The 403,769-nt window shown below is 40.8% G+C and overlaps 19 protein-coding genes and 1 long non-coding RNA gene across 41 annotated transcripts; 7 read left to right on the top strand and 13 right to left on the bottom strand.

Annotated features, from left to right (window-relative positions):
* The first annotated feature begins 13,049 nt into the window (after positions 1 to 13,049).
* Positions 13,050 to 70,625, top strand: cald1a (caldesmon 1a). 11 transcript variants are annotated; one of them, XM_051392702.1, is made up of 17 exons: positions 13,050 to 13,363; positions 25,742 to 25,843; positions 40,058 to 40,143; positions 48,210 to 48,347; positions 51,998 to 52,427; positions 52,524 to 52,556; positions 52,650 to 52,862; positions 54,609 to 54,712; positions 55,966 to 56,233; positions 57,998 to 58,135; positions 61,580 to 61,623; positions 61,843 to 61,921; positions 62,790 to 62,933; positions 63,103 to 63,198; positions 64,992 to 65,060; positions 66,765 to 66,801; positions 68,887 to 70,625. In XM_051392702.1, the coding sequence occupies exons 3-17, from the start codon at positions 40,067 to 40,069 to the stop codon at positions 68,898 to 68,900; spliced, it is 1,884 nt and encodes a 627-aa protein (XP_051248662.1). In that variant the 5' UTR covers positions 13,050 to 13,363; positions 25,742 to 25,843; positions 40,058 to 40,066; the 3' UTR covers positions 68,901 to 70,625. The 11 variants fall into 11 exon arrangements, 10 of the variants coding, with proteins under 10 accessions (XP_051248662.1, XP_051248661.1, XP_051248659.1 ...); XM_051392701.1 differs by lacking the exon at positions 25,742 to 25,843 and adding an exon at positions 17,892 to 17,939; XR_007882590.1 differs by lacking the exon at positions 25,742 to 25,843 and adding an exon at positions 65,370 to 65,421 and having other exon boundaries at positions 13,053 to 13,363.
* Positions 70,626 to 76,605: 5,980 nt separating this feature from the next.
* Positions 76,606 to 88,523, top strand: tnnt2e (troponin T2e, cardiac). Its single transcript, XM_051393146.1, has 16 exons — positions 76,606 to 76,660; positions 76,762 to 76,791; positions 78,982 to 79,005; positions 79,719 to 79,736; positions 79,998 to 80,012; positions 80,269 to 80,283; positions 80,780 to 80,800; positions 81,816 to 81,837; positions 81,930 to 81,990; positions 82,210 to 82,326; positions 82,426 to 82,503; positions 83,262 to 83,375; positions 83,738 to 83,850; positions 84,042 to 84,132; positions 86,234 to 86,271; positions 88,348 to 88,523. Exons 1-16 carry the CDS (start codon positions 76,606 to 76,608, stop codon positions 88,385 to 88,387), a joined length of 852 nt encoding a protein of 283 aa, XP_051249106.1. The 3' UTR covers positions 88,388 to 88,523.
* Positions 88,524 to 88,603: 80 nt separating this feature from the next.
* LOC127359042 (dynamin-1-like protein) lies at positions 88,604 to 101,250 on the bottom strand. Of its 2 annotated transcripts, XM_051392695.1 has the most exons (19): positions 100,958 to 101,250; positions 100,347 to 100,488; positions 99,778 to 99,824; positions 99,621 to 99,692; positions 97,345 to 97,431; positions 96,803 to 96,965; positions 96,564 to 96,684; positions 95,696 to 95,827; positions 94,744 to 94,950; positions 94,410 to 94,530; positions 94,088 to 94,243; positions 93,918 to 94,007; positions 93,716 to 93,808; positions 92,708 to 92,761; positions 92,304 to 92,384; positions 90,709 to 90,840; positions 90,497 to 90,606; positions 89,685 to 89,844; positions 88,604 to 89,578 (listed from the first exon to the last, which is right to left on the bottom strand). In XM_051392695.1, exons 1-19 carry the CDS (start codon positions 101,057 to 101,059, stop codon positions 89,522 to 89,524), a joined length of 2,127 nt encoding a protein of 708 aa, XP_051248655.1. In that variant the 5' UTR covers positions 101,060 to 101,250; the 3' UTR covers positions 88,604 to 89,521. The 2 variants fall into 2 exon arrangements, with proteins under 2 accessions (XP_051248655.1, XP_051248656.1); XM_051392696.1 differs by lacking the exon at positions 92,304 to 92,384 and having other exon boundaries at positions 100,958 to 101,247.
* Positions 101,251 to 101,275: 25 nt separating this feature from the next.
* stmp1 (short transmembrane mitochondrial protein 1) lies at positions 101,276 to 102,746 on the top strand. The gene is made up of 3 exons (XM_051392714.1): positions 101,276 to 101,450; positions 101,711 to 101,764; positions 102,128 to 102,746. The coding sequence occupies exons 1-3, from the start codon at positions 101,436 to 101,438 to the stop codon at positions 102,197 to 102,199; spliced, it is 141 nt and encodes a 46-aa protein (XP_051248674.1). The 5' UTR covers positions 101,276 to 101,435; the 3' UTR covers positions 102,200 to 102,746.
* On the bottom strand, positions 102,239 to 103,683 carry LOC127359049 (small lysine-rich protein 1). The gene is made up of 3 exons (XM_051392713.1): positions 103,554 to 103,683; positions 103,345 to 103,395; positions 102,239 to 103,244 (listed from the first exon to the last, which is right to left on the bottom strand). The coding sequence occupies exons 2-3, from the start codon at positions 103,345 to 103,347 to the stop codon at positions 102,987 to 102,989; spliced, it is 261 nt and encodes an 86-aa protein (XP_051248673.1). The 5' UTR covers positions 103,348 to 103,395; positions 103,554 to 103,683; the 3' UTR covers positions 102,239 to 102,986.
* A 128-nt stretch (positions 103,684 to 103,811) lies between these two features.
* Positions 103,812 to 112,811, bottom strand: dhx57 (DEAH (Asp-Glu-Ala-Asp/His) box polypeptide 57). Its single transcript, XM_051392691.1, has 23 exons — positions 112,703 to 112,811; positions 112,261 to 112,599; positions 111,969 to 112,175; positions 110,941 to 111,839; positions 110,647 to 110,831; positions 110,411 to 110,532; positions 110,075 to 110,270; positions 109,835 to 109,959; positions 109,512 to 109,645; positions 109,369 to 109,423; positions 108,799 to 109,013; positions 108,561 to 108,677; positions 108,369 to 108,465; positions 107,800 to 107,973; positions 107,375 to 107,575; positions 106,868 to 107,144; positions 106,650 to 106,745; positions 106,458 to 106,541; positions 106,086 to 106,223; positions 105,898 to 105,972; positions 105,656 to 105,790; positions 105,370 to 105,570; positions 103,812 to 104,817 (listed from the first exon to the last, which is right to left on the bottom strand). Exons 2-23 carry the CDS (start codon positions 112,356 to 112,358, stop codon positions 104,674 to 104,676), a joined length of 3,975 nt encoding a protein of 1,324 aa, XP_051248651.1. The 5' UTR covers positions 112,359 to 112,599; positions 112,703 to 112,811; the 3' UTR covers positions 103,812 to 104,673.
* An 872-nt stretch (positions 112,812 to 113,683) lies between these two features.
* morn2 (MORN repeat containing 2) lies at positions 113,684 to 115,337 on the top strand. Its single transcript, XM_051392711.1, has 7 exons — positions 113,684 to 113,985; positions 114,067 to 114,148; positions 114,280 to 114,312; positions 114,400 to 114,450; positions 114,522 to 114,628; positions 114,726 to 114,862; positions 115,159 to 115,337. The coding sequence occupies exons 2-7, from the start codon at positions 114,142 to 114,144 to the stop codon at positions 115,259 to 115,261; spliced, it is 438 nt and encodes a 145-aa protein (XP_051248671.1). The 5' UTR covers positions 113,684 to 113,985; positions 114,067 to 114,141; the 3' UTR covers positions 115,262 to 115,337.
* A 3,423-nt stretch (positions 115,338 to 118,760) lies between these two features.
* On the bottom strand, positions 118,761 to 145,558 carry strip2 (striatin interacting protein 2). Of its 3 annotated transcripts, none has more exons than XM_051392692.1 (22): positions 145,281 to 145,558; positions 139,395 to 139,464; positions 137,631 to 137,705; positions 133,922 to 134,056; positions 133,430 to 133,550; positions 132,214 to 132,282; positions 131,368 to 131,474; positions 130,588 to 130,715; positions 130,123 to 130,311; positions 129,448 to 129,498; positions 125,702 to 125,934; positions 124,563 to 124,628; positions 124,415 to 124,478; positions 124,010 to 124,081; positions 123,754 to 123,828; positions 123,444 to 123,541; positions 122,735 to 122,861; positions 121,643 to 121,743; positions 121,193 to 121,259; positions 120,992 to 121,096; positions 120,207 to 120,411; positions 118,761 to 119,011 (listed from the first exon to the last, which is right to left on the bottom strand). In XM_051392692.1, exons 1-22 carry the CDS (start codon positions 145,389 to 145,391, stop codon positions 118,761 to 118,763), a joined length of 2,520 nt encoding a protein of 839 aa, XP_051248652.1. In that variant the 5' UTR covers positions 145,392 to 145,558. The 3 variants fall into 3 exon arrangements, with proteins under 3 accessions (XP_051248652.1, XP_051248654.1, XP_051248653.1); XM_051392694.1 differs by having other exon boundaries at positions 145,371 to 145,558; XM_051392693.1 differs by lacking the exon at positions 129,448 to 129,498 and having other exon boundaries at positions 145,281 to 145,557.
* A 2,285-nt stretch (positions 145,559 to 147,843) lies between these two features.
* ahcyl2b (adenosylhomocysteinase like 2b) lies at positions 147,844 to 189,749 on the bottom strand. 2 transcript variants are annotated; one of them, XM_051391870.1, is made up of 17 exons: positions 189,332 to 189,749; positions 165,353 to 165,464; positions 159,557 to 159,700; positions 158,907 to 159,007; positions 158,696 to 158,798; positions 158,423 to 158,517; positions 157,896 to 158,002; positions 157,442 to 157,558; positions 157,211 to 157,274; positions 156,100 to 156,188; positions 155,935 to 156,005; positions 154,798 to 154,892; positions 153,865 to 153,963; positions 152,498 to 152,566; positions 152,281 to 152,359; positions 151,440 to 151,560; positions 147,844 to 151,124 (listed from the first exon to the last, which is right to left on the bottom strand). In XM_051391870.1, the coding sequence occupies exons 1-17, from the start codon at positions 189,665 to 189,667 to the stop codon at positions 151,118 to 151,120; spliced, it is 1,809 nt and encodes a 602-aa protein (XP_051247830.1). In that variant the 5' UTR covers positions 189,668 to 189,749; the 3' UTR covers positions 147,844 to 151,117. The 2 variants fall into 2 exon arrangements, with proteins under 2 accessions (XP_051247830.1, XP_051247831.1); XM_051391871.1 differs by having other exon boundaries at positions 165,353 to 165,461; positions 189,332 to 189,748.
* A 709-nt stretch (positions 189,750 to 190,458) lies between these two features.
* On the bottom strand, positions 190,459 to 196,782 carry tmem209 (transmembrane protein 209). The gene is made up of 15 exons (XM_051391879.1): positions 196,722 to 196,782; positions 196,203 to 196,363; positions 195,993 to 196,051; positions 195,630 to 195,761; positions 195,274 to 195,503; positions 194,919 to 195,123; positions 194,531 to 194,706; positions 194,305 to 194,376; positions 194,117 to 194,213; positions 193,532 to 193,657; positions 193,283 to 193,380; positions 193,013 to 193,127; positions 192,678 to 192,775; positions 191,787 to 191,860; positions 190,459 to 191,357 (listed from the first exon to the last, which is right to left on the bottom strand). The coding sequence occupies exons 2-15, from the start codon at positions 196,340 to 196,342 to the stop codon at positions 191,303 to 191,305; spliced, it is 1,677 nt and encodes a 558-aa protein (XP_051247839.1). The 5' UTR covers positions 196,343 to 196,363; positions 196,722 to 196,782; the 3' UTR covers positions 190,459 to 191,302.
* Positions 196,783 to 197,231: 449 nt separating this feature from the next.
* prdm4 (PR domain containing 4) lies at positions 197,232 to 203,379 on the bottom strand. Its single transcript, XM_051391837.1, has 12 exons — positions 203,317 to 203,379; positions 202,918 to 202,980; positions 202,527 to 202,642; positions 202,139 to 202,327; positions 201,250 to 202,023; positions 200,854 to 201,003; positions 199,903 to 200,021; positions 199,732 to 199,817; positions 199,512 to 199,639; positions 198,892 to 199,425; positions 198,371 to 198,539; positions 197,232 to 198,259 (listed from the first exon to the last, which is right to left on the bottom strand). Exons 3-12 carry the CDS (start codon positions 202,639 to 202,641, stop codon positions 197,899 to 197,901), a joined length of 2,625 nt encoding a protein of 874 aa, XP_051247797.1. The 5' UTR covers position 202,642; positions 202,918 to 202,980; positions 203,317 to 203,379; the 3' UTR covers positions 197,232 to 197,898.
* An 8,244-nt stretch (positions 203,380 to 211,623) lies between these two features.
* Positions 211,624 to 213,058, top strand: LOC127358652 (achaete-scute homolog 4). Of its 2 annotated transcripts, none has more exons than XM_051391907.1 (2): positions 211,624 to 211,758; positions 211,853 to 213,058. In XM_051391907.1, exon 2 carries the CDS (start codon positions 211,863 to 211,865, stop codon positions 212,331 to 212,333), a length of 471 nt encoding a protein of 156 aa, XP_051247867.1. In that variant the 5' UTR covers positions 211,624 to 211,758; positions 211,853 to 211,862; the 3' UTR covers positions 212,334 to 213,058. The 2 variants fall into 2 exon arrangements, with proteins under 2 accessions (XP_051247867.1, XP_051247868.1); XM_051391908.1 differs by having other exon boundaries at positions 211,639 to 211,758; positions 211,857 to 213,058.
* A 2,133-nt stretch (positions 213,059 to 215,191) lies between these two features.
* sapcd1 (suppressor APC domain containing 1) lies at positions 215,192 to 220,842 on the bottom strand. The gene is made up of 4 exons (XM_051391905.1): positions 220,066 to 220,842; positions 217,846 to 218,016; positions 217,418 to 217,573; positions 215,192 to 217,140 (listed from the first exon to the last, which is right to left on the bottom strand). The coding sequence occupies exons 1-4, from the start codon at positions 220,162 to 220,164 to the stop codon at positions 217,015 to 217,017; spliced, it is 552 nt and encodes a 183-aa protein (XP_051247865.1). The 5' UTR covers positions 220,165 to 220,842; the 3' UTR covers positions 215,192 to 217,014.
* Positions 220,843 to 233,137: 12,295 nt separating this feature from the next.
* On the top strand, positions 233,138 to 239,799 carry cdkn1d (cyclin-dependent kinase inhibitor 1D). Of its 2 annotated transcripts, none has more exons than XM_051391903.1 (3): positions 233,138 to 233,296; positions 236,104 to 236,603; positions 236,749 to 239,799. In XM_051391903.1, exons 1-3 carry the CDS (start codon positions 233,286 to 233,288, stop codon positions 236,805 to 236,807), a joined length of 570 nt encoding a protein of 189 aa, XP_051247863.1. In that variant the 5' UTR covers positions 233,138 to 233,285; the 3' UTR covers positions 236,808 to 239,799. The 2 variants fall into 2 exon arrangements, with proteins under 2 accessions (XP_051247863.1, XP_051247864.1); XM_051391904.1 differs by lacking the exon at positions 233,138 to 233,296 and adding an exon at positions 233,582 to 233,791.
* Positions 239,800 to 240,053: 254 nt separating this feature from the next.
* On the bottom strand, positions 240,054 to 250,355 carry slc37a3 (solute carrier family 37 member 3). Its single transcript, XM_051391885.1, has 14 exons — positions 250,246 to 250,355; positions 247,962 to 248,175; positions 245,869 to 245,974; positions 245,491 to 245,583; positions 245,290 to 245,373; positions 244,678 to 244,823; positions 244,161 to 244,257; positions 243,983 to 244,067; positions 243,597 to 243,805; positions 243,338 to 243,479; positions 242,938 to 243,039; positions 242,387 to 242,586; positions 242,032 to 242,097; positions 240,054 to 241,722 (listed from the first exon to the last, which is right to left on the bottom strand). Exons 2-14 carry the CDS (start codon positions 248,036 to 248,038, stop codon positions 241,630 to 241,632), a joined length of 1,500 nt encoding a protein of 499 aa, XP_051247845.1. The 5' UTR covers positions 248,039 to 248,175; positions 250,246 to 250,355; the 3' UTR covers positions 240,054 to 241,629.
* Positions 250,356 to 250,461: 106 nt separating this feature from the next.
* Positions 250,462 to 262,454, top strand: LOC127358610 (DENN domain-containing protein 2A-like). Of its 3 annotated transcripts, none has more exons than XM_051391831.1 (20): positions 250,462 to 250,618; positions 252,784 to 252,855; positions 254,077 to 255,207; positions 255,404 to 255,492; positions 256,025 to 256,119; positions 256,204 to 256,413; positions 256,649 to 256,742; positions 256,858 to 256,908; positions 257,008 to 257,210; positions 257,829 to 257,938; positions 258,226 to 258,295; positions 258,591 to 258,668; positions 258,759 to 258,899; positions 259,380 to 259,528; positions 260,137 to 260,314; positions 260,433 to 260,474; positions 260,594 to 260,702; positions 261,130 to 261,399; positions 261,479 to 261,565; positions 261,682 to 262,454. In XM_051391831.1, exons 2-20 carry the CDS (start codon positions 252,797 to 252,799, stop codon positions 261,711 to 261,713), a joined length of 3,198 nt encoding a protein of 1,065 aa, XP_051247791.1. In that variant the 5' UTR covers positions 250,462 to 250,618; positions 252,784 to 252,796; the 3' UTR covers positions 261,714 to 262,454. The 3 variants fall into 3 exon arrangements, with proteins under 3 accessions (XP_051247791.1, XP_051247792.1, XP_051247790.1); XM_051391832.1 differs by lacking the exon at positions 250,462 to 250,618 and adding an exon at positions 251,338 to 251,689 and having other exon boundaries at positions 256,864 to 256,908; XM_051391830.1 differs by lacking the exon at positions 250,462 to 250,618 and adding an exon at positions 251,339 to 251,689.
* Positions 262,455 to 294,177: 31,723 nt separating this feature from the next.
* On the bottom strand, positions 294,178 to 317,967 carry LOC127358659 (uncharacterized). Its single transcript, XR_007882493.1, has 3 exons — positions 317,815 to 317,967; positions 295,925 to 296,164; positions 294,178 to 295,031 (listed from the first exon to the last, which is right to left on the bottom strand). It is a non-coding gene; the product is annotated as an uncharacterized LOC127358659 (long non-coding RNA).
* A 14,350-nt stretch (positions 317,968 to 332,317) lies between these two features.
* Positions 332,318 to 335,137, bottom strand: cdkn1ba (cyclin-dependent kinase inhibitor 1Ba). The gene is made up of 3 exons (XM_051391902.1): positions 334,438 to 335,137; positions 333,914 to 334,075; positions 332,318 to 333,552 (listed from the first exon to the last, which is right to left on the bottom strand). Exons 1-2 carry the CDS (start codon positions 334,976 to 334,978, stop codon positions 333,927 to 333,929), a joined length of 690 nt encoding a protein of 229 aa, XP_051247862.1. The 5' UTR covers positions 334,979 to 335,137; the 3' UTR covers positions 332,318 to 333,552; positions 333,914 to 333,926.
* A 1,564-nt stretch (positions 335,138 to 336,701) lies between these two features.
* Positions 336,702 to 338,936, bottom strand: cdpf1 (cysteine rich DPF motif domain containing 1). 3 transcript variants are annotated; one of them, XR_007882486.1, is made up of 5 exons: positions 338,751 to 338,936; positions 338,410 to 338,521; positions 338,258 to 338,326; positions 337,618 to 337,809; positions 336,702 to 337,403 (listed from the first exon to the last, which is right to left on the bottom strand). XR_007882486.1 is itself a non-coding variant. In XM_051391910.1 (4 exons), exons 1-4 carry the CDS (start codon positions 338,861 to 338,863, stop codon positions 337,681 to 337,683), a joined length of 423 nt encoding a protein of 140 aa, XP_051247870.1. In that variant the 5' UTR covers positions 338,864 to 338,936; the 3' UTR covers positions 336,702 to 337,680. The 3 variants fall into 3 exon arrangements, 2 of the variants coding, with proteins under 2 accessions (XP_051247870.1, XP_051247871.1); XM_051391910.1 differs by having other exon boundaries at positions 336,702 to 337,809; XM_051391911.1 differs by lacking the exon at positions 338,258 to 338,326 and having other exon boundaries at positions 336,702 to 337,809.
* A 575-nt stretch (positions 338,937 to 339,511) lies between these two features.
* LOC127358639 (peroxisome proliferator-activated receptor alpha) lies at positions 339,512 to 354,286 on the bottom strand. Of its 2 annotated transcripts, none has more exons than XM_051391888.1 (8): positions 354,097 to 354,286; positions 349,061 to 349,292; positions 347,341 to 347,495; positions 342,958 to 343,096; positions 342,000 to 342,199; positions 341,640 to 341,909; positions 341,248 to 341,491; positions 339,512 to 341,132 (listed from the first exon to the last, which is right to left on the bottom strand). In XM_051391888.1, the coding sequence occupies exons 2-8, from the start codon at positions 349,242 to 349,244 to the stop codon at positions 340,888 to 340,890; spliced, it is 1,437 nt and encodes a 478-aa protein (XP_051247848.1). In that variant the 5' UTR covers positions 349,245 to 349,292; positions 354,097 to 354,286; the 3' UTR covers positions 339,512 to 340,887. The 2 variants fall into 2 exon arrangements, with proteins under 2 accessions (XP_051247848.1, XP_051247849.1); XM_051391889.1 differs by having other exon boundaries at positions 341,640 to 341,906.
* Between the last annotated feature and the right edge of the window lie 49,483 nt (positions 354,287 to 403,769).

Below are 403,769 nucleotides of genomic sequence, written 5' to 3'. Positions count from 1 at the left end.
ATTGCTAATAATAACCTAAAGTTATTTTTTCAAACTTAATCGGTCCTCCAGAGGAAGCAAGAAAAGTAACTGAATTCAACAAGAAATAAATTAAAATGGGGTGTATGCACTCAAATGAACAAGATTAGGGGCTACAGGCATGCTGGCAGCTATGTGAGGCTGTACACAGTGGTGCTTTGAGCTAAATGCTTCATTCTCACAATGACAATGCTAACAGGCTCATGTTCAGCAGGTGTAATGTTCATCATCTTAGTTTAGCGTGTTAGCCTACTAACATTTTCCCAACACAAAATACAGCTGATGATGATGGAAATGTCATTGGTTTTGTATTGGGCACACATTTAGTTAGGACCAAAGTGGTAGAAAGACTGACATTGCCATCCCTAGTGCAGGCTGCTAACATAACTAAAACAGTACAAATCAATAAAAGTAAGTCAAATACTAACACTTTCAGTTAAAAAGCTATTTATGTCACAATTTATATTTTATTATTCGGTTGTTCCTAAATTAAGATATAATCTTAAAAATAATCACATGAAACATTTTTTAGACTATTTTATTTTTAGTCTTATATTTATGAGAATAAGTTGAGCATGAAAATTCCCTCTTGACCTTGAAAATAGTAGTTTTACAAAGGATTGTTCACAGTGTTCAGAGTGCTGGGAAAAGGACCTTGAGTTAAGACTGTGTGAAATTTTAAAATGTGCTTCAGACCAATTCGGTAGAAATACTAAGCAAGTTAAAGCAAATGCTCACACTGATATGATATATACAGTGATATCTGATCCCCCAGTGGTATTATTTATGTCAAAACTATATTAAATTGCTCATAAATGATTGAGATTCTGTTAACATTTTCTGTAAAAATACAAATATATATATGCCAGCCTGAGAAGTGATGGCAGTAACCAGCCCAACCACACATACCACCAACTAAACTATGTTTTGTTTTCACTTGACCATTTTGAACCATTTCTTTGGTGTACAGGGGCATTTCCAGTTTAAATGGCTGATGAGAAAAGTCTGTAACAATGACAGTGTGTAGAGCGTCGTAGAGTCCATGTGTGTATGTGTGTGTGTGTGTGTGTGTGTGTGTGTGTGTGTGTGTGTGTGTGTGTGTGTGTGTGTGTGTGCGTGCATCCTCCGCCAGCAGGTTTGGCAATAGGCTCTGACACACTGCCTGCTGTTTAGAGGGTTGGGGGATAAAAAGGTCCTTACAGCAACTTTAGTCCAGGGGGGTTTTTGCTTGCAATTATCTGCTATATTGTGACAGCTCCTGTGAGAAAAATAAAAAAAATATTACTGCTCCAATTCAGATGCCTGCTTGGAGTGCCTTATCTGTTCATATCCAAAATAACCTATGTGTACTGGGTTACATCCCTACAGGCTATCACTGAAGGGTAATCCACTTTGCAGCCTCTGGTATCATGAGTCTAATGGAGGCTTGTGCATTGGAATCAAAGTGCCAAACACTGCGTGCTGCATGAATAGCCCTCTCTGTCTCCACTATGCTCTATAAACTTAATACATGGTTAATCGACGTGGCAAGCTGCTAAAAAGGGCCGAGGCCTCGCTGGAAGTTGCAGAGGCAGTGATAAAGGAGAGAGTAAGTGCTCTCAACCGTCCAGCTCAGGGACCGCAGGTACAGCACAGCAGCACCATAAGTACAGGGAAGATCAAGATTTGTGTTACATATACATCCTGCATTTGATAAAAGTGCCTGCCTTTACGAATGACACAACAGGCACTCTTTATTAGCCTTTACACAGTGCAGTAGAAGTATTAGGCAAAAAATTCTCAAATCAAGGTCCCACTTGGTCTTTTAGCCACATTTCATGGTCTTCCTCCACAGATGGAATTACTCAGTTGTCATGGAAATGGTTCCATCTCCATACACAGTACAGTCTGCTGAGAACACCATGATGAGATGTGGCTAAGTCAACCTTTTTTTCTCCCAGATGAAACTCAAATACCAGTATATTGTATCTCTGAAATGCTATGCTGTGCATCTTCTTCTGATTATCTAAAACTATCACAGTGTCCGTGTGATGACTCTGCACATACTGTAGTATGAGTGCTTATCATGCATCTTAGCTAGTTGAAAGTAAAACCTAACCAATCAAATATCTTATACAGCTGCTGTATTCAGTATTTTTATATTAACAGGGAATCAAGTTACTACTACTAAGGTGGTGCTTGTAGTGACAAACCCGCACAGAATTATCACCCGACTCTGCTGTTCCCCTGAGGTCTGTGGCACGTTTCAGCATCTTTCAGCTCTTTGTTCTGTTTTTTTACGACCATTACGACATTACAGTTTTCTCAGCGCTCTCATCAACCACGTCCCAGCAGCAGGCAGGAAGCTTTGATAAAGCCTTTGTACATCATCTGTCCAACACCAAACAATAGACAAACAACTAGCTGGTGGAGGATAGTGGAGCAATTAGCAACCAAAGAGCCAGATATTTTTATCAGAAGTTGGTGGAGGGCAAAATAGAGCAAAAAGGAGAGTGAATATTAGTCTTTCATTTGCCATATGGCCAGAAACAGGACGCAGAATGAATGCTAATGTTGCTCCAAACCTGCTGGATGTGGAAATAAGAAACTGGTTGTTAAAAAGTTGGCAACATCGTCAAAGTCAGTGTTTATAGCTCGTTTCAGGATGGTTCCAAATGATTTTAGAGGTTAATTTTATCAGATTCATATTATTTTGGTGTTTCGGTTGTTTTTTTTTTTGTGCAAACTATGAAGTAACTGGTTAAGGTGAGCATCTTTGAACAGCTGATGTGCATGCAGGCTAAAGTTAGGACTTGCAGCATCACTAAAGGTACATACAGAATACCGCAGTGTACTGCTGTATCAGTGTTGTGGTTTCTGTATTGTTCTCAGTGCATTTGTTTTTGTGATTTGTCACTTAACCGTCAGATATTTTTTTAACACTACCGAGAGCCATTGACAGACACTGAATAGCCTCCTCGCAGGTCTGTGGGTCTTAATTCTCATAGACCAGTCCAGAATGGTTTAGAATAGGCTCATATGTGGATAAAATCCATCCATAATATCAAACAGACACTGTTTTCCCGCAACTGTTTTCCCACGTCTTTCTCAGATAAACAGCATCTCCGACTCTGCTGTGTACTTTTCTTTCTAAAGAAAAGAAACACTTTAAAAGACATCCTGCCACCTGCCTAGGTGACAGCAGAGTGAAATTTTAAAGCCGTTTCTTTATGTGCCATTTGATGATGAATCGTTCCTTTTCTTACTTTTGATTTCCTTTTTTTTTTCCTCTTTTCCTTCAGTAGTCCATAGTGGTTTAAAGCAGCAGAGTCTGCTCTCTTCACAGGAGCTCTGTAAGGATTTGCACTGAAAGATTGACACGATGAGCGTTACGATATTGAGGTGAAGGTGGCCAAGAATGAGAAAGAGGTACTTGTCTTTGTAATGGAAATGAACACAAGTTTAACTCTGTGTCAGAATTTTTATGGAAGCTAACCGCACTTGTACTTTACCTGAGATAACCTCCAGCCCTTTGAAGATCAAATGCTACACTCTCATCTTAATCCTCCTTCCAAGATTATATCTATTTACGTCTCTAACCACACCAAAGTGAAATTATGATCGTGTATGCACTGCTGGAACTCACAGGGAATCGCAGAGATTGGTATGAAAAGCCACGCGTCACGTCAGATTGTATTCTGCAGACATTGTGATCTGCTCTAATCCACAAAGGGTACAGAATAAAAGACATTGTGTATGCAACGCCGTATTTGCCTGCAACAATCCACGCCAGACTTGGAAGATTGTGAAGAGAAATAGCAGAAGTAGAAATATAAACCTAGCTTATTTTCTGTCGCTGACCCCCAGATACAGTTCGTGACTTTTGAAGATGTTGGAACAGAAGGTTCATAAGAGGCCAAACCTGAAGCGAGTGTGTCTGGAGACCAAATCGAAACACCGTGAAGACGGAGGAAGTAAGACCGGAGGCAGTGGCTCACTCTCTTTTTTTTTCTCATAGAAGCATTTTTTTTTTTTAGATTTGAGGGTAGGGTTCATTCCTCAGCATTTTACAGATGCGGTTAAGTAAAGTATCATAAAGTGTTTCTCTCTATAAACAAAAAAAAGAAAGCCAAAAAAAAGTGGCTGTACCTTCAATCACATTTTCATGCCGGCCTACCTTCACAATTTGAAGGGTGTTGTGACGTGCAGAATAGATGGCCTTGTGAACTCCTGCCTCCTCACTCACCGTCACTTTGAATGAGAATGTCACATGTAACATTAATAATAATGAAAATTCCACATGAAATCAAATTTTTCACATCTCATACAGGTATTTCATGCCTGTACCAGCTTGAAATTGAATTCAGTACAGTATGTTTTTAAAATGATTGTCATCTTATGCAAACAAACATGCTCACAGGGATTTAGGACTTATTTTTCAGGGAAACAAGTGCCATGTTATTTGAAAGCAGGGAGCAAGCATCCTCTTTTTAAATTGGTTAAATTGTAAGAAGAGGCCAAAACTCCAGCAACACTTATGTACCTAAAAACAGAGCAAATCAGTCTTGGCTGGAGTGAAATGATACCTGACCTTGGAACTGCTCTTGAAGCACCTTGTCTGATATTCCAAAACTGTCTCAATGCCATTAAATGATAATGTGAAATAAGGTACTACAGTAAATGAGTTATATTGTATGTGGGTCAAGGTTGGCACAAGTTTATACAATCATCCTCCGTCTCTCCTCAATGATAGATACAGTTGCTAAACTACAATAATAATACATATACCAGATTGTATAGATTGGGATACCTTTTGTCTGTCCAATCTGGCTGCACTGTGCAGCATATTCTGCCCTGTTTGGTCAGCAGATCAGTTTGAAATATTGCAGGGAGAAAAAGTACAAACAGTAACAGCCACAGTGAGCTGCAAAGGGCTGCAGGCGACAGGCTCTTACTGTGGTTTGTGACTAGCGCACCTCCAACACATCGACAAGGTAAACAACTTTACTTCGCTGTACTGTGCAGGAAAAAAACACACCGTGCCAAGACGCCACGACTGCTCGGCTGCTCGGCTGCTCACCGCCGTTTGTGGATTTTTGTCCAGAATGACACAGTCTGCTGTGACTTATCTTCCAACATCACCTTCTGCACATGGCATACATTGATTCTTTTTGCTTCTGTGTAGCTTCTTCTACTGTTCATATGAGGTGGGATTTTTTTTTTTTTTTTTTTTTTTTTTAGAGGCAGCCATGAGATCAAAGCATGCTAATTCAGTTTTTGTGGAATTGCCCTCAAAAAAGAGTTTCACACTGTGGTTGACCGTAAGAGAACCTCCCCGTGCTCTCAGTAGACTGGACACACACAGCCCTCACACTGAGAGGGAAACCTACACAACCTCTTAATAATTAGGTGGAGAAACGAAATTGAAAGTGATCAGATGCTTCAGTCACATTAAAAGCTATTGAGACCTGCCCCATTCAGGTCCTGCAGTGTTAATTACAGTGTGAAACACATGAGTGCTTTGGGACTCTTTGCTGCTGTTTTAGCCTTTTTCCCTCTGATATTTTTGCTTGTTTTTGAACATTTATTTGAAATATATACATATATAGATCCAATCAAACTTCACTGTATTACTATACAGAACTGTATTTTACATAGAACTGTATCTACTTTACATTCTGAACTGCTGGTGGCAGTATAGGTCAGGATGCCAACACCATAACAAATTAGGGCTCTGACTGAAACTTACAGTGTTCACTTTATCATAATCTCCACCAGGGGCTGTCCAAGCATCGCCCTCCATTCATCCGTTCATTCTTTACTGATGCATGAAAAGGGTTTGCAGGAATGACAGCACATTGGCAAGAAGATCGCACCACAGCCCGCTGGGTAATTAAAGTAAACTGGCTACGAGACGCAATGCAGCGTATGTGTGTAATAATTAAGCCAACTTTGGAGGGATCAGTACCTTGCATTGAGAGAGCAGGTTGAGTTTCAGTGGATTGTTGAAAAATACATGTTGTGATTGCAGGTGGCAGAGCTTCATGTCCACATGTACAGTATACATAAAACACACACATTTAAAAAAAAATACAGTTTCCCTGATCTCCCATACTCTTACTCGTGTCATTTTGCTTTTTTTATGTTGAACAGATGGCTTTGTTGTGATTGGACACAGATGGGGTTTCCGTGGTAATATCAAACATCCCACACAATGTTATATTTGCCCCAGCTTTGACTCCAAAGCAGAAATTATTTCAAAGCTTTATTGTCTGCTGCTGTCTTATGTGTGTGTCAGTGCAGCTTAGGCTGAAACAAGCAAGAAAAGAGCCATAAGATCCCTCATATTGCCATAAATTGTTAATACTGTACAGTCAAATGGCTCAACATGAAATGTCTTTGATAGGCTTTGAATTACCTCTCATGTATCAACCAAAGTCTTGGAGTTGAGATCCATCCAGATACAGATATTTATCTTTTTATGTTTGTTGATGTGGCGGCGTTGGGATTCCGAGGAGTCTCGCAGAGGTGTCATGGGAGTGATTCAGTTAAACATCTGTGATGGGAGGTGCCCACTTAATAACCTCAGTGACATCCTCTCTCTCTTACTCACCCCTCTTTCTTAACTGTGTATCAAAGCCAGGTTTCTACATATGCACTTTTGCGTCTTCACATGGGATTCTTATATTACAGCCTGGTTCTAATAAATAAGAAAACTCTGACATTTTCCAGCAGAGTAACTGTCGCACACACCGATTGTGTAAAAGTGCATTCAGATCTGAATATTCCATACGGTTGGGAAATAACCACTCACAATGTGGCAAAGATCCATTTATGGACACAAGGTTGATCCCGGTGGTGGACTTTTGGTCATGAGAGCAGTTGGCAACGGTTGCTGCCTGGTGAGAGAACTTACCAGATGGACTGGAAGAGACAACCAGCTCTGTCAGCTCATCTGTGGGCAAATATGTTTTTTCAAACAAGTGTTTCCTTTGTACACTTGGTGTGTTTGAAAAGCTCTCACACCTGACCTGATTTAGTCTGCAGGTGTTTAAGAATGCAGAAAGTCATACACTAGAAACCTCTTTTCATTGATGTATCTTTAAATAAAAAGAGGTGAATTGTATCTTTTTTAAAGTAATGGCTGTAAAAACATGTCTCTTCATAAAGTTTAATGTTTGCAGCTTTATGCTGCGTACTACCTCATGGGAATTCAGTTCAGAGCCAACTTTGATGTCGTGAAACGCGACATGAAAGAGTTTTTACTTTTAAACCACATTCTTCACATACGTGAATCAAGCCCAATTTTTTTGACAAACTCTCACATTCTCCTGACCACATTCAACATTTTGTAAAAGTCAACAAACAAGGGATTCTGTGTTTGCTTTGGTTAGACTTATAGCTGGTGTGACAGAGTCCCCCAGGGACCCACCCTGGGGCCCCTGAACATGTGAAAGAGTTAGAACTTGAGCCAGGTGGGTCAGAGCAAGGCTTTTTAATCCCTGCTCGAGCCTCCTGCACGCTACGTGTAATTGATCATTATAAATCATTTTATTTAATGGAAATTATCCGTGGAATGGGGGTCAGAGGGCTTAGTGCATGGGAAGGATTCAAAGCTATGTTCATCATACACATTAAGAGTAGAGGCTTAAATTTCATATGTAACAGTTACTCTTGCAGTGATTCACATGTGTAATCCACTTTGATCTAATGTTGTCATATGTTACACAATTATTCAAGGTTTTTTTTCAAGCTTAGAGGCATGGATAGCAACATCTGTCTGTTGGCCAGTTCATCACTTTGAACCAGACTGAAATATCTCAACAACTAACAAATGGATTACCATGAAATTCATGGTGCACCGAAAATGAAAATAACTTGATATTATTATCACTTACTGAATACAGAATATCAAACATACAAAATAATTAATTCAGGATGTTTTGAGGATTAAATGGCCTGGACCCTTTTCGTCTAGCGCCATCATCAGGTAAAATATTTAATATGCTTTGGTTTAGGTTTATCTTTAAAGCTATTTAGCCAATAAACATTATATTGGCTAATCATCTGTGAGCTCCACTCGCTCCTTCACCAGTCAGGTGAAAAGCTTCTTTAGTTATTGGTTTAGTGGAATATTTGGTTTTGATTATGTGACATGTATTTTTTATCTTAACTTACGATCCAATTTAGTCGAATACATTGAATTAATTTAGTATGTTTTCATTCAAGTAGTGGTTTTATTGGTTTCTTGTTTTCTTTGATTTCTAATCATTGTTCCCTTCCTGGTTGAGCATGGTGCTCTCATGAACGCGCGCACATGAATGCCCCTTGCTCCACCAGGTGTTGACAATGTGGACTAGACTAAGTGGGACTTTGGGACGGGGGAGGAAGCAATTGGTTTTCTTTTTGTAAGTTATTCCTACCAGCCTTAGTGGAATTAATTTTAGCCTGAATAGGATGTTGTTAGACTTCTTGTACATCTTAAAGCCTCAATGGAAAGACTGATGTTACTCTTATTCTTAATAGCCTTAACTGTCTGTGTTATTTTACCCTTGCTATTGGTGATGTAGTTTGACCAGGAAGTATTTAAAGCTTATGTTTGGTTCATTAGGCCTTTTGTCTCTTAGCTGGTAGGCTAAACTCTCAATAGAGACTGTGGCCTTTCTCTGGTTCCAAAGGGTGGCAAAAGTCGTGTGCTTGTAAACACTGTTGTACCATGTAACGTTGCTTACAACATCCATTTTCAATGTTTTAAAAAGCTCTAAAGTAAGGTCTGTACGTTTGTGAGAATCCTTTCTCAGAGCTCTGAATCAAGTTCCTGGACTTCTCATGTTGTGTGTCCCGTAAATGGGCTTATGAGAGGGGTCTTCTGCTGCCCCTTAGAAGTAAGTTTTTTTCAGGTCTGCAGGTAAATAATCTAGAAAAGGTGACCAAACCTTCAGAAATTGCTAATCTTTTCCTTTTAAGCCTGTAATCTTTCATAGAGATTGAGTGTTAAAAATCTCAGTGTACCAAAGGGTAACATTTGGCAGGAAGTCTTCGATCTGATCTGTTCGTAAGGTGATACAGGGAGAATTTTTATTTTAAATATCCAACTAATTGAAATCCTTGCCCTAACATATCACGTGACCATGTTTGTATGCTTTGTTAGCTCCGCTGCACCACAGACCTAGCCTGCCCGTTGACTCTCATTAGTATTTTGTTATTGAAAGCATTTACCTTTTATCAGTAATGTTACACTCACATTGTATTGCGGACAAACCTTCCTATGTTCACTATGTAGTACTGACATCAAGGCAGTACAGTATATATGTTTGCATTCTTTTCATTGTGTGACACTGATGTCATTTCCATTGCACACAATTTCTATGCATGTTAATGGCCTAACCCACACTATACTGTGACTGATGTTAAAACCAGGGTTCTCCAGTAGAAAGATGGTGCCACAGATGGACAAAACAATCTCATATTCTCATGATAATCTTATTGTTTGTCTATAGAATGTGGCAGGCCAGTAGCCAGTATTAAGTCAACATGAGCCGTGCACCAGGGAAATAATCCAAATGTTTGCTGCTGCAGGTGCCTATCCTTTGTTGCCATTTTTGTCTTAGACAGTACACAGTAGAGAGACTGGAGACGGATCGGAATGATAAAGGGATTGGACTTCACTCAGGTTGCTGCAGGTATTTGGTATGCACATCGACCAGTGGAGACACCAAAAGATAGATACCAATCGTTCATCATACATACCTGTGAGAGAAAGGCTGCAGTATGTGTTTTCAAGTTGATGTCATTATTTTATCCTTAAACACAGAGCTCCTGATTATATTTAAAGCTGTGGCATCCCTAAATATCCTACTTTTTCACTTTTGTTTTATTAAGCTACACTAATGCTGTTGCAGAAAAACATATGGGACTTTCATCATTAACTATAACACCTTTATACAACTGAATACAACTTTGAAGGCAAATCCCATCCTCACATCTAATGTCAGTTTCACGCAAGATGGCAACATAGTCTTTCATCTGATTTAAAGCAATATGATGAAATGGGGAAAATGTCAAAGGTTTGTTAAAAGCAATGTGCTCGTAAAACATTTATAATTGGTTCTGAGGTGTTTCATCTGATGTAACATTTTGAAGGTATATATGTCAGGTAGATTTGGCAGTACGCATCTCTCTGGCCCGGGGCTTCAGAGAAATGTGCATCCTTGACGGTTCACAGAAAGCCAAACAGCCAGGAGCTATAATGTTTTCTCCTTGGTTTGTGGCCGAAAAAACATGGACAATTATCCATATGTTCAGTGTGGCTTCTGCTGGCACTAATATGGTTCAGACTTATCTGGTGATATGTCCATTCTGTTGTTGCCCCATTTCTTTTCAATAAAAAGCGTAAACTGAAGTGTGTGTGGCTGAGGTAAACACCTGTGCTCATGCTGTAAATATAGCAAGTGAGCATCGGCCACGAGTATGAGGGCATTATACGAACTATAAACATTCCCTAGTTGAGGATCATTTTTGGCAATCAAATTATGCCATGAAGTGATTTTGCATCAGGGTAATGCGCGGTTTTGGGGCCAAGATGTTGCGCGCAAACTGGAAAGCAAGTCTCACAGAAACCTGCGAGGTTAGGGATGACGGCTTTATCTTAAAATACATCATTTTTCAAAGGAATGAAGATAAACGCATTTTCAGATTTTTCGAGAGGGACGCCCCCTCCACTCTGTCCATGTCTTCCCTCTCTCCTCATGCCCATTGTCTCTCATCCTGTCACACACACACACACACACACACATACACATACAGCAGGCACATGCACACAATCAACAGACCGCATTTATTTCGCTTTATCTTAAAAAAACACATGCAAAAGAGCAGCAGCGCATATGGTGCTCATTTCTGCACCAGTGGCCTAATGCTCTTAAGTTCATTCTTTGTTCTGAGCATCATTGTTTTAAAGGGGAAGACAAAGCGGGGCAGTGTCTCCATGCTGCTGTTTCATAGTAGAAAGTAGAACACTGCAGCTATTGTGTTTGTCACCTACTAACTTACTGTATCGCTCCTTACTGAAATTGCTGACAGACAAAAGGGTCACAAATAGCAGGGTTGCATTTGGTGGCGAGAACCAAACATAACGCCACACTTTCATCCAGCTCCTTATGTAAAAGGCTTGAGGCTGAAAGTAAAGTCATGGCTGTAGCTACTGTTGAGGAAACTGAGGGCGTGTCTTTTTTTCTTGGAATTAGTTTTTTTTTAGCAACCACTGTACAATTAAAACCTACAATGGTGAGTATTTTTTAGTCTGATTCCAGTATTTGTAGGTTTTAATTTGGCTATAAATATTAGCATTACCACTATGTTTGAGTGACAGAGGCATCTAATTTCTCTAAATAAAAAGGTTTAACTTACTGTACAGCGAGTTTATAAACCATCATTACACGTGGACAGGAACTTTATGATCCCCTGACTTCTCATCTAATATCAACATCAGGTCAAATTTTCAATTTTGTGCACCAAATTTCTGCAAAATTAATGACAATCCCATCAGCCTCTGCTGGTTTTGTTCTAATAAGAAATGTTAGCATGCTAATATGCTAAACTAAGATGGCTTTCCGTGGAGTCGCCATGTTGAACACAACACCGGTTGATTGAGCCTTTTGCGTTTTTCCCGGCCACCGTCGTTCCTCCTACACACTTCACAGTCGGTTCTCATTACTAGGTTGTCAAATACAGACGCAAGTGGTGTTCTAGCTGCCACTAAATCTTACACACTGGTTCTTTAATTCATTAATCACTTTATAATCAATGATTAACATTCTGTCATTTTCTAGCTGTAGCTGTAATTTTTCATGTTTTTTGTCAAGTTTATCATAGACCTTTTTCACAGCAGTCATTTTGATATGATAGTAGGGTAAACACAGCTGTTACAAATTTGACTAATTAAGAATCCATTTTATTCAGGTCAGTCTGCTGCTATTGTGCATGTTGGCTCATTGGACAGCCTTTGTTACAGCACATTTAACAGAGCCGTTATTGGTATCATTAGTAACCAGGTGTTTAACCTACTATTTCATGTCAAAATGGCTGCTAGGTCTATTATAGGGTTTTGTGTACAGTGCAGTGTCACAGTCAGTCCTTTTGCAGTAGTGGCAATATTGTGCATATGCATGGATGTGTTCCCATACATATATCACTAAAGTAAATAAAATGTGGCAACAGGCTGTAACAATGAAAGCAGATTTTATTGTCCCATATGTTGCTGCAGTTAGATAAACCATCATTACACGTGGACAGGAAGTCCAGCACTTAATCATTAAATTCAACTAATAAAAATATTTTTCAGTAACACAGACTGCATGTTTGGGATGTTATTAATTATTTGGGGTTTTACTATGTTGTGGGACCTTATGCTTCACTGAGGTGAACTCTTTTCTCCTCAAACACACTGCGGCTTCTCTCCTCCCGGGCTATTGGACAGGTCAGTTCATCCAAATTACCACTACACTTTCTATTTTTTCAGTAACCTGTAGTGGCATCTATCCATCCAGATAGTTTGAGGGGTTTTTGGTCTAGGTTTGTAGATGAATAATTGAATTTGTGATGCTCACAGCATTTTAAACAGCTATTCAGATTCAACTGAATGAGTACCCAATATAATGGAGCTGAATAGATAGTTCACAGAATTAACTTTAATATTTTCTATAGAAATAGGCCGTACGCTGTCCACATTGAGGTCTGTTGAATATTGTATCTCCAGTGGGAGACTTTCTTAATGTCACTCACAGTTATAGAATTGATATGACCTTTACTTTTAACCTGTTTTATTAAGTTACCAGCACATTAACCTTAGCCTTACTGTTAACATGGGGGCTTTTGGGGCCTGTTGGCTTGCCTGAGAGCAAACGGCCCTCCTTTTTTCTTTTTTTTTTCTTTTTGGGTCCAAGATTAACATTTCATCTGATCTCTCTTGACAGATGATTTTCTTTCAGGGGCCCCGCGAAGGATAACCAAAAAGGAGCACTTTCTGCCTCAAGTCACTTTCTCTGTTAGGAGTTTTGCACAAAGATCTTCGCAAGAGGTGACATTTTTCATTTTGGTCTCGGGCAGGCTTTGTAAAACGCTTTTTTGTGTGTGTGTGTGTGTGTGTGTGTGTGTGTGTGTGCAGTCTGTAGTTTTAAGAGCAGACCGGAGCGGACAAACTCAGCCAAGAGTAGATGTGCGATTATGTCTTAAAGGGAGGGGCTTGCACGGGTATTCAGTTTGGTTTTTATCATTGAGTGAAGTGGAGGACCGACTGCAGACTGGCTCCCTCTCCTCTCCTCATACTCGACTCAACAGCTCTACTTTGTCCCGTTAAGATCCACAGGTAAGCGCAAAAACTTTCGCCTCCCTGCGTGTTTAATAATCTCAGTAGAAGAAAAGGCCATTACGCACGGATGCTTCTGCGCATGAAACAGCGCGATGCGTTGGAGATGATCACATTATGGGTCTCTGCCTGTGCGCATGCTGCTCATACTTTTCAGGATCCGCTGCCGCTCCCTCCCTCTCTCTCTCTCCCTCTCTCTCCTTCTTTGTGCGCTTTTCACGCCAGCAGCTCACCAAAAGGGAAAGTAAACTCGTGATTGTGCGCCGTAATAAAGTTTTCTGTGGGGTCGAGGTGTGATGCTGTCATGTAAATGTTTTGTTAACCGCGGGACAACACAAAGAAAAAAAGCGTTTGTCCGCTCCTGTAATGCGCGCTCAGTCCTCCAGGGCTCGGGAGGGGGGCTGTCTCCAAACCCCCGGCCAGCCAAGTTTCTCATCGCCTCAGCAGCCGACATGGCACTCACTTTCAGCTTGAAACTGCTTATGTGCTTGTGAAAAGCGCTGCAAATATGTTTAACGTTACACAACACAATTCTGGCTGTTTGTAAAAGTTCATAGCATCATCCAAACCCTAAAGGAAAGCTGTGTTTCTGACCCGTAACTGCACAGTGCAGATAAACCTGTTGAAATCTGACATGTGGAAGGTGTACAAAAAGTTGGCTGTGAGCGAGAATGGGGGCCCCATATGGCTACCAGCACACCGCGTGCCCCTCAAAGATCAAATTTGACCATAAGCTCAGGCTGAGATACAGAAGGCAGTTGTCCTTTGGTGTAGGAACTTTAAACACATCCAGCATCTCCTGCAGACAAAGCCATAGGGCAGTCTCGCAAAAGGCAGGCCCGCTCACTCGCAGATGAATCCACTTCCCATCGTATCAAGGTATCACATTCTTTGCAATCCCACCACCCCTGAGGCAAAGGGCTCTCTTCAACTCTCATTGTACTTGAGTTGGCCAGCAAGTCTTTTGATCTCAGCTTTATTACATAGTAGTATCTGTGAAATGGAAGCATGGAAAATGGGAGAAGGTGGAGGGGAGGGGCTGCAGAGGGGAGATCTGTAGGTTCTTTTTCTTTTTCTGAATGCTTACGGGCCAGAGACAGCGTAGTAATTGCCCATGAAACTGTATCTGATAAATTGTGGGGTGTTTGGAAAACACGTGGAGAATGCCCTCCGCTTCATATAAGGCGCAGGCCCAACCTGGTGACAGGTGATTGGAATAGCCTCTGGAATGCAGTGCATAATGGTCCTCTAGCACAGTGGTCCCAAAAATGTTTTTGTCTGATGTACTGTACCCCCACAGTCCTGTCAGAGGAAGTGCCCCTTCACAGACACCACCCAAGAAAGTGTCTTCATTTAGAATGATTTTGAACTGGATGTTCTTTCACACCATTTATTATAGAAACGTAGATGTTGCTAGAATTACTTTTTACAATTGAAGTTTAAAAGGCTGTATTGATCAAAGCATTTCGAGACTGGTTCGAGTCTAATATTCGTAATACTAACATTGGGAGAAGCTGGATTTTCATCCAGTTATCCTTTACTTTTAACCGAACAGCACTTTGGTCAACTTTGGTTGTTTTAAAGTGCTTAACAAATAAAGTTGGATTGGATTGGATTGGACTATTTCACCACCAGTACTGTAAGTGAACAATTTCAACCATTTATCCCATGGATATAATATTAAAGCTGGATACTGGACCCAAAGATGGCGCCTATTCAATCTAATGAGAATTGCTCGCCTGGTGCATACGCTAAAAAAGTTTCTAGCTTCTGGGTTTATGTCCAAGGGTATGCGGTCCACTGAATAAACGCTATAGTGTTGTTGTTGTTGTAGTGTGACTTTTACATTTCTAAAACCTCTGTGGATCAAAAATTTATAAGTCATAACTGACCTTTGCAGTTCAAGGTTTTTCTGTTTAAAGACTTACAGATGTCTCTTTTACAGTGGTGGTGATGGTGGTCTATGGGAAAAACGGCTTTTTGGGCCACAGGGTTTTGGTGCAGTACCACGAGTGGCCACTGGGCAAAATTGGAATCAAGGCTGAGCGGTCTTATTCCAAGTCCTATTTTTAATCCGAGATTAGCCTACTTTTAGCTACCTATTCAAGCTACCTTAGCAAACTTATTTCTCATCTTCTTAACTGTATTCATCTGCTCTCTTGCTAACTACTCTTCACACATTCTCAGTCTCAACATACAGTGTTTAGATGTTACAGCTGACTCAGTATGTGGATTTTAAATGAATTTCTATTTGGTCTTATTAGTTGAGCTACTCTTTCGAAGCAACCTATAGCAACAGCAGAAGTATTCCCTGGCATACAAGTACCCCTCGTGCAAATCACTGCACTAGGAGTTTATTTCAGTTTTTGCATGCATGTTCACACACATATATACACTCTCTCATTATTGAGCTAAAACACACACAGAAAACTGCAGGCTTTACACTAAAATGCATGTAGTGCTTTGTAGTGTACTTAGAAGGGGATTTTATAATTGGCACGATATGATATGGGTGCAGAAGAATCTGGAGGTAATTGCACAGAGTGATAACAGGGGTTTGGCAGTGTGGGGCGAGAGCCAGGGTTAGGGCTGGGCGGGCAGGATGTAGGGAACACTGCCATGCATTTCCGGAGTCTGGCTCTGGACTGCACAGTGCGGTGAAGGCCTCTAGTTACTGTACGCTGGCTCCCTCTCCTTCTCTCCCGTCTCTCATACACTTGATCAAAGTTAAATGTTGGACCAGGTAATTATTGTGTCTCATTCTCATCATAATCAACATGTGCTAAAGCCCGGTGCGTTCATGAATCTGTCCGTGTACAGTTATGAGTTAATGTGCACGCAGTATATGTGGGTGCTTTTGTTATAGTTTGATCCTAGATACTCATAATCCACCACAGTATCAAGTTCCAAAGCAAGAATCCAGAGTTTCCTTGCAAGGCAATAGTTTCTTACCACCACTGAGTTAAGGCAGCCAACCAAGTGGCAAACTGAATTTGAATAGAATGGAAACCTGGCAGAGGCCGTTTTCTAACACAAATGATCGGACCATTCTGTTCTTTTTTAATAGATGTTTACCTATACTGTGTTCAGTGTTAAGGTTTTCCAAATGTGGTTCAGTTTCCAGTGATCGCATGCTGACATGTCCGTCCAAACATACATTGTTTCTGCACAGCAGGTGCCAGAGCTATTTTCTGGTTTCTTGTCATAACGGACCAGTGAAACTATGTCAAGCGTGTTTCCTGTCTTCTAGTCCTTTTGCCCCTTGGCTTAATTTTATGCAGATTTGTTTATTCTAACAATATGGTTCAAGATAGGGATGCTGCCCCAGCAACCACAAGCAAAATGAGTGCTTTCTGTTTTATCAATGGCGTCCTTGTCATCAGTGTCAGCCAGTTGCCTCAAATAAAGTTAGTTTAGGTTTTAAGTTTGTGTCTTCTGGACAACAGCAGGAGTAGGACAGGGTTCAGCTCATTTGAAGTGATTGTGATTGACGTGCAGCTAGCGCTCATGGGACTTAGGCCCTGGACTGGAGCCCCACAGCATACTCGTTCTGTTCCCCCTCGCCTTTGAATTCGATAGCATGTAATTTGAATGCGCTGCATCCAGAACCGCACACTAAGTTGTATAATATGGTAAGCTTGGATGGACGGGCAGATCTTGAGTTGGAAAAGAATTATTAACTCTTTCACCGGGTAACAACGGTCAGCAAGTGGTAGGCAAAAACTGCTGCTTAATTGCTTGTGAAGTCACACAAAGGCATAAAACCTTAGATGATGTTTAGGTCCTGGAAAATATGCAATGGGAGTTTTGCAGATGTTTGTGATATAAATTCTGAATTCCAACGTTATTTGCCATTTTAAGAAAAATATACTTGTTGTTCCTCATTATTCAGCCAAGTGGACTTGGAAAAGTTCTGTAGGGGAGTATCCACGGTGCTCTTGGATGTTCTGGCATTTGTTCACAGCACAATTAGACTCTGGTTGTCTCGTGGGTGATGGAGAATGCTTACTCTCATTTTTCCCCCTCTTCCAGTCGACCCATACCCCCGCCTATAATAGATTCACCACCAAATTAAGTCTTTATAATCAAGCCACATTTACATAGCTATTTTCAAGCCACAGATTCAATTTATTTTACATGCATAGAGAATTTCACAATGATCCTTCCTCTCAGGATCTGTATCTTTACTTCCTTTCTTTTCCAAACTATTTCACAAACTTTGATTTTCCTCACTGAAGCAGTCATGTGGGCATGAAAGACCTGTGTTTGAATTCCTCTGGGCTTTAGTCACACTCTGATGAAGAGGGTTTGTTAGATCAGCCTCTCACTTGTGTCGTTTTCTGACTTTAAAGTGCTATCACTCAAGGCCAGATTGCCTAATAGGCAGCATGGCATGTCGGTGTTGGTAATTGGCATATTGGCCTGCCATCTGCTAGTTGCCAGATGCCAAGCTCCGCCAGAAGTTTCATAGCTATAAAAAAGACTATTGTATTCTTTTCCCTCTAACTAAATCTTTTGTTTTTTTCAGTGGGTGATGATTTAATTCATGAGGCAGCCTTGCTTTATATCTTAAAAGGTAAAACCTCCTCTCCTACTCACGTGATCTACATTTCATGGGTTTTTTGTGGATGATTGATTGTGCGAGAGTGAGGTCAGTGCTCCTAAGCAGCGCTTCTGATGTCATCCTACAAAGATGCATGTTCTCTCCTTCTTTCCCCAAAGCGGGTTATTCAGAGAAGTGTACAACGTTGTTAAGAGGGACATTTAGCCTTTGGGCTTCTTCTCATCTGATAAAACAAGCACAGGAAATGTCTCTGTTAGCTGATTGGCCTTGTGTTTTCCTTCGGCGTCCTCCCTCTGGGGCCTCAGACATGCACAGTGTGTCCCTGTGGCAGAGAAACCACCTTACTTGTCTCTCTCCTAATAGCTACATTAACTTTCTCTTCGCCTCTGTTCTTTCCTTTAACACCAATCTATTCTACCTCAGCCCTTTTCTCTCAAAAAGAAATGATTACTATAACGTTCATTCTCACTTCACCCTACCTCTTCTCTTCGCCAGCTTTCCATTCTTTCCGCGCTGTCCTCTCTTCACCTCCCCCTCCTCCCTTCTCCTCTCAGCCTCTCGTCTTCCTCCCATTGCGTCCCAAAGCTAAACAAATATGGCTAATCAAGAGCCTGTCAAATCACCTTTTAAAAGTCCCGTATTTTGGGGTAATGGGGAATTAAGGGAACGCAGAGGTAATAAGGTGATGTAAATCCCAGCGGCGTGTGTGAAAAATACCATTGAGTGTAAACACATGACCGGTGAGGTCATGTGTTTACACAGTTAGCGAGGTTAACCGCTCTATGAATCGCACAGGGGAAAACAGACAGGGCAGTGTGTAGGTCAGTTATAGGCCCGCTGGATTTATGCTTGTGGCTGTAGAGGTGCCGTGTGTGCTGAAGTGTGTATGGCAAATGTGAAGGACAGCTTTGAGAGTCCACATTGGACACCTGCCATCATGGGAGTGAGAACTGGCGAGAGCGAGATCAGGCTTGTATGTGGTAATGATGGAAGTGAGGACTTACCTCATACGCATAAAACAATCACTGTGTCCTTACATGGGTATTCACATGAGTCAGAGTTCTACTGTAATTTTGTTTCATTCTTTGGAAGAGCTTTAAAGTTGGGAGTATTTTTTTTATTTCAACCAAGTTCTGAATATTTGAACATTTATTTTAAGTCTCTGTGTAAAATCTAAGGGAGAGCACAGTGGCTCACAACTTAGTAATATATTTAGGGTTGCAACTAATGATTATTTTTACCATCAAATCAATTTTCTTGATAAATCACTTAATTGTTTAGTCTGAGGGTTTTGCATTGCAAGTTAAAGGTCCAGCGTCTAACATTTAGGAGGGTCTATTGGCCTGTTTTCATTAGTGTATAATCACCTGAAAAGGATTGTTGTGTTTTTTTCACCTTAGAATGAGAATTTTTTTATCTACAGACGCTACAGGTCTCCTTCCGTGGAGGCCGCCAAGCTGAACCACTGTGTTCCTACAATACCCCGTTCAAGTTTTTTTGCACAATTCGCGTCCATCCTGGTTTCTCCCTTGTGGTTGGCAAGGGTGGAACAAGTGAGTTGCAATCTGCAACTACACCACTAGATGCCACTAAATCTGGACCTGTGAACCAGCATTAGCAGCTGTTTGTTTTGTTTTTTTGGCCACTTTGGTCAGTGGAGACAAGCTGCAAACACAACTGACATACTGTATTCACACCATTTTAGTTGATATAGCAAATGTTTTTGCAGTAAGTTGCCAATTTACACATCCTGCAGTCAAAGAGCAACATTCGCATTCATTTGGAATTGTGTTTGAAGAATGTAAGTCCAATATTCACTCTCCTTTAAGCTCTGTTTTGTTCTCCAGCAACTGAGGAAAATATTAGCATCTAAAAATGACCATGTGGTCAGCTTGAGCTAAAGTTGCAGTCCAGAAAACAAAACCACATAGCTGAAAGATGCTAAAACGCTCCATAGAGCTGAGGGGAAATGCGTAGTTGGGTAGCAATAATCTGTGGGTTCGTCCTTTCACACAGAACTTTTATTTATTATTTGATCCATTGTTGATAAAGGAAAATATTTCATAACAGCTTTAAGCTTTATCATTCATCAACGATCAAAAGGGTGTTTGAATAATTTTCTTTTGGTCGGCTAACCATTTAATCAACTGGTCTCTTCACTAAATAACATTTCATTTAGTCATAATATTTCTCAAGCCTCTCTCTGTCGGGTATCTTAAGTCAGACTTTGCACATGTGCCTCATAGCAAGGCACATTGTTTGAAATGGTCCGCATCCATCTTTCCCACCCGAATAAGCCAGTCAGGCAGCAGCACAGTCTGAGGTCTGTGTTGGGGCTGCAGTCGGGAGCAGCGGTAATTGTTTAAGAGTGCATTTATAGAGTGTACTCTTTGTGCCTCCTAATCAGAAGCATACTCAGGCATTTACATATGAGCCTCCGAGGATTGCTCAGGAATGCATTACAAGCAAGGCAAGAGGACGGGAGGGTAAGAAAGCCGGCTCTAGTGGGCCACTCCGCTGTTGCCATTTCTTTCCACTTCACATGTCACTGGCCTGTTGGGAAGGAGGGGCGGTGAAAGTGATTAAGGCTGAAGATCAAAAGTGCAGAATAGCTGATGCAAAGCCATTCCTCCCTCAACACCAGTAACAAATGGGGTATGTGTCTACATTTGTGTCTTCTTGTGTCTTTGAGATATGGATACAATGGGATAGATGAATAACATTTCTCAAAAAAGTAGAACTCTAATGCTCTCATCTGTCTACCTATCAGAGATCTTTATAGATTAGATCTGTTTTTGTGGATTCATTTCAGTACGCATTAGGTAATTTGTCAATTTTTCTCTCTGTACTCTAACTCAGGTCTGGCAAGGGGACAAGGGGAACAAAAATATGGCTTCAGAAAACCATTTTAATCAGACAGTGCTCCGCAGGGACAGAGGCTGGCATAGGAGAGCTCTTTACCTCATCAGAGCTCTGCCAGTGGTGATTGGGAGAAACACTCAGTCAGGTTTTTATTGAATAACCCCAGCTCTGTACCGGAGGGGCTTTACTGTAATAGAGCAGCTCTACGGCCGCCGAGGTGACAGCCAAATGGTACTTATTAAACTAAGGGATGATTCATACTATATGCCCTACTGCAGTTTAACCTTGTTGGAGGCTTATGGTTTGCCTTTAAAGTCCAGTCACATTTTTTATGACTGAGATACATATGCGCACGATTATCCTCTGATCAGACAGCAGAGATCACAAATTTGTTGTGTGAAAAAACCCCGCATGAATATAATTATTTAATATAGACAGTCATTTGATTCTTATTTCAATTTAAGCTGTAATATCCACTTGAACTACACTGTATGTGTGCTGAGTGGTTTAGATCAAAGCTTTCTTGGAGGTGCACATTAGCACCTCGGCAGGAATAATAGCTGTGGGTCCCATCGTCTCTGCTTATTTACCCAGTACACAGCTCTCTGCACAAATTGAGCATGACGTCTAATGGAGTGTGAGCTTGGATTAATTACCCCCGTATTTAGACTAATGGCTCCTTCTCTTCTGATTAATGATGACACATGTCAGACGGAGGAGGGCACAGCTAAAACATATGAACAGTTGTATGTTAAAATGCCACTTTAATATTATGGTGCTTACTCTGACAAAGTATATATATGTGTATATATATATATATATATATAAACATTACATTTACATTTAAATATTATTTAAGTCCGGGGAAACCTTCTACTAGCCTACTATAGCCTTTTGAGGCCAATACCAATATCAAAGTAAAAAAATAAAAGAAAGGCTGATATATTGGCAGATATAAACACATTCCATTCCATAAACGCATTCGTTAAATATTATTGATAATGAGCTCTTAAATTTTAAAGAGGAGTGACCAAAGCATGTACCAAGTTGAATATTTTATTAGTACAGTATTAAACTTGTCAGTGCTCTCTAGTGGACAAACTATGTAATGGCTAATAGTTACAGGCTTACATATACAACGTGTACAATATATCTCCAATAAGCTGATATCACCCAAGCTCTAGTAGTAGTAAAGTACTAGTAGCATGTTATAGGGCCTGACTTGACTTTAGCACTAAGGGGTATACATAAGCTAAAGCCAAAATCATGATTAGGTGTTGGAGATGCTGGTGATTTTGGAATTATATGGTTCGAGCAAATGGTTTTAGATGGATTGTTGATGCTTTATTGGATGAGACGTTGAAGAAGGTACAAATACACTAGAGTGCATAGGAGGTATGGCATGGGGTGCTCGTTCTGGCTGGCCTCATTAAACCTGCCTTAATGAGAAACAAAACACCCAGACGACCCCCCTAGAACAATGGGTTCTTGTTATCAAAGAGTCTGCGCCCCATGTATGATGGAGTCTGGCTTGCGTCCCGGCAGATTTTTCATGAGACTCGGTGTGCCTGAGTCAAGCCCTGAGCCCCGCAGTGCCACTCACGTCTGTGACAGCCACCTGGGAGACCACCTTGGAAAATGGGCCCCTATTAGTTCAGGTTAGACTTAATGACCAGTAATGGTATACCGGCCAAGCCAAACTGTGCAAAAGGGCTTCGGGCAGGCCGAAATGAAATACCAGTCACTCAAGCTCTGAACATAAACACAAGGTGGGTGGTGGGTGGAGGTGAATAGGTATGTCTGTAGGTGCGCGTCTGTGTGTATGAGGGGGTTCAGACATGCATCTATGTGTTTGAGAGCAGAGTTGACCCAGATGGAGGAGACAATTTTGGAGCGCGAGGAGATGGGTGAACCCCCATGGACAGATTAGTGCCGGCGGGGACGGCTGTGGTTTTGGATTTATTCCCATTTAGCTCTGCTGCTTTGTGAACCAAATCTCATTTCCAGTTTTGCCATCAGCTAAAAAAAGCTTGCAGCAACTTCGACGGAGCAACCAGAGAAGCCTCCTAAGAGCACCGCTCAATTATTTACAATTTCATGGCTGTCTGAGATATGTGTTATTCTAATAAATTTAGGAATTAGGAGGCTTAAGTACCACACATATATTAACCTCTAAAGCTGAATTTTATCCTCAATTTAGTGGTAAATGCCAAATCATGCTAATGGCATTCAATGATGATTGCGTCTTCCATGGTCTAAATAGTCTGTGGTCTAGAATTAGCAGAGGCATTAAAAGTAAGAAACTCCAGCATTTAAAATGCTATGATATGAGCCAATCAGCCACTGAATACAATTACTTAAAACTCCCAGGGAGAATGAGCTGCAGAGCTCCCAGTCCTGCAAAGTCAGACAGAGAAACATAGTGTAATCTTCAATGAAAGAGACAAAGACAGAGGAAGAGAGCGAGCTTTGTTATGTCTCATGAAGCTCTAGGGTTTCCTGGAATTTCTGGCAATGGAATCCAAAGTCACATAACCACAGAAAGAGAGAAGAAATAGAGACAGACAGGGGGTAACTCTCCTGAAGGACACAGTTCAAGACGTTCGACTGACGATAGCTGCTCTGCCACTGTATACTGTAGATATATGAAGATCTCTAGTGTTTGCACTGGTGGGCACTTTAGTCTCTAGACTGACAGAAACAATGAACGCATGTACAATCACACCCGCAGAGAGTGCAGAGTATAAGATGACGTACATTACCTACTGTATACCTACAGATTAAAGACCCTGGCTTGGGCCTTTCACCGCGAGGGGGGACAGTAGACGTGTAGCCGTCTAAGCTGGCTGGCTGCCACACTAATAATAACAGCCATGCACGAAAATGAGATCTGGTAAAGCTAGTGAACTTTAGCCCTGTAGAGCCCTGAAAGGATTTGAGGTATGAGAAGAGTGGAATGTATTCTTTGGAAGGAGAGGGGGTGAGCTCTCTGTCACTTGGAGAATGTGCATCCACTGATTCAAAAGCATTGCTAATGCTTTAATATTTTTAAATTTGATACTATAAACCGCTGAAAGATAGAAAAAAATGCCACGTTTTCCAAAGGGGTGTGACATTTGTTGGGATGTTATCTGTCTGCATAAAAGAGCTCCACATTTCCAATTCTTGGCATCATATCTGTCAACCAGTGTAGGTGGATGGGATTAGGACTCGTTTACTCTTCTGAATTTTGTGCTGACTTCTGCAATCCTTTGTCAGGAGCTATACAGGAGCTCTTCCTATAACTCTAACTGCTGCTTGCACAACCGATATGTTCCAGCTTACGCTTGGAGAAAGCTATTACTGTAAAATTCATGAAGTTAAGTGTTAAATTGAATTTGTTTGAAAGACATACAAGAAGTATTGAACTTTTTGTTATTAAGGCAATGCAAAACTAATTCCTGCTGACTGTAGCGGGTGATAGATTAATGTAATGCAAATGTGTAGTGAGTGCAAGACACAAACAGGCAAAACAATATGCAATGGTTTCATGCTGTTCTACAAATCAGTTGGTGGTGGTGATGGTAATGTGCCAAAATAAAGTAGGAATGCACAAATGGCAGGGAATAAGAAAACTGCTTGCCAATGTTTAAGGTTATATCTAAGAAATTCACTTGCCACTGGATGTCACACCAGAGCACCAGCAGAACAATGGGACAGAAGCAAAATAAACGCAATGTAAGCTAATGTTAATCCTTGGGGACAAATGCGTCAGTGAAAGTACGTCCACTTGTTTTTTCCACTGACAGGCTCAGATAGTAATTGTCTGATATTATGGAAAGGATCTCTACAGGGGCAAACGTTTTGTTTAACCAGAAATAGCCGTAATATTGCTATCACTCGCCTCCATAGACCAAAACGGTAGCTAATTTTACCTCGCCAAGAACTCATCTGTAGTTTGGTTCAAATAAATCCTTAATTAACTGACCTTTTGAGAAAAACTGAGTTTTCAGATGCTCTACTCAGCTGCACACAGAGCAGACCGGCTATATAAACAACCCATAGAGAGGCTGCAATAGCGTCACAGGCAAAGGGTGTGACTCGTATTCTGTATCTTTGCATAGCAAATAGTTATTTGCTGCTATATTAATGTTTTAAATCTCATACATATAATCTTTAAAAATTGCAGAAGAAGTGTTTTGTGACCCACAGGAAATGATCACCCGACTCTGCATTTCCCTTCTGCTGACGTCTTTTTTTACTGTTCTAATTTAGTTAACTGTTCTAAGTTAGTCTCATCACGGTTGGAGCAGGCTTTGGTTTCAGTGAAAAAGCTCTAGTAAACACACACTGAATACACCCAGCACCAAATGGCAAAGAGACAGTTAGCATTTAGCAGCTAAAGAGACAGATATTTCCCTCAGGAATTGGTGGAGACCAAAACAGAGATAAGAGAAAGTGACACAAAAGAGACCAAATTAAGGCCAATATGGCTTTGCATCTGCTAGATGTGTAAATAGCGAGCTGTAAGAACTTCATAAGGTGATAATGCGTTGCTGTCAAGTGGCCAAAAAGTATGGTAATGCACATAAAGGTTTAGGGTTACTTCAAACCTCACTGTTTAAAGGTAACCTAACAGTGATAGACAGAAGTGTGCAATGTAACTTGAACCTTGTAAATGCCTCTTACCTTAAAAGTTATCTTCTCTTGGTCACTGTCATGGCCACTGAAGCCCATTTATCAACTGTCTGCGGAGTATACTGACTAGAGACAACTTTTCGTTTTCCACACCTGGCTGTGGAGTCCACCATTAAATGGCTTGGCCCCGCATCAACTCACTGAGAGCATGTCAGGGGCGCATGAATACCCAGAGAGAGGGACAGAGAGAGAGAGGGGGAGAGTTTTAGGATTATAACAAAACATCCCTGGCTGTCTGTGGCTCTCTATTATCATTCCTTTTTGTGTGTATGCAGCAAGTGTCTTGTCTGTGCGTTCCCTGAAGAAACCCTCAGTTTTCTCCCCAAGACTGAACTGAAAGCACCGTCAGGGGATCACTCCACCTCTCCACATCCACTGTGAGTAATAGACCCTCTCGGTCAGGTCATCTTGCTCGCCCGCCACCCCACCCACAATGTACCCGCTCCTTAATCTCCTCCTATCTCTCTCCAGGAATGCAGCCCCTTATTTTGAAAAATACCTTGTCATGTAATACCCTTGAAAAGCCTCGCAGCACACTTCAAAAAATTGGCATTCCGCCCCGTGATTTACTGACTTGTGTGTTAAAACAAGGCAAGAAAGATAAAGATTTATGACATTTTTGAGAGATTTAAATAAATATGTCCTGTGCGAAAGTGATTTTCTTTGTGTTTTCCTGATAGGTCTGTGATGCATGTGCAAAAAAGGTAAACTTGTGTCAGGGTTTGCACTCAGCTGTCATGCTTTCACCAGGTTCTCAGTATGTGGGGGCATTGCATCATGCTTTTTAGCCGCACTCTAACCTCATGTATGTTTCCATGTAAGGTATGATGGGAAGACATTCTCTCTTAGTGTGGCTTGAGCAAGCCCCATAAATCACTCCACCGTTTATATTCTCTCTTTTTTTTTTTTTTTTTTATCCTTCCGATTTTCCCTCCTCTCACCAAAGTGTAATTTCTCTCCGGCCACGGAGAGCCACACGTCCACCACGACCGAAACGTGGCTTTTATAGGAAGCATGTCACAAATGTTCAGCAGATCCATTTTATTTCCATTTTTTTTCTTGCCTTAGAGAAACACATCAGGAACCTCTCAAGCTTTATGAGAAATACATTTTTATGTTCCACTTAATGTTTCCAGCATGTCATGTTATTGCCCGTATACCAGAGGCTGTGGGCTGCTGTGGATCATGCTAATCACGTATACTTTTACATTTCAGTCATTGAGCTTTGGTGCATATCCCGAGTGACTTACACTTATTAAAAAAGTACAAGTTCAGGATCTTGCCCGAGGGCCTTTCAGCCAGACACACTGGCTTTTTGCAGTGATTGAAACTGTGATCTTTCAGTTTCTGGTTATAAGGGCCGATTTTTTCCTCACAGATCTGAGGGAAACTAAGGTTTTTAAGCATTGTAGAGGTCATTTCTGTTCTGTTCCGTCCTGTTTTTATCCTTTTCCGTTCGATTCTGCTTTATTGCCATCAGCTGGATAAACTGTTCTCTAGCTGCGGTGTCGGCAGTAGCAGTGCTTAGACTAAAACGCGCCATATATCAGCACTCTGGTTCCACTAGTCTCCCTGGTCAGCTCACTAGTAGCAGATTAATGTCCTGTTGAAGAGACACAGACTCCTGCCCGGGCCTCATTTACTCTGACAGAAGGCAGGTGTCAAGACGGGCTGTCCTAAAGGAACAAGAGGAGGCTGCTTTTCACTTGGAAATGCACACAGGAGAAGGATGAGGAAGGGATTCATGATAAGTCACATGTTCTTGTGTTCAGTCTACAAATGCTATTTGTTGCTTAAGATTGGACGAAACTCAATTGCCAATGCTTCATGAGGTTTGGTAGACCATTAAATGACGTGTTAAGATGTTTTTTTTGCATTGAGATTACTATCACTTCCTTTGTCTTTGCTTTCATTCAGCATCTGTCTGTCATTATTTATTTACTATCCTCTTTAATAGACTTAAAAATTGTCACAGCGCGCCCTAAGGCACTGAAAGACTCGATGATGTTGTCCTTGTGTATGCATCATAACTCTGGTTTGTTATGACAGGAAAATGATGTGGAAAAATTGCATTTATTTATTCATTAGTCCTGGTTTGTTTGATACTGTTATAGTGTAGTTTGCCATCTTGGACCTCTATATATGTTCTGACATCGCATTTGGTCTTGAGTGACGAGAAGCTGAAGGCTTGACTGTAAAGTCCTAGTGGAATGACACAACAGACTGTTAATATCGCATGTCAAGTGCTGGGGTGCATATTTAATGAGATTATTTAACATTCTGGATATTTGCACCAGAATATCTAATGTATTTTTTTAAGGAGCCGCTGAAATCTAAAACCGCCTGGATCCTGTGCAAACAGAAAGAAAGAGAATGGCTTATTTATCACTTTATTCTCCCCTGTTCATTGCTGGGCAGCAACACAAAAAAAGATGCAAAAGTAAATTAATAAATGATTATTATTATTAAAATATTAAAGGTAATATTTTCCTAAAGGGAGATATTTCAGTAACTTAATTAATAGTATCATGATCTTAGTGGATCTCTTGTACCATAACTAGAAACAACCTATTAACAGATTATTTCACTTTTGGGAGATGCTGCTGCAATTGAATTCATGCTAATGGAAGGTAATTAGCTTAGTTTAGCACAAAGACTGGCACAAGGGAGAAACAGTAGCTACTAAAACCTCAACTAGCTGTTTTTCATTTTGGTTTCTGTATCAGCTAAGCGAACAAAATGAGCATCCAGTCTTTAAGCTAAGCTAAGCTAATCGTCTGCTGGCGTCATGTCTACGTATCGTACAGATATCAGAGGGCCATCAATCTTGTCATATTACTACGGCTAGAAAGCAAATAAATGTATTTGTCAAAATGTCCAACTAACTCTTTTTTGAAGACTACAGGAAGAAGCATGGCTAGAAATGTTACACCCATTTTACTCTGTGTGCATGTGTGCATATGTGGGTATTTAGGTTGTTTAGAAATAGTCCACCACTAACCCGCATAAAACCAAAAACATTTTTGAGAGCAGGGCATGCTGGTTGCCCTTGTTTTCAATCTTTATGCTAGCTATGCTAACTGCCTGCTAGTTGTAGTTTTATATTCTGCATACAGGAATGTAATGAACGGTAGGCCCATTGAGCTTTTGTCAAGAGAAGTGTTGAACTATTGCTTTAAGATGGATGCAAAAGTTCCGACTTGTGAAGGTGGTCAGGTTTGTAAAAACAGAAGCACATGTCCCTTTGTTTATTGCTTTGTTCTGTGCTGAGTTCAGCCATTTTTTTTATTTTTTATCTCCCAGCAGTTTTCCTCAATTGTTGGCAGGCTCCAAAAAATGTCCCAGATAATTTGATAAGTTTCTTGTGAAATGACATAACCAAATAGACATTTTTTTTTTGCAGTGGTGCAGTGGCAGGAGAATGTCAGAGCCGCTCCATATAGCGGGGGGGGGCAGATAAACAAACCGTTTCTAACTAAAGCAGAGGACTATGGGGTTTGAGACGGCTGCTTTTTCACCGAGAGGAATGTTCCCTTCCAGGGGGCTCCGATTCAAAGTGCACTGCTGAGACTCCGGTATAGAGCTCATATGTGAAAGTGAAGAAAGCTTTTGTGTGTGTTTAAAAATGAAATGTCAGCGTAGTGAAAGGATCGGTGCGCCTCTCTTTCATGACTCCTGAGTCGTGCAGGTGTGCGTGTTTGTGTGTGTGTTCGCTGAGATGTCACGGCAGGTCCAACATCACCATCAGTCATGCTGTTTTGAGGGGGAGCCAACTCTGCGGCCACTGTGTAGTGAGTGTGAGAGCTCTATCTCGCTGTGCACACAGCATGCAAGAAAACCTTCCTTTTTTTTTTTTTTTTTTCTCTTTTCCCAGTTTGGTTACGGGAAAAGGCTGCATTTTTTCTTTCCATATTTGGTCATATGGAGCACCGCCAGTGAGCAGTAGCCTTTTGATGCCGTACAAACATCCCTATTTTGTGTGGGATTTGTACTTTTTGGAATGCTTTTTCTCCAATTCTGCCTGATTGTGGGTGTTGCATCTGAAAGTGCACTTTTAAAAGGGACACAAGCCTTTTAAAAGTAAAAGAATGGAGAGGAATTATGCTTGCTCTCTGCTGTTTCACAAAGAAGTTGCATTTTTATAGTGTTATTTATGATTTGGGCAGCAAGAATGCAAATGTCCCTCTTAAAACCAACATTTAAAAGTAAGAAAGTGTTTTATAACCCTTCTTTTTCAGCCAACTGCTACATCAACTCCTCTTGGGCAGTTATTTAATTTGGTAAATTTGATCAGCAGCTGACAAATAAGAATTTATCATCTGATTTCAATGTTTAACTTTGAAGGGCTTCAAATAAGATTTTGAAAGTTAGATCTCCTCAAAAATGAGAATAATGATGATATGTTTGTGTTAAAATGGAGCATCTGTGCGCTAAAACCTACTGTCAAAAAGCTGTGAGATTCAGATGATGGATACGGCATGTTGGGGTAATGTTTTTATTGGAATTTAAGTGTGACTTAGCTTCAGGCGGGAGGTTTAAGGACACATAAACACACCCTCAGCCTGAAGGAGAACGCTGGCTGGTGAAGCGCAGGTGTTTTCAGCTGTCTCTCCACAGAAGGGAAAGGTCATAATACCTTCAGATCTAATGGAGCCTGAAATGTGATGAGCAGTACGAAACTCCCATCCATGTGTGGGACTGGGAGATGAGAAAATATTAAAAGAACAGTGAGTCATAGTCTAAATATACGACAGATGACAGTATGCTCAAAGTTTAGCGAGGTTATCTCGCTGACAGTGGAAAATAAAACACAGGATTCAAGAATGCAACATAGAGAGTAATTTGTTTTTATCAGGGCAACACAAGAGGTTAGAAAGTATTAAACTACAGCTTCCTTTCCAAAAGGGATTCGTCAGTTGGAAAGATAATTTAAACAAAATGCTATTTGTTATCAGCGTGTCACAGCGAGCAGTTTGAGAAAATAAGACAGTGCTGTAAGGGTTACAGCTGAGCTACACAGTACTTTAAAGGATAATTCCAGTTTTTAGGGGCTTGCATTTTGTAGTTTCGGCCATAAAAACTTTATTGGCTGCCATAAGTAATTAAGAACTGGGAACATGGAGACATCACTACAACAAAATCCGATAAGGCAAGAAACACAAGTGGTCTGAGGGTCAGACTGTAAACCAGCTAAGAGTCAAGCTGATCTGAACCACTTTATTTGGAGGATAAACCGAAAGCACACCAAATATGTTGCTAATTATATCTCATTGTACAGGAAGACAGTGCATGCACAGCTAAAGCAAGTACGGTGGGTCAAGGTTGAACTGTGTAAATTATACACCACCATATGCATAAAATCTGAAAACCTTTTTTTTTGTGACCAGAACAGTGGGATGTGCAATAACACAGCCCTCCATGTTTACCACACTGATATCCAGCAGTTGGAGGTCTAAACACAAAAATCAATATGGTATTTTTTGAGAATTGATACAATATCACAAAAAAATATAATAAATATCACAATACAATATTTTTCTATATTTTCTTACAGCCCTACCATGTTTTAGCACTCACCATTATTCCATTGTCACTCGTAGGCACTGTGGCTGGTGTTCAGCAAAGTGACACAGTATTGGTTGTTAGTATTGGAGTTTTACAACGAGCAGTTTGGGTAATAATTTAAAAGTTTGCCTTTGTTTTCACTTTCAAATACTTTTAACTAACCTGGGGGTTTGTTTGCCCAGTTGTACTTTTTAGTGATGTTGCCTTGTTCCCAGATTTCTACATTTGATGCAGTGTTATTCCAAAAACAATCATAGCCAAAACTACAACCGTGTTATCCTCTAAAGACCCTGAAGACCTGCTTAATTTGCCTCTTAATATGAGCAATGGGTCATGCATGAACATTAGAACTGTTTTGGTTATTTCACAGGAGATTTCTGTGTTTTTGGTTTTTTTTCTTGGTTTTTCTCACTGTTTTGAAGTGGGCATTGCTCAGTTGGAAAAAAGGGTACGAAGGTAAGATAGTAAGGAAAAGTTACTACTTTTAGTGTTGCATATTTAGTCATAAATACTTCAGGGTCACTGATTCTGTGATAAATTCAGTGCTTGGTCAGTTCCAGCAGTGCTTTGTGTAGCCTGCTAGCACCCTGTGAAATATAATGCATCCAAGGTATTCCATTGAGATTTTCTTGGCTGTGTGTGAACAGATAACTTCAGTCAGTCTGTCTCAGTGTGTATGATTCACAGGGCACAGAGAGGTGTTATGGAATGTGAACCATTGTCTGGGAATGCAGGAGTCTCCTTTTTCTTCACCAAATGGAAACTCAACATCTTTAACCTTCAGGTCTTTTCCTTACACCGATGTGAAATTTTCCCCTCGCTGGTTTGTCGTCTATTACGAAAACTAAAGTCAGCACAGAGGAGATATTAGGGCGATTTGAGGGGAGGTTGTGTCTGATCATCAGATCTGAAGTCACTAATGACAATGCGTCCAAGCCCGTTCTATCCCTTAACCCTCAAAACCATAAGCACAGTTATTCCACCGCATTTCACTTGCCACAGTGGCATTAGCTTCTCAGGTTTGCCTATGAATAACGTCTGCTCATGCTCAAAGAAATTTTTCCTCATTCGAGCCGAAGCCACACTTGCAAAAATTTGTTTTGGAGAAGGTAGAGTGTGAGTGGAAAGCAGATGGTATTAAGATTGAGCTGAGGTCTGATGCAGTTGGCCACCTCATATGTTGCCTAGAATATATAGTCGCAGCTGAAGACCTCGGCTTTGACAACAGAATCTGTTGTGGTTGATATTCACACTGTGGCATGCAGATGCAGACACAGACGGATACAGAAAGAAGCTCGGGGGCTTGGTACATCCTATAAAATTAAACCAAGTATTAAACTTAATTCATAGCCAACCAACCCTGAGTCTCATAATATCATAGCTGAACACATAGTCTGCAGCTGTTGCATTGTGGTCCAAGAGGAGATAAAAACAGTGAGAAAAGGAGCGAGAGTTAAAAAAAACAAAAATGCTTGGACAAAGACAGTACAGGCGACTGATACTGGATTTTATAATACCAATATTAATATTTGAGAGTTAAAGAAAAGTTGGGTATTTTAAAGCCCCGCCCATTCTGAGTACGCATACACGCACACAGAGAGTTTAGTTGGTTGAACAGACACAAATAATGGTGTACTTGCTCACCCCAATAGTATCAACAACCTAAAACAACATACTGTATGATGACAAGAAAATGCACCTTATAAACTGATGCATAACAAACTATAAAAAGATGAACATAAACATTAAATAAACACACACAAATCTGCTATTTCAGTACTGGAATTTTTGTTACTTATATACTATAGCTATCACTTTTTTACATCACAAATTAAAACAAACATTCATTTGCCCATGTAGCCTAAACCTGGACTACGGTTCAGAATTGGCATGCCTTTTAGAAAGTCAACAAACAGCCTTATCTTTACACTCCATTTTTCCACCTGTGGTTTCATTTATCATTTGTCTTGTGTCATTATTATTCACTCTCGCAACAATAGTCTGGTTTACTGTAAAGTATGGTCTCACGCTGTGAATTTTGTATTCAGAAAGATCATTACAGATTGAATATTGAATTGTTTTCCAACGAAATTTCACATGATGCTATACAGTATTGGTCAATAATACCAGTCCACCAATGTATCGGTCAGGCTCAAAGAGGCAGACAGAGAAAGAGACTGCAGATGACAGATGAAGCTGAGAGAGGGACAAGCGGAGATGGAAAGAAATTCTTGGCCTCGTCGTGCCAAAAAACCTCTACTGAATTTATGAATGCTCATCCACAGCCGCTCAGCATCCTGGGACTGTAAACGTGTTAATGCTGCCGAGGCCTGGACGTGTGAGAGGAGACACACATAGCACAGAGAACCACAACCACATGGCCAGCTTTCCAAACACAGCACTGTAGGTGGTGATGGATATCACACATGTATGCACATTGTACTGTACATAAACACACGCATGCTATACTGGCGGTGGCCTCGCGTATTTTCAGTATTACAGTAGTAAAGGCGTGCGATTACACCCATTTAAAGTGCACGCAAAAAAGCATGCAATCGTTCATGTGCGCTTCCCTCCGTACACAACTGCAGACACTTTACATAAAGACACACACACAGTTACAAATATAAGTCTTGTTTGTTAAATACTGTTTATCGGGATGCACACACCCTCACACTCAGGCTGAACATATTTTAACTGCCCTGTCAGACTTGTCTCCGGGGACTCCTTACCCCTGCAGAAAACGTTAGGTTTACCCAACTCAAACTGTCCCTAGAGCCTCAGCCAAAACAGCTGTTAGTGTGCATTACCTACAGGCATGCAGTATCTCTCTCTCTCTCTCCCTTTATTTCTCTTTTCCTCCCCGTTTTACTACAGGAGCTTTATCTGTGTGATAAAATAATCATAAAATGATCAGTCTTACTTTGCCAAAATACTTAGAGTATATCGTAGCTTAGACTGGACCGACCTCTGTCTCCCTCGTTTTCTCCCTTCTTTTGGCCAATGTACAATTAAGTGTGTTCATCCTGTCAAGTTAGCATCCAATACTTCCATAAATGGACAATTTACAGGAGGTTGTCATATAGCTACATGGAGGAGCATGTCAGGGTTAGTGGTTAAATTCCCACTGTGTCAGTTAACTCCTACATGAATGCTCCAACATGGATTATTTAATGATGTGCTTTTGTGCAATACTATACCTTTCAGTGGGATAAAAAATATGGAGCATGGCTGTTCGTTGGTGAAACAAACTGACCCCAATATTAAAGGCAGGTTTTTGACTACTAGTAGAGCTATGGAGCCACGTTTTGATTGTTTTATCCCAGTGAAAGTTGCCATTGCACAGCCCATACACTTTGCATTTAAAGGACCTACCACACATACATTTATATTTGTGCATGCTATGAGAAAGGTTTAGACCTATTAAATCTTTGTGGTTCAAAGAAATTACAAAGAGTAAAAATTGACTTTAGCAATTTGTTACTGTTAACTTGCTTGTTACTTACTGTTAGCCACTTGGGCTAATTGGCAGCAGGTTCGACTGGTTAGCTCTTTTATCCAGCTTTTTCAAAATACATTCATGATATACATGCATGAGCACACGGTCGAACAATACATTTTTTTCTAGTTTCTCGCTATTTCACTGACAAATTTTGGTGGTAACACGCCACGAAAACTGAGCAATACAGCTGCAGGAGCCTGGGAAGCTAGCAAACATGGATGCGAACAATGCAAATAGTCAGCATACGACACATTATTTGGGTCTCATGGATACAAAAAAAACAGAATGTAAACAGAACTTTGTTTCCAAGAAAACTCCACAGAGTATCTTTTAAGGTGACTATTAGCAGACAGAGGGAGGTTTTGTGGCCGTCATTTTTGTTGTGAAAGTGAGGTGATTCACATGTGTCAAGTTAGTCTGGCAGACCCATGACAGTGTTTGCAGACAGGCAATCCTGCTGTCACAATAAAAGCCTCAAGTATGTCAGAATGTGGAGACAATTGTATTTTGATCCGCTTCAACTTTTGACTAGAAGCCCTACATTTTGAGTCAGGCAGACTAAGTATTGATAGGTGAAGACAGCTGATGTCAAAATACTGAAATCCGGCTGCTTGTGAAAACCTTTTTTCCTCCATGATATTCTATTATGTATAACCTGTTCACTATTATCGCAATCATTTTTGATATTATTTATTTTCATGTAATCATTTTACAGCAGTCAGAGCACATTGAACTATAGCACTTGAATCTGTCTCTTGTGTTATCTCCAAGGTAGTTCATACTCCTGGTAAAAGAGTAGAAGTGAGTTCCACAACATACCAACCACTGTAGCAGGTGGACAAAATATTTTCTTCCATTGATGCAAAGACTAGAAAGGCCAGGCTTTGTGCCAGTGTTGCTTTCACATTCCAGATTACTGGAATACCTCTCTCCACCTGGACACCTGCACAGCTGTGACTCCATAGCTGCTGGTCATGTAACTCCTCCTCTCCTCTCCTCTCCTCTCCTCTCCTCTCCTCTCTTAAGAGAACAGTGTGGTCCTCTGGAGGCCAAGAGGAGACCAGCAGTACGTTTAGCGTGACAGTGTTTGCTTTTATGTCCTTACTCTGTAAACTCGGGCCTAGTAATAATGCACTGTTGCTTTTTTTAGGGTATATGGACATTTATGGTAACTGCAGACTGTGGCTTGTGTTGGCATCGGTAGATTTCCCCATTCTTTCCCTTGTCATTTAGATGAAAAGAGTAGAGAGACTAGAAACTCAAGTTTTTAGTTTGCGACCAAATACCCGCAAATTAATTAGCCTCGGACAGATTTTAGTACGCTAACATGCTCAAATAACATGGTGAACATGGTAAACATTACACCTCTTAAACATTAGCATACTAGCATTATCATTATGATTTTCGAACTGCTGTGGTTAGCTTCCCAGAGCTAATGCCGCGTTCGCTTTGTCTTGTAATCGCGACTTGCAGCTCGAGAGTGACGTCACATCCGTGTTGGAAAACGAGTTACCGCGGGATTTTGCGTTCTGTTTGGCACACAACACGACGAGCTTGGTTGCAATAGGCAGTTTGGACGTTTCGTAACGTTTATAGTGATTGTCTGGTTTACGGTGCACCCACCGCTCTGCTTTCTGCTCAAGACTCAGCACTGTTGTCATAGCAACATCGAGCTTCTCTAGCCAATTTCAGCTGCAAAATAAACTAATTAGGCGGTATTTAACACATAATAAGACTGTAACGACTTGCCTATAGGTAACAGTATACAGTGCTATGTGTACGACTTCTTCATTTGGTTACAACAAAGACAAAAGTGCTTAAAATAGTAGAAAACCACAATGTTTACTACGTGTGATGCTCGGAGTAGCCATCTTGGTAACTGAACTCGGGTCCTCTGAGTTCAGACGACTTCAGGAGTCGTTTATACGTCCTCGGGAGCGTTCTATTTGCAACTTCCGGTTGGTAACTCAGGAAACCGACTCGGAGATCGAGTTCGGTGGACAAAACGAACGCGGCATAAAGCTAATACCAGCCAGGAGCTAATGCTAGCCAATAAATGATTATTGTAACATGTTCCAGCATGTTCGATTCAAGGATGTAGCAGGTTATGTCAGCATGAAAGACTGGATTTAGTTTTTTTTACAGTCGTAAAGTTGTTGTTTTTTTAAACTTAGCCTTTTAACCACCAGCTGTAACAAGTCACCATTGTTTCTTTATTTGCCAACCTCACAGCTGGCAAGCACATAACTAGTTTTTACTTGTTTATCTTCACATTAATTCCCTTTATTAACCAACCAAAACAGTCACTGCACACATAAAAGATCCAAAGAGGAGGGTTTTTTTTTTTTTTCTTGACTGGCATGTGAATGAGTAATTTAGAGGCTCTTTCAAGTCCCCTCTGCTAAAATCAGAGGTTAAATAGGAGCATTCCTCGCATAGCTCCATAACCATAATGTAGACATTAATGTGTTTGTCTAAAGGTTGCGAGGGGATACTTGCTCTGAGTATAACAGGAACAAATCAGGCCCAAAAGCTGCAGTCTTCTTGTCTCAGTCACAGGATGCAAAGCTAGCGTTAGGAACATTTCACCAAATCCAAAAATAGATGCTGCTGGCCCATACTTATTCTTCAGCTTTACTCCCAGACTTATGCATCTACTTTGTGCCTCATCTGGCCAATAGGGGCCCATTGTTTTGGTGCTTTTAACTCAAGACTTTGTGAGAAGATAGAGGCATTATAATGTGGCGTAATCCCAGTGGCTGTCAGGATAATATCAACTTGGCTTTTAAGGCTTTTTAAAAGGCTGGCACTTACACACTGGGTTCGGTGCCAGGGTCTGGCAGTCTCGACAGGTAGTAATTTGACTGGTAAATGTGTCATTATAGCCATTGTAGAAGGCTGCGGCAGACAGGGAAAGAGAAAGAGGGGGAGAACGAGAGAAAATTGAGAGAGGGTGGGATGGATGGATGCAGGTTTTGGGGATAAATGGTGGAATAAATGGACAGATGCAGCGAAGGAAGGAGGAAGAGGTTTTACAGTGGACGGGCTAGGACGAGCTGAACTTGTAAAAAGTCTGAAAAAGTCACAAACTTGTGACTCCAGGTTGCTCAACTTTATGGAATGCTGCCTTTCTCTCGTTTCTGCCTCTGTTAGCTTTTGCAAAGTGTGGGTGGTCTCTTCAGTGATATACACAACAGTTACATTTCTACGTCGCACTGAGGGCCTTTTCTGCAAGCCACAGGCTTCCTCTTCTGTCCTACGCCTGGTATTCTCCCATGTGGAGACAAGACAATGTGACTGTGCTGCATTCAGCCTCACATTCATTGACCAGCTCTATTCATACATCATGAATGTATCATATATCGACTTGGAAAATAAAACTCTCAGGTTTATCATTCGTGTAGAATATTGTGTATATATGATCCACTCCATGATCATTATGTTGACAAAGCTTTTATTTTAAAGACATGTTTTTAAATGATCTATAACTAATTTTTATACAAAACTGAACGCTAAATGAAAACACAGTCTTCTCAGCTGCATAAATCATGCATTATTTGCAACAATAGCTCCAAATTGATATGCTGCCGTGCTTGCGTTACTAATAACTTTGTCTCCCTTGGCGTCGCTGGTTCTAGGAGGTATGTGATTAGACTGGTGATGTTTGGAGGCCTTGTCGGTTTTAGTTATTGCTCTCATTTTGTCTTAATTACGGTTGTATGAATAGCCCCACAACCAAGTGCCAATTGCCTCCCCCCCATTTCACAAATGACACTAAGCACGCATCTAAACATAGAGAGTGAATTTTTGCGGTATTTAAAATATCTCTCCCTCCTCCGAGTCACAGAGGCTTTTACAGTGTAATAGCGGGGAGACCAGGCTGTGTGTTTACTGTACACGCTCACGGGGGGCGGGGAGAGGAGACGCAGCGGGAGGGTGAAGGTTAGGAGGGTCCCTTGGATTCATGGTTTCTTTTATCCTTTCCCTCCTTTCTTTGTGTGTTCCTGCCTATGGGAACATCTGTGTGTGCTCATGAGGATGCATGTGAGTGTTAAAGCATGCACACAAATGCTGTGATGTTGCACCTACATGCCTGCGTGCATATTCATATGCAGATGTCCATGTACACACCGCTGCAAAAGCAGGCAGAAGCTGATCTCAAGTGCAGAGCCATGTCGTAGAACAGAGTTTGGATAAGCTCTCACATGTAGGTAAACAACACAGGAAAAGCTAGCAGTAGAGATAGGGAGAGGAGGAGGAGGAGGAGGAAGGGGGGGGTAAGACTGAGGGAAAGAAGGAAGGAGGTCACTGAGGGATGGAGGGAGGGACAACTAGCAGGGAGGGGAAGGAACAGGCATTTGCTTTTTCTGTCAGCTGAGGCCGGACTGTGGGAGACTATTACCAGACGTTGCATTGTGTCTCTGCTTGGAGAGGGCATTGTGAAAAGCTGGTATGGTGTGAAGGGAAACACATTGTTTGAAGGCTAATTCAAGGTATGACAGTCACGGTTCTTCCTTTGTCCTACTGCACTTTAAAGCATCTTATTTTCTGTCACAGTTGCTTTCCTACTCATGTTGTATCACCACAAAGGATAACATATTTAAATATGACTTTATTCAGTGCTGTCTCTTTATTCCACGTGCTGTCATGCACCTTCGTCTTTTTCCCCTCAAGTGCTCAGCTAGCGTATGTTTACTCTGCTCCGGTGTACAGTAGATGTTGCTGGTGGTTTAGCCGGGATACGTAGATGTATGATGGGAGGCTCAGCAGCTCCTGGGTGGTCTCGGTCCTCACTGCACAGTCTGTCACGTACCCTAGCGGGGTATTTTTAGTGAGCGTTGCTTTTAACTGATTGAGTTAACATCCTGTCTTGGCTTCTCCTTCCTCTCTCTTTCTGTCTCTGCTCTTCTTTCTTACTGCCTCATTCCTCTGTTTTTTCCACACAAAGTTTGTGGGCATAGATTTCAGCCAAGCTTTTGTCACACTTCTGGTCAGTATTGTGTGTAGAAGGATGGATTGTACTTGAAGTGATAATCCTTAAGATTTAAGTCCCGGTGGATTTGGCGACAGCTGTGCTTACAGGTGGTAACAGCAAGTTTAAATACGACAGCAAACACTCTTTGAGCAGCTACTCAGCTGTTCTTGTTCCTTGAAAAAATGAAAAAATGCTGAAACGCTGGTGGAAAAACACCCAAAAAGACCATCTTGTTTTGTGGATGCAGTTTTGATGAATGATAGCTGTTTGCACTAACTGTGGTCACAAATACAATGTGTTTCCTGCTTTACAATAAAAGCCACCGCATGTTTTGCCACATAAAAACAGGGTTCGATTTCATGAGAATCTTAAGGATTATAATACGGTACTTTGATAACCAGATGTCAGACAAGACTTTGTTTGACTGGTGAACCTGTATTTCTGCCCTCTCAGGACACTAAAATGAATGTGTTTCCATCTTCCTTTCCTCTCTTCCTTCCTGAAATTGCGTAAATGAACATGTCTGTGTTTGCTGATGTCATCCCTCAGGGCACAATCATGGAGGAAATGGACTTTGAGCGGCGCCGGGAGCTGAGGAGGCAGAAGCGGGAGGAGATGCGCCTGGAGGCCGAACGGTAAGACCCGTTTGGTTGTCTTTCATTCTCGTCTGCAGATTAGTACTCCAGGATTTTCCAACTAATTCCCTTGCAAAGCAGAAAGTGTTTAAAAAGTCAGTCCTCCACAATGGCTTCATTTGCAGTTGCAGCCACAGAACGCCTGCAGTCCCGAGGCGGCTACACTGCTGTCACCGAAGATCTTAGTACCCAGGTTGTGTGAAGCTGAGGGAGCAGCCTGTGTTGTGTATTGAGCTCTCATTGTCAATGCACAGCGCACCTCCTCTGATGTTTATGCCAAGTTGGAACAGGAGAGAGCCAGCTTTAATAGCTTAGACCCTCCTCTAGGTCTTTAAAAACATCGCTCAGCAAATATTGGCTTCCCAACCCAGGCTACAAGAAAAAAAGGTTGATAAGAAGTCTGATAAGCAATGTGATGACCTTTAAGTGGGAATGTTCAATCATGCCCTCCCTCCCTCTTTGCAATTTTCTCTCCCAGATACTGTGGCCTTGTGAACTCTCTTTGATTCAATGGAAGAAATTGATTAAACTAAAGTTCATTTCAACAAATTGAGAGAGTGGTAACACGCCAAGTGCAATAATCAAAAATAGTAAGAAGGTGGTTTCATTGTGAGAACTTGATACACAGTGTGCCAAGGAGGTATTTTATTGGGTCTTTTCACAAAAGTCTCTTCATCTGTGCTACAGCGCTTCCAATTAAGGATGAGGGTGATGTGGATGCAGATACTGGCCAAGGTCACTTGCCTGTTTGATGTATCTGTGAGAAGAGTTTTATTAGAGCCAGTTACTCCATCACCGATGAAAAACACCTTGACATAGGTCTGACCACTGCTGAATACATAGATGTTTCTGTCTGATAATTCTTTTTTATGACACAAAAAATACGTGAGTAGCATTTACTTTAAGCTATGAACAAGGCTGTTTGCTCAAGGTAAAATAGCATTTCTCGTATAAAGGAAAGTCTGCAAAACAGTGCATATCATCCACAATGGTGAAGGACATATACTAGGTAATAAAATTCCAGGTTAAGCCATTTATCCAGGCATTACAAAATAAAGTGCCTGCCAGCTTGCGTGTGTTGTATGAATGGTGCTAGGTTTATATGAAATTGATTTCAGTTATTTTGGGTGGTGAATCAAGTCAGACTGATACATCTACATGGCCAAAATCATAGCTCAGTAGCTTATCAGAGATATATGGTATTGGCATGTCAGCAACAAGCAATTGCAATGCAGAAATGCCTAATATACTGAATGTTGTCTGATTTTACCTCTGTTTTGGTCTCCACCAGCCCTTGAGGGAAACAGCTCTTAAACTCTTTAGCTGCTAAATACTATTTGCTAACTTGATACTTGTTAATTGTGTCTGCCCTCCTTGATGAGTTTATTAGACCTTTTTTTTTTAATTGAAACCAAAACAGTGAGCTAAAAGACTCTGTTGAGCTGAGGAGAACTTCAGAGTCACACTGTCATTTGATCTTCTGCTAATACAAATATATTTTTCTTAGTGCAACTTTAATAATCTAATTTAAGGGATCCTTTAAAAAAATATTTTGGTTTGTTTTTGTATTAACAAGCTATTATCTTCAACTATGATATCTTTATTGCTATCGCCCTAAAAAAATCCAGTAACTCCAGGAAGTGTGGTAAACTAATGAAATATGACCAACTTACTCAAACACATACTCAGTCACTACTTCCGTAGCTACTTTATCTACAGCCTTTGGTATCATAAAGATCCTGTACATTTTGACATTGTGTAACAGTTATGCTATGTTCCCCTTTTTGGCATCTTTTCGCTTTTACCTCTTTTAGACGTTTATGCCTCATTTCCCCAGATGCACTCTAAATAGCCATAGAAGTGAAGGTTAATACTGTTGTTATGTTTCATGGCTTAAAACCCCCCGATAAACCCCCTGCTGCTCGAATTATTTATGCAGTTTTAGAGTGTTTATGTTACATGGAGAAGATGGAATTTGGCAGAAACTGTAGACTAAGAAGAGCCGACAGTGGGAAGAGATGAGGAATGACTGACTGAGAGAGAAATGGACCAGGAGCGAAAAAGAGTCAGAGTCGTAAGCGCCTTCGACATTTACATTTTCAGCTCGGCGGGAGTTTGTTCATGACTGTTTATTTGGTCCGAGCAGCAATAATTTCAGCTGGCAGGCGACATGCCGCTCCTGTTATTGATAAAAGATTACATCTCTACATTGTTTCCATTTCTGCCAATATATTGAAACAATCAATATTTACATGCCCCTCTTGGTTGGACTAGTCAAAACCACATGTTGTCTTATTGGCTTGCTTCCATTCAACCATTACTGAGCACACTGTGAGAAGACGGAGAGCGCAGGGAGAGTGTGGGACCATATAATAACGGCTGTAGGAATGCCAAATTCCTGGCTATTATAAGTGTTTACTGGCCAGGTCTCCATGAGCTGTTTCCTACATGCTGGAACAGTGAGATTGTCTGTGTGTGCTTGTGAAATGTATTTTTTGTGTGTGTGTGTCCCATAGTCTGTGTAACTGTGCTCATGCTGGGGTGTGCACGTGCTGTCATGTGCATGTTAGTGTGTGTGCATACAGGTTAGGATGAGTGCCTGCAGTCAGTTAACCATGCTGGTGTTCACTTTAGTGAGCATGTGAGTTTGGATCGGCATCAGGTTTGACAAGATCTATTCACTTTTCTAAACTACAAGTTAGTGCATGTGTACAAGTGTGTGAGTGTGAGAGTGAGTGTGTGTGTGTGTGTGTGTGTGTGTGTGTGTGGGTGTGTGTTTGTGGAGGGACAACAGCCAAGCCGTTCTGTCTTACATCAGCCTCAGTTATAGTTGTAAGAATATGATTGTTGACATAGAGGTGTGCAGTGGGCTTCACTTCACTTGTAGTTGTATTCAGTAAAGCCACACACACGCACGTACACACACATAGTTTTCTGCTCTGCAGAAGTTTCTCACACTATCATGCTGCTCATCAATGTTCCTGTACGTTTCTGTTCAATGAAACACTGTCACACAGGAATGTCTCGACTGCTCTTTTTTTCCTCAATAGAGCTCATGGATGTGGAATTTTCCCAGTCAATTTAGTGACCAGAGCCTATCTGCTTTGGCTGAAAATAGTCCTTTGTAATCTTTTATAACAGTGATAGTATGCATAGTTTACAAAAAGAAAAGTAAATGCAGCTGGAGCAGGTCATTGTCCCAGGCTTAGCCTCAACAGAGTATGTATACATTGCACATAGATAGATATTCTGCACAACCACAATGGTGAGTCATCACTGCTGTATGGTAAACAATTAAAGGTGTACTTCGACATTACTTGCTGAGAGTTTGATAAGAAGTTTAATACCGCTCTTTTCACTGCACCTGGCCAAGAAAAAATAGTCCCTCACATGACCTCCAGTATAATCACCACTTTGGTTTTTGTGCTTTTTAAATCCCCTTCTTTCAGTCTTTATACTAAGCTAATCGTCTCTTGGCTGTAGCTTCATATTTCTCGTCTAACTCTCGGCAAAAAAGGCGAATAATCCCAAAATGTTCCTGTGTGTTGAATGTAACCTATTTAGGGTTTGGTTAAATGTGCAATGTAGAGTTTAGAAAAGACTTTGTATTTCTTCTTTAATGTCCTTTTTTGGAAGTGTTTATTTTTGCCATTTCCCTCTGTCTCCTCCTCCTGCTCCTCCTTTCTTGTCATATACCAGTCCTCCTCTTCCTTCTTTCTTATTCTCCCCTGGGTGTCATAGTCTTTCCTCTCCTTCTCATCCTCCCCCTGCCCTTGTCCTTTTCCTCATCTTTTTCCGGTTTCATTTTCAACCCATGGTTCTCCTTATTCTTCCCCCCTTTTTTCTCACTCTCTCTCCAAACTTCCTCCTCTTTTTCCCCTTACTTTTACTTTATTTTCCTTCTTCTCATCTCCCCCTTGCTTCTCTTTTTTGATCTTGTTACATTTTCAAATGTACACCCTCCTGCACTGAATTCCTCTTTCTCTCTCTCCACCATCCTCCTCTTCATTCTTAACATCTGTGCTGGCCCCTCCCACTGAGAGACCAGGAAGAGCCGAGGAAATAACACCCATCCTCCGTGAATGAGCCATACCAAACAATCCCCGCCCTGGGTGAATGGACCGCTCCAAACACGACCCGGTCCTGCATCATTGTGCAGATAAAGTGATAGGGAGGGAGAGACTGAGCCACGTATGTCAACTTCTAACTTACCACATCAGCTTGGAAAGGAGTTCAGCCATTGTTGCAGGTTTTTTTAAGCCTCGTCTTCCTCTTTTGCTCTCCAGTAGAAGCATACATTTTTATATTTCAGTTTTATATTCATGCTATACTGCCTCATTGATTCAAGAATAAATGCAGTCTGGGGGAATTCTATCACCGCTAACATAGTGTATTCTTGGAGCCGGCCCAGCAGAGAGCAGGGTGGGGAAGGGAGACAGACGGGGTACGTTGTGGTTCTTTGGGCCGGCGGTAGGAAGAGAAATAGTCCAGAGAGGCCAGCGTGGGAATGGGTCAGCATTTCTGACAGCATAAGCAGAGCCCCCACCCTCTTTCCCTCTCTCTCTCCATCCCTTCCTCCCCTCCCCTCCGTTCACAGCAGCTTTTCTTTTCTGTCTTCCTCTTTACTCTTCTCCCTCCCTTCCCTGTCTCCCTCTCCTCTTGAGGAGGGGTGAAGAAGTCTTTTCTCATGGGCTTTTCCCAAATTGTTTTCACTGACATTTCTGAGATATTTCGCTGTAAAGAAAATATTTGGACATATTTCTCCCTAATAGGCTCACTGATGGCAATGTTTTGTGTGCCTGTGTGCAGACAGTTGCTTTGTGAGTGTAAAATCCTGCTTAAATCAGCTTTACTGTACTATGTTGCATGTGGAAAAAAATGGAGGAAAATGAGGAATTCATGCACATGTGTAACAAGACCTTTTATTTCCTCTTCAGCTGCATCATAGCTGCCACGTGTGAAACTAAGTGAGTAGGGTCCATATTAGCTATCAGTCACAAGTGTACTTCCCTTACATATTGTACTCGGCCACCCAAGAAAAGGGCATCTGTTGCATACTATATTCTGACAGAAGCTCATACCTGAGTTTATGACCGCAGCTACGCATGATTCTGTGCAGGAAAAGGTGTCATCTATGATAAAATCTCCAGATTACTACTTTTTCCATTATTGTGCACGCCCTTTCCTTTCCCGTTTTTCATATCCCACTTCTCTTTATCCTCACTCTCCATTTCACTTGCTTTTTCTTTGTCTCTCCTTTTTTTCCCCTTCCCCTTCCACCTCTCCCCATATTTCTATGTCAGTACGCTGATAGAGTTTGGGGCCTAGGTAAGGAAGGGGATATTAAATCAGGGCTTTGGTTGTGTGCATGCGTCTCTAGCCAAGGCTGTGATTGACAGGAATGCTAATTCAGCTTTTAGGAGTTTATTCTTCTCTCCTACTGAGGAATCTTTAACCCTGAGATTGTCGTCGTCATCGCCACCAAGGACTCTTTTGTTCCATTTTTAGCTGTTGTCGTTTTCTCTTTCTCATGACATTTGGGGCTGTTTCTGGGATGGCGCAGTCCTTTGGGAGTTAAGGCAGTAGTTTCGCAAGTTTTTTTTATAACAAAAACAACATATCACTTTTAAATAATGTGGCATTTTAAATAAGAGTTAATATACTTTTGACTGCAGGGGAACTCAATTGAAGTTGACAGAATATGAATGGATTTGAGAAAAACTAAGATTTGTTGAAAAAAATAATTATTTAAAGCAAGACTGTTTAACTTTTGAAAGACTAAATAACACATTCTTCCTCTTACAAATAATAGTTGAATTCTTAAGCAATAAAACACACCCTTGTTCACTTACTCACAGGGGTTTTTGCTACAGCCTTGCTTGGTCTGGCTATGACCAGTAGCTAATTCTGGCTAATGTTAGCTAATGGTTGCAAACTTAAAGGTGCAGTGTGGAACATTCAGGAGGATCTATGAGCAGAAATGGAATACAGTATCCATAGGTATGTTGTCATTAGTCTATAATCCCCTGAAAATAAGAATTGATTTTCTTTGCTTAAAATACGCCGTTTCTTGGAGTCTGCAGAGTGAGCAGGTGTTTTTCTACAGAGTCCGCCATCTTCAACCGCCATGTTTCTACAGTAGCTTAGAACAGGCAAGCAACAACAACCAACTTTTGCGCTTAGCTTCGTGGCCACTGTAGTTTCTCCTACACACTTAGAATGAGAGGGTGAGGCGAGGGCATCGCAATCAGTGAGTACACCGCTAGATGCCACTCAATCCGGTCAGTTTGTTGACTTTATGAGTCTTCTCTACTTTTGCTTTGTTATGCTACATTTTAGGATTTACGATTATATAATAAAACAAATTTGGAATAGACCTTTTTCTTTACATTTAAGGATGCTGAGTTGTCGGAATTAAGCACACACACATGCACATGTGCAAAGCATTGCCTGACGTCACCGATGTCACCCTCCCTATAGGCCCAGCTTGGGCGTTAACAGATTCATCGGTTCTGTTATGACAACATTCCTCATCTGAGAGAAAGAAACGGTAGGCGTGGGGAACAGCCGAGGGGAAGGAAAGGAAGAAGGAAACTGTTGTTCACAAGCTGTAAAACCTAAAACATAAACCCAAGCAGCTTTAGCTCGGCTCACCACACATGTTGCAATTAACATGCAATAGCACGCTTCGCTGGTTGACCTCAAAGGCTGCGCTGTGATGTTAGGTAGCTGGGCATGTGGTAAGCAGTGGGAGTGTAAAGGTCAGTCAGGGCAACACAGATCAAGCATGGAGCAGGGTTCAGAGATGTCAGGTGGCCAGAAACAAAGCAGTTTGGGAACTGATTTGGGAAAATTCTGCCTTTGGTAGTATTGCACTTCTCAGTTTATAATTCTTTTTTTTTTTAATTTTTAGTACGGCATCAAATTTACTTTTTGGGTGTAGCCTCTTTCCCTAAACCTGTCTACTTCTATTTCAGTTAGATTTCCTGAAATTCTCAGAACGACTTTGGACCGGCCCCAGAGAAAGGCCTCAACTTGTAGCTTTCAATCAAATTTAAGCACATAAATATACAGTAGCTCTCTAGCCAACTAGATTGTGAACAATGGAGTTGTGTTGATGATTGCATGCAGCCGCACCCTTTACTTAAACCACTGCATTTAATAAAGACATACATAATCCACTGCATGTCTGCTTTGGATTTTGCTCTATTAAGGATATGGGCGTTTTGTAGATCTTGGCATTGTTTTCTTTGTGTGATTTATCCCTGTTAATGGCAGGGAAACATTTAGAGTCAAGAAAGAAGCACTTGTCTTATGTAAATGTCTAACACAGAAAAACAGATTTTTACATAATATTTTAGACATGACCTGACCTGACCTTGCTTTATCTGTTGCATGCTTGACCAGTTATGCGTAGTAGAAAGAAAACACCACCAAAAGGGAACTGTGTCACACTGTTAAAATATTAAAGGGTGAAAGTGAGCTTGTGTAAAGAATCGCATTCAAATAAGAGACATTATCTAAGAAGGACTATCTTAAAAGCTACACAAGAGATATTTTAATTTCAGTTTGTTAAAAAATTTGATTTCTTTTTTATGTGGTATTAAATTCCTTGTAGAAATAATAACTTATAAGGCAAGTGGTTGTTTTACTCACTCATAAGCACACACCTCTTCAGTTTTCTCTGTTCCAACACTGAACAGAATACAAGCACAGTTTCTCTGGCTCTCTCTTATCCGCAGCCAAGCCATGTCTCCAGACAGAGTTTTTATCAGCTCGTGAAAACTGCAGCCTCGATAAGAAGTATTGGTTGTTGCACAGCTGACAGGTCAGCTTGATAGGAGAGAATAAAAAAAAAAAAAACTCTGGACAAATCCTCCAGGTTTGGTCACTGTGATGATTACAGTACAATTTAAAGAATCGTTCACTTGGAAGTTTCTAACCATGAAGCTAAATTGAGGAAGGGGAGAAGGAAATGAAGGGTTGAAAAGTTGAAAAAAAAAGAAAACGTCTCTTTTTATTGCCTCACCCTTTCTCCTTCTTCTTTTTTTTTTTCTCTCCCTTAGGTTGGCAAGGAATGATGATGACGAGGAGGAGGCAGCCCGCGAGAGGAGGCGCAGGGCACGCCAGGAGAGGCTGATGAGCAGGGAGAGTGAAGAGCCCAGTGGACAACCAGACAGTCTGGTCATGACCAACAGCCACAGGTGACACATATATAGCAACACGAGTTCTGTCTGTGTCAAATATATCAGCGGCTTAGCTCCCAATTTTTTGTCCAGCTGAAGAGGCACAAGAGAAACAGGAGAGAGTGAGTAAAAACTGTCACTGTCATGTCATCCTGCCCAGTTAAAGGGGTTGTACTTCATCAATATATAATCAACGTTGAGTCCCTTTTCTGTGTGAAAAATGTCAGGACAACTCAGCAGCATGCCACCAAAATTTCCCAACCTTTGCTGTAAGAAGAATACAGCATATTGTTGGGTTGCAGATTATTTAAAGACTTCTGGGAAGTAGGAGCGTCCACTTTCATTCTTTCATAAAACTGAGCTAAGCTCTCAGTTACTGTTCCAGTGTATGTCAAACTTTTTGTTCATGCACAGCACAATTATAGGAAGCCTTATCATTTCTAGCTGGCAACTGTGAATTGTGCTGCTTGATATATCTATTTCTAGTAAATATTATTAGCTGTTGTTACCTAGCTAAGGTTAGCGCCATAAGTTGGTTGAATATTTGATCTCCAGCTGACTTTTTAATGTTTCTGACTCGTTTTACAATGAGTACCCGATAAAGTTGTTTTAAATATGCACTCGGTGGCTGCACTCATGATAAAAGAGAAAATCTGACTTATTTCTTTCTAATATGACCCTGTTGGGCTGCTTAGCTTATATACATAGCTTCGTATAGCTTCGTATTTTCAGACATTATGTTTTCACTTCTAAGATTACAGGAAAAGATGGAAATGAACCGATGTGTCTGGCTAATGTAACATCACAGGTATCTCAGGAAACATTGGCTGGGGTTGCTGGAATGTAAACTTCCCCAAATCTAAGAGAGGAGCAAGAGGAGGAAGAACAGGACAGATGCTAACATTAATACCCCTAAAATCTGGTAGCTTCCACACAGCGGGGAAATACTACACAACAGATGTAATGTTCGTAAATCACAGAGAGTTGAGGCAGAGCAGTCGGAGCACATCAGAGGGAAAACCAGAAAATGTTTTCTCCATAAAATATGATCCACATCAGAGTCCTGCTCAGAGCCGCTGTAATGTTAAATCACCTCGGTACAACAGTGTGTGTGTGTGTGTGTGTGTGTGTGTGTGTGTGTGGTGGGAGCGAGGCAAGTCAATCCATGTACCCTGATGTTGATCACCAATAGGCAAAGAGTTGATCACATGTCACAACGAAAAAACTAATAAATAGATGATTTGGGGAAACGGGGGGAAATGCAAAGGGAAGATAATTTAGAAATAAGTACGAATGTATATATTGATGAATACATAGAAAATGAAATGGTAAAGTAAATAAATAGGGGAATTAATACAAAGGTGAATAAATACAGAAGCAAATTAGAACAGAAATTTCAATTTATGTTGCATTATATAAACTAACTAATTACTACATTTATTTATTTGTGTGTGTGCATGCATTTAATGGCCTGTTAATTGATCTATTCGGCAATTTATTTATTTTTGTTGTTTGTTGTTTTAAGTTGTGGTCCTCCATACTCATTGGCATGTTAACTACTATAAGTAGTAAGCTATTTAGCCGGACGTGCTAACATTTGCATCTTACATTAGAGCAGATAAACACACTTTTTAATCCATTCTTTACAATTTTTTGCTCTTGTGTTTTGTGTTTAGGTTAAAAAGAAAGACACCACCCTCCACAATCTGTTGAGTATTGTTCTTACTGAAGCCACATGTCCACCAATTTTAAAATGTGGAGAAATCCTAAACTTGGCAGCTTGCTCTGCCTAGTTATGGTGGCTAAACTGACATTATATTGCAATACTGTCAGGTGTTGAATGATGGAATTCAGTGAAGTGGCTTTTTTCATACCATTATTTCTTTTCAACCCATGCAAGAACTGAACTCCACTTTCTACCCATTCCCAGCTGTCAATATGACAACCAACTTATGATCTCATACCTATCCATCAAAAAGACTGACACACAGGAACAAAGGGGCCAAATACCCATTTCTGTGCAGTTTAAGACTGTGAGATCAATCGTCTTGGCCACAGTGGAAGTGGTGGGTTGCTCTGACATCTAGCAGCACAGACACTGCTTTGTGGTCATGAATGTTTCCTCTCTATGAGCTCAGAGGTACATCCTGGGCCAGTCAAACAACAGGGGGATTGTGCAGGAGGATGCTGAGACAGGACCTAGTGTTGACTAGCCATTGTTGATTGTGTAGATGCAAGGATAATGTTTGCCAGACTTTTAGGTCAGAATATTATGAGTCATGCTATCAGGGGCGAGGTGGAAGGACGTGCAGTTTGGTTTACTGAAAACGATATATAATAAATACATCGTTTTCAGCCATATAGTCAATCAGCTAGACAGTCGGTAAACCATTGTCGTCCACAATTATATAATAACAACTATTGGTTAGATTGCCATGATATTTTTAACAGACATTCATGTTCCACCGAGGATTAATCCTACTAACTTTGGTAATTCCTTGACTTTTCCTCTAGCACCAACATGAGGTTCACGTTTATGTTTTAAGGTGAAATATCTCCGCAACTGTTGGATCGATTGCAACAGAATTAGTCATAGATATTCATGTTCCCCTCAGTGTGAGCGCCAGTAACTTTGATGATCCTCTGTGTTTTTATCTAGCGACATCATCAGGTCCGTCCAATATTCCCATCAGCCCTGAGCTGTACTTTGTGTTTACTACCAATTAGCAGATGTTAGCATGCTTACATGTGCATGATGGTGAACATGCTAAACATTATACCTGCTACATCAACATCAGCATGTTAAGTTAGCATTTAGCTCAAAGCCCAGCTGTGCCTAACTACAGAGCTGCTAGCCTGGCTGTAGACTCTGTAGGTATAGCTGCTGTCTGACTGACAGAAGAGCTATTGTCAAACTATTAGTCAAGGATAAGAAATTAACTCCAGACCTGAAATCCATGAGAATCTTACTGATTTTCTGTTTATTTTAATGCCTGACCAATGGTTTATTTTAAAAGAATATCTGTGGTGAAGACATGTCAGTGCTGCCAATAGCCAGCATACTGCACATACTGGCTATAGAGCCGACAATAACGTGGCAGCCACTCTCTGTAAACTTTGATTTCGTTTCACTGAATTTCATTTTTGTATTTTTTGTAACCCAAGGAAAGTTTGCTTGAACACTGGTGCTCTTTTAGCCCATTTCTTTGGTAACAGTGACCAGTGTAAGCCACAGTCAGTCTGTGATTAGGTCCCAAAAAATTCAAGAAGGCTTACTGTGCATCTGCTTTTGTTTCAGGAATTTTGTCTTTCCTGTCATTTTCCATTGTGTGTCATGTTGGAGATCTAGTCCCAAGTCAGTCAATTTAGCCTTTTTTGTCTTGTCCTGAGCTTATGCTCATTCAGCATCTCCCTGCTGCATAATAACTGTTCTCAGCCAAATCTGACCACCTAAATGAGCAAGTCTCCTGCCTCTAAACTATAAAGCTGTTAGGGGTTATAGGCCTCGATCAAGGGCGTCTCAGTGGTCACAGGAGATAAAATTATGTATTCAGTTTCCCTGCCCACGTTTTATTAACAGCTGACGTCTGTTGCTCCGGCCTCAATGCTTCTTCCTCATTAACAAAAGAGCCCACAGTGAAATGTTTGTCTCCTCTCTCTCCCCCTAGTGTGACAGAGACTGTGAGCAGCTCTTACGGAGGAGGCGGCGGAGACGACGATGACCAAGCCCTGCAGGAGCGCATGGCCAAGCGCGAGGAGAGACGGCTGAGACGCATGAAGGAGGCGCTGGAGAGACAGAGGCAGCTGGACCCCACCGCGACCGAGGGCAACGACAGCGTCGCCACGGAGAAAGACAGCGCAGAAGAGGAGAGGCCATCCTCCTGGCGTCGGGGTCGCTACCGTGACAATGAGGATGAAGAGGAGAAGACGGAGACATACCGCTCAAGGAGAGAGGAGAAGGAGCGAGAGGAGCCGAGGGAGGAAGAAGAGGCTGCTCCTGAGGGTGAAGAGGAAGCAGAGGAGGGTGTAGATGAAGAGGAGGAGCAGAAAGTGGAGGTGGTGGAGGACAAACCGAGGAGGTCTTACTTGAGAGAACAGGTGAGTCCCCTGCTTATTCTTGCTTATTAATTTGAGCCATTTATTATATTTATTTGTAGCTTACAGTCCCTACAAATGTGATGCTTGTTTCTGTAGGAATCAACTGAAGAACCTAAAATTCAAAACAAGGTATGGTCATTGATTTATCGACTTCCTAATGCACAATCCTCGAGTCGCTCACTGATCTTTCTTTCAAAGAACTGCTATAAACCCTTTTCATAGGAACTAGCTGAAGAAGAAACACATTCAGTAGTCAGTGAGAGTTCAAACCAGGCCAAGTCAACAAATTCGGAGGTTGAGCAGGATGCAGTAGCATCAGAGGAGCCTGAAGAGGTACCCAAGGATGATTATGTAGATTACAAGTCTATGACAGTCAGAAATACCACTGAAGAGGACAATGAGGTAGCTGAGATACTGCACTCAGAGGATAATGAGGTATCAAATATGTGGTAAGATTTTCAGTAGAGGTGTGATTCACAGCACAGAAAACCTCTCTGGGTAACTTCAGTTGCATTTTTGAGGAAATATGTAATTCTCTCTCTCTTGAAAAATCTCTCGAGACTTGCTGCAAAAAATTCTCTTAATAACCTAGTTGACTTTTTGATTTGAGGCGCTGAAATTACCCAGACACCTTGAGTCGTCACAGTGTGGTTTGCACAATTTGCAACAACTGGTGGTAACTGAGCCTGCGTTTTATTAGGTGTGGTTGTGGTTATCTGCAGTCAGAGTTTTGATAATATAAAAATAACGCTTGCTTGAGTGGTCACAGTGTTTTTCTGCATGTCTTCCACCTCAGCTATGAGAGCAGCAACACTTGTTTACACTGACTCCACTCCAAAAACTCACTGTAGCAGAGGACCATCATATAATTTAAAATAATAAATGTCTTTACTGAAAGGGGACATTACAAGGAGATCATTCAGCCATCATATCATGTGCATACTTCCAGTCAAATGTTTTACACCAGGCTACGATTTCTGGGCTACACAAAATTGTAGGACGCATTAAGCAAAACTTTTACCAAAATGTAAAGTCGAAGGCCTGATAAACTACAAATCCCAAACATGTCCACAAGACATTTTTATCTGCAGCGGTTCCTTTTTTTTTTTTTAAAGTCCAGTGAACTCTGTTGTAATGCATTAATAAAGGCTTTAACCCTCTAGCCCTGGCTCCCAAACTCTTCTCTACACATTTGAAGTAACCCTTGACTTCCTGTATATAGCCTTCTCTTTCACAAACAGAAAGCCCTTATGAAATAAGTTTTTCATTTAGTAGTCATTCTAGGTCTGTCTGACCACTTCTGACCACAGCTCTGCTCAGTTTCTAGATGCCTTCGATAGTGTAAACAACAAACACGTCATGTTTCTTGGCACTTTTCCAGTTAAGATAAGGACCTTTCTTATTCCTCCGCATGATAATAGTGTGATTTCTTTTCTCGGTTTTTGAGCTGACATGTGCCTGCTGAATCTCTCATTGTCGACATATTAATTAGCAAGCTTGCATGTCGTAAAGAGTCTTAGTGATTGCTTGAAAAGGTCCACGTGCTCAGCCTATATTATTATATATTATATACTAAAATGGATAGACTGTGGGGCGCTGGGATAGCTCAGCTGGTAGAGCTGGCGCCCAAAGCCTGAGTCCGAATCCAACCTGTGGCCCTTTGCTGCATGTCATCCCCCCTCTCTCTCCCCCCTTTCCCGTTAATCTTTAGCTGTCACTATCCATTAAAGGCAATAACCCCCCCCCCAAAAAAAATAAAATAAAAATAAACTGTGCTAGATCGCCATAACCGTAAGACAAATGTGTTCTATGTTCTGTGCTACAGGTTCATAATAAATGGTGCTTTAAAGGCTTGACTGGAAGTGTACATATTGGGCTTGGACACATAATGATTATAATTTACAAAACTTGAATCATGTTTTTGATGATGGTTAACAGTCAGAGACAGAAAATATACAGCTGGAGACACTCCCATGGTGATCACATGTTAGTTAATCCTGTCTCAGTAGTAATTCTGGAGTGGACGCTGTGTTATGTGATGTTCTGTGTTATTTTGTTTGGGGTGTGCTCTCGAGCTCGTTCGACATCCCGTGATGTCGCCTTCCAGACTCCGCCCACTCATCCTACCCACCAATCGCATCTTTGTTAACTGCCACCCCCCACGTTGTTGTTTCTGTGCAGGTGGACGAGAGAGGCAGGGCGAGGGAGGAGCAGGGGAAGCAGAACGGAGGGCTGTATGAGGAGGCGACTCCCAAACAGCACAGGAAACCTGAGAGGACCCTCAGGTACACAGACACAACAACACACATCAAGTGACCTGCTAGTTTCCACTGTGGCCAAAGTGGGGATAGCCAGGCCTTCTGAATTATTCAAGAGACTCCATTTTCAACAAAACTCATCAAAATACATATTTTAATTTGTTGCCAGTTAAGAATATGTACCTGAAGGATCTGTGCAGCACTTTGAAGATATTAAAAATCCAAATAGTTTCTTGCATTTGATTCCACATATTTTTCCCCCTGGCTAGTAGTAACTACGTAAGAGTCCTAATGCAAATGTGGATGAAAAACAAGTTTAAATTTTCAGTATTTAAGTTTGTTTAAAAAAGGATTCATGTAATGTGACAGTTATAGCGTAGGTGACATGCAGAAGTTCAATTCTCCATTTTACCCAACATTAGCAGCAAAATATTATAATGGAGGAATAGCAATACTGCTTTATAGAGCTGATTTTGGGCAGTTGTGACAGTATGCTGAAATATCACTGCCTGTCTACACTTGACTAGTTGTGGCTGAGTACTGCAGTAACTTAATATTTCTGGCACAGAGGTCAAATGAGAAGATCAAGCTACATACCAGCCAAAGCTCTGATATAGGTTGAGCTTGAGAGGAAAAGACACATATTTCTATAATGAAAAATGACTGATGGCATAAAATTAAAACACAGTTTAAAAGATACTAAATAAGTTCCTGAATTGTGCTATTGCAGACTGGAAATTATGAAGAAGAAATCTTTATATTTTTTTATAACACTTAAGATCATTTGCATCTGCTGAACAGTGGCTGTTCAACCAGACATTGGATCTTATTGGCATTTATTGATTGTCGCTCAGGCTGGTCTAAGAGCACGGAAGTATTGCCGAAGGCATCTGCAAAATAATTGAAAAGCATATCTGAATCAGATTTTCAAGCAAACAAGCTGTTTTTGTTCAGCAGTCAGTAGCAGAACAGTGGTGTGTTTTGAACATGGGTCACCTACAGTTAATCCCCAGCATGAAACACTGGATGCAACTGGAGATGTGCTGTAACATTATCTTTGCAGAGGTGATTGTTGGTATTTGTATGTGTGCACATGTTTTTGTCTGTCTGTGTGTGTTTGCTTGTCCATGAAAGGAACAAATCCTTGTTTAAATATTCAGCTTGTATCAAATGTCAAGTGTTTCCCTGTATGTCAACCAGCTTTGCGTCCTACCTACACAGTCCTTGTTGTGCTGTGACCTGCATGTGTGCTCTGACCCATGTTTGTGTGTCTGTCCCAGTCGCGGCAGTGTACGTTCCCCCGAGGTGTCCGCGGGTGACGAACAGGACGACGCGGCCCGCCTGGAGGCAGAGCGCAAGCTGGAGGAGCTGAAGCGTCGCCGCGACGACGCGGAGAGCGAGGAGTTCGAAAGGATGAGGCAGAAGCAGCAGGAGGCCGAAGCTGAACTGGAGGAGCTGAAGAGGAAGAGGGAGGAGAGGAGGAAGGTGCTGGAAGAAGAGGAGAGGCAGAAGAAGCAGGAGGAGGCGGAGAGAAAAGCCAGAGAGGAGGTAGGGAAGAGACAGAGAGATGTTTTGATGTCTTTTTTTTAATTTGTCACTTTATAGATGCTGTTTGATCAGTTCTTTTGTCTGTCCATGTCTATTCTCCCTTTTATCCAATTTCTTCTTGATTTGTTGAAGTCAAACTTAAATTTTATTTCTCCTCACATTCTGTGTAAGGGAATATAAACTAAAATGGTACTGCAGCTATTGTGCACAGTTTTACATTTGTCAAAAGAAGATAAAACTGTTTTTGGACAGATCTGTGCAAACAACATCTGAGTGGGCATTTCCCATGACAGCTGTCATGTCGACGGACACGTGAGAGCCGGCGTTGCTAGGAGACTTGCTGTCAACTTCCATGGCGTGCTATTAGTACTAACTGGACCACGTAGCCCCTCATAGGCTATGAACGTTGATCCACAACAGGGAGAAGCTACGGTTTGCGTGAAAAACGGCCCTATCTAGAACCACATGCGGAGCCGCGTACCACGTATAGAGACATAGAAATCTCAGAAAGGACTAAAAGCTAAAAGCAAGGCCCCCCCTGCTGGTGAGCTGCCTGTGTGGCTGTTGGAATTTAAGTGAACTATTTTTAGCGTCCGCCCACACAGATTTTGCATCATCGGTTAGAACCAAAAAAATCACCCCCCTTGGAGAACAGGCCTTGTTTTCATGTTGATTTAGCCTTTACACCTGTGTGAGCTGAAACCCATGCATCACACTCATACTGGCGCCGCCGTGACGTTATCTCTCCATACTTCACCGTTATCATGACTCAACCTATTTGAGTCTCCTCTCGTAACTCATCTGTGTCGTTTCTTCTTCCTCCTCCGATGACGACCCCATCCTTATTTATCTCAAACGTGATAACCTCCTCCTTCCTATGTGTTCACATCTGTATTCAGCCACGCGATGTCGTTCGTTTTCCCTCTCGTCCGCTCGCTCCGAGGCACCGCGTTCTCACTATTACCCCGACTGGTCTTCTTTGTTGATCTTGGCTTCGAATGTGGCGGCCCGTCTCTCGCTATGTGCCCCTGTTCTTCTCCTCTTGTGTGATGTTAATGAGGCCTTTTGGTTTGTAATTAAAAGATGGCCCAGAGATACAGAGAGACTAATTAACCAAGACAAGGCTGCTGGAGAGGGCTGATATACTGCCAAGCACCAGCCCTCTTCTGAATACAGTACAAATGGTTCATACATTAATTGTTTAAAAAAAAAAAACTGTTGATAGTTTGCATGTCTCAAGCTTTCCAAAATTGCTTTTTTTTCCTGAGGCAGGCAATCACTGTAAATAAGAATTTGCTCTGAATAATTGAATTAGTTCCTGACCTGCTTCATTAGATAAAGAAAGTTAATCAATTAGAAAGTGGAACGTATCTATTGTTTGGTTCAGCTGCATTCCTCATTGTAAGTTGTCTGTAACTTATGCTATTCAAGATAATAGCCTATGATAGTATAAATGCATTTCCATTTTCTCTTTTATCCACTTCAGATATTTTGCATGTGGGTCTGTTACTTTGTTCCCATGCAAGATCCAGTGGTGCACAGGAAGCGTGCTTTAGGTTTCCAGCAGCAACAGTGGTTTGTTTGGAGTAAATACAAGAGAAATGTGGTAGTTAGCATGAGCAGCAGTATCCGGCATGGCTGTGCTGGCAAAGAGCAGAGCGCCACCTACATATGCTCCAATTGAATTAACAGAAAAGTTCCCTGTCAACTCCCAGAGATGCTTCTGCTGCTGCCTCGACTCTAAACACATCTGTCTTTTCTCAGGAGGAGAAGAGGAAGATGAAGGAGGAGATTGAAAGGAGGAGAGCGGAGGCAGCTGAGAAGAGACAGAAGGTGGAAGACCCTCCAGATGGGGAGGACCGACCCTTCAAGTGTGTCAGCCCTCGAGGCTCCTCTCTGAAGGTCAGCCATTTTTAACCTCTGACCTCTGCCCTCTGCCCCATGTCCAACAGGAGAGTGTCGGACCATATTTATTTGCCAATTGACCATTTGCTTTAGTTATTGTTGCTACATATATGTATATTTAGTCCTTACACAGCACAAAAGCAAGTTTGAAGGCTGAAATGATGATAAAGGTGGCAGATTTTATGAGCTGGAGCCAGCTCTGTTAGTAGTATTATACGTTTGATGTGAAAGAAAGTAAGATCAGACTCTTATTTTGTTACTGTGACTCTGTTTGCCTGCTTAACTTTCCCCGAATGCATTAAGGATCAGGACAGAGCTGCTAACGTTACCCTACGCCCTGATTAAAGGAGCATCCAGGTACTAAACAGTGGATGTGCTTGTCCTTAACTGGGTTTTTTTTAACATAACTTCTGCTTCTTGGCTTTGGCGGAAGCGTTCAGTTACTCTTGCAGGTTGTGAGCTAGTTCTCCGGAAATGATCATGATTACAGCTAACATTAAAGCAGACAGACACTTTATTTAACATTTTAGCTGTGGTGTTTTTAGTTTTGGAAAGCTAAGAAAAACTAATGATCCACCTTGCTATCTGGATGCTGAATGTTGCTTTTACTACAGGCTCATGCACTGCTTCAACATGTGGAAAAATTTTAAGCTTGACAGGCCTGTCATCCCTAGTTACGGTTGCTAAGCTGGTTTAGGCAATGGTCAATTAATCAGTCAGTTTTTCACACGGATAATAACACAGATAATTAAATTCAATGCTTAAAACAACTGCAACTATAAAACACTTTGTCTGAGTTCTATTTTCCCATCTGTTTTTGCAGCAGTCGTCAGCATAATGGAGTCAATATAATAACTCCGAAACCTGCAAATCCCACTCATCCGGCAGTGCAGCAAAGCTCAAGCTAAACATTCAAAATATTTGGAGAGATTAAGTGCCAGATGACCCGCATCTGCCCCTCTCACCTCTTTTAGCTCTCTGCATGGAGTGTTATCTGACTGAGATGAAGGTGTTCATAAATAGAAAGAGCCTCGATGAACTAGGAGAGAAATGTGGAAAAAAAAGTCAGCTTTTCTCCGGGTTTGATTTCACTTTGAAATTCTGCTGACTCGCTAACCTGTTTGTCACATGAAACACTGCGTTCGGAAAAAGCAACCTGAATCAACCCAGCGCGTGCCCCTCCCCACCCCAACCAAAGATAAATGGTTGTCACGGCGAAGGAACGTTTAATCATCTCAAATGTGAATAAATGTTTCCAGTGTTGCCAAAAGCCAACTCCCACACACTCAAAATCGAGGGGGATTTTCAGCCAGTGGAGAAAATCTAATTAGTGACAGTTAGCAGTAATAAACATCTGGCCCGTCCCGGTGAGACTCCAGACTCGGGGCTCGGCTCTAATGGTGTGTGAGCTCTGATCATGCTGGAATCAAGTACTTTATTTCTTTGTGGTCAGTTTTGTAAATAATGTTGTTGAACTGTAATTCTCCACGCGGCTGCACTCAAGACACAGCTTTACTTTGTGGTCATGTTCACTGTAGGTACAGCTGTTCATGTATGCATGTGTGTGTATCTGTTTGCGGACATCTGGATGTGTTATATTTCATATACAGCACACTGGGTTGTGTATGAAATAAAATTGTTGCTTTGCAGTGTTATATTAATGTTTTGTCTATGTGGCACTGTATTACCAGGTCAAAATACAGTTGCATTTCATGTTTTATATTTCAACTTTTTTTTTGTTTCCCGCCATACTTATATATAACTTTTTCACATTGGGACAAATGAAATGCCACATAGACAACCAAAAATCAACAAGAACTCAGTTTTAAAGCAGGTTTAATCTTTTTTTTTTGGTCACTTGGTGGCAACGGAACAAACTGTAAGCACAAACATTAAAATATTTACCTAATAAAGTTAGCGTGTTACCATTAGCTAACACGTTAGTTAGCCAACAGTTGCATGTTTACACATCCTGCACACTACGGTGCAACATTAGCTTTAATTTGGAGTTATGGTTCTGGTCACTTGGTGAATGTAAATCCAATATTCAGCCTCTCCTGAGTTAAATATCTGTCTTTTTAGCTTCTGAATGCTCCACCATGTTCACTTAGCTAGCTACCAGCTAACTTTATCAGTCTGCCATTTGGTGTAAAACCAAAGCAAATATAGCAGAGTTTGGTGACAAATCTCTTTAGGTTCATTACTACAAGCAAAACCTTTCATACTGCACATCGTCATACCACAGCACACAGTATGGAAGCTGTAATAGTCACATAAGTGAAAGGAGCACATAACAATACACTCATATCTGTCTCACATGGTGCTCGTGCTAATCAGCAGCCTGTTTCAATTGAGTGCATATATTGTTTTGTTTTTTCATTGCCTTCTGCTGTTACGTTTTTTTTTTAATTGCCCAACAACTGCTAAAACAGAGAGATTTATGCCTCCTATCAGCAATCACCAGTGGAACACACAGTCCCAGGAGCTTGTCTACATGTTATCAGCAGTAAACCAGCATAACCCCTGCTCCGTGCTGTAGATAGAGCACAGCGTTCTCTGGAAGAGCAATGGGACAGAATGAGGGACAGGCTACAGGGATGCAGGGAAGCGATTAGGGTTAACAGGGTTACTGTAACTGCGTTCGGATGGCTACCGCTCTTTAAAACGCATCTGAGAATGGGGAATTTCCTGTCGAGGAGTATTTTGGGAACTCCCACATTCGGTAGCGGCCGAGAGAGAGGTCCTTTTTCACAGGGAGGGGGAAGAGAGCTTTTTCTGCAGTTTCTTCTTTTGTCCGTTTAAAGTTTGTGAGCGTCTAAGGATTCCATGTGTTGCCCTCTCTTTTAGCCCCCCCCCCCACACACATATCATAAACAATCCTGAGATTCCCACAGTCCAACCGTAGAGATAGGAAAAAACGTGTGTGTATTTTGCTGTGTGTGTGTGTGTGTGTGTGTGTGTGTGTGTGTGTGTGTGTGTGTGTGTGTGTGTGTGTGTGTGTGTGTGTGTGTGGTGCATTTTGCACACGGAGGGAACAACCGGTTACACTGTGTGTCAGGAGGAAAATCCAGCTTATTGAGCATGTGAAGAAATGAGACAAAATTAGATATTCACCATTAAAGAAAATACTGTCGTAGTCAAGTGATTATTGGCAAGAAAGTTAAGTACATAATGCTATTTCAGTTTTGAAAAATGGACCAGGACCAGTAATTACTTAATACAGAATCACGTGTGTCTACATATTGACTTATGAACTCAAGTCAGGAAACTACTACAAACAAGAAGGAAATGATAGAAGCATGGAAATCAAGGGGAGGGCTGGGTTTAACATCTGTTTTAAGGCTACTGAAGAGTGAAGGAGATGTTGTGTTACATGTATGCATGTGTGGAACATCACTGCAATATTTATTAACCTAGAGCTCTAATAACCTTTCTCAACAGATTGGAGAGAGGGCAGAGTTCCTGAACAAGTCGGCACAGAAAAGGTAAAAACATGTCCCCCCCCCCAGTAACAAGGGTTTTTTTGGTCGAGCATGGAAGTTTTGATGAAGAGGAAAAATGTAACTCAGAGTTGAAGTTTTAATCCCCACTTAGGGTCGCAAGTGTCCTCTCTCAAGGCACTAAAGATGAAATGGTAGACCACACTGTTTATAACATCCAAAGTGGTCTCGTGCTGTGTATGCTGACTGTTTGCTTCTGCCCAGCAGCACAGTGAAGGCGTCTCATTCTCCTGTGGTGTCCAAGATAGACAACAGGCTGGAGCAGTACACCTCAGCTGCTCAGGTTAGTATGTCTTCGGCTGTAAAATGGCCATTATTGTCATATTAAGAAGGTGTGTTAGTTAAAGTATTTACTTACTTGTCATGCAAAACATTTGGCCTATCTCACTTGGGATTACAAGACACAGCTGTATATCAAACAGCACTATATATAGTATGTATATACTTTAAAATGACATAAGTTTACATGCAAATTTAATATATTTTGTATAACAAATAGCAGAAAATAAAAAAGAGATTACAAGCCCACTTCAAGTTTATCCTCATAAAAGGCTATTTTCCTCAACCCTCATACTTTATCCAAGAAAGTGGCTAACTTAAATATGAATTTCATATTTAAATAGCCATTTCAGTGTTTGTGCATCTTCCATTTAAAAAAATACGATCTTATAAATAAAACTAAATGTCACATTGCAAGTAATGTAAAGGGCAATTTGAAATCAGATTTGAGCAACAAGAGGCAAATCTATAGAATCCTGAATTCACATATACATATGAAATATACATATAAAACTGCTTAAATTTCCTGATCTGATTCCAGCATTGGTGTGCTAAAAAAAATATGATTTTGAAGTTGCCCCAGAAAAATACCCATCCTGTGTCCTCAACTGGAGACACATAAGCAGTCCGAATTAGTGTGGCGTGTTGCTCCCTCATGCTAATTCTTTTTAAGTCCTACCCAGCATGTTTCCCTGTTGATTTGAAATCCCAAAGCAACACAGTAAAATGTCCTTTGAAGAAGCTGTAGGAATTTGTCGCTGTTATTATTAGCAAGCTCGTGTGGGTTTTTAAGAAAAAAGACAGGTATCCAAGCTTTGATCAGAACAGTCGTCCCTGCTGTTCACTAGCTTAAGGCCACCACTTTGTCTCAGCAGAGAGAGAACAAGGAGTCTCGATCCCCTCGCTCTGGAGCGGTTGATCTGCCCATGGTCACCGACAGCATACGAAGCATCAAGAGCATGTGGGAGAAGGGCAACGTGTTCGCCTCACCTGGAAGTGGCGGGAGCACGTTCAAGGTAAAAAACAAGGTGGTGGAGGATTTGAGATCATTAATGAGACGCTGTGTGTGACTGGAGCGAGAGAGAGAGAGAGAGAAAGGAAAGAGCCCAATTCACTGGCACTTCCTGCTCTGCCCCGTTGCCGATGACGACCAACCTTAGTTGACCTTTGACCCTATCCAAACAGGAAGCAGCTGTGATGAAGACAGGCGTGGCGGGCCGCATCAACGACTGGCTGAATAAAACCCCGGAGAGCGGCAAAACGTCAGGAGGAAGGCCAGCGGTAGGTCGTCGCTGTAGCAACCCCTGTCTCTGCTGCTAGGAAATACAGTACATGTACTGTACAGCTCGGGGCCCTATAGAGAAATGCTGAAAAAAAACTGCAACATAGCAGAAGCAGCTGTGTCGATTGACTGCATTATGGCTAGAGTGATCTTTATGTCTGTGAAGATTTATATCAGTATGTTTCAACTCATCCAAGATGGTTTTCTTCAAATCTCTACTTTCAAGGCCTGAATGTTCTCACTATGAGCGATGGGTTCCTACATGAACGCACAGTTTTATGCCCAAGTTAGAACAGTTTTGGTTATGACATGAGAGATTTCTGATGTATTTATGTCACATATTTTCATGCACCAATCAGAATGGAGCACCATTTTAATCGGAATCGGAGGACAGCTGGTGGTTTGCTTGGTCACAGTCATTATTAAAATCTCCTTAAATAACACCTTAAGATGTTTTTTTTATTTTTTTTTTATGTGTTATTAGCTCATTTAGTCATGAACGGTAAATATTAGAGAAATACTTAAAGCCCGTACTGGGACCTTTCATTTTTGTTGATTCTGGCGCCCCCTGTGGACAAAAGCGGTAGTGTTTCCACCGCCTTGTTTTGTCTCAATTCATGGGAACCCGACCAATACCGACCTGGTGGCAGGCTGTATAGAAACAGCCAATCTTCTCGCTGATGGTCTCGTGCATCAGTATTAAACTGAGACTGTTTCATAACCTGCTTGTAGTATGTTTAAGGTTTGAAGGGGCTTCAAGTGTCTGCTTATAGCTGGAGTGAAGACAGAACTTGACCCCCACGTATATGGATATATGTCTTTTTCAGATTCAGTAGTCAGATCCTATAACATCTGAGCTGCATTCATTCAAGGAAACTCTGGTCAACCTCATAATAAAAGCAGTAATCTCACTCTTATATCAGACTGGCAGCATTAATAATATGCCAGTGTCACAATTACTGCTGGTCATGATCTGTACAGTAGATGTTTTATAATCATTTTCAAATGATGCATAGGAACAAGCCAGGTTGAGATATCATCTGTCTGGCACCACCTGGTGGCCATAAATAAAAATAACTTCATAGTTTGCTGCAGTCCACTCTTGCGTCTAATCACAGTATCTACAGAGTACATGTGGATATTACACACTTGGCATCCGTTTGGTATACAGTGTCACTTAAGCATTTTATCTCAAGCTTATCATAAGCTTCACTAGCAGACAGACAGAAAGCCTGAGTGTGTGTTTCTTCAGTCCTGCTCATGTGTATCTGTAGCTTCTCTTCACTCCTATCTATATTATTTCCCCAAAATATTTATGTTGGAGATTTGTATGTTGCAGATTATGGCTCAAATAGGTAGCACACATTAGGAGAGAGGAGAATATGAAAGGAGACTTTATAGTATTTCCAAAAGAGTGTTCAACAAGTGAATATTTCCTTCAGAACTGGAGCTCATTTGCCATATAACGCTGCTATCCATGAATAGCTCTTTCGTTTTGTATTGTGATGTAGTGTCTTGAGAGAGGGGTGCCTCAGACTCACAGTGACAGTGCTATTTTCCACTTCCTGTAGACAAGCACCTCTCTGCTTGATAGTGTCTGTCAACCTTTGCTCTCCTTCCTCAAGCTCTCTGTCTTCCTCTGTCATCCCCCTTCCCCACCTCCTCTACATCTCAGGTACTCTGCCATTTGCCACAATATGATGACTATTTTCAAATTGACCTACAAAACGCTGAGCACTCTGATATGATGCTTTTGTCTTTGCTCTCCTGTTTTTCTGTCCCTCTCTGACAGGACCTGAAGCCTGTTGATGTCACCAACAAGAGGAGTCTATGGGAAAACAAAGGTGCCTCTCCAACCAAGGTAGCTATTATTCATTTCAGAGTACTCAGTGTCTAGCATCATGAAGAAAGAGTACCAGTCTCACCCATCGGGGAAAATCCAAGTGAGCATTACACATCCTGGAGTATGTCCAGATGATGTTTTAATGATGCCAAATTGGTTTGTGGTCTTGGAAGGATTTCCGTGGTTTTTCATGGTTTTCCAGTTGTTGTCGATCAAGAGAACGTTTCGTTAAATGAAGGAGGAATATGAAACTAATCTCACGATATTTTGACCCCGGTGTCGCAGCAATGGGAGTAACAATCACTTCTGTTTGTTTTTGTTTTAAAGAACTCCCATAGCTAGTTGACCTCACCGTTAAATCTGGAATAAGCCTGGAGAGGTAAAGGAGCAATTGTTCCACGTTCCTTCAAAGCACTTATCACAGAATGACCTCACGCTCTGCTGTCACACTGTCGACTCTTTGCTCTGTGTCGTTGGCAAAGCTGCGCTCTGTTCTGCTGTGGTTGGACGCTACTGCTTATATTAATTAGAATGATAATATCTAAGAGTTTCAGTCCAAAATTAGACGTTTATGATTTGAAAAATGTGTCTTCCGTTCGCATGATTTGAGGGATTCTTGGCATACTCTCTGTTGAATATTATTCAAGTCCCTTCAGACACAAAGCAATTATTTGCGTTTTGTAAATATTGAGCAATAAACATCAGTTGCTTTCCAAAATGCACATAGGGCACCAAAGAACGAAACTTGTAAAGCATGTGTGCCAGATGTTCTAAGAGCTGTAAAATTAAAGGAACAAAGTAAAGCCAATTTTAAAGGATTACGCTGTTGACTCCATTAACACCAATATCTTGTTAAAGCCGACTCAACAAAGTCCAGAAGATTACAGTTTAGTGTAAATTCTGTGTCGTAAAAAAAACCTTTAACAATGCGCCTGTTGTCCAACTGTGGGCTGAATGCTTTTCACAAATGGCTGTATCACATCACTGCACCTTCTTCTGACAGAGCACTACTCTCAGTCCAACTTCACTTAACATTATATTGCCCTAATGGAGGAACTGTTTCCAGCAAGCTTTACAAGTAAGACGCCTTGCTGAGTTGCACAATGACAGTATTGAATCAGTGTTATCACCTCACATTTTCAAACAAGACTGACTAAACCTGACATGAATAAATTGTCTTATCTTTATTTCTATACATAGATAAAGTCGGTTTTGTAGAGCTGCTTAATAGAAATGCAGCCCCACATTTTAAAAAAAGAGTAAGAAAAGGATTCCCAATCAACCACACTTACTTTGGTATGAGCTTTCCTTCTTTCCTTCCTTCCTTCCTTCCTTCCTTCCTTCTTTCCTACCCTGGCAGTAGTGTGTCCCTGCAGCCAACAGCTGCAGGGCTGGCCGGAGGCTGTGGTCCGCCACAGCGAGTAGTGGGGTTGGAGGGCACCAGGCGGTGGTCTGCACTGACGTAAAAAGGGCCCTGGACAGGAAAGGTAGCGGTTAGCAGCCTTGTCATTAGCTAACCGTGCTATGCTGTGATGTCAGGGAAGGCAAGATGTACAGGATAACGACTGCTGAGGGAGATCTGGATCGGTTCATGAGTCTGTATAGATGTAAATGTAAGCACTCGCTGCTTGGACTGGAAGCTTTGCAGGTCTGTTTTGCTAACTTGCTGTATCTGTCTGCATCTGTGCTGCCTTATTATCCTCCTGTCTTCTTGTCTTGCAGGTGGCAGGCAGAGGGGAGACCAAATCAGTCGCCAACGGTGAGTTATTACAAGGCGCCAGAAGTGTCAGCTTGTAACTGCAGAGCTTGTGTATGTAGGGGTAGGCAGGGTTGGGGGCATGCATACAGCAGTTGTACATACACTTTTCAAAACATAAGAAACACCACCTTGTTCTGTTTTTGTGTTTTTGAAATGTTTCTAATTGCTTTTAGAAGCCAAAAGATGGGATTTTCTTTTTTTCTCAACCCATAAAGGAGTGCTTAACCCTTAAATGGAAGTAAAAACATGGAAATTACCAATATGAGTTGTGAGTTTTTCACCCAACAATGACAGTATGATTTTAAAAGCATACAGGCAGAGTACTTGATGACATAATTGCAGAGATAAAAGGGAATTTAGACACTCTGAAAAGGACAGGGAAAGAGATTTTCTCATCGCCAAGTGTCATTAGCCAATTGTTTCTTGTGTCAGCTACACTGAGAGGGTATGACATGCACAAAAGTTCAAGATATTCTCCCCCCACTCACATCAATTCATGCCTAATAGAAGTAGCCAGTGCGGCAAAAAAAAACACATGATCCCTCACTGGCTTCCCAACAACAAACGTTTCCCATTGTGTTTGTTAGGACAAATGTCCTAGCACTTTGGCAGGACTGTAATTTTTTCAGAGATTGGAGGTGTGACCTTCTCGTTAAGTAAGTCGCCCTGTCACTGGCTCTTTGATTTATACGACGCCATGTGTCTCAAAACCAATAACTGACCCTATCATAGCCTACCCTGCAGCCTTTTTCTGTTTGCCATTCGGCCTTTGCTCCACAGCGTTTTAGGATGCCATTTAAACATTGCTTGCTATTTTAAAATCAGATCTGAGTGCAGTCCCTTCCTCCTCTTGTTCCCCCCTGTGTTCAGAAGAGGGGTTTTGGCCTTGAGGGATTCCGTACATGTCTGCGTAATGTGCTGCTTATTCAGCGCACAGCTTCACACACACAAACACACACAGACACAGACACACGCCAATTTCACCTTATAAACCCACTCAACTGTCATCTCGACGCCACTCAAACCTTTCAGCTTTTCCACTCATGTACACGTCCACTTCTGCTGCTCAGACCACAGTCCTGCCTCTCGGAGTGCTGCCAGGCCGGTTTGTCAGATTAATAGCTGGTATGTTGGAGATTAGCACACCATCACAGTCCGACTCAGAGGATGACAGAGGCTTTGTATAGATTTTGTATTTCTTTGCTAGTAGTTGGCTGCAGGACATTTTGCAGACATTTGACTCCACACTGGACCGCATACAAGTTAGCAGCCTCACACTCTCCACATGCTTGGATCTAACAGAAAACCAAAATAATGTTCACCATTTTGGAAAGTAAAGTTGGATCTCTCTGCCTGTACTAAATTTAGAACAATAAGTTCAAAAAAAAGAAATGAGTTTGGAATTCTGTATTCATTAAAACTATGAATCATTTGTGGTCATTTGTGAGTGTACACATTTTCACTTTCTGTTATATTACAATATAGAGTAATTGTATTGTGCACAATAGTATATCATTTAGAGACCTCAATGTTTCAATCTGCTCTAAGTTTGCTTTACTAAACTCCTGTTACTCCATGTTAGAGAATCAGATTTACCTATCACAATCTCAAACATCTTGCAGGGATGTGACCTGTTTTGATCTGTGGGTTTAGACCAGAACAGGACCAAGAGTCTACAGCCATGCTAGCTGCTCTGTGAGCTCATACTCAGGCACAGTAATGCTAACATGCTCACCATCTCAGTTTCGGTGTTAACAATGCTAACATTTGCTAATTAGCACTAAACAGTTACAGCACAGGCTGATGGGAATCTCATTAGTTTTGCAGGTACTGGCAAAATTTTAATGTTATCTATCAAGCAAGAAAACACCCCTCAAAATATCCCTCTCAATGTGGGGGGGGGGGGGTTGTTAATGGAAGCATGAAATAGCCTTTAAACTGCATGTTAACTGCATGATTTCAACACTTGTACGGTGGTGTTTGTTGCCTGTTTGAGCTTCTGTTTCACAAGCTCAGGGTCATAAACCCACACCTGTCTGCACACTTATGAAGCCACTGATGGACTCATTGTGTGTTTTTCACCAGGTATGGGACACTAATGTCTTGAAGGAGCCACAAAAGCTGGGGACCACGACAATCCAAGACTCTTCCTTTGACTTTGTCTTAAGAACCAAATAATGATCATACTCCCTAGAGGGACCCCATGAAAACGGAGGGACAGGAGAGACGCTGTCCAAGCACTGTACCAAAACAGCATCTTTTTTTTTGTACGGTTGCCACGAATAGTGCCTTTGCACAATGATTTTTTTTTGCTTTCTAAAAGAAACAAAATGCTGTGAAATTTGGACATTTGTAATTACTATTACTAATTACTTAATACAATCCTGGAGGAGGAAAAAAAAAACAAAAACAAATTAAATTTAGATTTATGTGTGTTACTCCATGCCGACAGTTTTGATAGAGACAGAGTAGATGACTTAAACGTTTCCACATTCCAAAGAGATGGGTGAAATCTGTTCTCTCCCTCCTACAGTACATGTTCCATCTCTTTTTTTAATTTATATTTAAAGCAAAAGCTTCACACATTGCTATTTTATTCAACGTTCACCAGTTCAGGATAGAAATATAAGCACTTCTAGAATTTAGCTGATTTCACTTTTATTATGTCTTACCAATAGTGCAGCAATGGTCTGAGTAATATATGTTAGCACATGTGATGTTTTTGAATATGACCTATCATACTGTATCTTATATAACATCTTTATAATCATAACAAAAGGTATTTTTTGCTTTTTTTTTGTATCCAGAAACTATTCACCAACAGGCAGTTAATTTCGGTGGTGATAGGAGTGTTGAATATTCAGAAGGCCATTATGACTTTTATTACCCTATATGTCATTTTATTTATGTTTTAATGTGTTTTGTCTTTTCTATTTCTAGCTGTTATTGTAGCTTTTGTACCTGTTTGGATCACTTTAAAATCTTCAGACATTCCTCTTTAAAAAGCAGGTGCACAAGGTGCCTTTGCTGCTTAAAAGCTGTAGGTTTTATAATGTAGGAAATCGGCAAACCAACCCTCTTTTTTTAATTCTACCTTTAACTTTCTTTATTGCCTCTATGCACACTCTTATGCTCAGCGATCATTTTCTAATTGAGGGCATACAAAGTAAAACCAGGGTGCCTAAGCATATAGCAAGATACTACAAGGATATTTACCACTATGTAATTCTTCTGGCCTTATGATTGCAATGAAAACATTTATGACAGCTGAGGTACAGTACATGATAGCCTCAAAGCAACTCAGTATGATATTAAGACTTGTAATTTTCATGTTTCTTTTTCACTGATATGGTTTTACAGTAAGTATAGTAAGCACATTCCCTTTCATAGTCTTTGCGCGATGCAAGCTTTGATATTATTAACGGTTTGCTGGGGCATTAAATTGATCAATGTTACTGCTCAAAAGTCTGACAATCACATTCCATGGCTCCTGAAAAGAGCAGGGGAGCTTGACCAAAATACTTTTAAGCGTGATTTAATGTGACATTTATGTTTTTTTTTTAATACAGTGGTTTCATAATGCCGTATTGTTTTTTTTTTTTTTTACAACCTTGTGTCCATTTTATGTTTTTTAATGTTCTTCTATTTCCATGTTTAACCAGACACTTGTTATTTGTGTAGCGCTAAGCCTATGCAAATCACACTATCTGTAGTCTCTCTAAACACTCCCAATGTCATACAAGTGGGCAGTTACCAACTGGATGAATGTTTTAAACATTGTACCCTTGACTCAACAACAGCAATAAAGACATTGAGGTATTCCACATTGTTGAGTTTTCTTCCATAACTCCACCACTCTACTACCACATTATATTCTGTGTGTACACGTGTTAAAACAATTAGTTGATTATGGAAACATAAAGCTGACAAAATACCTATCAGTAAGTTTTATATGGTTAGCTAAATAATTTAAGTCAGAGTGAAAAGAAAGTTAAAGCTTCATAATTTTTCCTTTGAAAAATAAAGCAAAACACCTTCTGCATTACCACCAATCATTTAATAGAATAAATTAAAACTATTTTTTTCCCCCTCATTTTATCTTTCATGGTCTAATTTTTTAGGGGTGGATCTAGGAGATATATTCATGAAGTGGCAAGAGGGTGGCCTGGAGACTTCAATGGATGGCAGAAATATATGCTTATTTAATCACAGTCAATTAATTTAAAACAATATTTGCTTATTTCTAATCTACCAACACCACAAATCAGGCATTTGCACCATTCTAGATCTGCCCCTGCTAATTTTATTCTTCAACTTCATTTTCCTATTTTGGAGGTTCTTGGCACAATCATAAAATCTGTTTTCCCTACACAATATTCCCTTTTCCACACCGAATTTCCAATTTTCCATAGCTTAGCTGAAAACACTGGTGGCTACGCACACTGAGCACCAGCCTTTTTCAGCTAGCTACATAACTGAAGCTAACTTTTGTTATATAAATGACACCAGCCAAGGCAGCAATATTTTTTTTCCAGGAGGGTGAAGTCATGAGCCGCCCTACGCCTGTTCTTGAACTTTGTAACTCAGTGGTTCCCAGCCTTTTTCCTTAAGGGCCGCAATAACTGCAAGAAGTTTTCTAAAACAGGCAATTTGAATAAATTCTGAGCAAATAATTTCCTGTGAATATTAAACCACAGATGAGTTTACAATTCATGAGTTAATAATCATACATACTAAATAGGCTTTCTTTTCGATAAATTCAGTGTTTTCTTCTCTCTGAGACACCATTATTCTTTTAATGAGGCTGTTTAGCAGAGAGGGAAGGCTCTGTATATGTAGCTTGTGTTCACGTCTTCAGAGTTTATTTATGTTAAATAATAATCTAAACTTTAAAAATAACAATTTCATTAAGTTTTCCTCACAGAAATGAATGAAATGTTGAGATATAGGCCTTATGTGTATAAGTTTTTAGCTTTGCAACCCCTAATGGGAAGGTTGGTTGGGAACCACTGATGTAACGTTATGTCACAGATTTTGGTGAAACTGGATTGGTGCAACAGAAGCAGACAGAGAGCGAGCTGGCGTTCCCGCTGTTAGAGTAGTAGATAGCTAATACTAGCTAATGTTAGATTGCTATGTCTTGTGTTGTTGCACTCTCGATGTTTGGCTGTTTTGGCACAATCGTCGACTCTGTATTCTTTGGCCGTAAGAAATGTAATCATGACAAATGTAGGGGTGCATCGGTCCATATTTACGACAGTGAAACTGGGGGCAACAAATAAATCTAACTCTTACATATAATGGTGTTGCTTCAAGATGGTATTACTTTTGTTTTGCTTTTTCTTTTCAATTAATTTCAGGTTACTAGGAAAACTTTTGTTCAGATCTTGTGGCCTTCACCCCTAGGTGCAGGGACACTGGAGGTCACCTTTGGGGTGAGAGCTGTGACCCACTTCAATAGTACAACATGCACACAACCTACCACGGTATTTAACTACACACACCAGTTCATCATAGTTTTGATGCATAGCAGTGAGGATACAGTCGTAACATATGTGTCTATTTGTGTGTGACTGTTGAGACTCTACTTTGCAAGCCCACACTGCAAACTCACTAATAAAATGGAGCGCTTCATGATGAGCCCACAGCTGGTGCCTGTTCTCGGCTATCCTCCTGTGACCACACACCCCTGGGTGCGGATCACCCAATGTCCACACACACACACACACACACACACACACACACACACGGGAGGACAGCCGAGAAGAAGCACTGGCTGTGGGCAAGGATCTCACAGATCTCCCTCCAGTTCTCCAGGGGGTGAACAGCCCTACGTGAGCCCGCTGGAAATACAGGATTTGTGTTAGGCTCAGCCCTGGCCCTGGTATCACAGTATCACATTAATTCCGAAAAACAGAGCAAATAAAAAAAAAATAATAATAATGTTTTCATGAAAAAGTATCGCATAATTATGACACAGTAAGTCGTTAATTCAGAAAAAAAAAACAAAAAAAACCTTTTACTATGTTTTGTCAGTTCAGGGGCTCCAATCGATGGTCAAAATGACTTACTGTTACTACTCAAGTAATATATAATTATAATCATTTTCGGAGCAAATAGCCTATTCAAATATTTTCACTGTGAGGATTTGCTGCTTTTGTATGGTTGTAAATTGAATATCTGTTGGACAAAACATGCTATTTTCTGACACTAGAAATAAAAGATTACCGTAATCAGTTAATCAGAAAAATAATCAACAGATTAATTAATGAAAGAACAATTGCAGCCCTAGTCACACATGACATGGCATTAATATAAAGCATAGGTTTAAAAGGACAGACAAAGGGCCCAGTCATTGTCAAGTCCTTTGCTGCCTTCAAGTGCTGTCAGAATTATTGTAATAGTTAGGTGCAGCTCTAGTACCACATCAAGCATAGATGTTACTGTGAAAAGGAGAGACTAAGGACTCGGGCTTTGTCAAGTCCTCCTCTGCCTTCAAGTGTTGTCAGAAATATTGAAATATTACAAGTGAAATAATGAAGTTGAACACACAGTTGAGTTGTTGGTAGAAGCCGTGCATTAATAACAAATTTTAAAATATCTTGCATGTCGTTTCCACTTTACATACAGCGACTTCAGCACAAAGCAGCTCTGTGTTGTGTCAATTCTCAAAAGAAACAAACAAACAAAAAAAACCCTACAAGACCTGTTTTTATCTCTAGCCAAATAATACTTTAAGTTTGTTTTTCCATTTTCTGGCTTCGAATGTAGCAGATTGCGAGGAGCACTTGAAGGCAGCATTCCTCTCCAGGTATAACTCATCTCCTGCCTCCAACAATAGAACTGACAATCCTAACCAGTCATAGAAAAGATATGTGGTCACATGATGGACAGGGCTGTATTAAGTGTGCTTTTTGGTTGGGAGGATGATTGAACTTGTCTTTGGATGTGAAAGAATAAGACTCGAGCTTGCTGCTAATCCCAACTCTTCCTCAGAGATATACAGGAGGTAAGACGTGAGCATGACAATGACCTCTGGGTGCATGACAGCGAAAAAAGGTCAATAACATCTTTGAAGTACAGTTGAAATACTGCATTTTTCATCAAACTTTTGTGTGTTTTTTGATTTGTTTTCCAATAACTTGTAGTGAGTTCTGCTGAATTAGATACATAAACCTCTGCTGGATCTAAAAACTAGCTGTTCCTCATACAAGGTCATGGATGCTGAATTAAATTGGCTCACATGTTGCCTAAGTAGACTCTTAAAGATTTTACGATGGCTTTTCTTAGATGTATTCTGATCTGAGCAACGCATATGCTGGTGAAGAAGGTGCTAAGCTCGCCCCTGAGACTGCCGTGTTGGTAGCATGCTTTGGGCTTTGACTTAATGCTGCTTAATGCTGAAACCAGCGGCCGCAACATTCCTGCCACTGTCAGACTGTGTGTTATTTTACTGTTTCAGCCAAACGGGGACTGACCGCATGCGTTAAAGCAAATACACGTTTAATACCCGAGCCCTGACAGCCCTCATACGCTGTGAATTCTTTCTGGGTTTCCAGTCAGTGCTTTTCATCAACCAGATGGTATTCTTCTATTTCTCCTTCTTTCTCCTCTTCACATTTGTCTTCCCTCGTCCTTTGACGTCAGCTACTCAATCTGATGACACAGAGAACAACCACACAGGGGCTCAGGCACCACAGTGTTTGAATTTGAACAGATATGTAACAGAATTTAAACAGAAGCATGACTTTGGACAGTAACCATATACAGGGAAAGTGTAAATATGGCATGCAGAGATTGAATGTGCAGCTGGCCCTTTGAAAAGGCTTGGAAAGAAAGAACAGGACTGTAGCCAGGCAGGAGGAGGAGGGAGGGTGGAACTGGGAATGTGGAGCTAATTTTCTTTATCCCAACATCACCCATTCAGCATGTATATCAAATAAGTCACTGTTCTAAGCATGTTTTTATGGTGAGGAATAGAAGCAAGACAAAGTCCTGAGAGGCATTGTTATAAAAATTTTCCCCAACCAGCAGCTGACCAAACCGCAACGACAGAAATAGCCTGTCTGAATGTGGGTCCCAGCTCATTGATTTACTGTGGACGGTGAGGTGAGCCAAACCCATTGTCTGGAGGAGTAGCCCCACACCTGTTCAAAAGCACGCTCTATTATTCTTAAAAATAGACCCTCGTTCTGTTCAGCCTACCGACACTGGTTTTTATGATCTGGTGATTTATAACCCGATGGAAAAAAAACATGGTCCAAGGGACTGTTGTGCACAATCAAATTCTGACATGTAACTGATATATATATTTATATATGAAGGACTTAATGTTACCACAGCTTCACTGAATCCATCCCTGTAACCTTGACCCCAAAACACCCCACCGTTGTTTACTTGATGAGATTTCTGATATTACATACATGTTATATCTTGTTTGTCAAATACATACAATATAGAAATGTGCAGGGAGCAGTGAGTTCCTCGAGTCTCCACTGGTTGCCTAGCAACCGCATGTTGAAAAGACTCCAAATACGAGAGTAGTATCAATCTCAGCAAGAAATTCCCATAATATCAAAAAAAGTCAAAAACAGCAGCAGAGGCCGAGATGTCCTGACTTTTAGTCCTCAAACTCCAAAAACACAGGTGTCTGTATTTCCCATAATGCAATTTTAATAGGTTCTTACATTAGAGTCTCCTTACCTGGCAAACACCCACAACTTTCAAACTCCATGTCTCAGGTGTGCAACACAGGATTTCTGTTAAATATATGACGTCATCGTGACATCATTATTTTTTTCAGACTTTAGAAAGCTCCTCCAGAGCCACGGAGGACATTATATAACTATTCTCACAGGCCGAGTGGTGCTCATGACAAGCAAACTGATCTTTAAATGAACAGAAGAGCACTTTTGAAGCCGCATTGAAATCAGATTAAACTGGAATAAGCTGTTAGGCACGAATATCAAACTAAATCACACTTGTTATGATGGACGTTTCTTGCAGTGTCTTTTGAGCACCTGGGAAATAGTTTTCCGAGTGTACACATCTAAGCCAATATGATACGCGTAGCTTGAGATGCGTCAGTTCGTCCCTGAAGGACTCGTGCAGTCCTAGTAGTGACAGTGCTGTTCAGACTCCAGTCGGCTGCCTGCAGCCTTGATCAGTGCCAAGAGGAAATGGCTGAGGATTAGGCCTGGAGCTGTTTAAAGCCCTGGGCCTCTGCTTGCAGTGCCCATGGTGGAATCATTTCAAATTCTACAATTGCTCCAATCTCACAGCGTGTAGCCAAGTTTTTTTTTTTTTTTGGTGGGTTTTGGTTTAGTTGTTTGCACAAATGATAAAAGCACCGAAAGGAGAAGAAAAGAAGAGCGGTACAAACCATCTGCCCAAGGGAAAGAAATCTCAAGGGCCTGCAAAAACATTACAGTCGATAAGATAAAGAGGAAAATATCAAGAAGACAAACAACAATGCAAATCACAGCAAGAAAAACATTAAAATGCAAAAATAAATATGATTACACTGATGCCAAGATAACTGAGTATGTGTGTGTGTGAGAGAGAGAGAGAGAGAGAGAGAGCTGCAGTAAAACTCCTTCATTATCTCAAAACAAGGACATTGATTAAAAGTGCGTCTTATGTGTGCTGAATTAAAGTGGCGATTCTTGATGTTTTGACGCATTGTCTGCTCCCCTCTTTGATAACAGGTAATTGGAATCCAAGATGTCTGAAGAACAAGTAGTTGAGGAGATGCTGTAAGTACCTTCATCACACTTTTGCAGCGTTTCTTGTGTTTCAAGTTAAATGGACAGACAAACTGAGCTGATTTCTCTTCACTTCTCTCTTTTCAGGGAGGAAGGTAAGCAAGAGTTTAAGGGCATTCGCTGTGTTTGTTCGAAAGCAAATGTCACTTTCAAGCTTCCGTTGCTAGACGCAGCTGACCCGATTATGTCTTCTCAGAGGTAGAGGTAGAAACCCAGCAAGAGGAAGGTAAAGGCTTCTGCATGGCTTCATGTGTATGTTGTCTTGTTTCCGGTGTGTCTGCTGTTGTTACAGTGTTTGCTGGTAGTGATAAAAGCCATAGCAAGGTAGCTGTGTGTGTTCTTTAATTTGCTTTTTTACATTTTTTCCTCATTGGTGTAATATAACAAATTAAAAAATGGTTTAACAATAGTGGACATGTCAGAACATACAGACATTAAGACAGGACAGAAACATCTTATCTTAACTGACTTTGAACAGTGTAGTTACAGTGAAGGTGTAGGAGTGTGGGAAGTTTATGCCAAGTACTCTCACCAGACAGCTTCTTATTAATCATTACTAATCATCATTAATTAAAGAAATAATAAAGAAGAGGGGGAAAAAAATAGGAAAAAGGGAGTGATTTGGGTAAGGCGGTGGATGAGCAGATTGTCTTTGATTGCATCTATGGTTGTGTGTTTGTGTGTATTTTCTATGCACAAAATACAGTAAAACAGTGTAAAAGTCAGTAAGTCAGAGAAAAAGTAAGAGTAGCTGAAACACTAGTGTGTGTGTGTGTGTGTGTGTGTGTGTGTGTGTGTGTGTGTGTGTGTGTGTGTGTGTGTGTGTGTGTGTGTGTGTGTGTGTGTGTGAGTGTGTGTGTGTGTGTAATTAGAGATGATTTTAATGAGGCTAGTAGTCAGGCAAAAAAAAAAAAATCTATATTTTATTTTCATAATGAGTCAAGTCTTGAGTTGGCAGCCTTTCATGCAGCCTTTATCAGACCACTGAACTATATAGACACATGAATCAAACACTGCAGTGCTTAATATTAGTTGGTCTTATTTGGTACAAAAAGTGACAGTTACACATGAAGCTGACAGATCAGTGTCCAACACTCAAAACAGACGCTCAGCACACACACTGGAGAATGTAACTAACTGACTACGTTTCCATGGAAAACTTATCCGCCATCATGAAGATCAAACCACAGGACTGGACTCTGTTTGGTTGCCACTTATTAACTCCTTGAAGTCTGGATTATTACTACAATATTGTTGCTATACATTGAGTTTAATGTTTTTTAAGTATTTTAATGCATTATTTAGTCATTATGGTATGATATATGGTAATGAGCATCAGCGGTAGAAAGTAAGTACATACTTAAATTCTGTACTTAAACAAACTACAAGTACAGAATTTTATTTGAGTGTTTCCATTCTAATATGTAAATGTGTGCTTTTACTTCACTACAGTTCAGAGGGAAATATTCACTCTTTATTGTTATTAACACATAGTTATACCATCTCCTGTATGATGCATGCATTGTTTATGTTAGCCAGGCTGTTTCACTTTGTTTCCTGTCATTGATGATTCATTATTGCCACATTAATCCTCTCAGGACCCCTCAGATTTATCTTGTGACCCTTGGGAGGGGCCAGACCCCTAGATGGGAACCACTGCACTCAACTGCTGAACACTATAGGAAGTTGTTCAAACTAGCTCCACCTTGAACAACAGTAAAATGCTGCGTACTCAGTGGTATCAGAATTAGCAATCCAATAATGTTATGGATAATTTATCAGTCACAAGGGGCTGCTTTTACTTTTGATACTTGCCAACTGATCATATTTCTGGACTTTTACTTAAGTAGGATTTAGTAAAAAAAAGATGACATAAAGTAAAAGAGAAATGGTGATGACATGTTTTCCTGTTGTTCTGTCATGTGTTGAGATTTCGCTTTGATTTGTGACATGTTACAAACAGCTCAGGGGCTCGGTTTATGATCCCAGATCATTCCCTGTTTTTAGCTTTGTTCAGAATGTCAGACACCAGCATTGGTTTCAGTTCATCCCAAGAGACAATATCACAGTGCTTAGAGTTTGACCAAATCCCAGCCTGAAGCTGTTTGCCAGAGTCACATTGATCCACTAATCCTTATTCTGTTCACTCAGACAGGGAGACACTGAAGGAAGAAAGTTTGGATGACTCTTTTTTTGTTTTAGTAAATAATGCATTCCCATTTATATTTATCTTTTCTTTACTTACACCCTTCTGGCATAGTATGTGTGTGTGTGTGTGTGTGTGTGTGTGTGTGTGTGTGTGTGTGTGTGTGTGTGTGTGTGTGTGTGTTTAGTTCCCTGTCTTCTTCTGTGACGTTTTTGGCCAACAATAACAGAATTTGGCTTCATTAATTCTTGTTATGTTCTTCTCATATAGAAGCTCCTCCACCTGAAGTCGAAGGTAATTATCTTTAAATATTTTTCTATGTGCCATTATATTTCAAACTTTGTTTTTAGAGAACATAATAATATTTATATAGAAAAGGGCTTAGCCGAAGTGTGTCACTTGATCTTATAATAGTTCTATGTGTAGTACTGCCATTATAAATGTTACGTACATACCCATTTTATATTAATAACACATAGACTCAGTAAAAAAAGAACTCACAGTACAAAAATTAAATCTGCTTTTATGTCTTACCTCTCATTTGCTTCAGCACTATTCATTTACCTACATCAATATTAGCTTTTTTATGTTCAGCATTCACTAATCCCTGTTATGTTTGGCTGCCAAGGAGCCGCCTGCTGAGATGGTATTTGATGAATTAATTCCAAAATGAGATATCTGAAAATTGTGACATCTACTCAGACAGAAATTACTGTTTGCATGCAAGTAAAACTCACTGCACTGACAATCGTTGAGATTGTAGCTCATTTGATCCATTTACTGACAGGATATTGACAAATCAGAGGTTTAAACATCTCAAGCATTTAATTTACTCTGACAGTTTTCCAAAATGTTAAAACATCTCATTCACTTTTTATCACAATTGCACAGAAAAGTAAACATATATATTGCAGTCTCATGACAATTGTAAACATGGCTTTGTAATGCATTTGAAAATGACAATGTGATGCATCTAATCATATTTCCATTATTTCACACCACCACAGAACCTCCCTCTACAGATGGTAATGCAACTTTATTATATTCTAATAAATAGTGTATGATTGTCCAGCTTCAACAAATATAATGTACATATGTGAAGTAATATGATGTCTCTTAGATGACACATGCTTAGTTTCTTTATTTTTAAGTATAATTTGCCTGAATCATTCTCCATTAATTGTAGCTACACCATGAACATTTACTGATGAGCTATTCTCTGTTTCTTGCATTGATTTCGATCGCTGTCACTGATCAACTGCCTGTTCAACGTTACCTTTACAAAGAGCCTGCAGAAGAAGGTATTGAGTTTTTCTACTGTTGTATACTATTCTAATATAATATATATATATGTGAATAAAACAAAAGTTTGCTATGAAATATGGCACATGCCTGTTTTCTTTAACTTTTAAGTATATTTTGGCTGAATCACACTCCTTGGTAACAACGTATTGTAGCTAACCCGTGCCATGAACATTCACTGATGAGCTCCTCTCCATTTCTTGCATTGATTATGATGGCTGTCGCTCAACTGCCTGTTCGCATTGCTTTACAAAGAGCCTGCAGAAGAAGGTAACATATAGTGTCTCTCTGTTTAAACTTGCGTGGTGTGACTCAATAACACTGGTTTGTGCATTTCACCTTGTTTTACTGTCATTTAGTTTGGGCAAGAAGACCTTAGTGCTGATATTTGTGGGAAACAGTAATAATGACTTTACTACTTTTTCAGTCCCCTGTTATGGATGAATTCACATTTGGTATAAATATCTTCCTATTTCATTTTTTCGTCATGCCTTTATATTTCTTCTGATAACACACTTTTAGAAAAGAACTGCCTCTGAGCTTTCATGGCTTAAAACCCCCCAGAGTGCAACCCAGTATGACAAGGCATACAGACACTGTTCAGACTTTCAATTCCTTTTTCTAACAGGCAAGAAAGTGTTTCATATCAGAAAATGTAAAGTAGATATCTGACCTGAGTGACATAGTATTTGCGAATAATAGAAAGTAAATCCATTCGTATTCTGCCAGCTGATGCACTAACGTGTCCTTATGTCCTCTGCCATAGAGTCTCCAGCTGCAGATGAAGGTACTGTAACTAACTGACGAGGCCTCATGAGGACATTTTGTGATCATTAGTTTAATGTAAATGTCTTCACTTGTCCGCTGGAGAACAACACATGCTCAGAGACACTCGGACCGCCAAAATAAAGCATGTGTTGTTTTTAAAAAACAGCTTTTTGGCGGCCGATATAAACACCCCCTTCATATTGAGTGTACCCAATTTCACATTCTGTTGCACATGCTGCTCATTTTATGACAAACGTCTGTATTCAATGTCAGGCTTAAAATAGCTACTGTTCTAACAGTAGAATCCTGTAAAGGTGTCTTTAACCACCTGATTCATTAAGAAAAAAACGCACGCAAAAGTGCCCTCTTGGATGCCCTGTGGTAGATAAAATAGTGCCCTCTATAGTGGCCCAATGTGCTAGAAAACGTGATAAAGAGCCCTCTAGGGTGCCCTTCCAGTGGAGAAAATGCTGGGCAGCTAGATTAGTTGGCCTCTCTGCCTCTAAATGGTTGAATAATTAATAGTTCCGAGTGTGTTCTTATTACAGAGGTGTAGTGGTATTTTAAATCTGAGTCACATAATGAAACAATTTGAATCATAATCAGGGTTTGGAGCTATTTCAACATAAATGCAACGCAACTTTTTGGGGCCCTTTTTATTTTTTTGCCCTTCAGACAGCCTGAGTCCATCACTGTCCAATTAGATCTTTTGTTCCAATACTTATTAACTACACAGTACATTCATCAGAGTGTGTGTTGACTGTGTTTGTCCTCTATTGTTCCATTAGCGAGGGTCATTAATGCATTAATAATCTTCACTGTTCTCGGTTTACAGGAGAGAGTCAGGGTGAGTGAGCTGTCATTTTATCTACTACAGATCAAACAGGAATAAACAATATCTTCACAGAGTAAAATTCATAACTGATGTGTCAAACTAAATAGATCAAATAAAGACAATAACTTAAAATTATGTATATAAAAATATATGTCAGTGCTACAGTAACTGTGATTATCCCTTCTTTTTATTATAATAGATGACTCCAAACCCAAACCAAAGTAAGTCTTTTGTCATGTGAATTTTAATCTATATACTATCAATTAACAACTTCATTTAATGTTCTTATTCTAACCCAGAAATTTTATTTTAGGACGTTTGCCCCGCCTATAGCTGTGCCAAAGATACCAGAGGGAGATAAAGTCGATTTTGATGTAAGTAATTGATTCAGTTTTAAGCGCCACAGAGACACAGACGCTGTAAACTTATGACTCTCTGTGGAGAGATTTGTGTTTTCATCTGTATACTGTACGTGTGTCCGCAAGTTTATAAGGACCAAATGTCTGCAGTAGTTAGACTTTGTACAGGACTTGATAAATCACTCAATGTCCTCATAAGTATGCCAATACATACGTGCGTGACTGTGGCTGCAGGACATCCACAGGAAGCGCCAGGAGAAGGATCTGACTGAGCTACAGTCTCTGATCGAGGCCCATTTCATCCAGAGGAAGAAGGACGAGCAGGAGCTCATCGCTCTCGTTAACAGGATCGTAAGTCTTCCAGGAAAACCAGATCACCGGAGCGATGCGCCACCCAGCAAACAATTACACTGTGTGTTTTTGTGTGTGTTTGTGGGCATGAATGTGCAGGAGAAGCGTCGTGCTGAGAGGGCTGAACAAGTGAGGATCCGTACTGAGCAGGAGAAGGAGAGGCAGGCTCGTGTTGCTGTGAGTTCCCTCTAATCGGCATCTCATCTTTTTCAGGACGTGACTGCACATACAATAAATAACTGACTATCTGTGGTTTCACCTTGCTTCCCAAATACAGTTAGGGTGTCGGGCGGGAGTGTATCCTGGTGGGGAATCTTCTCTGATAAATATAAACTCCTAAACAACAGAGAGCAAACAGTCTTCTCTCTGTCTTTCTTTTCCATTTCGGCTTTGATGTACTGCAAAGTACTGCAGGCCAATCTTCTTCTTTTAATATGAGTATGCTTGGTGCAGTTACATTACAAAATAGCATTGTGCAGCTTTAATTTCAGCTCAGCATAGATTTAGATCAACTTCAAGTCTTTGCCTTAGGGGGACTTTTCTCTCTATGTTGTCCGTTGCGATGAAGCTACAGAGAATCACAGGGCGCTTTATAGCATCTTTTAGCTCATTGTTTTGGTTTTTCCGGAGCTTTAAAGGTCTGGTGTGTAACATTTAGGAGGATTTATTGGCAGAAATGCAATATAATATTCATAGGTATGTTTTCATTAGTGTATAATCACCTGAAAATAAGAATAAGAATTGCTACCATAGTTTCTCCTACAAGCTTGGAGTTGGGTTGCAATATGATATACCACTTTATCCTACACACTGGTCCTTCAATGTTACAGCTAAAGAGGCAGATATTTCCCTCAGGAGTTGGTGGAGAACAAAGACAGAGAGACAAGGTGCACAGGTGGGGTGTGTGTGACTGTCTTATACAATCTGTTTCGCAGGAAGAAAAGGAGAGAAAGGAGCTGGAGGAGGCACGGAAGAAGCAGGATGATGACATCAAGAAGAAGAAGGCTCTGACAAACATGACTCAGCAATATGGTGGCGTCCAACAAAGGGTCAGTCGTCACACAGAGATCAGCACATGAAAACTGTTTACGGAATTCACTGATTTCCGATTCCGCCGTGCGAAGGATCGGCGCTATGGGTAACAACAATAACACTGTAAAATCTCCACCTGTGCGTTGTGGTTTTAAGCACTTGGGTGTTTCATTTCCACATTAATTCTTAGAAACACAAAACCATCACTGAGATTGAGTGACAGAAGATGAAGACTGTTACCATGATCTATATACAGCATGTGTGTTTGCTCTTGAATTAATAGGAAACAGGATCAGAGTTTCAGACTTTGTGGCCTCGTTGACATTTTCTTTCTTGTATTCTTTCAACACATCCTCTTTGGATTGATTCTCCTATCCAGCAAGACGGAAAGAGGGGAGCGAAGAAGCAGACGGAGAGAGAGAAGAAAAAGAAGATCTTGGCGGACAGGAGGAAGGCTCTCAACATCGACCATCTCAGTGAGGACAAAGTGAAGTAAGGAGACTGTGTTTTTACTGGTAGTCATTGCTCACAGCTCTGTAGACAGGCTAATATCCACATTTACGGTCTGATGCAGGTGATTTGTTTGTGAATAAACGTTCCATTCCTTGTATCGTAGAGTTTTATAGTTTTGACATGGCCTTTTAGTTTTCTGTTTCTGAAATACTCCTGTTTTTGATCAAAAGGGAGAAGGCCAATGAGCTGTGGCAGTGGCTGATGACTCTGGAGGCTGAGAAGTTTGACCTCAGCGAGCAACTGAAGAGACAGAAATATGATGTAAGTACTTTGCCCCGGGGCTTTCATGTGCCAATCACTCCGTGAAATGATAAAACAAAGAAATGAAAACCTTTTTTTTTTTGTTTTGTTTTTTTCCTCCAAACACACTTTTTGAAGAACTTACCTACTTTTACAACAACAGTGTACAGTTTAATCAATAACTATAGTTTGACATTCTTGGAAACACTTTTTTTTTTAAGAGTTAGATCGATACAACTCTCAGTTCTGTATGGTAGCCCAAATATGAATCTACAGCTAGCAGTTAGTTAGCTGCTTAGCTCAGCAAACACAGGAAACAAGAGGTCTGGCTCTGTCCAAGCAAGTATAACACGTTAGCTGGTGAGCTACAGGTGCTGGTAGGCCCATTTTGTTACCTTTGAATGGAGCCAGGCTAGCTTTTTCAAGTCTTTATGCTAAGCTAAACTAAGCTACTGTAGACATGAGTGTTATCAATCTTATTTTCTATCTCTCAGCAAGAAAACTCCTATATTTCACACAATGCCTTACTATTATTTGAACTTTTCTTCAAATAGGTGTTTTTTTAATAAAATGAAATGCAAATGCTCTCATGGGCCTCAGATCAACTACAATATGTTTACTACTTAACCTGATTTATTGACCATATTATTTTGGATCTCAGGATAAAATAATAATGACCAACGTTGCAAATTCATGGTATACAGCCTACAGCCCTGAAAAGCCACAGAATACGAAAGCTGAAACGGTATGTGCATTTAAGTGCAAGGTTGTCCTGAGGGCGCCTATCTAAAATGAATGTGACTTGACTTCCAGATCAATGTACTGCAGAGCCGAATCAATGAGCAGCAGAAGTTGTGAGTAACTGTTAATGAGGAGTGTGAGCCTCTTGGTTGTGGTGTAGGTTTGCAGTCCGTGTGTTGAAGGGTCACAGACTGAGCCTTGGACAGTGGAGCGGGGGAACAAAGCTGAGCGACAGTCGCAAACAGAAGGTGAAACTGGTAGCGTGTGTTGATGAAGAAGCCCGCAGAAGCTGCCACATGGTTGTGTTTAATCCAGTAAGAGAAGTACCAGAAGTCAGGTATCCTACGGAGAGTTAGATGAGAAGATCAGTACCACTCTCGTAGCTGTCTGGTAAATGTAAGGCCTTGGCGAGCAGCCACGGGTAGCTTACTTCAGCATAAAAATTAGAAACGGGGAAAGAGCAAGCCTGACTCTGTCAAGGTAACAAAATCCAGATTAAACAAACAAGATATAACAAGTATTTATGAGCTTCATGCTGCATTCATGCAATGTCAGTAAAACCTTCTGTTCATTCAGACATTATTCCTAAATGATTACCCCCACTGTTAACTTTGTAGTCATATTTTTTAAATAGCCTGAATTTGCTAATTCTATTCTAGCTAGATCAACTGTATGAGTGTGAATATTGGCTTATAACCTCCAGCTATGGTAGCTTTGCAGCCAATATCTCAGATTCTCATAGTTAGGGTCTGAACGATATGATGTGAGCGCAGCATTAGAGATGATGGAAGCCAGGTTTTGTTACCTTCAGAAAGAGTCAGACTAGCTGTTTGCCCTTGGTTCAAGTCTTTAGGCTAAGATAAATTTTCTTTCCTCCTCATGTGTCTGAAAGTCCACAAGCACAAGTTCTACAATTGTCCACAAACATATTAATGAAACAGTCTGTTTTAAAATATGATCCAAAAAAGATCAGTATCTCCAGAACGTAATTTCAGCTGTCATACTTTGTTTCCAACTTCTGACAGCTATAATTTGATCGGAATTCACATTTTTCTGTCAGAGGTGGAGAGCTCTTGCCTCATCTGTAGCTGTAGGGGACAGTTTGTCTTGTGATGACGCAAGCGCAACTGAAACACGATGATAAACATTTCACTTCTGAGATTCTGTGGCCTTTCCTTTGGATTTAGTGTAATGATCAGCTCAGACTAGAGGTGAGTCCCCAACTGCAGATTCATTTCTTTGAATGTGGGGTGAACATATCTTGCTCTGCTGAGTTCTTCTGTAGGACCACACGGTCCTGTCTTTGTCTCTGCTGGTGTCCGCCTGTGTCTGCTATTGTTCCTGTGCTTAGCCAGTCCTTCATGTTTGTCCCCCCCCACAGATCAATCAGCTCCTGGCTCGCGTTCAGGCCCACCAGAGGTAAGTAGTAGCCACCTTTGAAGCAGCCTTTGAGGTGTGGCTCATATCGGCGCTGGGAGTATTTTTGGCGTTCCTTAAAGCTCCTGATGTAGTGTCGAGGGAGTTCAGGTCCTCATTTAAAGAGCCTCGGTATTATGTTGAGAAACGTTGAGGATATAAAGTGTTTTCTTTCAAACTAATTTGGCATTTGATACAGCTTTTACTGCCCTATTCCATTCTGAAAGACAATCTTTATTTGCCCAACTCCTCTACGTGAAATACAGTTGTTAACGTAAACCCCCATATACAGATCGTCAGTGTGTTACATTATCTCTTACACCCCAAGGCCTTTTAAACTCACATCATCCTGCTTAATATAAAGTGGGAACGTGATGCAATCTTTGAGTTGTGAGCATAGAAATAGTTCTAACTTTGTGCAGAGCAGATCTCACCTTCCTATGGCTGTAAACAAGTAAAATATAGTTGGTTTTTTTTTACCTGTTTCAGACAGCCATGGAAAAGATCAACTCAGTAGCAGTCTGCCATTTTAAGGCATGCATGCAGTATTTGATTTCACCATACTGTACTGGTTTCTTACGCTGCTTAATATTTTTTATTTTATTCTCTTTTAACTGATCTAGCAAGTCTTCTCCATTCACCCATTACTCAACATCCCTCTTTACATCTTCATCCAGGCATTGTGAAAACATTGTGTTCCTGATCCACAGCTATATGTGAGCTTTGACGTTGGTAATACAGAGAAGCAGTGTGGTGGTTTGAGCGAACGTCCCAAAGTCCCACATATTCGCTAGTTGTTTTTTAAAACTGCTTTGTGTAACACTATCAGTTACAAATTTTAAAATGTAAACCGATCTGAGTCTCTTCACAAGTTATGTATGTCAACGTTTTAAAGGCAGAAAGCGGGACGTCTGTGTTGAATAAGCGGGTAAGTGTCTACAGTCTGCTTGTTAAGTCAAATATCTGGTAGAAAAAAAGTGGATGTATCAGATCTTATGGGCAAAGGTGCAAAAGAGAACAAAGGCAGCATATCAAAGGTAAGGCTGCTGCTCAGAGGACACAATCATCATTTGCCAGCTGTGTGAAATCGAGTGCTTTGCCCTTTTCTAATAGCATGACGCTCTGGTGTTTTGCCCTCTTCCATCCTTTTCATCACTTTACTCCAGTTCACTCTCTTCCATACCTAATTTCATTTTCCTAATCAATACTACAGCACACGGGGAAGTACAGAGCACGTGCACTGACGAAATGTTCCACAATCAAATTCTGTTTATATGCAGACAAGAATATGTACCGTATCCGTAGCAACAAGTATCAAAGCTTGCATCGAACATTTGTTTAAATTGCAATTTTATTTTAGCAACATTCTTGTACAGCAGCCTGTTAACAATTACAATTTGAGGACATTGGCTTGTTTTGATAAATGAAAAAAGGAATTTGTAGAAAAACATACTCGAGACAGAGTTTTGCTACTGACTAACAATTTTTCGATACTTTATTCTGAGGAATATGAGCATGTTTTTCTAAAAAGCCTTAAAGTAATATTTACTCACTGTACAAGAACTTTGTTTAAATAGTTTTTTGGAAAGATTTCTATTTAAATTGATGACCCGAAGCATTCGAACTTAAATAAATATTTTTAAATAAATTAACATATGTTAACTACAGACAAAATATCTAATATAACCATTAGACTCAGCTCATTATTATGACCTGTATTTCATCCTGCCTCTTCTCATAACAGAACTTTATTGCATTGTGTGATCAGAGCCAGTTGTGTGATGCTTTGGTCTAAATGAGCGGACAGCCAATCACAAGAATGAACGGATGAGAAGAGTTCATATTGATGAACTGAGTTTGTGTCGGATCATTTCACAATAATATGGTTTTACTTTAAATGTATTTATTCATATCATTATTTTACTTCATTATTTAAATTTGAACCATTCTGGCCTCCAATCTGCTTCGCCACGACTGTCAAATGATACCTTGACTAAATGACGGCACAACGATCGGCTTAATAAATATGAATTTGTGCATGCACACAGTAAGCCTGTTAACTGATTTTTGTTTCCACAGCGCCAAAGGAAGAGGCAAGGCCAAGGGCAGGGTGAGATAGACACAACCCCGTCAGCAGGAGTACTTCGTCTGAAAATGAGCTGCAATATTGACATTAATGTACACATTAACAATAAAACAGCACCTGCAACAGCTGGTATTAGACATAGGCAATAAAGACTTGTTTAAGTTTGAAACTAATGGCTATTTCTTCTTACTTTCTACCAATCTTCACTGTCTCTGTCAGTTTAACAGCTTTAAAGCAAATGAATCCAAATTGTTCAATTGGCAATAAAATAGCTCTATTTATTCTTTTGGGAACCATTCACAGAACCACAGTGCACCATAAATTTCACATGTAGGCAGCGATATGTAAACATGATTAAATGACGTACCGCAGCAAGCTGCAATAGTGCTCATTACGTTATCCACACACTTAAATAACACATTAATAAATAAAGATTCCGATGGCAATACAGTGTCAAGATGGACTTTCTATAAAGTACAGTGTGGTGACAACAGTGCAAAAAAATAAAGTGATGGAGTCTATACACAGGTAAGAGGACTAACATCTGCTGCGAGTCAGGACCAACACATATTTTAATTTAACGAACCAATCCCTGCTGCTATGACTTCTGAGGTTTCATGGTTTCTGACACATGACAGCTACTTCTAAATGAAAAGGTTGCAGATGAGGAGATGAATAATATTTTTTGATTTTTGTTTTTATAACCTAGAGGCAAAAACATTTGCAGAATTCTTTGTGGAGCTTCCAAAATGGCATCAAGACTTTCATTTCCACTTCACACAAAAGTCCATTTCCAGTCTGGTTAACCACAGTCTGTCAAATATGAAAAGTACTTTGCTTTTGGCTGTACTCTCGATTCCTCCAGGAGCTCTGGGTGGCAACTACAGTTTCTAAAATCTTACCTTGAACATTAGCAAACAGAGGCAGTGCATTTTCCTATACTCAACAACACCAAGCATTTTAAATAAACAACTTCAATTAACGTTCAGGTAGCTTGTGAGCTAATATGATACCTTACAGTACATTTGAGCAGGGATCAGAACAGTGCATTTTCATGGTTGCAAATCCAAACCGTCATGTTCAGACATGATGAGTGCATGGAGCGTCGGTCTTTCAGGCATGATGGAGGAGATAACGGATCAGGTTCAGCTCCCTTTGTTGGGTTTTTCACCACAGATGTGTCTCCCTGATCTCAGCGATCACCTGGCTGGCTTTCTGCAACGCCTGTCGACAAGGTTTTTAACAAAAAAAGCCCCAATGAAATGACTGGTAAAAGAACCTCGATTCATCAGGGGAAACTAGACACTGCTACAAGGTGGGAGTGTGTTACCTGTAGCATGTCGGCGGCCTCCTTGCGCCGCTGGGCCATGTCCTCCGATTCAGTCAGCAGATCGTTGAGGAGGCCAGATTTATACAGCTGGCCAACAAGCTCGCTCTGGAGGCTGTCCTTCACATGGTTGACCAGGAAGTGCATCACTGCTTTCGGCACACTGCGGCGGAGACAAGGAGAGAGAGAGGAAACGGACCGAACAGATGGTTGAGAACAAGGACGCAAGATGGCCTGGTGATTGTGTGGTCCCACAGATGGAGGGGCTCGGGTTTGACCCACAAGGTGGCCGTGCCGGTCGAAGTATTGCGCTGTTGGAGTACGCAGCTATGAGTTAAATACAATATATTTATCCCTGTTGAGCTCTGTGGAGCCCTACACTCCAACAACATGGCAAAATGCCTTTTGATAGGATGGAAAAAAGGATCAAATCACTCCTCTCAGCCCATTGGTTCCTACTGACATACATCTTTACAAGCACTTTCCAAATGTATAGTTTGATCCTTTAAGAAGGCTGTTTATTTCCTAAAGCAACTGGGAAATGTAGTTTTTGGCAAATGTTAATCAAAAGGTGTACATAGGACATTTGTTGGGGACTATTTTCAACTGTGGATTAATACACATTTGGCGCAGTAGTGTGTCTTTACAGCAGGACAACAAAAGGAGCACTATGGCACAGAGGAATACGATATATATCAGACTTTGATACATATGGGATCAATTAATATGGTTTTGTCATTCCATGGGATTTGTTGATAGTATGAAATACAGAAAATCACCAGACCTGTCCTTTAAAGAGGAGCGAGCTGGCCTACCTGTCCTGGATGTTCTTGCGGACGATGAGGAAGTAAGACTTGATGAGGCGCTCGATGACCTCACAGTCCCGCTGCTCACGTGATGACAGCTTCCTGGCGACCGGCACAGGCTTGAGGGAAGGAAAAAAAAGGGGGACGAGGTTTTAATCAACTGTTCACTGAGAAATACAGCAGTCTTCATAACGGGGCTTAATGGGCTCATGTTTAGTTACCACATCAAGTAGGTTGACAGCTCCTTTGAGGGGGCTTCCAGGTCCGGAGCTGGGGGCTTCCTCTCCTTTCTTCAGCATCCCCCTCCAGTTCCCTGTGCCGTCCTGCTCGCCCTGGGGCCCTGCTGCTGGGGCCTGTGGAGCCAGGAACACAAGAAATATGATAAATGGTCATCACAACACCCAGGCCAATAAAATTATTAGAGCAGCACCATTAGGGTTCACAGGGAAAGGATGGTTAGGGTATGTAGCATAATAACCTTTGACCGGTTCATATGCACGAGTGAAAGCAGGCATGTACACGAAAAGAGATTGTAGGAACGTTCAAAATGAAACCTAGCAATTCAATGTTTTTGTTTTGGAAATTGAGAAAAGAGCTTGGGAGCACCTCCACTGCACTCAGAGAAAGAAACTGAAATATTCATTTACAGATAAAACATGAGACACAATGCAGTAAATAAAACAAACAACAAGACTTAAGAGTCTGTTGCCATGCTAGCGGCTTCATGAGATTGTACTTCACAGCTTGAGCTTTAAGCTAAATGCAAACATCAGCATGCTAACATGCTCGAAGTGAAAATGCTAATATGCTGATGTAAAGCATGTGTAAAGTTTAACCAGCTTAGTTTAGCATATTACTAAGCTAACATTTGCCAATTAGCATTAAACACAAAGTACAGCTTAGGCTGATGAGGTTGTCATTAGCTCTGAGGGTGAGTGGTGAACTGAAATGGTGCTACATGAAAGGTTAAAGGTCCAGTGTGTAACATTTAAGATCTATTGGCAGACATGGAATTTAATATGCATGTTTTCATTAGTGTATAATAAACTGAAAATACGTTTTTTTTAACCTTAGAATTAACCTTTTATATCTACAGATGGCGCGGGTCGCCTTCCATGGGACCGACATGTTTCTACAGTAGCCAAGAAGGGACAAACCAAAGACTGGCACTAGATTTTTCGCATGTTTCTTCTTTGCGCTTGGAAGACACTACACACTGGACCTTTAACTGATTATAATTTATCTTGAGGGGAACAAGAATAGTCAGAGAGGTCGCCGAAGTAAGTGGCTTTCATCCTCTAGGGATTAAGAATGTCTGTAATAACTTTCATGGCAAATCACTGAATAGTTGTTAAGATATTTCAGTCTGGATTAAAGTGGTGGACAGAGCAACGGACTGCCTGACATTCACCTAACATATGCACTTACAGACACAAGCTTGGATAGATGGTGCAAAGTGGTAGAATTTCCACTATGACACAGTTCCTTAAAACCAAGTACAAAGAAACCCAGGGCAACTGAAGTGTTAAGAGGTTGGGAAAGGAAAGAGAGGGAGAGGAAGGCATTTTCTGTGAGACAGGTGGACCAACTTTGGGGAAACAGACTCTGCAGAAAACACAACAGTTGTTAGTGCAAGTCCACACAGGCTGAGGAAGAGCGAAAACAAGAGCATGGCATCAGCAGACAGAGATCAGAGTGCATGCCAGTAGCCCATGCCCATCCATCCATCCATCCATCCATTCATTCATCCATCCGTCCGTCCATGCTCCGCCACAGCCAGCCCCACACAGAGCCAGCAAGCTGCATACGTGCCCACCTTGGCACCGTCCATGTCTGCTCCAGACGCAGGGGGCTCGCCAGAAACCACAGTTGGGCCAGCCGGGCCTTTGCCAACAGACTAGCCGGAATATGAGAGCAGGAATGGAGAGAGATTTTTTTTTCTTAAAAACCACTGAGAAGAAATATGGAAAGACAGAGGAAAGGAGCTTGGCAGTCGAAAGTCATTTGAAGGGAGGAGAGGAGAAGGAGAGAGGAGATGTGGGATAAAATTCCTCGATGGAAACTATCCGAGGCATTCGCTTCACAGATCCTCATCCTGTAGTGCTATGAGTGATTAACACTGCACAAGTCCCCTTTATACTCGGGACCAGGCAGACTGCAACAGCATATTGGAACAGATGAGCTCCTGTTATTATATTTTAAAATAGAAATATATTTTACCTTATCCCTGGGCACTGCAGCGGGCAGCTCTCTCATCCGGTTTCTCCTTTGCTCCTACAAACACAAGAACATGGTACCAATGATGGATTTGGCAAAATTACAAAAACTTCAACACATCTGAAGAAAGTATTTAAGGAAATCTAGTGGAAACACAGGGAAAGGAGTTATCCAACTTCCTAAAGAAATGTTTTACTGACCGTTCTGCTAATTAAAATACATTTTGTCTCAATCCCTTTACAAATCCTGCCAGCAATCTTTTACATACTCAGACTAATGATTCCTAAATAATAAAAATGCAATTACCTAAAATAAAGTGTTCTATGGAAGCAAAGAAAGGCTGTAATAACTCAAATATTATAATATAAACTGAATATAATACTGAATACCTAATAAAATGTACATATCACAACTTAATATAAGAATAATTTCTTAATAGAAATTTGAATGTATAGGATTAAATATTTTACTGTTTGAATTTATGTGGTTTAAATTCCACTATTTGAAAAACTTTTCAGGTTGGTCAAATTCAACTGAAAAAAAAACTGGATTATTGGTGAATTTCAGACACCAAAATATAAGATGGAAAATTTCAATTTAAACATCCAACCTCTGTCCTATCAGGTCTCATTCTGCCAATGGTAATCCGCCTTAAATACAAGAGTTGGAATTCTTCAAAGTAAATTTTGACTTCTGACTTTCACCAAACCAGTTAGTCAACTCTGATTAAATATTGGACACTTGCATTCTCTATCTAAATTTATGAACCACAAAAAAAAAGAAAATATGTCAGGTTTTCCAAATTGAAGTTATCTATAAACAAAATGAACCAACGATAATTCAGACTGATGGTTTTCAAAGTAAAATATCAAATTGCTATCAATTCAGTTGCATTATATTTCAACATTAGTAGTTAAATTGCACAATTATGTATTCAGATTCAAAGTATTGCTTTTATTCTCTCATTATTCTATCAAAAAGTTTTCAGGGTATTCTGGCAAGACTACAGACCTCTATATTGTTATTCAAGACCCCACAGGCATCTGCAAAGTCTGGATGTTTGGTGTTGATGTAGGCCAGCTCTATTGCAACCAAGTTATGCACCTATGAAAGGAGAGAGGACAACTTCAGTCATCAATCAAATGTTCTGATTCTCATTAAACTTAAAGATAATGACTGCATGCGATGACATTTAAAATCAGATGAATGGTACCATCTCATTGGTGATGGGCAGCCTCTTCCTAAGGAGGGAGGTGACTACTTCCACGATGGCCTCGTGAAGTTTAGGGAACCTCTGCAGCTCCTGCGGGACAAAACGTTCTGAATGTGAATGTCTGCACAAAGTTAAATAAATGAGATCCCTCCTTTGACAGAGCTGATTACCTGCGTGCTGTAGTTGCTGCAGTGCTGAATGATCCTCTGCATCTCCTCGTGGACCAGCTCCACGCAGCGCAAACTGGGCTCCTCCAGGCGTTTCACCTGCTTCTTCACCAACAGCTCGAAGGAAACCTCGGGCACAAACAGCGACGGACGCGGGCCCTGATGTTAGGGGGGTGGAGGGAGCAAGCAACAGAATAAGACTGCATCTTACAAAAATAAGTCATGTTCCTGTTGTTTTACGATAGCTCACTGAACTAACGATGACAGGACAAACTCCAGTGCCCCTAATGATGTCACATTTATGAGACAGTGCAGCAGCACTCACGGTTGCGTTCCTTATGGCTGTTAGGATGTCTATGGTGCTGAGCCCTCCCAGAGGATCCACAGACTCCAATGTTCTGCCAAAAGTCTCGTGGAATATGTAACAAATCCTGGCTCCGCCGCACCTGAAAAATAGCAGGGGGGGGTATAAGCTGTGATGTGAATCCCGTGGCCCCCTCTCCTGTCAGCTCTTCCCTCACAGAGGCCGTGCGTGCTTCAACTTACAAGTTGTATCATATTAAATGATGAAACCAATGCAGTTGTTTTGCTTATTTTCACTGAGCTGGATCAACAGCATCACCATGTGGCCGAGCGGAGGAGAGGCGCGGTGTACTCACAGTTCTGCCGTCTCGATGTATTTGGCCGTGCCCTCTATGGTGTTGCAGTACTCTGTGGCAAACTTGGTGATGAGCTGGAGCAAGGTGGCACTTTGGTCTTCGACAGGCTCGCCGTAGCTGCTGAGCAGGGACTGATACTGGGCTGCCAGCACGTTGATCCGTGTCTTCAGCTCAGGGAGACAGTCTCGGATGTGATGCATCAGTAACCTGACATTATGGCAGGAAAGGGCAGAGGGTTCAGTTGTTGTGCAGATATGTAAAATAATATTCTGAGCTGTTAAGGGTCAAACTAAACATCCATTGTCTAAATGAAAAGCTGTGTTTAATAACAGGGCTGTTGATGCTGACATAACTTAATGTGTCCGGGTAACATGTTCTGTCCCTACTTATACCTGTCCTGGAAAAATTAAGAATTTGATCCGTTTGTTTGTTTTGTTAGACACACACACACTGTATAAAGAAAGGCTGTGGGTATTCAATTCACTTCAGTTTTGCCCCCTATTTTGCCTTAAAGTGGCATATAATAATAAAACCGTGTCTCTTCTGAAAACTAATACAAAGTAAGGTCTGAATTTGTCTAAGTAATACATTAATTAATTTAAATAATATTTTACAGAAGCACAAACACATTTTGGTTTTTTTGGTTAAATGTCTCAACAACAAATGGATGGTATTGCTATAAAATGTAATAATAGCTTTGAAATCCTTCATCTAACGCCATTATCAGGTGAGAGTTTAGCTCGAAACACCACTTTCAGTATAATCCCACAGCACCGTGAGCGTTCACATCTTTCTTTTGAATTGTATTTTTCTGTTTTTTTTCTGCAGCCCTGTTGCACAATAAGCATCCGCTATCACAGGGATACTGGGGGTCTTAAAGGGGTTTACACCAAAGAAATCATGAGGATTTGTGCTTTAGAAAAGATAACTATAATAATATGATCACATGTACCTGTTAAGGGTTCTGGCCAGGTATTTGGTTCCGTTTCTGGTGGCGAGTGATGGATATTTCTTCTGCAGGAAAGCATGCTCGTCTCGAATGGCGTCGGCCACAGACTTTTTATTGTTGATGTCCAGCTGGCTCCTAAAAGTTAGAACACCACAAATATGCCAGCAGTTAGTCCTGGGCAATACAGGGGATTCAAAGTAAATGTCAGGATGTATGGAAAACAATCTTTTATCTATCTACATTACAGGTTTCTGAGGGGGTCATCAGGTTAAATATAAGACTTAAGAATACCTTTTTAAGATCATTAAGAACACAATTTCAGACCTATTTCATGTTCATACTGGTAGAACAAGGAGCAACCAAAACTGGTTCCATAATGGTTTCGTTTTGTAGTTGTTTCAGCATGATCAATACACATTTACAAATGTACCTTTTACAACGTTAACTTCATTAATCCAATACATTTTTAAGATCTGTCAAAATCATATTTAAGACCATTAAATATCTATAAACATAAATATATATTAACCTCAGATGATTGGATTTTAGACTTTTTAAGAACCTGCACACATCCTGCCTCTCTATACATTATGATCTTATATTTTTATGCAATAACAATGTACTGTATATCCTAATAGTCTGGAAAATAATGGTTATTGACGTTCATTAAGCGGAACTGAAGGATGATACAGCTGGCAGTTTTTATCAATACATATCGATACGCCGGCATTAAAAATGTATTACAGAACACTCATCTATGTTCTCTACAACTCTATTTCGCCTCTCATCTCCATTATCACACACTCCTCTCTATAAGGAGTGATAGACTGTTTTATAGTGTATTCAGTATAGTAAATATAGCTTTTGAGACCTGTTGACCACTCCAATGAGGCCCAGTTTGACAGGAATGACTCGGCCCATCAGTACATCCATAGCATCAGTGCCCGCGTCCATCAGGTCCAGCTTAGTCACCACAGCCAGGGTCCTCCTGCCTGTTGAGTCACATTCATTAACATAATAGCTACCAAGCTACCAATAAAAGGCTGATTTACACTTTAAAACTTCTGATGATCATAATGGTTTTGGATCTTCCTTTTCAGTGTTTCTTACCGTCGGGATCGACCTCCCGGGCCACCTTGAGGGCCTCCGAGGTGGCCATGTCTGTGTTCGCCGCAGTGACAGCCAGGATGATACAGTTGGGGTTGGAGATGTGCTTCAGGATTAGATCTCTTATCTGAACCTCAATGTCCTTAGGCTGATCACCCACGGGCACCTGAAGGGAACAATACCAATTAAAAGCAAAGAACACAGTACGTGTCAATTTGATTCGTTAGAAACTACAGCGAGGGGGTTTTCAGATTAACACATGTTCAACCAGAGGGGAAGGAACTAATGAGGTTGGAATCAAAGCCTGGAGACTCTTGGGTTTTGACAGCAGGTTCAGAAGCATCAAGATTGAGTCGCTAATTCCCTGCGGTCCTACGAATACGAAATACACAAAAGCATGGACCAGACAGGGAAATTAACACGAGTGACCAGGCATATCGGTAAATCTTGCTTTTTGAGCGTTGTATAACAAATTTCCCTGGAGGGTTGAGATGATCAAAGCCTTGTCTTGGGGAAAAGGAAGCAGGAAGTACAGCACGTGTTACCTTAGTGATTCCTGGCAGATCCACCAGTGTGAGGTTGACAACGTGAGGAGAAAATATCTTCAGATGAATGGGTTCATCACTGATCCCCTGCAAAAGGGACAAGAAAAGAAGAGACGTGTAGTGCATATTTAACAGATTAGCACTGTTTTAAAGTTAAAAATATGATTTTATGCGGCGTACATCTTTAGTTTTTTTCCAACTGGCTGTCAATTCTGATGATATTAATAATATTATCAGTAATATTTTAACTGTTACAGTGCTATTTTGACACTGCTGTGTAATAGTGTGCACTATAGCCCCTATGTGTGCCTGTCTTGTCTTAGCAATACATTTGATCATATTAACAGAGCTGAGTATCCAGTTCTCTACCTACCCGGGGGTGTTTGAAAAACCCAAAAGGTTGTTTAACAACAATTAAGGCTGTTATGAAGGTATTTCAGGAATCCTGTTCTAATCATATGGATGAAGAAGATTCTGCCTGCTGCACAATCAAAAAATTTTTTTTAAAGTTTCCCAAGCTGCAACTCTGTTTCCAAGCTAGGTGACCACCAGCTCCATCTTTGTTTTGGATTAAAAGTTAAGTTGAGAAAAAGTTTACAAATCGGCCTTTATCACAGCCGACATATTGACACGGAATAGTAGGGTAAACACAGGTGTTACGAATTATACTAATTAATGTTTCGTTCCACTCAGGTCAAACAGAATCAGGGTGTTGCTGTTGTGCATGTTGGCGCACTAAAAAGGCTCATAAATAAATGGAACAGAGCCTTCATTAGTATCATTGATGACACCTGTGTTTACCCTACTTTTTTTTTTTTTTAAAGGCTGTGAAAAAGGCCTATTGTTTTTATGGTGGCGAAGACAGAATGTTTTTATCCAGATGATTGGAAGAGTCTTTGAGGTTAATATTAGTATCTTCAGAACAGCTATAAGTGTTGTAAACAACCTTTTTCACGGATTGCCATGAGTTTATTTTTCAGAGAAACTGATGCTTAGTTCTGTGACTCAAATGTAATGCTATTATGAGGCACAAATGGCGGCAAAGTGTCTGCTATAGCTAACTTGGGAGTGTTGCAAATTAAAGGTAAGAAGCTAATGAGTGGTAGTGTCTGCTCTGTTTTGTTACCAAGCGGAAGCAGCTAACGTTAGATTACTCTCTGAGGAAGTATTGATATCTGAGCGAATTGCTATTCAGTTTGGCTAATTGCAAAGGCTAACACTACTCGCAACAATTAGCAGCTCAAACTCATGTGTGAGGACAGAACGGTTCTTCTGAACTACCTTAGAGACTGAGAACAACGTGTACAGTGACTAACTTTGCGCCGGAGGTGGTGGACACTCTAGGTCCCAAAGAAACAGCTTGAGTTGAAACTTTTGCAGGCAGCAAGAAGAAGTTTTTGACTGACTGTTGGTGTAGTATGAGTTTAATTGAAGGGGGAGTGTCTCTATCCTCACTGACACTGACACACTTAGAACTTCTGATGAGGTCTCAAAGAGGCCACTCCCAGAGAGACACTCACTCATGCTACTCAGAGAACCGTGGTCATGTAAGTAACCCAAAGTTGTACAAAGCTAAATGAGAAGTCTTTCTTCTATTTGCCCTCCTTTCAGCTTCCATCTCCAAACCCCAGTAGCCCTCAGCTACATGCCAAAAAATGTTGGTGAGATTTTCCACTGTGGTCTCAGATTTGATGAACACACTATATAAGCTCTGCTGTGAAATCCAGTGTGCTCAGCTCAGGGCTACATCCAAAGCCAAGCCTTTACTCATATTTTCAGATTTGGGGGAAAAAAAATATTTATGCCTTCATCTCTTTGCGTCTGGATTCTTTTTAATTCTCTGTACATATTATGTGTCACTAATACCTGGTTCGCCTGCAGCTATCGACAGAATGTGCTGCTACAGTAGTTAATAATGAGCTGTTTATTTATACATATGGCTTATGGTATGTTCTTATTTAAGATCTTTGTAAGGCTTCAGATCTTCTTCATCCTCGCCTTCCATCACTAGGTCGTCAAACTAAATCCTCCATCCCGCTCTCATCTGAAGATAATAGCAGCACCTACTGCAGTGACCTGAAATATCGTCTCTTGATGGTGAATAAGGTCCTTGTGTGTCACAGGAATTTTTTTGTGTTTTGTCTACTGACATTTTTTGCTTTGAAATGTATAGGACTTTGCTTAACATCTGTTGATGTGCTTCATTAATAGTTGACTCAGCTTAACAGCACACATGTAAATGTCTGTATTAGAAAACATACAGAATGATGTCTCACCTTATTGTTCCCTGATATTCGCTCCGTTTCATTTTCAATTTCTTGCCTGATTTCATCAAAATCTGTGTAGATCTGCAAAAACAAAAATAAGATAGATAAAGACAGAAAAGAGTCAAGAGTATTTATTAAGTGTGTTTATCATTATCTGAATTCATACCTTATTTTTTGTGTGCAGAAACTTGCCCCACTCTTCACCTTCTCTCCCTGTGACACATAATAAAACAGCGTGGGTTTACAGTTATAACTTGAAAGACAGCTACTCTGCGCAAGCACGGCTAATACAAGGATCGACGCCTGACAGTTACTGATCCGGTGAATAAGACAGTTGGAATTTCAGGTGTGGCTTTGAGGAGGAGGAGGAGGAGAAGAAGGAGGAAACAGAACTAAGAAGCTAATCCAGGTTATTGAATGTGGAGACACCTGTTTAATGCACCTTTGTGAAGCTTTGTGCATTTTCACACCCTGGCATCTGCAAGTGATTAGAAAGACAGTGACAGACAGAACTTTAAAACTGGTGCTTGTATACCGGGCACCAGCAAACTCTATTACTTTCGTCATGCTTGATATTAAAAATATGATGTTTCTTTTCGCCATGTGTGTTTATTCGCCTAATAATTCTAATGATTTACGCAAGAATCCTGACACATCATACACAGGATTTAAGCAAAATCCAAACACTACCGTGGACCAATACACTGCTGAGCTTAGAGGGATTTTGATGCTTACCACTCTCATCATTTTTCCTTGCATCTCCAGGATCCACATGGACCAGCTGGAGGATAAGTGGTCGCCTGGTTACGACACCAGTCCCTCTGGGCAGCAGGTCCCTGCCCACCAGGCTCTCCAGCACTGAGCTCTTTCCACTGCTCTGGAGACACAAAACGCAGATAGACACACGAGTTAAGACGAGGAGGGACAAGAACAAGGTCTACCTTCTGATTTAACACACTCAGATCCAGCATAGCCCTCATATGGAGCCATGCTCGATCAGGGCTTCAGCCAACAGATAATTGCACCTGTCTTTTCCTCAAGCAATGACCTGGTTTTGACTAACAGAGGTTAGTGTGTGGATGAGGATCTTAAAATAGCCCTGATTGAAGATCAAAATAGATTCTACTGCCAATGCCAGAGCAGACTTAATATGTGGATTTTTAACAGAGCTGTGAGTCTACAAAGACCTCTGCGCAGCCTCAATTCATTGTACACATTACTCCTCGAACAGATGCGACATTTATTCTAATAATGTCCTCTTTATCTGTGCATACATTACGGTAAAGCAAGGTTATCTAGCTAGCATGACAGGCGCTATAAAACAAAATGCACATAGAGCATTTTACCTGAGTCCCCACTACTGCTATCTGCGGCAGCTGTATGATATCCGCACCCACTGTGTTGAACACATCTTGGAGCTTGTTTACTACGGGGATAAGAGCCTCCATTGCTCGCGGTTTATCAATAAAATGAATATAACCAGCTATTTTCGTGATGGAGCCAAAGTCATTCAATGTCCCACCGACACCACCATTGCAACAACACCCACTGGACGGACGAGAGGTTTTGTGCGGTGTCGGGAGTCGTAGTTTCTCCAACGGGGGACGACAGCATTTCAGGCGGGGGGAAAGACTACAGTACACGCGCTTCGGAGATAACGCGAGAGTTTATTTCTCGCGCATGCGTGTAGGGATTGTTGAAAACGGGCGAGCTAGCTTCGTTAGCCAAGTAGATCGGTTGATTTCGACCCTCTAACCTTTATCTTACTGCCGGGTTTTAAGTCAGGAGGTTAGTCTGCCGTTGCCAGTCCTCCGTTAATCCACCATGCTACAGTTCCTGGTGAGTTTAACCGACGGTCTCATGCATGACATCGACCTCTAGCGAAACTACCCTAGCTAACGTGTTAGCATAAATGATAACTTGCTGTCAAAAGTCTCGACGGTGGTAACTTAATTTAAAGTAACCTCTTTAACGTTTGTAAACAAAGCTGAAAAGTATGTCTCTCCCGCTGTGTAGTTAACAGTTATACATGGACACTCAGGAGATGTTAGTGTATCTGATGGTTCGGCCTTGAATGACATTTGTTGTTTATCTTGCAGGCTGGCTTTACTTTGGGAAATGTTGTCGGAATGTACCTGGCTCAAAACTATGATGTGAGTTTGTTTAATCTTATCTTTAAATGTCTTTAAATCTGCTTGTCTCACTGGCCCCTCTCTACCACGCCCTGAACATGATACCTTTGGGCAAAATGAAATACATTTTATTTTATTTTTATGTTGAATCAACACCTTTCTAAAACTGCAACAAAAACATTTTAACCTTCATTATGACTTTGTATTTCACGTTTTTTGTGAGTAACATAAAGGGAACTACAGCTCGTTATACCACCCTGTGTTGTAAAATGATAAATAATTATACCTTGAACCTTGATTCATTGCAGGACTATTGTATTAGACTGCATTAGTTTTAGTTGTACATAATAAACTGTATTGACTGTACAGCATTTTCCCTTCTAGGTTCCCAACATAGCCAAGAAAATCGAAGCCTTTAAAAAAGACGTGGAGGCCAAGAAGAAGCCCCCAGAGTGAGCAAAGCGGGGACCATGTTGAAAGCAAGAAAAGATGGACTTTGGAGAGAAACTATTTATTTCACAAGGTTGTGTTGTAACAAGCATGCATTTCATAAAAGGAGTTGACAATGTAAAATATGTATAAGAATATTAACAGTGCCTGCAACCGCATTTGTTGCTTCCCTTAGTTTTTATAGGCGTGTTCTCATTAGAGCCTATTTTTATAAGATAAATTGTGCAAAGACTGGATTTAAAAGATATTACAAGAAACTGGTGGGATCACTTTAACTCCAGTGTCATGGCACTGTTAGCTGGCCTTTTTCTGGGATGCACTGTGGTGTTTTAACTTACACATGACGTTCACTCATCTCCACATAAGGTGTATATAATGTTCTCCAAACTAAATATTAATAGAACATGCAGTTTCTCTTCCGTGTTGTTTTCCACAAAGTTCAGACATTTCACTTTGCAAGCTTCAGACTTTTCCGTTACCGCCAAACTTTTTTACGGAAGTGCAAAACACCATTCTGAATCATTCATCTTACAATAAAGTTGTTGATCATTAATTTGTACGTCTTTGCCTCATGAATGAAGTCGAGTTTTACTGGCACAATTTAGCAGTTTTGTATGAATTTGTGGAAGAAAGTCAAAACACATCCACATTGCTGTTTTGCTCTGGTTCCAGCATTTAAAACCTGTGTACAAATGTCTCCACCAGATGGCGCCAACAGCAAGATGTTTTAAGATTGAATCACTTGAACCAAAAAAGGGGGAAATTTCTCTTAGGTTTTGGCAACAATGCTGATCTACTTTTTCTTCTTCCGTTTTGTTCCCTTCTTCTTTTTCTTTTTATTTGAATGTGACCACCCAAAGCCTCTGAACTCCAGACAGTCCACTGCATTGTGGGAAATGTAGTAGATATTCTCCATGGCTGCTGGGCTGAGGATGTCCACCTCTGTCTTGGTGGTTTTGGCACTAGAGGACCTCTTTTTGGGTTTTTTTGGACTCCCAGTCTTCTTGGCGGGCCTTGAACTTTGGGACCTTGATTTTTTGGACTTAGTGGGCTTCAAAATAAAATACAAAGTAGTTTAGGTTTGGTTCCTCTGCACAGACTATATTGATCAGTTTGAATAGTCCTGATAGTCTACGATAAATATACTTTACCATAGTGAAAGATATCAAGGTTACTTCCAATATGAGAGATTATTTACCCATCTGTAAAATGAGATACGCACTCATAAGAACAGTACAGTAGATCTGTTTTTATATTTAAACAAGATGGTTTAATGGCTAGGTACTACATAAAGTGCAGCCTCAAAACACCTTCAACGCTTTAAATAGTCACAAATTAAAAATATATACGTTTATCTTACCAGTTCTGGACTTGGCACTGTTGTACGTGGCAACTGAATGGCTTCAACTGGGACAGTGATACCCCATTTGTTTATGTCCTGTTGTCGTAGAGACGTGACAGACTCATGAATGAAGGGGTTGGCGTCACCCACAAGCCTGTTAATTCTTTTGTTGCATCCGAGATGCAGCTAGGCTACAAAAACAACACATTGCCCAACAAGAGATGAATGTAAAAGACAAGAACTGAATCAGTTATAGTTTAAATAAAAGTCAACAGCTACCCATCTTTGCCTTTTTTTTTATTTATAGTGCAGTGTGCAGTGGAATTTATCACTTAAGACAATAAGCTTTAAAAGTCTTTGGCAATTCTCCCCAAATTCTCCTGATTTTAAAAGCCCTTGCATTCACATTGTGAAAATGTAGTTCTGACATCACTGTAACATTTAAATACATTCAGTAAATGTAAAACAACTGACTACCATGCAGAAGCTCTTGGATCTCTCAATCATGCAATACAAATAAATATTCACAACCATAACAAGTATGCAGCCACTGTGAGAATAAGAAATCCAATATGGACCCAAGAAACTACTCAGTTGTGAGCGAGACACGCACAACCCAAAATAAAATGCGTTGTACACAAATGACATCAAATTCAACAATCGGTTGTGTACCAATTTACTGTACATACAGTAGTAGAGTGGCATCCAAAAATTATATTGTCATAATTGTCAAAATAAGTCTTGTGAAAATAGCAATGTTATATTCCAGCAATAACAATAATGGAGGTTTGTGGATTAACTGCATAGAGCGTTTTTTCTTTTCCTTTTAAAAAGGCAAAATTTGCTTTAAAAAGCCTCTAGTGCAGCATGACAATAATAGCTTTGTTTTTCATGTAAACTGATATTGAAGTGTCGGGTGGCAGCAGGATGGTGTGGTGAATGTACAGCATCTGCCCGGGCTGATCTGTCTGTAATGGACACAACACAAACTTTAACCAGATTCAGGGTTGTTGAATTAATGGAGCAACTTTGTGGCAGTGATGCAGGAGCAGAAAGACATTTTTACTGCAGAGCCCCATGCATTGAAGCCCTTGAGGGTGTCTAAAAGGGTGAAAAGATGGGGCGTTAAGTAGCAGAGCTACTGTGTAGAGATGAGATGCACTATCATGTGGATGATGCGTGAGCCGCGGGGGCAGCTGCACAGGTCCATGCTCGGGTTCCTGATTTTATCCTCCAGCAGCTGGTCTAGCTCCCAGCGCAGCTCCTTCACCAGCTCAGCCACCTGGGTAACACACACACACATTTACAGTGTCAAGTTAATGTGTGTACTGTTATTTGCCTTAAACAGTCATTTGTGCATTTTTAGTTTTTTTTTTTCCCCTCTCCTTTACCAGCTTAAATAACCATTTATCATAACTGAACTCATAATGGTGCATGATTTTCTTCTACTTTACCTATTGTTTATTACTGTGAATACAGACAATGCAACAGAACAAACAATGTATAGTAATAATAATATTTGGATTATTATGGCTTTTACTATGTTTTTTATGTGACAGTATATGTCACTGCAGTGCATGGTTTTCTTTGGCATTCTCATAAAAGCCTGTTAAACCTTTAAGTATATTAAACTTTACAAACAGCTTGTTAATATTTTACAACCTCATCAATCTCTGAGGTTTAGGCCATGCTGGTTTATCATAAAAATATATCTGTAATACTAAATATCAAACTAAAGAAACATTTGCAAAAGCACTTTTATGGATATGTGCAAAATAAATTCCAAACAGCTTTGCTCTTCACTGTTAAAGCTCCGTTATCTCTTAACCCTGACCTGATGGGAAGCAGCAGCGAACCGGATCCATCCATCATCGAGGGAGATGACAAACTCTCCCTTGTGCAGCTCCATGTTGACCTGCCCGCCTCCAAACAGCACCAGCGGGTAGACGGACACCATGCTGCAGTCCCTGATGAAGACGCGGCTCGTTTTCACCTTCTCGTGGTAAACCAGGTAGGGGCTGTTGTAGTGGCGGACCTGGAGCACAAAAGAGGAGTCATGAGGCGAATCGCTCTAACTTCCTGTTGAATAAGGGACGACAATCTTTTCTCTTCTATCTCACTGTGTAGTTGACAGACGAGGGGTGCACGTGGACGCAGCCGTCGTTCTTGGTCATGAAGCGGAGCTCGTTGGCTTTGGGCTGCATCTTCATCGCTCCTTTGCTGGTCATCTTGTAATTCCCCTGAGGAGCTCGTACCTGGAACGAAAAGGAACAAATGCAGGAGTGTGAAGCCAAGCAAAGGTAGCAAGCATGAGACGGTTTTATACTCATCACTGGTTTGAGTTTACAGAATGAACATGCACCTGAACCACATTGGGATAGAGGGCGGCGCAGAGCATGGCGGACATCAGCCGGATGTTGTCGGAGTTCAAGTTAGCCTGGAAAGGACAAAGCTGTATTGTATAACTGATACATCAACATGTATTGGAACAACAACTTAAACACTTTCTGTACTATAATGCGTTTGTGTCTATGTGTGTATGTGTGTTACCTCACGGCCGGTAGCCTCCAAGATGCCATCAGTGCCTTTAGAGCACATGCGCTCTATAATCCTGGCCCTCAGTCCCTCTTTGATGAAGCCAATGTCAGACAGCAGCTCAGCAAACTGCCTCTTCAGACTGGCAATCTCCTGCACACGTCACAACATTGTGAATTTGTTTGCTAGGACCAGCTGAATTGTTTCAAACAAAACACAATTAACCTGAACTGAGCTAGATTCACGTCACTTATTTAAACTAAAAAGCAGATTTCAATGCCTCAAGAAGTGGTAAATCTAAAAGAAAACAAAAAACTAAACAACTCTACATGTACCGCATTACACGAATTATAGAAAGAAGGCGTCATTCAGACAGCACTGCCTGACCTGTAAGCCTCGCGAAGACAGGAAGTTCTCCCTGCAGTAAAGGAAACCGGCCTGGTTGCCATTCTTTGCAGCGCAGCACCATCCCTGCAAGAGAGGGAAAGTTCATCACATCCATCATTTGAAAAGTTGTGAAAAATGTTTGAAAGCATTTACACAAGCAAATTTTTCCACAGAGATAAGTCCAGTCAGTACCTTGTATGCCTGTAACAAAGCTAGATGGTCGCTATTGGCCAGAGCAAAGCCCAGTTTCTTCTCATTGGCTTCTTCCCTCTTATCCCATGGAGACACCTGTAAAACAGACACAGTAGCAAATATAGAAAAGGAAACTGTTACCACAAAGGATCCTAAAATCAGCATGTGATCCCAAGAAGTGACAAATATGATCTTTCAACAGTGGCAAGCGCTCTTACAAATGGTGATTTGAAGGCCAGACTGGCAGCAATGGTGAGTGCTGGGTCGAGGCAGCGAAAGATGGCACCGAACAGCATGAGTTTCCCGATGCGCACGTCGACGGGCAGGCAGGCCAGGTGGTAGCCCAGCGGGGTCAGCTTCTCATCTGCAGTTAGAGCTCCCAGGTCCTGCAGGCGCTGCTTGGCTGCATCTAAACTTCCCATAGCCGGGGGCTCGATGAGCCGAGAGAAGACCGACTCCAGCATCCGCTCAGCAAACACGTCCAGGATCTTGATTCTAAAAAGGGGAGAGGGCGAAATGTTAAGTACTAGCATGAGGAAATATTGTTTCGCATATCCTAAAATCTACAGCAGAGAAGACCCTGTATTGACCCAGTTTCCCTTTATTTCTAAGCATAAATCCCAATAGCCATGTCATACATAAATCTTATTATTTAAATCTTATTTGCATTTACAGAGAAAACAAAGCAGGTTGGCATTGTGCAAAGAGCAAACAGATGGATCTACCGGAGGCAGAGCTGCTCTAAAGGCACTCTCTGGATCTCAGGCAGCTGTTGCTCAGCCAGCTGGTGTTGGAAGCAGTGGCTGGTGAAGAGGTGGAAGCAGACCCCCGAGGCCACGCGACCCGCTCGACCCTTCCTCTGCAATGCGTTGGCCCGAGAAACCCACGAGTCCTCTAGGCTCTCCATGCTTTTAGATGCATCATATCTGAAAATATAACCAAGTGAAAAATTAAGATTTCAAAAATAACCAGTTCTGCAACACTCAAATAAAAACAGCCATTGTAAATAATAATTTGTTCTTAATGCCTTGCCTGGTTAAATTAAAAAAAAAAATAGAATAAAACTACTGTAAAAACTATACAATTTACAATCACTGTTAACTAAAGTGCACAAATTCACATACAGTATATTCAAAGAACACAAGGTTACCTTTTCTCCTTCATTTTGCCGGAGTCGATGACATACACTACGTCGTCAATGGTTACCGAGGTCTCTGCGATGTTGGTGGAGATGATAATCTTTGTGACACCATCTGGGGGCCGGCTAAAAACCGCCTGCTGCTCCTCATTGGACAAGGTTGAGTGGAGCGGGTACACCTCACACCTAACGAGGGGAAAGCACATCCACATTAGCACTTGACTTAAACTAGTAAGTGTTCCTTTCCCCACATAACTATGGCCATTTGGTAAAAAAAAGGCTCACACCCAATATATTTTGTACAATACTAGAATAACCACAAATGATTTAACCCACATGCATGATTTTAAGCATTAAGTATTTGGATGAAACATACAGTAGCACTCATTAAAAAAGTGCATTTGTGAAAATCCTGTACTTAACTAAGGATTGTGTGTCTAAAGTTTTTTGTTTTAAAGACAAAAAAAATTTACATCAGAAAGAAAATACCACAGAGCATGATATATATACCCTGATATGATGAACACTAACAATAACAGGAACTGAAGTTGCTGTAAGCACACATGACTTAAGATTCTGACCTGGTTGCGCCCCTGTTGTTGAACAACCTGTTGGACCTCAGCTGCTCGTAGAGCATCTTGATCTCAGCCAGGCCTGGCAGAAATACAAGCACTGCACCTGGATACAGAAACAAAAAGGTTACACCAATACGATCAAAGCCAAGAGTCTTGAATGGACCTGGACTCGACTGAGTATACGTGGGTGATCCTTACCTGGAGGGTAGTCATGTTTTCCATCCACAATCCACTCCAGCAGGCTCTCCACCAGGTCCATGTTGATCTTGTCCAGGTCCATTGCAGAAATGGTCTTCAGCACAGACCTCTTTGTATCTGCATCAACAGCACAACAAAAATGCAACACTTTATTCAGATAAGACCAAGGAGAGGCAGTTTAAGAACCCATACAGCAGATCAGTTCAGTTTATGATACTTGTCTATGTTCTAAACTCACCTTTGTATCTGACCGTGAGCTCCTGCAGGTTGAGCTGCTGGTCTGGAATGGAGTCTTTGACAAAGTCCTTCTTACAGAGAGACATGAAGTTCCACATGTCATCACCTAAGTTGTCCACCATGTCCCTTGGATCTCCTTTGCTTCCTCGCCCGCTTGTGGAAGAAGAATTCTGTTTCCCTGAGCGCATGTAAGGGCTGCCATCCTCAATAACATAGCTGGGAAAATAAAGACACATTGCGATGTTTTAGATCTGGACCTGTTGTCTCTCACCACAATCTAAGTATAATTTAGTAATCCTGATTGTCAATAGTGTAATTTTTGCTGTATCTTTTACACAGACACAACATCTATTGCATGTCCGTCTGTCCTGGATGAGGGTTTTTGGGTGAGTTTTTCTTTATCTGAATCAAGGGTCTAAGAATAGAAGATGTCATATGCTGTACAGGTTGTATTGTTTATTGATTATGGGCTTTAAAAATAAAACTGACTAGATTATCGAGACAATGCAAGAAACAAACAGTCAAAACAAATGTTAAAAATATTTGTTGGAGTGAAGGAGGATGTACTTACCGGGTTTTAGCGATGGCATCTTCAAGAAAGAACTGGTCGACAGGAAAAGTACGCCCTGAAACAAGCGAAATTCACTCAATCTATGGAACGAGGTCTGCGCTGAACGTGTAATGTGCATATCATGTCTAAAACAGATTCATTACCCGGTATGTGGACAGTGGGACAGTTGTAGTAATACTCAGAGAAGAGGTTAGCGTTAAGTGTGGCGCTCATTAGAATGATCTTCAGGTCTGGCCTCTGCACAATCAGGTCTTTTAATACCAACAGCAGGAAGTCACTGACAAAGAAAAGATGAAACAGAGAGAAAGTGACCAAGAAACCAGCTACAAAGAAGAAATGTATAAATATTTGCCCGCTTTAAGAAACATCTGAGAATGAATAAACTGCAAAAGCTGTTAAACGACAGCTGAAAATGCACGAAGGAAGAGCCTGTACCATATGTGCAGGGTGATCTGCATAATCTCACCTCTCCTCCGTTCGCTCGTGCACCTCATCCACAATGACGTGTGTGATGCCTTTGAGGTCCGCCTCGCCCTCCAGTCTCCTCAGTAACACGCCTGTGGTGCAGTACAGCAGTCTGGTGGCAGACGTCTAACAGAAGAGAGTGGTCAGTGATAAAAGAGGTTAAAAACATTATTTTAGAATATAAAGCTTGGGTACATAAACTTTGACTATGCTCCATATTAGATGTCAAATGTGTCCCTACCCTAACAGTCTCCAGGCGGATCTGGTAGCCCACTGAGTTGCCCAGACACTCTGCACGCTCCTGTGCCACTCTCTGGGCCACAGAGATGGCAGAGATACGGCGTGGCTGAGTACAGATGATGTTGGCCACGTGCTGCGCGCCACCACTTAATGATGCATCCAGAATGAACTGAGGGATCTGAGTGGTCTTACCACACCTGCAGAGAAGTAACAGAAAATAAACATTAAACAGAATCATATTCATTACAGAAAGGTGTGAATAGCATGAGCAAGAAAATGTAGGCATGTTTTTCCTTCAACCAAATAAAGGAGACTAAAATAGCATTTTCCACCATACCCAGTCATCCCGCTGACCACCAGCACCTGGCACCGGTCTAACAGGTCGAGGATGTTTTCTTTTTCGTTCCAAGCCGGCAGTTTCCTCCTCTGCTCCAACATGGACCTGAAACGCCTGGATGACTGGGTGAACGGAAAGATGGAAGGACAGCAATGCATTAAAAAAAACACATACATTAGAGAGGATTTGGAGTAAGATAAAAGGTTAGGATAAGACATTTGTTAGTCTTCTTTTACCTGTTTCTTCTGGAACTCTCGGCACAGCTTGCCGTTTTCTTGCAGTAGGTTGTCGATCTTCAGGTTGTGCTTATTCACCATCTTCTTCCTCAGATTAACGTAACTCTCACTTTCGACTGGAACGGCCTCGTCCTCATCTTCCTCGTCCCTCTCATCCAGCTCCTCTGCCGCTTCTGTCTCTTTCACTTTAAAAGACAGAAGTGATGTAAATTTATACACAAATACAGTGTTAAACTTTACTTGGTGAAAATAGTGACAATAAATAATATAAAGTAAATAATCTTGTTGACTCACGATCTATGGGTCTCTGGTTATTAGGTGGAGCAGTCCTTCTGCTGGTTGTGTGATTACTGCTACTGGTACTACTGCTTTCCTCAGAAGCATTGCTCTTCACACTTTTACTCTTAGCTATGGTAAGAGAGAGAGGAGGAACCGCCACAACAGGCGGCGGCGTGCTGTATTTGTGATGACTGACAGCCAGCAGTTCATTCATGGTAGTTTCATCCTCACATATGGTGATCAGAGTGTAAACAACAGGCTCGCTGCTCTTTGCTGCAGCCAGCGCCTCTCCAAACAATCTTTCAGTCACGCTGAGCCTCCCTGCAGCCGCGACAGACTCGTCGGTGGTGCTGAAGGCGACTATTGGTGCTTGAAACGGGTAACGGTTTCCTTTGGGGAAACGGATCTCTAGTTCATACACGGGAGGAGAAAAGCTGCTGAAGCCAGGCTGGCTCTGGCTCATCAGGTCTGGGGAACCAGCCTCAGATCTCCCTTTAGTGGGGAGCTGGTGCTTAAACTTGCATTTTGCCCCAAACCGGCAACCTTGCCCTTTCAGGAAGAATCGGCAGACGTCGCGGATGTTAACAGCTCCTTCACCACCTCGACTCCCAGCTGGCCTGCCATTCCTGGCAGCATTGTCTTTAATGAATGAGAGGTCCAGGGTCACTGTCCAGACTGCATTGGCAATGCGCTCATTGAAGCGCTCTCCGTAAATGGCAGTTAGAGCCAGAGCTTCTTCCTGTCTCTGGCTCAAACACTCATCCATTGGCACCCCTTCAAGGCCATCGGGGGAAACTGCTTTCTGGCCATAGCGCTCGCTGAAAATCTGGTGGAGGAGCTGCTCCAAAGTGGCCCCGAATTCCCCTCCACCAGACTCCAATGCCTGCTTGCTGCGCTCCCTGTCAAACCCATACCTACACAGAGGAAAGATGAGAAAACAAAGGGTTACAAGACAAGCTAAATATTCCACAAACCGACATCATAGCAGCACATACACTGTCAACTCCTGCCTATTGAAAGAAATAAACAAATCTGTACATCACCTGGAGAGTTTTCCTATGGCAAATAAGGAGATTACAGGTTCAGGGGTGGGCCCTTCATCACCAGACTCATACAGCTCATATGCTGGGCTCTCTGCTCTCTCCACAGGCTCGTCATTAGTGCCCCAAAACTGGCCTTCATCGCGGTGGTCCAACTCATCAAATTCCTCCTCATTCTCCTCTCCCCCCGAATAATCTGAATCAGATTCACTGAGGCATGGAGGATGAAATGAGTTCATGTGAGCTAGCAGTGGAAAAAACATCCCCAATTACTCTCTTAGTAAAATGTACTCACTCATAAGGCTCATCTAAGTCCTGGGACTGCAGATCCCGCAGCAGCTCCTTGAGTTGTTCTTGATTCTCATTAGTCATGAATATCCTCTGCAAGGGCATGGTGCTCACCTCCGGCCTGATGCTGTCAGCAGACTTCGGGCACGTTCTGGTCCTCGCCAGGGACCTTGGGAGAGCCTTGCCGCTGCCTTTCCAATCGCCTCCGACATCCCTGCCTCGATCTCTACCTCCTCCCCTTCCTCGACCTCCATCCCTGCCACCTCCACGGCCAACGCCACCTCCACGGCCACCGCCACCTGCACGGCCGCCGCCACCGCCCCCTCCACCTCGTCCTCTGCTGGGTCTGGAGGCAAAGCCAAGTAAACAGAGAGAGAGAAGGTAAAAGAGAGGATGAGCACACTGAGGTGAATCTTAAATTAATTAATTTCTTTACTACAAGTGTATACCTGCTGGAACGAGAGGGTCCAAAATCAAGGCTGAAATCATCGTCATCATCCCAGCCAGCAGCTCCTCCTTTCCTACTTCCACCTCCGCCTCCGCCTCCACCTCCACCTCCGCCACCACCACCTCCACCTCCACCTCCTTTTGGCTTGTTAAATCTCCCCCCTCCTCTGTTTGGCTTCCCACCTCTTCTCCTCGCACTCATTTCTCTGTTAACAGTTTCATCACAGAAAATACATTTTTTTTCCAACAGTCTAGCTTTAAACGTATCACCACCTACACACCACAGATGGCTTAAAATACACTGCTGTCACACCAAAGTGCACTCACCTTCAATCAGTGTCCTTCCATAGCAGCAAACAATCTGTGAAGAGAGAGAGAGCCATAAAATGCACAGCTTGAATAACTCCTATGAGCCCTGGGAGTGTACGATAATCCTGGATACACCAGAGAGAGCTGCTAGTTGCGGACCCGGGCAGCACATCCACTGCAGTGCACAGAGTCGCACAGTATAGCTGTGGGGTGGCTCGTTGTGGCATCGCAGTTCAAGCGCAAGCAATGAGATGGTGGCTGACACACAAAGCGCTGGTGGCTACAATTATGCAATCAAACCGGGCGTGCAGACCAACAACCCAACCGGAGCGATGGCCATTTAACTTCACGCATGGCTGCCCGACAAAAGGGTTTTGGTTAGCAGGCTGTAAAAGACCTGGATGTAGCTCGTGTCAGTCAGTCAGTAAAGTATAACAAGCTCCAGCTAGCTAGCAAGCTAACAGCTAGCAAGCTCACTCCTCACTTCTCACTTTAAGTAGCAAGCGGAGAGGAGCTTTCTCAAAAGTCAAGTCGACAGGTTTAAATGCTTAATAGTGCTATGAGAATATGGAAATATGTCGTAAGTGATAAAGTGTCAAAATACTTGAAGAACTTAACTTTCATAACAAACGTGAACAAACCTGAGACAGCTGTTTCGACCACCGGTAGCCTGCATCTTTTTCATTGGCCGACACACAGAGTTCAAAGTTTCTTTTCCGGTGTCCGGTAACGTTTGAGCTCGGAAATGCATAAAGCAATATAAGTTATGTAGGTTGTTGGACTAAATTAAATGTGACATATTTTGAGCTAAACTAAAAAAAAAAATTAAATTAAAATTGTAACGCTGTTAAAAAAAAAAAAAAAAAAAAAAAGACTATTTAATTTACAGCAAGGGCTGCGCCAACCTGTAACCATGGTAACTGCAGTTTGCGTCGAGCCGCCAGTACAACAGACTGCCTCTTCTTTTTAATTTATCGTGAGTTAGTGAGCAAATATAGTATAGAGTTCGCTTGTGTCATTTTCACAACTTTTTAAACAGTTATTTGACTTTTCATAGTCCAGGAATTGGCCGGTACCCAGCGTTTCCTGTCGGTTCTGACGGCCATCTGCCGACTGGGGGAAGCTGTCACGGATGTCTGGTGGGGTGTGATTGTGAAAATGTGATTTCACACACACACACACACACACACACACACACACACACACAAAATACAACTTCCTCTGTCTTTCTTCTCTGCTGTCTAATTTTGTTTGTAATGTTCACTTTCAGACAAGAAGAAAAACGACTATTTAAAAACTCAAGGTAGATATCCAAGTTACACACTCACACTTGTACATTCACCTGCCAGCTTGAGGTGCTTTTAAGGTAAATAAGTGTGTTTGTTTCCAGGGGGAGGACCTATAAAGGTGTCCTACATTTTTCCGAATGGGGACAGATATGGTGAGTGATAGCTGATGATACAGCTTTACATTACAGTTACACAGGTGTGTGTCAGCTCCTCTTCTCCACAGAGGGGGAGTGCAGCAGGTCTGCATCAGGGGTGATGATGAGGAGCGGTGCTGGTAAACACACCTCAGCAGGTGGTGCCATATACACTGGAGAGTGGCATGAAGACAAAGTATGTATTTACTCTGCGTACCTTACTTCCTGTGATGTCTATGTGGTTGTATTTCCTCTCTACATGCTCTCTCTTCCTCTCTCTGTCTGTCTCGCAGATGAATGGCAGAGGGGCCCTGCAGCATCCCTCTGGAGCACTATATGAAGGAGAATTCAAAGACAACATGTACCACGGCACGGGAACATACACCTTCCCAGATGGCTCTAGTTACAAAGGTCCATTTAACAAGAACAGGTAAAAAAAAAGAAGCAATTAATTTATGGCGTCATTCCTTTAATGGTTTCTGAACAGAGACATGTCCTTTATGAGTAAAGCTGCAAGGCCCCAGTTGTACATTTCCAAAGCAATCAGTGGTTTAGTGCATCTTAATATGGTATTTCCCACTTAAATTAAAGAGTTAATTGTATGACAGCAGTAGTTGCATTTCTGATAATAAATCTATTTTTTTTGAGGGGATGTATTTTATTTTGTTGTACCATACAATTATATAAAAATGTAAGGTTTTTAATGTCTTTACTGGTGTGTTATAGGTTGGAGGGAGAAGGGGCATTCACTAACACACAGGGACTGGTTTGGACGGGGGAGTTCCACGGCAAAGCGGCGCTGGGCCTGAAAATGCAGCACAACATTTAGGCAAAAGTTTTGTACTGCACTGTATAAAACACTGTATAATATATTCTACATTCACATTAAACTGCATTAGAAAAGACTCATCGTCTGAAAACTGCCATGCTTCCAGTTTATTTAGTCTTTGAGCATGTGATAAATATATTCACTGTACTAAACGCTGACAGAACTGTGTTTCTACCCGCATCCATGTATTTCTGTGTATTGGTGGTTAAATGTCCCTGCAATCAGTGAGTCATGTCTCTTGCCTGGGAGTTACTCTCTCAGCTGTGTCTCCCGCTTTACTGGCCACGCTGTTCAGACACAGCGAGTGTCTCTTTGTGTAAGCTTCATTTCACCCAGAAAGTGTAACATCGGGGTTATGTTTTCTGACCCTTTGTCACTCTGCTTTTATGTAGCGGCGAGAGGAGAGGTGCATTATATGCTACACTCAAATAAATCCAGGAATACTAGTAGCAGGCATTATTTAAATAAAAAAAATCCCTGAAGAAACTGCTTTATAAATACCTTACTGGTTATACCGGCTCTTGATTATTAGAGTGAAGGACGAGCACTGAGCAGTTTTACATCATTAAACCACCAGCCAATCACAGAAGGGCATATGCTCACGTCCCTGTCCATAACAGCTGTACCCGAACTGTTGGAACATTGGCCCGAGGAGCTGTGTGATGTGAGTGTGTGGTCAGTTTGACCTTCAGTGATTTTGTGTGTGTGACTCACTCAGCTGAGGAATAATTACTTCACAAACAATCAAGCAAACTGTTCGACATAGTTTAATAAGCAACTCTGATATTGTAATTTTTCATTCTATTGAATAATGCCTCTATGGATCTGTAATTGCACATACCCCTGAACAAATTCAGTATTGAGTATTTATCTAGACTATACAGATATGGAAATGTGTGTAACAAAAACACATATACTGTAGTAACATGCATACAATGCTAAACACTTAAAATACTGTACCAGATACAAGAAACAGCTATTTTTCATTGATTGTACAGTTTTCAGGTAGAAAATAACATTTTCATATTGCAAACCTTCAGCTGTGACTTGAATGAAAAACCTTAAATATGATCATGAAGGCAACAACAATGAAATAAAAATAGAAAATGGCACTTAAATTTGGCACTAGATACAAAAAATACATCTGAACTTGAAATGCAACTGACATAAATACAAACTCACCATGAGTTATTGTGTTTAGTGAACATGTACAGCCTATGCAGTAAATGTTTAGTGTGTCAGGTGTTACTTTAGTACAAGAATGTGACCATAAATGTGTATTCATAGTGAGCTAGATGATGGCAAGGAAGCTTTTAAAACCTTTGCAATATATTATCTCCATAAACCTGAGAAGTATACAATATTATTTAATTTTTTTAAGATTTCACCTTCTGGAAGAAGAAAAATAAATCCATTGTAATGCAGAACGCTGACTTTGAGAGAAAAAAGTACACTTCTAATTGTGCTGGAAACATCATTAGACGAAAGAAAAAATAGCCATTCCAAATACCACATTGAAATGTGAACAGGTACTCAAAACCAAACAGTGGCCATGCACATTGTGTCAAAATCACTGTTCTATACAAAGATAGCACATGACTGCTCTTGACCCCTGGAGGCATAAAGATAATCTGAACCGAGCAAGAGCGATACGAAAAAAAGGTGACCATGCTTTTCTGTGCTTCAGTTTCAGACATTCCCAGGAGCTCTCGACTCTCCCGCTTAGGTAGTTGGATGTGAAGGAACGAATAAGTTAAGGTGAAGACGAACTAGAAAAACAGCACCATTTGTGTGACAGCTGTGTGTTCTTCCGAGCAAGGGTGGCAGAGTGCTCACCAAGGCCACCACCAAGGAGTTCAGTGGTTTACATATTGTGCGGTTTGTGGGGCAGATTGAGAGGGAGTCTGCAGGTGGAAGCAGGGAGGAGCCATAATTAACCTTTTTAAAAAGGACCAGTAGGCAGGATTTAGTGACATCTAGTGGTGAAGCTGCAGATTGCAACCAAAAAATACAGCTCAGCCTTCCAAGAGAGTAGGAGAAACTACGGCACCCTAAGCCCAAATCTAGAACCAGTGTTTGGTTTGTCTGTTCTGGGCTACTTCCGCGGAAGATAAACCCTCTGTAGATAAAAACATCTTTTTCTTAAGGTAACGGAAACCGAGAATTCTTGCTTATTCTGATAATTGCTGAGGGTCGATTAGCCTGGGATGGTTCCATAGAAAAGCTGATGGGGCCGTTAACAGAGACGTACATTTGCCCAAACAACTAGTTAGTCTTCATACTTAAAGTCTTTTCTGTTGTAAATCCCCCCCCCTCCCGCAAAGGACCACAAGGGGCAAAAACGAGTCTAATCCACACTCAAAAACACACTTAGATAGAGATTTTTTCAAATATTATTTACATTTCAAAAGAAAAAAGACTGGTTAAACTTGCTAATGTATGCCTGGTAGGCGGCTTCCCTGAGCTTTTCTCTGGAACCATAACAGGACGCTGGTTCGATATGTGAACATGAACACTTCCTGGATGACGTGAGTGATTATAGATTTGGTTCTGTGACTTCTGGATTTACCTAGAATAGCAAGGATTCTATACAAGGTAGTTTCTATTTTCTTTCTGCAGACACATTTACGTTCTCAAACAAACCCATACACTTACAGCTGGTATTTTTCTTCTTTTTTTTTGGTGACATTATGTGAGATCACTATGTCATTTAGGAATAGCTCGCACTTCATTTGGACTATCAAAAATGACCCTGTGGCCCCTTTTTTAAATTTTTTTTTATAGAAAATACATAAGAAAAACTTTCAAATCCCTCACCGACAATCTACAACCCGATACCTACAGTAGGCTTTGTGTTAAAAAAAGACAAACTGATTAGAAATCATTTAAATTTACATCTTCATTCAAAAAAAAAAAAAGAAAATCATAAAATGTTTAACCACACACGTTGGAACAAATAAATAGGAAAACGTCACTAAGGAGTCAAAAAAGCACCAACATTTTAAAAAGAGCGGCATATAAATTGAAGTGGTGTAGATTAGTATTTTTGTGGTGTGATACAGTTTGGGGGGGGGCAGTATAACTGGCCTAAACAGTCTCCTGCTACAGCGGTTTCTTATAAACTGCTACCTCTGTTCTTGCCTGTCACGTATATGTGTGTTCACAGTAGTCATAGGCACATGTTAGTGTTAGACATGTTAGAGTGAGTGTGTGTGTGTGTGTGTGTGTGTGTGTGTGTGTGTGTGTCATCTATTTGTTGAGAGCTCACAGTAGGAAGCTCCATTTGTTTGTAACCTTTGCCTCCCATCTTCTCCCATCCCTACATAGCCTTCTTTCTCTTTACCCTCCCCCATCCCTCCAGCGTAACCCCCATTCCCGCCTTCTTCTCCTCACCTTAGACTCCATTTCTGTACAAAGAACACGCCCTAAAACCTCTTCCGACAGGCTTGTACATGACCTCCCCTCCACCTCTCTCCAACCCTCTCCCTCCCTCCCTCCATCACGGATTCTGCAGCAGCCCCTCCCACTGGATGGGCTGCGAGAAGACCTCTCTCTCCAGCCACATCTCGTAGCTGTAGTGGAAGTCCTCGGGCAGCTCCACGCGCTGCCCCAGCACGCTCTGCAGGCAGTTGTCCACGGGTGTGAAGTCTCCGTTCTTGTTCTTGTCGTAGCGGCGGCTGTTGAACTTCTCGATGCTCTCCCGCAGGGCGCACTCCTCCGCCTGGAAGTCCCAGGGCCGTGCGTCGATATCTGGGATGAGGGGAGAGAAGAGGGGGGATTTGATCAATCTCAAGGAACCTTCTTTTAAATATACGTTTGAATGTTCACACTTGAGCATTTCACCTTGTATTTATTCTCCTTTTTCTTAGTGACGACACAACATTTCTCCACCTCATTCTAATTTTTCCTATATCAATCTTTCTTTCTAACCCTCACAGTGACAGATCACTTGCTCTCCCACGAGGGACTGTGACCCTGAAAAGTCCCCCTTTCCCTGTTGCTATGGCAACACAATCCAGACTGTTCGCAGGTGGCAGTTGGAGCATTGTATTTCTCACACGCGCACTAACCATACAGACACACACATAAACACACGTACACAATTATTTGGTTAGTATTTATTAATCTGAAATGTCAAGTTGGGTGAGTGTATTCTTCATGCTGCAGCGTCTGTTCTATTAATCAGCTCTGTGTGAGGCTAGAGGAGGACTGCTGGGACTAATTATCTCCATGGCCACTTTATTTATGAACATCTGAGAGGTCAAACTGGGTCTTGGGTCCAGGAGGATTAAGTGTGCGCCAGTGTGTTTTCTGAGCACCGGAGATTTCCCCAAATTTAATCTAAGAGTCTTGATGCTTTTTTTTTTATCAAAGCTGCACTTGATAATTTTTTTGATGATATAATATACTTGTTTTATCACCATAAATCACGAATTACTGTAGGGCTGTGACAAAGAAGAGGATTGCATCCGTATTAATGCTGTTGCTGTATGGATGCTGTATGAAAAATGGTAGAGATAGGGTGACGGGCAATAAGAATACAGGTTTGTTTTGCTTTGATATGGTCTTCTTGTTTTTTCCTTTTGTTTATGTTTCATAAAACATAGTTGATCATAGAAACAAACTATAAATCTATTATTGTGTATTACATAATTTTTTTTATTTTATGATGTTACTTTTTTCTTTTCTTGGTTTTAATTAGTTATTGTTTAGATTTTGAAGTCTACACTATGAGTTAATATGAATTACTAAAAATTCCATATGGGAAAACAAAAAGGGATGAGGGGGTTCATAACATAAAGAAAAACAAAAAAACATAGATGCTGCTGTGGATATACCAATTTATCTCCTTAGTGCACAATAAGTCCTAAATCAAAACTTAAAAATGAAAAACAAAACTGCATGTAATTTTAACAGTTTTAACACATCATAGACTGCTCTTTACCATTTCCATACGCCCAGTCGTCATTGAGCCTGTGGCGGACCTTCTGGTAGATGGCCGACATGGTCTTCATGTTGCTCTTCCTCCACTGGCGGCCCAGGTACTTGGTCTGGATCTTAAGCAGCTTGAGAACGTAGAGCTGCATCATGGCCTGCTTTACCTTCAGAGCTCTCTTAAGGATGGGGGCAGACTTGAACACCACCAGCATCTGAAACGGGAATAGAATTGACTAGGCGTGCATGTTTGAGCATGGCCTATGACAGGGATGCTGATAACCTATTAGACATTTCTTCATCACGACGCCTATACGATGAATAAACTGTTTTTCTGCAATATACCAATGAATGGTTGTTCTGTGCTGATGGATTTGTACCAGTTCATAACAGGACAATTTCTTGTCCAAGGGCCCACCGCCCTGCTGGGCCCCTGCATGTGCACTCAGATGCTGATGAGGATACACAGATGGTAGCTCTAGTCATACATCCACTTTACCAAGACATTAAGTCTACTATTAAGTATTATAAGCTTGTCTTTTTTTTAATACAAAAGCAAAAAATATCTTTTTAAAATGATTTTCTTTTAGCAAATTCAAAGATAAAGAAAGTGAATTCAGTTGGATTTTGCTGATTTGAAATGTACACCCATGTGTCACCCACACTGTGTTTAACACTCAAAACATCATAATATGATTTTTCAGATACATAAGGTACGTTTTACAGTGGAGCCAGCAGAAAGTCCCACCCTAAGGCCACAGTATGAGGCTTTTGCAGTGATGCAGAATTACTCACCATTGTCCTAGAGTGTTTCCACTTGGTCAGCTTGTTCAATATTCTCAGCAGATTAATGCAAGAAAACAGGTTTCTCCAACAGAACTGGTTGCTGTCTCCTGCTTCCTAAAAAACCCACACGTACAGAACACACACCAAGGTCATAATAAAATACACACGGAAGGCTACTTTCTTAGTGAGGATGACAGCACTTTGACTCACCAGGCTCTCAGCTGTGAGCTCAGGCATCTCATGGACCACACAGTGGGGAAAGTCCAGAACACATATACTGCAACAAAGACACAATAACACACAAGAAAGTTGAAAAAGAAAGTTTATAAAGTCTTGTCTACTTTTCCACAGCCTGCAACTGAGCTAAAACAGGTTGTCCTGACAAATCCCCCTGCTGAGTAAGACTCCTGCGGCTTAATGTTTATTTTTTACTTTCACACCTGAATCTCCTGTCATGGCATTGCTGCTGCGATGCCATCTGTGCAACCTGCCCATGATCGTTGGTTACCTGTCTTACCAGCAGGTCTTCAAACACAAACCCTGTGTGTCTGCCGAGCACTTTTTTTTTTTTAAAGATACAGTAAATATGCACCAAACAAAGCTAGTCAGAACCGCAGTGCTTTTTTTGCGAGGCCACAGAGAAAGAGAAAATGATCCCACCTGTTTTTGGCACTGATGTAGGACATGATGTTCTGATTGAAGAACTTGAGGATGAGTGGGATACAGTTGGCAAACACCAGGTGCTGGGAGACAATCTCAAACTGCAGGAAAAGAAGAGGCGGCAGTGCAGAATAGTTAGAGAGTCTGACAGTCTGGCAAAGAGTGACGACTAAGAAATAAGTTTTACATTTCTATTTCTTAGTTATGATTCGTCTTTTGTGGTCAGAAAGTGCTTTTCAGATGAGATAAAGGACATTTTTGATTATGATATTGAAAATCCATATCTCAAAACAAATAATCCTGGAGCTGATAATCCTGTATCATTGATGAGTTTCCTGTGTGGGGGTAAAGGTCAAGAACTAAGGGATTTTTGTTCTCAAGCAGCAGCTGTACAAATCCTTCACCTCATCCAAGAAGCTTTACTAAGATTAAAAACAGAAGCAATTCTGCTGCAGAATCTATCATGAGCTCATATTTCAGTATTTTATCAATTGTGGTTTCTTTAAAATGTGCTATATTTGTAATGATCCCTGGATGAAGGATTTATATAATAAATTCATCATTAAACACAGCTCTTATAAGACAACATTTGTGCGGCTGGCATATAATGTGCAAGACTAATCAATTTGACTTCCCACTGCTGCTAATGTAATCGACTCTTGTGGCAGCAGAGGGCGCTACCACTATAACTCTACAGAGCAGCCAGTTAAAAGAGTGTGAAGGAATGTCCCTTCCTAGGAACAGAAAATATTCCTATTCCACTGAACCAATGTGCTGATTGTGGAAATAAAACAGGACATAAAGGGACAAATCCTCCTTAAAAAAAGAAGCAGATTTTAGACCACCTCTCTGAGGTTATGAGGGTGATGCATGAGGATGTGAGGCGCGAGTGGTGGGGGAGGTGGAGGTCCAAAGGTGGGGGTGGAGAGGAGGATGAAAATAATGGCACGCTCGACCGGATAATCAGGTGGAGGGTGTATGTGTGTGGGGGAAGGTGAGGTAGAGAAAGAGGAGAATAATGTAAGAGGATGGTAATGTGAGGTGCCTGTAGGTGTGTGTGTGTGTGTGTGTGTGTGTGTGGGTTTGTGTAACCTGATAAATATGGTTGAGTTTGAAGTGTTTGAGGAGGAGCAGGAGCAGAGCAGAGATGGCCTTGACGATGATTTCCTTGTGGCGGTTCACGTCGATTCCCAGCTTCATGCTCTGGAGGACCGTGATACTGGAGGACACACAAACACTAACTGTAAAGCCTTCGGGTCTCTAATAATAATACAGCTTTGCCTCAATAAAAGGAAAACATAACCATGAAGAGACAGACTGTTCACGCTCTTTTGAAAACAGATATTCTGATTAATCTGTTGACGATGCAGCTGAGGTTTTTCCAGGTACAGCTGGATAAATAAAAAGTGGACAGCGTCAAACCCAGCTGAAAGAGCACAGATTTCATTGTTGTGAGTCGTCTTTAAGGTCTCTGGGCGAGTGTCAGCTAGTCTAAAACTAGGTCACACTGCAGACCAAAAACATCCCAGTATAAGTGCATTTTCAATAGTATTCCATATACCCATGCTGATACATGAAAAGATGTTGCTCCTCAGAGGGTTTATTTTTCCCTTTGCATCCTTTTATTAACAATCTACTGCTCAACAAACAGCAGTTGTAAAATGTGGTGAAATTTGACAACATAAGTATATTTTATCTTCAAGCCCCTGATGTGAATGTGGCTCTAGATGTTTGCAGAGGTATATAAACAGCACCATCAGAAAAAAAAAATCTGACAAACTGCAGCAGTCTTTCTACTTACGGCATCTCCTCAGGCAGCACATCAGCCAAGATGTTAATTGAGTCAGTTTTGGCTTTGGAGGTTGGAGCTGCAGCCAGCAGCAGCTTCAGGAGGGCAATCTGACACAAGTAACAACTAAATATTAGGCCTCAGCTGTGTTTGAGATCTTTATTTTGTTGTGCAAAAGGTAAAATGTGCTTTGGATGACATAATAATGCTTGATAATGACTGTGTTTGTGTAATTGTTGAGCTACAAAAACACATTTGGCAGCAGAATAGTATGAATCCAGGGTCAATAATGCCAATCAGAAGTAGATTATGAGCCACTCACCACGTATTGGGAGAGGTTAGGAAGCATGCCGAGGTACAGCATCTCTGTTGGTGTCTCTTCCACCTCCTCCTCGCCCTACACGACACAACACACATAAAATCGTGTGCACAAACGGCATTCTCAGATCACCCACGTTTTAGGGGCTGGGAACACAGTCTTGTTTCTGTCTTCAATAAATATTCACCACGTTAAATATTCAGTTCATGTTTCTGCGTGGCTTTAGATAAAGAGAAAGATTCATGGTGAAATTACCGACCAGAGTCAGTGGACACTGTTGCAGCTCCTCCTCCCGTTTGATCTGGACCTCAGCGATGGACACATATTTGTGCTGGGGAAGAGACGTTATGAAACTAAGAACTTATAGATATAAAAATGTATATAAAATGTGTTAGAAGAAGTGTTCATTAGCATTGCTAAATGACACCACGGGGGGTGATTCTCTGTGTAAGTACAATTCTCAGTTTGTTTAAAGAGGAAGTATAGATTTTTAAAGCGGGATGTCAATGTCAGGGTACTTAGCTGTAAGGCAGTATTGATTAGGAAAAAACACTGCGGCGATAATGAGGTACAGCAAAAGTGAAGAAGGACATCGGGAAAAGTGGATCTGTGTATTAGTGACTGAGAGTGAGAAATATAGAGAGGATGAGATGTCCTCACTCACCTGTTTAAGAGTCTTGACGCTCTCATGGATGGGCCTGGGCAAGCCCACCAGAGTATCTATATCACTGCAAAACAATGAACATCATTTCACCAGACTGAAAGAGGAAAAAGATGAAATTATATTTTATTGTCTCAGATGAAATACCTACTTTCCCAGAGTAAAACCGATGAACTTGTTCCTACTGGTCTCAAGGAAGTGCTCGATGTCTTTCTCCCTGTACGCACACAGACACGCACACAGGCTGCAGTCAGATTTTAAATTCATTTGAGGAACACCTGCTGCCACACTCCTGCATACCAACGAGCAACTAAAACAGCCATTTTTCAAGGGAGCACTTACATGTGTGCACACACCCACACAAACAAAGTAGAAGAGCACAGCACACTGCATTAGCTTTCTCAAATCTCATCAGTCACACTGCTGCTGCTCTGAGTGTGAAGGCTTCAGAGCCTCCTACTAATCGGCACTTAATCAGCCCTGTTTGTTGCAGCACTCGGATCCACAGACATTGCGGTAAACACACTTAATGATCAGGTTCACTAAAGGATAGAGTAGTGTAGGTTTTCTGATAATGAATGCACGATAAATGCAGTACTACATAATGTGTGTGTCATCTCTCAGTTGCTTTATTCATGTCCCAAAAGCAGCGGCAGCACCCTGGGAAGACACACATGCTACTGTCTGGAACACACAGATGGAGAGCGTATTGTGAGATGATAGCGAGGACAAAAAACTGAGAGTTTTCTAATTTTGTTTTTTTAACTCCTTGAATGGTGGCACAGATTCAGGGTGGGAAACTGACACCAGCTGCCAGCCAAATGGTGTTAAGTCGTGGCTGTGGGTGGGAAGTTTTCTCTGTTCTAGTGGTCAAAATGGCAGGTGGCCAAGCATCATTCTGAGGTTTTATTCTGTGGTATGAGAGCTTTTAAACTAATAAAAGATCGGACAGGGATTATCAACAGCTAAAGTAATGAGTAGCCGTATTATTTTCCATTGAAAGGTCTCACCTAAGCTGATTTTAATGCCATTTTGTGTGCAGGATCTTTGTTAACACTTCCTTGCTGACTTCTAGGATTATGTGTGGATATAATCAGTGTAATTTATCCCGAATAAAGGCAGAATTAAAACTGTGAGAGGGCACTTTGGAGCACTTAGAGTACAAGCACATAATGGCAACTTTGTATTGTTAACAATATAAAAACATTAAGCAGTATTTTACACTTAATGTGTGTTTACTTCAGACTATTAAGTGCAGGTTAAACCAGAAATGAAAACTGTGCAGTTAACCTGACTTTAGGGGCCCAGGGGAGGCCCTTTGGGAAGTTGACCCTTTCTGTGGGGGGTCTGAGGGGAGGCGGAGGAGGCGGGGGCTGGATGATGACATCGCGGTCCAAGGGGTCCACCTCGCCCTCGATGCCGCTGTCTGTGTCCTCGGGGTCCTCCTCCTCGTCCCGGGCGTCGTCGTTCTTGAAGGGATCCCGCTCGTTGTAAGTGTCCAGGCTGTCCTGCTTGACCAGGGGCTGGGAGGGAGAGAGAGGACAGGTGTTCAACTGCACTGGGAGGACTGGGAGGACTAATGTCAAGAGTAACATGACCTATAAACACACACGGAGGAGTAACTAAAAACTGAGAAATGAACCACCACATACACTTTAGTTGATAACACGTATTACCTTGAACCAAGTGTAAACCCACCATGACGTCACCCATTGGTTCTTGTACTAAAGTTTTTAAGTTTGTTGCCAAGTTTGTTTTTTTGGACTCAGAAGTGACCATATTTGTGCGAGAGTGTGGAGCTGCCTCTATCCTGATTGACTGAGAACCGGAGGACTTGCCATGGTAGCAACTTGTCAATCACACGCACTAAAGCATACCCTGCTTCTTCGTCTATTTTTACTGATGTATTAAATCAAGTGAGAAGTAGGGTAATTTTCTCATAAGCTTACAGTTACTACAGACTGCTAGTTAACGTGTTTAAGGCACTTCAGCTCTGGCTTTTCAGACGTGAAAACTCTCTCCACTATTTATTATAAGGTCATTTTAAAACCACGTTTAAACCCATAACAAGGAAACTCATGCTGTTAATTAGTCAAACCCACTTTATTTTAAACTCTAGTGGAAGGTTTCCAAAAATAACAAATACGTCACAAAGTTTTTAGAAATGTTAAAACGATGCCAAAGACATTTAGATATTTCCATTTGATGAGAAGGTGCAGCCATACATTTATTTTAAAAAGATTAAATTCAAACTCTTCAATTAAGAATTGGGACAAGCTGAAACAGGCTATATACTTTGTGATATTGTCAAATAGTTAACTTAAAACCAATCTAATGGGAATCAAAAGAGGAAACTCTTCTTATATTTTAAAGAGGTCCAGACATTTTGAGTTATGGTCAATATACTGGTGTCTATACATCTAGTTTGCATTATTTCCATTTGTTTTGCAATGCATTAAATATATACACAGCAGGATTTAGTATCTCCCAATTGCAGAGAACATAATGGGCCAAGTTCAGACTGCAGCTATAGCTGTAGCAGTAGGGGAACAGATAAGGTGAGTTTCTTGGCGACAAAGCATTACAGAAAGCTGCTGAGAACAAGAGTTATTTCAGATATATCAAATATTGGCCACACTGAAAACATATAGTGAGCAGCCTAACAACTAATAACACTAACATTAACATTTGTGGAATAGATCAAAATGTAAGTATTAATGTATCCTAAAGGACTTCACTTTTTTTTTTAATGGTTCAACATTTTGAGAAAATATTCTTATTCTCTTTCTTACAGAGTGTGAGATGAGAAAATCAAAAGCAACCACTCTCATATTTATCTGTTAAATACGAAGCTAGAGCCAGACCATAAAAACTGGAGACAGGGATAAACAGCTAGCCTAGCATACAAATATGAGAGTGGTATTTTTTCCTCAAACTCCTGGCAAGAAAGCAAATGAGCTTTCTCAGAATGTCAAACTCTTCTTTTAACTCTTTGCTTTTGCTCATGTTAAAAACATTTGAATTAACAAAATCCTGAACGGGCAACTAAAATCAATGGGACATTCTCTCAACGTGGCAAGAAAAGGATGGCTTTCCAAAGCAACCGCAAGCAACATTACTGATTGAACTTACCACACATCTGCACTTCAAAAAATACAAGAAAATGCAAGCAAGGCCCAGTAAGGCTAAGACTTTATATTGAGCTCTTATCTACAAAACAAACCCATTGCAATTCAAGTGCCAAACACACATTCACATACACATATCTTCTCCAATGAATGACTGTGGCAGTAGTGCAAGCATCAGGCATGAGTCAGCGTTCTGGACATTAGTTGAGCTAGTGCAGTCGATGTATGGTGCGCCAGTGGTAGTACTACCGGTGGACTAAGTGAGGAGTACAGTGAGTGTATGGTGGGAGGGAGGGAGGGCGGGAGGGAGAGGTGACAACCGTGTTGTGAGCCATTCTCTATGGAGAAGCCATTCACTGCTATGTGGGAGGTAAAGCTAGTGTTTTCCTATCAGGGTTAGGGGACAACTGCTTTCAATGACATCCATTTAAGAGAGAGATCAGCAGGGAAACCAAATACCTACAGAAGAGAAAAATATGTTCATGACGATCTCAGTTCACCTCCTCAATGAATGCATTTTAAAAGGACATTGGCCCCTAGTCCAGAGTCTATAGAGCAAGGTGGTTTTTGAGGCCAAACCTGGTAGCGATGTGATGGAAACTACGGGGAAGATGCTACTACAGTAGATGTCTGAAGTGACCACTCCAGCACCAATGACAACAGCCAGCAAGTCAGCCCTGTCTCTCAAACCTCGCCCCCTGTACTGAGCAGGCGACAGTGGAGGAGGAGGAGGAGGAGAGAGGAGGAGGAGCAGGAGGAGGAGGAGAGAAAATAGAGGTGAGCAGAAGAGGGGGAGGGACAGTAGGAGGTGTTAGTGGACGGCGAGGGGGAAGAGGAAGGAGATGGAGATGAAAATGGCGGAATAAGCATTGGAAGGAAGGAGGAAAGGGGAGAGTGAGAGGACAGAGAGGAAGAAGAGGAGGAGGAAGAGGATAAAAGCAAGAAAAACAATAGAAATATGAGATGGAAAAGAAAGTGGAAAACAGTCGGAAGTAAGTAAGTGTATAAGGAAGTACTTAGTTAAGTATATATGTATAAGGCGGATGGAAATAAGGGAGTGGAGGAAACTGGCGTGTATGAACGAGAAATTAAAGATAAGAATGAAAGAAAAGGCAGAAGTGAAAGAGGAAAATAAGAAAGGTAAAAAAACTAAATTGAAGAAAACATGCAATGATGCAATGATGATTAAATTAAAGGAATAGTTCAACATTTTTGGAGTTACTTGCTGTCTTCTCGACAGGGTTAGATATGAAAATCACTACCAATCTCATGTCTTGTCGTCACCTTGACGTTGCAAGGTAACCAGGACTAGTTCCAGTCTGTTGTTTTTACAGTTTGCTGTACGGATCAAACAAACAAGATTATTAGTATTAGTATAAGTAGTGAGGTTTAGAGGTGGTGTAGGCAGATTTATTTATTTCTTACCTGTGGACAGAGCCAGGCTAGCTGTGTCTCCCTGTTTCCAATCTTTGTGCTAAGCTAGACTAGACAGCTGCTTGCTGTAGCCTCATATTTAACATTCAGACACGAAAGTGGTAACTAACTTCTCATCTAACTCGACAAGAAGAAAAATGACAAGAAGTGTATTTTCCTGATGTCAAAATATTCCTTTAAGTAGTGGAAATGAGGCAGATAGTAGGATGGCACCACTTGGTTCTTTGATAAAACACACAGATTTTGTCCAATAGTTTGTTAGTGTCTAGACGACATGCTTTATATTTCAGAATTTCAACATATGGCTTTCTCCGTTTTGGTGCATTCCAGAATGATTGGAGTAGGTTAAATGATAGGTAGAGAAGAAAGAGGGAAAAGGAGGTGGAGGGCGATAAGGGAGAGGAGTGCTTAATGTCCAGCTCAATGCAGAGAGAAAATGCTGAAGGAAAAAAGAGGGAATTTGTGGGTAAAGACCTGCTTCTTGGGAAAGGGACTGTCTCCTTCCAAGCTATCAACAAAGGCACTCTGTGGGGACACAAGGAAGAGGGGCAATGAGAAACCAGAGGGCAATAAGAGAGAGCGAGAGAGAGAGAGAGAGAGAGAGAGAGAGAGAGAGAGAGAGAGAGAGAGACAGCCTGTCCAGTCGAGGCTCTACTAAAAAACAACAAGTGTCTCAAAGCCGTCTCAGCTCCAATATCATCTCTGGCGTCGCTGACTTACAACAGAGAACCAGTGATGTTGGCACTGAAGAACTTTTGGGCAAAAGCTGACCCAGCAAAGAGTTACAGGGTGAGTTACAGAAGGAATTCTACAGGATCACTTTACTAGAAACAGGTGAAGCTGTTCAACAATAAAAAGGCAAATAATGGAAAAATGTGTCTGAGGCAGCATTCATACTGTAAAGGTACCTAAAAGACGCGCTTGCCTCCTGCGTTACTGAGATACATAAACAACTGGCACAACACTGGGACTATGTGTCTGTTTAAAAAACGTCTTGATTTTGGCTTTGTCAAAAAAAAAGTTAAACGAGTGTGTGTATTTGTATGTGAGAAATAAGTATGTGTGGCTGTACAGTAATGTGTGTTTTATCCATGCCACGCTACTGATAAGCTCTGAATGTGTGGGGTTGGTGGGCGGAGGGGTCCGTACCCTGCGGCTGCGGCGGCCTCTCTTCTGCTGCTGCTGTTGTTCAATGAGCTCCATGGCAGAGGCGGGGGGCGACGCTGCTCTCATGGCCCTCACCACCTTGATGCTGTCCTCCGGCAGCGGGGGCAGGTTCAGACGCTCCCGGCCCCGCACCTTCATCTCCTGGAGCTCCTCAAAACCCCCCAAGGTGAACTGGAAGATAGGGATAGGGACAGAAAACACAGTGAATCAAGGAGAGTCAGGTGCATGCATCTTCATCAGCCAACAAGTCACTATATAGAAGCTTTGAAGACAAATATTATATGGTTAGGTAATTGCATTGCAAATGGAAAATTAAAGTATGTGCAATTTGTGAGCAAAAGCATGCAAAACTCTCGTTATGGCCCAATAAGTAAATAGCAAACAGGAAGAAATACACACAAACAAATAGATGTACGTGCATCATGTCAGTGTTTATAATGTACTAACCAGTATTGTCTTCCAGAGAAGCAGAAGCACTTTCTTCATGGGGAAGTGCGGGGCATTCATGCTGCAGAACTTGGTCACCATGGTGAAGAGGAGCAGGGCGAAGGGCTCTCCGTTGTACAGAGGTGAACCTGATGGGTGACCCAGTATACCTGGTTTTAATTTCTCTTATGGTAGGAATTTTTCATATACCACCATACTGTGTACAACACTGCTGTAACTCTACTGAATCTTTGAACACTTTCAGTATTATATGTCAGTTTATTGTGTTTATACGACTATTTTAAGATATTTTGTTTTGAAAAGGAAGCAGTGTTGGTGGTATATCTTTTTTTATTTTTAAGTTCTGTTTCTACTACGTTGCAGTTTTCACAATAAAAATAGTTTACATTCTGATTTCTTCAAAACCTGCAGTAAATACATGACGACATTACATTTACTTTTTATTCTATGTACTCTTGACAGTAGAATAAGCCACTATAAATCTATACAAAGGTCCTGTCATGCAAAAAAAACCAATACCGTGATATATCATGAAACTGCCAGATTCTTAAGAAATACCGCGATATAACTAGGATACATGAATATATGAAAGCACCTGTTATGACATACATTGCTTTTGAGATGATAAATGATGGGCATGAAGCAGTGATTTTCTGTATTATACATAAACATGGTTAGATCAAAGGAGTAATACATTTATGAAAGTACACAAGCACTGCAACACACACACACACACACATACACACACACACACACACACACACACACACACACACATACCTAGCTCATTCTTGAAGGCCTCTCTGGCTGCTCTCCACTCCGGTCTGTCATCCTCTGTTTGAACTCTAATGGTCTCCACCATCAGGTACATGATGCTTAGTAGCACTCTGCAAGGAAAAGAACAAAACAGGTACATGAGGCTTAGTAGCACACATGACTCAGATTGACCGTATGTGAGTGTGTGTGTGTGTGTGTGTGTGTGTGTGTGGTAGGCATTTAACTGGTGTCTGAAACAATGATAATGGGCCGAAAAGGTCTGCAAGTACAAGAGGCGATAACACGATAGGATGAGTAACAATGAAAGGTGAGTGCAACTACTTGAGAGTAGAAGCACCATCCACTCATAATTATTTGATGTAAGTCAGGCGGTGTTTTGTGCACTAAATGCTTGGTTCACTCAACAAAGCCTCGCGCTTTGTTTAAAATTACTATAATGGCTTTCAATTTTGTAGCAGCAATTAAGTGCAAATCTACTCCCCTAGCCTGTAATTATTTGTAAGTGTTGAAGCTCTGTGTATGTGTGAGCCTGCGTGTCCGTACAGAGGGGTGTTTTGTTAAAAAAAAAAATCAATTCCATTAAGCAGACGCGGATTGAAAATGAACATGAGGGAAAAAGGGACAAAGAGCATAATCAAATTTTGCAGATTAGGCGTGTGTGCGTAAATACATTCGCTGGTAGCCAGACGACAGGAAGGAAAGCATGAGAAATACAGAGGTGAACTGAAAAAGACCAGGACAGGAGACATAAAATCACAGAAGGGGGAAAGTATTTTTCCTTATTCCTGAAGTGAAGTGAAGTGAGAAGAACGTGGAGTAGGCTGTGAATGACGTGGTTATGTTGCGTACCTGAGCTCTGTGCTGTCTGCCAGAGAGATGGCAGGCTTCCTCACTGCACTGCTGCACGCCTGGTTGTTACTGCAAAAACACAAGTAAATAATTACATAATTTTCTAGGTTTATTTGAAAAAAAGGAGAGACAGTCTGTGCACTAAAAAAATCATAATGATCCAGAGCTTTTTAAACAAACACAACCAGACTCTCATTTTAAACTTGGTGCGTTTTTTTGTGCTTTTTGTATAACCAGCCAAAACACCATGTGTGTTTTTGCATGATTGGCTTGCTTACACTACTTTGCTGTGCAGCATAGCCCGACGGTGCCACGATGCCTCAGAGCAGCTTATGTAACAACAAAGAAGTGCTGGATCCCAACTGAGGCCGACACCAGCAGCAACAACAAAGATGACTTGAAGGAGCCGCTGCCGAACCACGTCCTCAACAGACGGTCTGAAGCATCACAGACAGTGTGTTTCCTGTGTTCTTGCATTTTCTCTCTCTCTCTCTCTCTCTCTCTCTCTCTCTCTCTCTCTCTCTCTCTCTCTCTCTCTCTCTCTCTCTCTCTCTCTCTCTCTCTCTCTCTCTCTCTCTCTCTCTCTCTCTCTCTCTCTCTCTCTCTCTCTCTCAATGTCTTCATACCTCCACAGACCTCCTCTCACTCCAGTGCCGTACAGAGGACACAGAGGAGTTGGGAGGGAAAAGGTGGACAGAGGCTGAGGGCCCAGAGCTTCAAACACGGGCAGGTTCTGAGAGAATCTTAATCTTGTAAGTGGGAAAGAAACTCTTTCAGGGCTTGCCTATGACTTCTCAGTAATATGGCAACCATCAGGCCTCCCTGCAGCCTCCAGATTTCAAAAGAGAAAAGATACAGACTTCCTTTACTTGAGAAACATACCCACTTCCCTTCCTGTTTTTTGCCACAGGCCCTCACCGAAGTGGGAAATGTTAAAAAGATATGAAGAACTGTTTTGCACCTCTCTGAGGGGCTGAGTGCCCAGACTCTGGCTTTGCTTACCCTTCATGTACCTTTCTTTTACCCTCTACTGTAAACACATGAGAAGCAGCCTGTCTGTAATCTTATCACGCAGGTCCAAGGTGAAAGTGACACTGTAGCATTGTATCAAGTCATTTTGAGTCTCTCAGTAATATGCCAGTTTTTTTAATCTACTGAAATAGTAAAACTTTGAATGACTCATACGTCCCCAGCCTATTCGGTGTCTCCTACTCACTCTATCTCCATGCTCAGCAGCTCCAGCAGCGCTGTGAAGATGCCCATGTCGTAGAGCAGAAAGACATTGTGTCTGGACCAGTGGAGCACATCCACCTCTGTGTCACACTCATCAAACACTCCTAGGGGGAAAAAAAGAGTTGCATTTTTAGAGAAACATTTCTCATTTTTCCAATCTGTTTGCACTTTTTGGGGGCTTTTCAGGTGCACTGAACGCTAATGTGAAACGTGCACCATTTCCTATACATAATCATAATTTTACATCAGTGCAGGTGGAAATAATAAAAAGTTAATGATGGCTGAATTCGATTTAGTTCTGGTATTGTGCATGCTGGCTCTACCATGGCTTACTAGGACACTTGAATAGAATAGAGCCATCATTAATCATTATTATTAACACTCCTTTTCATTATTACTTTTCCTTTTACGACAAGACAAAATGTGTGCTGTGAGAAAGGCCTATTGCTGCTTGTAATGTATTAGGCCTACGCACCCTGAGCCAGGTAGAGGATGGCCCTGGCCACCTTCAGCCGCTTGTCTCTGTCGGTCACCTCCAGCGCGTCCAGCAGCTTCATCACATATGCCCTCTGCTCCTCCACCGTCAGCTCGATCCACCTCCTGCCTCGAGCTGCAGGAAGGACACATCAGTACAGTGCAATTTAGAGCAGTGGCTTTTTTCTTTTATTGAGTAAACTGATGACCCCCGACAAAGTGGCATATTTAATGGATATTTCATATTACATAGCAATAACAGCAGAGAGCAGCTACTAAACTATATGATGAACCCAAACAGTGGACACAAAAACTGCAGGAAGTTTGTGTAAAATGCATTTTGAGCAGATTATTTCAATCATACATACTTAATAGGCTTCCTTTTTGACCAATTCAGTGTCTGAAATGCTGGAATATAGATCTACTATGTATATTTTTAAAGTTTTCTTACACCTCTTAAAATCAAGAAGGCTTTGCGACCCCCCGCAAACCTTTAGTGGTTCCCTACTGGGGGTCCTGACCCCCAGGTTGGGAACCACTGATTTAGAGTGTAATTTAGGGCCAGCTTCAACACCTATAGCATTTCTATCAGTCACACTTGATAGCTTAGCTTTACTGTAGTTCTCATACTCGTCACCCTACCGTAGCTATCATACTTGCTAACTTACAGTGGTTATCATACCATTAGCTTACTGTTATTTAGGTAGGAATTAAGTTACACTTATTATCTTATTCTTTATCATAATTGTTAGCTGACCATCATACTCATTAGCTTTCTGTGGTTATTGTACTGTAGCTTACTACCTTAACATACTTTTTAACTTCCCGTATCATATGTTAGCTAACTTTATTATTATACTTGTTAACTTGCTGTAGTTATCATACTGTTAGCTTAATGTAGCTATCATTATCTTTCACAGTCACTGTACTTGTTTTTATATGGTTTTAATACATCATTTACATGTGTATGTGTGTATTATGTAGATTACAGTAATGTTATAAAGAGCAACTTTAAAAGCTAATTGCAAACCTGCATGTTTTGCATTTTAGAGGTCTATTGAATTCAGCCATTTTGGGAATAGCCTCATTTTTGAGTGCTTTTAAGTTTTTCTCTGTAGTGTTTCCCCTCTCTCTTCACTTTCTGCGTGTCATGTCTAACTAATACATCATTTTAGTCAAACTGTTACCTTGACCTAGATATTCCTAGTAATCATGGTGCGTAAATATAGAGACTGACTGCTGCTTTGATCTGTCATTAGTTTTTAATATTATGTTCAGGCCCACTGCATGTGCTCTGGAAATAGCTGAAAGCTCGAGTGTACAAGCATACAGAGCCATAATTAACAGTCAGTGGTGTCATTAGGAGAAACCAGAAGTACATACAGTATATACAGTAGCACAAACTGAGTCTGACATAAAGTAGATCTCAAACTGATCCAAAAAATACAGCATTAAATAATACACGCCTTCTTTGGCAAGGATTCATGCCTACTTTTTTCCCCACAGTGTAAGTCCTCTATTCTTAGACTGTTCACTTGCTTACGCTGACAGTAATAGGCATTAAGGAGCGTAACATCATCATGATCAGTGGGGCTCAGCTCTTCCCCTACTTAAGATACTCTGACTTGTCTACTCAAGTCAGGAAAATGTAAAAAAAAAAATGGCTTTCTAGTTGTAGCGCTGTCGTCAAAAAAACCATCCTTTTCTTCAGTGAAGAGCTTAAATTAGACATGACATGATAATCACAGTGATTAGGATTTGGAATTTAAGGGTAATGGTGCAAAACATTGATGAGCACACTGTGAGTGGCCCTGATACACACACACACACACACACACACACACACACACACACACACACACACACACACACACACACACACACACACACACACACACACACACACACACACACACACACACACACACACACAAAAAGCACAAGTCAAACAAGTAAATCCTCTGACAACTGACACACACTGCTCCCTGTACACATACAAATACACACACACACACACACTAATGAAAAGACTGTGATGCAAAGATGCAGCTCTGTGCTCTATCTCTGTAGACCAGCAGCCGGAGAGGCTCTCATCTAATCCTGCTATTCATTACCACTCAGCTTGGAGAGGAGGTGACAGATAAAGAGGACTGAGCTCGTCTCGCTCTTTTGTCTATAATGTGTGCCACGGTGGCTCGAGACCTTTATGGCTTCTTGCAATCAAATGCATCAAACAGTGGAGAATTACACCAAATTCAGATTCATTTTACTTAGATGCAGCAAATATTCAGACAAAAGCATGATTATTTCTACACAAGACAGCAAAAGAAACACTGTCCTGAAGCATGATCTCTCAATCAGACTGACAATAATTCACTTTGAAAAAAAGCTGCTTTGTTCTTGGTAACCGAACATTAATCGTACGGTCAGGATGGCCCCTCCCATCTGTATTTGTGGGGATATTCATTCTTTGAACAGCTTAAAAGAGCAGAGCTTTGATGTGCCTGGTCACCCTCGCCTCACACAGGTTGGCTTAACAAACCACAGCAGCCTTCTGGAGAGCAATGCACTTGCACTTCAGAGGTGAGACAACTGAGCTCAACTGAGTGTAAAACACATCTCTTTTACAGCTTTTAGTGTAAAATTGAGAAATGAGGGCCGGAGAGGTGAAATGGTTTCTGTAAAGCAATTTTGTAATCCTGGGAAAGCAATTAGAGTATTTTAAAGTGGAAGTTATGCCAATCCCTGTTGACCACTGCTTCAACTGAAAGATGGGCAAAAAATAATCAAATAGACCTTTTTCACAGCAGCCACTGAAATAGCCATGAAATAGTAGGGTAAAACAGGTGTCACCAATGATACTGATTATGGTTCTGTTCCATTTAGTGTGGCAGAGCCTCTCTAGTTAGCACAACATGCACAAAAGCAGCACAAAAACACTACTCTCAAAGTCAGAGTAGATTTATTTAGATTGGTTTATGCCAGATTTAGCTATTAGCTAATTTGTTCGAAAATTTGTTTGGCCTAAATGGAACTGAACCATAATTAAAAGGATCATTGGTGACACCTGTGTTTACCCTACAACTTCATGTCAAAATGGCTGCTGTTAAAAAAAGGTCTATTGGCCTCATATGGAGACCAGCATTCAGATAGAGCTACCAGAGTCTCTGAAACGTAGCAATGCACTGCTAGCAATGTTAGCATTGCAGCTAAGGTGTCGCGTGTGTACTGTGTCAGGAACGTTTTGTTTAGTTCACCTTCACTATCTTTTTCAAACACTAAACTGGAGCCAACAGGGACATTCAGAGCTGCACAAAAAGGGCCCCAGTCAGTCAACAGCAGCCGCACTGTTGGAGGAAGAGCCATCAAGGTCTCTGCGATAAACAGCGGCAACAAAGCGCAAGCAGCTCCACTCCACTGGCTGTAGACTCCTTTGTGTTTGATATGACACAGCAAAGCAAGGTCTTGGCAGCGCGCGAGTATTTGTGACCTCATTTCGACACACGCTGCACACAGTTTTTACTCTCTCTTCCCTTGAGCCGCCGACAGTGAGGGGACCGACACACCTGGTACCCTATAGGTGAGTTAAACACATTAGGGGATGTGAAAAAAGCTTATCCCACAGCCATTTAACAGACCTTATAATCCCTCTTACACACAAACACAAACACACACACACACACACACACACACACACACACACACAGTACCATGGCTTCTGAAGTCCTCTTCAAAGTAGTCTCTGTTCAGGGCAAACTCCGGCTCCTCTGTATAACTGTAGAGCTCTGTGAACAGAATAGAGAGCAGTAGAATTAGAGCTCAAACGATTAGTCAATTAACCGATCAGAGACAGGTGAACTCCTGCAAACTGTGCTACCCTACAAAAAGAAAAACAAACTTCGAGCTGCTGCCTCCTCAGTGGTGATCTCATCCGTTTCACGCACAGTGTAACGATTCGTCACGTCGCCGCGCATCTCCTCCTGTTCTGAGAAAAGTCTTCACTCCCCGACCCCCGAGGAGCTGTCGCTAGAAAGCCGCAGTGACTGTCTGTCTGTTTGTGCATGTTTGCCAATGTGACTAACACTCTTGGCAAATCAGCTGCCGCTTGCCATCTACCAGGAGGACAATCGTTTTTGACTTCAATCGGTGTTTCAACGTTTCCCTCTGCACATCACGTGGGAAACATTGGCGTCGAAGAGGAGAGGAATCTAAATTATAAGCTTGAAATTAAGTATTGTTTAAAGTACAGTCAGAAAAAAATCTATCAGCATTGTTGTATTCTGTTCTTCCGTCATTTATGCATCTTTTGGCATTTATAAACCGAGCTCGCGCATGAGCTGTAACCAGATACACAGATGCTGGAACAATTTGGTGGTTTTTGCATGTATAATCACAGTGTTTACGATTACTCATTACATTAGTCATACAATGTGTCCCATGTCTGGAAAACATGTCAGGACCATAAGATGTTGTTCTGTGCCTTCAGCAGTGTGTCAGCTTATTGTCCTTGTTTTTCATTAATAACACTGTAACATGAAACAGCTGACGGAAACCTGAGGAATGCAGATGCAGAATTATTTTTCCGATCAATAGCACATTGTGGTCTGTATGCTCAGTAGAAACAGTGGTATTACTGCAGGAACTCTGCTGGTGAAATCTTGTGTCGCACATAACAACCATTCATAATTTTTCGCACTCCGTCTGATTCAGTTTGACGTGAAAAGAGAATATGATGAAAGCTACTGAATGAGCAAAAAGGACAGATTCAAGCGAGTTGCAGGCCAGACGTGTGCATGAAAAACCAGATTTAAAAATGGCGGTGCTTTGAGCTACATGCTAACATCAGCGTCCTAGCACAATGCTAACATGCTGACGCCAAGCAGCAGGTATAATACTTGTGTTATAGTTTAGTTTAGTGTGTTAGCGTGCCAACATAGGTAAGGCTGATGGGAATTCCATTCCATTCCGGTTTTTGCAGCTCTTCATATAGCTCAAAATATTGGAGTAAACATTCCTGGCAATATATCAAATAGCTTTTGAGATATTTCAGTCAATATTTCAAAAGATAACCAAAGTCCGAAGAAAAAAGCCAATGTTAGCACAACACTAATCAGCTAATTTACATCAATAAACTAGCCAACTTAAAATTTGACCACACAGGTCAGCCCTATCTCCCAACCACCATCTTTAATTAAAGTGGTGGACCGACACTGCGATCATCAAAAACTGATTTTATATGTGGCAGATATGGTAGTAGAGTCACAAAACACCATCAACATACTTTTGTTTAACCAGATCAAATCTTTGGAGCATCATTATATGCATTAGTATAATCATTGTAACAGAAAATACATTGAATGCATTGACTGCTGCGTGACAGAGGCAAATGGCGCACAAGCCTTTGTCATCGGGGACGTACATTTTATTACTAATAACATAAAGTCTGGTGTTCTTGCATTTTAGTTTAGTATTACCTGAAAGCTCAGCAGTCAGTGTGTCCGTGTCTCCGTACTCAAACTCCAGGTTGGGAGACTCCATGGAGCTCTGTGAAGGACAAAAACACACATGAGCATATACAGTGTAACGTGACAGTGAACACAGCTAATAACACATGTCCTGACACCCACATGCAAACAGATCCTCAAACATGCGGCAGGTTGGTCACATTTTGCAACACCTACCACGACTCTGTCCTCCATTTGCAGTCCCACACATGCACACATTCATCACCCACACACACACACACACACACACACACACACACACACACACACACACACACACACACACACACACACACACACACACACACACACACACACACACACACACACACACACACACTCCTCATGCTCGTTCACAGTTTTGTCTCATCGTGTGTATTTTCTTGAGTTTTGATTGGCTGCTCAATCTCCAGGCAGCGTTGATTAGCCGTTACCATTATTTTCTCTCAGATCCTCTCGCAGTTACAGATGTGGTCTATGGGCAGCATTAATTAGTCTGATTGAACAGTTGAAGGATGCTGTCTCTAACAAAGTACCCCATCCAGATGCTCAGGTGGAGCAATCAATTGCAGTGGGGAAAGAGAGGCCGCAGGAGTCAACATGGCCCCTGTTTCACAGCAGATTAGCTGCTGTATCCAACTGAGGGTCTCTGACTTTAGCCTCACCCTGTGATAAGCACGTGCCCAGGACACAGACAGCACATGTTAAGTTTCTATAAGCACACTCAATGGCTACATGCAATTAGACAAACACAACTCTTTTTCTATGAAAAAAATAAGACAAGCCTTGTTTTGTTTTTAGCTTCATGACAAAGTGGTATCTGATGGATTTTGAATGGGTTTCAAAACTTTTACTGAAGAGCATGTGATCCATATACACACACACACACACACACACATTTAGAGCATAACCTTAGACCGAGACAGGCAGACACACTCACACAGCAGCTCAGATTGTCGATAATGTGAAACTAATTCTTCCCTTTAAAAATAGAGAAGCGGGCAGTATACAGTACATATGATAACAACATCACTATAACTGCTAAATGAAAAGGCCTTAAGGTTAGAAATAAGTCTTGGTCCATATTTCTGGGAAACAGCTTTCATTTACTGCTCATTTCATTTAATGTTTGATCATAAAATACTAAAATATCTGAACAACTACTGGACAGATTGACATTCTGCACAGACTTTCATGGTCTCCAGAGGATGAATCCTACTAGCTTTATCCACGGACTTCCTCTATGTTACCATGAGGTTAACATTTGTGGTATGGAGTGGAGTGGAGTGGAGTGGAGTGGAGTGACTTGCTAACTATTGTATGAATTGTAGGGCTGTAGGAAAATACTGATACACTTGATAAACTGGATTTTTGTTTTGTGATGTTGTATCGATCTTCAAACATTCGTTTCGATAGATTTTTGTGTTTAAAGCCCCAGCCGCTAGATAGCTGAAGGCTACAATGTTGGATGTTAAAGGGACTGTGATAAATAAATGCAGATTCAACAGTCCTGGCTGTAAAACCTTTATTTAACTCAAGTTTTTTGTTTCATGTTGTGGTGTGTACTTTATACTAGGATTTCCTAAAACTTGATTTAAAAAAAATCTAAATATATCGCCTTGCTTGCTTTATCGCAATATATTGCAATATATTTGAGTTATAACCTCTGTATATATATATAAATTGTTACAGTAAGACCTTGATAGTGTAATATGTGACTGCTGAACAGAGTGGTAAAAGGTCCACACATGACAGTAACATACAGTATAATGATATTAGGATACAAGTTTAACCGGTTTAACCTGTGCCTGGAACAAACTGAAGAGAACTAGCCTGGTTACTAAAACGTTCTTGTTTTCATCTCTTTATCTTTCTGGTGGGGGATGTGAACTGATGAAATGTTCCTACTGGGGTGATTAAAGATTAATTTAATGTTAATGAGAATTTAAAAAAAAACCCTCCTGGCAGCACTGGAAGTCTCCAAGCTGCGAGTGTTGGATGTGTTTAACCCTGTGAAAACTGCCCAAGGGCCAGGAATGTAAATAAGGATGTGCTCTGAGTCAGCTGTTCCTGTTAAACAACCCTCATGTAACTGTCTCCTAAAAATACCTGCTACAACCGAGTCAACATGAACTGGAATACACAGGACGTCAGCCGATAGTTTGTTTATGACACAGAGCCAAAAGCAATGAGATTTGATGTCATTACCACGCTCAAGACCAGGAAATGAGAACCACTTAGGAACGCGGGTGGTTCAACAAATTGACCCACAGCTCTGGAGTGCGAGTGAGGATAGACAGTGGGTTTTTCTGACCAGGCGCTGCCTCAGCTTCACTTTTAAAACTCACTCTGCAATGTAAAATCATTTGATAATGTACAATCAATGACAATTAAGAGTCAATAATGTGTAACAACAAGCTCTGTTAAGTGTAAGCCCTGCCACTGTGCCTTCCTATAGGGAACAACCTGCGATATACAGCAGCTATTACAGACTTGTTGTGTGATATAATCTGTGCTGTAGGCGGCTATTCCAACACCAACATTCATCCACTGCTGCCACTGTACAATCCCTTCCCATTCATCCTACTGATGGCTCAGTCTGTTAGGAAAATAAGGCTGAGACTGCCAATGTGTTGATTCTTTTTTGATTAATTTAATATTTGTTTAGGCTTTAAAATAGTAATTTATAATAGTGAGAAATGCCCATTCCAAGAGCCCAAGGGGACATCTTCAAATTTCTTGTTTTGTCCAACAGACCATCAAAGTAAAACATGTTGTACACAGCTCTTATCCATTATACTATTCATTTTCATCCAAAGTCTTCAAGACTGTCTATTTTCACCTCTGTTATCTCTCTATACTTAAATAACGTGAATAATTTCTAAGTATATCTTAAGTTGACCTCAAAACATTCCTCTTTTGACTGATTTTACACATAAATGTCAGACAGAACTCTCTAAAGTCTGAGGAAATAACGTGGCATTTACTTTGAGACTTAAAATTTATAACAGAATGTCAACATTACAAACTGGGTGGATAGTAAATTTATATAACTCTCAAATTAAATGTTGTTTTTGGTGAAAGAAACTATCCAACCAACAGTATAACGATAAATGAGGCTGCAACTTTCTTGTTTTATTAACAGTTTATTCTATTATGCGTTCGCTGTGTCAAAATCTCTCACAAATTGCTTATTTTGTCCAACCAACAGATCATTATGCAATATAGCTATTCAATTTGCAACTGTATAAAATAGAGAAAAGCAGCAAATCCTCACATTTGAAAAAATGTTATTTAAAAAATGTTTGAAATTATTAATTGATTGTCAAAACAGAAGAACTGACAAGAATCTGTCAATACGATACGTATCGCGATACAGGGGATACGATACATATCGCGATACAGGGGTTACGATACAATATATTGCGATACTGTAAGCAAGGTGATACATTGAGATTTTAAAAATTCTAATTTTAGGAAAACTGTAGCATAGTATAGTAAAAAGGACACACCACCATGTGTATTAAATCATATAAACACAGTCCCTGTAACATCCAACAACATAAAACATCTTAAAAGATTGCAATACTCAAGAGTATCAATATTCTCTTACACCCCTACAAACAGTTTGAATCATCAACTAATGGTTTAAGCAGCAAATCCTCACATTTGAGAAGTTGGAACCAGAGCGTGTTTGACTATTTTCTTTGATAAATGACATGAATGCGATTACGCGGCTATCAAAGTTGTTGTCAATTACTTTGAATTGATTCATCGCACAAGTGGCCTCATCCATCATCCATCTGGTGAAGAGCCCACTGTCACCCAGGGGACTGAAACTGAAGTGCAGATTGAAGTCAAGTTCAAATCCAACTCAGATGTTTCTTTAAATCCCCATGAACATCAACCCTGCCTGTCCATCTCTCTCCTTCATTTTCTCACCCAGTCTCCCTCCCTCCTGTCTCCTCTCTCTGCCGCCAGCTGATAACGAAACACCGTCCTCGCTCCAAACTGGCACCGCTTCTGTGCTCCCACACTCTGCGCCACATCGGTGTGTGCAAACACTGGGCACAGTGTCAAGGCAAGGCCACCCCCGCTCCTACCAACATATGCCACATAGACAAGAGATGGCTGCTCTACCCGGCACAAATGATGGACAATTTACATACATGGATGAATCAGGTTCGAGGTTACAGACAGAGTGCAGTGGCCAGCGAGGCATCAACATCAACGCATGGCTCTGACGTTAAGTGCTTTCAACGTCTATGTCATTGACACCCCCCTCCCCAGATCCCTACCAATCCCTCGTCCCAGAATCCAACGGCTGTGAGGTGAACATGCTCCAATTCCCTCAAAACCATTCAATGTGCTCATACAGAATCACACACACATGTATGTCAAGGGGTGTTGTTGACTGGATGTTTTGGCCTGGAGGACAGATTTGACTGCTGAACGTCTTTCGTGTATCCAGGGCTGAGCAACTCAGGAATGAAAACCCATCATCTTCTAATTTTTTCATGAGGGGATGAATTATAGCTGCATGGCACTAGATCATGAGACTGAACACGAGCAGAGAAACAGAGAAGACTTACTGGTAAAACTGGATCTTTGGGTACAGTATGTCTCGGCCTCTCGGACTGGACAAAAGAATTGATCTAGCTTTTATTCCCCCCTCCAATCAATTCTTCAGTCTATAAATGTCATAAAGTAGCCAAAAATACCAAAAGTGACGTCCAAAACACAAAGATATTCAATTTATAGTGACATAAAACAGATATGAGCAGCAAATCATCGCATCTGAGAAGCTGAAAAGCAGCAAGTGTTTGGCATTTTTGCTTGAAAAAGGACTTCAATTACTAAATCTGTTGGTTATTTCAGCTCCAGTTGTCAGTTACTCGTATTGTCAGTTAAGGCCTTAAATCAAGTCTAAAGACTCTCATTAATAGCAACACCTAAAACATTGCTGCTCTGGTAAATTTATCAATGTGAATAAGTCAGGTTGGGATATTCATCGCAACAATAATTTAATAATAATTAATCAATGATGAAAATGATTGGTAGTTGCTGCCTTAAATTAAAGTAAAGTAACTGCTATTCTAAGCACAAACATGATCAATGTCAATGTAAGGCTGCAGCTCTTCATTATACTCACGGTGTGATCTGAAGAACAACATTAACTGCGCATGCTATAAAGAAAATGTGTAAAATAAAGACAAATGTCCAATGTAAAGTCTTAAATTGGTTACTTAAACCCATTTTTAATTATATAAAATGACAATTTGTGCCTTTGAGAAGCCTTAACCTGCAAATGTTCACTATTAGAAAGACTAGTGAACTGTCAGAATTGAGAGTGAGTTGATTTTAAGTCAACAGAAGTGAAGGACACAAGCCAATGTCAGCCAGGAGGGATCCGGATAAACAATTTATGGCTTAAAGAGAATGAAAAGCCAGAACTATGAAACCAGTATAAACCCAGATCTGTTTGGTGGTGGTGGTGGTGGTGGTCCTGGTCCTGACAGCAGCAGTCACATTTCACCACCTGCATTCTCCACGTTGAGCACCGCTGTAGGATTACTGCTGGGTTATTTATAGGAGCCGGTTGCCAAAATAACACCTCGGTGTCTGTCTGTCTGCCTGTCTGCATGCATGCACGCTTTTGGAGCCAAGACAGCGACTGACTGCATGGAAAGGACATCCAGCAGGACCGAAAGCTCCCCAGCAACAACAACAACACACACACACACACACACACACACACACACAGACACACATACATACACAGACACACACCTCCAGCGCGCTCCTATACCGTGAGCTGTAGTAGCCCACTGTACACAAACACCTCTCCCGATTTACCTCCGACTCCTTCTGCTGATCCTTGAACACATCTTTCCCTTTCGGCCTCTGTCTGTCGCCGTTATCGTTAAGGTTATTAATGATAGGTACCTCCATGTCCTCCGCCTGCATCTTTCTCCCTCGGTCGGCTCACTTCCTCCTCCGCGGGTAGTGCATACCGGTCCGGTGGAGAGCTGTGACTGCACCGCACCAGGAGGAGCACCGGCTCCGGAGCCCAAGTTGAAGATCTCCTCCTCCTCCTCCTCCTCCTCCTCCCCCTCCTGCTGCTGCTGCTACTCCCCCAGTCTGTTTGGTTCGCTGTCCCTGTGCGCCCCGAGAAGGCGGGGTTAGAGAGTCATCATGACAGCAACGAGGGGCGTCAGCTGACCACATGAGAGTGAAACGACGAGGTGTTACACAGGGTCAGTGTACTTGTGTGGAGGGTTGAAGGAGGACTAATACACCACATATTAAATTAAGCACGAATATTTTGAACTTTACTTTACTTGAATGTCAGTAAATGAATGCTACTGGCAGAAAATAGTGCTGATATCAGTGCTTAGCCAAGAAGGAGATTCATTTGACTAATAACATTAATTATTTATTTCCTATTTTCTGTAGATAATGATAATAATTTCCAATTTCCTGTGAATCCCTTCTGTGTTAGGGCAATATGAATGGCGGACTCCGCCACTGACAGTGAAAACCAAAGGGTTAAATAAAGAATGTAAACACACTGAATGGCTATTGCTGAAAAATAAACGCAGAAAATAGGCTCTTTGGTCATGAAAGTTTGAAGATTGTTACTTTAAAGCTGTCAGAGCAACATTAGGCAGGTTAGTGCATTCTGTAAAGTAATTTGGGATGGCTCTGATAAAACTGATTTTGATCTAACTATCATTGATTCTAACTATAAAAACACCATGTTTATTCCTCAGTATACGCAATAGTGGGAAAACTTACAAACCTCAACCCACATTAACATATAAACCAGACAGAAACTATTTAACCATTTTAGGCAGGAAATACTAAGTGAAAAATTTATAGATTATTTGTATGTTAGTGCTGCAACTGACTAAAACTGCACTAAAAGTGCAATAAAAGGTCATCTCTGTGTTTTCATTGCTGCTCAGGATGCTGGTAGAAAAACACCAACCCACAAAATATACCAGCTTTCGGCTGATGGATGATGTTTCCCACCAGCTGTGTCAAACTGAATCAACATAAAACAAGACTTTCTCCTTGGTAATAAAATGTCTATTTACACATTCTGCTGCCAGGGTCACTTCATATGTCTGCATCTTAATCTGTGTGACTCCACCAGTTTAAATGTTGGATGAAGGTGGAGGTGGGGGCCTGCCCCTGCAGCCACTTCCCCTCCCAGCCTGCCACCCTCCCAACAGAGGAGAAAGTGAATTATTGATATGTGGAGGTGGGGGTTAGTGTGTAGGTTGCCAAACACTCCTACCGACCAACACACACACACACGCACACGCACACGCACACCAACCCCTGACTGTGAAAACCACTTAAGATGACATGATTGAATTGTACAGTTGAATGTAAGCATGAGCTTCTGGTGGAACGTGACCACAGCAGCGGGGGGGAGACGGGGGGGGCCTTAGTTCATAATTAAATCATCAGTCAAGTCTGACAAAACTATAAATCCATTAAAACAGATCATTTACAAAATACATTATTGATATGCTGTGGATTAATGCAGCAGTAAAGAGGTTTAAAATTGTACATTGGCAGCTACTGGGAAGTGAAAACCAACAGGACGCCAATAAAGGAGAAAAGTTGTGTTTGAAAGAGGAAGCCTGATTTTTGAAAATATTATTTCTACAGTTTGGTGTATTTGAGGTGCACTGGTAACCATTAGTTTAGGGATTTTAGGGATTTTCCAGCCATCAACTTCAAAATCAAAGCAGCTCGGGTGAGGATCTCCTGATGTTTAGTCCTGCTTTGGGTCGAGCTCCAAAAAACGCTGGAACCTACATTTCTCATAATGCTACTTGAATGGGAGCGAACTAACAAATACCCCCCCAGTTTCTGATGTAGGCTTTCTGCTTGTAGTCTCCAAGCCCAAGTCAAGCTAAACCTGGTGACATCATCAGGGTTATTTTGGTTGAGTGCCTGTTTAAAAAAAAAAATCAACATATAAGAATATAAACTGGAGCTTACTTTGAAAGCCAACTTACAATACTTTACTTATTTATACCTCAAAATATGTCCGTCAAGCAGTTTGTGACATTTCTAAATCTTTGAATCATAGTTTGGATCGTTCTAAATGAATGATTTTATATGTGTCAATCTAGCAATTTAACCCCTGTGATGCCGATTTGTGTGTCAAGAATAACTGAAGGCTCGCAGCCAGCTGTTGATGTCCGAGACGTCTCTGTCTGATGGCTGCTGGCTCAGATGAGATCACTGTGCCTCTGACGGACCTCAGCAGCTGAGCTCTGACACACACATGGGCTCCCCCCTTCTCCCAACACACATCACACAGCTACATGAGGACAAAGTGGCTTATTATGTGCTGAAGGCGTTTGTAGGAATCAAGGAGGAGATGCACACAAAATGGTTACAATTTTTAAATGTTTATTCATTAAGATTACAGAATTTTTTAAATTATTGCTCATCATCTACCATTATCACTTGCAATATTTAAACATAGGGTTTTTCTTTATTAGACAACTTAAAACATGTTTGAGAATTTTGCCAGTTTGTACTGTATGAGGATTTACAACAATAAATACAGGAGTCGAGTCTTCTTTTACCTTCCTATACTTTTAAAGGTTGTCATATCTGTATATATTATGTATATACATATACGATGCTGGTGTCATCCCCCGCCCACCCACGTGTTGGTCAGCTTACGGCTGACGAAACAAAAAAAATGGTTTCTTCCCCCTAACGCACAGGCTAGGATCCTGAGGCAGCTGTTAGCGAAGCAACCATGGCCTACAATAAAAAGGATGTGTACAAACACAGAAAGACATTTAGAGACAGACAGACACACACACACACACACACACACACACACACACACACACACACACACACACACACACACACAATCAGCTTTCTCAAGAGGTCACGTACTCTTTCACACACACACACACTCACACTTAAAAAGAAGGGAAGAAATAAGACTCGAAACAACAGGTGTAGGAACTACTGACAACAGGTCACACTACTGTAAGAGGGGATTCTCAATAGCACGAAGAGACAAATGCACACACACTGGCAGGAGACATTGGGACATTGAGGTTGTAGGGGCTGTGACACAGTGTGGGATCTTGTCATTACATACGTGTATGGGCTGGGTTTATCTGAGAGGTCCCTACACACCTTTCAAATTTCTTCATTTGTTTTTTTTTAACCAAATTTAACAGGAATACTTTGACATTTTGGGAATTACCCTTGTTCGCTATCTTGCAGAGAGTGAGACGAGGAGATTAATATCACTCTCATGTCTATATGGTTAATGTGTCGCTGGGGACAGCCGCAGGTTAGCCTAGCTTAGCATACAGACTAGAAGCAGGGGGAAACGGCTAGCCTGGTTCCTTCCAAAAAGATAATAAAGTCAACCTACCAGCAGCTTTAATGCTCACTAATTAACATGTTGCATCTGTTTTTATTAATTTGTACAAAAACTAAGCTTTAGAGGTGCTGGTAATTGGATTGTGTTACCTTTTTTTTTAGCTTTATGCTAACCTAAGCTAACTGGCTGCTGGCTCCAGGAACATATTTATCATATAGACATGACAGTGGTATGAATTTTCTCAGCTCTCAGCAAGAAAGTGGATAATGTCAAAGCATTCCTTTAAAGACTTTGGTTGGTATCATGATAAACTCACACACAAACATAGTTGCATGAAAATGTGGCAAATTTGTACATTGTGTGAGCAAATGTGTCTGTTCAAATGGTAAACAAAGCTTTTTGTGCCATTTCCTCCTGTTCAAAAGCTTTTAAATGATCATATTTATTTTCCATATGCAGAGCAGTAAATCTTCAGACCTGGATAATGAGGTACTGTGTATGTATGTGTGTGTGTGTGTGTGTGTGTGTGTGTGTGTGTGTGTGTTTAAGCATTTGATCCCTCTCTGATAGAGCAGAGCGGGCAGCGTCTCCCTGCAGGTTAGCAGAGAATCTGATTGGATCAGGTGCAGAGCCGGTATAGCGGCGGGGTGCACTTGGCTGTCAGGTGAAATGACTGTCAGGACTTCCTAATTTCCACCGAGCTGCCGAGGATGACGGCTGTGCAGCTCATTATACCGGCAGAATGTAAGCCTTTCAGGTGGGAAGAAGAAGCTAAAATATATATATTAAAAAAAATTAAATAAAAAAAAAAAAAAATCAGGGATGGCGAGTTTGGACATCTTTTTGTAAAAAAAAAAAAAAAGGGGGGAAAACCCGATGAATTTGCAGAAAAGGTAACTGGTTTCTTGGATGCAGAGAAAATATATTGCGGTGGAATTCAGATCCCAGATTATCTGTGAGTACCAAAGAGTTGTGGCATGTATGGTAAATACAGTAAATCTCAACAGCACCATACTTTTCAATGAGGACCTGATTGAAGATTTCTGCTTAAGTACCGGCCAGGCAGCAACTTGCTGCACATTTGGTATCTGTAAATATTTTCTGTCACAGTATTAAAAATGAGGGTTTAACTACATTTATTACACTTATCATTAGAACATTTAATTGCTTACCTTTATGACATATGATTTTTTCCCCCAAAAAGTAATGATATTAGATGGCGTACGAGAGAAAAAGATAGAAAAATCTTAATTTCAATATAAATATCTAAATATACAGTATACCCCTTGTAATGATCTGACAACCTGCCATGCTTCTAATACAGTATAGTCATTCTTGGTAAAGGGAAAGACAAAATGAAAAAGGTTAGCTTCTCACTAGCTTGAAATACTTTTCATTACTTCAACACTGGCGCTACGTGAGCAGCTGGAAGCCAAAAGAGAAGCAGCCAATGAGATGGTTTCACTGCGGATTTGATTGACAGGTGGGAAGAACCGGTCAACATCCAGTCATACTTAAAGAAAAAATAAAGAAAAACAAGAAGTTCTGACAAACTACAGGCTGATCCGAAGGGACAGTACGCATAAAAAAATGTTTAAAAACAGACAAAACGGTGAATCTCAATAGAACGGTCAAATAAAAGACATGATATGATTGGACCCTGAGATCCCGCCTAACCCCCTCCCCTACTAGGTCTAACCCCGCCCTCGCAGTATTACACAAGAGAAAAACAAAAGATAATCACAAGTAGAAAAGAAAAGACGACGACAACGAAAAAAAGGACAGGAAAAAATGTCCGTCACTAAATCTTTAACGGTCATCTTCATTCACACAGAATTTTTTTTTTTTTTAATCAAGTTTTTTTTTTTATATATAGTATATATCTTTTTTTTTTAGCATCAATAATTTCATCTTTAATAGTTAAACAATAAAAGATCTGGCAATGGGGAGGGGAGGGTGGAGGATTTACATACAACTCGACACACAAATGAGCGTCTAAAGAGATAATGGTGAAATGACGAGTAGGAAGGTAGCTAACGGCGAATGGCAGAGTTAGAGTTAATGTTATCATTATTGTTGTCGAGTGTGAATAAATAAAACGACTGCCATAAGCGCAGGGAAAGCCACGCCCCTCCGCCCCTTCCCCCTTAGGCTCGGTCCGAGCTCCTCCCCTCCCCTCCCCCCCCAAGAATATAAAGCAGGTGTTTTGACTATTCTGTCCGTCCGTCCTTCCTTCTGTCCTCCTCATCCTCTATGAGTCTGTGCCATTCGTGGAGTATTTGTACTTCTTCAGTCCAACCCCAACACTTGTTTAATACCTTAAGGAGAAAAACAGAAGGGACACGAGTTGGGATGATAGAAAAAACAACTGAGACAAATCTTTTTAGACTTTAGACCGAAATGCACAGAAAACATCAGCTGATGCTGCTGTGGCGTACTGCAGGCTTCAGATTCTAAAGGCTAACACCACAGAACCAGCAGTATTTTCGGGGAAATCTATGTAGGCAGACAGAGATACCGCCCATTTATTTTTTATACATTTCTATTTGAGAAGTCTGTGACATTACATAAGGCTCATAAGCTCTCTCCGAACACATACCATATGCACTGCCAAAAAAAGAATGTTTCCATACCTATAGTAGTTGGGCTTGAAGGGCCCGTTCTTGTTCAAGCCCAGATACTTGGCCTGCTCGTCAGTCAGTTCTGTAAGATGTGCGTCAAACGTGGGGAGGTGTAGGCTGGCCACATACTCATCTGGAGAGCGAGAGAGAGGAAGAACATGTTACCATTTACCAGAGGTCTGTGCTTGATTAATCATTCAAATGAGAAAAGGAAGAGAAGTAGCAGTGGGGCTCGAGGATATACCGTCTCTCCATCTCCCTTTTCCACCACGCTGTTTCCCATCTTCCTCCTCATCTGAAATGACTCTCCTACTTTGTATTCCTACTTCCTTCTTTCCTCATCTCAACCCTTCCTTTCTTTCATTCCTCTCCATCATCTCTCTGTCAGCAGCAGCAGCAGCAGCCATCGCTGACAGGGTGACCTACATTTGGCTCTATGTTTTTCTTTACTACATATGTGCTCCACTCTCACGCACTAAGCTAAGAAGTGTGACAGGCTGTATGCACGCACACATATGTGCACAGACACACAGGACTCGTTCTACTGTGACTGATACGCTATCCAGAGAGACCAGTCTGGATTGAACAGATGAGACTGACTGTGTTGTCTATGGAGATAAATTCCAAATGCCTGCAGGCTCTCTGCTGGGGCAAAAACAAACTGTCTGTAATCACTTCCTGCTTGGTGGCTACTTAAGTACCAAACAAGGTTATTGTTTATCTCCCTGGCCTGATATCTTACTGCGTTTGTGTTATCCAATAGGCATTTATACCACGATTGTGTGTATTTTGAGTTGTCCGTGTTCAAGTTTTATTCCATTAACAGATTCTGAACTGACAAAAAAAATCTTACCCATCTTCTTGGGCAGCAGGTAAACATCCTGTTTGTAGCGTCCCTCTGGAGCATTGTACAGCTCTATCAGAGCCAGAGCCTGCACAGGGACACACAAGTGTTACTCACATACACACAAGTTCTTGTTTCATAAAAATAAGGCACAAAACCAAAAAATACAAAGCAGAACTAATCATGTACAACAATGTAAATGAGACAGAAATTGATCCCGTTTTACCTGGGTAGTGGCGGTGATGGAGAGCACGAAAGTGGGCACAGTGGAACAGCTCAGGTTCAGCAGGCGACCCTGTAGAGGAAGAGCACGCACACGCACGCATGCACACGCACGCACACGCACGCACACACACGTTAACTTTGCAGTGTCAGGATGTGCAGCCTGGGTGAGATGATGTACAGAGACATCGGTTTCAGAGATAACCTAACTGAGTGTTCTGTTTGTTTCAGTGTGACAGTAAACTGTTGCTGCTGTCTGAGATGCTGCATTGCAGTGAGTGAATTTGGGAGATCCCAGGTGTTGCAGAAAATGAGATAGTTAGTATGTAAAACTGAAACAGTAGCTAGTAGATTGTGGGGAACAGAGAAAGGTTGCATTGTAGTTTCAAGAAGAAAAAAAAACAGAATTAAAACTTAATAGGGGTTTTAATGTCCAATGGACGCACCAATTTACATGACCCACTGAAACACAAACCTTCAATTAGTCCTGTTTGTTGTGCTGTTTTGACCCCTCAGTACTGTACAAAAAGAGCCTCCACAGCCCAGATCCTCTCGTCTACAAAAACATGTCTTTGTGGCCCATCACTGTCTCTGGTTTAGCAATGGAGCCAAGTACAGGACATGGATATGTATGCATAAATGCATGGGTGTATAGTTTTACATTATAAAACAAAGAGGAATGAAAAAATAAAGCTCTTTTTTAAACTTTAAAAGAAAACGAAATCTAAGCTCTCTTTATTTCAGAGCTACTGAATGCTGATGTTATTACTTTAAATACCATTTTTTGAGCACAGAGCTCTATTTTGGATCAGAACTGTTGGAACAGAGAGTGATACTGGAGGCGGGAGAGGTGAGGATGGTGGTTAAAGCCTGCTGAAGATCAAACAGCAGCACAGACACAGGCAGCAACGGGCTGGCAGGTTGTCTGTCTGGCCCTGTCAGACTGCTCTCATTCTGTCACAGCTTGCACGCACACAGACACAGACACAGACACACACGACACAGACACAGACACGACACGACACAGACACACACACACACACACACACACACACACACACACACACACACACACACACACACACACACACACACACACACACACACACACACACACACACCTCTAACCTGCAATGTGTATATGCAAGGTTGGCCTTTCCAGAACCTTATTTGTTGACTATGTTTATTAATTGTGATTTGGCATGATTTGACTAATAATGGTTAATAATAAGCTTCACAAATACATTACTATTAAAGTCATGTCATGTCTGTGCAGCTCAACAACAGTCCTAATATCCAAAGAGGAATTTAAAGTTCTCCTGATATGTTTTTCAAAGCCCTGTGGGTAAGCGTGTGATCCAGTGTGTGTACCTCAGCCAGCAGCACGATCCTCTTGCCGTCGGGCCAGATGACGTGGTCCACCTGCGAGCGCACTCTCTCCCAGGTCAGCTCAGGGGTCCGCAGGCTTGCCTACAAGATGAGCACAACCTCATCAGCAACCTTTCTGTTTTTTGTAGTTTTTCCACTTCTTATTTCTGTCGGGCTGAGCTGTCGTCCATCTATCAACATGGGAATCACTGACTCATTACGCTTGGTCTTTTCCAGGACTGAAGTACTTTAAGAAGTGAGTCACAACTTCCTCTAGTGTCTGAACTGCTTCCTTCCTCTACCATGGATTCAGATTATCTTTTTTTTTTTTCCCTTCAGTTCATCTCATATTTGAACTATTCCTGGCACCTCTGTATTGCTGTTTTATAGTCAGCAGAATGTAATGAGTGCAACATGGCAGCGATCTTTGGTTAGCATTCATTTCTGTGATTTCATTTTATTCTAATATTGTACTCCCTGTAAGACACTCTGCATGAAAAAGTCTCTGTGTTGTTAGTTTACTTCAGAGCCGTTATAACAATGACATATAGGAGTGGGATCATAACCTCTATTTAAAAAGCATTAAAGTAAAGTTAGTAATAAAAAACAATTGGTTTCACACTCATTCTTATGGTTTGATGGCTCCGTAAAAGCAAACTGCAAACCCACTAACTCAAGCTAAGCTGTCAGTTACCATGACGACTTTGAACATCCGCTGCCCAAGGTCAGACAGACAGGAGGATTCAACATGCTGTCATGTTACTGAGAATTGCCATGCTTTTGTTTCTGTATCGCAGATCCTGAATACGCTCTTCCGTTGTGTCTCTTGGTTTGTTCTATTTTATTTTATTCTGGTCAAACATGTTTGGCCTGTACCCTGTGTTATTTTCACATTATTCCTGTTACTTCACAAGTTTGTGCAAGTTGGTAACTGACCACATCGATCTCGGTGTTGGAGTGTCCCATGTTGCAGACAATGCAGCCATTCTTCATGCGGTCGAGGTACTCTCTCACCACCACGTTCTTATTGCCTGATGGAGGGAGAAAGAGAAAGAAAAGATCAGAACAAACGCACAAAGAGCAGTGAGAAAGCAAAAATCTGAAAGACAAAAAGAAAATGACAGACAAAGAAAGAGACTAGAGTGTACTTAAAGTTTTATAAAATTACAATTATGCTGAAAAGAGACTCAATGCAGGAAATCTGGGGAGTTATTCTGTATCCATTTTTGTGAGACTAGGTTTTTACTGTGCAACATTTAATTAGTTCTTATCTCACGATGTAGCGCAGTTAATTAATTCTGAAAATGTGATTTAGTTTGAGAGTTCCACCTGCCTGCATAGTGCATGTGGACTCATGTTCACTCTGTCTCTAAGTGGACTTTGAGTGAGGGTATCCATCTGACATTTTGATCAAAACTAGAGGAATTGTTTACCAAAACGTATTAACAGCTATGTTTATATATCAAGTATGATTCACGCACAATTCCTCAGCCGGGAGGAAGACTGATTTCGTTGTTTCTCTACAGCGGCATTAGGAAACTAACAAGCTTTCTGAATGTTGCTGCCAGGGCTTTAATGAAACGACCTTAATGGAGACTGGTGCATGACCTTATTAGAACGATGCTTGTCCTGTTTTATTCTTTTAACAGCACTTTGGAACTTCATTAGGAAAATCCTACGCAAATGCCATGTGTCTTCTACCTTATTATCCTCTTTTTATCTTTTCTGTTCAATTGCAGTCAACCTTAAGGGAGCCCTCTGCTTTCAGCCTGCCGGCAACATTAAGTAGCGCAGTAGAGAGACAACTGATTCTCTGTTCCAATTAAGTGTTCAGGACAACCCCCTGGCTGCTGAGCTGAGAACTTGATTAGTAACTGTCACACACTGATGACAATGAGTGAATATCTGTCCAGTCATCCCCAACCAACAGTGACAGAACAGTCTGTGTATTGTTTGTCTTCCACTTTTTTTTTTTGCCAACAGGACAAATCCCTGTACAGCTGCTGTGAGGTCATTAGTCAGCAATCCAGTGATTATTAGAGAGAAGCACAGCGAGACGGCGGCTGGACTGACCTGTGCAGGTGATGACGATGTCCACTTGTCTGATGACTTCATTCAGTTTGACCAGCCTGAAGCCGTCCATGCTGCGATCGGGAGAGAAGACAATAAAGAGCATGAGGCTAACAGGATGGGAACCACAGCGGCGAGCCATGACAAACTGAACAAGCAGAGTCTTACCACGCCTGCAAGGCACAGATCGGGTCGATCTCTGTGACGTAGACGATGGAGCCCATTGCTTTGAGGGCAGCACAGCAGCCTTTTCCCACCTGAGGAGGACAAAGAGGGGATATTATCACACAATCTACAGTTTTGTGTAGGTCAGTGAGTAGAGAAACCCTTCATCAGCATCACTCTGTTCCAAATATGTTCATTTGAACTGGATGTTATTTTACACTATTAATTTTTATAAAAGTGGATGCGATATATTTTTTCCATACAAGGCATAGCAATCCTGATGTTGTTGTTTAAAGTCCTAGTCAAGTTTGTATTTGTAATAAACCTCTTATAGTGGCAGAAGCTGGAGGTGTTAACCACTGATCCATCATTTTTAGCTATTATGACTCTTCTGCTCACTTGCTAACTTGTTATAGCTCACTCTCAAATCACAGCAGCAGGTGGTGTTCAGGTGTTACAGCTGACTCAAGTCGGTGCAGAAGTGTGTAGTTGGCTTATGGTAGTTGTTATTTTACTGCTTATTATTTGTTTTGATTTTCCTTTTAACCACAAAAACCACATGACAATTTCTATATGAACTACTCCACAAGCTCCCTGATGAGTACTAGGTACCCCGGGTTGGGCATCACGCCTTATAGAATGCCATAACATATCAACTACAAGTGGTGTAAGGGTTTAATTGCCTATTTATTTAAGCATTTAAACATATATAGACCAGGAATAGGGCAGCAAACCATGTGCCCTGGTAGTCTTTAATACTGAACGTATTATCAAAATATAGAAATCATATATAACAGCAGCTAGCCTCTGCTACAGTCATAATGATTTTTCTATGTAAACAAAGCTCTCCTGAGACCTATACTAATAAAGTTGTTTGAATTATTCTACCTTTTAAATACTAAGACGTTTGTAAAATTCCTGTTCCTACTTGCTTTGATGCCTTAAAAACATGATTATGTAATTTGTCTTCTAACCCACCCAGTGGACTTATTATAGTTTTAAATGTAATTTCACTTGACTTGTATATTAAACGGAAAAAGAAGATCTAAGGAGACCTAACATTTAGGTCTCAGTAATGCACTGTGCATGAGGTTGAGAAAAAGGTCTGTCTTACCTCCCCGTATCCACACACCACCACCTGTTTGCCTCCAAACATGACATCAGTGGTCCTCTTCAGGCTACGGACAGAAACACAATTATTTCACTGGCAGCCTCATCTTTATTCTGACTGTTTGCAGCAGAGAGGAGGTGGGTGTAATTGCCCTGCAACACAAAATGCTCCCAAAAACAAACATGTTTGGTTTAATAATCCTTAATGAGGTTAAAACAAGAGACGGTTTCATACCCGTCTAAGATGGACTCCCTGCAGCAGTAGAGGTTGTCGAACTTCTGCTTGGTCACTGAGTCGTTGACGTTCATGGCGGGAACACACAGCTTTCCTGCCTTGGACAGCTGATACAACCTAAACACACAATACACATTTTTTTTTAAAAGTAAGCTTTGCTCATGTATTAATTCTATACTACTCTTATATACACAGCAATGCTGCAATGGTATAATCACAGTACACTTAACACATTTTCACCACTAGATGGCGATGTTACCACACCAGAAACTCTCTGTGTGTGTGTGTGTGTGTGTGTGTGTGTGTGTGTGTGTGTGTGTGTGTGTGTGTGTGTGTGTGTGTGTGTGTGTGTGTAAAGACTGACGTGTACATCCTCTCATTTAAAGAGAGAACTGGTTTTATCCGAAGTGATATTTTTCAACCTTTCTGAGTAACTGCATGTTGTGAGTCCTACCTGTGCACGCCGGTAACACTCTCCTCCACAATGCCCTTGATCTTCTTGAACATGTTGGGGTATTTTTTGTAGATCCAATGAGTCAAGTCTCCACCGTCATCCAAGATCTGACAGAAAATTGGAGACAAAGACAAGCAGAGTGTTAGTGAGAGAGAGAGAGAGAGAGAGAGAGAGGAACATTTTAATAAAGGGTGAAAAATACAGCACAAGTCAACCATTTTTTCTTAAACGCTCAAAAGGAAGCAAATCTGTTTACCCACAAATAGATTTGACTAACTGTTGCTAAGATTCAGTCCTGGATGTCCATCAAATGTTACACTTCACTTTTTGCACCATTTCTATAAATCTATTTCAAAATGCTGTTACACATATCATCCTGCCTGTACCTCTACCCACAGTGTAAAAAAAATGTATTTAAAAAGATCTAGTTGTCTGCTGAAAATAGCAGCATGTACCACCAACAGGTACTGCAGGATTAAAAAAAGAAACGTATTTAATGGGCTTTGTTTAGAATGTAGGTGTGCTACCATGTTGGGTTGCCAGCCTTCCACGTTGACACAGCGATCGATGCACCACCAGAAGTCGTCCTCTGACTCACCCTTCCATGCAAATACACTGAAACCTAGAAATAGACAGGAAGCATTTAATGCACAGCAGACGGAAAGTATGAAATGGAAAAAAAATAATGAATCTGCAGGATGATGTGAAAGAGAAAGCATCTGAATATTTTAAGACAAGAGAGAGAAGAAAAGGGAAGGTGTCTCACACACAGGAAACCCCCAGGACACACACAGTCTCACCTCCCTCCGCCAGGGCAGCTGCCACTTCATTCTGAGTGGAGTAGATGTTGCAGGCTGCCCATCTGCACTGAGCCCCTAAAGCTGACAGAGTCTCCATCAGTACCTGAGGGGAGGAGAAAAGAGGGTCAAGCCTGACTTTTTGTTTCAGCTGCTGGAGTAAAACTGTATAATGTTTGGGCTGTGAGTGCGTGAGCCTGTGGTTCCCACTCACAGCAGTCTGGGCAGTGATGTGGGTGCAGCCCACCACTTTGGCACCGGCGAGGGGTTTCTCCCCCTGGGCTCGCTTCCTCAGAGCCATCAGGGCTGGCATCTCTGAAAGAGGAGGAAACACACCAATAATTATGTAACTGGATAGAGGAATCAGCTGGATGGTTAAGGAATTCCCATCATTTAATCCTTCTTATACTTCATCACTAATCCATCGACTCATCCAGCTGAAAGAGACACTGACGCTGTGTGTGTGGTGTGTGTGTGTGTGTGTGTGTGTGTGAGAGAATGTAGCTTGCAGGGTTCAGCTGAGGCTCTCTGTATGTTATGAGAGGTAATTAAGGAATGACGTGAAAAATGTGTGTTAATGTGTTGGTTCTTAAATGGTTTTCTCACTTGCAGTGGCAGGGGACATATGGCTAGCCAGGAGCTCACACACCCCCATATAGAGACACACACACACAAACGAAAACAAAAAACACATTGTGTGTAGAATGCCCTCCTGTTTGTACTTGCTAAGAAAGCCTGAGTGGAAATTGGAAATTCAGAATCTGGAAAAAAAACGTTTATACTTTTATAATTTGCACTACATTTGGATTGAAACTTTGCTACTGACTTGCATCCACCCCCCCAGCAGTGAGTTCTTGGGTTTACCTTGCTCGGCAATCTCGATCTCTCTGCGTCCAAAGTCGGCCTGTTTGATGTTTTTGATGCAGAAGTCTCCGTTGCCTTTGGAGTTCTTCTGCTGTTTGTCCCGAGGAGACGTCTCATCGTCAGAACTGTCCGTGTATGACGCCGCTAAAAAAGAAACGCACACATGGCCAACGGTATTGTCAGTGTGTCACACAAACATAATTGTCACAGGCTCCTTTTATCCAAAAGAAAAAGAAAGAAAAAAAGAAGCGGGAGTGCAGACGCTCTTCTCACGCTCCACTTACATGTAGCCGTCATTTTTACTACTTTGAACTGCAGTCTGCTGCCCACAATGTGACCCAAACAGTAACTTGATTGCCGTACTCGAGACAAGGATATTCTTGGAGACATCTTCTGAACTCCGCAGCACTCTGCCAACGTCTGCTGTCAGTGAGTTAGCTCATCACACTTCAACGCGTCAATATTTAAAAGGACAACTATTTTTAAATGACGCCACAACTTTCCCAAGACTGTACTTTACTTATTACTGAAACCAGTGAAGTCATGTGCTATGAATGGGATTTCTACCTAATGAGAGAACTCAAGACTGTGCTACTCCCACAGACAGCAAAATGTATGGATTCAACTTCAACTTCAGACATCTGGCAGACAGCCAAAGGTGGGCATAAATGCAGACCACAGTCACCCCTGACATTACAACTTGAACACTGGTTCGGATCATTAATAAATCTCCATGAGACAGAGAGATCAACGGGTTCAGCAGACTCTTAGGACACACGGCTCGGCAAAACCTGCAGTTTGAAAGGAATCAACTATATTGATAACTCAAATCTGTTCTAGTGATCCAGGCATATATTCAGGGCAGATGGCTGCCATCCAAGCAAATCTGGAGTTAAAGTACTGGACCTGTCTGGTTCCATCAGCCAAAATAATGCACCCTGACACACAGCAGCCTCATCCCCACAAAGACAAAACACCACAGCCTCAATGTCAGCGTGCTGACAACCAGCTCATGGATCAGTCTCCTAATTCCTCCTCCAGCCACTCGGCCGTCTCCACGGCCTCACCCCTTTTGGGATTCACTAATAAAATGGAAGCACTGGCATTAAATACACCCGTCAGGTCACTGACACCAGATTTAAGTTAGTACAGGTATATCACTAAAAAAGAGCAGTGAATCAGACACTGACTGGTGTTTCTCTCGAAAAGAAAGACATTTTATCCAATTTGCCTACATTTTCACTGGGTGGACTTTCTGGCACAGTGTTTCCCTGGTCTGAATCCTATTTGAAAGTCAGTGACTACTTTGTGTCGATCGATTACATATTTGTGTACAAAAATGACGTTCGGAGTTCCCCAAGGCTCCATTCTGAGGCCTCTTCTGTTCTACATCTCCCACTAGCTCAGATTATGGAAAACAACTCAATATAATACCATGATTATGGTATTATGGTACGACACACAGATTTATACAAGGATATCACCAGGTGACATTGGTCTCATACAAGCACTGAGTAAGTGCATTGGACAAATCAATGACTGCATGTACCAACATTAGTTCCAGTTAAAGATAAAATTGAAATATTTGTCTTTGGAGCTAAAAAGGAACAATTAAAAGTCTGTTCTCAGCTTCAGTTGCAAAAATGTAAACACCCCAAACCAAGCCAGATGCGATGGAGTTAGAACTTAATTTTAACTTCCACATCAAGACAACTACAAAAAAAGAAAAAAAAAGAAAAAGGATTTTAAAATTCTACTTTTGGTTTATAAAGCAATGGACAGTTTAGGGTCAAATACATTTCTGATGTGGTGCGCTGTTATGGACTGTCCAGACCTCTCAGATGGTCTAGGACAGTTCTGCTTACTGTCCCCAGAGTCCAGACTAAACATGGGGAGGCAGCATTCAGTTTTAATGCACCACATATGTGGAACAAAGTCTCAGAAAAGGCAAGATCTGCTCCAGCTCTCAGTTCTTCTAATTTGAGGCTTTTCTCTTTGTCATTAAATTGTATTAGATTCAATTTAGGACCATATCCTGCACTGCACTGGTATTTCTTTATTCTCCTGTTTAATCTGTATTGTTCCATTTTTGTTCTATCTTACTTTGTATTATCCAATTAAAATTATGTATATCTTTTTATATTTACTTGTTTCTTTTTATTATCTTTTTTTATATCTTGTTTTAATTTGTTTATGTCTTCAACACTATGAATTGCATTGTTTTTAAAAACGGTGCTATACAAATAAATTTGCTTTGCCTTGCCCTAACCAGAGCTTTTAAGGTTTCAAAGTGCAGAGCAAACACAATGTGCCTTTGGTTTCTTCACTGTGAATAAAGCCTGTACTTTTCCCCAACCCTACAATTTCACTTTGGAAGGGCACGCATTATGCACAGCAATGAGTTTAATTGATTTTAAAGCTGTCTGCAAAGCCTTTTACTACCAACAGAACTCCAGTCTCTTTCCAATATAAGACTGTAGTAGAACGTAAACACAGCACAAATGTGTTTTAACACTTGTACAGAAAAAAGAAACCCATCAGTATCTATGAAGTAGCACCTCTGTGAGATATAAACAGGGGTGCCGGCACTCCACGTCTGGCACCGGCACAGTGTGGTTCCTGTGCTTCAGGCTGACTCACCACACAGGTGAGGTCCTTTTTGTGTAACGCAGGTACACTCCCACTCCCACCTCCCTTAAAATGACCATGGACCAGTACCAGATAAGACTGGGTACCCTGCCAGCACTGTAACAATACCGAAGTTAAAGAACATGCTGTACTGTGCCAGCAAGGGAAAGGCTTTAAAAAAAAAAAAAGGCAATAATCCATGAGTGTACCATTTTCTTTTGAATTCTCCCATCCGTACTGACAAGAGGAAAGGGTGGGGGAGAGTGAGAGCTGAGGAGATCTTAGGGGTCATGAGGGTGGATGCACCAATACTTGCAAAGGATACTGGGACAAAGCCAAACACAGCTAAAGGAAAAGTTAAAATCGAGAGGCTTCAGTATCTCTTTTTAAAACTCACAAGGATTTTAGACACTTCTAAATCTAGCCAAAATGAGAATATACTTAACCTATCCCACAACTAAAACTTGGCCTAAGTGTTAGAATATGTAATATGCTGACAGCTCAGTCAGAGGTTATGCTAGTGGAGTAATACAGCCTCCAGCCGCTATCCTCAAGTTAATATGAGGACCAGTAACCTCTTCCTTTATGACTACGCCACCAGATTATTTTCCATTTTCAAAATTGTTGTCTTCAGCCCCAACAGGCATGGACTCAAGTGACATCACTTAAGGCAATGTATCAAACTTTGTGCAACTCTCTCTGGAGACAAAAAAGGCTTTATACAACATTTTCCTCATACACAGCAGTACTCTCAAAGACCTGAAAACAGACTTTGATGTGTTAAATTGGTGCCTTTCCCTTTTTAACTATGACCTGATGACTTGTTTATGTTAATGATTTAACATATATTAACATCAACGCTTATTGTCTTAACTTATTACAAGGTGATTCAGGAATTTATGTGCTGTTTTATAGACCCCCATCTTAAGGGGAAGCCTTATGAGACAAAATCTATATGAAAGTGGTCTTGGGAAAAGTACTAGTGTTGTAGTTCAACGTGTCCTCTGCCCTGTGGGAACGATCAGAGAAATAAGAAGCAGTCTGGTGAGGGAATTATGGGAGAAGACAGGGAATCAGCAGAGAGGTGGGGAGGAAATAGGAAAGAGCATAAAACAGAGGGTTCAAAAGGGGAGACCAAAGGGCTGCACTAGTTTCTTAAAGCAGCACCGACACATTTCCCTTAATTTGCAAATGCTGTCGGTAATAGTGAAGATGTTAATAGGACAGACCAAAATGAGCTTGTCAAATCACTGAGTGAAATAAATGCAGACTAAGTGCTCTCCTCACTATCTCAATATCAAGAAGAAAAAAGAAACAGATCATTATTTTAGTCATGATCTGACAGCCTCAGGCTGGAGACGAAGGTTCTTGGGAGGTAGAGGGATTTAATGAGCTCTTATCTGGTTGCAGGTGGGGGGTGAGAGGAGAGGAGAGAAGAAAGGGGAAGAGAAAGGAGGAAAAGAGAACACAAGATGTGTGTTAGAAGGAAATTGGAACAAATCCAACTGTCACCTAAGAAAGTTACTCTACATCAAGCGTGCCAATCTTGATCTTAGAGCTGCTGAGCTGAATTTAAGATACCCAAAATGTTTAAGATTCAAGCAGGTAAGACCGAAGCCTTGTGGTTAAGAAACAGTAGATCTTGTAGATTACCTGCTCTTTCAACAACTGTTATCATCAAAGTGAGTGACCACAGAGATGATATGACAACAAACATATTTTAGGTATTAGCTAAGGCTCTTTTTCTGCTGTGTTTGTAAACGTCTCCCTATGGTCACCTTGCTGCGCTGTGCAGTGGAAAAACATTTACACCATGCCAGCACTGGTCTACTGCTCCGCTGGCCGTTCACACCATGACTTGGTGCGATTAGCTCCCCAACTATGGAAAAGCTCTATGTGAGCAGTTAAAGGTCGAGTGTTTTGACCTAAAAACAAAACATAACACATTTTTAGGCAGATCTTTCCTTTCCTGGGAGAAAGAAACACAAGGTCCTTTTCTCAGCTGACCCCGATTGGTGATGCTTGCCTACAAAAACATCTGGCGGCCTGCAAATGTGCGGGTAGGAAGTCACAGGACCAAAATGTTTCAACTTTTCTCAGTAAGAGTACTCAATTCACCTTAAAAAAAAAAAGTTTGCTCCCCCTGACCTGAGCGGCACATTACGACCATCCAGTAATACTGAATGATTTGTCCATTTGTCCATCTGCCGTCCATCTGTTTGTCCATCAGATTCTGGCGCTAGACACAACACTGCCCAAGCAGTATCATACACAGATTAATTCATCAGTTAATGGTGTCATTGGGAGATCCATGCCCCGCGGATGACCCTGACACGCAGTCGGGAACTAAAACAGCCACCACAGCCGAAGCAGCTTAAACAGTATGTGAACAAGAGAGAAGGCAGGACAAGGACACAAAAGTAGAACAGGTTTATTCATATCAGGTTTTTTCATCTTAGGCTGTGCTGCAATTTCTCAGTATGAAAACAGGAACCTGTTTTTGGTTTACAGGATGCACATCACTGTGGAGGAAGTGATGAAGAAGAGTGCTTTTCGCTCACAGGCAGCATCACTGATTGATTTTAAAACAAATTTTGCCCCTGAAGCTTTAATAGTCATTAGACCACATTGAGAGTGGAGACACTTTATAATGTCTGAAGGTTGAAAAGTATGACAAGACGTGAAGTTGGAACTCTCATTTAATTCCTTTTTGCCCACAGATTGCAGTATGTATAGCGCTTTGCTGGCTAGGCATTTATGGTGGTGGTGGAAAAGTGTTAAAACTGAACTGAATCCGCAGTCCCATTCATTACTATAGTGAGAGAGTGTGTGAGTAACCAAAGTTTCAACCACACTCCACATTTCCCAGTTCTCCTCCTTTCTCTCTCCCCCTCTCCAGCACTCCACCAGCAGCTAATCCTGTAACAGAGCCCAGTTTCACATGAACCGCAGTGTCAGAGTGTGAGACTGAGAGCCAGGGAGACGCGGAGGTGAGCCGGAGAGAAAAGTACAATCAAACAAAGGAAACAGCCAGGTTAAACACTCTCTGTATCTTTGGTGTACGTACGTAATGGAAACATGTCATATCCACAAGCGAGTCTGATGATAAGTGGTGGGCTACAGAGACTGAGCAATGTGGAGAGAGTGTGTTTGCTTGTGTGTGTTTACCTGAGCTGTAGCTGTCTGTGGAGGACTGGGAGATGGAGCGGGACAAAGAGCGCCGGCCGATCTTGGAAGGACGCTTGTTGAACTCCTGTTTCTGGTCCGCAAACTGGATCTGCTGGTGGACAGGGAGCAGAAGCAGACAGAGATCAGAACTCTTGGTACACATATAGGAGGTCTTGGAAAGCACACACACACACACACACACACACACACACACACACACACACACACACACACACACACACACACACACACACACACACACACACACACACACACACACACACACACACACACACACACACACACACACACACACACACACACACACACACACACACACACACACACACACACACACACACCATTAATAGTACATTAACTAAGATTATGATGAAATTCAATAGCCAACCATTAAGAAAAAAACTTGCAAACTGCATCTTTAAAGACTCCATTTCTCTTTAGGCCATGCTATGTTTATGTAAGGACAGCTTTTTTTTTATAAACACATCAAACTGTTGAGATAAGAAAGAACACAAAATACAGATAAAAAAGGGCTGATAATAAAAATAGAAGAGACAGAATCAGTACACTGCGGTCTCCAAAGAAGGAAGGCAGCTCTAAGTTCATTCTGACTTTAAAAAAAAAAAAAGATAATAAAGACAATGAGGCTATTATCAAGCAGGCGACAAGGCCAAAGAGCTGACACGAGGTACAACAGTTCATCCTGGCTCTGTTTGACACTGTAGTCAGGTCACACACTGACCATGACTATCACTTTGTTGATCTTTCCGTTATTACATCAATAGCTTGGTGTATCATACTTCATGTACTGATAATATTCCAGAGTATGAATAGCTGACCTATTCCTACCATAAAACTACAAGAACAATACATGCTAGTGGGGGATGTTTGCAGTTGTGAAAACATGAATCTTTTTGGTGTTTTTTTTCTAATCTCTAACTCAGAAAAGTTGTTCAATAATGCCCACAAATTAGCAAATATTTCTGTCACGATTAACATTGGAAAAGCAGATTTTTCCCAACGCCTCTCTGTTCTGAGGGAGGTGGTGAAAAGCTTTACAGATTGGATAAAAAGGAGCAGAATGAGTGTCACTCCTCATTGATTTTTATTCTTCATCCTTCTGAGAGAAAGAAAAGGCCGTCCTTGAGTACAAAAAGAAGCAAATATTTTCAGGTTTTTGTAAAGGAGAGAAAAAAACATTGAGAGTCATCCTCTGTGTGTGTATGCACGTCAGATACCAGGAAGCTGTGTACGTCTGTGTGAGTGTCTTCATTCACTTTCATTCGTGTGTGTCTGTGTGTGAGTGAGACGTTCAGTAAATGGCACAGGGCAGCGCTGGTGTCCAATCACAAAGAACATTTGAGTCATCATAACCAGAGGTCTTACATCAACACATGAAATCATTAACGGTATAACGCTCTCATTTCTGTATCTCGCCTTTTCTCTCAGTTTAGTGATCACCTGGCCTTTTCTGAAGCAGTACCCTCAAGACTAACGCAGACTGGAGCATCAACACCTTTCCAAAAAAAGGCACAGACATTACAGCTCTCAGAGAACAACACAATAACCCATATCACACAGAGACAAGGAAGAAACTGATCATCACATTCCTACAAACCACTTTAAAGCCAGACTGAGCATCCTCTCCTTCCACTCAGTCCTTTTATTCTTACCTTCTTCACACAGGGCTCACTGCTTTCCCCATTCTTTTTCTTCTTCAGCATTGCTGCATGTGGGTGGGGGTGTGTGATAAAGTTGCAAATATGTCTGATTCAAGACCTTGTGCACTGAGGGGACCTCGTCTTTCAAGGTCTGATCATTTCACAAATTTCTCAGGCTACCTCTTCTCCCTCTGCCTCTTTTTTAGCCTCTGCTTTCATACAATCCAGCCCAAACTGGTCCAGCCATGTGCCAGCAAACACAATGCAATGAATTGTTTCCCTTTCCTTTCATTTTTTCCCTCCCTCTCTCCCTCTCTCCTACCTTTGTATTCTTGTTTAATTGTTGATTGTTCAAGAGATCGAGTGCCCTGAGTTGTTGCTGGTATCAAAACTGAAGATTATCTTTGCCCCTGATGACCCAATATAATTTTAAGGTGTAGTATTAGAACTTGGTATTGAAAAAGTGATGAACAACTACTGAATACTAAACGTATTGCGCAATATCTAGGGTGGGACTCGATGGAATTATTAAAATGTATTCCAAATTTGAGCACAAAAGAACAACTTGTTATTTAAACAACTTTCTGTCCAAAAGCTTCCCAAGTCCTTGCCAATGAAAAAAAACAGAACACACAAAAACACTAATTAATCAGGCCGTACAAAAGGGAGCAGTAAATCTAAAAAAAAAAAAAAAAAACTCAAAATGAGCATGAGTCTATAACACCACTATGGTGTACTTGGCACGGTGGTGCTTTGAACTTAATGCCAACGTCGCCATGCTAACATGCTGATGTAGAAGATGTATACGATATACTGTACGGCATATTGAGCGTGCTAATTAATGCTAAACTCTAGATGAAGTTAAGGGATCACCAAAGTGTTTATGGTAGTGGAGACGTTTCACCCAAAACAACAAATGTTAATCTTATTGTGGCACTGGAGGAAAAATCAGGGTCTCAAGTCTTAAGGATACATCCTCTTGGGACCATGAATGCCTGGCACCAAAGTCTGTGCAAATCACCAAAGTTTGTGCAAATCACCAAAGTTGATCTAATTTATAGTTTTTGAGTTGTTTCAATCTGGACCAAAGTCAACAAAAAAAAAAAAAACACATTTATGAGGGCAGCTGATGGTTCTAATAACCCTGAAACCTATAACAGGCTATAATATGGTTTGGTCTCTTCAGGTTTTATCGGATGGAGGATAGATGAGGAGCTTTAGGAGCTCAGAGTTAGAGTGAAGGATTGAGGGTCATTTGGGGAGCTCAAGAGGAGGGGATACAGGGGCTTATGACATGTTTTTGGGACAAGATTACCATAGGTTAGCTCAAGCCTCAGAACATCGGGTACTGCCAGAAAAAATGACAGTGTTTGTTTACTGCTGCGCAAAACGAGAGGACAGAAAGCGAACCCATTTTGTTCTCACCCTTTTGGCTACATCTATACATTCTTGTGACCTCCAGAATTATTAATATTAAATATTATAACATACATGAATAACAAAAAGTAAGAGCAAGGCGGAGGTCTTTTTTTTTAACTGCAGTGAGACTTTCCTATTTATTTCAAGGCAGTGAATGAGTTGATGCTCTTATCCACAGCCGCTTACAATAACCTGCCAGCCAAATGCTGGTCAGCTGTTCCTGCAGCTTACTACCCTGCGCTGAATCTGTCTGTAATTATGAATGAAGCGTGTGGTATTATGCACGGTCACATGCTGGTATGATAAAAAAGATAATTACTAGACATGCATTAATCAAATCTGGATGACCTGAGCTTACATTACAAACATGACTTCATAGTAGCCTGACATGACACGGCCTCACAGACTGATTTATTATGTCTTATGTAAGATAAGCACTGAGAGCAACTAATGGAGACAGCAACACTCTGTACTAGGAAATTAGAGTGCCACCTAGGAGTAAGTCTATATGACTCAGCAACATGCATTAAGTCTATTTTCCAAAACACTGGTTGATATTTTGAAAAATAATTCAGTGGTTCATTCGATCAAAATTTAGAGAGCAGCTGGGGGCAAACATGTCATTATGTCAACCAAAACCCTCCTATTATTTACAACATAACTTATTTCCTTTCTTTTCTTAAAATTGAAAACACTGAGGCAAATACTCAAGATGCAAGAAATACACGGATGAAAAAACAACAGTCCGTTAATGTCTTGTGATGAAAACTTTATGTCTGTCTCTCCTTTTCCACTCCTGTGACATCTCTCTAACCCTACGCTGCACTCCTTTACATTATGGATGGTGACTGATTGGGAGGCTAATGACATGTGAATAATGAATGCTAACTCAATACTGGGACACATGGGAGCTCATCCAAGACTGTCACCTTCTGCTCAGATGTGTGTGTGTGTGTGTGTGTGTGTGTGTGTGTGTGTGTGTGTGTGTGTGTCACAATTAAACTGGACTGCAGGGAAACAAGAGGTAAAGTTGCATAAGGTTGGTTTTCTATTGGTGAAAAACACAGTAGTAGTGGACAGGACTTGCCATAAGGCAGAAGGGTTGTGGGATACTGGGAGTGAATGCATGTGGCACAACGCTGATGATAGCTCCTAATGTTGCTAAGCAACTGTTACAAATCTGTTTCAAGCACATGCTAGCGCTCTAAGAAAAAAGAAACTACCCAGTGTTTGCATTGAAAATAATACTGCAATCTCACATATTTGTCAGACTCACATCCCCTGCAATTAGGACACCTCAAACTAATTTATATTGGGTGGAAAAAAAAATAAAATACACACATCATGAGACTCCTCAAGAAAAAGTTCCAACATCTTAAGAACCTGGTCAAGAAAGAACTAAGCGGCTTAATTAGTTAAAAACTCAAGCTGAAAAGAAACATGCGTACATGCTTTTGCTGAGTTAGATGAAAAGATTGATCATCTGTCTGTTAAAAATAAGGTCATTTCTTTATTCAAACAATGTGCTTATTAATTTCAGTGAAATGTAATGATGCTACCTAGCTAGAGGAGAAATATAAAAGTGAGTTGTCTGTTGGAGTGGGGTAGAGGTGGAAGCTTAAGCTTAACCCCTAAATAACGTGTATCCTTTTAACTCCAACTGGAAGCCCTAAAGCGGCGCACAGCACCATGGAGGAGTACATGCATAATTACTCTGCGGAAGACCATGGTTTGTTCCAACTTTGTGGTTAACAGTAATGTTGCAGGACAGGGCAGGGGATCTCTAGCTGAACGCCATGGGATCTGCAGCAGAGGGCAGGGAGAACGTCTGGGCTGGACTGGTGAAACAACAGAAACCCCCTCTGGGCGAGAGAAAAGGACAACAAACAGGCACAGATGTACTGTAGCAGCGAATGTGATGAGATATGATCCTGTACGGTTTCCCCCACAACCATTTAGTAGAGAGGCAGCTCATCCTGCTGAACTGACAACTTCCTCTACTAAAATCATTAGATATTAATAAAGTTTTATTACATTAAACCTTAGAGACCTTTGGGGGTTAGCATCATTTAGCATTTATAAGCACTACATAAACCTGAATAAATTGTTAGTAACACATTATAATGTAGCTGTAAGCAGATATAAAAAGGACATAATTGTTGACAAACTATACATTAAACACTTTCCTATGAGACATATTTTATATTATTACAACTGTATTTTACTATATTCATTATCTGTTGTGCCCACAAGAGGAGTTATACACGTTTATTACTGTTAATGTCAACTATATCTGCTACATGACAGTGTGTTATAAACAATTTAATAAATGTTTATATACTGCTTATAAATGCTAAATTAAGTCAAAGCTAAGTACCATTAGCCATATATATAGTATACAACAATAACCAGTAGACCAGTATTTTGACGTCCCATGAACCACAACTATGAATACTCAGCATTACCTTGGTGTGCTTAGCTCCTCTGCTCCTCTCCATCGTTTTCCCTGTTTCACCCAAAATTCAATCACAACAACCGGTCCAAAATTCGGAGGAATGCAAACAGGTCAGTGACAAACGTATGTTCAATCAGAAAGGTTTCTCTCTGCTTGTACAGAGTGTACCCTCGCTAAGAGGCAGACAGAACAAAATATTAACTACAGACGCTGAAGCAAAAACAATGCAAGGAGGGTGGATTTGGTTACAGGTGGGGTTGTGTTTGTGTATGAAACTCGAATCTTGTGTGGCAAATAGGTGGCACGTAGCTTTTTTGTAAAGACAATTACTTCAGATCTACCTGAAGAACAGCAGGGTGGTAAATGCCAAGGTGAGAAAACAATAACAAGCAGCTGCAAGACGACTTCAGGTTAAAAGCTTGGCTGTGTTTGCCAAGGTAAAAATCACCCATCCCTTTCTATTCTACAAAGCAGCTTGATAGAATAATTAAATCGCAACACTTTTCTACACGAGAACAATGCAAATGTTAAGTGCAAAATGCCAAGCTCCTCCTGTATTGCAGCTGCACTCAATAAGCCTTTGGCATGACTTCAAAAAGGGGGGGGAAATGAAAAGATTTCTTCCTCTAAAATTAATGTTTAGCTCAGATGTTTCCAACTCTTTGCAAGCAAGATGAAATCCAGAGGCTGTCTAAAAACCTTTGGAAGATTAGATGTTTGATGTTTGGCCAAACATCATCAGTGAATGACTCTTCATGCACGTCTTGAAATAGTCAAACAGTACTCTGATATGAAGACTTTAAGTTAACGGGACCGTGGCCGCAGCAGTTTGACGTCCTCACTGATGTCACTGATTGTAGGGCCAACCCGGAAAACTCGCTCTACCAAAACACATTTTGTAACTACATGTGCACAGGCCATGATACCACACGCATTTCTTTGGCTTGTGTTTAACCAGGGGCGGCTGAACGAGCATGCCTGCAATTTTCCAGCAAAATCCGCCACAAAAAACAACATACAGTTGTACAAACAATGCCTGTGAGGTGACTAGTAATATGATGCCAGTCAGCAGCCTGGTTGAGCATTGGGATGATTTTTTTCTATTGGCCAGTGGGAACAGGCAGGTATTGATGGTGAAGGTGTTGGTTATCTCTGGGCAATATGCCACATTTGATTTTAGAGAGAGCTACTTGAATGGATTTGTGTTTTTGGCTGTTGAACATGACACATGTACACTGAAACAACTTTGATAATCCATTACTCATTTAAATTGTCTTTTAAGCCAAACATTCCCTGATTCCAGCTTCACAAGTGTAATTATTTAGTGGTTTTCTTCATTTTCTATGACAGGAAACTGACCATCTTTTGGTTTGGGACTGTTGGTCAGTGCAAAACAAACAATTTGAAAATGTTGCCTTGGACTTGCGGGCAATGGGATGTTAGTTGCAGCCCTATATAGGGTAATTAATAAGTTAATATGAGGGAATGAGTAACTTAATGTGCACTAATCACCCTTTGGTTTGTTTTTGTTTTTTTTCTTCCTGTTAGCATGTACTGCAGGGGGAGAGCTTGTGTTCCATCAAGAGGAAAAAAATCTTATCAGCCAAATATTGCTGACATTAGTTCTGTGTACTCAGCTGTAACTATAGGGACACAAGCTGGTATGTGATGCTAAAGAAACAGGCAGTGTCTTCACAGCTGTGTTGTCTGCAGGGTTTCCACACATGTGCCATGGGAAAATTACCTCCTTAGAGTTCTGCAGCCGACCTGAACATTTTAGTTTTGTAAAAAAAAAAGTATCCGACTCCACATATATAAAAAACATTTTCATATCGCTGTATATCAGCTTTTCCTGTGCTTACACAGCTTGCTTTTTTTCCAAGTCTTTCCAGACCAGAAGAGATTCATCTTCTGTATGTTTCCACACCTGTGTCGGAAGGAATCCGATCCTAATCAAACACAATGGGGTCGTGGGATGAAGCGGAGACCCCTGCAGCAACCCAACACTGGGCCTCTTGAGTTGTCAGCTGCGTCTGAGGTCCTGCGCAAGGGAACATGTCACTACTGACATTTGTCAATACCAAATTTTGGTGCAATTTATGCTGCACTACAACAAGATAAACACTACAATTGGTTGCAAAATATACTCCGATCTGTAGGACTCCAGCCTAAATGCACTCAGGGTTAGAGAATCACTTTGAGGAGGTTGCTGCTGACAAGCTCCTGTGAAGTGGTAATGTACCAGAAAGAAAACTGAAATTTGATGATGTTAATCAAAGCAAAATGGCCAGCTTGCTTTGGCCTCATTTGCTGTGGTGCACGCAGAATAAGACAATTTTTACACACTGCCTTGCCTTGTTCAGCTTCCCACAATTCACCATCACCATTAGCCGGTCTACAAGGTCATGTGCATGGTTAGGTTTTCCTGCAGGTTGCATGTTGTTTCTGATTCATTTCTTTGTTTACATCGCGCTCTGTGCTCATATGTCTTCATTTCCAAGCTTGAGGCCGAAGTTGTGTGCTTGCATGACTACGCAAGCAGGGGCTGAAAAGACAGTGATTTCTCCCCGTCTCACAGGAGACTCATTTGTCGGCTCTTCCATCTGGTGCCAAATGTCATTATATAAGCGGACCTCAAATTACACTCATATACAGATATTTGTATGCAGTGTCATGTTCTACAGCAGTTTGAATATTTGCACTTACTCCAGGAAAGAGGGAGGACTGTTTCAGGTAAACTGAGGACAGAGAAGAGCAAGTGGGGAAGCGAAGTGTCAATATAATGAGGACAAATTTTTTTTTTTTTTTTACTTGAGCCCCCGTCTCTCATCATTAAATCATATTTAACACTCCCACAACCCACTCAATTTTTACCACCTCAAGGCAGCCTTTCAAGCTGCAGAACATCCATAATTATTACTGCCCCAAAGAGACAAAATGCTGACCCAAGAATCACCCATCAACTTAGACAACTGCCACAGACCATTCAAGGCCAGGTCATTCAACCCCCCCCACACCCACACACACACACTCCATCCCAAATCAAAGAGCCATTGTACACAGAGACTAAACTGAATGTGAAAAACTCTGTCTTTGCGTCACAGATACTGAGACCCCATGTGCAGTGAAATGAGGCCTCATCTGACTGACATCTGATTGTGTGCGTTTCTCTGAAGCTTAGAGTCTCTAAGCATTATTAATACATGCCGGAGCCTTGAGTCAGGAAGGTAAGGTTACCATCAAACACTAAAATCTGTAATATATATAACATCTAAAAATGTTTTCTGTTGATGGGAGACCAGTTAAGTGGTCACAGGGCATCATTTGGTTACTTAACATGAGAGGCAAACTAGGCTGGGCCAGCAGAGACCTGTGCCAAGGTCCTTTGAGAGAAAACCCATAGGGAGAGGAGGGAAGGAAGTATTATCCTCCATCAGGACCAGTGGGAAGCTGGCTGTTTATACCTCTCCTCACTGCTGTAACCCTCAGGGAGAACCAGGCCTCCGTCACAGGCAACGCAACTCGAGCTCCAGCCAAAGAACACTCACCAAATGGGTATATGTGCCAGACTGGGAATAAAAAAAGAAAACCTATTTATCATTCTAGTTTGTGTATTTTCTACCTTATTAATCTTGACAGAAATCTCAGTCCCATGTTTCTGCAAGTTAAACCATATGACCACAGAGGAGATAGCAGCAGATACAAGTATTATTTTGACATTCATTTCTAGGTATTTTGTATTCTTAACTTACAGGGGGCTGCATCTTTGGCCATTTAAATGCTTTCAGATTTTTCTGTCAAGTGCATTGGACCAAAACCAAACACAATGTGCCAATGACCCATGTCAATGTCACCTAGTTCAATGTTAACTGAAAACACAAATTGCTACCACAATATTTTATGTGTTGTGTCAACACCTGCTCTGTTCTGGGAAGCTAGCACTGGCCAGGAAATCTCATATTACCAGACAGACAAAGTCTGTATTGGTGATGGAAGGATGATTGTGTTTGAAGCAAGTCGCTCAGTAAGGGTTGCTATATGCTCCCCACTCAGAAGTGAGGCCTAATAGAGAATTTGTGAAGAAATCTTCAGGTCAAGAAGGTTTTTTTTTTTTTTAGAAGACAGCATAAACCACTAATAGATGACAGCTGTCGAAGTTCCTGGTAGTCGTGCAGCCACAGCCAACTTTCACCAGCATACGGCCAGTGGTTGGCTTTAATGCCCCCTACACACACACACAGTGCCTGGCTGGATATCAGGCAGTGTCCATATGATGACAGCAGTATAAAAGATGATGACTAAACAAAAACACACACACACAGGCAGAGAAGATCAGACAAGCTAAGTGCAAGGATGAGTACTCTCAAATCAAAGTGCCAATGGGCTTTTAATAGCTTTATGTTTGGATGTCCTCTGCCAACAAGGTCTGGAAAAGTGAGTGTGGCAAAAAAAAAAAGAAAAGAAAAGAGATGTCCTGTTAATGGCTTAACGCTGTAAACAAATGTCTGAAAATATCTTCAAAGCCAAATCCTAAAAGTGCTTCTGCCAGACTCTAGCAAATCTGGGAGTCATTTTAAGAAAAAAAAAAAAAAAAAAAAAAGGGCTGCAACTCTCTAAAATCCTCTGAAAGAGAGAGATAATACGAGACATGTATGCCATGAACTGTAAAACCGTTTTTTCTGAATGATCAATATATGGGTGTTGGAATATTCACACGTTCATGCACGCGCTAATATACACACACATTCACACACACAGAGGCTTGTTGGCAGTCACAACAAAGTGTTTCCGTCCAACTCAGTCCATCAAATCAAATTACTCCTGGGGCATAAATAAATATCAGCAATTTGTCACTCCGTTATCAGAAGGGCAGTAAAAAAGAATCCATTGGCAGCAAAGAGCGGTCAAAACACCTTAATGGAAAAGTGTATTCTTGCAACAGCTCTCTCATGGCTCTTACAGCAGCGGAAGTCTTTTTGTTTAGCCATCTTTTAGGCCTACATGAGAGGCTACTGGACAAAGCAACGGATGTCTTGTTTTTCAGCCCTCCCACGCACAGTGCTGTGGAGGACGTGCACTTGTTCAGGCTTTCTTCTTGCCTTCATTTCAGTCACTTAACTCTTTTCCCCTCCTCCTTTCCTACTGCCACAACACTCTTCCTTTGCACCACTTGAAAAACTGGACAGTTTTATTATGTGCCTGTATTCAGGAAGCACATCACAAGACTTGTGAACGCGTTACTCTATGCTTTCAACTACTATTCCTGGATTACTATTGTGTTTGTGTACTAGAAAAACAAAAATAGACGGTAGCAGACAGAGAGGTGCCTATGTCTTCCTCACTGTGTTTCTACCAACACACACAGTCTCATCCTTTTCACAACTTTCCCCGACTCCCTAATTGAAGCTGGATCAAACACAATCCCAGCTAGCCAGGGATACAGTGCCCTCGGATTCAACTCGCATGGCATCGATGTCTGAGGGTGAAAAAAAAAAGTACAGCCTGTACCGTGTACTGCCTCAGACTGGCAACAAGAAAAGGTTCTCTTTATATCTTTTATTCTTTCTCGATTGCCACCCCGCCTTTCACGGCAGGGTCAAAATACAGGTCGGCGTCCAGGCACTTACATTACATCCTCACAATGTATACACATCGAGAGGACATTGTTATCTGGTGCAGCTCACCATGACAGAGCTGACAGGCTTCCTGGTCTTGACAGAGCACGTTGCAGCTGTTGATTGGCACATTGGCTGACAATAGCTGTTGCCATTACTGTCATGTTCTGGACAGTCGGTCACACCCCAGGGTCACGCTGCCCTGAGATGACTGCTGGCTTCGGTTGGACACGAGAGCAGCATTTTGATATCTTGTTTGTGTTGTATGACTAGCGGTTTCAACCTCAAACATTGGGGTTTGAAAGCAGTGCTCATTTCATTAATACCAGTCATATTCATGAAACAAGCCCTGTGAAAGCATCTGCATGCATTGTGGCAGCTGAACTCTATCAAAAATTAATGCTTTTAGTATTTTTACTGTGTTCACTTTAGATAGTTTTCTTTGCCTGTTCACTTCTGTGCTGTAACTGAGCACCGCTTTACAGTTGAGTAAAAAGCTTTATACTTTTATAACCATCATGATAGTGGTTATTAGAGCTACATGACTATGCATAAATTCAATGTCTATTTCGTAAATTGAATGCGTTCATCCACATACTGGACAGACAGGGACCCACAACTATAATTACAGTTTCAGTATACCTCTACTGTTGCACTGTGGGTTATCATTAAACAGTTGCTTTTTAAGCTCAGTCCACTGAATCAAACTGCCCAGCAAGGGGGCAATGTGCATGTCTCATCAGCCCTGTGTTCACCTTTTGTCCAATGACCAATTTTTGCACGTCATTGGCACTTACTGAGTTACAAGTCAAGTTACTGTCCAACACATTACACACACGCACGCAGTGGAGTCACCTTTGTTATCATAATGGAGGAGCTGATCTGTCAGACTGAAATTAGAAGGTACGGCAGCAGCAAGAAATGTGGGGATCAGAATCAAACTTGAAAAACAAAGCTGCTATATAGTTATCTGGGTGACAACAACTGCTCCTGGAAAAAGACAGTAGCATACACCATGTCCTCAAGTCAAACCATAGAAAACACCAGACACTTTTCTGACAGACACAAAAACAGGTGTGCAACTCTGGTAGAGAGGCCTGGCTTTTAGTGAAACGGCTGTGTAGCTGTTAAGCTCTGGCAGACGGAGGGATGGAGCAGAGGAGTGCTTTGAGGAGCAGAGAGCAGCACAGCAAAGAAACAAGACATACAGACCAGAGGTGCACACACATGCATAAACAAATTACCCGATGTATGCCTCTGTGTAATGTTCACTGGTGCGTTTGGGAGCTGGGAGCCAGCTATTATGATCTTGACATGGCGTTTCCATACTAGGGTCTATATAAGGCGGTGTGTTCCACTACTTGCGCATCCAATTATCCACAGGACAGAGTGTTTTTATGCAACGTGCAACATACAACAGGCTGTCTGTGTGCACCATGAAAGACAGGAGAAAAAAAAAAAAAAAAAAAGGTAGAACACCAGAGCATGAGTGCAAGAAACCCTATTATGCATGAGAGGGAAGGTGGCTGCTCCAATCGTGGCTCAATTCCCCCTTCTCCCATCCAATAGTAAAGCATTTCTGACCAACAGAAGTAAGAAAAGGAGTGAGGAAGCAGCTAGTGGGAGGTGGTGTGTGTGAGTGTGCGTATCAAAGCGCAGCATGTTGCCCCGAGGGTGGTTGTGATGTAAGAATGGGTCCTGCTGATTTATATACACAGACAAGTGCTCAGACTGTAAATAATGGCACACACACACACACACACACACACACACACACACACACAGTCACGAGTCAAATGTGCTCACACACACCCATTACCACGCATACACTTGGCAGTTACTGAGCCCACACGCAATTACCAGTGGCCTAACACGTGCCCGTGCCCCCCCCCCACACACACACACGTATATATCACCAGAGGCTTCGTGCCAACACAGGGTTTCACTACACTCGGTGAAGCCACGTCACCAGCAGCACCCGAGGAAGTCATCCACTGCTCTTTCACTCTGAACCCTATATACAGCGTCAGCATTTCGCAACATGAAAGAATGCACAGATTCATTATACAGACAAATGGCTCACAGGCACAAGTACCTGCTGCCAGACAAACTGGTTTAAACACGTTTAACAAATGTAATGGTAAAAGTACAACTGCACAAGTTGTTGTTTTACAGACTTGATTTGCATGACAACCAAAATCAATTCTGCACCAGTTGCAGTTCGACAACCTATTATTTCAAATGTGTCCTCTTATTGAGGGCAATAAATGACTTTGTGCTACATATAAAAAGCAACAAGAAACAAAGTTTACAAGTCTACAGCTACGCTAGCAGCTCTGTGAGGTTGCACAGCTGTGTTTTGAGGTAAATGATAATGTTAACACACTGACAGTGATAATGTCTAACATGTTTACTACATTATTTTAAGTGTGTTAGCATGTTAACATTTGTAATTGGCACTAAACACGAAGTACAACTGATGGGAATGTTGTTAACAGGGTACAATATTGGAACCATGGGACCATGAATGTCTGTACAGAATGTCACTGCAGTCCATCCAATAGTTGTTGAGATATTTCAGTCTGCACCGACAGGGTGGGCCGAACAACAACGTTATCCCTAAAGTCATGCTGCTTGCCTGGCTGAAATGTTTAACTCTAACTCACAAATAAGCACACTAAATGCTATACCAGATGAGATGAATTATATCTTGAAACCCACCCCCATCAAAAAAAAGGGATTTCCAATTAATTTAGCTTCACTTTGAATAGGTCTAACTGACTGCTGCAGCCCTGTATAATCCCAGCGCCGCTATAAAACTATGGAAAGTATGCAGGGTCATCTACACTGAACACTGCCCGCTAGAACAATCCTTGTGCTTCTGATATGGTCTGATAGTCACCGTCAAAGCCAGGGACACTGATACTAGAGGAGAACAGGCAATGAATGATGGGGCTTAGTGACAGATTAAACCCTACCTGCTTCTTAACAGAGAGGGGGAGAGAACAGCCAACACACTCGGGCCTTTCTCTAACTTTTTTCCCCTCCTCGTTCACATGCCTCTCTCTTCTTATCTGCCACTGAATGGAGGAAGACTGCCAAGACTGCAGGCTTCACATGTCATTCAAGGACAAGTTTCATTTAGTTTTTTTTATTTAGTTTTTTTATTTATATGGGAATTTCTTACAACTGTATCAGCTACAGAATGTAGATTTTCCCCTAAATAGGCAAATTAAAATTCCTACTAATTACATTTTCCTCAACTAATCTAACTATAGGGTTCATTTCAGTCTCTCATTTACAAGAACACACACAAGCCCACTTCAGTTGTTCAACAGGGTCTTGTTGTTTAATGTAGACCAAACTAGGGCACAGTTTGGAGCCGAAAGGCTTAGTGATCACATCCAAGGACAGTGGTCAAATGACCTCCATTCACACTGACTCCAAAGTGATCAGTATTAGTATTGATCCAATCGTTCAAAAATCTATTGTTTCCGACTCCATATGGCTCTCAAATCTGAGAGACAACAAATTATGGCATGCTGTATTGATAATCCAATGATGGATCAACAATGCGATGGCTTTTACACAAATGAAACAACAAGCTGTATCTACTGTGTACATCCACACTCATCTGTTTACCCATGCAATCATCAATCTCCATCAGCACATACTTTATCATATTTTTCATCATATTTTTCAACCACTCCAGCACTGAGTCAATAAATCCTTTTGCTGGATTGAAAAACAAATGGATTGTTAATGTCAGTCATTAAGCTAAATTAAACCATGAATCTTTCTAAAAGCTCGAAAGCTAAACCAGAGACCTAAAGTGAGAACATTTAACAGCAATGGACGTCTCAAAAATTAAGTGGTCCATTTCTGGAATCACACGTTTGATTTTTTTTTCTTCTCTCCTCTTGAAAAGCCAGAAATAGCCAACACTCCCCGTGGGGAAGGTATAATTACATCAAAGGCACACAGACAGGGGTGGTGCCGATCTATTTCTGAATAAACCCATTATGGGGTCAATGATCTATGTTTAATTAGGAGTGTGAAGCAATTCTTCATTAATTATTAGGCTGGATTTGGATTTTTTAATTTTTTTTAAATCCTCTTGACAAAAGCTCTAGATCACTGGATGCTGGCAATAAAACAATGTGCAATGTGAGGAAATGCATTGTTTAGAGCCGCTCTTAGCAATATTTTCATATTAACAGATCAAATAATGTGTGTAATGAGAAAGTAAAAGAACATTTTTGCCTCTCTCCGGTCACTGTTTTCATGTTGGCGCCCGCCACTTTACTGCTTTGGTTCACTAGAAATGCTCTGCTGAACTGTCACTACCAGCCCAAAACCAAACAGCAGACAAAGTTAGCAACTAGCTAGTGAAAATAAGGGAGCATTTTGCTGCGTCAGATATTTCCCTCAGGGGTTGGTGGAGACCAAAACAGAGCTAAAAAGGAGAGTAAATATTGGGCTTAAATTCATATGTAAATTAATTCCCTGTAAATTAATAATAATAATGTTGTTCTGTGTTTGCTGGTGGATGTGTAAATAAGCAACTGTTTGCTAACAAACTACGCAACCCTTCTTTCTTCACAATTCTTTGTGGCTAATGTATTTGTTGTGGCTGTTGAACTGATGCTTTATAGACGCTTGAAGGTTCGTCCAAAAGAAACACTTATCAAAATACAGATAGATGAAAAAGATCAAACAACAGCATGTGGTGCACTCCACCGTGAACCATACAGTGCATTTGTCTATTAGAGCTGTTGCTCTAATCAATCAATGTGATTGATTAGCAACTGCATTGTTTCATCGTTTGGATATTTGTGAGTTGTAAAGCAATGTACCTTACAGATATACTGTAGTCTCTCTCTCTCCCTTTCCCTCCCTCCCTCCCTCCCTCTCCCTCTCCCTCTCCCTCTCCCCCCTGACTAATAGGAAGCAGGGCAGACAGATGGGTGTGTGGAGGTTCATATCAGGCTTTGTGAGGGCCCTTTTGTGAGGCAGCACTTTTTGAACACAATGTTGGCCCTTTGTTCGCATGCAATGAGTATGGAGCTGCATTCCTCGTCATGCTGCATAGCCAGTTCAGTGTTAATGTCCACTACTGTCCACTGATCCTCATGTAAACTCAACACTGTCGGCTAGTGGCCACTCACTCACTCACTCACGTACACACACAGACACAGACACACACACAGTTGGTGCTCTCTCGCTTGTTCAACAGTAACTAAACCAAGGGGTTTAAAATTTCACACTATGCTGACTTCTTGGGAGCACACAGGTTCCAGGAAAAGTGAGCGCTCTTCTTTCCCTTCATTCTAGTCACTCCACTGTTCCACGAACCTAAACCTCTAAAAAGCCATTTGATGGGGAAAAAAAGTGTAATTCAATGAGCTGAACACACTCAGTGATTGCAAGCTACGATGACGAGGCAGGAAATGAATCTCAACCGGGGAGTCATAGATGCAGATATGTGTGGGTGGTACACTCAGGAACAGGAAAGCACAGGCACAGAATTCATACACAGGAACTAGTAGGTCAAATACAGGTGTTTTATCCCCCCCCCACCATTACCACAAAGGACAGCTACACCACCGTAATGTCAAGGTAACCCTAATTAACTATTGTTTTGAAATGTCACAAAAGGTCTGCTATGATCATTAGAAGAGTTAGTGGCCAACAGACAAATTTAACTGACATTTAGGAAATTGCATTAACATTTGAACATGGGTTTATTTCAATAGAATTAATTAAAGCTAATATAATAGTTTTACTTGATATTGACTTGACATCTCAGCAAGGGAAGCCTACAGTTGAACACAGTGAGTTGTACTCCAAAACAAAACAGCCATACATGCATGTACCACACTTTGATGCTTTTATGGCAGCAACTGAATTGTTTCGATATGATCAAATATTGAAAAAACGCCTTTTACATTACATGTACAAATTCTCATTGGTTGTGGTGTTTTTGTTACCTTAGAATGAGCTATTGCTACTTACAGGGGGAGCGAGTCCTCTTCTACGGACTCCGCCATATTGAACTGCCATCTTTTTTTTTTAGAATAGCCCAGAATGGACAAATCAAACACACTGAAAATTGGGCTTTTTCCCGTTTTTGTGGCCACCGTAGTTTCTCCTACGCGCTTGAAGCAGGAGGGTGAGGGGAGAGTGTAATGTAATCTAACTGGACAACTAGATGCCACTAAATCCTACACACTAGTGTTTCAATAACTGGAAACAACTTTGAACACATATGGCTGTCAGTTAGTCTTGTTTTACAAATCCCCATTTAAAATCTGTTGGATTTAGCTAGCTTTTTAACCAGATGCATTTGCATGTTGTACTCATATAACAATACTGTGTTAGAATGATTCTGAGGTGTATCTAAGCAGACAAATGCGATTGCAAAAGATATTTGTTCCTATATAAATAAGAATTGTGAGATCAAAAGAAAATTGTGGTTCTTGTTTTTTTCCCCATCTAATCAGGCAGCCCTTCAGCAAAGAGCTACTAGAACATCCCATCTGGGCAGTGATGGAGAGATCACTCTCTGGCAACCCGGGGGTGAGAGAAACTCAAACTGGTGTAAAGTACCCACAGTCCATTTCCTGAGTTGGCCTCTGTTGCACGGATGAAAATGGTTAGGGAGGTGCGATCTCACACAAGCCTTTGCCGCGTAGTGCTGAGATTTGCGCTGCGAGAAGGCAGACAGAGAATGCACCGCGAGCGAACACAGTGGGACTGTGAGAAAAGCTAGACTGGGGCTCAAAAACAAAACAATAAAAACAACAGAGGAAGTGTTATCCTGGAGTGGGTGTAATTTGTAACTCAGACAGAGGAGTACGCGCCGAGGTTTGGTTTATTTGAAGTAGCTGGTCAGTCCACTTTATGATGGACACGACACGAGGCAAACAGGGTTGGCAGAAATGGAGGGGAGATGAAGCAAAAATAAAAGTGTTGTGACATGGTAATTTGAGGAAGAGGAGAGTGAGAGCACAAGATCTTCTAAATCTCACAATTTCACCCATAGGTCATTAAAAACAGCGATAAACCTCAGCTGAGTGCACCGAGGGCATAGCAGGCCAAATATACACCCTCTTCCATGGAGTGGCAGAGGCAGCTAAGACATGCCAATTATACTACAGCACCGCTGACTTCCTATAACAATTTATTTTAAGACACATTTCGTGTTCTGCTGCCTGTTTAAGTTTCACAGTAATCGAGGCAGACAGCTCTCCATCCCTTCAAGTTTGCAGTATTTGTTTTTCTACATACTTAAAACAACAGTGCCCACCCACCGATTATAAAAACCTCTCTCACTGCTCGACACTGACTTTAGTCCACAAAGTAAAAGAAATGCTAAAAATGTTAGCGGGGGATTCATAAATCGTGATCATCAGTTAATCTTTAACACCCAAAGTATGTTACTCAAACAAAACATGTAAAAACTCCATCCGCCTCCCATTCCTAAATACAGCCCCAACCAAGTGTGCAACATCATTAGCAAGTGTATCACATGCAGGCCTGGCTGGGGCTCTCCTCTCTCAGCCCAGGGACTCTACCACCTACATATTAAGGAAAGTCTCCACTCTCTCCCCCGTATCTATCCCCGGAGCCTATGGTCTGTCCGTCACTCTCCGATCTTCCCTGATCACCCTGCCAGTGACCTCTGACATTGGTCAAACCTACTTTCGGTCTCCTGTGATGACTCAATAACCAATGAAAGCTCTTGTCAGTACAACCAGCAGCACAACAGTGTTTGATTTAATACAGGGCTGCACTGAGATAGCAGGGGCTTTAACTCCTGTCACTCAGTTTTCCTAAACAACATTAATGTTACTCTTAAAGAAGACAGGCTCTCTTTAAGCTGCCCGTGTAGGTTTAAAGATATTGATAGGATGCTGTGAATGGAGGCTACAAAAAGTGACAACATTAAAAATAGTGTTTTACATGAGTAAGTTTATTCGAGAGATAAGGGTATATTCAAATTATAACCGTATTTGAGGAGGAGAGGTTTAAGTGGGTCACGTCCCCTTTTAGGCTGTTTTCTAGTCCAGCTTGAGCATACCACTTTGAAATATGTTTTGACATGTTGATAAATTACATGTTTAAACAGCATTAATCTTTTGATTTCTCCATCAAAAACAAATTGCTTGGAAAGGTGATGTGATAGTGAGAAACCTACTGTCAGTTTGTCCACGAACGAGGTGAATATATGGTGTTGAAACTGCAAAGCTTTAACCAAAACCCTCTGGGACCTCCACAAGCCACAGGTCAAAGTTTGGGATTATTAGGACAGTCAACATTTATACTTTGAGCTTAACCATCCACGTAAAAACAAAAGAGAACTGAGAGACGACTGGATTTGGATCCAGTGCTCTACTTTTCTCCCTCTCTCAGACTTCACACCATGGTGCCACATTCCCCCTGTCAACACAGAGCAGGGGGATGTGTGTTTGTATGCCTTAAAAGATTCTCCATCTGTCTCATGTGGGAAAGTGTCTGAGGTTGGCAGCGTACTACAAATTAAAATCACATTCGGTGTGTTATTATGTTGACGACAACGGCGCAGCTGGCAAATGCTAGTATACTCACTGTGACATTAAGATGGTTAACATTTAGCACATCTTCCTTTAATATGCATTTTAAAAAGCTTGTGCTGTACTGTGAATAGGGGAAACAAACCTTCTCAAAAACTAAAACTTATGTCAATCTATTACAAACAGACACCATTTACATATTTATAGCCGCAATGTTAGAGAAGCCTGCATCTTTCTGCTGGTCTCTGTTCTGATGTAAAGAAATACAACTCATCATTATTACTGTAAAGAAACACCTGCACAAGTGTGTGTGTGTGTGTGTGTACAGTCCAAGAGAATTGACTTTATTCAGGCGATTTATGGACATAACTGAAGCAGTTATTCTCTAACTCCATTTGTTAAAGAGACAAAAGTAGGATTAGACTATGACAACACTTTGACTCCAATGAAAGAAGACATGATCCCCTGGGGAAGTGCATGTGATCACTGTGTGCGCACAACCACAGACACATGTAGACCAGCTCAGTCTCAGAGGTGACTCACAAATGAGAGGGCATATAGGGTAGGGAAAGTGATGTGTTATCCATCGTAGACCAGGACAGTCACAGGCAGATAAAGATTCGTGGTGACCTCGCACGAAGACGACAATGCCGACAATCTACAGCGCGGCGACTTCTTATCCTTTACTAGATAACTTTGTATAGTCACGAGAATGTGAATGGAACTAATGAGCAAACTGGCTACAGAACTAACAACACGCTGAGGCATTTTGTTAGCTTAAGTAATTTCTTCATTAACCATTTACCTTCAGCTCCAATAGCTTCAACAAGTTATATTTGCTTGCCTACACACCTACTACTCACCCCACCACACTGCAGGAGTGTAGCTTCTTGGCTAGCTGGCTTAGACAAAGAAGGTTGGAACAAAACGCCAACAATACAAATGCTTAGGGATTACATGTGGGAATCATGAAATACAATGGGTTCGCAAAAAGGTTTTTTTTTTTACATTAAACCCCAGACGTCTTTTTGCATACATAACCTCTTCTTCCACACAGTTTTTTTCCTCAAGTAGAGCAGCCACCATTCACTGTAAGCCTGTTTACCAGTGCGCACTACCAGGAACACCAGCTTAGTGAGTGACATAACATTACATCAGAGAGGGATGATCTCACTAACACACTCATTCAAATCTGTCACTGAGAGTGTGTGAACGTTTTCCTAAAACAGTGCTAGGTATTTCAGTCATTGCCAAAATGTAGAGGGTCGGGGGAGAATTGTGAAAGGGAGCACCGTGATGGCTTACAAACAAGTTGGAAAGTGTTTGGTCCGTGTGCTCAACAGGTAAATCATCGAGTGAGGCTTCAGTAGAGCCAATTGGGAGAGTGAACATACTGACCCAATATGAGACTAAAACCAAGCTTGCCATACGAACACAAATAGTTGTGTATGTTAGCACACAGTCCTGCTACCTTCTAGTGCCCTTCTCTTGCTAGCAGGAGAGACATCACCCTGATGTTTGCAGAAGCTGGAGATATTCGTGCCAAGCCAACGCGGGTTACAATAAAACTAGTCACTGACCCCAAAAGCTTACATCTGGACCTACCTACAACAGAGAGCTGGCCCTTTTAATCCCCTCATGTGGCGACATGATAAAGGCTTGGATTAAAAGCTAGCCAGTCATCCAGTCACTCAGTCAGTCAACACTGCAGCCAGCCAGCCTGCCTGCCTGCCTGCATACTTACATTCACATCCCCACTGCTGTACTTACCCTGTACTGCACTGGACAAGCAGAATTAAGCAGATGTGCAAGGCCATAAGTGTGTGCCATAAGAACCACAATGCCTGGTGATCTATAAATACACTGGAGAGACCCTTCTGTCCCAGTGGATATACACTGAAGTTGTTCATCAGACAAATGCAGTGTGTTTGGAGTATTTAAATTAATATAATGGACGGATTTCTGGTTCAATGTGTTTAGTATCTGTTATCCGTTGCTAAGGCTCTGCATTATACGAATTAAAAAATATGCCCCCTCTTAGATTGAAATGATCACTGTAGTACAGTTTCTCTTTACATCAAGCTTTTGTTGACAAAGAATATCCTACACATACAATAGAAACATTATAATGATACTTTCTGATTGGATATAAACAGAGTCACTACAGTGGGTCCCAATTAAAAAAAAATTATATAGTTTAAAGTTTCTACCAACTATAACCCTTAAGTTTTATTTCAACATACAATACCATGTATTTGTTAAAAATCAGTTAACCTTAGAAAATAATAAAAAGTAGAGATTTAAAAACAACTTTGATGCTAGTTTAGAGAATCTTTTACAACAAAATCTCTTTATTTCAAGAGATACTAAATTATAAACCTCTGATATCATGATATTTTTACTAAATAAAATGTCGCATATTTTGGAAATTAACTCTCTCTACCATGGTTCTGTATTTGAACTTCGTCTCCTCAATAATCCAGATGTGGCGGTCGCTGTCCAGATTGTCCGGTTTGGGGCTGCCCCCTAAATGTGTTCCAGCCTGTAGGTCCAGTGCTCCTGGCTGCTGGTTTATTTCCATATGCCTGCTTGCTGTAACAGTCTGAGGAACGTAAAGCCATCTGCTCGCAGCTGCCGTCGGTGCGCAATCCATTCTCAAACTGTACTACCCATGCTCTCCTCCTATTGGTCTTCTATTGGGGTGTTCTTTGGGGTCGCCTAGCGGGATGGGATCATTGTCTGGCAGAATCAGTGGGTGTGGGAGGCGAGTGTATCCCATCCGACTGGTTCTGTCCCTCAGTTTCACCCCGACAATTACCCAACCTTTTGATTTACATCCCCAATCGTTCATTGTGAAAACACACTAAACAAGTATTTTTGCATTAATGTCACAGTGGGGGGGGGGGACAACACACTGAGTTAAACCCATTTTAAAACCTTTTTTTTTTTAAGCATTGTGCTTGTTAAGATGTATGCCTGCAGGAATCAATAAATCAGAGAGTCTCTCATCATACACATATCTAAAACCAATTCCTGAATCTGACCACCATTGACAAAGTGCACTACAGTGACCACAGCCTATAAATCACTGTCAACTGTTAATAATAAGTTCGATCAGAGGAATAGAGCTGGAAGCTTCCTCAAAGGATTCCTTATCAAAAACTTGTTCTTTTCCTTGAACCTTGCCCTTCATATCCACTTCTGCCTTAATCAAGGCTTTGTGAGCCACAGAAAGATAAGATGCATTTAGGGCATAACCGCAGCCAAGTAGTTTTTTTGGACCCTTACTCACCAAGAAAAAAAAAAAAAAAAGACATGCTAAGTCAGTCCGACCTCTGAATTAAGCCACAAGGGCAGGAACTCCCTTCACTGAAGTATAGGTGCTCTAAAGGCTAAAACAGGCTTGTGAAAACTAGGTGACAGCAGTGCCCTGGGGTCACGGATTACTGACTACTGTTATGTCTGAGTTAGATCACACACACCCCTTGGGTGGCACTGCATTAGTCAAACTAAAAATGACCAGGCCATGTATTGCAAGCTGTTAATTTTAATATACTAACCTGAGGTCAACAAGAAGCACAGATCACTTGAACCTTTACTTCATCTACATTATGTTTGCCCAGTAAGATAGCTCTGCTCTTACTGACACAACCATACTTTAATCATTTGCCAGCACCCTTCTGCAATAGGATACCACGTGTCTAACATTAACTATTTTGCTAAGACAGCAACTTAGGCTTTCATATAACCGACTGTTTATTTTAACATCCTGTTATGTATCTTATGTAATGCGTAGCGTTATTTTGTTGCGCATGAAGTCAAACATCCAAAACCCAACCAAAAAATAAGTGTCAGCTATGTTGTTGTTTTTTAAAGAAGTGAATAGCAAAGTCTTTTTTTCTTCTTCAAAACACCTCATCTCAACAAAAAAAACTTGTGAGCACAGTTGGATACTTTTGTCCAGCTACCGAGTTCATGTCCTACAGATTTAGCCATGTCAGCCTAACAGAAATGGGTATACCTATTTTTAAAGACCCCCTTATTACAGCCTCCACGGTTGTTATTAGCACAGAAGACCATTATTAAAAGCGTCAACTGACACAGTTAGCCTGTTAGCATCGCCACACAATGCCAGCCTTCCCCAGCGAGCTCTACATTGCGGCGAGGTGCTTCTTAGTGGTGGTCCAATAACATCCGAGAATGTAAAGCAGCTACTGAGGAGGGGGAGAGAGGGAAAACGTTATCTCACTCACCTTCTTCATCCGCGGTGCTTCGGCAACGGTACCGTCACGGTTGACAAAAGCCTCTCCGCCGTTCTGCTGCGGGTCCGACCGCTTCATAGCCGACGCCTGGGGCATCTTCGCGGGGTTCGGGGTGAGCAAGCCCAGGCTGCCTTCCCCGGCTTTCGCGGAGGGCTCCGCTGTAGGGGAAGCAGCGGCAGAGGAACCGGCCTCGTGTGGGTCGTTTCTGGCGAGGGTCTTGCCCTCCGAGGTCGGTGTCATCGGGGAACCGGCCGGCAAGTCTTTGCCGGTGGGGACGTCTTTGAGTTCGACCTCTGCCATTTTCGCTGCCACAACCTGGACTGACATCGCTGCAGTTTCACAAAGTCCTTTTTCCAACACAAATAGCAGGTCGAGCGGATGTGAGCGGAGGAGCGACGACGGACAAATGCATTGCGGTTCTTGTAGTTCCTCTCAAGTATCTCAAAGATTTCACCCCGCCCCCTTATGAGCCACCATCAATACCAATGATGACAACACGCAGACATTTACAAAACGTTAGTCAGCACGAGGAAAAAACAATAACACCACTGTTATATGCATTTCAAAAAGTCGGGGGGGAAAGGGCCTAAATGACCATGCGACTACATTTCCCAACAGGAAAAGGTACACTGCGAAATGCATTATGGGAAGTTGTGTTTGTAATAAAAGAGGACGACAGTAAATTACAAACAAACGCGCTTTCTGCCAGATAATGCAGTGTGCTCACAGGGCTATCACGTTTAAAATTAAACAGTAATTTTCCTAATTATGTGCTTCTTTCTCACGCGTGAAGATTAATATATAATCATTAATAATAATCTTTTATGATAGTATATTATGAAGGGCATGTTGTTACATCACACATTTCCTAGCAATACAGTTTGGCCTCAACCAATGTTGACAGAAAATTATTTTAATAATACTTTAAATTGTCAGTCAGCCTCAAGTCATTCACTGGACGCTGCTGCACAAGACACTGCATCACATTACAGCGCTCATGCGGTGGATATGCAGTATTATATGAGAGCAGCAGTAGGGACAAATCATATAAAGTGAACTACATTGCCACCAAGTGGATGCCCATGATAGTAAAAAAAAAAAAAAAAAGCTTTCAACTGTTTCTTTTTTAATATCTCAATTTTATTTTCAACTCTCCTGACATTTGTAAAATGGCATTATTGAAAACAAGCAAACATCTGGAAAGTTTGAAACGTAACTAATGGCTGACACAAGCAGTCAGGATAAATGGCATTCAGATCTCTTTCGTAAAAGACACTATATTGATTTTGGTGATTCAAACGTTTTTCCCATTTGTTCTCACATATGAAAAGAATCAACACCTTACATACGATATGTGTTGCGTTGCAGCGTAGTACTAAGGGAAGCTTCGCAATGACTGAATACTTCAATACTTGAACTGTTTGTGTATTGCTTCCGTTTTCACAAGAACCAATTTTATGTAAGTGACTTCAAGCATGTCAGGACCATCTCTACTGTAGAAGACATTCACTCAACTACAGGAACAAAAAAACAGCATACCAGAAAAAGAAATAAAAGCCACACATACTGTATTCATTCATTCATGCTAAACGGGTCCGAGCCCTTTACCATCCACCAGATAAATCTGAGGTATATTATTTACAAGGCTGCCATGCTGGTACATTCTCAAAATACAAAATCAGAAAACCAAACAGTGTTAAAAAATACAACTCTGCATTGCATCATAAGCACGCTGTGGTGTCACATACTTAAAATGTCAATGACAACACAGAATGTTGCCAAAGTTGAGAAAATGTCCCAAAAATATGCATTTATCGTCTGTGAAGTGCTGCTTTTATGATGTGCCCCTAAAAGAGCAGTCCTTAAGTTGAGGTGGTATTCCAACCAGAGTAGCCACAGCATTGTGGGCGGGGAGGGGGGATACCCACTTGAGGCTTTTTGTTGCTTGTAAAAGACGGTGCATCAGTCTTCGAATATCCACAAGATGTTCACACCAGAGAGGCCAAGATTTACTCTCCTGAAGACAGTATGAAAGGCAATTTAATTATGCAGACAAGCAGGATCAAACCAATCATTTTCAATCAAAATGCTATCTGCCCTTTGGTGTGAGACCTTTTTGTTGAAAATGAATCAATATTTCATTATACTCTCAATTTTTTCCCTACCTTTATTTATTCAGGGGGGTTTCACTGAGAGCAATACTCTCTTTTGTAAGAATATCCATATCACATTCCCACCTGAAAGCTGCCCAGTATAAGCAGTTTGATCTGCTAGCCACTGAGCAGCTCCACTGGAGCAGTTGGGGTTAAGGGCCTTGCTCAAGGGCACCTCAGTGGTGGTAATGAGGGAAGGTCAATTTCCCCACTTAACCTTTAGGCTATATACTTTTGTTAAAGATTATTTGAGCTATTCAAGCTTTCATAGCATTTTAAGTAGAAGTACTCACCCCAGCATCCCTGACTCCTTTGTCTTAATGACATAGAGGAACATGAGGATTGTGTGGAACAGGTTGTTCCTGCCCTATAAACAGAAATCAACATAGGTTCATGTTATTGCAATTGCAAGCGTTACAGTAGAGGAAGACATCCTGAACTGCTTACGAACGAGAGTCTGTTCTGATGCCCTGAATTTGCTGGCTTTTCTCTTTGTTGGATGTGGGGATTACTGGAATAAAGAAGGCTCCTGGATACAAAGCTCTCCATGCTCCATCAGTGTATAACAGAGCAAATCCAGTCCACCTATTTAAGAGTTCCATTTAAAATGAACTCTCAATCGAAGAGAACAATGAAAACATGAGGTGGGACCCAGTCTTACAAGCCAACGATAAAACAGTCAATATAGTGTTCCAATTTTTTTTAGTAAAGGGCAGAAAAACAGCAATCATTCAGTTTTATCTTTGGCCCTAAATCATTAAATTCTAGCTGCAGATCTCAAACATAAGACCCTGTACGAACTAAAATGCTAAAAACTGATTTATTTCTCAAAAGTCTTATAGGTTATGTTGAAAAAGCTGTACTGCGCAGTAATATAGAATATGATGTCTCACTGTTGGGAATTTGTGCTACCATACCCCCTACTATTTCTATGTCCTTTATATTTATTATTCTGCGTTTATAAGCATTTGGCAAGTCCAATCCTTAAGGGAGTCATTAAAGAGGATTTGATCTTATGTTTGATTTACAGTGCCACCTCAGGGAGCACTGTAAATAGCACAACTCAGAGGGTACAAAATAAGAAAGCCGTGAGACAGACTTCTCTTGGGATTTGATTTTAGGGGCAAAATACGCACAAAGGCTGTTTCGTAAGAGCCTGAAAAACTGGTTGTTTTTGCTGTCACCTTGGGTAGACTGTAGATATGTCCCTGGTAGATGAGCTGGTAGTGAGGGGGAGTGGTGCTGCTTTGGTGGACGCAGAAGAGGTTCTCCTTCGTAACATCTATGGGAGTTGACATAAAAAAGTTACAAGAGAACAGAAACACCATGAAGAACTTAAGTATGACGTCAAATATAGAAAGTAGGTGCTGTGTTTCAAGAATGAGAAGCATACAGTGGAAATCATAAGCCTTTTATAATTCCTTCCCTATTAGGCGTGTGTGTGTGTGTGTGTGTGTGTGTGTGTGTGTGTGTGTGTGTGTGTGTGTGTGTGTGTGTGTGTGTGTGTGTATGTACTTACCAGGTTTGTCTGGGGTGTGGCTGAAGTGCTGTGCAGTGAAAGTCTTCCCGTCTGGGTACTTTGGGTGGGGGGGCAGTCTGGAGTCCAAGTATGTACAAAACATATGCATGAGGATCTAGAGGGATAGAAAGTTGTTAAGCAGAGGTATTTTACTGGTGAGCCCACACTGACAAGGAAAAACTACCCACTGTGTCATGTTTACAGCTCCTATCCCGCAGTCAAAAGAGTCAAAGACTCACTTCATGTGTGTGTTTATTTGTGTGGACTCACAGCACAGTCAGTAGGGAGATCTGTGTCCCACTTCCTGTTCTTCAGGTCACCACCACCATTCCAGCGAAAGGAGCTCATGCAGCCGCTGTGGGCCAGCTCTGACAGGACAGAATACACAAAGCACATAAAAAAAAAACATGTGTTCCACTATACTCTAAAACCATAACATTTTTTTTTCTCTCACACAGACTTTAACACTCCTTTACACTCCATCATATCAAACGTGACACACTGCATTGTTGAACCTACCCTTTATGCGGTCCACTAGATATTCCTGGTTGGGAGTGATGTCCAGATACTGAACGATAGAGTTCATAGTGGGGATGGATGAGGCTTTCATCACCGCTGCCTGTTTCAGGCTGCTTATGCTGGCCTCTGGTGGAGGAAAGAGTGAAAACTAGTGAGACTCAAAAATTACGAGAAGAGTACATTGAAATCGGCTACTGTAATTTATATATTTCAGAGTAAGTTTTTGCCATTGAACTAGACACGTGTTATAAACTCCCTAAACAATCTGCTTGTTTTGCTGTGCATTGTGATGGTCTTTTTAATTTAATTTCTGAGAAAATCCAAAACAAAATGAAAACATTTTTCTTGAACTTAACTTTGCATGTTCATTTAGATATTCAAGTGCTATAGCTCATTACCCCCCCCCAACAAAAAATTATAACAGCCATAACAATTCTTAATAGTTAATATGTCTAAGACATAAAATAAGTTTATATTCTATGGTCTTTGGTCTATGACTCGGTTTATGGCATTCCCATTAAACCCAACAGCAAAGTGAGGTCAAAGCACATTTCCCATGATTCATTTTCTCTGCAGATAGTTTACCTCCTATCTGGAGCTCAGGGCAGCCCATCCTCCTGAGCTGACTGTTGACAGAGTCTATTTCCTTGACCAGGGGAACCAAGATTGTGTCACTGATCCACTGCAAAAGATACAAATAGAAATGGATTAGTTTTCTGATGTATTTTCTTACTCAAATGCAATTATGTCCCTAAATATGTTTGAACACTCACATTTCTAAGCTTGGCAGTCCAGCTATCAATGCGGTCCACTACAGGGCGGCTGGTTGTGATTCTGGCCCACACCTACATAACAGGAAAGAAAAGAGATATAACTTTACGCCAATCATACATTCTACTCCGACACAGGCAAACTCAGATGGCAAGACTTGGTTTTGGGGAAAAAAAAAAAAATTCTTTACTAGCGCATGATTAAAGCATACAGTGCTATTTTACAGACCTCCTCCGCAGCCTGTTTGGAGCCCAGGTCCGTCTCATCCTTGTGGGCTGACGGGGCCTGAGAGCGGCAGGCTGGCTGGTACAGGAACTTCCTCAGGCTCTGGGCGTAATCTCCCACTGAGCGGTTGTAGTTCCAAAATGTTGGGCTGTGGTTCGGAGAGACAGCCTCGGGACTCCCTATAGAGAGCATCAGTTCATCATGATATCTAAGGGGTTTTACTGATGATCATATACATCTACATGTTTTCCCACATTAACTCAGATTGAGATGATAAGAATTGACTGGCCAAAGGTTCTCTTGTTCAACCTCTGTCTGTCTCAGGGTGAACAAAGTTAAATATTACAAGCAATCATGTTTTTAATGTTCCTACAACACTGGCATACTGTACCTAGCTGGCTGCGGTGGCTCTTCTCCTCTTCTGTGCGGAGGAACCTCTCCAGGCTTTTCAGATCCTCCATGTAGTCCTCCTTGCTTCCAGGGGAGTTAAACACAGAGGGGGACGTGCGATATCGAGCTCTCAGGCTGGAGCCTTCTGCTGGTCCAATGCTGCTGGGGTAGGGAGAAGAGCCAGGAGAGGGACTGTAGTTCAACACCTGAGGAAGTGAAGTCATGGACAAGAACATATATGTTAGATTTGACAATTCATATTTTCCAGTAGAGAGAGAATCGCTTCTGAGGATATTAATCTGTTCCATTCATTCACCACACAACTCCAGGCTATAATAGTTATGTGATGGACGTACCTTTCCAAAGGCCACTGAGGGGGAAAAGGGGCCCCCTGCACTGCTTGGTGTGGATGGGTTGCTGAGAGGAGGGCTGTACCCAGGTACACAGCTGGGGGAGAACTTGGGGCTGGTGGTGGCCGGCCGCGAGGGGCTGAAACTCAGCACGCTTTGGCCCTGCAGCGCGGACGACTGGGCTGGAGCTGGAGTCTCCTTTTTTTCTGGCTTTTGGGGCGGCGAGGCCTGAATACCTGCAAGGGGACAGACAACGAACCAGCATACTAAATGAGTACCACACTCAAACTGCAAATTTACATTAATTTTAAATCAAAAGGAAAAAATAAAAATTCTCCAAGAAAAAAAAAAAAGAGCCTCACTTGTGTTCCTCAGGCCTAGGAGATGATGCTGCTCCGGGGATACAGCAATGGTGGAGGGAGCCATCGTGTATTTGAAATATTTCCAGAAATCAAAAAGAGCATTGAGGCTAAATAGAGAGGCTAGAACCAGTTCTGTAATCGAGGGCGGAAGAGAAGGACACACTTAAAAACTGTTCTATCGATTCTTCCATTTACATTAAGATAAATCTAAAAAAATACATTTAAGTGAGACTGTATAAAGATGTTCTCCTTACTGTTAATTTTCAATAAACAGAAATACAACTCAGGCTGAAATTAATGCTGAAAAGTGCTTTTGTACTACATTTTTAGTAATAAAGTAGTAAGTTTTGAGTGGGACCTCACCGATGTACCAGATAGGCCAGTAGGTGATGTTGTAGTATCGGCTCAGCAATTTCCCTGACCTAATAGAAAAGTAAAAAAGATTATCACAGATTATCAATACACTGCACACTGGAAGAAGAGAGACAGGAGCTGAACAGTAAATCAGTGCTTTATTACAAACCACTGCTGGTGTTTGTAAGACAGCACATTACTGAACTTGGAACAACTTACATCTCAGTGTAAATCATGCCAGCGAGAGACACGTTGAGCACAGCCCAGGCAAGGACCACCTGGCGAGCCTGTTCCTCCCTCCTCATCCTCAGAGCCCTGTCTATCATACTGGGCATCCTCTCCTTCGGCGGGGTCAACATGGTTTTATCAGACTGTTCAGGCTGAGACGAGGAGCAGAGAGAAACAGTGTGCTACATTCAACAAGAGATCAGAACATCTTTAAAACTAGTATAAACACGTAGAACAGACCATATCGAGTAAGAACGTGAAGCGGGACAAGTACGCATGATTTAAAGTTAGAGAGAAAGTTAGTGGTACAGTTCAGTTAGCCGACCTGCTAGCTAAACGGTTAGCTACAGTTAGCTAGCGTACATATAAACAATGCAGAATTTGCAAGGAAAGTTTAGTTTCAGTGTAAATGTACTTTCATGGCGCACAGCCAATAATACATATTTTTATAGTAAAGGTGATGCAACCGAAATACAAATACAACGCGTAGGGAATATGGATAATTCATACCACGCTAAAGTGAATGATAACCGCGGCGCTGCATGTTTTGTATTTTAACCGGAAGCTACTGCGCGTATTTCCGGTCGCAGTTACTAACTTTAATTTTAATAAAATAAATAAAAAAGGAAAAACTGAATCTACCTACAGCAGACAGAGTATACATTTTACGGACACTTTTTTAAAATTCCGAGTCTGTTCATATATTCATCAAAACATTACATTATTGAATTTATCTGTAAAATTAAATTAGTAGTTGTGAGACTACATTATTAAATAATATTTATTTATCTCTTTGAAGGTCATAGTCATCATGTTTTCATTCACAAATGATATCGAGGATGTGATATTCACACGGCCAGGTGGGGGCGCTGTCTCTATTTTATCCATATGATGTTGCACTGTGTGGCCACGTGTTGAATTAACAGCAGTTTTCAATACAGACACAAGAAAACTGGAATAATCATTGAAATAGTAATTTATGCTTTCAACTACATAATGTCTATCAGTAAACAACATAAATCAGCTGTAAATGTTAATTTATTAAAACATTATGCAACAGATAGGATGGAGTTATAACATTTCAACATGAAATCGACACTCATACAATGAGGAATATCACATTAACACCATGATTCCTGTTTTCAAGAAGCTCACTTCCATTCACACGGAAATTTTAAATACAAAATAGGAATTTCAAAAAAAATCCTGTTATTTAATAAATAAAGAATATAAGCACGGCCCACTGCTCAATTACATATCATCAGGACTAAAATGCAAGAATATGGCATCAGAGATTTTAATTGACATTATTGTGCAACTACAAATGGATATCAGCCATTCACCCCATGTTAGTGAGTGAGTCAAAGAAAAAACAGAATAAGGAATAACAACGAATGAAAGATAGCTTATATGAATCCCATAGATCAATATTACACAGGCCTGAGTTAAATGAACAGAGAGAGTACCTTTGCAGAAATCCAATCTTTATCAGTTGGCTTATTATGAGACAAAGATTATTTTAGCAGCACTGAAATGCTTGTGACATTAAACATACATTGATTGTAAAATTCTGATTATGTAAATGTTGCAGTGGAAATTTGACAAAAGGAACTGATATTTGGCAAAAACTAGAGGTAAATGTCAGTATTGTAGTAAAGAAAATAAATAAACAAGAGGCACAGTGTTTTCAATGAGGGGGCGACAGGGACTTTTCAGAGTTATATCCTCCAACATCCAAACCACAGTCTTCATTGCTGGCTGAGTCGACGTGTCTCTCTCCTCCTTCTCCTCCCCTACCATCGTCCTCCTCTTCCTCCTCGTCGTCTTCCTCTTCCTCATCCACATCTTGCTCCTTACGGGACGCTCTTTCTGTCTTGGGCCCTTTGCATATCTTGAGGTGACGGGTGAGGTGGTATTTAGTGAGGAAAGCTTTGTGGCATTTCTCGCAGACAAAGTCTCTTCGGCCCTCGTGAGAGTTCATGTGCTTCTTCAGGTGGTTGGTCTTGAGGAAGTGTTTGTTGCACTTTGGGCACTGTATCCGGCGTTCACTGTAGTGGGAAATTACATAAAAAAAAAAACATGAAATAACCTTTATATCATCAGGTAATCTCATTGAGATCAAGATGTATTTTGCAAAAGACTTGTAATAAGTTACATACTGTGTGTGAGAGAACATGTGTTGTTTCAGGTCGTGTTTCCTGATGAATGCCCGGTCACAGAGGTCACACTTGAGTTTCTCTGCACCAGTGTGGATGAGCATGTGGGACGCCACATGGGATTTCTGGGTGAATGACTTCTCGCAAACCGTGCATCTATAGTTTTTCTGACCTGTTAGTAGAAAAAAAAAGAGAGTTAAAAATGTTTTACACCACTCCAATGTCTGTCTCTTTAATGTGAAGCGTCAGCCAGCAGCCAGTTAGCTTAGCACAAAGACAGGGAACAGGGGAAACAGCTAGCCTGGCTCTACACAGAAAGCAAATAAACATATTTCCAGAAATGTTTATATTCTTTATAGAAGCTTGGGATAAAGCGTGACGTGAAATAGCTTTTAAATGTCTTTTTTGTTTTTTTTTCAAGGTGCATACACTTTGGCTTGTTGGTAAAACACAGCAAGAACTGGTGGGTTGGTGTGACAGCAGAAAAGACAGATGTTTACACTTCAGTTTACCCCTGTACGAACCTGTGTGAATCTTGAGGTGCATCCTGAGGTTGCTGGGATCGCTAAAGGCCTTACTGCAGTATTCACACTTGTGAGGTTTCATCCCCACGTGCCCCATGAAGTGCACGTTGAGCTTAGTGGATGTGATAAAAGCCCGAGAACACATGCTGCACTTGAATTTCTTCTCCCGTACATGACCTTGACCTTTTGCTCTGGAGATGACGTTATTAGAGTTCCTATTGCTGCTGCCCCTGCTGCTGTTGTTATCACTGTTCGTTTGTCCCACAGCGTGGGCATGGCAGGGCCATGGGGAAGACGAGGAGCTCGAGGTCCCATTGGTCAGCTTCTCTTCCTGGTGAGAGTGTTGCTGTGGTTGTTGCTCTTGTTGCTGGGGTTGTTGCTGAGAATGGTCCTGCTGCGATGGGCTGTGGCTGTGTGGAGGTTGGTTATGGCTGTGGTTACTGTTATGGCTGCTAAGGTGAGACTTGAGCTCAGAGAAGGAGGAGCACTCTTTGCCACACTGGCAGATCTGACCCTCGGGCAGCTGAGGAACACCTGTGGAGACATTAAGGATGGTGGAACGCTCAACATGGCGTAATGGATAGCCACAGATGGGTGCGGCTTCTTAAAAATCGTCTCACCCATCAGTCTACAGTAGTCCCTGCTGTAGTAGAAGAGCAGCTCCTGGTCCAGGTGGATCTCAGTGGTTGTACAGAAGAACAGTTTACCGTTGGCAGGGTACGCCACCAGGTTCTGCTCGTCACGGGTCCTAAACACACACAGCAAAAAAGAGTTGTTCTTTAATATAACGGCTGGACTGAACCCCCCCCCAGGAGTCAATGTTTTACACCAGAACCATACCTCGCTTTGCGTACAAACATCATCCAGTTGCACTCATTCTCGTCCGCCGTCACAATGTAGAATTCCAGCACGCTGTTGTGGTACATCTGCAATAGGGAAATGGGTTTGTCTAATTATCATGGTTTTGCACAGACTGTGACAACCATGGTCCAATAAAGCCACCACACTGACCTTCCATATTTGTGGCGATTCCTTTTCTGGCCAATCAGAGAGATCGACATTGCTACAATGCTGGCCCACCATTGGTCCAAAGCAGGTCCTTGGAGGAATGACGTCCCGTGCAAAAACTCCTAATAGGGCCATACGCATATTTTGTCAGTAGTACAACTGATGGTCAACCAAATATTCTTTGTGTTTTATGTACTAGCTTTTAAAAACAAATTTTTAATTCCCTTTATTCTATCAAAATATGACAGAAGTAAAACAGAGTTGTGTGGAGGGATTGTACGAATATTTTATTTATAACTATACTTATATTATACTACTTTATCTTGGCTTAAACTCTGCCACCTACTGAACATCAATGGCAAGACAGGTTAAAGTGTATTTAATGGAAAGAAGGGTTGTACTGACTTAGTGGTTAATTTGGCCAGAACTAACATTTGTTTCTTTTGAAGTATTTTTGTTTATTTATTTATGTTAACTTTTTTGAGACTTTGCTATGTAGATTTTCATGATGCCATGATTGTTAATAATTTTTGCAGTTTGTTTGCCAAACTGTGTTCGTAGTTCTTTTCCTTTTTTTTTAAATTACGTGACAAAAAATTCACATAAATATAAATAAACATTTTGTTAAAAAAAAACCAAAACAAACATATGGCATCTTTATGGATCTCAGAAAGTGACAAATAATAATCGTGTTTGTGTGCATAAAGAGATCCTTAAAATCTCCCTCACTCTGCTCCTCAAATAACACATAAATGAAAAAAAAAAAAATCAGCACTATGTTAGGGAGGGGTCTTTTGGTTCTACATAAAATCCAGGTAATACGGCTAATATATTATATGCCATTCAAGTTCTCTTCTCCACACAGAGACCACAGGCATCATATCTGACCACAGAACAGTGCATCAGTTTGCCAGCAGCCACAGAAACCCCTGTTTAAGGTGGTTATTCTCTCACCAAGCGGTTCGTCAGCCACTGAGATGCGCAGGCACAGTGGACGCGGAAGAGAGAGGCGAGCCCGGCTTTGGATGGGCGCGTCAGGGATGAAGGTGACTGGGCCATGCTCTGGACAGTCTGAGGTATATGAGCGCTCACACAGTGTGCACCCTGGAAGACAATAACAGCACACAAGTAAAGGTTAGTACATAATATACATAATGTGTACAAAACACTTGCTTGTTGTACACCATGTTTATTTCAATTCAGTTCTATGACTGCACTTCTACAATTCTACTAATAATATAATCTCCCAATGAAAATCTTTTTCTATACTTTTTTAGATCTAAAAACATGACCTTCAACCCCCTGATATATTTTTAACACCTGAAGAATATATTACAAAAACACACTCACAGATGGTGTAGGCAGTGACCATGTTCTCCTTGTTGGAGGTAGAATCCTCTAGTTGCAGGGTAGAGTTGACCAGCACCAGGTTGTTTTCAGGCCCCAGTGACACCTCTGCAGTGATGGGGGACACGTTTACTGCCTCCAGCCCCATCCCAGAGTGTCCATGGAGTGACACCGACTCCAGTTGGCCCTGGCTGGCCATGGAGCCAGTGAGCACCACGCTGACAACGCCTGAGTTCAGCTCCCCGTTTGAGTGGAGCTGCTCACCGAGTCCTCCTGCTCCTCCTCCCCCAGCGTTCCCCACTCGGCCCCCCATGTGATCAGACTCCATCCCCACCGGTAGTTCGAGCACAGGGGGCCCATGGAGGGGCATCACCCCACCGGATGAGTCTACCCCAGTCAGGCCCTCGTGCGTCTGAGGCTGCCGCCCACCTCCGAGCTGCTGCTGCTGTGTGTCGGACACCGCCACCACCCCGACTCCATCCATGGTGGCCAGCTCCTCTCCCATCCGGTCAGGGGACATGGGGCTGCTGACACGTGACTCCATTGCCAACCCTGTAGAGTCCAGCTCGTGACCACCAGTCTGGTGGAGGTCTCCCTGGCCGCTGACCTGTCTAGAGTCCATGGGCACCAGGCCCTGCTCCAGTGGACCTCCAGGGCCACTGTAGTGGTCCAGACCTGAGGGATTGTTGCTGGCCACAGACAGAGTCCCGTCCATGTTAAGGCTGCTGGGATGAATGTATTGAGGTGGTGGACGGTCTGCCAGATAAGACAGGATACCTACAGCAAGGAATAAGAAGGAAACTTAATTCCAAATTGAATGTGTGATTGATTTATAATTTCTGTTAGAGAGCAACAGATGATTCATATATCTCATATACAAACATCAACCCACCTGGCAATATGTGTCGGAAGTAGCTGCTCTCCAGGTGGGGGTATGGAGGTGGCGGCAAGGAGTAGTTCCTCTCAGGCAGGCCGCACATCACTCCCCTGTCACTCAGTGGACCCATGGGGAGCATCAGTGAGAGGGCAGAGGGAAGGGAGCCCAGTGAAGGACCCAGGCTGGGGATGGCCACTGGCATACCTGAACCACAATAAGGAGTAAAGAGCAGAACATAAACTGAGATCCAGTTCAGCAAGGAGAGAACGGACGGAGCTTGAAGAAATCATAACACACTGTGCTACGCTATAGCTGTCACTGAGTATGTGATGGTCGTTTGATAGTTGATCTAGTGTGTTTCAGAGCTTGAGAAAACTGGCCTTGGTGATAGTGTCCTTCATACCTGGGGTGGGAATGGGGTTATGTGTAGGAGAGGTGGGCAGACCCAGGTGGCTGGCACTCACTGAGGGCACACTGAGCTGGTCCATGCCCACAGGACTCAGGTTCATGTCATTCATCCTGGAGAAACAACATCAGAGTTAAACCGAGGCTGAGCAACGAGGCAGCAAGCTACATAATATCCAAACTATTAGCTGATTGTTTTTGTTTTGTTTCTTTTTGCTGCTGTTTAGACAGTTAGCAATATTAAGACATGGGATTTAGACTCTGGTATCTTGTGAGTAGTACAGAGCCTTTTACATATAAAACACATATAAATACTCGACTAGGCTGTATGTAATTAAGTTTATATAAAGTCACATATATATCATGTAGTGTACGCTGGGTTAGCATACCTGAATATATCAGCTGAGGTCCATCAGTAACGGTGTGCTGCTGAAGGGTTTATGTTTTTCTCCCTGTGAAATAAAAGACCTTGTATGAACAACGACTTAAGGCATGGGCCTGCCTTTCGCAGTTCTAATACAACTCTCATTTTAAACAGCTAAAACAAAAATAAACGTGTCATTTAAAACGACTTGTTTGCAACTAGTTAGCTAAACACCAAGCAGTTTTTGTCACAATGCTAATATTAGCCTTGCTAACTTATCCCCTATATACATCGTTTAAACAGAGAATAATGCGGTGGTTCAGTTAGCGTAAAAGCACAAATATAAGGTGTCACTTCTGTGTCGCTTCATTGCAAGAAACAATGATTATTTGAAAAGGAAGATGCCTTAAAAACAACAACATACCAACACAATGCCTCCCTGAACGGGGCCATGACAGCGTACTGACCCTGCTGCGCATGCGCTCTTGCGCTGTAATACTGGAGGCATTATTTGGCTGATCACAGGTCAGTTATTCACTCCTCAACTCCCACGAAAAGTCTGCGGCTCTTCGGAGGGAGCAGGAAGGGACGGGGAGGACCCTGGCTGTGGCTGTGTCTATTAAATGGAAGGACATGAGAACTTTTCACCTAGAGAGGCTGAATGTGATTATGAATCTTTTTTTAAATAGTGAGAGATACATATTCAGGCTAACTTTACAAATGTGCTCAGAATAGTAATGTTTCAGTAAATTGTTAATTTTTCATTATTCATCACTGATATTATCAAATCATTTAAATACCAAAATGATAAAACAATGTGATGCAACTGCCTCTGAACTCAAATGGCAAATTACTTCAGACGTGGAAGAAAGCTCAGTAATTTATCATTTCCATGTTGACTTTTGTTCACTCCCTTCTGCTATTTTTTTTTATCCAATGGTATTTACACTTCTCAAATCACAAAAGAGCAAACAATTGTAAACTGATTCACTGAACTGGGATTTTGGTCTTTCATCCCCATTTTTGTGTGAAACCTGTCCTCACGCCTTATTATTGACATCATTATTAATTCATTGAGGACTCCAAACCTAAGCTTCCATCAGGGGTTATATTGTCAGACTTCAAGACATACAATATACAATGTCTTACTTCTGTTCTGTCAAAACTGGAGTTTCCCTTTGGTTCAACCTGATTGAAACGCATTAGGCCCAATTACCTAAAAAGTAAAACAACCCCTAGGTGGCACTGCTGAACCTTGCAGCTGCCTTTGAGGTTGTAATGTACTTGGTTGAGTTTTCGAAGGTAACCATGTTATTTGAGTTTAGTTGCAAACAGCTTAATGAACAGAAAGAATACCAAAAGAAAATTCTGCAATGTCATGCAAGGTGTTTTTGGACTACAAACCTGCTTATAATACAAGACATGCGTAGAATGTACACATATTTGGTAGACAGATAACCTGAACACCTGAATTAAACAACAGCTGTTAGAAATTAAATACTAGATGGGTGTGCACCTCTCCTCTATAACACGATCAGTCTCTGCACAGAGATCCATTTTGGTGACGGAGATGAGTTCTTGCTGATGCGTGTTGTCTCCTTACAGTTTATTGTAGCAGAACTCGTCCAGAGGAATGTCTCTGAATGTCCCTCTTGTCACACCCTCTTATAAGCTCAGTGCTATAGTCTGCATACATTCATTGACAACAAAACCCCAAATGTTTAAAACACATTAACAAACAATTTAAAACACAACAAATAAAATAAAATAATAATAATAAAAATAAACTTTATTATATAGTACGTATAAAACCTAGCTTACACTACATACGTGTATTGCCTGTGTGTCTTTATATGCTGACGATTAGAATATTACACTTGTTTTGTATGTAAAAGGCTCTGCACTAATCATAAGATAACAGAGCCTAAATCAAATGCCTTAATATTGCTAACTGTGTCCGAACTGCAGACAAAAACCCAAACAATCAACTAATTGCACATTTGTAAATATGGAGGCACAGGCTAGGGCCTTAATGTGGATGTGAGATATAAACTAATGTTTTTCTTCTTCAGATTTGTTTCATTTGATGTTTAGGAGACTGCAAGTGAAACAATTCAGTACAGGACAGAAAAGGCAAACTAAAGACAAAAGGAATTTTAGCGTAATAAGCTGCCTCCAGGATTTGAGTTTTCACCCTTTAGCCACGACTTTTGCTCCACCAGGAAGGAACCGCCCCCAACAACTATGGTAACTCAAAAGGAAAGAAACAAATGATCAATATAACAGAAAATTGCTTAAGTTACCTGACATCGAGCAATATAAAGTTAAAAAGCAAATCAATAGATTTCAAATCAAACTAACTTGATTGTTGTTGATTGTTTGGGTGTTGCTGGTAGCAACTGATGACAAACCATTCAACCTGGGGGCTCATGTGCCCCACGTGGGGCTATTTTTTATATCTGGGTTTTTAATTATTATAGATGGAGATGTAGATTACAGCTTAACAGTGTCTGTGATTAGAAGAGCATGAATCCCTTTTTCAGTGTGAAAGTGTGAAAATAAAATTTAGGAAGCAATTAGGAAGTGAACTTGAAAAGAGTTAGTGATTATTTTTGCATACAGATGTTAAGCTAGGCATGAACAGCTGGCTGTTATTGCTCCCCCCTTTCAATGAGGCTGAGTAGTTTGGAATAAAGGTTACTACTGCTTCGTTTGAGCTTTTACTGGAAATAGAGCAGACGCTGCTATATGACGTCAGTATCATCTGTACTCCTGTGCTTCCTATGCATTGTGTTATATCTAAATTCATTTCCATTATGGATATAGTCTTAAAATAGACAGAGCAGACCAGATTTAGCTCTTTTTCAGCAGTGTAGAAGTGAGTGAAAAGTTCATATGACATTTCATCTCTTTTTTCTAATAATATGTACCCTAATATAAAGAAGATTACTGAGCAACAAAAATAGAGAGACAACAGACAGAGAGACAGACATACACAGCCATATCAATAGTAGTAATAACTTAGTAGCAATACCACAGTGTAGAAATACTCTGTTACAAGTAGAAGTTATGTATTCAAAACAAAAGTATAAGCATCAAAATATATTTGACCAAAGGTAAAAGTATTAATTATGCAGCAGTTTCACACACAGATCAATAGACACAAAGGATATAAAAACAATGAGTTAAATTGGTAGTGCAGATAGAGGAAATATAGACTCAAATACCAGAAATCAAATCATCAGTCATCAAACCACAATAAAACATTTTTAAAATTTAAAAATACGTTTTGTCAGAAAAGGTTTGTTGAAGCTGTTTTTCTGTCTCTTATGGATAACTTTGGATGCTGTTCATCATTCTGCCCTCACGTTTATTACTAGCGATAACACTCACCACTGCACCCTTTTTTTAAAAACGTCTCTGGCTAAGAGATGTGATAGTCATTTGTATTTGTTTATCTATAAGGCTCTTAATTGCCAGCCTGCATCTCTTCCATGCTAGAATGGTCCTCTGGACCTTATCAGACACCGTCTAATGACTGGCTTTCACTGCAAGTTCTTCCAGTTCGTACCAAGCTTGGAAGATTTGCTTTTAATTTTTATCCTCCTACTACAGAGAATACTTTACAAAGCAATCTAAAGACCAATACTCTTTTATCCCTTGGTGAATTTAAATCCATGAGCGAAAATTATTCAACCTCTGTTTGCACTTCTTCTACTTGAATGGTTTTAGATCTTGAATGAAAAGTGCTTTTATATAGTTGTTTTAATTATCATATTTTTTATTAGTTTTCTTTTTTGTGTGTTTTAATCTTTTATCATTTTTAACATTTTAAAATGTTACTTGACATCATCAAGGGGCCAGCCCTCACTGGTTTTTAAGTATAATATATAAATATTATAGTGCAGATATGTGTGGAGAGGGTGGCAGTTGAAGCTGTGCATTGTAGGGACGGGGACTCAAGTTGCTCCATTATTGGGTGGCAACTGTCCTGTGATGTCCACAAACTGGGTGGAGCGTGTTTCTTGCTGTGCTCTTGGAGCATCCAGGCAGGATGTTGTACACCTGTGGAAGGTGACACACACCACACACAGGCAAAGTCACTATCTGTGTGTTCAGCAGCTGCACCTGGACAATCCGCTGGTGACGTGGCTCCATCACAGCTGTCTGGGTGCGAGGAGCCTCCATCACTGCTGTGTGCACTAGCCTCTTGGCCAGCTGAGTTTCGTCTACAGGTTTCGATGCTGACGCTGTGACACAAACAAACAAAAATACCATCAGTCTTCTTAAACTTTAGCCTCAAGCCTGCATTAAACAACATTTTAATATTAATAATGAATCAAATGACATTTAATTGGAAAAAGTCACAACTTCTGTCTTCTTTTGTAAAAATACACAATTAAGTTTTTCAGTTTTGAAGACACTACAAAATGTTGAACTAACTTTGAGCTAGTCAAATATGATGAAGTGTGGTCACATGTCTTCTCACACACTGTGAAATTAAAAATGTTATCCTACCTTCTGCCTCGGTGGGAGCCTTTCTCGTCTGCCTGTTCCTCTTCCTCTTTTTGCCCTACACAAAAACAAAACACATTACACTTTCCATCCGATATCAGCTGCTAAAAAACTCTTTGCAGTGACTGTTTCATCAGCTCTGGTGTAGAGATGTAAACATGTATGAGCTGTGTGTGAGCAGGGTGTACATACATAGTTGTCACTGTTGCGCCAGTCAGGATGTCGCTGGGTGTGCAGCAGCCTTGCTTGTTGGGCCTGCTCGTAGTATTGGGCCTGCCCCTCCACTGATAGTGACTTCCACTGTGGACAGATGACAACACTGTCAGTCAGCGGCAACACACAGTTTTCATTTCACTTAAGCAAACTACAATTTGGGTCATAAAATGTGACAAAATCCTTTAAAGGTTTGGTTTGTTTTCTGGTCAGGAGACAATAAAGGAAAACCATAAATCCCTGTAACGATGCGAAGATCACCTTGAACGATCTAAAATGTAAAACAAACTTTGATCTAGTTTGTGACAGTGAGTATGTCAAACATACAGATCCAACGCACATACCCTCTGTCCCAGGACTGCGTTAATGGCCGCACTCCCTTTGCCAACTATTTCCACTTCCACCTTCTCTCTCTGCTCCTTCATGAAGAGCATGAAGGCATTTGGCGGCTTCTTCACATAAGACTGGTCGTCCTCCTGCTGCTCTTGACGCTTTCTTGTCCTAAGAGACAAAACCAGAGTAAGAGCTTGGGCCAGTCACAGAAAAGAGAAACATTTTGACCAGAACTATCCAGAGCAAACTTACTTTGAATTGTAGGCATTGAGTTGGGGAGCTGCATATAGAGGAGGAATGAAACCTCCTCCTGGAACTTCATACACCAACTGTCTATTCCTACACAGATAAAGAGCGACAGATACATACATTAGACAGAAGAAAGAATGTGTGTGGATGATACGAACAGGAGCTCAATATATGTGTTTACTGGTGTTTTTCTTAGCATTTGTGTGTGTTACTTACAGCATTCCCACAACGTGCAGGTTCTGGTTCTGGTTCCGGTTGCGGTCTTGGGGGACCGTCACCATTGGGACATTGTTATACTGGAGAAAAACACACATAGAACAGGCGATCAAACAAACTGTGTTACTGATTTACTCATTTTAAGGTGTACTGTACCCTGACATATACAGCCTAATAAATAGTTCTAAAATGTGCCATTTTTCTATTGAAGTTTTGAACTGGAACTGCAAGACAGCATTGACATCCTTCTACAGCAATGCTAATAAACCTGCTGTCTGCTGCAACCAAACAGTGAAGATGTTCAGTGTGTGTGGTTAACCAGGGTCTTACTGTGTGTGTAAGAGCAGCAGCAGGGTAACTGCTGGCTGCTGCTGTGGGGACGTCCTCTACTGGCCACTGATTGGGCAGGTACTGTGGAGAGAGAGAGAGGGAAGGTTAACTGACAGTTAATAAGTTTATCAATCAGCAGAGCCTCACTGCCGTGTTGTATAATTCATTACATTCAACACGTGAAGGGAGACCAAAGTGATTTTACATTTAAATGAGCCTTTTTTCTTGCCTTCTTTTGGCATAAAGCACCCACCATTGACACATTTCTGTATCAATATAGGTATTGCTATATAGATACCTACTCCTAATCTATACTTCATATCTTACCTGTCCCTGGTTGTAAACACCTGCCTGACTGTGCAGGGGACTTGGCTGCGGGACATCACACTGTGGCTCGTTGTACATGGTGGGAGAGGCCATGATGTGAAGATCTTTTCCGAGGGAGAGAGACACATTAGATTCTCCAAACTGAATGTCTGGCTGAGGAGGAGGTGGAGAGTTCAATTGGTTTTCAAAATCATTTGCTGCTCTCTCAGTGATTGCGACCAGCCGGGCGCACTCCAGCTCATCTATAAAGCAATCAATCTCTGCACCAACATCCATTTTTGTGACTGAGATTGTGCGCTGTCTGCTTTTAGTCTGTCTGGGGGTTGCTGGACTGCTGTCACATGCATTGATAAGAAGTTGGTTTTAAATCCTGTATAAAGTTCATTTGATAATACTTTTTCACTTTTAGTTTACTAATTTACATGTAGGATTTTCACACTGCGCTATTACTACTTCTATTATAAGGGTCAGAATATTTCTCCCATCACTGCACCAGTGGGCCACAAGTGTTACTGCATTAAAACATTTACAATGCTGAGCTTCTTAACTCAAGCTGAATGATACTGTGGTATAACAACAAGCTTTAGAGACAATATTTAGTTAAAGTTAGCTATGCGTGTTAGCTGAGAGTCAAGAATATATCCAAGTTGGCCTTAACTTTCAGGGATTTATCTGTTGCTGTCAAATATTAGGTACAAAGCTCGCTGTTTAGGTACTTACCAAACAGCTTTTGTGTTCACTGAAGGTAGAAGAAGAAGTTGACAATGAAATAATCAAGAGGTATGTATCTTTCCAAGCTTTCTTGAGTTGTATCTCTCTGAAAATGTGTTTGTGGTCTACTGGTGAGATGAACTTATTCTACTAAAAGTGACTTACATTCTAGAAAGTTCATTTAAATAGTCCATTCTCTGATTCCATTCTAAATGTATTCACTACTGCCAACACCTGACACATCCATAATAAGTTCATACAGTTAACTGGTAACCATTACGACCATTACCTTCTTGATATACCCAATGGGATACTCTTTTTTTGGCTGTACCGCAACGAAGCAGGGCCAGCTCTGTACACTCGAGTTAGCCTACATACACTTTCATTGACAAAAAAAAACACAGAATGTTTCGAATAAAATGAACCATTCAAACCACAATAAAAAAAGCAGAATATAAAACATTTCATTAACAACAACAACAACAACATTAACAAGATTTAATGGTAAACTGACTGCACCAGTTTTTAACTATACACCTGTACTACATGGTGAGATGTCAATTAACAATAAACATGCATTTTGAATAATCTGCATATATCTCTATATATTTCTACATTATAAATTAAACAAAATATTTTAAGGTTAACTCATCTATGCACAGAAGCATGTTTAACACCTGATGAACATTTTATATATAACAAAGGTATTAAACACGTTTTAAAGATGAATGAATATCCTTACTCACTTAAGGTAATTTGAAAATAACAAAAAGTCATATAATATGCTGTTTGAAGAACTGAATCAGACTTGCTCATATGTTTGGTAGCACAACCGTTTTCAGGCGATGAAGCTTTTTTCCACTACATTTCAATCTAGAGACACTAGGAGTCCATAGGCCAATGTCACACACACACATTGCCATCAAAAATAAACCTTATCCACTCAGCTCTTCTGTCCCCTGAGGCTGGGGTCTGATGTAGAGATTTTTGATGGTTATTTGACATTGTATCAATTAGTTTGGAACTGAGTAAATGTTGAGTAAAATAAGCCCCGGCCTACAGTCTCCAGGCTGGCCAGTGGAAGTTGTCAAGATGGGGGTGTTTTGACTTGCTGACTTAGGTCTTACCATCTATTAAACTATAATTATTACAACTGAACCACAATTATTTTCAAACATAATAGTTATTTCTAATAATATAGTAGGCCTATACCTCTCACCCTAAAGATAACTACTGAATAAGCATTTTTCTCCTTATTAAAAATAACACCAGCCCGACAAATGAGAATTTGGCCCCCTGTATGTTAATATTGCTTACTGTGTCTAAAAAGCAGCCAAAACCCCAAACATTCAGCTAATTGTTTGGATATTGGGTTTCCCCATAGATAAAATAAAATATATGGAGGCCCGTTGTGGAAGAAAACATGATCTACATGATGACTAGGGTGCTGTATGTTTTTTATTGCACAGGTGTAGTAGTTATATTTTAAATCTGAGTCACATCATCAAACTATTTTAATCTTAACCATGGCTTGGAACTGATCACCAGAATCGCATCACAACTTTAGGCCCGCTTTCACCGCATGCAGCTGCCCTTCTTTCGTTTGAATGAATAAATGATTCATTAGAATCAATCAAGTCAGTTATTATAAGACCTTGAAGTCTGGCTCATGGTATTGTTCATTATGAGAACTGCTTCACAGTGTCGACGGAAGGAAGAAAAAAAAAAGAGATGTAAACAAGTTTTTATCTTGATGAGAAAGTCGTGGCTGCATCTCCGCCCCGGATCACACCCACCATACCTTCAACCTCAAAACCCCAACAAACAAGTAGTCACACATACTGACAAAGTCCCGAACAAGAAGGGTCTGCTTTTTAAAGATCAGAGTCTAGATCTTTAATCACAAAGTGGCGAGATTTAGAAGGAAAGTCTTGCTCAACACACGAGATGATCGTGAGAAGACTCTAACAGGGTGAGCTGCATCGATTCTAGGTCATATATGGTGCAAATGAATTACATTTCCCTGCTGTTTAATCTAAGATCTACTTTTTTTTTTTTATTCATAGAAAGGCATTAATGGAGCACATCTCATATGTCCCTCCACTGGCTCTCCACGGCCTCTCCGTGGATAACAGTGGAGCGCACTACAAGGACGCGCTTCGACTCGGACTTCCCTTCCACCTTGACGCAGCATATCTCGACCCTGTGCACGGCCAGAGGTTACCCTACAGACGATTCTCCTATTTCAACTTCCACGGACCCCTCGGGGTGTGTGATTTCTCCTTCGAGCCCGCGTTCATCCGGAAAAGGAACGAAAGGGAGCGGCATCGTGTGCGCTGCGTAAACGAGGGTTACGCGCGGCTCAGAGAGCATCTGCCGCAGGAGCTGGAGGACAAACGGCTCAGCAAGGTGGAGACACTGCGGGCGGCTATTGACTATATCAAACACCTGCAGAGCCTGCTGGACTTAAACGTGTCCGGGATGGAGGTGTCACTTGGAGACGCGCGTAACCGTGCGCCGCTGCCGCAGAGGACAGTGCAGCAGTGATGGAGAATCCAAAACTGGCCTCAGCGACAGTGGGGGAAATGTTTACTAGCGCTCACCATCACTGTACATTTGTTTAAGTGTAAAAAGTAAAACATGCCTAATTGACACAGTGTCTGATTTTATTCAGTCTGTACATTGAGCATACACTTTATTATAGAGAGCGAGCACAAACACATAGTAAAGTTATTGGAAAAGAAAGTTTAACTTAACTTTAAAGTTAGATTATTTTGTTGCATATAATATTTTTGGATGATATATTGATTGTGTGCCTTATGGCTTTATCAACGAGGTAGCTTTTATTACTGGGTGTAACATTGAAAACACAGAATGCTTAAAAATGGAGAAAAAAATATTTAAATCAGTGAACCAAGTCATGATATATTATTAACTTCTGAGTAAGTGATACTGATATTCATGAGTAACAAAGAAGTCTTGGTCATGATGTAGATGTGAATATATCCAAAAATGAAAGAATGGTGACTACCTTGTGGGACAATTGACAAGTTGAGCCCTTCTCGATGAATTCACCACCTGGGAGATTGTTTTTTTTTGTGTGTGTATTTTATATTAAATTGTTGTGCACTTGACAACCTAATCCTAATAATTTCTAATTTAATGAACAGAATAATTTCCAAAGTTCTCAAGAATGGGATCTAACAGTAGGAAGGCTGATCAGCAGTCAGAAGTTTTTTGTATTAAAAAATTAAACAAAGCTCACCCCTTTAGCTTGTGTTCTATTTTCTTAGACCTGATACATGTATTAAATGTTTATGTGCCTTATGACACCAACTTATTTATTTTCTAATGTGCACACAAACACACACACACACACATTATGATGTTGTCCTGTAGCTGTAAATTCAGAAAACATGCTGTAATAGAGCACAAGATGATGCAACATGTTTGAACCTTTTCTCTGCATGGTTTAATTGTCACAAAGAGAGGATCAGGGGTGCAGGTAATAACATTAATTAAATCCACCTAAATGAAATGCAGCCATTTAATGAGGTTATCAATCCCAGCTGTGAATTATCAGCAGTGGTGGAATGTAACTAAGTAGCCCACAGTCACTCACGTACAGTGCTTCAGTACGTGTTGGCTATACTTAAAACCAGAAAAGTTAATTTAACAAAAAAAAAAAAAATAGCTGAAACTGATTACATCCACATTTTTAAATAAAACTAATGACATTTTGTTAGTTACAAAAACATTCTTGATTAGGTAGCTTTAGTAATTTTAAGTGAGAATGACTTAATTTTGTAATTTTTATTTGTACTGTGAAAACAAAATAAATATATATAAAGTTATTAATCTGTTTCTCTGACTTGCAAAACTACCTTAGTGGCACTTGAAATTAGTGGCTTAATCTAGAATCTTTTTAACCTAAAAATTTAAATAATAATAAATAATAATGCAAAATATAAATCCACTAAGTGTGTTGTATTATTAGGATTAATGTACCAAGCAGTGTATAAAGTATTATGAATTAGCTCCACTTTTACCACCTGCAACATTAGTGCTGCTTACACATTAATGGGTTACTGATAATAATCCAGTGATATAGCATACATTATTATAAAATAGGTTATTCTGCATTATGAGTATTTTTTCTTTTGTATTATTAGTAATATTTTTGCACTTTTGTGGTATTGTTTTAACAAGAGAGTACTTCTTCTACCACTGCACATCAACAGGGGATCAGATCTAGAGAAATATTCATGGGGTGGCAAAGGGCGGCATAGAGACTTTAATGGGAGTCAGAAATATATACTTGTTTGCTAACAATCACATTTATTAATGGAAGCTTGGAAAAGCGCCCAAATGAAGATATTTGAACTAAAATGACACTACATTATTGTGGCACATTAGTACTGCCTTAAATAGAAATATCTAAAGGTGGCATTAGAAATGAATATTTTTTCTATTTCCAAGTGTTCAGACCTTTCTCCAAATATCTCCAAACTTTTTTCTTTGAACTTCACTTACACAATCTAAAATGTGGCCATAACAGATTATTAATTTCATTTGTGTTTTTAACACAGTATTGTTCAAATGAATGTGTTAAACTTGGCAGCATCTGACACCAAACTGGGACCCCCACAAGGTACACCCCAGCATATCAAAATGTCTTCTCTGGACGCGGCTTATTCTGTCTGAAACTGATATGCTTGTCTTGTTTTAGTTATGGCCAATGGAAGTGAACATTATTACAGTAATACAGGCTGAACTGGTCCCTAAAGCTCAGAAACAACACGTCAAACGAACAGATCAAGTGTCCAGTCTAAAGAAAGTCTCTCTCTTTGTTTTCAGGTACCTGAGTGCTTTTCAAAGACCACCTACTCACTGTCCTATCTCAGGGTTCTCAGGAAGTGTACCCTATTTGTGTGTTTATACTTCCCACCTCCGCTACCACCGCCTGCACGGAAACACCTCACAAATTTCTGATACTCAGTAATACCACAAACGGGAGAAAAAAAAAGAAAACATGATATTGTATACAAGTAAATGGTTTTGGAGAGACCAGCAGAGTGCAGCTCAAGTGAACCATGCTGGTATGGAGGAATAGCACTGACAGCCACAAAGGCATGACACACCCATAACAAAAGGTGTGTGCGGTGTGTGAATTAGACCCAATAATTAGCCAAGTGCTGGTACCCTGGGCTTGATGGTTCAGTGGCACTCTGAAGATAGAGAACATGAAGCTACTTAAAGGAAAGCCTCTGCCAACGATGGATGTTTTCTTTCCTGATGCACACAGGCTGATTCTAATCTGATCCCAGCACAGATTCCTGGCAGGCATTGCTCTACTTTACTGGAGGAGTTGTTGCGGATGCATGAATGAGATTTAATACAGAAGATTTTGTACAGAAGATTTAATACAGGAGATTTAATACACAAGAAACGTTTATAACTTTATCAGGATCATTTCAGTTTATTTCTGGAATAAGGTCACATGTGGTAATCTTTATTCATTTTGTGCCACAAAAATCTGCACAAAACCTTGTTTTCTTAAACAAACAGACAAAACAGAATGCCCTTGTACTGCATCCTGTCTTCTATCAAACCTATTTACCTTCTCTCGTGATGACTGCAAGCTTCAAACACAGGGCCACCATAGGCCTTGGACTAAACAGATGCTTGTAGACAATAACCTTATGGGGATGAGCATAGCAAACAAGATTATGGATACAAAGCATTAAAATGAAAACAAGAGGAAGGGAAAAAGAAGAATAATCAGGTAAAGTGGAGTTGAGGTTGGTTTTAAACTAAATATGTGACTATTACATATTCAGTCCTTTGGATTGGGAAAGAAAAATACATTAATATGATAAGAGAGCATCTGTTGGGGCGTGGGAAAACAGATATCTTCTATGTGCAAGGGATTGGAGTTCTATATTAAGCCTGCTAATGTTGTCCTCTGTCTGAAAGGCTACAGAGTCGTGCATGCAGGAGAGAGAATTCCTGCAACCACGCACAATGACTCAGCTAGATAAAGTTTATCAGTTGAAGTTAGATCAGCGCGGGACCACCGAGAGAGGTTGCTGCAACGTGTCGAGACAGAGAGCCCACATTCAGGGACGGAAACGGAACAACTGCGAGTAACAGGACACACGATGACGCAGGAAACTACTGGTGCACTTCAGCTGAAGTTGAAGTCTCTTTGCTGCTGAAATCTAATTTACATTTACATATACATTTGGAATTCGAATTATAAGTATAAAAATAAATATGTAAATTCTGGAACTCAGTATTGCCAGTAGATGCTATACAATACCAATATAACCTGTAGCATGTTGATTTAAGTGTTGTTCAGTGCTGTTTACTTTGAATTTGTGGGCAAATTATACGAAACACCAAATAAGGGCTCTACCACACTATAACATTGGCAACAAAAATGTACTTGAAGTATCAAAAGTACAAGTACTCTACAGAATGGTCCCCATTAGTGTTATATATGAACTGGAAACTGGCATTTGTTATACAACACAAGGTTGTATAATGAATACATTTCCTTGATTCCCTTAATATATTGTATTATTGGATCATTATTGTTGATGCATCAACATGTGAGCAACACTTTAATGTTCTGCTTGATTTAATATAGAGATATAATCAGATTTTATAAACTTTAATTTGAAAGAAAATAATTATAAAGTAGCATACTCAAGACAAGTACACCTCAAAATTGTCCTTCAGTAAATGTACTCCACCATGCATATTGTGTTATATTGTAGGATGTTACTGTTATTTTGTCCACCCCTGCACCTCTTTCACACAGTCAACAGTAAAGCTGACAACATAATAGGAATGAATCATATAAAAGTCCTGTCATTTTCTTAATCGGTTTTGCTGTTGGTGTCATAATCATAACAACATTAGGATTCATTGTCTTAGTGAAAAGCTAATATTAACAGTTAATGTTGCTAATGAGAAGTTATTTCACAGTGCATGATAACAGCTGGGCTTGGTTATAATATAGCCAGTGACTGACTCATTAATACAGCAACGTAACATGTCAGTCAGGTTATGCAATGCTTCAGCAAAACTTGTTTTTCTGTTGAACACACAGGAGCAAATTATGCATCGTTTACTGTAATTTATTAATTTAAATACATATTTACAAGTGGTTAAAAGTTTGCAACTGTGTCACATGCAATGAAGTGTAAGTTTGCAGTGCAGCTCATGTGTCTGCCTGTAGGTGTGTGTGTTTGTGCAATCTATGGGCCTGCAGTTCATCAAGCTGTTTGAGGAGAGCTCCTTTTTCCAGCTCTAACATGGAGATCCGCTCATTCTTATGACTCACCTCCTGTCAAAGGGAAAAAACAAAAGAAAATTACCATGGCCATATCATACAGACATAAAGAGACTAATCGAGGCAAGAACAAAGGAAAATTTAAACAAACGCATCCTCAGTTTGAAAAGATCTGTTAAAGGAGAAAAACACTAATTCCAATAAAAGTATGTCAAAAGAAAAGATATGAAATAAACTTTTTTTTAAAATGTGTTTGTAGCATTTTTAAGTTGAATATGTAAACTGAAAAAAAAAAAAACAATTTACACACAACTATTTTCTGTCCTCTTACATGAGTCAGTACTGTGTTGTGCCACCGGAGTTCGCTGTCTGCCACTGCTTCTGGCAGAGAACGGTTGCTACTGCTGGTGACGTTGGGCTCGCTCATCACAGAGCCCAGAGAGCCGTTCACCCGCTGGATCCGAGACCTGAGGAGGCAAGACCGAGCCTGTAGAGATACAGACAGGGAATAGTCTTTTATCCTGCGCGGGCCATGAGCACATGACCTGTTAAATCTTCCACATTTAGGCTTTTTAACAGCTCTGTATTTCTCTACCTGTCTCACCTACATCCCTTTGAGTTATACAATTACTTGGAAAAGGAGCTCAGATGTGGGTGTATGGATGTATAAATGGCACACCTAGCTAGAAAACGAGTTTGCGTTCAATGCATCCTACATTGAGTCATGGTCAGTAAAGTCAACAGGGCCCTGCCTTGTACCTCTGCTGCACCTTCCTGGCTGCAGCTGACCCCGCTTTTGGCCTCGATGTTGTCCTGCCTGGCTCTGTTCTCCTCCAGCCGCTGGAGGTACCAGAGACGAGTCTTCTCCAGGATCTCCAGACCAGAGCACAGAGCGTCCTTCTCCTTCTCTAGATCCTTCAGGCGCTTAATCTGAGATGGGAGGAACAACAGCTCGTTCAGGTTCACATACAGGACTAAAATGTTGAATTTAAAGTTGTGTCTTACAGCCTAAACTGACATTCTCCTCCATGGACATCATCTCAGAACAAGTTTGTGACAGGATAGTGGCAGAGGGGTTTCGATTTTTCATTTCCAGTCACATTTTAACTGTCTATGTTTGTATGTGTGTGTGATACCATGGGGCTGACCACCAAACACCCGGTCTGCAGCCTGATGTAAAGCAGCCTGATCGGCACAGCGCTGTCTGTTGTCTTCCAGAGGCCCCAAGGCTTTGTTTATACGAGCAGAGCCAATCTACAGAGCAGCAGGAGGCCTTTAGTTCTATTGTCTACACTCAGTTGGATTACATGCACTTTAAATGGACTGAAACAGAGCTAACAGTGCTACAACAACCGGGGAATCATAATATATGGTGGCAGTGATCCACCTTTGGTATCATGAGGTCAGGACATCAGTCACTCTGTAATTTTTAGGGCAATTAACAATGAAATGGATCAGCAGGACATTAGAAGCTTGTGACACTATTGTATCACTAATGTGTGTAATTAATTCGTTTTAGCTGCGTTTGATCAATCAAGTTTTCAAAACGTGCAAAAAACTTTTTTATCTAATGTGTCTTGCATAACGTTACAGAAAGAATTTCTTTTTGGTCAGTAACTGTTTGACAACTCCTTTTATAATCATCGATTTACAGTAAGTGGGAAACTGGTTATATTGAGCCTTTAACAGGAAGCTGTGAGGGTCAGACTTGACATGTGGGAATGTGTCACTGGGATGACTGGAGCCTCCAAAACAACACTCAGACACAGAGCTAAGATGGAAAAACTGACTGAAAGCACAGGGGCTCTACAAGCATTTTGGTTAAATGTCCAGTATGAAAAGCAAACTCCTGTTGCATTAATAATAACAATTCAGTTGCCTCAAAAAATACACATGCTGTAATTTGGCCAATCAAGATCAGTCTAGTCATCAGGAAATGAGAATTTGGGGGTTTACACATTTTGTTTTCACACGTTTTAAAGGCTGATTACAGTCATTTTAGACCCAATATATTTAAATTTGATTACTTTAAGGGTAATAAAATGAAATAAATGAGGAATACATAATTTTATTATAATAATCTTATTCCTGGCAGTGTGGAGAAGGCTTTGAAACAGACTTTAGACCTTCATTTTGGGAGATAAAAGTGACAGAAAATGTCATTTAACACTGTAACTAGATCAATAAAATATCAAAACTCTGAATAATTAATCAATATATGAGACTGTCTTTCTTCTTTTTTTTTGGTGTCTGGTAAATTTGTTTGTGGGGAGTGGTGCATTGCAGAGACTTGGAACAATTATCTCAGTATTTTCACAATCCAACTACAAATATGCATTGCTGTCGTCATAGAGCTTTCACGCCCCTTCTGTAATAGAAGAAGTAATAAAATATCTTATCTATGGCGTGCTTTAAGTAAGTTTTATATGTTAGATAGGGGTTTGTATGTCTTATCTGTTATATATGTGTGAAAAATGAGCCTAAACCTGGTTTTCTTTTCAGTTTATGTGTTAAGTTTGTATCACTTCAAATTGATTGACTTTATCTTCTTCTACAAAGTGAGTCAAAACAGACATTTAAATCATTAATTCCACACATTTATGTAAATGTACCTTGGCCAAATGTGCCAAAGTGGTGACACCTAACACAGACCTGAGAAGCAGTAAATGCTTAACTTTGAGTAATAAGTCACATTTTGGAAGTGACAGCTTAATCTTTGAACAGAAAATGTATGTTTAGCTTTGAAACTTACATAACACAACAGGGCTGTATCGTACACTACGTATACTGAACTGGCAAAAAAAACACGTGCGATAAGAATCACTTACTCAGGAGAAACACACTTACATTCACACACAACAAAGACATAGGGAGATATAACTGATTAGGATCAAAACCCACTCTCTACAACCCCTACTCACACACACACACACACACACACACACACACACACACACACACACCGCCCCCCTTCCTCACCCATAGGTAGAAGCGAAGAGCGTCCAGGCTGTAGAGGCTGGTCCTGAGGGGGATGATGACCACGGTGTAGGAGCCAGAGCAGGAGGGACGACAGGCCATGGAGAGGAGATCAGTCACTGACAGCTACTACTGCTCCATACAGCTGGCTGGACAACAAACAACAAACCACAGCTCCCCTACGGCTGATAATACTACAGAGAGAATGAGAGAGAGAATGAGTGTGTGTGTGTGTGTGTGTGTGTGTGTGTGTGACAGTGAGAGAGAAAGAGAAGGCAGGAGTGGGGAGAAAAAAAAGCAGCACAGATACACAGGCACAGGCAGCATGGTGCCCCCGGGGCGAGGTAATGAAAAATTCCACATGTCACTGCCATGACTGGTTAATCGACATACAATGACACAGAAAGAGAGAGAGAGATGGGGTGGAAAGAGGGTGAAACTGGCAGTACGGCGTCAAATAAAAGAGAAAAGACAACAGTGAAAGGCGTATGGCAGGAAATATGAAAGTGGAGCTGTGGATGGGAGATTTGAGAAGAGGATACAGGTGTGATCAACACTGTGGGACAAAAACCTTGTTCCTCCTCAGCTTTATCAGAAGGATAGGAGGGAAACAGCTTCAGTTTCACAAGCTCCAAAACTGTTTCTCTCCTCGAAATGTTGGCAGAACTTCCCAGAAATCATGTCATCCTGCAACTGAAGTGGAAACATGACATTCCTCCGTTGCAGAATAAAAAGAGAGTGCATGTGATTATTTGCTCCTTTTGGCTCAGGTGAGTGTCCTGTCTCAACATGTTCCCAGGAATGTGACATAACCTGGGGATGATATGTGCATGCACAGAGGTGTGGACATTATAGCAACTGAGTAGAGCTGTCAAGACAAACAAACAGAGCAGTCAAGTACAGTTTTGCTTTTGAGAGCAGCATTCATGGATTTAACTGCATTGACATTAACGTTGTTACTATCAGCGCTCAGCTGTTCAGCTGGTCAGTGCCAGCACAGAAAATCAGTGGCACATGTTTGCTTTATTACTGCTGCCCTCGGGGCCAAACTTGCTGTGAGACCCACTGTATGGATCCACAGCAACACAGCTGGAAGGGTTTTTAATGTGTTAAGATTTATGATGGGAGGAATATGAAGATTCAGCCCAAAAATGTTTTCATCTTTTTTTTTTTTTTAATTGGCAGCTTCTTTGGTTAGTTAATGATGGAGAATATGATCGCAGTTACACAGTGGTACATTAGTGGAAGAAGTACTGACGTCCTTTACTTAAATACAGTACAACAGTGTAAAAATACAATTCAAAAACCTACTTCAGAATATAGAACATGCATGTAATAAGGAATTAAACATCTTCATAATCCAGAAAGAGTAGTAGCACAGTACAGTGGTTCCCAACCTAGGGGTGGGGCCCCTCCAGAGGGTCCCAAGATAAATCTTAAGGGACGTGAGATGATTTATGAGGAATCTGCTATGCACATTTTTAGTCATTTTTGAACTTCTCTAATCTTTACTTTTTTAGAAAGCAACAAGGTTGGAAACAAAAGTCTCATAAACGGAAAAAGACGTAATGATGATGAAATAAAATGACAGTAAAAGAAACAAGAAACTGCATTCATTATTTCAAGATTAAATGAATCTTGCACATGGATAGACATACAAATGCTTAACATAACATAATAATAATAATAATAATAATAATAATAATAATAATAATAAACTGTCTGCTTTTACTAATCCTCCTAATATGTCTTATCACTTATTTTAATAGCTATATACAATTAGAAAACAAATGGATACTATAGTGTCATTATGTTATTTATGACATCTTTTTTTCTTCTGTCTTTCTTACATGCCCCCCCCCCATACCTCAATTGTCTTAATCCTTAAACTAAGTTAGATAGTAGAGACACATAAACCACAAGTCTATAAATGTATCTTTTTGTAATTCTAAAAAAGTAATTCTTTCCATTTCATATTTTTTTACGTTGTATATCCCATTCTTACTTAGTACCTCCAGATGGAGCCATTTCCTAGTCAAGGTTGGGTCTGCAGTTGTTGTGAGATTATCTGTCAACTAACCTTAACACATATCTAAAGGAATGGTGGATTTAAATTTGATCACCCAGCATTTGTGGATTTCTTGACAATAAAAGTTTGGTGCATTCCCAAAAATAAAGTCTATGTTCTCTCTGCTTTATTTAGATTTATTTATTTATTTATTTATTTTCTTTATCCAGAGAGTATTTCTGTCTACCACTATCTACCATCACAGGCTGCTTTGAGTTAAATTAAGCTGGTGCTGCACTGTTGAGAGGGAGGCTATACATTCAGTACATATTGTTATAGTACATGTTTTGAATATTTAGAGGTTGAGTCTGTCTCCTGACAAAAGACATCTTATATAACCTTGTTGTTTTACGGTTTCAACATGGGGCCCTCCTGTCAGGTCCCACCCACTGAATTATCACACTGCTGTTCAGTAAAACCCAAGAAACACTACAGGATTTTCTTTCTTTCTAGTATTTTATATGAAACTTTTTAATAATTTTTTTACATGGAATCGTGTGATTTCTGGGAGCAGCACTTTAAAGCTGCAGTCAAGATTGATCACAAGCAGAGGGCGCTACAAGTGCACATCACTTGCTGAGCTGTGAATCATATTCAGAGCTGACATTTTGTGACTCTTCCTGACGTCCTCATTAAAGCAAGAAGCGGTTGCTTTAGTGAAACACCAGATGGCGCCGCACAATGAAGCTACAGAGCACTGAGACTTCCTCAAAAGTGTGTCAACTACTTCCAATCTATCTGCACCCTACACCGTGATGTGCTTTTGTTATGTTTGCTTGCAAAAGGAAAGAGAAGCTCCAAAAATATTTCTGTTAACTTGTTTATTTGACCCGGACTCACTTCTACAGCCTGCAATTAATGCACAAATAATACAAACCTCTCAAGCTCAATCACAAAAGCTGACCTGATTTAGATCCTTGAGAAATTACTTTTACATAACACATCGATAGCTTTGGTATTAAAAGGCTGTATTTCTGTAGTAATTTCCTGTCAGGTCACGAGCTGAGGCCAATCAGCCCTGAGGCCTCAGCAGTTGGATCAAAACATGGGATTAAGCTGCTACAGAGGCATGACTCTCTGTGCTCCCACATCTCTGAGATGGAGCATGCAGGGAACCCATGACCCCCCTGTTACATCATGAGACACATGGTTCTGAAGCCTAAAGGCTATAGATGAGCTCATGTCATCAGGAACACTAACAAATGATGTTTTCTACCATGAGTCCTTATTTTTAGCTCATTGTAGAGACCTTGATGAGTTTCCACTGTGGGCCCCCCGAGGGGGAAGGATCATACTGTCACACAAATGGTGTAAATATATTACGCTACATTTCACACATTTTTTTTCACATTGTTGGGTTGTCATGGTGTACTCTCAAGTTGTAAATACACACCAGTGTAGACACAGACATACACACACACAGATACACACTCCAGTAACCCACTTTCCTGCTATACTGACTCCTTTTAGTCACTACTACTACTTTGCGGCTGAGAGTGGGCCCCTGGTCGCTTCCTGTGTCACTCCCTCGTATACACACACACATTCACACACACATATTTGCTCTCCTGCTGCCACTGCTACTTTCATACATAGTAACACCACGTAGAATGAGAATGCTCATACATGGTCGCATATACCTCAACGTAAGTAAGGAGTGAAGCTCTACATTCATGTGCTGAGAAACTGACCTGAAGAGGTTCAGCCAGACAGAACTGAGACATTATTCAGGGCCATAGAAGCCGGGCACTTCCCTTCGCCTCTCCCGCCCACACCAGCACTGGCCACTGCAGGCTCACTGTTCCAGATCATAACTCCAAGGAATCTAATCTAGATATGTAACCCCCACCCATTTACACTTCAATCAGGAATGAAAGAACTGCATCTCTCCCTGGCCTCATTACAGACTGACACTCAACTATTTGTCCTGACAACCAAATCTGAGCAGTTATTGCACAAATAAGATCAGATTGGAGGAAGATTGCATTGGAGGAATTTGTGCCAAAGGTATTATGTTTTTGAAGCTACACAAAGCAAGATTTTGATCCAAAATACAGGTGATGAAATCTCAAACTGAGAAGTGACAAAATACTGAACAGAGACCTTTTAGATTAGAGGCAGAAAATAACCAGTATGGTCATTTTTCTGATCTTTCACAAATCTTTATTCAATGAAGAACTGAAACAAGCTGGTACAGATTAGATGATACTGTCATGTGACATTAAAGCAGTACTCCAACAATTTACTATTGCACTTTCATAAAGTTGGGGGACCCCCAAAGAGACAGATTAAAGTAAAGTAAAAAGTAAAAATCAAAGCAGCAGAAGCTGTGATATTCTGACTTTTAGTCCCTTGTACGGGTCAAGCTCCAAAAAAGCCTAAAAAGAATCCTACATTTCCCAAAATTGAAAACAATAGTGTCTTTCATTTTAAGTGGCCTGTCACCTGAATACCCACACCTCCACTTTGTAATGCAGGCTTTCTGTTAATGATTTTAAGCCAAATATGAGACAACCCTGATGACATCATCATGACATCAGCAGGGTCATTTTATTTATTTAGCCACACAATACATTTTACAGACTGTTTAGTACTCTCTGTGGAAAGTAAGCGGAACGTTATATGTAAAAAGAAAGTCCATCTGAGATAGGAGCAAGTGAAGAGAGCTGAACTCCCAAGTGTTCACTGGAAACTCAGTCATCCCTGTGGTATCCTTCACATCACATACTGGCCAGGCTGGAAAACACCAATGTGCTAAGTGCACATGACTTCATACTTTCCAGTTTACTGCTCAGTGAGAGCCACCAGTATGCAATGTCCAGTTGCAGTATTTCAGCATACAGAAGAAGAAGAAGAAGAAGAAGAAGAAGAAGAAGAAACATAAAGACCTATATTTAATAATTTCCCTCCACTCCCTTTTCTATCATTCTCTCCACTGACAGTTTCATGCAGTCAGACAAAACACACTGCTGCATACCTTGGAAATTGTACCTCTGTCCAGCTGGCCCTGTTACCATTGATACCATGGGCCCCCAACACAAGGTCTCCAAATATGAACTCTCCCCAAAACATGGACGCCTCCCTGTTCCTCCTCTCCTGTTCCCCCTCCTCACCCTTTATCCCTCTTTTACAACGGAGGAATCGTACTAAGTTTTTTGTTGAGGTTCACTGTTACTGTTACTAGTAAGTAATGGGTCCAATGAGTAATGGAGTAGTTTTACAGTGTGGTATTGGCACTTTTAATTAGCAAGAAATTGATTTTGGCGCCCCCCGTGGAAAAACTAGTGTTTACACTGCCTTGTTTCATTGATTTCAAGGGGAATAAGACCAAATCCAAACCAGGAACAGACATTAAGAAGAACTGCATAGAAATAGCCAATATTCTCACATCCTTGCTTGTTTGTGTAGGGCATGAAGAGGCATCCGTATTAAACTGAGACTGTTTCATAAAAACTAAAAACTTAAAAACTTTTTGGTAGTAAATTCAAATAATATTTGTAATTGGGATTACATTATCAGATGACAAAAAATAAGTATTTGCAATCAGCCCACACTGAATTAGGTTATAGTTACATTGTCAAGGATTACTTGATTCAATCTTTGATTACATCTTTATAATATATAGCAATATACGGTGCCAAATTTTCAGTGTTTAATTTTGAAGGAAGTATTCTAATTTGATGTGTTTTTTGTAATATAATGGATTATGGTACTAATTAGAAAAATTGCCATGTAATGTGTATTCATTCAAAGTAATCTGACTCAGGCCTGGGTTGGTACTTTTACTTAAGTAAAGAAAGAGGAAAGTATGTCTTCCAACACAGTTCTTTTAATGTAAATTTGACAAAAGATGTATGATTGTGTTTCCATGATCACTACACTTTTAATGATGCGTTCCAAGCTTAATTCAATTAGTTTTGGATAGGTGAACGTAGACAGTGTAATCTTTCCATTTTAAATTAGATCATAAAACCAGCAAACTCTGGACTAAAGAGGTTTCTACACACAAATGTCAAACAGATAAGGCTGGCTGTTAAGTCATGTGTGCAAATCTTCTATCTGACAGTCACAGGTGTTGAACAGATTGCAGGAAATATATGATTTTCCTTGTAAAAAATCAGTTTAACCATAAATAACCAATTTCTACTCAACATTCTCACAATTTCAGACAGCAAAAATGAGATTATTTGTTGCAGACCAGGTAACGCTATCACACACACACTTCTTTCTCTTTTCAGCACAGTCATTTGCTGGCTCGCTCACTCCCTCATTCATTTATCCTCTCATCCAGCCAGTCACGCACACACAAACTCACAAATATATTCCGTGCCCTCTCCTTCTCTTTCTCTCGCAAACACGCACATATTGTCACGCTCATGCACAGCCCAATACTACAAGGCCAGGTCCAGATGCAAACCAGATGTTCCCCCAGATGTAGATAAGGGTGAAAAACACATCAGCTGAAGCACACAACCTTTTCACCTCAGCTGCATGGAGCAGAAACAGATGCGGCCCACAACCCTCCTGGAGTTATGAATGGCAGATACAGTATATTTTTCAGAGAGTTCATATTCTTAGTATCATTCGTGTGGTTTCTTACATTATGTTCCATTGAAAATAAGTAAATATAATATATGGGGAGGTTTTAATTTTAAAACAGCATTTTATTCATTTTGAGGAAACAAACTGGTCAAAATAAACATTTTTGCTTGATATTTCTTTGACTTGCTGGGAGTTTCTCTCTGGTTTTGACATTGAACTAGTCTCAAAGTCATCAAAACAAGTCCCTCTCAGACACATATGTAGAGAGGAAAACAAAGGATCGCTTTACACCCGCCTTGCTCCGCCCTTCAAACCCTCCCCTCCTCCCCACGCCCACAAACACGCTCTACAAAAACAATATTTCAAAGAGCACAATGTTATCACCTAAAGGCACAGGCTGCTCTTAAAAGAACAATGAGTGCTTCAGATTTACAGATATATGCACACGGGTGACATTTGAAGACTCAAATGCCACCACTGCTCAAAGAAAATAAATCTGAGACCCCAATCTGTGTGTTACACCGGCAACCCCCCAGGCCTGCCCCTGAGGACCCCCCCCCAAAACAAACACAGTGAGTCAGGGTCTCCTTGGGCACATTTCATCTTAAACCCGTTCACCCTGACATACAAGCTTCCCTGGTGAACCCCTGACAATATCCAGCTGCCAGCAAGCTTCCTTGCTCTCCCTGAACCCCAATTTCTGCAGACCCTAAGCGGGAAAACACACACACACACACACACACACACACACTCCCTCTGACACACACACACTCACACACACACACACACACACACACACAAAATCAGAGCATGGCTCACTCTGCCTCCTTCCCCCACAACCCACCTGTGGCCTCTACAGCTGGGCGAATACTCCCATGGAAACTCCTCCCACTTATGTTGTACTTGTACTGTGTGAATACACTATTCTTCTGTTTATTGTTTAATGGTCGCCCACCGCCCCTCACAAAGTACACAGTCCCAAATTTATATTTACACCCCACAGATCAGCTGCGTTCGGAGAAAAACAGAAAAAGTAGCATTGTGTGACTCAACCGAGATAATAATACTCGGTTTTCAGTGTTTGTATCCCAGTAAGGATTTGGTGATTTACAGGTCAAATGATCACTGCTGTTTAAATAGCATTACAGTGTCTATATTTCAGTGTGTAGTTAGGTACTTTAGCAGGGCTTTGAGCTAAATGCTAACATCAGCATGCTATGTTGTGCTGATATTTGGCAAGTATAATATTAACAATGTTTACCATCTTGGTTGTGTGTGTTTGCATGCAATAATTGGCTAATTTGAACTAAACACAGCTGAGGCTGTTGGGAATAGTTTGCCACCAATTACCAATGTCCTTATGAGTCATCCTCTGGGCACCATGAATGTCTGTACAAAATGTTATGAAATATTTCAGCTTGCACCAAAATGGTGGACCATCTGAGTACCATATGTTGAACCACAATGCTAGCATGGCTAAAAATGTCTGCTTTTCAACCAAATGAATCCCAGTTTTAAAGGATATCTGCAAGCTTAACGGCCTACAGTTATTCTTTATTACTGTCGTGCACAGCTTGCTTTGGGTCAGATCTCTATCGACTGTATGAATGTTTACACATATGCATGTATGGATGAGCTGCTTGGAGGTGATAAGTCATTATAGTTTCCAGTATGGTAACATAACTCCATTTGCACCAGTAAGTAAATTTGGTTTGCAGTAAAAGACAAGGCATTCCTTATGACTAAATATTTGACAAACAACTCAGACATTACATAACGATGAAAGTGCTCCAGGCTATAAAATCAGAACTTACAAAGCAAGAAATACCAACAACATTAAGGGAAACTTGCAGTGTGTAGAGGTAAATGAGTGAATGTGAGGCCATTCATGTCTTAAATCATCATTTAACAGACAGCTCTCTGAATGATGCACACACAGTTTACTTCTTTCTCTTTCACTCGCTTTAATTTTGTTGTAATTCTCCGCCATTTCCCACCCCATGTTTCTACATCTTATTTGTTGTGGTACGTCAGTAAATTACGATTGACGTAAACAATCTACTGTCTGTGGTGAGACTCTTTATTTACTTCCTCAGCTGAAGGGCAGAAGGATGTGGAAACCCCCAGACTGCACCTGCAAACCAACAACTTCCTCTGCTCTGTTTTCTGCCGTGTTCTCTCCATCGCAGACTTCCTGCTGAAATGAGACAGCCACACAGTATGCATACACGGTACAACCTCTTGGCGTTTCGCTGAAGAGTTTAAAGGTTCTGGTGTAGCCAATGACCCTCTGACCTCCAGCTTTCTGAAACCTCTGTCTCATCCGAATAGAAACCACACAGCAATTTCATAAACAGTTTGTAGCTGTTGTATTGTGCCATCACATTGAGTAAAGCAATATTTCACCCATAGTACAACTTGTTCTATACGTTTGTCTCTTTATTAATAGCCCAAAAGAGTTGTTTGTAAGACTAACACTTCGAAGTAAATAATAAAACCAGAGCTGTTCCTCATATTTAAGCTTTGTTTGTGTGTGAATAATACAAATGCGATATAAAGTGTTAATTAGTGAGCCTTAAAGGTGCTGGAGAGAGTCAGGCTAGCTGTTTACACCTGATTCCGGTCTTTATGCTAAGCTAAGCTAACTGGCTGCTGGCTCCAGCTTCATATTTGGCGTACAGACATGAGAGTGGTATTAATCCTCTGTAACTCTTTGCAAGAGAGAGTTATTTTCCACTATTATTTTAATAAGACAACCTGGTAAAGTTGACAAAATGAGTTAATAAATCAGTTATTAACGTGATGACTTAATATTGTTTACATCTACCTTTAGTTAGTCTTTAGTTCATTTTCTGTGCTGTGGCGGCCTTTTATGAATTGAATTCCTCATAAGCTTTCTCACAGGAATACATGATGGTAATTAATTATACACATTATTATAAATTGGCTGATTTTCTGAGCTTCAGTAAGGCTTTGTCAAGTTTGTAATAGTCTCTCATTTATCTGATAAATGTCCTCCAAACACCATCACATTACAGATCATTTCCAGATGATTAAGACTCAAACTTCATACATTTGTAAAACACTGCCTGCAGTTGTAGGATGTAGGTATGGTGAGCTTCCTAATGGCTTCTCTGTTCTGTCCTTTGTGTGTTTTACGCTCCGGTGAATCAGTAACATTTGAATGAAAAGAGGTGAATTGATTTTTGTTTTCCTAGCACAAGACCCACCGTGACATTCCCCAGCACATCGTCTTCTGACCCGAGTCACATTGTACTGTGTGACTGTTGTTTTACAAGCATGCTAATGCATTCTAAGGGCACTGACCGTGGTGGGAAGACAATGGGCTTAATGACTGCATAGCCAACTGTAACATACAGTACAAGATTAGGGAGGGGAGGGGGGAGGCACACCAAAACACACACAGCACTGTAGACAACAAGAAGAGGATTAGGAATTTATTGTTGAACAATAAGCTGACAGTAAATACAGGTCAGAGGGCTGACAAAACAGTGAGGGATCATGCTGCTGAGGCCTCATTGTCTGCTGGTGAACCCTCAAATATGACAGTGTATAAAGCTTACTTGACATACAGATTAGTGGGGCATTAGGGAACTGGGACACAATCCTAATTGACTATTATGTATCACGATGGGAGAGACCTAAAATAACTCAGCATGTAAAACAAACAATAAGAGCTTGTGCTAAAAGTACAATGTCAGTGGAGGAGCAGGTCCTCCAGCAGCTATCGTCACTATTTTAACTTAGGGACTGTGCAGAAATTATTAGGAGGGCCAGAAAAGGAAGAGGTTATGTTGTAGTTTATCAAAAAATAAATAAAAATAAATCCTTGTGTGTGCAACATGGGCCATAAATGTGCGTTTTGCCATATGCAATCATTTACCAGTATCCAGGCTTTATTTTCAACTTCACAATTACATAAACTATATAGCTAGTAAAATGTTAATATCAGTTTAGAGAAATGTAGATGTGGATAGAACAGATTGAACATTATCTCTTGAAAGAGTGCATCATATTGTCACTACTGTCAGTGTCACTTTTCGGTTAAAAAAATTATTCTTTTGTTTCTTGTTTTTGCTAATTCCATCCCTAACATGTGATTTGGTGCTACATGAAAATTATTATTTCATTAACCAGACTGCCTTCCCAAAATGATCGACAACACTTTCAGCAAGTGCCCTAAAGGTGGGGAGGAGGTTGATGGATGGTTCAACAAACCACCGGACTTAAACATGAGAGGCCACTGCTCATTTCCTGTTTCCAGCCTATGGTCAACATGATCGTCCCCTGACTGTAACCAAGTGTTTATTATTGTCACCATGATGACAAAACTCCCCTAACCTTAGCAAAGAAGTCATTTTAATCCAAACCGCGATGTTTCCCTTAACCTAACCAAGTCATTTTTGTGCCTAACCTAAACCATAGAGTTGTCAAGTTATGAGTGATTTTCCAACAGTGGTCTGTAACAGTTTTGGAAGGCACAGAAAAAATCCCTTGTCCTGCCGGTAGGGGCCTTAGATCAGCTCTGTGTGTTGTTCTGGACAGCATGAAGACATATTTTATCATTTAATTGGGAGGACTTGTTGATATATTGATAATAAAAAGTTAAATATAAGGTTCAAACCCCTCCCCACTCCAATCCTTTTCATATTATTATTATTATAATTCAGAAACTAAGTAAATTAAGTCTACGGTTAAGATTTATGGATTTATGGGAAAATACACTTGGGATTCATTCGGGGGAAACTGTTTTGTTTGCTTTCCAAGCCTTGTGCCTAACTGCCTTGAACTTCTGCTAAGCCCCCCCATGTGAAAATAGCTTTTCCTAACCAAGAAACATTCCACAGTGGTGAAGTAATTATGTCTAAGCCACGGCTATCACACGCAGAGTCCACAAACAACGGCCGCACCACTACCTGCTTTGACATTATAAAAGCAGTGCATCTCATAAACCACTTGCAGAAATAAAGTGTTGCCTGCATTTACAGTGTCTGAGGGAGCTGGGAAAACATTACTCGTATGAGGCAGTCAAGGCACTGACTAATGTGTAAAAATAGTAAGTGTGTAAAACCTGGAATAACCTTTCTGAGTGAGGGGCGTTGGTCGGCTAACAGGCCTCTCAGATGACTTCTACAATGTGTCACAGAATAGCTATACAACAATAAGGCTGTGGCCAATGTAACACACCGCCTGTGACAGAGAGCCTATATAATAATAACAAAGAGAAGAATTTATTTGTCAGTTACAATAGGAATGGTGACCCTAGGGGCTAGAGTATTTTATAATAGATGAGGAAATAAAGAAACGTTTCACAATAGATGTAGAAAGGGTTATAGGAAGCAATCATGATGTAATGAGGAAATGCTACTGAGTAGTAATTCAAGAACTGGAAATAAAGATATTACAAAAGAGTCTGAAGAGAAAAAAGTGTAATGCAAGAAAGTATTGAAAGTAATTTAATACTCATGGTGATTAAAGTGACCAATAAGCTGCTTTTTTACACTCAAGAAAATGATATTACTTTAATTGTTAGGGGTGATTAATCAGCTGATTACTCTCCTATTTAATTATATACAATCATTGACAAATCAGTGGGAAAAGGCCTATAACAAGTTCAAAAGAGACCAAATTGGCATATTCAAATGCCAACTTTTGATCAGTGAAGAGTCCAAAACCCAAAGATTTTCAGTTTATTATATATATATATATATATATATATATATATTATATATATATATATATATATATACATACATATAAACAGCAAATATTCACATTTGAGAGGTTGGAAGTGGGGAATGTTTGGCATTTTTGCTTCAAAGTGATCGATGACCTAAATTGCTAATAAATTTGATCAATGGATTAATCATTTCAGCACTCTACAGACTGTAGTGCTTCTACTGGTGGACATGAATCCAGGTAACTTGAGAGCACAGAGCTACATTCAACAAAAATTAGTAAGTAGGTCCAAATCCATTTACAGTATATATGTATGCAAATATAAAGATTTTTTTAGATTTTTACTTAGTAAGAGAAATGCTCATGCACAATTACTCATTTGACCTGTAAAAACTTTACATCCAGGTGACTTTGATTCTTATTCATGGTTAGGATATATGTGTGTTAAGTAAGTGGTGAAAAAGTCAAACACCTTTTTCAATTATTAAAAGAGAAATAGGTCAGCAGTTATTTCCCTTTTCTCTTATATAAGTAACCGAACGCACATGACCTTGGTGTTTTGGCGCCTTTTCCTGCTCCACATACCACAGCCAACATACTGTATGTCCATAAGGGGATGTGGTAAATCTGTAGGAGAAGAAGTCAAACTGGAGCTATATGCCCCAGTCAAGAGAGTCACGTTGAGTTGCAACGTGACTGGAGGCAGTGGGCCCGGTGCCAACAGAAAACGTGATGCAATCACTACGAGAATGTGTGTCACATTTGCTGGAAAAGGGGAAATGGCGCCCTTTGCCAAGATATTTGACCTACTTCTAGTGGCTGTGAAGGAGAGGCAAAGCACAAGGGCGCAAAAGAGTTCAGCAGCAACAGGTTTGGAGCAGGAGAGCACAGACAGGCAGAGGATTTTAGCATCATGATAACAGGGTAAGAAACTATTTATAATCATTATTTACAATTTTATAAATATTCAATATCATTAAATGCAGTTTTGTAATGTTTTTTTTAATTTTATTTTTTTTAACTTTGATGCATTTTGGGTGTTTGTTTTTTTTCTCGCACTTTTGCAGCAATGAAAGTTTATCTTGTGCTGCGTTTAATTGTCGTCAGAATTTATGACACCAATGTTCACCCCCTGGCTGCGCTCCCACAATGACTGTTTTGGTGTAAACCCACGTGACTGGCTCCTCTCATAGGACGTCCCCCTCCTGTCTTACTTTACAAACAAGTCGCAGATAAGGGGACAAGAGCAACCCTCCCGTGGGTAGTGGCTACTAAAACCTTTTCAACCTGACAGTGTTTATTTCCACGGAGCTGTCAGGAACACCTCACTCCTCTTATTGGGTGGATTGTGCGCAGTTTGTGGACCAAAACGCAACAGCCGTGAAACTTTTGCAAACTTTTGAGATATTGACGCTGATGGTAAGGAGGACACATCTTATCTTATATATTTACTGTCTTTCTAAAAGTTATAGTTTATTATTTTCCCCACGTTTTCTTATAAAGTCGCTTGTGTGGGGTTGTTTTAGCTTTGAGCTGGATAAATGTTCGCTCAAGTTGACGCAGTTTTAAACCCGTTTTCACCTGTTTGCCAGACGTTTAATGCGCATTTAAAACAAGTTAATTCCTGTTTAAATGTTAATTAATACTGGTTTATTGTTGGGCGTAATGTTTAAATGAATAATAAGTAGGTGTTATGTGTGTAATGTGAGTGTTAAGTGCCTTGACGAGATGCGGGGAGTTTGTGCGTCGCATCTCATTGACCCACATCCGCACTGAATCCGACTGCGTCACGACTGTGTTTTCTCCACACTTTACTCTTTGTGAAGGCTTTAAGCGAACTTTCTAGTGCTGTTTTATTCAACATTGCACGGTATTGTGTTGCGGTTGCAGAGACAAGGGTTGCATTAGTGATTGTAGTGATTTTAGGGGGAGTTTGGGTACAACTTGGGGGGGGGGTTCTCGGTGTTTTTCTGAAAGTGGGGACACCGAGTCGGGTGGAAACCTGATCTGCATACCGCGCCCACTTCATTCTCGACACAAACAACTTTCACTGGGTAGAGAGCACAGCCCTGTTGGTGAAAGGAGGCAATTATGGTTTTGGTTTTGTGTTGTTCCATCAAGTGTTTTTAATATCTATCCAGCTCTGAAGGAAACGTTAAATCTATTATTGATAGTGATTAGAGAAAAGTACGCACTTAAGAAAATGTTTAAATGCGTCGCCCGCTGTGGTTTCAAACACATGTTTTTTTAACAGTTTATACGAGTACACAGACGTAGTAAAAAATTACAAGCTATTTGACTTGTGAAAGTGCGCTTTCTAGCTATTTATTCTGTAGGTGTCAAACAATTGCGCAACGCACCCCTCCGCCCCTGGGTTTTTTTTCTCTCCCCCCAAGCTGGCCTCTAACTCTGTCTTCAGGCTGATCCTGGGCTGATATGATGGCATGTTGGTATTTCTCTAAGTCCCTCTGTACACTTCCCCTTACTGTGTTTCACATGCCTAATTACACATATACAATAAATGCTTTAAAACACCACAAATAAAACTTGTTTTACATAAGGGAATTTGTGCGTAATGTTAATGTATGCTGTAGATATTGGCAAAATCAAACTTGACTTTATTTTAAAGAAACAGGTCGACATTGAAACCAAGAACGTGACAATATTTTGCCTGTAACTATTCATATTTTCGTCCAGTTACTTTCTAAACAAGATGTTGGGGCAGGGCCGGATTAATCTGTTATGAGGCCCACTTTCAGCTCCCCACACCCCTTGTCCTCAAATTACTTTGTGATGATATGATATTTTTTTTATATTAAATTTAAATTTATTTAGGTATATGTGTTAAGTATCCAGAGGGCCGCTATAAAACCACAGTGACAAGGTCAAAAGATAAAAATGCTTACCAACTTAATTAACATTGTTTGCAAAGAATCCTGTTACCACAAAGCGGTTTTTGCCCAGAAATTTGTACCAGGATGGAAACATTTTAGACCGTATATTTAATAGTATCAGTAGAAGAGCCACATATCTCTCAGCTCTATAATAGTTACTGCCCATCCCAGAAAACACATAATATGTTCTTTTACTGCCTGGACACAGCTGATAAAGCACTGAGCACTCAGTTTAGTGATAGTCAATCGAGGTGTTACAGAGTAAGCAGTAAGCAAGGGATGTGGTCATCACCCACCTACGTGTAAAATTCTATCTCACTCTATGTAGAGATAGTGCAGGTGGTCATAAAGTTGGAAACGCAAGGCAGAATATCAGTTACCAGTGTAGAAATCAATCCCAGAATTCAACAGTGTTGCTCTAATTAAATGTGGCAGATGGCAGTTGGGGTATGTGGGGAGCATTCCTCACATGAGCCTTTTCTCTCTGTGACCTTTGACTGGCAGACACCAGGGCAGGTGGAGGATCAGGTTCACATTGACACAGGCGGGGCAGTGAATTTTGTTGGAGATTTATTTGGTGTCGGTTCGGTTACCTGTCGCTGCAGTAATTACTCAGCGGGTTAGGGCACACGTGTGTTTAATCACATAAAACACAAAGGCGCCCCAGAGGGCAGATACTGCTGGTGTGTGGGGGGTTTGGGCGCTTAATAGCTTATATGTTTGTATGCCAGTTCAGATCACACCTCACTGAAGCTCTGCAGGCCTAACAGAGCCAGCACTCAACCTCTGCCCTTCCTCTAACACTTTGTGTGTGTACATGTGTTTGTTCTCTGACAGGAAAATGGCGATAGCCTCTCCATCAACATCAACAGCAGGAACAACAATGGCATCTGACTCAGAGCTCTCACGCCTGGGGGGCATCGAGGCCTTGAAATTAAAGGTGGGGCCGGTACGGAGGAACCTCTTCGGGCCCGTGGACCACGAGCAGCTGCAGCAGGACTTCCAGCGGCTGCTGTGCATGAGCGTGGAGGTGGCCAACAAGCGGTGGAACTTCGATTTCCAGAGCGAAACGCCAGGAGAGGGCTCCAACATCAAGTGGGAGGAGCTCAGGTGCCAGGATGTGCCGGCGTTTTACCGCAGCTGTACGGTCGGGTCAGTGCCAGTGCCAGTGCCAGTTCCAGTGCCACAGGGCAAAAGGTGGGCGTCGTCTTCGTCGGGCGAAAGCTCCACAGGGTCCAGCAGCTCGTCCGGATCTGGGGATGAGTACTTGGAGGTGACCACAAGGGGGTGCTACCGGATCAAACGGCAAGGGAAACGCAGACAGGCTGCCATCACAGGTCAGTCCGCCAACTCTCAATAAATCAAACAGTTGATTCTAGGTTTAGCTAACTTAACGCTCATCAAGAAAGCTAATAAACGAATTTTGTTACATTTTCTTTTCCCTTTTTTTTTACTGACTTTGCATCGTCTTTCATTCTCCAGATTTCTTCAAGGTGAAGAAGAGGAAGCTTCTGCATTACAAAGGATCTTCTCGACAGTAGAAAAGCACAACTAGACCCAGTAGAGGATCACTAGGTGGTCGACATCCCTCTACACATCACCTCACACAGATATGTGTCATATCATATGTATATATGTAGCAATTTGTAACTGACTGTCCACAAGCTCATACAGCACGGGCTTAAAAACTCCTCTGACACCACATACGTTTAACATTCAGCATAAGGAAGCTACCATTTCCCTACATAATCAAGCTCAGACTTTAGAAACGGTTTTTGTTGATAATTACAAATTTTATATATATTCTAAATACTGTTTTCCTCAGCTTTTGACTATACTGTGAAATGATTTTGAATGCACTCTTAATAACAGAAAACAGGCTGTAGTTTTAAGAGGTTAATCTTCTTCTGAACGGGCCTCGGATAGTATTTGACCTCAGTCCTCGACCTTTTTTCTCCCTCTTGCTGAAAGTCAGAAGAGGTTTTGATTAGATGAGTTACTATTCCTGGCCTCGTGTCACACTTAGCCTTTAGTCTCACCCCACGGCTCCCAAAGCACGAGTCTAACCAGGGGTCAAAACCTCACCCAGGGCTAAAAATTTGGCAGCGCGACTGTAATTAGCTCCAGGTTAAAAGGTCAACGGTGGAGGTTCAGCGATGAGGTAATTCGGCCACACCTGTACAATAGCGAGTATTAATAATAATGTTTCATATGTTTATTTATTGTTCATGATGCTAGGTCATCATCAAAATTAAAAAAAACTTCGAAAAAAAAATAGACAAGCAGAGTGTAAAGCGAGGTCAGATGACCTCAAACATTCCCCCCAAATTATGCATTAGACTATAAGTCTTTGTGGCTCATATACACTCCACCGTTGCCGCTTAAAAATATTGGCCATGTGTATTTAACACCATCACCACATAGCAAAAAAATATACAAACCATATTCCCTTTTTGCTTTCTATTGTTTGCATAATGGGGTTGTAAAAATCTATATTTGTTGTGGCAACAGACCATAACATACCTTATTTAGTTGTATGTTTTCGCCAGCTTAATGCTTCTAACAATGTAGCATTTTCCACTCTTTATCTTCATGTGTTTTCCACCTTGTAGGTTTTAAATACGCCTCTTTTCTCCATGAAGGGAATGTTTTGTTTTATCACTGTGCTGCAGCTCAGGGGGATCAAGCTTTCGGTTCCACCTTTGGTAATCTGTCGAGCTGACTCGCATTTTCTGTCTGTTCTCTAAGTGTTTTCACCGTGTGTATATAGGCATACAAGTGTTTGTGTATGAATGTGTTGGTTTGGTGTGGCAGCTGAGGCAGTTGAACCAAAGAGGAAATTGCCGTGCCATTGAATTAGAAACACATCATTTATAAAAGTCGCTCACTGTTTGAGTGATCAGTTATGGCTCACAGAAGGTCTCAAGCACGCCCAGATCTTCAATTATAGAGTGTAAAGACACCACAACTGCTCAACTAACAGTTTCGGTGACTCAAAAAAGGACGTGCCTACTTTTTCTTCCTGATCTAAAGTCCTTCTAATTTGTATATGGATGAAAAGCCATAACCTGGATTTATACATCCTTACTACCTCATCAAGTGATTCAGTAAAAACAAACAAGTTAAATATACTTCAGATGTAAAAAAATAAAAATGTCGCTCAGATTGTTTGCTCCTACAGGCGAAAGAGAGACAGAGAGACATTAACAAGGGGGGTTGGGGGTCTTATCATTCTGTTGTGGTAAAAGCTGTCGAGGTTCAGCGCTCCGTGTAGAGTTTCACATCAGGTAAAAGAGTCAGTGTGTCAGAGCGGGGCCCGGCTCCACGCAGAGGACACTCCAGTCCCTCAAGGGTGGGGGGTGGGCAGGGGGCTGTTGTTGTCTGTCCCTCTCTGACTCACTTTGCTTTGACAGTTTCCCAGAAATAGAGCAGAGGAAGAGGAGTGGGGGGAAGGACGAGGAAAACTTAATAGAAAAAGAGAAAATCACTCAGACCCCTTCAAGATCAAAGGATTTCTGAGGCCAGACAAGTAGCCCGCGATTCAGACGTGCTTTTGTCTGCCCCCTTTAAAGCTCTGAGTCTCTCTTTCATGAACCAACCGCCTCAGTCTGCGAAAAATCGGCATGAAAGCAGTTGTTCATAATCATGTTATTCTTTCATGACTCAACAAGGGGATCTTTCACAGATCTAAAAATAGCAGACACGGTTATTTGAAATTGTGCTGAATTTGTCAGGATGACTTGTTTTGTTTGTCAACTTATCTATGTGTGTGTGTGTGAGAGACAGAACTATCTTCTGCGTTGAAGAGTAAACTTTCAAAGTCTATTAACTTATTTTGAGTTTGTATCATTTGTTATGTAGGGAAATAATTGTAAATGCCCTATTTGCTATAACTAATTGTGTTATTTCTGAAACTATATCTTTGCACTACTTAACATTGTTGACAAGAGAACTATTTTTTTATGGTAATCTAAAAAAAAAAAAAAAAAAAACATACAAATACTGAGGCACAGATTAGTAATTTCTTGATATTTAGAATAATTAAATATTTTTTTCCTCCAATCAGACTTTTAGACAGTTTCTTACACTTGTTCATTGGTTCCTTAGGATTTCATTGCAGCTGTATTAGTCTTAGTCTCAGGTCTGTTAGGAGGAAATAAAATAAAGGAAGAAAAACGATAAATGTCAAGATTTTTCTGTTAGTGTCACATTGCCCAAGCAAACTTGGCTTTCCTAAATCACCTGTTGCAGCTATATCAAAGTGTACCTTTTTTTTTACATTTTGTATATGCATGAATGTATGATAATCTTTGTACACCATTTGTAGTAATTGTATTGTAATTTAATACTGGTTTATGTATCCTTGCAACATGTAAGAAGTGTATTTTTATGGGATCAGAATCATGTCCTTTTTGACATTATTTGTATAGAGAATATATTGCTGGGCTGTTGGTGCACTGTTGCCTTTCATATTGTTGATTTCATAGTGTGCTCAAAATAATAAAATGTTAATGAGATTGATATAAACCACAACACACTGGTCTGTTTGTGTTTTCACTCTAGTTTTTAAGGGCTACGAACGTAAGGTCGAAACTTAATAGCACCTCCTGGTGGTTTCAAAGTAACATTGCACACAATTAATCAATAGACTTTCATACACTGTATTTGGCAATAATGTGACTTCATGGATCTTAGAAGCTGTAATAAAATAAAGATCAGTTACAAGACAAAAATATTTTATCAAAAGTTTTCCCACCTTATCTGAAATATTCAGTGATATCGCACAATTTGCAAAATGTGATTTGCATTTATTTAAAATGAAAAAATTGCATTTACATTAGTTAAAACTTGAAAAGTTCACATAAATAAAAATAAAACAAATCAAAAAAAAAAAATACACCACAGATAGTGTTACAAATTCCACATACATTTCAGTTTACATTCGAATACATTTTACTTGGCAAGTTAAGAGATTTTTAGTTTTAAGCTCCACTGCTCTCGGGTTAGCATAAGGAAACATGTCAGCATGTTACATGGTGATTTATGTATCTACATGCAATGGAGCACACTATTTGTAGTGTGTATTGGCCACAATGGCTGGAAAATCCCAAATTCTAGTCTCTTTTTACAAATTGTAACTAAATGATGATGATGGCAGACAACATATTCAAACAATACCTCGCACATGGCTGGTGCTGTACAAGTATCTTTCCTTTAAAACTTAATAACAGACAACGTTTGGGTAGATTCACAGTCAAGTTCCCCAAACAAAACAAAAGTGCAGTTTCTGCTATAAACAGACAAAACGTTTCTCGTCTGCAATGTCAGTATGCAGTTTACACTTCAATGTGTGTCAGATATGCGCTGTAAACTAAACGTTTGAGAGGACAATGGGACATTGTTCTAATTGTGTTTCTGTCAGTGTGTGAGTGTGGGGGTTTTCCTGTGACTTAAGACACTCAAACTTGAGGCGTAAACATTCCAGTGGCCAGGAGGTGAAAAAGGATGAAGGATGAGGTGATTGACACACATACAGAATCAAGAGGACCAATCCCCTTTAACGGAAAGGCTTTAAAGTATAGTTTCTAACCCTGATTACACAAAATACTGTACATGAGAGAAATCGAGTGGCTGCGAGTTGAACGCTCACCAAAACCCAGCTAAGATCTAAGTGGTTCAGTAAAATCTTCAAGACATAATTGTTACTATTAGAATACTACAGTGCAATATTCATTATCTCAACCAAAATATTATACATATCTACAAAAGCTGACAATACATTTCTACATTAAAATCATTATTCACATTCTTCAGGCAATCCTGACCCCCAGTCTGCCTCAGAGGGCCTGTTTTCTTTTTTTTTTATTACAGTAAGTTAAGAACTCCTGAAAATAAGGCCAAAATTGACTCAAGAGCATGTGCATTTTAAAAAGTTTTTTACATCCATATAAATTCTAAAATATATACACTAGCACATTCTGTGAATTCACAGACTGGTTGTGCCTGACAGCCAGGTCCCTTTAAAAGCCTTTAATTATTTATTCATTTTTTTAAATCAGGCACTTCAGCTCAACCTCTAAATCCTTGTGTTCACACTTGAGGCTTTTAGTGAGTTGAGAAGACTTCAGCGTTGTGCTCAAAGACCTACTCACGGGGGTTATACCACACAACCACTGGACGCTGTGAGAGTTAAACTGGTGGTGCACTAACTCCAGGTCACCTTAATCAACATGGCTGAGAGAAACATCATCCACCAAAATCGGTCCGACTCCTGTAACTCACCTATAAGGGGAGTGTCTGAGCAGCGTGTGTGCGGTCACTGATAAAGAGTAGAAACATTACGGCCGACAGATGTTGACGCTTTCACAGCTGGCGGTGCAGAGCTTGTCTGTCTCTCCACATGGCACGCACCTCTTTGAAGAGCAAGGGAGTGATGAACACAATGCTGCCCCCTGTCTGTCAAATGAAGACACAAGGGTTTTGATTTCAGCTTTGTTAACAGTTGGAAATTAAAATGTACTTTCAACCGAGGCAAAACATGCTACAAACATTAATTAGTCAGAATTTGTGTTTAAACAACAGAATTACAGAAAACAAACGTGTAAGACAGGAAAAGCACAGAGTTAATAAAATTAACGATAGCTTCATTCTGTGCTGCGTTATGTCCTGACAGTGTGAGCCAGCAAGAATAATACACCTGTGCCTTTCCCACCGTGACATTTCAGTTAAAAAAAGGCGTATTGTGATTCCAGGAACTCATCTTACCATGACGACGAAGAAGTAGAACACACACATCCAGCCCAGCTTGCTCTCAATCAGGGACACCAGGTACTGGAGGAAGATGGAGATATAAATTACATCAAATGTCACACTGTGGGTGCTAAAATCCAAAATAAAGTGCTGCTAGACGCTGGAAATTGAAATGATCTTAGCTAGCAACACCAGATTTACGCTGACTCTCAGATACAGAATATTTACGCTTTCTGTTCCTCAACTATGTAGCGGTGCGCATACATACAGAACCACATGCATCAACTGTATCTGGGCAGATTTATTCTAGTAGTTCTTTATTTTTTCTTTAAGGACATAAATCTGTTTTACTAGAGATGTTATTGTTCACCTGTCCACCAGCAGCTCCTATACTCCCAGTTCCATCCACTATGCCAGTGACAGTGGCCAAAGCCTCCTGACTCCCCCTCAGAGCCTCCTGTCTGCCCAGGTCAGCGGATATGGCTGAGCTGATCATGTTAGATGGGCCGCCGATGAAGAAGCCAGTGGTAGCCAACAGCGCTGCGTTTATCACCTTGTCGTTAGGCGAGTCTGAGAAGGATGGAGAGGAGGGGGGGCAGACTTGTGATACTGGGGCTGACGCTGTTTAGATACCACCATCAACCTTATATAATGAGGCTTTGGTTGATTTCAGTACTCAAAGTCAGAAGGTAAAACAGGCATTTGTCACCTGTTACAAACTCAACTGTGGCATTCATTCTTCCTATGTTAATACTCTGTTTCTTCAATGCCTGTGTTAACCCTAAACAATATGATTTGTACGTATTCACATAAGGATGCACCAACTGATTATTTACATCTTCTTTGTGATTAATCAATTAATTATTCGGCCTATAAAATGTCCATCTTAATATCAACTAATCGTGTCGACTTTGTACTCACTGCTGTATCCCACCAGGGCTCCCATCGCCAGCGCCAGACTAATGGCCAACACCGGGGCTCTCTTTCCCATGAAGTCAGAAATCAAACCCTGAACTGTCCCTCCTGAGACAAAGAAACAAATTGACAGAGACACAATAAGAAAAAGACAGTTATCATCCAAACTCTGATGATATTTATATATAAAGGAGAGGTGTCTTATTTTACACAAAAAATATAGTCCTTTATAATTATATTTAATTTATATTATATTTATTTTTCAATTTAATATATGAGCCTTGAACACACAGTCTCATATCCAAAGAAGTGTTTTTCACTGTACCCGTTGAAAATGTTTTAAATTCAATGAGACTATTGTTAAACAAAGGATGGAAGAAAATGCAGAAATGTGCGTGCCACTCACCGATGATTCCTCCGACGTCATACCACACGGACAGACGGTCGGCCTCAGCCTCCTTCCAGCCATAGTTGTTGCTCAGGTAGAAAGGAAGCCAGAAGAAGAAGGAGTAGTTGACCAGCTTCAGACACGCGTAAGCCAGAGAATACTGCAGTAGAAACAACGTGGTGTGAAAACTCTGCAATGTATTTGAATCATCTTTATTTGTGGTGAAGTGCTTGTTGTAAATACACGTGTTTTGACTCGTTGAGAGTTGTGGACTCACAGGTAGCACTCCAGGCAGACAGAAAGCCTGGCAGAAGCCGATGGCTCGAGGAGGCTCAACCAGAGGTTCGTCCGGCTGCTGAACCGACTGGTACCGTCTGCCATACACCTCCACCTCCACCTCATTCTCCTCGTCGCTCATCAGAGGCCGGTGGCTGTCTGTGTCCGTCTCCACCGGATTGAGCCCCGTCTCTGCCTCCAAACTCAAACCTGACACACGAACATTCAAGAGTTTAGGCAATCAGACACTTAACGGCTTCTATTTAGAGTCTCAAACTGAAATGAGAAAATGAGAAGTTCAAAATGGCTTCTGTGGGAATTAGGTCAATTTCAATTAAACAGAGTTGGGTGGTCATGTTTTTGTAACACGTTGTTTGCCGTCCTTACCAACTTCTTTTGGGGAGGTAAGTAGGCCGAAGAACACCACCACCCCGCCGGCAAACTGCACCACTGACGTCACCAGGAAGGCGTACTGCACACAGCAACATACGATACACCAGTGAGCTGCTGAGAACATTATGGTAAAAGGTATCAATAAGTGTGTGTTTGTGTGTGCACGTCTTACCTCATATCCATACTTGAGCACGCTAGACGCCAGGAAGGCCCCCAGGATGTTGCCTACAGAGGCACAAGCACTCCACAGGCCAAAGATAAAGCCACGGCTGGAAAACAACAGGAAGTTCAATTATAAATACTTTAACATAAATAAGTATTATTTTTAATGCCTTCTGTTCCATTCTGGTTTGTGTCTAAAAAAATGCAACTTCACAGAAAGCTCAGTGACTTGCTATTTTTATATTCAGCAAATTATGTTTACAAGTCCGCCAGTGAGGAAAAGTGTGTCTAAATGGCGTCTGTGTTTCGACAGCAGCACCTATGAATGGATGCCATTGTGCGAGCGTGAGTGTTTCCGAGCGTGGGTGTGTATCATAAAGCTCAACTTGAGGGACACGGAACTTGACTAAATATTTCTAGGCGGGATGGATGTTACGAACATATGATCCAAACATATCCACGGCTAACACTTGAAGCAATGTTAAGATAAATGGAGGTTTTGTACACGGATGGAATGTCACACGCACCCCGTCTTGCCGAACCAGTTGCCCATGACGGCCACCACACAGGGCCAGACGGCTGACTGCAGCAGGCCATTCAGCACCCACAGGCCACAGTACAGATAGATGTTGTAGATATGGAGCCATTCGGTGAGGGTGCCAAACACAAACTCCTGCAAACACACAGACAGCTACCAGTTAGATTCCATATTATCATATCGATACAGCGTATTGGGAACAATTGGGAACAAGATCTTTACTATACAAGTAATAATGCCATCTGTGACTATGTCCTGCCTGACACAACTTATTTTCACTTCTTTCATAGAGACCAGGTATTATACATGTGAAACAAGAAGCACAACTGGGTCTCTCTCTGCATGGAAGTCGAAATATATGTTTGTTAGTGCAAGGCTAGCCATGTGTAAGGTTGTCTTTAGTGCTTCAAATGCTTTCATCCAATATTCATTCCATCATGTACAGCTGACAGATATAAGGGTACTGATGATGAATCACAGGGCAGATTTCAAAAACAACTCATCACAACTAAAAACACTTGAAAATGTCAAATACTGATACTGACAAGAGCAGCCTATCAAGCATTACACACAAAGCCAAACACAAGGTCTATGTACTCACCACTGCAGCAGAGCCGCACAGGCCGACGCATAGCACGTAGCGCAGGTTCACTCTGTCCCCAATCACACCGCTGAGATACAGACCCTGTGTACATGGCACCAACATGTCTTAATTTTCTAGATAGCCAGACAATTACAGGTCATACTTAGAGTACTATATTCTTAATTTTTAATCTTAAATTTGCTTCTGTTTGCCACTCACCACTGCGTATGAGAAGAGGAAGATGGAGTCCAGAGCTCCCAGGAACAGAGTGGCCTGGTTTTCATCTGCAAACAGATGATTGTCCTCCCATGTCTGGGACAGTCGGAGAGAACACAGTTAATCATGTACAGTTTATCTACAACAGGGGTTTAAATGTCATGGATGCATTAGACCTCCGACACTGAACTTCTATTATTTTCTCAGGGATTGGTTGGTATGTATTCTTAATCCTTAAGGGACCTAACCACTGGATAACCCTGCACCAGTTGCAAAGCCGATGTTTTACATTTGAATGTTTTCACAAGAATTAAGTCAGAATCTATGTGCGAAAGAAAACTGTATTGGATTGCATGCTGCTGTTCTGCTGGTGCTTTGTACCTCGCCAGGGGAGAGGCTGACATTCTGGACGGATGGTGTCCACTGGGCTGAGATGCTCACTTTCACATTGCTGAAGGTCTTCCTGGACGCATGTAGTAACACATAGCTGGAGAGACAGAAAACAGGTTTAGTCAGCAAGTAAAGGAAATAGGAGATTTAAGACGCTCCAATTGATTCAGAATGCTCCGGAACGAGTACCGACAGGAACTAGGAAAGATTATATATTATATTTCTCCTGTATTAGCTTCAGTAGAACGTGAACCAGAGCCATCAGCTACCAAGCTCCTCTCCTGTGGAACCAGCTCCCGGTTTGGGTTCGGGAGGCAGACACCCTTCTCCACATTTAAAAGTTGGCTTAAAACATTAAAACATTCCTGTTTGATAAATCTTGTCTGAGTCCTGAACCATCCCTTAGTCATGCTGCTATCAGCCTAGACTGCCAGTGGACTTCCCATGATGCACTGAGCTCCTCTCGTCCTCCCCCTCTCTATCTGCACACATTCATGTCCCATTAATGCATGTTACTAACTTCACTTCTTCCCCGGAGTTTTTGTGCTGTCTCGTCTTGCAGCCTCTCATGGATCCTGGTTGTGCCTGCTGCTGTGGTCCTGGTTGACTCCCACTGCTATTATTACTGTTGTTATGATTGTGATTATTATGATTCATTACTCACTACTGTTATGGCTGTTATCATCATCATTATTATAATTATGAGTAATTTCTACTATTATAGTTGTTACTGTCGCTATTGTTATTGCTGTGCATCTCTGTCTTTCTCTCTACCCCCTCCCCCTCTACCTCCCTCTGTGTCTCTCTCTCTCTCTCTCTCTCTCTCTAACCCCAACCAGTCGAGGCAGATGGCGGCCCACCTAGCGCTGCGTTCTGCGTGAGGTTTCTGCTTCTTAAAAGGAAGTTCTTCCTTGCCGCTGTTGCCAAGTGCTTGCTCGTGGTGGGAATTATTGAGTCTCTGTAAATTATTTTATAAGGAGTACAGTCTAGACCTGTCCTAAGATAACTTCTGTTATGATTTGGTGCTATACATCCATGTAAACCATGCATGTAGAATGAATGAACAGGTCAAAGGGGATGCAACTGCTTGATGACTGAACACTTGTTTAATATCTTGGAATAATAACTCTTGTTTAGTGTCAGTTTAAATGCTATTGGTTTAAAAAATGGAAATTGATACCATAATATACACGTTACAACAGGGTATTAATAGTCCTGTTAGTTGTCTCGTGCTACATTAGGTCACACAAGGCACACAGAAGGTCAAAATTCCAAAGTAGCAGCAGCTCAATTCTGCTCAAAGAATTTACAGGAAACACTGGAATGCCACATCTTTATCTTAAAAACAGGAAATGACCAAAATCCAATGCAGGCCCTCATTTTCTGCTGAGCAGCAGCGTTCACTGCGTGCTACTGCCTGCTGCAGACGGCACTTTGCTTTGCTCCTGATAGGAGTAGCGTGACACGGCTGCAGACGTGTGATACCACATCTACTGTAATTAAACATTAACAGCACAGGCTGAAATAAACATATGGCAGGAAATTTACCAGGTGGCCAGAAGTATGAGTTATTTCCTGCACTGTTTAACATTTAACTGAACCTTTTCAAAATGACCTGAAAAGATTACAATTTATTTTCACTGCTTTATAAGACTTTTTCAATCTATGTAGCAACACTGTCTATTGGAAATCAGTATATATTGTCCATGTTATCTTGACTACATCTGACATGGGTTAACCTTGCTCCATAAACCTTTCACCTAAATTAACAGCTCACATCCATTCACGAGTGTTTCTCCACTAGCTATATTTTGCTTTAATACAACTCTGTGAAAATGGTAACTTGGTATAAAAAAATAAAATAAAAAAAAAGGTCAACTTTCTGGTGATTCTTTCCAATGAATATGCAATAAAACAACAAAAACAAAACAAAAGCCTTAAATCAATCTAGTCTCCATTGGGATTCCAGTTACTCTGAGGTCTGGCATCACAAGCAAGGTCACCCAGAAACTAACCCAGGAGCGCATTCACAACGCTAACAGGTTTGAGGGAAGACCTTTAAGTTTGGGTTGGGTCCAAATTACCTAAAGAAGGTGAGAAGGAAGGCAACCAGATGGTGATGGGTGTACTGTGACAGGCAGCCACAGCACGAGGGAGGCATCACAGGGGTGGCCGGAGGGAGGAAGAGGAGGTGGAGCACGAGGATGGAGGTGGTGGTGGTGGATGTCTTCAGGGGGAACAGCGGCAGGACAAGGGGGTGTTTCAGCTAAAGTCCCACTATGCCAGACGGGACAAACACTAAAGGAATTGGAAAACCAATGTTAAATACTAATACTTTATTACTGATTATAGGACAACAGCTTATACAAAGTACTAACAGCAGAAATATAGGATTAGTCCTTGGCTGACTAAAGGAGAACACAAAACTATATTGTTTATGTATGAGAGAAACTTAATCATACATACAGTGACCACATAAACAGAAACCCTTTGCGTTGGACTACTACCACCACACCTCCCTGGTTTAAAGCTGCCCAAGCAGTGTTATACAATTTCCCAAAGTTTAGTTTAATTCTCAAAGGATGCAGTGTTTCGAATTCACCCAAGATTGTGTGATGAATACCATTAACCTAATTTTACCTGTTCCTCAAAGTAGTCCTGGATGCTTCCTGTACTACAACAGGCAATACTGTCTTGTCCAAAGTATCCATCTCCTTGGGATAAAAGACGGGTATAAATAGATACATCTGGTCTGAATGCTGGGGTGTGCTCTGCTACCAACAGGTATCAATGGGCCCAGTGTGTAACGACTGCTTCTAAAAACCATTACACCTCCCCCATCGACCCGTTCAGCTGGAACCATGCATCGCCTCAGGTTGTTTGCTCTACCATCAAAGAATTATCCAACCCTTCTCAGTCCTGATACCCTCCTGATACTTCTGGGTGATACCGAGTACAGATCTGATACCAGTGCTGTCTACATGCCCAAATGTAAAATCTGTACAACTCACATTGGGGACTGTTTTTAAAAAGGTAAACACAAGACCAGAGGTTGCTGTGGTATCAATAACTGGCACAGTGACTGAATGATTTTTGTTATGACGTAGACAAAGAAACTGTATTTAACATGTTATATCACGGCTGATACCCACTCTGCATAATAAGTACAGTATTTACACAAATAATTTGAATTTCTTCGACTTTCTTATGTTCTGGTCAAACTATTGTTTACTGTCCTGCAACTCTACAGTATTGGCAATACTCAAATGCGCCTTCTTGGCACCTGTTGTGTGTGCACCAATTACATGCCTGTTTCTGTTGCATGTACCTGCTTATCTTGCAATACCTATAAAATATGAATTAGTCTGGTTAGTTCATATTTTTAGAGGTAGAAAGTACAGACAATTATCAGATCATATATTCTTGAAAACACTGAGACTCAATTAGAAGGCAAAAACACTGATATAAAAGCCAATGGCCTCACTTTAATTTGCATGATAAATAATTTCCTAACCAGCTGAATATCTTTCACATGACTGTTACTCCACCCATGAAGTCCTGTGAGCCTGCCAGGCAACCTTTACAGTATCTGATTGTGTATGTACACTGTCTGCTCATGCTTGGTCTCAATCAAATGCAATAAAAACACACTACCTGAGGGAAAAACAGACAGTTGACTAAAAGAGTCTGAAACACACTCATGCATTTTTAAATGTGTTGTGTGCATTGTCTAAGGCAGGATAAACACTTAGGACAAAGCCTCTTCAGCAGTTTCACATACAAACATGCCACCCTCAATATTTCTCTCAAGCTCTTATCAGTTAAAAATACCTGCAGACGTGCTTGTTAGACAAAACTCCCAAAAGGCAAATATGGCAGCATGTGTTTGGTGTCTGGTGGTTGTCCACACAGAAACTGACAGGTGGGAGTATTACATTGCACACTCACTGTGCACACTGAGAGGGAAGGTGTAAGCAGGTCGTCCAAACGACGCTACAGATCAATTTTCTGTAGATTACAGAAGATACGGGCTCTACTTTGTGCCGCTCACTGTTTTATGACTTGTGTGCGTAAAGACGTGATTTACCCAGTTGTTCGACACATCTTGCCAGCTACAATGCAGCGTACGACCATGATTTCGCCAGTTTTTGGTTGTCCCACTTCTAATATTAATGTCACAGGACAGTTTCTGTCCATCTCTGCCTCACTGAGTGACAACGCACATAACGATACTCGGAGTATTTACCTACAGAGCAGTTCCGGGTCCATTATATCTTAAAAGTCAGAACAAAGGTCTACGAACAAACAGCGGACAGCTACAGTTTCAAACTCTTAAACTCTCTCAAACAAATCAAAGCGTTTTCTTACCCTTTCTGCTCAGGTAACCCTGGGGTTAGTTGTCTCTCTGTGTGCGGACAGCCTGTGTTTACTGTGGAGTCCTGTTTTCACGGACGTCGCTGCCAGCAGGTCACGACGGCGTGCTGCTGCCACCAGCAGGACAGGAGTGGCATTACAGGCTTAAAGAGGCACAGAGTGCAGTGACAGCAGTAGAAACTGAGCAAGACAGCTGTTCAGCTTTCACCTGTCACTGTGCCACTTGTGAGGGTAGAGACAACCCTTTATTGGCTGCAGGCAGATTTCGACATAGTTTAAAATCTGCACCGCCACATAAACAGTCCACTTCACCGCCTGGCACTGCAACAGGGATCCAGCACTGAACTTGGTCAGCACTTGAATTCTGGTAAGCCTTTAACAATGACATACCGTTAGTTTGGTTAATATATACTGGTTTTTAAACTGCATGTACACATTTTAAGGGATGTAAATTTACTATACAAGGTATCGTCTGTTTAGATTACTTAAGATTACAACTTAAGACAAATTAATAAATATAAAAAAAGAAATAGACACATATATTGGAACCTTGGGAATGGGTTAAATAGAAAACAGAAAACAGTTAAAAAAAACTCAAAGGTTAAACAAAGTATTTAATTGTTTTTGTAGTTGTACTATTACATCTTGACTATGTGAAGTCATTTGTTTCATGACAGCTAAAAAAAACGTACGTATTATGATGATAGTTTCTCTTTGAACGTGTTTTCAAAGCCCCTTGTAAATTCGTCTTTTGTTTGCAGTTTGCAAATCTAATTCATTTCTGTATGAAAATGAATATTCAATTGGGGCAAGGTGGGTGGGCTGGCGTACTACAGCTGCATAAGCAACTGTAGCTTGGAAGCAGCTGTGATGTGAATTCCAACTAACTTCAGATTTGGAGGGAAGAAATGTAATACAATGACGTCCGTCCCATATGTCAGTAATTTTCCTGCAGCCAGAGGGCAAGATTATGACGTTTAGTAGTTTAAGTCAGTATTAATAGTGATTCATTCATTCTAGCTTCTTCATAATGTCAGCTGTGAGGGATGCATGAAGAGAGAGAGAGAGAGACAGGCAGGGAGAGAGAGAGAGAGAGAGAGAGAGAGAGAGAGAGAGAGGGAGGAAGTCACATCCAGGGTGTGTGGGCAGAGAAAGAGTGAATGAAAGTTGGAGATTGGAGAAGAGACAGGGAGACAAGTGTACAGTACTTTGAGGTGAGACCCTTATGTCTCTATTCTCATCCACTTAAACAACTGACGACTCACTTCGAGGCTTAAATCTAATTAGAAAACCTACTGCAGACTGTTTAACCTGGACATACAGCACACTGCACCACAGTGGTTTGGAGGTTATACCAATGGATACTCTTATAGCAGCATCGGTTGTACTGCGCTGCCATTTCACTTACGAACACATGGAAACTGTACGACAGAAGGAGGTAAGAAACAGATTAAATTTGGTATATTTAATATACAAAATGTGATGAAGGCCAATGTGATTTCAAAAGACTGTGTTGTCTCATATTTTCATTGGATTTCCTGCACCTGAAGTCCAGTATTGGAGAATAATTTTATTTCATTCTGAATTAATAAACTCATATGTTCGTGTTGTATTATTTATTTAGGTTAAAAAAAATCATCTGGGCATATGAATTTCCTAAAAGCGACCTCTAGCATAAAGAAAACTGTACCCACTTTTTGATTAATCGTGCAGCTCTTGATGGCTGGCTGTCTGTATCACGCAGTAAAGTATTTGATTGCCTTGTTTCCCAGATAATCAGCTATAGCCTATGTCTTTAAGGGGCTGTGTGCAGTCCCTCTGCTCAAGCTACCCTGTCATTTGGACTACATATCAACTAAACAAATGATGACAACGGCCTCAGAGCTGGGAAATTACCAAGCATTATCTTGGAGGCCACTGAACTTTGAAACATTGGCCTTAGAGATGTGAAAGTATGAGAGTCAAGAAGAGGAGAGCACAGTGTTTTAGTCGCAGTGAAGGTCAAAGGTTGGTCTCCTGTGAGGGGAAAGCAGCAGAATAAAGAGCACGCAATAAGAAAAGAAAAGACAGTTAGTGATTCAATCACGCAAGAGGTCCCTAATGACTGTTGAAATGTTGGTTTGTGTGATGAACTGCTCGAGGGAGTTGCACCGAGTCCCTGGCTGTCATGTTTTTCCTTGAGTCTGCCCAGCTGGCCCCCAAATACTGTAAATTACCAGCTGTGAATGAATGGTCACACTGCATAAAATGTCAGTCTCTCCAAGGATCTTAATCTCATTCTGATACACAATGTGGAAAAAAAAGTTTTCAAGTGTGTGCAGAGATATTCAGTCTCAGTGAAAAGGTCTGACACTAATTGTCAGCTCGAGCCAAGCCAGACAGGATGCCAATAAAAATGTTAATGTTCACACTCAGAGCAAAGAAATGCTTCGAGAAATAAATGAATTGGCTGAAGGTGAATTCTTCTCTCTCTCTCTCTCTCTCTCTCTCTCTCTCTCTCTCTCTCTCTCTCTCTCTCTCTCTCTGTCTCAGGTGTACAGTGATCATGGCAGCCAATAAGAGAATGACCACCAGGACGGACTGCATTTACTCCACTATCAACAGGTTTGTATTAGAATAGCTTTATTGGTGAACTTTTTCCCTATAGGAAGTGAACATTTTCCCTCACAAATTCATCCTGAGCTTGAGAAAAAAGCAACATGGTTTAGATTGCCCTTTACTCATCGCATTCATTAAGGAAAAGTCAGTAAAGGTCTTTCAACTTAGGGCTTCCCATTTCCTCCCGTTTATTTATTAAAACATAACGGTTTGATGAAATGGGCCCCGGTCCAAGTATGTGTTTATTTAGCAAGGCTGATGAGAAGAAGATGCTCGGTCATAGGGTTGTCCTCTGGCATTTACTCTCAGGCTGAATTTTCCCACTGTCGCCAGAAAAAGACTACGTGTCCCCTAACTGGCAGTCAGTGACCGTACTGGAAAGTTCAGGAAACTCTGGTAGTCTTTTGATGGAATATTATCGCAGTTTCCTGATTGAATTTAGGTTTGTAAATGTGTCGTACCCTAACAGCCTATCAGATGAGCTGAAGAATCAGTAACCAAATGCGTACATTTCAATTGATTTCAAAGTAGATGTTATTTAATACCTTTACTCACGAAAAAGTACATATTCTTACATTTTTTCATCCAATTAATGGGCTGGTTTCAACTTCTTATCCATCTACTTTCAGCTAGTGTTGACTATCCTGTACAGTTTCAACTGTTGACATTAAGTTTAGCCAACTATTTCGAAAATATATATACATTACTTTTATCTAACTATTTCAGCTACTCTGCTTGCTCACTAACTCAACTGTGCCACACCATATGTTTTCCTTTTCAAGTAATTTGATGCCTAAACCTTACCAAACTGTGTCCAATTTTACTATTGTTACTATGACAATGAAGGTCCTTTTGATTTCCTGTTACTGGTACGGTTACATAGGCCAGTTATAGACTAGTCATTGAATTATACTGAATTTCCTATAGAATAGGATAGAATAGAATTGTATATTGCTTTTCTTGGTTTAGATATTGGCATTATATATTGGCCATCGGCAACCCTGCTCTCTAAATATTGGCATCTACATCGGCCATTGAAAATCCCACATCGGTCAATCACTAATATAGGCCTATGTTATTTTGGGAGTCATTGACAAACAACCTTATCTCTTGTTTAGGTATGAGGGCGTTTTGCAGAATTGCTTGAAATGTCATTTGGCGTAAATATAGCCTACTGAGGTTGTAATAAGACTTCAGTAAAAGTGTTTTTTATCTTTGTGTGTTTAGGCTAAATAAGGGCTGTCTTGGTGAGAGAAGTAGTATCCAAATCGCTTCGGTGGAAAACAAGAGAGCCGAGCAAAGAAGAGAGGGGGCACCAAAGCGCCCCTTCACCCCATTAGAAAACCTGAGCAACCAGGGGGAAGAATCACCTGTGATGGCTCACAGGAGGTCGACCTTTGACCCTCACAGCAATGACAACACTCTCTTGGTAGGCAACAAGCTCCCCAGATCCAATAGAGGCAACATCAAGGACAAGATTTCTCTGTGGGAGGGGAAGGAACCCCCTCATGCACCTATTACCTCAGGTTCTTTGGGCCAGTGTGCCAGCGTAAAAAGGACAGAATCCCTGACAAGAAGCAACAGTACAGCTTCTGATGAGCATAGCGCAGGGAGCTGCAGGAGAGTAGCCCATAAAGAAAAGGAAAATCTTGGGAAAGAGAATGTAGGAAAACTTGGGGATTCAAGGCCCTCTTCACCAGTTGAAACTGGGAAACAGCAAAGAGGGACGCTCAAGAGCAGCCAGCCCAGTGAGCACCAAAAAGGGGAGGATTGTGACAGAGTTGTCCATTTGGAAAAGCAAGATCACGAGAAAGAGAATGTAGAAAAGCTTAGGGATTCGAGGCCTTGTTCACCTACGGGGGCAATGCAACAGCAGTTGGGGACCTTGAGGAAAAGCAATGACAGGAGAACAGCCGAACAACCCAGCCAGGAGAAGAGAGCTGTATTCACTCTTTTCAAAAAGCTGGAGGCTATGGGGGAGAATCACGGGAAAACTCCTACAGAGCTCGGAAACTACTTCAGCCCACCTAGCAGGGACAGACCAGTAGAGGTGAAGAAGAAAGAATCTGAAGTTTTGGGTCAAACTAGTGCAGTGAAATCCTCTGAGGCCAGAGAAGGGAAGCAGCACCAGGAGAATGTGTACACAGAGCCAGGGGCGCCCCCCATCAACCCAGTCCCCAAACCCCAACGTACCTTCCAGCATCCAGCTACTGCCTCTATTGGGAGGAGTCAGAGGCAGGGGAGAGGGCAGAGGAACCTCCCCCCACTGCCCTCCATCTCTACTAAAACTTCCTCCAAACCTCCCTCTGGTGTCTACGGGAGACCTAGGGGTGAAAGAGTCAGAGACAGCATCAACAGGTATAGAGGGAACAAAAAATTAATTAAACCAACATAAAATACAATATTTAGTTTTGTGGCTATAGTAACTGTTAGACCTGACATTGCACTACCTGGATGAATGAGTAAACTCTACACAGAGTTTAACGTTTGACCATATTTAACAAATTAATTCATACTGTGGAACTAATTTGCACTTTTCTGTTCACCATGACAGGAAATCCTTTGAGCTTGAAGACCTTGCAAGGTCAACTAGCCCATTGTTTTCTCGCTCACTGTCTCAGGAACATCACTATGAGGATATAGGTCAGACACCTCTGTTATCCATAACTGATTTCAGAATTAAAGAAATTATTTGACATTTTATCAAATACACTTTTTTTCTGATAGTTAAGTGAGAAGATCAATACCAATCTCATGTTTGTAAATATGCTTAGCTTAGTATAAGGCTGGAAAAAGGAAGAAACTGCTAGCCTGGCTCTGTCCAAAGATCAGATTTTCAGAAAATCAGCTTTTCCTTTAAAGCAGCTCTAAATCTCACTAATTAACATGATGTAGATTGTTTAATCTGTACCAAAAACCCAGTTTTAGGGTTTATGAGCAAGTGCTGGACAAAAAAAGGATTTTTGATCTGATATTTTCCCACTGCTTCATGAACTACATTAATATAAATGAAAACATAAATGCTCAGTATGGTCAAATTTACAAATATTGAATATGGGCGGCTTCAGCCCAAAAAATATATCAGAATCACATATTTGAGACTATAGACTATTGTTTTGCCTATAAAATGCCTATGAACATGTATTGAACGTTGCCATTTTTGGTCTCCCTGCAGACTCGTCCAAAGAGAACCCTTATGAGGACATAGAGCTGGAGAGCCAGTGTTCCCAGCAGTCTTTGCCCTCCTCTCCTGGCGCTGATACTACCAAGGTCCCTGCAGTACAAGCCAAGCATAATACTTTACAGTGACAATGCTTCTTATTTAAATGTATTAAATGATTTTTGTATCTACAGACCTCGAGGCCTGGGTTCTTCAGGCAGAACTCAGCCAGGAGCTTTAAGCTGCTGGACCTGCGGAGAAGCAACCAGTCCACCCACAGCACCAGCAGCGGGGGGGTTTCATCTCCACCCCAGCTCAGCCCTCCTTCCACTCCCACTGGGCCTGAACACACTTCCTGGCTGACTGGGGATCCCTACAGCCGCACCTGCCGTAGGATACCAACGGTGCGTGTTTGAGTGCATATTTTAGAGCTGTATATGTATTTTCTTTTCCAGAATCCCTGAGGTAAAGTAGAGGGTTTTATCTTACAACATTTACCACCACCTTTAACTGAAATCAGGTGTGGCTGCCAGGTTTCACTGTAGCTTCCAAAATATTATTAATTGGTGTTCTCATCGTTGAGGAAAGACATCATCCTGTAGTATTTCTTCACACTGAGTCAGAGCCTTTTTCCAACAGGTAGTACTAAGAATCAACAGCATCTTTGAGGCTCGGATCGGGAAGAAACATCTGCGAAGGATCTATCATTACGCTGAGACAAGCTCAGGGAGAGGTGATGATGTTGAAATGATGATCATCCTGAAGATATGAGACTTTATTCTGTGTTGTCTAATGCCTATAATGTAAATGTGGGGTTTTGGCTTAACACACCTGGCTTTTGTTTGCAGTAACAGATGAGAACAGTGACTCTGAGAGTGAAGTTGAAGAAAGAGCAAAAGGTAGATTAACACACAACTCCTCTTTTTGTCTTTAAATCTTTACATCTTTTGACATCCTCAATTTATAACAATACTGTATATCCCCTTCCTCTTTTCCAGCTCAACGGCAGCGTCTGGTGTCAGTCCAGTCCATATTGAGCCAGCCAAGCAAGTCTCAAGTCCACTACAACGGTACCAACAGCTCTCTGGAACAGGAGCTCCACCAGCGTCAGCTCTTTGAATATTTTCTAGTTGTGTCACTGCATAAGTCGAAAGCTGGAGGCCACTATCTGCCGGAGGTCACACAGCAGTTCCCACCAAAGGTGAGGAGCAGAGGAGTGCTTGAATCTTTACTAGCTTTTGGTGGTAATTTTGTTTGTAAGGGGAAATCCACAGATTGTACACATTAAGTTCAGTTACGTTAAGTAGTCAGTACCCAGCGTGTGAAAGCAGTTGTAAAATGTCTTCAGTTGCTCCAGAGGGAGCTTTTTAAAAGTCATGATCTCATCATCAATTATTTCAACTTGGGCTTGAGGCTTTAAATTTGTAACAGAAAGGCTGAAATACAAAATGTGGGATTTGAAAGAGGTTAGGATATAGGAGGCAGGAAAGGTCTAATGAAAGAATCCAGGTGCATTATGGGAAATGAAGGATCCGTCTTTTTTGGGCTCGGCCTCTTCTGCAGTCCACAAACTTTACGGAAATCCCTTAAGTACCCCTTTAACTTCTGGGACAGAATGCCTTAAAATAGAACCACAGACAGACAAAAGTCAACATTTAAAACAATTCAAAATATGTGACTGATCACAAGTCTACCGGACAAGATTCTGTGAATTAAACGATTATGGATACATACCTATGCGTGAAATTGTAATGGAAATTAAGTGAATGAAAATACACCAAAGTACCAGTCCCATAGCGTCATCGCTGTTATGTTGCAGCTGGAGCGGAGCTTCAAGTTCATGAGGGAAACGGAGGATCAGCTGAGGATCATTCCTCAGTTCTGTTTCCCTGATGCCAAAGACTGGGAGCCGGTGGAGAGCTACCCAAGGTGAGAGTATGAAAATGAACTTAATGCCACTGTTTATGAAACTCCACACAAACTGGAGTCAGTTTAATAGTCAAAATAGTTTTAAATACTCAAATTCAACTCTTATTATCACTAGTAATCTTGCTGTTCAAGCCCCAATACATGACTGCTGTGTGTGGATATGTCCATTTAGGCTGTTCACAAAAATAATACATTTCAGTATTATCTGTGTGTATTTCTCATATGTACAATCAAAATATGCTAATCACTTGTTTGTTTGTGTATTTGTTGTGGGTCCTCCCTCATAGTGAGATGTTCGCTTTTGTTTTGACTGGAGAGGATGGGAGCAGGAGGTTTGGATACTGCCGGCGTTTACTGGTAAATAGAAATGAGTAGAATAAATAAGTGCACCGCTACTGAACAGGAAGTGGCTAAATACCACGGTGACGGCTGAGTAAATAAGCGTGCCAAAATAGTCGGCGTGCCTGTGGGAAAACAGTCCATCTCAGAGTCTGGGAGGAAGTGTGTGAGACTGGGAAAATTGGTATGTGTGTGCCTTTGCCTATGTTTCTGTCTATGTATTTCTACAGTATGTGTGTGTGTTTCAGTGCTATTGATGGGTATATTAATGTGTAAGAGCAGCAGCAAGTAAGCTTTCACCTTTTCCTTTCAGCCCAGTGGAAAAGGCAAACGTCTACCGGAGGTCTACTGTATTGTTAGTCACCTTGGCTGTTTCAACCTGTTCTCCAAGGTAAAACCCTCCCACTGGTTCCATGTGATAATATTGACATTAAAGTCATCAAGCACATTTGTAAAGTGTGTGTTTTTGTGTGTACTGTAGGTGCTGGATGAGGTGGAGAGGCGGAGGGCATTGTCCCCTGCCCTTGTGCAGCCTTTTATGAGAGCCATCATGGAGGCTCAGTTCCCAGCTCCAGGCAGAACCATCACCATTAAAACCTTCCTACCCGGCTCAGGCACTGAGGTGACTGATAGTGGAGCAAGTAAAACTGGAGGCTGCATAAATACTGAAATTAGTTTTCAGTATCTAATTAGTTAGTAAAAGAAAAGCAAATAGCCTGTTTTTGAAAAAAATATGTTTGATTGTCCATTAGAATTTCAAGTTAGCCTACTGTCGTCTCTACTGGGGTAACTTTAATGCTCATGTCAGCATTTTGAGTGCTATAATCTCAAATTTAGTGATGCAAAACATTCATTTAGCTGGAGTTTGTGACAAGAATAAACCCCACTTTTAATAAAAAAGAGTTCAACTAGAGTAGAAGCAACTAGAGTGTGCAACAAATGTCTTTTTTCAGGTTGACTTCCAGTGATAAGCACCTAGTAAACTAGTAAAACTACTCAGAGATCAATAAAGGTCACACAATGAATGCCCATTTAAAAACTATAAACTACTGTTGTTTTCTTTTAACTTTGTAGATTTATCTTTTATTCCACTTATTCCCAGGTGATGGAGCTCTGCCGACCGTCAGACTCACGCCTGGAGCACGTGGACTTTGAGTGTCTGTTCTCCTGTCTGAGTCTACGGCTGCTCCTCCGGGTGTTCGGGTCTCTGCTGCTGGAGCGAAGGGTCATCTTCACCGCTGACAAACTCAGGTCGGTCCTTTCACTGGAGCCATTTATCCTGCAGGCTCACATAAAATACTGGAATCTGTAGCTATGTGACAGCTCATTTGATGGCTCTTGAAATATGAGGTTGAACATCCTTCTTCCACTGTTTATGTAATTATGGAGTTGGCAGATATTAGGTGCAAGCGTCAGGGATGTTTTCATTATTAAGTTGTGGGTGGTCCAGACCCACATTTTAAAATAAATTTAAGGCAGCCCCAGTTTTATTCAGGGAACATGCCAGAGAGATATTTTGAGGCCAGTCTGTTGAGTTGTTGTGCTGGGGCCAGTTTGTTTGTTCTGCAGGAGAAAGCCTGTGGGAGTCAGAAAGAGTGCTCACACTAGTAGAGGGCTGGAATGCAAAGTTGAATGACGTAAATGAAAGAAGTATGTGGCTTTGCTTTCCTCTCTGGGAAATGTTATTACTTTAGGGACCATCCACAGTGCTTAGACAGTATTTTAGACCATAGCACCCTCATGTGGTGAGAATAAGTAAGTTACTGATTTTCTGTATCTTTGTCTGCCCATCCCTAACTCTCATCCAGAAAAAGAGCCTATCATTTAAAGATATCTTATCGCTGTGTCTCTCCTTATAGTACTCTCTCTCAGTGCTGCCATGCTGTTGTGGCGCTGCTTTACCCCTTTGTATGGCAGCACACTTACATCCCTGTACTGCCCTCGGCCATGCTCGACATCGTCTGCACTCCGACCCCGTTCATCGTTGGCCTGCTGTCCAGTTCCCTGCCCCAGCTCACTGAGCTACCGCTAGAGGAGGTCAGAGAGGCACAAAGAGTCATCAGAAGATTAAATTATGTACAGCTGTGAACAGATTTATCACATTATTAATGCAAAAGTGTTGTACATTTCAATAATTTTGTCTTCCTATGCACAGGTTCTGGTTGTCGATCTTGGAAACAGTCGGTTTCTCAGACAGGTAGACCATGCGTTGAATCATGTTTGTGTGCTTTGCATGAGCTGCATGAATGTAGAACAAATTATTCCAACCTTAACATGCCCACAAATGGATTTTCTATCCTGTTTTGTCACATATAGTTGGATGATGAGGACTCCATCCTGCCTTCTAAGCTCCAGTCTGCCCTGGAGAATGTTCTGGAGAGGAGAAGAGAGCTCGCTAATGAGAGAGGAGGAGACACACCCAGTGGTGAGACATAACAAGGACTGAAATATAAAAGCATAGTTGAGCAGCACCTTGTGGTTGTCATCAACCATTGTTTATTCAGGGAAATTGACTGAGCATTAAGCTCTTTTACAGCGATGTCTGAGTTCACACTGATACGAGCTAGAAGGATGTACAATATATGAAAAACAACTGCAATAATAACAATGAAATGACAAAAAAGTAAAAAAAAAAACAAATAACTAGCAGACTTGTCTGGAAAGATTAGAGCGATAAAAACTGATAAAAAATCTAATAACATCCTATAAATGATAGGATATACTGCACCAGTAAATACAATAAAATGTAGAAAGGTTAAAAAATAAAAATAATAAATAGTCATGTTTATGAATGAACCAAAGCAGGAGTATTTTTGTATGTATGCTACAATCATTCCTCCTCTTCTCTTCAGACGCTGGCCATCTTAGCACCGTTGTTTCCGAGGCCTTTGTCCGTTTCTTCGTGGAGCTGATAGGCCACTATCCACTCTTCATCATCGGAGAACGGGAAGACGGCTACTCCTCCTCTTCTTCCTCCCCGGTCCCGTGCTCCTTCCAGCGCGAGGGTTTTCGTAAAGCAATCCCGTCTAAGACTGTGCGCCGCTTCCTGGAGGTCTTCATGGAGACCCAGATGTTTGGCTGGTTCATCCAGGAGAGAGAGCTCCACAGGCAGGCCCTGAGAGGTAAAGGGCTGCAGTAAAAAGAACAGGTTCAGCTGTTAGGAGGTGATCTGGTGATTCATGAATCTTTCTCTTTCTTCAGGACTGTTTGAAGTGAGGGTGCAAGAGTATCTAGACTCCATCCACGAGAATGAACACCGCAGGGTTAACAGGTTTCTCAAAGGCTTGGGTAAGGTTGTTTCTGAGCAATTCTTAGCTGGAATTTTTTTGTTATAGTGAAACAAACAATCTACTCCAGGTTTATTCTCACCTCAAAACACTCTTGTTTCTTTTTCATCACTCCAGGAAACAAGATGAAGTTTCTGTCCAAGAAATAATGGCACTATAATGGAACAAAACAGACAAAAACTAAAGAGAAGAACCACTGAAACAAGGAAAGACTTCACAGACTGCTGAAATTTGACAAAAGAAATTATCATTAAGTGCTTTTTCAGAGACACTTGTCTATGCCATCCTCATCTGTGTCAGTGGTTGAGACTGAGGGTTTTACTCAAGGACTCGTGATAGACAATCACAAACTGTTCCCATCAATGGAAAAACCTGCTGTATTTCACATAAATAAAGAAACTTGGGACTTTAGACTAACAAAAAAAATGAAGAGGGAGCTGGTTGGGTCGCTTTTCAGGCAACAGCATCGATGAGCACAACACAATGTATAAAAATAAAATCAGTCTAGGTATCTTGGTGCGAGCTACATATGGCTGACAAATTAAAGCCCAACCACACATTAGGTGAATAATATGCTACACACTTTGGTGGTCACCCTTTGTAACTCATGGTCATAGTATTTTCTGAATCCACTAGGGGGCAGTAGTATATTTTTCTCTGATTAGATTATGTTGACACTGATAGTGACTGACCAGAAATGACACAGACCCACTTTCCCATTATTTAATGCTTCTATTTTCTTTTAGTCATAACAGTGACAACATCACAACTGCTCGACTCTGTGACAAGTAAATAAATATTCTCTTTCTGTTGTTTTGAATTGCTGGGTTATTGTCATAGTGCTGTCATGGTTATTTCCATTGAAATAAATACCCAGGTCTTATAAATGATTGCATTACATGTTTAGAGTTTGGATGCCATTTTTGTAAACTTTGTTCATCTCCTTCCCCACCATCCGAGAGTTTGCAAATTATGAATGATATTAAATTACTTTATGGTAAAAAATGCAATATATCCAATGACGCTGTGCATGTTTGACAATATAAGTTTTGTTGCACGCTGGAAAATCCTGAGAAGAAAATCAAAGCCAAGTGAATTGTGTTCACTCAGCATTTGTGTGCCAGTTTTACGCGGTGAGCAATCTGTATACCACCCATTTGCTAACCATTCACTGCTGTGTTTGTGTGTTCGAAGTTATTTGGCCTTTTTATTACAAAGAGCCTCGGTTCGGAGTTGGTGGCAGCTTTACTATTTTAGTCTCTGAGTCATGGAAACAAAGCCGATCTTTAGCCCGCGAAAAGGAAAGCACATCTTTGTCAGCATGAAAACATAACACAGGTGCAGAGCAGAGCATAGTAGTGTATTGTCTGAGGACTAGTGTGCTCAGTTTGTGCATGCTAAGCAAGCCCAAGGGCCCCGGGGCATCACACAGCACCTAACCTGTCACCCTGTTAGTGGCAAGTTCACACACACCTGCTGACACAGATGTTGATGCATATACACAGATGCACAGAACAAAGTACAGAGTATAAACAGAGGCTTATACACATACACACACACGTACTCTAAAACATTAATTCCCAACCAAGGGTACTTGTACCCCAGGGACCACCACTGTTACATAGGGTACATGGGACGACTGTAGATCAGTTGGTATCTAAGCTAAAAATGGTCAGCTATAGCACCTGGACACTATATGCACCGAGTGTGTGTGAAAAGTAGCAGGCGAGCAAGGAATTTTAAAGCTAAAAGTAACAAATAAGTTCTAATAATAATCTTTATTATTTATGAATACTAATGGTTAAACAGATAGGCTAAGAATAATGGATCCATGGTTGAAATAGATAGCTAAAAGTAATGGATAATGTTTACAGTTAGCTGTGGATAAACAGTTTAAACAGATGGATGGCTAAAATGAATAGTTAAACTGTTGAAATGGTTAGCTAAAAGTAATGGGTAAAATAAACAGATATAACTAATGGTTATACTAGTTAGCTAAAAGTAGATAACTGTTCAAATATGCGTTAACTAAAACTGTTTGATTAATGGTTAAGATAGCGAAAAGTAAAATGTTGAAACGTCGACCTGCAACTGTATCCACTATTAACCTTAACATTGACAGTTCAGTTGTGTGAAATTGGAACAATATCCACTTTTATATAATCAATAGTGTTAAATAGCATCCAGTTAAGACACTACAGGTAAAAAGGGTAATATTTTTTTAATAAATATTACCACGAAATTCAGATAATTATTTTCTGTATTACAAGTTTTCTGAAATGTTTTATCTAAATACGTAAATGAGGTATTATCTAATGGTAGCTATTTTTGCATTTAGGAGAAGAAAGTCAGGAAGCAAATATACAAAGTATAGTAGTAAACACCTAACTGTGTAAATGGGCGTTTTCTTCCCACTAGTCTGAGCCCAAAATCTCACAATCGACCAGTGCATAAAAAAATGTTTTGGCCTGTAGCGTTGCCTTATGAATCAATTCAAATGAACACATTAGGAACATGACACTAAGTGTCAATGAAGGAGTAGTAGAGCTCGTTTGGCAGTGCTGTGGAGGTACATCAGACAAAAAAGGTTGGAAACTACGGCTCTAAAACATGTTCAGTGAATCTGTCACAGAGTAACAAATGTACAAATCATACCGCAGCTGAAGCTGCGGTGCGGTGGGACAGGAGGCATCTCAGGAAGATGAATGGATGTGGTGAGAGAAGAGCATTGACGGCTGCCGAAATGTTTCCTCACTCACTCAGGTTTTTGGAGCGTGTTTGTGTCTGTGTGCACATGGTTGAACACCAAACCCACATACTGTTTCCTGCTAAACACCTGGCTGCTGCTCAACACAACTGGCTCGTTAGTGCGGAGGTAATTATGGTTTCGATTAATTCCAGTCTGCGGGGGTTAACCCCCAAGGCCTTACATCCTGCACCAGTGTATTTCCAAAGGCAAACCTCCCAGTGGAATATCTCTCACCACTGCAAACACAAATGTCATGTGTTTTCAGTCAGGGAGAGAGAGCTCTTATCGGCCACTTAGAAACAACAATAGCTTGTTGAAACTTTAATCTTCCCTGCAAAGGGCCTTTCAAAGGTCCCTATTACCTGACTGGATTCCACCTTAAAGAGATGCTACCCAGTGATACCACACTATGCTGGTAATTGAAAACATCTTACCTGCAAGTGAGAACCTGTTGCAAGACTCAGCGGTGCAATGTAGTTATGCCTATTATTCTCAGCAGAAATAAAATCATACAAACATCACGGTCTATTAAAACCAACCACCAATTCAGTTATAAAGTCTCTCCAGAGATTTATTGACCTCATTTCAAGTGCTTGCAAACTTGCATTTTAAACTCTCTGGAGGTTGTCTCTGCTAATTACATGATTTATGGTGTAATTTATGGAGGCAGGGAGGTGCGGCAAATAAGCAGCAATTGCCATCAATCAAAATGAAAAGTGTAATGTCATTTTCCATCATTTTGTTTAATTTTTTTATATACCTCTTCTCCCACAACCCCTCAGTCAAAAAGGCTGTTTTGGCAAGGTCAAATTTGCTAAAAAGCTTGGGGTCATGGCGGTTGTAAAGATGCCATATGCAATTTTGTACAAATTATGCTTGTGTGCCCGGGTATTTTTGCCATCACAACACAAATATGGTACCAACAGGTTCCCATGGAGTCCTTATGTGCCTGGTTGGAACTTGGGAACTCCAGGGGCCATGAGTCCACAACTCCTCCTAACATCTCACACTGATTTTAATTTGCCTCACACTGCCTGTGTGAGAGCAGAAGTGTGGGAATAACAAAGCAGGAAAGTAAAAAAGGCGGGAAACAGAGAGGAAGGGTACCGAAAAAGCCGGAGTTTGATGTATGAGAAAAATACTTGACTGTGCACGCTGAAATGCATGTACAGTACACACACATACACATGCATTGAAAGGTTCCTGAACATGCAGCCGTCAGCTTGTTTTTTGGAGCTGCAGGTGCAGTGTCCAGCTGCAGCCCTGCCATGCATGCCAGCGGCCTGAATCATTTCCCCCTTTCAGAGGAGGAGCCATCAAAGCATATGGGGAACATAACAGCGGGAGGAGGTGGGAGAGGAGAACAGTGGAGAGGGGCAGGGGAGGAAAGGAGAGGTGAATTTGACAGGGGAAGAAGTGAAGTGGTACAAAGTGTAGAGAAGAGAAAAAAAGGATTAGTAGTGGAGGATTTCCATTTCCCTGCTGCTAAGCCATGTTACAGCAAAGCCTTAAAACTGTGGACATAGACCAGGAGCTACAGGGAAGAAGAAAAAGGGAGAGAGCAGTGGAGGGTGCTGGACATGCAAAGTAAGGGTAGTTTTAGGAGAGAAAAATCATTGTGGTTTGTGAGTTTGACTCTTTGTTTGTGGCCTCGATTCCTCGCCCTTTAATCTCAATTTTTTTTAAAGAAAGTAAAAGGGGCGAGAGAGGCTCAGAAAAGTGTTTGAAAAGAGAGAGAGAGAGAGAGAGAGAGAGAGAGAGAGAGAGAGAGAGAGAGGGTGGTGGGGGGACAGGGAAGCTCAGGCCACACACATAGATTTCCAGGCATGAGTGTGCATCAGTCAGGCCTGTCCGCATGTGGTCTGCTGTATGTGTCCAAGTTTATCCACACCACTATTACACCACCATTAGTCATGGCATCTGATGACAAGGGTTAAAATCCTTCTCCCTTTCTCTCTGGCTTTGTCTCTCTCCCTCATTCAGCTCAAATGACCTTTTTAAAGGGTCACACCCCCAATTTTTACATTTTCCTATCTCACCTTACATCGTCTGACTTTGTGTCTGTGTTTAGCATGGAGAGGAGTCTGTCTGGAGCCTGAGGACTGGACACACACACACACACACACACTTGTGTAGGGGATTCTTTGTCAGAGCAGTTCCAGGGTGGTCTGGTCTGCAAGTGTACATAGACTCATCTCTCTTCATGTGGTTTGTATGTGTAGACTTTGTAACTTTGTGTGTGTCCTGGAACTGTAATATATCATACTATTGCGCACAATGCAGGAAGCAAGCCGATTTAAAAAAGTTATTTTCAAGATTTAACCATAGAAAGTGGTCGCATCAGGAAACAATACAAAGGCTGTGTCTGAAATGATGTCCTATTTCCTATATAATGAAATACGGAATATTTTATTTTGCAGTGTTGCCATGATGTTGGATGTTACAGCGCCTGTGATGAATACAAATGTAGATCCCATTGTTCTGGTTGCATTAAAAATATAATTTTTGAAACTACTCTTCTTTAAAACTATGACAGTTTTCCTAAAACTGGATTTTTTGATTACAATCCAAGAAGGTAAGAACACCACTTTCAGCTAACATCAGCATGCACACATGCTCACATTGACAATGCTAACATGCTGATGTTTTGCAGGTGTAATGTTCCCCATATTCACCATCTTAATTTAGCATGTTAGCATGCTAACATTTGCACAAAACAACAACAATACAATACAACACAAAGTGCTGAGGCTGATGGGAACGTCATTAATTTGGCAGGTATTTGGTCTATCAGCTACGTCACTAGCATTGCCATGCAAGCAGGCATGGATGTTTGGTTTTGTTTGAACATGCATACATTTTTGTATATCTAAATACATGTGTGTGTGCACAGTCACAGCCAGAAGCCTGAGTGTGCACAAGTTTGTTTTTGTGCACACGCTTTCACTTTTTGCCTCACCCCTCTCAGCTGGCTTGCCAGCAGTGTGACTGCCAATCAGTCCACAACAATATCTTTTCCTATAAAGTCTACCATCTGCTAAAAAGATATTCTAGATGAAATGTGATCCACTCGTACCTGATGGCACTTACTCTTACACACGTGTAGTTTTACAGTGACCAGCATGACATAAAACAGCTTGACTGAAAATTACTGCTTATAAAGAGGGAGAATATAGAGTAACGCGTGGTTTTCACATTAACATCAGGCTTAGGTTTGAGTATATCTATGTTTTACGTGTTTTTTGTGTGTATGCATAACAAATCAAGGGATTATTTTGCCACCTGTGGTAATATGTTGACTATAATTTAATCTTTTGGACTTGTAACTGATAATTGAAGGTTTTTTAAAAAAAAAAAAAAATGAGGGAAAAAAAAAAGGGGTGGGAGAGAGGGTATAAAAAAAAAAAAAAAAATACAAAAAAACCCCTAAAAAAAAAAATGTATTTATTCCCTGGGATTTGAAATGCTTATCTCTTGGTGGCCGTGTTTATTTTGCTCTAGAGCTGTCACAAGAGTGCTTTTAGGCGCTGTCTCTGTGTGTGTCCAGGATGATCTACACCTCCACTTAGGTGTAGGATTTGCCTATGCTGCTTCTCTGTATGCTTTAAATCTTTTTCTTACTCTGATTTTGGATGATAATGTCCTGGACAAAAAAAAACACAATTCAACAGTATTTGACTTGTATTTTGGGCAAGTAAATAGCTCCTTTTTTTTTTTTTTGTTCAAGCAACCTTGAAACTTTCCACAGGTTTCTTGTACATCCTGCCAAGATACTATCAAGTGTCTGAAGATATGCAGTACATTTGCTCCAAATGTTGTATCTTTACTGTAATACTTTGGCTCCTGCTGCTCTCTACTTAAGATGACAGTAATAGAAAACATGCTGTGATGAAAAAAAGAAAACATGGTTTTGCTTTAAATTTTGGTCCTCTTCATTTTCCACTTCAACCAGTCTTCAGAGTGATTTGTGCTCCTGTAGGTTTTTAGCCGGCATTAGTCTGGAAAGTTCTGGAAAAGGTTATGGGGAACTTTTTCCACCGGTGCAGATAGGGGATGGTGTTGAATCAGTTATTGTAGGGCAAAGACAAGGTTTTTACTACCCCACTGTGATGTGAATCAGACCGATGCTTTAAATACTGAAAATCCATTACTGTAAAAATGAAGGACTGAAATATATGCAACATGTATTCACTTTAAATGATTTGAAAAGTTAGGAAAAGAGAGAGGGAGGAACAGTAAAAGTTTGGCAAGGAGCCCCCAAGCACATGGCAAATACATTGGAGTGTACAGTAATAAAGAGGAGGAGGAGGAGGAGGAGGAGGAGGAGGAGGAGGAGGAGGAGGAGGGAGGGGAGAGAGAGAGAGAGAGAGAGAGAGAGAGTGTAGTGAGTGTATTTGTTCACTTTTGATCAAATTCCAGGTCTCATCTAACCGCTGAGCTGCTAAAACAAATAACTCCTGCCACAGTGATTTGGGCATTCACACAGAACTAATCACACTCACTGGACACACATATGTGCATGTGTATAATTCTGCATCAAAATCAATTAAATATTGATGAGAGGATTGTAAGTCCAGTCATTTTTCTCTATAAAACAGTTGAAACACAATGTGGAACCTGTTTTTCTGTTTGTCAGGTTAAAGACGTGAAGGCCAAAATGTGCAGAATGTACAAATTTTGCACACCCATGTGGTAGTATCAATAAAGATGCCCCAACTGATCCAAATCGGGGACACTGATTGTGGAACAGATAATAATAATCAATACAGCTGTCTACATTACGACATAATAGCTTGTGTCTCACTCATGCTATGTGCGCCTAAGCGTAACCAAAAGCATTTTTACTCTTCAAGTCTATTTTCTCTCATTTTACCCACACAACTACACTGATTGTCTGCGGTGCTCTTAGCATGCCAAAATGTGGGTGACTTACAGTCAATACTGTGACTGAACGCCTCCTGTGTAGACACAGCGAGAGATAAGGTGCAAATACAGAACAAAAACAGACATGGTTGTGGTCCTACTCTCCTGCATGGCTCAGTGTGTTCACACATGCACATCCACACACAAAGTCTTTTGTGGACTTGGAGATGATGACATTTTTAATGTTAATTTGTCATGCAGATGCAGTAACTATAGATCACATTAAAATTGCTTGAGCGACCAGGGGTGTGTCCGGGGTGGGGCACCCCTAGTGCCATCCCAATATCCTTACCTCTTCCACTCTGTACATTGTACTCTGTCTTTCTGTAGCTTTATAAAGCTAACACATTCATTATTATGTTGGGAAGGAGTCTAAATAACAATCCAAAGTTAGGCAAAATTTTGGCAATGGAAAAACTGGTATGACCATTTTCAAAGGGATCGCTTGACCTCTGACCTCAACCTATCTGAATGAAAGTGTGTTCTATGGGTACCCACGAGTCTCTCTTTACGAACACGCCCACTTTATGCTAATCCTATGCCGTTTTTTGCAGGTGGTATAAATTTATAATTTTGTGTATTTAAATATTTCTGCCCACTGTAGTCTCTAAAAATATTAAAATTTTATGAATTGGGAATGACTGGAAAGCTGAGACATACTAAATGCCACCCCTCCATAAGTCAGTGCCCCACTTGTGCCAGCCCAGTTAAAAAAGTCTGGAAACGCTCCTGTTAGTAACATTTGTATGTATTCCAAAAAATATTCTTTACTCGCTCCTTTTGGCATCACTTGATCCCCACAGGTTCAAATCATGTGTCTAACAAGTAGCACCTCAGGACCAAAGACAATGGTATTCTTCTCACAAAAGAGAGGTACCATTAAGGGTTCTCGCAAAACTCACATATAGCAATATCAGGGTGCCAGTAAAAATACCACTGCAAACAACACACTAGTACACTTCCAATCCAGTTTGAAAGTTTGTCATTCAATATTCGTAACTTAAAGACAATTTTCTTGTAAATATATGTAGCACTTCATCAGGTCATGTAGGTAAACCACTCAAATCACAGCAGCATTGAAAAAACTGCATTTCTGTATGTACTGAAATAAAGCTACCACCATTTCTGGCTGATGACAGACATCATGGCTGACATACTGTGCTGTATGTACAGTTCACATGGTAGCTCGACCTTGTTTTGATAAATGTGGGAAAAAGGGAAGTGGCTGGGCTGTGTATTATCTTATCTGTGTACTGTCCAAGCCACTAACTGTGCCGTGTCCTGGGAGTGACAAGCACAGTTGTGTGTGTGTGGTAGCTGGCTGCCAACTCTGGTCAGTCTCTCTATACGACAGAGTGAGCCTGAGAGACAGTGGAGGTTTTAACTCATTTTCCCCAGGATGTTCCACCGCACTATGAGTTTATATGTACAATACTGTCCGGAGAGAGAAAAAAATGCTGTAAAAGAAAAGTACAGTGTAATTGCACGTAGCTCATAAGTTCATATTTTGCTAAAGAGCAAACCAAAGACATTTCACGACTACAGGCCAGAGACATTTAATGAAATCCTCTAATTGAAATATGGGTCAATTTGGCTGCGATAACCCTTACACATTTGGTTACAAAATGAGATATCCATTATCAGAGAAAAGTTAAACTTTTTCTAGCCAAACAGCACACAATGAAATAAAACTACCACTGACAAAACACTTTTACATGTTGGATTCTCTTTGTTTTTAGATACAGTGATTAATGACTTTCACCAAAAGTCTGCTTCCCCTCTACAATAAATGTATTGCGTCTTGGAATTTTACTCTCCATTTTCTACTGCTGGAAAAGCAGCATTCCCTCTCAGGCCAAACCTTTTCAGCATTGGACTTTAGACAGAACAAGCTGATTGACTGACTTATGGACTCTGGCCAGTGTGTCCTCGTTTGAACTGTCTGAATCAGAAAGGCCTCGCTGTGGTGGGAGATAAGCTCAGCTCTCCCCAAAACCGCAGCAGGTGGCCTGTGTTTGGGTTGTACACTAGCTTAGTATCATGTTACCTCCCTATACACGTTATCAATTAGTATAGATCCACAGTGTGGTGGAGCCGATTCCTCATAGTTTTCTGTCTTCTCTCTTCCAAACCCAAAGACATGAAGAGAGAGAGAGCAACAGTAGTAAACAACAGAACCTGGCGCGACCTGCAAAAATGCAGTTTACATTTCAGCAACTTTTATAATCAGTTAGGTGCTGAAATTTCAAATAAACCTGGGAGCGGGCGGTCTAGTTGAAGCTTCATTGGTTGCATCAAAAATGTCACCATAGATGTCCATTACTGATGGACTAACTATGTAAGAATGTTTACATACAGGGAAGTAAATTACATACTGAAGAGCTATAGAAAGTAGGGACACAGGTGTAGCATGGTAGAGCCGGCAGATGAATTCCTGAGTAGTGAGGCAGGCGTCTGAAGACCCTGAAATCTGACTGGACTCTTCATAGAGGAAAAAAGTTGTGATTCCGAAAATCGTCCGTCACTTAGTCTTTTTCAGAAGTATGTCTGGGACTGGTTCTACGTGAAACACTTGTACAAACACACACTCTGTCCTTTTATACGTCTTGGCTGTCGGTGGCTCAGAGAGCTACCTCCGGGGAAGGGTCTCCTTCCAGTCAGTTTCCACCCAGAAGGATCCAAAATACATCCTGACCTGGCCATGGAGACCAGGACATTTTAGTGTATGCAAGTGAGACAGATGCACAGACAGAACAGATTTGTATGAATTAAGAACAAATGAGTCCATTCAGAGGTGGAACATCAATCTTGTTTGCAATGAGAGCAGAGAAGCCTTGCAATGAAAGTGGTAGCAAAGGGCATCAGTGCCTCCTTTGGCCCTTAAAGAGAGGGCTGGATATTCATTGTGTCTTTGAACTGAGAAATTAAATAGTGAATGTTTGTTTTAGCTCTCAAACCAAATTCTTATCAGATGACAACCCCAACAACTTCTGCATTGTGTCATTGAAATCCTCTTGCATTCCTGTATGTAGCATTATGTTACGGGAGTTCCTTGTCTACTTTAATGTGACAATAGCTGAAAAATACTTTCCCTACTAAACACAGTTAGCACTAGTCCTACCAGTTCTCATGCTCTTCCAGTCATTGTTGTTAAAGGTAAACAACTGATTCTGATCTTCCAGTTAGTGTTTTTCCAGGAACAAGAGGACAGTAATCAAATCTTGAACTGCAGCATTACATGTTGTGTGTGCAGAAGATTCTGAGAGGATTTCTTGACCTTGTCAGAAATGTCTGAAGTAGTCCAAAGAAGACCCTGAATGCTAGAGAACTTTCAACATTTTCTTCACTGCTAAAGATGCTTTAGCAGTGTGCTCACATCCTATGTGTGGCAGCATGTTTAATCTGCATCCTGTGTTACTTGGCACCATCTGTGCTAATTTTGATGCAATTCAATCATTCTCATGCTCCAACTCGCTGTTATGCCCAAATTTATTCATGATACAGACAAGCCGACTGGCCAAGTTGGCAACATCTGTAGTCTCATCTAACTGTAGTGAAAAGCAACCACTCATTTCACGTTGTGCAAACTTTTGCTTTGGAATCTGGAGTAGCATATAGTAGGTATACTTGTGCTGCCTAAGATTGTAACTTTATATCAAAAACAAACATCTTTCAACCCTACCGTTGCCAGCAACAATGTATCAGCCTCCACTGTGGAGGAGGAGCTGTTGACCATGACTCAAGGGGTGCTTGTCAGTTCTGTTGGTGTCAGCTGCTTTCAACCATGAGAAAATAAACCTTATTTCTGAGCACTACGCACTCACGTGGTGCAACAGATGTATGAAGTGAATACAGGGAAAAGTTGAATTTGAATGAAAAGAAAATAATGATGGGAAAAAAACTATTTGATTTTGAAAAACCCTAATCTTCAGGTGTAATTAAAATGCCAAAATAATAGAATTTACATATACTGCTGTAAAACCTGGGGGCACTTCATGTACCGCCTGTGGTGCTGTATGTGTAAAACAGTTGGAGAACTGCTGCAGAAGATAAATTAGGCAACTGAACATCTTAGCCCTTAATTTTTGGAACTAGTTTGCTGATAGAAATGAGCTGGATTGGCCAAACCTAATATAGGCGTAAATAACGGTCACACGAATTGTGTTTTATTGCCATTAAATCCAGATGTTTGGTTATGGGAGCATTCAGGGTAACAGGTACTGTAGGGCCTGTAGCCTTGTCAGGAACTCTCTAAATCCCTCAGCTCTCAGCCCCGGTCCTGATACAGCTCATTAAACTGTGATTATACTGCTCCCAAGGGTTTGGGCCCAGGACCAGCTCATTATAAAGGCAACAGAAAACAGAGCTTGCAGAATGATTCGTAATAATGCAGTGTTCCTCCAATCACTATCATCTGCTATGCTAGTTTGTCTCAAAACAAAGAACTTCAGATTGAATTTTAAGAAATGTGTGAGCCTATGTAGTGTGTGAAGTAACATTTAACAGGCAACTAAAGCTTTAGCTAAGGAAAGGAACCTGTACTAGAATGTGGCACAGGGTGCTACAGGCTATTACCGTCAGAATTAGTTGCTGGCTGACCCCACAAGCCCTCCCAACCACTCTACTTCCCAGCTAATGGCGCGATCCACCTCTCACCTATCGCAGGCAGTTATTGGGGATCTGGAAGGACGTGTAGCACATGTGAAGAGGGAGTCTGGTAAAATTAACCTGACCCGATCAAGAACAGATTTGAAATGCAGGTGTCTGAGAGGAAATGCCAGGGGGGAGTCTTTTTATCAGGACACTTCACCACTACTTAGAAAAAATTACACTCCATGGTTTAATTAGATCATTTTATAAAAAGCTGGTATTAATTTAGTTGAGATATCTAATCCATCTTAATATTATGTGAACACAGCACATTAGAATTTGGGTGGCTGTAATAGCTAGTGAGGATGCGTTAAATCTTCTGTCAAAGGACCATGTACAAAAGCCAGAAGTACTTTGACATTTTGGGAAATCCGCTTTGATGGTGATAGTTGAGTTGAGAGTTGAGAAGATTAATACCACTCTTATATCTGTATGCTAATGGAGATATGGTCAGCAGCTGCTAAACTTAGCTCAGTTAGTGAACTTCAAAGTTGCTGGTAGCTTTTATATATAGTTACCTTTGGACAGAGCCAGGCTAGCTGTTTTATCCTGATTCCAGCCTTTATGTTAAGCTAAGCTAACTGACTGCTAGCTGTACGTTCATATTTGGGGACTGGCAGTCCCCAAATATAGCAGTCCCGTTGGCCCATTATATCAAAACCTCAATAGTCCAAAAATGTTTCCATTGGACCGAAAGCCTATTATCCCGAAAACAAAAGCCTACTGCTCCAAAGGCCTGTTTTTCTGAAAACACACACTCTCCCTGGATTTTTTTGCCCTTAATATCTTAATGTATTTTGACAAGTGTCAGGTGACCTTTGTTGTTGACCTTTGTCATGAAGGTAACACTAATGAACACAAGGTTAACGTAGAAAAATGGTTGTGGTTTGCTTAGGTTTAAGCAACAAAACTACTTGGTTATGTTTAAGAAACGTTTCTCACCAAGAAAACAAGCTTATGTCCCAAAATGTTGACTATGAACAACTAAACCAAAAATGAACACTGAAAAAAAAAAATACAAAAGAAATACAATCGGTCTGTTGAAGATGAAATATATGAGATGTAGAGATGGAGTACACAGAAGTCACTTGAGTTGCACTGAAGCCACTTCAATGCCATTAATCATCATCATTTCAACAGTCTCTCTCTGTCCCTACCTCTGTTCACCTACTTCTGCTTGGTATTTCAAGCAGGCAAAGATTAGAAGTGGTGTCAAGTATCCTGCTCTACGTCTGGCACGGTAACCTTCCTCCCGTGTTTTGACAGTTAATAATGAGTGCAGATAATGCAGTGACTGAGAGTGTTAAAGCCTCTAATGGAGAGCACGTCCAAATGTATGCCAAAACAAGCATTCTTGGTGAAGAGAGGACAGGATGTTACTGTAATACCTTTGACTGGTGCCAGACTGTGGGGATATTGGCCTTGATGAAAGCTGAGTGCAGTGGATGCCAGGCTGAATACCAAGACAGTGAATTTGCAGACGACGCAGACCAAGGAAACAATGGCTTTAACAGAAACCAATAAAACCTTGAAAATCCCTCTTTTCAAGGGAGATACTGCACTAAATTATAAATGTAATTAAACACTCTGTAGCTGTCGGCCAGACTTTTTTTTTTCTTTGTCAAAATAGGCTAATATGTGGCATATGTTTGTAAGTATACATGTATGTATGAAAAGTAGCAGCCTCTAGCGAGGAGGTTGGTGGTGCTAGGGATGGGATTTGTGGTTTTGAGTCACAACAAATGCCATTTAATTTGGTACACACAACTATATAGTCTCTCAACTTTTCATTCTCATAAGCCTTAGTGTTACATTATGTTAATTAGCAAGCTTATATTCATTACATTTGCTTGGCATGTAAGCATTGTGACTATGTTAGCATGCCAATGTTGGCATTAAGCAACAAAAGAAACCTTGGCTGTTCCCAAGTACAACCTTGCAGATTTGCTAGCATGTCTGTAGACTCTTTCAGCTAAGGAAACCATTTTCAAAGCCTTAATTTATTGAATTAATTGTCTCTAATTTTACCAATTAGTTTTAACCAAAATTACCCCAATATTAAAAATTACTGCCAGGTCAGTTTTGTTGTTACAAATGTAATATTCAAAGTAATGTGATTATATGTAAGTAATGTGCGTTTCATACGATATTGGACATAAGAGAATTTTTATAAAAATACTTTGTAATTTAAACCTGACTGTAAATATGTAGTAAAATCCACTTGTAATTTAAACCAAAGACTTCCCACTGGTAGCTTTATTCTGATTCGGGTGTTTCCTCCCAGGCAGTACATCTGCAGTATGACCCAATGCAGAATTTCCTCCACCCTCTGTTTTTTTGTAATTTTTCAGGTCTAGTGATCTTTTTCCAAATTGTACTTTTTAATAATGTATTTCTGCGCTTAAGTGAGACAGGAAGAGGAAGAAAATGGAGGGGCATGACATGGTTCCAGATTTAAATGCACAGCACTGCGGTCGCATACCATACATGCCAGCCTGCTTAAGTAAGCAGGACACCAGGGCCTTAAAAATGAAAAGTTCTTCAACTGAGACAGTGTGAAATATGAAGGATACTGTAGAGCTGAGATGCAGGACAGAAGCCCCGAACAGCACTCCACCTCATTCCAGAGAGAGCTCATGTGTCATGTTCTCCGGGCTTCGACTCAAGTGTTATACAGTGCTGGATGTACACCATGAAAGGGTGGTAACCGTCGTCCTGTTAACAAAACCGAGTCTGTGCACCGGATGTGTTTATTTTAAAATCTCCAGTAATTACTTAACTATGCCTTAAAGATATGCTCGACAGAAGAAGAATGCTGTGTGTATATTTAGAGTAAATGCTGGGATAGTTACAGTCAAAACACTATATAGCAGCGCTAATACACCCCTGACATTAAAATGAACGGCTTCCTGGCACTAATGTGCTGGAAAGTCATTCAAGGGGGACCTCGGCACTCATTTTCTATTAACGTTACACAGAACATTTTCAAATCTGTGCTGTTGAGAGCTGTGGTTGGTGTGCCATCGGGAGAGCTTTCAAACAATGGACAGAAGGGGTTTCCGTTGCTTTATGATGGAGAACCTGAGCTGTGGCTGCCTGCCATCCACAGTGTATGGGGCCGCAGTTAAGAGGAAGGAGCTGGCACCAAGCACTGAAATGTGAGGGCACACGCTCAGATGCGAAGGCGCACACGTCACTTTGATCTTCAAAAGCAGTTTGATGTTCTTGCTGAAAAGACAGAATAATCTGGTCCTGTGGTGTGTTTTATCCATTAGAGGCAAGGCCAGGAAGCTGACTTTAACAGTGAAAATGGCTACAAAAGTAAAAGTAAAACATGGATGTTCATTGCAGCTATAGCATTATTTATTAATCTTTATTTTAATTGAAATCTCAGTAACAAAAAAACACTGTTTTCTATTGAAATTTGTGGTGAGACTCTTGAAATGACGTGTTCAGCACTGTCAAGTGGTTTTAATGCAGCTCGAAGAGCAGCTAAGGGAAAGCCTCTACACGCACACACACTTGGGGGAAGCTTGTTTTTATGCGATATTGTGACTGACTTATCACGGGAGGTCCAGACTTTTGCCATATGCCAAGCCTGCAGGTGCAGGAAGCTGACAGTTCTAAACACTGGGCACATTTGGGTCTCTCACACGCCGCCTTTTGATACTCCACCAAAGTGTTGACTTAAAAGGCTTGTTGCATTGTCTGTAAAGTTTTTTAAGCAATCGCTAAAGCATTCAACTGAGCAGGAGCCAATTTCATTCCACCCGCCAAATGTCTGTGTAACCAAACAGCAGCAACGGTCAGGGGGTTTAGATAATTGTGTCATTTTAGATTGAATGCATTGCAAAATATACTTCCCAATGGATTAACTTATTTAGCACCTTTAGTCTGATTGATTTTGATAAATGAAAATGTTCTTTTGTTACCAGATTTACTGAAACTTGAGAGGTGGACTTTAAATCTAGAGTTGCAAGAAAACTGTTTCCATCCAGCTGGCATGTTTCTTCAGAAAAGTAAGAATTTAAAAGTGGGTGAGATGTTAATTTTTTCAGTGTGGTCCATAACTGTTCTCAAATACAGATTGCCTACATCTTCCCTCTCCACTGGGCTGACACGCAAAGTGGAATCTCTTCATGTCTCAAAGAATACTGAAAGAAATTATTTGAACCATATGATGTGAATGAAAAATTAATACATGTTTTTTTCACTCTCCGTGCAGCTGTGCATGCTGATTAAAAACACTTACTGTACCCTTTGAACATTTTTAGAGTGATTAAAAACATGAAAGGGCTTTTCACTCGAATCTTAAGGTTGAATCTGAAACCCCATCTCTGAAGAAAAAAAAGGTGGAGGCTGCAGAATGTAATAAACAGTAAAGGTTTGAAACAAGGCTACTCTGACAAATATTGTCTTTGGAGGGAAGCCAGATTCTTGTGCTGATGACTCTGTGCCAGACTCATCTAAAGCCCAGAGTACTCTCAAGTGGGCCTGAGTGTTGTTTTGGAGTTTGAGGCAAAAGAGAATAGGCCAATGGCTCCCCGTGAGATAAGCTATTATAATCCACTCAACACACAAACACAGAACAGCCCAAATCTGCATTTCTTCAAAATGTACACTGAACAGACACAAGACAGATCAGACTTTTGTTGAATTTTGATAGGCTGTATGTAAGTAGTTACTTGTGGTACGGTCCACATGCAGGTAATCCTAGTTTAGCCCAAACTCATCTAGCTTGGCTTAGTCATTCATGTACTGTGTGCTGCCCCATTGTTGGACTATATCCTGGCCTTTGTGTACGCTTCAACTTTCACCAGAAGGGACTTTCTGGGTACTTTACGTGTGTGTGTGTGTGTGTGTGTGTGTGTGTGTGTGTGTGTGTGTGTGTGTGTGTGTGTGTGTGTGTGTGTGTGTGTGTGTGTGTGGGGCAGTGTGTCTGGTAGCTTTCATACCATGCATAGTTGTTTAGAAAGTCTGGGAAGTACCAGACGTTTATCAGTGCATACATAATTTCTTTACATACTTCAAATGCAAAAAAGTGCCATTGTTGCATGTAGTAAGTTCAGGGAGTATCAGATATTTATCAGTTTATACATACTTTTTACATACTTTAAATGCAAAAAAAGAAGACTTCTACAACTTTATAAAATGTAAAAAATGTTCATGCAAACTAAGAATTCTACATATTTTGTTTTTTCTGTATCTTTTATCTTTATCAATGGTAAAGGAATCTGAAGGTTAGGGTTTCCATTAATGAGCTATCTCTTACATTATATTACAGGGACAGGTTTTTTTTTAAAATAATACTATTATTTGCCTTTTTACAGAGAGTTAGATGAAAAGATTGATACCACACTCATAGTGCTAAATAATATAGCTGCAGCCAGCAGCCGGTTAGTTAAGCTTAGCATAAAGACTGAAAGCAGGGGAAAGTGGCTAGCTTGGGTTTGTGGTTTTACTAGGCGTTATGTCCCTGGCTATCTCTTGGTCAGGAGCAGTGACGTCTTGGAGTATCTCCGAACAGTATGCAACATGTTCATTATACCCTTTTTACACCAAAATGATATATGCATATATGCAGGTTTACCATTTTCCCATTTCCATTCATTAGGCTGTGCTAATCAGACATGAGAGTGGTATTGATCATCTCATCTAACTCTCTGTAAGAAATCTCCCAAAATATCAGTCCTTTAAGTACTGTTTGTAGCAGTGCTGATACCTAACTATAACTGCAATAGATTCTGTTTTTAATGCAACTTCCGAACCATCATGACTTTGTATGTGTGTGTGTTTGTGTGTGTGTAGTAGCCTGAGGCCTCTGTCATCTTTCCCATGCCCCATTGTCACACAAGCCCACAGTCACGTCTCAAGCTAAGGTATTTCCTCTGTCATTATTATCATTATTAATAATATTTCTTTTCATAGCGACCTGGTGAGGACCCTTGTGCTTGGCTGCATAGCTTGCATTTTTACACACAAGCTGTTTATACAGCTGCGTATCCTTTGGAGCCCGGTTTGGGCTGAGTTGGGTAACGCAGATGTTTGGGTTCTGCCTGGTGCCATCTGGTAGCTCTGGCTCCCAGCAGGACTCAGCTGGACATGGATTACATGGTTGAGGAGGAGGGCAGAAGGTAGATATATGGTGTCAGAGAAATGAGAAGTGGACAGTGTGGGAAATGCCAGAGGAAGAGGAGAAAGAACAGGAGAAACAAGGGAAGAGAGAGGACAGAAGTCTGATGAGAAAGAGCAGAGAGCTGAGAAAATGAAAGGGGGCATTAGCTAAGAATTGATGGAGGAGGGGTTAAAGTGGTGAGAGAAGAGGGATTTAGGTGTGTAAGGAGGCTGTAAGTGGATATAGGGCAGCAGAGGCAGTCGCATAGAAGGAAGGAAAAGTGGTAGAAGGAGGAGAGACGGAGGAGAGGATGGTGGGAACTTAGCCTGTGAAACTGTGGGCATTAGGAAGCAGGAAACAGCAGGTCGAGGGGGACACAGTGCAAGTGTTACAGTCAGTGTTCTGGTTAAAAAAAAAACCTCACACATGTGCTATAATTTCATTTTCTTACTGACTTGAAAGATAACATGGTTCTCTGTATGGTGAGTAAGATTTATAACTCTTGCCTCATTGAAACTCATTAAACACATTTGGCTATAACTTCCAGAATGCAAGTATCAAAAGAACAGTGACAACTTTATTGGTACATCAAATCATGCTCTGAGATATGGGTTATTTATCAGTGGTGACACACTACTGATGCATGCAGTCTTCGCATCATTACACCCAAATCCCAGCCAGTTCTTGTTCCACATGTTTAAATCTTTAACACCACTGTACAGACATACTAGCAGCTCTGAGGCTGTACCTACACAGCAGTGCTGTCAGATAAATGCAAACACCAGCGTGCTAATATGCTCACACTGACAATGCTAACATACTGATGTTTAAGAAGTAAAATTGTGTTATAGGTAACCCATGGTTCCCGAATCTTGCAGTGGAAGAGTTGAATACTGAAGAATTTGTACACACAATGGTGCTGAGGTCATGAAGCTTCATCCCGTTTTAAGAAAATGTTCTTCATTCATGCTTTATTTTATTATTGTGTGCAGGTCTCTCTGTGCCCATTCACCAAAGAACTGATAAAGATGTTTCACCCAAACCCAGAAATATTCATAATATGCAAGTAATTTTTACCAGCTGTGAATAGATATTTTCCTTTTGTTCACAGTTAATCCAATAGACTTTTTCTATGACTTTCTATGAGATCTGTGATAATTGCTTAGGAAAAGTGCGTGAAAAATGTGCTAAACCAATATACAAGTGTTAGCACATTTGCAAGAGAAGACTTCAGCTGTGCAATTGAAAACACTGTGATAATCATCCATTTTCATGGATTTCCACATCAATTTTTTCCCTACCATATAGCAAACCCCGGGGGGCTCCATACTTACTTCCAAACAACCCCAGTGCATGTTCACCTACATGCACCCCAGAGAAGAATGTTCCAGCCTTTTGTCTGACATAGTGAATAATGGTGCGGAGCATATTTTTATCACTTTAGTTGTTTAATTATTTTATTATTCAAGCATCTAGCTCCATATCACAAGCAAACCTCAAAGGACATCATAGGTAAAAGCAAGAAAATATGATATCAATCTATCTAGCATTAGCATTACATTCTAGGTTAGGAAACCTCAAATTGATCAATTCACATGTATTCATCAAATGTTTTACATTTTATTATTTGTGCTTAGTTTTTCTTAACGGCACACTTGCTCCATTGGAATTGGAGCAATCAGACGGACTAAAATATAAACCTTTCAAGCCTTTTGAGCATGAAAACATTAATTCTTAACTGCTCTTGACTCATGAACTCTTAAGTCAGTAAACACCAAACCTATGGGATATCACCAGAAAACGTCACTGATCTGAGAACTGTTCTCTGCCACATTGAAAGGATTATACATTTTGATTGCAAACATATTCCCAGTAGGTTTCTGTTGAGTGAATTAGTCAGTCAATCAGCAAGGCTGTATACAGCTGTATCATGTTGAAAGAGGGTTGAAATTATGAAACATCTGGACAATTACTGCTCTCCAGGCTTTTGAACAACAATCATGTGACTTTGACACAGAGAGGTCTGTGCCATCTGACTTGTCATACTTGTGTGAAGGTTCCATCTGGACATAAAATTATAGAAAAACATAATGCTTCATACAGTGCCTAGGAATATGTAATCAGTGCAAGGCAGCCGGATCTTAGCTCCAGTGCTTGTGATTTTCTGACAAAATCCCTCAGGAATAGCCCAAGCTTTCAGGTCTCTTTAGGTAGATATGATTGCCGAAGACAGTTTGAAGCGCTAAGTAGAAAAGCAGAAGAAGTTTATTTTCTATATTATCAATCCAATTTTGTCCTAATCAAACCCATGCAGGGATTCCTATCTCGGCACATACCAACTTTGTCCTTGAACCTTTTGAAATGAGTTTGATTTCCTTCCAGACGACAACTGGCCCACATGAGGAAATGGAGGTTGCTGCGACAGACGCGTTAAAATGCCATATCGGCCCACTCCATTTAAAAGTCCATGTACTGTCTGTGGACCGTAGCCTTGGGCCACGTCAGTCCCTCCCTCCTCCCTGCCTTTCCTGTCTATGCCCCTGCCACTCTTTGATTCAGCTCAGCTGTAATAACAATAAATCAGAGGTTTACAGGTTGTTTAGGGTGGAGGGGAAGGAGGGAGGAGTGGAAGGAACGTGGGAGTAGAACTTTATTTCATTTAACCTTGCTGGATCCCATTGAGATTAGCAGTATTCTCTTTAAGAGACCAAAGGAGTGTAAAATAAACTACAATCCACGTGAATAAATAATAAAGTTAAAAGACGATCATAAATCTCTCAAACATAAAAATACACATACTGTAATCAAAAGTAGAGTTAAAGGAAGGACAACTTATTTTGATCAAGCAGAGCCTGAATGCTGGAGCGTGAGCGGCAAGTAGGGGATGTTATCCTCCCAGACGAGGGTGCGGTTTTATTGGAGAAGAATGACACACTTAATAGAAACTTATTCTGAAGGAGCTTCCTTAAGGGTTGTTAAAGGAAAAGCCCATTTTTTACAGCCCCGTAGGAAAGAATTACCACAGTACAACCAGCAAAGGTGTTGAAAAGGTCGGTGATCGAGCAGGGGTCAAGCTGGTTGACACTTTTACACGCCATGGCCTTGTGCGATTTGGCATACTTTTAAACCTCTCCAGGAGAGGAGGAATCAAGATGCAGAGGTAGAAAAGGCATGCTGTCCTAACCATGTTGCGAGAACCCATCCACCAGGGCAAGTTTCCATGCCAGCTCATCGGTACTGGGTAATAAAAAGAGGTCCACCGATACACTATTTTTCACTTCCGATCCGATGCCGACAGCTGAGTGAAATTGCTAGTATTGTACAGCTGGGTTTGGATCGGGGGTATATCATCTCTGAAGCCCACTTCTACAGGACACATGTTGCTACATTCATCTCCATCAGTCTGATTTCTTGAGACTCCTTCAAAGATTCCCACCTGCCACTTCAAAGACAAGCATTTTTCAGACAAAACTGCACACTGACTCTTCCTTCCACATACACAGTAGGTAACTTTTTGGAATTAGGCGAACATTTTTAAAGGCCCTGCACTCTCAAAAGATGTTTTCAGTAATGTTGTCTGATGAGACCTATGCGTAGGTTAAAGGTGGGACATATAGCTGTCACTGGATTCCTCAAGTTAGGAAGAATGATAAAGGTGTGATTTGTCCCGCTCTAACAGGTGCAGAGTCAAGGAAATGTCAAGCAGTCAAGCAACTGAAGACACACAAAAGAGGTCTAATCCCCCAAAATAAGAGAAATCACATATGCAGTTGTACCACATGTGCAGGGCCTTTAACTTTAAGAATATTTGATGTATCTTCTTAAATCTTATGTTGTAATCAGAAGTTAAAATATCTTTATTTGGGTCATTAAGCTGATACTGTGTGCATCTGCATGCATGATTTCATTATTGCATGGTCATATTAGGTAAAAACAAACAAGTCTAGACTGTGTTTCTTTTTGTATGCGTGTGAGAATGTTGTGCAAGCAAATGTGGCTGTATCTGGTGTTTATTTAGCAGTTTATGATTAATTGATTGATTGATATGTATAGACACAAATAGACATTTGGCTTGAAATACATATATGTTAATGTTTTTGTTTTTTTTTAAATAAGCTTTTAGGAGAATGTATGATTATTAATTAACAAGATATTTTATATAGTCAGATATCCTCTAAGTGTTTAAACCTCTAGGTGGTGGTCCACAAGGGGGCAGTGCATTCAAGTCTGTCTGAGGTCAAGTTAAAATCTTCAAATCTCAAGTCTTCAAATAGTAAGTGGGGGCCACTTACTATTTGAAGAAAAGTGACAGAACATCTGCTCTGGAACTCTCATAAACTCAAAGATGTTTTTTTTTTTTTTGTTTTGTTTTTATATTTTGTACCCATGGTGAGGATTTTAATTTATGTATGTCTGGGTTGACTGCATTTCAGGGGAGTTTTTTCTAGGTTTCTGCCATTTAATCGGGCCTATTTATCTTACTGAAACCAGTGTGCAAAGATTACATCAAACTGTGACGATTAAGAGATGTGTGCCACCACGTGTTGTCTCTGTAAACAGAAGTCCTGAACTGAACCTAACCTTAGTCACAGTGCAGCACTATATTTAAATGGGTCACCCTTGGGTAAGTGTGTGTGTGCAGAACTGGACTTTAGTTAGGGCGGGACTCAGAAATGTGAAATATCTCAACGATCTACTGCTAATACAGACATTATAGTTATGATCTATATACATTTCTTTCTCTATTTTTAATTGTTTCATTGCTATTTGTATGTCTGTCTGTTTTATGTGTGACTGCTCTCTTTTACAACTGTTTTACATCTCAATGTGTATTAAAAAGACATCCCATAACTTTGAGCTTGGACCTGTTTTTTATGTCACAACAGAAAAATTGCAGGATCAAAACATCTCTCTCTCTCTCTCTCTCTCTCTCTCTCTCTCTCTCTCTCTCTCTCTCTCTCTCTCTCTCTCTCTCTCTCTCTCTCTCTCTCTCTCTCTCTCTCTCTCTCTCTCTCTCTCGCCACAGACGGTTAAATTTTTACTCCTTCTCTTCTCACAGAATCCCAAAACAATTCACCCCATAAAATCCAGACTCAGTTTGCCATATGTGAAAATGTATGGCTCCCACGGGTGCCCTTAAGGAAAATTACTGGCCGCGAGACAGCGATAGAGGATCCCTGTTTTCTTGCTTTCCTCTCTGCTAAAAAAAAAAGAATGTGCATGTACTCAGTGGGACTGGATGTAGTTTTGATGTGGCTGGGTGGTGCTAGTCAGGCCTTGTTATCTGCAGTATCCCTCAGTCGGTAAACCTGTCAGAATCGGGAAAGCACATCAAGCTGTTCCTGCCAGTCGTGACTACATCTCTATAAGGAAATGGGAGACTGGGAAGTGGTTTCTTGGGAAAAGATAAGAAACAAACACAATTTCACTTCCATTATTCAATATTTCCTCAGGACCTCATCTCAACTTTTGTTGGTTTTCCTGAAACCGAAACCTCAGAGTCATGTTACTGGTTTCATCAAGTTCCTTTAGCATGATTTATAGTGTAAAACGTCTTTGGGAATAAATGCCCATCAGTTTGTTCACTGGATTACATTAATGTGGAGGAAATATTGCAAACACCGCCTGAAAAAGGATTTTAAGTATCTAAATCCCCTTTCTAAACACTGCTACAGTGGCTGCATGCCAATTAGCAGCAGCTGTCAAAACCTACATACATGACATGTGTTTGTCTCAGTCCTGTTTATTTTAAATCTGTGACAGTGGTATCTTTTTGTTGAGTTTTGTTCTGACTTATGCACTATGGCATAAGTTTTAGCACTGTTAGCTGTACCACTACTTTAAAAGCTCACACAATGATTGCCAGACCTCTTTTATACCTCATGGTGCTAATTGGCACTCAGCCCTAATACGGGCCACCTTTGTAGCAATAATGGGATTCCTTCAGAGTAAAAATCCCAGATCACATTACAGGTATCTATACAAGCCTTTATGGTTTATTAAGTGTTTAGAAATTTTGAGGAAGGACAAGGAGAGATGAAGAAAGTGTGTTTGATTGTCACACTCTGTGTCATCTGTCTGTCATTCAGCCCGAGGCGACCTCACATCAATAACTCTCCTTGTCCTGTTCCAGTTGGCTGGAAATAAATATGGAGGGGTTTCTCCTTCAGGACAGTGTGTTCATACAAGGAAAAGGTCATTTAATTTCACAGTTTGTTGTAATGTTGTTTTTACACAGAGTGAAACCATACTGTAACTAACAAGAAGTGCAACAGTGGGTAAAAGTTTTACTCTCGTCCTCAGAAAACAATACAAGAAACCCTGAAGTAAAGGGTGCAAGTCTCAGTTCTATTGCTATTATGTGGGCTAATTTCCCCCTGAAACAACAGGTTCGTTATCTGAGATTGTAATCTGTAATCAGAAAACATTGGTGTTTTTCACAACAGTGTAATGCAAACAAAACCCAGCAAATGAAAATGGGAAATAAATATTACCGTATTTTGAAGATTCATTTTACTGTATGTGCCCTGTTAATCATATAAGCATACTTGAGATACACACATAACACATACACAGTACAGACATGCATGCACATGTAGCAGTAATTGATTGTCACTGTCAGTTGGTATTAGAATTTGCCCTCTGTGAGGTCAAACGTGCAGTTACCTGTGGTGTGACTCAGAGGCCACTGGATGCTTTGTCAATACCAGAGACAGGGACATGACAATATTGTACATGCATTTACTACAACTAAATGATTGGATATGGACTTTATTGACTCACATAGGTGTCATATTTGGTTATTATTTTTATTTCTCAAGTTACCTGTACTCGATGTGTGTGTTCACCTTGTGTTGTGGCCTTTATCCAAGATGTGTACACATTAATGTGAGCCTTTCCCTCCTGTTTTTGTCTTGCAACGGTACATTAGATTAGTTAAAAATGTGTTTTCAATGCAAAATGTAACCACATCTGTTAGTTTTCAGCTATGAACATGTACAACTGGGGCTTATATATGTTAATTAGAGGCATTATCTTTTAACTGTGTCAGGGACTTAATGGCGACTTATTTTTGTTGTCATTATTGTTGTTATGTTCAGCTCATTTGCAAACAATGTCTTTACACCACAGCTGCAAATCTCAGGCTTCGATTTTGTTCTCTAGTGGAAAATGTGAATGTTCACAATGATGGGAAACTTTTACTACACCAACATGTAAACTTTGAAGAAACTAATTGTGTGTCATTATACCCGCTACATTGCTCTGTTACTCCTCTGTGTTTATTTAACTGAAAGCAAACCCTAAAAGCTCGACTCTAATTGTGTGGTTGGTTTATTTTATTTGTATAAAGCAGCGCTATGTTCCTTCAAGCTTTGGATTATGTTCTCTGATATCTCCCAATACGCCACTTTGTGCACGGACTACGTGTATGTCTCTGTGCAAAACATTTGGATCACAAAGATTTTTTTTCCTTTTAAGCAAAACCAAAAATGCCCTTTCCCGCCATAAAATCCTGGTTTAACATTTGATCTGAGTGGTAATATGTGCTGCCACATTTATGTTTATAATATAGGTCAGTCCATATTGCTTTTGAACATCTGCCAGACGCTTCAAGCTGTTCAACCGGCCTGTTGTGACCAAGCTAGACCATGACAATTAAATGGTCCGTGTATCAACAAGTAGGCCACAAGCATGCAGGCTTGCACACAAGCACAGATACACACACATCACCTGTGTCTGGTTTTCATCATGCAAAGACTGATATAATGGCAGTGAATGAGGCTCAGCTCTGCAGTTGGGATGAGTGCTGAAAGACAGAGCTGACTTATGTCTCTTTTTATCTAACTGAGAGAGGGGCGATGTGGCAAACCTGGATTTCATAAGTGGCCCACTCTCTGACTCGGACCGTTAGTGTGTGGTAAGGCTGCACGTCTGTTGGGAAGAGACAGACGGAGGAGGAGAAGCTAGAAGTGATTCTGTGGTATGACCAGTGAGTGGAGCATGGAGGAACCCATTGACCTCGACATCCTCCTCCTTCTGCTATTCACGCTCCTGTCAGTTCTTTCACCACATGTCTATCATGTACCCACTTTTAATAACAGGCCAGAGCATGGGAGTCATGTGTTAGAGCGTACTGGCATGCATGCAGGATGTGTGTGCATTAAGTGTGTGCGTTTTGTGTGTGTGTGTGTGTGTGTGTGTGTGTGTGTGTGTGTGTGTGTGTGTGTGTGCAGTATTGATCAGGTGTCTGTGGCTGATGTAGAAAGGGCTGGTCAGGACAAGTTGAATGATGCAATCGCACCACACGTGTCAGTCTCTTTTCGGCTTTTCTTGTCCAACTATTGAAACACTTTTCTGTCAGTCATTAACTTTGCAAACCAGCTGTAAAATAGTTCCCCCTCATTTAATAAATCTACATTTTTCCAATAGGGGTTCTACCTAAAACCAACCAACGAAACCTTTAAATGTTCCTGGCTAGTCTGGGTTTTAGTTGTTGTGTGTGTTTGTGTGTCGAGGGGTCTGAACTTGACAGTTATAGTTCCTCATTATTCTGACCTCAGCAGTGGTTTCACAGCCCTGTGTGGTTTGCTACACCAGACAGCAGTTATCAGTATCATACAGCAACCCCCTCAAAATGCAAACAAGTGTTAACCTGTCAGAAAAGGTTAACACATTCTGCATGGCGCTATCTTGGACATTTATATTAAGTATTTGGTGTTGTACTTGTGTGTTTTAGTTCTATTAAAATGGTGTGTCAGGGTTAGCAGGCCACAGATAGATGTTTTTGAACAACAAAATTCAAATGCCAGTGTTTCAGTTTAAGTACAAAAGGTTGGTTATCGGTGCAATAGGTTATGTGCTGCATAAATCTGTCACAGCTGTGCTTAGTCATGTCTTTGATCATGACTTGTGTGTGTGTGTGTGTGTGTGTGTGTGTGTACTGCACATACTCGTGTGCAAACTGTGCGTCCTAATTTCAGACTGTATATATTATTATACGTTTTAAATATACACTATGGGCTGTATTTCATGGTATGTTTTTGTACATGAATGCGCTTTACTATTTTGTACTATCAGGAAATGATACAAGATGTGCTGACTGACATCAATCAAGCTGCAACTTTGGAGAGCAACTGCCAATTTCAAATTTGGAAACAGTGAACCAAAAGAGTTTTTCCAGAGATGCAAAAGCATATTTTTTTGTTCAGCTCTCTTTCTGGAGCTGTCACACCACTGTCCATGATTTGTTTTAATTATTTCCAGAGAGCCTTTTTTGTTTGTTTTTTCATTTCTGCTGTGCGTTGCATTTTCGAACAATAGTGTCCATCAACAGCACATTCAAAACAAGAAAAAATTACTTTGCATATTGACATCTGGAAGGCTGTCGTTGATTTTTCATGTAAACCAAAAAGTGATGTTTACATTCGAATCGATTTCCTCCCAGATAAAACACATTTTAAAGCCATTTAAAAAATCATTTACACCCATGTTTGTATGTTCCTCCACCAACATTGGATCAGTGGAATAGCATAGCAAAACCACAGCGGGATGTATGTTGTGTCACCTGCATGTATGAAAACAGGCTCTGCTTGTAAAAACGTTGCTCCATAGCACTACTAGTGGCCAAAAACTCCCCAGGGTACTGCTAAGTTTTTTTTAAAGAGACTCACTACTTAAAAACAGTTCAGTGGCTCTTGAATGAGATTTCTGACAAATAACCCTAATGATGTCAACAGGGCTTTTTTCAGATTGGACTCACATTTTTAGAGAAAGTCTGTGAAATAAACTGGGGTTGTGCATTTTGAAAGGCCTCATGTTTACCAGACAGGTTGGGTCCAAGTAGCAATGTCTATGGCTAACACATTAAAGCTTTAAATTAAAGCTTTAATGTAAAGCACACATTAAAGCACATTAACCATCAACCAGCTTCAGCTAAACACTAGCAAGACGAAGGAATTGACCGTTAACTCCTGGAGGAAAACATCCCATTTCACCCCGCTGAACATCCAGGGATTGGACATTGAGGTGGTAGATAATTATAAATTCCTGGGTGTTCACCTCAATAAAAAACTGGACTGGACTGACAACACCCATGCTCTCTATTTGAAGGGTCAGATTCGCCTCCACCTGCTGAGGAGACTGAGGTCCTTCGGAGTAAGCAAGGCTCTCCTCAAGACTTTTTATGACTCTGCGGTTGCTTCAGCCATCTTTTATGCTGTGGTCTGCTGGAGAGGGGGCGGTACGGACAGGGACAGGAAGAGACTCAATAAACTGATCAGGAGAGCGAGCTCTGTCCTGGACTGTCCTCTCGACTCCATTGAGGAAGTGGGTGAAAGGAGGATGTTAGTGAAGCTGACATCCATCATGGACAACACCTCTCACCCCCCCTACATGACACTGTGGGGTCCCTGAGTAGCTCCTTCAGCAGCAGACTGATACACCCACGGTGTAAGAAGGAGAGGTTCCGAGGTCTTTCATCCCTGCCGCTGTCAGACTCTACAACACCTGATCAATGTTGTAGTTTCTGTTTTTCAAATTACCACCATACCATAGCTTTACCACTTTACCATAGTTTTTATATGTCTGTATTTATTTATTTCATGTAATTGCTGCTGTGACAAGGGAATTTCCCCGTTGTGGGATTAATAAAGTAATACAATAAAATACAATACAAATAAAAAATGAAGCTAATAAGGAAGTGCCAAAAACTGCAGATTTTTGAATTGCCACTTGAAGCTGGCATCAAAAGCTAATCAATCTCCATAAGCCCCCATGTTAAAATGCCTTTAAAAAAAAAAACTTTACAGCAAACATTTTTGGTCTCTGACTAATTTCCCTTATTCATGACTGTACAGGGGGTGAATTTTTATATACGTTTTTATCACCTGCTTAAACTTATACATAATTAAGACTGTGGCCACTTTGAGTGACATGTGGCTGTTTTCAGCAACCAGGCTTCATTCAGCCCGCCTCAGCTCCACCCATGCTCCACCTCTTTGCACATTTTTGGATTAGCCAGGAGCCTGGATGGATGGCAACAGCCAGGGCCGACCACACTGAGGTTCACAACAGCTCTCCAGAAACCCATGGGTGACATCACAGAGACTAGGTCCATTTTTATTTATACAATCTATAATTGAGTCTAAGGAAATATGCAACTGCTAAAATGCCGGAGTCCCCTTTAACTAGTACGTAGTATGGGCTTAGGACGTTTGTGTCACAGCGTGTTCTCTGCTAAGTTTAGTTAGCATGTCTTTAACTGTTCGGTAGTGGTGATTATCTGTTTATGAGGATTAGTGCCCCACTGTTGTCTTGTAACTAAGAGAGCAAGAGAAAGAGAGGGAGCTTAAGAGGTTTAGGGTGAAAGGGAATGAAAGCTGGAAGGAGGGTTTGTGGCCGACAGCTTAATCATAAACATGTTCTTTCTACCATAAAAGAAAGAAAGACAGATAGACAGAAAAAAATAAAGTCACAGAAACAGTAGAAACAATGTCTAACATTAGTCAAGTAACATATTTTGTGACTTGACTGTCCCTAGGGTGCACACCGAGGACGACGGCAACTGCGCTCAGATGTCCGGGAGGCCTGGCAGCGTTTAAACTCTGTAGCTTTGCATCACGTCTCACGAGAGATGAGAGGATGCAGAGCCTGGCCAGGGGTCAAAGGCCAGAATTGCGCTCTCTCTGAGCTCCGATCGAATTACAGACGTCTGAACCCACTGACACATCGGCATGTGATAAAAGGCTTTGCTGACTCATTTGAAACCCCAAGGAGAGGTTATTTATTTGTCAGTGTCAGGCTTTTAAAATTAGAACAAAGAGAAGAAGAAGGAAGAAGAGGACATCAGTGAGGCTCATATTTGCTTGTGAGTCATGCAAGGAGTTGTGGAAACAGCATGTTAGCCCCTTTGCCTTTTCTTGTTGATAGCAGAAGCATTGTCTGTGACACAACTTTTCCATGAAGTATCACATAAATACATTTTGTTTTAATCTGTTTTTGGTTTTCTCAGTAACATTGATGGCATCAGAAGTATTTTGTGAACATCCAGATGAAAACTTTGGTTTGCACGTTATCCCAAAAACCATAAAACTACTAAAGGTTTAGTGACAAGGTTAGGCACCCTTCTTTTTCTGCTTTGACATATTACACCATCAAACTAAATAACACAAAACACGTTAGCAATTTGACACCACATTACTGAGCTGCTTGATACTGGGCTCGTGTCAAGAACTCCTGCTATCATCTTTCTTCACCCGTCCACACTTACTATTGTCTGTAACTGTCGTTTGTCATGTACATCACACCTGACCCGGACACCCTTTGACATTGTTGGTCTTTTGAAAGAGACTTGCCGCTGTCAGATGGATGGATGTTTTTCTGTTTTGCTGTTAAGGTTTTGGGCAGTTCCTACAGCTGCCAGATAACCCCACTGGGACTAAAATGGCTGACTGTGAGCGTTCTGCACATTCCTGCTTCAGGAATGTTCAGTTTTCAGACCTTGTTTTTTGGGGATCTGGTGACATCATCGTGCATCATATCCTGGTGGCAGAAAAACAGCTCTTGAGATGCAAGGACTCTTCCTTAGGGGTCTTTTGAAGCCCAAAAAGTGCATGTTTCTGAGCAAAGGTCACTGTGATGCTGCATTGCATGCAATACACTTTGAATTAGCTTGTTGATGTACGTAGGCTGTAATAGTTTCTGTGGCCCCTTATCTGAAACTACTTTTCCTTGGCTTTAAAGTAAAAACGTATGCTGTAAATTGATTGTTCACTAAACCCCTCCCCCAAACAGTGATTGTCCAATTATAGTTTAGCAACCTTATTTATGCTCAGCAGACCTATCAAGTTTTAAATTTTGAGTTTTGTCTTTTTTAACCTTTCTAAAGCCAAAAACATAAATGTGTAAATTTAATGGATTAAACGGTTTGCCTGTTTACATGTAAGCTGCCATCATTAGCATTTACAGCTAACTAGCTTACCTACCTACGGTAAATTACCCAATCTGGCATTTCGTTTCCATTCACGACTAGCACATTCACTGTGTAATATTTCCGCAATGTGAGAGCTGGTCCTGCCAGTGACAGTTTTCACTTTAGCCAACAAAATCAATGGTCTCTGGCAAGAATTGTGAAGCTGAAGAAAGACAGGAAAGGGGGGAAAGAGAGGGGATGACATGCAGCAAAGGCCCTGAGGCTGGAATAAAATCCAGGCCTCTGTGTTAAGGACCTTTGTACATGGTGCACATGCTCTATTAGGTGAGCTACTGGGGCACCCATAAAAAAATTACAAAGAATTTTGAAGGGTAAATCTGCTACCAGTGAAAACAGCATAAAGTGTATAAGTGTAAGAACTGTAACAGAAACTGAGGGGGGGCAGGATTAGTGAATGTTCAATTGAGACGTAACATTTGAATAACGTGCCATTTTCCCCAAAATTGTTACATTGTGTTTCTTCAATTACAGCCGTTTCCTCCTTATAATAAAAGACAAAGCAATGGTATGACATAACAACCACACACTGAAATGTAATCTCATCCCTAAATCCTCTTTAGCCAATGGCTTACACACGTCAAACACAGACATGGTTTTGAAACACTATAATGTTGCAGGTGAGGAAGGTGTATGTTTTTTAGCTCTTAGCTGCTGCAGGGATAATTTGAAGTAAGTATTGTACATAATTTTGTACCAAATTATGTTTTTGTCTTGAATGAATGTCATTACTTTCTGTCATCCAAAGGACTTCTATCTTTTTTTGGCAATCCCGACTCAGCTCATCTTGTCAGAGGTCTGTCTAACCACTTGGCCTACATGCAACCAAATAAAACACTGTTATAGGTCTACAGTACGATGCAGTCAATGGAGAGTATTTGTATGACACACGCAGAGTCTTTTCACAGAGGCAAAGCAGCTCCATAATGGCAGGTCCAGACACATAAAGCAAAGTGCTAATTGCCAGTCAAAGGGGGGAGAGGAGGGAGATTTAGGGTGTGGCAGGGAGAGACTGGCTGAGACACAGGGGGATGTCTGCAAGATCCTTGGAGCAAATGTCTTGACTGTCTGCCTCATCCATTTCCACTCTCTTTCTGTTTCTCCATCAGTGACCCAACCTAACTCATCTTTGTTAAATTTTTAAAAAAATATATTTTGGGTTGGGCTTATATTTTCTTTAGCAAGACATAAAACAAACAAGGACCTAAGAAGAACAAGAAGACAGATTACAGAACTTTTCGCTGTGATCTGCTGATCATCATTAAAAATGCAGGAGGAAAAAAAGAAACTCACAATAACATATAATAGCAAGTTTTGTGTTCTCACAGTTTAAAAAAGTTAGAACTGATGCGCTGTACTTTTATTTATTTGTTTGAGTTGAACATGATTTCTGATCTTCTCTAGTAGCTCCTGCCCTTCCCAGGTGATTCAGCAGCACTTTATGACTATGGTTATATGACCAATGCTAAGCTAGTGGTGTGATTTTAAAACATATTATACACAAATCAGTACTCGACAAACCAATGAATGACGTCACAATAGGTTCACACCCACCATGACATCACCCATTGTTTTTTTGAAGCCTTGAGTTCTGGCAACCACATTTGGAGCCATATTTGGAATAGTTTCGAGGTGAGGGAGGATAGGCATCGCTACACCTCTTCTGACTGAGAGCCCTCAGGACATGCCATGGTAGGGACTTGTCCAGTACAAGGTAGCCACGCCCTAAAGTATTCTTATTTTACTCTTAATGGGACCATAATTTACAAAATGTACATTATGTCATATGGAAGAAGACTTGAAACCAGCAATTGTGACCATAAACTGAAATGTTTACTTGGTCTCCCTTCAAAGCATGTAGCAATAAACTACGGCGGCCACAAAACTCATGAAACTCAACTCAACTCTAAAAAACACAGAGGACCCTATCAAGAACCGGTGTTTGGTTTGTCCATTCTGGGCTACTGTAGAAACATGATGGGTCAACATGGCAGCCTCCGTGGAAGAGGACCCACTCCCCTTGTAGTTAAAAACAGCTCATTCTAAAGGTAAAGAAAACACATAAACAGTACTTATTATACACTAATGAAAACATAGCACTGAATATTACATTCGATTTCTGCAAATAGATCATCTTAAATGTTACACACTGGTCCTTTAAAGCCTTAACTACTGAATTATCAGTACAATATTAGGCAAGTCCTTTCCAGTACACCTGCAGGACCGAGCATGCCGCTGTTCATTACATCAGCTACTGCAGTTACCGCCTGACAATTAGTTATACGGCAGGGCAATTAAACAGTTAATTAGAGACTTAATCAGTCAGCAGTGAGGGAGCTGCTCAGTCTGTCAGGCAACATTTAATATTCATAATATCCCCGTTGGTTAGATTTCAATTTGTGACCACTGTTCCTCTTTGTCTCAACTCTTAAGACTTTTAGTTCTTGCCATATTAAATAATTTTGCAGCTCTTTTGATTGGATGCAGCTGCACTTTGGGAACAGATTACTTGAGATGTCAACATGAGGCAAAAATAGAGCCCTGCTGTCTCATGTTGCTTTGAAAACTCACATTTAGAGCACTGATTGCCAGACCTCTTTTATAACTGACAAAAACCGTGATTTAGTTAGTTTTTCCATGAGGCGTTTCAAGCATCTGTCATCAGTTGAAATGTCTCATCATTTCATCACTCAGCCGGTCCACAAGGGAAGGGTTTCATTCCTAAATTTGATATCTGTTTAAAAACTGTAACATCTTCTCTTGAATGACTGCTGGAATTAATGTTACCATGTGATATTTAGGTTGACTGTCAAGAATAAAATACTTTAATTTTAAAGGATATAATCATCTGCACTTTGTAAGTATTCAACATGTGGTGACAATGTGCATGCAAAACAGATGTACAGTGTGTTGCAGTGAAACCCTTCACACTGACTTGTCCAGCAGCCAGCCAGGCACTCAGTCCGTGTTCTCGATCTCTAGTCCTCATCCCTCAGGGACAGTAGCTGGCAGGCCGCCCTGTGTTTTTGTCTGGCTATGCCTGTCTGCCACTCGCGGTTTCTCCCATTGCAGTTTCCCTGCTTCAGCCAATCACGGTGCACCTCAGGTCGCCACAGAGGCCAGACAGGGCGGTGTCCCCTCTGCAGACGGGGTGGAAGAGGAGCTCACGTGAGATCTGTTTATTCGACGGAGGAGAGATAGAGAGAGTGAGAGATAAAGGAAAATGAGACAGGAGGGCGAGAGAGAGAGACAGAGACACATGGAGGGCGAGAGAGAGAGACAGAGAGAGAGAGAGAGAGAGAGAGAGAGAGAGAGAGAGAGAGAGAGGGAGAGAGCATTCTTGTGAAATGAAGTTGAGAAAATTTCAGTTGGCGGGAAAAGCAGGAAGGGAGGGGAGGAGGGATACAGGGAGGGGAGTAAAGGGAGGAGGAGAAGGAGGAGGAGTATGAGGAGGAGGGGGGAAGCAGCACACAGCACTGGACGCATTTATGTTATAGATATTTCCACTCATCAGCTGTTAGTCATTGCTTTGGCACCTAAGCTGCACACATTACTCTGCGTGAATTACTTTACCCAACCAGGGACTTTTATTTGATTATACTGGTTGGCCTTTCTCACTTTTAAGGGAAGTCTGGTGATTCAATTACATTATTCAGTTTTCCAAAGGTAAAGCAGCAAAAATACCGTTTGAAAGAGGGAGGGAAAGCGAGAGATCAAGCAACATTTTGCAAAAAAGTACTGCAATGATATCTTATATCCTGAGCACTTCAGAAGACTCTTTTGAAGACCAGCCATGAATCTTGAAGCATGTGTCCCTGATCAAAGTTTCTGTAACTTCCTATGGCAAATTACATCAAGGTCTATTATTTCACTTATTTATGTCTGAATTTTTACAGGAGACAAAGTGAAAAGCCATCAATCTGTTGTTAACTAGTATAAACAGCAGAGAAAAAACAGAGAAGACAATCAAGCCAAGTAAAAAGTGCTGAAATTTGAATGGAGTTCAGCTGGATCCCGCCTGCAGACATTGTGACAGACTGCCTTCTTCAGGGAAAGATACAGTCAATTAACAGTTCCCTGCCATTTAAACTAACTACAACAGGTGTGGCAAATTAAGGCAATCAACTTGACAGGCCACTCCAAGGAAGGCCTAAAAAAACATGGCTAATCAGATACTAAAGACATTCCCCAGGGACTAGGAACCTTTTGAGAAACTCAGTGTGTTTCCATCACGAGGACCGGGGTCTAAATTAATTAGGACATTATTTTACCCCCAAAAAAGTCCCTGCTCGAGGAGTACTACTTTCCAGAAGTACAGTAACTTCTGGGAAGGGTCTTGCATTTCTGAGTGGTCGAGTACTCGCAGCATATTTTATCAGCCACCATTTAAAAAATTGTGCAGTCTTTGTTTTTTATTCATTGTGCTACGACACATCAACATAGGACAGTGTAAGGTTGGCTACTTTGTGGGCAGCACAACAATCTGTGGACAAAACGCTGGTATATTATCACTGTATAACGTTTATTATGGCTAATGTTAGCAAACAATTCCACATCTAGTGGACACAAGCAACATTATTATTATGGCCACATAACAAAAGTAGGTCCAATATTCTCTCTCCTTTTAGCTCTGTTTTGGTCCTCACTTCATAGGGGGAATATCTGGCTCTTTAGCTGCTAAATGCTCCATGTTGTTTGCCAGCAAGTTGCTAACCTCAACTGTTTTAACTGTCTGTTTTGTGCTGACCTGGGAGCATACAGGGGGGTTATCAGAGCTTTTTGAATTAAAACAGCTGCCTGTGTCTGGATACTTGCTGTTGAGAGCTGTGACACCCAAAAAGTTAAAGTTGTGGGCTGTAAAATGAATGATGCAAAACCAAAAACACACAAACACATAAAAACAAGTGCAACAGAAAAATGCTGCAATCAAAGAAACGAAGCAGAAGCAAAAACGTACAAACCCACAAAACAAATGCCAAAGAAAAATGCTGCAAATACCAAAAACACACAAAACCCCAAAACAACTGCAAAAGATAAACGCTGCAAATTCACTCTACAAAACGGAAGTGCGCCAGGCCACTAGGGGGACCCGACCTGAGGGATGGACCAGTCCTGTGGGACCAGACCCGAAAGACATGAAGAAGAAGAAGAAGAAGAAGAAGAAGAAAGTAGGCTAAGTTTTGGAGAGGAGAGTAAAAAGGTACGTTTTCCTTTATGTCTTTTTTAAACACTTGGCCGTAATCTTTTATAATATTATAATAATATTAAATAATGTTATTATAATATTATAGAAAAATATTCTTCTATAATAGAAGATAATATTATATTGTAGAAGAATTATAATATTATAATATTTGTAAGTTTTTGCTTCTGCTTCGTTGCTGTGATTGCAGCATTTTTCTGTTGCTGCGTTTTTCTGTTGCACTTGTTTTTATGTGTTTGTGTGTTTTTGGTTTTGCATCATTCCCGTGTTTGCAGCGTTTTGCCGTTTGCGGCTTGTTTGCCCTTGTCGGCCACCGTAGCTTTAAGACCACTTGCCAGTACCAAAAATTGTATTTAGTTAAACAGTAAATTAAAGTTTCCATTACTTTATAATAGTAAGGGCAACAGTGCAGTCCAGTATAACCCATTCTTTATTATTTAAACCTTTTTATACCTTCTCTTTGTGGGAAAAAATATATTTTTATTGTCTCTCTTTTGTTTGTTGTTTTTTTCTTTTAAAAAGTGATGCTTGTCACTTTACAGTTCACAGGATATGTTATGGTGTGCATGTGATGATTAAGAATCCTGTAAGTGCACTATTGATACTTGTGGATGATATATATTATGTTTTCTGTTGCATGTATGATCATGACCTGTGACCACACTGTGGTCTTTGATGTTTGTATTCATTGTTGCCTGTCGTTTGGTTGTGTAACTTCAAGCTCTCCCAGCAGCACCTGTTTTGTTTCATTTTATGGCTATCTCTGTCAGTATACGCCTCTTGAAAACCACATAAAGAAGGAGGAGCACACATCAAGCTTTCTTGAAATCATGATTTCTATGCTGAAAAAATGTCTTTGTGAATGGTTTTTAATTTCCTTCTTATGACTTTCTTACAAAACCTGTGCCAGAAATCCAGCAAACAATTTTAAGGAGGCAGAAAACAGATTTTCAAATAAAAAATAAATTGAATAAAGCTTGCCAAGCTCCACATTGCTGTTATAAATCAGCCTCAGCATACATGTCCTGTGTGGATAATATCCCAACTGTCTTTGCAGCGGCTCCCCTGCCCCTGTTTTCTCTGCTCCGAGTCTTGGTCGACCTCCAACTAAAGCACAGGCCCCTTTTTGCTGGCTCCCTTCACATTTCCATCACTATCACTTCACCATTTGGATCTGCTGTGGGCTGCATTTCTCTCTGTCCCATCCAAGAGGTCAAAGCATGGTCATACAGAAATGAAGGCAAATCATCTAAATATTGTGAAAACATGGGGGAAATGCGGCCTCTTTTGATAACAAATTGTCCAGCTGAGCTTTATTTTTTTGTTCTCAAAAGAAATTATTTTTTAATAAAGTAGTCAAACTCTATTGGTTATAACATCAGCTTCATTGTACTGTAATTGGCATTACTTCACTCGCTTTGAAGGTTTCCCTAAGCCAACATGGACTCACACAGGAAAGAAAAAAAGACAAATTTTCTTCACCCAAAGGTGACCCAGGTCTGATGTCTTTTCCATGTTTGGTCTTTAATGTACAGATCACATACAGCTCATTATTGCTTCTGTGGAAATCCAGACATCAAGTCACGGCACAGTCATTTTCATTGACTTCAATTGATTCAATTAACCATCATTGCTGATCTCTCTAAGTGCCCCTGCAATGACCTGGTAGACTCTTAAACACTTAATTACTTATTTAACTTACACATTTATGCTGTAATCTCCCATCGCTATTCATTCTTTCTTTCTTTCGTAAACTGTACCTTGGCTACAAACAAAGCAATACGTCAGTCACTGAATCCTTAGGATCTTAAAGGGCTATTAACTAAGATTTCTACTCCCCATATAAAGTACCATAATGTACGCAGCAGTTTCATAAGTTCGTTAATCAGTGCCAGGATCTCAGCCATTATTTTTCCAGGTGCTGCTATGTTGCTATGTGCGTTTTTTTCAAAATGTTCTGGTACAGTTTGTACTCTCTTTTTTGGAACTTAATAGCCCCACCCACTGGGACACACCCAGTCGACCAGTCAGGCAAAACGTTTACAATAAGATGCAAAGCATAATGAGCTTCTATCTCGAACCTGAATTAAAAGCACAAGAAGGTGCTCGTTATTATTCTTAAACTACCGGAGAGTATAAAAAGTAGTAAAGATCAGCTCAACCTAGATTAGCTACAACAATTAAATGCGTCTTATGTGCTTATGCACCACTAATAGCAATCTAATGTTATAATATATAACAATTTACCACTGGCAGCAGCATTTCAGCTGCATAATGAATACTTTTACTTTTACTTAAGGAAGATTTTGAATGCAGGGCTTTTGTAATGGGGTAGTGTGGTATTACAAATTTTACTTACACTAAGTAAAGAATCTGAATACTGCTGGGACCATCAGCAGCTCTATCTGCTGGGAAAACAGACTCTGGTCTTATTATACTATCTAGCTATGTCACCACAATAACGCTGCCAAAAATATAAATCTAGTCTGAAAAGATTGCATTTAGCCTTCAGCATCAGCTTTATGATCTCCATAACGATATGATAAACAAATAAACTCCATCTACAGGCATGCTCATGTGACTCCAGCATTCTTCTGCAGTGATTAACGCAGAATCTGCTGCTGTTTATATACAGACACTGCATATGACAATTTTTTTATTGTTGGGTATGGAAGATGATGAAAACCTCTGTTTACTCATTCATGTTTACAATTTAACACAGGCATAACACCACCACAACACAAATGAAACTGAGCCAGATCGCCTTATCTGAGTTATGTCTTGCAAAACTCCACAGCATGTTGTTGTTTTGTCTAACCAGATTAATGTTGCACTTGCGTGGCAAGGATAGATTCATATCATATAGGCGTGACATTCACTCACTAAACTGTGAAAATCAGAACACTCCCTCTAATATGTTTAATCCAATAATGACATCTTATAAGTACATGTTTGATCACGCAATCTTTACAAGTACCAGGATATATATATATATATATATATATATATATATTTCCACTTTAGGCCTGCATACAGAGCGTGCAGCCAGCGTTGGAAAAGCCTTCAAATGGAATTATATTAACCACCTGTTCCTGATCCGGAGGCATTAATGGAGGAGTAGAAGTCGCGTGTGCTGCCTGCGGTTCAGACATGGTAAAGACATAGACAGAGAGACGTACACCCCTCTCCTCGGGCACATAAAACAGAGACGGGTCCAGGCACGACGGGGGGGGTAGGAAGGAGTAGGGGTTTAAAAGCAGGCACATAGGAGAAAGGTATATGTGATGAAAGGTGGAGTGAGACAGGAAGGTTTGGCATCAGTTGCCTGGCAATTGAAGCTGTTTACCATACAAGAGGTCTGTCAGCCTGGTAGGTGACTAATATCAATACTAAAACAATTAAAGTAATATTCCCTCCCATCCCTTCTTCCTCAAGGAGTCATAATTGAATTAGCATAAGTGCCTAGCAATGTAACTACTGTGTAAATACAGCAAAATAAAATAATTAAAAAAGAGCTAGAAAGAGAGGCAGTTACTCAGAGTTACTGCAGCACTAGGTGTAACCACCTCAATATGTCCCTCATACTCTTCATCCTCTGTTCCCTTCCTTCCTTTCCTCCTCTCGTCACGTCTAAAACCCACTGACCGTCAGCACCAGCTGGCTGGCAGGATCAGTTACTCGGCTCATTTGGAAAGCTTGAGATGACTGTAGGTAAATGTGTTCTGCAAAGAACCATATTAAGTGTGGTTAGGTCCCAGCGTCTCTCTGTCCCTTTGTGTGTTCTTAGTGAGAGGTAATTCGTTTTGCAAATGTCCAGCTTTGAGCATGAAGTGTGTAGACTGGTTGTGAGCATGTTCATACTTAGCTTTAGGTGCTGAATCAAATAAAAAAGAAAAGGAAACATCTAAATACTGCAATTTTGGTGGAGCAGCATGCTGTGTAGTCAGAACACTTGCCTAAATTAAATTATAAGGCTGGTGTAATTCTATATTTTCCATTTTTTCAACAAGGATTTGTTGACAACAACCAAAATACTGAATATGATCAGCCTAGTCTTTTAACCCTAGTAGATGCACACAGACAAATACAGTTTCCCTTCAAGGCTATTCATTCTCTTCTACGTCAGCAATAAGGTGTAAATAAAACTCCTCCCTTGTCCTACATGATTTCTCATCCCTGTTTATTTACTTTTTGATCAAATAACCAGATAGTACAAAGGCCCTCGGTGAAACCCTCTGGCACTCCACCCTGTTGATTATACGGACAAGGATCCATGCACAATAACAAATGACGGGCCTTGCCCAAAGTGGCTTCCTTACCTCCTCTTTGTCATTATCTGGACTGAAATTAAAAGAATGAATTCCAAAATCTGTCTTTTTTATGCAAAAGCTGGAATCCTTGAGTATCTCCTTATTGTTTATTGATTGTACACAGTTTCTGTAGGTGTGGCTCTTTAACCTTTGTGCCTTTAGCTGCTCGTCCTAACTGTCCTCTTCTTCCTTAGTTTGTGCCAAATAAAATACAGTTTCAGTTCCAGGAAAGACCAACCTAACAGCTACATTTTAAAGCCTAATGACATGGGTAAAGGTAGAATTACTGAAGCTTCCAATAATTATAAATTATAATAAAAAGGAAGATAAATGACCACAGACAAGGAAGAATTCAAAGAGGAGGGTTTTACCCGATGACCTCACCACAGCGTGGAAGGCAAAGGCGGCACGGATCTGTGTGGATTTTCGTGTGTGTGCTTATGACTCGGCACAACGGTAGTGTTTGCTTCTTTCTTCAAGCCGAGTTTCGGTGACATCATTTATCAAACAGGACTCTTGCTTGCTCAGACTACTGGACTCACAGACACACCAAGTCTCTGTTTGGTTTGCTTTTCACCTGCTGGTCTTTATTTGTGAGTGAGTTCACTCCCTGTCTTGAGCTAAATGCTGCAGGCTACAGACAGTAGACTCATGACTTGCTCGTGTGTGTGTGTCTGGGTGTGTGTGCATGTGTATTTATTTCAACTGTGTCCTAGCAAACAAGGTTTAGGGTTTCTTGAGCCTTTTACACTACATTATTTATACATTTTTACACTTTTTTTATACATTCTTGTACAATTTCTTGTGCATTTTTGTGCATTGTTAAAGGAAAAAAGGGACTATTTTGTTACACATGATCTATGAGTCAGATTTGTCTTTACTGTCCAATGAATAAAAAAACCACTTTGACCCAATGTGGTGGACAAACTGATTGACCAACTGACATTAGCATCCCTAGAGCAATGCCACTAGCTAAAAATAGCCTCTTTAAGCCTTTAAATGGCTGCACGAACTGACTAATTTAAAGATTAAACTCCCATAATTCTAAATGTGATAATTAAAACACAAACAGTAATTTGGACACCAATGATTCTGCTCTGCTACATCATGCGGTTCCTTCCACTGTGTGGCATGCCGAGTCATTGCATTACCAAAGAGGCACAGGTGAGGAAAAAAAAAGTTGCACTCTGTGCTATGGCCATACATGAAAATGAACTCTAAATGATTAGTTTTAAATTTTATGTGCAGATAAAACATAATGTACGTGTTTACACAGACCTCCGTGGTAGAAAAGAACCCTGTGGTGGAAATGTGCACAGTGCGCTTTTCTCAGCTTTCTCAGCAAAGCTTTGATTACAGTATAAACACGAATTACTTCACGTTTGTGTATTTTGCAACATGAACCGCCTCTTAAAAAGACCTGTGCTGCAAATCAGTTGGACCAAAATTCATGTGCAGCATTTCCCAAACTAATTTTAGTTTCAACAGTTGGAAGCACAACAGCGGAAAGGCAAACCCTATATATGATTTTATAGAATTTCCTCTTTTTGTTTACCAAAATGCAGAGTGTGGCAGGTGTTGGGCAGCGGTGCAGGCCACCCTGGCGGCAGAATACAGAGTGTGAAGTGTGAACTCACTCTCCTGGGAAAGGCTGCTGCATATTCACAGAGTTTGTGTGAAGCTCTGAGCCTGCGTGTGTGTGTGTGCAACCTGTCATCAGCGCTGATGAGTGATTGAGTACATAAGCCTGCTCACACGGCACGTCTCAAACACAAGTGTGTGTACGTGTGTGAGACGCCATTCATTCTAACTGAGTAAATCTTGTAGAAACCAAACAATGCAGCCCTGCTCACACCCAGTTAAGCTGTCACGATGCAGCCATTGAACTTAGCCTATAATCTTTACCATAATGGGAGTCTTTTTTACAGTAATTGCCGTGCTGCTAACACTCATAGACACACACACAAACCCGTAGCATACACAGGGTAAGCAAACATTATAAAGCATTTGCATACCGACACATGAAGTAAATATACACGCACTCAAACGCATGCACATCATCTGCACACAAACACCAGTGTGCACAAACTACACAATGCCAGCCACCAAATATGCCCACGTGTGCTGTTCTTTCCTGTGACCTCAGCTGTGAGTTCAATCTTCGCCTCACACATATGGAGTCCTGGCACCGTCTCCGCTCTCGGCTGCTGCCCTGCTACTATCAGCACATTTTTAATTGCCTGGCTTTATAATATAACAGCCTCTGTGATGACAGCACGCTTGTTTATTTTTATATGCAACCATAAAGGCCCCAATAGCCTGGACCTTATAAGGTATATATATGATGTTTTTCTCCCCAGACCATTTTTATTTTTAGCAGGGTGCAAACAAAGTGTACTTTGGAGTAACTAAGGAATTTTCTTGTGGAAAGTGTCTGTCAGTGGCAGGCAAATCTGACCTCTGATCATATATGCGATTTCAGTGGACTGAAGTAACTGAATAAAGGTTAATGTCCTCTCACTGTCGGGTTTTTGAGGTCCTCTTTGGCTTGAATAAACAGGATACACCACAATATTGTGAATATTACCATGGAAGCAGAGCCGAGTGAGACAAATGGGATGAGATGAATGAATGCCTCAGTCTCACAGTATCCCACAATCATGGACAAGAAATATCATGAAGGTTAAATAACTGAGAAAAAAGAAGATGAGAGAGAGCTTGGCATGACGAGAGTGTGTCTTAATTGAAGGTTTGTTCAGTTGAAGCTGTTCTGGTTATAGTCTGAATACTGCCTGTGGACACTCATCACAAGACATCAGAGTAACTTACACAACAATAGCAACATGTGATTAACCAACTGAACTACACCCTTCTTATTACTACTGTATGATGACAACCTGGCCGCACAAGCTCTCCAGACTTTAAGCAGAGGAGTCTCATTAGAGTGGTAATAGGTATAAAGCCAGGACCTTGCCCTACTTAGTCTCCATTGTCATAAATTATTATATGTAATTCATAATGAGACTTAACAAGCTGCCAAACTACATTGTAAAATAATCTCACTGCCCTGTCTGGCAAAACTAGATACACCTGCACCCTTCAAACCATAGTGTACACTGCTGAGTAATGCTACAAACATAGCAACCAAACCTGATGCCATCATAGCTGTGGTTACATGCAACTAGTGTCTAGATATAAAAAAAACCAGGACACCCCTTGCAATATGTTATGAATCAAAGACAATGGCCAGATATGGTATACAGATAAGGTAATACTTGTTTTCCTAATTTTTGCCACAATGATTGTGATCTAACTCCCAATACTCAGCATAGTGAACCTTATGTTTGCAGGTAGCACTACAACCCTATGGCCATACAAGACTGATTTAGTCATATTGCTAAAGATTGGATCAAAATAACAATGCGTATGTGAAAGGCTTTGCTCATAATAACATACAGAGAATGATAACCTGATTTTACAACCTCCAACTTAACTGTTTTGGTTCACTTGCACTACTCAGGCATCATTTTAAAACCGACTAACACTAACGTTAACCAACGCTACTTGCCCTGCACCAAACAAGAGACAGACAAAGTTAGCTACTAGCTGGTGAACTTAAAGCTAGATATTTACCTCAAAACTTGGTGGAGACCAAAATCAGAGCTAAAAGGAGAGTGAATATTGGACTCACAATCTTTAGGTGCTTGCTGGATGTGCAAATAAGCAACTAATAGCTAACATGTTTGCCATATTAACTTGAAAGGTGATAATATGTCAGTGGTGTGCTGTGTTTACAGCTTATTACAGGCAAAAAAATGAAGTATTGCAAGTTTAAGGTTAGGGATCATAGAGTATTTAGTTGTTTGTGGTGGGAAACAAAGTCTGGTCTCCCACATGAAAGTCAGACATGCTAAAAACCCATCCACCACCCCGACCTCCACACCATTACTTTCTATTTCACTACATAGAGTGCACACAACTGTCTGCATTGACACTGAACGTTGGCTTTGTATGTAAACCATGAAGTACTGAACTGTCTAACATAAATGTACTTCTTGTGGATATTTGACTGATGTTATAATGATATGTAATTTCAGTGGTGAAAACAACACAGAAATCAACCTTATGTATGCTGACACATGGCCATTTAAGTCATTCTTTGGAACCAAACCTGTTCATAGCTACTGGCATCCAAGAGGTGTGGACAACAGAGGGTGTGTTATATCAGCTGATGTCCTTCGAAGGGCATGGCTGAAAAATGAAAAATAGCTGTCACACCTTTTCCAACAAAGAAAATACATGAATTACCTTTCGCCACGCAGTAGTTCTTGTTTGTCATGTTGTGTTTTTCTTTCATTTCCTTTGATACCCATCCCTTTCCCTTCCTCTCAAGATATCAGAAGCTTTCATCTAGAAAAGTCCCTGGGCCCAGCCCTAAAAAAACCCCCATCGTACTAAAATAGCTGTGTCATCTCATCTGTATTTGACTGTGCCATTTGGCACCTTTACAGTCATTCAGATCTACCCTTTATCCTTCTGAATCATTGTCACAACAATGTTTTTTGGTTTTTGGGTGGATAATCAAACAGAGATACTTTCCCATATGCATGCACGCCACAAGTTGAGAAAGTATCAATAGTTTTGAAAGGGAAAGTCCCTTGGTATTAGTTTTAGCATTATGACAAATGACCAAATATTCATTGTAAGAACTTGTCTTGGTTCTTCCTGTTCACACTGCATCAAGCCAAGAATTGTAGCCAAAGGGTAATGTGAGCAAAGTTTACTCTGCCCTTGTTTCTTGTTTCTGTGGAAGTATGCAAATGCCTCAAGCTATGAGGTAATCTTTGACGATTATCTTGCAATGCATGTGTTTACCCGATCAACTTCTTATCAGTGTCTGTGTATTCAGTCATACCTCAAACACCATGTGTAAATAAATACTTAGTGCAGATCTTCAAAATGTTATGACAAAAACAGGATATACGATGGGAAAAAAAGTAATTAAGTGCAAGTACAAGGTGTAGTTATGTTGAAAAATGGCATATGCCAGTATGACAAGTTGAAATAATCTCAACACAAATTCCATTAGTGAAAACAAATCTGGTTAGATGGTAAATGAACCGTACTAACAGCGCGTTTCTAGTCTTCCGACCACTCAAACACTTTACACTACATGCCACAATCACCCATTCACACACATTCATACACCGATTGCAAAACCCATCACAAACAGAAAGTAACAGCCATTTGTCCATATTCACACACCAATGCACAGCATCTAGAGCAATTTGGGGTTCAGTATCTTGTTCAAGGACACTTGCAGCGGGAGGAGCTGGGGTTCAAACCGCCAACCTTCTGATTATTGGATGATCCGATCTACCTCCTGACTCACAGCCGCCCGTGTCATGGCCATGTCATACCAGTGGTAATTAAACCAGTTCAGAGCTGCTGACACCCAAAAGATGTGAACCTCCCAGATGACTGTCAGAAGGTGTGTTACATCCACTGATGGCTTTGCCCACTTTTAAAAGAAAAATGGCTGTCACACGTTTTGGACACATGAAAACACAACCAAGCATTATGTCCATCCTGCTGCACCGGTTGTTATTTAGCATAGTTAGTTTTCCTTTCATTTCCTCTTCATATCAATCCTTTTGCAATAAACTTGCAAGTCATGTGTGCGTTTCTATGATATGACATATGAGTCTGTGTTCATTTTGGTGTTAGGCAAGGCGAATTGCCACTTAACCTTACCCAACAATAAATATGTAAAATCCCTAAACAGAGGTTGCACATTCTTGTAATAAAGTCATGCTGTTTAAAACAGGCCTTTTAGTGGGAATCGGTTTAGGAATATGTTTTAAGTGGAACAGTAAATCAGAGTAAATGCAACTCTTGATGCTATCTATCACAGCCACCATAGTTTCTCCTTTGCGCTTGGAAGGAGAGGGTGAAGCGACGGAGTTGGGATCTGCAACTACACCACTAGACCTTTAAACAGCACCTCAAAACAAAGAAATTGTACTAATATCACATAACAGAAAAAGGTTGATCAAGATCAAGTACAACATAGTAGTGTCGAACACTGACATTGGGTTGAAAATATGAAAATTCAAATCTGTGTGGTTGCTATGACAAATATTCCAGCTGGAGACAATAGAGGCAGGGGCCAAGGCCGGATGAATATTTAAGAAAAGAGTCTTGTCAACTGAGTGAAGCAGAGTTTGGCTCTGACATCCCACAACCATGTTTTTATCATAGAATTGGCAAAAATATGTCTCCTCAGTGTACAAAACAATAAAGTTTAGTTAGGAAGACTTCATGTCCTGGCAGAGTGGTAAAACTGACACACTACCACCTACTACTATGCAGTTCACTGTGGCAGGGTCAGGGAATCCTATTCCTTTATGTACTTTCAATGGTCACCATGTACACAGGGTGTGGGTCAAACTTTTTCCTCTGTATTTTTGTCCTTGCGGCTTGTGTAAAATATCTCTATATATAGCAGAAATAATGGGGCACAGTGAGAAACTGAGTCATGGTGTGAGGGGAAATTGGCTCAAAATGCTTACTGTTTGTTTTCCTATCTCCTGGCCTATGTAGATAAATACATATATTTTACCAAAAGCTAAATTTAGTATAGAGTAAGAAAGTCAACCTGCACATTGAGTTTCCTGTTTCCTTCTGATGCTTCTGTAAGACGGGACTTTGAGAAAAGTGATCAAAGATTGCTAATTGGAAAAAACGTGTTTTCCCATTCTGCATCAATCCTATAGATGCACTGTGTTGGGTATTAGCGAGTTTAGGCGTTCTGTGTCTAAAATGCACTCATAGCACAGCAGTGATGCAGACGCAGAGGGCTAAATGTAGACCACAAAATTCCTAGTTTGGGAGAAGTCGAGGGATGGTCTACCAACCGAATGACAGTCAATTTACATCATCACACTAAACTTTCTGCCTCCTGTTGACTTGACAAATAAACCTGGACTTCATAACCACCACACGCATACTCATGAAGAAAGAGAGAGAGAGAAAAAGAGGGGGAGAGAGAGAGAGAGAGAAAGAGAGAGAGAGGAACGGCGTGCGACGTGAGGACTGCTCCCTATACTTAGTGAACTTCTGGCGTTTTAATGGGCCTGACGTAGTTCCATGCTGCGGTCTGAGGTCTCTTCACCAGCATCTATTTTCCCTCAGAAACTAAGAGTTGGAAAAAAGCATGGAGCATTTAAGCAGGCTAAAAATGTATCTGATGGCAACCACCGTTGGCTGAAAATAGCCCTAGAAGGGTATTATTATCATTAATGAGGGATAAATTTGTCGGCTGACTTATCCTGGAGTCATGAGCACTTAAAATTATTCTGGAGTTTGCCCTTTTTTTGGCCGTTTTGGCAAAGCTGAGCTGTCAAGTCTGTCTGAGGAATGGATGGTCTCCTGCTGATTTATACTCATAAAGTCACCATCCCCTGTAGAGCAGAAAAGATCTTGCTGAGTAAAGATCAAGTCTAGCTCCTTAAAATTTAGCTGACACAGAATGAGTCTCAGTGTGTTGCTTTAATGACCATGCAGACTGTTTCGCATGTTTTAGCCTATTAACGTAAAATCACCTATACTCTACAGTTCTGCTGACCTTTTTCCAGTGCAAACAATATATTTTCGATTGGTTTCCAGACATCCAAGCTGCCATCACAAACCTTTCTTGAAGACTGTGTTGGTTTGTTCAAGGGAAATGTGACATCAGATATGCGCTAACTCATTGAAGAAAAGTATTGCGGTCCTTTGTCCTTCATCATAAACAAGCATGTGTCTTTGGAAAAGACTAATTCTACAGCCATGCTAGCTGCTCTATGAAGGTGTTCTCAGATACAGCGGTGCTTTGAGCAAACTTTAAATATCAGCATCCTAACATGCTCTCAATGACAATGCTAACATGCTGATGTTTAGCAGGTATAATGTTAACCATCCTAGTTGAACATGTTAGCATGCTGACATTTGCTAATTAGCACTAAACACAAAGTACAGTGAGGCTGACAGGAATGTCATTAATTCTGTAGTATTGGACCAATTTAACATTTGACCTAGTCAGTCAGATTAATCCTATGGGGACCATGAATGTCTGTACAGTCTGTTTCATGGCAATCCAAACAGTTGTTGAGATAATTCAGTCTGGACCAAAGCGGTTGATTGATTGACCGACCGATATTGCCATCCATAGAGTTACTAAAAACATGGCTAAAGGATTAGAATAAAAGTTAGACTGACCGTCTGGTTTTCTCCTGACTTGGCAGCACACTTTAAGGAGAGGAATACAACCTGGGTGGTGACCACAGAGGGGATCCAACCCACTGGTTAGCATTTAGGCATCTGAGGAACAAATGCACAACTGCAGTCAAAGCTGCCAAGTCAGGATACGACTTGAACTTATTCACATGTTCCTTCTCAGACCTGGCCAAATTCTGGAAGGCAGTCAAATTCAATAAAAATACATCCACCATCCCTTTACCTCCAAGTAATCTAATTGCAGTTTAGCATTAAGTCAGAGGGATATTGGCTTTCAACAGACATCCTGCTGCTATCACATGTGCTTCTCTCGCAAATAGCAATTACAGTATGTGGAAATTAGCTCGTTTGGTTCCTCTGATTAAGGGTGGATACTGAAGTGACCTTAACAATTTCCAAGTTGTCTTGTCTCTTAAAAGTCTCTCCATATAATCAGCTGAATGCATTCTTGTCAGAGCACTCTTCGAAAGCAATCATTTCACCACATCAGCTATTTCAATTATTTAACTACCGATTTAGACAATAAGAAATGTTGTGCATCTATCACTGGTTTACCAAAAGTCTTTGTTGATCATTCTTTACTTTTAAAAACATTATGACAAATGATACATCTCTTTCATGTGTGATTGTTAAATTTGTCTTTATGCAGATGATACTGATTTATACTGTACATTCACCTCCAGCCCATTGTGAGATACAACTACATAATGCAAATAAAGTACATGAGATCTAGACACAGAGTATATTGCATATCTCCACAGAGACTGCTTTTAATATCATGGTCATAAATGATACCATGCCAATATCTTGGCATCTGGGTCTGTGATTCATTTACAAAAATATAATATCATAAAAGACTGCATATCATTTACAATATGTTTAACAAAGACAAGAAAAATCCTCCAAATTCATCAGTTTGTAGAAGTAATTATTTTTATGAAAACCATTACATTCTGCAGACTTACAGTATGTGCAACCATGGAGCCTTGAGCATTGGAGTAAGCACAGCCTATAGGGTATAAATAAACATTAAATTATTTAAATTTGTCAGAACATCTAACTATGAAGGAAGACTCATGCTGTCACTGTCAGCGCTTCCGGTTTTGAATGGTTGCAACAGGCGTTTATGACAGTGGGTCTACTCGTTGATTGTCGCTGTTGTTCTTGCATTGTTGTGCACGCACATGATTTGGGGACAAAATGAGGATGAATAAAAGGAGATAGTGAAGCTATGTCATCAGTGTTCACCAAACAAACCCCTCTGGACATCTGTGGCTACTAAAGCCAACACCCATGGTTTCCATGGCACTCTGACAGATGGCCAACAAACAAAGAAAAAAAAACCACACTTCCTTTTTTTGCCTTTCTTAATTTAGAAGTTTTCCAACCGAGCGATCCTTCAGGCTGACCAAATGCCTGACATAAGACCATGAAGTGTTAGAGGACAAATCATCAAGGTGACCTTGTCATTCTTGACATTTTATCAATTTATTGCAGATTCCATCACATACTGTGTTAGATGTCATCGATGTTAGATCACACAAATGCAAATACACATCTAACTTCCGAGGCAGCTTGTATTTATTGCATTAGCCACAGTGAAAAAAATGTGAAGCTCCTTGAATTCTTATTGATGCTATGACATATTTAGCAAGTAAGCTCCCAATCTTTTTCTGTTAAGATCTTGGCTAATTTGGCAAAAAATAATCAATTGATCATTATGTTAAAATACACTAATACACCATGATTCTATGCAGGATAAAATGTTCCATGTGTTCCTTAAATGGGGCCATGAGGTTCACGATGACTCATTAACCCTGTAAGAACCAAACTGAGAGAGATAAAGAAGGTGTGACGAGAGAGTAAGAGCAGAAAGAAAGAGATAACGAGAAATATAATGAGGTATGGTGTTCCTGATGACCAGGCAGGACAGGCGGGGAGTACTGGAGTACTATGCAGTTCATGTACTGAAAGGGGGAGTGTATGTGCGTGTGTGGGGGGAGTTACAGTAGATGGAGGCAGTTGGGTGAGGTATAGAGAGAGATTGGGGGAGGAAGGAAGAGTAAAGTACAGAGGAGAGAGGGAGGACAGACAGAGAGTGTGAGGGAGTAATCTTATCTTGGCCTGTGTATCGCAGTGGCCTGCTCACGTGCACATGGGGGAGGGTGGAGTTCTTTATCGTAAGCCAGAAATAGTCAAGCTGACTCCTAAACTTTGTTTTATAGAGGCGAGGAGATATTTCTATAATAGTGTCTATTTGGATTTTTACAGTTTGTTAAGTCTTTATTATGTATTATGTTTACATTACTGTTAACACTGGTTCTTAGTGTGAATAGAACACATACTGGAACAATAAACACAGAATAAATACTTTTTGTTGATACTAGTGTTTGTTTGACATGAGTTTAGGTGGATTCTACTACATCAGGAAATTATTCTATAATATTTTTAACATCTCAAAAGGAAATTGAAGCAGCATCGTTATTTAACAGATCATTTTAACAGTTTCAAAGATTTGCTTAAAGAAACAGTAATTAAAAAGGTCGTCTGCATTAAAAGGAAGCAAGCACAAATCTGAATGAACACCAAACTTTTTAATGGCACCCAATTGAAGGGTAAACAATTAAATATTTTGTTCCTCAATTTTTGGCTCACAAAAACAACAGCTGGGAGCATAGTAGCATGATTACAACAGATCAATAAATTCATAATCTGTGTAAATTGATATCTCTGCTGACATAGGAACATTCCTACAGAGCAGTGTACACGTCCCAGAAGTTTATTGTCTGTAATGAAGATTTAATTACCACCTGAATAGCTTGATTTATGGGCATTACTGTAAACTTTACAACTGTAGCCTGCACGCACAGGTATAATAAATTTAAATCTATCTTACACTCAGGGTCAAAGCTTTGTCACAGGCTTTAAACACACAGCTACATACACAAATGCTTGTATGCATTTGCAAATGAGCAAATACTGTATGCTAAGGTACACAGGCACACCCACTTACACTTGCACTATAGTGACTCCTGGCTCTTGAGTGGAAACAGGTTTTTCTCTTATTTTTATTCATTCATTTAATCTTATTTGCATCAAGTCAGGCTATAATAAAAGCTCTGAACCACTGGTTTTATTACTGCCTCTCTGCTACAACTTGACATTCATCTTAACATACATCTTCTAGAGGAATGCAAGGAAAAACACTGGCACAGATTCCAGTAGTGGTTTACCCTCCCGGACAGGCTTTACAGTTGAGTTGGAAAAGTACCTCTATCTGTTGCGAAATGTCCCCTGCCTGCAGAGCAGAAAGGGAAACTTGCCAACACCCTCTGCACCTGTGTCTCCGCCCAGCAGTTTTGGAGGGAAATAGTTTGGCTCCAGTTGAGTTGCTGGTTGGACCAGTTTGGTTGTTAGCCCTAGTAGTAAAATCAGTTCCTCTTGTGTGTTTGTTTGTATGTTTTCTCTCATTTTAAGTCAGAGTCATTTTAAGTCTTCTAAATTCTTCATTCCACATTTGCAGAATCAAAGCTAAAAAAGGTTTTATAAAAAAGGATTAATAATACATTATGACATGTTGATACACTTAAACTTATTTGTGTACAAATTTGTCAAGATATAATATAATGCCATAATAACTTTATACTCTTCCAATACATTTCAAATAATTGGTGCAGCAAGCTAGAGCTTTACAAGAAATTATTTGAACCAGTGACCTCTGTCTTAATGTTGATCCTGCAGAGGTTATTAATCCTTATGCAATAGTTGTGAAATTGTCACCAGCTGCCACACAAAGGGAAGAAGAGGAAAAAACAGGATCTGAATATTGAGTTCCACATTTTCATGACTAGACTGGCAAAATAGCACCGTGCCTTTGTGTGTGTGCATGCGTATGAGTGGTGAAGTTGAGCATAGCCACACCCCTTGTCGTAGTAAAATCACAAACATTATACCACAACCCAAACAAAACCCAACTGCTGCTGTAAAACTGTGGTAGCAAGATGACAGTGTGTGCTACATTATCAGGTTTAGCATCTTGTTGCACTTTTAACCAAGTGCAAGTTGACCACCATTACCTTTGTATTCTTTCTGTCACATGGTAGTTAAATAGCTGACACCATGATGACTTGGCATGTTTTACACAGGGCTGAATGGTGAGCATATTGTATATGTGTGGCGTATATGTGAGAGCCAGCACCTCTCCTTTGTTAATCAGCCATATGTGGCTGCTCAGTGTGGAAAATATTCTGGCGTTTGTACATTTTTTGGCAGGAAATCAAATACCTTTTATGTCTCCCATGTGTATAATCCACTACCTATCTAAAGCCTGGCATGAAACTTTAAACCTCCTGTATTCTTAATCCATTAAACTTTAATTTCCAGTTGCAGTGTACACTTGCATATTATCTTTCACTTGTTGCCTCGCCTCTTATCTCTGAGTGTCCCTGTCAAATGCCCGTGCTATCACCTTATATGACTTTCGTGACGCACCTTTGGGAGACCTGGTGAGATGTCCCACTTTCAGACAGCTGTCAGAGATAAAATCTTGTCCTCAGAATCAAACCTCTGAGCTACATCGTGCCTGAGCAGCTGTCAAACGGCAAAGACGAGAGGGGAGAAGAGCAGCAATGACAGAAAAGTCTCCTCTTTACCCGTAAAGCTGGGTATTTTCCAAATCACTGTCCAAAAAAAACAACAACTACTTATTTCCAAGCTCTCTCTCCACATGAGGCTCCACTTGATCTCTTTAAGCAGGCCCTAATTAGATCAGTGGACTTTATAGTTGCCCAATAACAGAGAGAAAAGGGTAGATAGACAAATATAAAGAGAGAGAAAATAGGTAAAGAAAGAAAACTTTAAATAATCAACCATGTTGTCACTCTTTGATCTGTCTGGCCTGTGAAATATGCTCCTTGTCCCCTCCAAACGCCCTTCATCACCCAACATTCACTCACTCACACACTTCTACCCTCAGGGTTCAGTGCGGTGAGACCCTGAGCACGCGAACCAGCGCCTGTCTTTCATTTTGCCTTTCCAAAAGCAAACGAGAGAGGTAGAGGCCAAGAGAGACAGAGAGTGAAATTACGAGACGTGCTCCCAACATTCCTTCCAATTTAATGGCCGCTGTAGTATGTCCTGTTTTGACAAGGAATGAATTTGGGCCCCAATACTCTCTACGATTTCCTACCAGGAGATGGCTTATGGCACGGTGGTTGGAGCATATGAGGGGTTCACTTCCAAAAATGTTAGGGTGTCAGTTTTGAGGTTGAAACATTACCTGAAGCTCATCAGTCATCTCTAGGTTTTCTCAAATACAGAGCATGCACACTTCATTTTGTGAAAGAGTGAATAAAGGGTTATAAACATTCTAGTTCCAGTTTAGTTTGATTCGTAGGTCCAAAAATAGATGAAAACAAAGAAAATGCATGTTTATTCACTGTTTGTTCATCAAGTTTACAGCAGGTTCCATCTGTTGTTTTTCATTTTTCCTTGTTTGACCCTGGATGAATATTATTGTCAGCTTAGGATTTGCTTGTTGTGTTCTCATCCACGTTTTCTCCATTGAGCTTAGCTCAGTTGCCAAAGTGATCTTGTATAATACAAAAGTGCTGAATAAAAACTATATATGGACCATAACAAACACATTAGAGGATACACACAAAACACGGATATGCCAAGCATATATTTCTTTCACTTCATCAATATTTTCATAATAACATTCAAGTTTTTAGTCAAAAAGCTCCAAAAACCCAATGTACACTACCTGCTCAGAACAAAAATAGTAGCTGAAGAGCCAGATATTTAACCAAAATATAGCTTAGAGAAGAGTATACTGGACTTACATTCATCAGGTGACCAGACTGTTTGCCAACACTTTTGCCACAACGTCATAAAGTGATTATATCTTACTTCCCTGTTTAGAGCTTGTTCCGCTGCCAGAAAGTGGCCTAAGAAGTTACTTTCACCAGCCCTTAAATTTCTCATTCAGACTTACACACAATGACCTGATGCGTAAATAGGCAACTGTTTCCTACTAGCTTACCATATTAACTTAAAGGCGCCCTGTCGAGTTTTATTCTGAACAGAGAAAAGTTATGTTTACATTCTGTGCTTCTAACCAAAATGCATTCTGTGTGTTCTTGAGGTCTAACAAATGTGTTGAATGCATTTTCTTCTGCATAAAACATTTGCAAAACCGAGTTTTAAAGTATTTAAAATCCAGTCTAGTCCAAATCCAAATTTGTTTGCTAGCAGTTGTCGTGTTACCGCCACCTGGTGATCAGTGTAATAACGTGAAACCATTGGCAAGATTGTGTAACACATCAGCCGTGCACATGCACCCTCGAGCACATGCAGCAGATGAACAAAATGGGGACCAACTCATAGAAAAAGAGCTCCATAGCATGAGGTCAAAAACTCCACAAGGAACCTTTAATATTGTATGCTGATGTTTACAGCAATGGCCAAAATTAGTTATTTCAGGTTTAATAGATTCATTGTTTCCAAAATGTATAAAATAAATAGTTACTTTTTGAATTATATTATAATTATGATATATCAGATTTATCTTTTTCATCATCATGTACAAAATATTTTTTACTTTTTAATAACTTTATACATTTTGATCAAACTGTGGTGTGTTTGTACATGTGAGCACATAAGTGTCTTGTTTATCTATCACACAAACTATTTTACATGGATCATTGTTATCATACAGATTACTTTTCAATCTGATAATTTTACTGAAGTGTCTCTGCACGGTCACATGAAAGTTTGTATCAAGTTTCTCCTTTAACAAAACAGGCTCAGTGCTGATAAGATCTCCACCTACATCTCGCTCCATCTACCTTCTCTACGGCCCACTGACTGCACTCCTGATGGGGGGAAGACAAACAGTTTGACCGTTGACCCTGCGCTACCTTTGAAGTGGACTGACTTCGTTGCTTGTCTCTCTAAAACTATACTTGAACTATAATTCACCGATATTCCTAAGTAAAACGGAAGCTACTTTTGGAAATGAGTGAACTTACCTACCGTAAAAATACTTTAAAAAGTGCCCTGCCGAGTTGTGAACAAGTCAAGGAATCTTCTTCCTGATGGTAGAGGTCCATTTTCAGAAAGGAGGGGATGTTGAGGGTCCACATTGATTTTTGCTGCTTGTTTCATGACTGTGTGCTCGTACAGGCTCTGTACAGGCTCATATTATTTCCTCCCTATTATCCTCATAGCTATTTTGTGCATGCTGGCAAACCTGCTTTTCATCTGCGCTGTTGCTGTGCACGGCAAACCATGCTGTGATTCCATATCTAATGATACTCTCTCGGATCGCCCAGTAAAACATCAGCATGATCTGGCTGCTTACTCCATACAGTCTTAAACGCCTGAGAAGGTAAAGTCTCTGCTACAGTCGATTGCACAGGCGATCAGTGTGTGTTTTCCAGCTGAGAAGGTTGTCTATGTGGACACCTAAATATTTAAACGAGGACACCTGGGTCATTTTCTGGTTTTTAATGACCACTGGCTCATGGTCAGTCACTGCTTTTCTCACAAACAGAACAACAACTAATTTGTGTTTTACTTTTTATTTTAAAAAATCGCACCTTCATAGTCAACAGTCAACATGTCTGATAGAGCATAAAAAACAATAAAAGCTACAAAATGTTATTTTATTTTATTCTCTACAACCATTTGGCAACCCTCAGAAATTATCTTGCGACCCCCTTGGGGGTTCAGGTTGAAAAACACTAATTTAAAAGACATGGCTGTTCTCTGCCAGTTAATTATTTACCATTACACCGGGCAGTTGGTGCACAGACCTTACTTGCAACTGATTAGATGTCATGTTTCTGGCTTCAAAACTCTACTCTACTTTTATCTCTGTTTTGGGCTCCACCTAGGGAAATATCTGGCTTATTTAGCTGTTAAATGCTCCATTGTCTTCACTAGCTAGTTGCTAACCTTGGCTGTCTGTTCTTTGTTTGGTGCTGGGCAAGTAATGTACAATCAGTTTATCAGTGCTTTTGCAACAGCTACTTGCTGTGGGTGTAAACAAGGTTGATGAGAGTGGTGAGACTGAAACAAAACAGTGAGATGAAAGATGCTAAAATGCGAGTCAGGTGATAATTCTTTATGTGTGCGTTACAGATTACACTTATTCATTTGATTCATTCTCAAAATAAAATGTCAATCGGTACGGCTTTAAGACGGCCTTTTTTTGTTACCATGTCAGCATTTACAGTTGTAGATTTTTGTGGTTATCCAATAATGCAATGACCCTAGCAATGCTGAGCCGCTTTAGTGTCAAGGCAAACTGCAGGAAAACATTATTATACATAAACACTACAAGACAAAGACACCGTGATTATTTGTTCTTGTAAGTATTTTTGGTACAAGAACAAATGTGGTTGACATTTTAGTGTGCTCCGTGGTGTCAGCGTGGTGTAAGTTTTTGTGAGGAGGGGCGTGCCTGCTGTGTAAGTGTGTGTGAGCCGTGGTGGTGCAAATGATAATGAAGACCTTTTGGTTTTATCAGACTCCAGAGAAGTGTGTAAATGTATGATTACTGCACAAGGCACAGAAACTCCAGTAGTGCAACACGAGATAGGAGAGCTGACACCGATAACGTCAAAATCAAATTCATGGTTTCCTTGCAGTGGTTTCCCTTTACTGTAGCTCATGTGTTTGATTTAGAGGCTGAAGCTGCCAAGCACACCAGTCCTCCCTCTCTTTCTCTTGTAATGGCAGAAGTTGTCTGTGAAAGCCAGGACATTCCTGCAGTTGGGTGGTAGGATTTCTCTATTTCTTTCACTGCCTTTTCTTTCTGTCTCCATTTCTAACCCCATCTCTCCATTTGTCTCCCTTTCTCTGTCAGGTCAGTGAAAAGCTGCGGTTTCAGCTATCTGCTCTCTGTTAGCTCTCCTTTTCTCTTTCCTTTTCCTTCCTTCTATCCATTTGCGGGCCAAAGAGAAAACTGCCAGCACTATAATGTGTGTGTGTGTGTGTGTGTGTGTGTGTGTCTGTGTGTGTCTGTGTGTGTGTGTTTATATTGCAGCGTGGAGCCCTTGGGATGTGACTCAGTTTGCAATCTAAGACAGCCCCTATCATAATGACTGCTCATTACCTACCATGCTCTCATATAAAGATATATTTATACACCCGAGGACATAACCTCATCGCTCATCTACATAACAATTATGGCTATTTTATAGGCCTCTTTGGAGCCATAGAGGAAGCTCAGAATTCACTCAGTTGCAAAAATGGCCTGGGTGACAGACAGGTTGGGAAATTAACAACAGCCACCAGTCATACTCTGGTTAAATTTTTGCTTGGGCCTGTAAGTTTGTCTACCAATCTTTTTGGCAGATAGATAAATAGATCAGTCTGTGGTCCTCTTCTATTTTGTGTGGTTAGCTGGTAAAATAGTGGAAGTGGCAGTACAACTTTAAGATTCACCAACCAATGTGGCGGAGAGGTCGGATGCCTGCAACAGTCTGTCCGTTAACAGCTGCCCTGTCCGCTCCAAAAATATTAGACACAATGATGCAAGTTCATAGTTAAAGCTAGTTTTTCTTCATAACCTTTGATATTAACACTCAAAACTAAAAAATAAAAATCATCCTTACTGTTTGGTGAGGAAATCTCAAAGCCCACAATTGTCTTAATATTTTCATTCAAATGTAGCTCAATTCTGATTGGTGCACAGAAGTAGGACTATGACATCATATTTTTCCCATGCTCTAACCAGTGAGCAAAAACCCATATACATAAATCTAGCATGGGAAATAACCAAAAACTGTTCTAACTTTGGCAGAAAATGTTCATATAGGGAACCATAGCTTAAGCCATGGGACAGCAATCATTTTAGATATATTGTATTTTGATACTGCGTTTATCATTCATATAGATCACATGTATAGCACCTTATTGCTAGAGTGACATTGATTAAGCTACCACGTGCCAATGGTGGCACTCGTGCCTAAGGTTAAAGACTTCCCTCTAGATGAAGTGAGCTCCACAGACATATATTATTGATTCAAAATTTGGAATTAATTTGTCTTGTCTGTAGTGTTCTCATGTTTGTAGATGATGCACTCTTCTAAAAATCTCCATTATTGTCCAAAAACAATTAAAAACACATTAGTGGGCCACACGGTTGCACTAGTTGACATGTTCCTTCATTGCAATGAACAAGCAAGGACATTTTTTACCTTTTTTTTAAATGCAAAAAATTATGGCCCATTTTAAAGATTTCCATCTTCAGTAGGGAAGAATGGGCTTGGCTACTGAGAGTAGAAAAACTGAATAATATATTGTTGGTTTTGGTCTTTTGGTGGGATTTGTGGATAATAAAAAATAAAGAATATTGCCAGACCTATCCTTTAAGGAAGGAAAACTTGTCTGTAATCCTTTTGCACACAAAATAAGGTGAGTGGCAGCTGTAACCCATATGACCTGGTTGCTTATAGCAAGTCAAGACAAAAAACAAAAGGCTCTGTGTGCCAACCTTGGTTACACTGAATACAGATAAGAGAAGTCAGCGAACTGGAAAGTGTTGCTTTTATCTTGACTCAGCTATGGTATTCTCAGCTAGAATGACCAGTGCAGACACAGTTCATTACACATATGTATTTGCCAGTTTGCATTACTTTGGCTGCAATCCAAAGCTTAGCTTCAACTGTTTCTTCAACTACTAGACAACTGACTACCATATCGCAGTTGTACAACAAATGATGCAAGCCAACCTACCTGGCTAAAGAACTTTAAGCTAAATTTTATTCAAGAAGTAGTGTTTCCTGATTTAGAACAGCTGTTTATAATATCATAAGACTTAAAAAATAAAAGAAATACTGAAAGTAGCTAAATGTTCTCATACTGTAGATGTACATGGAATCATTCTATTAAGTTAGATTAAGAATAGTCATTACTAATACATTGCTAAGTACGCAAACTTGCTTCTTCAGAAGGATGCTGTTTAAATATTGGCAGCTAATAGAAGGAGAAGCAGAAGTGTGTAAAATGCAGCGTAAGTCAACATTGCACAGATGTTATACTGTGATGCAGAATGTGTGAATAGTACAGGAAACTTAAGGACATCAAGAACATATGGAGAGTTTCACTCAGCTGTAAACTCATTTTGAAAAAGAAATCAACTCCTGATAAGCCAAAATCCATTCCTGATAGAAAGAGTTTATTTGATTTAGGAGAAATTAAATTGTGTACGTTATCAGAGAATCTGTTTGCTGCCATTATACCTGAACTTTGAACTTTATCATCCATCTGTCCATTGATTGTGTACAGTAGACTGCCCTTTGTGCCAGTGCACTTGAAGCAAACCCAGAGTACATTTGCTTACATGTGATCCTAGAGCTTAATTACAGTTAATAATCGACCAATACAGCCACATTACAGCTTATCACAGGCTAAATGCATCATCATCATCAATCATAAAAAAGGAGGCCATGCTTCTGGATCAGCCCCAAATGCACACAGGTGTGTCTTGTTGATCTCACTGAGGATTGTGTGGACAGATGGTTAATGTAATGGGGAGATAGGCGGCTGGTGCTGACCACATCAATTTGCTTGTGATATAATATCATACATTTCTTACAGAAAACACCTGTTTTTTAATCTTTTTTTCTGCAAGGAAGCAGCCAAATCCAAAGTGTCTTTTTTTCACCTGGGCAAAACCATTAAGAAGTTACAAAGATAACTCTTTAACTGCTTTATAGCATGTTAAATGAGTGAAATATATTTGTTTATTTGTGAGAAAAAGAACTTGGTTCAGTGGTTTTCCTTTCAACTGTGATGTACTGGATGTGACATTTGGCTTGTGGTTTAGCAGGAGACAGACATGTTGTTTTCTGTTTCTCTGTGTTTTTTTTTCTCTCTCTCTCTCTCTCTCTCTCTCTCTCTCTCTCTCTCTCTCTCTCACACACACACACACACACACACGCACACATAAGAGGTTTACCATTGCAAAGCGTGGGTGCAGGTTTTGCCTAGCTTGTTTGATATGATCGATGCCAGAAGTCATCAGTTGTCCGCTTTGCATGTGCTGTGTGGTTTCAAATGTTAGTCTCTAACTACAAACCAGATAAAAGGGCTTCAGGAGTGAAAGTGTGTGGGAAGTGGTAGCTTTAGGCCGTTTGTGCAAGTGAAAGTGCATGGGTATGGTAATAGTGTGGGCCATCAATGACCCTGCTACCGCAGACATTTTGAAAAAACATACATCTGTCATCTTTATTCCTCTCTGTTTTTCTCTCACACCCCCAGAAAACAAACTCCAACCTTCACAAGCATCTTCACATGTGTCTGTCCATCTCTCACCATGCAGCAATGCATCTCCTACCAATGGCATGCAGCAAGGAACCAAAAGCTAATAACCTGCATATGTTGCAGTGTTGCCAAGGTTGTGCTAAAACTATAGTGTTGCAATAACATCCTTCAGCCAGACGTACTCACTCATCAGATAAAGTAAAAAGACACCTCTGACTCCCTCATCTCACCTTATGCCGCAGTTAATTATACATCAAGAGAACTGCCAATTGTCAACCAGTCACAATGACTAATGCTCATCTTCTCTCGCAGCAAAATGCTGATTCAAATCAACAGCAGCATGGAGCTGAAGCTGCAGATGTGGGGTTTTAACATCTGTAAATCATCTCTCCGGGTAAACTGAGACAGTCAGGATAAATGTGGGCAGTGGGGGTGAACGGGATGCGCTTGCCTCTCGCTGAACTGGACTCCCAACTGTGGGCAGCCCCAAGGCCTGAGTGTAGTTTGTGTTTGTGCATGTGTAACTACTCCTCCAAAGTGAAGGTGGGAGAGTATTCTTGGTTGATTTCTATGATGTGCAAGAGAGAAACAAACACAGGAGAAAAAGGCCAGGAAAGTTGCTTGTCAGCGATATACAGTTTGAGATATGTTCTGTTTTTTAAACATAAATCCACCTTGAGCAAATGCTGACATCTCACCACTGTTCCCAGGTTCCCCGGATAGAAATACAGAGAGGAGGCAGTTTTCTTGCAGTTCCAGTTGTTGCTAAGAGTTCATGGCCTTCTCTGACTGGGGTTTCAGTAGATTTGTCGGTCAGTTAGGTCATGCATTTTTACCCACAGTCAAAACACACACTGGTGTCAACTGCAGGGCAAGTTGGTCTTCCCTGACAAAGGTCAATTCTCTAGAGTAAAGAAAGTAGTTCAGACTCAAATCATCCCCCACCCTGAAATTACAGCCTTTCGCCTATTCTGCCCTATGTGAAAACCTGAATGTGTTTGTGTGAATAGAAAGAAAAATAGAGAGGGGGAGAGTAACGTGAAAATCTGTAAAGCTTTCTAATCGGCTTGTGCTTGTGTAGTAGGAAAGAGATCAAGAAACAAAGAGAAAAAAAACTGGAGAGGAAAGAAAAATAGGTGGTGCGATCTCCTACTAAATCATGTCCCTGGTGAAGCACAGCGTCTCTCACAGCTTTTTTTTTGCTCATTCACACTTTCTCAGCCACATGAGTCTTGACATTCAGCACAGACACTCTAATATCAAGCCTCTGCTATCCCCTTAGACCAAGCTATGTGACAGTCACATAATAAACATCAGTCCTCATATGCTGTGCTATACATTTGGCACAAAACCTGTCCTATCTGCAGGTTTCATCCCATTAACAGCAGTATGTTGCAGGAAAATGGAGGGGGCAAAGGTTACATGCAAGGCCGTGGTTGTGGTTATGGTCTGCTAAGCCTAGCAAAGAAGTCTGAATTAGTATGCAGTCCGAGGAAGTTCTTCATGGGAGGCTAAAATGACCTTGGACAAATGCTCTAACTTTACAGTGCAATAGTTTTATCAGTACAAATATACTTTACAGTATACTTTTCATTAGTGAAGAAACACTTTCCAAAGCACACTATACCATTACCATAGCACAGTAAAGTATTCCCTACCTTTGTGGCATCTAATGGTTTCCTATTATTTCATCAAAGAATGACACCAGGAAATCTAAGATACCTAGACTGGAGAATCTGAGGCTCTATTGATGGCAATGTCAGACAGTCAACCAGAACACCATTTTGTTCTATCCTGAAATATTTCGACAATTATTGGATTGATTTACATGACGTTGTGCAGACATTCATGGTCCCCAGATGAGCTGACGTTTGTGGTTTTGAGTGAAATATCTCACCAATTATTTGATGCATTGTCATGCTCCCCTCTGTATTAACTGTATAACTTTGGTGATCCCTTAATTTTCTATGTAACACCATTATTAGTTTAGAATCTAGATTAGACAAAACACCTGCAACTGACTGACATTCCCATCAACCTCAGCTGCACTTGTGTTGCGTTCGGTGCTAATTAGCAAAGGTTAGCTTGCCAACATGCTCAACTTAAAATGGTAAACATTATACCTGCTAAATATCTGCATGTTAGCATTGTCACTGTGAGCTAATGTTAAGATTTAGTTCAAAGCACCACTGTGCCTATAGAGCCTCACAGAGCAGCTAGAGTGGCTGTATTCACTCATTGTGTCTCTTCTGGATTAAATTTTATGATAACTGAGATGTTTTTCAGCTGTCAGATCTCTGGTCTAGGAGGCTGGAACGTCATTGATGGAGGATGACTGTCATCAAAACGACTAAAATATAACAATACTGGTGAAAAGAGAGAAGCATACTGTTCACATGTCTTGATATATGACTTAGAAAAAGCATACCACAAGGGGTCACAGTACCTCCCTCGCCCTCCTTTAGAAAGAAAACCCAGGATTTAGTCTGTAACATTTGCCCCCTCAGAGGGTCGTGACCCACACTCACCCAATCACAGCACCAATCACAGACATTAGAAGAGTTTGTTTTGACCTCACCCTGACCTGTGAGGGCTGATACTTCCTGTAGCCACACGTCTGTACTCAGGTCAAACATTACTCACCACCAAAAACCCCCACTTAAGAGGCCAAGTGTTCAGGTATCATCCACGACCAGTTTTCATTTCAAAGTTGATTACTTTTTCGCAAAACATTCTGGTTAATTTGTAGTTGAGGTGACACACTGACAGATACATTGCATAATATCCACCCACAAATGTATCTTGGCAGCATTTAATACCCTGTCAAATACATAATGAATACAACATTACAGTAACTAGATACTGATCCATGTGGTAACCAGCTATTTCTAACCAAGAATAAGCAGCAAGTACTACGTATTTACTTACTCAGATTATATCTACATGATTGCATGAAATGTTTGCGTGCAGACCAGCTAGCAAAAAGACATGAACAATTACTCAAACTAGGTAGTAATTAGAGCTAAATTCACCTGTAGTGCATTCCAGGATGGATTTTGCAAAGGTAGTGGGGGCAAATCTTTCAAACTTACTGCCTCAGTGCACACGCACAAACACACACAGGCTTGCGTGCCATCTCCCAGCTGCTTGAACCTTGATGTATATGAGGAAAAGACATGGCCCAGGGTTATTCGCTAGAGCACGAGTCACCTCTGCAGTTGATTGCTGCCTTATTTCAACCAAGTTGTTCCCCCACACACATGTCATCAAACCCTCAGGGCCAGATGAAAGAAATCAAAGACATGTGACCCACAAAGGGATGGAAGAGGGGCTACGATGATGTATTCATGTGTGTGTGTAGGTCTTAAAACTCAAGAGAACACTCAGCCAGCCTTGAGGTCATAGAACAGTTTAAGATAACATAATGGTTTCATTCAGTAAAAATATAATTACCTGACATGTATCTTCTATCTATAAAAGACAACACTTAAAGTTGCAGTCCTTAAGATTTTCATATAATCAATGAAACCCTGTTTTTGATAGCATTTCCTCACTAATAGCCATTCAGTGTAGGGCTGCAAGTAATGATTATTTTCATTATCGATTAATCTGGAATTATTTTCTTGATTAATCAATTTCGTCTTTTATCTATGAAATGTCAGACAATGGCCAAAGCCCAAGGTGGCAACTTCAAATTTCTTTGTTTTGTCTGAAACATTTTCTATTTACTGTAAAAGACAGCAAGAAGCTGGAACCAGCAAATACATTACATACATACATTAGTTTTCACTGTTGGTAGTGGAGTCTGCCATTCCATTGAATTCAAATTGCCTTTATATGCATGAGGGATTCAAAGGAAACGATGCATGCATGTAATCCAGCGTAATTTTATTACATTAATATCAGCCTCACTATTTACCGTTCACTCTCTCTACTGTATCAGAGCTGCATTAAGTCACTGCTAATGCAAACAATTCTCCCAGCAGTAGCAAATGTTCACAGGATGGCTATTATTGTGAAGTGAAGCAGTTACAGTAAGCTTAGTCTCATTACTCATCAAACATGCATCTGCAAACAGTCATTAGTCAGTTTAAAATATAAATGTGGCATACTCATTTTACTGTCCCCTGGGTATCTTGTTGTGTGAGAGTATGTACAGACAGCTCATAGTGCTTGTATTTCTGAGAAGGCAGGAGTCGTTTGCTTCTATCCACTTTATCAAAGGGCATTTGTATGCATTAGCAGAGAACACAGCAGGCCTGCACTGTCTTGCTGCAAGGCAAACTAAACACTCTAATATTGTAGCTGCAGGCAAGCCAGATTCTGCGGCCACACAGTCAGGCTGCATGAGTCACACAGTCCAGAGCGAAGAAAAATGTGTAAAAACTTCACATTGGCAGATTAGTTTGTTTACATCCTGCACTGGACGTGATTTGGCCAGGCTGCAGCAAGACACAGCCAAAAAGCCCGTCTTCTCTTTCCTCCCTTTGACTCGATCCTTCTCTGCCTCTTTCCTTCTTTTTCTTTCTTGCTTCCTTCTTTTCTTTCTTCCCTCCTAACTATCTCCACTTCATCTCTCCTACTCTCACTGCTGCCAAGAGCACATGACCATGAGGCAGAGTGGAGCGGAAAAATAAAGCAACCCTGCCCTTGTAAAAAATTTAAATGAAGTAAAAAAATCAGACAAATTAATAACAACACGAAACAGATGGGGAAGTTGTATTTCCAGAATAAAACAAGACATTCGTAAAAAAACAAAAAACACTCCTTCCCCCCCCAGCGGAGTTTGCCAAGTTATGAGCTCATGCTCTGTAGGCCCTCTGCTGAATATCTATTCATAGTGTCAGCTCGAAGATGTCAGACTTTTATGACCCATTTCTCCTCTCGTTATCTACAGCAACAATTAGGGGCCTGCGAATTTAACACTGGAAATATGGAAGTGTTTTCCTGACTTGGACACGAACCCAGGACGGCTCACAGTGAACCGGTGTGTACAGGGACTGATTAAACTCTTCATACTTCTTGAAACGTAGGCGCGACTGGTAAAAGTCAACAGGAGGCTGCGGCTTTGTGTGAGTGTGTGGGTGTCTTTTTCTCACCGAGCTATAGTTTAATGGTGAACAGGGTCAGTCTGGGGTAACACACACGCATAAACACACATCCTATATCGGCCGTGGTTTTGAGGTCATGCCTGGCACAGCTCTCTGAAATTCTTTAAAGCTGTGATGTCATATCTGCATCATGGCTCACTGTAAGACTAATGCCTCTCTTCCTGCACCACCTTGAGGTCAAAGGTTTACCTCTTACGCTCCTGTCGGACCTTTCGGGTTGTTTTTGTTCTATCTGAAAGGTTCCACCCGCTCTACTTCAAGAGCTGCCTTTTAATACTGTTGGTGAAACCTTTATATCCCACCAGAACGTCAGTGTTTTTTTTTAGGCTTGAAGCTCAAGTATAATGGCAAAATTCCCCCAAAGTGGGAGCTAAAGGGTGTGCCTGCAGGCTTACAATGGGCTAAAGCACTTTTTAAAGACTCATGCGCATCCACTCAGGTAACTTGAGTTCCAGCTAATTAGACCTCTCTTCAGGTTGAAGTTGAGAGCCACGTGATGAACATCAGTAATAAAGGTGTAACTTATCCCCCTGCCCCTGACAAAAAACTAATCAGGGAGGTATCAGTCATGTCCGTACAAGCCCACACAGCCCTTAGAAGAGGTCTTATCAGGTGAAGTGTGGGTGAACAAAGGGTGGGTAAACTGGAACTACACTTGCCTTTATGAGGACACCTAGCAAGACAGTGGACATGTAACCACCTGAAAGTTCTTGACTCTATCAGGCCTAAAAGACCAGATCTTAATTGGAGAGGTTGGACCCTTAATGGTCATATTATCGTTGCTTTGGTACAGGATTCATTTCCTGTAGTGGAGATCATTCTGAACACTCAGCTGTCTTGACTTTGTGAAACTGCTTCCGCTCCGTGTATTGTTTTCATTACAGTGTAGTAGGAAATCTGAGAAAAAGAATAGACAATTGGCATTTCAATTACCAGAACTGAACTAGGCCTACTGTGTGTAATATTTTTAAGATTCCTTACACTCCTTAAAATCAATAAGGCGCATAATTCCTGACTGGTGTGACTGAATGCAACTACAAGGTCAGTGTGTATACTGTAAATGTAGACTTCACCAAAAGATTAGTTTTAATCTGTTAATAAAAACAATGCATTACATAACAATTTTGACAGTTCTCCACAGAAGACATTTACAGGTTTAATGGCCTGATCCCCTCCCCCCTGTATACATGTTCAGTAGGATGGAAGCTTGGACATCGAACAGGCAAAGATAGACTCTGAAGATGTCTACTGACCAGGTAACGTCTGAGTGAATGCCTGCTAGTGTCTTCCATAGAGACTGCTTCTTATGTCGCTGATGTATGTCACGTCGCACTGTAAAGCAATTTGTGATTCTCGCGAGATTCGGCGGGGCGCCACCTTCAGACTTGCATTGCTGGTTCTGCCAACGGCGTCCCTCTCCTGCTTTGCTATCGGGATGATTCACTATACCACAAGTTTGTTTACCATCGAAATGACTTTGAAGCTGTTATATTAAGGTACAAATCTTGCATAGTGTGTCTTTAACTTCCTTGCAGAGAGTTAGCCTGTAAGCAGTTAGCCTCGCACTATCTCAAGGTAACACATTTGCCTAACACCTCCAAGGTTCACTGTAACATGTAATATCTGTTTAATCTGCACAAAGACAATGTGTAAAAACAACATGTTGCTAAATGTTTTACAGGGGGTTATGTGCTGGACTGTTTCTTGGCTGACAGCAGTGACTTTCTGTTAAATTATTCCCTTTAAGTTCAGTTGCAACCTGTAACCCTTCTCCTGATTCAAAACTGTTGCCTCCCACAGCAGAGGTGCTGCTAAAAAACAAAGCTATACAGACAACAGTGATTCAGCCTTAGATAAAATGTGTTGGTTGTGAGTTAGTAAGCAACTTCAGTTTCAGTTCTACTATGTGCACATATTATGGTAAATGGACCTGTACTTGTATAGCGCCTTTCTACTCTTCCGACCACTCAAAGTGCTTTTACACTACGTGCCACATTCACCCTTTCACACAGCGATGGCAAAGTCCATCGAACAGAAACTAACTCATTCATACACATTTGGGGTTCAGTATCTTGCTTAAGGATACTTCGACATGTGGCAGGAGGAGCCGGGGATCGAACCAACAACCTTCCGATTAGGGGACAATCCGCTCTGCCTCTGAGCCACAGCCGCTCCTATTACATATTACAATGTCATCAGCATACATTTGGACATACGTTGGCACACTCTGATTGCAAATTATTAGTTTATGCTAATTATGCTTTACTAGTTGAAGTTGCACTTGGTGTATTACTGTAAAAGCTATGTCTCAAAGCCACTAAATTAAATTAATGTTTTTGGAAAACTGCGCTCCTTGTCCTGATCAACTTGATTCTTTTAAGAATCTGTGTTTCCCAATCTCTGTAGTGAAGGTGGTGAGTAAATTACTATCATGACCAATAGCCATAATGGACAAAAATACGAGACCCAGCACCCAGGTTGGTAAATACCAGATTTCTCTCTATATGTGTCATGTAGCTGTTGTCTCAGCTATAGGACAAAGCCGTCAGTAGAATTACAAATGATCAGGCAGTTGATGTGGGCAGAAATAATCTAAGTTGTTGCATTTATGCCAAGTAGGTTATGCCTTTAATAACAGGTTAAAGGCATGAAGCATTTGAATAAACAAATCAAATTTTTTTTATGCTGATCCACATTTGTTGTGTAACACATTTGGAGAATGTTGAATTAATGGTAAAAAATAAAAATGACAACCTATGTTTAAGTGGAAATGGGCGTGGATACGTCCGTACAGAAACTTCTTTAACCAAAGTTTCCTTCAAAAACTATTTCCACACTTCCCAGATCAGTTTTGATGCAAACACCAAGTGCTTTACAAACTGCCACATGGTGGCGCTATTGTACCCAGATCAGCATAAAAAAGTAATGATTTGTTTTCACCAAATTTGATTGAAATCTATTAAGTAAAACACAGAACAAAAACACAGGACTGGGTTCTGGCACACAAACTACTAGGACTGAAAACTTCCTGAAAGTGGAAGTGATTATGGATTTTCTTTATGAAAACATGTTTGCATTACATTTCAAGACAGCATTGTGATAATGCTGATGAATTTAAACATGATAAATCTTATCTGACATTTCTTGTGTTAAAAAGTAACAAATACAAAATACTGTCAAACAGGAGAGCAGCAATGTGTTCAAAAGTGTTACAATCCTCTCCAAACGTTTACAGAAAGGCCATGAGCTCACTAGTAATTACTTCACACACAGCCAGTATGAGATATTATAGGAATATCTCTCTCTCTCACTCACTCTGCATTTGACTCCTATATGCTGGTATCAACAGGAAAGAGGCAGCCAATGAAACTAATTGGGTGGTGTGTGTTTTATGAAAAGAACAGCCTGTGCTGTCCTGAGTGAGTGCCCTCCCACAACTCTCTGACTGGCTGGCTCCTAAGTGGTCTGCTTTTCGTCTCTGCTGTGATTGGAGCCAGGGAAAGCCAATAACCTAAAACTTTTTTTTCCCCCTCTTTTCCTCAGGACCTACCCTTGTTGTTTTCAACTTAAGAGGCAGAGCTGCGCTGAGACCAGCCAGCACAGTCATGGCCTCTACTCTGGTGCTGTATCTGCACTCAAGATGGACACTGTGTGCTGGATTTTAGTCTAGCAACACACACAATGTTATTTATTGTATCAAATATTACTGGTACAGCTTTAGCACCATAGGAAATAGTGGTAAATTATGAGACTGTTGTACAAATTCTTTGCTAGTCAGGTTCCTACAGAAACTGATTTATTATTTAAAAACATGTAAATACAGTAAGGTCACTAAAACCTTATTATACAGCATGACAGACATTACATTTCTTTGTAATGTTATTTATTATTCTTTAGACTGTTGATAAATTATGGTAAAGCTAGCGATCCTATCACTGCAATGTCTAAAGGACACATTAATAACATGGCTGTGTCTCCATCAGTTTACATGGGCGGATCACTTTAAACTTTAAATGTGTTTGGTAAGGGTGGAGTGCTTGTGTGCTGTGCAATCAAAATAGTGAGCATATGCATTAATTACACCAACATTGCTTTTTAATCAATCAAACTGCAGATTGAAGAACAGGGAAAAAAATACAAAACACTGTATATAAAATCGATTATTAGGCTCAGTTTTGCAACAGTTTATTTATCTTAAAAACAATAATGAAAATATATATTTACAAAAATGTCACTTTGGGAAGCTGTACATACACCCACAACAAAAAGCTCAACATAAATAAGTTAGTATAATTTTTTCAGTGTTTTTCAAAAAAAAAAAAAAAAAAAAAGGCAAACAGGTACACTTCAAAGTTTTACACCAAATGAGGCAGTGTCACTTTGTTTTTCTGCCCTCAAAAAAATAAAATATAAAGAGAAATTAACAATAGTGCAATTACATGTTCCACATGAATTCCACACCACAAATCTTTGATTCACATATTTGCATAAGTAGCCCACTGGTTTTAACATATTTGATCTATGTTCACCTGGACTACACCACTTATTACAATGGGCGGGATATGTGACCTAGAAGCCACTAAAATATTAACTCACCTAATTTAAAAATAAAAGCTAATTCTTAGGATTATTAGCGAATAGTTAAAATTTGGTTGGATATTGCTCAGCAGTTTAAAACCCTCCCACCCCACCCCCTCAACCCCAGAACAAAAAGGCACAAACTTTGGCAAAAACCCCTTTAAAAAATTTTTTAAAATGAAATAAAAATGGGGAAATAAGGAGACATTATTTGCATGTAAACTTTATCTGTCATGGCTGTTCCCAGTTAGATGGACCCTCAACTTACAGTGTGGCCATCTGGGCCTTCAACAACAAGATATATAACACTGGGACAAATAAAGCCATAAAAAAAAAAGAAAGACAAAGAAGACATTTTGTTTCCACATAACCCTGACTTTTGTAATCTGCATTTTTAACTTACATCAATTACCTGAATAATGACACAATATGACCACAACAAAATAATATTTCTCTGTTGGAAATTGCACTGCAACTTCCCGAGTCAAATTCACACACTTATTCAAATACATTTAACAAAAAAAAGGTATGAAAAGCATAATATGCTTTTTTTTTTATGTGCTACATCTGAAACATAGGTAGTAGATAAAAAAATGAGCAAAAATCCATTTGCACACTGCTACATTGTCTGCTGCTTCTGAGGCAATTTAATTGAAATGAGTGCCAAAACTTGATAGTGTACATATTCAGTGCTTGTGCAAGCCTCTCCTCCTCCCTTCTTTAGGAAAAGGCTGCTTTTATATTTTCTCCCCATCTGTCAGGTGACGAGAAAGGCTACAGTATTCCACCAGCAACAGGTCTCCCCGCTCTGTGGGGCACAAAGAGGAAACAGGCTGTTGAATGGTGCAATTGAAAAAGCAGTTGCTCATGCTTGATATCCCTCCTGCAGACACGCAGAGGCTGAACAGTCATAGCATGCAAAAAAAAAAAAAAAAAAAAAAAAACAATATGCAAGTTTGAAGGGCTGATGACGTGCAGGAAATAAATGTGTTTACAGCTGTTGTGAATGCGTTACTGACGCTGTTGATAAACAAGCACACACACACACAACTACTACTGCCATCCTATATAAGAGCCGATGCTTGGTGTTTCACACATAGAAAACATGCATGCTGTTACCCATCCATACTCGCTCATAACAGTGGAATAGTGAGGTAATGATTTCTAACCTGGCACTGTTTTTCACTGGACCTCGGCGCTGTTCTCCGCCCTGCTCGGTCTCTCCTCAGCGCTTTTCACCACAGCCTGACTTGCTGCACCGTCCGAATAGTCTTCATCGTCGTCTCCGTCGGTATGCGACCTTTTACTCTGACACTCGCTGGAGCAGGGACCTGGCAGAACACAATAAAGTTGTCAGGGGAGTGTGTGAGTGTGTGCGGAGCTGCACGTCCACTTAAAAAAAAAAAGAAAGGCACCTGCCATCCCCGGAGAGGGGCGCGGAGAAATGTTACAACCGAACCCGACTTATGAAAATGTGCTAATTGCGATGTAATAAGCGCGACGTGTGCATTACATGGTCGCTCATAATAACAGATCACATTACTGTATCGTCTGCACAGCCTCTCCGGCACACGTCTGCCTGCTTTGCACGGAGATCCGCGCAGCCTTACGGTCGAACCCCGGACACAACTGTTGCTTCGCGCCTCTGCATTGCGGCAGCGCGACACAGCCTTAATAAGTTAAAGTGAATCACCTGAAGCTCCCGAGCCTCTTTTCCTCGAGCCGCCTCTCTCCGGCTGGCGACCCGACCGCCTTGCACCGCTCTCCTCGGCGTCCTGCCGGTGTTCCTCTCCGGGCCGCTGGCTCCCGTGAGGCGGTCTGAGAAAAAACTCCGCTGGGTCGCGGTCCTCCTGCCATTCGTAGTTGCGCGGAGAGAGCGGTCTGTCGTTGACTGGATCGAAATTATACTCATCCTTAAAATCCCGCACGCCTTCCTCAATCGAATCCGCAAAATACCTCCGTAGCTCCTCTCGGTCAGGTGAGCCGAAAAGGTTTCTGCGAACCGGAGGTCTGACGTTGTCCGGCTGCCGCGCATCCACCCTCTCCACTGTCGGGCTCGCATTAGAAAGGCGAACATCTGACATTTTGTTGCACATATGACAAGGGGCGGGGAGGGTGGGCAAAAAAAAAATACACAAACAACAACCAAACCCTTTCAAACTTCTATTTCCAAGTAGTATTCCTCCCAAATGCAAAGTCACGGGGATGATGCATGCGTACTCCGCGCGTATCATCCAAAACGCGTACGCGCAGAAGTGGAATAAAGAGTCTCCAAAGGCGCAAGGGGGGTTTAAGAAAGCCACTCCTGTCAAGTCCGTAGTAAATGCTGATGAAAACAAGTTAAGTCAAAACAGGCAACATGGCGTTGGAGAGCGATGTGAGTGAAGAAGTTAACATCAAGGTCTATTTAAACGAAGAAGGCGATTCATTGGTCTGCGCATTAGGACCGCCCAAAGAGCTCTCTTAAAGTCGAACAGGGGCAACAACAACACAGAGCTGGATTGGATTAACTCTACACATGAATATGGCCTAATTCATCTGTTTCATTAGTTAAACACACAAGAAAGAGCGAAAGGAAGAGAGATTGTGGTTACAGAGGAGTGCGTGATGTGTTTTATCTTTCCATTAGCACCTTATTTATCGGAGCACATATCAGATTAGACATTTAACCAAACACCCAAAGGTCATAGATATCATTTGATCTCATTAACTGTTATTTGTATGCTGAATTCATGCACTGTAAGATGAGCTGGATAAAAACCTGATAAAACAACAACACTGGAAACGGATTGATCCCCCCGTAGGAGGTTTTAGTCCAAGGCCTTGCTCCAGGCTGGTAATACTATCATAGGAATCAATCATCAAATGATCGTATGAATGCTGACAGACATCGCTGCAGCCTGATCTGATTTGGTGTCACATAAACTGCTTAGGCACACTTGATTCAATCAGTGTAAATCCTTTCAGTTGCAGTTTCAAGGTTATTGAAGGACAATGAGACACTACAGGGAGGTTTTTATGCAGGAAAACAGCAAAATAGCCACAAATCTGCCTCCTGGCACACAATGACATCAGCTCCAGAGCAGAAAAGCCTTCCGTCATCATTAACATGCTGCCTATCTCTGTCAGAATTTGTCACTGGTGCCACAGGGTGGTTAGTGTGCTTCACTGGTTGTAATTGCTTGTGTGTGCTTAGAATTTAAAACACAAAACAAACAGAAAGTGGTGCAGCTTTAAAAAAAAAATAAAAGAAAGAAAGAAAAAGTAGGAAAAAGACCCTGAAATTCACCTACATTTCCCTTTGGGGGGATTCTCATTTTGCTTCTTAAAAATTCCTTACTGAAGAATTTAACTGGCGTTCATGTCGTGATTGGATTTATTTTCTGTGCATCCCGGAGCTGCATAGGAATCCTGTAGTAATTGAGTGAATGCATCAGCAATAGTAAGCACTCCTTGTGTACAGGAGTTCTCAATGTCCCAACTTCAACTCTGCAGCGAACGTCGCTCTGCATTCCTCTGCAGCATTTGCCAGCGAAAATCACTGGGCCTGCCTTTAAGGCCATGCTGTTTCAATTAACCGTTGAAAAGAGTCAAACATCTCGTGATGAATACAGCGAGGCCATCTGTTATATCGATGTTATCGCCGAGATCACACTTAATCCATAATGTGTTTATGCTGCTACAAACTGTGCGCCGTGTTGTACAGAGTGATCCCTAAGATGAAAACAGATTCTGATCCAACTGATTAGACGGGCAATTGAGAAATGAAGCAAGAGAACATTTTGTTTAGGTCACAGATGCATAACCAATGCCTTAAGTGTAATTCTTTTTTTTTTGGAAATATTAGGTCTCATTCTCCTGGCTTCAGAGGAAAACACTGGTAGATGATACTGTAGCAGATTAGTTAGTTACACATTATGATCCACAATTAAACAGTCATAAAACAACAGAGAAAGGTCACGGTATGTGTCTCTTTATAGTTTAAGATAGTACAGAAAAACATGTTTTTTGACTCCACAGAAGTCAACCATGTATCCGCTCACCGTGGATGCACAGAGGAAAAGGAAAACAGTGATGCACTCTTTAATAGGAGGTGTCAATGTCAACACAAACATGTGTCTATAGTTAAGGAATTAGTCATATAAATGTTATTGTTACCATGTGTTGCTGAAAAGTAATAAAAATGTGTTTTCTCATAAAAGGAGGCATTCAAATATGGCACAACAGGCATAATCCATCAACTACAAAGAGAAATTGTTTAACCTATTAATTGTCTTTACATTGCAAGGGCAGTTTTAATCTACCTAGCAACCGATCTTGAAAAATGCTATTACTTGTACATCTTTTTTTGAGTCAGTTATAAAAATATAATACAATGTGTTGAACGGTGTGTAAAAGCACCGGGTTGCTGAATTGGGCTGAACAAGCAGACATTAGCAATCATTTTAATACTGTTCATAACATTATATACGCTGTTGTTGTTTTGTTTAAAAAAAAGAAAGAAAGAAAGAAAAACACATACAGTGCACGACATCAGATTTTAAATTATGAGCCATTTTTAATTGCTACAAACCAGCGGGTCTGATTCTGAGCCTGCAACCACAATCCCACAGGAGTCCGGCAACACTAGTCACACCCGTTGCTCGCTTCTATAAACCTCTGTAGAAACAAATAAACAATAAGCAAACAACACCCTGTAGGCTAATACGGCAGCTTAAACATAAACTAGCCTATTTCTGATGTGCGGTGTTAATTTCCTACCCAAATAATAATAACCCAGAGCTATGCTATTAAATTACAGGATGTTGGGGTTTTTGCTGTGGTGGTCCAGTATGGGTTCGATAAAAAAAAAAAAAGAGTTCTGGCAAAGCACCTGGTCACATTCAGACATTTCTCTCTTCTATCGGTGAGCAGGTTATGGACCTCTTGACCGACGTCAGGAGACGGCAGACTTGGAGCTCTGCTTCTTCTTGGCCAGCTCAGCTTGAATCTGTTGGGGGAACTGGTCCAGGTGCTTGTTCACACACTGCATGCAGAACCTCTTGGTGTAGAAAAGACTGCAGTCCTGAGAAGAAGAGACAGCAAGATTTCACATAAACACTGGATTATGCCTAGTCACACTGATATATTTTCAAAATATATATTTGTGTAAGCAGATTAATTGATTTTAAGGGCATCACAGTTATGAATCTCACTGCGCACATATATATATATATATATATATATATATATATATATATATATATGCCACATGATTACAGAGTCATCTGAGGAAAACCTCACAGATGCATGTTTTTTTTCACCAGTCATTTACACGGTTAACTTTAATACCAAGTGGAAAACTGTCACAGGAGCACAGCCTGGTTTCCAAATGAAGCTTTAACCGATGACCATGCTCACAATGTTACATTTTCTGTCCCAAAACACTGCAGTTACACATTTTCACAGTTGCATTTTGAGTGCAGGAGTACACACACTCAACATCTGCCCTCTGCTACATGTAACAGACTCACACACTCTTTATCAGGACTGCTGTCATTTGTCCCCCCAGGAGGAAGCATGCCAACACTTGTGCACTGGGCCTAAATCATTCATGAGAAAACTTGAATTACATATTTCACATTTGTATTTGATAGCAGCAGTTGAATTATTAAGGACATCTCACCGATCCAGCACAGACACACACGCTGCACAGGCTGCAGCTGGAGCCCAAAACTAGAAACTTCTCCCTGTCAGGACTGAAGGGATCCCTGGTCACAAAACACTCCTCAAGCAACCTGATGGACGAAAGAAAGGCACATTAACGCTCAATTGTATTTTCTTTTAACTTATATACATGTGGCTCACAGAAGATAAATGGCTGTAAATTCAACGCGCAAGTAGCGAGAGGTGAATTTCGCTTTTTTTTATTTATTTATTTATTTTTTACACGTAGCTGCTAACAACATTAGCTTTAGCATAGCTAGCTCCAAAGCGCTTAGCAACGGAGCGTTTTTGTTCACTTACACAATGGCTCTGGTGTTTGGTGGTTTCTGGCCGTAGTAAGTAAAAGGGCTACTTAAACCACACAACTGGCAAGTAAATGTTTTCTGAGGGGCTTCACTTGTAGTGTGCTCCATTGTTCAGGAGCGAAGGGGAACAAAAGTTGTTCCTGGTTTTCGTGTCCAGTGCAGCCATGTTGTTTCATGAAGTTTTACCGCCACCTACTGGACTGGGGGAGCAGAACAGCGTATCGTATAATATAGAACAGTGTATAGTTCAATATAGTTATACAATTATAATTATTTAATTACAAAAATATCGAAAGATTCTAAGTACCATAGCTAATTCACCTTAATTTAACTATTATTTATTAACAAATGTATAGGCAACCTGTGAGTTTCACAGTATTACTAATGCATGTTGATAGATATTTGTACATTTATATGAAAGCATAGTAAACTAACCTAAATTAATGTCATGGGTCATTCTCAAAAAATATATATAATATGTATTAATAATATATATATATATGGTTTTTATTACAGCAGATACTTCAACATGTGATTAAAGGAAAAGCCCAGATGTAATAATAATATAATGATTTAATGGGACACAAGCTATGATTAACATTAATTCCACCTGTGCTTCTCCTGCTACGCAACTCAGAATATCTGCAGTGAAAAAGGCCTGTTAGCTGATTTATTTGAACAGTGGGGTCTGAATAAGAGAAACAGATAATACTGGCATCATAGGCAGATAAATAAGCCAAGGCAATGCAAATAAAACTCAGTAAAATATATTAGTTTATTTTAGGCTACCACATAACACGATTCCTTTTACTGAAACAGCAAATGCATTTTTTAAAACAATAAAAAATATAAACCGTTTCATCATAGGAAATAACGTTTCAGTGCTACATTGGGAGGTGAAGTCTCAGCACAGCAAATGTCTTTTCGAGGTCTATTTTTTACTGTTTGCACATACACACATCCCTTTTACTGTGGTCACCATATTCTTGTTATATTTACAAAATAGAACGAAAACCAGCTTAACAGATAATTGTGTTTGTGGTCAAAATATTCAATACTGGCCAATGCACTTTTTTTTTTTACTTGAAAACAATGTGTGTTGATGGCAGTAACACTGATCTGAAAGAAATAGGTTAGATGAGCTATCATGTTGTGTCAGGTTTTAACAGTAGAATGCAGGATTAAAATAAATACATAACACATGGAAGTACATATTCAAATGATGGTTGCTTATAGTAGAAGTAAGGCTCCCTTTACTTCACTGCCTACTTAAAATGCACTATTATTCGCAATTTAATATGTAAGAACATTCCCTGGTCCAATACTAAATAGTTATACACCTACTCAATGGTTAAAAATGCTACTCTATTGAAGGTATCTGTGGTCAAAATAAAGAAAACATGAGCTCAGGCACTGAGACATTATGGCACTTGGTGAATACTGATGCCGGTGTTTCTTCAACCACTCATCTAAAAATGGTCAAGGAAAATATAATAAGGCACTAGTACACAATAAAAGGACATGACAACCATATTAAGTCCAAATGATAAATGATCATTTACACTGAATATCCAAAATATTAGGAATATGTATTGAATTATGGCATCTTTTGCACAAGAAACATTTCAGTTGCCTCAGAGGTTAAAAATGTTATAACTTCTCTAACTTCTCTAACTTGTCTGCTTCTTAGCACCACAACTCAACTTACTGCCATTTTTATTTATATGCAAATTTGCATAGCCTACTCCCTCTTTAGCTTTTGTTCAGTACTTGTGTCTGTCGAGTAAAAGCCGGCATCCAGGACCCAATCCATAGCGATTGGGTGCTCCAAGGTCAAATGCATTTAAGCAAATACCTGTACACATCTATGGTGTAAGATCAAAAAGTCTGTTCCCCACCGTGTCCCCCTTTCATGGAAGCAGTCACACCACCTACAAGAGCTGCCTTTCCCAAACATTTTGTTTTTGTTCCAGTAGAAAGTCACATGGTCTCAATGCAACCTCTGTAGATTACAGCAGCGTGCATCCGCAAAAGCTGCACAATAATCTACTCACAGTACACCGATATCCATGATATGCATGCTTGAATGGCATGCAAATACATGTCCTTGTTCATGACCATGTGTTATGTGCTCAGTACATGTCCCTATATATCTCTTGCAGGAGCGGGTGCAGCGACGTGTCCTCTGTTGTCTTGATTTCCTGCACCAACTGAGCATGCTCGGTGACCAGCTCCCGGAGGTCGGCCAGTTTCTGCAGCAGTCTGGGGAAGAGGAAGTTGTCGTCCGGGTGGTTGGCCAGCAGGTGGAGCCGTAGTGCCTGAACGAGGCTTTCCTGCAGCTGTTCCACTAGAGGCACGTCCACCAGGCCTGGGCGATCTGGAGGGAAGGTATCAAATAGAGGGAGAAAGAAGAAGGGTGAGAAAAGGGGGGATTCATTTTTTACACATTTTTGAACAGAATTAAACATAAATCCCCACATGATGTCAGTTACCTCCACAGCAGATAATGGCAGCCACAAAAAGGGCCAGGTCACTGTCATCCAGCTCCAGGGAGTTGAAGCGTGTGGCAAACTGGAATTTGGGCTCCATCATGTCGCTAAATGGCCGCCGGAGGCTCTTGAGAAACTCTCGGGTGATGAAGCCTCCACCACGGGCCACCAGGAGGCCATCTTTGTTCATGCAGGAAGCCAGGAGGGTGAAGAGGGCTTCGTAAACGCCGTACTTCAAGAGAGTCACCTAAACGGGCAGGTAGGAAGGCCAGGAGCATGTGGTCAGATGTGTGTTTTTTGTGTCTCTAACTCCTTTTTCACATTTAAGTAAAAGCCGCACTTATCACATGGGCTGACAGGAGGGCAAATGACAGACACAACAGCTCTGAACCCACCTGGTCATTCAGATCCAGGCTCTGGAAACCTGGCACCGCCTTGGCGAACTCCGTCAGCTCAGTGACCGTCTCCACCGAGGTACTCTGGCAGCAGTGGAAGAGCCTGGCTTCAGCCTTCCTCTGCTGGAGCTCCACACACCCCCCAGCCGGAACCACCTCCCCACCTTGAAGGCCGCTCTCGGGCTCCGGATAGTCACCATTTACCATATGGGCCGCTAGCGTCCTCTCTGCCAGCTGGAACGTCTCCATGTCGTGAATGATGAAAGGCTGCTGGGGAAAGACAGAGCGGAGGATGCTGTCAGGTGAAGATACAGAATAAAGAATACGTTTTGTTCTAAGCTTTTTTTTTTTTCCCTTTACCGGCTTGCTTGTCTTTCCGGTGAGTATGAGCCGAGCTTTCGCCTTGTTCATGTTGAAGTTCTTCATGTAGGCTTCATGGATCTGCCTGACCAGAATCTTGTGGTCGTCCAGCATGGGGCTTGCCACCTCTTTCTCCACCATCTTGCTCTCTGCCTTCAGCTTTAGCTTCTCCGCCTGAGGCATCCGACCAAACCGGATAGCTGGTGCATAGAAACATTCATCATTAGCGGCAGCTACAACAGTTTTCAATTGGTCTTATTTTACAGTGAAACTACATACAGAGACATATTTACGGCTAGAGCAAACATGCATGCGTGTGCAGAAAAACACACACAAACATTCACCCACATTCGACATTCCTTCCCCTCCTCAGAGGACAACATGTCGTCTGCCTCTCAGGTTTCTTACACTGTTCTGTCTGCAGTGGGAGGCCATCGTAACAAACCCAATGACCCCTCAGCAGTCAGTGCAGATGACAGGCCAGATGTGGAGCTATATGGGCCTGTGTTCTCTCAGTGTCAAGCAGGCTCCACCAGTACACTGTTCTATAAAAACCCAGTCAATGTAAAGCAGACTGAACTGGAGCCAAATCACAGAGGGACTCCTGCTGTTGCTGTACAGAACACATACTGTAATGTCGGCTGAGGACGTTTTATGTAACTGCATGCTTACTTGCAAGTTTTTTTCACTGCTATAAAAGTGTTTCACCGGACATTACGATTTCAGTAATTGACAGCGATAGGCAGTATAAACTTTTTTAGAAAAATAATCTAACACATTTAACTGAAAGTAAGCAATAAAACACACTCTTGCTCAAATTATTACACTCAGTGATTTTGCTGCTAACTTGGCCTGGTAGTTTATTGTGGCTAATATTAGCCAGTGCTGTGTAACTGACTTTATGACTCTTCTCTGCTTGTACTACTGTTACACTACATTTGGAGGTGGCTGGCCTTACCATTGTGGGACATGCCCACAGAGAGGCACTTGTGGAATCGGCAGTACTGGCACTTGTTGCGGTTCTTCTTTTGGATTTTGCAGTTGCGTTCACACTTATCATAATCCAGCTTTAGTCTGATGGTCCTCCTGAAGAAACCCTGGTAGAGACAGAGTGACAAAATAAAAAACACACAATAAATACTAATGTCCCATCCTTGCCACACTTTGAATTTTAAACCAGAATTCAGTTTTGCATTAAGCAACGACACCATTCAACAAGCTGGAGAATAACTTCCTACTGCACAGTGCAAGGACACTATTTATTCAGTGTACGCCACTAGTTTCTCTGAGCCTTTAACCACATATTTAAGCCTTATTTAACAATGCTCTTGGCTTGGTTCAGTGAGCATTCAGTTCTGAATTGCATGGGGAGACTGGACCCTATTATACTTGCTTGCAAGCAGTTATTATTACTATTATTATTAGGAAACATGGTCATTTTAATAACTTTCTTGAACTCTAAGATGCATAGGTACCAAGGTTGTGTATTCCTTTACTTAAAACATCAGCTCAGCCTCAGGTGAATCAAGAACTAGTTTGCTGACCCTTCTCATGTAGTGCAGAGGCTTCAGGCATGGCTTTAACAAACAGAAGGAAAGAAAGATACGGACACACATAGCCTTTATAACAAGAAGGTTTTTGTTCTTTACTCTATAGTTTTAATTAATGATTTATTTATACATGAAGTATAAATAATTCTAAATACTGTGTAGTGACCCAAAGACCAGGAAGTCTAGGAATCCAGATTTATACTCATAAAACAGGTCATCTTCATTCACTTATTCTATATCGATATCTTTCCTTTATTTGTTTATTTGCCAGGGCCAGAGCACATTAATGAACATCAGTATAAAAACACAAGATATGAACATGCCAGAGTTTAGCAAGAATGCCAATTTACATCTGCAGTTCTAAGGCAGGTAATAAAAACAGAAACATTACAAGTGACAATTTACAGATACAAATATACATGTAGAAAAAGATAGAATACATTGTGCAAAATGTCAAGATAAAGGTCCATTGTGTAACATTTAGGAGGATCTATTGGTAGAAATAGAATGTAATATTCATAGGTATGTTTTCATTAGTTTATAATCACCTAAAAATAAGAATCATTATGTTTTTTTAACCTTAGAATGAGACCTTTAGATCTATAGATGCTCCATTTGTTGTATTTGTTGTCAATGTATAAAAAGTGCTGTTTGAATCTTTTTAAGTATGATGTTTGTAAAGGAACTATTTTCAGAATATTGTGTTTTCTTGTAGTACTTGAATGTTGAAGTGGCCCTCCTTATGAGATGTCAATACCAGCAGTGGCCCCAAGCCAATCGGAGTCTGGGACCTCTGCTTTACTGACGGCACAGTTTGTCCAAAAGTGGTGCGTAGGAGGTGGGTTGAGCCCACACAAAGCCTTACACACGTAAAACAAGCATATTTTAAATTCTTTTAATTCTCAAAGCTCAATAAATTATATTTTTCCAGAATGTTACAATGCTGAAATAAGAGTCCAGTTTGACCCAAAGATACTTGAACTAATTTACAATGCCAAGCTCCTCCTCTCTAAGGAACCCATTAGAATATGTCACCTCTACTTGTACACATCACACACACTAATATCTATCCATGAAATCTGATCAGTCAAGCTCATCAATACCCAGTGAAGCTATTCATCTCATATGTAGAGTTTACACCATGTCAGACACCTACATCTGCAGCCCCTTATAATAATGTCCATGCATCCTGTACATTTTAAGCCCTGGTAGGACCTGTGTTATATACCATTTTGGATTGGACTATATAGTGGAACTACATCTATATTTAAAGAGAGATATGCTTCAAGGTGTATAGTAAGCTCTGACCTTTCTGGATAAGAACCCTGATTGGACAAGACATCCTGCAGCCCTCCAACACAGGCTGAGATACAGGGCAATGGGCCAACACATGCTAACAGATGTCACACTTGGCCAGAACTTATGATCCCTTTGACACACACACACACACACACACACACACACACACACACACACACACACACACACACACACACACACACACACACACACACACACACACACACACACACACACACACACACACACACACACACACACACACACACACACACACACACACACACACACACACACCTTTGTACATCACTGAAATTTCAGTCTGACCATTCCTCATCCCTCACTGTCAAGAAGAGAATACTTTCTGGCAATATATCTGGAGCCACATGCTCACGCAATACAGCAGCCATCATCTTACGGAAGGTAAGGCTTGTCTGCCTTTATGTCGAAGCTACGTTGTTATTAAGGTTTATTATGACTAACGTTGCTTTTTTTGTTATTTTTGAACCGCAGAAAATAGCTTTGTGGGAAGAACAAGCTGTAATCCTGTGAAATGAAATGAAAACACTGAAGGGAGAAATGTGAAGGTCCAGACATCAAAAATACTGCACAAGGAGGAAAAAACAGATGTGTGTGTTTACAGCATGCATGTCTTAACATGTCTGCGCATGAATGTACAGACACAACCAGAGGATAGTACTTTTGCTGCAATATAATAGCTGTGAGGTGAATAACAAGACTAAAGACGTAAGCAATAAGATATTGTGCAATGCTTCCTTAAGGGCAAACGTCTTTTAGAAACACAGTAAGAAGGTCTGAAGGAGAAGTCTTTGTGGCACACCAATTCCAACTAACCTCTACCTACTGAGCAGTTAGAGGTGATGTGATTAACCTTTCCATTACTGAAGGCTTTCTCTGGCTGTCCTGCTGCTCTAAACGTCCCACACACACGTCATACCATCACCACCACAGACTTAAGCCCTTGCACCATGGCATCACAGCACATACCATTCACATTCCCACTATGAAGCGCTCCTCTCTTAAAGTGAGGTGCTGAAAATGATATGCAGGGCCTGTCCAGCATGGAAACTGTGATCTGTGACTGCTACATATCACAAGCCAGACTTTTCCATGCTGGCACAATATCATCAGTCAGAGAATTCAGGAACAGAGCGCGGTCAAAATACACCTCTCACATGCGCAGCGTGCAACAGTTCGGAGTCACTGTGTCCCTGCTTTAGAACAGCGGCTGTCTGACACGAGGGCGGACAGGAAGAGCATTATTTGTGTTGATTCTGATGAATGAGATGCGGGTCATAAACCAGAGCCCTGCAGGAATATGACCAGTTTAGCAGCATTCAGTAAACACACAGATGTGCATTGTGCAACTGACAGGCCATTCTGCAAAACTTAGACAGATAAATGAAAATTGTGAAATATTAGCCTCCAGCCAGAATCCATCTTCTCTGTCTCTAATAGATTAGAGTGAAATTGAAGGTCAGTCCACAGAAGTGAAAAAGCAGATTCTCTTCAGCAGGGGAAGTGATCAGGGAAGAAACTAAAGGAGAACACCAGCAGCAACTGAAACAATTATGTTTGGATTTCTTAATCATTATGTAGTTGCTGTGGCTTAAAACAAACACAATTCCAAGGTGGAGCTGCAGCTGATGGGAGAAATCTTTAAAGCAGGCAAGGTCACAAGTTCAAAAGTCTTGTCAAAATAGCAAACAAAGGCTCAGATTAGCAGCAAAAACCTGCCACCTGCTTAGAAAGGTATGAGACACTGACCTTCAAATGACATTCTTGTTCTTCCCTAAAATCTCAAGAATCTCAGGAATTTCAGCACAGAAAGTGTCCCGCTGAGCTCAACAAATCCAGGCCACAAGGATCTACCTTTCCTTTCTCTTATCAGAGATGACTCCATTAGAAGGTAATATGTAGTACTAAACACAGCAGGGCTCCGTGGTAGCAGCAGCTCCAAGTGTGTGTGTGTGTGTGTGTGTGTGTGTGTGTGTGTGTGTGTGTGTGTGTGTGTGTGTGTGTGTGTGTGTGTGTGTGTGTGTATTAACATCACTCAGTTTGGCTCTGTGCCAAGCAGGGGAGAGGTGACAAGTCAACCAAGGCCACTGTATCCCCCACTTCACATGACCTGGCTGCGTGTCTCAGAAACTTTCCACTGGCCTCTAGGTCAGGTGTCTCTGCGTGCCAAGCTTTTGATGTGTTTGTGCAAGCATGTTAACGCATGCATGTACACGTGTGTGCTTGTTTGTGTTGTGTTTTTCACCTTTGATACGGTTGCACAGCTACACACAGAGACACCAAAGACAGCATTTATACCTTTGCAGCATGTTATCATTAATCTGAATGGGATCGTCCCTGTCTTTCTGTTTATATTAATATCTTTGTATGTCCTTTAATATGTACAGTATGTCAGAACATGCATACAGTATGTACTCTAACCGGCTGCACTACAAACGTTCCACATGTCTCACCTTGCAGCCCTCGCAGGCATGCACGCCATAGTGGAAGCCTGAAGCCTTGTCTGAGCACACCCGGCACTCCAGGTTGAGTGGGCTGAAGCTCTCCTCTGGGCCTGGCGCTGCTCCACACACCCCAGATGACGGACTGGAAGCTGGGGTCAACGTGTCTGCGGCACACAACAGAGCAGAGAGGAGAAACAAACTCAATCCAAACTTTGACCTCCATTTCTTTTTTTTTTTTTTTACTGTTACACCTACTCTGATTCACCATGCCATTATTTACAAAAGGAGCAGGAACCCTTTGCTTTGGTTTGGCCCTTGGTTGCCAAACTGACAGCACTTGAGGAATAGTCGGACAATAGTTCGACATTATGGGAGATACGCTTATTCGAGTTGAGATGAGATGAGAAGATAAATACCACTCATTCAGAACATCTCATGACTCATGAAGCTCACTACAGCCAGTTAGCCTAGCTTCTTAGATAACCGTTTGTTTCGTAAGTTTAACAAATAAGATATAATGTCTTAATTTGCTAGCTTTTTCCAGTCTTTAAGCTAAGCATACATACATACATACATACATACATACATACATACATACATACATACATACATACATACAGATACAAGAGGGGTATCAATCTCCTTATCTAGGCTAACTTGGCAATAAATCCAACAAGTGTATCTCTAAATTTGACGAACTATGCCCTTAATAATTCTATATTAACCAAGCCTACAGGTCAGATGATAAAAACATTACCTGACAACGTAGAGTAGGGAGATGAATAATGAACCAAAAACCTTTTCTACAGGATATACTGAGTGAGAAAATATCTGTCAATCTTACAAGACTTTATTGAGAAATTTACCTTTTCTTTAAAGCTGCAAGTAAGCTGATTTCAGTCATATCGAGTTAAATGCATACCAGTGCCATTGAAACAGATGATTAGACAAAATAACCTCCCTATCATTGTCATCTAAATGTATTGTTCTTGTTTTTCTTAAGTTTATGTGCATGTATCTACAAAAACATGAGAGAGTAAGGATAAGAAAAGTGATACAATTAATACAAACTATTGGTGGAGAGAAAATATTAATCTAACATTAATTAAACTACTAAACCATGTTGTACAGTGAGAGTGTGTATAAGAATACTGAAATGTATTTATGTTACAAACAACATTAAAAGAAAGACAACAGATTTTCTATTATTGTATCCAGCATTATAATGTGGATTGAAACCACAAATTGTACCAATATTGGACACCTATCAAATCACAGTGATGGCAAAAACATGGATAAATTCATCTGTTTTTCCTTGACAGAAACTGTATTTCATATTATACACTGAGGACTCCTGCCATTGTCCATTTGAGTTGATCAGTTAAGTGTCTGCAGGCCTAAAGACTTTAAGTTGACAGGTAATTTGTTTAAGTGCTGATCAGGAATTTGGAGACAACATAATAACATAGAGGACTCAGAGTTGTACCTAATCATCTGTTATCAGACACACAGTGTTTTACATAGGCTTCTTTAGTGCATTTACATATGGAACAGTGGAGCCAAAAGGTCAGAAGGTCAGTGTTGTAATGATCCACTTTACCTGTCAGCAACTCCAGAGGCCTTTTTCTGATTGTGCATTCATGAATGTATTTTTAAGTTAGTTTTTATACCGCATGTACCCTGTGACAATTCTTCTTTCTTTTAACCACGAGGCCATTAGACTACTTACCCAGTGCGATGGAGCTCTCAGACCCCGAGCCAGTGCTCTGGTACTCTGGGAAATCAAATCCCAGCGTGTTGTCTCCGATGGACTGGGAGATGTCACGAAGATCGTCCATCAGGTCTCCACACAGCGGACTGTCCAGCAGGGAATCCCCCAGTGGGGATGGTGGACTAAATAGATCCCCTGCCATAGTGAAGATGAAACCAAACGTGGCAGGAACAACCCCTCACTCACCACGCTGTGATAAGAGGAAAGAGAGTATGAGAACAATGGGTGATAATGGGATTTGAAATCTTGAGGCAGCCTTTAGATTGGTTGGGAGCTTCAAAACATCCAGGTGAAAATTCCCATATATAAGCTATCCCATTAATATCAGTGGCTATGTTTTAAGTCAATCAGCAGGATTTCTTGATGGCAATATTGGATTTTGACATGATTACTCTTCATTAATGTGATATAATATCTTGATTTTTGAGGGATTTCATGTCTTGTTATGTTTTCATAGTTTTTCAATTGATCCATATTGCCCATTCCTAGTGTGGACAAGGAAAACCATGCTTTTGGAAAATAATAATGTGTCAGCTCTTGGGGTTCTGAAATTTACCGGTATTAACCATGATCATGATATTTCAAAATGTATATATTTATATCATGTTAATAATACGCATGGGGAAATATCGATTAAATAATCCATAGCCTCTCAAATGATTTCCTTTTCTTCCTCTTTGTGGTAATTGTACACTTCTGTACTACGGTTATGGTTACAGTCTCTCTACCACCATGCACTCGTATTTTCATTTGCCAAAAAAAGAGACAAAACACACAAGTTAAAGATTAATTTAATTTATAGCATTCTAATTTTTTTTTTCCAAATTTGCCATAGATATCACAGTACTATTGTTATCTTGAATTCTTTCTGGCACAATAATTGTGTTGTGAAATATGATATTGTGACAGCCCTAGTTGGACAGTCTGGGGCTAGAGTCTACAAGTGTTTAATAGAGCCATCAATCAGCAGCGGAAGAGCCTGGTTGGCTGTATTAGTATACCATTACTATACAAACTACATTTCTACAGAAGAAATGCAACATGTATCAGGGCAGTTCAGAGTTTCTTTATCTTTCTGGGGGGGGTTGTTTTCTGTGGGTTTTTGTTTGTGAATTCCACGGAAGAACTTTCTGAATGACTCAGACTTCCCATTTATCTAATCATGACATGAATGAATGCATCCAAAATTCAGTTTTAGGTTTCTTCTCATTCAAACACTCAGGAGTATGTGCGTGAGTGCCTGAAGGTTGCACTTTGTTTAAAGATTCCAACCATCAGTGAATGCATACTCACATTCAGCCAGTGAGCACAGCACCATCTTAATGGACATTGTAGCTCAGAGATGCCTTTTCCCCTCTCTCTCTATATATATTATGTATTCATTCCCAAAAATCATGTTAGCTCACAAACTAACCTGGTTGCAGGTTTACCATGTTTCAGTAAAAACATTACAAACATGAACAAAGCCTATTCACTGCAGTTCTCTTAAGCAGTGGGCAGGTTTAAGCTACTAAGCCAGAGGTAAGTTCATATGGTGAAGGTGATTGTTTAATAAGTGAACCATGCACATAGAGTCAACAGTAGTGTATTATTTCAACCGCATCATTCACAGATTAAATTCCAACTTGTCCAGCCAAAGTACACAACCTGCAGTTTGTTACAAAGCTCCGACTCTGATTTACTGACCAACTCTGATGCTCCAGAGACTTTAAAGAGACTCAGTGGGTACGTGCTGAACAACATACATGCTGTTTACATTGTATGAATAGCTTTTCAGTGTATGGACACACAGCTTATTTCTGTGTCTATGTCTCTGGCTGTCTGTCCTCTCAGGAGTAGATCTTAAAGTATGTGTGGGAGGGAGTTTGGTGGAGCTCCCAGCTGCACACAGCGGGGTAAAAGACATCTGTTGGAGCAATCACACAACATCACACCACCGTGGTCAATGTTCATATCGCTCTCTCCAACTTCCAGTAATTCATGGCGGCAGATGTTACAGTTGTTTTTCTATACGCTGTTGACTGATTGGCTTGTCAGATGACAGCTTTACAAAGCAAATTGTCTGTAAAACATAAAACATCTGCATTAGTAATGATGTGATCATGAACACAACTGAAGGAGAAATGCAGGAAAACCTTTAATAAAAGATATTAATTCTCTCTGTCCAAACCTCTGCTCTTACATTATGATAATGAAATCTGTGTTATAATGATAACAAAGTTATTACACCATCCAGGCAGGAATCACTAACAAATCTCTGATCTGATATACAGAGACACTTGGCTGCGGTTCCGTCTCAGAGCTCAATGTAAAATCTCAGTTTACACAGCTGCATACATCTGTAGGCTGAGCATGGAAGAAACATTAGCTAATATGAGATTGTGCAACTTTAAAGATCCCCTCCAGACATGTGTTAAGACACGTACAAATAATCTGCTTGAAGCGATAATGTGTGTATGATATATATTTTTCCACATCCTTAAAAAGACATCAACTCCTTCTACCTTAACAAATCCATGAATCTATGAATACACAAATGTATTTTTTGTTTCCTGCTGGACACAAGATGTCTCCTACTTCAGTCCATCCTCAGTGTATATGCACTGTTGGTTTCATCTTTCTACATCACACTTGTATATATTGCATACTGGACCATTTACAAACTATTTGTGATGTCGCAAATCATGCTCGAAGGCCCCGCCCCTTACAAATCAGATTTTCAATAAGCACAGATAAACTCTCCACTTTCAGCAGATGAATGTGAAAACATCCTTCTAGTGTCAAACTCTGCTCATACATCATTCTGCACAGTGACGCTCAAACTTCCAACTATAGGAACAAGGAGAAACACTTATTTTTGATCAGAGGGGGACTTTAAGTGCGTTGGCTGAACTAATGGTTGAACATGACAATTAGGTAAAATGCTCTCTTTATCTGTCTGGGTAGAAAACGTGCACTCTGTCAGCTCTGGATTGTCAGGCCACTGAGGACGAGATTGATCAAAGCATGCCTGAGCGTGTTTATCTAGTGTTTGGGTTGCAGCATTTTAGGGGCCAGGTCCTGACAGTGTGTAAAAAGATTTATACTTGTACCATATTGTGTATATTATGCCACAAAGAGTGTGTATGACTGTAGAGACCGATATAGGTGTTTACTAAGTGTTGTCTAACTGGTCTGTCAAGCTGCTCTGATGCACAACATCTGCCGTCTGAAAAAAAACTGATGACAGCAGTCGACAAAGATTCTTCGTCAAAGGGTGGATTAGGCAAACCTGTCTTTATCTCCAACACAATACTTGGGTGCATTGAGTTCACCATAAAAGTAACCCATCTTTTCCCATGCATGCAACTTTGGCCATGGGTATCTTTTCCTTGATTGAAATGTTTGTTTCCCATTTTCAATAGACTGTTTTTGCACTGTGGCTGGGTTGGGTCCAAAATATGTTCGCTCCAATCACGACACAAACCGACAACTCATTTCCAGATCCGGGGTTTGATGACTTTACAGAGCAGACCTGCAAAAAGTGGAGGTTCAAGGTTCTCAAGCTGGTTTTCTTGGTTACATTACAGTAAACAATCAATGGATTAATCTACAAAATAAAAGGCAGATTATTGAATATAACCATTAGCGGCAGCCCTCTGCAACTTGCCTTTCAGTTCTCCTTCATTATTAGTAGATTTAACAGGTGAATTAGTTGAAGGTCTTTCTGTAATTTGAGCCCATTACATTCATACAATATAGCCTTGCTGCGTCTCTGTGCTGATATATTTAAAATAGATCAACAGCTACGTCTTAACCCGGTTCTCAAGCTGGTTTTCTTGGTTTTACATTACAGTAAAGTGAATATTTTAGGGTTTGGACAACTGGTCAGACAAAACAAGACATTTAATGACAACATATTTTGCCCTAGGGTTTTTGTAGTTGGCTTTTTCCACTGTTTTCTGAGGTTTTATAGACCAAACAATCAATGGATTAATCTACAAAATAACAGGGAGATTAATGAAAATAATCATTATCTGCAGCCCTCTGCAACTTGCCTCACATTCCTCTTTATTATTAGTAGATTTAATTAGAGTTGAAGGTCTTTCTGATGGTCTGTGACTTCATTCACATAACATAGCCTTGCTGGGTCTCTGTGTTGATATATTTAATATAGGTCAACAGCTACATCTTAAACTGGGTTGATGTGACTCTATGTCCCCTTTCATAGGGGGCCGTGGTCCAGCCCAATGTTTCCCCATCATCTCAAAGGACATTGTGTTTTAAATCCCAGAGGAACTATAATCCCAGACACAGGGGCTGCTATCTTTAGGCCACAGGGGAAGAGGAAACAGGAGCTACTGCACCCAGCAAAGCATGTTAACAGATGACAGCGAGGACAGAACAGACTCACAATCAAGAGAAAATCTCAAATTTGAAATCGATGCTCTTATTAACTCAGGTCATTTAAGATCCAAGAGCCACTGAGTCAGTTAAGTAGTATCTGCTCACCCTGCGACAAGGTGATGCATGTGCCACCAAACATCAGGTCCAGAGAAACCCCCCCAAAACCAGCCCCCCCCACAGTTAGTCCTGCATTCACAGGCTCTCATGTTTACCTGTCTTGATATTGATATTGCTGCTGCACAGGCAAGTAGAATGGGGGCTAAAAAGGGAAAATTACCGCCCCATTAATATTTTCCTCTCATTAGAATTAAGCTATTTTTGACACCACGTGGGCGTGTGCGGTTTATTACAAAACAGGTGAGGACTAGTCAGGAAATTCAAGGTTGGGCTCACCAGCAACATACAAATGGACAGAGAGAACAATCGCCTGAATTCTCTTTTATGCAGTAAAAGAAGTGAGCAGCAAATGACAGTATGGTCTCGTGTTTTCTTCTAGGACAGAACAACGTTGTACTCCTGCACAATAAAAGTTGGTTAACAGCGGTGAGCAAGTGAGCGTTCAATCACAATCATATAACCGCAAAGATGAAGTAAAGCTCGTGGATTACCTCAGAGGCTGCTATCCGACGCATTTCCACACGCTGTCACTGAGATGGACGGCTCCAGAGGTGGGAGGTGTTTTCGGTCCCGGGACGCTCCGACACACAACTGATCCGGATCTGCTCCCAAAAAAGTTGACGCGTCGCCTGCCTGCGTGCTGTCAGAGCTCCGTTCGCCCTCTTACAGGAAGTAACTTACCGACGCACGGGCTGACGGCAACATGGCGCGCACACCCCCCTGACACACCTATGGTTTCAACCAATGGGCACGCGGGGATGTGAAAGCGAGATCTCCCCGCTTTTTTTTTATTTATTTATTTATTTATTTATTTATTTATTTATTTTGGCAAGACACAATCACTTCCTGGAGGCCCGAGACGTCACGGGTCGGTGTGGATGCGGGTCACCTTAGTTACGCAATAAAAACGCGGAGGCGTCAGAGAACACAACACGTATGTAAACGTCAACAACGTCAGATATTACATTATTAATTACGTAAATGCTCAATAAAACCAGTTTTTCAAAATAAAATGAACGGCTGACAGTTGAATATTACACATTATATATAATAGCAACCTGATTATTACATCATTTTGTACTATGAAACACCTCTGTTTTGTATGGTAGTAGTACATTTGAGGTACTTTATGGTATTTTATGCCTCTTTATGCTTCTACTTGACAACACTTTTCAGAGGGAATACATTTTATTTTTGTCTCAGCTTTAGTTCCTGTAAGATTTTACGTACAAACCAGAGTTGATAAAATATAAAGCACTGTTACAGATTCAATTACTCTACCTTATATAAAATCTTAGCTCCATATACCACCTACAGTAAAATGCTACTTACACATGCATTAATAATATTAAAGCACAGGAACCATTGTTTCTGAATTATGAGTATTATAAGTTTTACTTCTGATATTTTAAGTAGGTTACCTTTTTCTTAAGTGAGTTTTCAAATTCAGTGCTTCTACCTCTAAGGGAGTATTTCTATATTCCGACTTTTACTTAAGTTAAAGATCTTGATATTTCCTCCACCAGTGCATACTGTATGTCATATATGTTAAAGTATATCCATAAGAATGATAATGTTGTGCTCTTGTTCAAAGTATTTATTTTACTATATATTACTCTTCCAGACCACTCCTTATATGGTAAAGTCAAATAACAATGCACGTTTTAATAAATATGTGTTAAATATTAGTGAGATTTTAAAAAGAGGTATTATGTATTATGCAGCAATCAAGAGTTTCAGATCATAGCTCAAGTTGCTTCTGGCCTTGGTCCATAACTCCTGATTTGATCTCTGAGCATTAAAGAAGACAACACTACCTGCACACTAATAGGGACCTGCTCTGCAACAGTCACTTATCCTATTAGAAGACTAATTACTAGGTACTTATTATCAGGTGCATATTACTAACATTGCTTTTCACCTAGCTTTTGCATTCTTCAACCTAAAAACCCCTTGTTTCTCTTCTTTACATCTATTTCTCTGTTATATATATATAGTTTACCAAAATAAATCAATAAAGGATAATGGCCTGTAGTTTTCTTTGTGAAATGATCATCTAAACTAAGATTTATGTATTCTAAAAGTTTTAAATGACAAGTGACAAAATGATCCATCTCTGATTTACAGCACTTTTGTAGTGTAGTAAACTAACCACTAGTTGGAAAAGTGCTTTTATTGACTAGACTCAATATATTTTGCAGTTATTAAACAATGAACTTTATTATTACAAAAGAACAATGATCTTTTTAACTACAACAACAGGTGCATCCATGTTTCCCGTGCTTGCATAATGCACTCCCCCATTAACAGCAATCACAATAGGTAAGCAAACAGTAGTTACTTTTCTTCTTTGCTCCACAGTCTTTATAACCTCAGCCTTCTGTAAAATAAATCTGGCACACAAACACTGGAGTGTGGACTGCCAACATGTAATATCTGGCGCCATCTACTGTGTATGGGTGCACAGCAATGTGTCCACACACTGAGGTGAGAGACTGTCTGGGGGTATTTTGGCCATTATCGTCTCCTGTTCATGTCCACATTGAAGCTAGACTGCAAAACTCTTCTGAGGATACTCAGTGTGTTTTCACACAGACAAGTGGGAGGGTGATAATTTATGATTTATTGCTGGTACCTCAGCACCTGGTGTCCTGTTCCATCTGTGAGGGTAACACACATGCTCATGTTTTCCGAATTAGAGACAGTCTGAAGCTGAATTAAGACTGTGTGAACCAGATATCAGCTTTGATGAAGTTTGGGATGCAGCTTGGGAACTTAGCTCAAAGCCTACGACTACACACAACATGCTGAACATAATTTATCTCAAATAAAATGCTATGCCTTTCTTTTTAATCTTGCATGGAAAAATACCAAGTAATTGCCTTTGTTTCAAAGTACAAAAAATAAAGACAAAGACAAACTTCAAAACATCCTTCTAAATAGACAGATACAGTGAATGTCAACATGTTAAAGCCTAAGCTACAGAGGCTTTTAACATTCGCGTTTTGAAATATAACGAGCTCCTTACAAGGATTACAAAGAAACCATTCTGACAACAAATATTTACTGCTGTACCTCAGTACTCTGTAGACACTGAAAGGATCAGACTCCAGTCATTGCATATTACATTGTTCTTATCCAATCTTTATTTATTGCAATTTACAATTTAATACAGAGTTAAAACAGCCAACTGCACTTTCCATGTATCCATACATATGCATTGTGATTTGGCACCACTCACCCATCCAATGAACCTTTTGAAATCAAATGCCAGCCCTTGGTTAATCTGAGTCCGTCAGCTTTTTTCCTAAGTAGAAAGGTGTGCTCCTGTGATGTATTGCTGCCCTCCAGGGAAGGCAGTAGGTTGTATAGTTAGCTCCTGATGGGGTAAAATCACAACCCTGAAACCACACAACCTACTACCTCACCCTGTACGAACACCATAAGTCACCCAGGTGGGTAGGAGGACGATCTGGATCTGACGGTTTGTGCAGAGGACACATCTGCCCACTTGGTTAAATGAAGACGTGAAGTAAAAACCATTATTCAAATATGAGCTTATGGGAGCTTGTTGTTAAAGCATTTGTAATTATGAGAAACACATTTAAACACTACAAAAGTTCTGTTTAAAATTCCAAATCATCATGTTGCAGCAGCCATTTGTATATCTTTATTTAAAACTTTAAGATCATATCTAACATTGCTCTCTAACATCTGCTTGCATTTTCCGTTGTGACGATGATGATGGTGATGCTGATGATGATGATGATGACGCCGCAATCACAATCGTTCCAGGAAAGACAGTAAGTTGTATAGTCATCTGACAGCTTGGGAATGACCCTAAAACTATACAACCTACTACCTCACCCCAAAGGACAGTTTATCTCCTGCAGGGGTCTCTCATGTCACATGGCTGCAGCTGACCTGTGGGAACACAAACTCAACAGAAGGCCCTCAGGAAACCAGAAAAACACACATAAAACAAACGTATAGATCAACTGCAAAGTGCGTTTATAAAAGGGAATTTAAATATTAAGTATCAAAAGTGATAAAAATTACTACTTAATTGTTTTAGAGGGCTGAAATATAAAATATGTATCTGCTGATGAAGACTGAGTTTGAGTTTGAGGCCTTTCGAGTTGAGATTATTTTGTCACACATACTATTCATACTGTTCTCCCAGGGTAAAGAATAAACCTGCATGTATTGTTACTAAATATTATATATTTTGTAAGTAGATATTTTATTCATTTTAATCACACATGGGGCACCAGCAACTTTTAATAATTTTCAAAAATAAAAATAATTTGATATTTTTTTATCAAATTGTCAGGATATGATGTGTCCCTGCTATCATACAACATACGACATATGTTGACATATATAACATACAAATGATTAAATTGCTGTCGTACATTTTAATATAAAACTTATATTTTTGACAAACTTTCATAAAAAAATCATTGAAGACTTAAAAAACATTTAAAAATATAACAGGTTTATTATTTATCTACAAAATAACTGTCTACTACTTAACCTAACTTCTGTTTGATTTTATAAGCAGCTTTCATTGAAAATGAATAATTTATTCTTATCACTTCTTTAATTTAAAACCTTCTGTGGTTATTTTTTTTTTTACTTTCAATACTTACAGGAAATTCAATTTTATGTGAGAGTGAACTAACCGAGTGTCATAAACTGAGATCATTTCTTTGTGCTTTAATTGTTACAAATCATAGAAAGCTGTCAAAATACTTCCTGGAAGTCACTTAAGCCTGACAGGTCGCCTCCCCACTGCAGCGACAGCTTCAGGCTTGTGCGGTCTGTCAGCTCGCCTCCTCTCAGCTTTCCTCGGCCTGACGGAGACAAACGAGAGGAGAGAGTGTGTGACCTCCTGCTGCTGGGTGTCCAAAGGTCAGACTTTCACCTCTTGTCTTACACACGAGCACCGCGTAATGACAGCTGCGCACATCAACCTCACACAGCAAACACAGGCAGCAGTATCTGTGCCTGCTTGTGTGTGACTTTCCGCACACAAATTGCGCACTTAAACACACTGAGAGTGAGAGTGTCTTCTGTCTGTATTATTTATGAGCATCTTGTTTGGCAATCTGCATGCTGTTACCTGGTGGCTTAGGTAACACCTCTAAAGTGAACAAACACACACGCAGCTGAAAAACAACACCACTAGCTTAAAACTAGCCACTTAAACCCTCTGAAGATAATCTATGGGGCTTCATCTGAAGCCTGTTTGTGTCAGAAGGTGCCAGTGAGCATAAATTTGTATGTGTGTGTGTGTGTGTGTGTGTGTGTGTTTGGTTGAAAGGTCAAACAGACAGGTTGTGGTTGTTTCAGGGAGTTTCCTGAATGAGGCAGGAGAAGCTGCGGCTCTGCTGCGGTTTCCCCCCAAGCTGGGGAGAGACGGGGGAGACGCGAGGTGGGGTCCGGCTCATAAAAGTGAGTCACTGCCTTAACTCCTTACACACACACTACACGCACGCACCGGTTTGTGGCTGTTTTATTGCAGGTCGGTCATCCCATAAATGCCACACAAATCTCTACACGAGCTACTTAATGTCCAAGCCTGTAAGGTATATAACAGACCGCTCCTCACTTACACAGCTAATGTGTGTTAGGTAAGGTATTAGGTTTACACAGGACGAGGCCTTTTACCTAAAGGGTCAATTCATACAATTACACAAAACATAGTTTCTTGTTTAACTGGTGGTATCTTCTCATACAGGTAGTCATTTGTACAGGTTCTCTTCATCCTAATATGATGGAGGTGAACTGAATTCATCTTTTCTGCACAGGGAATTGAACAATAATATTAAAATCACTTTTAATTGGCTCTTTCTGAGCCACAGCTCGTTATGTGTATTATCCAGAGCAACATGGACAATGTTTGTGGAAAGAGATTTCTTAAAGTAATGTGTCACTGCTGTGAGCAGTTTTTCACTCCTACATTGGATTAGGGTGGAGGCAGGTATCTCAACATTAGATTTGCAACTAACAATCATTTTCTCGATGAATCAATTAGTTGTTTGGTCCATAAAATGTAAGGAAATGCATTGTTTTGTCCACAGCACGATGATATTCAGTTTACTGTCAGCGAGGACCAAAGAAACCCGAAAATATTTACATTCGAGAGGCCGAAATCAAATAATTTGGACATTCTCTCTTGAGAAATGTCTCAAAACGATCGATCGATTATCAAAATAATTGGCGATTAATTTCATAGGAGACAACTAATAGATTAATCAATTAATTGTTGCAGCTCTACTCTAGACATGTGCAAATGAATGCATCTGTATGATAACAAACTACTAGAGGTAAACCAGAAATTATTTTTTTGTAATTAAGGTTAACCTGTAACACTTGAACCGTGTTTAAAATATCTAAAAGAGTTTAGTTTTCTTTTAGAGTTTAGAGATTTTCAATCACTTATGTGCACTTACACACTAGCAGAGTGTTAAATGAATCCTGTATATTTTGCTGTGCGTATCTTCTTTACTGCAGTAACGTCTCAAATTTATTTTTAAAAGTATATTTAAAATAAAATGTATTCAGAGTGTATTATCATATTAATACACTCCCCAAACACCTGTATGAAGTCTGTAAAAAAGATAATGGTGTCATTAACTAATGAGAGGTGTTACTGTGGAACAGCCTGCAGCCATGAACTCTCGTACAACTTTCCAAAGGAACATTGGGCCAACGTTTTGGACATACGGCGCCTTAAACTGTAAAACTGTGTTAAACTGTCAAGAATGATACTTAAAATTATTTGAGATCAACCACTCGACTCTTTGAAGTGAGTGGCCCCTGTAGGACTGGAATAAAACAGTCAAATCAGTTAATATAAATCAAACCTATTTTTTAAAAACTATTTGGTGTTTTTTTTCTTCTGTCATTTAAACTTATAAAGATAGATAGATATAAAGGAGATAAAAACAATAGCAAAAACCTGCGACCGTATTTGTGTGCCGAGTCGTGCTGCGTCCAAAATTATTGAAGACGTTTATGTGCCATGGAGTTGTACCGTTATTTTAGTGTGCTCAAAACTTAAAAAGGTCACACAATTTGAGCATCACTCTTGTCCTGTGAAGGCGTCTGGTCACTCTGCCTGCAGTTGACCAGAGCTACCAACAGGTGTCATGTCTCCCCAAGTACGCAGGGAGAGTGTGTGCACAGCGAGGGCTCCCGTGACAATGAGGCCTTTGTGCAGTTCCGGGTGCCAGCCGGTGTGCCCTCGTGTACTGTTTCTCTCTAATCTTCATTTGACCTTTAGGCTGACGGCTTTTCTTTCCCCTTTTTCCCGACTAATTTCCTTTGAGGAGATTATCTTTGAGCCGCACCAGAGACTTACTGATTCAGATGACATGACACACACAACGCGCCGAAGCCCAGTTTTTTGAGGGGACACGCCGCTCGCTGCCACAGTCGCTGCTGTGTGCTGAGAACAATGTGAGTCGCACCGTGTTCAATAAACTAACGACACACTGTGTTAATTGTTTTGTGTGGCTGCAGGCCGCTTGGAAGAGGAAACCAGAGGATGCATATTTCCAGTTACAGATCCGACTGAACTGATTTGGACTTTGAGAACTCAGCAGTGTGGTGGCATGCAAACACACAGGCACACACAGGCACACACACACACACACAGTTAAACGCATCATTGAGCGTCAAGTAAATATATACTTAAATACAACAGATTTAAATTTGAAAATATAAAAAAATCATAAAATCTTGAAACTAAGCTTGACGATGAGGTCAGGAAATTTAAGTCATGACCAAATAATGAACCTGTAAATGAAAGACAAAAACAGAGACGTAAATATAGTTATACTCACACTCACACACACACAAAATACTGTTCAGATATATTCACAAAGCACACACACACACACACACAAAATACTGTTCAGATATATTCACAAAACACACACACACACACACACACAAAATACTGTTCAGATATATTCACAAAACACACACACACACACACACACACACACACACACACACACACACACACACACACACAACCAAGGTGTCCATGTAGCCCTCAGGTCATAAACCTGCCAAGCAGCTACTTGAGTGTATCATTAAGGCTGATGTAACATATGTTAGAGTGATCATGGCTCAGAATACTGCATCTGAATTTAGACTGGATAACTTTATTACCATATACTGGCCAGTGTTGAAGAAGCTTAAGATTCATCTCTTGGAAAAACATACGCTTCAGAAAATGACCAGTGGGAATTATATTGCTGTGAATTACAAATGAATTTGTGGCTTTTTCCTCAACATTTATTTAGATTTTCTGTTTTTTTTTATTGTGGTCCAATTTTAGTTTGTAAAAATAAAATGCTAAAATTTAAAGATTGCTTAATATACTGGAAACATAAGAGGCAATAATGGAATATTAAGAAATAAACAAGCATAAAATTAAGCTACAGATAAAGTCTTTTTTTAATACTACTTTTACTACTCTACTTTTAATACTTTATATACTAACAAATAATATTAAACAAATAAAATTATCATAAATATACTATACAACGTTACACATTATATAAATAAATATTACACGTCTCGCCCCTCTTTCTCTCTCTCTCACACACACACACATACACACACACACCATGCAGTGTCAAAGTTACTCTAGAAAAAGTACTGTCTTCATTAATAGAGGGTAATTTCAATTTTTTTTAAATTGACAATATATATAAAATATATTGTATATTGTATTGAAACAATGAATTACACACTTTTTCCACAAGAAAAAATAAACGATAATCTAACTAATTTTTTAAACAGTATAAAGTGTATCTGACAAAATATGAGCCGAATATATATATAAAAATACATCAGTTTTATAATTTAACAAATACATTTTAGAGTTTAAAACAAAGCCACATATATATTCAAGAGAAAACCACACACACACATACACACACACACACACACACACACACGCTCCAGGACTTTGTGTTGCTGAACCCTTAGAAAATGAAATGTTAGATTTTCCCACGAACTTTTGTTTCTGCTTCATTTAAATTCTTCCTGCAAAACAAAACCTTATGACTGACTCACACACACACACACTCTCTCTCTCTCTCACACACACACACACTGAATTAAGAGGAAGTATAACTGAATGTAAAACACCCCAAAAACATTTCAAACCTCATTTATCTTCCAATTAAAAGTAGCTTTTTATGGCAAATTGCTGAGGCTCTTGCAATGAAGATAAAGTTGTGTGTCACTCCATCTTTAAAATCGACACGCTCATCGTGGCTGAAGTGCTCTGAATAATAATCAATATTTTCAGTATGTCGTTTAAAATGTGTCCTTGTGCCTTTTCACTGCAAGTATGTGTGCCTCTGTATTATACTCAAATGCACCTGTGTGTTTGAGTAAGACTGTGGCCATCTGTAGTGCGTGCATTGTGTGTGTGTGTGTGTGTGTGAATGCTCAGAGGAGGAGGCTGTGCCCTGCACTCCTTGGGAGAGGCGTGGGAACCCCATTCATCTTAGGAGCCAGGGTTCATTGTGGAGTACATAGCATCAAATGTGTCTGGGTGTTTGCCTGTGTGTGTGTGTGTGTGTGTGTGTGTGTGTGTGTGTGTGTGTGTGTCTGGTTCAAGATGTGGTGTGATGGTCTTTGTGTTAGCTTTTTTTACATTTCCTTCAGTTTAGCTGTTTTCTAACATTCTGTAACACATCATATGATTATTTTTTAAAACCAGCCTTCTAGATTCAGTGGGGTTTTCACAAAAAAAAACAAAGCAATACTTTTCAGTGGTCTATCATTAACAGAGTAAAAGTGAGAGAATTGTTAAAGTGCAGGGAATGAGTGTGTACTGTATAAAATCTCACAACAACCTGCAACTCACTGCCAGTTTAGCATGAAAAATGTATAATTCCAAGATCGAACCAGGTTTGTTTTTTTCTCGTCTTCTAAGGATGAAATATTCTTTCCAAGACTGCCGATATTATGAGATAATATACTCTACGACTTTTTTGTTATTCATGACATAAATAAACCCGACAGATCCGATATTGTAAGTATGCAGAGGACACTATAACGCTGTAAAACATTTTCGATGTTTGTCAAAAGTTAATCAAACGATCGACAGAAATGTGTATTAAAGCGCGTTCCTCCCTGTTTCCCTTAAAGCTGTTTGATCTGGAAGAGTAGCACGACTCGGCGCAAATACTTTTTATTTCTCAGACGGAATAAACTAAAAAGGAAAGAAATAGAAAAGAAGATACAAAAATAAAAAAAAATCAATCAATTCTTTATTTTAGTCTGCTGCAGTTTTTTACTGCAGCACCTTGTGAGCCGATTGGTGTTCAGCAATGACGTGTTCCTTCTCCAAATGCTGACGTATGAACTTGTAATATCACCGGCCTGAGGGTCTCAGAAGAGGGGTTCGGACACACCTAATGCGGGGAAGCGAAGTTAGGGTTTCCTGCCGGGTGACAGTGATGGCGGAGCTCGCGCCAGGCCCTGTAGTGTGTAACGTAGGACGTAGGTGGGATGACTAGAGCTATCTGTGATGACTCACGCTGCCTCCACTCCTACCTATTGGTCATGGTAGACTCTGATGTGCTGAGGTGTTCAACATGAAGCCATATCAAAAGGCAATGTGGAAAGGAAGGCAAGATTTTTCAATTAGCGCTGGTTAAAAAAACTGATTTATGGGCGATAATTAAAAGATGCTATACTAGACGGTATCATGGGGGGTGTGGCGAATTGAGTTTTTTAATTATGTGGAAAATATGATATTATACAGCCAAAATTAGAGCTGATAGTCTTCCTCGGGGATGAAGCAGGTGTGATACTAATGTTAATGACAATATAACTTTTTAAATTCTTTATAAAGCATGCCGCTTTATTCCAGTTAAAATACAGAATCCAAATACTGTGTGTTTAAGTTACATTGCTTTAAATTTCAAACGGTTCAAACGTATAATCTAACTAAAGAGAGAAATATCTACAGCTTAATACCTTGAAGCATTTTCCTTGTTTATGCATGTAAAGGAAAATGTAAAATATGAAAATGAACGCATATATTGAAACCGTATTAGTTCTAAAGCATAATAAATGCTATGTCTAAAAGGCCTGTTCGAGCTATATTAACGCTAAGCGTGGCCACGTGTCAGCAATGACCCATTTTCAAATGTTTAACGTTCTATTACAAACCAAAAACCTCACACATATTCACTAAGATGAGGTTTTAATGAGAAAACTCATTATGAGAATTGCAGTTAATAGTTTTCTATTAGCTGACCAAGATAGAAAAGGGGAGAGAGACACAGATACAGACCAAGAGAAAGAGAGAGAGAGGAGAGAGAGAGAGAGAGAGAGAGAGAGAGGAGAGAGAGAGAGGGAGAGAGGGAGCGTTGTGGTGGGGCTCGGCCTTGTGTAGCAGGCCTTGTCTGGCCCTCGGCCCAACATTACAGCACTAGTCCCTCTCTGCTCCCTCCAAAACCGTCTCTCTTTCACACACACAAAAGGCCGACCTGGAGTGAAAAACTGCAGGTAGGAACGCACCAGAGGGGAGATTAGCTCGATTTCGTCTGAAATTCAAAGCCCGTGCCACGTTTCCCCCCTGGTTTGCCTATATTCAGTTAAGCCTCCTCTCTCAGGATGTCGCCCTGAAGGAAACAACACCCAGACTTAAACACACCAACATGGAGATCGGGTCAAATGAAACCGCGCTGTGGCGCTCGTTTTCATCTCTGTGTTTCATCGTTTTTGTCAAAAGAAAACCTCTACATGTGTGCCTAATTCACACACACACACACACACACACACACAGGCATACGTGCACACACACTTACCTCCACACCCACACACACTCTTTGACTTACCCACTGAGACTTTGAGGCAACTGGCACACGGACCACAGTCAGTCAGCTATCCGGGGTGAAGCGCCGAAATCTCCGCCGTTCATTGTGCTGGATTCCCTTCCGTAGCTGTTCACACTATGTCCACATATCCTCTCTGTAGAGAAGGGCAGAGAAGGAGCTCGGATTCAGTCACACAGCTCTGCACTCCCTGCAAGGAGTAGGCGGGCACGCCAGCGAAGGACCCATTCAGAGTCCCACAAAGTGCCAGCCTCCCTGTCTGCCTCAACGCCTTGTCTATATGTCTGTCTGCCCATCTGTCTGCCCCTCTGTCTGGGCTCTACCCTGTCAATCTGGCCACCTTGCCCCGAACCCCATCTCTAAGCCTCGGGTAACCTGCCTAACCTCAACTAACTGCTTTCTAATATTTACAAACCGGCTCCCCTCGCTCTCCCCTGTCTGCCACCTCCTAGTCTGAGACTGTCAGGGCCCGCCACAATAAGGAGGCCATGTGGGTTTCCCATGGAGTCGCGTGTTCCTCCCGTCTGGCAGTTAACAAGGCTTTGAATGAGGAATGTTAGCAAACAGAGCTGCTGAATGTCGGGTGAATGCTAAGCCAGGCAGCCAGTCAGATTGCAGCACTGGCCCGGGCATATGAATAATGCAGAAGGCTCACAGGGAGGAGAGGAGGAAAGGCTCCGCCTCCACTTGCCCCTTCCCAACTCCACCCCGCCCCTCCTTCTTTTCCCCGCTCGAAACTCAAATGCCTTCACGGGAGCAAGAGAGCAGGGGGGTGGGGGTGGAGGAGGGGGGGGGGGGATTCAAGATCTCTTGAATCTGCTACTCACTCATGCAATACAAGAAAAAAGTCCTGCAAGAGGTGAATAGTTACACATGCACACACACATGTTATTACTACAAATCAGTTCTTGAAACATGCCACTTTTTTTGCCTGTCGTTGGGAACTATCTCACTCTTTTTTTGGCTTTTTGTGTCTTTTGTTTGGAATTGGCACCTGTCCCAGAAAAAGCCCCGTCGCTGCTCCGCCCTCCTGGTCCCCTTTCAGTGGAGACTGCCCACGAGTGAGAGAGAGAGAGAGACAGCGAGAGAGAGGGAGAGAGAGAGAGAAGGAGAGAGAGAGAGAGAGAGAGAGAGAGAGAAGGAGAGAGGTGGGGGGTGAGAGCGTGAGGAAGAGAGGGTGGGGCAGAAAACCCAAAAGAGGGAGAGGTTTAGAGATGGAAAGGGTGAGGAAGGAGGAGGGCAAAAGAGATAAGGAAAATACGTGAGAAATCATCTGTTGAAATCAAAATACATGCACAGGTAACACGGAATCAAGCAGCTGGTCAAACAACAGGCTTAAAAAATAAACTGCTGTCTTCGTCCTCAGCTTCAGGGAGGACTCACAAGAAAAGGAAGCATGGCGTGCAATCAAGAAGCACGTGCTCAAAAAGCCTTCGCATCACGGGAGGGAACGGACCAAAACCACCGATTCTACCCAGTCCAGTTTAACTCTACCGACAACAACCCAAAAAGCAGCAAAAAACTGACCAACTGCATGTGATCAGTGCCCGCCAAGTGAAGAAAACGGGGATCCCCAAAAAACGTCTTCGCAAATGGCGCAGCGATGTCGAAGCAGGAGTAAAGCAAAGCCACTTGTTGCATGATATTGAGGAGCAGATCTTGCAGAGAGAAGCGAGAGCAGGCAGAGGGTTAAAATCCTGGGACTGGGAGTAGTAAAAAATCCCTCCCTCTTTTGGCACAGACTAGCTAAAGGGGAGGGCCCGCCTGTAGAAATAGCAGCAGAGCGTTTTTCCCCTCTTTTTTTTTCAGAGCTGCAGCGTCCTAGTCTACCCTCTCGCATGTGGCCGGGACCCAGGGAGAGAGGAGGAGGAGAGCGATGGATAGAAAAAGAAGCAAAAGCCGAGAGGGGAGGGGGCGAGAGAGGGAGGGGAGAAGAGCTGTGAGTGGAGGAGAAAGGGCTCAGCTGATGATGAAACAGGGACGTGTGGGAGTGCGTGCGCACAGCGCGTTTTCATCACCGGTGCGACGTGCGCGTGCACAAGGCGGGGTGGGGAGGGAGCTGGAGGGGGGAGCTGGAGGGACACAGTGCACTTCTCCTTAGGAGAGTCACAGCAAACACACATACTCACGAATGATTAAAGGATTCTGGAACAACTTGCAATACCCAACTTTGAGATTCTTGAAAAAGATTACCGATTTATCTTTTTCGAGTTTAATATCATACACCTATATGTCCTTTATCAAAAAAACTTCTTGGGGGCAATAGAAGCAATGGCTTTCCACCAATAAAGGCCGAAACAGAAAGTCTGGCGTGTTCGTTGATGATTTTCGTCCTGATCACTGCTTCTTTTTTATCAACCATTGACACACATTAATGAGTTGAAATGCTACACTGACTGTTTTGGCACGCAATCAAAGCCAGATAAGCACCTGGGTGCGACTGCGCTGCCTTGATTGCAACAGTAAACTGCGCTGTAAAATCCTGTAATATTTACCGCAGTGCGCCCGCCATGTGCCATTACTAGGCCACCCTTGCCTTGCTGCGATCTGCAGCAGCGGCGGCGGCGGTCCTGCGCGCGAATAAGAAGAGGAGAAATGTCGGGCAGTAACCGAACGATAAAATGGACTCTGCTGATGACTCTGCTCGTGTCCTGCACCCTCCTTCCCCCTCCGCCTCCCCTTCGGTGTCCAGCCTATTCTGTCTCCCACCCTTTCTTGTCCTTTCAGTAGCACTGTTATAGCCTACAGTTGTAAACAGCCCTGCTCTGAACAGCTAGTGTTAACTTAAGCCTGCATGAGGAGGATCTTTTTTATGTTTTTTTGTGCCAGATACCACACCTGCTGTCTTTCTCTCTCCCCCTGTCTCATGCACACCTACCAACCTCTGCATCAGCTTGCTGAAGGTTATTCACACCCGTCCTGTTTCCACCCGACTTCCCTCCCTTCCCTATGTGGCCAAAGTGCTGTAATGCCCCTTAGCTGTTTGCAACAGATTCCCCCATGGCAAAAAAACAACTTCCTCTCTTTTGGACGCCATTCCCCTCCCCTCCAGTCTTCTCTTTCCCAAAAGAAACCCAGAACTCAACACAGGCAAATTTTTTCCCCTCCTCTCTCCCCAAAGTAGCAGCCGCACAAAAGAGAGGGGAAAAAGGGAAAACTGTCCAAAGAAACGACAGATCTCACATCATGAAGCACAGCTAGCTGGTCTTGATTTCAATCTTTCTTTTATTGCTCACGCAGAGTCTAAAGGGAAATTGCGAACATTGACACAAATAAAGATGGGAAAGCCTCCTTATACACGTGTAACCATTTTCTCATATGTGCGTTTTTCACTGCGGAGAAGAAGAAGACGAAGACTAGAGCGAGTATGAAGCGATTGAACAGCAAACTAATATGGCCACTTGGTTAGTTGCAGCCTCTACTACCTCCTCACTCTCAGTCCTGGAGGCTGAAAGAAAAGGCGTTACGCTGCTGTGTGTGTGTGTCTACCTCAGAGGACGGACCCAGAAAGAGAGAGAGAGGGAGAGACAGAGAGTGAGTGCACTTGTCTTGCCTAACTCTCCTCAGCTTTCCAGTCTCATATGAAACTCAGAATCCCTGTGTTCTGTGTCCTCCTGCACCATCCGCATATCGAAAACACACAATGCACCAACGCGAAAACGTCCAGTCTCGAAAAATTAGCACGAGTGAGACCGAAATCAGGTTACTACAGGGGTTCAACAATGTGATTTCAGTGCTCTTTATCAAGGTATGAATTCACTCGTGTCCCTTGATGAGAAAAACGGATCGAGCACCAAACAGTCATGAGATTGAATCCTGTGACGTCACATCTCGCCACGTCTTTGAACCAATTGCAGTCGCTCCAAGTATAAAACGCCACTACGACTGCATGCTGAATATAAATCAAACAATAGTGTAAACAAATGCATGTTTCATCAGCAATTTGAAGAGTCCCTTACCCCGCCTCATCTATCTAAGACACTGTTTCTGCTAGTCAGTTGTTTACCATCTAACATGTGGCAGGAATTCAAAAAACTTGGCAGAGCCTTTTGCACCGTGCGTCGTGGAGAGTTCACTTGAGGATACGACTCTGGTTTTGGCTCAGCTGCCAACTTCTGACACTGTAGCCCTCTGCGCGGCCTCGCCCCTGCAGGAGCGGCCTGCGTAATGCTGCCATTGATGAAACTCCAATATTAACAACCTCATTTATGACACCTCCAAGAGTCCACAACCACAATTTTTTCATCAAGCCCCTTCACCTCCTCTAGTTATATTCAAGCGGTGCTCTGCCCTACCACACATTTATTGTCAGTGTGTAAAAGCATATTGCGTTGGTGATATAAGATAAGCATGGAAGTCATAATTTAAAGCATATATGAGCTTAAGTACAGTAGGTGAAGAAAAAGAAAGCTGCAGTGAAGTGATTAGGTTACACCAAATCTTTCAAATCTGCAAAAATCAAAAAGGTGCAAATAAGGGAAATAAAATACAAATTACTATCAAATAAAGCGACCGCAGTAAATGTGTCAGTGATGCACAACTGATGTTGCACAGTGGCAACATGGCAGTGAATGTCTCACAGTCAGAGTGAGTTATAGTTCACTCATGAGCTCAGACAAAGGAGCAGTTGATTCTGTGGTCTTATCAGACCCCCGGCACCTTCACGTCCTTATGAATCATCGTGAGAATCCACTGTGACAAATACGACCAATCAACATACATGCGTTAAATTTATAGCGCACACACACACATTGCTTGGTGCTGTACTGCTTTGGGACTAGCAACACATGCAGAACTTGAGAATAATATGAGCCGCAATATTTTTAATACTCATTGGCAAAACATTATACAGTAGGAACACAGACATATCACAAAATGAATTGTAGTTAAATAACAAATTATTCGTTTTTTTTACAGGAAGAACAAATTATCTTACAATCAGCTTTCTCTTAGAGGAAATTCATCATTAGACCAGCAAAACATTTTTAAAAAATTTTATATTTGCAATCAATATCTGCACCAAAATGCTATTTCTTTAATACATTACTATAGCTTTTAGTCAGCAGTAAATAAAATGCAGTTAAATAAGTGGAACTACCTGGGACTGCCAGTAAAGTAAGATGTGAGCCTCTCTGAAGTAGCTACTTCTGTGAACACATGACTTATTGCATTAAAAATGCCAAAGTTCGGATCTAATTTACAAGCTTGAGACCTTGTACTGAATGGTAATAACACACACATATAAGCCCTGTTGTATTTACACCCAATATGTTACAGCCATCTATACGTTCACACTCCGGCGAACACACACACGCGCTTCCTCCTCTCTTCGGTGACCAGTGCGGAGCGCCGCCTCGCTCTACAAGGTGGTCTGCTGAGGGGCCCCTCGGCAGCACGCGCCTCGACAACTTCTCTATTACAGCCGTGACCCCTGAGGTCAGTCTCTGAAGGGTTCTGAACAAAGGCCACGACCCCAGGGTCAGAAGTGTAACGCCGGGGGCAGGCCGGGGCCCCCACGGCAAAGGGAGCGTGCTGTTTGCTTTGAAAGGTAAGGATCACTAACACAGAGGCCTAATAAGGATTAAGGGGCCATCCCCTTTGGGATGTCACTCTGGGGCCTCATACATCAGTCTCTATTAACCTCCATGACCCCCGGCGGCCATTATGGGGCTACGGGTCACAGACGTTCACACTGCGGAGCTGTAAAACCTAACGTCGCATGCAATCTCTAACACGGGTGTTGCTGATTACATGGACAAATTGTTGTAAGAGGTAAACTGCTTGTCAAATGGGACACAGTGCTCCTATAGAGGAGTTTTGCCTGTCCGAGCAGCTTTCATCTTGTTGCAGAAAGGTGTCAGATTTCAGTTTTTTAGGAAGTTCAGTTTAGGAGTTTTTAGCTATCAGGTTAGCTCTCTCAGTAATAAAACAAATGCCTGGTGTGTCTTAGAGAAAACAATTAAATGTACATCTGAAAATCATGTGAAGGCAACAGAATTTATTTATTTTTTTCACTTTGATAAAGCGCCAGAGACAGTTCGGAAACACTTCGATAAAAGCAGGTGAGCAAGAACCGAGACACAGAATCACAAAATGGAGGACAGGAGCAGACAACATGGCGGCCCGAGTGATGCAGTCACTCACACACTGCTTGTAATTTGCCACATTGCTATAAAAACGTTGTACGTTGTACAACATATCGCTATATGTATATTTATTTTAAAACTTCCAAAAAAGAAACCTACAATGACTTGACTGTAGGAGACACAGATATGAATTCCTTTAGTCACTTTGGGACCAAACAGATACAGAGGTTAACCCTCTGCACTCTGTCGAGGACGAGAAACAAAGTGTGCAGATATACGCTTTTTATTCACTTTGATTTGTTCATCTCATATTTAATGATTTCTTCTTTTTGCTCAAAAGATAAATCAAATATTTCAATTGTTGCAAAGTTCATAACAAGTGTGAAATGTAATTCTTTCATGCCAGAATGAGAAAAGAAAGAATCTGAACTATAATAGTATGTTTTTTTCTCCTAAAATAATTGACATATATTGAATGAGCTCATACATTTATTTAAAAAACACTAAAGGAGACATCAAATATATACATCATATGTATACATAAATATTAATCTTGATGTATATTAAACAGGTTAATTAACAAAGAGTGTAAATAACAGCTACATTGTGAGTAATTGGTAATGTAATGTGAACCAGTATAACCAGTATTCAGTGCAGTAAAAAAGGAGGATAATTCAGTATGGGATCAAAATGATTTTTTTTCTGTTCCGGATAAATTTTTAAAACCCCTGAAGGAATTTATGAATACATGAATTCATTCACAGAATATAGGACTTTATTTTAAAGAAAAAGTTTGAAAATTGAATTCTAAATTTTTATGTAACCTAATGAGGTAAAAGAAAATGCAAGTTAGATTTTTTTTCTCAAGAGGGACCCCCGCTAAAGGACAAACTTTTATTATGAAAGGAATCTGTGTATTTCAACTACAAAATGATCATAATTTTGTTTTTCATGCATTCTCCAAGACGATTTCACAATTAATTTAACTTTGACCTCTTTTCACAAACTGAACCCTGGAAAGTAATGTAGCAAAGTTGAAAGTGTGGTGTACTTCTTTTCAATCAAAGCTTCATCATGACTAAATTATATAAAAAAAATACATTATAATTATTGTTTAAAAATAAGGATATAGCAATTTTATTAACTACTCAAGCTTCAGTTTCAGTTGGAAATACTTAAAAATGAATTAGAATTTTCTCTCTCAGATTGTTTAATTAAAAGTATATTGAGAAAGCTGTTGTCACAACACATTCTTATGAAACTTTAAGTCTCTTTAGAAAGGTGGGATGCTAAAAAATATATTGTAACTGTCAAGAAAATAGGCATCCATCTGCGTGTACAAACTCCTTTGAATTACAAACCTTTCAGACATTTTGAATGTGTAAATTAAAAAAAAAAAATCACCCTTTTCAAATGCATCATTGCCGCAAATGACTTCGATCTTCTATGTGCTTTATTATTTCACATTTGAACTTGAGATAATAAATACATGTATACATTTTATACATTCAATTCACTAAAAATTATTTATTTTTTACTTTTATATTACAAATGTACAAGAGGGTAAAGCAGCTGGCTGGAACTCTAAAAAAAGAGTGGCATAAGCCTGCAAGGTCAACAAAAACGTTCTTGAGTGTTTTTCGGACACAGTTCACACTTATCAAGAGCACTAACTGTGCACTCTGATTCAAATGTATTTCTTTGATAATCATTAAGCCACTCACCTCTGAAAACCGAGCTTCTCTGTGTGGAGGGAGCCCACTCAGCAGCAGAGCAGAGCAGAGCAGAGCAAAGGTTGGAAAAGAGGAGAGACCAAATGGACGTGCGCTCGCTACAGACAAGTGTCCTAAACAGCTTTTAAAACATCCAAACAGACAATAAATCCCAAACAAGCAGCACTTTGACAGCTTCACTGCTCGTCCCTTTTTTTTTGCAGCTCTTCTCTCATTAAAGTAAGGGCAGTGCTTTGGGAGAATCATCGTCCTACTTTCAGTTAACCATGAGACTCCCCTCTCTAGGTCATTTTGCAACTGCCAGATTTATTAGAAAAGTTTGGTTTCTAATTTAGCTAACAGAATACACTGTCCATCTCGAGGACATTACAAAAAATGTAATTATAGGGAATTATTCTTCAGGGAACAAAGAAATGCCACTCTGATCCCTGGCAAAAGGCTTTTTCCCCTATAATTTGTAATAACAGCGTGGTTCATGTCAAAATTTAATTTACAGCAAAACTGATGCTACAATCCTTGCTACCTTGGTCTTATTCAAGCCTGCATTAAATAAATTTTCATTTTGAGACATCGAAATATTCTGCAGTGCTAGACGACACAGGGAAAAATGCACTGAATGTGAAGTCAACTGCTCTCAAGGCTGCAACATTTCAGCTCAAACATTTGTGTAGTTTTTGTACACACTGTTACTCAGGAATAACACGTTATAAATAATGCAAAAAAAAAAATTTACAAACTGCAGATAGGTGAAAAAGATAAATCAAAAATATATTTTTTAGGTGCATTTTTTTATATTTGAAACTTACCCCTCTTCTTCCCTCTTCTCCCCCTCCTCCCAACACAAACACACACACCTCTCTCTCCTCTCCCAGCTACTTGCTGCTCACATTTCTGGGTCCATCACGCATTAATAACTGATTATTTTTGCAGCTCTTATCAAACATCAGCTTACATGCAGGTCTCTGGCATTCTTAGGGAGTGGTACGACCTCTTAAAGGGTTCGGACCTGCTGTTGGTTCTAGTTTATTGCCACGTCACAGAGCCACTGCAGCCCGGATGGGCCTGCGTGACCTAGCTCGGCCCAGATAGGAGCCCTTCGCACCCCAGCCCCCATCGGGATCATACACCCACATTTCATACAAGAAAGGTGGTGGTGGTGAGGGGGTGTGGGGGAGTTGATGGGAAGACATTTTTTATTTTAGCTGCAACCTCTCTCCTTCTTGTGATTCCTCCTCTGTTCTCTCCTTGTTCCCAAATTTTTTTAGACATTAATCAGACAGAGTGACAGCATGTTCGTTTCAGTCACCAGTATCAAATTCAGCTGACTAAGGGTCTAGAAACGCTCCACAGAGAGTGTTTGTCTGATTTCGTATCGAGCACACACATTATATCCCAGCTTCGCACAAGGTACGCAAGTATGTCTACATGAATCCAACTTTCTCTGTTTATGTGAGCATGAATTTCACAAGAAAGGATTCTGAATTTAGAAAATAATTTGTATCTTTTTTATTGCTGGTTTACAGCAGTTTAAATTAAGAAAATATTCCCAGACAGAGAAAGTGTGTGTAACTACTCAAGGACGTCCACGTAGCACGCTAAAAATGTAAAAATGAAGGGTGCTAATAGGTCGAAGCATCTCCTAACTGTAGCAGCCGTCGAGTCTTGATGCTAGTGATTTATCTTTAATTGGATTTTACAGAGGGGTCTCCCAGCGGGAGTTGGCGGTCTAATTTCTGAACGCTCCCTAAAACTTTATCCAAAATGTACTGACAAATAAGCAAAGTTGGCCTGGCAGTAAAAAGAAGATTCAATTAAAGATGAAATTTGAAACCCATTCTACATCTGACCTGCATAATTATTGTTTTGTAAATCTATACAGCAGAACAGAAAATATTCATCTGCATATTTTTACATATATTTCATATGAAAACACTTTTTATGTTTTGTTTTTTGGTCTTTCCCTATTCATGGCTGACCTCAATATTAACCCCAAATCATTGTTAAAAATGAAGCCCTGATCCAGTTCTTCAAACAATGTATAGCATTCATTTTGCTTTAACAAAGTTTTGCCTGAACATTCAAATATATGTCAGAGAATTTAAAGTATGAGTCTACAAACATTATACTAAAACCATATGATGATAACTGATATTTATATGACACTTTTCTTTTTACATATATTTTCTGGGGAGTTTTTGCTGAGCGAAATGTCCAGAGAAATAGCAAACACATAAATCACTAATAAACCACTACCTCTAACTTAAAATCAGTTGTTGTCTTTTACGTATTAACTCACTGTGGTCTCTACTGCAGTGTGCAGTCTAGTGAGAGGGGAAAAGAGACGCTGGCTCTCAGGGGTTAAGATGCTAGCAGTCATGTGCCTGTCGGCTCCAACAAAAGCCTGCCTATGTAGGGTGCATACAGATGGAGCGAGCTCCTTTGTGTGCACTGTTTCACACGTCGCAGCCTCTGAGCTGCCAGGTCTGGCTCTCTGGGCCTGGCTACAGGCCTAGCTAGCAGCTTGTAGCACCTGACGCTGGGCTCTCACTTTGCTTTTCTTTGCTTGGGACACAAGTGCTGCAAGTTTTTTTGAAAGATAATGGAACAGAAGTCCAAATAGTGGGTCACACAGCTCAACACAAACAATCGCAACAAAATACAGCACAGCAGAGCACGGTGCTGTAGCCAGGCGGGCTCAGATCAGCATGACAGGAGCAATTGTAAGCATGCCTCCCACTCAGGTCTGCCTCAAAATATTTGATTTTTCCCTTCTCTGCTGTCTGTCAAATACTCCTGTAAAATACTCTTCAAGACTACTTGTAATGTGCTGATATAAATACAACCGGTGCATGTTTTAATCATGTGTACAGTTGTGCATGATGTGTACATAGTTTTGTATCCTACTATATACACAGTGTCTGTGTGTGTCTGTATATTCTGCTATATTTATGCTACGTGCGCCAAGTCTCTAAGGCAAGTTGCTTATAGTGTGTATGTTAGTGTACACTGTGATTAAACTAGCTAATGTCTGGAACAAGCTCCCATGTTGGGAGTACAGACCTTCACAAGCAAGAAACTCATGGGTTTGAAAATGTTTTTTTCTTGGTTTTTCTCTACAGAAATGATTCGTTTGCCCTCAACACTAAAACTTTTTGTATATATGTAGGCCTTTATATTGCAGTGCATTCATACAGTATGCACTTCCTACCTCCATTCAGACTGCACATTCTTATATACATTTAAAATACATAATAATAAAGTGTTTTTTCTTAAGCTTTACATGGTCAATTTCATATTTTCAATCACAAACAATGCCTTTATTTCATTGTGGAGGATCACACAAATAGGGATTCTGCTGTTGATGCAGACAAATCCAGACTTATACAGCTCAAAAGATGTATTGCAAAAGAAAATCCACACTCCTAAGCCTGTATTTAAAACATACAAAGACTTGACCTTGCATAGGGAATTAAGTTTCATTCCACACTATACAACATATACAAAAAAATCTTTCAGCTCAATGTCACTGTGGTAAACATCAATTGTGCCACGCTGTTTAGTAAAGGTTATTACATTCTGATAAAACTCCACTGTAAACAGAAAAAGGCGATAAAAGAGGCTGAGGGTGATTGAGTGATATTTTATAAAAACAGACATACAATAGGCAGCTGTCAACAGTGTGTAAAATCTGACACTACAGTTCTACAGTATATTTACTCATGAGGTACTCAGGTGGAAGCTCTTACCCTGAGCGAGTGAGCAGGTGGGGGGTTCGCTGTCCTGCCTGAGGACCCTACAGCAGCACACCTGGCTGTTAGAAGGATGCAGCCTTTGACATTTTAAATGCAGGACAAATGCCTGACTGCACTCAAAACCCACATAAAGTGGATGGAAATGCTGTGGTGGACCAGCATTATTCCATTATTTGAAGTGCATAGCCCACAGCTTGCAGCAAGTTAATTTTTTTTTTAATCATTACATATATAAGCATTTAGTCAATACAGAGATACTTGTTCACTTTGCTCTTGGTTTTTGGATTGTGAAATCCCCAAGCCAACCACTTGAGCGACAGAGGCTATAATGGAAAAAAAAAAATGGAACCATAAAAAGTGAATTCTGCTATCCTTCCAAAAATCACAATAAATCTTTAATGAGACGATACTCTCTCTATTCTCTCTAGATATTCTCCTCAAATAGGCTGGCTGGCACAAAAACAACTGTTTTACAATCCTAGGGCCAATACTGGGAGTAATGGTTTTGCTAAAAGCACTTCCGCACAAAGTAGCAAGCTAGTATTTTGCTTATATAAAAGTATTTTAAATGACCCATTAGAAGCTTTTATAAGGCTAATAACATATATTAGAAACAGAATTTAAAGTTGTTTCTGTGTTGGCAGTCGCCGCATTGACAAATTACATGTTATCAAAACTCCTTTTAAAGGATATGGGCAATACAAGCCCTAAGTTAGCTTGACACGTTTAAGCTAACAGCCTCCATAAGTTTTCAACAGGGAGGCTAACAATGCTGCAAACCTTTTTGTTTGCTTCTAAATTGCTATGTGTGAAGTTTCCAGAGAAGTAACAAACTAAAAGCCCATCAAGCAAAGTGTTACTTTATCTCTTTATAAATGGCACAATGATTATTTATTGTGCCATCACAGCTGGTGAAGTGCAATTGGCTCCCACATATCGTCACATTACTCTACACCATGTTACACATTTTTTTAAGAGTGTAGATAGTCCAGGATCAGGAAATGAAACTCTGCAGGCCACACATTTACTGGTGTGTGTGTGTCTGCTCTCTTTCTTTTACAGACATACACACAAGACAAACCCTCTCTGTCACTTAAACAAGCTGCTACTATAAGTTGTGTGTTAATTAAACCTTTGTCACTATAGCTTTGAGAGTATTAGCTCTTATTTTCAGACCCAGCACCCTGCTGTCACCAATCATGTCCTAAAACACGTACACACACACCTATACACATGTATACACACCACATGCTTGAGTTACATACTACCAGGACAAGCCAGCCGGGTGCCTGACAACCACAGCGATGAAGCAGACGTGAGGGAGGGAGAAGAAAAAAAAAGATACCCTAGCGTGTTAGTTTTCTGCCAGGGAGTCCCTATTGACCTGTTAAACCTTTGTGACTGGAACAAATGCAAATGGCGCTGACTTGTTCACACAAAATACTAAAGGCCCATTCAAATGAGGCCCCGGGCCACAATGCAGCAGTGGCCGAGCCCTCTGTGGAGGCAGGGCAGCCCCCAGTCTGAGAGACAGAGAGACAGAGATTCTTTTAGCCATTGCACAGTTCATTCTGGTTGTCTGGTAGAGAGCAACCATCCACTCTCATTACTTCTCCTTCATGAACACAGACACACACAGACACACACAGACACACAAACACACATACACACACACACACACACACAGATATGATAGCTACCTTACACCTCTGTAGTAACTCTGTCCTTACTAAATCACAAACACTGTTACACTGCCATGAACTATACCCCATAATTACCTTGTATGTAATACTCTGTAATTGGACGCCAGTGGACCGGTAGTGTCCAGACACTGCTTAGTCCACCTTGGCATTTGCAAAGATGCTCCCTGTGGTTAATATCACACCCTACTTTTTAAAGAACAAATAGGAAATGAAGAGAGAGACCAAGTGGGGAAGAGAGATGAGAGGGGGAGAAAATGGCAGAGAAACAGATAAATATGATCTCAAAGAGAGAATAACAAATAATAAACAATATGAAAGAGTGGCTTCCCTCTTTGACTAATCATTCAAATAATACCAAGTAAGTAAGGTTTTTACATTCCACGGAAATGGAAAAAAGCCAGAAAACCCAACTGAGGTTTTCTACAATCAGAGTATGAGCTATTCAAACTGAGATATGAGATTTGTATGAGTGAAGCCACAACTGGGTTAGAAAAACAAAATTCTTCTGCATGTAAATGTAGTCACTGGTGCTAAAAATGAATGCAGTCAAGGCACTGTGGGAAGAAAACCCCAAACAAACCACCTTTAAATGAAATATAACATTGTACGTAGCTGACTGTAAATATGACACAAAGATGGAGTTACTGTAAAAGACCACCTGATACCAAATGAATAGCTTTTTTAAACAGTATACAGCACATTAAACCCTTGGTAGTCATAGAGAGCTTTCTTGTTCCACCTCTTCTCTCCAAATAAGAGATTAGTAGGAGCCCGAGGATGGCTCTCACTAGCACATCTGGACAACACCTGATCTGAGGCACACTGCCTACTGGACCTCCACTAAACTGGTTCAATCAAATGAAGGCTTTTATTCTAAAAGTAGGGATGAAGTGGGAGGTAAACCAACCACCCTAAGTCACTTTGTCCAGCTTCTCAGTACAATACACTGTAAATCTGCAGTAACTAAATTCTTACTATTAATTTGATGTACAAAATATGACATGTCTGATAATGAGTTGCAGCTCACTTGCATGATTAACAACTCAAGTGTTTCAAGTTTGATCAATATTTATTTGACTCTAAATGATTTCCTTTGTAATTGGCATAATGGCTATTGTCTGGATTCTGAAGGAATTTAATATTGTAGATATGCAGTATAAAACTGCCTAAAGCACTAACCTCCATGTGTCACAGTGTGTTTACATGTACATTAGTATCCTGCTTATGACTGGGTTTTTGGAGTTTCCAGGTTAAGACCTCATCCTGGTTTTAAGAAACCAGGATAATGTGGCAACACCTCATCCAGGTTTCTGAACCGTCTCATAGTAGCTGAGATGGTGGGAAATCAAGACACACCTGCAGGCACACATCACAAACCTGGATACTATTATGCTCATGTATACAGGCATATGAATAACCAGGTTCCATGTTCCATGTAAGCACCGTATAATCAACACCGGGATAAGGCTCAAAACAGGATACTAATGCACATGTAAATAGACTGTTAGCATATTCCTACTCTCACATTTTCCTTGACTGCTTTTCCCTCCTGCCATGTACTCTCTCTCTCCTGTCACTTCAGATCCTACCATACTCACCTGCCATACAGTGACCCCTGTGCTACCCCCATTCCGCCATCACTTGACCTCGCCAGCCCACCTGCACACCTGCTCCCACTTCCCCATCAGCCCAGTTGCATATATTCCAGCCCATTTCCATTCATCCCCACACTGTCTGCTTCTGCCCTCCATCCATTTTCTCTGCGTGCCTGAGTTTTGCATGTCATGGACAGCATGTTCACCACTCACCCACGAGTTTTCAGATCTCTGGATTAGGATTTGAAAGAGGTCTTTAATAAAGCTTGAGCAACCTCTTTGCCTTCGTCCATATGACTGCGCCATCAACCTTTTCCCGGGCATGTCTCCACCCAAGGGCCGGTTTTACTCACTATTCGTCCCTGAACCTCAAGCAAAGGACAATACATCAGTGACTCCCTAAAAGGATAAATCCCAAGTCCCTTCTTCGAATACTGGGGCCTTAACAACATCACAGTCAAAAACAGGTACTCTCTCCGGCTCATTTCCTTAGCTTTTAAACTGCTACAGGGGCTCACTGTTTTTCCTAATTTAGACCTCAGGAATGCTTATCACCTGGTGCGCATTAAGAGGAAGATGAGTAGAAGACTGCCTTTACACACCAAGCAACCACTATGAATATCGGGGTTCATTTTCACTGATGGTTTAATAGTGCAGCATCATTAAACCGGGTCTTCTGTGGAATCAAAACATGAGGTAAAACAGTCACACACTAAACACCTCCCAGGGGTTGTCCTACTATTTTTGTCCCAGTTCACCTTGACTCGCAGGTCCTGTATTTGGGGCATTCCTTTCGCCTGGTGTCTCGCCCTGGGGTTGGGCACACACTCTCCCCGATGGAACAGGACACCCAGGAGTTTACTGCTGCCTGTCCGGCCTGCTCTCAGCACAAGAACTGAGAACTGCTGGGCTCCTCCAACTACTTCTAGTTCCATCTCCCTGGATTTAGTCACTAGTCATTCTTATGATTGTAGACTGTTTTTCCATAATTGCTTATCTCATTTCTCCACCCAAACAACCAACCAAAGAGACAGCCAAAATGTGCTACAACATGTTTTTCACCTTCATGGTTTTCCCAGAGATCATTGTCTCTCACTGGGGATCTCAATTCATCTGCCATTTCTGGAATGAGTTTTGCGGTTTCACCATCAGCCTTTCTTCTAGGTTCCACCCGCAATCCAATGGGCAGATGGAGTGTTTGAACCAGGAGACGGAGACGGCTTTGAGGTGCTTATCCTCCCACAGTCCCGCCTCCTCATCCAAATGACTACTGTGGGCAGAGTACAGACACAGTGCCCTTCCCATCTCCATTCCAATGCTATCAGACAGCTATCTTAAGAAGGAGGCCAGCGTCCCCTCAGTCCAGGCTTTTGTTCGTTGCTGTCGCTGCACATGGATAAGGGGCACAGTACGCACTCTTCTGCATCTCTTGCCTTGCTACGTCCTGGGACAGAGGTCCGGCTGGCTTCCGCGGGTCATTTCCCTGCATCCAATATGATCAACCCGCTGCAGTCTCTCTTTAATTATCCCTTCATGCCCGATCCACCCCATTTTCTGTGTCTCCTGGGTCAAAAGCTTGTCAGGGAGAGCCCACTTTACCCCTCCCTCAGACACCCACCCCCACTGGCTCATCGAGGGTCAACCTGCCTTCAATGTCAGGCAGGTTTCACTGGGAGGGGTCTCCAATACGTGGTCGATTGGCAGGGGTACTGTCTGATGAGCACTCCTCTGTTCCAGCCTGGGGGCATTTTGGTTTAATTTGAAGATTTTCAGATTTTCTGTCATCTGGACCAGCTTGGAGGAACATCAGGAGCTATCCCTAGAGGGGGGATGGAGGTGGGTTCTGTCCCAGTATGAATCATTTGCTAGTCTCATATTTTCATCTTGAGACTTTTGCCTGTTTTTCACCACGAATAAACTTTCTACTAAGTCATTACACCATATTGGCCTGAGTTATCTGCCATAAACTATCCATGAAAAAAAGAGAAAAAATCCACTCATCCATCCACATATTACTGCTTTTTTAATAAAATCATCATGTTACAGAATTTTAATAACACTACATAAAGAACTTCTTTTATACTGAAAAAACTTTTCTGATTTTGCTTTTCTTCTTGAGTAAAAACATTTAATATAAACTTCTGGCAACTTATTTTGAAATATGAATATTGAGCTGCATGCTGCATTTATTTTTTTCTTTCATTTTCAGTGGCAGGCTTTACAAGAAAACTAAGCTGACCCCACATCCTGCAGTGGGTCAGTCATGCTGTATGTGGAATGACACCTGCAGAGGTCACACATGAGCTAAAACTCTGAAGGGAGAAGGGCAGAGGACGTAGAGAGGGAAGAGAAACACCGCAGAGAGACAAACAGCATTTACAAATTGTTTTTTATGGACTGTTAAAGTTTGTTTCTGTGAGCCTGAGCTGTTTGCTATATAGACAACAAGACAAGGTTTAGGTTTAGGCAAGTACAAGAAGAATTCTTAATTTCTCCCTTTGACATTCAAATAACTTTCATCATTTCCACTTTATTCTGTTTCTAACTATAAAGCAAAGACACACACAACATGGACTTTTACTACACAATACATTTTTATACTTTTCACTTCTCTACATTTATGTCTACCAAAGTTACTAGTAACTTTGATGCTTGAGGGGTTAAATGCAAAACAGATTGCTTATATAGCAGGTGGATACATTGCTAAACTTTCAACTAACAAACACTACAAGTCATTAGATCTTCTGCCACCTAGATCAGCTATAACATTAAAACTCTGCTTTACTCAGTAATTTACATATCCATTATTCAACTGAGGGTTACTATTATTCATAATAAGTACTTCATTTTTGTAATATTTTGCTGCCAATTCAACTTCACTTTTGATCAAAAGAACTTAGCATGCAGAATTTTACATTGTAGTGATACTCTTCAGCAATGGATTAAAATGCCTTTTAGCACCTTTCCCACTGAACATGACAGAAGCGATAAAGTGTACTGAGGGTCCCGAGTCAAATCCCCCCCAAACATTGCAGGAAAATGACACAAGTCTCGGCCGGCGGAGCTACCACAACAAAATAAACATTTTAAATACTCTTCTGTCCCACTCCATCAATCAAAAGCATATCCTGCTGCCAAGCGTTGTTCAAACCTACACGACTTTATTTCACATTCCAGTGAAGCTTCTAATGTTTCCAAATGCACTAAATATGTCATGCTGAATTAGGAGAAATGGTATAAATTTATGCGAGACATGCTAAACCTTTCCATTTTTTTGTAACAGCGGGGCTAAAAAACAGATTGAATATTTCATTCAATATAAGCATTAAATACCATGGCTTCAGTGAAGCCTTACACTCAGAATACTGTATGTATGTGAAACTTGTGTTTTATGTCTATGTCTAACGTGTGGAGGAGGGTTTTTATCACCTAGGAAACACTTAAGATTAGAGGAAAATCAAGTTTCGAGCAACCTCAGTTAACTCTGTGCCTGATATTGATCTTAAACTACTGGAATTATACTGCACCAGTAAACTCCTCCCATCTGGTAGTCAATGCGACTTAAAACAAACATGATAAACTACTTGCAACCAGGATTTCACCCAGGCTGGGGACAGGTATACCCATTACAAGTATTTTGTCAAGAATGCTATTGATTCAGTCTCCTTTAATGTCCGTGTGTATTTATTTGATAATGCTGTCACAAATTTTGCTCAAAACAACAAGTCATAAATCTTCTCTTTAACTTTTATTCCAGCATTTTCAAGCCCAATGAACCAAAGCTGTCCTTATTGAGTAAAATATTACTCATTCACAGCACAATTCACTCAAAACCACATTTTCAAATAACATCAATTCCGTGACTACAACATAATGTTCTGATTTACGACGTGTCAAATACGTCATGATGTGAGGATCAACATGGAAGAAAATAAAAATCATAAATTATCACGCAACAATTGTATTTATTCCCAGAGAGTCTTCTTATGCAAAATTCAACATGATTGAATCCCCCTAACTCCCCTGCATAATTACTCTCCCCCAAAAAAAAAAAAAAACTAAGGGCAGGCACCTTTTCCTTCACTGGAAAAATCAGAGTGCTGATGGTGTTGCTGGACAAACTGTGGCTCATTGCTCAAATTTGATTCTGCTTATTATGGTCTATTAAAGATATACTCAGCTGTATTGAAACATTAGACAGAGACTTTCAGTTTGAGTGGTAATCATCCTATTTTCTGTCTTGTTCTCACTCAGTTTCACAAGAGCTGAGGGAGGATCCTCAGAGTGTGAATTAAATTTTGGGTGCAGTCTGCTTTAAAACTCTAGAGATATTATTAACAAATGCAGATTTTCTAGATCAAGTTTAAATTTCCATTGTATTCTTCAAACTTTATGTAAACAGACTGGTTCATTTTAGATTTAACAATGCATTTTTCAAGACATGTCTGGCTAAGAGAGAAGCATAAAGCTAAAAAGGTTACATTTGTGCCCTTCATGAAACTTAATATTTGTATTTAAGAAAAAAAAGTGCAACGTTGCAACATTTTAGATGCATACGGCTGCATTATACAGTAGCTCGGATTCTTTTGCCTTTCAGGCAAGGATCCTGTAATTCATGTTATTTCAAACTGTAGGCGCCACAGTATTTTTGCATTAGCTCATATGCTTTTGTACACATGCCGAGTGGACATTCGTGTGTGTGTGTGTTAGCATGGCCATGTGCTCACCTGCACTGCAGTATCTGAGGCCTCGTGGTTCTCCTTCCACTTGTGTCCTCATTTGCCCTGCACCAAAAGCACAAGATGCAAAATAAGACTCAAATCAAAAAAATATAAAGAGAAGAATGTTATTACGACCTGCACTAAGAAAATTTATCGAGATCAGTGATTGATTAGGACGTGTGGTGCGCGGTTTGTTGCGTGTCGTTCTCCCAAAGTGTGCCAGTACAAGCTGAGTACAAGACATTCTTACTGGAACATTTCTGCTGTTACATGTCAGTGCTGTTGGGCAGAGGACCAGCTGGAATTTATTCATTCTTCTTTTCAACCATAAGTTTTGTTTAAAATAAAAAAATGATTTCATTTTATTTATATCATATTTATATGATTTACCATTTTTCTTACAAATAAAGTAACAAAAACACTTCATTACGCAGGTACACTGATGAGTTGCATTGAGATAAAAGTTATTATATATATTCTATGCTTTACTTTATTTAATAGAAAACAACCACAATTGAGGAGATGTATATAAAAAGAAACTCAAGAGTTAATTTTTTTGCTTCGAGACAACTGCGATGCATACTGTAGAAAAAGAAGCATCCATGCAACATTAAACATTTGTCCATGAAGACTAACAATAATAAAACACTTCATTTTCCTTTAGGAAGGTCAAAGCCCAAAGTCAATGACAGCCTTGGCCCTGACGCTGCTGGAGGTCTGCGTCAGGTCTTGTGGGCAAGACGGAGGCTTAAGTGGACATGTTCTCCGAGCAAAGTTGCCCTTCTGCTATAGGGATACAAAGTTCTATACACATATAAGGAAAAGGCGACTGCATTATTCCATGAACGTTCAAAAACAGAGCGTATCTCCATTGTTCTTCGCCGAATATTTCTGTTGTGCTGCAGCAGCAGTGTGTCCTACTATGTTCTAGTTCAATCTTGCAGAAACACAAATCAAACAGTTAAGGATTTTGCAAACTCATGAAGGAGGCTGAGTAGGTGGTTTCAGTTAGAATATCTGGTCCTATTTAATTCCTAAAAATCCCCTTTTACTGCAATATGTACACAAATCCTTGAAAATAAGATTATGTACAATTAGGGTTTAGGTCATGCTGTTTCAACATTTCTAACATTTGCCTTGGCTTGTATTTGATTGTTGGAACAAGTGTCATCCAACATGAAATGTGTCTGAGAACAAATTCAAACTCAGTGACCTTCAAACCGAATCAATCTATGTCACGTCTACAACCAAAGAATGATTACAGTTCGGGATGTCAGTAAGATGATATATATACAAACAGCTTTCAGTCATCCTTGTTCTTTGTGTTGTGGCTGCAACAGGAAACCTACTTAAATATTGTTGCTATTTTTCTCTCATCCAGAAGGGTTTATCAGTTATTTTTAGCTGTTCTTTCCATACTATAACAGCTTTAAGGAATACAAAGGGATTCAGAATCCTTCCCAGCGCCTCAACACTGGCCTTAATAAAGCCAGTGGTACAGTTTGTGTAGGTGTTTTATGGTTTTCTTTGCCTCTTAAGTACATAACGCGGGGAGCCTCTTTTTGCTGTGGCTATGTTAAAACTGAACCGGAAGAACCTGCACTGCTCCCCACAGAGCCCCGCTTCATTTGCTTTTCGTCTCTCCTTTCCTCCCCTCCTCCCTGCCTCCCTCCCCATCTTCTCACAGGACTCGTGAACTCTCTATAAACCCGCAGATTCCCTCCAGAATGCTGCTGTCTATCCGACATCAGTAGAACTAGAAATAAAACAAAAGAGTGAAGAGAAAAGCTGAAATAGACAATAAGGTACAGAGAATGGAGAGAGGAAGGGAATGAGAGAAAGACAGAGAGAGAGAACGGGGGGAGAGAGAGAGAGAGAGAGAGAGAGAGAGAGAGAGAGAGAGAGAGAGAGAGAGGGAGAAGCAGGCCAGATTGCAGAGGGCTGAATCAATGCAGCGGCCTGGTCTCGTTTTTTCTCTCCCCTCTCTTTTTTTCATTTTTTTTTCTCTCTCTCTCAAATGATTCACAGTGGAAAGAAAAGGCCTTTTCCTTGTCCTCAGTTGAACTCCACATCAGCTTCCTGTTAGAAAGGCAAGGAGGAAACACCCAGAGCAACACGCGCGTGCGCACATACACACACACACAAATACACACAGAGGAAGGCCTTCACTAGTGGATTCTTCGCTGCCAGAGAAATTAGGTCAAGCACTTAAATGCCCTGCACTGAGATGCGCAGAGATTTAAAACATGAAGTGTTTGGTGGGGACAGTAAAGGCATACCGGAGCAACAAACACGCACACACACAAACGTTTGTTGCACTTGTAAATATGCAATACTGTAGCTACGCACTATACTGTCAGCGCATGGCTTGCCACATTATTAGTACCAAAAAAAAATGAAATAATCAGTGACAGACGCCCACCGCTCCTACTGTTAATACACCATCCATCTGTGCAGATTAGAACATGACAAGGTGGCTTAGATACACACAATAAAATAAATGATGTGTCTTTAGGAAAAGGCAAAGAAAAACACCTTTTAAGTCCTTTCACAGACAGGAACTAAAGCAATACGTGCACGCATTCTCAAAATGCCAGATGACCTGATTAGGAAGTGACAGGAGTCTCTGTGTGCTTTATAACACGGCTCAGGACAGGATGGGACAGCACAACACGCCACACTGCAGTATCAGCCGTGCACACCGAAAATCCCCCCACCCCCCGCCCCGCCAACCCCACCGCCTCCCGCCCTCTGACCTGAAATGGCCTTAAAGAAACAACACACCACATCACCATCACATCCAATCAACTATTCATAGAAAGGCTGGATTGCGCACGGCCTGATCTTGCCGTTTAGGGTTTCAATCAATTGCGTGAGATATGAGAGAGCGGGAGGGAGGGTGGGAGGGAGGATGAAGCTGTTCTGAAAGCAAATGAGAGAAAATTTGGGTGAATCCAAGCCTCTTCTTCTCTCCACATTGGCCACTGCCAGTATGGCCCACAACAGGGCTCTGAGCTACAGGGTGGCAGGGTAAATCAGATGATAATCACGCCAATTTTCATTCTGCAGCCATGTGCTTTCTCCTGTCCCACTGACTCACAGTGGAGAAATGAGCCACAGTCCATTGTCTGAGGGCCACCTGTGTTTCTGCTCCATTTTCTCGAAGGCACAATGGCATTTTCCTGTTTATAGCAGTGACTGCACTTTATAAACAGGCAATATCAGGGTATTAATACATCTCATAAAAAGAGCGTGTTTGTGACTAAGCGCTTCGGCCATAAGGTCATTCTGATCTTGTTCATATTTCGGCTTCTGACAGTTCGGTTCCTCTTTTCAGAGAAAGACAGAGACAAAGAGACATGGAGGAGGGAGAGAATATGGAATAGCACAACACCATGTTTCTGTCAGGTAACACATGGTTTTTCTTGGGAAACACTTCTACGTTGCAATTTCGACTGACACTCCAGTATGAGCAGACAAAGCTCCGACAGCACACACACTCTCACACACACACACATATAGAGCAAAATACATAGCCAGGTGTGCACAATGCGAAAGATGATCTGAAAGGACGAAGAGGCCCTGAAGATAAACTGATTAAGTGTGGTGTCTGTGCCACTTTGACTTGTGCTGAGCCTATGTGTGCTGCGTTGCTGTGGGTAAAAGTTATCTTTGCCATGAAGGATATCTGTGGCATGATCTGAGACAACTAAACAAAAAAAGAGACGATGTCTGTAATGTGCTATAGAGCACACTCACAATTTAAATCCTGCATTTTCTTGCAGTGTAAAAAATAATGTGATATTATTACAAAGCCATAATCTATTCTCTTAAAGGGACTGTTGCATTTTTGCTTCAGTTTCTCAGAGGACGACGATGGCCTACATTTAATATTATTTAGGAAAATGTGACGTTTTTATAAATTAATAATCTATAGCCACAAGAATAAAAGATTTAGGATACAAAATAAACTCTATTTGAACCTAAAAACTCTCTTTGTTCTGTTCTCTAATGCAAGAAATCTACATGTTCTACCTGATGAATGTGCAGCTGCTGTTACGACTGTCCAAGCACACACTCACATGTAATGCCAAATAAATATGATCACATACATCCTCACTTTAATTCCTGAGGGAATTTAGGTTTAAATTATAATTTTTTGTCTTTTAAATAAGCTCACTGTACACCTGAGAGACACAGACTGGGAGCCCACACAGGCCTTTTAACCATTAAAAATACATTCAGCTACTGCTGAGTTAGCTCCTCTCAGATTTCAATGAATTAATTTCATCAAAAACTTCTCTGAGGGAAACCACAGTGACACATCAGGGGGAAACCGCACAGCTCTACCATATGTTCTCGTGTCTTACATACACTGATTATCTCAGGGTGAACAGCTCAGGACACTTCGCTTTTCTAATTAAATGCACATTTTACTGAAATCCTATAAATTGCTCACTTGAAGAGCGGGGATGTTTTCCGCTGGATTGACGTGATCTGCCCGGCTGCCCTATCTTTGTTTGCATCGGGGACAACAAAGGGAAAGATTATGCCTCTCTGCAAAGGGAAACTAGGGCACGAAAAAGGCGACCTCTTTTCTTGTATTGCGAGGGGAGAATTTACAGTCTGGCGACCATTTCATCTTCACGTAAAAGGCTGGAAGATGTTTGAGACTTGTTATCAAATTTACAGACGATTATGTTAAGCTGTTAAGCCGAAAAGCGCTTGTTTTTCGCACCCTGGAAACTTCCCCCCAAGGACTGTGGATCGGTTCAGTCATAACAGTGTCAATATCCACTGACCCAGTCTGGGGGAAATATATCGCTCCATGCTTACGCTTAAAATGACAACGGCGACCGCTTCCTTGTCATTTTTACGCACTTTACGCAAATGCAAACCTTTGCAAAAAAAAAAAAAAAGCCTTACAAAGAGAAAGAATAAATTGAAGACTACGCACCCACAGGTCTCAAGTTCAAGTAGGATGGTCTCTTCCTCCTGGGTGTCCAACTCCCATGTCCGCGGGCTTTATATTTTCTAGACGGTGGCTCCTCTTCTATTATGTCTGGACTCACCCCCGCCCCCCCACCCCGCAAAAAAAATAAAATAAAACGGCACAAGGCGACAATATTTGTAGAAAAAAGTCGTCACTTCTGGATGTGTTTGGAGACGGTCTCCGTGAGCTGCTACCGGGGCCACGAAAAGAGTTGCGTCCCCCGGTTTCCCCCCCTCCTCCTCTCTCTCTGCGTCTCTCTCCGCGGCCATCCAGCTCGGTTCAGTGGGGACACACAGGCTGCAGACTGCGCCGCCGATCAACCAGATGCGTCAAGTTCAGCTGAGGTGAAGCCGCGTTATACAACCAGCCTGGGTGTGCGGCAGCCTGTGCCGTTGCGCCGCTTATTTATGTCTCCTAAAAGGAGGGGGAAACAAGAGAAAAGAAAAGGAACATCGCATTGAAATATCTGCAAAAACTAGGCTGTGTTGAGATGATTATTAAGGGCTGCCTCACTCCCCCTCTCCTCCTCCTGCCCCCTCCGCGGATCTAAAAAAGCACTATTTGCTTTTGTGAACTTACCTGATGTCAGCTGCATTTAAAAAAAAAGACATTTTCATTCAGCAATTCGCTATATTTTGGGAGGAAAATTGCCAAAACTACCACCGCGGAATTATAAACGGCACTTCATTATCACATGGTAGTATTAAAGGAATAATACACAGCTGTTTAAAGACATTAAAAACTCTAATAAAGTCCGCCAAGGTCCCTATAAAGTCGCAATTTGGCGTCGTGAACAGGCTTCAACGCCATCTTGTATTATTTTAAAAATAATACACTGTTTTGTTCCGTTTGTGTCATCCCCTTAATGTTCAACAGCAAGCTAGCTACATGGTTTAGCTAGAAGGTCTAACTCACATTAAAATATATATTTACAATAAGAAGTTTGAACGTCGTGTTGAAGAAAATGAACAATAACAGAGTAATAATTAACACCCTAAATGGGGCTGAGTCACCCCCCAGCAATGCTAACATATATCACCAAAAACACATTTACACACAGCTGAGTTAACCTACACGTTTAGCCCCACAGCTAATTATTTTCCTTTTTTTTTTTTTTTTAATTCTAGCTGATAAAACACACTCATGTGATTTAAAGCTGCATTTCTCACACCTGTTTGCCTGCGTTAACGAGCTCGGGTTGAGTTTTTGTCCTCCTTCTGTAAGTTAATGAAGGTCTAGCTGATCCATGCACACACCACAGGTGACTTGTAGAGACAAGCCCAGGCTTGTTGAGTTATCCGATTTGCCTCACAGACACTTTATTGATTAATCAGCTGTGGAGATGAGGCAAGGCGGAGCTGTTAAAGGATCAATCTGTCATTCAAAAAGTTATTAAAAAAAAAAGATCCCCAACCCGGCAACATGGGCACCATTATGTTTGTGTGAGTCTGAATTTGTAGTAGATGACAATACACCATGTTTAATGTAACAATTTGGACTTGAACTTGGCAATATTTTATTTGTTTGGGAATAGTGGAGAAAAATAGACTAATTTTGTGTTTGCCTGTAAGGGATTGAGAATATTAGTGGGACAGATTAGAGCAGATTATTGTCCATCTGCATGCTCTAACTATTATATTTTCTGTGTGTGTTCTCTCTCTCTGAAACACACATTTGAAACCGACACACAGACAGACAGACAGAGATAGATACATAGATAGATAGATAGATAGATATTATCCACTGTATAAAATCTGTTTTCCAGCAGAATAAAGACATCAAACAATAATTGACACTATAGAGAGAGAAAATGGAAGGCTACACTCTATTTATGCTGAGGATGGACGACTGTGGAGTCACTGTTTAAAAATGTAGAGAGAGAAATTAAAGTGCATGTTAAATAAAGGGCATCAGATTTCAGATTTTACTCTTTAAAGGAATGGATAAAAATTAACTATTCATACGGACTCCCTGGAATGTTTAAGAACACACCCCTTCACTAGAGGGATGTAAATTAGTAAATAAGTACCTTAAAGTCAATTATTACATTTAAAAATGTATCAGATCACATTATGGTGTTCTTTTGTTCAATCCATTAAAACACTTTATTGTCCCTAAAAATAAAAGTGATTTGCAGAAAAGGTTTTACATGAAAAACATCAAATAGAAACACGCTGTGATTGTGATTTATTATAATCTGTGAGAGACACAAAAAATACTTTACTCAAAATTAATAATGTACTTAAAAAGCAAAGCTTTGCTGTGTAGTTGAACACAAGCTTGTTGATGTCATTGTTAATGCTCGAGTCACTGTTTGTGTGCCTGATTTTTTTTGTCTTGCTCTGTGTACGAGTCACAGCACCAATCAGTCCCACTGTGAACCTGCACAACAGGGGCGAGTGTAATGAGTGGTGGTAAATCTGTATTGACAGGTGATATTACAGTTGCACTCAGTGACTGTACTCGCCCTATATCCATCAGCACAGAAAGATACTATAGGATTAGGATAGAGAGAGAGAGAGAGAGAGCAAGAGAGAGAGAGTGTGTGTGTGTGTGTGTGTGTGTTCCTACAGCTCGGCTGCATATGGGTTGAGCATGAAGGCTATAGCTTTACAGGGATTAGAAGGTGACACGAGTTCATATTGATGGAGATTCACCTGATCTGACTCAAGACAAACACACACACACACACACACACACACACACACACACACACATTATTTTTTTCATATCCAGTGTTTCAAAGTAAAATAAAGCCAAGTGTTAACAAGTATTAAAAATTGGGTGGTCCACAAAGACTGCTTTTTAAGTCAAATCTGTGTATACACTTTTAAATCAGTAATTCATTCACTGCTTATTTATATTATTCTAAACAAATGCTTCAACATAAGAGTAGCATTATTATCAGTATGTAATTAATTATAGAACTATTTGTCAAAACACTTATTAAAGGAAAAACAAGTATTTCTAACATTGAACAAACCAATTAGTTTTTTGTCTAACATACTTTATATAACTTTTTATCAGTAAGCAAAGTTATTTTTTTATGCAGCTGTCTATTTTTTTCCAAACACACACATAAACATACAAGCCTGTTATAATAGCCTCTGATGATCCATATGTTATTATTATATTATTACATATTATATATTACACATTATGGAACATGCAGATGTATGTCGATAAAATGTATAGATTTGAACCATAAAAATATGGTTGTTACTTTTTACATAATAACAAAGCATAATAAAGCTATTTCCTATTTGAATTTAACTGATTTTCTTCAGCTGTGATTGTTTCATTTCCTCTGCATTAAAGATATTTATTGCTTTTTGAATGTGTAAATTAATATGCTGAAGCCATAAAATAACTATAATGGCTCAACAGATAGTTACAGATAGTTTTGTTCTTTGTTACTTTTTTAGAAGAAATAATTTTGCATTAGTGAGCAGCTACTGTCAAACTACACTAGAAGATCAAAATATCACATTAAAGTGAAATATCACCTTAAGTATGACATTAAGAGATGTATATCCCTCTAATGGATATACTGTAGATATGGTATTAAGCACTTATCATTAAAACCTTATACCTAAATGGACTTCAGCTCTCAATGCTCATCAATCTTTCATTTGACACTATTTGTACACTCAATCACTCACTCACATCAATTAAGAGAAAATGTATTGACTCCACCATTAACCTTCCTTGACAATCATTTTTTTCCCTAATTTGAATCTGTCATGTCAATCTGCAACATGTCCGAGGAGGTGAGATGAGGAGAGGGAAAAAAAGGGGGCTGAATCTTGTGGAGGTGGCCGGGGCTCTCCGTTTGGCGCTACTAATTTGCCATCAGACACTCTCTTTGAGTTCTTTCCCCACCGTGTCTCAAGACAGTGTGGATGGCAGCTGAGACAAAGCTAGCATTCTCAGTCACCCGAGGCCCCTCTTAGTCTTATTTCAGGCCACTGCTCTCAGACACAGACTGACAGACATTCTGCATGCATCGCCCAAAGCTAGGAGAGGAGGAAGGAGCAAGTTCGGAGGAGGACGAGAGACGAAGGGGAGTTGTGGAAAAAGTGGGAGGAGGCTTTGTCAAGGGCCAAACTGCTGTCTCTCCCCCTGCCGCCCTCACCACCTAACCCTCCTCTTGCTGCTCCTTCCTCTCCTTGGATGGTACCCCCGGCCCGCTCCCCTCTAACATGCTGCAGTGCAGCACCACGCCCCACCTAGCACCATGAAAAGACTCGAGTTCTGGATCGATCACACTGCTCAGACCAGGAGAGACGATCACGACCTTTTTCACCTTCACCATCTTTAGTTACTTCAGAGCAAAATCGGATTCTAGAGAAGAGATTGATACCTTTCAAGTTCAATAAACTCTTGAGCAGCTCAGCTTGGCTACCACACATGCACCACATAAAGAATATACTATAAAGTATATCATCTAGGAGTACACCGGTCAGATATACCGGATCAGTCTTGTGCCCGATCCTGACTTTATCAAGCATATCAGGCATCAATAAATGTTATTTTTTTGACAAAGTCACAGGTTTTAGCGTCACATAAATCCAAACCCTCATAATAACATTATCCAAATGAGTTCCACATGGAGAGTTGCAGTTTTTAATTATGGGAACAACAATCAGATCAGGTACGGTAGATACCGATAAATTGAAGTATCAGGTTCAGATTGGTGCATCCTTATCATATCATCCACATCTAAGCTGCTTCAAAGCTTTGTACATCTCCGCCTCTGTGACTGGTATGCGCTCATTATTTTTTATTAAAGTTCTGTTTATATAGTGTAGGTTGGCTGAGCATGCATGTTTTTACAGCAACACCTTGTTTAATGAAATAATGAAAATGAGGATAAGGATAATAGCTTTTCCTGGGGCTGGCTGAGAATAGCACATGTCCCTAATAGTTCAGTGTAACTCGTATGTAATTGAATCTTTTAGAAATCTGATATCAATTCAAAGTGAGAGCGCACACGCATGCACAACTGTCTGAATGTGTCAGCGCACCTGCGTTATCGCTTCATTATCAGCAGTCCAGTGGTTGTACAGTATGTTGTAGCTTGGTTGCCACAGGTAACAGGTCAATGATTACCCAGAGGGCTTTGGGTGTCCTCAAGCTCAGGTCAGAACCACTTCCCCATGAGAGAGAGGGACAAAAGTGGGCTGCAGCTGCCATCTGTAACTCTAGGCCTGTGCAGTTATCGGTGTCTTATCAGCTTGAAAAGCTGCATTGTGTTCACATTGTGTGTGCGGGCTGTGTTATGGCCAGGGCCACGCTTCAGGAGTTTATGCTGCATTTTATGAAGTGATGACATGATTCTCTTTTTTTTTTTCTTCTTGCTAGTGGTTATTTTAATGAAGGAGGTGCTACATTTTTCACATGGTGTTTCGGGTTGCTTTGAATATGGAGCTGCCACGTGTTCAGCCATCATTGAATCAACGAATCAATGACTGGACCGTTGTCCTTAAATTACACATCAAAAACATTTACAAGCAGGCCCAAAAAGTAAAGCAAACAGAAAATACAGAAGGGGGGAAAAAACTGCCTCAGTCCTCTCTTGGTTTGGGCTGATTCCCACAGGTTGTCTCACTTATTAGCTGCTTTCCTGCGCCGGACCGAAGAGCACAATCCCTCTCAGTCTCACTCGAACACATAACAATGCCAGGAATGGCTGCATTTGTGCAGTACGACCATTAGGCAACATCCGACTGCCTAATTCATTCAATTTCTCCCTCTGCCATGCCAGCACAATTGGCCTGAAAGGGCGCAGGTGGGGGGCAGAGGAGGCTGGGAAGCTTGTTGCCGAAATGCAAGCAAGCTAAAGCTGGTCACACAGTTCTAACTGCAAGAGGGCCGGATGGGTTAAAGCACAGGACACGGGGCAGACTGTTGGGAAAATGGTGTCCTTGAGGCGATCCCGGCAGGGCTCAGCGGTCACCCTGACCCCCCACTCTGAGCTTGACCCTGACTATATCTTTAGAAGTGAACGGTACAAATTACTGGATCGTATGGCTCTACTTTCTCCCTTTCTCTTTCTCACTTTCTTTTTTGCTGGATGACCACAAACAGCCATTGTCACTGCAGACCACGAGAACAATTGGGTTCTTATGCTGTGGCCGGTCAGGGGATGGGAGGGTAAACTTCAGCAATGACTGCACTAAGTAAATTATAGCTCCAATGGCCTGTGCGGTTTGGAGAGGCTGCGCATTGTGAGAGGTCCTGCAACTAAAACCACCAGTTCAGCACATTCGTTGACTCCGCAGTGCAAAAAGACGACGGCAAATGCAGACTTTAAAAAAAAAAGAAATCTCAATTGGTATGGTTCACACTGACGGCGAGGGCTGTTACGAAGCACAAGTAGCTCTTATTGGAAAGCGCTCACACTTTCGAACCTATACTGAGTCACATCTTATGAAAACCAAATAATTGCGTGACTGCAGGGCAATGAAGGATTGCCACAGTCCTGCTCCCTCACTCCCTCCCTTCCTCTCTCCCCCTTCCCTCTCTCTTAGATTGAGGCTCCGCCTGTCCACTGTCCTCCCGCGCTCCAAACGCTCCACCCTCCCGCCCTATCCCCTTTCTACATGACATCATCTGCACATCTGTCGTCCCAACAGGGTGCTGGTGACACAGACAGGCCACAAAATTAGTAGAGCTCTCTCCCTCTGCCTTTGTCACCATTTCTTTCTTTCCTTCTGGCTCTCAGTTTCTTGCTGTTGATCTTTCTCTCCCCGTTCCTCTGTCCTCCTTCTTCTTTCTTCCCTCTTTCTATGGGTGCTTTTCTTTATTTCTTTCTCCTTTTTTCTTTCCCCTCACACCTTTTTTCCACCCGTTTTCCCTGCTGCATTATGTCCTGTAATAATATGGTTGCATCTCACCGTTTCCTACAATGTGGCACGTACTTTTGAGCAGACAGGAAACAGCCATTAAACTAAATGATCCATGGGCCTGACCCCAGCCTTGACCCGTGTGATTGTGAGCAAACTCAATCAGCAAGGTCAGCACTAACATGATGTGACTATTACAAAAGTTTTCTTTTTTTCTTGACTTTGTCTGATTTAAGCTATTAGAGCCTGCTAAAACCGGTTAAGAGGTTGTGGTTATATCAATTTGTGTGTTTGTGTGTGTGTGTGTGTGTGTGTGTGTGAGGGTGTGTGAGAGGAAGAGAAAGAGAGTGGGAGCGATTTCTAGTGTGTTTCGACACCAAGGCCCAACCCATTAAGGGCCAAGTATTCTCAAGGGAATAGAAACTTACAGAAGTGTAACACATGTTTGATTCCCAAAGCCCCAGTGCAATAATTCTTCACATATGAATTACTAACAGATCAAATCAAGTCGTCCTGGATCAAACCAGCTGCAGTGGAATAACAATCTTTGGTGATGTAAATTAATAAATACAATTAATTCTATAATTAAGTTTGCTTCAGAAGAAAATATGTTTTCGCTTTACCTACAAGGGTTCAAAAGAGGTGAAATAGCAGCTCCCAACCTCTTTCTAACACTTTTCTCTTACTCTTCTCTTTTTCTTGAAATCATGATAATAATAAAAAAAATCACACATTAAAAGGACCACAACTAAAAATATCAAAAATAATTTGCTGCCAGTTGACCTTAAGTAGGAGGATGTGGCTTCACCTTTGTTTTGAAATTTTTAACTCAGATACTAGCACAGAATGCTGCAGAAGGGATTTCAACCCAGGATTAACAGAGGGGATCACAGGCCTAGTGACCATCACACACTCTTCAAACAAAACCCTAAATTATGAAAAAATTGAAATGCATTTTTGCATGTATGACCCAGGATTATCACTCGAGTAATTCTTATTAAAGGTATTATTGTTTAGAAAACAGCATGTTGAAAAATGACAAATATGGCACTAAATTGTAACAAGATTCTGTTCTCAGAAAACACTTTGTGTTCATTCTTACTTAAGCAAACCTGATGGCTTTTGACTTTCTGTCAAATACTGATGTCTTGCATGTGTGTCTATCTGTACATAAAGACACTTACTGTACAGCACTGAGAGTGAAAAATCTGTAGGGAAGTAGAAACGTTGCCCTTTTCACATGTGATGCCTCGCTTTTACTCGTAGAGCACAAAATAATTCCTAGGAGCTAAAATTGATGGTGGGATGAAATGTAGAAATAACCTTTTTAATTTCTGTAGTTTAAAGCCTTTGTGTTCCAACAACCTTAGGATTACACACTCATGAAGAGCAACAATTAACACAGTGATATTTTGATTTTAGGTGATTTTAAGTGTAACAATTCTAAGAGAAACCTGTTACGTCTCCCGTGTTTACGTGAACAAACACGACGGTTACATTTTGAAATTTCGATGGTAGGAACCAAGATGGTGGAACCACTGAGGGGTGGTGGGGACTACGGGCTGCTGTACAGCTTTGCCTCCTGTACTTTGAAACATAGGACTAAAGAGCCCCCTTGAGGATCTCAAAATTACTCACTTTATACACTTGTGCCTCTGAAATGCTGAGACACGGTAATGTCAAACTCAACTCAGGATTAACACAGAATATTTGTACGGAATCTTAAATAAGTGGAAAGGGGAAGAAAGAAATCCAAATGGCTCATTGAATATGAATTATTTGTTTAATATTAAATGTTAATAATGCAATGTGATGATGAGACCTTCATTAGCAGTATCAGTAATGTAATGCTAACGTTTGCTCTGATAAAGCGTACAATAGCTGCTATTCTCATGTCATGAAAGACAAAAAGCTGGTGTGAAAGGGGCATGGTTGACCCAAACCAGTGGAGTCTGAGCTGCACTAAGACCTTCTCTGATGCTTTGTCTCCCTCTGCCTTTGCAACTGTGTAAAGACATCAAATCGGAGAAGAAAGAATGACAGAGTGGGGTGCAAAAGGGCTAAAAAGAAAAATAGCAATGTAGTCTACTGGGATGAGAATGAACTAAATGTATACTAAATTTAAAGGAAGCAGTCCGCAGGATTTTATTACAATTAATCCCTACAGGTGATCAATCCACATGTTAGGAGCTTGTACTGCAAAATCTGTATATTTTGGGGCTTTTATGACTCCCTTTAGATAACAGATTTGGAATTCTAAACAAGAAAAACATAAATAAATAACTGATAAGTAAGCAGTTTCCAGCCGGTTTGTCTGAAAGTTTCTGGGAGTCTCTTTCCTGAATGAATCATAAACGTACGAGGATAAGCAGGACTTGTAATTTCTCCTTTTTGGTTAGTTGCTCATGGTGCTGAATTTGAAACCATTTCTGGTGATGCCGTGTCTTCCATTTTCTCAACATCTGCAACATGTTTACAACTCCAAATCTGTATTTCTACACCAAAAACATAAATCCTGTTTACATAAAAGGAATAATTTCTGAAGACATTTATGTGCCTCGTGGCATTGTTGAAAATATGGCCCTCCCTTCATCTGCTCTCAAAAAGGTTCAAGATGCTTCAAAGACAATAATTGCTCAAAAGTGGAATTGTTGTTCTGCAACATGGAAACAATTTCCCCCTGTCAGCTTTGTCGGGTTTCATGGATGCTCTGAACAGTGTAAATTAGATTTGATTACAAAGTAGTTTCTTTTAGTTGAGTCATAAATAGTCTCTTGCCTCTCTCGCCCCCCGGGGTAGTTTTGTTTTTTATCGGTGACACTCCGTAATCCCTTCAAAGTGCAGGGGGGCGATGTTCATTTCCCCCAACCACACTCGGATTTCTCGTGCATTCCAGCATGCGTTTTACCCCATTAAACATATAAGCACCATGTGTTTGTCTTGCCATATTACAGTCTAAACAATGCCTCTGACATTGCGGTAAAGCTTGAAAAGCCACTTGAGTTGCATGTAGCTGTGTGCCAAAATTGCCCATATGCACTTGTCTGACCTAAACAAATTAAACCCATCAGAATGTCTTAGTAGATCAGAGACACACACACGATATACGGGACCGAGGCCTTTGATGCATGTCTTTCCCCATCTAATTAAAACTCATATGTCATACTTAAAGATTAAGGCTGGTGTTATTCTGTATTTTTCTTATTGTCAACAAAACAAAAGACCAAAACCAACAATGTTTTAGTCTGTCTCAATACTGTCTGTGTCGCGGCCCCAAGCACATCACTTTCTATCTATATCTTTAAAGATGGGTCACATGCAGTATATATATTGCTTTTTTTTTTTTTTAAGGCAAAGCAATTTCCTAAAATAGGTGGGCCTGTAGTAAATAGTGCATTTTATGGGGTTGACAATTTGCTGTGGATTGATATAAGTAGAGTGGGTGTTTACAGCCAGCCTGGTATACACTGGCCTAATAGTCACACTGTACGTGGTAATAAAGCAACATGTCATATGTCAGTGTTGTTCATTGGTGTGTTTTTGAAAAAACGATAAGGGCTTTAAGACACAATAATAACACAGTATTTTATATAAGTTGCAGAACTCGATATGTCTAGGACCAGAGAGGTGATGACTTTTTTTATCTGTAAAAACAGAAGCCATGGATTTCTTTACTGAAGGAAGCTATTGCCTTTTAAATGTGGAGTACTTTTGCATGCCATATGTAATAACTGTCAACAGTGGGCTGACTCCTGCCTGTTTTTCTCAAATTTCTCTCCATTTTAGACTACTGTGTGAAAACTAAACTGACTTTCAGGGACATTAAAGACCTACTCTTTTCTAGTCCACAATATGGCACTGTTTCAGTGGTTTAGAGTTGTGATATGCTCAGTAGCGTTATAATAATGTGTATTTTGATATTACATTTTTGACTATTGCTTGTGTAGCCAAAACAGCGTGAACACTTTCATGAAGCACATTCAATTTTCATACAGACTAACTGTGTGTGGACAACTGCTCTACTACTGCTTTTGCTTATTATACGGTTTGATTTGGTGGAAAAGAATTTGAGCAGCAACAAAGATTCTTCTGGGATAATATTAAGCTGCAGCAGAAAACAGTGTTAGCCTGAGCTGAGTGACAGCGGAGTAATAGTAATAAGTGTCAGAGCATGAATATGAGTGGATGTTACTAGTCAGCTGGTAGCCAAACAGCTGTGAATGAGCCAGTGACTGTGAAGCATGAATGAAGCAGCTGATGTCAGTCAGCTAGGGGTTCAACATGCTTTCTGGAGCATTTATAGCTTTGGCCTACGTGATATAGTACTATAACACCAAATATCACAATACAATGTTTTTTTTTCCCTACCCCAAATGCATGAACCGATAATGGGTCTGAATGTAGCACCTTCCTTTTTTACTTTCAACTGCGTGGGGATGTCATGTTCAACACTGTCACCTGCACTTCCGGCCTAAAAATGTTACTTATGATGAAGTATCAATTATCAGCTTACTATTATGATCAACAATACCGTTTCCGGGACAACCACTGAGGGACCCAGCTAGGCATTCTGGCCTCAAGGACAAGATAGGCCCAACATCCCAGAGAGTCACAAGACACCATTATTAATCTGAACCTTTTAGGCCTGCTTCCAGCTTGAGGTCCCTCTGCCTCACTGCTCCGGTTTACCACTGCCTGTCTCCAGCCCTGTCACTCATCATCATCATCATCATCATCATCATCATCATCATCATACGGACGGTTCTATCAAATCCTTTTTCCGTCAAAGCTCTGACAGCTGTCCCAATAGATAGACAAAAAATGTCACGTTCGTTTTTACAGCCACTGTCATCCCTGACCTGATGTCCCTGAAGAAGAACCCCCTCGCGCAGACCCAAACTTCCCAAGTTTCCATGTTCACTCGCCTTGTGCGCAAAAATATGAAAAGAAACAGATATCACTGTGCGAGTGCCAGGACAGTGAGTGCACGCTGCTTAAGTGCTATCTTGGCTTTGGAAATTGTGGTTTTAGGAGGATTATTTGGACAGAAAGAGAGAGGGAGAGGGAGCGAGAAAGAGACAGAGAAAAAGACTAAGAGGCGTACAGAAGACACATATACACAAAGGCTTCTGCCTCTGCTGACCACGAGCCACAGACATGCGAGTTGTCCTCTTAAATAGCTGTATATTGAGTTTATGTGACAAGGTTTCAACAGCCAGGATGGTTCAATTTAGTGGCAAAGCTGCTTCTCATTCTTTACAGCACGGAGTATATACGACTGTGGCTATAATTACACACAGTCTGACTGGCCCATAAGAATCAGGCCAATGTTATAACAGCAAAAGAATGAATGCTATTTTATTATTTCACACTCCAAATCACTGCTATCTCTCAAACTGCTTTGTTGGCAGATGCAGGGTATTTAAATTAAAAGGTTCATTTCCACAAAACTGCCCTCAACCATTTTCTAAGAGAAGGCCTCACTTTTGTTCAGATGATTGATATCTCTTTTTGGAACAAATTTTATTAATATTATCTCCTTGTGGTTATTTGCTCAGCTCGAGTGAAGCTGAGAATGTCTCAATTTTTGGTCTCCAAAATGTCAACAACAAGCGAAGGAAATATGTACTTTGTCCTCTGTCCACTCTGTGAAGTAGGCCTATAAAACTCCTCGGCCTTTGAAGGTCCCGTGGAATTGAACAGGACGCTCCCCGCCCATTGTACTTCTTTCACTCTCTTTAAAGTCGCACAGCAAACAGGGCGCCGTCTGCAGGGAGACATCTTTAAGAGGAAGGAACAGCGTAAATTCCTTGTATGTCGTCCTTGTTGGCTTTGCCATCTGGTTAGACCTGGGCACTTCAAAGACTGCATGGGTTTAACAAGAATATAAACCATGTAGAAAAATGTGACATCTATTCTAACAGCGTGATGTGATCAAAAACCTTTCCTGCTTTTCCAGCATAGTCTGAAAGACATCTTACAACAATCCTGCTTCCTTATTTAAAGTGTAGAAGTTGATAAACTGTGGCTTACAGATGCTGCACTACCTGCTGTGCACTCCAGCAATGTTTAGCCGGATGTTTTGGGGTGCTGGCATTTCCTTCATGCTACCACATGAGGGCGTATTGTTGGTGATGCATCTTAGCTGGGAAACCAATGAGTCTCATCTACTGACTGAAGAGTTTGACCAAGCAGCTGCCCTGCAGAAGAGCCAATGGGAGGAAAGCTGGCACTCCTGCAGTTCAGTAGTAAGTTTGGACAAAGAAACAAAGAATTTCCCTGCAGGGGTTAATGCTGCATAACATCAGGTGATGCATGCCTTGCATATATAAATGTTTATTCCTTAACACATCTTTGTTTGTAGCCGTCTGCATTTCAATAAACGGTTATCATCATTGATTTGTTTGGTGATTATTTTCTGGCTTCATCGCTTTGTCTATAAAGTGTCAGAAAGAGTTATCATTTGACTTAAACAGCTGAAACCCCAAATATATTCCATTTACTAACATATAAGACAAACAAAAGCATCAAATTATCACATTTGGGAAGTTGAAACCAATTCATTTTGGCATTTTTTCTCCAGAAATGACAGAAACCATGAATCAACATTTCAAACAGTTGCTTAATCATTTTCTGTCGATCAACTAATGAATTAATCGACTGACTGTCTTAAGTCCTCTATTATTAGTCACTTTAATCAACAAACTTCCAAAAAATTCCCTCAAGAAAAACTTGATTTCTTGTTACTTTAATACTAATATTAAAATGATAGCAATAACATACAGGAGCTATGTATGGCATAAAAAAATGGCAATGACTCTTAATCAGAGACTTATTCTGGATGAAGATGT

Source organism: Dicentrarchus labrax, unplaced genomic scaffold (assembly GCF_905237075.1).
Source record: "Dicentrarchus labrax unplaced genomic scaffold, dlabrax2021, whole genome shotgun sequence".
Taxonomy (NCBI): Eukaryota; Metazoa; Chordata; class Actinopteri; family Moronidae; genus Dicentrarchus; species Dicentrarchus labrax.
This window is presented reverse-complemented; position numbering and strand designations above follow the sequence as displayed.

Bases quoted from the DNA above. Each gene is read 5' to 3' on its own strand.
- cald1a (XM_051392702.1), top strand. From the start codon at position 40,067: ATGGAGGAAATGGACTTTGAGCGGCGCCGGGAGCTGAGGAGGCAGAAG. The intron at 61,922-62,789 runs GTTAGTATGTCT...ACTTTGTCTCAG, and splicing joins AGTACACCTCAGCTGCTCAG to CAGAGAGAGAACAAGGAGTC. The intron at 63,199-64,991 runs GTAGGTCGTCGC...CCTCTCTGACAG, and splicing joins CGTCAGGAGGAAGGCCAGCG to GACCTGAAGCCTGTTGATGT.
- tnnt2e (XM_051393146.1), top strand. From the start codon at position 76,606: ATGGACAGACAAACTGAGCTGATTTCTCTTCACTTCTCTCTTTTCAGG. The intron at 80,801-81,815 runs GTACTGTAACTA...TTATTATAATAG, and splicing joins GTCTCCAGCTGCAGATGAAG to ATGACTCCAAACCCAAACCA. The intron at 82,327-82,425 runs GTAAGTCTTCCA...ATGAATGTGCAG, and splicing joins TCGCTCTCGTTAACAGGATC to GAGAAGCGTCGTGCTGAGAG.
- LOC127359042 (XM_051392695.1), bottom strand. From the start codon at position 101,059: ATGGAGGCTCTTATCCCCGTAGTAAACAAGCTCCAAGATGTGTTCAAC. The intron at 96,685-96,802 runs GTAAGAAACACT...GTGACTCAACAG, and splicing joins CCGGGAGGTCGATCCCGACG to GCAGGAGGACCCTGGCTGTG. The intron at 89,579-89,684 runs GTAACACACTCC...CCTTGTCGACAG, and splicing joins AGGCCGCCGACATGCTACAG to GCGTTGCAGAAAGCCAGCCA.
- stmp1 (XM_051392714.1), top strand. The intron at 101,765-102,127 runs GTGAGTTTGTTT...TTTCCCTTCTAG, and splicing joins ACCTGGCTCAAAACTATGAT to GTTCCCAACATAGCCAAGAA.
- dhx57 (XM_051392691.1), bottom strand. From the start codon at position 112,358: ATGCCCTTGCAGAGGATATTCATGACTAATGAGAATCAAGAACAACTC. The intron at 110,533-110,646 runs GTAAAAGAAGAC...CCGTTCACCCAG, and splicing joins GAGAGTTCCAGAAGAAACAG to TCATCCAGGCGTTTCAGGTC. The intron at 105,791-105,897 runs GTGCATGTTCAT...TTTTCGTTCCAG, and splicing joins TCTATCCCAATGTGGTTCAG to GTACGAGCTCCTCAGGGGAA.
- morn2 (XM_051392711.1), top strand. The intron at 114,313-114,399 runs GTAGATATCCAA...GTTTGTTTCCAG, and splicing joins CGACTATTTAAAAACTCAAG to GGGGAGGACCTATAAAGGTG. The intron at 114,863-115,158 runs GTAAAAAAAAAG...GGTGTGTTATAG, and splicing joins GGTCCATTTAACAAGAACAG to GTTGGAGGGAGAAGGGGCAT.
- strip2 (XM_051392692.1), bottom strand. From the start codon at position 145,391: ATGCAGGCGGAGGACATGGAGGTACCTATCATTAATAACCTTAACGAT. The intron at 131,475-132,213 runs GTACGCAACATA...TTTTCCTTGCAG, and splicing joins GCAGACAGCACAGAGCTCAG to AGTGCTACTAAGCATCATGT. The intron at 119,012-120,206 runs GTAAAGAGCAGT...CCCTCATCCCAG, and splicing joins CGACTGGGCGTATGGAAATG to ATATCGACGCACGGCCCTGG.
- ahcyl2b (XM_051391870.1), bottom strand. From the start codon at position 189,667: ATGTCAGTCCAGGTTGTGGCAGCGAAAATGGCAGAGGTCGAACTCAAA. The intron at 165,465-189,331 runs GTGAGTGAGATA...CCTGTCCACCAG, and splicing joins AAGCACCGCGGATGAAGAAG to CAGATCCAGTTTGCGGACCA. The intron at 154,893-155,934 runs GTCAGTCCAGCC...TCCCTCCATCAG, and splicing joins CATCGTCATCACCTGCACAG to GCAATAAGAACGTGGTGGTG.
- tmem209 (XM_051391879.1), bottom strand. From the start codon at position 196,342: ATGTTGACCCCGCCGAAGGAGAGGATGCCCAGTATGATAGACAGGGCT. The intron at 195,504-195,629 runs GTGAGGCTCTTT...GTCCCCTTGCAG, and splicing joins CCTAGGCCTGAGGAACACAA to GTATTCAGGCCTCGCCGCCC. The intron at 193,381-193,531 runs GTAGGTTCAACA...CTGTCCTGTCAG, and splicing joins TCTAGTGGACCGCATAAAGG to AGCTGGCCCACAGCGGCTGC.
- prdm4 (XM_051391837.1), bottom strand. From the start codon at position 202,641: ATGAATGACATGAACCTGAGTCCTGTGGGCATGGACCAGCTCAGTGTG. The intron at 202,024-202,138 runs GTGGGTTGATGT...TCCTTGCTGTAG, and splicing joins CTTCCGACACATATTGCCAG to GTATCCTGTCTTATCTGGCA. The intron at 199,640-199,731 runs GTATGGTTCTGG...GTGTGTGTTTAG, and splicing joins ATGTTTGTACGCAAAGCGAG to GACCCGTGACGAGCAGAACC.
- LOC127358652 (XM_051391907.1), top strand. From the start codon at position 211,863: ATGGAGCACATCTCATATGTCCCTCCACTGGCTCTCCACGGCCTCTCC.
- sapcd1 (XM_051391905.1), bottom strand. From the start codon at position 220,164: ATGGCCTGTCGTCCCTCCTGCTCTGGCTCCTACACCGTGGTCATCATC. The intron at 217,574-217,845 runs GTACAAGGCAGG...GTATCTCTACAG, and splicing joins GCCAGGAAGGTGCAGCAGAG to GCTCGGTCTTGCCTCCTCAG. The intron at 217,141-217,417 runs GTAAGAGGACAG...TCCCTTTGACAG, and splicing joins ACAACACAGTACTGACTCAT to GAGGTGAGTCATAAGAATGA.
- cdkn1d (XM_051391903.1), top strand. The intron at 236,604-236,748 runs GTCAGTCCGCCA...TTCATTCTCCAG, and splicing joins CAGACAGGCTGCCATCACAG to ATTTCTTCAAGGTGAAGAAG.
- slc37a3 (XM_051391885.1), bottom strand. From the start codon at position 248,038: ATGCCTCCCTCGTGCTGTGGCTGCCTGTCACAGTACACCCATCACCAT. The intron at 245,584-245,868 runs GTACAAAGCACC...CGACTGTCCCAG, and splicing joins TCAGCCTCTCCCCTGGCGAG to ACATGGGAGGACAATCATCT. The intron at 245,374-245,490 runs GTGAGTGGCAAA...CCATGTACACAG, and splicing joins TCCTCTTCTCATACGCAGTG to GGTCTGTATCTCAGCGGTGT.
- LOC127358610 (XM_051391831.1), top strand. From the start codon at position 252,797: ATGGCAGCCAATAAGAGAATGACCACCAGGACGGACTGCATTTACTCC. The intron at 256,120-256,203 runs GTCCCTGCAGTA...TTGTATCTACAG, and splicing joins CTGGCGCTGATACTACCAAG to ACCTCGAGGCCTGGGTTCTT. The intron at 261,400-261,478 runs GTAAAGGGCTGC...CTCTTTCTTCAG, and splicing joins CCACAGGCAGGCCCTGAGAG to GACTGTTTGAAGTGAGGGTG.
- cdkn1ba (XM_051391902.1), bottom strand. From the start codon at position 334,978: ATGATACGCGCGGAGTACGCATGCATCATCCCCGTGACTTTGCATTTG. The intron at 334,076-334,437 runs GTGATTCACTTT...GTGTTCTGCCAG, and splicing joins AAGAGGCTCGGGAGCTTCAG to GTCCCTGCTCCAGCGAGTGT.
- cdpf1 (XM_051391910.1), bottom strand. From the start codon at position 338,863: ATGGAGCACACTACAAGTGAAGCCCCTCAGAAAACATTTACTTGCCAG. The intron at 338,522-338,750 runs GTAAGTGAACAA...TTCGTCCATCAG, and splicing joins CCAAACACCAGAGCCATTGT to GTTGCTTGAGGAGTGTTTTG. The intron at 337,810-338,257 runs GTGAGTCTGTTA...TCTTCTTCTCAG, and splicing joins GCAGTCCTGATAAAGAGTGT to GACTGCAGTCTTTTCTACAC.
- LOC127358639 (XM_051391888.1), bottom strand. From the start codon at position 349,244: ATGGCAGGGGATCTATTTAGTCCACCATCCCCACTGGGGGATTCCCTG. The intron at 347,496-349,060 runs GTAAGTAGTCTA...TGTGTGCCGCAG, and splicing joins TGAGAGCTCCATCGCACTGG to ACACGTTGACCCCAGCTTCC. The intron at 341,133-341,247 runs GTAACTGACATC...CCTTCCCTCCAG, and splicing joins TGCCATTATCTGCTGTGGAG to ATCGCCCAGGCCTGGTGGAC.